This window comes from Saccostrea echinata, unplaced genomic scaffold (genome assembly GCF_033153115.1).
Source record: "Saccostrea echinata isolate AGI-Se365-2 ecotype Australia unplaced genomic scaffold, CSIRO_AGI_Sech_v1 ptg000001l, whole genome shotgun sequence".
Taxonomy (NCBI): domain Eukaryota; kingdom Metazoa; phylum Mollusca; class Bivalvia; order Ostreida; family Ostreidae; genus Saccostrea; species Saccostrea echinata.
In genome coordinates, this window is record NW_026889750.1 from 25,357,287 (window position 1) to 25,892,444 (window position 535,158).

The window sequence follows — 535,158 nt, forward strand, 5'->3', positions numbered from 1 at the left end:
TGAAAATCAAAGTACCTTAAGTACTGAAAGGACTTTTTTTCCAGTTTTTTTTTCTTTCACAGTAAATATGATATGTATGTTTTTTACACAGAAAAAAAAGCAAATTCTCACAGATTTAGAAGAACGGAAGACTTTTTTGTTGCCATGGCAACAAGAGTCTAGTTATTATTATTATTATTATTTTTTTCCCCAAAATTTTGTGCAGGCGATTTCTCAAAAACTATTCAGTGGTTTTAAATGAAACTTTCAGGAATTATGCGTCGTTAAATGGACTTTGTTCATCAGAAGGAAAATTTGGAAAACTCGCTTCCGGTGCCAAGTTATTGACAGTTTTCTGATTTTAAAATGAAATTTTGTCCCCCCTTTTTTTCAAAAATGGTTTAAGATATGAACTGGAGACTTGTTAGAGATGATAGGTTATGTCTTCTAGATGAGGGGAATCACCTTTTTGTGCGTCGTCAGTACTTCCGGTCGTTACCGGATGCGAATTTAAAAAAGTCGAATTTTTAAACTTTTTTGTTTTTCTATATTTTTCTTTTATTTTAATAAGGTTAATAGAGGCTCTTCTGAAAATGCTTAATATATAATTTATTTTAGAATTGATCAATCCAAACTCTAGATATTCGCATTTCTAAATTTGAAGCGGGTCCAAAATGGCGGCTGTCTCCGTAAACTCCGATAAGTAGGTCAGAATTTACGGAGTCAGCCGAGCGTTTGTTTGAATGAAAGTACCATAAGGATCAAAGAAATGTGAAGGAATTGTTGGATTGTCACATCACAATTACGTTGCAATTCTGTTTTGAACTAGAGTTTTAATCCGGGGTTTCCTCAAACGTCTACAATAATTGTTCTTGTCTGTATCTCAAAGTAGAAAAACGACATGACTACAAGTGGAAATACGATAACTACAACGTTTTGTTTTACACCATTGAAAAACTGATCCTAAACCATGGTAATAAGTAATAGCTTTTCAAGAAACTTGCCTGACTAAAGCAATCAATATATAGTAATTATCACGTGGCCATTGTTTTTTTTCCCCATGCAGGCTTGTGTCATATTAAATGAACAGAAAAGACAAAAATAAGAAAACCATTTTTTTTTTAAAGATTGTTTAATGAAGTTGATATAAATTTTTTTTTTTCTAAAAGATGTTGTTATTGAACATAAATGGTATCAGATTCCTTGACCGCCGCAGGACGAGACATGTTTTTGGGCGAAACATTCCAGTCTTTTCATGAATGTGTAACTAATTGTGATAGTCCACTTTGGGGGTAAACAGGAAAATAAAACTTCTTACCTAAATCACTGCTTTAGTGTTACTTATCCATACGATATATGATAAGTACAATATGATAAATATACTTTCTCAAGCTCGATATTCAGGTTATAAGAAGATACATTTTGAAATTTCATTGAAGGAATCACCATTCAATAGAAAATACATTCCAAAGGATATGCGCGAATATTTACCCGTGACGTTTCACGCGAAATAATGTATCGTGACCAACCTTTCGTGGTAGACAAATGGTCTGATGCAGAAGTATATAGAAGTGCAGAAAAAGATTACATGACATGCCTGTATATGGAATTACATGAAATAAAAAGTTGAATACATAAAGAATAAAAGAAAGTAAACTGTATCATCAGATAATGGCTAAAGATATGAATATGAAACTTGCTGAGGTGATAGAGCATCAAATGTAGATATATTGATCGACCATTAATTTTCGTCGTTCTTACTTCCGGTCGCAAACGGAAGTGAATTCAAAAATGTTAAATTTGCAACTTTTTTGTTTTTCAATATTTTTCTCTGGGATTTAAAGGGTTAATAGAGAGTCTTCTTGGAGTTTTATGTATGTTTTTTTCTTTTTGATTGAAAAAGTTTGCAGTGATTTTTATAAAATTCACTTCCGCTCGACTGTTTACCTGTCCTCAAAATTAGAATTTGTTCTCACAATATTGCTCGGCAACAGTAAACGACTGAAGTCTAAAACTTTCAGGTCTGATAGTCAGTCATCAGTTTATTTGAATCGTGAGAAAATCTTGTATCGCCGTTACTTCCGGTCGTGACAGGAAGTGATGCAAAAAAGTGAATGGTTAACGGTTAGCTTTCTTGGATTTTCACGCTGAATTTCTTTTATCACTTTTTCAGTGTGAATTTTTGTTTTTATTTTCAGAATCGGACGGAAGACCTCTCATTGCTCGCAATGAGTTTCTAGTTAGGGTCTTCCGAGCTTCCTTCGGAAGACCCTACTGTTATTCTACTGTTTCTTATTATTATTTTATTTTTTTTTTCCCGCCGATTTTCAGCAGGCGATTTCTCGGAGACCTTTTGTCCGATTGCTATGAAACTTTCAGGGTAGATACAATGTATTATTGTCTAAAAACGGTTTTTTCAAATTTTTGATATATACCCCCGTTCATGAGTTATTGCCCTTTAATCGATATTTGGAGGGTCTCTTGTCCAGTAGAATTCTCAATAACGACACATGATATTTGCATGAAAACTGGAGAACTTGTAACTAATACATTGCAGATGCGCAGAACATTAAAATTGTAGGCTATTTTTTTTAAGTTCGGAAGCTATGTGACGGCAAGTTTTAAGAATTATTTTTCCATGAAATTTTGCTGCTTTTTGTTTAATAACTTTTAAACTGATAAAAATTTGGTAAGACATATAGAATAAAAGTTGTGTGAAATTACGAGAGCTTTCAGACAACATCAAGAAAAAGGGGCTGACCCCTATATTCAGGGGACAGCAGGTCATAAAAGTATTTTTTGGATAGCTAAAAATATTAAAATATTATGAAAAAGTTTGAATGACATAATTTCTAACATATTAAATCTTGTCATGTGGTATAAAGAGAAACAAGCTCCGTGCTATATTTTATTCTATTTTATATAATAATTATTCGAGAATCGTACAGGAACAAGTTGTCTACAAACCAGCCACGCCTTTTAGGGCATCGTAACACATGCTTGTACGGTTTTAGATAGTTGTTGTGTTTTAAATAAATTGTTTTGATTCGATTTCTCTGTTTTCTGTTATTCAAATCGTTTATAAATGCAAGTTATTTACACAAGTAAAGGTAAATCAACATTTACAAATGCATCCGTATAGAAAGAGTCTTAATCGGGGCCTCTTGTTTGTAACCTGGATGTAAACAATCACGAGCGGCATTGTGGGAAGACGACACTAAAGACCCGATATACGAAAAACGTGATTTGATCTGATGCTTTGTTGGCAAATATTTAAAAAAAAAGTGTAGTTTAGTATAGCATAATGCTTCATAATCAATAATTTTTAAAAATAAATCATGTCTAACACTCAATCTGATTATTTTATTTTTTGAAAAATCATCAGGTCGAATATCAGGTCTTTAGTATATCAAGTCTTTAGTACGTCCCCGGAAGTAGCCATGCAAGTCGGAATTACAGACAGAGAAACTGAAAATGAGAAGAAAATATGTGAAGTTGACAGTTGTACATTTTCTTAACGTACGAGCCGTATGTAGACATGCAGATTTAATCCACATCTTCGAAGCACATAAAATCCTTGGTTGCGTACAGGGAGCATTAGTTTTAAAGGGATATATATATTCTTGCGCAAATTGTTTACGAGGAAATTCTGACGATCACATTAACAGCGATGAACAGTCTTGTGTCGGAGTTTTCTGTGATAAATGTAGCGAGTGATGAAAGAGTTCACGGTGACATTTTAATATATGATTGGCGTGCACCATGGAAATGAAGGTTAGAATTTTTCTTATCTAAAATTTAACAGCTGCTTACAGCACTGATGTTCACATGTATATGCCAGCAAATGTATAAATGTACGCACAAACACTGATGTATGTTATCTATTTTATGGTTCAGTCTCTGTCTGTTAGCCCTGACATGACATTGTCAAATCCCCATTGCTTTACCTTATATTTAAATGCACGAGAGCATGTAATTTCACCAAGACTTATTTTTTTTTATTGAAACAAAAAAATGCAAAAATTCAACAATACACTATCTAGCATACTACATATACAAACATGATAATTATTGTTATATACTCTTCAACAAGTATGAATAGCTGTTATAACTAGGGCCTTAATTAATATTATAATTTGTTATACCTTTAAAAATTTGTTCTTATATAAATCTATACCAGTGTACACTCAAAATGTCTAACATTTCCAAGGTTTTTCTGAGCAATCATAAAAAATCTATGTTGAACCGCAAAGTGAGATATTGAACCTGTCGATGAGATCATTGGACTGCTTACATATTACAGTATGCGCGGGATTAGTTAAATCTCATTTGCATTCGTTGGTGTTCGAAAGTTACGGAATTGACAGAGTTTTTCCTCAGTGCTGGTAAAGGAAATTTACATCACGGAAGCCACTACAAAATACATGTATGTCAAACAAAAAAAGAAAGTAAAAGATATAACAAAACATTTATTGACCGTGTTCTCGGGGTAAAATGCAATTTGCTGACCCCTTGAACCAAACTGTTTCCCTTTGGCCTAATGGCCTCTGGCAAACAGTTTGGTTCTTGGGTCCGACAAAACACATGTTGCCCTCGAACCCAGTTAGTAAATGTGTATTATTATTGGAAAATCTCAAAAATGTCACTCAGTTAAATTGCAAAAGAAATTTGGAAATATATTTATACATAAAAGTTTGAATTATTTCTGTGATAAGACTGCAGGATTGATTTGTGTTTTGTTTATTGCCCCTTCAAATTTTTTTTAGTCATATTATTATGCCACCACTTGCTGGTGGAGGCCTGCAAATATAGACCTGTACTTGACACTTATGGCCTTTGGGAAGTGAGGGATCTTTTTCATGCCAGCACCTTCTGTGACACAGAACCTTGGTTCATACGGTTCCATCTGAGGAACCTATCTCCACATCCATTTTTCTCTTGTATAGAGTAAGGGTGCAACGATAAACCGTTTGACGGTATATCGCAGTATATTTTTCCACGGTTCAATTCACGATACGCTAAACTGATTTCGCGGTTCGGTTCAATCGGTCCAGAATTATCCGTTTTGTCCGTTTTATTTCCTCTTTACTATTTCAAAATGGCTTCCGCGCAAAACATGAGCCGGTGAGGTTGCCGATAATGCATTTACGGCAGTTAAACTCATCTCCAGCATCTTACAGACCTCAGATTTATAACGGAGAGGGACTTAATGTGATTATAAGTTATAGATGTTAAGACAAATGATAAACCCTTTAGATCTAAACGTATTCTTTGGTAATACACGATATTCCATCACCTGTGTATTTCGATGAAAATTCGCTGTCTTGTTGACTAAAACGTATTAACACGAGAAATATGACAACTGGTTTTCTACGTAAATAAAAGAATGAATGTCTTCCTTTTTCATTCCAATTTAAAAGGAAGATTATTAGGAAAGGTCCCCGTAGTTCCCTGTAAATGTTCATCATTGGTTTAAAATGACACAACTCAAAGATCTATTTAACAATCGAATTCAAGTTAACAAAATTTTATTTTAATTATTATTAAAAAATATGAACATTTTGTATAACCCTGTCAAGTTTTAAAAAATATGATGACAAACTTGAAAGACTATTTAACCTTTTTATGTATCATGATACGTATCGTATCGTGAACTGAATACCGTGATACATATCGTATCGTGAGGTTAGTGTATCGTTGCACCCCTAGTATAGAGACATTACCGCATACTGGTGAAGGGCTTCAAACATAGACCTTAATACTTGGCACTAAGGCCCATTGAGCAGTGAGGGTTCTTTATTGTCCCAACATCTACTGTGAGGTTTTTAAGGTCTCATCTGAAAAACCTTTGACTTTCATTCTAATGCTTGGCGCTTGGTGAAGGAACCTTCATTACCTGTATGTTTATGTCTTAGGTTTGACACAGCAAATGAGAATCAAGCCCAGGCCTCCTGATTACAAAATGAATGCCCTACAACTAGGCTACCATTACAGATAATGAACTAGATTAATTACCATGTAAAACATTGTTTAGTAAAAAATTAGTTCTTGAAATTAGAATATAGAATTTTTTATGATTTGGGTATGTAAACTTAGAGTGGTATTTGGGTTATACAGTAAAACATGCTTACTGCGAACAGACTTAAATAAGGAATTGAAGCGTATAGTGAAGTGATTTTCATTCCCTGTGGTTTTAAAACATACTGAAAACTAAACTGAAAAATGAATACATTTATAATGAATCAAAATTATTTGTCCCTGGCACTTATAAGCATGTTTTACTGTAATGACCAAATAATTGGGATTTGTTTTCACAGTGGCTGTATATTGTGAATAATTTAATAAGTCAATAGCAACTTTTCAGTTTTAAACTAATCTCGTTCAAGCAGATGCTTGTCTGTGTCCGTAAACTCCAACGAGCAGGAGTTTATGGAGACAGTCGAGCATCTGCTTGAATGAGACTAGTTTTACACATGCTCTCTACATGATCTTAGTGGTAATTTAAAAAAATGTATACTGGTATATTATTTAAAAAGTACATATTATACAAAAAATACCCACTAACCGGTTATGAAAATCATAACCCGTCATCCCATACTAAACCGGTTACTATATTTCTGACTGATTAGATGGTTACCCAGTTGACCATTGCCATCCTAATAAATTTTTTACATGTATAAGTTATGTGCATTTCCTTTGTGAAATCATGAAAAAAAACTCCTAATTAATCCCTATTTATATTATATTTTGTAATTACATCCTCAAAATTGACTGCATGTAAATATCTATTTAATAGAGTACTTTTTACAAATAATACACGGAAAATGTGACAGTATCTTTGAACTCTGTTTGATGGTTTCATTAGGGGTGTCAATGAATATTCGAGTACTCGACTATCATTCAATCATATTGACTATCGACTAAAATTTGTTAAGTCGGTTGTTCGTTTAAAATTTGCTACTCTTAAATTCAATGTAAAACAAGAGGCCCATGGGCCACATCGCTCACCTGAGCACATTGGCTAGGAAAAAAAAGCAAAAATCAGTACAGTATTTAAAAGTTTACAAGGAGGGGGGTGTTGAATTTTAAACTACTTGATGATGCTTTCATATCAATATAACAAATGGCTTTGTTGTTCTTGAGCAGCAGATTTTTTTCCCATATATTCATTTGTAAAAATTTGATCCCCCATTGTGGCCCCACCCTACCCCCGGGGGCCCTCATTTGAACAAATTTCATTCTACACTACCCAAAGATGCCTCCATATCAATTTGACTAATCATGGCTTTTCTGTTCTTAAGAAAAAGACTAATATATTCCTCTGTAAACTTTGATCACCTATTGTGGACCCAACCTATCTCCGGGATAATGATTTGAACAAACTTGAATCTTCACTATCTGAGGATGCTTCCATATAAATATGACCAATCATGGCTTTACTGTTCTTAAGAAGGAGATTTTTAAAGATATTTTCCTATATATTTCTATGTAAAACTTGGATCCCCCATTGTGGCCCCACCCTACCCCCGGGGGTCATGATTTGAACAAACTTGAGTCTACACTACCTGAGGATGCTTCCATATAAATATGACCAATCTTGGCTTCACTGTTCTTAAGAAGAAGATTTTTAAAGATATTTTCCTATATATTTCTATGTAAAACTTGGATCCCCCATTGTGACCCCACCCTACCCCTGGGGGTCATGATTTGAACAAACTTGAATCTACACTACCTGAGGATGCTGCCATAAAAATATGAACAATCATGGCTTTGCTGTTCTTAAGAAGAAGATTTTTAAAGATATTTTCCTATATATTTCTGTGTAAAACTTGGATCCCCCATTGTGGCCCCACCCTACCCCCAGTGGTCATGATTTGAACAAACTTGAATCTACACTACCTGAGGATGCTTCCATATAAATATGACCAATCTTGGCTTTACTGTTCTTAAGAAGAATTTTTTTCAAGATATTTTCCTATATATATCTATGTAAAACTTGGATCCCCCATTGTGGCCCCACCCTACCCCGGGGGTCATGATTTGAACAAACTTGAATCTACACTACCTGAGGATGTTTCCACATAAGTTTCATCTTTCCTGGCCCAGTGGTTCTTGAGAAGAAGATTTTTAAATGATGCCATTATTTTTTCACTAATTCCTAATTATCTCCTTTTGAAAGAGGGCGTGGCCCTTCATTTGAACAAACTTGAATCCCCTTTACCCAAGGATGCTTTGTGGCAAGTTTGGTTGAATTTGGCCCAGTGGTTCTTGAGAAGAAGATGAAAATGTGAAAAGTTTACAACAACAACAATGACAATGACAACAACGACGACAGACAACGGACAAATTTTGATCAGAAAAGCTCACTTGAGCCTATGGCTCATATGAGCTAAAAAAAAATTGGATCTGCTCAGTTCATTTATTAACGTATCAGTGTTCAAACTCAGGGAAAGGCTTAACCAGTCTTTGTTAATTGTTCAAAGGAATTTTGTTGTTCGACAAACATGCATTGGCATACTTTAAAAGATGTCTGATCCGAATTGTAAAGTTTCAACCTGCAATTTCGTAAGATCTCAGATCTCATATAATGGAACTACCAATTAATGAAGAATAATAAAACTTTATAAATACATGTAAACTGGGGAATGGTTATGAGCATAATTCAAAGGTGTTTCTTTCTGATATTAATATCAATCATTTTTAAATTGTATTGATTGAATGCAAAAAATCTCATAACTAAAATTTTGTTTTTATAAGAGTTACACTTTAATTGTTTAACAATCAAGGGTCACTGACAAGACACATTCAAATGGCTTCAGGTAAGAAATCAATAACGGGTACATGTACTAGCAGCAGGAAAAGAAAGGATAAATACGAGCATTTGATGTTCTGTATATAGATAAAATGTGCAGTCAGTGATTTTTTTAGAACCGACTTGGGGCCGAAATTCGGCCCCAGTCCCAATTGAAAATATGCCTGTATTTTCCCAAAATGTAATGGAAGTTTTCCCAAAGAAAAACTTACAAAATATGTGATCAAATTTAGTTTGTTTATTGCATGTTTTTCAAGCAGGTTTTGTTGTTCAGGTGGCAGGGGATAGTTTTGTACTAAAGACCCGGTCAAATTTTTTAAAGAATTGAGATATCCCCTGTTTGATGTGATATTTTATGTAGAAAAATGATTAGAATAATTATGGGACACATTTGCAGTGTAGCAGAGTGCTTGCTGAAATAAATGATGTGCAACATGTAGGTGTCACTATGACGCTTATATACAGAGTTGTAAATGCGAACCTTAGACACATGGTCAGTTGCAGAGGAAATACACTGAAAAGAAGTAGGCCTTAGAAGAAAGTGTGTATCTCAGAGGGAAGGTGAATGGCCCCATATCAATTGGTGAATTTTCATTAGGGCATGCATTGATTTACAGAGTACTGGGTGTTTTATCCTGCTCGCTCGGGCCTGGGGGTGGGTTGTATGGGTACAACTGAGGCCCAAATCTTGGAAAAACAAGCCAAAATTTTGGGAGACCCCAGGTGTATTTTTGGTACATGTGCACTCTACTAGGCAAATTACATGTAATTTGTTGACATAATTTGTGAGCCATGGGCATATGAAGTGTAATTAATTAGCCCCTGGAAAACTGTCCCCATGTACATGTTTTTATGGATCACATGTATATGTGTACCCCCTCGGCACATGTTTGGCATTTAAAAAAACTATCTGAAAACACCAATTTTCAGAAATATGTAATTTAGTCTAATTCTTCTCTAAATAAGTTTATTGATGTATGCCATTTTCAAAACTCACCATATTTCTTTTATTTGACTCTCATTCATTTAGGTAGAGAGACCTAAACACATGGGGGGTAAACCTTTCCCAGTACACATTTTCAAAGAGTTTGAAGCATCAGCATAACAAATCTTAACAGAGTAAGGCAATTTTTGTCTGAGAAAAATTTATTTGTTTGAAAATAATAGTTTGGGCACTGTCACATATATTTTATCAAATTTTGATGCAATCACTTAGTATTAATTAAAATTAAAGGGGCTCAGTTATTGCGATATCACTGAAATTACAAATTATAAACTTACTCTTTTTTACATGTATTTTCACTAAATATCATTATTTTGAGAAAAGAATGATTCAGTATGCAAATATATCAGTTCACAGAACCACATTTATTCAAAGAATTGCTGTGCTTTAATTTTTTTTTCAAATTAGACCCATCTTACTATTGATAATTACATAAAAAAAATACCCCCCTCCCCTTCATTTTCCCCCTCATTTGTCTTCTATAATGTGATAGAACTATTTTCATATAGATTATATATTTTTCTTTAAATTATAACAAAACAGATGGTCTTTTTGCATATTTAATGAACAAAATATCAGAAATATGTACATTTTCATGTAATTATTGGATTCTACTAAACACCTGAAATTTACTCACAAATGCCAAGTAAGGACAGGATGATCACTTTAATTATTCAGGGGAATCAAATGCATGTATTTGATCACTCACATACATTGAAATTGAATGGAAATATACTCAGAAAAAGGACAGTCAGTAAAATCAGATTTCCACAGTATATTTTCTATAGAATCAGGTAATGGTTGGAGGGGTAGGGTAGATAACTGCAATCTTCAGGACACTTCTTCTTGAACCTTTGATGCAAGAGGGGTTTTTGTATATTACAATAAATATCCTGAAAAATAGATTAGGTTTTCTTTTTGCAAACAAGCTATAGATGTATAAATTCAAGCAATTAAGAGGTAAAATGGGATTTCTCAAAACATCAAAAATAGGAGAGTATGTGTTTCATGTGAGTACATTTCATGAAGGCATGCAATTCTTATTGAATTTTTTATATGTAGCTGCATTTGAAATTGATCAAAGTTACCATTAAACACTGTTTTGATAAGAAATAGATTCTTTTGGATTGTAGGAGTTGGTCATTTTTGAAGTAACACAAAGAATATGGGGTTAAGATGGTTGACCGACAATTGGTGGGGTCACTTATTTGCCTCTAACTTTTTTATTTTTCATTGAAATAAGACATATTTAGTATATTTTTACTCAGAATTGATTGCACTTTCTAAATATGGAAAGTTATTTTAATTAAAAAGCAAACTTTGAAAGTTAAAGGTGGCAGGGGATAGTTTCGTACTAAAGACCCGGTCAAAATTCTTAAAAAATTGAGATATCCCCTGTTTGATGTGATATTTTATGTAGAAAAATGATTAGAATAATTATGGGACACATTTGCAGTGTAGCAAAGTGCTTGCTGAAAAAAATGATGTGCAACTTGTAGGTGTCACTATGACACTTATCGTATACAGAGTTGTAAATGCGAACCTAAGAACATGGTCAGTTGCAGAGAAAATTCAGCTGAAAAGCAGTAGGCCTTAGAAGAAGGTGTGTATCTCAGAGGGAAGATGAATGGCCCCATATCAATTGGTGAATTTTCATTAGGGCATGCATTGATTTACAGAGTACTGGGTGTTTTATCCTGCTCGCTCGGGCCTGGGGATGGGTTGTATGGGTGCGACTGAGGCCCAAAGCCAAAATTTTGGGAGACCCCAGGTGCATTTTTGGTACATGTGCACTCTACTAGGCAAATTACATGTAATTTGTTGACATAATTTGTGAGCCATGGGCATATGAAGTGTAATTAATTAGCCCCTGGAAAACTGTCCCCATGTACATGTTTTTATGGATCACATGTATATGTGTACCCCCTCGGCACATGTTTGGCATTAAAAAAAACTATCCTCTGCCACCTCAGCCAAGTTGGATTTCTTCATTATTAGATAATTCATACCACTATTGTTCTTGATGCAAGTAATTAGATAATCCATACCAAGAATAGTCTTGATTAGTTATAACAATTGTTTGTTAAAGTAATATAAAGACAAAAACAAAGTTTTTGGACAATGCTTTTTAAGTGATTGGGCTTTCTGGGAGATTCCCAATTTAGCCTACTTGATGCTGAAATTCCCAATTCTGAGGGCCCCAGCCCCCAGTCCCAAAGTACTGAAAAAAAAAACACTGGCAGTAAATATTATATTTGAAATCAAATACATTTGATACATATATTTATTGCTACGAAAATGTTAATGATTCAATAATTTGTTGTTTAATGGTTATAATGTAGTTTAAATATTGTACAGGCTAGCAGTCTCTTAAAGACAAAAAGGAAAATGACATGAAAAATTGATTTAAATTTCAACGAGTACTCGACTTTCATTTGACTAAAGCCTCTGACTGTGCGACTTAGCTGTCCGAGTAAAATTAACATCGCTATTTATCATTTATAAGTTGTACATTTTTTTTTTTTTAATTTTAAATGAGAAATTTCAATTTCTTTTGGATAGGTGTGACTGCCATCTGATAACTGAAATTTGATACCAAGCATGACCATATTTGCCAGAAGAGCATCTGTTTGGAGATGACGAAGAATAAGCAGCATAGTGAAATTTAAATAGTCACACAAGGATAAAAGTCCTTCCATCTAGGATTATGGACACATCAGGCCTTAATACATTAAGAACTTGTAATATATGTATTTTTACAAAAACATTTAGAGAGAACTGCTATTTTGGCATATACAGCAACAAATGTTAACATATGTGCATATTTCAAATGACTTCAGTGCTAAGGGCATGTACATGAACGAGGATTGTTAGAAAAGTTTGCGGACACATTGATTTAAGGAAAATTTACTGTGCACTTTGATAAATGACCTGTCTGAAGAAATAATTTTTTAATAGCTCGGTGCTCTCCAAGACTTTCAATGACATTGCAATTCTCAACTTTGTGTTTTCGCATTGATCATCTATAATTAGCAATGAAACAGTCATAACCCCTCTAATTTAATTCAAAATTTTGCAACACACCCTCTTTGAATATTATAGCGACATGTAAAATATCATTAATTTTTTGTTGCACTACAACAGTGCAATTTTTTATTTCAAGAAATTGGTCTGATTTCAATATAGCTTTGATTACAAATAGACAACTCTAAGATACATAATTCTTTTTATCTTTTTAGCTCTTGTGAGCCAAAGGCTCAAAGAGCTAATGCTATGGCCATTTGTGCGGTGTATGTAAACTTTTTAGCTCACCTGAGCTGAAAGCTTAAGTGAGCTTTTCTGATCACCAGTTGTCCGTCTGTCTGTCCGTCCGTCTGTAAACTTTTCATATTTTTGTCTTCTTCTCAAGAACCACTGAGCCAAATTTAACCAAAGTTGGTACACAGCATCCTTGGGTGAAGGGGAGTTTGTTAAAATGAAGGACCAACCCCCTTTACAAGGGGAGATAATCAAGAGAAGACAAAAATAGGGTGGGGTCATTAAAAAATCTTCTCAAGAACCACAGGGCCAGAAAAGCTGAAAGTTATGTGGAAGCATCCTTGGGTAGTGTAGATTCTATATTCTTCAAATCATGGCCCCTAGGGGTAGGGCGGGGCCACAATAGGGAATCAAAGTTTTACATTGAAATATATAGGCAAAATCTTTAAAAATCTTCTTCTCAAGAACCACTGGGCCAGAAAAACTGAAACATATGTGGAATCATCCTGGGGTAGTGTAGATTCTAATTTTCAAATCATGGCCCCCGGGGGTAGGGTGGGGCCGCAATAAGTATTACAAGGGAGGGCGGGTCTGGTGAAGAACAGCAGGGCCAAAGTAACTCAGGTGAGCGTTGTGGCCCATGGGCCTCTTGTTAGAATATGGGCCATAACTCAAGAACCCCTTGGCCAATTATTGTCAAATTTGTCACAGTATATCCATGGCCCAAGGGCTCCCGTTTATACAGTACCAACCAGACCCAACCTGACACCAAAGCAGTCCCAGAAAGCAGTCCCCGGGACTGCTTTGGGACCGCTCTGGGACTGCTGTGGGACTGCTCTGGGACCGCTATGGGACTGCTCTGGGACTGCTGTGGGACTGCTCTAGAAAGCAGACCCAGCAGTTCCAGCAGTGTCTGGGACTGCTTTCTGGGACTGCTTTGTTCACTCATGCGTGAAAAAGGTTCTGAGTGACATGATAGCTCCGCCCCTTGTGTATTCTGAATTTGCAGCTCTTTGTTGCTGTTTTGTTTACTTTCTGCAGAGAGGTGTTTAAGATAGAAACAAATATAAAAAAAAAAACAAGTATTAATTTCTTACAAAAATTGAATAAATAGAGATAGTTATACATGTAATTACTAAATGTCTTAAGAGGGCTATAAATTTACACAATTGTAGTCTAGAATTAATTTTAAGAAAATAAAAGTAGTTAAAAGGGATGTCAGGGGATGATTTTTATTCCTTAAATTAAACTTCAATACAGGTGTTTGAAAAAAAAATTTCTAGGCCTATTTAATAAATTAATGCTTTCAAATTACATGTGTACTCAAAGTTTGCATTAGCACTATTTAAAAACAAACAAACTTGTCATTTCAGTAAGATACATGTATTCAGAGGAACGTACTGTACTGGATTTTTTCTCTTAATTGAAAAAGCTAATACCATGCTTAAAAAAGAGCACTCCATGCTATTTTTTACCACCCTCAAATAAAACCTAATAATTTATTTAATGACCATGAAATAAAATTATTCTACCATTCTTCTGTCACATAAACAATGTGAACAATTATTCGGGGATTTATTTATGAATTAGTTTTTAATTTATAAACAAGTTATTAAAAGAGTACATTTATTTAAAAAAATAAACATTTGAAAATATCGGGAATTGTGACCTGTTTCTTATTTCTTTGTTTGTGTTTACCTGGCCGGTTAATACAGCTGGATTGTATAAAATGGTGTCAACACCTGAGGTTTCAATCGCCTTTGGGCATAATTAGCAGAAAGTCAATGCATGTTATTTGGGTATCAGTGTTACACATCATTGAACACGCTGGTCAACATTGACACTAATTTCAATCTATGTCCTGCAAAAAATCTTAGTTTCAATAATTGTGTATAAATTTATTTCGGGATTAATTAATTTTGAACATAATCTGAGGGTTCCATTTGCGTGATTTACAGATGTACACTCGAACATTTATAAAATAAAACAATTAAAACTGAGAATCTAAAGATAATTTAATTAAGAAGTCATTGAAAATAATCATGACTGAAATATAATACTCGGCAATGTTTAACAAAGAATTTTTCAAAAGCTCCAATACTTAAGAAAAATGCATTCAGAGTATAGTATGGGAATCGGCCTTGCTCTATAATTATTATTATCTATTTAAAGCTAATTCTGGTATAAAATAAACAATTCAAGTTTAATTTTCTATATAAAAAAATAAATATGAAAACCAATATCAATCACAAAAAATAAATTGGTTTATTTTGGTTAAAAATTAATATACCAAATAATTGTGTTTAAATATTCACGTTATTAATATATGTGAGCGTCTTCTTCATTCAATAATTATAATTTGTTTCTATACACGTACTGTGATTTTCTTAACAGTTCAGAAATGACTGTCGCGTAAGAATTGTAAATATTTGTTGATACTACTCAGAAAGAATTGCTCATCAATTTCAACTGCCTTTTATATAGTTACATTGTTTATTGGTAATCTCATTCTGAGTAAGCTCCGCTCATTAAATTAAATAACCCCGCCCACTGGGACTGCTTTCTGGGACTGCTGGGACTGCTTTCTGGGACCGCTGGGACCGCTGTGGGACTGCTGTGGGACTGCTCTGGGACCGCTCTGGGACCGCTGTGGGACTGCTTTAGCAGTCCCAGAAAGCAGTCCCCGGGACTGCTCTGGGACTGCTTTGTGTCAGGTTGGGTCTGGTTGGTACTGTAGTAAACTTAGGGTTGTGACCCTTAAACAAGGGGAGATAATTAGGTAAATAAAACCAAAAGTACTGGTTGCTAAAAAATCGTCTTCTCAAGAACCACTGGGCAGATTATCACCAAACTTTCACAAAAGGATGAAAATATGTTGTAGATTAAAATTTGCAAAGGGAATCACTCTTGGACAAAGGGCTTGGTCTCAAGGTCACTTCAAAGTTGACCAAAAATTACATTTATTAAAATGTTGATATTTTGCTTACTATAAGGACTAGGATCATCAAATCTTGTCAATTGATGCATCTAAGGACCTCGTATCATGTTGACTCAAAAGTAGTTCATGGTTACCTCCTTTTTAAATTTTGCAGCCATTCTTTTTCAAAATGATTTAGAGGCATATTTTGAACAGTTTCAGGCCTATTATCATCAAAGTTTTTCAGTTGACAAATGACAGAATGAGACCACTATTCTTTAAATTTGCTTGTTGTGTATTAGGCTCATAATTCACATTATATCTACTGCAATCAACTTCAATGGATTCAAATATTTTTAATGAATTCTTATTAAAAAAATTTACTTGAATATATGTGTAATATACATGTACATGTAAAAGATTATTTTAACATGTTACGAAAATTTAAATATATGTGTCTTTTTCCCCCCTTGTAAAACATTTGATTAAATGAACCCAAGAAGTACAGTAAAACCATTTTTTCTCAATTTCAACTGGACCAAGATCGTCAAGATATCCAATGACTCCAGATAACCATGCAGGGAAAAAAAACTTAAAGAATAAGGGGTTGGGAGTACCAACTCACTTCACCATATAAATGGTACATGTATTTAGATATCGGTTTTTGAGATAATGAAGTTTAACTTTTAAGTTAAAGGCTAAAAAAGATGTTATGTTAAAATTTTCCACAAGTGACACCGTGTCTTACTGAAATCATCCCTGTGTATTTCTTGTAAGAGTATTTTTCTACTTACTGATTGTCAAAGAATGGAAATCCTCAATCAGTAACACATTTGGTTTACTTACTATGTAGTTATGCTGTGTAAATGTTTTGTCAAGCAATTATTATGACAGTGATGTAGCAAAACACTGATGATTCTGTAGTATGACACGTGTTACTAACATGATTGCATCAAAGATGTTAGATGAATAGAAAAGTCTAGAAATTAAAAATCAAAAGTCAAAGTTCAAGAAATGAGGGTCTGGGAGTATTAGTGTTTTGGATACAATTTCAGGAGTACTGTTGGAAAGAGTACAGTTGAATTATATATCCTCATGCTCACTCCAGATTCAGAGTTCCGGAGATGAGGTCTCTTGATATTTGGGTCAAAGAAGAAAGAGAATGTTAGCAAAGTTGACAATCTACGCAGGTATGTTAAGGCAGTACCCAGATCAAATTTCGGAGAATTTAGACTTTTTTAGTAAAATGTAACACTGATAAATCGGAAAAGCCATAGATAAAACATTTACTATTATTATCCATCGTATAGACGTCATTTAGTCTTAGGCTAAAAGAAGCACTCTACTACGACGTCATCACGTGACGTCTATAAATAGAAAAATTGCCTTAATGAAAAAGCTAAAAGTTCAACACTACCCCGGGGATAATTCATTTCTTTTTGTGAAAATAATTATGTAGAAACATCATTGGACCATGAAAAGTGCTGCTAGAATCCTACTCTCCCAACAAAGAAAAAAATATTCCAAAGTTTCGCATGAAACCTTACCAAATTTTTTACATTTTATACATACGATCAAGGAATTGTCATCAGTTCATGTTAATCAAACGATTCTAGCAGCACTTTCCAAGTACTATAGAATACAAGCTTTCGATACAAACAAAAATTATGTTTCAAAGTATGCGGCGTAGTGTTGAACTTTTGCATCTTTGTTGTTATAGAGGGACAGAGGAAAGGCTGATCGGGATTTCAAAGCACTAAATGTGTTCATTATAAGAAAACATGATAAGAATATATCACCGTACCTGATTCTTAATCTTTAATTCCTTATGAATTACACATAACGTTCACGGTATATGCTTTAAAACTCCCATTTCATATATTTGTTTACATGAATTCTGGTCATATTTCATTTTCACTCGGCAAATATTTGATCAATAGTTATGACGTCATGGGTTTGGTATTTAACCCCCGTGATAAATACTTAGCTATTTATACCACCCTAAAACAACAAGATTTGGTTTATATTATGTTTTTGAATGATTCCATTCATTTCTTGGACCTGAAATTAAACTTCAAATATAGATATTAAGAAATCATTATTTCTAAAGTTCACGTCATACAGCTTACTATGACGTCATATTGTAAAGGGAAGTAGGATATCTCTGGGTGTAGCCTTAACATACCCGCGTAAACAGAAACATGTAACCTTTAGGTGGAAATTAAACAAATATTTATCCTTTTATTACGACATCAACTTACAAGCTAAGAAGGAAGACCCACTCGTTGCTTTGCAACGAGCTTTGCTCTAGTTATTATTAAGGTCTTCCGTTTCAGTCGGAAGACCTTATAGTGATTGTACTGTTTATTAAGGTCTTCCGTTTCAGTCGGAAGACCTTATAGTGATTCTACTGTTTATTATTATTATTATTTTTTTCCCATTTTTTGTCCAAGCGATTTCTCAGAGATGACTCAATGGATTTTCTTGAAACTTTCAGGGAATATGACAAATAAAATGAATTAAAAACATTTTTAAGGATTTTCCAAAATAAACTTCCGGTCGTTAGATATGTCCGATTTCCGTTTTTTCAAAAGAGTTCATGTCCGGACGTTTTCTCAGAAACGGTAAAAGATTAAGTCACTAAACTTTCAGGGATTATAGATCATGACAAGAAGGTTTGCAGAATATGTTTAAATCCGGCAGCCGTCACTTCCGGTCGTCACAGGAAGTGATCAAAGAAATCAAAAATTTCAACTTTTCTTTTTTGGATTTAATCTTGCATGCCATTATTGTATCTGTTTCGTAGATTCGAAATATGTTGGTCCCACCGGAAACAAAAACGTCAACTTCCGGTTATAAGCGAAAAACTACATAATTTGAGCATTTTACTTTCCCATAAATATCGCTTATAGATTAAGTGTTTGAAATGGTTTTTTAATATGTTATTTAGACTGCAAATGTCTAGAGTAACGTCAAATATCTTGGTGAAATTCACTTCCGGTCGCGTGTTTTACTGTCCGCAAAATAAGAATTTGTGCAAGTGAGATCTCAAAAACAGTAAGAGATTAAGACACCAAACTTATAGGAGTAATAGAACTTAAGGAGTAGGCAAAACCATTTGGGTTAATAGCGTCAGCCGTCACTTCCGGTTGTCACAGGAAGTGATCAAAGAAATCAAAAATTTCAACTTTTCTCTTTTGAAATAAAACTTGCATCACATAATTGAATCTCTTTCACAGTTTCTATATGTGTTGGTCTCACTGGAAACAAAAAACGACAACTTCCGGTTATAAGAGAAAACTATGTAATTGGGATTTTTAACTTTCCTAAAAGTATCGCTTATAGATAAAGTTTTCTGAAATGATTTTTATATATGTTATTGAGATTGCAATTGTCTAGTGTGACGTTAATCATCTTAGGAAAATGCACTTCCGGTCGCGTGTTTTTCTGTCCTCAAATTGAGATTTTGTTCACCGAATTGCTCAGAGACAGTACATTGCTGAAGTCTAAAACTTTCAGAACTGATAGTCAGTCCTCAGTTTATCTACATCATGTAAAAATCGTACGTTGCCGTCTCTTCCGGTCGTGACAGGAAGCGATGCAGAAAAGTGAATTGTTACAGTTTTTTTTCTTTTTACAGAAATGTTTGGCTAATGCGGATGTTAGATAGACTATGACCATGCAATTTATTATCACCGGAAGTGCAAACCGAAAAACCGGAAGTTGTCTCAAACATGAGTAGTTTTTCGTGGAAACTTATAGGGAGGATCAGTTGTGAATAATTAAGGTGTAGAATGAACAGTTTATTCGTTTGGAGCACTTTCGTTCATGACGAAGTACATAAAGAAAACAAGAAAGTAATTCCGTTTGTTTTTATTTGTATTTACATATCTTTGGAAGCCTTGAGATAACTTTTGTTAATTATTTAGAGTAATCTTATTGGCAAGATTGTGGTGTTTTTTTTTTCGAAGAAGTCAAGAAAACGGAAGACCTGTTATTGCCTAGGCAATAAATATCTAGTTATTATTATTATTATTATTTTTTTCCCATTTTTTGTCCAAGCGATTTCTCAGAGATGGCTCAATGGATTTTCTTGAAACTTTCAGGGATTATGTAGAATTAAATAAATTAAAAACATTTTTAAGGATTTTGCAAAATTCACTTCCTGTTGTCAGATATGTCCGATTTCCGTTTTTTCAAAAGAGTTCATGTCCGGACGTTTTCTCAGAAACGGTAAAAGATTAAGACACCAAACTTTGAGGGATTATAGACCATGACAAGTAGGTTTGTGGAATATCTTTAAATCCGTCAGCCGTCACTTCCGGTCGTCACAGGAAGTGATCAAAGAAATCGAAAATTTTAACTTTTCTGTTTTTGATTAAGTCTTGCATGACATTATTGCATCTGTTTTGTGGTTTCGAAATATGTTGGTCCCACCGGAAACAGAAACGTCAACTTCCGGTTATAAGCGAAAAACTACATAATTTGAGCATTTTACTTTCCCATAAATATCGCTTATAGATGAAGTATTTGAAATGATTTTTAGATATGTTATTTAGGCTGCTAATGTCTAGAGTAACGTCAAATATCTTGGTAAAATTCACTTCCGGTCGCGTGTTTTACTGTCCGCAAAATAAGAACTTGTCAAAGTGAGATCTCAAAAACGGTAAGAGACTAAGACACCAAACTTATATGAGTAATAGAACTTAATGAGTAGGCAAAATCTTTTGGGTTAAGAGCGTCAGCCGTCACTTCCGGTCGTCACAGGAAGTGATCAAAGAAATCAAAAATTTTATCTTTTATCTTTTGAAATAAAACTTGCATCATATAATTGAATCTCTTTCACAGTTTCTATATGTGTTGGTCTCACTGGAAACAAAAAACGACAACTTCCGGTTATAAGAGAAAACTATGTAATTGGGATTTTTAACTTTCCCAAAAATATTGCTTATATATAAAGTCTTTGAAATGGTTTTCATATATTTTATTGAGACTGCAATTACCTAGTGTGACGATAACCATCTTATGAAAATGCACTTCCGGTCGCGTGTTTTTCTGTCCTCAAATTGAGATTTTGTTCACCAAATTGCTCAGAAACAGTACATTGCTGAAGTCTAAAACTTTCAGAACTAATAGTCAGTCCTCAGTTTATCTACATCATGTAAAAATCGTACGTTGCCGTCACTTCCGGTAGTGACAGGAAGCGATGAAAAAAGTGAATTTTTAAAGTTTTTTCTTCTTTTTACAGAAATGTTTGGCTAATGCGAATGTTAGGTAGACCATAACCATGCAAATTATTTTCACCGGAAGTGCCAACCGAAAACCCGGAAGTTGTCTCAAACATGAGTAGTTTTTCATGGAAACTTTTAAGGATGATCAGTTGTGAATAATTTAGGTGTAGAATGAACATTTTATTCGTTTGGAGCACTTTCGTTCACGACGAAGTACATAAAGAAAACAGGAAAGTAATTCCGTTTGTTTTTACTTGTATTTACATATCTTTGGAAGCCTTGAGATAACTTTTGTTAATTATTTAGAGTAATCTTATTGAGAAGATTGTGTTTTTTTTTTCGAAGAAGTCAAGAAAACGGAAGACCTGTTATTGCCTAGGCAATAAGTATCTAGTATTCTTAATATTATTGTATAGACGAAATTTTGTAAAGGACTTTGTCCGCTTCATTTCTTTAGAACAGCTTAACATATGAAAGTTAACTCTGTCAGATATCATAGATAATGACTTGTAGATGTCACCATGAACATTTCTTCCGTCGTCAATACTTCCGGTCGTCACAGAAAGTGGATTAAAAAATCGATTTTTTCAATTTCTTCGTCTTTCTAACTTCTTTTTTCTGTAATATTCATAGGGTACGTAAAGGCCCCTCTTTGAAGCTTTTACGTATTACCAGTTTCTTGATAGAATTAAGAAGGAATTTAATATCTTTAAAGATCTTAGAATTTCCGAAAACGTAGGACCAACGTTTCTTAAACACTACAAAATATTGATTTTTCCCCCGTATATATAGTTTGCGGGGACTGCTCAGTGCCCATTCACGTAAGAGGAGGTGTAGAAGTAACACCTACATGTACCTGGTGATTGGGAGAGGCCAGAAAAAACTTCCTGTTGTCATGGAAACGATTTTATATTAAATAAAAATGGTTGTATATGATATATATCATGTGTGTGCATTTTATTTGCCCCTCTTTTATTTTGTCAACTGTAGAAGACATTGGCATCTTTACAGACCCCCCCCCCCCCCTTCTCTTTCATCGTAATGAATGCAAATTTCACTTTTATGTTTTGGATTCTAAATAAAATGACTTTGAACTTCATATCACAAGCAACTCTTCTTGAAGTTTTCAAAATGATAAGGTTTAATTCTTTGTACAAAATAAAGGTAATTTACATGTTTATGTTCAAGACACCCCCCCCCCCCCCAACTCGAAGCAGGCAGGTGGAATAGGCAGATATAAAATATACAACTTATAAGGAACTTCTTAAGAGGTTCATTAATAAAATTCAGTTCCCCTGATGTGGTTTGATATTTTGCTACCATTCATTCTTCTTCTGTTTTGTCTATAGAATTTATAATTATTTATTTAGAATTAATTTATCTTTAGAAAGTAGTGATTGTCAGCTGCATTCATTAGCCGTTTTCTTGTATATCTATTACTTGCATGTTAATAATTTCATTAAATAATATTTTAAAGTATTAAAACTTCATTTCTATTAAATTTTATTAATTTGTAAATCCTTGGATCCGCTCCTGCAGGTGCGCGAAAGCCTCATCACTACTGTAAACAAATCATTCATCACGCCGAAAATGCTCATGATTCCGCTAAACTAAGAAAGTTTACACATAGTTTATCATCTCATAAACAACCATCAGCTCTGTCCAATGCAGAAATGCTCGAATTGAAGGGGAAAATTCAGGAATTGTTTTGCGTCAGCCATGTTTTGACGTGAACCTTATACGGCATTCTGTTATTAAGGTCTTCCGTTTCAGACGGAAGACCTTATAGTGATTGTACGGTTTATTATTAAGGTCTTCCGTTTCAGACGGAAGACCTTATAGTGATTGTAGTGTTTATTATTATTATTATTTTTTTCCCCTTTTTCTTGCCCCCCTCGATTTCTCAGAGATGGCTGGGTGGATTTTCCTGAAATTTTCAGGGGTGATAGAGAATGAAAATACCCCCAGGCGTTTTTTTCATTTTTTCAAAATTCACTTCCTGTCGTCAGATATGTCCGATTTCCGTTGTTTTCAAAAATATTTTGTCCCAGTCATATCTCAGAAACGGTAACAGATTAAGACACCAAACTTATATGGTTAATAGATCTTGAGGAGTAGGCAAAACCATTTGGGTTAAGAGCGTCAGCCGTCACTTCCGGTCGTCACAGGAAGTGATCATAGAAATCGAAAATTTCAACTTTTCTTTTTTGTATCTTTTTTTGCATCACCTTATTGCACTTTATTTGTAGTTTCGAAATATGTTGGTTTCACCGGAAACAAAAACGTCAACTTCCGGCTATAAGCAAAAAACTGCATAATTTGAGTATTTTACTTTTCCATATTTATTTTTTATAGATAACGTATTTGAACTGATTTTTGAATATGTTATCAAGACTGCAAATGTCTAGAGTAATGTCAAATATCTTTGTAAAATTCACTTCCGGTCGCGCGTTAAAATGTCCGCAAAATGAGAACTTGTCCGAGTGAGATCTCAGAAACTGTAAGAGATTTAGACACCAAACTTATAGGAGTATTAGACCTTGAGGAGTAGACAAAACCATTTGGGTTAAGAGCGTCAGCCGTCACTTCCGGTCGTCACAGGAAGTGATCAAAGAAATCAAAAATTTAAACTTTTCTCTTTTGGAATAAGACTTGCATCATATAATTGTATCTTTTTCACAGTTATGATATGTGTTGGTATCATCCGAAACAAAAAACGACAACTTCCGGTTATAAGAGAAAATCTATATAAAGGGGTTTTTAATTTTCCCATAGATATCGCTTATAGATAGAGTTCTTTAAATTATTTTTATATATGTTATTGAAACTGCAGATGTCTAGAGTGACGTGAAAAATCTTAGGAAAATTCACTTCCGGTCACGTGTTTTCTTGTCCTCAAAATGAAAAGTTATTTCAGGAAGATCTCGGAAACGGCATGAGATTAAGACCCAAACTTATAAGAATAATAAACCTTGGTGAGTAGGCAAAACACATAGGGTTAAACGCGTAAGCCGTCACTTCCGGTCGTCACAGGAAGTGATAAAAAAAATCAAAAATTTCAACATTTCTTTTTAAAATTAAAACTTGCATCACTTTAATGCTTCTCTTTCGCTGTTTTGAAATATGTTAGATTCCACCGGAAACAAAAACTTTAAACTTCCGGTTTTAAGAGATAAACTACGTTATTTCGTGGTTTAACTTTCTCATAAATATCACTTATATATAAGTATTTTAAATGCTTTTTACATATGTTGTAGATATTGCAAAAGTCAAGAGAAAATTCAGAGATTTTTATTCAGTTCACTCCCGGTCGTGTGTTTTCCTTTCTGAAAATTAGAATTTGTTCTCACAATTGTTCGACAACAGTAATAGACTGAAGTCTAAAACTTTCAGGACTGATAGTCAGTCATCAGTTCATTTGCATCTTGTAAAACTTGTGTGTCGTCATTACTTCCGGTCGTGACGGGAAACCAAGCAAAAAAGAATTTTTCTTAAGTTATTTTGTTTCTACATAAGTTTTAGGCTAATACCGACGTTGGAAAAGACTTGTTGATGCAAACAGGAAGTAGTATAACGGAAGACCTGCTCATTACTAGTAATGAGTTTCTAGTTATTATTATTTTTTTTCCCCTTTTCGTGTCCCCCTCGATTTCTCAGAGATGACTGGACGGATTTTCTTGAAATTTTCAGGGATAATAGAGAATGAAAATACGCCCAGACGTTTTTTTCATTTTTTCAAAATTCACTTCCGGTCGTCAGATATGTCCGATTTCCGTCTTTTTCAAAAATATTTTGTCCCAGTCATATCTCAGAAACGGTAAGAGATTAAGACACCAAACTTATATGAATAATAGATCTTGAGGAGTAGGCAAAACCATTTGGGTTAAGAGCGTCAGCCGTCACTTCCGGTCGTCACAGGAAGTGATAATAGAAATCGAAAATTTCAACTTTTCTTTTTTGAATCTTTTTATGCATCACATCATTGCATTTTATTTGTAGTTTCGAAATATGTCAGTCCCACCGGAAACAAAAACGACAACTTCCAGTTATAAGAGAAAAACTACATAATTTGGGTATTTTTCTTTCCCATAAATATTTTTTTATAGATGACGTATTTGAACTGATTTTTACTTATGTTATTAAGACTGCAAATGTCTAGAGTAACCTCAAAAATCTTTATAAAATTCACTTCCGGTCGCGCGTTCAGGTGTCCGTAAAATGAGAAATTGTCGGAGTGAGATCTCAGAAACGGTAAGAGATTTTGACACCAAACTTTAATGAGTAATGGACCTTGAGGAGTAAACAAAATCATTTGGGTTAAGAGCGTCAGTCGTTACTTCCGGTCGTCACAGGAAGTGATCAAAGAAATCGAAAATTTCAATTATTCTCTTTTGGAATAAGACTTGCATCATATAATTGTATCTTTTTCACAGTTTTGATATGTGTTGGCCCCACCCGAAACAAAAAACAACTTCCGGTTATAAAAGAAAATCTACATCATAGGGTTTTTGGATTTTCCCATACATATCGCTTATAGATAGAGTTCTTTAAATGATTTTTATATATGTTATTGAGACTGCAGATGTCTAAATTGACGTCAAATATCTTAGTATAATTCACTTCCGGTTGCGTATTTTCCTGCCCTCAAATTGAGGTTTTATTCACCTAATTGCTCAGCACCAGTAAACGACTGAAGTCTAAAACTTTCAGGACTGATAGTCAGTCACCAGTTTTTCTACATCATGTGAAAATCGTACGTTGCCGTCAGTTTCCGTCGTGACCGGAAGCGGTGCAAAAAAAGTGAATTTTCCAAGTTTTGTTTTCTTTTTACAGAAATGTTTGGCTAATGCAGATGTTAGATAGACTAAAACCATGCAAATCATTTTCACTGGAAGTGCCGGCCTAAAAACCGGACGTTGTTTCAAACATGAGTAGTTTTTCATGGAAACTTTTAGAGATGATCAGTTGTGAATAATTTAGGTGTAGAATGAACATTTTATTTGTTTGGAGTAATTTCAGTCTTGATGAAGTAAAAAAAAACATAGAAAGTAAATTTATTTCCGGGATTTTCTCATGACCTTGACCTTTGATCTTAACCTTTGACTTTGACCTTGAACTTTGATGACCTTGACCTTTGACCAAAAGGTCAGAATCAATAATTAATTTACTGCTCTTTCTCCCCTCCCCTTCCCCAAAAAAATCAAAAAAAAAAAAAAAAAAAAAAAAAAAAAAGAAAAAATTCAGATTAATATCAGCCTAGAATATTTCTCTAGAAATCATACAACACCTCGGATCGACATAAAATTTCGGGGTTTTGCAGAAGATACCTGAAAGAAAGTTTCCTGAAAATTTGACGGTGAATCTCTGAAGTATATAGAAATTATGAATGTTAACGGCAAACACTACATCTTTTTTCGTATCTGAAATTTAGGTGCCGATGAACATAAAAATTAATTAAAGCTTTTCTCGGTTATTTCTTCAACTGTTATGAATAGCACTCGATTCTTTTGATATGATATGATATTTTAACACCAAGTATTCTTGCTTTCTCTAGTATGTGGAATTTATTTCAATTTTATTTAGAATTAATATTAATCGAATGAATGTCGAAAACAGCGATTTTTTCCTAGCAAGTAAATTTTCACGCTCTCATTGACACATTTTTCTTTCTAAAATGCATATCTGAAATTTTGCTTCATGCTACTTACATTTAATTCAGTCCACACAGAGATGCTTATTTTAATCTTACCTATTATTTCAGGATATTCAGTCACATCCGAACCCGATCCGACATTTTCATATATTTGTAAACAAAGTCTCGACACTGCAGTTCTAATGCATCATAGGCTCTGAATGATTAATTCAATGCATTCCAAATATAGACAAACTCAAATAATTTTATAAACCGACAATCTGCATTTGCATTATACACCAATCGTGTTTCTCAATCTATTCAAAACTGATTACTACATTGTGCAACAAACAAAAGGACACGTGCTTTTATTCCTATTTATTCTTAAACAATTAATTTACTACCTCCATCTTCATCGTGGTCTAGTGGTTAGCGCACAGGTCTTATAACCCGAAGGTTTTGAGTTCGATCCATGTTGGGAGAACTTTTTTTTTTTTTTTGCATTTTCTGCTTTTTTTTCAGAATAGTTGACAAAAGAATCAAGAAAACGGAAGACCTGTTATTGCCTAGGCAATAAGTATCTAGTTATTATTATTTTTCTTCCTGGGTACTTTTTTGTCCGTGAGTGATCTCCGAAACTACACATCCGATTGAGGTGAAACCTTTTTAGGGTTACTAGGCATGTTATGTAGATTTGCGGAACGAAGGTCATTTTGCGCGTACGCGCATGCACGTGCGTGCGCGTGCAATGCGTAAAATGACCAATATACTTGAAATAGCTGTAACTTTTAAATTTTTTGATAAAATGCTTTGATACTCAGAATATAAGGATATATTAAAAGTATGAACAAGATGACATGGTCAACATGCACATGCATGCACGTGCGCGCACGCGCAAAGCGTAAAATGACAAATTTACTTGATATAGTTGTAACTTTGAAACTTTTTGATGAAATGCTTTGATACTCAAAATATTTATATGTATTTAAAGTGTAGACAAGACGACATGATCATCATGCACATGCATGCATATGCATGCACGTGCGCGCGCGTGCAATGTGTTAAATGACCAATTTACTTAATATAGCCGTACTTTTTATATTTTTTGATGAAAAGCTTTGATATTAAAAATATACAGATATATTAAAAGTGTAGACAAGATGATGTGGCCATCATGCACATGCATGCACATGCGCGCGCGTGCAATGTGTTTAATGACCAATATACTTAATATAGCCGTAACTTTTATATTTTTTGATGAAAAGCTTTGATACTAAGAACAAACAGACATATTATAAGTGTAGACAAAATGGCATGGTCATTATGAACATGCATACAGGTGCGCATGCGCGCAATGCTAAGATGACCAATATACTTGATATAGCCGGAACTTATATATTTTTTGATGAAATGTTTTGATACTGAGAATATAAAGATGCATTTATAGTATAGACGGAATGACATTGTCAACCTGCACATGCATGCACGTGCACGCGCGTGAAATGCGTTAAATGACCAATATACTTAATTGCCTTATTTAATGAAGCTTACAAGAAATAAGACACCAAAAGGGAGTTGGGGAGCGTTTGGGGAACATCTGTAACGGTCCCCGTTACAATTAATACTAGTTTACTCTGACTTTAACACATGGTCATTTGTGAATGTCTCTCTAACGTCTTATATATAGTATACAAGCCTATTACTCGTTAGCATTGCTTAAACATTTACATAATATAAAGCAGAAATCAATGATCGTTTTAGCTACGTTGTTCAAAGGGACATAATTTGAGTTATCGAACTTCGAAACAAAACTTACATTATGCAAATTTCCAAATAAACATTCAATCACAAGGACAAATTGTATATAAAAGCTGTCTTTGGAGGGTGGATGGTGGGGAATATTTCTAATACATTGAAAAGTAAAATAATTGTGCATGTTTAAATACAAGTAGAATTGCACCATACTGCACTCTCCTGCAATACAATGCGATACATAGTGATGTCTCCCAAATTGTCTCCATTAAAATTCATTACATTTAAATTAATTACATAACTATAACTGATTTTTATTTGATGGTCATTTTATCATTTTTTTTTTTTTCGTTTTGTCAAATTAACTCCTAAATATTAAAAAAAAACTGAGAGCAGCAGGATACAATGTAGGTTAGGATAGGATTAGACTGAAATGACAGGATAGGATTGTGGATGCAGGATTCACGATAGGATAGCTAGGATAGGATTGTCAACTTATAGGATAGCAGCACTGTATTGAATTGAATTATGCATGTCACAGAGGACGTCTGATTGCATTTCCTGTCCGGTATCGTCTCTTTTGTCAACTTCCGGTTAAACCGGAAGTGACTATAAATGACGTATTTCTGCAGATATCAACATAAAATTAAATGATTGAATTCAACCAAGACTTTTGACCAAATTTTCTGTCGATTGGGGGTGACTACCGGTCAAACCGGAAGTAGTCTTGGTTTGCTTTATTTAACGAAAATCAGGATAAAAATCATAAAAAACTAAATACAGATCGACATATCATTTTTGGTCTGGAGGCCTTCTTTTTAAGTATACTTTACTTTCATTTATCCATCTTACAAGCAATGCTTCTGAAAATTGGACGGAAGACCTACTCGTTGCTTTGCAACGAGCTTTGCTCTAGTTATTATTATTATTAAGGTCTTCCGTCTCCAACGGAAGACCTTATTGTTTTCGTTCGGTTTCTTTTTCCCTATTATTAAGGTCTTCCGTCTCCAACGGAAGACCTTATTGTTTTTGTTCGGTTTCTTTTTCCCTATTATTATTATTATTATTATTATTCTCGCCGATTTTGTGCACTCAAGTTCTCGGTAACGTCTTGGCCGATTTTCATGAAACTTTCAGATCTGATAGGTATTGATCTGAACCTTATTGGAAATTTTTTTCGTTGATGACGTCACTTTCCATCTCGAGATATTCAAAATTTTTAATTTTCAGAGGGTCCGCTTGTCCTGGAAACTCCTCCGAAACGACTTAAGATATTGAGTCAAGATTTTCAGTGAAGGTAGGTGAAGGTTTGTAGATTTGCAGGCAGGTGTCCAAATCTCTCTAGTGCAAAAGGCGCCGAAGCTCGGTTGGGCTCAAAAAATGTCTCAGAAACATCTCACAAAATTTAACACCTTTTCTTTCATATCTTCATACATGTTAAGAATTTGTTAAAACATATAGAAGAAAAGTTGTGCAGAATGATACGACCTTTCATTTGATATCAAAAATAAGGGGCTGACCCCTCAAATTAGGGTCTCAGAGACGCCAAAAGTCTTTCATCGTTAACTCTTTAACGATCAATAATTTGTAACACATTATTGAAGCAAAGATGCTTATCTAAACGATTTACATCAATATATGATAAGATTCTAATCATATGTTACATAATAAGGGGTCACGAGGGGCCAGAATGCTAAATCTTTGACGCTTTATATCTCGAAAAGGGGGAATATTTTGATAAGCAATACTGAACAGAAGATGGTCAGAATAATGTTCTAAACAATATGTACCCTTTCAATTTTTGTCAAACGGCCCCATTAAGGACTTGGAGGGGTGGCCCCTAAATATTTCCATTCAGCATATCTCCATAACGAAAAGAAATCTCTGAATAGTTATTGAACAAAAAGTCTTCAAAATCACAAGATCTTTCATTTGATATCAAGAAAAAGGGGCTGGCCCCTTAAATTAGGGGCTCAGAGGGGCCAAAAGTCTTCACCCTATAACTCTTTTAACGATCAATGATTTGTAATACATTACTGAAGCAAAGATGCTTATCTTAACGATTTACAACAATATATGATAAGATTCTGATCATATGTTACGTAATAAGGGGTCACAAGGGGCCAGAATACTAAATCTTTGACGCTTTATATCTCGAAAAAGAGGAATATTTTGATAAGCAATACTGAACAAAAGATGGTCAGAATAATGTTCTAAACAATATGCACCCTTTCAATTTTTGTCAAACGGCCCCATTAAGGACTTGGAGGGGTGGCCCCTAAATATTTCCATTCAGCATATCTCCATAACGAAAAGAAATCTCTGAATAGTTGTTGAACAAAAAGTCTTCAAAATCACAAGATCTTTCATTTGATAACAAGAAAAAGGGGCTGGCCCCTTAAATTAGGGGCTCAGAGGGGCCAAAAGTCTTCAACCTATAACTCTTTAACGATCAATGATTTGTAATACATTACTGAAGCAAAGATGCTTATCTTAACGATTTACAACAATATATGATAAGATTCTGATCATATCTTACGTAATAAGGGGTCACAAGGGACCAGAATGCTAAATCTTTGACGCTTTATATCTCGAAAAGGGGGAATATTTTGAAAAGCAATACTGAACAAAAGATGGTCAGAATAATGTTCTAAACAATATGCACCCTTTCAATTATTGTCAAACGGCCCCATTAAGGACTTGGAGGGGTGGCCCCTAAATATTTCCATTCAGCATATCTCCACAACCAAAGGAAATCTATGAATAGTTGTTGAACAAAAAGTCTTCAAAATCACAAGATCTTTCAATTGATATCAAGAAAAAGGGGCTGACCCCTCAAATAAGGGGCTCAGAGGGGCCAAAAGTCTTCAACCTATAACTCTTTAACGAACAATAATTTGTAATACATTACTGAAGCAAAGATGCTTATCTTAACGATTTACAACAATATATGATAAGATTCCGATCATAATTTATATAATAAGGGGTCACAAGGGGCCAGAATACTAAATTTTTGATGTTTTATATCTCGAAAAGGGGGAATATTTTGAAAAGCAATACTGAACAAAAGATGGTCAGAATAATGTTCTAAACAATATGCACCCTTTCAATTTCTGTCAAACGGCCCCATTAAGGACTTGGAGGGGTGGCCCCTCAATATTTCCATTCAGCATATTTCCACAACGAAAAGAAATCTCTGAATAGTTGTTGAACAAAAAGTCTTCAAAATCACAAGATCTTTCAATTGATATCAAGAAAAAGGGGCTGACCCCTCAAACTAGGGGTTCAGGGGGCCAAAAGCAATTCATCGATAGCTCTTTGATAATTTATATAAATCAAAGGATTGAAATCTAATTAGGGAAGTCTATATATATAATTATCTTTTAACAAAGATCATAGTCAAAAGCATATCTCATCTTATCGAAAAATCGGACGGAAGACCTACTTGTTGCTCGCAACGAGATCTCATCTAGTTATTATTATTATTATTATTATTATTCTTACCGATTTTGTGCACGCGAGTTCTCGGTATCGTCTTGGTCGATTTTCATGAAACTCTCAGAACTGATAGGTATTGATCTGAACCTTATTGGAAATTTTTTTCGTTGATGACGTCACTTTTCATCTCGAGATATTAAGGATTTTCTGATTTTTAGAGGGTCGGCTTGTCCTGGAAACTCCTCCGAAACGACTTAAGATATTGAGTCAAGATTTTCGGTGAAGGTAGGGGAAGGTTTGTAGATTTGCAGGCAGGTGTCCAAATCTCTCTAGCGCAAAAGGCGCCGAAGCTCGGTAGGGCTCAAAAAATGTCTCAGAAACATCTCACAAAATTTAACACCTTTTCTTTCATATCTTCATACATGTTAAGAATTTGTTATAACATATAGAAGAAAAGTTGTGCAGAATGATACGACCTTTCATTTGTTATGAAGAAAAAGGGGCTGACCCCTCAAATTAGGGGCTCAGAGGGGCCAAAAGTCTTCCATCTTTAACTCTTTAACGATCAATAATTTGTAATACATTACTGAAGCAAAAATGCTTATCTAAATGATTTACAACAATATATGATAAGATTCTGATCATATGTTACGTAATAAGGGGTCAAAAGGGGCCAGAATGCTAAATCTTTGACGCTTTATATCTCGAAAAGGGAGAATATTTTGATAAGCAATACTGAACAAAAGATGGTCAGAATAATGTTTTAAACAATATGCACCTTTCGATTTTTGTTAAACGGCCCCATTAAGGACCTGGAGGGGTGGCCCCTTAACAGTTCAATTCAGCATATCTCCACAACGAAAAGAAATCTCTGAATAGTTGTTGAACAAAAAGTCTTTAAAATCACAAAACCTTTCATTTGATATCAAGAAAAAGGGGCTAACCCTTCAAATTAGGGGCTCAGAGGGGCCAAACGTCTTTCATCTTTAACTCTTTAAGATCAATAATTTGTAATACATTACTGAAGCAAAAATGCTTATCTTAACGATTTACAACAATATATGATAAGATTCTGATCATATGTTACGCAATAAGGGGTCAAAAGGGGCCAGAATGCTAAATCTTTGACGCTTTATATCTCAAAAAGGGGGAATATTTTGAAAAGCAATACTGAACAAAAGATGATCGGAATAATGTTTTAAACAATATGCACCCTTTCAATTTTTGTCAAACGGCCCCATTAAGGACCTGGAGGAGTGGCCCCTAAATATTTCCATTCAGCATATCTCCACAACGAAAAGAAATCTCTGAATAGTTGTTGAACAAAACGTTTTTAAAATCACAAGACCTTTCAATTGATATCAAGAAAAAGGGGCTGATCCTTCAAACTAGGGGCTCATAGGGGCCAAAAGCATGTCATCTATAGCTCTTTGATAATGTAATATAAATCAAAAGAATAGAATGTAATTAGGGAAGTCTATATATTATTATCTTTTAACAAAGATCATAGTCAAAAGCATATCTCATCTTATCGAAAAATCGGACGGAAGACCTACTCGTTGCTCGCAACGAGATCTCATCTAGTTATGTTCCCCAAACGAAGTTGGGGAACATATTGTTTTTACTCTGTTTCTTATTATTAAGGTCTTCCGTCTCCAACGGAAGACCTTATTGTTTTCGTTCGGTTTCTTTTTCCCTATTATTATTATTATTATTCTTACCGATTTTGTGCACGCGAGTTCTCGGTAACGTCTTGGCCGATTTTCATAAATCTTTCACATCTGATAGGTATTGATCTGAACCTTATTGGAAATTTTTTTCGTAGATGACGTCACTTTTTATCTTGAGATATTAAGGATTTTCTGATTTTCAGAGGGTCGGCTTGTCCTGGAAACTCCTCCGAAACGACTTAAGATATTGAGACAAGATTTTCAGTGAAGGTAGGGGAAGGTTTGTAGATTTGCAGGCAGGTGCCCAAATCTCTCTAGCTCAAAAGGCGCCGAAGCTCGGTAGGGCTCAAAAAATGTCTCAGAAACATCTCACAAAATTTTACACCTTTTCTTTCATATCTTCATACCTGTTAAGAATTTGTTAAAACATATAGAAGAAAAGTTGTGCAGAATGATACGACCTTTCATTTGATATCAAGAAAAAGGGGCTGACCCTTCAAATTAGGGGCTGAGAGAGGCCAAAAGTCTTTCATATATAACTCTTTAACCATCAACAATTTGTAATACATTACTGAAGCAAAAATGTTTATCTTCACGATTTACAACAATATATGATAAGATTCTGATCATATGTTACGTAATAAGGGGTCACAAGGGGCCAGAATACAAAATCTTTGACGCTTTATATCTCGAAAAGGGAGAATATTTTGATAAGCAATACTGAACAAAAGATGGTCAGAATAATGTTCTAAACAACATGCACTCTTTCAATTTTTGTCAGACGGCCCCATTAAGGACCTAAAGGGGTGACCCCTAAATATTTCCATTCAGCATATCTCCACAACGGAAGGAAATCTCTGAATAGTTGTTGAACAAAAAGTCTTCAAAATCACAAGACCTTTCATTTGATATCAAGAAAAAGGGTCTGACCCTTCAAATTAGGGGCTGAGAGGGGCCAAAAGTCTTTCATCTATAACTCTTTAACCATCAATAATTTGTAATACATTACTGAAGCAAAAATGTTTATCTTAACGATTTACAACAATATATAATAAAATTCTGATCATATGTTACGTAATAAGGGGTCACAAGGGGCCAGAATGCTAAATCTTTGACGCTTTATATCTCGAAAAGGGAGAATATTTTGATAAGCAATACTGAACAAAAGATGGTCAGAATAATGTTCTAAACAATATGCACCCTTTCAATTTTTGTCAGACGGCCCCATTAAGGACCTGAAGGGGTGGCCCCTAAATATTTTCATTCAGCATATCTCCACAACGAAAAGAAATCTCTGAATAGTTGTTGAACAAAAAGTCTTCAAAATCACAAGATCTTTCATTTGATATCAAGAAAAAGGGTCTGACCCTTCAAATTAGGGGCTGAGAGGGGCCAAAAGTCTTTCATCTATAACTCTTTAACCATCAATGATTTGTAATACATTACTGAAGCAAAAATGTTTATCTTAATGATTTACAACAATATATGATAAAATTCTGATCATATGTTACGTAATAAGGGGACACAAGGGGCCAGAATTCTAAATCTTTGACGCTTTATATCTCGAAAAGGGAGAATATTTTGATAAGCAATACTGAACAAAAGATGGTCAGAATAATGTTCTAAACAACATGCACTCTTTCAATTTTTGTCAGACGGCCCCATTAAGGACCTGAAGGGGTGGCCCCTAAATATTTCCATTCAGCATATCTCCACAACGAAAAGAAATCTCTGAATAGTTGTTGAACAAAAAGTCTTCAAAATCACAAGACCTTTCATTTGATATCAAGAAAAAGGGTCTGACCCTTCAAATTAGGGGCTGAGAAGGGCCAAAAGTCTTTCATCTATAACTCTTTAACCATCAATGATTTGTAATACATTACTGAAGCAAAAATGTTTATCTTAATGATTTACAACAATATATGATAAAATTCTTATCATATGTTACGTAATAAGGGGTCACAAGGGGCCAGAATACTAAATCTTTGACGCTTTATATCTCGAAAAGGGAGAATATTTTGATAAGCAATACTGAACAAAAGATGGTCAGAATAATGTTTTAAACAACATGCACTCTTTCAATTTTTGTCAGACGGCCCCATTAAGGACCTGAAGGGGTGGCCCCTAAATATTTTCATTCAGCATATCTCCACAACGAAAAGAAATCTCTGAATAGTTGTTGAACAAAAAGTCTTCAAAATCACAAGATCTTTCATTTGATATCAAGAAAAAGGGGCTGACCCTTCAAATTAGGGGCTGAGAGGGGCCAAAAGTCTTTCATCTATAACTCTTTAACGATCAATGATTTGTAATACATTACTGAAGCAAAAATGTTTATCTTCACGATTTACAACAATATATGATAAGATTCTGATCATATGTTACGTGATAAGGGGTCACAAGGGGCCAGAATGCTAAATCTTTGACGCTTTATATCTCGAAAAGGAAGAATATTTTGATAAGCAATACTGAACAAAAGATGGTCAGAATAATGTTCTAAACAACATGCACTCTTTCAATTTTTGTCAGACGGCCCCATTAAGGACCTGAAGGGGTGACCCCTAAATATTTCCATTCAGCATATCTCCACAACGGAAGGAAATCTCTGAATAGTTGTTGAACAAAACATTTTCAAAATCACAAGACCTTTCAATTGATATCAAGAAAAAGGGGCTGACCCCTCAAATTAGGGGCTCAGAGGGGCCAAAAGCATGCCATCTATAGCTCTTTGAAAATGTTATATAAATCAAAAGAATGAAAACTAAATATGGAAATCTATATATTATTATCTTTTAACAAAGATCATAGTCAAAATCATATCTCATCTTATCGAAAAATCGCACGGAAGACCTACTCGTTGCTCGCAACGAGATCTCATCTAGTTATTATTATTTTTCTTCTTCTTCTTCTTCCTGGGTACTTTTTTGTCCGCGAGTGATCTCGTCAACTACTCATCCGATTGAGGTGAAACCTTTTTAGGGTTAATAGGCATGTTTTGTAGATATGCGGAATCAAGGTCATTTTGCGCGCACGTGCATGCACGTGCGTGCGCGTGCAATGCGTAAAATGACCAATATACTTGATATAGCTGTAACTTTTATATTTTTTGATGAAATGCTTTGATACTCAGAATATAAGGATATATAAGAAGTGAAAACAAGATGACATGGTCAACATGCACATGCATGCACGTGTGCGCAGGCACAAAGCGTAAAATGACAAATATACTTGATATAGTCGTAACTTTGATACTTTTTGATGAAATGCTTTGATACTCAAAATATTTATATATATTAAAAGTGTAGACAAGATGACATGGTCATCATGCACATGCCTGCATGCATGCATATGCATGCACGTGCGCGCGCGTGCAATGTGTTAAATGACCAATATACTTAATATAGCCGTAATTTTTATATTTTTTTATGAAAAGCTTTGATATTAAGAATATACAGATATATTAAAAGTGTAGACAAGATGATGTGGACATCATGCTCATGAATGCACATGCGCGCGCGTGCAATGTGTTAAATGACCAATATACTTAATATAGCCATAACTTTTATATTTTTTTATGAAAAGCTTTGATACTAAGAATAAACAGACATATTATAAGTGTAGACAAAATGGCATGGTCATTATGAACATGCATGCAGGTGCGCATGCGTGCAATGCTAAGATGACCAATATACTTGATATAGCCGGAACTTATATATTTTTTGATGGAATGTTTTGATACTGAGAATATAAAGATGCTTTTATAGTATAGATGAGATGACATGGTCACCCTGCACATGCATGCACGTGCGCACGCGTGAAATGCAAAAAACGATCAATATACTTCATTGCCTTATTTAATGAAGCTTACAGGAAATAAGACACCAAAAGGGTGTTGGGGAGCGTTTGGGGAACATCTGTAACGGTCCCCGTTACAATTATAACTAGTTATTATTATTTTTCTTCCTGGGTACTTTTTTGTCCGTGAGTGATCTCCGAAACTACACATCCGATTGAGGTGAAACCTTTTTAGGGTTACTAGGCATGTTATGTAGATTTGCGGAACGAAGGTCATTTTGCGCGTACGCGCATGCACGTGCGTGCGCGTGCAATGCGTAAAATGACCAATATACTTGAAATAGCTGTAACTTTTAAATTTTTTGATAAAATGCTTTGATACTCAGAATATAAGGATATATTAAAAGTATGAACAAGATGACATGGTCAACATGCACATGCATGCACGTGCGCGCACGCGCAAAGCGTAAAATGACAAATTTACTTGATATAGTTGTAACTTTGAAACTTTTTGATGAAATGCTTTGATACTCAAAATATTTATATGTATTTAAAGTGTAGACAAGACGACATGATCATCATGCACATGCATGCATATGCATGCACGTGCGCGCGCGTGCAATGTGTTAAATGACCAATTTACTTAATATAGCCGTACTTTTTATATTTTTTGATGAAAAGCTTTGATATTAAAAATATACAGATATATTAAAAGTGTAGACAAGATGATGTGGCCATCATGCACATGCATGCACATGCGCGCGCGTGCAATGTGTTTAATGACCAATATACTTAATATAGCCGTAACTTTTATATTTTTTGATGAAAAGCTTTGATACTAAGAACAAACAGACATATTATAAGTGTAGACAAAATGGCATGGTCATTATGAACATGCATACAGGTGCGCATGCGCGCAATGCTAAGATGACCAATATACTTGATATAGCCGGAACTTATATATTTTTTGATGAAATGTTTTGATACTGAGAATATAAAGATGCATTTATAGTATAGACGGAATGACATTGTCAACCTGCACATGCATGCACGTGCGCGCGCGTGAAATGCGTTAAATGACCAATATACTTAATTGCCTTATTTAATGAAGCTTACAAGAAATAAGACACCAAAGGGGAGTTGGGGAGCGTTTGGGGAACATCTGTAACGGTCCCCGTTACAATTAATACTAGTTTACTCTGACTTTAACACATGGTCATTTGTGAATGTCTCTCTAACGTCTTATATATAGTATACAAGCCTATTACTCGTTAGCATTGCTTAAACATTTACATAATATAAAGCAGAAATCAATGATCGTTTTAGCTACGTTGTTCAAAGGGACATAATTTGAGTTATCGAACTTCGAAACAAAACTTACATTATGCAAATTTCCAAATAAACATTCAATCACAAGGACAAATTGTATATAAAAGCTGTCTTTGGAGGGTGGATGGTGGGGAATATTTCTAATACATTGAAAAGTAAAATAATTGTGCATGTTTAAATACAAGTAGAATTGCACCATACTGCACTCTCCTGCAATACAATGCGATACATAGTGATGTCTCCCAAATTGTCCAATTAAAATTAACTTACGGTCATTTTTTTTTGTCTTAATTGAATTTAAAAACTTATTGAATACACACACTTTTTCATTTTATGATTTGAAAAAAAGGTTTCAAAAACAGACTAGAGAGCATTTCTATTATTCTCGTATTCTTAAATATTTGTTTTCTTTGATATGAATCGAAATTAACAATCAGTAATTAAGTCGAAGGACTTTCGCACAGTTACGTGTTAATGTTTTTTTTTTTTTTTTTTTTTTTTTTTTTTTTTTTTTTTAATCGAATGACTAGTTTGAGTATACGCAAAAGATCCCAAAAGAAATGAACACTCTTTTTTGACTGATAAGTGGATTTTTTTTTGTTTGCAAGAGAATTTATACTGTTTACCATAATAAGAATTTAATTGCATTTTATTGCGCTGCACTACAATGCAATGTCATTCAATAAAATGAAGTCCATTTTTGTTTTACATTATGGTATTGAAAATAAGGTGTAAATTAACGTATTTTTCTAATATATTTTTATTTTTTAAAAAGTTTTGAAAAACAGACTGGATGGAATATTTTCATTCACATTTTCTTATATGATTGTTCTCTTTCATACGAATCTAAATTAACAATGCAGTAATAATGTCGAAGGATTTTTATGACAATTTTTTTCATTGTTGGTTATTATTTTATGCAACGCCTAGTTTGGGTATATGAAAGATTGAAAAAGAGAGAAATCTCGTGTTTGACTGATGAGTGTAAATTTTGAGAGTGATGCAGATAAGCACCAGGAAGGATAAACAGAATATATACTGATAACAGTACTTAGAGCTAAGTTCTCAAAGAACAGTTACTTTTGCTAATTTTTTTATTGAAAGACTGATATGGATATATGCGAAACATCCCGAGGAAAATTGGAGTGTCGAGTGAAGTTCTTCAATTGCAAGCTAATTGATTTAGCTTTTAAATAAAAATATAACTGTCCTGCAATACATTGCATTGTAATGCTTGATGTACTGTCTAATTCAAACATACTTGGTCAATTTTTATTATTAGGCAAAACAGTAAAAAAAAAAAAATATGCACATTCCTGTTTGACTGGTGAGTGAATATTTTGAGCCTCAAACAAAGCGCCGATGACTTTGTAGAATAATCAAAGACGCTTTTCAATGCTGCTTTGCAGTACTTGTTTAGTGAGATAAGCTCACACTAAGTCCTTTACACGCGACATTACCCGTAAAGTTCCAATTTTTGCCGTAAATTATCACAAAAGCGAAGATTAATTAAGTAGATTGTGATTTTTTAAATCCCACTCATTTCTGTTTAAAATCTTAAAAAATCTTTCAGAAAATTCTGGAAACACATTTTATAGGACACGTTTTTAAAAGAAACAGATTATAGCAATTTCCTGCTTACTTCCAATTTTATTTATAAAACCGGTTCTACCCTATAACCTTATAATGGGTCAACCTACACCAGGGATGACTGTAGTTCCAGATCGAACTCAAAATATACGTATCAGGAACCTGGTGTTATCTTCAAGTGCAATTTTGTTGTTCCATAATCAACACTTTGAAACTTCATTTTGTGAAGACTACTAAATTATTTCGATAGTGTTTACAATTATCCTCGTGTATTCGAAATGGATTATTTTCTGGCAGTTATTGATGGGATGTAGATTATAATATGTGGTGCTTCAAATGGGACTTGCTGAAAGTTCATAAAATTTGATATTTTTGTGATTGACATGAGGAGAACTCAGCCGATTCAAATAATAAATGATTTTTATATATATATATATATATATATATATATATATATATATATATATATATATATATATATATATATATATATATATATATATATATATATATATATTGTATTTTTAATTTAAAAATTCTTTAATAAAGCCATCTCAGAAATATTCAATGAAGTTTTGATATTACATTGTCAGCTTAATATTTTTTTCTAAATAATTTTGAATATTTAAAAAAGTTTATCTATGTGTACGTTATAAATTATGTGTCATTCTGATTGAATTGTTGAGACTAATCAAATCTATTCAGTTCTATCTCCTACATTATTTGTGTAAATTAAGTACATGTAAATCGCACAGTGTCCATTGTATTGCATAATTAAATACATATCCCAACGTTCAGTGGCTTTATGGAAAATATCGGTTACATATTTTGAAAATTTTGACATTGAAAAAAATATATTTTTTGTGCCTAAATTTACGAGAGTGTTTTGTTTTTCTGCAGGTACAAATTAGGTACAAGTTATGTGTTTAGAATTTAAACACTTGTGTTTATGTGTTTAGATATGTTTAATTTCTAAGCACACAAGTGTTTAAATTCTAAACACTTTCTAAGATATGTTTAGAAATTTTACATGTTTAGGAATTAAACATATAAAAAAAGGAATTGACAACAAAGTGTTTAGGAAAGTGTTTGAATTGTAAACACATTTCCTACAGTGTTGTCTTATATTATATGCTTCATATATATGAAACTCGCAGTTTGGCGTGGGAAATGAGTTAATAGATATTTAAAAAGAACAGTTTAATCATTATTATGTAAATTTAAAATTCCAACATTTCATAGAAAATCGTGCATGTCTACAGTTTTTATAAAGATTACATTTTAATAGGAAATGAATTTCATCTTCTACTTCGTGCAAATCACAAAGACTACATACTCTGTCTAGAATTGGTTCTCCTCGATAGTGACCAGTCTCGATACGCAGTGGGAGCACCCAACACCGGAATATTGCGCCAGTGTAGACCTAACTGTCAGTAACTGATTTTGGCAAGTCCATCGCAACGTATTGTTCAAGCCTGTATTCTTCCTTAATAATGCAGTGCGCCAGTAATTTTGCAGATTTTGAATATCAGATTGTCATTTGGATTGTTGATTTGAAAGTTGTTTCTGAATAAAAAAAATTGAATGTCACAAAACTGCATGTTTGGAAAATGTAGTTTAAATCTCTGTGTTTTCAAAAAGAATCTTCATATGATGATACCAGCCTCGAGAATTATTTTCATTACAAGACGCCATAAATATTTTCTTTGTGATCCGATCGTCATCCATGAGGATCAATTTTTCCATAGATGCACTTTGTTAGTTTTGTGTCGCAGTCTAGCAGCTGACCATCCAAACATTCTATATCCAGGGCATAATGAAACATGTTCATCGCCTATTTTAATCCTTCCAAACATGTGCTGTGTAGATTAGTGTAGAAATAGACCTTATTGACGAAGTTCTTGATATGATCTGAAGAATATTTTTTTAAAATAAAGCTTCGTTAAATCAACATTATTTGTAATAAGTGCACATGAATAGGCACTTGTTTCTGTAATTAAAGTTTACTATATAGTAAGGCATCTATATCCAAATTACAGACTACAAGCTTATAGAGTTTATAAATATAAGTGTACTATGTTTTTTTTAAACATTGTATTTCTTGCCTTAAACTGCCCGCAAGTACTATACCAAAATACATAATAGGTACACTAATATATACAATTACTTTATCTTGGTCTAGAATATAATATTAAGAAAACTTTTCTAAGCTAGGGACCTATATTCTAACTAAAGTTTATAATTCCCCTTTTTAACCTATGGCATATGAAACGTTGCAATATTCGATCTTTTTCATTTGTATTGTATAATTTTCCATTTGTATTGTATAATTTTCCATTTGAGTTGTATTTAGCAAATATATTTGTTTTCTTTATTTTCCATTTGTATAGTGAAAAAATTCATTTGCATTGTATATATTTTTTTAATTTGTATTCTATATTTTCCATTTGCATTATATAATTTCTTATTTGTATTGTAAAATTTCTTATTTGTATTCGATAATTTTTCATAAATTGTATCCCGTAGGAAGCAATTTCAGTTGGGGGGGGGGGGGGGCACAGCCATACATTTTCAGTTGAGGGGGCACTACATGTATCAACTACCAAAATTTCTTGACAAGCAAAAAAAAAAAAAAAAAAAAAAAGCTCATCTGACCTTTTTATTGAGGGAACACAAGCATATAGTATCTATGTTTTCTATAGTAATCTATATATAGGCGAAATTATTGGGGGGGAGAGAGCACGGCCCCCCGTGCCCCCCCCCCCCCCCCCCCGGTTCCTACGGCCATGTGTATTGTATCCGAGGATTGTTTATTTATTTTGTTACGAAGAAATTCGTTGGCCAAGTTTTATAGTCTTTTTTTTTTTGTAGTATATAGTGATTTTTCGGGTTAACATCGCGCATATCAGACAGGCAAGGCCAGCCTAATGAAATTTTACAAATGTTGTTTTTCTGGTTAAGAGTGGTCTTTGTCAACGGTTTTTCATCGTTATATTTACATTATTTTTCTGATGACTTGCCACATATTTTTGTCATTCAACGATCTTTTTTTTTTTTTTTTTAAAGTGTGCACATTTTTTTTTTTTACTTCAATCACATCACAATGGAAATTTTCTTACTCATCCCGCGGTAGTTAAGAACATGAACTTTTTTCTAATTTTCAAATAAGATTCTTAAGGAAAATTTTTGGAAATGTAAATATAAATCGATCAGTATGCTTTAAGGTCATAATGGGAGTCATTTATAGAACACTTCTTTTACACTTTTTTGATGAATGAACGTGGAATCGTGAAAACAAACAAAACAGAGTCCAATCTTTCAAGATTTTTCAAACTGTATCCGCAAATAAATTTATAAAAATGCTCAAGATCATTTAAGTGAATTGTTGTGGTTATAGTTTGAAAAATAAAGTTTTCACAAGAATTTAAAATGGTTAACACTGTATATGAATAGAAGGAAAAATAGTTTTTAAAAATCTTCTCTAGATCAGCGTGGTCGCATCAGTAATATGATAATTAGAATCCCTGTGTAGCATGGATTCAAATTTGGTAAAGATCCATGGAGCTAGGAAGGGGTCATATTATGAGGTCAAAATTTTCATTGGATTTTTACGTTGTACATAGGGGCGGGATTTTTTTTTAAAACAACAGTCCAGCCAAGGTTACTCTGGTTTATTATGCATTTTTTTTTAATTTTATACAAACAGAAAAGGATTATAACACAGAGTCTAATAATCATCGCCATTAGGCGCCTAACGTTATATGATTTCGTCTAACAGTACACGTGTGTTTCGAATATTATAAATTCAACTTCCGGTCACTTAATGAGCTGAGCTATGCATGAACTAAAAATTTGCGATTTTTGGCATTTTTATGAGCAATATATGTAGAATCTTTACCAGTCTGCACTCAGGCGCCATTTTTGCCAATGCTAACTGATCATTTGTTGCAAATACGCATTCGTCGAAGAAAATGTTTCTGCGATAAGTTACGAGATATGCAAATGAAGTCAATTTCCAATATGGCGGCTTGTTTTGTGGTAGGTCAGTGTATGCTGCGAAGTTGTTCGTAATATTTTATTAGTAAATGTGATTGTCATTAATGTTCAGTTATGTCATTTAGATCTTCACAATATTTTCTTGAAGATTAACATGTTGACATCTTGTAGATTATCAACTGGCGTAGAAGTAGGTGTGAAAATCGTTCTCTTGGCAGATGGTCAAATCCTCATTACCAATGCGACGAAGTGCATATTGCATTTTGTTGTGTGTATTTACTAAGTTTGTTTAAAGAAAAATTCAGTATACTGACATTGATAAAAATATTAGTGAGATGACATCTGAAATATGAGGCAATGAATTTTCAAAGAAAAATTCAGCTCTATAGTTCGAATGAAAAATTAAGCCACACTGTGTTATTTGTTTCCGATATTAAATATTTTGATGTTTTTTCTTCATTATTTCATAACCAAATACTATTAATACAAGTGAGATATAACCATTTTATAATAGACATTATTTCCAGTAGCCGCAGTGTTGGTGAAAAAAAATCCTGGACTATTGTGTTTGTAAATTGCATTCAACTTTGATATTAAATTGTTGCCAGTTCTGTGATTATTTGCTTAACTTGTCACAAGCAGATGATAAAGGATATATATAAAACATATTTTTCCTGTCAGTATTTGTCTTTCCAAAATTATAAAATACAATAGATTTATTAGAAACATATTTTAGAACAAAATTAGTAGAGCAAATATCTCTATATACTTCATGTCTGTTTTTTTTTCACTGAGAGCTCCACAAAGTAACAATAATTGCAGATCTAGAGGATGATTGTATTTTACTTAACTAACTGCAGAACTGTAGCTCTCTGCTTGAGAAAATTTAGACATGCAGATAAAACAAGTTTTTGAAATCCACCGGCAAACCGGTAATTATTTCAAAAGTCCAGTAATTTTCTTCATGTAATTGGTCCGAGCCACCGTTAAATAAATATACTACCTTTACGGAATTTTAACCTCTTAACCTGTGGATGTTAAATCGTCAAATGATTGAATCTGCATGTATGATAGAATAGACTCAAGTGCTTTTAGGACAGTTAGTTTTTCACAAATGGCAAAGCCATATGGCCTAATGAATTCGGTAAAGAAAATCAGCCCCATTCAAATTACCTCTGTGGGTGAATTTTTTTCCTGCCATATCTGTGTTTGATCAATCAGCTGATTCAATTTATACAAAAAAATGTTAATTGTAGCTCTATTTGGGATATAACACATGTCAACCTAATCATCATTTACCTGAAATAGAGAGAGTATATCATTATCATTACATCAAGCATTTCCCCCACAACATTTAGAAGTTTGTTTTCTGCGCTAGACAGCCATATTGGGCGTCCACTGTAAATATCACACCTCAAAAATTGTTTCATCTTCATTTTATTTCAATATATCAAAAACAATTTATTACCCTTCATGAAATCATCATGGTGAAATAAGGACCCTTGACCTGACCTTGGCCACTACATGGCCTCGGTCAGGTCATGTCATCTCATGGGCCAGGTCTAGGGTCCTTATTTCACCATGTTGACCTCGTAAGGGGTAATTAATTGCATAATATATGTTTTAATTGAATAATATATATGTTTATCATATTTATTTAAATGTCTTGCACTCTTTCAGTATTTACCCCAATGGTTCCATGGCTGTCTTTCATCTGAAGATAGATATTGCTTATGAGTAGGTAGGTGTCTTCTTTAGTCACTAGACAGAAAACTATTGTCATCCATGTACAAAACTTAGTAGTTTTAACTTTAATTAGTGAAAAGTTGGTAAAATTCTGAGTAGCATGTAAGATTGAGTAGGGCTTGACACTAAAACATCAGCTGACAGTTCCACTCTAAAGTTCAATATGAACTTTTTGTTTATTCAGTCATACTTCTATTCAGTAAAACATTACATGTTGTCAGATTCAGAACATTCCAGGCAAAGTGTGAACTGAAAAAAAAAACATTGACAGACAGACAGACAAAATTGAAATACCCTTTAAAGCAAGAAGATTTATGATACTACATGTAAATGACAATTTTAAAAAAAATGTTACACAGAAAGGGTTTGAACATTTTGGATATGAACTGTTAATCATTTCCAATGTGATTTTCATTATATTGTGTAATGTATTCATTTTCCTGTCAATCAACAGTAAATATTGTTCACTCAAAAATGCAACTACAGAAACTACAAAAAAGATTTCTATAATTCTAATATCTAAAAATACTTGGTTTGAACTTTTCCTGTTTTTTTTTTTCTTAGAATGAATATATATTTTTGTAGTATGTCAACAATGAATTTAGCAGGCTTTATTTGTCTCACTATCAAGAAATTCTTGCTTTACCAGAAATGTTCCCAACCTGGATATTTTTAGTGCAGATGTCGTTCACATGATGTTCCATTAACAAACTCAAATAGAAGGAGTGCCAAAATCTACATGAGTAATATCCATAATTTTTGATGCATCTGTCAAATCACCTAGAAAGAATATTTTTATCTATGCTTATTGATAAAATGTCAATGGATGTTGATTAGCTATAGCAAATGATTGTTCTAAATGTGTTAATATAACAGAAATTTTCAAAACAAGATTTTATCAATTGTGTACGTCAGAAAAATTAGTGAAAAGAATAAAATTAGCACCAATATGATGACTAATTAATTAATGTAAGATAGGTACTTGATGAAAAAAAAATACATTGACATTAATAGAAAAAAGATTACAACTGCTTTTTTTAACTTATATGTAGTTTCTGTTGGTTGCACAGCATGTACAGTGTCAGGTCAGAGGAAATGAAAGAAGTATGACATTCAGTAGTTAAATATTGGAAACCCTAAAACTTGCATCTTAAAAAATTAAAAACCAATTTAAACATTGTAATTTTGCATCATAGAATGTCTGAAACAGCAAAGGAGACTGAAACATCTGGAAATGATGAAAGGAAACAGGTGTTGAAGTGAGTATAGAGATGCATGTTTATATATTTCATTTTGATGTCACTTGTTTCATAAATTTTCAGATTTCTGATCTGAAACCTAAGTGAGCTTTTCTGATCACATTTTATTCATCTGTCTGTAAACTTTTCACTTTTTTGATTTCTTCTCCAGAATCACTGGATAAGTTTTAGGCAAACTTGCCATGAAGCATCCTTTGGTGAAGGATATTCAAGTTTAATCATTTTTTTTTTTTTAGGGAGGATAGTTCTTTGAAAAAGGCAAAATTAGGGTTAGAGTCTTAAAATATCTCAAGAAACAATGGGCCACAAAAGATGAAACTTGTACACAAGGTTACTAATATAAATTTAAATGGATTCAAATCTTGGCCCCAGGGGTAGGGTGGGACCACAAAAAAGATCAAAGTTTTACATAAGAATATTTAGGGGAAAAAACCTTTAAAAATCTGCTGCTCAAGAATAATGGGGCAATGTTTAGTCTTAATATGCAAGGGTCCTCAGATAGTGCAGATTGAAGTCTGGGTAGTGTGGGGCTACAATAAGGGATCAAAGTATATATAGAAATAATCTTTAAAAATCTTCTCAAGTACAGTATGGCTATGATTAGGCTTATCAATATATGCAAGCATCCTCAGGTAGTGCAAATTCAACTTTATTCAAATCATGCCCTTTGGATTTAGGGAGTCAAAAGTTTGACATGAAACCCCCCCCCCCCCCCCCCAGAAAAAACAGCAAAATGTGCAAAACTGCCTCAGGTAGTGCAGATTCAGTTTATTCCAGCAGGGATTAATCTAGGGCATATTTACTACCGGTATTCAATATTTTCTCCAAGAGAAAATTTCCCCTGAATATCCCATTTTCGCTTTTTGATGAGTAAAAAAAATCCCCTTACAATAGTAAAAAGTTCAAATATTTTTTTTCCCCTTCCTAAAAACTGGAAATTTAAGTAAAAATTTTCATCAGATGTGAAATAAGGTTTTACTTTGCTATTTTATGCACTAGTACATGTATAATGGTCATAAAAATGCTGAAATTCAGTTGGGCTCCCCAGCAGGGCTTGCCCTGCACCGACTGGGGTCTGGAGTAGCCCGCCCCCATACACCCCCCCCCCCCCCCCAAGCTGATTTTCCCAATTATTCCAGAAAGGGTAGTTTCTCCCAAAACCTAGATTAATCTCTGTACAGTTATGATCACTGGGGGTAGGTTGGAGCCACAATAAAGAATCATATTTTTATTTGGAAATAAATAGGAAATTATAAAAAAAAATATTTCAAGAGTTGCAGAGCCACACTAAATCATATTGATATATTCAAATTCCTCATCTGAGTGGATTCATCTTTTTTTCTTCAAATTATGGATAGTGTGGGGTTAGGATGGAGCTTTAAGCAGAGATTATTTACTCCGGGGGGGGGGGGGGGGGGGGCTTACTTTTTTCCAAGCATAACCTTTTACTATGGAAAATGTTCATTGAAAGGGTGGTTGCCCTCCCCTTTTGCTGTAGCGTCAATGTGAAAGGAAGTTGGAACCAAAATATAACCCCCCTCCCCCTTAACTGCCCAAGTTGTCTATTATTTGGTGTCCTTGATGTGTTCCGGCGTACTGAATCGGACATTCTATATAGGAACCATATTAAGATCGTTATGGCCACAGATAAGTTAATTGCAATTTTTGTCACCATCTCTCAAAAAGTGACGCTTCTAAATTTTCATTTGAATAAAGTCTAAAATCTAAATGAAAAACACTTAATGAAATAATGATATGAATGTATAAAAATCTTTGATAATTCTTCTCCAGAACAGCAATGACAATTTGCTCATATTGAGACAAAACCATACTGATGTTGTATTGATTCAGTTTCAGTTTCCTTTTGGGCTAGGTGGGGTCATTATGTGGGGTCAAAATTTTTATGCAAATATAGAAGGAAGCAGAAATTCCCTGGCCCCAGGTCTTAAGGACAACCCTGCTTATAGATATCATTGTTAATGAGCAATACATCAAGTCTAAATGTTTTGTACTTTAAACACTATCACTAACCAATCAAAATGATGTGTTTGTAAAAAGTGTAAAATAAATTGTTTACATTGATCATATATCAAGGTAAAGGTATATATACCAACGGACAGTTCTTGATAATGAGTTTCTAATTTGAGAAACATGATTTTGAATTATTGGACTTTCCATTTATTTTTTTAAAGGAAGAGAAGCAACATTGGCTAGGTTTATTTTTTATCACCACTGGCAAAGTACTTAATAAATGCATTGATAAGATTTTCATCATTTGTATGTTTGCTTTGTAGACGATCTGCCTGTCTGTAAGCAACTAAAAGCTACTCCTACAGATTTTGTTCAGTTTTAATGAAACTTATTACCTTTGAAGCCTCATTTGTCAGGACGCTTTGGTTCCCAGTCAAAATCGTCCGAATAGGTGAAGCATCCAGATACCTGAATTTCCTTGATATCTGAAGGTCCACTGTAATTGAGTTCTGTACTCCACATTAAATCACTTAATAAAGTTTGATTAGTTGAACAATGGTGCAATGGGTATCAAACTATAAAATATTCTGTTGAAATTCAAAAACATAAATTGTTGGGATATATAGAAAAAGGATTTCTTCATATTGACAACTCTATAAACAGATAAATCCCTGTAAGAAGAATCAATCATACCTAGTACAAACAGATCATTGGTACATACAGAAAACATAAACTTGAAATAATGAGACCTCACTTAGATGTTAGATAGATAGATGAATCAACACCACATACAACCCAACCAAAGGCAGCACCTGCACTATAGGTAACAGGTCTGTCTATACAGGGCTCGACATTAACTTTTTTCCTTACTTGTCCATTCGGACAAGTGACCAAGGCATTTACTTGTCCGAACTTCAACTTCACTTGTCTGAAAATTTTTCAATAAAGATCTAATACTGTCAACTTGAAAACACAGGCACTTGGGGTCTGGACACCCCCCCCCCCTTTTCCATTTTTTTTTCTTTTTAAATATGGGGTCGAGTCACCTTTTTCCTATATTTGTGTTCTAATATGCACTACATGTTATCGATAATGTAACCCTTTTGTCTCTATAGGCTGTTTTTAAATATATCGTTTTCCGCTGATACATAAAAAGAGAGAAGGCTTGCAACTCTTTTCTCGTCGTCTGCCTCACCTCGCTTTAACTTCGCCTGATCATTTATCTAAAGCATAAGAAAACATGAAATATGCATATGTCAATAAATTTGTTACACATTCTTCTTTCTTTTCATATTTCCATTTAATTTTTATGTGCCCCCGATTTGTAAATATTTCGATTAAATCACCCTCATCTAGGGTAAATTTTGTTGATGTGCACCAGCTGGGACGGAAGTGCAATAACGGTAACTCTAACTTTACAAATGTTCTGCATTTAAGAAAAAATTCCAGGCTTTGTAATAACAATATTGTGAAATTTGGTTGTCTAAGTCGTATGTTAAATATTAATGTACATCCATCAGAATCTGCTAGTTACAGTTATCTTGTTATACACAGAACTAACCGTTACATGTAAAATGAAGAGAAAATTCGGGATTAATTCCTTCTCGCATTAATGTTCCGAATGACATTACACATAATGATGATACCCGAAAATACCGGGCACTTCCGTCCCAGCTGGTGCACATCAACAAAATTTACCCTAGATGAGGGTGATTTAATCGAAATATTTACAAATCGGGGGCACATAAAAATTAAATGGAAATATGAAAAGAAAGAAGAATGTGTAACAAATTTATTGACATATGCATATTTCATGTTTTCTTATGCTTTAGATAAATGATCAGGCGAAGTTTAAGCGAGGTGAGGCAGACGACGAGAAAAGAGTTGCAAGCCTTCTCTCTTTTTATGTATCAGCGGAAAACGAGATATTTAAAAACAGCTTATAAAGACAAAAGGGTTACATTATCGATAACATGTAGTGCATATTAGAACACAAATATAGGAAAAAGGTGACTCGACCCCATATTTAAAAAGAAAAAAAAATGGAAAAGGGGGGGGGGGGTGTCCAGACCCCAAGTGCCTGTGCTTGAAAACTAAAATAAAGTCCATTACATATGACATGTGCTTGATTTATTTGTGATGTTATTGATAAATACAACAAACACATAAAATGGAATTTTATCTGACAACAACATATATGTCCACAAGTGAACCTGTCAACATCAAACAGAATCCAAACTTTGTTTAAGTTCGTAAGATCCATGCCTTTTCAGTAGTATGCAATTAATGAACTTCGATCCCGATCGAATGTGAATCGAAGTCTAGTTTTTATGTACAGCTTCCGTCTTGAAACTACCGATTAACTTTCAACAGTCGTTCTTTTAATTATTTAGAGACTCCTTTACATTAAAATGCACTTGTACAATCAGACAAGTGCCCAGCAATATTCACTTGTCCGTAATTTTTTTTTCACTGGTACCGGACATGCGGACAAGCGTTAATGTAGAGCCCTGCTATATAAAAAAGATATGAACATTATTATTTCAATTTTTTCTTCATATTTTACTACATATGTATTAGCTTTAATCAAAAAATATTCACATTTTCAAATGTCTTTTTCTGAGATAAATTTACAAAAAAGGTAATAGCTTTATATCCCCATAAAGCAATTTGCTCAGACAGCATGTGACAGAACTCCATGCTTTCTCACTGTGTGTTGCTTAGAAATACACTGGTCAGGGCCCTACAGAGATTTCTCACTATTGAATGAAAATATTTTTTATTGAATCAAGGATCAGGTAAAAGTTTAAATATAGGGAAAAACTGTCTGTTTTTTAGGTCACCTGAGTCATTCAGGTGATCAATTGCTATCCGTTTTCATCATGCGTTGTGTGTTGGTCATAAACTTTTGAACATTTTCACAACTTTTTCTCAGAAGCCCTGAACCAGTTTCAACCAATTTTGGCATATAGCATGTATGGGTGAAAGGAAAATTTTGAATTTCATGGTCCCTGACCCCCCCGCTCTGGGGCCTGAGGGATGGGGCTAAAACCATCAAAATTAATGCAATCTTTAAAAGTCTTCTTCTTAACTCCTGGACATCAAGCAGTCAAACTGCTGGCATGATTGAGCAAGCAATGAGTCACCAAAATTATGCACTTCATGGCCCCAGTGTCAGGGGTTCTGGAGTGAGGCTGGGGTTCTATTGATCATGAATAGTGAAAATTGATAATTTTGTAAAAAAAAAAATCTTCCTCCCTGATTATATTAAGCACAGGGTTTGAAATTTGCTCATGTCCGGAAGTTCAAGACTAGTAAAAATTGTATCTGACTAGTAAAACTTCATGCAGCGCTAGTTTGTACAGGGCAATGAGGACAAAAAATTAAAACTGCCAGATTACTAGTCCTACCTGGACCAAATCTGCATAGATGATGCATTTAGGGATGGACACTAACACACTTGCTTCGCATGCTGGATCTGACCTAGATTTTTCAGGTGATTGACCAGGTTAAAGTTTTTGGAGCAGGTCCATTCCCAAGTAAAGTAATAAAGTACAGGCAAGTAAATAGGTCTCCTTCAAGATTTGTTAGTGAGTACTAGACTAATTATCTTGTTGATCCCTGATCATATCATCCCTGGCCACTTGTCTTGCTTTTGGACTAAACAACCTCATCTATCAGTTTATTTTATATTTCTATGGATCCTTTACATTGTTATATTATACTCAGGTGACTGTTGAGGCCCCTGAACCCCTTGTTATCCCCTCGCGCAACTAGTTGCGGAGAGGATATAGCATCGCTACTGTGCGTATGTGTGTGTGTTAGTGTGTTCGTTAAGCTTGTGGGCAAGATTTAAAGAGAACCTTTGCACTATCATTTCTCAGCCTTCACATACTTATCTGGCATTGTAAAAGGACGAACCCTATTCATTTTCAAGTTAATCGGTGAAATAGTTCTAAAAATATCGTGTTTTTATTACCTTCAAACCCTGCAATTTTGTGTACGAGTTGACAATACTCACTTCCGGTAAATGTAACAGGTCAAAATTCGGGTCGTTTCGATAGAGCCTACTGTAAGTTCGACTTTGTATTTGCGTATTTTCATATTATTGTGCATATCTTGAGAAAGTTTGTATGAATTAAAAGTGTCATATCTGTCACTGAGTAACTGAAATAATTTGATGAACGTCACGGTTTCAATACCAAATTACCACATGTGTGTGTGTTTACAATAGAGGGGCCTGTGGAATTTAATCTTGAGGCGCACGTAATTCTTGAAAGCTATAAAGTTTCACTGACATCTCAACACCGGTATATTGTCATTTTCACTACATAAAATATTACTTCCGTGCGTATTTTGATTTGATGCATATTGCATGCTACTGTGAGGTTTACTCAGGTAGGTAAATTAATGAAATTTAGAGCCCCCCCCCCCCCCCCCCCCCCCCCCGATGATATCCACCTTGACTTTTGTTAAAATTTAATTAGTGTTGCAATACATTTTAATTTCTTTACCTTATTTTAAACTTTATATAGTAATACTGGATACCCTTGATTACTAGGTCTAGATAATGGTATCTTATTTAACGTCCCTCTTGAGAATTTTTCTCATATGGAGACATTGCCATTACCGGTGAAGTTTTTGGCACGAGGGGATGCTCCGCTTAGCGGTGCTCTTGTTTGGTTTTATGATATGATCAATCAGTTTGCTCAAATAATTCTTTTATGCATAAATACCTTCGGTGTTAAAGCAAATTACCTGGTATCACACAAGCAAACTGATTGATCACATTCTAAAACCAAAATGCTAGTAAGACAGTTATTCCTTAAATACATTTCTTTTCATGTCACATTTCAAATGTATAATTGGCATTCATGTACCTTTGGACATACCTTGTGGGTATTTCTAGTTTTGGTAATTTGGAATAAGAAATAGATGGAAAAATATGTAATGCTAGACATATATATACTGTCAAACCTCGTTATATCGAAATCCATGGGACTGAGGAAATACTTCGAGATATCCGAGGATTCAAGATATCCGGGGTAAAATACTTAAGGAATAAAGGATTGGGACTTCAAAATCACTTTGACATATCCATGGTATTCAAGATATCTGTGTTAGAGATACCGACGTTCAACTGCATATAATTTTTTTTTGCCAAAAGCAATAAAAACACCAACTCCAGAGCAAAACAGTCTTTATATACAGGTCTTGCTAAGAGATTTCCAGTTGTTTTCTGAACGTTTCTTCAACCAATAAACCAAATATTTTTATAATGGACACAATTTCAGTAGTTATCCTTCTTTGTCCATGTTATTTCTCATTTATATGAAATTTTTTTTATGGCATCGACCAAAGGTCAAAAGCCATACTAGGATTGTAACTGGCTTTACACAACCAAAGGTGTCAGTCTATGCATCTGCAAAAGAAAATAGAATATATTAATTTCTTTTGAAAATGGTCACAATGAATAACTTGAAAATAAAATTGCATTTAATATATCTACAATTAATTCTGACAAAAAAGTGGGGGCTTCACTGGTAGTTGCTATGGATTAATTTTTAAATAGCGATGCTTCATATTGCATGAATCATAGGTTTTTGACATGAAAACCAAGTTAAAAGAAAATAATCAACAAAGTGGTAAAATAATCAAGAAACTACTTTAATAAGCAAACAAGGTTAGATACATTTAAAGAATGTTTTTAAGTTTTGTGTGAGTTATTGGTGTGTAAATCACACAGACTTGTCACATAGGCATATTTCATGAAGCGCGCTAGTGCTTCATGAAAAATATGCCTATGTGCAAGTCTGTGTGATTTACACACCAATAACTCACACTAAACTTAAAAACACTCCTTATATTTACATTTTACATGTTTAAATGCATCAAAAATATACTCAATGTTTGCATTTCTCACTGCCCTATATCATCACATTTTTATTAACATCTCTGTAGCCTCATTGTGACGTCACTTTAGCGCGAGTTTCTCCGTGTACATTTCTACGCGTGAGTATACACAAAACTGGTTTTCAAATCAATTTCACAGTTGGCTTAGTAGAAAAACACAGCAAATGTAAATACTGACTTTTTAAAGTCCAATCTTTACCTTTACAATTTTACAACCACTAAATTTTATCGTAAAGTTTGATTACATGGTTTCATAATGTATATTACGCCTGATCCTAACTAGTAGCTAAGGTGCAAAACACTGAAAATGTTGTGTAAGCTAAAAATATTTAAGAAGCAATGCTTAGACATTTACAAGCAGAATAGTAATAAAATAAATCCTTCTTAGCTTTTCAAAGAGATGAATTTTTTATTCAACACATGAACAGGCTTCCATGTTTGTTTACTTTAGATGGTGTATGGTTAATTTGGACCCTGATCAATTAGGACCATGGAATAAAGCCCCACACTTATAATTGTGATAAGGGTTTTTTTGGCAGCATTCAGGAAACTTAAATTATGTACATTTTCCACCCACATGCCACCATATCTCTCATAGTAACAACCATAAGTAGAGAAGTTCTTTTATTACCATGGATGCCATGATATTCTCTAGCACAAGGAATTCACACTTACAGTGATGTTTTTTCCCTGTAGTTTGAAAACACATTATAAACTTATTGGATGTAACAAATTACATTTATAACGAATCAAAATTGTTTGTCCCTGGCACTTTGCTATAAGCATGTTTTATTGTATGTTGGTGTGCTTTGCTTAATACTAACTAGTGTGCCGTTTGTACATAAGATGAGCATGAACTTTTTATATCATCAATTTGTTTTAGACATTTTGTTCTTCTGTATCAAGGGTTACTGATAAATAATATAGGCTGATCATTTATGTTAACCTTAAAAAAAAATTTCTGAAGAAAACTTATGTTGATGACATCTTCTGTTGGTTACCCAACTTTAGCCAACATACTGTAAATCAAACAAACATCCCTTCTTTGTCAGCAAAGATTGAAAGAACTCATAGAATTGACAAAGCTTGCACTGGATGGATTTCCAACTCCTTCTGAGAAAAAAGAATTTCTTTAGGATGGCTATAGATTTAATGAATTTTCATTCTACATTATTCTGAGATGAAAATTTTTTTTCAAAACAGGAGTGTCATGTTTGGACTATATTTAATGTTTTATGTTTTGCATGACACAAGGAGAGAAGCATATATCATTTTCTCTTTTGTTGAGTTTGTCCAGAAAGTGGTAATAGTTCCAGAATTAAGAAAATAGCGGATGTTTTCTGGAGAACGGTAGCAAGAATTTAATCAGTGCATGGTTATCTGCAGCTGAGGCCATGCTAAGCTTGGTGTCTGCGAGTTCAGATAGAAGACCACTCTGAAAATTAAGCTGATTTCTGAGTTTGTGACTCGATCTTCTCAAGATTTAATACACAGTACAGGACATGAGTCTTGTTGCATGTTAAAAGGTTCGTTTTGTATAATGTTTGTCAGGTAGGTTGTTATTCCACTGTTGTGAAAGCTTGAAGATAAAAAGAGTATGGGACTTGTTTTCGTTTATTATGCAAACTGAAAAAAAATCCTGAATTTTGATGTTAATAGAATACATGTATGGTGAACATCTGTAACATTTGCTCATCATAAATTTTTAGTGGTTTGTGTAAGACATTTATTTTGATTAACTATCATTCATGTGTACTATTTGACGTGAATACCAGTTGTTGGTATGTAAGCGTAGAGTTTCTTGTCAGACAGAAGCTAGACTTGCAGTGTGTTCGGGACCTTGATTGGTAGAGCTTTTCTTGTCAGCCGCAGCTGATATTTGTGTTCAGGAATAATTCATCATCTGTAAAAAGTTTTTTTTTATTCACCCATTTTCCCATCATCTTAGACAAGGTGACCTGACCTAAAGCAAAAAGTTCATGCTTCAACGCAACTGGTCATCTGCAACATTCATTACCCTGCCCTGTTTTTTTCCTGGCTACCTCCATTCTCATTCAACAGTTGTATGAGTTTGTTTGAAGTTGGCGGTATAATTGCATGTGCTGGTCCATTGCTGTGGTATTAATGAAATATCTTTTTCCAGCAGATACAAAGACCAACGTTGTTGGGTGCAGGATTTATCATTGTGCATTGAAAAAAGTTTTTGTTCAGCACTCAAACTGAATTATTAGATGGCATCAGTATTTATTTCTATTAACTTTGGGAGAGAAATGCTGGTCTTTTGTAACTGAGTCAGGAACAGAAGTATGAGAAAGACCGAAAGAAAATGTCAGAGAGCAGTGATCTTACAAGTTTTTGCAAATTCAATTCACGTAAGGATTTTAAATATAGCTTTTTATTTCCAAGACTTAAAAATGTTACTTTAGTACTGTTGTTGCCTTAAAATTAACTGTTAAAACATTTTACATTTATATTACCAAAACAATTAATTATGACATATATAGTGATAATGTAAATATATGCCATCCTGATATCCTGTTGCATGTAGGTTTAAAAAATTATCACTTAAATATCATATTTATAAATGATTCTAAGTATGATATATATGCAGATGCACAAAACTTATTTGAAATTTAATTTGCTTTCTTAAATATCAAGTATTTCTAACTTTTGTCTATCCCTGATGTTTGTAAGATACACAAACACTCAAATGATGCAGACAAGGAGAGATTGCATGTTGTTATGACAACCAGCAATATTGCCTCCTGTCAGAATGGTATTCAATGTTACCAACTTAAAGACATCCAAACCTGTCAAATGTCTGAGGGTCGGAAATTGCCTCCATGTATGACAAAGATTGAGCATTGAGGAGGAAGTTGCCTGTGATTTATACTTGCAATACTTTTCTTGGGCAGAGTTTGTTACATTTTCTGCTTGAAAGTTGACATTCTGTGGGCAAAAAGACAGATGCTTTTTCATTAACAAATTCATTGAAACCAGAGAAAGTAAAATATAAAACCTGGAGTGGGCTGCCTTGTTCCAACACCAGTGGTATCAATAATATATAATTACCTAGCATGTCTGAAGGCAACAAAAGGAAGGGATGTAGGCCTTTATTGAAATAAAATTCCAACAGCGATAACGTATGATTTTTCTTGTAATGTCCCACAATGTTGTACAATATTCATGAAGGTTGTGATTTTGTTGACAATGTTTTCTCTCTGTGACAGGCTTTAAGATCTTGGTAGCAGGATTGGCTTGAATAACGCAACTGTTCCTTGTTGTACAGAGGACAGCAGGACAATAATTTTAATCTTTATTTTATCTTTGAGGGTTTTTTTTTTCTTTACTTTTGAACATCTAGCTTGCAATCTATATACCTCATGACAATAATGACAATAAGTATATTACAAAATGTTGAAGTTTGATTCTCCATGGGTTGAGGCAACAGGATATGGCTACATCATCATGTATTGAAATGCATTTATACCTTTCTCCAGAGCATGTCGCAGACAAACCTTATATGTTGTGATAATAAACAGTGATTTCTTTACTAAAATTATAATATCCAAGTCGCATGAGGTGTGGCAATTGAGAAAGTCAAGATGTTCATGAAAGTAACTTTTAAGGCCTATAGGCCTCTTTTTTTTTTTTTTAGGATTTTTTATCTTATTACTTTTTTTTTTAATGGAAAAGAAAATTTAAAAAATATCAGTGAGTTTTCAGAGTAAAACCAGAATATCGTGATGGCACATATTCATGTGACCTTTGACTTTTACCACTTTTGACTGACTGAATCTTATATAGTCATTAAAATCCACACTCCTTGCTCATTTAACAGAAACCTGTTGCAAGTAAGGTTTTCTGAATAATTGAATTAATTATGTTTAAAAGCTGTAAAATTTGCACAATCAAAACTTAATATATATATTAATTTAATGTAAATGGGAGAGAGACAGAGAGTTGGTGTTTTATTAATGATTTTCAAGGTAGCAGACGTCTCATTAATTCTTCTGTCTTGTCATTGGAACTTGAACAGGCATGCAGAAAGTGTTGTTTTCTCAAAAAACCTGAAAATGCTCTCAACTAAGGTATGAATCTTTTCATCTTTGGGTGTGTAATTAGCCTGATCAAGATAATTAAGATAATTAAGATGAAAGAAAGCCGCATGCTGCATGAGATGGATCCTTGCCTATTGCCTACATGGATAAGGTCAGATTTGTGTGTAGTATTCCTTGAGAAGTGAGCCAGATGTTTTAACAGTACATTTAATATACAAGAAATTTTGAATGCAAGTTTTGAAAATTGGTTAAGTAGTTTTGGGGAAATTTTTTACTTTGCTTGGCTTTGACCTTTAGTAGAACACTTCAATAATTTGGATGTCATTATTTTAAGGAATGTGAGCTGTATCTTTGTTGACTTCTTGGCTTAGTTTATGAGGTAATATGTATAATCATGCTGAAACAGTGATGAAAGAAGTAATTACCAAGACATCATTACAGCTAATGATGAGATTTTCTTTTAGAATAGCAGTGATAACTATAGATAGACCAAAATTGTGACTACCATAAAACATCTCTTTATATTAGTTTCAATCTACCATAACCTTTTCTAACCTTTTAAAAGTTCCTCTGAACTCTTTTTTTTTAAGTGCCAAATACATGTTGCAGCAAGCTCTTATCAGGTTCCTACCAGAACTTTGGGGCCATTCAAAATTGAAAATGACTCAGAATTTCACTCCGAGGGCAAAGCTGTACATATATTGTAGGTGTCAAATTTTGAAGAACATATTTTGCTAAAGAATTTGATCTTCATTTTATTTAGACTGTAAGAGAAAGATTATTGGTTATCCCAATTAATATATTTGAAATATTTATTTGCAAACCAATGTTTGGAGATATATATATATATATATATATATATATATATATAGATAGATAGATAGATAGATAGATAGATAGATAGATAGATAGATAGATAGATATAGATGTATATATATATAAAAGAACAAATGAGGTTAGGATGTGCTAGAATACAAAAAGGGGATACGATGTAGAATACAAAACAGAGTGATTGATTTTTGTTTTCTGTATAGTAATATACATTAAACTGATTTTCACAATGTACCTGACACACTTTACAGATATATATAAGTCTATACAACACTAAGGCCAATCACCTATTGGGTAAAAGGCAGTCGTTCCCTTTATCTCTACATATATTGAACGCTGATGTCACTGTGGCCATGTGACCCTGATCAATAAAGAAACACCAAAGTCATGAAGATTCTGGGCACACTTCAAAAGAAATCCCTTTTCCTCCCAGTAATGGTCAAAAATCTGGGAGTCTATCCTATGAAGTTTGTGTAGAATGCACTGTATGGCATAAGGGAGTTGAAGAAATATGGCATTCTTCCAAGAAATAATGGAAAAAAGATACATTTAGAATATTTACAGCAGATACGTTGGGCTTTCACTCAGCTGGCATAGTTAGGTTATCGGGTTTCTGTGAAGGGGCTGTTTATGCAAGATTTAATATTTTTTGCATCAGTTAACATGAAGTATTCATTAAATTTATAAGTAAATAGAAGCTTATTTGTGTGTTTGAAGACTATTACGCCTGTTGTAGCAAAAAGCAAATGAATCTTCTTCACAAGGTTTCCCCCACTTGCAACTCCGAAGGGTTTCAATTTTCTTTTTTAAATTAAAGTAGAACTGCATAAAATTTTGTAATTTTTAGTCTGTTTCCTCAGGCAAAGATTATAATTTCAATCTTTAGCAGATTTGCCATTAATGATATATATATGGATGTACTCACTCATGAAAAGTCTCTATACTATGTAGAAAAACAGTCAACATAATTGATATTGGCTCCTCTGAAAAATATTCACCGTCATTTAATTTTTGCTATTGACTGGCAAAGAGGGTTTCCCCACAATAATATTGATTTTGAATCTGATAAGTAGACTGATTTATTGTAATGTAATTATAGCATCGCAACTTCAAAAAAACATAACGTCACAATAAAATAAACCAAGAAACACAATCATGGCACCTTGAAGATTTGCTAGCAACACTACAATCAACGTGCAGATAATGCATTGGATACAAATGAGTTGCTGAATGTAAATGAATGAAATCAAAATACTATTTTATTGATTTGTTTTGTTTTTCATATAACAATTATTGACTGTTTCAGGCAATATTGATTATGATAGGCCCCTCGGGATGAAAATATTGCCCTCCACTGAGTCTGCTCTGTGTGGACAATATTTCATCCCTTAGGAGCTAACATAATAAGTGTTGCCCTCAAGCCAAGTCAATATTTGTATAATGATGTAGTGCCAGGGATGAACAATTTTAATTTGTTGTAAACTTAATTCATTGTATGCAGCAAGTTCTTAACACATTTTAAAACTACAGGGGATGAAAATCACTTCGCTATAAGCATGAATTCATTCTAAATGTGTTCACTACATCTGTGTTTACTGTATAGAAATTGTTTTTTCCTGTACAGATTGTCATCATAGAATGACTAAAAAAAAATACTGCCTCATGACCTGTGTGCAAAACAATTAAATCATTTTTGTGTATCAAATACATAGACAAAATACCTTGAATTCCCACAAAATCTTCTAATTATGGTGAATGCAATGATCCAATAGAAATTATGTTCTGCTCACAAAAAGTTAGAGGAAAGCATTACTTGAATGAGCTTCAGATAGTTGAGACGGATTAAAATAAAAGCATTATCTCCTAACTTGTATCTAATACACTTTATAAATGATAATGAAAGAAAACCCATTAGTTCAGCAGATTTGCATCAGCGTAATTAGAATCTGAAGTACTGTAAGTTAAAAAAGATCTTGATTAGAAGTGGTTGGATTTGTTACAAGTGATGTCTGCTACCGCGTAATTACCGAGTTTATACAGGGACCACTTCTTAGGATCAGGCAGTAGATACTTGGGTGTCCTAGCTTGTTAGATATGCAGTAAATTACATATTGAGATTGAGTAAGATAGACAAGGCTACAAGGAGAGGAGGAGAGAAGAGCTGTATATTCAATCTTACTTGCTAATTCAGTCAAATTTAAAGAAAATGATGTTCAAAGTATTTTTTGGTTAAGGTCTTATTATTTCTCATAGTTTTGCATGATGATCATAATGATCAGTAATAAGGAAAAAAATACCATTTCATATTTGGAGACCTAAGTGGTATACTCTGATGAAAATTTGAGTTGTTAGGGTACAATTAGGTAATGTCTCGACATGCACCTTTTTGCAATTTTCACCCTGTGATGTTCAAACTTTGTAAAATGCTGTTGGTGTAACGTGTATGGAAAGAGAGGAAATTTCAAGTTGCCACCTGTTCAAAATGTACGTGGTTGTAGTCTTTTTAACAAATATAATTGACTTATTCTGTGCAAATGACTGAAAGTTTTTAGCACAAGTAAAGCCCAATAAAATGATTAGCTTTTTAAGTAGTAGCTCGTGTGATGGCAGTGGTCTGTAAATTGGTACTTAATTATTTAAGATTAATCCCTAATAAAAGCAAGTTATAGATGGATTAATTATATTCCATATATTTTACTTATGTAATTTCAAAGGGTCATGAAGTATAAAATACTTAATACTGGAAAAAATCACATTTTAGCATTCTCTCTCTCTCACTCTTTCTCTCTCTCTCTGAGATGGATGTGCAGATTAGCTATGGTAAATGCATAAGAAGCAACACTTTGTCATACATAATATCTGACAGAAATGACAACGGAAAATTGATGGCTCAGACTTAAGACAAGGAGCTGTATTCTAGTGAATAAATACTGTCACCTCAAGTAATTCCCTTTACACTTCATGTTTACATAAAAACTTGTACAGCAATATTTGTATAATTAAGACAGTTTATGAACATGAGCAGACATCTCTTACACAAGCCTGCCCAGCGAAGAATAATTTATTTTCATATATATGTACATACACACACACACACTATCAAGGATATATCTTCTATAAAGGCTTTTCTTCTGAATTTAAATGCTCTGTTCCTGTCTATCACCCAGTCTAAAAATAATTAATGGCTATTACATTTCAAGTAAACAGTTCAATTTACAAGTAATTCATCTTGTACTTTTTAATGATTCGTTTATTACTTGTGTAAGTGAGATCAAGTAGAAAGGAGAGAAGTTTTTTCTTCTTTACCAGCCGTCAGGAGAAATTTTTAAAAAATTTATATTTGTAAAACAGCAACTTGCACTTTGCCATTGGCTTTTGGTGTTGTTTTTTTCTGCACAATCGATTTTCAAGTATTTAAGTCCAATTGCTAATCCTCTTAAAAGACTGAATTGAGAGAGTTAGGTCTGGCTATAGTTGGCCATCCATTAAAACAGCCCAAGTTTTCATAAAGCTTTGGATTGTTGTGTTCCCTCTGGTAATCATTCGGGCATATGGTAACTTATTATGCGAAGGAGAGATAGGTTTACACAAGCTTGTGTGTGTGTGTACGTGTGACGTAGCAAAGACCTTGAAAATGTGTATCTCCTCTCTCTGCGCACCGACATAAACAAGGCAAGCAAGACAAGTATGGCTCAGCTGTTTTGGGTCTTAACAAACTGATTTCCTTCCAGGGATTTGATCCCTTTGCCTGCTGGCTATCACCACAGTGGAATTAATTGGAACAGCAATCAATATTTGTCTTTCTGTGTAACAGTTTTCTCTCTAAGTTTGCCGAACTTAACCAGTGGCATTTTTTACTCACAACCTCTGGTTAGCAGTGCATGGTGATCTATCTTACAGAGAGACAGAAATCACTGTGCGCATGTGATTGTGAAGTTTTATTTTTTTTTTCTGTTTTTCTAGCTTTGGGAATTTACATCTAAACTATAGACATGTGACAAGTAAGTATGAAGTCAATTTTTACTTCAATATCGGGCACTGATGTAAAATTTTTAGCAAAATTAAGCCAAGAAAAACAGAACAACATTGCACGAAAAGGAGAGGAATGAGATTCTGAGTTACGAAAAGCTTCTCAAAATTTTTGTGTCATGTTTGGGGTTCATAATACTGTCTTATCTTCAGAACTTGAGGTTTGGTAGCCAAGTTAGATTAGGTCTCTAGTAATGCCTATCTCTTTTCCCATGTCTGTCAGTCATTTCTAGTCAAAAAAAACTACCATAATGACTTCATGTACTTAGTACTCCAACATCAGTGACTTTTATACTCTTGCTTGTTGAGGACACTAATTCACCACAGTTATTTGTCTTATGGAGTGATGACCATGCATACATGCGTGTTCCGTGAGCATGCAGTATGATTTAACATCACGATTTATGATGCAAATTTTTATTTTACCACTATGCCAGTGTATTCTTTTAATGTTGTAATATCAGCTTACTTTTAGGCAACACTGTGTTTGTTTGTCTTTTATTTAAAATTTGCATAGATCTTATACACAGCTATACATTAACCTCCAAGCAATATTTAAAACACTTTGACATGTGAACAGCAGTATTGCTGAAGGTCTAGTATTCACACACACAATTTTATTCAACCCAGCAACAAACACGAAGGAAGGTATTCTGATATATCTTGTTTTTCCTGTCAGTAAAGTCTAAATCAAACAATAGTGAAAAGCCTGTAAAATAAAACCACCAGATTGTGTACAGTAAAGGGGGAAGAATTGTCATACTTTAGATCGTTTTTAAATGCCAATGATATACGTAAAGTATATGTAGGACTGCGTGTTGAAAGTCATATTAAACACTTTCATGAGTGACAGCAAAACAGCATGTAGTTCCAATAAGAATATACCTCGAGACATTTTTTGCTGATGTGTGTGGGATTATTGTATGTTAATGAAAGGTAGATGTACGTTTGGTAAAATTTTCACATTGAGAAAGGACCCAGTAACTATGAAGTCAACAACATATCAGCATCATGTCCTTCCACAAATGCGGCAGATTGTATTGATTTAAGCAAATATTTGCATTAAGAGATTTTATATGATGGTTTTTTTTCTCTCTTGTTTTTATGGTAATTACTGTCTGATCAGAAAAAAAGACCATATCCGGTTACAGCCAGTGGCAGACTGTGCAACAGGTGGTTGTGTGCTTGTCCATACAACAGTAGCAGGCTCTCTGGTGTATGTGTGCTATCTACAGCAGTAAACAGTATTGTTTAAGCTGCTCCCATTGTCGTGTGCTGTACTTGAAGCTGATACATCAAATCATAGATAACACAAAGCTTCCAAAGTGCAAGCCAAGTTGGTATGAATTTTTGAAAAGGGGGGGGGGGGGGGGAGTTCTGAAGAATATTTCCATTACATTATTATCATAGACATTTGTTAGATATTGTGGAATGTTTAACATATCTCCTGTAAAATGTTCATCTGCTGGTTTCCAGAGGCTTGTGAGATGGAGTCATAAACTATAATAATAAATCTAATATATCCTCCAAGTACTTTATACTGTCAAGTTTACAGTCCACTGAGATAGAAGGGTGTTCACCTCTAGTAATCAAACAATCCCATTGACTGTGTCACATGAGGGTCTCGTAGGGAAGATTCTAATAGAAAAGTTACTCACACTGTTACAAATTAAATGATTTTTCAGGAAGTGCCTGATTTTTATTTGATTCTCAAACAAGTACTTTGACAGTGAATGCTCTGAAAAATGTGATATCTCTTTGTACAAATACATTGTTCATTATGTAACAGTGTAATTTTATTCAAAACAGACACTGGTGTCTAAAATTGCAAGTCTTATGTAACATTTATCATAAAGAAAATATCTTTGTTCAGCCAACCAAGTTGGATAATGCCAAATATAATGTGATAGGACACGACCAGAAAAAGCCCCTAGCTGGTGCAGAATGGGATATCTACAGTAAGGGAGAAGATTGGTTAAATTAAAACTAGGGATCTGGTGGTACAGTGGGGTAGAATGGATTATAAATGTTTTACTCTGCCAGATTTTTTTTGTTTTTCTCATTGCTTTTGTTGACACGCCACAGGCAAGATCAAGATAGATCTTCTTTGGCCTTGAAAACATATCCTTCCTGGATTTCAAAAAACAGTTTATTGTAATAAATGAGTTGTTATACATGTTGTGGAAATGATCATAAAACAAAGCATCTATAATTCCTGTTTCTGAAAGGTTAAGGAGATTTTTTACTGCAAAGGTTAGTAATCATTATGACAGTTTAATACCAGCAATTAAGTTTAATTCAAAATGTCAGTTATGAAATTACAACCACATATAGCTATATTCTTTATTGTTAAGGAAATATGTTTGGTAACGGATATACTGCACTATGTATATAAAAAAATATGTTGGATTTAATGTTGTTTTTTTTCAAATATGTGTTAAATCCATGAAATCAATAGATAGCTATGACTAATATATGATCTGTGGAGGTCAGTCACTCTATGAGTAAGGCGACACAAAAACCAATTTCTCCACATTTTTTTTCCAACTGACCTAATTGTAGTTTCATCCCTTGCTGAGCACAGCAGCTCAAAGAAAAATATAATGAAAATTTGGACGGAAATGAAGAAAATGAGATTACCACACAGTCTTTGATTCGTGAAGAGAACTGTCAATGGCAGAGTTGTGTTCCTCCGCTTCGTAATTTCTTTCATGAGACCCTCTCTGCACGTAATTATTCAGAATGGAAATGAAAATATTTGAAAACTTTTCACAAGGCGTGATGGAGCAATGGCTGGTGTGATTGCTGTCAAGTAGGCTTTTGTCTAATCATTGGATCTAACGAAAAGGAAAACTGCAAGGAAAAAAAAATCCCAAAAACATGAAATTATCAAATTCTTTGTGTGTAGAAATCATCAGGAAAAAAAATTGTCAGATCTTACAATGCCTGTAGTGGTTCAATATCACAGGAATCAACTTCTCTTACAAACCTGTATATTGTTATTGAAAAGTCATAAAGAAAATCCAACAAGTTTTTATATATATCAAGACAATGATTTGATAAATAAATTGGGATTACTTTGTAGTTTGCCTTTGTAAGTTGTTTTCATGTCACATGATGATGGGAGAAAGTTTTGAAGGTCATTCTTGATGCAATTAAGGGTAGGTTATGACCATCAATGTGTCATGACCTTGACCCTAGGTCAAAAACATTTCTATGACTTGTATTTCAGCAATTTTGTAAAGTAATTAGTAAGTAATGTTACATATTATATATATTTTGTGAGCTAAAATTGCTATAAATATACCTCTAATTTTACTCTTCTACAGAATAAAATAGAATTTACCAACTAAAATGTAAAAAGCAATCGGTACACCAATGGCTGACAATGGAGTGTTTGTACAAATTATACAAATTCATTAATTTAGCTTTACATTGACGTTCAAGCATAGAAGCAACTGCATGATAAATCATTAAATGATTGAGGATATGACTTTAACTATGTCTTTTGTTCCATCCAATTCAGAGGAATGAAATACAGTTAAACTTCGGTACCTCGAACATTGATATCTTGAATACCATGGATATGTCGTAGTGATTTTGAAGTCCCAACCACTTATTCTTTAAGTATTTTACCCTTGATATGTCTCGGTCCCATAAAGTTTGAGATAACGAGTTTTGACTGCATGTATTCATTAAGTGAAATTTGAAATAAAAAAAGCTTAATGGTATAATATGTAAATTGAAATTTAAGAGAAGCAAATGTGCCTTGTTTGGTTTGATGCAGTGTCATACTAAAGACTACTAATTTTTGGTAGACATCTTACTGTCAATGAAAAACGTAACTTGGTAAGCAATTAAAGCTGGTAGTTCTCTTTGTATGTGTGTCAAAATCAGAACAGGTGTCCGTTTGAACAATAGCTTTGGCCACTGTAAGTGTACGATGAATAGCATTGAATTTGTGAGGTATACAGACACGTAGTGAAGTGGGACATTTTTAATGAATTTTCATGGAGTCCTGTCATTATGAAGAAGACTTATTGTATAAATTATCAAATTGATCAGATTAATGATTATAATTAGCTAGGAACAGGAATTTAAATTTCAACAAAGAACTAAAATTAGATGCTCTGATGTCATTGTGTATGCATATCACATATCGCCCTGAAAGGAAAAACAATTTGTCATCAGTTTATAAATTGTAATTAATATAGAAGTCAGCCATTAAAGGATTATTTCCTGTAGTTAATCATGTAAATTTTCATAACAGGTCTTTATAAGATTTGTATTCATGGAAGTATTGTTTCATTGAGAATTTTTCTACGAAACAATTGATAATTTAATATTTACATATTCCTCAGTTGTTTGCTAGCTTTTATAATTCCTTATTTTTCCAAAAAAGGAAAAAAAAATCCAAATGTCAATGAAATATGTAACAAAAATATTTTTTTGAAAATGAATTCAAAGAATAATTAAAATTTTAGAATAGAATTAATGTAAATATAAGTGTTAAATGATCATTCTCTGGATATTTTTTTTTTTTTTTTTTTTGCAGAGAAATGAATTTACAGTTGTGCAGACAGATTTTCATATGCTAATTCATTTTTGTATATCCATCCGCACATTTATTGATTATCAGAAACAAAGAAATACAAAACGTAATCATCAATTTTCAATTCATGTATTGTTGTTAGATGTGCCATTTCATTACGTAATTATTTCATATTTAATAAGACCTATAATCTATCCGTATTTCTTTTCTTTTGTGTGCATGTTGACTTTCTTGTCAAAAACTATTACCATTTTTCACGGCAACGTTGGGTTCATTCTTAGCAAGAAAGTGTGAAAAAAATTTTTATGTGGGGACATTTTGGTTAGTTGATCACTGATTTGATACTTCATGTGGAAGAGCAGCATTCAAACAGCATGTGATACGACAGGATTACAACTCGTTAATCATGATAATGTTTTTAGTTGAGCATGCTTCCTCAATCCTGTACAGTTTAGGTGATCAGTTGTGTCATAGCGTCATTGACATGAAGAACTAATTGGAAAGCAGGCTGAATGATAATAACTTATCAGTGAACTGAAATGAAGTAAATTAATTTTGCTAAATTTTTCTGGGTTTCATTTTTCTTTTGCTAGCTGGTGCCAGTTTGTAGCATGCATTCACATGAAATCCCATAGTGCAAATCAAAATTATACATGGTAGATTCTTGATTTGATCGTTTTCTCATTTGATTGTAGTTTTCCGTCACTGACAACACTCTTAAATTTGTCCATATTAGCATTGTCTATTGAATTGGACATCAGTAATTGACATTTTTGAGTGGTGTCTGCGGTTACGGTTTCCTTTTTCTATGGAGGGTAATGCTTTTTCATTGATAAAGCGTTTTGCATAAAGACATCTCTCTATCATTGGTTTTTTTTCTCAGGAGGCTGATGGGAATTATGTGTCCTGTGAAAAGCTGGGTTTGTCTGTATTGTTATGGTAATGTAGGGCTGAATTCTGACATTTCAGGGCCCCATTCACACATAGAAATGATCACTTTACTAGCTATAAAACCACAGAAAACACTATTACTACATGTATTGTACTTTGTTTATGTAAGATTTGTATAGGAACTGGCAGGAAACCACAGCGGAATTCTAGCTAGTATTCTTTTGAAGTCCTAGTGTCAAAACTTCAACAGAAAAAAATATTATCTGTGATTTGAAGCGTAAATGTATATAGAAGACCAGTGTGTTTGGGCATTCTGCAGGGGTGTTGTGGAATTGACAGTGACTCCTTTGTTGATTTTACCTGAGCGACTCTATCCCCAGGACACCACATCAGACAGGTGATTGCATAACCTTGGGGTCATGTGACCATTTTCACACCTAAATGGCTGGACAAGGGCCAGCTGTGTAGTTATAATGTTCTGTGGTGGAATTATTGATAATATTCCATAATCTCTGCAGTTCACGATAAACTTTGTGTATTGTCTGCCTGCGGGTTCTGATACCATTGAATTTTGTCATCGTACAGGTGGAGGATCAGCGATTACTAAGGCCAGGTAGAGAGGTCAATCAACTTGTGTTTGCATTTCAATGGTTTATGGCCAATGATTTGCGCTTGTCCAGTTTGTGCCCACATACCAGTGTGTGTAATAGCCTGGCCATTGTGGTGTGACATAGCTGTCTGTGTGTAAGATGAACCATTAATTAACACTGGACTTTAATTCAATGGTTTATTTGCCTGTGATATAACTTTGTCCAGGGAGACTCTGTAGACTTGACATGCCCACATTCCATTGTGTGCAGTATAGCAGACTATTGTAGATCTTTCCTGTCTGGCTGACTGTTTGAATTGCACTTCTAATTAACACTGGATTAATTATGGAAGAGGAAAAGAGGGGTGAGTTATGTGGCATATGATATGATAGGTATTTTTATCTTGGTTTGTGATGTCCATGGTTGACCCCTCAGGAACTAGCTGTTTACAAATGCATATACCACCTGATTATTTAACATGGTCTACTTACTTGAAATTCTTAAAGTTTAGATATAAGTTATTGCAAGTTTTGCAGATAGAATGACTCCATGATGTAGTTAATATAAGGTGTGTATTGTTAGAGAAACAGGTGAATTTATAAACATGATCATTACATTTTTATGAAATTTTAGTAAATTCTTCATTCTGTATTTTATTTATTTATCCCTGTAAATTCTAGTATGCACCAGTATAGTTACGTCATGTAAGAGCCATTCTCGTCTTTGTTATTTGTTTATTAGATATCCATTTAAATGTTACTTTGTCATATAATACAATCCTTGAGGGTTTAAGGTGTATGCGTATTTATAAGATTTTGTTGGAACACCTATAATCTTTTAAACAAGAGTTTGGATATTTCAGGCGGAGATTAACTTTTATGTAGACTTTGCTAATTTCAAGGTTGAGCTTTCAAAAGAGTTGGACTTGTATTTACCTCAATCATCAAGCATGATGAACACTGGTGCCCCATAGATGCCTACATCTTAAAGACTATATGTGTCCCTTCCTATGACAAAATTTCTTACACTGATTAGAGCTTGTAGAAAATTTAAGTAGCCCCCATTGCTGAGGAAAACCCATTTTCAAATGCATACATATGTCAATGCTACTTTGTTTTGTTACAACATGAAGATCAAATTGAATAAAGTCAGTTGAAGATTACATTTTTCTTCTTGAAATCCACTTTTAGGTAACTTTTATTGTTATTTGTAAAGAGTGTATATTAACATAAATTAGTGTTAGATGCATCAGTTAGGTTTAATGTTTACTGCCATTTGTACTTCTCTTTGACATGACAAATTTTTCACTTTATGTTTGCCAGAAGCCATTATGATTTACATATATAGAAAGGCAACAAAAATAAAACAATTGAAAATAGGAGTGCATCTCTCTCTCTCTCTCTCTCTCTCTCTCACCATATTGAGCATACTAAGTAATAGAATAAACATTAAAGGTTGTCAGGTACAAAAGCATCAAATTTCTTTTTAATGGAGACAGCTAAAATAAAAATGTGTACACAGAATTTCAAAGCAATTTAAAGATTTGAATGGTTGCATTTGCCAATTAGTATAAAGTAAAGAAACATTAACTAATTACATCCCTTGAAACATATCAATATTGATATCATCAAATTTGGTAAAAGCTTTTTTCTGCCACTTCTTGGATGCTATAATGACAAACTTTCATGGGATTCTGTCAAGCAGAAAAAAGGTAACAAAAATATTTTTATACTTTTCGAGATTGTAAAAAAGAGGTGTATATGAAATTTAATCATGGCACATGATCAATCAAAGATAAAAGACATAAAATGTTTTGGAAAAATCTGCATTCAATTTGCAATTTTATGAGGTTCAAATGTATAATAATATGAACTTGATAAATGAGATGATTGCATTTTTAGAAAAATTTGAAATGGAATTGCAGTACACTTTAGTCCTAAAACACAAATTGTTTTACAAATAAGCTAATTAATAACCAGTGGTTCTTTGGGCCATGAAATATCCTTTGAGATCTCAATTTTGTGGTCATGCAAAGAAAACAGAGGTGACTGTGGCCAGTTTCATTATCAATAGATTAACTGGATATTGAAATTGCTGGGTCACCTGCTATTCCGGGTCAGAACAATGGCTATAAATGATGAGGGGATACAGGATGAAAAAAACTCTGTCAGGCCTAGCTTCTAGATATGCAGGCTTATTTCAAATCTTTTGTCGTCCGGATTCAATGACGATTTAATTCATCGTGGTAGAAAGAAGTAAGGTGTGCGTGCGTTCTTCATCGGAGCAGGTGTCACAAGAGGCAAGAGAAAGAAACCTGTGGGATAAAGATCTCTCCGATCCGGATGTACATTTCCTGTTCAAAGGAAGAAAAAAAAGGAAGCAGATCCTCTCCACAGAGAAAATTATACCATTATAATTGGATTATCTCTTTTTTTTCTGTGCAGTTCAATGGTCGTTATTCAATATTGTAGACCAGTAATGTTGTTTAGTAGATGAATTGGGGGAAAAAAATGTAATGGCCTAGTGAGTGGAGCCGAGTGTTCGTCTGGGATCTCTGTGGTCATAGAGAATTTGTTACAGAGGCTGGCAAATGGAATGAATATTGATCTATTTGCATGCAGTATATGGACACAAAGAAGAATGCAAGCAATGAGGACCTGATGAGTTGTGTAGACCATATACTAAAAAAAGCTCTGTAGTGATGTCCTTGTATTACATGTCACCATTGACAGATACCATAGACTGTTCAGAACAGATAAACACATCATACTATAGCGTTGTACATCTGTCATAACTTGTCCATGCAATAACTGTTAGCCAGTGGCTTACAGTGGTGTAACACTGTTATGCCAGAGTTTTGTTTCACCAGCAACTGTGTATTGAAGAAACCATGCTATTGATTTTAAAATGCCATAAAAAGCCTGCAATCTTGTGAAGAACTTTTTTTATGAGATACTGCTATGCCCATTGGATTGTATGTAATTATTGAATAATAGGAGAGTGTGAGTTTTGACTTCAATTCAATAAGCTATTTCACACATCTTAATTGATACTCTTTACTAGGTTGCTGACAAATTTTCTGCCCGTTTACCATATCCTGTTATGGATTTTGTGATATGTCATGTGTACATGTAATTATTATGGCAGCAGATTACAGGTGTAGCCAGAAAGCTGTCAAAGGCCTAACACATTCTGGCAGTGTAATATCATATGAATGAATGCAAAGAAAAGAAAAGATACACAGTCTGAAGTTGACAGATTTTCTTATGTGCTTTGTACAGTGGAGTTTTGGGATCTAGATTACCAGTTGGATGCTTCTGTGCTTTTTTTTATTGTGAGAGATAGGAGGAATTCTTAGCCAGCCAAGAGATCTTCCTAGAATGTTGAAGCACCTTCTTACTTCAGAGAAAACTGGGTGAGGCTTCAAAATATTGTATTGAATGTTATTTAGGTCATTGGTCCACCAAATAGATATGGAGGAATGAGTTGGTTCTTTTTTCGGAGAGGGAAAATGGGAGCTTCTAATTTGAGATGTATGGATTTCATATAATCATGATAATGTTGTGTGCAGTATTGATGATAATATATATATATATATATATATATATATATATAAAAAAAAAGTAATTTGTAATCTTTGATTTTTAGCTGCTTAAAGTGTACAGTGTCAAACTGTGATAACCCAAAATTGTCTGGACTGACTAAAGACAGAGATATTCAAGCATTTGAGATTTTTAAGTTGAGAAACTCATATTAAAAAAAAAGTTAGGTTGACTGCCAATATTATGTTGAAGACACAGAATGCTGTCTTTCTCTAATTTATTTCCTTCATGTGTTGGTTCTGTTAAAATATATATCCTTTACAAGCTCCTGCATTTCAGTAAAGAGGTCTATTATATTACATGTACTGATTATATGGAGAACAGTATGCGAGGTAACAGGGTAAGAGAGTGTACAAGGTGCTGTTTTTGATATTTCATATTTGAAAAAAAAATCCATTGAAATCTTTATGTTTTAAAAGTAATTGCATTAAATTTCACTTTTATTAAGCATACTCAATTAATATAAATATGAACCTTTAAACATGATAATACAAAGGTACATTAAAACAGGTGTTTTTTTCTTTTGGAAAAGTCAGACCGACTACTTATTCAAGCCAGTGGAACATTATATTAGATCTCTCTTTGTCATGTAAGATTGTAGAAGTTTTCACATCAGTAGATAGATGACATTTGTTAGCAGACCTGTTAGCTCTATAAAGAGGAAATGCATAGTTAAGATTGGCTTTCATTGGCTATATCATGTCTCCCTGTATCTGCATATATATCTTCAAACACTGCCGAATCTGATGAAGTGATTAGTGAACACAGCAGTTGGATTAGCTCTGATTTAAATTTTAAAAATTTGATCAGGAAAAGACATGAATAACAATTGAATGAAAAGTGTGTTTATCTAAAAATCTTGACTTCAAATTAGCATTTGGGATTGTGCATTAGGTCTGTGTTAAACTATCATTTGGGGAAATGCATGTATGGTGAACATAAAGCAGTATTACAAAATCAGCAACAATTTTTCCCCCTTTTACAGCTCGAGACTTAAACCTACTAAGCTAAGTGCAGGAAAAATGAAAATGTTCCTGATATAAAATAGTAAATAGGGAGGTAATTGATTAGAAAGGAGCTTAAAGTCTGTGTATCATTTGCAGCCATTTCCTGATCAAAATTGATATATGATTCTTATGTGAAACCACAAGCAGTGCAAGATTAAGTATTATAGCTATTTGAAAACCATTTGGCTCTTTAAAGAAAATTTTCAGAAAAGGAAAGAAGAGTGAAAGAAGTTGCATACTAGCATAGAGATTCTAAGATGGATTAAAAAAAAGCATGTTTAGCTTTGACTTTAAAGTTGTTCCGCAGCTGTTAAATTGCACGCCTTAGTCTTAGTTTCACAGCAGGGATTTACGATCGTGCCTATGTGGCTTTGTGGTTTATTTATAACAATTTGGATGTGGGTAAACACACATATTTGTGTAAACAGCCTTATTGAACAGCTTGCTTGTGGCTGCAGTTTTTCATATGTATAGCAGAGCTATAGAATGGCCTTGAATGCTTTCAGTGTTACAATAACTGCACACACAATCAATGCTGTATTGATTTCTCTATAGACGTGTTTCTTTTTATTCAGTATATACAATAAACAACTACTGCATTCGTTCACTTCTAAGTGGCCGTTCTAACAGTGGCAATCCATATTTCCTCGGCTTTCCCCAGGAGAGTTTTGTATTTTTTTTTTCTGGAGGTGGCAGTGTTTTGTTGACATTGGTGATGATGATAGGGACAGGTTGAGAAATTAACAAGGAATGATTATTTTGATATTCCAGTAGAAATTGCTGAATTATTGAAGATCTTGACTATCTTCATTCCTCTTGGATTTAAGAACATCAAATTTGTTGTGAAGCTGTAGTTGTTTCACTAACCCTCTATGTTAAAACAACCATTCTCGAACAAACTTGTACCCAGGGACCTGTATCATGTGTACTTCGAGAGAAACAGGTAGGTGTCACCAGCTTTAGGTTTGCATTATTCTGAAAGATGAGTTCTAAGCTAGCAGTGTGTGTGATTGTCAAGAAGTAGAGCAGTTTCTGTATAGTAGCTTTTCTACATGGCATTATTTGGTATTTTCGTGGGAGGGGAGATAAAATTCATTTATCTTGAAAGCATTTTTTTAAAAAAAGTTTCAGCCTTTCGATCAACATCCAACAGATTTTTTAAAAAATACATATTGAATAGCCCTGACATACTATGTTAATGCATTTATACCAGTTTGACCATATTTAGTAATACTGTTAGTCTCATGGCAAGCATTTTGCTTTAAAAATGTTTTAAAGGTTAGTTGAATTAAAGGAGAATCTACTCTAGACTGCTGTACACAGTTAACCCAACAATGTACGATTCAGAATTGCCTTGGTGGTTTGAAATTGTTAGTGAAAAAAGGTTTAATTTTACGAAATGTTATAACTGATATATTGATATAATTAGTGCCTTAAAAATAATATTATATTTCGTGGGTTTTTATTGTGCTTGATCGTTGCTTAAATTACTTCTAAATGTAATAATTGCTATTTGTTGATGCATCGAAAGTCATGTTTATTGTATTGTGGAAAACAAACTTGTTTTCAGTCAATAGATAATTCTGCCCTGGAACCAAACTATAAATGTAGTAATTTCTTTATGTAGTCTGTAATAATCCATGATGCTACATCAGGCTATCTGCAAGCTGTCACAAGCCAAAAACATTAAAGATTTGTGAATTGCATTTTATGCTTTGCCTCCTCAGAATCATTAATGTAAATATTGTCTTTTTAATCTTGGAACTTTTATGATGTGTGTTTTTTTTCTTTCCAAGGTTGACTGGTCAACCACACATGAGTTTAAAGTTAGCATAAATGTACATTAAAATTGCTTGCTGAAAACAGCATTAATGTTTTATTCTCTCTTTAGAATTGTGAAATATTCATATTCACGCCAGTGATATACGTTTGCATTTTGCAATGCAATTATATAGTGTGCGAGGATACAAAAAATAAATAATGGCAGCTTTTAATTGATTTAAAAAAGACTTGAGAGAAAAAAAGTGACAAAATTAAAGACTTGTGCACTTTGTGTGGCTTGTGTTTCTTGAAAGTGGTAAGAGAAGCATGGATGGTGATAATAGTACATATTGTGGGTAGACATTACATATCATCAGTGGGGTGGAGGTGTTGAATGGTTTGAATAATATGTTTACTGAGGTAGCCATTATGAGCGGTTGATCACCACAGTAAAAATGCATAACATTTTCCTTCATAAATCTGTGACATGTATATTGTAATTATGGATAAAAACAGTGAATTGATGTCATACTTTGAAGTAATGCTTGGCAGTGAAGTTTTCCAAGTACATTTTTTTCCCCTGTGATTTATTTGTCCACCTATTTGTATGATGACATTTGACAGGGGGGAAAAAGCAGTAAATTAAGCATGAAAACAAACAAACAAACAAACAAATACTGTACTATCTGCCACATTGTGACATGCAATTATGAAACTATCCCAGTTCTTGCAAAGGCTCTACAGTCCCTTTAATGTTCATGACAGAAATGATTACTTCTCTGTAAGCAATACAAAAATATGTGTACTCCTGTTGTTGGAATGTCTAACTTAGAAACTCCTCACAGCTAGTGGCTGCCTGTCTCATACATTTGATATTCTTCTTCTATGTTGAAGCAGCCACAACCTTTGCCAGCTGCTTCTGCTGGAAGCCTGGATGCTCTCTTGTTAATGTTTTTATTTTAATGTTTTGTTTTGTGTATGTATCATAAGTGGGAGTGTAAGTTAAAACATAAGTCTAAAACTAATACAGACCAGGTGCTTTGTGCTTGATTATTTGCTGAGGCAAGGTAAATGAAGAAATTGTGATATGGAAATAAGAGCCCTCTGATTGAATGAGCCTATTGTATTCTCTGTAGTATTGTATAACATGGCTGAATGTATATTTTAACAGGAAAATATGCAGCATATTCATTGCTAGTTTTATCTGAGATGAAGCTGTGGTAAAAAGTTGAATTAGAATTGGACCTTCTCTGATGGCATAGAAATTTTTTCCTGTAGGTTTTCATCATTATCGAAAAAAAGGAGACATTTACCATTATTAACATTTTGGTCTTTAATCAATGCATATTTCTAAGTCTCAAATTGCAAAGCAAGCAATGAAACAATGTATAGATGCATAATTTTTATCCCCAGGGGTCCGATAGTGTGGCAGAGAAAAAGGTATAGATATTAGACCCAGTCATTTATACTCTCTCTGCTGAAGTTAATGCTTAATTAAGATCAATTATCTCTCCATGAATTTCTCAAGGCTGTATATTTTTTTGCCGATTTGCTGTGCAGGGATATTATTCGGTGATTTTTCATTAATATGTTTTAGATGATTTGGTTTTAGCAGGAAGCTCAAATCGTCTCAAGCAGGAAAATCCTTTTATTATGGGATTGTTTTGCTATGGCTTAATCTCTGTAATAATTTTATCATGGAAAACATTGGCTGGAGTTGTCATTTGATTCTGGAAGAGAATTATGCATCTTCATATATCCTACTGTTAAGAAATAGACATAGTTCTTTATATATACCTTGATATCAGGTTTATTTGCAATCCCTACATGTGTAACCATGCATAGTTCTCTTCAGGTTAAAGTAAACTGCACTAATGTAACATCTGGGTTAAAGATGTAATTAACCATTTTGATCAAATTCATTGTGAATCACTTTAGCTATCTTTATCAATTTTACCAATCTGAAAAAGCTAGCAGACAGTGTAACATTTCTTGCTTTGGGTCCGACAATTTCCATTGGTGATACACAGCATTATTTGTCTTGGATCTTTGATAATTTTTTTTCCCCAAATGACACAATAAAGAGAATAAAATCAGTAAGAGACATAGAGTTCAAGGATACATGTAAGGAAACTTTTCCAGACAAAGTGTCCAACACACACAGACAGTAAAATGTCCTATCAGAGATCAAGAGCTGATAAATCTCTACCTACAGCATGTATCTCAATCAGGTCTTTAAACTCCTTTGTGGACAGAACTTTTTATTGTGACTCTTGTTAGACATTGTGTTATTTTTTGCTGTGACTGGATCAGACTTTATTTGATAACAGCTTGTTCTGTTTTGTACCTTAGACTTGAACTACATTGCTTGATTAATTCTCTCATTTTAGAATATGTCTGATATTGAACACTTTAAAATGCTTATTTCTAGTAAGATGTTTTTCATATTTTGAGTATCTTGCATTTTATGTTCATATGATATTAAGAACCCTCTCTACACTGCACACTAAAGAGTTCTGATTCTATGGTATTTTTCTGCAGTTAGAGTGATCTGCCCTTAGATCTAAATTCCAATAAATTGAAATTTACAGTATATTACTTAATTTGTAACCAGTTCAAGCATTCATAACATTTTAAATAGCCAAGATAAATTAATTGAACACTTTAATTGCATGTATTTTCTCCATGGAAGTAAACAATAGTGATTTATGTTCATTGATACTTGATTGTCTGAGAATATTTTTCCTGGAGGTAAACGCCACGTACCATATATTGAAAATTAAATTGATAAGCTTAATATTTACAACTTTATTCAATATAATTTTCTCAATGTCCAAAAAACATTTTGCACTGGTGTATAGAGGGTCCTTAAATTATCAGTAAATATCCAGGGAATCAGATAAGATTTTTTTTAATCATGCTGTCAAACTTGTGAGCTGATTCTCAGATAACAGAAAGTATCATGACAGTTTCTGAGTAATATTTATAAAAAAAAAAAAAAATAAAATAAAATGTGTACCTTGCTGAAAATGGTTGAGGTCAGGTTGACTAGAAGTAAATTTTTCGTCATGACATATCTCTCTGAATTTCAGGTCGTGTTTAATGTCAGTTCTTAAAAGCATATAGATATATTTTTCAGCCAAATCTTGAAACCTCTATACTGACAGGAGGAAAACAAATTCATCTTCTATAATTTTCTGTATTACTTATCATTAGATTATCAGTTATTTTTCATTTTTGCTGATGATAAATCAGGGGCATGCTGTACAAAAATGAGAATATTTTTTTCTCTCGATATATATATATAAATAACTTGACTAATTCTTTACTCTTTGCAACAATGAATATTAATTGGGAATTGAAGGGTCGGGAAGGCCAAATTTTATAATCCATTTATCAAAAAAAAAATTCTTGTTCAGGGTATTATTGGGAAAAAAGTAATAGTTTTGTTACAAATTTTATTCATTATTATAATATTATATTAACTGGTTTCTGGTTGAAATTGTATTATAACAGAAATAACTACACAGGAAAGATTCCAAGCAAACAGAATTCTGATGATCAAATCTTGCAATAATCAACTTCAAACTTTTTCTGAATTTCCCACTGTAAAGTGTTTAACAATATATGCTGATGCAACAATTTACTCTTTCTTTTTAGAAGCAAGTGTCTACATGAGCGTCGCAGGCGTGACCAGGAAAACGCCTATTTTGAGGAGTTGGCAGAGCTGATCTCGGCGAGCGTGACGGATATGAGCGCCCTCTCTGTGAAGCCCGAGAAGAGTGCTATATTACAGGAAAGCTTAAACAAAATCAAACAACTCAAACAAGGTTTGTAGTCAGTGTCATTACAAAGCTTGAACAAAATCTAATAACTCAAAACAGTGTTGTATTCAATGTCATTACTTAACTAAAACAAGGTTTGTAGTCAGTGTCATTGCAAAGCTTAACTAAAACAAGGTTTGTGGTCAATGTCATTACAAAGCTTAACTAAAACAAGGTTTGTAGTCAATGCCATTTATTTGTTTTATGGTGCCACTGTTGAGGCAAGTGCAGTTGTATACCATAAAAAACCCCTTTACATAGCTTACACTTTAAATTTTGATCTAGCTGCTGCCTCTTCAAACTTTAAACCACACGAGACATCTAGTCTGTGATGTCATATGACGTTGTATGTAAGTTGTATTTCTGTAACGGAGTCTAAATAGGCCATTTGCAATTTTGTAATGAAAGGCATTGTAGAGTAGATGCAATTATTTTTTGTTTGTAGAGTAGATGAAATTATTTTTTGTTTTGTTTAAGCTCTCTGCAAGAACTTAATACATGATAACTGTTGGACTTTTTATTCACCATTATCGCATGGAATCCTGGTAGCAAAGGAATTCTGGGATGGTTTTTCTGCTTCAGAACTATATAGAATTGGTAATGCAAGAAAATTCTGGTATAAGGCAGTTTTAAGCAACAAGTGTCATTTTCTCTGTTCTTATACGTTAGTCTATTGAGCTGGCTGTGCTCACTATTAAGCTTAACTAAAACAAGGTTTGTAGTCATGTCATTGTAAAGTTTTAATAAAGCAAGGTTTGTAGTCAGTGTCATTATAAAGCCTAAGTAAAACAAAGTTTGTAGTCAGTGTCATTATAAAGCCTTATTAAAACAAAGTTTGTAGTCAGTGTCATTATAAAGCTTAACTAAAGCAAGGTTTGTAGTCAGTGTCATTATAAAGCCTTATTAAAACAAAGTTTGTAGTCAGTGTCATTATAAAGCCTAACTAAAACAAAGTTTGTAGTCAGTGTCATTATAAAGCCTTATTAAAACAAAGTTTGTAGTCAGTGTCATTATAAAGCCTTATTAAAACAAAGTTTGTAGTCAGTGTCATTATAAAGTCTTATTAAAACAAAGTTTTTAGTCAGTGTCGTTATAAAGCTTAACTAAAACAAGGTTTGTAGCCAGTGTCATTATAAAGCTAGATGGCTAAAAGTAGAGAGCTTAGAGCAAATTAAGCAAACGTGTGTGTGCAGTGCCCATATAAATCTTTAACAAATCAAATGGCTCATAGTAGAAAGCTATACCAAAATTAAACAACAGTAAGCTCAAGTTAGTTTTATGTATTATTTGTTTTGAAGACAGTTCAAACTAAATCATGCAACTAAATGATTTGTAAGCATGGTTAGTAGAAAGCATATACATAATAAGATGTCAGAAAGTGGAAAGCATAAAAATGAAACTATTAAAGATAAGGCTTTTGATTACTAATCAGCATCAGTAGAAAGTTTGTACAGTAAAACTTGTCTAATCCAGACATCACTAGTTCCATAGAGATTTGGCCAGATTAGACAACATTCTGGATTAGAAAAACATATGAAAGGGACTTGAAGTTTACATCATTATTAGGCAAGATTTCGGAATACACAACATCCAGATTAAACAAGTTAGTCGAGTCACAGTCAGTAAAAAGGTTCAACAAAATAAAACAGCAGTAAGTTTTACCAAGATTTGTTTTTGGTAGTACACATAACAAAATAAATTGGCTGAATTGGGAAACATTAAATATAAAACAGCTTGAAAAAAGTTAAATTAGTGTGAGCGGGGTTAGCTAGTCTTCACTAGTAGAAAGCTAGCCTTTCATGAAATCAGACAATTCAAGTACATTTTGGTGTCCAGTGTAAGTTGTGACACTGTTGCTCAAAACTGCTTTATACCAGAATTTTCTTGAATTACCACTTCTATATAGTTCTGAAGCATTCAGATTAGATAGGCTTTTGTGTGGATATGGCATAAGGTGATTTGATAATTGTGGAAGAGAGGTGTGGAGGATTGGATTGGAGTCTTTTAAACATGCATTATGATTTATGTATTTGAGAAAAAAAATGATATAAAAAAAAAGTTCAGAAATAATTGATAAAAATTTATTTAAAAAATTAGCATAATTAAAAAACAGTTGGGCTTCATGGAATCATGCTCAGGCAGAGCACTGCAGAATGTAATGTTTCAGCATATGCACCATTTCAAACTTCTACACTGGTTATCCATGGAATAGCTATAGGCATGCATTTTAATAGGAAAATGTTGTTATGTCACGGAAGATATATATTACTGTAAGAAGACATTTCTTGCATTTTTTGAAACAGTTCTCTGGACTCCACAAATCAATGTAGGTCTGTTTTGTGGTCATCTCTAAATATGGCTAAAAACAAAAAGAAAGTTACATGTACAGAGGCCAATGAAATAATAACCTAGTAACAAATTTCCTTTTGAATTTCTGAATCATTCTTTATTTTATGTGTAAGCTAGTTCATGTCCTTGGTATGAAGGAAAAAGCTGTTCTTCATATTGCTGCTAGTGCCAAGGTGATCTCTTTGGTTAAAACACAGTGACCTGAATTTCTGAGACCATGATTTGTTGTAATTACAGGTGGCATCCATTTTCCAAAATTGCTTAGTCATCTCATTGAGGCATTTAGGTTATCCCTAATGATAAAGAGTTAATGCCCTTGATTGTTGCAGGAAGATGGCAGCACCTGGAGGGCATGAAATTATGGCTGTTATATCTCACCTTACAAAAAAGACATTGATTTTGTTGTGTTTGAAAGCAAACACTCTGCCGGCTCCTAGATGAAATAAACATTAAGGCTTTATGTTGTAAATGTTGTTACATTAAAGTGTATCTTGCAGCTCTGAGGGTAATACACATTTGGTGTGTTTTTGTCAGTGTTACAAGGCTGATTGTGCTGTATAACGGAAGATTCATAACAGCAGAACAAGCCTGCTTCTGTTACACACCTGATAAATCTAGAAGGCAGGAATCCATCATTCTAGAAAGCATTCGGTGCAGTGACTTATAGTTTAAATAGAATTTAGTGTACCATATACTGAATATGTATGTCAGCTGAAGAGAGACTGACCTTTGGCTGTCTGCGTAAAAGATCAGAATGTTAAGTCAGTAAAATTAGGCCATGAATTTTCAGTCGTTGGCAAGAAAATGTCATCAACCAAATTAATAAAAAAAATTCATTTATTTCCACAAAAGTAGTTTTTGCCAATCGTTAATTAAAACAACTTTTGTCTATAATTTAGCATCATGCAAATTATATGCTTCTTTAGCAGATGAAAAATATCTTGAGATCGGAAGTTAAAAAAGGTCTTGCAGACTGTGTTGGTAATTGTGATATAAAGCAGCGGATTATAATGTTCTACCTTCCCCTATAAGTTTGCACACTTCAATGAGTATTTGTATTTCAGATGATAAACAGATGAAGTATGGCTAGGGTTTGCACCAAGTCAAATATTGATTAAGGCTGATTGAAATAAAGATAACTTCAATTCCAAAGTGTAAAAGCTTGCATATTGATTAAATAATGGGCTGTTTTGTACACAAAAAAAGATAATGAGGCATGGTAAAGGATTTAGCTCCTTGTATTGATAATGCAGGGTGCTTGTTGAATCAGATTTACTGCTCCATACTTCCTGTGGATATTGACAGATAGCATGATTTGTTATACTACCAAGAAATTAATATAGGTAAAAAAAAACTTATCATGGAGCCATGATGTCACAACTTTTTCCAGTCGGAACATTGGTTAATGTATTAAGTTGAAATAGAGATAAGGGGTAGAGTTCTTAGACATAACGCATACTCCTTTGAAAGAGAAAAGTATGTTTGGCCATCACAAATAATTGTAGTGATTAATAGCTTAACCATGTACCAGAAATCATAAATTTGTCATTTTTTTTTTCTTTTCACAGCTAAGAATACTGAACTTATTTGCATTTCTGCTAGTGTTTTGTCAATAACCATTTAACATGTTTAAGTGAAATTGTTATACCTTCATATTGGCATAAGAATTTTTTCCTCTATCAGTCAGATTTTTTCTGGAAACTTTTTTAAAGTTCATTCTCTCATGAACTGCTACCAATGAGCAGCCTGCAGCATCAAAGAAATATAGCATCTTAATCTCATTTACAATCCTCCCTCTATAAAGACAAGTAATAAAAGATATCACAGTATATACTTCAAAACAACATTTCAAAAACATTCCAGGTCAATTTAAAAAATAGGTCTTTCAGCACATTTCAACTTATTATGCGTATTTGAATGTGGGAAAAAAGTTTTTTAAAAATGAAAATATGATTAAGTATCTACTTTAGGTGTCATGAGGGTGATAAACCTCATTAAGGAACACATGTTAAATCTTGCATTTGTTACTGATGAGAATTGGTAATCGTCTCCAAAAAAATAAACACCCCTACCCCCATAAAAAAAAAACTTGAACTGACTTATGTTGCCATGACATCTGTGTTTTACATGTTTTCCTCCATGTAATTTCTTGATATATGCCACGGATGTCATTATATTATTAACGGTCGATGAATTGTATGTTTTTAAACTTGTTGATGATTATTTAGCATTTCACTTTGTGGGTGTAAATTTTATTGATCATTTTCATTAATTTTAACATACATAGTCAGATCACTATTCAAGACAATAATTTTTGTTTTCGCTCAGTTACTCAAAATACATGGATGTTTTTTGTGTTTGTAGAGAAAGCTTCATCAGACGCAGTTCAGCAAAGCCAGGTGTCCTCAAGCAAGCCCTCAGTCCTCCCAACTGAAGTCCTTGGTCCTCTGCTACTTGAGGTAAGATTTTGTTTACAGCTACAACAACCCAACTGAAGTCCTTGGTCCTCTGGTGCTCGAGGTTAGGTTTTGTTTACTGCTACAACAAACCAAACTAAGTCCTAGGTCCTGGGTCCTCTGCTCCTAAAGGTAAGATTCTGTTTACTGGTACCCTCAGTTTGGTTCATACATCTGATGATCTCATTGATATTCTGTTCATCCATCACTTCTCCAAAATAAAGTCCTTTGCCACACCCGTTATGAAATCTTGACTTCAATAAAGTTGAAAAATTCCTCCCATTGTAAGACATGTTTAAGGGAGTTTTCCTTCAGTTATCCTTAACAAAGCTCTGTTTTCTTCTTGAGGCATGTATTTTAAGTTCTCTCCAATTGTAACACTTTATAGAACCCAGAAGCCACCATATTCAGTCTGTGTACCTTGCTCGGAAAGGTAGCTTGTTTTGTCTTAGAAGAACTACTAAATGAATATATATCAGTAGGTTTCTATTAGGCCTCAGTTGTTCTAGCTAAGGTATATGCTTCTCTGTTTCTCTGCAGTAGGAGCTCTAGAGTATCCTTACCTAGTCAGCAAGTTCATTCATAATAATATCTGTTCAGTCTGTTGACAGCAGCCCTTTTTTAAGTCACATTAAAGTTATTACATCAAGTATCTGCTGGACCCATGGCCTTTACCTTTCAAAGTGAGGTGTCTTCTCTCCATTACCCTCTATAGAGCCTGTACTCATGCAGATACTTGCAAATTTATCATTTCAACAAATACAGGTCAATTCGTCATATTGGAGGTGCTCTGTCATATTCTGCAACGGCACGTTCCACAGTGTTAAGCTTAATTGTAGTAAAATTATACATGAGCTAAATCCACCTATAGCAGAATTCACAAAATCAGCATTTACAATCTAGCAAAGTAGCAGTTTATGCTTTGGCAAATGTGTATACTGTATACAGGGTTATTTTCGCCCCATTTTATTTTTGCCCTTTCACACTTGCAAACAATTTTGCCCCGTTTTAAATTCGCCCAGATGAGGGTAGGGCGAAAGGGGCGAAAATAAAATAGAGGCGAAAATTTCCCTGTATACAGTAGCACTCTGCTGAGATCACTCATATAAGAAGCACACAAAGTTGGGTATTAGTCCCACCCATAGGTCCACTTTTTGTTGTAGGTGTGTCTGAGGTTTCAACCCTCCAATCATACACTGAATGTCTTAAACCCAAGGTCAGACAGTATCCTTGCATTACTGTTTAATGAAGATTTCAAGTGTGTAGAATTTGCTCTCTCAAGAACCAAAGATTGAACATCATGCTTTTTCTGTCTCCTTCCTTTTGTATATCTCTTATTATATACATATTAGCTCACTATGGGATTCAAAATCCCTATTTTAAGAAAAATCGACGATTGATTTTTTCCCCCAAAATTATGCACCAGAACATTTTCTGCATTTTGAAAGTATTTTACTTTCTTTATAAGAGAGAGAAAAATCTCTTTGCTCTCTTTTATAACTACCTTAAATAGATATTTTGTGAACTTAAGTGACTTATGGAATATAATACTTTGGAATTGCTGATAAAAATGCTTTTTTCTTTCTTTCAGGCTTTAGATGGTTTTCTTTTTGTTGTGAACAGTCAAGGGAAGATAGAGTTTGTGTCTGATAATATCACCGAGTACTTACAGTATACTCAGGTAAATACAAGCTCACATTTCTTGTATGTTAGAACATACAGTACAACACAGGTAAATACACACCCACACTTCCTGTATATTAGAACATACAGTACAACACAGGTAAATACACACCCACACTTCCTGTATATTAGAACATACAATACAACACAGGTAAATACACACCCACACTTCCTGTATATTAGAACATACAGTACAACACAGGTAAATACACACCCACACTTCCTGTATATTAGAACATACAGTACAACACTGGTAATACACACCACACTTCCTGTATATTAGAACATACAATACAACAAAGGTAAATATACACCCACACTTCCTGTATATTAGAACATACAGTACAACACTGGTAAATACACACCCACACTTCCTGTATATTAGAACATACAGTACAACACAGGTAAATACACACCCACACTTCCTGTATATTAGAACATACAATACAACACAGGTAAATACACAACCACACTTCCTGTATATTAGAACATACAATACAACACAGGTAAATACACAACCACACTTCCTGTATATTAGAACATACAGTACAACACTGGTAATACACACCACACTTCCTTTATATTAGAACATACAGTACAACACAGGTAAATATACACCCACACTTCCTGTAAATTAGAACATGCAGTAATACACAGGTAAATATACACCCACACTTCCTGTATATAGAACATACAGTACAACACGGGTAATACACACTCACACTTCCTGTAAATTAGAACATACAGTACAACACAGGAATACCCCCACACATTCCCTGGAAGTAAAAAAAAATTGCATTGTAACACAGATGTGACACTTTTAGTCAAAATATTCATGCTTTATATTTACTAGGTACAGACAAATGTTAAAATGTAAATATTGGAATGTTTTGAACAGGCTCTGACTTCTTTGAAAATTCTATGGAACAAATTTGTAATGATTCATTTCAAAGTGAAAAAAAAATCTCTTTCTTATTTAGAGACAAACTGTATTGCTACTCAATGAATTTTCACTTTGAATTTTTAAGCCAAATGAATATCAATGCTAATTTTATGAATTCATGGTTTCTTGCTTGTGGGATGAACATCCATTACTGTGCTTGGTTGTAACATTTATGTGTCATATCTGACAATAAATATGACCAGTTGATAGCTCTAATATACCTCATTTTTCACACCTGCACTGGTATATAACCACATGTCCATCTGTATGTTTAATTGCTGCCATACTTGGCTCACAATACAAATTAATAGTTAACATACCTGTCCCAGTTCACTACATATTATTCTAATTTTGTGTTGATTCATATTGAAACTGAGTTTAGAAATTGTGTTTTCAGTGAAAGTAAACAACTTTATTTCCATTCCTCAAGAATTCATTTACAAAGAAATATATAAATTGGTATAGTAGAAGATATAATTTTTCAGTGAATTATTTATTTATAAAGTCCAGTTATATTTAAATAATCAACATTTCCTCTACCTGGGGTGCTTTGGCATGTATAGGTATGACATATAAAGTGACTAGATTAATTAAACACCAGCCAATCAAGAGAAACTTGCCACTGGTGGAGTGCATTTACCTAGTGACCCAGTAACCTAAATTTATGAGATAGCTTTTTGCTGCAAATTACATGTATAGTCTGGCTATCTATCACTAGAAGCCTTAGAGCTAGTTGAAAGAAAAAAAAATTGATTAGAGTACCAGGTTTAATGAGAGAGTGCTTTGTCTCCAACACTGATAAAAACAATGTATAAATATATGGATAGAGAGAGATGTATACATATATATTTCTGTTGTGAAGGATAACACTCGTATGATTCAGAGAAGCTAGGCACAATCAATACCAGTGTACATATCTAGTTTTCTACGCAGGTTCTTGCTCTCTGATGTTGTTTGGTGTTACGATCTGTTCATTCCTTTTTCATTGCAGTATATTTTCTCAAGGCATTAGATAAATGAAGTAGTTTCAAAGTTTTTGTTGTATGCACTATCATTTGTGTCCAGTTGTAATTGAATGGGAATTTATAGTATGAGAGTTATTGTGAGGATTTATAATGGTGGTCACAAAAACATCAGAGGTATGTTATACGTAACATTGTAAGGTTTTATTGGTTGTTGCAGATTTTTTGTAATTGTTTAGTTCGTACAACATAAAGATCTTAAATTAAAATCATCTGAAGGAAATTAATTTTGTATCTTCACATTGTGTATCTCATGAAAAATGAGGCATAGGAAATATACTATAAGATCAGGAAACTCTCTCTCTCTCTCTCTCTCTCTCTCACATGAAATTAGTTTGCTAGATAATACTTTCGTAGACAAGTTCAATCATAATGCACACACTGAAACATTTTTAGGTAACCTAAGTTATTCACAATAGGAGATCAAACTTTTACATGGGAATTATATAGGGAAAAAGCAAATAAATCATTGAACATTTTCAGGTTCTCTGAAATGACTGAACCAATTTTCATATAAAGCATCTCTGGGAGAAAGGAAAAAAAACTTTTGAAGTTTTATAGTGTTTCCTACCCAGGGGTATGAGGGATATGTCCAACACTGTAAAAATTGATGCCATCTTCAAAAATCCACCAGACAAATTCATCAGACTGTTTGTGTGATTATAATAAGAATTTTTAAGTATTGGCCCTATACCAAAAATGAAATTCATGGCCCAGGTGCCCATGGGTGGGGATCATTTATTATGTTACATATATAACATCTTTGAAAATCTTATATTCATTACTCATGGCCAGTCACATGTATAAGGCAGTCGTTTACATGATTATAATGAGCAGCAAGCCTTCTACAAAAAGTTAAAAAATTCATGGTACCCCAGTTCCCTTTTAATTCTCAGTTTTTCAAAAATCATATTAAATCATAAGCAGTTTTAAATCTCTTGAGGAAACTAGAGGGCTTGCACTTAAAGAAAAAATGTACCTGAATGCTAAACCTACTTTTCTGACCTACTTAAGTTCTAGGAAATACTGAAATGTATGTTATTTTAGTGGTAATCATATTTTAGCGCCTTTCACCCTCTTTTTGTCTGCTGTTTAAGTAGACTTTAATATATGATTAGATCAAATACATTTAGAGGCTCTGCCTACATTGTGCTAAGTTGCACTTATCAGTTAATGAGGAAGATTGAGCTAAATTTTGAATTCACTAATTTAAGTACATTTACAGTATTACAGTCAAACTTCATTTCCAGCAAAAAAAGAAGAGAAAAAAAATCTTGCCATCATTGGTTACTAAAAATAGAAATTTCTGTGAAATTCTTTCAAAAAGCTATTCCTTCAACATCATTAGTCTGATTGCAATAAATCTTGGCACAAAAGTAGACTAACCCAAGGATCATTATTCTATTTATTGCTGTTGTGAAGTTTTAAATGCAAGTGCTACTTTTATCTTCCTCTCCTTTAAGTACAAACCAGTAGTGCTACAGTCTTATCAGAGACTTCTGGTTACATTTAGACTTGCATAGACAAATGAAATATAAGTTTGTATGTTGGAAAATGTGAGGTTTATGAAAAACCTATATAACATAGCATACTATTTGTGTATCAGTATGCTCCAGTCTGCTGACCTGGATTATTATGAAAAAGCAATTATCACATACCATAAATGTATTCCAAAAAGATTAACTAAAAAAATGTATATAAAACTATGTCAGTACAATATTAGTGTACAAAAGGTAACTATAAGGTCACTTACTTCTATTTTGAGATATGTGTTTGAAAACTAAGAATTAGGAGCCAAGCTATTTTGTTTAAAGTTTAAGTAGTCATTAATTTTCATGATTTCAACAAAAGAAATGCAGTTTTTTGCCCCCCCCCCCCCTCCCCCCGAAAAAAAGCTGGTTACATTAAAAAATAATTTAAATTGAAAGTTAATTCATATTGCTTTTGAAAGTATGAATTACTAAAGCATGTCAAATGGTATTGGAAAAAAGAACAAAATCAACATTTCCGTAGGAAATTAGATGCAATGAGTATTTTTTTCTCAGTAGGCTTTATTTAACTCAAGTTACTTTAAATTTTTGTTCCAGACCGTTGGATGTATTATTTAGAAAAAAAAATTACTTTTCCAAATTTGATTGTTAATTTAAAAAAAAAGGTTCTTAAACTTAATTTGCCTCAAGGGATAGTTTTAAAAAGAAAGAAATGAAGTGAAGTACATGCTGGTTTAATAGCTTAATACTGAAATTATTAATATTTTATGTAAAATGCAACTTAATTTACTCATGCATCAAGTTTTCACACAAATCAAAACCCCTTAACAGTACAGTCAGCAGAATGTCTTTGGTATTTTTACAAATTTCAAAGAAATTGGTGCATTGTGATACAATCATATTTTCTTTCTTATGAATGCATTAAAATTGATATCATAAAATTTTGAAATATTAACAAGTCCTTCCCTAATAGGCACATGGAAGGGGTACCATATTTGCTCGGGTAAATATCCATCCCTCATCCATCATTTTCATTGTGAATGGAATATGTGCCCCTATCTAGGACTTTAAAAACTCAGGTATTTTTGAAAATAGATCTATTCAGATTGAACAATTGTTTCATCTATCATCCAGAGAAGAATACCTTTCTAAACTTTATAATGTATGTAAATGTAAACTTTCCTCCAAGTCAGCAGAATTATGTATACTTTACATGCATACATCTATAGTACCCCAACACAAACAGAAGTACAGTACATACATCATATATACACACACTTTTATCATTTTCTAATCACCTTGGATGCTTAATTTGGTGAAAATAGTAATTATGAATTCATTTCCACAAATATTGCTGTAAATATTTGTTAATGTTACATTTATAACCAGATCTGTTTTTGTATGTAATGCTGTTACATTTATTACTGTGTCTTTTTATTTTTTTGTATGTAATGCTGTTACATTTAGTACTGTGTTTTTTAATTTTGTATGTAATGCTGTTACATTTATTACTGTGTGTTTTTAATTTTTTGTATGTAATGCTGTTACATTTAGTACTGTGTCTTTTTATTTTTGTATGTAATGCTATTACATTTATTACTGTGTCTTTTTATTTTGTATGTAATGCTGTTACATTTATTACTATGTCTTTTTATATTTTTTGTATGTAATGCTGTTACATTTATTACTGTCTTTTTTAGGATGATCTGATTGGGAAGAGTGTGTATAACATCATACACATTGGTGACCATGACCAGTTTAACTACAGCCTGCTGCCCATGTCACTGGGTGCGTAGTCTATGTTTAAAGCCTGTTGTTAGAGTATTTCACACATACTGGTACCATGCAGTTTTACTAGAATAGATGGATATTCTGTTATTTTATGACATGTTTAGAGTGTTTCACATAAATTAGAACCAGTGTCACTTGTTGATTTAAATTATATCAGTGGTATTTTACAAGAATTGTCTGCTCTGTAATGAAATAATGGACATCAGCTGGAATTCTTTGGAAAAAGCTAGAATTAGAGCTTATGGGGTTTTTGGGAGGGGGAGGGAGGGAAAGGTAACCATATTATAAGTGTTGGTTTATTTTCGAAAGCTGTTGAATACAGCAGATAGATGTAAAAGATCACAAATATTATGGTTAAGATGACTATTGTGACCCAGTTTAAATACCAATCTTCAATATACAAATTTTGTTATAAGCTATTTTTAAACTGAAAGGTACATGACTTTTCTCCCTTGAAATTGAATTCCAGTTTGTCAGTGTTTAAACTTGTCACAACCAGTCAAGCAACTTAAGTTTCTTTAACCTTAAATAGTAATAAAACTTACTTGTGGATGAATATTTAATATAAGAATAAAAAGTTGTAAATGTAGGTTACTGAGAGGCAAGCTTTGTATAAGCAGTATTAATTAGTGGAAGTGTACTCTTAGCATGTCCTAAGAAAAACACAAAGCAGGGCTTACTGAAGAAGTATTTTTAATTAGATATAAGTGTATCAGAATTCACTGTAAAAAAAGCCAGCAATGACAGACAAATGTCTAATACCGTATATACTCTCCTATAAGTCGGTTGTATTTTTGAAGCTTATATTAGAGGGATTGACCTTCTAAAATACCTATCTTTTTATAACTCGCCTGTAAGTCGAACATACAATTTTGGACCAAAGTTTAACTCCCAAAAATCCAACTTATAGGCGAGTATATACGGTAATTCCCTTAAATGCCATTCATGTCTTCTGAATTATTGAAATAATTACTGAAAAGAGTGCAGACTTTTTTGTATGCTGTACTTTGCCACAACAATTATGTTGTTCAGGGGGAAAAGATATTTTCTTTTTCATAATCATCACCTTTGTTAAAACACTTAATTATGTTGATAAAAAATTAATATATGTGCATGGTGTTAATCATAAGTAATCAGACTGAGAACTATTGATTAGCTCCCCTTTTCTTGCATATTTATTAGTTTGTTAATGAACAGATGAATAACGGTGAAATTTATTATGGACATGAGTAGAAATATATTCAGAATGGAACTTTATGATCAGGAAATATTTTTTTGTTAAAATATGACAAAAACAATGATAAACAATATATGTTGAATTTTATGCGTACATGATGCAGGCTATTGATTTTTCGAAAATGCATTTTTCTTTTCATCTTTTACAGGGAGTGTGATATCATGGCCCAGTGAATCTTCGCTAGCAAAAGGAAGAACATTTAATTGTCGCATGCTCATTAAACCCCCATGTGAGTAATTAAAACAAATAAGCACACAGAAAACAGTAATTATCCAGGTTTTGGATGAGGGCTTTTAATCAAACAACATCTCGATTATGGCAAGCCTCAGTTCTCTGATTCTTTCCGCTGGTGGTTAATTGACTAAAATTCTGGAAATAATCATCAGATAATCCTAACGGGGCATATTACGAGACAAAAGGGCTTTCCACAGATATGTTAAGATACTTGTGCTAATATACATGTTAGAAAAATTCCTACAATATTCCATATTTTTAGAACGATTGTTTGCCATGTTTTTCAGTGGAATACAGATTTACGTCAGAAAACAGAAAATGACTACTGTTATTCTGATATTGGCAGATATATTTATCATTAAATATTCCAACATTTTGATTTTAATGATTGGGAAAAAAAGTAAAATTCCAATTTAATTGAAAACTTGAGACTGGAAATGGTGCACTAACGATAATAACGTTATAATTTGTTTTCAGCTATTAATGAATATCGGATCATTAAGATAAATTGTTTATCATGAGAGAAATAATGATTTTGTGTGTAATTTATTAAAAATAATGTATCATAAGAGAAGTAAATGTATGTTTTTGATTATGACAGATGATGAGAATGATGATGTAGAAACTAAACAGACGTATGTGTCACAGTATGAAAACCTCCAGATATCTGCCATTTCACAACCCGGAGAAAAGTTTTCTGAGGGCTCGGAAAACTCAGGTACCAAAGATAGATAACTCTGATATGCAGTATAAACTGTGATCAGTTGGCTTTGGATTTATATGTTAATGTCTTATAGTCACAATCACCTTCATTACAGTGACTAACCTGTATGTATTTAACAAGGAATTAAATTCTTTGGGTGAAAAGTTTCTTTAATTAGATATTTCCTGCAGGAAAAACTCCATAGATACAAGTATTGTTATTGTCATCAAGACTTGTTATAACTTATTGCAAAAGCATGTAAGGTGAAGCAATCTTAGTACATGTATATATTTTTTTTTAATAGACTAATTTTGAAGTGTTTTTGAGTGTTCAATTTGTTTAATCAGTGTGTGATGTTCTTGTTCTGTAGAAGGGTTGTCGTGCCTAGTGTGTATTGCACGACGCCTCTCCTTCAACGAAAAGACTAATACCATGCTGGGAATTGAACAGTTTACAACAAAACAAGATATTAATGGAAAAATAATCTCTCACGATACCAGGTAATATTGCCATTGAAAACAAAAGTCAATTTTGTTTGTCTGGATTCCATAGCAAAATTTTGTCCTATGGATTGATTATGTCTGTCTGTCTGTCTGTATCAACAATTTTGTTTAGCTGTTGCTCTAAGCTTGGGTGACCTTTTTATAGTATAATCTTCAATCTTTGTGGTAAATCAAGATATGTTTTAAATACCAAAAAAAAAAAACCCAGAGATCTTTGATGTTTTTAAGTAGAAAATGGTTATCTCTTTGAAGTACTTTTACTTTACGACCTTTTCTGGTTCATTCATAGAAATCAAGATCATGTTCCTGCTAAAGATGCCGTACACTGACCCTCATCTTCTAATATGGGTGTGCAATATTGCCAATAAATCAGTATATTGCAGTATTAAATCTTTCAGTAATATATGGAACATTTTTATGCCCCCTCAAAGGTCAAGGTTTGAACATGTTTGGAAATGTCCACTTTATACCTTAAGAACTCTTTGCTTGGCAGACATCATACTTAGAACGCTGGTTTCCCAGAGGCATACATGTGATAAGTCACGGACCACAAAACTGTACAGGAGCCATAAAAAAGCTGGAATTTGGGTGAAAAAAACTGTACATTGCCTATCAAAAAACGGTACAAAAAACGGTATAAAATATCGCTTAAATTCTTCTGATAAGGCACCTTATTTCTAAACCAACAAATATATATTGTTGCATATGTCTTATTCTAAAAGTTGAAATGGAGATTTGAATGCTTTAAAATTTCATATATTGTGTTTTATAATCACAATGTTCTTATGAATCGACTATAAATTAATTAAGTTAGTTCAGATGATAATTTGTTTGCCAGCTTTATATAGTATTAATGTGAGAGTCAACGTCTCCAATTTACATCTTGTTCATCTGTTCATATTACTGATATATACATCAGCAATGCTAAATAACAGCAGCAAATACAATCATACATAAATTTCAGAACATAAAAACTTAAAACTATATCCTTTATTTCAGCGTAATCATGGTAATAAACTTCGTATATTTTATACCTACGGAGATCTGGGTCAGATTCATGTATATTAAGTCACGTATATCAACTTTAGAAGTTGGCTTAATTTTTTTCAATCAAGTTACGAAACATTAACAGTTATAATTAAGTACCCCTTTAAAAATAAAGCTCCCTAAAGGGGTATCTTGATACGGATTTATAGGAAGATAATTATCCCAATTGGCAGTTCACACCTTCGCACGCGATGGTTTGTGTACAAGGTCAAGTGTCAAACACAGGTGACGTTTTCCAGTGTCTGGCGAGAGATAATGAGAGGAAAGTGGCGGCATTTAGTGAGAAATTCAAAATACTGTACAAATTTTCATATTCCGTGAATTTTGGTGTCCCACCGGTACACGATGAATGGGCTCGAAAAAACTGTACATTTTGCGTACCGCCGGTACATATCACATGTATGCAGAGGAGTAGATGACCACTGTAAATTTTGAGGTAACAAGGTCAAGGTCAAACTATACTTGACATAAGAAGATATTGTCTGTTCAATTTCTTGAGAACCCTCTGCTTGAAGAAATCAAACATGGTACACTGGTTCTCTTTAAGGTATTGATTTTGAGGTCACAAGGTCAAGGGTCAAGCTGGACCTAGGAAGATATTGACTGCTCAATATCTTGATTGACTACTCAATATCTTAAGAACCCTTTTGATTGACAGACATCAAACTAGGTACACTAGTTCCCTCTAGGGAGTTGGTTACCCCAGTTGATTCTGCAGTCACAAGGTCAAGGGTCAAACAACATGAACACCAGACATAGGAAGATATTGTCAGCTCAGTATCTTGAGAATCATTTGCTTTTCAGAAATCAAATTTGTACACCAGTACCCTCTAAGAAGTGAATTATCCCTATGATATTGAGGTCTGATAGAGATTAAACTTGGTAGTTTGTTTGCCCCAACTAGAATACTTTTTTTAAAGTTGTTCCCTTTTAATGTTGCCACATTGGAGTATATATGTTTCTCAAACATGTCTTGTTTAATATTGGTATTAACAATCTAGAATATTTGACCTGTTATTGTGTATGTGTAGAGAGCAAGATCTGCTTCATTTCTACTTAAGTACTAGAGATTCTTTTGGAATATTGAGACTGTGTGCATGATACATTTACTTTTATTTGATAAATTTGAAATAGTTTCACCAGTAAGTGTGTATGAGTTATGACATTGTTCATGTTAAGTATACCCAGCTAGATTTCTGTCAGATTTAAATGAAACTTGGTATAGTACTGTAAGTAAGATTAGACTACATGTTTTTATCCTCATTTCTGTTGTGCCTTTTACTGGATAAAATTGAAAAAGAAAACAAATAAACAAAACAAAAATGCCAGGATATATTTTTGAAGAACTACTCAATCATGTGTTCATTTTAATTGGCTCATAAAGAACTTGGTATAAAAGAGGAATGACTTGTACATGTATATTCAGTGCCTTGATATTTCAACCTGTTCTGTGACTTTCCATAATATGATGGGATGCTTTGCATTGTGGGTTTTTTTCTTTATCATTGGTTTATGTTTGCTTAAAGATGTAACTGCATGCCTATGACTGCCAGCAGTACAGATATTAAGTTAAGAGGGTCTCTCTTTACCTATGTAATTAATAAAGCCACCGTGAAGTGACAATGTGGTTATAGTTCTCTGGATTGTATTTTAGTCAGATTTTAGGTGGAACCCATGTGTGTTTTTTGCTCCCCACAACACCTCATTTCATGGGAGTGTGTTAAAGTCTATGTTAAAGCCTAGTAATGATTTTTCTACATGTACTTCGTATAGCCTAAAGATATGGAACATTATTAGCTGTTACATGTTTGTATCATCCAAGGTTTTCCTACATTGCATAAAGATTTGCATAAGACAGAAATACACAACATTCTACCTTTTTTTTATATTCATTTTATCTTTTTTTGGAAACTAATGGACAACTTTGAGTTATTTTGATTCAGTGATCATTGATACCTAATTCTGGGTCAGGAAAAGTTTGCAAATTGGTGGATCATTGAATCGTGGGATATCTTCTGCTTTTTGTGTTTTTTAGTGTAAGTGTCTATGCAAGAATTGCAAGAGAAGAAAAGCAAGAGAAGTTATTTAGAATACTGTTTATCTACATATCTTTATATTTTTATGCTGCAGTTTTAATTTTATGTTTAGCAATCAAAAACAAAAAAAAATACCACTGAGGAAAAATTAAAATTAATTTCTAATTTCATAGAAAAAAATTGAAATCAGAAAAGTGCAAGTAACCATATGGAATTTCTATGTGAATACAGTCACCTACCACCCACATTTTATTGTCTTTACTTCATAGTGTATCAACATTTTATGTAACGTCTTGAAAATTTATTTTCATCCAATTTCTTACATATTGTAAATATCAATAGCTGCATTTACCAAAGTAACACAGAGAGTATTTCCTTGTAAGTTGAACTTGTTTTAATGTGATTGCAATCAGAGATCATATTTGTTATACCTCTGACAAACGAGGTATATGTATATCCATTCCTTTGTCTTACTGTTTGAAGATCATCTCTGACATTATTTAATGATTTTCCTTCAAACTTCTGAAAATAATACATGGTGGTTGTTTGAATAAAGAAGGTCAAGGTCACATGATTTTCCTTCTTAGAAATAATACATGGTGGTTGTTGGTAGCAATAAGGTTAAGGTCATATGATTCAGAAGTTAGATATTCTTTGGGCCATGAAATTTCATGCTAGGATTGTATTAGGGTCATAATTGTTATGCCCAGCACAAAGGTTGCTCATGATCAGAGGTGTTACAACCTCCATTCAGTAACATCTGAACAAGTTTCAGGTCATAGGAAATGGCAGTATCTTATTTTAACAAGATGTAGAGATCTTTTTAAAGCTTTTTAAAAGTATGCAGTGTCTTTATTAGGCCATGCAGAGGTTATTAGTCCTACCAGGATGTTCTAGTTTTATTTGCTAATAGGTTAAGTGCTTCACACCATTAATTGCCCTCTACATTTTGTCAGTAATTTTTCATGTTACCATATATTAAACACCCTCAATATTTTTTCTGTCATGTTTTGCATACTAAATGTCAGGATAATCAAAAAGGACTTTATGTAATTATCTGATAGAGGCAAATACATCTTGCAGTGAAAATGAGCTGATCACCAAGGTAAAGGGTGTAAATTGTATTTCATACTGTTAATTAAAGGAAGGTCTTGCATCAACCCAGATTTAGTCCATAGAAGGGGTCATTGTAAATAGAATTCTATTAGGGCTGTCACGGTTCCAAAATTTTTCGGGTCGGGTCGGTTCTGTAAATTTTCGGTTCGGTTTCGGGTTTTTCGGGTCGGGTATTTACATCTATTTTAAACCTTAATTTCATGAATTTAACTTGAAAAATCTTTATCTGTTACGATAAATTTACATTGGAAACAAGTCTTAACCATGCGAATGTCTAGACATCGGTGACTTGGCCTACTGTTAGCCACAACCTGACCATTCCTGCTCGTTTTGATAATTATCTAATACTTCCTTGACAAGTGTTTTGTCATGGAATGAAGTAGATTTCAGTTGTGATGTTTATTTATCACTGTTATCATCATCATTCCTTTGATTTCAACGCCATTTTTTGTATTGAACAGTCTCTAATATATAAACCAGACCCGAACCGAAATCCGGAAAAATGGAACCGGAACCGAACCGAACTTGGACCGCGGTTCTCGGTTATTTCGGGTACTCGTGACAGCCCTAAATTCTATGCATAAAAACTTTGGATGATACAGTAGAACTTCCATATCTAGAACACTGATATCTCGAATACCATGGATATGTCAAAGTGATTTGGAGGTCCCACCCACCTATTCTTCAATGTATTTTACCCTCAATATCTCAAATCTTTGGATATTTCAAAGTTTTTTCTTGGTCTGATCGAGTTCGAGATAACAAATTTTGACTGTAATTTGAATTAGTTCTGATCATAATTTAATTCTTGTTGTTTTTGTATATTTCAGTGGAATTGTACCCGGTCATTCGAGATAACAAATTTTGACTGTAATTTGAATTAGTTCTGATCATAATTTAATTCTTGTTGTTTTTGTATATTTCAGTGGAATTGTACCCGGTCATTATTCCTGCCCTGATTTTACTGGTCAAAATGTTCAAGATTTCTGTCACGTAAACGACGTTCAGACTTTGTCAAAGCATTTCCAAGAAGGTAGGTGTGAAAGGAAAAAGGACTGTAAATGTCTGATTTAATGAAGGTCAACTTTTCATCTAAAGGATGTCTTTTTTTCTGAAATAATAACTAAACTGTTACATTCAGTAATATTTTAGATGTGAGAGAAAAGGAACAATGAGTGTAAAAGATTTTTGTTTTTAAATCAAAGTTCAAAAGCCACAAAAAATTCAACCAATCAGAAATCAGGCTAATAAATTTATCTATAGTACATGTATTATGCTTGGTTAAAAAAATGGTTAATACTTGTAATTTAATGAAACATAATTTATGTAAACAGTAAAATACTCTCCTTATTGTGTTGATTTGTAATTTTTTTCTTCAAAATATTTTATTATGTCTGTCTGTAAATTATTCATAAAAATTGGGTGAAATTCTGTATGTCACATTGATGGAAGAGCCATGAAAAATTTGACCTTTAATACTACTATCATATTTGGAGCTGCAGATGGTTTTAAGAATTGGATCTAAGTAGTTTAGAAGTACAGATAATTGTATTCATTACTTTGAATAACAGATATATGATTTTGATAAGACTAGTAGGACTTGTAAGATCAGAAAATTTTTCTGATTGTCCTCTGTGAATGCGAGATGATTTGAAGGCTGTGAAATATACAGTCCAGGTCACATGTCAACAGTCCAGCATGACGTAAACATAAGCATGTCACCACCTACTGAAAGTCCAAACTTTCAATAGATTTGTAATAAGGCTTGTATCATTCAATTATCAAGACCTGTAAAAACAACCGTAAACTGGGATAAGAATAAAAAAGTTTTTACAAAGTGAAAATTACTTTGAGAGTCTGAAGTTCTGAGACACATCTGAGTCATTGAAGGTCACCTTCAGTGAAAATGAAAGAAAGTGGGGCCATTTTTGTCAATGTCACCATATATGTACTGACATGTACATTTTGATAATGAATTGATCGTGTCAATTTTCTTTTGCAGTTTTGAAGACAAAGAGTAATACCAGTAGTGTGTACAGATTTAAATTACAAGACAATCGTTATGTCTTTGTGCAAACACGTAGTCAGCTTTATGATAACGGAAACCATGGAGACACAAGCTTTATTATGTCCACTCATTCGATTATACGAGAATGTGACTCTGACATGGAGCTCAAAGGCTCAGCGTCCACAAGTTTAATGAAATCCATTATTGGGCAGTCAAACACTTTAGTGTCCAACAACCAAAGAGAGCAGAACTCGACACATGGATTACCAAACAATATTTCTCCAATGGCGGTGTTAAGTGCTATTAATCAACCTTTTCAGAACACTATAAGCCAAACTATAGAGGATGTCCACGATCAGTTCGATGCATCCTCCAATAGCTGGGACTTTTTAAGTGATTCAACATTCACTGGAAATTCAGGGCTGGGAGGCTCTAACCCTGTTCCCCATAACAAAAACAATTTTACTACAGGAAATTCTGCCAACCTGAATAGTTGGCATAACATGCAGCCACAAGTGAAGATGGGAAACTTGCAACAGCAGCATCTGGTGCGGAATGTTTTAAACATGCAGCCACAGCCAAACTCTGAAAAGCAGAGGCAGCTGTCACTTAACTTTCCCCGTAGTAACTCTTTGGAAGGCGGAGGTCAGAAAAGTCCTGGATTTGCCTCCAGTCCTAGCCCTAGAGGTAACCAGTATCCCCCATCAAGTCAACGTGGTATGCATGGTGCAGTGGGCTTCAACAGTCAGAGAAGCCCAGGGAATAATATGGGACAGAATCCTCGTATGTCTCCTGCATCAGGAGGAATGGCATACCCCATGCAAAGAACTCCTCCTATCTCATCAGGTAATTATCTGAAACCCTCATTTTACATTTTTAAAAATGCTAAATTATAATAATCTTTTTAGTTAAAACTGTGTGGTTTGTTTGTAAATTGAATTAATTTCAGTTACATTTATTATCACTTTTTATGGAAAATGTAGTTGGTGGATGTTAAAAAGATAACTTTAAATAACATAAATTACTAATTAGGAATATTGCTGCAAATTTACACTACATTGTATTTCAGTGAGTCAGAATTCATGGGGGCGTATGCAGCATAGTGGGGGGCAATTTTCAGCTCCTCAGACTCCGACCAGTAGCATGATGTCTCCACCTGCAGAGGGTCACCTTCAAGCCTTGCACAACATTGGAGGAGGAATAAGTCCCTCCATGCGACGGTCTGGGGAATTTACTTTTCCATCCCCTTCTCGACAAGGTAAACTAAGTCAGCTGTTGTCTGGCAGCAACCCTGGTCCTGATTTATTTAAAAACAGCTCAATGGAGTCTGTACAATCATCAAGTAAAGAACGGACAAGCACTGATAGTGTGGTGACCAAATCCCCAGCTGACAGCATGCATCAGTCACCGCAGCCCGGACCAGGTCAGAGTCCTCCTGAAAAACCGCAAAGCACCACAAACTCAGATGAATCTGAGAAAGAAGCACAGAAAAACGTGATCCTGAAGCAGCTTCTGAGTACGGACGATGACGAGGAGGAATGCAATGAAGCCGCACCTACAGAGGATACCAAGGCAACCGAGAACAAGGCAGACATGGAGAAAAATGAGGCCGAGCCAAAGAAACCATCTAATGCCCTGCTGAAGGTAAAGACCCTCCTCATAGAAAATTCTGTTTGATTGATCTGATGGATGCATTATTTAACCTTTCCATTTGCTTCTTTTGTTCGTTGTTCAGTTGCTGGTGTGTAATTTTTTGCACAAAACATACAAGACTTCAGTGTTGTTAATATAGTGATTGTACTTATGAAACAACTTGTGATGATTCAGATCCAATTTCTTTGTTTACGATGAGACCTCAAAATCAGGCCTGTAAATCCTGGCTGATAAGTAGATGAGATGAATTAAGATCATGTTGTTGATTTCTTGTGTAATTTCAATCAACCAGAATTATCATTAGTTTTCAAATATATCAGCTACTTTGATATTAGTGTCCAAACCAAGCACAGAAGATTCCTAAAAAAAATCCTTAAAGTTCACTTGGGTTGCAAAATTAACAAACTTTTCAGACATTTTCTGTAATTTTTCTTGTAAACAGAAGTTACTCAGCGATGATGGTGAGAAGAAATCAGATGGTAAAGGCAGAGATCGCTCACGACAGCCCTCTGGGGACCTGTTACAGATCCTCCTCAATGAGGAAGAAAATGGATCCTCCCCAGTCATAGCTACTGCTGTAAGTGTGAATCACTCAGCCCCTTAGTACTAAACTGGTGAAAGGTTACAAATCGGTGTCCTGTCTTCTCTTTGTAAATATAAGGTGCAATTTTACTTGTTTGAACTTTGACATAAAATTTTGAAGAGGAAGCAATGTAGATCAAAATGTAACAAATTAGATATTATGTTTTATTTGTGACATTTTGAAATGGCATCTTCAATCTGTCTAGGCACATAGACTAACACATATTCTTTTTATTTCGTAGGAGAGTACTAGTCATGAAAATGATCTTTTCTCACGTCAGCGGCATCAGTCAGGGCCTCAAGAACCTCAGTCAACAACGCCATCTACCTCTGTACCTCAATCCGGACTGCCTCCATACTCCCAGGATCATCGCTCGGCATCAACGACAGCAGTCAGCTCTGCTAATGATGCTGGCAAAAAGCCAGACGCACTGAGTTCTATACTGGAATGTCTTTGGGACAAAGCAGACACAGATCCAATCCAGAGACCTAATAATAGGAAGCGAAAAGCATCTGGTGCAGATGGTAGTGTTGATAGCACAGACATGGAACTGGGCATGCCCAGCCAACAAGTGAAGATGGTCAATAACTCTAGAAATAAGAATGTATTGCTTGCTCAGTTGTTGTCAAAACGGACCCCAAGTGAGGCTGTGGTGAATACTGGAAGATTATTGGTGAATAGTGACCCATGCGATACCCCACAGAATCGCATCAATATACATGATAAACAGCTAAGTCTGAGACCCATTGATTCAAAGCGATTATCAACAGAGAAGGAAAAGGAAAGTCTTAAAGACGGATTACAAGGGTTCCAGACTTCAAATCAGTTTGGAAGTATGGAGACCTCTGTGAAAACTAGTATAGGAAACTTAAATGTTGCAACTAGCATGCACACTTCTGTAAATACAAGTGTATTCAATGGAAATAATGTTTCAAATTCTGTGTCTTCAATGTCAAGTGACTATGATGAACTTCAAAAAATCTTAGGAGGAATGGGGTCCAACAATGGGAATAATGATTCTATGTCAAATCCCATCTCTGGGATGGATATGGAAGCCTCAGGGACACCAGACCCATTGTTGGCGGAAATTCTGAAGCAAGCAGCAGACTTGGAGCAAGAACACATAAATGTACTTCATGGAAGCAACAGTATGCCTAATCTTGGTCAAGACATTAGCTGCATCCCCCAGAGTGGAAGCGACATGCACCCTGTGCCATCATCGGAAGACCTGCAGTTGTTATCACAGTTGGAACAGGTGATACAAGATCCAAATTTTAACATTGGGTCCATATCTGGACTCGATCCAGATCCACAACAGTCTGATGACCGTGCAGCCATCCGCAGAATTCAAAACCAGTTGATGAGTGAGGATCCCTTCCCAGGAGGGTCATCTATGGGACAGATGAACAATATGGGACAAAACCACACCTCTCAGGCTCCCATCCCACAACAGAACAATTTTGGGATGGTCAACAACCAGCAACATCCAATGTCAAGTCCTATGGGGGGTGGGAGCATTGATATGCAGTTCCAGCATATGCCCAACCAGCAGTCTCCACTCCCCACCCAGGCTGGGCCACGTTTCCCCCAGGGGCCCCCAAAATTCCTTCCTCAAGGACCTCGACACACAAATCCTCAAGGTGAGGGGAAAATTTGTTTTACATTTATGAATCACTGGTTTGATGTTTTTGTGCACTAAAATTTTGTATTTCATTAATAAAGTCTGGATAATTAAGGTATCACAATTTACCTTTAGGTACATATTGATCATCAACCTGAACATGATTTGAAATTGTGATAAATAATTGATTTCAAATGCACACAGATTTTACTGGGTGAAGTGAGTGAAATCTTCAATATTACATTGAGGATTTTTGCTGAAATGTTTTGTACATGTACATGTATTTCATATCTAAGATGCTAATGCAGTTTACCATGTGCTACATATTTATTAGCAACATGAACGTAATTTAAAATTCTGATAAATAATTATCATTAAGTTTATCATATACTGTACTTATTTCCATGTGGTATTAATTTATGCTATGTACCCAGTCACCGTTTGTTTGGGGTTTTTTTGGTGGTGGTTTTCTTTTGTTTTTCTGTTATTAAACGTGTTAAAAAGATGATAGAAAATGATGAGAAGACAATTTGTATTTTCATTTTAATGCATGGTGTATTTTGTGGATGTTCTTAGGAGGATCCCTTACCAGTGCCTTACAGGGTGGAGGCCCACAAACACAGAGACCCATGGGATTTCCCTCAATGGCTAGTCAAGTTAGGCAGTCTCTCCTTCAACAGCAGAAGCTGAAGCAGCTGAGGGAGCAACGCCAAGCTGCTCAGCACCAAGAGAGGCAACGGCAGTTAATGCAACGACAACTTAGTCAACAGTTCAACCAGAGATTTCCTCCAGTAAGTTGTAGTCACTATAAGTTAATTTACTGGAGATCAGTGAATATTAAGTATGTATAAAACATCTGGTAAAAGGTAATTATAGATAAAAAAAAAAAAACAAAACAATGGATGATTATAAGAGGTTTCTAGAAATTAAAGTTTAAATAGTTAAGCAACTAAATGAAAATTGGCTTATTTATTATATTTAGTGTAAAATCAATATAGAGAGAAAAAAAAAGCTGTGCTGGGATTGAACTGTTAGTTTAAATATAGGAAAAATTTTTACAGGAAACCAGCATTTAAAGTACAAAAATGACAATTCATTCTGTAGTGTGTTTAGCTCTATTGGTCTAAGATCAGAAATGCTTATGCAATTGTAAGGTGTCTGTCATCCATCCCTCCATCTATAATTTTAACCAAAAAAATCTCTACTCCTCCTACAGATTTGATTCTATTTAAAAAAAATTGTTACACAGTAATCTATACTAAGGTATGTAGTTCTTTTTATAGTTTGGTTTTTTTTTTTTTGATTTCTGTAAATGTGCTGCGAAGTGGTTAAAATTAGAATTATGCTACTCCCCCTATAGTTCATCTCTAAATATGCAATTATTATTAGTTTTTGATTTTGACAAAGACTATTGCCATGGTTACTATAATTCTTTCAATATGCTATTCCTCCTACAATTGTGTCCTCAATTTTAATAAATTGGAACACACATACACTGGTAAAATTCTATATATTGATTTTTTTTATTTTTTCAGTGAACATTGTTGCAATGGTTAATAAAAATAGAATGTGTATGCAATTATTCTTTCGAAATGCACACCTTCAGGTTTCGTCTGATTCCAGTAAAACCTGGAACACAAGTACTCTTAACCAAGGCTTGTAATTCTTTTTATGGATGTTGCCATTTCTTCTGTAAAAAGAATGTGAAAATCTTTTAAAATTCTACTCCTACAGTTTCGATTTGCTTTCAACAAAATTTATTACAATTGTAGAAAACATCAGTGAAATATAATTCTGGTAAAACTAATAAGTGTTTCAAATCTAGGTGCAACTTTTCCCTTTTTTATACACCTGTCTTAAGACAGGATGTATTATGGTATGGTTTTCATTTCTGTCCGTCTATCTGTCTTTGCTTTTCTGTGCCCAGCTTATAACTTAAATAGTATGAGACCTAGAATTACCAAACTTTGCCAGCTGATACATCTTGGGTAGAAGGTGTGTCACACATTAAACAATAGGTCACTGTGACCTTTAATTAAGATGATACAACAAAATCCCTTTTCGGCTCATAACTAGAAGACTATTAGACCTAGAATCATCAAACTTGGTCAATTAATGCATCTTAGGTAGAAGGTGTGTTGCATCCTACTTAAAGTCACTGTGATTTTTAATTAAGTTGAAACTCGGGTGAAAGAACAGGAGGAATAATGAATGGTGTCTCTTGTGCATTATGGTCCATCTCTTTTTACTATGAATGCGTTGTTTAATGACTGTGTTTAGCAAGAGATAACAGTTAATTGAAATACCTTGTTTTATCACAGAACATGGAGAACACGTCCTTGCAGCCTTATACAGAAAGCTTGAACGACCTTCTGAACAGTGGATCAGCTCCCAACGTCACTCTGCAGGTATGTAATAACAGCAAAAATAATAGTATATGCTAAATATTGTACATGTTTATAGGGTGAATCTCTCAAAACGAACGTATATCCGAAGTCTGTGAATAGGCAAGGTCTAATGTTGTGTGTTTAGAAGAAATTTTATTTTATTCTTTGATTGGGTGTGCCAAGTTAAAGTAGTATCTCTCTTGTTGAGTATTTTTTGAAATTCATGCTATTTTACTCGCGTTCTTAATTTAGATAAAATACAATTCTTTAAAGGTTAAATTCACGGATCTTACAATGTTATTAGATTTGATCTGCTTTTCCGTTATTTTCATGAAATATGAGACATATATGTTTATTTATGGAATAATTGATACTGCTTTTAAAAAGATGTCTGATTTTTAATATTTATTACTGTTAAACTTTTGCTTTGACAGTAATTTTGTTTTCCTTCTTTCATGTTTTTAATAAAATTTAAGAAATGTTGTTAACCCCCCTCCCCCAGCAAAGTGGTAAGAGGGTGGTGTACTGGAATCACCATGTCTGTCTGTGCGTCCAACTTCTGTACAGCTTTATACAATATTAAGCTCACCATTTAGGTCATAGTCTGGCTTATATCAATGGGTTTCCAAAACCAGACTTGCAGATATGGTGCACCTGTAGATGTATGATAAGATATTTGCTTTCATTGTGCTCCTCTTTGGGAGGGAGGGGGGTCATTTCTATTAGGATAACTCTAGCTTAAAATAATTTGGCATAAAATTCTGTCATATATTATTAAGTATTAAATACTTTGTGACATTATTACAGAGGAACCAGATCCCAGGTCCAATGTCCCCTAGGTTTAGTGGAATGCAGCACCAGCAACAACATCCCAACCTCAGTCAGCTTATCCGACCGGGACCCTCCACCCCCAACTCCCAGATGTCACCCCACTTCAATCAGCAACCCCAGAATCAGTGGAACATGAGGCAGCAACAGCCGCAGCAACCGGCCATGCAGAGCCCGATCAGCAGCAACGTACCTAAGGTTAGAGTCACTGCAGCACCACTTAGGCAACACATTGCAACATTGAAGTAGAGACTGTGAATAAGATTGCTTGCAAATGTTACTGTACAATGCTTCACTTTCGCTGCTTCTTATAATAAACATGAAATTAACACTGCAGGGAAATTATATTTCTATAATCAAAATTAAAAAGGGACTGAAAACTGATTTCAGAGGGCATGAGAATGGATTTGTTTATAAAGTAGAGAAAAAAATGTTCTTAAATGAAACTAAAGTCCCATTCTTGTTTCAAAATGCTTGATGAAGTATAATAAGTAAATGTTTCTCCTGTAGTCAAACCCTCTGTTGATGAATCGTCACCGCTCATTCTCTGGAGGGACAATGACCAGTAATAACCAGGGCGGTCACTTTCAGTTCCCTGACCAGATGGGTAACTCGGGACAGATGGGTCTACTCCAGCAGCAGCAGCAGCAGACAATGATGGCCCACAACAGGGTGATGAGGCAAATGAGCCTCCCTCCAGGTACAAACAGTTTCTGTTATTATTTGATTCAGACAAGCTCTTTCTTTTATCCTTTTTTTCGTGTTTTTGCTATACATTGTCCTGTGATTACTGATGTATCTTGTTTTCAGGCCATGCTTCTTCACCAAGGGCACCTGCTAGTCCTTTTGGGAATAGTCCAGATCCTCTCTTAATGTCCCCTCACTCCATATCCCCTCGCCAGAACCCCCAAACCAGTCAGGTCAGCCCGCCATTTAATCATGCCTCTTCAATGGCCAGTTCAGTCATGCCACAGACATCAATGGCAAACAGTCACCCAGGCATGATGAGTCAGCAGAACTCGGTGTTTCAGGACTATGATATGTTAGACAGGTAAAACTATTGTCGTGCTTCCCTTCGTAAAATTATCTTATAAACACATCTTTTCTTTGAAGAATATTTTAGATTGATTGAACTCTGTAAATGCCAACACTGTCATTTTCTATTTTGTCCTTTTAAATGTTCCAAGAGAGATCATTTAGTATTCTAGGATGTAGGTGATTTGACTCGTTTTAACAGCACTCTTAGAGTTAGCCTTACTATTTTATTTCTTGAATGTTTTTCCTTTTAAAAAAAACTTTCTGAATTTTTCTGCTAGTTTAAAACATTGATAATTTGTATTTTGTATCTATAACAGTAAGCCCATGCCGATGCAGCAGAAATCAACATCACAGTATGTAAAGGAGGAGCTTAGAAATATCTGTAACGCCCGATCAGAGAAGCAGCTTCAGCAGCAGCAACAACAGCAACAGCAGCAACAGGGGATGTCACATGCCCTGCCCCCACACCAACCCCCCTCCTCCCAGGCTGCCCCCTCCACCCCCCAGTCACAGATCTCGTCAGATTACAGTGAACTCCCTAACTACATCATTGAGCAGAGTAAGTTTTCAAATATATGGGAGACTGATCGAATATTTAATACATTAGTAGAGGGCTGTATCAAAATGATATTAAAGACCTAACTTCAGTATGTTTATGATTTTAAGAAAATAGCACTTTTACCCTATCTGTTACCTACATTGCTAATTGTAAGTTTTCATGATTTCACATGTGAATTAGATGCACACCAATTCTTGGACAGTTTTATGTATTGTAATTTTATCAAAATTGCCATAACTAAAATGTATTTTCCAATAAAATCATTTTAAGCTTGTGACAAAAAGTTTTAAAGATTCAGATTTAAAAAGCATGAAAACCCTGTTTTTAACATCAGCATGTATTTTCCTGATCTTTATCAAAATACATGTATAGTTTAAACAAGTTTAAAAATTTGAGTAGTTTTTCAAAAAAAAAAATTTTGATGAATGTTGGAGTTATACAACATTGTGCAACCTACATTAAATGTAACCATTCATCATCAAAAAACTATTAAACTAATACTGACATTTCTTAAATATGCATGTGAGAATCTTAAGAAGTTAAAAAAAAATAAAGGCTAGTTATTGTTCTCTTGTCTTTACAGTAAGCGAAATGCAGCAAGAGCACCAGGCGAAGTCAGAATTTAATTTCGACAATTACAAGGAAGATGACGTGTTAGCTGTAAAACGACAGGAAGCCAAAGAAATTTATGAGCAGTTCAGACAACTCTCAGAGAAAACGGAATTAGGTATATCCACATTCGTCTCCTTTCTGACAAAAGCATTTTCCTTGAAATTTTATAGTTGTTGTTGGGTTTGTTTTTTTTTTTTATCAAACTTCATCATTACTGTTTTTTTCTTCTTCTATAAGTTTCTTTCTACATTTGTTAAATCTAAAACAAAATATAATATCAGTATGAAGGCTTTCCATTCTTCATGTTTAAATAGTTTCCAACAGAAGTAAATTCGTTGATGATAAGTTGTGTGAATTTTTGTTTGTTTCATTTGATATAGTAATACCAGAGAACCCAGAAATAAAGGCGACAGCTGTGTTTCGTACACAGCTCATGAATCCCCAAAATGCCGACAGCCCTCATCTAGCCATCCCCGATGATCTTGGGCGCCTTAAAGCTGACCAAGTCCAAGTGGTCGCTAAGGAACCAAGGGTAAGCTAAATTCTCCAGTTTTATAATATACAAGGGTAATGTGACTTCAAGTATGATTAGTAATTAATACAGAAATTTGATTTTAAAAAGTTATTTTGCAAGAGAAACATCGATATTTATACATGTTGTTAAATATACAAGTTAGTAATGTGGGAGCTATTTTTTTGTGAATATCATACAGTATGCTCAATAGAATATCTGCAAAGTCATTGATATGCAAGGGGGGGGGGGGGGGATATCACCAAAAATTTCTGCTCATATAGTGTAAATAACCTCATACATGAATTTCTAGGCTTGTAGTCACTGAACCCTTTGGATGGAAGGGTTTTAAAACTTAAGTGGGTCTTTCTCATTTTTTCATCTGTAGTGCAGCATTTTTAAGTAGTGACTTTAAAAGTAAATGACATGACATGCAAGTATTTATTTGCCTTTTCTTTTGACAGGGAAATATAGAAGATATTAAACCTGCAGACCACAGCAAGAATAGTCTGCTTCAACAACTCTTGTCTGAATGACATAGGGCCCCCCGTATAGGAATAATGTCACCAAATGTGTATAATGAAATTCAGGGATAACAAACCTTGGGTGCCTGTAAGGCACGATAAAAATGGCCAGTGTTAAATGCCCAGATCTCTACAGAAGATCGTCATGGTAACAAGGCTGTGATGAGAAAAAAAACTATGATCTCAATTTTATTTGTTGGACCGCTAGACCAGGAATGGCAGATTCTTTTTCTATTTTCATTTTCTGAAGTGACTTGTGAAGGGCGTGATATTTTTGTTCTGGAGAAAGACTTGAAGCACAAAGTGCCTGCCATATTTAACATCCAGGGAACTAACTCACGTGACTTCTGATTATTACCTGTAGTGAGCATGCTCCAAGATGGGAGTTTTACAATGGACCGTCATACGGCAGTGTTTTAATAGATATAATCTACATATGGTTGTTCTGAAGATAAAAGACTTGTGAACATTGAATTTTGGCCTCTATATTTTTGTAGACACATTAAATGACTCTACCACAAGGCTGTTTCCTCAGAGAAACTATTGGCCTCTCAGAGGAATCGGATTTATTTTTATCCACGAGTATGGAGTGGATCTATTTTTATCCACTACTGTGGAGTGGGTTTTATTTGACGGGTAACATAAAAATTATAGTCCCATATTGTTGTACATGGGACTGATGGACTTTTTGTTAAAGAGACACAGATTTTAATGTTGTTTTATTCACCGTTATAAACTTTGTGTATCCTTGAATATTGTGTATGCATAATGTTTAAGATATCTATAGTTACATTATATTGTTTTGACTTGTCACAGTGATAGCCAACACAAACTTTATCATCAGATATAGGAATCTATATAATTGTTGAAATGAAATGGACTTGTACATGTTGTGAATGCTGCATAATGTAATTTGTTGATTATTGTAAGTACATTGTGTATATAGATTCTGTGTACAGGAATTCAGATGGACTTTGTGATGGTACAAGATGTTGTTTAATGGTTCTGTATGTCAGAGGAAACGCTGGAGGGAAAGGCAAGAGTTATGTCCCTTCATTTGCCTTATTTGGGTGAGGGCTACTATTCTTGACCTTGACCTTTGTAATTCTGGTGGTGTAAATGCATAACAATTCATTTTTTGTAAATATGTACATTTTCAACTGTATAAGATTTCATCGCCTGATGTTTTTTTCATTGGACACATTGCCATGGGAATTCATTCTTACTTTGATGTTGTTAGATCAGTTCATGTGTAGAAACTAGTGTCAGTTGTGTACAAATATTTTTATTATGAGGCATATTTTCAGACTAGAAGGGTGACATTTTGGTTGTATGAAAAATAAGCGCATCAATTTATCCCCATGATTTTACATGAGGAGACTTGACCAAGTTGAGTTCCCACTGAATGTAGACACCAGTGATTTTTAAACAGAAGGCCTTTTTTTCGTTATTTCATAGCTTTGTGTTCTGTCAAAAAAAGTCAAATTTCAATCTAAACCATACAGTTGGTTTCACTAATCTTATGTGCAATGTGGTCACTGTCCAGTTTTTTGAGATATTTACGAGCTAAAATTTTTACTTACTAGTATTTAACTGTACTACATTATATATTGGGAAAGAGCTTGATACATGGAATGATAATTTGTGAACCAAAATTTGGAAAGCATGAAACAGAATTTGTTAAGAGGTAATTTTTTTTAAAGAGTTGTGTGAATTTTGAAATCAAAATGTTTGCAGTAGAAATTTAGAGAGCCAGATAATTTTTTTTTTTTTGAAACGGGTTGATATGATTTGCTCAATTTTTTTAAAAGTCCATAGCTATGAAAACATAGGGTGACATTTTTTAAAGTTGTTTTATTAAGATTTCATAGTTGGCATTTTCTCATATCTCAACTATTACCTGGTTAGTAGGGAGATGCACACTTTTAATAATGGCCTTTTCTCATCATCTCCTATTATGCACACAGAAAAAAAAAATTGAGGTGCCCTTTATGCAGTAGGGTTCGCCCTTGACTCTTTCAACTTTTCCATTCTGGTGATGTTAATCAATCAAATTTACTCCTTTTATATGGATAAGTCAAAACTAAGAAGACAATTTTAGTTATATGGTGATGCTTCAGTCAGTACCCGGTGATAGACACTTCTTAATTATTCCAGTTTGTTTCTGCGAAAATTAGGCTGCATAATCATCTCATTGCTTCTTATTATAGACATGTTAACAAAATGGATTTCCCAAAATATTAGAAAGGTTCACTTTCATCTTTTCAAATTAAGCCCTCTGTAATTTGGGGAAAAAATGATTGAAGTTTTCAAGAATTCAATTTTTCACTTCAGACTCGGTAATCCCCCCTCCCCCCTTTTAAAGGTAGAAGCTCATATTTGAGACATTTACAGTTATATACAGAATTGTTAATGTCACCTATAAGTTGTTTATTTATTGCTAAAGGGTTAATTCCTCCAATAAAATCTGTTAGAATGTTAAAAAGTTACAGTTAAATGTAACAGATATTATTTGATCCTGGAAAGTAATGGAGTTTTCAAGAGAAAATGACGTAATTCTGTAAAACAGTATTTATTTTCTCTAGTTTGCCAGTGTATTGCCACAGTTTTAATAGGTTTGTCAAGTTCATATCACATATTTCTAAAAAAATTTGATTGAATGGCTGAGAATCTACCGGATATGTCATTATGAAGTTTTCTCTGAGAGAATGATTTCCATTTGCTGGTAAGCTAAATCTCCATTCCAGGGAATTTTTTATGATGAGATTTCACCAAAATTATTAGATTCATATATTTGATATGAAAATATTTTTGTATCGCTAAAAAATTTTTGAATTCTTTTCATTTTTAATCTACCGGTATGTGATATTATTAACATTTACAGATCGAGTGCGGAGAAATTTCAAGAATTTAAGAATTTTAAGGATTCAGAAATTATTGGAATTTTTTTAAAGAATATTTTTATGAAAAAAACCACTTTCAGCTCTTGAAATTTCTCTGTAGCTGGTGATCATGACCGCTGTGAAAATGCATTCAACTCGGTTTAAAAAATTTTAATGTAAGCAAAGGAAAAAGTGCTATTTGTATTATTTTTTAAATATTCTACTCTATACATTGTGACACTATATACATGTATATGTTTCACCTCCAACCCAGTCTTTTTTACCTCAACACAGTTGGAAGGCATGCCTTAATGAGTTAATTGTTAATTGGTTTTATGTGATTTTTGTGGGTCCTTCCAACTGTTGGATTCTCTCATTTTAGTTGTTTCTGTGTTACATGTCTGTTAATCATGAAATAGTGTAACCCATCTTAGATGAATGGAAAAATCAGGAATATGACATTAAAATCAACATCAAATATAAAAAAAAAAATCTTGGTCTTGTGTATTACAAGGGTTTTCATTGAATTTGAATTTTCAAGTGACTGAGAATTCTTTGTCAAAAAGCTCAATTGTTGAATATGGCTGTCATATAAGCAATTTAAGTCAGTATTTTCATATTCATCTATGAGAATGTGGCAATTCTGGGTCTTGAAATAAAGATTTGTAATAACAAAACTAAAGCTGTGGAAGATGAGAACCTACTGAATTAACAAATTGAATAATTAAATGGGGGGGGGGGGCAAAAGAAAAAAAACAACATGAATTATACTTTTTACCAGTAAAGCCCAAATCCTTTTCATCATTATTGGGCCCAAAACTTTCAATGTCAATGCCAAAAAAAAAACAAACAAACAAACAAAATATCTTTTATTAGTAAAGCTATAATCTCTTTGCTTGGATTGGAACGTTTAGTGTCAGTAATACATGTGTATCCAGTAAACTAGTCATCAGATTCCAAGGAGAGAGGTATTTCTGAATTTTGAAGAATCCAGCAAGTAGGATAATGGAAATAAAGGGGAGAGTACAGAAGCCCATTTAGGACCTATTTTTAAATTGTTATAACGAATTTAATCTGTTATAACAAATGTTGAATTCATTATAACGAAATCAAAAATTTGTTATAACAAATGAAATTTGTTTAAACGAATTCCAAAGTTTGTTATAACGAGAAATAAAATTCGTTTAACAAATTCTTAAAGTTATAATGAATTAAATTTGTTAAATCGAATTCGACATTAAGAGTCTATAGAAAAATATTAATGAATTCAATGTATCGATTTGGTTTAAACGAATTTGAGTTTATATTATACAAATACTGCTGTTTTTGAGGTCAATACAATGATTTAGCCATCTGTCCTGAGAGGTAAAATATTCACGGAGTCCGAAGGGCTTTTCAAATAGCGTTTTTATTCTAAATTAAAAGTAAAACTTACGTTCAGAGAAAAAAGAGTGGGGAGGGGGCAGGCCCCCTGTACACCCTCACACCCACCGCCCACTCCAGATTATATGTGCCTGAATGTTATGTTCACCTGGGGGGAAATCAGGTGCAAATGAAATATTTATATCAATTTGGAATTTCCCGATCAATTTTTAGTCCAATGTAGAAAAATTAATCGTAATGTTCACCTGGAAGGTCACGTGTATTCTCTATACAATGTTGGATCTCAGCCAATCAGAAAAATGGGAATTATTTGTTCATATAACAAAACAAATTGTCGTATTCGTTTAAATGAATTAATTCGTTATAAAAAATTTTAGAATTCGTTTAAACAAATTTAATTCGTTATAACAATTTTTTGAAATCGTCAAACGAATTCAACAAATCTAATATAAGGAATTCTAAAAATTGGTTTAGCAAATTAAATTGTTTTAATAAATTCGACAACTCGTTATATCTAAATTTCTTGATAGATCCTATATGGGCTTCCGTCGTGGGAGAGGGAATGTCTCAATTTTTAGCTAACCAGTTGGGCAGCTGTAATACCGTCGGCGTCCCACTTCAAAGTTTTTGGAGCAGTTTTCTACTGAAGTATTCCTATGTCCTAGTTGCGTGGATAATGTATCTACATGTAGTATGTTTCATAGTACTATTCAGGTTTCAGATGCTGCATTTTCAGCCAATATTTTCTAATGAATGAACAGGTTAATGTTTCTGGAGCAGCTTAACTTTTAGTTTCTGGAGTACTATCTCGATCAAAGTTTCAAGTATATATCTAGGGATGCATATTGTCTGTCAGACTTCTTTGAATCATTGGTCTGACCACAGGAGTCTGAAGTTTTTATCGTGAATTATCTTTAAAAAAAAAATACCTGAAAAAAATATTCCACCTTCAACCAAGTAGTATTTGACCAAAATTTTCTGGACCGGATGAGTGAGCAGGTTAAAGTTTTTGGAGCAGGTTCATTCTAAATTAACTATATGCCCTATAGTGACCAAACCTGCATGTATGTGGGATGCACACTAGCCAAACATGCTTCAAATGCTGGATCTAACTTATATTTTTCCAGATTAGTGAAGAGGTTGAAGTTTTGGGAGCTGGACCAAACTTGCTTGGATGATCCATACCATACTTTCTCCAAAAATGGATTCTGGATATGAACTGCATTTTCTGGATGCATGACCATATTTACGTTAACGTTCATTTCTGGGTTACTATAAGCCCCATGCTGACCAAACTTACATAGATGACGCATCTAGGGATGCACACTACCAGTTTTGCTTCAGAAGCTGAATCTTACTTAATTTTGTTTTAGACGGTTGTACAGAAAAGGTCCTGGAGGCGAGCCATTCCCAATTAAGTAACTGAAAAAAAAATCTAACCTAAACGAAACTTGCATTAATGTTGCGTCTAGGGATACACACCACAATATTGCCATTGTTTAATTACAAATGCTGCTTTTTGTTAGAATAACAAACAATGCGGTAGAGATACAGTCTCGTCAGAGATTTATGGATTTGTATTTGAACAGCTAGTTGTCATTTTATGCAACGAACTTGTTTATGACAGGGAGGGGGTAAGTGAACGAAGACTAATTATTTGTGTTTTGTCTTTTTGTTAATTAATGCGTATTTATCTTGAACATGTCAACATATGTCATATGAAGACCTGTTTACTCTCCACTTTATAATATCGTTGTGTACGTGATCTTAGAAGCAAATATAGTAGGTGTGCATTCGATGTATAGCACGTTATATATAAGTAATTATACATATATATAAATTACGGTTATAATGCATTTTAAATGAAAAACATCGTTTACATTTAAGATACAAGAAGGTGTTTAGAATCAAATCGAATCTTCTTCTAGTAAAATCTCTCATTCTCGATATTACATGTATATCTTGATCTTTGAAGATACTGTCCTGTACAAAAATAATTTTTGTACAGGACAATATACAGAAACTTTTTTTTTGGTCAAATGCATGTGATATTTTTTTTAAACAGTGATTACGTTAAAAGTCTATTTCAAAGCGATATTAAGCCAAAAATGACAAAACTTGCATTGATGTTGCATTGAGGGGAGTGGGGTGTTTCAGATTCTACATATGTTATAATAAAAAAACAATACAGTACGTATTTCACTCTCTATCTCTCACACACATACCCTCACTCCCTCACACACACACACACACACACAATCCCTCCTTCACACACACACACACACCCTTTCTCCCTCACACACACACATCTGTCCTATGTTCGGCAAAGTAAACTGGAACAAGAACCACACATTTTAAACCATGTGGTATACGAAGAGAAGATACTATCCTGCTATAGAAGGAAAGACTTTTGGCTTGATCGATAGTAGATTCACTTGATAAAAATGACACATACATGTATATTATGAATAAAACACCATCAGACATGGGCATTGACATTTCTGTTGTTATATGCTAGTTTACAAGAAAACTTGCTTTATCAATTTAGATAGCTGATATAGATAAATGACCATTGTAAACACAAATGAAAGGGGGTGGAATAATATATTTGGATATATATTTAAGCTCACTGAGCTGAAAGCTCAAGTGAGCTTTTTTGATCACCCGATGTCCGTCGTCCGTCCGTCTGTCCGTCCATCCGTCTTCAACTTTTTACATTTTCAACTTTTTCTCAAGAACCACTTGGCCAATTTCAACCAAAGTTGGTACAAAACATTCTTAGATGAAGGGAGGTTAAATTGTTAAAATGAAAGGCCCAGTCCCCTTACAAGGGGAGATAATGAAGAAAAGACAAAAATAGGGTGGGGTCATTAAAAATCTTCTTCTCAAGAACCACTAGGTAAGAAAAGCTGAAACTTATACGGAAGCAACCTGGGGTAGTGTAGATTCTAAATTGTTCAAATCATGACCCCGGGGGTAGGATGGGGCCACAATAGGTAATCCCAATTTTTACATTGAAATATAAAGGAAAAATCTTTAAAAATCTTCTCAAGAACCACTGGGCAAAAAAACAAAAAAACAAAACAAAAAAACCTGAATTTATGTGGAAGCATCTTGGAGTAGTGTAGATTGTAAATTGTTCAAATCATGACCCCCGAGGGTAGGATGGGGCCACAATAGGGAATCCAAGTTTTACATTGGAATATAAAGGAAAAAATTTTTAAAATCTTCTTCTGAAGAACCACTAGGCCAGAAAAGCTGAAATTTATTTTGAAGCATCCTGGGATAGTGTAGATTCTAAATTGTCCAAATCATGACACCCGGGGGGTAGGAGGGGCGTTAATAGGTAATACAAGGGGGAAATCTGGTGAAGAACAGCAGGGCCAAAGTTACTAAGGTGAGCGTTGTGGCCCATGGACCTCTTGTTTTACAATCCATCCACGAAATAAATTAATAAAAAAAGCGCGTGTTTAGCCTCTTTGTTTACTTATTTCGTTTCACTGAAAAAAAGCTGATAAGAACTTGCAATCAAAAGTTTGTGCAATCCTACTTATTTGCAAAATGCATATATGTTTTTTTTTTGTTTAATTTGTTTTTAAATACGAGTAGAAAAGATTAGTCTTCAATTGAAAGATCTACAATAGTATTCTTTAAGATCACAACCAATGGCTTTCCTCAAATAGTAGAGACCTTGAAGTTTGACCTATTTTTCAAAAAAAATTATCTTTGCTTATAACTTTTGATTGAGAGGAGATGGGGTTTTACCGTGACAAGACCTTTCCATTTTACCCTTGAAGTTTGACCTACTTTTCAAATATGTTATCTTTGTTTTGTTTGTTGTTTAACGTCCCTCTCGAGAATTTTTCACTCATTTGGAGACGCCACCACTTGCCGGTGGAGGGCTGCAAATTTTGACCTATGCTCGGCACTTAGGGCCATTGAGCAGTGAGGGATCTTTTTCGTGCCAGCACCTACTGCGACACGGGACCTCGGTTTATACGGTCTCATCCGAAGGACCGGTCTCTACGTCCCACAGTGGGATTCGAACCCGCGACGTAAGGATCAACTCCTTACTCCGCGACTCTAGAGCAGACGCTCTACCACTGCGCCACGCGGGCGACTTTTATCTTTGCTTATAACTTTTGATTGAGAAGAGATAGGGCTTTCATATTTGACATACATGTGCATTACCTGTGACAAGACCTTTCTAAATATTTTATGATTTTTGACCCCGTTACCTTGAGGTTTGCCTACTTTTCAAAAATTTTATCTTTGCTCATAACTATTGATTGAGAAAAAGATAGGGCTTTCATATTTGACATGTGCATTACCTGTGACAAGATGTTTCCGAGTATGCTATGATTTTGACCCCTTCACCTTGACCTTCAAGTTTGACCCAATTTTCAAACATTTTATCAGTGTTGCTAACTTTTGAAGGAGCGAAAATAGGGCATCTATACTTGACACTTGTATTACCTGTGACAAGCATTTCCAAATGTACTATGATTTTTAACCCCATGACCTTGACCTTGAAGTTTGATCTAATTTTCAAAAATTTTAACATTGCTGATAACCTTTGATTGAGAGAAGATATGGCATTTACAATTAAGTTAACATGTTCATTACCTGTTTCAAGACCTTTCCGATTGTATACTCTGGTTTTTGATATTTTTTTCACATGTGCATTATTTGTGACATGACCTTTCGGATTGCATTATGATATTTAACCTCATTGACCCCATGACCTTCATCTTGAAGTTTGATGTATTTTTGAGAATCTGTAATCTCCATCATATAACTGTTATTGATTCAATAATTTATGTCTCTTTTGTATGATGCACCGACAAACAAGACAGTTACAATATGGCTTAAATAATGGCAATAATAAATAATAACCGAAAGCGGGGGACCACAATTCTTGTAATTTGCTTGTTCCTTTCAGTATATATATATATATATATATATATATATATATATATATATATATATATATATATATATATATATATATATATATATATAACATATTTATATATATAACATATTTATCTTTAAAGAAGGTATGTGACCTCGTCTGTTGTACACATTTAATTTTAGACATGTTTATTTACATATTGTCAAAACTAGGTCGACGTCACCGCAGCTACCAAGTAAATGATTGGATTAAAGGGACATGCCTCCCAACCACGTTTCAAAACACATGAACAGTCCTCTTCTGTTTACATGATTTTTCAGGGGAAAATCTAGAGGCAGTATATACCTCTTTGCACTGTTACTAAGAATTGGGTAACTGTGTTAAATATCTGTGCATATGTGCGATATAAACAAGCTTTTTGTGAATGGTAAGTAACACAATATTATTACGGTGCACATTAATTCTGTTGTTGTATATAATATATAATATGCATATCACAAATGTTTATTTAAACATTACACTATCAATTTTAATGTGGAAGTTGTACATATATTTGTGAGTATTTGATGTGCATTTCAATGATATGAACCACTACAATGCAGACCATTGACCAGGGGAGTATGATGAAAATGGCAATTTGCCTTTTCAATGTAGTTTTGACTATATAGTAATAAAAAATTAATGGTTTTAAATATATAAATATTTAAAAGTTTTTTTTTCATAACATCATTCCCTTTTTTGAATTTGAGTAAGGCTAGGAATTTGTAAAAATAGGTCGAATTTCATAAACATTTTATTAATTTTGATAGTAGCACGTATGTACATCGTTTGAACCAAGCTGGATTGTGTTGGTTTCAGGTATATTTAAATGGCACATCTTTCCAATAAAACCGTTCTGTTATGATTACAGTATCTTTACTTGATACAACGAGAGAGAGAGAGAGAGAGATTATTATATGATTATTAAAATCCATGTATGAACATGATTGTATTGAATAACTATTGATACAGTTATTTTACAAGCCGCTGTAAGTGCTAGGTCACGACCTGATTGCGACATACCCCCACTTCTCGTACGATTTTCTCGCATGATGAATTCGTCATGTATTAACATGAGGACAATATTGTACACGTAATTCAATGTACATCCTTTTTTCGATGAACAGGAAAAAATACTCTGGTATTTAAATTCCCTTTTTTAAAAGTACTTTATGCCTATCGTCATTTAATTTATTTATATTACAAACACACCTGTATTTTTTTATTGCTAAAAATTACTTTCGATCAATTTCCAAGAAATATCTGACGTTTTCCAGGCATTTTTCACGATTTTGATACTTGACGTTCCTGGCACGTCAAATATCAAAATCGTTAAAAAAAATACATTATATAGTGGACGGGTGGGGGGTTGATTGTTTATTATAATTGTATTTTCGTGAATATGACAATATTAACTATTTGACCTTCGTATTTTCATGATATTGAGATGTGTTTTGTAAATCACGGCGAGAATGCACATACTCGAAACGCCAGTGTAAGATCCACCAATATATTTGCTTTGACCTCTCACCTCGTGCGTCATGTGATCGGGTGATACGTGAAATGGTGGAGTGAATGCAACACTGGTGCAATCACGAGTGTAAAGTGACTGTTAATAGCGTTTTTTAATCTTTTATTCTCATAATTATATTGCTACTTGGCAAGAAATGTGTTTGGAGGTAAAACTTTCCTATTATGTTGACTACTTTCGCTATTGAATTTTTTTTATTATGAAAAATTACTTGGAATATTTCCCGGCAAATCCAAGAAACCTATCGAATTAGACGCAAAAGCAAACTTGTACATGTGCATTTTATCCTAATGAGTTGTACAGCTTCATTGTTTTAAAGTGTTTTATAATTTTGTTTGTATGGAGACCGTTGTATTTGGAAACAAGCCCCCAGGGCTTTCGCCTGTCGATTGTTTTGGGTAACGGTAAATCACTAAATGTACAGACGAATAAACAGATGCTCGTAAAACTATAGTAGGCCTATACCTGGACTAACGTTAAATAGTGAAATTGATTGTTTTTTTTTGTTATTGTTAGATTTATTTCATTTAGAAACAATTTTATTATATTTATTACATAAATTGTACTGAAATCGTGCTTGATATTGGTGAATGACTTATTCCCGCTAATGTGTCAATTTGTTGCATATTTTATGAGAAAAGGTGTGAGGAGGAGTTTTTGAAAGTTTCATCATTTCGTTTAAGAAGATATGTACAGTTACTTTACAGAGTTTTCCTAAACAAGCTATTTATATACAACTATATAAATAGTGCACATTTTTTGATAGTTAGAATAATCTATCTGTGTCTCGGGACAAGCCCTCACCACAGTTAGAATACGTCCCATATACTTGCAATGTAGCAAATCGGAGTGGATCCACTCCGAAATGATTTTGAAGAATACAAAAGGAGTTGCACTGATAATAACTACCAAATTAATCATAACAAACCTTTTTGAGATTGTATATGCCTTTTAACCTAAAAAATAATCCATATAAATACGAAAATTCAACTCATTTTCTCAACGTTTTTTCCTTCTCTTCAAATTTAACGCCATGTTGACATTCGGAACTCTCTGGATTGCTCATAGAAAATGCACAGAGTTCGAGTTATCGCCCATGTTTATTTTGCTACATTGCGAATACACGGAACGAATTCTATCGTTAAACCGGGTCCATAGGACAATATCATTTTAACGATAGAACATTCTATCTAATTTTTTTAGGGTAACAGTTGAAATTGACACCCCAAGGAAAACCATTGTCAACCGACGCATCAGTGGAGGTTGACAATGGTTTTCCGAGGGGTGTCAATTTCAACTGTTACCCTCAAAAACGTGCACTATTTATTTTATTATACTGAATGTCTTATTGATTTCGGATGTCATAAAAAAAATTCGGAGATCGTCGTTAAGTTCACGCTTAGAAAGCTTCCAACTCCCCGCTTCTATTTTTCTCAATAAGAAAGCTTCGGAAAAGATTTACCAACCTCTCTATTGTTTTTTTGCTACTCAAAAAGTCCTTTATCATCTTAAGTTTGCACTCGCAAGGATGTTTCGTCTGTCATTTGTTGTTTTCAAGTAAGCTACATCGGACGCAAGCTTTTATTGACGTCATTTATTCGGCTTCTTTCAAACCCACAACCGACGTTTTGAGAATTCTACGGTGAACCGTACGCACATGATTTGAACGCATGTGATATTTTCGTAATGTTACCCGTTGTCAAGTGTGTTGCTAACCCTGAGGGTAACATTACGGATTGTTAAATGCGTCTAAACCAATCAGATTTTAGTATTTAACATGAAAGTATAATAATGTATATTAATTAAGCTTCTAAACAAGGTGAACAAACAATATATTTTCAATATACAGTTGAACTTCGGTATCTCGAACACCAGTATCTCGAATACCATGGATATGTTGAAGTGATTTGGAAGTCCCAACGACTCATTCTTTAAGTATTTTACCCTGGATATCTTGAATTCTCAGATTATCTTGAAGATTTTTTCTCAGCCCCATCGAGTTTGAGATAAAAGGTTTGACTGTATGTTAAAAGAAACAGGAATATGTCTAGCTATAGCAATATGACCTTGATGTCATTGCAACAGTTAGTACAAAGTATGAAATCTGGGCTGTGTTTAATGCCCTGTTCACATGGAGAGTTTAATTCGAATTAAACATAAGTTACTGCGAGTTAAATTTGATCCGCGTTCACACGGAGAATTTAATGCGAATTAGTTTAATTCGAATTAGTTTACTGCGCATTAAATTACTTCGCATTAGCTCCGTGTGAACGCTAAGCGAAGCTAATTCGAATTAAATTTTGATGCATGCGAAAGGGCAGAATTTAGTCACAGGCCACATGTCGATGGTCAAATATAGGTACTTGTGCTATTTTTTGAGTGGAAAACAAAGGAAAATTATGTTGATCACTAAAATGTTTACAAACACTGACATTATGTCTGCTCTGCACAATATGACATAATTTGTAAATGATGTCATAATAGCCTCACTGAATAGCCTGTTGTAGAAATAAAATTATAATTCGCATTAGTTTACTTCGCATTAGCGGTCGTGTGAACGCAATTTAATTCGCATTAGTTTAATTCGCATCATTTTACCTCGCATTAATTTACTGCGAATTAAACTCTTCATGTGAACAGGGCATAAGATCATAGCAGCCACATAGTACTAGTAAGATAGCATTACAAAAAAATGAACAAGCATCTAGGCTACATGTAGCCCTTAAAAGGGATAACAAGCTTTAACTTATAAGTGTGTTCAACGTTCAATAGACTTAGATGTACTTGATATAGCATGCAGCCAGGCTTTGTTTGCAAGTCAAGGTAAGAAGTTAATAGAATTTGTGTTTATCTTCTAAATTTATCCTTTTTTATTCACAGAAAATGTGTGTGAAGATGCCTGAAGCCCTATAGGTGTGTGTGTGTGTGAAGAGAGCCCCAGAGCATGAGTTATTTCAGCTATGTGGGCAGAATCTTCTCCAACGTCAAAGGTTTCTATAACGAGATCAATGCAGCAACACTAACCGGAGCTATAGATGCGGTGATCGTAAAGCAGGAAGATGGGACGTACCTGTCCTCACCATTTCATGTCAGATTTGGAAAGTTGGGGGTCCTTAGGGCCCGAGAAAAAGTAGTGAGTTTCATACAGGGTTTTCATGACAAAATTTTGTTACACATTCCAAGTAAGAGGTGACACACCCTCAGACTCCAGCAAAAAGGCCCAAAATAAATGAATGTATTTAAAAAGAAAATTTTTGAAAATAATCCTGATTCTTCTGAATGGTTTATCTACATTAATTTATGGTGACTTACTACTTTTGTTACTGACTGTCCTCAGAAATTTGACAGCTTGTTAAAGTCCATGCAAGGCGTGGTCAAAGTCGAGCCTTCCTCGGACTTGAACAACTCGCCCTATTTCTATGGATAGTCAGTTACCACTTAATATGTGTTTTGTTTTGTCAAAAACCACTTATAGTAAACAATCCTACCAAGATCAATTACAATTAAACGATTTTCTTGTCTGTGCAAATCTCCTTCACTCATCATCTTATTGTTAACTGATTATGTCACTGAAAAGGGGTGTTACTCCAAATTTAATTGCAGCATTGCCAAATTGGTAAGGATGTAATGAATTTAATGTTTCTTTTAAGAGGGAAAATAGGTCTGGCATGATTTTTTCTTAAAATTTGGATGACACAACCTCGTTTTATCTGCTACATTGCCATCCAAATTTTGCTTCTTGATTATCATCCAAAGAAATGTTGAATTAAGGCAGGGGCATAACATCTGTTAACCAATCATTAATGAAAGAACGTCATTCCAGTCCAAGGCAAAACAAAGCCATTGGTTGGTCAGTATCTCAGTATGCTGAATTTCTATTTTTTGAATTTTTATGACAACAGGTTGACATAGAAATCAATGGAGAGCCAGTGGATATCCAGATGAAGCTGGGAGAGTCCGGCGAGGCATTCTTTGTGGAGGAACTGCCTGAAGAAGTAAATGAGGTAATTAGGTTTTCTTAAAGAGGATAAATTAAAACGTTAGATATTTTACCTGTATTATCAAACCCCACATGGGAACTGTCAACATTCACCTTCTAAAGCACATGGCAAGCTAAGTAGATTTTCTGTTTCGTATCAGTGGATATTATTTATTTTACTTATAAATGGTAATTTAGCAAATTTAGAAAAATTTCTCTTTAGAACAGGAAATGTCCTTTGAGTTTATTCAAATAATCTTTCTAAATTAATTTTACCCATGATTCTTCAGGACTTCCCAGCATACCTTGCTACATCCCCCCTGCCCTCTTCCTCAGATCTAATGATGGAGGGGGTGAAGGAGATGAAGCAGGAATACCTCAACACGGCAGGGAATACTATTGAGGTGATCCCCCCTCAGACGTCTGGCCCGGAGAATAATGTCAGCATCATGATCGAGGATGAAGAGGGGAGGAAGAAAAAGGTCAGAAGGAAGAAACGACCGGTCAGACGGACATCTTCCAATGAGGAAGCAGTTAAGGTAATTGATTGATATAATTTCTTCTCTTTCAAACAATAAAAAAATATGCTTATTGTTAAGTTCATTTACATGTTACAGAATTTTGAAAAAAAAATAAGCCTATAAGAAAGAGAGAATTTTGATAGAAATAAAGCTTAAACCATATAAAATTGAAATTATAGTTTTTGGCAAATTTTTATGTGTACTTGATAATATAAAAAGCTAGTGATCAGGAGACCACTCTGGAAAAAAATTCTGCCCTCATTTTAATGTAGTTTCATGCTTGATTTTCACTTCCAGTAGCCATTTTTAAAGAGACTATATTATGCCTACGATGATCGCTATATATATATATATATATATATATATATATATATATATATATATATATATATATATATGAAACTTTTTGGTCAGACATCAGAAGCATTACAGTTTACAAGACACTAACCGTCCCTCACCTGTTTTGGTGAAAATGGGTCTGAGAACCAGAGAATTAAATTTATGTAGCCTAATATGAATAGGCAATTAAGGTTTTAAAGTTTATTTTTGTAAAAAGACCTGAAAAATTTCAACTAACCTCATGATACAAAGAAGCTTTATTACTGTCATTTTAGAAAGGCACTGAAAAGTCTGGAGATGAGATATTTAACATGGAGGATGTATCCACTGATGATGAATTGTCCAGTATGCCAGCCATTTTACCAGATCTCTCCCCACGGATGGGAAAATCTGTAAGCCTCCCAGTGATGGATGAGACCCAGGAAAGTCGCTTTGAGAGAACCAGTCAATGGGCACAATCACAGTATTCCTTCAACCATCCCTTCAGTGATACAGATATGTCACCATTAGCTAGGTGGGTCTAAGTAACTTTAAGGTAACCAGCTAGGTGGGTCTAAGTAACTTCAAGGTAACTAGCTAGGTGGGTCTTAGTAACTTCATGGTAACTAGTTAGGTGGGTCTAAGTAACCTCATAGTAATTAGTTAGGTGGGACTAAGTAACTTCTTGGTAACTAGCTAGGTGGGTCTAAGTAACTTCAAGGTAACTAGTTAGGTGGGTCTAAGTAACTTCAAGGTAACTAGCTAGGTGGGTATAAGTAACTTCCAGGTATGTCACCATTAGCTAGGTTGTTTGGTCTGAGTATCCCTTTGATGACACAGATGTCTCCACTTGCTTTTATTTGAAATAGCTTAAAGATTTCTTCCAGCAAATTCAATTAAATAGTTTCTATTTCTTTAAAAATTGGAAATGTGAAGTTTTCTTTGCATTGATATCTTTAATGTCTAAAACAACTGGTACAAAAATAAACTTGGCAGATTAAACAAAAGTCTATTAATGCATTATTTTCGCAACACATTTTAACTCCCATATAAAAGTAAATCCCTTAGTAAATTGTTTGCTTTGTGCATTGTCATATTTTTAAAAATGACTTTTAGTCCAACCAACACTCGTCCCCCTTCCCCTAAGAGTGACACAGAGGTGGACCGCCAGAGGCAAGGGGAGGTGGACCAGTCCATCCTATCCGAGGAGGATAGCACCTTGTGGGAGTGGGGGGACCTTCCACGCAGACAAGAGGAGGATGTGAAATCACCCAAAGAATCCAGCGACAAAAAGACGAGTGATAAAGACGGTTTGTACTTACTTGTAATTTTGTGATATTCAGAATACCAGCCCTTATTACTGGGCTGTGCTGTTCAGGAATATTGATTATAATTGTAAGTTTTTTTCCTTATGTGTATTTTTCATAACTTCTACATCTAATTGAATTTTTCTTGGTTTTTTTATTTGAATTGGAAGTTTAAGTTCATTTTCTTTTGCTTGAACAAAAGAATTTCAATCAAGCTATCAGGCTTTTTTATATAACAATTTTCATGCAACTCTGAATGGCATTTTATCATATTGATGTAAACTTTTTATCTGCAAATGAAGTGTTTCAAACTGGATACATTTCTGTTTAACAGGAGAATCCCAAGAGAGCAAGAGTTTGTTTCAATTCATGAAGAAGACCAAGGCAGTACGTCATAAGCCAGAAGGGGAGGGGATCTATCTGGATGACCTGAATCTGGAGGAGATGGACCCAGAAGTTGCCAAGCTCTACTTCCCTAAAAGGTAATTCATCACATACCTACATGTCTTACTACTGTACTAAATCAGAAGAAATGAAAAGAAACAGAAAGGTCCAGTCTAGATCTCAGCATCGTAATTGTTACTTTGACTTAGCTGTGTTGTAATTACTGGCATGGTTGATTTCTCGCTTTCTGTAACAGCTTAGTAATGTATTATATTTTGTGACACACTTTGCTGGTACATAAAGCATGGTGAACGATATAAGTACAAGTTGTTTATATATCTCTTTATAAGACTAGTGTAGCCCAAACCTTTCTGCTTACATAATTCTCCAGGCATGATGCCTCTGATTTCTTTTCAGGCTTTCATATCAGTAAGTAATGCATGTATAATATCCCATGTAGTGTGTAATTATATATAAAATCAGGCTAATCAGATAATATGTAGTGCTAGAGTGGACACGTTCTTGACTATTTCCCTCTGACCTTGTGGTTTCTACAAAACTTCTCTCATAATCTTCATTTTTATAAAAATTCGTAAATGCAGTAATTATGCTCAAGAAAATAAAATAATGGAGAATGTAGAATATCCAAACAAGGCCTTATAACAGCTGTATATTACATCACTGTGATTGCTTTGTCACAGTATGTATTACATGATTGTAACGAGCGTAATATGTTAATTAGAAACCTCATTATATATCACAGGACAAGACTTACATGTATATAATAAAGATCAAGGTTTTGAAATGTTAGAATTTTGGTTTGGAAGGAAAATACATATTAAGAATACCTCGTATAACCTTGATACTAATACATACATATCAAGCAAAAATATATAGTCATTTTAAAGATAAATGTACTTGAATAATGGCAAAAGTAGTAATATACTTAAAGGAGAGTTCCCAAACAGCCTTTTAAAATACTTGCCCAAAAATACGGTTTGAGCATTGTAAATGTACTTTGATTTATTTTGAAAAAAAAAAAATAGTTTTCTTCAACACATATTTTAAAGCAAGGAAAAACATTCAAAGATTACAAACCTATGTACTAAGCTCTATTCTGAAAATTCTATTCAACATCTGATGGCCTCTGATCTTTGAAGCACACATCATGCTTTCCTTCTTTTTAAAAATGATATTTATCAAGATATTAATTTAAATTCAAGAAGTTTTAGATTGTATCACAGTGAGAAAATTTATCGACTTGTAATTGTGTCTCTGTAGTCAGGTCCATAATGATTACACAGTTTGATGGTCAGAACTGTATATATACCACATCTTGATCTTGCATGAAGCTATCCAGGGCAATAGAGTGTACTGGTAGTTTTACTAAATAGGTTCTGTCATACTTTGACTAATTTTTTACAATCTCAAATGATGATGAATGTGTAGTACAAATGGAAAGTTAGTTAAAGACCTAGTTTAAAAGTTGTTGTTTTTTAGTTTAGGAAGGAAACACACAATCATTCATCTCGAATTGACATAATTCTCATTTCAGATTCCACAACAATAAGTTTGTATCAATCAAAGAGAAAACTGAAGCTGAGGAAGACACAGAATCGGGGCGTGGGGCATCCCTTCCTGTTTCCCCACACTCTGTAGAGGGTGCTATTGGGGGTCCACCAGGGGTCAACTTTCTAAAGTCAGAGGTCAAGCACCTTGGAAATTTCTCCCTTTCCTTGTGCGGTGGACTGAGTGACCCAGAGGGCGTGAACCTGCAGAAGTTCATGAACGACATAGTGACATTTGATGATATTTGTAAAAATTACAACATGGTCTCCAATCCAGACCTTGTGGTCAGAATTGGAGAAAAGTAAGAACTTTGACTGTAAAAATAATTACAATCAAAATGATAAAAAAAAAATTTATAGATTTGAATTGAGATATTTATCTAGCAGAATTACTTATGCAGTATTATTTTATGTTGTTTAGCTTCTACAATTGGCAGACTGCAGCCCCCATCATCCTCAGCCATGTCTGTTTTGATAAAGAACTGCCAGAGGTGAGCAAAAAACATGTACATATACTGTATGTGTACAATAAAACACATTTATAGCAATATATAGGGACAAACAATTTTGATTCATCATCAGTTAGATTCATTTTTTACAGTAAATTCACAATACATCTTGAAATCACAGGGAATGAAAATCACTCAGCTTTAAGATTACGTTTATTATGTGCATGTTCACTATAACCATCTTTTACTGTACTTTCATTGTAGAGTTTTAAAATGATGGATTTTTTTAAAATAAATGTTATAATGTACTTGAACTAGAACAACATCTGTGGAAAGATGTCATGTATCATACTGGAGAACTTGCATGTTGCATAATGATAAAAATATTGGTAAATATTTACAGGACACCATGAACAACATTATTAAAGAACACATGCCGAAAAAGAAAGCAAAGAAGAGTGGTGTTTCTTCTTGGTTCTCATGGCGACGAACAACAACAGATACCTCAAATCCCACCTCTTCTGCTAATCCTGAAGTTGATACACATGCTACAAAATCGGTGAGTTTAAGAAATTACATTTTATAATGCTCATACAGCTTTATGACAAAATTAACTCTGTGGCCAAATTTGAATACCCAGTGCTTGTATTCAGATTTTAAAATGAAGTTGGTATTTTTTTTAAACAAAAAAATCAACTTTGAAGCAGGCTTGTAATGGGGGGGGGGGTGTTGAGGTAAAGTCTTTGTCCACATTTTTCATGCAAATTTAAAAAAAATTTCCTTGGCCCCTTGTGAACTACAGCTCTGAAGATTTGATTTCATTGATACTATACATGAAAAATTATAAACTAGCGCTATCTATACCTGGATCTACATTGTACATTGTTATCTTTCCATCACATGGATTGGTATACAAATGTCATTGCTGTTGTTAAAAGAGTGCAGAACGTCTTATGTAAATCATCAAAGAATATGCTTTGAAGTTGAGGATTGTCTTTACCTCTGACTTCTATTTTGACCACAGGGTGAGAGTTCTACCTCCCAGTCTCCCCCAGTCAGCCAGCCAGGAAGTCCCCGTAAATCACAGAGGAGGATCACTGATGAGAGGTAAGAAATTATTCCCATGAGTTGGTCTTAATTCAGCTCAGAAAATTTCGTTGTCAATAAAAATTATTTCTACTGTGTCCATTTATGGTGAATAGCTTTTATGTTAAAGTGAAAACAAAGTACATGTACATGAAATTCTTTCTCAGTTTGTTTTATATATTATTATGCATGCTGTTTGATAAAAACACAATATTTTCCCCTCCTTTAGTCTGAAGAGCGAGGGAAATGATACTTCTTGCGATGACCTTGACACAGAGGACTCAGACCCCAGCGGCCAACCAGCTCTGCCTGACCCTGAGGCTCGCCATAGTAGTAAACCTATTGATGTAAAACCGGTGAAGGAGAAGTTCAAAAAGACCCTCCGTCTTTCCTCTGAACAAATTGTACGTTTACACCTTAAATATTAAAGCCACATTGTACTATGTACGGGGTTTCTGTTAGAAGTATCATGGAGGAGAATAAGTTGCTATACATATGCTGCATATCTTGAAACAGCAATATACTGAATAAATTAAAATCACTTTGAAAGTAGAAAACTATAGACGATCATCATCATTTCATAATCATTGTCATTTCATGAAAATTAATTTCATTGTTGTTATTTTGCAGAAAAAACTTAACCTACATGAGGGCCAGAATGAGATCTCTTTCTCTGTGACAACACAATACCAGGGCACAACTCGCTGTATGTCGCACATTTACTTGTGGAGATATGATGACAAGATTGTTGTTTCTGATATTGATGGCACAATCACCAAGTAAGATATTGTGTATCTCATTCCTCAGATTTGTAAAGTACTTTTTCTCTTTTTTTTCTTCTTTTTTTCTTTTTTTTTGTTGTTGTTGAAAAATTAGTTTTAAAATTAATGCACAAGAGAGAACTGAAAATCTTTGATGAAAGAAAAATTTTCACTGTAAGATTACTTCCGTAGGTCTGATGTACTTGGCCAGATCCTCCCTATCATTGGTCGTGACTGGTCCCAGTCGGGGGTGGCTCAGCTCTTCACCCACATCTACAACAATGGCTACAAATTCCTGTATCTATCAGCCCGAGCCATTGGTCAGTCCAAGGTGACCAAAGATCTCTTGAAGAGTATAAAACAGGAGTTCCATGTATTACCTGATGGACCACTTCTATTGTCACCGACCTCACTTGTCAGTGCCTTCCACAGGTAAAAATCCTGTATAGGAGGTCAAGTGTAGTGGATATAGTAGGATCTTGCAATGTCAACCTCTAATGCTGTGAAATGATAGTTCTAAAGGAACTTTCATACTGGGCTAAAACAGAATGTGTAACCATTTAATCCAGCTTAGTAGAATCCTGACCTTTTGATGGCATGAAATAATTTTATTGGTGTTTTCCTGCTATTCTTTAATAGAATGTATGATATATAAAGAACCAAATTCTGAATCTGAAAAATTGTGATGCTATTGAAAAAGGAGTTAAACAGTAGGTCAGATGAAATGCATTGTATTACAATGTTCAGGCATACCAGAAACTTGAATCTGACAAATTTTAAAGGTGTTGAAATTTCTTGATTTCTCTGGGAAACTAAAGGAAGAGAGATTACAATATGAATGCTTAATTCTTTTTTTCCTTTTTATATCCTTTGAGATTGTCAAAGATCCAACTCTTTTCCTTGGTTGTTTTACAGGGAAGTGATAGAGAAGAAACCAGAAGATTTTAAGATTGCTTGTCTACGTGACATAGGAGAGTTATTTCCAGGACTTCAGCCGTTCTATGCTGGATTTGGCAACAAAATCAATGTAGGCTATTGATAAAAATTCTTTTGTTTTATATTTTAGTGTCAGAAAGTAATTGTGTTTTGCCTTTTGATTTTAACAGGAAAATGTATATTTGACCTTTAACCTTGTGTTTTAGGATGTGTACGCATACAAAGCAATAAATATTCCCCCCATAAGAATATTTACGATAAACCACCGAGGAGAGCTGAAACAGGAGTCGTCCTATACTTTCCAGTCTTCGTAAGGACATACTATCTTACTGTAATGGATGACAATTCTAAATGAAGTCATGACCATTATACTTAATAATTAGAATTGCTTGAATTATGAAAAAATTGTAAAACAATTACTGTTGATCTTTTTTTTAAAAGATAAAAATACTGTTAATGTTAATTATCTTCATTTGGTATGTTTTTTCGTGTGACAGGTATTATAGCTTGACAGAGATTGCAGATCATTTCTTCCCACCCAGAGAACGATTAGGGGTGTATGATAGCCATTACAGTACCGTCAGATACTGGAAAAGCCCTCTCCCAAGTGTCTCTGAGACGGAAATCTCCAAACTCGAGACAGAAACCTCAGAGGAGAAATGACAACCAACACCCATGGACAAGCAGTCTGTCTCCGCTCCGGTAAAGATGCCTCGGTCCCCGTCATCCTCCAATGACAGTGTTCTACAGAGTAATAACAGTTACGATCTTTTGGAGATGTTTTCCGAGAGTGACTCAGAAGAGGATAGGAAACTGACGCAGGCTCTGGAGCCGAGACGGGAATTTCAAAAAACTGGGAAGTACTGGCTCATGCCATTTAGTCTTTACATGTAAAAAGTTAACAAATTCTAAACTTTATAAGGTTTATTTAGAATTCTGAAAAATTTTCTTTAGATGTTAAAGTCAGAACTTTAAAAAAAACTTTTAAGTGTCATTTGAAATTTTTTTTATGAAAGATGATAAAGTCAGGGTATCCAAATTTTGTACTGAGAATGAAGAGGTTGGTTGTTTACCCAGATTTCAAAACTCCTATAAATTATTTTTGTTGGGCATTTTTTGGTGCTAGTTATGAAGCATTTAATTTGTTATAATTTTGTTTATGGAAAATTGTTGTGGAGGTTTTATCCTTTTTTTTTAAAATACTTCACGAAATTTTCAATCTCCATTAAAAATGAAAATTATTTTTAAAAAAATTTTGTTTGAAGATTTAGTTGTTTCTTCCCTAGAAATCACAACAAACACTGTTTGTCCATGGCAGAATTACTGTGTTCATTATATTTTTTATTTGAGATACATGTACAAAGCAAGGGAACAATATTTGTTTGTTTGTACATTTTCATTCATTCTTTTGAGTTTCCAGCAAGTTTTATGTAATGGAAAAATTGCTGCCAGTCAGAAATTTGAATCCTTATCATGAAGGCAGCTATAATGTAATTCAGTGAGTCAATTACAGTGTATATTTGTTAGATAATCTACTATTAATGTGATTTGATTTGGTATTGATAAAGTGCCAGCATTAATTTACTAAGTTAGACTTTTGGTTTTTTTTTTTTTTTGGTTTGACTTAATATGCTTGTACTGGTGTACACATATAAATCATTTGGTAATTTGCACCAATTGGGTGGTGTGAAGTCTGTATGTTTTTTCAGTAATTGAATGTTTTCTCCATGTTTATTTTTTGTGTTAATGTTATGTTTACTCTTGTTTTTTTCTGTTACCTTGTGTGATAAAAAGTGTCATTAAGGTTTGTTTAAAGTTTTAAATGTGTTTCCGATAGTAATAACGTAGTGTTTCTAGCCATTAAATGATCTCCCAAAATATAAATTCCCATTCACCTGTTCAAAAAAGTTTCTAGAAAAATTTATGATGCAAAGCATAGATACATTTAAATTCAATTTAGATGCATTCCTAGGCAGTTTTTAATGTTAGTAAGTAAAGCATGTGATACCTTTGGTGTGATAATGAAATGTGATTTATTTATAGAATGGTGCAATTTCAAGAGGTAGATAAAAAAAAATGATCTGATTCATGGTGATTTTTTGTTATGTGAAAACCAACAATATGATATTTGTTTGAAAGAAGTTTTAATCAGTGTTTGTAGGGGATGATTGAAGTGTTAAATATTAAATATAAAAATGTGAAAAAGTTGCTGGACATACAAGGGTATATATGATGCATAAGTTTGTATTTGTAAACATTGGCCATGAAATTTTCATGATAGATTGTGATGTATTAGATTTAGACAAATGCGAGGTAAATATTTATTTAGATAGGTTATTAATTTTTACTAGCTTAACAGAAAACACTGCAGTATTATAAGCTCTAGGAAACCAGGATGATTTTGATCAAGCCTAATGTATGCTGTCATTTACTGTTTTGTTGAAAGTGTAGAAAAAAAGGGTACAAAATTTTTTTTAGGGGATGGGAAGGGGGGTTGGGGGGATTTATGGTTTGAAGAATTTACTTAGGTTTTCATTACAAACAGTTCATTTTTGATGTCTTTTTTTTATATTTATGTTGAATAATTTTGGGAATGACTATTGACTTGACTATTAAGAATAACTGGTCATTTGTAATACTGTAGATTCCTTATTTTACGCAAGTACTTATAATCGCGAAATGGCTCTTTGCTGCCAAATTGCGAGGACAATAATTCGTGAATGGCTGGTTCATCAAGGGATTTTATGTGAATTTCAGCCCCATAAAAATAAAAGTGAGTAATTTTATTTCGTGAGTGATGCCTCTTGCGAAATAGTGCAATAATTTATTCCTTGTGTATATTTAGGAAACTACAGTACTGTTTTAAACAGTGTGACACTATAAAGATGGATACAGTATTCCATGATATTTTTTTCACTCTTTACTGAACTTGGAAGTATTATAGTTGTTGTAATTTTTTTTAAGACTGAGGCATTTAATGTCAGAAGGGGATGCGACTAAAGTGTCTCCAAAATTTGTTGTTTAAACTGCATGCTCCACTGTGCATGGCTTATCAGTGTCTAGATCATAGTTCATATTTGTGCATCGAAAGTCCAGAGAAACCTTCCTAATCCAAAATGTACTACACAAATTTTGTATCAGAATAGTCAGGATGTAGGGTTGTACAGTGTAAAGAACAGAACAGTGAAGTGGGAATGAAATTTAGGTAGTAATTCAGTTAAATGGACTGTACAGGTGTTGGATTAGAAAGTTTTCACTGTATGAGCATTTTAGAACGATTGGGTGGAAATGCTTGAATAAAAATAATGTTAATGATACCCATTTAGACTATACTTGCATATGAATATTGAATATATAATGTCTCATCAGTTTATATTTCTGAACTAAAAATCCACATATTACTTTAAAGTATTTCAAGTTTTGGCAAGTGATTGATTGGTATTGTTATTCTTTTCCGTTGTCATACCTTGTATTTATGTATGCTTGATTTTCAGGGACATTAACAGCTTGCCATAGAATTTACAAAAAGATAGCTTTTCATTATCTATTTGGCATAATTATATTGATTGTTACCATATTGAGGGTTCAGAACCACTCAGAAACAGTAATTGGGCACTTGAGGTTGAAATGTTTCTTATCATTTAATTTCATTCAGAAGTTCTCAAGCACTTTCTGTTTCTTGAAACCCAGATATGTCCAAGATCTATAACTCGGACCAAATAAAAAAATTTAGTTAATTTCAGTTTATGGAACCTTTGGATTTTTATTTAATAGTCCTTTCAGTTTAAGGTATAGGGGTTTTGATGTAATTTTTAATTTTCATTATTTGGAAGGAATATTATGCCAAATGAAGGGGGATGTTGAACAACTCATATTTCAAGGATAAAGAGAGTTTATAAAAGAACACCTCCCAATAATGTAGAAATGTTTTGTAATTCATATACACATTGCGCTTTAACTGTCTCTATTATATATTTTCACAGTATCATGAAGTTTGTATACAATTGCAAGTCATTGCAAAAAGAAATTACATAAATTTTGTTTTTGATTAAATTGTTATTGCAATAAATATGATTTGTTATATTGGCTTCCATTAATTTTACAATCTAGGAAGTGGTTAACTTTGAGGCTCTGGTACGTTCTTGACTTTTATAGGGCTGTATCATTAGGACAAAGTCAAGAAATTCTAAACAATTACTTCATAATGTCTCAATTTTTTTAAGCTTCCGTAATCAAAGATTCTGGGGTATATAGTTTTTGCCCTGTCCGTCCGCCTGTCTGTTTGTCTATCTGTTTGTCCGCAAAAACTTTAACATTGTCCATAACTTTTGATTTGCTGGAGCTATGGCTTTCATATTTCACATGTATATTCCTTGTGACAAGACCTTCCTTTGGGTACCAATATATCTGACCTCTTGATCTTTGAGTTTGACCCGCTTTTGCAAAAAATGTATCCAACTGTAACCTTGGCCATAACTCTTGAACAGTTGGTGCTAGGGATTACATATTTCACATTTAAATTTATCGTGACAAGACCTTTCCACGGGTTTAAATATTTTTGACCTTGACCGTATAGTTTGACCCACTTTTAAAAAACTTTAAATTTGGCCATAATTTTTGAACAGTTAGTACGAGGGCTTTCAAATTTCACAGGTATATTCCTTGTGACAAGACCTTCCTTTGGATACCAACAATTTTGACCTTGGAGTTTGACCTACTTTTGAAAAACGTTAACCTTCGCCATAACTTTTGAACAGTTGGTGTTAGGACTTTTATATTTTGCATGTGTATTTCTTATTATAAGGTCTTCCCCTGCGTACCATTAATTTTGACCTTGACCTTGGAGTTTGACCCACTGAATGGTTTCTGCTTGGGCTTTCGAATTTACCAGGTATATCCATTGACATGAGTCCTTTGGGTAACAACATTTTTGATATCTTGACCTTGACCTTGGAGTTTAACTTGCATTTGGGAAACTTTAACCTTCGCCATAAGCTGTCATACGGGGGCATCAGGGTTTATGCCTACTATGGTTGTAACGGGGAATCGGTTCGATTCCGGAGAGGGAGCACAAACACATCTTGTTTAAAATGAAAATTCAAAGAAAACTGGGGTAGGGTGGGGACTGCAACCCCCACAGTCCACATTTTGGACTTCGTAGAAAAAGTTTAAGTTGCAATGTTCTAAAAATCTATATACATGGATTTGAAAGGCTCGGTGTATCTTTTTAGTTTCCGTGTGGATATGAATAGATGTTTGAGTTTGCATCCGGTCTCTTCATCTTGCTGCTAATAATCTTGAAAACCAAGCTTTTAAGGAAAGAATTCAGCATTTTTGGACGTATATTTCGTTCAGGCGTCTTGATGAGCCACAGTAGGGAATCAAAGTTTTATATCGAAACATATAGGACAATTCTTCTTAAGAACCACAAGACCAGAAAAGATGAAACTTATGTGGAAGCTTACTGAGGTAGAATAGATTGTAAATTGTTCATATCTTGGTCCCCTGGGGTAGATTGGGGCCACAATAGGGATTACATAGGGAAAAATCTTTAAAACTCCTCTTCTCAAGAACAGCAAAACCATGATAAATCATATTAATATGCAAGCATCCTCTAGCAGTGTAGATTCATTTTTGTTCAAATCACGGCCCCTGTATGGGTGGGGCCACAAAAAGGCGATCAAAAATACGGAGGAATACATGTATATTGGGGGGGGGGGGATCTGACGCAGAACAGGAAGACCAAAGTGACTCAGGTGAGCATTATGGTCCATGGACCTTTTGTTTGAATACCTACATCGGTGTTATCTTTTTGGACCATCCATTTCGGAACTTAAAGAAAGAAATACTTTTGAGGAAGTCTTCATTCTGACCATCATTAAATAGTTGGGGTGTTTCCTTTGCTATTAATGTTTATTTCTTTTGAGGAATACTTATTATACTTGCTGTATCCAAGGACAGGAATAGATTGGTCAAATAGCTTGAGTTAACCTTGACTGCATTACTGGTATTCATAAGGGAACCTTCATAAGTACATTTACTTTTGTTGAAGGTGATATATTCTGATAATCTTCTCATTGAATTGATTTAGAATTAAATGTTTTCAAACTACCATGAGAGTTTTTGGGTCGCTTTGACCTAGATTTTGTTATGATGGAAAATAATCTCTATTTTGGCCAACCTGTCGGTTCCCAATTTCCTTTTAGGTACATGTACATTAAGATTCAACACATGTTTTTTGATTATCAAATTGTGTGTTGACTCTTGATATTTACCTTTCATTTGTTTAAAAAAAAAAGGGGGGGGGGTCGCAACTACTCATTATCAAGGAAAAAATTCAGATACCATAAGAACAAGCGAAATTTTATTTTAATAAATTGTAAGTGCCTCGCAATCCAGTCGTATCATCCTTAAATATTTCTTACTATAATGATCAAGTTAATAAAAGATATACATGTATATGTATCAATTCTATTAGTGTGTGATTTAAAATTATTTTATATTCAAAATTGCAGAGCTGATAGTAGCTCTCTGGGAAAGAAAAAATAGGACCCCACCCTTGATCACCAAAGAATAAAACATGTCGCAATACGTGGAATATTGAAATCCCTGATATTTAAATGCCCGGAACCGGTAAGTAAACTCAAAATTACACAATATCCTGTACTACATTTTTACCTGGACCATCATCAGCTCATGTACAAGTCATTTATACGTACGGTAAGAATTCTTACGAATAGCATTGCATTCTTCGTTTCACACAATCTCTCTCTCTCTCTCTCTCTCTCTCTCTCTCTCTGACACACGCATACATGAAGTGCAGTACGATTTGATAAAGTATACTGAGAACTTCAGCATAATACAGATTTATTGAATGTTTACAAAGTATATTTGGCGCAGTAATCATCTGCTTCTGTAAACATGTTCGATTATTTTGGAAATTCACTTGTATAGCCATGAATAAAATTCTGCAGAAGTACCCATTATATTCCGGTATCGGGTCCGTTCGCCCTATCTACCTGTTCGCATGAGTACGTTTGCCCAAGGTACGTTTGCCTGCAATAATTATCGTTCACCCTGCACCCCGTTCGCCCTATACCCCGTTCACCCTTTTGTAAATATGTAATTTCTGTTGAATTATATGTCAATTCTTATATTTATTCTTTAATTTTCATAATACAACAAAGTACCAAATTTATGATAGCTATTTTGTGTAATTTCATTTTTTTTTAAAAAAAAGGAATTTTATATATAAAAAAAAAAGATGGTAAACATTTTGTGATTTGTGAACTTGACCCTTGGATAGAAAAGGCAATTGGCTTGTCCGCAAACGGCAAAGTTTGTTTGTGTTTCTTCCTAGAGGTTGTTGGAATTTACCGAGTACATATAAAGGAAAACTTACTTAATAAAACGGAGTTTGCATTGATGGTCATGGATTGTTGATTATATTGCTGTCTATAGAAGGGCCCACCAAAGGTGAACCGACTTTACCCAGTCATGCATTTCTGGTCATGACAACCTTATCAACTCATTTTTATTAAAGGAAAAAGGATGCACAAATGGTTAATTTACTTTCTCACGGTCATTGTTGGGCCCCTTAAACCCAGTTAGAAAAGCATGAACCAGCAAGTGCGTTATTCACAGTATGTTTATTATTGTGTGTTAATATTTTCATGTTTCCTCTTAAAGCCTCTTCGAGAAAAGTTCAGGTAAAATACGTTTAAAAATGGCCGTTAAATACATGTATATATTTAGGTGAGATTCTTTGGAGGTAATAAGCATGATAAGTGACGATTAACTTTCAAGTTACTTATCACGTATTGTGATTTGCAAAGTGCAGTGACTTGCTATATGTGTGTTGATTAATGCTGTCATTTAAATACCGAATATTCTGTAATTAATGATTATTATTTACAACTGAAATACATGTATTGAACTAGCATTGGCAAACTCATTTTTTAATTTGGAATATATGTCAGTCCCCCCTTCCCCATACGTAAATTTGTCTTAGAACTACACTGAGATAATGTTTGCATAAAATAATTATGTCAACATGTATAAAATATATTATTACATTTTCAACAGTGAAATACTGTGATTTATTTATTGAATAAAAGTGATATTTTCTCACAGTGTGAAAGGATACCAAAATGATATTCTGTCACAGTGTGAAAGGATATCAAAGTAAGTAAAAATAATTTCTGGCCTGTCATAAGATAGAGATAGTACATGTAACTAAGCATCTTGATAGAGCTAAAACTGCAAATTCCTTCCCAAATATATTGCTAAAATCCATGCTTAATGTTTTCAATCACACAACTGCTAAGCTATGACGTCTCAACTGCTCAACTATGACGTCAAGCATATGACACTGTGTTAAGAAAAGACAGAGGCAAAGGGAAAATCAAAGAAAATGTAATAAACAGAAAATTCAATGTTTTGTAGATGAATATGGAATTTATTTCACTCGTGAGACAGGATTTTTTATATATTTTCACTCGTGCTTCGCACTCGTGAAAATATAAAAAAAAAATCCTGTCCCACTCGTGAAATAAATTCCATAGGCTATTCATCTACAAAACATTGAATATCCTCAATAACTTACATTATATAGAATTTCATGAGGGTAAGAGTCGATTATAGGTCACATGTACATTCTATTTTCCCTCTGAGAAGCATGCGTCCCATAGGCAAAATGTATATGTATAAAAAATGTGAGACAAAATATATATATACGAGAAATGAAGTTAATTCATACATATTTTAATCAAATTACATACCACTATAATTACCATAGTAGTAGTCTCTATTGTTATATTCATCTTTTCTGCAAATGACAACAAAAAGTACTTGCCTAAATTTTAGAAATTTCGAAAGAAATTAATAAAGCATATCATATCTTTAAGATTTAAGATTTTAAACTTTTTTTTTTTAAATCATGTTGTTCAGTATGGGGAAAAAGTAGTTTTACCAACTGAGAAAACTCTTTTATTCTATTTATAAATCGAACAACCCTTATTACAAATAACACAACTTTATGAAGATCGCAGTTCATATACATAATTACATGTAAACTTCATCACTAAAACGGGGTTGGATCGAGCCTTTTCAACCAAAGTTGGAATTGCATTGAAACAATTCAATGTACTCAAATTATTGACCTGCCTCTCACTTGTTCGACTGAAACCTGATTCATTTTTGTAGATGATGATGTATCAACAAGCGGAGGGAAAGCAGTAACTTGATTATCATTATACAAAGATCTATACAGCGGTGAGTACTGTCGCAGCTATAGCTCGATCTTTTAGCAAGAATTTTGCGTGACACCAGAAACACCAAAGGGTGTTACAGGCCTGTAGGAAGCTATTTAAGTTGGGGTGCACAAACATTTTAAGTTTGGGTGGACACTACCGAGCGAAAATTCGTTGACAAGCTAAAACAAAAGGTCATCAGACGTTATTATTGAGGGGGACATCCATAAAGTCGCTTTGTTTTTTATAGTATACTATATACCGGCAAAATTATAGGGCGGGGGGGGGGGGCACCCGGTTCCTTTGGCCATATGTTATACATGTACTTAAAAATTTAAGCCGTTTTTGAATTAACAAAACTGTAGAAGAGAGAAAAATAAAGGTAAAAAAAAATCCTGATATATTTAATCAATTTTTCTTGGGCTATATACAATTTAAACATACAATTTATTGTTCAGTTTGAGTTTGAGAATGGACAGGACCTATATTATCGACAAATTTCAAAAAAACACTAGGCGTAAACTTCGTCATTAAGAAAATAAGTTTAATATAAAAACAATTAATGAAAGAATTTTGAATCAATGTTAAGGAATATAAGAAAAATCTAATAGTTTGCAGTTTCTTTCTTAAAGAATAAATGTTCTCCCCTCCTTCTCCATGAAATTCGAGATACTGGCTTTTTTTCAGAGGAAATTAATTATTAAAAATGTACAGTATGGAATAAAAATTTTTAAAAAAAAGTCAGAGGTGGATCGGGTGAAATAATTCCACATCTATAAATTTGTGGATGTTGAGAGTTTTCTCGATACATGTATATATTAGCATCAGATGAAAGATAAGCTATAGAATACTGCTTATAAATATTAATTTAATTCCTATAAAGCTTTGGTGTCTAGGCATGGCCGTAGGAACCAGGGGCACCCCACGCCGATTTTGCACATATATATTATACATGTACTATAGAAAACATATCTACTCTATGCTTGTGCTCTTTAAATAATAATGTCTAATGCTCTCCCCCTTTTTTGCTGTCAAGGAAGTTTTGTAGTGCCAACCCTCCTCACTGAAAATGATTAGTCCCCCCCCCCCCCCCGAACTGAAATTGCTTCCTACGGGCCTGGTAGGGACAATAAAATTGTATTAAACAAAAAATTATACAACCTCCTCTCTCTTTTTATTCTGAAAAAAATTAAGGAAACATTGAAAGGACGTTCACAAAAATTCAAGGACAGCAACAGGTTAATAGTACATGTATTTTAATTTTTTTATGCTTCAGAAATATACGAAAATGACAGCAGATTTTATTATTTTGTTTTTTCATGCTTCACAAATATTTGAAATGACAGCAAATTTTATCAATTCGTACCTAATAGTTTTGATGTACTTTTGTTCAGGGGAGATACTGTACTTTAATGAATAAACATGCATATCCTTCAAGTCAGACCAACGCCCGTGTACATAAAGAATGGATTTTTAAAGAGAGAAAAAAAATCTTTAAAAAGCACTGTTTATGATCAGCTACATGTAATGTTATTGTTTATAAACAAAATTCTATTTTCCTTCGAACTCAAATGAAAACTGACTGTGGCTGTATTTCTGTATCCGACAGGTTAACAATATGACCGACGCCACACCATCTATACCAAGAACTATTTATTCCAATGTATATTGCCTCTCATACATGTATGCATGCCTTTGTCTCCAACATTAAGATTCTCAAGGAAACAAAACACTTATTATGTTTATTATTATGTTTATTAACTGTCTTCGGAAATATCGGGTTGATCAATCTCATAAACGACTCGCCGTACATGAGACTGATCATCAACCCTGTATTATATTTCCGTTGTCATTCAGTAACAAATTTTATAAATAATAATCTCACTCCCTATAATATTATACACTCTAGACAGACTGCATTTAATGAATACTATTTTTCTGGTGTTGCAGATGGGTTCCCATATCAAATACCAGGTGAACATTCTATTCATCCTTCTAAGTCTATGCAACGCCGAAGATATAATTATTAACACAAGATTAGGACAAATAAGAGGTTTAATAAACACTACTGGCGATAATACTGCTTCCGTCTTTTATAACATTCCGTTTGCCAAACCACCAATTGGAGATCTTCGTTTCGCCAAGCCCCTACCTTATGGTAACTGGACTGGTACTTTGAATGCTACAGCATTTGGAAATCAATGTATGCAGTTTGTGGATCCAAGTTCGCAATTGCCTGGAGTTAAAACCTCCGAAGACTGTTTATACCTCAATATCTTTATTCCAAATAATGCCTCCGAGTCCGTGAAGAAGCCTGTCATGGTTTGGATTCACGGGGGTGGTTTCTCAGTTGGATCAGCGCATATCTATGACTCAAAATCTCTATCTTTACAAGGAGATGTTATTGTTGTTACCATTCAGTATAGACTTGGGATATTTGGATTTTTCTCGCTTGGTACGTCAGAGGCTTTGGGGAATTATGGTCTTTGGGATCAGATGCTGGCATTGGAGTGGGTTCAGCAGAATATAGACTCTTTTGGAGGGGATCCCTCCTCTGTTACAATATTTGGGGAGTCTGCTGGAGGAGCAAGCGTTTCTCTTCTTGCTTTGATTCCACAAAACAAAAATAGATTTCACCGAGTGATCGCTCAGAGTGGTACCATGACGGTATCATGGGCCTTAACGAACGCTTCAGAAGCTTCATACGCGATTGGAGAACTCACTGGATGTTCAAAATCTTTACAAACAGCTGCATTTGTAAGTTGCATGCGTAATAGTGCAGCTACGGCGCTTTTAAATAATTTTGTCGGATACAGCTATCGAATGCCGAACAGATTTGCATTCTCTTTAGAAATAGGCCCTGTTATTGATGGAGAATTGTTCAAAATGACCCCAAAAGAAATTCTAAGAAACTTTTCATCCGAAGAACACAAGTTTTTCTCTTCTTTGGACTACATGACTGGAACAACTAAATATGATGGCAATATTTTTCTAACGTCAATGACTGAAACGTTTCAGAAACACTTTGGATTCAATTTGACTACAGGTGTAACATCAGAGCAGTTTTGTAACATAATGGTTTCTCCTGTTATTGTTAACTTCTTTCAAGACAATCCATTCGTCTTCGAGGAAGTCTGCAATGAATACCAGGTAAAAAACAACGTTTCCGAGCAAAGTAGACAGATGGTGAACCTTTTTACAGATATTTTCTTTGATTACCCAGCATTTGAGAGTCTTCGATCTCATAGTCAAGACAATATTAAGTCAAACACCTTTAACTACGTTTTCGAGTTTCCCGGACCGTCATTTGTACTAACCTCGCCTCCGCCTTGGTACGTAGGCCCTGGTCATGCCGATGAATTAATTTATCTATTTAATATGTTTCCTTTAACTGGAGAAGGGAAAGCTGTTTCTTCTGCCATGATGACATACTGGACAAATTTTGCAAAAAATAGGTAATAATATTTGAAATCTCACTATGCATTCATAATTAACTGGCTGGTATATATGTATATATACTAGTGTATATACATATATATATATATATATATATATATATATATATATATATATATATATATATATATATATATATATACCTTCTCCCCTAAAAAGCCACATTACTAGTCAGGAAACTGGCAAAAATTTCCCTAATTACATGTACCTTGTGAAAGTAATTTTACTTTTAGGAACTATCTGACTTCCTGAATAATCTCTTTAATGTCTGATTGGCTCAGACCTAAAAAAAAAATTATTAACAAAAGACTTTCGAAGTATTTCGGAAATATCTCTTAACATGACACAAAAATTCATATAGCAGTTTTAAAACTGAACTGATGTTTTTTTCAAATTTACTAGTATATGATTTTTAAAGATCGTTGATGACATTTTTGATGGGCTGAATTATCACTAAATATAACTCTGTACATGTGTTTCCATACAAAATCCTTTTGGCTAAAATTATAAAACTTAATGTTTAGATAAAAAAAAAAACAGGATTATATTTCTTAAAATCAACTTCAAGTGAATAACAAATCTTTTTTGATAAGCCAATTAAGTTTCGAGAACATTGAAATTCAGATGAAAGGTTTTGCTTGTACATCTTTTCCTATCTTTTTTCAGAGACCCAAATGACCCATCACTTCCAGACTGGAAAGTTTACGACAATCAGAAAGAAGCTTACCTGGCAATCAATGCAAACCATTTAACAGCAATGAAGTACAAAGAACATCGTATGCAATTCTGGGACCAAGACATACCTCACTTAATGGAATCAGCACCTACAGGAACAGTCACGATTCAGACCAAACTGGGTCCTATGACTGGTAAAATAACTTATGTGGATTACAGTTTTCATAAAAAAGTCTTCACATTTTACAACATTCCTTTTGCCAAACCACCAGTGGGTAAACTTCGTTTTGCCAAGCCTGTGCCCTACGGAAGTTGGAATGGAACTCTAAATGCTACAGAACATGGAAACCAGTGTATGCAACTTCCAACTTATGAAATACCAGGGGTAGAAACTTCTGAAGACTGTTTGTACCTCAATATCTATGTACCAAATAATGTTTCTATATCTGCAAAGAAACCTGTTATGGTATGGATACATGGTGGTGGATTTACCGGAGGATCAGCTCATGCGTACGATTCAGGCGCTCTTGCTTTACAAGGAGATGTTATTGTGGTAACCATTCAGTATAGACTTGGGATATTTGGATTTTTCTCGCTTGGTACATCAGAAGCTTTGGGGAATTATGGTCTTTGGGATCAGATGCTGGCATTGGAGTGGGTTCAGCAGAATATAGACTCTTTTGGAGGGGATCCCTCCTCTGTTACAATATTTGGGGAGTCTGCTGGAGGAGCAAGCGTTTCTCTTCTTGCTTTGATTCCACAAAACAAAAACAGATTTCACCGAGTGATCGCTCAGAGTGGTACCATGACGGTATCATGGGCCTTGACAAACTCACAAGAAACTTCGTATGCAATTGGGGAACTTATGGGATGTTCCAAAACTTTAGAAACAGCTGCATTCATCAATTGCATGCAAAATAGCAATGCCGAAACGCTTTTAACAAGTGCATTTGGATACATCTATAGAAACCCAAATGTATTTCCATATGCTGTTGAAATTGGGCCTGTTATTGATGGCGAGCTTCTCAAAGTGACACCAAGTGAGCTATTAAGAAACTTTTCATCAGAAGAATATAAGTTTTTCTCTTCTTTGGACTTTATGACTGGAACTGTTAAAGCAGATGGCAATGACGCTTTGCTTGCAATGACTGAAACATTTCAGAAATACCACAGTTTCAATGTAACAAATGGAATTACTGCTGATCAGTTTTGTAGCATATTTGTTCGTCTTTTTACTGTTACCTTCTTCCAAAACAATTCACACGTGTTCAAGAAAATATGTGACGAATACCAGGTGAAGAACAATGTTTCCGAGCAAAGTCGTCAAATGATTGACTTCCATACTGATTTTTTCTTTGCCTACCCAGCATTTGAAAGTCTTCGCTCCCACAGTCAAAACAATGTTGAGTCTAATACTTTTCATTATGTGTTCGAGTTGGACGGAGTGTCGATTTTGCTTGCCTCGCCCCCTCCTTGGTACATTGGCCCTGGTCATGCAGATGAATTGGCTTACTTGTTTCCTTTTTATCCCCTCAGTGGACTTTGGAAGTCAGTTTCAACTGCTATGATGACATACTGGACGAATTTTGCTAAAAGAGGGTATGCTTTTTTATTTCTCCTTTTCGTATTAATATAACTAATATCTACATGATTCTTTCAAGAGTTTATCGGAGCCAAACATTATAATTGCAAACTTGAAGAAAGAAAGACACATAAGTTAATATTCTTGATTTATGGTACAAAAGGAAAATTTGACAAGTTTCTATATGTGATTAACAGAAAATTCAAGATCAAGATATATATTGTTATAGAAATTATTTTATTTCATGATTCATGTATTGCATGGAGAATCGAAGAATCAAAATTCTTTCCAATCCAGAAACGTATGATTCATTACTCCCAGAAATTAGTGATGGCTTGTTTTCTTAAAAAATATACTGGGATTTTTGTTAACAACAGACCTTTCCCATTATACATACTAGTATCTTTTTTCTCTCTGGGAGGAATTTAATAAGTAATGAAAATTTGGCGGCATCCTTAAAAATCTTTAGAATCACTGGGCCCAAGAAGACTTAACTAAAGTGGAAGTCCCTTTTACAGGTGTAGATTCAAAATAGTTCAATTCATGGCAACCAGGGGCAGGGTTGGACCACAATAAAGGATTTTTTCTCTTAAAAACAGCAGGGCCATAATGCGCCATATTCACAATCAAGCCTCCTCAGGTAGGGCATATTTAAAAATGTTCAAATCATGGCTCCAAGGGAAATGTTGGGCCAGAATAGGGGATCGAAGTTTTACATAGGTTAATGGTCATACTCAACGTGCATTACAACGTATTGTACCCATTGACAATATTTCAAGTTCTTCGTGATCTAGTGCATCAGAAATTCTTCTGATTAATTAATTATCTAATTCTAGAGAAAAAAATCAGCATACATCATAGATATCAAATGATGAAAATCCTTGGTTATAAGATATTTTTATAAAAGTACCAACCATATGAAGTTTTAGTCTTTATTTTGTTTTAGAAGAGGCGTACAGCATCATTAGGCATAATTAAAGTCCCACACTGGGTCTTTATGATCAATATTTGAACTCTTTAATAATACTCAGTGTTTTCATGCAAAATTGAGAAAATAATTTATTTAAAATTTTAAGAACTTTTTAACACTTGGTGCAGTACTCCAAAAATTGAAATATTCTGCAATCTTAGACTAAAATATCATAAACCTTTAAATTTATTTACTATTTTGTACAGATTGTCAGAACAAAATAATTAAGAAAATGGATACAAATTACTAGTGCATAAAAACCTTCTTAAACGTGAAAAGTAATACTGTTTCTGTATTTCAAGAGATCTAACACAAATAAATGAGAATACAAATTTGTACTTTTTTCAGTTTAAGGAAATTCTGTAAGTTTTCTGTTCGAAATTTTAGGCCGTAGATACCTGACACTTGTGTCAATGAAGGGCCAAATACTCAATAATCTTGATCATATCCTGTAAAGCTAAAGTTAAATCGCGATAGTTGAGTTGTGAATTTTATGAGGTTGAAATTATTCATTAAAAATGTATTCTTTAAACTTTACTCTCGCAAGTTGTAGCTGTAGCTTTGCTCAGTTGTTGTAGTACGTATTGGATCAATCAAACTTCCTTGAAAAAGAGCGCACTCAAGGGAAGTTACTCTAGATCATGTAGATAATCGCGATATAATCTACGGATTTCGCTTACCAGCCCTGGTAAAATCCCAATGACGGAAACTTCATAGCCGGTGTAAAGACGAATAATGACCCCCGTAGAATTATGACCCGGGGTCATTTTCCGACGTCGAAAAATGACTCCCGGTCATTATTCGACGTAGAAAAATGACCCCCGGTCATTATTCGACGTAGAAAAATGACCCTTTCGCCCGTAGAAAAAGTGGCATCACCCTTAAAATCTGCATATCCTACGTGAAGAAAAATGACCCCCGTAGAATAATGACCCCTGGTAGATTTGATCAGAAATATATTTTTTTTTGGATTAAAAAAATTAAGAACTAATGAATCAAGAGGGCCATTGATCAAAATGCTCACCTGAGGTAAATTGAAGATATAGCGATGATCTGTTGTTCTCATTTAATCTTTCAAATGTCTTTTATGGTAAATTGACAATGTACCTTATGTGGAAATGCTTTAATTCTGATTGACTTATGTATTATTGTTTAAAAAAAACAAACTTTTTTTTTTACTTTCGCTTATACTATCCAGAGTCCAGAGAGAGAGAGAGAGACTTATACTAAGAGTCCAGAGAGAGAGAGAGAGAGAGAGAGAGATGTTTACAATGTCTATCTACCTTTTAATTAAGTTGCGTCCGAATGCCTTTTTAAGCCAATGATTTAAATAGTGTACATACATGTAATTTTCGGACATATAGCGAAAGTGCCTTACAATTTTTAAAATAAGAAGAATTACTTTTTTAGAGACTTCTAAAGTAACCGCCGTCACGGTAGCTCAGTCGGTAAAGCGCTCGTCGTGAGTTCGAATCTCGGCTGGGACTGACCTGAGTCGATAAAAAATAGGTAGCAACTGTTCGAAGTGAAAGTTGCATGTCCTTCGGATGAGACCTTAAAAACCGAGGCTCCGTGTCACGGCAGGCGTTAGCACGATAAAGACCCCTCACTGCTCAGTGGCCCTGAGTGCCGAATAAAGGTCTAAATTTGAGGCCCTTCACCGGTATATGGTGACGTCTCTATATGAGTGAAAAATTCTCGAATTGGACGTTAAACAACATACAATCAATCAATCTAAAGTCAACCCGTTTGTTAATTGGCCATAACGTATATAATCAGTAAAATATCGAAATATGAAACAAATGATAAAAAAGATCAAGACTAGAATGTATGCTATTGCAAGCAATAGTATGAGGGACCGTTTTGGTATTTACCGCCATTAAGTTATATCACCTATTCGAATGTGTGATATCACCTTTTTAGCTTTTGAATTTGTGATATCCCCTTCTTGAATAGGTAATACCACCTACCGGTATTCAAATTAAGTATAAAATAACAGCTGCTCCCAAGATTAAAGTGCATTCATTTACTCTATACAGGAAGCAAAAAGTTCAGTCTCTTTTCACTCAGATAATTATAACAGAGAAAAATATAGCAAATCTGACTGCAAGTGAAATTTATATAACTTCACAGGAATTGAAAACAAATTGCGTTTTAAATACCTTGGACTATAACGCAGGGGAAAAGGGCAACCCGAATTTGCTTATGGTCAATAGAAATCTAGTTTTTTATATGCAAACAGGTTATTTTATGGTCTTTTTTTTATATACATTGTAACTTAAAAACAGTGTCCCCTCTCCTAGCCTCTTTGTTCCAAATAAATGATCTTACAGAGAATATGCAGTTTATTTGATCAATGCAATGCCGACATACTAGAGGGTATGTCTCAAATTTAGTGCAGTAAGTCAATAGAAACTTTATTATCTTTTTGTAAAAGTTTGTGCAAGAGCAATGAAATCAATTTCATCAATTTGAATAACTGCTAAGGAAATAAAACTGCTTTTTGAAGGAGTTTTGAAAGTTCATCCTTTACTTTGCATTGAAGCTAGATTGTCTTGTTTTTCGCATTCATTTTTAATGTTATAAAAACGCAGATAAGTCATTTAACTAATTCAAATTCGTGATATAACCAATTCAAAGCAAAAAAGGTGATATCACCAATTCGAATAGGTGATATCACCTATTCGAATAGGTGATATCACCTATTCAACTCAAAAAGTTGATATCACTTATTCCAATAGGTGATATCAGCTATTCATTTCTAATAGGTGATATATATATATCACCAATTCAGAAAGTGATATCACCTTTTCGAATAAGTGATATAACCTATTCGAATAGATTATATCAACTATTCCATTTGAATGAATGATATCACCTTTTCAAACAGGTGATATCACCTATTCGAATAGGTGATATTACTAAATGGCAATAAATACCAATGCTGCGCATTATCATACAATAGAAATACACAATGATCCATAAATGATCCTGTAACGAAAGTTTTGTACCTCTGCGCGTTAATTCACTCGTTCGTTGTGAGAAAAAGTTTGTCCAATCGTTTCCACGGCAATGGAAACAGTTTTAAAAATCTTACATGTAAATGTAAACGCATTTGTGAAGTTTCACAAAGATTTAACAAACCAACCGTGAAAATATTAGTTGACAATTTTTCCCCATGACAACGGTGGTCAGTTTCAAAAATCAAAATGTTTAATGAACATCTAGAGTAACCTTTGACGATCGTCATTTCTGAAACGTTTCATTATTTTTAAGTTTATCAAAGTCATGTCCGAGAAAATGTTCAGACAATATAATAGGTCTGGCGACAACAATATATCGTCCTGACTTCCCTTTTACCAATAGCCACTGTAACGTATCTATTGTGCAATTTTAATCTTGGGCTAACACAATAGGACTAAAGAAACATATGCAATGTTTTTACACAAATTTTAACTGCGTGTTCGTCTAGTATTACATGTAATCAGAAAAAACGCAAGAGAATCCAAACCTTGGCATCAATCATCTCTTTAGAACTTTGTATCAATCTGTTGCGATGTGGGTCATTTTTCAACGGGGGTCAATTTCTTATAGGTTGCACATATAAAAAAATGACCCCTAGGGTTCTTTTTCTACAAAAAATTAAATTTTTCTACGGCTAGGGAGTCATTTTTCGATGACCCCCCGGTCATAATTCTACGGGGGTCATTATTCGTCTTTACACCGGCTCTTATTGAAAACACTGTTAAATATACATGAAATAAGAATAAGAAATTCAGAATTACGTTGCGTGCGTCCTTGAAAAACCTTCCCTTGAACAGCTAGTCATGCTTAGACATATTAATATGTGAGTATTTTAAAGTAATGTAAATTCGAATTTGTTTTAAAATATGGTCCTGAGGATAGGATAAGCCATTAAAGGGGTCAATGTTTTACATGGGAATATATGGTAAAAATTCTATTTCTTAAGAACAATATTAGTGCTCTAATTGGACTTTTGCGAGAAGCACTGACTTTTACAGTCGATGGCTTACTTTGACATTTAAACCTGCCTTGTGTACGGAGGCACGGAACTGATAATAGACAAGAAAACCCTATTAGTGGTTATAGGTATGGTGGTAGGGGCACTAACATGATTTACCAGTATGCAATCAATGCAAGAGATGATGAGAGGCAGAATTACATACCTTAAATTACCTTTTTCGTGAGGTTAGTACCTTCTTTCAATCTAATTTTTCTGAAGGAATGAAATAAGGAAAAAAACATATCGGAAGAAAATCTAAGCAAGAATTGGTCAATGTGGTAATGGAGGGGGTTGAGGGTAGATTGGATGCCGATCCCTTCCTAGACAACGTAATATTTGCTTTGAAATGGCCCATTATCATCGTTTAATTAACTCTTGAGCTTAATGTTTATATTGCAAAAGAGCTTCCGTATAATGCCCTAGTGTAAAAGTAAGTCGTCGTTTGTAAAAGTCAGCGCTTCTCGCAAAAGTCCAATTAGTAATGCTAATATGAGAGCACTATCATATAGTTCATACTCAAGTTTGTTCAAATCATGACCCCTGTTGATAGGATTAGTTCACAATAAGGGATCAAAGTTTTACATTATTAAACTTTATTTTTCTTCAAAAATTCCAAGAATTCACCCCAACAAATATAAAAGCATCCTCAAGTGGAACAGATTCAATTTTGTTCTATTGAGGGCCCTAGCGTAGGCTTAGACCAGAAATCTAGTAAGGGATCAAAGTTTACAACGTATGTATGCGGAAAATTTTTAAAATTTCTTCTTAAAACCAGCTACTGATTAATATAAATAAAAAGATGGTAAGAGGGTGTTGATCCACAGTATTGTTATGGAATATATCTCTCAAAGGAATATATTTGGAATGTTTCAACTCTACAATAATTACAATATATAAACATGTACATAAACATAGAGAAAACACATACTAGGATAGTAAAAACTGACATGTTGTTATGGAATATATCTCTCAAAGGAATATATTCGGAATGTTTCAACTCTACAATAATTACAATATATGAACATGTACACAAACATAGAGAAAACACATACTAGGATAGTAAAAACTGACACACATTTTTGACACATAGTTAATTTAGGTCGTGTTTATTTACATCTCAATATTTAAAATAATTTTAAAGTCGCATATATTTATATTCCTGATTATATATTTCCAATGATTACTAGATTCCCATTTCTAAATATTAATTGAATATGGAATGCATAATCATATTCTATAATATACCAGTTTATTGAACCCAGTAAATTTCTCTTTATATATTTGGTCTAATAAACCTTATATGCAATGTAAGATTCTAAACAATCTCATAAAGCTCTTGAATATCCTGAATACAATTATCGCAAATTTCGCTTGAAAGTATACAATACAACCGAATTACTGTCGATTTCCTCTGCAATAAATTGACGGCATTTTCCATTTTCGGTGTTCGTTAAATAGAATAATCTGTGCGACTCTTTTGGCGCACTAAAAATGTTTTCTTTATGGTCCCTAGTGATTGTAAAAAAGTGAACTATTACACTGGGTAGGACACCCCAGCAAATTGAAAACTCGGGTATTATTGTAAAGCATACCCAACTGACACCGGAGCACTTGTTATTGAAAAAAATAACATATTTAAAGCTGGTAAACACAACGGGAAACATCGGAATTATTCAAAAGTTTACTGTTTTATTGCCACAACAATATCATGTTTCAAACGTGTGTTTGCTACAACATACAGTGATCCGCGTGGCGCAGTGGTTAGAGCGTTTGCTCTAGAGTCGCGGAGTAAGGAGCAGATCCTTACGTCGCGGGTTCGAATCCACTGTGGGACGTGGGGACCGGTCCTTCGGATGAGACTGTATAAACCGAGGTCCCGTATCTCAGTAGGTGTTGGCACACAAAAGATCCCTCACTGTTCAATGACCCTGAGTGCCGAGTATAGGTCAAAATTTGCAGCCCTCCACCGGCAAGTGGTGGCGTCTCCATATGAGTGAAAAATTCTCGAGAGGGACGTTAAACAACAAACAAACAAACACACAACGTACTGCATACCCATTTTAACGGCCGTCATGGCAATAAACAAGCGACCAGAAAAATCGGAATTTTGTGGGGGGGTTTTAGTGCAATTTTTACTGTAACGGCGAATATTATTTATATATTCAATATAAAATAATAAATATCATATATACTTACATGTTAAAAATAAATAATTAAACAATATTCAGCGAATCTAAGTACGTTTAATTTTATTGATGTACTGAAGAAGAAAACGAGAGAAACACGGCTGTGTTTTTCAATCGCAGAAATATGCCCCAGGGTACGTGTATTAAGTCAACTCTTGCCAGTCATGGCACATGTTTTATTTGCAAGACCATTTTACAGTTTACCTACACTCACAATCATTTAATAAGGTATTGCATTGTCCCATTTATTCACCAAAAGAAAATACTTAGTTCAGTAAGCACAATTTTTTGCCCGTTTTCTATGTCAGTCAGATTCAATTGTATTTCACTCAGATTCAATAGTGTCGTCACTCAACGCATCACTATTTCGGTCGTAGTGACACGTATACTTTCAAGCAAGATTTGCGATGAACTACACTGACAAATAGAAATTAATGTAACTAGAAAAAAATGGAATAACTCATTAATTTATAATCATTATCTGATAGTCTACCTGAAAGGATACATTATACAAATAAGGGTTTTAGGTTAAATGTAAACGCTGAACAAAGTCAACATAAAGTAAAATTAGAACAAAATGAATGCCGTGAATGAGTGAATATAACCGAGAGAAAAAAATGAATGAAAATAATATACACATTCTAATTTAAATCAGTTATTTAACAACCACCACAAAACAGCATATCCATTTGCAAGCATCATCAAATAGTGCATATTCAAATTTGTTCAAATTGTGGCCTCTAGGGTAGGATTAGGCCACAATATTGCTTCAGATTTTATGGAATAAGGAATTAAGTACTGTGGATCTTTTTTTCAAATTATGAACCATGGGGTTATGATGGGGTTAAATAATGCAATTAAATTTTATCATTATGCATGTATACAGGGTTAAAAATCTGTAGAATTCATTTCTTCAGATCGACAAGGTCATATAATCATTATCAAATTGAAGCAACCCGATGTGGTGCGATTCAAATTTGTCATCAGAGCGTTTGGGAAATGGTGGGCCGAAATACGGAATAATAATTTTTCAAGGGAATAAAGAGGGGAACAAGTCTTTAAAAATCAACTGAAGAATATCAGGGCCAAGTTGACTCTAGTAAGCGTTGTGACCTTTGCTTAAAGTTTCGAAATAATTAAAAATTGCTGATGTTGTTAGTGGTAGTGTAATCATTCACAAAATCATTTTGGCAAAAATAATAGTTAATATATTATCTTATTAAGGATAGCCTCAAGTTAAATTATATTATTTCATGGTTATTGCAAGTCAGTTTTTTTTATACATGTACGTGTGGTGAGGATAAAAATTTAAGATGAGTTGAAGATTATGATTCTGTACGTGCACATATGAAGATGTTAATTGGTGAAAATGTTTTTTTAAGAGACCCAAATGGTCCTTCCCTCCCAGACTGGTCAGCGTATGACAATCAGAAAAAAGGATACTTGGTAATCGATGCAAACCAATTGACAGCAATGAAATATAAAGAACATCGCATGCAGTTATGGGACCAAGACATACCTCAATTGATGGAATCAGCACCTACAGGAACAGTCACGATTCAGACCAAACTGGGTCCTATGACTGGTAAAATAAATTACCTGGATGAAGATTACCGTAAAAAAGTGTTAACATTTTACAATATTCCTTTTGCCAAACCTCCAGTAGGTGAACTCCGTTTTGCCAAGCCTGTGCCCTATGGAAGTTGGACTGGTACTCTTAATGCTACAGAAATTGGAAACCAGTGTATGCAATACGATCCAATGTCTCAAATTCCTGGAGTAGAATCCACTGAGGATTGTTTGTACCTAAATATCTATGCACCAAATAACGTGTCAGGATCTGTAAAGAAGCCTGTCATGGTATGGATACACGGTGGTGGATTTGTTATAGGATCAGCTTATGCGTACGATTCAAGTACTCTTGCTTTACAAGGAGATGTTATTGTGGTAACAATTCAATATAGACTTGGTATATTTGGATTTTTTTCACTTGGTAAAAATGGAGCATTAGGGAATTATGGTCTTTGGGATCAGATGCTAGCATTGGAGTGGGTTCAGCAGAATATTGAATCTTTTGGAGGGGATCCCTCCTCTGTTACAATATTTGGAGAATCGGCTGGAGGAGCAAGTGTTTCTCTTCTTGCTTTGATTCCACAAAACAAAAATAGATTTCACCGAGTGATCGCTCAGAGTGGTACCATGGCAGCACCATGGGCCATAACAAACGCTACCGAAGCTTCATATGCAATTGGAGAACTTATGGGTTGTTCTAAAGCTCTTCTAACGTCTGAATTTGTCAAATGCATGAGAAACAGTGATGCAAACACCCTTTTATACAGAAGTCTGGGATATAGTAATAGGAATCCAAATTTTATTAATTATGTTCCAGAAATTGGTCCTGTAGTCGATGGGGAATTGATCAAAGCTTCACCCACATATCTAATGAAGACTTTTTCATCGGAAGAATATAAATTTTTCTCTTCCTTGGATTTCATGACTGGAACAGTCAAATCAGACGGAAATGTATATTTGCTTGTAATGACTGAAGCATTTCAGAGACACTACGGAATCAATGTAACCACGGGTATTTCAACCGATCAATTTTGTAGCATATTCGTTTCTCCTATTTCGGAAGATCTGTTTAAAAACAATTCACTCGTTTCCAAGGAAATTTGCAACAAATACCAGGTGAAAAACAATGTTTCCGAGCAAAGTCGGCAAATGGTGAATTTTTTTACAGATGTGTTCTTTGCCTACCCAGCATTTGAAAGTCTTAGCTCACACAGTCAAAACAACATCCAGTCAAGCACTTTTCATTATGTATTTGAGTTAGACGTGCAGTCGTTTTTATTTTCTTCTCCTCCTGTTTGGTACATCGGACCTGGTCATGCAGATGAATTGGGTTTAATATTCCCTTTTTATCCCCTCAGTGGACAAGGAAAATCTGTTTCAGCTGCAGTGATGCGATACTGGACAAATTTTGCTAAAAGAGGGTATGTTTTATCTAATTACTGTAGATCACCAAACTTTTGCAACCCTTATTTTGAAGATTATTAATTGAGAAAAAAAATCCGATTTTTTTAAATGTTGTAAATAGACATATAATACAAATATACGCGAGGATGAAACTTTTGTGAGCAGACAGTCTCACGTAATGATGCTTTAAATTTAAAGTGACTTGCAGGAAACATTTTGCAATGAAACAGCTGAATTTTAATTCAAGTGCATAGAGTATTTACATTCAAGCATGCTAAATTTAAAGAAAGATTTAAAACAATGAATGCGTACTATGAGACAATTATGAAATTTATATTTATATTTGTACGGTCATTTGTTTTCTATCTTTCTTAGATCCGTTTTTTTTTTCGCGATGATCTCTTTTTCGCATTTTTTCATCATTTTTAATTCGCAAGAAAAAAACACGCAGATATTATGTCGGTTATTGTGTACCATAAAAACATAACCATTTTTTAAAGGTGCATAAACACAGATTTGAAGTTTATATTTTCTCAAATTTTCTGTATAATATCACAACTTATATGTTGCTATAGCATTTCACACGAAAATAAAATTAAAAACTTATTTTATCTGGAAATTATTGAAACTACGAATTTCGGGAGGCGTTTGATTAACACATCCTTGCACCTTCACAATTTTTAACTTTATCCTTAATACTTAAGAAAAGTAGCAATTTTGTTGTGTATAAATGAATAATATTACATCAATAATCCAGAAAATTCAGAGTAAAAATGGGCGAAAGCAAAACCCACTCACTTAAATATTGACAGCCCGTGCTCAGTGTTGTGTAGTTGTGTACAGAGTTTAACAAATTGAATACACCCGTGAAACGTAAACTGTTTTTGTAAACAGGGCACGAGCTCTGTAGTTGTTAATGTTTACGTTTCACCGGGTGTGTTCAATTGTAAAACTCTGCACACACCACTGAGCACGGACTGACAATACTGGTGAGAGGCTTTCTACATTTCTACTCTGAAATTTCTGCATTATAGTTTTAATATTTTTCATTAATAAACAACAAAATTGCTACTTTTCTAAAGTAATAAGGATAAAGTTAAAATTTGTGAAAGTGCAAGGATGTGTCTATCAAACGCGTCCAGAAATTCGAAGTTTCAATAAATTCCAGATAAAATAAGATTTTTATCAAATTTTCGTATGAAATACTATAGCAACATATAAGTCATGAAATTATACAGAAAATTTGAGTAAACATTAACTTCAAATCTGTGTCTAAGCACCTTTAAAGATTTTTGTTTTAAATCGTCAAAAATAACTTAAGCAAAATAAAAACAAATCTACTCTTTTTTGCAAAATTTCAAACACGCGAAGAAAACGGATATACAGTATTGAAATGCGTGATTGAAGGTGATAATTTAGGAAATAATCATTATACCAAAGTTTTATTTATGCCAGATATCATTTATTTATGACTCTAGCTAATCAACAGTAAGAAATTGAATTAAGATATTAACATTCTATTCTACATCTCTTTCTATAAGAAAGAGATTTTCTATGAGAACAAAGATTTGAAAACTTCGATGTATATATAATTTTATTATCTCTATTTAAAGTCAAATGTTTGTTATCATTACGGAGCTAACCGTCAGGGTAGCTCAGTCGGTAGAGCACTCGCTTCCTGATCGGAAGGTCGTGTGTTCGAATCACGGCAGCGACTGACCTAAGTCGATAAAAAAAGATAACAACTGGTCCTTCGCCAATCGCTCGGCACTTTGGAGTGAAAGTTGTGGGTCTTTCGGATGAGACCTTAAAAACCGAGGCCCCGTGTCACGGTAGGCGTTGGCACGATAAAGAACCCCCACTGCTCAACGGCATTGAGTGCCGAGTAAAGGTCTAAATTTGAAGTCCTTCACCGGTATATGGTGACATCTCTATTTGATTGATTGATTGATTGATTGTTGTTTAACATCCCTCTGGAGAATTTTTCACTCATAGTGAACCATTTGCCGGTGAAGAGCTGCAAATTTTGTCCCATACTCGGCACTTACGGCCATTGAGTAGTGAGGGATCTTTTTCGTGCCAGCACCTACTGCGACACGGGACCTCGGTTTATACGGTCTCATCCGAAGGGCCGGTCTCCACGTCCCACAGTGGGATTCGAACCCGCGACGTAAGGATCAACTCCTTACTCCGCGACTCTAGAGCAGACGCTCTAACCACTGCGCCACGCTTGCGACACGTCTCTATATGAGTAAAAAATTCTCGAATGAGACGTAAAACAACACACAATCAATCAATCAATCATTACGGAGCTCTGAAGATCATTTTCCGATAGCACAAAATATTTAAATCTTATTTACTTTTTGAGATTTAGTAATCAAACTATTTGCATGATAATATTTAGGACATCATTTGTGCGTTTTATGTTTTTGTGATATTGTGAATCTACTTCTTCAACTTTCATTAAACATTTGCGACTTATGCTAGGAATTAAAGGTAATTCGAACATATGTACCAAGTATTTATGGAGGATTTTTGTTACTATATAATGTTTTCCCTATTTACAGAAATCCAAACGACCCCTCCCTTCCAGACTGGACAGTTTATGACAATCAGAAACAAGCTTATTTGGCAATTAATGCAAACCAATTTACAGCTATGAAATACAAAGAACGTGACATGCAATTTTGGGAACAAGATATACCTCGTTTGATGGATACAACACCTACAGGAACAATCACAATTCCGACAAAACTGGGCTCCATGACTGGTAAAATAACTTATGTGGATAACGATAAGCATAAAAAAGTCTTGAAATTTTACAATATTCCTTTTGCAAAACCTCCAGTAGGTGAACTCCGTTTTGTAAAGCCTGTGCCCTACGGAAGTTGGAATGGAACTCTAAATGCTACGAACTTTGGAAACCAATGTATGCAGGTTGATCCTAGGTCTCAAATTCCTGGAATAGAAACTTCTGAAGACTGTTTGTACCTCAATGTCTTTGTACCAAATAACGTTTCTGTGTCAGCAAAAAAACCTGTTATGGTTTGGATACACGGTGGTGGATTTGTCGGAGGATCAGCTCATCTCTATGATTCAAGCGTTCTTGCCTTACAAGGAGATGTTATTGTGGTTACCATTCAATATAGACTTGGCGTTTTTGGATTTTTCTCACTAGGTGAAATGGAGGCATTAGGAAACTATGGTCTTTGGGATCAGATGCTGGCATTAGAGTGGGTTCACCAGAATATAGACTCTTTTGGAGGGGATTCCTCCTCTGTTACAATATTTGGAGAATCTGCTGGAGCAGCAAGTGTTTCTCTTCTTGCTTTAATTCCACAAAATAAAAATAGATTTCACCGCGTAATTGCTCAGAGTGGTACCATGGCAGCACCATGGGCCATAACAAACGCTACGGAAGCTTCATATGCAATTGGAGAACTTATGGGTTGTTCTAAAGCTCTTCTAACGTCTGAATTTGTCAATTGCATGAGAAACAGTGATGCAAACACGTTATTGTATAGAAGTCTTGGATATATTTATAGAAAGAAGGAGGTAATTTCTTTTGTATCAGAAATTGGTCCTGTCATTGATGAAGAATTGATCAAAGCTCCACCCACATATCTAATGAAGAATTTTTCAACGGAAGAATATAAATTTTTCTCTTCCTTGGATTTCATGACTGGAACAGTTAAATCAGACGGAAATGTGATTTTGGTAACAATGACTGAATCATTTCAGAAGCAACATCAATTCAATTTAACCACAGGCATTACATCCGATCAGTTTTGTAACATATTCATTCCTTCTATTTCGGTAGATTTCTTCAGAAACAATTCATTCGTCTCCAAGGAAATTTGCAACGAATATCAAGTGAAGAATAATGTTTCCGAGCAGAGTCGTCAAATGGTGGATCTTTTTACAGATGTGTTCTTTACTTACCCAGCATTTGAAAGTATTCAGTCACACAGTCAAAGCAATGTTCAATCAAACACTTTTCACTATGTGTTTGAGTTAGATGGACCATCACTTACGTTAGTTTCGCCTCCACCTTGGTACATTGGTCCTGGCCATGCAGATGAACTTATTTATCAGTTTCCTTTCTATGATCTATCTGGAAAACAAGAATCTTTTGCCTCGACTTTGTTAAAATATTGGACAAATTTTGCAAAATCAGGGTAATCATTTTTATTAAAATATAAAATATGACCCTGCAGAAACAGCACTTGCAAAATCTTTGAAAAATCTCTTTTTGACATTTTCGCATATTAAAGGTAAAGAATTTTTTCTCGAAATAAAGATCATTTTTCTATATCAATTTTGTTTACATCCTATTGTCCCTCAAATTAAATTTATGTTATTTATTGTAGGGACCCTAATGATCCTGAATTGCCACACTGGCCATCGTATAATACTGCTGATCGTAGCTACTTACGCATGGGGGAAGAATTTAAGCCCAACGTGGAATACAAAAGGGAACGTTTGAAGGTTTTCGATGAGGAAATACCACGAATTTTAAATGAAGCTTACCCTATCGTAAAAATAAAAGGAGGTCAAGTAAAAGGAATAACGAAATACGTTAATGGAAAGATGGAAACACCCGTGACTGTATTCTATAATATCCCGTATGCTGCTCCTCCAGTAGGTGAACTCAGATTTTCAAAACCAAAACCTTTTGGTAATTGGTCTGGTATACGAGATGCCACCAAACCAGGAGATGAGTGCTTGCAAACAGATGTATCTGGATTCTCAAAGAGTGAAGACTGTTTGCAATTAAATGTTTTTACTCCGTATAATAGCCTGTCCTCTTCGAAAAAAAGGTCTGTAATGGTTTGGATTCATGGAGGCGGGTACGAAGTGGGTACTTCATTGATTTATGATGGAAGTAATCTTGTAGTTAATGGCGATGTCATTGTTGTGACAGTCAATTATCGCTTGGGAATTTTTGGATTTTTTACACTGAATGATCCTTTGGCAAGAGGTAATTATGGACTGTGGGACCAGATTTTTGCTCTTCAGTGGATTCAACAAAATATTGCCTCTTTTGGTGGGGATCCATCATCAGTTACTATTTTTGGGCAGTCTGCTGGAGGATTTAGTGTGTCTCTTCTCTCTATGATCCCTGAAAATAAAGGTCTCTTTCATCGAGTGATATCTCAGAGTGGGGTGGCCTCTTCTCCCTGGGCATTTGGAGACTCTGAACCTGCAACAAGATCAATTGGAGACATGTCGGGCTGTCCCCGAACTTTGAGCAGTTCCAAGTATGTCGAGTGTATGCGTAATGTGGATGCAAATACCTTGCAAAGTTATTCAACTGCATACATCTACAGAGATCCTTCTTCGATACACCAGGTACTAGAATTAACCCCAGGACTAGATGGAGACCTGTTTAAGATCGCTCCCGAGGAAATTATTTCAAATTCATCCTCTGAAGAGCATAAATTTTTCACATCTCTTAGCCTGATTAGTGGAACTGTGAAGACTGAAGGATCTACATTAGCAGGAATGATTCTTCAAGAAGCAGTCCAAAAGAAATTCCATTTCAACGCATCCCTAGGTATTTCAACCGAATTCATGTGTGACAATTTTACTCAAACACTCGTGTCGGACTATTTTAATGGAAACAACCAAGTATCAAAGTTTATTTGCGATAAGTATACCGTCCATAACAACCAGACAGAGCAAGGAAAGAAAATGCTGGACATATTCACAGATTTTGCATTTTTAGCGCCTTCCTATGTACAACTTAACTCCCATAGTACCTTCAACATTCAGTCTAAATCTTACCAGTATGTCTTTGAGAGGCAAGGTATGGCAAACGAATATTCTCACTATTACCCTTCTTGGTATGATCCTCCTGGTCATGCAGATGATTTAGCCTACATATTTCCTGAATACTTTCAACTCACGGCACCGGAAGAAATTCAATACTCCAAAACCATAATGTCTTTCTGGACAAATTTTGCCAAACATGGGTAATTATACACATTTGATACTTGATTAAAAGTTCCTATAAAAAGATTTCAGAAACGTTAAAGGAAGAATGGTAGCGTTAGAAAATTAAAAATTGTAGTTGGTAAATTTTTCATTTTTTATGTGTGACACTGCATGAATATGTTTTTCTATGCTATTTGTTTATCCAAATATTCATCTGTTTTTTAGTTATAAGGTCTTCTTTTTTTTCACAGGGACCCAAATGACCCGTCGCTTCCTCTGTGGCCAACCTACGATTCATCAAAGGAGGCATATTTTGCTTTTGACGACAATCCAAAAGCACATGTGAAATATGAAAAAAGCCGCATAAATATCTGGGTGGAAAGCATTCCAAAAATAACCGAAAGTTCATCTACATCTGACACCATAGTTCAAACTCCAATTGGTAAAATACAAGGAGAAATAAAAATTATTCCAGAAAATCCAAACAGCAAAGTATATGTCTTTTACAACATTCCATATGCCAAACCTCCTATTGGCAACCTTCGATTTGCTAAACCCATACCTTTTGGTAGATTTGACAACATATATAATGCGACAAATATTGGAAGCGCTTGCTTACAACCTGCAGTTTATCCAGACATAAAAAGTTATAGTGAAGATTGTTTACAACTTAATATCTATGTTCCAAACAATATTTCTACCTCAAATAAAAAATCTGTGATGGTTTGGATTCATGGAGGTGGATACGCAATTGGATCCGCCGTTCAAAATGATGGATCCATTTTAGCAACCAAAGGAGACGTTATTGTGGTAACAGTGAATTATCGTTTGGGGATTTTCGGTTTCTTTAGTTTAAATGATGCTGCATCTAGAGGAAACTATGGAATATGGGACCAAATCTTAGCTTTACGATGGATTAAAGATAATATTGCATCTTTTGGAGGAAATCCAGACTCAGTTACTATATTTGGTGAGTCAGCTGGTGGATTCAGTGTGTCACTTCTTTCTCTAATTCCACAAAACCATGGGCTTTTCCATAGAGTGATAGCTCAAAGCGGAGCATCTCTTAGTCCGATAGCTACAGGAGACTCGCTTCCTGGAACAGTAGGGGTTGGCAAATTATCTCAATGCAAACTCAATGGCAGCAGTGAGGAATTCATCAGGTGTATGCGTAGCAAATCTGCAGAAGAAATATCAAAGCATTATTTGACATTTATAAGTAGAAACCCTTTACAATTAGCCCCAATACTTGACTTTGTGCCAAATATTGATAATGAGCTGTTCCGTCAACTTCCCTCTGATATATTGAAGAACACCTCATCTGAAGAATTCAAGTTCTTTTCTTCTCTAGATTTGATTTCTGGAGTAATGAATCAGGAAGGTTCCGTGGTATTTGATACCATCACTGACGCTATTGAAACTCATTTTAACTTTGACCTTTCAGTTGGCATGCCAACTGAGTTCGTTTGCAACTTTTATATCCCTGCTTATCTTGATTTCATCCAAATTCCAGGAAACCAACAACTCATAAGGTCGACTGTATGCGAAAAATATCGTGACGTAAAATCTCAGGAAAAGCAAGCAAAGGCAATGTTGAATTTTGTCGCTGATGTCCTTTTCACTGTACCGTTAGTAAAGGTCCTTGATGCTCACAGCGCAAAGAATGTTCAGACCAGGACCTTCCAGTACCTTGTGACCGAGGATTATCCGTATCCTTATTATTCATTACCCAGTTGGTATGAGGGCCCTGGCCACGCAGACGATGTTGGATTTATATTCCAGTACTACACTCCGCCAACTGATGGAATACAGGACTATTTGGCAGTTTCTGACAAAATGATTGCATATTGGAGTAATTTTGCCAAAAATGGGTTAGTGTTTTTAGATGATAGGGATGTTTTCTGAATTTGAATAAAACGGTGCAATAGGTAACGTACCATTGTGTTGCTAAAATTAAAAATAAATATTTTTATTGTTATCTTTTTACAGTGACCCTAATGACAATTCTCTAGAGAGATGGCCAGTCTACAACCCAGGTACAAGAGGGTATATAATCCTGAACAGAGACACCAAACCTGCCTCAGGGCACGCCGATAGTAGGATTAAGTTTTGGTTAGAAGATCTACCCGATAAGCTAACTAACAAAGTGACAACGACGGCTAAGCCATTTGTTAGAGATGGGGCTTCAAATGATAGAAATGGGGTTGGAAGTATTATACTGGTTGTAGCCTTTATACATTGTTCCTTTAAGTGTTGCTGATTTGAAAAAGGGGATAAAGCTTTTGAATATACATGTACATGTACCTAATGACTTTCCTGTGATGACGGACTTGTTTTTTTAATAACGGACTTTATTGAGAAAAGAATTAATTTTTTGTATAAAGAAATTGTCCTTTACATTTGTCGGGAAAATTAGCTTTTGCAAACATAAAAGTATTTTCTATTTTTCGTATCTTTGTAAAGTACTTATGATACTGTAGTTGGTAATAGTATGTAATCCACACATAATTGTTTTGTTCCTTAAATATATTTAATATTAGATATTTCAGTAGTATTTACTAAAAAAAATTCACTTTTTTACAAAAGAAATATCAATCCATTATTTATATTATGACACAGTGAAGTCAACATGGAACTCCTACATTGAACCGCATTTTTGTATGGTCTTTGATGTATATATATATATATATATATATATATATATATATATATATATATATATATATATATATATATATATATATATAAAGTTAATGGAAAAATACATACTATTTGAACAAGTTCAACTGATATTTTCAGATTAATTTGTCATTTTTTTTTAAAGTTATGGCTTCTTAAGATTGCATTGTAAAAAAATAAATAAATAAATAAAAATAACTGACTGGTAAATGCAAAAAGGAAATTCTTGACATAACTTCGAAGATAGCGAACATGAGATAAAAAAAAGACACTGTGTATTGGACGAACATCAAGAGGTCAAACTTGGCACAAATGTTGCATGTGACTAAAAGGTCTGTTATTATTCTGTCTGTTATCATTGTTCTAGATGTTTGTATAGGTCAAGGTCATACAAATTAAGAAGTTAAATGTTCTAATGTATAGCTATGACTTTTTAATGACGATGGTTATATTTCCATACTCAGCACAAAGATGTTATAACCTTTAACCATTCACAACCAAAATATGATTCAGGCATTGAAAATTTACAGCATACTAAGTACTGTGTTTCTTGCAATATGGCATTTTTATTTTAAAACTATTTTGAAGTTTGCCCTTTCTTTAGTTGTCCCGTTGTCAATTAAATTTATACAATCTTCATTTGTGAAAAAGACCTATTTTTATGAAATCTGTTGGAAAAAAGTTTTCTTATTATAAAAAATATAATGCCGTTACTTGGAAATAAATTAGTACAATGTAGTGTCTGTATTGTTTATGGTCACTGCACACAGAATACGTTTAATAAATGTATTTTATTTGAGAACTGAGCATTATGGCTAGAATTTTAACCACATTTATATGCCTTACAAACTAAAATTATTGTAGCTTCCAAAGTGAGTGGGGCAGTAATTGCAACTACATTTGTATAACAAGACATGAAAACTGACTTCCTCTATCAACGAAATTGGAAGAAGGTTATAATATCATTAGTTTTGTCTGAGTATAGGTGTCCACAAAATACATTTCTCTCCAATGTTTAGGTCGACTCTCTGTTGTAATTTAGAGTACAAAATGTAGTCTAGGACATTGAATACTTCGTAATTATTAAGATAGAAAAAAGATACCAGTGTTACTGGTTGAATATCTGTATTGAAATTGATTCAAATATGACGTTTTTCATTTTTTTAAAACAAGAAAAAGCCCATGGGCCTTACAGAACACCTGAGTATAATACAACACTGTAAAGGATCCAAAGAGGTATAACGCAAAGTTAACAGAAAGATGAAGCTATGTTACCCAAGAATTTCAAAAATCTGGAGAAAAAAATGCCCTTTCTTATTGTAACATGCGAGACCCGATCGATCTCCTTGGGATCATACTTGGTTTATCCAAGTCTTACAAGGATGATAATGAATGCAAAAATACACAAATACAATGGACACTTTCCTAGTGTGTAACGCATTTAATATATACAAATATGTTTTTGTCACTTGCCTAGTGCTGCAATTACATGTAAATACACAGAGAAATCTCTCATGTCTGTATATTTACTCGGGTGATGCTTCTTGGCTACACAAACAACTTAGCTGCTTGCCACTGGGTAACACTTGGTACCAACACTTGTCTCTTGGGTATACACACAACTTGGTAATACTTGTTACCAGCATTCACCACGCATGCACTTGGCTATACAACGGGAATATTTGCTACTTGTGCTACTTGTCACAAACTACATGTCCCCTAGTCACCCTGGCTTTCTGTGATCACTTGGTCATTTTGATAAAGTATAAATCAACTTCCTGCAGGTGTTTACCAACTAATCTATGGTCTCCATGACTTTACCTGACAATAAATCGACGATTGTCAAGCAGGACAACACAGTATACACTTAGTCTGTACAATTTACTATTTTGCTACATAAATAATCTTTATTTCAATCTTTTATAATGCTTTGCAGTCAAGAATCTGACTTTGAGTATGATTTGCTCATTTACACCAACCATTCATTTTCTATATATATAACATTCTTTCTTGTGTTCTCATTCAATCAAATAACCTGTTAATTAAATTATATACAAGGGTTTCTTGAAAAATACAATTTAGCAAAGGGGAGTAACTCTCATTTGCTTCACTCATTACATTTTTGAACTGTTTGCCTCCTAGATATCCAGGAGCAGAGAAGAGGCAAATTTTATTTATATTTATACATTTACATTCATATCATTGCATTTAGTTTGTTTGCTTAATGCTCTGGGGCAGAGGAGAAGATTTATCAAAGAATTAATGCATTTTCACTATAATCAATCGAACCCCGCCCTAATACCAGAACCCCTGATCCAGGAGGCCATGAAATTCACAATTTGGAAGAGGCACCTTTGCTCATCATAACTATGCATTTAGTTTGTTTGCTTAATACACAGGAGCAGAGGAGAAGATTTTCAAAGGATTAATGCATTTTCAATATATAAACAATACAGCCCCGTCCTAAATCAGAACACCTGACTCAGGGTCAATGAAATTCACAATTTTGGAAGAGGCACTCTTGCTCATCATAACTAGGCATTTAGTTTGTTTGCTTAATACCGAGGAGCAAAGGAGTAGATTTTTTAATAAATACTGCATTTTCACCAAATATTTAACAGAGCCCGCCCTAGCATCAGAACCCTTGAAGCTGAGGCCACGAATGTCACAATTTTGGTAGAGGGCTCAATGCTTACTATAATCATGCCAATAGTTCTTGACATTCAGGAGTAAAGAAGATTTTTAAAGATTGCATTAATTTTGATGGATTTAGCCCCACCCTTCAGGCCCCAGAGGGGAGGGGGGGCAGGGGCTATGAATTTCACAATTATGGTCCCCTTAACCCATAGATGCTTTATGCCAAAATTGGTTGAAATTGATTCAGTGGTTCCAAAGAAGAAGCTGAACATGTTCAAAAGTTTACAACCGACGAACTACGGACGACGAAGGACGACGGACGAAAACAGGTAGCAATAGGTCACCTGAGTGACCCAGGTGACCTAAAAATTATATAATTCTGTATCTCAAAAAACATCGTCGCCCGCGAGGCGCAGTGGTTAGAGTGTTTTCTCTAGAGTCGCGATGTAAGGAATTGATCCTTACATTGCGGGTTCGAATCCACTGTGGGACGTGGAGACCGGTCCTTCAGATGAGACCGTATTAACCGAGATCCCGTGTCGCAGTAGGTGTTAGCACGAAAAAGATCCCTCACTGCTCAATGGCCCTGAGTGCCGAGTATAGGTAAAAATTTACAGCCCTCCACAGGCAAGTGGTGGCGTCTCCATATGAGTGAAAAATTCTCGAGAGGGACGTTAAACAACAAACAAACGAACAAAAAATTATCAACAAAATTCAGTGACATTCTGTGAAAGACAGCAAAATATATGAAATGGCTTCCTATAAAAATCCACATGTCTGTAGATTATGCAGATAATAATAACGAACATTTAAAAGCGTGGATTTAATGTAGGTCAATACCCTCCTACCTCTCCAGTCCTAAAAAGCAAAGGTCGCAGACAAAAGTGTAAATCGTCGTACACTTCCACTTTATCAAAAGATTTATTTTCAGAAGTTTGGACAACATAAGTATCATAAGTCAAGAGAAAGTTGAAACAACGAGGACAAGATGGACAACGGAGAACGTACGGTTCAGGTGAACAAAAACGGCTGAAAAGATTTCAATCACTCCTTGAACTGCCCTGAACCTCCCATTTCAAATGCGTCCTGATTCTTGTTATTGATACTCATATACATATACATGTATATGTAAATTTTTCAATGATATGATACTTGATAGTTTGAGATGAATGACCCCATTAAATGTTTGACTGATTGGCGGGGTTAAGAACATTTTTTTTTCTTTAAAATGAAAATATAAAATACCAATTTATTTTTCAACAAACCTACACATTTATTTATGAATATGCGCATCATTGTATTTTCCATTTATGTAACTCGAGAGCTAACGTACATTGTATTTAGCATGAATATCCGTATCGAGTGTTTCTGGTTCCGGAACGTCATCAACATATTTAAAGTCAGCATTGTTATACCTTTAAAAACTAGTTCCTATATAAATCTATGCTAAAAAAGTCTTAGAATATTTCTAATGTTTTACTGAGCGGTCATAAAAAATCGATGTTTGACTGCAGAGTGAGATATTGGAGCTGTGGACGAGATATTGGACCGCTTAAGTCACATCGTGGGCGGGATCAGCTAAATCTTATTTGCATTCGTTGGTATACAAGCCAGCAAAAGATACATGCATGCATAAATAAATAAATAAATAAATAAAAGGTATAACAAAAAGCTTTTTGTCGACCCCTCGAACCAAACTGTTTGCCTTCGGCCTAACGGCCTCAGGCACACAGTTTGGTTCTTGGGTCCGACAAAATGCATGTTGCCCTCGAACCCAGTCAATAAATGTATCTTGTATATAAAGTTTTAAACTTTTAGTCCTACAGCAAGGGTACCCTCCTGTTTTATAAGAAATGGATTTCAGACACCTGGTTCGTGTGTTTATCTGTGTGGCTATCATGCTGATGTTACGTAATGCCAGGATTCATTACACAGGGAAGTCCCTGTACAGAGACTGTCATATATACTGATAAAAAAAATAAAAACAAACCAATACTAGTATACGTATTTATTGTAATTCTTTTTGTTATATTACTGTAGATTCCTAAATCTTAATGAATTAATTATCGCGTAATATCGCGAGAAGCACCACTCGCGAAATAAATTTACTCTCTTTTATTTTTATGCTACTGAAATCCATTTCAAATCTCTTGATCAACCGTCCACAACGTCCAATTGACGTCAAAGAGCCATTTCGCTATATAAAGTACGCGCGAAAAGTAAGTAATCAACAGTATGTGAAATTAATTTCGGAAACTCTTTAATCAATCGTGTTAATGTCTCTTTGCAGTTTCAGAGCTAAGAAATTGGTGGAATGCCCTTACTACGTACGGAGGTACAAGAAAAATTGGTTTGGATAGCGGGTTTGTATAACAGAAAAAAAGGTGCTTCTTCAAATCCAATAAGAGTAATTTTATGATGTAACTTCTCTTTCCTTGACAGTCTTTTTTTCTTCGAATAAAATTATAATCCAGTGAAGTTACGTTAAAATAAGCTAGAAATTATATGAATATATCTGTAATTTTGTAAATTTATTCATTTATTGGAAAATTTATTTACTTATTGGAAAAATTAGCCCAAGCCTTGCTTACACAATATAGATTATGATACGTAAATCAACGTTATCGTTTCTGATGTATTTATTAAGGATCGGACTGTGTTCGAGAATCTTTACAAGAACCATCTACAAGCGTAAACAGATGTCTTTATTCTGTCATGGATACACAGAAACAGCAAACAAATATTGTTCACGAGGTAATGAACTGAAACTTTCAAGAGGTTGAGGCAAAAATCTACATTCAGAACGCATTTCGTTTGTCTACTATTTTTAGTAACGGATCGGAAATTTAATTTAATTTAATTTACAGTATGTGACGATGATAAGTATGGATTTCAATGTCAGTATCACTGTTCCTAGCCCGAGAACGCTTTCGCTTCATGCGACGTCAACGACGGAATTTATACGTGTTTCCTGGTTGGAAAGGAAACGGATGTGACATTGGTATCAAGATATAACTAAACATGTTATTTTTTTTATGTTAAGTTAGTATTTTTAATAACAATGATAAAAACTATTCACTTTATTCATGTTTAATAAGTTAACCTGTCTTTCATTTATCATTTATCCGAGGAATTTGAATAAAATCAAAACCAGGGCACACCAATTTAATTTTTTGCTCGTCAGACCCGCGCGCTCGTATTTAAACAAAACTACATTGTATACAAATAATATTAATTTAAATTTCCCGCACCCGGGAAATTTTGTGCTAATTTCTGTTCTATTTCCGCTCTATAATTTTCTATTTGTATTGTATAATTTTTCATTTGTATTGTATAATTTTTATTTGTATTCTATATTTTTCTATTTGTATTGTATGCTTTTTCATTTGTATTATATAATTTTTATTTGTATTCTATAATTTTCCATATGCATTGTATAATTTCTTATTTGTATTGTAAAAGTTCTTATTTGTATGCGATGTTTTTTCATTTGTATTGTATCGAAGGATTGTTTATTTGTTTCGTTACGAAGGATTTCATTGGTCAAGTTTTAGCCTGTATCGTGTTGAAAACGATGTTCCGGGTGCTCAAAGCAAACTGGGATCGTATGTATTTGCATGCATGTTAGAGAACGATCATTTGATTCTAAAAAGGGAGTGCAAGCAGATGGCAAATGAATTATCTGTCCCTAGAAATGTTGACTGAGAAAATAAATAATATGATCTTGAGTGGTGGTACTTACACCCCACCCCACCTTCAAGAAAGTGAGTTTTCGGGTTTGGGCAGATTTTCTTCTTTTCCTTTTTCTCCTTGTCTCTGGTCATATTGGAAATAAACAAGCATTCTGAGAGTATTGCATTAGCAATACTAGTCCCCTACCGCAAGTGTAATCTGGTTCCCGTTAAAAATTGAAAATGCCATAATTCTGTCAAAAATCATTGAAGCGTAACGAAATGCAAACTTGATCTATAAGTAATCAAGGTAAAGGCACATACCAAAAATCAGCTCAATATCTGCAAGTGTTTAGAAAAAATCGAGGAAAACCCTTAAAAATTGAAAAGGCCGTAATTCTGTCAAAAATCAATGAGGCGGAACGAATGCAAACTTCATCTGTAACTCATCAAGATACAATGACATACCAAAAATCAGCTCAATATGTGCAAGCGTTTAGGAAAAAAGTGCGGAAAACCAAGTGGGACAGACTGACAGACAGATAGAGGGACAGACAGACGGACAGCTAGACAGACGGACGGACAGACTCAGAGGAAACCTGTAGTCCCCTCCGGTTTCACCGGTAGGGGATTAATAATCGGATTCGACAAAATTTGCCCCCCCCCCAATCAAATGGTCGCCTCCTAGCATGCACATAAGAGTGCGCGAACGGAATTCTGGGAAGGATATCAGACTAAGTTTGAGTTGGGCACCTGAACATCTCGCTCGTTTTGAACACCACAGACTAAAACTTGACCAATGAAATCCTTCGTAACGAAACAATCCTCGGATACAATTCAAATGAAAAATTATCGCATACAAATAAGAAATTATACAATATACTTTGTAAATAATACAATGCAAATGGAAAATATAGAATCCAAATAAAAATTATACAATACAAATGGAAAATAAAGAATACAAATAAATGTTATACAATCCAAATGGAAAATTATAGAATCCAAATGGAAAATCATAGAATCCAAATAAAAATTATACAATACAAATGGAAAATTGTACAATACAAATGAAAAATTATACAATACAAATAAAATTTAAACAAATGGAAAGTGATACAAAACAAATGGAAAAGAAAGAATATTGCAACGTTTGACATGCCATATTTACCTACCTTACTCTTTTTTTACTGGAATACGCATGTTCGACTTCACAGTAGGCCATTCTGGTAATAAATTCTGTAGATAAACTGTACCATGTCAATTTCGTTTTATCATCTGAAAATACATATGATCTGAAGGTTCATGTTTTGTTGTATAATATGTACATAAATGATTAAATGTACAAAAAGTGACGGTAACTTAGGTCTTATGATACCAAGACTATATTTGGTTCAGATATCTACTTCGGTGTTTTATGATGGCTACAGAGGTAGCTTACCTTTCTCTTTAAAAGATAACCTTGTAAAGTCATATTGTCATTTTGTATTTTTTTTTAATTTACCGGGTGGCAGTAGATGTAAAATTACAATATGGCAGATTCATAAATGTGACAACCCTCGAAAAATGAAACTAAATCAAAATCTAATTTTGTAAAATCATTAATAAAGAAGATGGGCGAATAAGCATAGAAGAAACACATAGATCGATAAATACAAATAAGACAGTGAAAATTAAATCTCAAGCATAACGAAACTTTTTCATTTTTCTAAAGCCTCTAAGAAAAAAAAAACTGATACTCACTTTATAGATTGGGTTCAAATCCCAAGAAGACCGGATTTTTAAAGCAGTGAATAATGTTTACCGTGAAAAATTTCCGAAGAAAAGTCTTGTTTGTTAATTATGCATGATTTCCATGCCTCTCAAAAATTAGAGCTTTGAATCTAAATACTTAAACAATTGGATTTTACACTCTTGAAGCTGTAACCATTTCGCACGCCTTGTTCGCCCATGTTCTTTTTTCATTTATTAAATAAAATAATTCTACAACATCATTCTCACTAAATATATACTTGTATGTTCATTATTACTTATATATGTATCATACGCCGTAACTTACTACAAAACTTGACGTTATTATTATAATAATAAAAATAATTTTTATACAATTTCAGAATTCGAAAAGTTTTGGTCATTCAATCTCGATCTCTGACGCTGAATGACTGTAAATTAAAACCTACTAATGCGTTACTTACAAATTCAGAATTCAAAATTAAATTTATATAATTAAAAATCTCAATTAACATCTAAAACGATATATAACTGTGTCTTGTTCTACCTTCGAAAATAAAGTTTCTTCCAGTAAATGACATAGACATCTCATTTCTCTATAAAGATTTATAAACTCTTATATAGATAAAATACAAGTATAACATCCCTGAGCCCTGAGTATTCACTTCAATATCAAACCCTGCGGTAACCCTAGTATAGAAATATAAGTTAAGGACCGACAATTGTTTGTAAACAAGGATGGTGGTCAAGAGGAAATCATGCGGAAATACTCACTTTCATCAGTAGTGGTATCATTGTGCCATCACGATCCCCGAGATCTTAATACATCACTACATACAATATATCCATCTCTTTCTCCAGAGTTTTATCTTATTTGATGACATATAGATGGGGATATTTCGACTGGTTGGTGTGTTTGTCTGTGGTTTGTTTGTGATGGATCTTATCAATTCAGTACGGACTAACATGACCGATAAAACGTGTACAGAACGATATACGTAAGTTAATTATTAGGTGATGTCCACTTGTGTGGTTATTGTTATTCAATTATCGAACGGTATTGAATGACCCAAGCGTCCATTTCTAAGAAGCTGATAAATTTAGCCAAATTAATTTGTCAAATAAAGAAGTTTTTTTTTTTTTTGCTTCTTTGGAAATAAAAAATATTCCTGGAATAAAAACCAAAATAGACAAATTCTTATCCTAACAATGATCTTGATGACAACCCCTTCTAATCCCGGTTCATTTTCATAAAATGATTCATTCCAAAGTTTTTTATTAAGAGCGTATATCTCGTTAATTGCACACACATGTATTAGTTACTCCCTAACTAATTTTCGATCGCCATGTTAAATTTATATAAATTTGGCAGATACACCCGTGTAGAGATTTATGAGGGATACACGTCCTGTCCTCACTATGAACAAGTCTGTAATGGTTGGTTCCTCAGCAGAAGATGTCGGACGTACACAAGGTAGAGCTAAGATAGGATTTGATGCCATTTAAACATTTCCTTGTTTTTATTTTTGATTATTGTGAAGAAATCCACTTTCTCTCTCTCTTTTTAATTAGGTATTATCTTTGTCCCCGACAAATGTCACGGATAGTTTATAAATCTCAGAATTTACCTGTATGTTGCCCTGGTTACCAGGAATTAGCCAATGGAACTTGTTTAAGAGGTGAGACAAACAAAGTGTTCCCGATATGAACTTATAGTCATGAAATTTTAAAAAAAAAATCAAAACGTAAATCTTTTAGACATAACTTGTTCTTAATAATTTATCTTTTTTTTCTCAGCATGTACAGAAAATATGTATGGGGAGCAATGTCAGTACAAATGTAACTGTTCTAACCATGCATACCAGGACTGTGATATCGACACCGGAAACTGCACGTGTCTTCCAGGCTGGACCGGAAGTAATTGTGACCAAGGTACGATCAGGGGATGACTTATCATTATTCATCGGAACATCGTCATAAGTTGCACTGATATTGTCCGATTTGAACTTTATTGACGTTTTGTTTAGTTGAACTATTGATTCAAGTCCCTATAGTCTGTCCACGTCAAAATTTTTATATATTATCTCAAAACGCATAAATAATATGTTGACGGTGCAACCGTTAGGGCGAGCGCAGATACCTTTTCGCTGTTTTCAGATGAGTGTATTGTTTATAAACTGTATTTTTAGACCCGTCTCTTCAAACCGCATGTGACATTTGGTACATCTAGACTCTGACGTCACATGACGTCGTATTTAGGTTGCAATACCAAACCGAAGCCTGAACAGTGCTGATTTTAATGAAGAACGTTTTATTTACTATTTTATCTGCAATATATCCATTAAATCAAGGCAAGTTTATTTTTTTGTTGAACTTTTGTTGTTATTCTCGCGAGAACGTAGCTTTAACAAGCGATGCATTGTGTGTCCAGAGTTACTGCGGAAAAAAATTCATTTGGATCAATGTGCAAAGTACGAATTTTCTCTTTCATTTGCCCAGGCAGCTCGCAGTGACGAGCGGCACTTCGCGCCGCTCGCTGCGCTCGCTGTAATGATCTTTAAATTAGGTTCTATAAATAATTATCATTATCACCCAAATTTTCTGCTTTGAAACAAGGTCATTTCAAATTTTTCATATATATGTGAAACAAGGTCATTCCAATATATATATATATATATATATATATATATATATATATATATGTTTAGCGTCCACATGTGCCTTGGTTTTTTTACATCCCAGGTCAGAAAAGCACACAAAATAAATAAAGATATATAAAATTATATATAATTCTATAGTGTGTCCTGATGGGTGGTTTGGTTCCTACTGCGATCGCGAGTGTCTCTGTCAGAACAACGCCACCTGCAGTCCACTAGATGGCGCTTGTAATTGTACATCTCCAGGATGGACAGGAGAATTCTGCGACAAGGGTAAACAGAAAGTATCAGTATAATATTTTATAGTAAATATTTAGATACATCCATCTTAATAAATACAGCAATGATATCAATTTGAAAGCTCTAATTCTATATACTGTGAAACCACTTATTTTCGTTGTGGTTTTATTCTTGTTGTTTTAGAGGTATAAAGAGACCAACAAATGCATGCTCACCACAAAATAAAAAAAAAATCATGTACATAACTACTCAACAAGTCTTCATCCATGAAATCAAATCCCCACCAACCCATAGTTTTCCTTGAAACCACGAAAATTTGACACCAAGAAAGTGTGTTATTTAACTGTATCTGCATATGAAAACTACATTTACATTTGGTATGCCATTGGACCATAGTATAAGGTATTTAAAGAATGCTAGAGAATGTATTTTAGAATTAATCATACTTATACCAATTTGTATTTTAGAGTGTAATTCTACAAAATATGGACAAAACTGTCAGGGTAACTGTACGTGCAGTATCAACCAAACGTGTGATCGCATGAATGGCTTATGCAGATGCATGGCTGGCAGAACGGGAAGAAACTGTACCGAAGGTGACTCAAACACCTAAAGTCCCTTGACTATATTGTTCCTCTACTTTTAAGATATTTAGAAAGACTGAAAAGCAAAAATGTTAGATTATACTTGAAGCTATAAAGTTTGTTTCAGAATGTCCTCTGTTTAAATTTGGCCCTGATTGCAGCAAGAATTGCTCATGCAAACATTCCACCGGATGTGATGCTGTTAACGGAGAGTGTATTTGCGAAGCAGGATTCACAGGGAAGAAGTGTCACAGAGGTTTCAGTCTAATTATAATATCTATAATAGTATACAAATTATGTTCGTATAATTAAAAACAATTAAATAAAAACATGTCTTTAAAAGGTCAAACTTCACCATTTCCTAGTATGTTCGTAAAGTGAAAACCAAAATTTCCCAAAGTTGGAAAAAAATTTTTTTAGAAACTATTTTATATTTATTCGCCGTTATATATGCTTTAGTTTGTGCCACTGGAACATTTGGTAAAGGATGCAATCAGACTTGTAACTGTACAGATGCCGAGATCTGTAATCCGGTGACGGGAGAATGTGTCTCACGTATGTACACCTAAGTCACTAGTCTTACTGTGATATGATAAATCACGTCAAATATTACTTTTTTTGTTAATAAGAGATATTGTATGATATAGGTTGGGTGATCAGAAATATTTTAATGCAGAAAAGAAAGGACATTTTTAATAGCATCAACCGAAGTAGCTAAAGCTAGTTGACTAGTATGCAAACTTGCATCATGTATCCCATGTACAGTCATGTTTTTCTTGCTCATTTCAAAATAGATAACAAACAAAGGTAATTATACAGAAATCTAAGAGTGTTTTTAATAAAACCTTTTTTTTCTGTCGTGTAGGATGTGTTTGCCATGAAAGAGGTACCGCTAACTGTCACACCTTGTATGATTCCTGCAAATGCTTACCCAACCACAACCACACTTGTCATTCTGAAAGTTGGTTTGCAAAGGAAAAGTGCAGAGGTAAAATACTGTCTCAAATGTTGCCCTCCACCTTGTTGTACTTGTGGTTTCCCCTGAATTCCATTTACCTATAGTTCTTGACAGAGATTCTGTTTTGGTTTGTGTTTTGTAGATGTCTGTGAGTGTATATCGCCGGACAGTACTTGCTGCGTTGCGAATACATCTAGATGTCAATGTAAAGACGGATGGACAGGTCCAAAATGTTCTAAAGGTGTGGTATTTCATATTTTAGCATTTCGTATTGTTAATTTTTTTCTTACATTGAAATTAGAAAAAAAAGAAATGCATGTCACGCTGCTTATTACTGACAATTTATTTCTTCAGAATGTCCTCGAGGAACCTTTGGGAGACATTGTGCCAACTTCTGCAACTGTTCAGCAGACGACCAATGTCATCACGAGACTGGTGCTTGTATTTCCAAGAGAAAGCCAGGTATAAGTTTGGGTAGATGTAATAAGAGCTGATAAACAGAGAGTGTGAAATTGCATTAATTAGACAAAAGTGTATACAAAGATAAAATTTGTTTTCACTTCAGCAAGTGTAAAATTGTTAAGGATTAAAATGAGGTTCCAAAAAAATCTTCATTAGAATTTTTTTAAAAAGTCAAACTGACAGAAATGAGTAACAAAAATTTGTTGGGACAGGTAGAATTTTCATTTGTTGATACTTGTGATTTTCAAAAGTTCTGATTAAAAACAGATATATACCTTTTTGCCCGTTCAAATCTTATTTCTTAAAGGAGTAGTATTTGAGAGAAGATACTCTATAATATGTAGCTAAACGAAATTGGCTTTGTAATCAATATTTTCTGAAATTCCCTACTATCATAGCTTAAGTAACAATGATTAAATATTTGTAGTGGCGGAGAAATCAGTCTCTACTAAATCGAGACAAACCTTCTGGATAATTTCTGGGGGATTTCTATTACTGCTTGTTGTCATGACGATATCTCTGATCATCTTTCTAAGGAGTAAGCATGCTGTATCAAGAACACCAAGGCAAGTCCCCCCCCCCCCATTTCTATTGGAATAAAGGAGATGGGCGAACATAGCGTGCAGAAAGCCTATAGCTTCAGATATGTAAAAACCATGTTCAATTTGTGAATTTAGTATTTAGAGTAAAGTTCTCATTATTGAAATTTATGAAATTATAATATACAAAACTTTTCTGGGGAAAATTTTCTCGGAAAAATTTATTCTTATATTAGAATAAATAATGTGGTATTCGTGGGGTTCGAACCCTGGCAATAAAAATTCCTGAGAATCATTTTCTTTCGAGACTAGCACGCTAACCACTAGACTACACAAGTCCTGATGAATAGTGGCATTTAAATCATATGTTTGTAATATGCCCCTTGACTTAATGGACTTCAAGTATTTCTCGAAAAGGTACGAATGTTATGTCATAAAAGTATATTTTTAAGGTATAGTGGGTCTTTACTTCATATTTTTGGTAACCAAAAAATGTATATTTTTATGCAAACTTAGAGGATTAACTGTCAAAAAATGGAGCGAAGACCCACTCATATCGAAAAATAGTGTTATAATATGAGAAAATGACTCTTTTTGCCCTCTTTAGTGTGTGCATAATATTTCATAAGCAAATAATTTCAATCTTTGTGAGATTATTGCCGATTGTAGAGATTTTACATAAAGTATAATTTAATGTTAGATGAAATATCAAGGAAAATTTTTATATAATTGAGATTTAATTTTTCACCTTCATGTTTGTCCCACTATAGGCTTTTCGCTCGTCATGTTCACCCATCTTCTTTTCGAAATGTTGCTAAACACAAATATCTGGTACCATCAGTGTTTAAAACCTTCCTTCAAAAATCATAATGCCGTATAGTTAACACTACTATATCACCATTTTGCAGAAAACATTTTTGTCAAAACTCGGACTGCTTTAATTGCTGTAGACCAAATAAAAAGGAATCTTTAGCGACGCAGAGATACACGGAGCTACAAGAAGATTTGGACTGGGTCGTTCATGATGAGGAATACGATCATTTAAATAGGTCCGGACAGGCCAAGTTCCAGCTCCAGTTAGAATATGATCCAACCTACAGTCATGTGTCTGACAACAGTACTGCATACAGTGCTATAACATCATCTTCTAACACAGTGACTTCAGAGGGCGATTATAGCCATATTAGTCTAGGGAATGCGACTTACGACACTCTGGAGAACAAAAAAGTGAAGTTTTCCGATAATGCAAACACAAGTTGATGCCTGTCTTCTTGATAAATCGTCATTCTTATGACAATATTCTAATGATAAATAATTATATAAATGTATCCTGGTCATGGCACCAGTTTAATGGTTGAATATGGTTGTAGGACTTTTGCCTAAATTTTAATTAAAATCGAAATGTGTGAATAATGATGACTGTGGACTCGTAGTCATATATTTTAAATGTGACCAATAAAAACGATCGATTTTTTGGATCTGATTCAATTCATGAGGTGTTACAAAAATACACTAATTATTACGACTGAGCAAAGTTTGAGTGACTATTCTGGAATATTGCTTCATCTTTGAAAGGTATCTTTGCGGATGAAAACAAGATCAGATGCATGTACATTGTATTTCGTCTACACTGAGCCACTTGGCACATTTTAAAGCTGAACACGATTCGTAAAAGGAATGTGTCTGTATATTCGATTGGTCTCTCGCTATATCTGAGGGCCCCTATATAAAGCCGCTCACTTAGTCACTGTTCAGTGTAATCAATCGCCACCGGTGTAGACGGACGTATGCTATATAGCACTTGGTAGCGACAAAAAATAACTGTGTACTTCTTCTAATCAAAACGCAGGAGAATAAAATACCAAAGAAACTTACAATAGTTGTACAGGTCAGTGCAGTATACAAACAAACACAAATGCACGTTACTGCAATAAAATGTAAACAAAGGTAATGCAAAATAACCAGCACGAACACGGGTTGCCATTCCACGCCGATACCCGTGACAATAAAGCAAGTGTAACGAATGCGAAGAGTATACCCCGGTGCTGATATCGTAGATGGTAATATCGAAAATGGCGTATGCCTATTTACGAGTCGTGTTCAGCTTTAATACAATATATATATATATATATATATATATATATATATATATATATATATATATATATATATATATACATGTATTCATTTTTATGTTCTGTGCGTATGATATGTACGGTATAAAATTGAAAGAAAAAAAAATCGACACAACTTGTTTTGATTTAATACATCGGTTGATTCAAAATCACAAGCACAAACAGTACAATCTGTAAAATTTCTCTTCAAATTTGATACATTTGGCTTGGTCGCCATATTTATTAGTTCTGTTTATATCACCTAAAAGTTTTATATTTCTTTTACCACGATATTCAACAGTCGTTTCAAATTGTGCCCCACCAGGCTTAGTTTTCAGAGTTACAAGAATACGAGTTTTTTCCTTGATTGACCATAAATAACTCCTAAATGAAAAATAGCTTTCGGCTCCTGAGTCCCTTTCCATATCAGCATATACTAAAGAGGCTTTTTCAATTGAGTCAAGGGACAATTTAGCACATCTGCCTGGAATCTCTTGTAGGATTGTGTTGATTTTATCAACAACGAAGTTTGCAACAGTCTGCACTCTTTCGTCTTGTGGAGATATTTCCTTAGATGAGTAACAAGGACAATAATGTTCTGAAATGTCTGCGCTTTTACAGCTCCTACTCGTCGGAATTTCTCGAAACAAACTGATTCCTCTCGGAATGGCAGTGTCGTCTATTGGTGGTTTTTCAGCAAAATCTGAATTCAAAATATCTTTAAGTGTTTCAAAAAAGTCATAGTGTGTTGATAATCTATTGATATTTGTCTTAGCATTTCTGTGTATATGAGGAAACCGGGATTTTATATGATCAGGAAGCACCATTGTAAACAGTGGAAGAAGGTTTGATATCCTTCCAACAGCAGTGTTCTGCATCTCGCTGTACCTTGGGCCGTGATCACCGAAAAAAATCAGTACAGCATTTTCTAATCTTTTGCTTTCCTTTAACCATTTAAAATACCCAAGAACATCCTCATCCGCCAGTTCAACAATATTTATAAAGTCATGCGTAATTTCGTTAATCCACGACCATGCAAATTTTAAATGAGATCCGTATGTTTCAACAAAACGCCGAGTGTAATCCATAACGTATTTATGTTTTAGCTGGTTCCCAAAACACATCGGAGAGGCACTATTTTGCAAAAAGTTTCTGTGTTGAACAAACATATAGGCATTGTTCAGGGCACTGCGAGGACTGACAATTTTCTCCATGGCCATAAAAAATGGCCGCAGATAGTGTGTGACTGGAGGGTCATTAAATCCCTGAAAACAGGCAAGCCCTGGATGGTCCTCTGACTTGAGATCTATATAACCTTTTCGAGTAAAGTTCTTCCATATAAATGGAATATTTTCTATTCCAGGGGGCACTTCTTTTGTATATGCTTTCAAACCCGTAAAAACCGGAAGTAGATTAGGATAAGAGTTATCTGCCACTTTAGTGTATCCTTTGAAAACATATGCATCAAGTTCTTCTCGTAAATATTTCATAGTTTTTGGCATTTTTCTTTCGGTGATGAGTCTCGACATGGAGTCAATTCCGAACAAATAAACACTTAATTGATCCTTACTTTCTGTTCCAATTTGTCTCTGTTTCTTTATGCTTTTAATATCAACATGCATGTGCAGGTTGTCGTAAATTTGTTTATCATCATCATTAAAACACTGTACGTTGATGAAATCCGTATCAATATACTCGGGCTGTTTAAATTCGACTAAATTTCCAATGCTGACTTTGTAATCTCCGTGGAGTTGTATTTTTCCATACTTGCAGGTCACGTGACCGTGTCCACTTCTTGATATGGCGGTTTCGTTGACGTGCAGAATACCATCAGAATCAATGAACACCAGATTCTCCCATGTTTCGCACTTAAGTGGAACTTGGCTCCAGAAAAATCGGTCTAACTGGGGATCATAGATGTCATACTTTGGCAAAATACAAGGAGCGAGTATGTTTTTATTTCTGAACACGTGAAACACCGGCCAGTTGAATTGAATGTTGAAATAGACAGTGGCCGCTACCGCAACAACAAAAAATATGAAGTTACGGAGATATCTTCTACTACGCCGCCGGTTTAGCATCCCGATATGATTAGTAGTCTGTAAAATGGAAAATATTTTTAATGAACATATAAATGTTTAAATGAGATAATATTGATATTTTAAGATACAAATGGTGTTTCAGACAATGGTATTCCAGACCTCAAAATGCCTACAAAATATCCAAATCCTAACATACATGTAACTCCTGAACATAATTTATTGATTTTATTCATTTTTGAATGTTGTTATTAGTATACTGATTTTAGTTCACCAAAACTAGAGAATCAAGTGAGTTTTCCGATCGAAGAGTGTCCAGCGAGCCTTTCTGTCTGTTTTCGTATTGTGTGATCTTCACTATTTCGACTTTTTCTCCAGAACCACTGGACCATCATCGTTTAAAGGGGGTATCCTTGGGTAAAAGAATTTAACAAAGAAGAATACAAGACAAATTTGACAAACTGATAACAGACCCCCATTTGCCAGCATCCCCAGATAGCTTTTACTTTTTAAATGTTCCTTTTCAGAATGCGAATTAAAGGTGATCTACATGTAGATGAGCATTGTGGCCCAGGGCCCCTATTGGCAATGTTTTTCCCCAAGTTCAGTGCTGCCTTTCGCTCTGCAGTAACCAGTTATGCAAGATCGACAGCATATTTAGACTAAATTTAACAAAAAGTCAACACTGAAAAAATGGTCATTACTGACCAAGAGATTTCTGTACGGTCAGACTTTCATTGTAGTCGAGATGGGTACCACTGGGCACGTTCTAAAAGTTAGCTGCACACTGATAGAGAGCGGTGGTTCAGGTAGAGTATATCACGTAGATTAAAACTTGTACATATATTTAAACATAAAATTTCAGAGCTTTTTAGACCTGACAGGTACAGGGTACTGTATTCACTCTCAATAGTGAATTTTGAACAGGGAAAAAGTGGCAAATTTGGAAATATTGATTCCTTATGTTTTAGAGTAGATCGAGACTGATAAATCGTAGGTTTATACTCTCTGCGCACCTCTATATAATCTCCATATTCAAGATTTTTGATAAAACGAACTTGAAAATTCAATCTGTCATTTGGGAATTGTTACCTTAATTTTGGGAAGAGTCAATTTTCAATTGGGACAGATCCTTTTATCGGATCTGCATGCAATAAATGTAAAGCCCTGTTTTCAAATTTTGGGTTAGGGTGGGGCTAAAAAGTCAGGGATCAAATGTTACCTAACCAGTGAGCCAGAATGATAATCACTCCTTAGGGCGATGACTTTCAATAAGGTCATAACTTAGACAGTGGTTCTAAAACATTGAAAGTTGTCTTTCTTTGCCTTGTATACATTAAATTCAAATCCATTCACGCCATTACATACAAATATATTACCATTGGTAAATTTTCCAACAATGCCCTTAGAAAACACTTTTTTCATGTAAGTACATAAGTGGTACAAATCCAAAAAGTTTTTTTTTCTTTCTGTATTAATCATATCATAACAGCACTGATAAGATGCGGCTCAGGTTTATGTTTAACAAATAAATAACAGTCTTTATAGATCACTTAGAAGGGGGTGATGGGGCCCCACACCCTCTTGACGACTTTTTGACGATGGTACGTACTACGTGCCTGTACATTGTTAATTTTTCACACCATTTCAATTCATTAACATTTAATAACATTTTTTTTTAAAAAAAAATACTATATTTCCTTCCCTGTTCATTTTATCTTTAACTTCAAGCGCTATACCTGAGATCCGCCTATAAGCATTTAAACTAATTCTCATTATTCTGTTAACTTAGAGTTGTAATCATGATAGTGACTTTCTGATCACTTCCGTGGAACAATTTGCCTTTGTATACGAGCAACAGAGCGGTATTGATTATTGACGTCCTCAAACGGTGTCCCCTGAAAAAGGAAATCTTTCAATGAAGAAGAAACATTTGTGTACTACCAGTTGTTTACACGTGTGCTGGCAATCACAATTATTTATTTATACACATGAGCACCTACACGTGCGACAAGCACTGGCATTACATGAGGTTTGTAAACAGGTCAAAACAAGCAGCAATTATGAACGGTAACTCCATAATTATACCAATAAATGGAGAGAATTTCGGCATGTACACATTTACAGATTTTGATTACACGCCTAACGCATTTATCTACACACAGGGCCTTCACTATCAATACCCCAGTTTTAGGGGCGTTTTTACTACGCACTATTTATAACATCGACTACAAATACGTTTTATCTTTAGGGAAGAAGTATTTACCTGTTTCGAAAGGGATGAGGATTGATTCCACGTGGAGAACCTACTAACGAACTTCGTCTCCTGTCGTTTCACGACTTAATTCCATTCATGGACGACTTCTTTCCAGCGTGTCAGTCAGAACATATTTCAAAATATCCAGTCCTCTCGATCTGTGCCCCGGCAATCAATAGAGTTTAATGTTGGCACTGTGCAGTCGAGCAATGTACAGGGTGTTTAAATCATAAGCTCCGTTGGTTAGTCTGGACACGCTTCAGGAAATAATCTGCGGTGAAGAAGAAAATAGATTTAAAAAGTTGAATACATATATGAAGAATGAATTCACCGATTATAAATAAGAAATGAGTCAATATCACATTTCCCCTAATCAGACTGTTTATCTTTTTACCCAGCACTCTGTATGCTCAATATGTCTCTTGGAAATTTTTGTCTGCACTTCAACATATGGAACTTATTTATTTCCGAAAGGTTCGAATTTATATCAACAAGAGAAGGGTATATACCCAGTCACCGCCCATAACTAAAACGCTTAGGAAAGGTATAATTAAGTAAATTACATGTATCAAGAGTCCACTTAATATTTTTTTTTTTTAATTTTGATAATATTTTATAAAATTTAATTTGTCGCCTATTCACCAGAAGTCTGAATTTTTCCAAAGTGATTTTTATAAACACATTTTGATAAGTTTATATCATATATGCTCAATAAAAGTTTTATCATATCATTTACTTCAGTCTAACACTTCAATGCACGGAAAACTTCATTCCCAACTGTATTGGTCTGAGCGCGTGCAAACAGAATTTTTACTGGATTAATACAAGTTTTATAAATTTACAGAATGATACACTCAATTAATTGTATTACAAATTGTATCAGAAAAGGGTCATATAATTGTCATACAAACGCTTTTGTGAAAATGAGGAAAATAGTCGTCAACAGCTTAGTGTTTATTCATAGATATTCTTTCTTTTCTTTTTTTTTTCTTCTCTTAAATTAAAAATGGAAGACCTCAGATTAACAAAATGATCATAAGTTAGAAAAAGAAATTTACTTAGCCTTCAGTTTTAAACACTTGATTAACGGTGAACAGAATAAGAGCCCAAAATAGACAACAATAATAGGGAAAAAGACACTCCAATGGATAGTACACTTGTATAACAATAAGTACACAACATTTCTCATTTCAGCAATGATCTTATGACATACCATTTCCGTTTAAAAAGAAAAAAAAATAAATGTCTACTATAACATGTTATCTTAAATTCAATTAAGCAGACACAGCCAGAAAATGTAAGCACAAAATATGAACCTACACTGTCAATCCATTGTCTTAAGAGTCGGCTAAGCCATGGTGATTGTCACATAGTAAATTTTACAAAATTTAATTTACAATGTTACACAATTTGATTTTAAAAAAAGAGTTATTTTAATTACTTACTTTTTGACATATGCTTAAAATTACCTATCTAACAATTAATGTTTAGACAGTAAAAAGGAAATTGTCACTCAATATTCATTTAAGGAATTAGTGTCAATCCTTTCAGCTTGCCTCAAAAGAGTGTCCGACTCGCATGCGTGATAATTGCGCAAATGTGTTTAATTGAAGTTTGAGTGAATGCCGAATGATGTGTGAGAGAGCCAGTGTTAGAACCGCCGTGGACTATCCCGGACGTGAATATTAGATGTACTGGACATTCCGTCATCAGGAACACAAAGTTTTACTCTGGACTATTCCGAGTTTTAGAGCAAAACCGTGTGTGTGTGTATGTAGTTGTGTGAATCGAACTCTCCTTTGTTATATCAACTTATATGTGATCTTACATGTACGTGAATTACTTTTCAAAATACAAACATTTACCTTTTATTGCTTAACTTTCATTAAAATAAATTTTCATCACAAGTTCGCTTGTGTTAATTGTACCGAAAAAGTCACATACTGTGTATGTTATATATTACTTTCAGTTTCGAAACACTTGGGTGACACAAAAGCTAGCTATTAATAAGCCTGTGTACTGATACTGAAAAGAGGCCAATTTACTAATAGATAGGAAAAGTTTTGTACTAGACAGCGTTCATCGAGCACCTGTCAACAAAGAACACTTACTGGAGTTATCTCTCTTTTCATACTATGAAAAAGAGTTCCATGCGCCACAACGCTCACCTGGTCACAATTCCTTCCTAACAATGAAAATGCGCATGCAGGTGAATGAGAACTCTAATGTTGTAACCTACAGTTAAATGATTTAAACGATTTCAATTACAGTCACTGTAAATCCTGTTTCATATCTCGGAACACCGACTTGTCGAGTTAACAAAAAGATTGAATTCCCGATTAGCTCTGAATATTTCTACTTTTTAACTATATACCTGATACTTGATAGTCACGAAGTAAGGTTATAACTGTATGGGATGTATTAGAGCAGTTTTTCAAAAAAGCGCCAAAAGTACTAGTTAAAGCAATTTTTAAGGACTTGAATCGAGTCCATTAGTTTTCCATACATATGACCCTTCCTTTCTTCATAACAGACATATATGACAAAACAATTTTTGCCCTTTTCTTACGAGCTATATCATTATATGCTATGAATAATCTTTCTTTATAACAGACATATATGAAAAAAACAATTTTGCCCTTTTCTTACGAGCTGTAATATCATTATTTGCTTTGAATAATCTTTGAATGTGGAAAAATACAAGGTTTGATTTTTCAATCTCCCTTGCAGAGTTCTCGTTCGTACCTCTCTCAATCACCTCAGCAATGGGCTCGCGTCAAGATTTTTGACATAAGTTAAAAACATGAAATTCCAAGGATTATTTAAGGAATGAATTTAATAGCTACCCAATTTATACTTGTATAACCTGGGTTGGGACAGTTTACGTAAAGCGGTTTATAAAAAAAGCGTAAACTGTTCAAACCCAGGTTATACCAGTTTAACTTGGGTAGCTATTAAATTCATTCCTTATAATTTAATTTTCCATCATTCAGTGTAAAAAAAAATAAGACAATTTCTTCTTCAAAAATGCCTTCAAATTGTACGTATTTTAAATGTAACGTCAAGCGGATTGATACCTTTTTGACGTGTCATTGTGACGTAGGCAACCAGGTTATACGATATATTCTAATTTTTTTATCCAATCAAATGACGCGTTACAACCAAAATTAAATTTATTATTTCAAATTAAACTAATAGTTCTAGATGTAATTATTAAATATATACATTAAAAGACAAATATTAGTGCAGGAATTTAATTAAAATGAATTAAAACAAACGCACTATTTCTTGTGCTTAACACTGTGATATACGCGAGCCAACGACAGAGGTGAACGTATGAGCCGATGGTAGAGAGTGGTGATTTTTGAGTGTGCTGTACTAAGTATTAACACACACACCGGTACCAGAACTGATTATTTAAAAACATATTCAAAACTAAAAATATGAATATTCATGATAACCTATTGTTTTTCCGAAGTAACAATTCAATGACTGATATCTTTTCGACTTCCTTAATTCACAGTCAGTGGAAATCGAAAGGGGGCGACTTGTCCTTGAATTATTTGCCAATAAAAACTATATATAATAGAAAACCAATATTAATTTATGATCCCCTCAATAATGTTTAGTGACCTCATTTTCAACTTCGTCTCTCCTTGCTTGTCAAGGAATTCCTGTTCGGTTGTGCTCCCTTTCCTTCGTGCCTGATTCACTTACGTATCAAACTAAGCTGACCTGTATTATTGAAATATTTTCTGCTATACAAATGCAAAGTGCTGACGCCAGTACTGTAGCAACTTCTGTAGAATCCAAATTGTTCTTTGTAAAATAAAAATAAATATATTCAGATCAAATACCTTCAGTTGATATTTTTATTTATTATAACATCTTTGAAGTTTAAGATAAATCCTCTATAGCCGACATCACCGACATTTTTTAACAGATTAGTTTGGAGTGTTAATCAATCAATCTTTTTTTCCCCACTGTACTGAAATCAACAATAAATATATTCTTACGTAATTAGACCTGGTAGATACATGTATTATGCGTAAAATGCTTTCAGCTGCAATGTCAGTGTTGTAGAGTGAGACTTTCCCCATATATAGTCAGACTTGCCCCAGCTTAAATTGAGCTTATAGGATATTAATTTGGGTCAGACCGTCCGTTTGTCCGTCCGTCCGACTAGCTGCATTTCTCTTTCGTTTCCGGACGATATCTTAGTAAATATTTGAGCTCTTGCAATTAAATTTTATATTTATTTATTACCTCGATTGGCTTAGTTAAGTACACCGTACTCATATGTCTGCTATAAATGATATGAAATAAAAGTTAATAAGACAACATGAGCACTTCATTTATATGTTACTATTACTTGAAGCATAAAAGTGAGAGAGAGAGCCTTTCCACTAGTATCACTTTAGAGCAGATCTTGCGGGGGAAGTAAGGCTCTAAAGTGAAGCTTCCGTTTGGGTAGACTTACTCTCTTTTGATACTTTCGGGTTGGGGGGGGGGGGGTATGGCTCTGGAGAGAAAATATGACTCTTGAGTTAGACATCCCCTTAGGGGGGAGGTTTACTCTAGAGCAAGACTTTCGGGGGAAGTCTCACAAGGGGGGGGGGGGGGCACTTTTGCTCTACAACACCGGGCCTCAGGATTTTTCCCATGACAATGGTTTTTTACCGAGTCTTTGTAGATAAAAGATAATGTACATGTAAATCTGGTCAGAAGATTGGTTGATATCCAACTTTCATCTCTGCCGAATTATTACATTCACTATCTACTGCATGTATTGTATTTTTCTTTAATTTCTCATTTTAAAATCTTTTGCGTTTCACTTCTTTCATATTTTAAATTTTAATAATAATGTTTTGAATACAAAATTTTTGCTATCTCTTGAGCCACTCAACATTGCTTTTATACTTCTTATAATGTTTAAATTATGTATTGAATATTTATGTATTTTTACTTTGTACAGTGATTTAGTGTGTTTTTAACTAATTATATACGGCGCTTTTAAATATTAAATAATAATAACTGTTTCTGTGCTCACCCTCCCCAACTTTCGCTCGGTGAAATAGTTTTGTTGTTTTTTCCTCAACTTTATCCGTTTCCGATTTCAATTTTCAATATCCTCCAACTCCAATTATTAGTATCAAAGGAACAATAACTATCAACCAACGAATATAACATTAAAAATCTTATTGTAAATTGTCAGATTATATGAATCTGCATTCACTTATACGTAAAAATTCAAAAATGTACAAGATGACACAGAAATCTGAACGACACTACATGGTACTGATTTAGTTAATCACAAGTTTTACAAACTACAAATGACTGGTAAACACAATCAACAGTTTTCAATTAACTTAATATGAAATGTTTTACAAAAGCTACTTGTAATAAACCGGTATGCGCAGATTATATTTCATTTCATCCGCGGGATATACGAAGCAGATGTGTTTAAATGGAGACTGTCACACTTTGATCCTGGTGTATCTCCATTTTAATGGGCGCATCAGCTGTTGATTATAATTATTGTACAAATTGCAGGGTCATAGAAGTTCAAATTTCAATACAATGTATAGTAGCCAGCACAACTCAACTCAATCTTTTTTAACATTGTGACATGGCATTTTCCTGAATTATGATATAGAAAATTCTCATTATTTTCCAATGCGGACAGAAAACGCACAACTCATTCGATAAAATGAAAAAAGGCGAAGATAACGAACAGTGACCGATCTCAAAAAAAAATCTATAGATAACGAAAAATGATCGATCTCAAAAAATCTATAAACAACATAATTCTGTGAAGAGGGCATAAAACACGGACCCCTGGAAATTCCAGAGGTGGGATAGGGTGCCAAGGAGGAGTAAGCGTCCCCTGTTGACTAGTTACACCCGCCGTGAGCCCTATGATCAAGTCAGCCAAAATACGACCCAATTATACATGTACATGTAGGTTACATTTGCTCACAAGGTCATTATAACGACCATAAAATTTACGAAATGCCGACTTTAAACGAGGTTTCTGGAATACCTGTAATATCAACTTATCTGTCAGTATCCTGTCTCGGTTTTAAAAATTGATCTGCTCAGAGCATGCTCTTGAGTATCAAATAAGCTGGGAGATGTAAACACCATATGCAGGTGATAGCGGAATATTACTACATAAATATTATTGAGGACAGTTGACGATGGAAAAGTTGAAGTAGTCTCGTTTGTCATACAATTTAGTTGTTAGTTGGCCCTTTTCGTCTACAGTCAGTTAAAACTTACGTCTAATCTAAAAAACATAGTTAATTCTTTATTTTAATGTTTTATATGTACTTTCTTTTATTCGCTTTCCCATCGGCTGCATTACAGTTCATCAATCGCAATATCTCGGGCCTTTTTCCGAGATTGCAAGAAAGGCCCTAGTTGATGCGATTGACAATGCATACAGTGTAATAGTGCATTTTTTTTACTTTGATAAATTATTCAATACTTTTTTCAGCTGTGGTCGAACTATAAAATTTTTTCCCCATAAGTGGTCGCAAGCGTGTTCATCTATACATCTACTGATCTCAGAAAACATAGCAAAATAAACTTTGGATATCAATTTTTTAGCTATAGACAGGAATGTCAACAATTTCAATGCAGTGCAAGGTTTAAATGTCTACAGAAAATTCGGCATTACGAAATACAATGTCATTTTGATTTTTTTTTTCGTTTTAATTAGCGGTTCGTACGAAAATATTTACCGGAAAGAAACTCTTCGATAATCAATGGTCGTGAATTGTCAGAAATCAGGGAGGGAAAGTCACAGGTAAATGGCACATGTTGTCAAGAAAACGGTGAAGTCAATTTGCATACATCTCCTCTCCGTGCGAAGACCCTCGCTAGTGACATGACAGGCTATTCGTTAGGACTTATAACTCCATTTTTCCTTTGGAGAAAGACATGTCGCTTAAACTTTTACTGAAGTGGAAACGGAGATTATATCATAGAGTAACAAAACGGTGAGTGCAAATCAAATATCTTTGTCGAATAGGGTGGGAAAAAATCAGCTCAAATGGTTTACACAATGTCTACATTTGACATTTATTACATTGACTAGCCAGGATACACATGTGTAATTAAATGTCGAGATTAATTAGGCGGCCATCAAAGAGATGTTTTTCTTAATATACTAAATTACTAGTACTCTCTCAACTACCAAGACAACGAATGGAGATCCTCCCAAGGGGGTATTTTTTCGTTTTCCTCCTTAGCAGCAATATTGCCAATGAAGCTATGAAATAATTAGAAATACGTTGTATACTTAAATGAGTTTTTATTTGCGTATTATCAAGGTAATTAAAAATGTAATTAGAATACTACCTATGGCAAAAGTCCCACATTGACTTTTTGTCATGAGGGTTAATCTATGGTTTACAATCATTATGTACAAAGTTAACACACTGACAGTATAACGATCAGCGAGACGAGGGCAAACATCTAGAACTTTTAATGACATAATTATGTCTTCCGCTGACAATTTTTCGATGTAAGACTAAATGTATTTTTTTTCATTTTCCTAAATCATTACATTACATATAAAGGTGTCACATTAGCGGATCACACGAATTTCAGCCGACGTGCTAGTTGAAATGGCATGGTTCAAAACAACGGGAATTTGAATGCAGATATATAGAGAGAATTTTATTGAAGATGTGTTAAGATACAATGTATCCCTCATATATATGCAAAGCCTTTAGCAATCATAAAGGTGCTGCTAATTCTTAACCTACCCACCCCCAACATTTGGGAGGGGATGCTGAATGTTTTGCCATGAATATAAGATTTAGATTAATACTTCTCCAAACGTACAGTGTATATGATTTTCAGAGTTTCTTGGAAAGTCTTTTGAGCGATGACAATGAAAGTAGGGTAAGAAATAAGGTCCACTTAAACGAATTGATGCTAAGAAAAAATAACGGAGATACAGGTCCAAGTTCATATTCATCTATTAGGACGTTTTACATGTAGCGGGAAAAATGGACATTTTGGCGGAAAATTTGTAGACATTTTAAAGGAGGATTTATAGGACATTTAGCTGGAAAGTTGAGTCTAATATATGTATGAACTGTATTTTAGAGGAATTAGGTTTTAATTCTGCTAGTGGTAATCCAACTTATACCCACAGCTCCTTTCTAAGGAGGAAATTCTTCAAAACCATATGTCAGTTTTGAATATTTTTAATATTCCTAAAATCAAAATGAATCTATACTGGATTCCAAAACTCCGTAAAAATCCTTACAAACAAAGATACATCGCGGGTTCCAGTAAATGTTCTACCAAGCCTCTTCCTTTACTCCTCACTAAAATATTTACAGCAGTGAAGGAAAAACTTCAGGAGTACTGTACAACAGTATATTCGAGAAGTGGTGTAAATCAGATGTGGATACTTAAAAAATACAGGGAACCTTTAGAAAATTTGATTCACAAAATTTTACCAAAATCAATAACATCAAAACTTACGACTTTTCAACACTTTATACAACCATTCCCCACGATAAATTAAAATCCAGGCTTTTTGACGTCATCGACAGCTGCTTTTTCAATAAAAATGGAACTCGTAAATATACATGTGCTTACCTTGTCACTGGTCATTTGCAAATTTATTTTGTCCAAAAAAAACCCACATTCTGATTGTACACATAGTACTCTGAAGTTAATATTAAAAAGATACTTGAGTTTCTGATTGACAATATCTATTTAGTTTTTTGGAGATCAGCTCTTCCAGCAATCTGTTGGAATTCCCATGGGTACCAATTGCGCCCCCTTATTAGTAGACCTATTTTTGTATTCATATGAGGCAGAATTTATTCAAAAACTTCTATATGAGAAGAAGAAAACGCTTGCTGTGGCCTTCAACTCGACATTTAGAAATACTGACGACGTATTATCAATTATCAATAGTTACTTCCATTCTTATGTCGACTCGATATATCCCAGTGATCATGAGCTTGAAATAAAAGATTCCACAGAGTCTGATACACATGTTTTATATTTGGATATTTTACTACAAAAAACATTAATGGTAACCTAACAACAAAGATTTATGATGAACATGATGACTTCAATTTTTCAATCGTCAGCTTCCCTAACTTATGTAGCAATATACCCTTATCACCTGAATATAGGGTTTTTGTCTCCTAGTTCTAGAGCATGCTCTAAGTATGAACAATTTCTAAATCGAGGCAAGCTATTGACAAACAAGTTGATGAAACAGAGATATCAGCAGTCTCGATTGAAGTAATCATTTTGCAAGTTTTATGGTCGATACAATGACCTTGTCAGCAAATACAACCTATCGTTAAGTCAAATGCTGACTGGTATTTTTCATACTAATTGATGGGCCATTATTTACACACTGAAATGTCTACGGAATTATCCGGGTTTTTTTTCCTGATCATGACAAGGAGCACACGGCGGGTGTGACCGGTCGGCAGGGGATGATCACTCCTCTATGGCATCTGATCCCACCTCTGATGTTTTTGGAGCTCCGTGTTTGCTTAGATGCAGAACTGTATCGTTATGGTTTTATATTTTAGCCTTTGACCATAACGCTACAGATCCCGTAATGTATATAAAGTGCAATTTACGGCGCAAGTTTTTCTGCACACTCTCGGGGATGTATTTCTCCATTTTCCAGCAATGGTCAATCATTCCTTTAATTCTAGACATATTCTGTTACCAACCTGTATATTTGATCCACCTTCTAACCCTTTGTAGTCTTCTCTACAGACCAATAAATTCACTTGTTTTGAATTTCCTGTCTTCCGACAGCCATGTAGACTAACTGACGATATCTCGCTGAAGATGTCTGTAGATACAGCTATAAAGGATAAGGAGGTGGATAAAATACACAGATTGGTAATAAAATATGTCTAGCATTAAGGAATGAAAGGTAGTTGATTGACCAATGCTGGAAAGTGGAGAAATACATCCCCAAACGCGTGCAGAAATTCTTGCGCCGTATATTGCACTTTATTTACATTACAGGATCTGTAGCGTTATGACTAAATGCTAAAATTTAAAACCACAACGCTACAGTTCTGCAGCTAGTGTTTGCTCTGCTCCCGATTTGTATTGTTTTAATGGAGATTGAGCTTAAATACTGTTCGTTATCTCCATATTTCACGTACATCTCTTCTAGTAGCCAGGTAACTAAGTCTGCTGCCCGCTTCTCACCAACAGGGATGTGGAAGCATGATTTTGATAGGGCTACACGTATATATAGATAATTTTAATACAGATTATAATGCCTAAGACTATCAGATCAGAAACGAGATCAGGAGTGTTCCATCACAGAGCCTCCCCAAGAGCATAATCAGATTTTAGTAATACATCAACTCTGTACTGCAACCCCTTACAAATAATATTCTCCCACTCCCATCCCACACCCCGATTCGTTTCTACCTTCACCACTTTCATTACTGGTCAATGTTTAATTATAGATGAATATGTAAAAGTATTTAACTGTCTGAATATGTATGTATTAGTGAGTAAAGATTCCTAATTTTTGCCATGGAAACGCTCCAATGGAACTGGAAACTTACTAATTAATCCGCTGACCATTGTTGGATGCTCGCTGACTTAAAATTGATTGTTTAAAAAGATTTAAACTTCCATACACAACTACAAAACATTGAATATCCTCTATTTATCCATAATTATATATAAATGTAAACAATACAATGTTTTTCTTTGTTAACGCAGGGAATAACGGTTGCAGTCATTGCAGAAAAAATGTAGGGCAGAAAGGAAACATTACAAACTACTAATAACGCATTCCAAAATCAAAACAGAAAATTTTATTTCTGTTTTAAGCATTTTGCCCTCAGGTATTGACAAAAATTAATAAAGAAGAGTTTTTAAAGATATTTGTTCGTTGGATTGTGAAAAAAAGCATTTTTAATTCCAACATAAAGACTATTTTGGTGACAAGACAAATTGAAATACATGCATTTAGAGGAAAACCCGATGAATAAAATCGCAGCTAAAGGAAACTTAGCATCTTTATGATAGCAAAGTTCTATAGGTTAAATTTCCTCTGAAAGAAGATCCCCGTTACAGTATATATTCTTCGCAACAAAAGCAAACTTAACATCTTGAAATAGGAAGAATCGAAGGGGTAAATTTTCCCCAAATAATATCACTGATACAGTATACTCAGTATATTATTCACAACAAAAGCAAATTTAACATCTTGATGATATCCAGACTCTACGGGATTAATTTCCTCTCAAAGAACATCAACGATTCAGTATATATTATTCACAACAAAAGAAAACTTAACATCTTTATAATAGCGAGGCTCTACGGGGTAAATTCCCCACCAAAGCATATATATTAGAGAAAAAAACACTAACATTACATCTTGATGAAAGCCAGAGTCTACGGGGTAAATTTCCCTTAAATATATCAATAACACAGTATATATATTATTGAAAGCAGAAACAAACATTACATGTCGATGATAGTAAGACTTTGAGGGAGACCCCTTCCCTCCCCCCTCAAGAATATCACTGACACAGAAAATAGTACTAGATAATTATAAAGACAAACTGTGAAAAAGGTATCTATTAATTCACAGAAAACTCCAAACTATACTTGTACAATAAAATAAGACACAACCTCAATATGGAAGAATATCTTATGCTTGAAAATAGTTTCAAGAATGGACAATTGTTAACTAAATTTCGAACAAGTGACCACTGCCTACTGATAGAAACTGGTAGACATAAGAAAATAGCTTGACAACAAAGATTAATTATGCACTTCATGTAATGCTATTGATGATGAATTTCATTTCTTTTTACAATGCAATTTGAATATACAAGCAAGGAATATACTTATAAATTTTTTAAGATAATTGTTCCTCATTCTATCTCAAATCGCCCATACAGAAACTTGATTATATATTAAGCCCAACATTGAAGTTATACTGGATGTTTGTACTTTTATAAAATAATCACTAGAATTAAGAAATAAAAGGTCCATATCGGTGTAACATTTCAGGAGTAAATGAAAGAAAAAGTGAGCAAGCTCACATACCCCACGCTCCCCCAAAGCTCGACAATGCAACACATACTGTACTTATGAAATTATTTAAGGCAAAGCACCAACTTGAGAAGGGGGGGGGGGGACTACATGTATCCAAGATTTTGTGTGTGTGTGTTAAATCATTAATATTTTGATCTAAAATCAATAGGGGTCTTATAAGGTCATAAAGTATTTCACATAAAATTTCATTACAAAAGCTGATTCCAGTGGATTTCCTTATTACCTAGCTGGAAAGTTTCTTCAATAATAGGCAAAACTCTTAGGGCAAAAATAATGGAATCGGAATTTCCTGGTAATATGCACATCTACACACTGTGTACTAAATATCTGCAAAGTTTGACAAAATTCTGTGCAGTGGTTTATGAGGAGTTGCGCTGACAAACTGTTCATCACTATATTCAAGATATGGCCAAAAATCTAAGTTGAAAAGTGCTGAAATTCCCGGAAAAAATCAAGGAATCAGAATTTCCTGGTAATATGCACATCTACACATTGTGTCCTATATATCTGCAAAGTTTGACAAAATTCTGTGCAGCGGTTTAGGAGGAGTTGCGCTGACAAACTGTTCATCTCTATATTCAAGTATGGCCAAAATTCTGAGTTGAAAAGTGCCAAAATTCCCAGAAAAAGTTAAGGAATCGGAATTTCCTGGTAATATGCACATCTACACATTGTGTCCTAAATATCTGCAAAGTTTGACAAAATTCTGTGCAGCGGTTAAGGAGGAGTTGCGCTGACAAACTGTTTATCTCTATATTCAAGATATGGCCAAAAATCTGAGTTGAAAAGTGCCAAAATTCCCAGAAAAAAATTAAGGAATCGGAATTTCCTGGTAATATACACATCTACACATTGTGTCCTAAATATCTGCAAAGTTTGACAAAAATCTGTGCAGCGGTTTAGGAGGAGTTGCGCTGACAAACTGTTCATCTCTATATTCAAGATATGGCCAAAAATCTAAGTTGAAAAGTGCCGAAATTCCCGGAAAAAATAAAGGAATCGGAATTTCCTGGTAATATGCACATCTACACATTGTGTCCTGAATATCTGCAAACTTTGACGAAATTCTGTGCAGCGGTTTAGGAGGAGTTGCGCTGACAAAAAAACAGGACTGACTGACTGACTGACTGACTGACTGACTGACGGACGGGTCAAAAACATTATACCCCCCGCAACTTGTTGCGTGGGGTATCATTACTTAAACTGAGTCTATTGTATATACAGTGTATATATATTCATTGTTCTCTGTTTCTTGTGGTTTTTTTAATTATTATTATCATGATGGATTGTATTGCTTGACCAATATGGGTGTATCATACAAAAAAAAAATTATTTATTCTTCACAGAAAAGGCAAACTTAACACATTGAAAATAGCAAGACTCAAGCAAGGGGTATATTTCCTCTCAAAAAATAACTGTTACAATGATACAGTATATATTATTCAAAGCAAAAACAAATGTTACACCTTGATGACAGAAAGACTTTACGGGGTACATTTCCCCCATAGAATATCACTGATACAGTATATATTATTCGAATTAAAGTAAATTTATCATCTAGATGAGAGCAAGACTCTACGGTAGTAAATTTCCCCCAAAGAATATCACTGGTACATAATTCACCGTAAAGCACAACTTTTCATCTTGATGATAGCAAGGCACCAAGGAGTAAATTTCAAAGAATATTATTCCCGAACATGACAAGGAGCACACGGCGGGTGTGACCGGTCAGCAAGGGATGCTCACTCCTCCATGGCACCTGATCCCACCTCTGATGTCTTAGAGGTCCCTGTTTGCTCTGTTCCTATTTTGTAATGTTTAATGGACTTTTGAGCTCGAATACTGTGCATTATCTCCACATATTTCATTCACAGAAAAAGCAAACATTATACACCCTGATGATAGCAAGATTCTACGGGGCAAATTTCCCCACAAAGGCTTTTACTGATACATGTACATGTACAGTATTCATTATTCAAAGGAAATGTAAACTTAATATCTTGATGATAGCAAGACTCTACGTGGTAACAACAACCCCCCCCCCCCCCCCCTTTCCCAAGAATATCACCATACCTTAAACAAATAACATGTTGATGTTAGCAGGACTCTATAAGGTAAACTTCCTCTGAAAGTGATTCGACACTAGTTCATTTTCGACAAACCTCTATCAGTTTAACTAAGAATTTACAGAGTACTAAATTTCTCCAAGAAAAGTGTCTGACAATTTAGTCAATTATATTGCAACTAAGTTGTTACGGTTTAAATTCTAACGTTAAGAATTCAAGGAAATACTTTTTAACGGAATAATTGACGACATTTTAATCTCGGAAATTATTTTAAAAACTAGGAATTGACGGGGTAGATTTTCTCTCAAAAACTTAGGTAAAATTTTCAACTCAATGCTCTGTATAGAAAGCAATGAAACAAAGTTACTATCTAGAAATTTTACCAAGACTTTTTTTTCTATGTTGCATTTAGGTACATGTATCGGCAAATTTTGTTTTATTTTGCAGATTTAATGACTCCTGCATTTTTTAACAAAACGATACTCTATTCCACGGATTAATTTCCTATCAAAATTATAAATCTTAAATAGTTTGATATTTCATCTTTAAAGCCAAAAATACATGTAACTTACAATAGTACTGCATATACGCTTTGCACTTTACTTGTAAACTTTTATAAAGTTTATTTACTAGATTTATAAATTTTGTTTACGAGTAGATAGATGAACTTTCTCCGGGAAAGAATAAATCTTCATGGTTTTTGAAACCAACATATTTAATAAAGCAGATTTATGACACGGCCACAATGCCATCCAACACAAGGGGGTTGATCAAAAGGAATTCACACGGTGGAAAAGTAAACAGTAAAATACTGAAGAACAGAAACAGATCACCTCAAGTTTTTTTCTGCAACCACCTATCAGCCCAGTAAGCGGGGGGGGGGGGGGGGGGGTTGCTGTAAGGTCAAGCACAGGCAAATACCAGGATATTTCTTTTTGCTTGTCAGATTATTTTGGGAAGTTGGCAGTTAAAGTTTTTTTGGGAGGAGGGAATGGAGACTAACCCCCCCCCCCTCTTGAAACCGTTGCGACGGGCCTGTCTGTTGATATGTTCACTCATTTATCCTTGAAAGCAATGTTTTTATTTCAATTTCTGTGTGGAATCTGTTGATTTTGTCAGTTTCCTTGTAATGTTCCCTGTATTCACTATGTTTTGGTGTTGGATTATGTGTTAACGGTATTTAAATATGATTGACCTTACATTGATACATGGCCGCAGAGAACACGAAGAATAACAGAAAAAGGGAACCAGTGCTATATTTCTTTGGGGTTAATGGGGGTCAGAAACAAAAAAGACTGTTTTATGCTGAATGAAACAAACAATTACAAAATTCTAGAAAAAATCTGGAACAATCAAGGTAAATATATTCACCAGAGTACACCCGACAGACCGGACGTATTTCTTAGTGGTCCGAATTTCTTTCTTTGCAATTGGTTATAAACTTTCCATTTAAACGTGTAACATTGTAAATATATCTAGTGTTTAGTAGTTTAGTTGTAGTGCTAGTTTTTTTTTTTTTTTGTTCCTCTATTTCCTTTGTTTTTATGACTTCATAACTTTTTTCTTTGTCCTTAGGAAGGGACAGGGCGTCCCGAAAATTTGATAAATTTTAATTGTACATGTCATTGGTCATTTTAAGTGCTTTATATAAAATTCAATCCTTGACCTTGAAACTATTTAATAGATCGGACACGTAGGATATACAGTGTTATTGGTTTTCTAGTATATATATATATATATATATATATATATATATATATATATATATATATATATATATATATATATATATATATATATAACTATATGATGAGATGATTAATGAGTTTTAAATTTCATCCATAGGCCAGGTTTACCTCAGAAAAATGCATTCTGAAATGTGCCTATTGCATCAGCCAAAAGAATTCGAAACGTAGAAAAGCACCGTATGCGCATGGAAGTGCTGTCAAAGATAGTAAAAGATGAAATTGTTTTAATATAGACAGTGTAACTGGAGACAAAAGAAAACATTATTGATTTAACAGGAAAAGAGATCCTTCTCTAACGTTTTTCTATGTTTGTAAGGTGTAATAATACCATAATTTTTAACTTTTCCAGCAGACTGGTATTAAGATTGTAGCATCGTTTGAAATAATAAAATTAATATATTTTTTTATCCTAGTAGTCTAAAAAGATTTCAAAAATAACACACACGTGAAATAGAGTTTTGGAGTCTGGACATTTTCCTTTTTTTTTCTTTTTTCTTTTTTTTTTGTTTCTTTGTTGGTTTGTTTGTTTGTTGTTTGTTTTTTTTTGGCTGTCAAACATTTTCAGTGAAGAAGAAAATAAATAATCTATCCTTCATTATCTTGAAAATAAATAATCTGTCCTTGACAGGCATGAAAATAAGTATTATTCAGTGGCGGATTTAAGGCGCCCCCCCCCCCCTCCTAAAATTGTCAAAGTTAGCGTTAATCATAGTTTCGTCAAGAAAATGTAAAAAAAAGTTCACCCGGTAGACCTCGTTTTTTACCCTACAAAATCTCTAGAATCCATGAGCTTCCGGGGGCTTCGCCCTCTGGGCCCCTACAAGTGCTTCGCCCTGGACCCACTGGGGGCCTCAAGGCGGCCCCCAGACCCTCTGCCTACTTCTTGCGCCCCCCTAACTTCAAATCCTGGATCCGCGCCTGTTATTAATGACTTGAAAAATTTTGTCACCCCCCCTTCAGAATCAAGTCGTCGTCCCCTAATGAAACATACTATCTTGCATAAAAAGTTTTTGGATGATTGGAGTAATTGATATAGCTTCCAACGTTGTTGGGCCATCATTATTTATTTTAACGCAATTTGTTATTACAATATATGCATGTGCTTCAAATGACAGGAAACAAATTTTAAACGAATATCAAACCTTCCAGTTTATAAAGTCCATTCTATCCCAAATCAGCTTATTTCTCAAAACACAATTAATATACTAAATCTGTGGCATTCTTAACCCCCTTCTCTCTCTCACACACACACACACACCCTCTCTCACACACACACACACACACACACACAATTTTAGCCAGAATCAATCAAAGGGGGAGTAGTTACAACATTCTCTAGATCATCGATGAATTCAAATCGGTTATAATGTTATTCTCAATCTGACTATGGCATACATCATCTTAATTAATTCGTGAAATAGGCATGTTTGTATAGAAAAAAAAATCTTTGAAAAGCTTTCTTTCAATTTCTCACCTGTAAATATTAGAACAATATATACTATTGGCAATAATTATACACTCCTTTACAATATAGTAAAGAAAAAAAAATTATCATTATGACTTTTAGAAAATTATAAATTATACCGTTTACCTTTTCTTTTTCCATTCTCGAGGCTGCTTCTTTTGAAATAGACTTAATAAATTCGATAAATTCCTCAACTTCTAAGTCTGACATTCCTTACTTTTTGAAGAGAAAGAGACCTATATTACAAAATATTATCTCGTTATAACAATAAAATAAACTCGTTTATAAGGAGAAAAATATCGTTATAACGAGATAATTAATTCGTTATAACGAGAAAAATAACTCGTTATAACGAGATATTAACTCGTTATAACGAGATAACTAACTCGTTATAACGACTTAATTATCTCGTTATAACGAGATACTAACTCGTTATAACGAGATAACTAACTCGTTATAACGAGATAACTAACTCGTTATAACGAGATAACTATCTCGTTATAACGAGATAACTAACTCGTTATGACGAGATACTAATTCGTTATAACGAGATACTAACTCGTTATAACGAGATAACTAACTCGTTATAACGAGATACTAACTCGTTATAACGAGATAACTAACTCGTTATAACGAGATAACTATCTCGTTATAACGAGATAACTAACTCGTTATAACGAGATACTAACTCGTTATAACGAGATAACTAACTCGTTATAACGACTTAATTATCTCGTTATAACGAGATAGTTATCTCGTTATAACGAGTTAAATATTTTTTTATCTTGTCAAAAATGAGCCTATCCGGCTTTCGTAGTTAGGGACAAACTATTTTTTGTAAAAAAAAAAAAAAAAAAAAAAAAAAAAGAGCATATACATGTACATGTATGTATACCATTATCCTTTGTAATAAGTCAGTTCTAGCATCATCGGATCTTGGACTCTCTTGTTAAACTTTTCGTTATTCTGACTTTTTACATGATACATCATAAGTTGTTAAAAAAAATCTCACCTCTTGTTTTAAATCAAATTTTCGCTCCGAAGATCTAAGATTTCACAGAAGAGTTCAATTTGTTGAGAATTTCATTCATACAAAGAATTTGTTCGGCATCTTTGATATTTGATAGTTAAATTAAAAAGTGCTTTAAAAGAAAAGAAGGAATTTTGACAAGAATAATATTTTTGCAACTTTTTTTTTAATTTAAGTACACTACCATTCTAAAGACAATAATGTAGGAAATAAAACATGCTAAAAACTGAGGAATTCATTTGAGGTGGAAAGCTATCAGTTGCTGTCCATTCTCTAAAAAATCACCTTAGGGCAAAGGAAGCAGAAAAGGCAGAAAATGCATGATTTCTCAATGTATTAACATGTACTGATTATTTTTTTAATCTATAGAAAGTTCCATTTTTACATACATTTATAAGATTTTTTTGAATTCGTCCAATAGAGATCTGATACAAATCATACTAATAGAGTATCATTGTGTTAAAAAATACAGGGGTAATTAAATCTGCAAAATAAAGGAAAAGTTGCCATTAAAATGAATTCTAATTGAAAATAAAACATATTCAAATGCAACTTAGGAAAAAGTCTAAGCAAAAATTTTAGATATTTACTTTGTTAAATTGAAGTACATGTAATTTTATTATTACTTTGAATACAGAGCATTGAGTTGAAAATTTTACCTAAGATTTTGAGAGTAAATTTACCCCGTAAATTCGTAGGTTTGAAAATATAGCACCTAGATAAAATGTTAACAAGTATTTTGATAAAAAAAAAAATCCTTGTAATTTTAACTTTAGAATTTAAATCATAACTACTTTTTCGCAATATTATTGACTAGATTGTCAGATACTTTCTTCTCGGAGGAAATTTACTCTGTAAATACTTAGGTTAGCTGATCTAAGTTTGTAGAAAGTGAACTAGTATCGAATCATTTTCAGAAGAAATTTACTCGGTAGAGTCTTGTCTTGGTATCATTATAATATTCAGTTTGTTATTTCTTTGAATAATGTTGTATTAGTGATATTCTCTCTGGGGAGAAATTTACCCTAAAGTCTTGTTATCATCACAATTTAATGTTTGCTTTTGTTGTGAATAAGATTTACGATACCGGTAATGTTTTTTCAGAGGAAATATACCCCGTAAAGACTTGCTAACATCAAGATGAATATTCAGCTTTTCGGTGACTTTCAGGAGAAATTTACCTTGCAGAGTCTTGCTATCGCCACAATGTACATTTTTAGCTTTTCTGAGCCAAAGGCTCAAAGAGCTAATGCTATGACCATTTGTGCGGTGTGCGGAGTGCGTAAACTTTTTAGAATATGGGCCATAACTCAAGAAACCCTTGGCCGATTATTGTCAAATTTGTCACAGGGTATCCTTGGCCCAAAGGCTCCCATTTACAGTAAAACTAGGCTTGTGACCCTTAAACAACGGGAGATAATTATCACCGAGCAAAATTAACATTTTTGAAATAAATAACTTTTTAATATGTTATACTAAATTTGAACATTTATCTGTGAAATACTTTATCTGTTTTTACTATGTGCTTATTTCTAATTAATTGTGTCTTATTTATCTCATTTCCTTTGAAGCAGGATTAAGACATTCCAATTGACACTCAGTGACTCTGTCAAAAGAATTGATACCCATTAGGTGTAAATGCCTTTAGGACCTGTTAATCCCGTAACAATGATTTTGTTTATATAATTATTTTGTAAATTCTTTCATGTCCATTCCAACAAAGATGTACATCTGTTTATCAATTAACTCAGTTAGTGTCAGACTTGAATTATTGTTTACTCTCAATATTACAAAAAGCGATGTTCATTATACTTTCTTCAGTTTGGAGGCCCGATGCTCTACCGGCCACATCCAACTCGGTTATGACCTAGTTTTGACTCGTTAAACTATTGTTGAAATTCATGTTGATTGTTATTCACCATCGTCTATAATAAATTCGGAAACCTGATTTACCATTTCTTGGACTTTATATTGGAAGACCATAAGGAATACGGCACCTTTCTCGTTTACATTGTATTACGGCCCCATGCACAGCGCCACTACTTTATTACCCGCCAACATTCCTTCTTCCCCGTTTACGCTAGAACAACGGATATAGTCCAGGAATTACTTTTATAACTTATAACCAAAATTTAACTGGTTATATAATTAGGAAAATATAATCAAAAGTACTGGTTGCTTAAAAATCTTCTTCTCAAGAACCACAGGGCAGATTATCACCAAACTTAAACAAAAGGATGAGGATATGTTGTAGATTAAAATTTTCACGGGGAATCACCCTGGAGCAAAGGGTGTGGTCTCAAGGTCACTTCAAAGTTGACCAAAAATTACATTTTATTAAAATGTTGATATTTTGCTTACTTTAAGGACTAGGATCATCAAATCTTGTCAGTTGACGCATCTAAGGACCTCATATCATGTTGACTCAAAAGTAGGTCATGGTGACCTACTTTTTAAATTTTACGACCATTCTTTTTCAAAATGATTTAGAGGCATATTTTGAACAATTTAAGGCCCATAATCATCAAACTTTGTCAGTTGATGCATCTTGGGTCCTTGGAGTACGACAACTGAAAAGTAGGTCACCCTGACCTACTTTTGAAATTTTATGGCTGTATTTAATATTTTTTGGGTACTATTTGGATTAGAATCATCAAATAGAAGTGAAAGGTTGTACAGTTTATCAGAAGAGCGATTCAAGGCCCTTGGGCCTCTTGTTTGTTTTTTGCAATGATAATATTGATATCACTTAAACTATAAAAGACACAAGTTGTACATGATTTTCCCACAAGGTACATGTAACTCGATCAACAGATCTTTTGCATTTTTATATTTTTTGTTTTGTGCACTACCTGGGAGGTATTACGAAGATAAGGAGCTAACAGTTAATCAGTGCTAACATCAAATTTTGAATAATTTTTTGATAGATAATTTGAGGTTTTTATACTGAAATGTTTGAAAACATTAGAAATATAATTAATTAAAATTGACTAACAAAATCCAGCAACTAGCGAGATATCGCAAGACTTGATCCTGTAAGTATATATACAATGTACCTGTACGTCCCTGGAACTCCATTTTTGCTGGGAGGGACACTATTATAACAACTATACCTTAAATAATTTAAAAAGATTAATTAAGCAAATTAATTTCGAATCAATAAAGGAGAAAAATCTGCATATTAAACCGAAGGCGGACCTTTTATTATAGAGGCAGGCGGACCTTATATGTTATCTTTAAACGAGGCGGACCAAATATTATACGACACCGGTCGATAGGGGAAGCTTACTCTTCCTGGGCACCTGATCCCACCTCTGGAATTTCCAGGAGTCCGTGTTTTAGCTCTGTTTACAGATTTGTATTGTTTGTAGCGCTCTTTGAGATCGATCACTGTTTTTTATCTTCACCTCTTTCTCATTTTTCATACCTCATGTAAAATTACAAGTAGCACATTGGTATATACTTCAGTGGGAAATCTGTACAATGTACAAGTAAGATAATGAGTGGTCATAAAGTTTATAGTAAATTCTGTTTACAGTTATGCAGTAATGACAAAATGTACATACTTGAACGTGTATACAATAGTATTTGAAAAGATTGGATGTAACAACTTACTAAAACTTAATAATAATTAAAACTTACTTAGTCTTGTAAAACTTACTTAGTCTTGTATTTGTATCATTAGTGCCCTTGGTTTTAATGTTCTGCACTTACTTTTTGAATTATTTGATATTCTTATTGTTTCTAATATAAAGATGCGTAATCTGATTATGTATAAAATATATTAAACCTCACATTAGACGAAAAGACAAAATAATGCTCTTTTTTTTCATTTTACCGAATATTTACATCTCTGAAAGAATTATTCTTGAAAGACTTGTACAGATCTAGCTTGTATACAGAGGGGGTTGATATGCTTTGATAGGCGGAAAAAGGGGTTTTATCTCTCAATGGACCAGACTGTGCTTACACTTAAAACTATAAGAAGTATAGAAAGTCAAATTTCAAAATCAAATGTTCGATTAGCATTATACCTTGAAATCCTTATACCAGGTATATTTGAGACTTTCCCTCAAAGAATTTCCACTTGTACGCTTGCAATGGCATGTTACGATGTTTTTATTCACATTTCGTTTACAGGAAGTCCTCTACTATCCTTTGTATAGGGCTTAGTCTTCTCATCATTTTCCCAGTCCTCCTTCCTATGCGGTTCGTGAATCTCCTCTACCACAGAAGTGTTCCGAATTATCAGTGTGGAGTACACAGGAATCCCTATTTAGCAGAGGATATACTCTGTCAAGTTTGTATTTATTTTATTTACCAAGATCTAAATCATTACAATTCCAGTACATTAAGATCTGTTTCATAGAAAGTTGTTAAAGTTTGGTATCTGTTGCTCTCTGGTTTCAGGAAAGGAAGAAGTTTCTGCCAAATTTCAAAAATCCATGTTGGTATGAATTTGACGGAAACGTGACGTATAATAAACTCCGATGTCTGCCCTACTTTCATATTTTTGGTGTATGCAAGTCCGGCACTACTGACCTCTTTTTTCGGTTAATACAACATCCTCAAATAGTTCCAAATAGAGGTCAGCTCTCCAAAGAAACCTGGTTCTGGTCTTGGCATCGATACGGCACAGGTACGCACGTCTGAATACCGAGATCTTCCGAATGTGTGCCTTTTACATGTACATAAAACTTAGGTTACAGAGAAGTGATTGGGACTTCTTATAAACGAGCTCCTTTTTATTCGTAAGAGGAACATGTATAGTGAAAATCTCTTAAGGGATTTATAAAAGTTTCCTTTTAACCGACATTTCCATATAAGGAAGTTCTTTATGACTAAGTTTACATTCGAAAGGGTTTCGTGTTTTTTGTGCTTATATATGTATTTTGACATTTAATATTATATATTCATAATTTATCTTTGCTTAATTAAGTAACTTGTACAAAACTACAAAACTTTTAGACCCTACCTTTCATGATTTATCTATGCTTAATTAAGTAACTTTTTGTACAAAACTTTTAAACCCTACCTTTATCGTTGATACTGTACTTTACACACATTTTAAAGGATTAAGGGGGATCGACCCTCTGATAAGAGAGATAACTTTCCTAATCCTAAAAAATCCTAATATTACTCATAGTTTACTTTACCGGAGTTTAAACCTTTTAGTATTTTCATTCTATCAAACCCGACATATGAGGGAAACATTGACTTCCATTTCCTTTTGCCTATACATTTAAACCCAGTTTTCAAACCTTTACAAATTAAATAAGTTTTTTTCTTTTAATGGATCATTTTAAGAATGCTTTAATGTATCAAGTATCATATGTAGAATTTTATTAGTATTAATTTTTTTTTTATTGAAAAAAATATTTATATAAGAAAGATGATTGCTAATGGACGTTTTCTTTTCTTACAAGCACATAATAGCATTGTGATATTCTAACTTCTGTTTTTTAATATGAATTTAATAGGTAGGACACTAATATTATTTTTATATACACCTCACATTTTCAATTTTATGTTGATAATGAATTATTATTCTCCCTATTCTCTATGTTAAAATTTATTCATATCATGATCTGACATAAAAATCATTTCTGAAAATTAAGCAGCGCTTCATACCTCATACTATTTTTTTTAGAATCCAATGCTAAAGCTCTTGATGAAAATCAATGTTGGGAAGTTTAAAAAAAATTATGAAATTTAGAGCAGAGGTTCATTAGTCCTTAACATCCAACAAGATACCGTAAAACGCGAATTTTTTAGCGACCATCTAATTTTGGCCTTTTTAGCGATGACCTTGGCTACTTTATAATTATAAATATTGCTAATAATATAGAAATATATTCATAGAATATTAATGAAATTATTCTCAAAATTGTGAAAAATTAATTACGCTGATAATAAAAGCCCGCTAAATTTGCCAGTTGTTAAAGTATTCCGTTATACGGTACGGCTTCAAGCTCTAGCCTTTCCGCCAATTTAAGTGGAGGGAAAATTGCCAGACTTTTCTCTTTATAAAAATCGTGAAGAATGTGCTTCAAGCTGTTTTTTTTTTTGTTTTTTTTTTTTTTTGATTTTTTTTTTTGTTTAAAACCTTTAAATTGTACTTTGTGTATTTTTTTCAATGTAGATCTCATGAAAAGAAATGTTTCAGGTAAGGGACTTCAATGTATGGGTTTTTAAAGTGAAATCGTTTTCTTCTGAAGTTCTTGTATATTTTTGCTTACATGTACTTGCATCTCTGAAGAATTTCTTATTATAACAATCTGATGCTTATTGCATAAGGGGTAGACTGCTATAGGCTTCATTCGCCATTTTCTAAATTAGATGGGGAGCGCGGCCCATGGGCGCTTCAGCTGTTACCGAATATAACACAGTAAATATGATGTAGTAATTTAATACAATGAATCATGATCGGACCAGAGATTATAGGAACTTGATAAAAGTCATCAGACTAAAGACAACAAATATTTGCAAACTTTTACCCTTCAAAACATTTCTACATTTAAAACATTTAAAAAGTTTACTATAACACAGTATTGATAGATGACCACGACATTGACAGTTTTTTTTTCTTCTAAAATCTTTGCCAAGTGTCAGAAGACAAGAGCAAAACACTACAATTCAATTTGTCATGACGATGGGCAAAAGAAGTTTTCTTAGCCCAATGTACTTTTACATAATCAACTTCGATATACTAGTAATTAATGTTTCATCGTAGTTCGAAATAATGTATGCATGTAATGGGATGCATAAAAAAAAACACCAAGAATTTTTTTTAATTTAGTCGATCCGAAGCAGTTTCAACCTTTGGACCACTTCATAGATTTCTTCCAAGTTCCACAGATATCGCAGATGAAGGTATCACCAAATGGCTCAAAATATTCAGACATCGTTACAGGTAAGCGCAATAAAATTGACTTTCTCTTTAATTAGACAGTTCGGATGAAATAACACAGGGATGAAACCAGGGAAAAACAACCCAAAAATTTATGTGAATATAAAAAAAAAAGCCAGGAAAAAAGTCTACTAGTTTTAATTTGGCTATCATGTTTGTGCATTTAGGACATGCTGACCCCATGGATTTTTGGGACAACACGTTATGGCGATTTATTCCCCAGAACGACGAGAATGATCTAGAGCCGACCTTCACCACGCCATATCTTATCCGTCATGTACAGCCCAATATCAGACTCATCCTACTGCTCAGGGAGCCAGTGGAAAGGTTTTTATTCTTGTTTTATTCATCATAAGATTTTATATAATTTTTATTTTATTTTTTCAGAAAAAATCTTATTCATTATATAATTGCACAGAATTTCGGTATATCTTCAGACTTGCGGGGGGAAATTTGACGGAAATGACCTTTTTAGTTGACAATTTTAGAAAGCAATAATACATGTACATGTAGTCATTTATTCCAGTTAGAGTTATCTCTCTTATCACGCAGATGGTTTATGAACCTTAAATTGTTATCAACTTGGAAGTGAGACTCGAAAACTCAGGTTAATTTCTCTGGGTTTTTATCAAAGGTAGATGTTCAAACACCAGACTGATCCCCCTAGTCAAAACGACCACACCTACCATATGCAGGCTCTTTCTGTAAATTACTTTAACAAGTATTTATATAAAAATATATATAATTTAACGGACTAGGACTTTCTGTTTGAAAATCTTGGCTATTACAGCTAGTATTCCTTCCCTTTTTTTGTACAACAATCAAGACTACTAAGTTTTCCCCCTATAAATCATACAGCTTCTACTAACCATGTTTCTTCGTTTCCAAGATTATAAGCCAATGCTTCCATCTGAGTTTTTTTTTTATTAACAGATTATAAGCCAATGCTTCCATCTGAGTTTTTTCTATTAACAGATTATGAGCCAATGCTTCCATCTGATTTTTTTTCTATTAACAGATTGTGAGCCAATGCTTCCATCTGAGTTTTTTTTCTATTAACAGATTATGAGCCAGTGCTTCCATCTGAGTTTTTTTTCTATGAACAGATTATGAGCCAATGCTTCCATCGGAGTTTTTTTTTCTATTAACAGATTATAAGCTAATGCTTCCATCGGAGTTTTTTTCTATTAACAGATTATGAGCCAATACTTCCATCGGAGTTTTTTTTGTCTATTAACAGATTATAAGCCAATGCTTCCATCGGAGTTTTTTTTTCTATTAACAGATACTGAGCCAATGCTTCCATCGGAGTTTTTTTTCTATTAACAGATTATGAGCCAATGCTTCCATCTCAGTTTTTTTTTCTATTGACAGATTATAAGCCAATGTTTCCATCTGAGAGTGTTTTTTTCTATGAACAGATTATGAGCCAATGCTTCCATCTGAGTTTTTTTTTTCTATTAACAGATTATAAGCAAATGCTCCCATCTGAATTTTTTTCTTATAACTATTATAAGTCAATGCTTCTATTTGAGTCTTCCCCCCCCCCCCCCCAAACAAAAAAGATTATACATAGTCAGCCAATAATATCATCTGAATTTCAACTTTTCCCAGAGTTTACAGCTAATGCTTCTATCTGGGAATCTTCTTTTCCCAAATAAAACAACCAATAATATCATCTGGGTTCCAGATTTTACAGCCAATGCTATCAACTTGAGTTCAACTTTTCCAAAATTTTACACCAAATGCAACCATCTGGGCTTCTGGTTTTCACAGTTTAAATGGCCAGTATTGCCACTTTATTTACTCCTTTTCCCGCCTTTTAATCTACTGAGTATATTTTCCCCCAGATTATGAACTGTTGCCTTCTTCTGGATTTGAATTTTTCCCAGATTATACAGCCTTATATATCACCTAGGTCTCTTCTTTTCCCAGATTATACAGCCTTATATATCACCTAGGTCTCTTCTTTTCCCAGATTATAAATTATTGTCATCATCTGGATTTCATGTTTTTCTCCAGATCCTACAGCTTTTTATATCATCATAATTTCTTCTTTTCCTAGATTATACAGCCTTTTATATCATCTTTTTTTTCTTTTCCCATATTACTACCCTCTGAGTTTCTTCTTTTCCCAGATTATACAGCCAGTACTACCATTTGGGTTTCGGGTCTTCCCCAGAAGATTTTCACGTGGATGTATCGGCCTCCATTAGATATATAGACAGGTGTCGTAGATTGGACGGCTTGCGGTCCTGTCTCTACAATAGGACTCTCATCAGGGATATGCCGGTAAAGTTATTGCTCTGTCAAACTTTTTAATATTTTATTTGGGAGGCCTAAGGCTATTGATAAGCGCTAAAAATTACTATTGTCCCAAAATTTCATATGTATACATGTATTTATTTGTCTGCTGAAAATTCCTCTTTTTCCGAGGTTTCTATCAAGTTCGTGTTTGCTTGGACAAGGTGTCCCTTAACAACGATTTTGGATGGGTTTTGTCTGAATCTTTCGATTTTCTAAATAGGATTTCTTAAATGTAAATGACATTATGTTTATTTAATCCATCGACATTTTGATTGAATCTGATCTGCAGTGATTGGTAGCTGCACAAGAAGATGACAATTATAGTACAGAAAATCCGAAATATCAGCTATAATAAGGCAAAATGAATGAATTTTAAGTTCAAATATTTTTCACTTGTGTATACATATAACAACAACTTCAATGTTTTTTTTAGAATGTAATGAATACCTAATGGGCTCCCTTTTCAGTTTACAAATTAATAGGAAAATCTATACACTGTTATAGACGTATTTTGTTGCATAATTCAAGTCCAATACAATTCTTAATAGATTAAATATTATTATACTGTATACACTGTACTACTTTAATGAATTAAATAGTCGGTTTCTTTCTAGACCCCCCTTTATGCCTCCTTTTACGATGTCCATATAGCAAACTGGTTAGACGCCTTCCCTAGAGAGCAGATATTCATCGTCCGAACAGAAGACTTCTCCAAAGACATTAGATTTCATCTTTTACATTTGTTCAAATTTCTCAAAGTTGGTAAGAAACGTATCCAAAAATCAAACCTATCGAATAAGAAATTGCTTATGACGATATACATGTAGCAGGAAGAAAGCCCCGACCTGCAAGTCATCGAGCAATCTATTTAATGCAAAGTGCAACCTGCAGGTATTTAAAATATTGTATCAATTCATTCAACAATTAATCTTAGTAAATGATTGTCTTCATAGGTTATCCAGACGAGAGATTTTTTTTCAACTTTCATGAAAAATGTGAATATCTAGGTCACTCCGATGGCACCCCATCCTTTCTTACTTTGGCTCAATTTGGAAGAGAGCAATCGCTGAACAGACGCACAAACGGAAAGATATCAGATATAGCGAAATGGCTCTCATATATATATGTCTAGATTTTAGATAACCAATTACACATCTTTCGAAATGCAACACAGTGACACTGCACTCTATTCATGAAAGAGTAGATATGAACATCTTTCATTTGTTTTTTTTGTTCTTTAGTGTAAAATAAGTACGATAAAAAGGTAGACTTTCTAAAATGACAATGTCATTAATTTTACATTTATATTTTCCCTTTTGTCTTCTTTTTTGATAGATGATGTGTCAGAAACAGTATTAAAGAAAATGTCACAGATGTCTCGTAGGTATAAGTCGGTCTTCAAGGACAAAGCAGGACCTATGCTAAACCGCACTAGGCGCATGCTTAGAGACTACTTCCGGGAGCCGATGAAAAAGCTATCATACCTTCTTAATGACCCAAAATATACCTGGGCGGATGTGTACGGATAGCTCTTCTCGGTGTGTTTTAAGATCGAGGGTAGCAACAAATTAAAGATAACTCTTTTTCTTGCCTCACAAAAAAGAAAATGATTTTTGATTCACACATTTCTTTAAAAGAAATGAATGTTTGATTTTTTTAAAATAACATATAGCCAGGAATCTGCCAAGTTTAATCAACTTTGTTAGAAATATGGTTTATAGCTAATCGTTATAGATTGGTATAATGTAAATGGCATTGTCTAAGCGTGGGTTCTCTTCCATTTATGCAAAGAAGAGAAAGTTTTCAACTGATGTTCTGTATGAATCTGTCACAAGGATATCAATTAAAATTGGATTCCTTGATTTGCTTATTAATCGCTACTTTATTCTAGAAATCCACATTAGTGGGTCAAATGATATATACATGTATGTATTGATTTAAAAAACTGATGGAATCTGTCTCAAAGTTCAGGAAAAATTGCATTGATCAATGCCTATTTTTTCATCAGAATTTAAGAATTTTATATTAATTGGGTTACTAATGATTTGCATAAAGTTGTTACGTGCATGAACAGGTTAATTCTTATTCTTAAAAGGTCAATACCGTCCTTGTGAAATTTTAGCAAACATTCAGATGTGAAATATAGAGCTTGTTATAACATTTTAACTAATGACACGTTAGAAGATTCCGCTCCGGAAAATGTGATGCTTTCTCAGTAAAATCAAACATCAATGAAACATTTTTTTTTGGTTGAATGCTTTAATGTTGTACAATAGATTTTTATATTTAGTTGTCTATACAACAATAATTTTGGATGAAAATTCAAATCATCTATCTTATCCAACACAGAGCCATAACTCCAGAAATATTTTTTATCCTATGAGATGTTTTTGTTAAGAATCATCATTAACCTGGGGTATACATTTTACATTAAATTAATCCTTTTATCCACTGGCGGATTTAGAGCCCCCCCCCCCTTTTGTGACCAAAAATATATACAAGATTTATAGAGCAATTTTAGGTGTGGGACATTGCATCAATTGTACCTAAAATATAGCTAAAATAACTCAAAATGTTCAAAGAAAACCTCCTTAAACCTAAGAACTTTGGGGGACTTCGTCCCCTAGGCTCTCATCCCAATCCTTAACTGGTTAGGCCCCTCCTTTTCAAGAATATTGGATCCGCTACTGTTATCTACTGTACAACACAACAAACAAATATGAAATTAATATAAATTAGTGCGGAAAGGCATTTTGTGTACCTGTGGTCAAACGCAAATGGGAGCCAGACATGTGCAGATCAAGTCAACGAGAGCATTAATTTGTAAAACGAGATTGTTTTTTTCCTTTCCTTTTCTTTTTTTTTAATTTTTGGAAAACAGATTAATAATGTAGTAATATAGTCGCTTACTTTTTCTAAAGACGTAAAACTGAAAATCAAAACAATTACAAAATTCAAATCAAAATACACAGGGCAAGTGCAGAACTGAATATAGTAGAGTTATCTTTCTTTTTCCATATATTTTATTACTGTCATACCTCGTTATTAGGTCTGCTAGTGAAAGTTTACATTTAACCTTTCTGTAATTCTGCTAAGAAGTTGCACTGACTTTAAGACCAGTTGCCCTTGACGGAGGTAAGTCGGACAATACCATAATTTTCTAATGTTGAAAAGACGATCACTATATTCCATTATAAGATTACAATATTGATCCCAACGCTTTAATGTACAAAACTTGGATTTACTTACAAAATCTACATAAACATGCATATCATATATATTTCTTAAGATAAATCATGTCCACCGGAAATAATATGAAAGTGTACGCTTTGATTTGTACCATATTAAATTATCGATGAATATTTCATAATCCGGCGACTTTTTGAAGTCTGTGATTTCAATAGACAAATAACTACACCCCCTTATCAAAATGAGCTGTGATTAAGAATAATAAATGAATTGACACTCGCATTACAATTATTATTCAATTACTAATGAAGTCTTCTTTGCATTAAAGAAACTTTCATAGCAAATTTTCCAAACATATTGAATAACGTGCGTGTAAAATGTAGGCGGTAGTCTCGAGCTAGCGTTTGCATTTCTTTTCCTTATTGACGAAATGTTTTAAAAGGGTTACAGGATTTTTTTTTACCCATAATAAACACAGACACCACAAACCAGTGCAGGGAGCATTTTATTTGTAAACTAACTTTAATTGCATAAATTATAGATAACAAAATAACATTTGGTGGTGTAAAAAACAAATGGCAACAAACACACACATATCAATGTATAGAAATAATGATACATTTATGAAAATTGATCTAAATTCGTAGAACAGAGAAGAGCACCATGTTTTGTAGAGGTAGAAACAATGACGTATGAATGGTGAATGCAAGTTCCTATCACATACATGTACAAGCAGTTTGTGGCTCATCTTATCAATACAGTAAAAGCATAATAAATTATATCACAGATTCAGCTTGAACACAGTTTCTACAGATTTGGCAAATACTAAATTAGAAAGACAAATAGACGTGGAAGACGATTGGATCCCTGACGTGACCTTTGACCTTTAACATATTGACATCGGTACATGGATCCATGGCGTGACCTTTGACTTATGACATATTGACATTGGTGCCTGGTATGATGAGATCATGGTCACCTGACAAAATATCGTCATGTGTTTCCTTACCCTGTAGACCTTAAAATAGAAATATTAAGTTTTCAGAAAAATGCGAAAGAAAATACTTTTTTACTGAAAAACCACAAAAGACAATTCTTTTTTTAATTGATGCCCCCCCCCCCCCAAAAAAAAAACTCACCTAAGTGTTTGTGGAGGAAGCCTAGCGAGGCTTTGTTGGCTAGAGACATGGCAGTCTTTGGGGATAGAGTATACCGGACATCTAACACGCGCCCCACTGCTTTGTTGACCAGAAACTGGAAGTCTGTTACGCTTTGGTGACAAGTGCCCCTAAAATTACCAAGGAAGCGGTTAAGTACAGCATGTAACAATTAAAGCATATCTACAACATCTTTCACAAGCCCCATTGATTCTCTCTCTATATATGTCGAAGTTTTAATATCATCTCTATGTACATGTATATATATGCCTATGAATTAAACAGACTTTTCCGCAAACTAATTGAACTCCATCATACATGTACTTGTACATACAAGATTTGTCTTCTGAATATCTAAGAAGCTTGGGCAAACATTTAATATATATATATATATATATATATATATATATATATATATATATATATATATATATATATAAGGTGGACTTTGGCATAAAGTAGACCGCACTTATTTTGAGGCATTAAGTAGACATTTTTCATTTCTTTTATTTGAGACATTCTGATTCACACTTTCACCCAAATTTATTCTAATAGGCTTCAAAAATGAAAATTTTACCCCCTCAGCCCTAAATGTTGCTTCCTGAAAAATATACGACATTTCTGGTCTCCTTAATATTTTGTAAATACATTGGAGGTTTTAGGTAGACATGTATATATTTTATGAGGATCCCGAAGGGTTAAAGTAGACCAAGTATATATAATGCATAAAGGAGACCAGAATATATATATATACATGATTATGTAGACCATTTTCTTTTTTCTAATTATTTAAATAAAAAACTACACATGCATAAATGTATTTCTCATACCAGTATTTATTGGTCAATTTGCATTTATCTTCAGTAAAATATTAGGCACTTTAAAACCCAGTATGATGATTCCTTATTTTAACTAGAAGGAACTAATTGGGTGATGTCTATTCGTAGACAAATTTTCATGTCCTGAATCTTATGGAAATATAGTAAATGACCGATAGTAATTGTAACGTTAAGAAAATATTTCATCCACCACCAAAGAAACACATTGATTTAAAACTTCGTACTCACATGATGACTTATGGTATAGAATCATCATCTAAGCCACAATCACCTGTACATGCTAGATATGACCTCTTGAAACTATAACCTTGTACTTTTCAAAAAAAAAAATTGTATTTTAGAATTTTATATATCCACTTTATGTCATATACTCTGAGCATAATGAACCCTAAGATAATATAATCTTTGGAAGTTATTTTATAGTTGACAAAAATTGAACTTGATGCAGGGTTGTTATACATCCCCAAGTCACAATTATCCCTTGCCTTGATTTACATCTAGTATAACAACAATGCGATTGCCCGCTTGGCGCAGTGGTCAGAGCATTTGCTCTAGAGTAGTGGAGTACGGACTTGTTCCTTAAGTCATAGGTACAAATCCCACTGAAGGACGTGGAGACCGGTTCTTCCAATGAAATCAAATTCCCTTGTTGCAGTATATGCTGGGACAAGAAAAGACCTCTCACTGCTCAAAAGTACAGGTCTAAATTTGCAGCCCTCAACCAGCAAGTTGTGGTGTCTCAATACTAGTGAAAAATTCTTAAAGGATGTATAACAAACAAACAAACAGAATTATGTGTTTATCTGAATATTTATTACATTTCTAAACCCTATGGCCTTGACCTGTATTAACCTGTGTTAGGACCATACTCTGAGGTTACAAACAATTATTGGTAAGTATTTAATACTTTGATATACAGTGACTATGACCTTGTGCAAAAGACCGTTACTACTGGGTCTAGAATATTTCTGGCCACAAGCTACCTTTGTTTCAAAAGATGTCTCCTCACAGAAGACACGTAGACTTCACAATTCCAGTAACTTCATTTGTTGTTGTAAAAAAATGTCAATATTTCCCCATGCAAAAAAAAGTTTGTAAAACAACCCCTTTTCTTCTCATGTCTAAGATCTCTATCTTAAATACACATTTGTCACAGTCACTGTCTACTGAATTCATAAATCTAAAGGTAGTTCATACAGTCTTATTTTAATTCATATTCTTGTGTCTTTAACATCATTACACATATAATTTTTCCATGTTTGAATAGACAATAAAAATTGGAAACCATAAATACAATGAATTAGATTTGTTATAACTGTAACAAATAATGCAAATACATATGTGCAAGTCATGTAAAATTTAATTTTATTTGTAAATGTGTATTACATTGGTGACATTTGTATACTGTTCAATATATGCATAAGGACTTCTATTATTATCAATTTTCACAACATTAGTTTTGTATAAAGTAATAAATAACTAGTATTTTGTACACAAACATAACATCAATAAAAATAACAATCTTTTACATATCTATAAATATACATAAGAGGAATAAAACACTATTTTGAAATAATCATTACATTTTCATTTCTTGTCAATTAAAAAAAATGAATAGCATTATTAAACTATTACAACATGTTTTAAACCACAAATGTGTGTTCTAAAATGCATTATATACAAAGTGAGATGCATTGATTAACTGTTCATTGTAAGTTGAAATGAAGTTATTACTTATAAAAATACTTTGCATTAAAAAGCAAATCTTTACATAGTTTATTTGATGAGAATATTCCCTCGAACAATAAACTGGCAAGATGTAAAACAGACTCTGAAATACCTATACCACCTATTTCAAATAGTACAGTTTGCATTTCATCCATGAGATTATTGACCTTGAAAAATTATAAATGTTTTCTTCTCTTTGAAAGGAACATGTGTGCTATGAAAGGGATATATTAAATAATGTTATTACAAGACATACAAGTAATTTTTATCTTGATAAAAAATGGTGACCTTCTCATGTCAATTAAGAGAACCATTTCACACAATTTGTGCTAGAATCTCATCTACAAGGTATTGGCAGACAGGCTACCATACTAATACATCCCTATAAATGAGTTGCAAATATAAAAGAAGTACCTGAAAGTCATTCAGAAAAAATTTTAAAAAGCTGGCTTAAAGATGCTACATTTGTCAGCTGAAATGCATCTTTCACAATACATTCCTAGCATATAATTTTGTGCATATTATATGGTATAATGTTTTTGTTGTTGTTTACAGAGCAAAAATAAAAAGTATATCCATGTACAAATGTTCAAGAGGGCAAAACTAGAAATTTGTCTATAGGACATGAATGCCCCGCTGAGGGTATATTAATTTTTATTTGCTTGTTTATTGTTTAACATTCCTCTCGAGAATTTTTCACTCATATGGAGACGCCACCACTTGCCAGTGGAGAGCTGCAAATTTTGACCTATACTCGGCACTAAGGGCCATTAAGCAGTGAGGGATCTTTTTTGTGCCAGCACCTACTGTGACATGGGACCTCGGTTTATACGGTCTCCACGTCCCACAGTGGGATTCGAACCAGCGACATAAGGATCAACTCCTTACTCCGCAACTCTAGAGCTTTAACCACTGCACCATGTGGGCATATTAGTAATGCAACACAAAAATATTTTTAGTGTATGAAATTTGATGAGAATATCTTAAAATAGTTTCTTTAACATTGAAATCGAAAAAGTTGGATATAGATGATAAATTCTCACCAAATTCTGTTAAGTGCATAAGCTCACATAAAATTATCTTTAATGGTTTCTTTAAAACTAAGCAAAATGCAAATTTAAGAAAAGTGAGGTCCAGGTCACAGGAAAGTTCAAGGTCATACATTTTTGATGCAGTTGAATAGTTCTCACTAATACACATAAGCAAAATAAGTTTGATAAAAATATTTTGAATGGAAACCGTTTATTTAACACTGAGCTAATCACTATTTCAAGAAAAATGAAGTCAAGGTCAAATGAAATGTCAAGGTCAAAAATGTTGATACAGTCGAATACTTTACATCAGTCTGTATCAGCATATGAAGTTTGACACTAATTTAGGAAAAGTGAAGTGAAGGTCAAAGGAAAGATCAAGATCAAAAAATGTTGATGCAGTTGAATAGCTCTCATCAGTATATACATGTATCAGCAAATGAAGTTTGATTACGCTATCCTGAATGGTTTCTTTAAAACTGAGCTAAACACTTATTTAAGATAAGTACGGTCAAGGTCAAAGGAAAGGTCAAGATTAAAAATGTTGATTCAGTATGTATCAGCATATGAAGTTTGATTACACTATCTTGAATGGTTTCTTTAAAACTGAGCTAAACACTAATTTAAGAAAAGTGAGGTCAAAGTTAAAGGAAAGGTCAAGGTAAAAAAAAATGTTGATGAAAATGAATACCTCTCATCAATATGTATCAGCATATGAAGATTGATAAAAATATCTTGAATAGTTTCTTTGAAACTTAGTTTTGAACTGAGCTAAAAGCAAAGTGGAATGGAAGGACAGACAGAAGGTTGGAAGGACGGAAGACAGACATGACAAACTCTATATGCCCCAGCCATATTCATGGCAGGGCAGAAAAACTTCTAGTGTACTGAAATTCAAAACTGCAGTAATTGATAATTTGTTTTGTTTTTTTTTTTAATTTTAATTCAATATCAAAAAACATATACAAACTTTTTTGATACTTTATTCTATTCAAAGCAATAAGAAATGCATCTGTCTGCACTGCTTAAAATTGATAAGAAGGTTATGATATAACTAAAATAATGACCATGTCCACATTAAATTTAAAATATAATGAGTGACAATTCACTTCACCTTTTCTTTGGCTTTCATTCCATTGACTTTTCTTTCTTTAAAAATTTGTGCTTGTGTAGTACTCCATCTCTAAAAAATAACATATAAATGAAAGTTTATGGCACTCAATGAACTCTCTCATCCCTTCCTTTACTGTTCAAGAAAAAAAAAAAATGCATACCACAAGCATAGTTTAAACATGTAACAAGACTTTATGATATTTTCATACATAATGTCACCAACTTTATAAAGAATTGTGAATGCATTTCAAAGGTGAGCACATGTGAATTGAATTAAAAGTACCAGTAATGCGAGTATCTCGCAGTTATCTAACTTACAAACGCTCTTTAGCATGGGAGTCGAGGAAGCTCTAAATCTCACAAGATTTCTGGGGCATAACATTACAGTGGTGACAATGGAATGATTCGAACAATCATTATGCCCAAACTACAATGTATTGCCAAGAGTTGAACTCCAAATAGTAGATTGTCAAATAAGGAAAGTTTAGAGTATTTTATCAACTTTCAAAAGTAACGATTTTCATTTAGAATTTAATAAGAAAAGTCTGCTTAGTAAAAAGTATCGTAAAAAATGTAACATATAGGACTACCTCCTCTCAAAAATTTATTAGGCTGGTTCAGCGCATGTTTAGCAAGATATTTCTCTAGGATTTCTTCTTATCAGTCCTTATAAATTCCACAATGATCGATGATCATCATGCATTGCATTCAATAGTACACTGCCCCCATCCAACAGACGTTTCCTACCTCTGTGAAAGAGTTCCGCTAATTTCAGTAATCGTGATATCAAGTATTGTTGTTTATCCTTAAACGTATGTCAATAAAAAAAATTATTTCGAACAGATCAATGCTTAAATTTTGAGATTATCACCCTTGGTATGCTTTTTTGTATGGATGAGAGATTTGTTTATTGACAGCTGTTTTTTTTAATTAAAAGTGGAACTCAAAAATTAACTTACCTTGTCATTGGTCATTTGCAAAATTATTTGTAAAAAACACTGATTGTATACACAAGTACTCTGAAGTTGATATTAAAAAGATTCTTGAGTTTCTGATTGACAATATCTATGTGGTTTTTAGAGACAAGGTCTTCCAAAAATCTCTTGGAATTTCCATAGGTACCAATTGTGCTCCGTTATTATCAAACCTATTTTTGTATTCATACAAAGCAGAATTTATTTAAAATCTTATACATGAGAAGAAGAAAATACATGCTGTCGCCTTTAACATTTAGATTTATTATACTTTCATGTTAAATACTAAAATCTGATTGGTTTAGACGCATTTAACAATCCGTAATGTTACCCTCAGCGTTAGCAACACACTTGACAACGGGTAACATTACGAAAATATCACATGCGTTCAAATCATGCGCGTACGGTTCACCGTAGAATTCTCAAAACGTCGGTTGTGTGTTTGAAAGAAGCCGAATAAACGACGTCAATAAAAGCTTGCGTCCGATGTAGCTTACTTGAAAACAACAAACGACAGACGAAACATCCCTGCGAGTGCAAACTTTAGATGACAAAGGACTTTTTGATAGCAAACAAACAATAAAGAGGTTGGTTAATCTTTTCCGAAGCTTTCTTATTGAGAAAAATAGAAGCGGGGAGTTTGAAAGCTTTCTAAGCGTGAACTTAACGACCATCTCCGAATTTTTTTATGACACCCGAAATCAATAAGACATTCAGTATAATAAAATAAATAGTGCACGTTTTTGAGGGTAACAGTTGAAATTGACACCCCTCGGAAAACCATTGTCAACCTCCGCTGACGCGTCGGTTGACAATGGTTTTCCTTGGGGTGTCAATTTCAACTGTTACCCTCAAAAACGCGCACTATTTATATAATATTGATGAAGTATCATATTGTCACGTGTAAAGGCCGTAGTCTTGTAATAGACACACCCCGAAAGGATGTATTCGTTATAACAAAAGATTTGACCTATAGGAAAGAACTATTTTCCGGAAAAAGTCACATTTAAAAATCAATGTTCTTTAGTTTTTTTCTATTGTATATTTGTCTAAATTTTTCAAATTTGCATTTTAAACGTAATTTTTTTTATTTGCAACTTTGAAATTAACCTCCAAAGTTGGTCAAAACAGTATTTTGTCCATTAAAGCACTAATTTTTACGTGAATTTTGGCATAGAAGTCCTTCAGAGCAGGCCTGCCCCTAAATTAAATTATGAAATTTTGATAGATTTTGATCTAAAGAATGATTTAAAACAAGATTTTTTTAGGGGCACCCCTGCCTTAGGGTCGAAATTCGTGAAAAACCTACAAAAAATGCGAAAAACCTAGTTCTATCATACTGGATTACATTTATGGAGTGCATTTTCATAGTCATTATAGCGCAGAGAAATAGACCACAGATTCTTAGAATGGACCTTTTTTTATGTCCTGGTTCGAATCCACCTGTTGTAACACTTTTTTTTTCAAATTTTACACCTGTATAAACACGAACTTTAATTTTTTATACAGGCTTTTGCATTTTACTTCCACTTTCTTCTTTAAATGTGTGTTTGCTGTTGATATAAAAGACATTTATGGAAATGCAGATTATAAATTCTCTTTAACTAAACGCAATCAACCGGAACTGTATACCTCAGTGTAAGCACACTTTGTTCGAGGACACGAATCATTCACTTTGTGTTACTTGATAATGCAGGTGTCACGAAAAAAAAAATCATGACGAGCAAAAATTGCTGTGTTTGTCTTTCAAGAACATCTCTGGTTAGTAGAAGTGTTGTGCCAGTGGGAGAGATACTGCGCTATGCAGAGTAGATGCAGTTCATTCCTCGGGAAAATTGAGTGCATTGGCGACATGTTGTCAAAAATGCAGAAGGAAGGTTTACAGATTAGAAAAGAACATGGTAAGGTCAGTTAAGGTTTTATCTCCCGTTGCCATTACCCAGGCATCAAGTAAGGACCCTCATACAAAGGATGTATATGTAAATACCGATGTAGGGTCATATGAACACACAGTTGACTAGAACTAAAACGATACATGAGAAACAAGAAACTACACGCGTGTGGCCTAAAGTCAGCGACCGGAACGGATATTGATAAGCTTTTTCTAAAGAATGAAACCAATATCGGCCCTGTAGGTCAATGCATATATTTACCTAGAAGTGATCCTTTGGGGGGAAAATCCCGAGAAAAATGCAGCTCCTATGGATAAAACGCTACCCCAAAAATGCGGATGTATCTCTTATTTTCACAGCACAACTATTCCAAAGAAAAAGTTTAAAAAGTTAAAATATTAGTATTATTTCAAAAACAAAAGTAGGATACAACTTTTAATTTTCTTGGAAAATTCAGTTTAGTACATATAAGCTTTATTTATAAGTATTTAAGTATAGTCTGTATTTTAATTGTTATTTGATTGGTATAAATTAAAAATTAAGTCCCTTATTTTTTTTCCCTATAACCCTAAACATTTTACGATATTGTGCTGAAAATGCATTCCAAGCAGGTGTCTGTGTTTATGTAAACAAATCCACAGGTACTTGTGGACAGGACCCCCCCCCCCCCCCCCCCCCCGATATTCAACTCCGGGACTTGTTGGACATTTTTTTCACAAATTATATTTATTGCACTTATTCATCATGTGTATAATAGAAAAAATCGTGAAAACCCCAAAATAATCGTTCCACACAAAAAATACCCCACTATACATTATAAGAGAGAAAGGTATGCCACTCCGGTTTGTTTACGTTGTACCCCCACTTGTCTTTCTGGGTTCAAAAACATGTTTTTATTTTATTTTAACCTAAAATGTCAGTTCACACTGTCTCTACATATATTTCTGTCTTAGTTCATGCTATCAGATTGGCTCTGCATCTCGTAAGAATCCCACAATTAATCCTTAAACAGCATTGCAGTCAGTGCATTGAAAAAATCCTTAGGTAAACGCAACGGAAGTGCATAGAGAATATATTACCTATTATGAAAACACCCGAGAGAGATTATTACATCAGGGCAAAACTGTTTACTGCTTAGAGAAAAGTAACACTTAGAAAAGGATAATAAACAAGAATCTGATATACCATGAAAATCCTTAAGAGCAGTAAGGAAACACTTAAAACATTACTTTCCAAGAAACATGCATTTAATATTACATGTACATAATCAATTTATAAAATTTTAATTAGGGATGGAAATAAATAATATCCAAACATGAAACAGATGTGTCAGACTCTGTGGTGTCTTTTATTTCAAGCTCACTGGGGTATATATAGAGTTGATATATGAATGGAAATAACTATTGTTAATTGATAATACATGATCGATATATCTCAACGTCGAGTTCAAGACCACAGCAAGTGTTTTCTTCTACTCATGTGTAAGATTTTGAATAAATTCTGCTTCATATGAATATAAAAAGAGGTCTGCTAGCCTAATAACAGGTTGCAATTGGTACCCATGGGAATTCTGACAGATTATTGGAAGACCTGGTCTCCAAAAACTACATATATATTGTCAATCAGGGACTCAAGCAACCAAAAACCTGTATTACTAAAGTATAGCTCAATATGATCACCAAAATCATCATTGCTTGACATAATATGCATGTAAGATCTTTCTTTAATATTAAAAACATTTTAAAAGGCCCTAATTAAGCCATCATTCTGACATTTATTTATGCATGATTGTGTATACTTTATCAACAATCTCTGTCGCTTTCATGCTGATATGGCTACTTTTTGTATTTCTCTTGTTGGAGAGCTATAATCTCCAAACTTGTGTATTGAGTTTAATAACTTTCATCCTTTTCATATTGGCCTAGGTGAAAACAGATAATACTACAGGTCACTTACTCAGAAGGATTACTTGATTTTGTTGATCATGTTGATTGATGGTAGTCTGCACAGTAGCGCTAGCAGTTTCTTTTTTACCATTTCACTGTGAAAAAAAAATGTGGAACTTATTATATATTAAAAATATTTACCACTACATAAGCATTGGTGATATGGTCATTGCTCTTTTTTGTAACAAATCAATTAAACACTGTACCTTTATATAGTATGAAGTATATTGCATGTACTTTCGATCAATCTATTTAAAAAACATCAGATTAATTACCAATAGGTTCTTGAATTTTTAGTTTCTGTTGCATTGGGCCGAAATTACGAGAAAAACTTTATTTTGAACAAGCATTTATACGTACAGTATTGTACTTGCATACTTAAATACCTACTATAATTAAGATTAAACAAGCATTCTGAGAGTATTGCATTAGCAATACTAGTCCCCTACTGGCAAGTGTAATCTGGTTCCCACTAAAAATTGAATTGCCACAATTCCATTAAAAATCATTGATTCAGAAGCATAACAAAATGCAAACTTGAACTGTAACTCATCAATATACACTTACATACCAAAACTCAGCTCAATATCTGCAAGCGTTTAGAAAAAAGTGCGGAAAACAAATGGGACAGACTGAAAGAGGGACAGACAGACAGATGGACAGACTCAGAGGAAACCTACAATTCACTCTGGTTTCATCGGTAGGGGACTAATAAAAAAGTGGGAAAAAGCCACCCTGTTAAGCCGTACTTTTGTCTCCCATGGTGAGCAGTGGAAAAAGCTCTTATGCTTGGATATGTTGTACATGTACTTTGTATCAATCTGTACATGCATAATCCATTGGCTAATGAAAGAGGCAATGTATTCGTAATGTAAACTTTTAAATGTAGTGGTAATGTGTACATTTTTTGCAGCGGTAATGAGTATGTAGCGGTAAATAATTACCATTTTGAAAATGTAACGGTAATGATATTTACCCGGATAAAGAAATGGTCTATCTATTCCAATCACATTTTTTACAAGATAGGGCACTTCTTATTTGCTGTACATATAATTGTTTTCATTTTCACAGGGCTCTAACACTGCTTTTTGGGAATGGGGCTGGGCTGTAAAGATTGGGAAAGTAAAGACCCTTTAGGAAATTTTGGAATAACCATTATACGTACTTTAAAATCATATATATTGGGTTTCCGGTCTTCGCTATCAACTAAATTTGTTTTATAAAACAGAGGAATATGAATAGCAAGTTAAGTTATTACCGGTATATATCCAGCTATATTTTCTTTAATTTTTGGGAGAAATGACTATTGGGAAAATTAACACATTAATTGGGAAAAAAGGTACCTTTTTTAAATTGGGAGTGGGGCCCTTGAACGGCCCCAATTACAGACAATTGAGAGCCCTGTTTCATATTTGAGAGGTCGATTTATAACCTTCGTTCTTCATTTTTTTAAGCTTTGGGTGTGTGTTGATTACAACATATCAAACGCTTATCATATGTCAAGTGACTTATCTTTAAGTTATTGTCAAAGAAATTTCAAGTCTGTTAAAATCTTAATGTTTAAATAACTTGTGCCTTGTAGGAAATAAGATTTTGTAGCAAATAATCTTTACAACCGAGCTGCAATTTTCCCCAAGTTATAGGCTGAAAAAGGGGGTGCATATTTAAACCAATGCATATTACATTCGGCAAGATATGGTAACTGCTTGATTGTCACATTTCAGTTTGAAACATGTTACAAGTTTTATTTGAAAAAATGAAAATATTATTGAAAAAGTAAATACAAATACTCATTGACAAAAACTATCTACTAGGGATGGCAATTTCTAACTGGTTAACTGATTACTCGGTCGGAACGATGGCAATCGGTTAGAAAATCTGCAATCGATTAGTCGAAAAAATATTATAAATTATGTAAAACTGAAGGCAATGTACTAAAATTCATTTTCAAAATAGAAATTCCTACCTAAAAGTTTAATTTAGCGTTTTCATTTATTTATTTAGGCTGATTGGGAGGTCATTATGGCTCTCCAGATTACAATTGTGGGGTAATTGGTCAGTCTGAGATATGTTAATTACTGTTAAAACATCATGTCGTTACCCCGACTGTCCTCTAATTCTTTAATGATAATAATCACCGTTGAGCACCGTGAATTGGTGTGTGTGTATCTTTTGCAGTTATCTATCACATTAAATTATAATACAAACATTGTAAATTAAGTGATACATTTTAGACTTAGTTTTGATTATGGTGATAATGAAGAATGAACTTGTGTGACATCCGCTCTGGAAAATTATCCACGATATCTCAGGCATGGTTCATGGTTTTCTGAATTTTTTCTTGTCTATTGAAAAAAAATATGCGCTTGGTTTTATGATCAAGACTAAAGACAAATAGAATGATTTTGACCTCTAACATCTTTTTTTAAGACTTCTTGTGCATAGGAATAGAGCTACTTAAAAAAAGTCAAAAAAATGACATTGTGTAGTTTGATACTATTAACCAGTTAATCGGTCGGAACGTTTTGCGGTTAACCAATTTGCAATTCTGTATTCGATTGCCATCCCTACTATCTTCTAAGTGGTTAGTATGTAAATTGTAACTGGTTACAAAACTGGTTATGAAAATTTCAACTGGTTATGATCTTTCTCAATAGTTAAAAAACCAGTTAATCATTGCCATCCTTATTTTAAAGATACTTTGTGACAAGTTTGATTTAAACTTGTCCAGTAGTTCTTGAGAAGAAGTTGAAAAATGTGAAAAGTTTATGCATGACCCAAGCCCTTGCTCATGCAAAAACATACAAAAACAGATAGAAATATGTTACCATGGTTACCTAAGTAATTCAGTTAACTTATATCAAAACCACACATTGTCATAAAAATAAGACGAAGAGTAAGTGCTTTTCAAGGGTCCAGATCAGCATTCAATCAGTATCAAAGTATCATGGTCTTTAGAGTTTTGTATATGCCTTTTGTCTTCAATGGTAACCTGTACTTATACATGTACTTAAATATGGCCATTGAGGAGACCACTTATAATTAGGCATAAAGTAGACCATGCAGTGAGAAAAATTGAGTAAATTGAATTAACCCTTGATATCAAGTATATACTGTATATAAATATACCATTCTAATGATCTTATTCACTATATGCATCAATACCCTGTATTATATTATACTGCATATCAAATTAAAACTTATTTACTGTGTCACAACTGAAGTGTTGCTGGACTGAAAGATATAAAGATGGACAATATGTGAATCCTATAAAGCTTTATCATTTCATGCAGGCCCTAATTAACATTCCATCAGTGATAAAGTACCTTGCACTTAGATTTTTATATTTACCTTTGTCTGGTATAGCAACCTGTACTTATACATATGTTATACTTAAATATGGCCATTGAGGAGACCACTTATAATCGGTCATAAAGTAGACCACTGAGAAAAATTGTTGATATCAAGTATATACAGTATATAAATACACCATTCTAATGATCTCATTTACTGTATGCATCAATACCCTGTATAGTATTACACTGCATAAATTAAAACTTGTTTATTGTGTCACAACTGAAGTGTTAATTGCTGGCTGAAAGACATAAAGATGGACAATGTGAATCCTATATAGCTTTAACATTTCATGCAGGCCCTAATTAACATTCAATGAGTGATAAAGTACCTTGCACTTAAGATTTTTATATTTACTTTTTGTCTGCTTTTGCAACCTAGTTCTTATACTTAAATATGGCCATTAAGGAAACTGCTGATAATTGGGCATAAAGTAAACCACATAGAAAAAAATTAATATACTTAATGGGAAAATTTTATTGTACTCACAGTTAATAGCAAGTACATATATATGCATGTATTATATAATATATACAGTGGCGCCTTGTTGATCTGGACGCCTCTTTGGCTTAAGTTTGTTAAAAATAATATTGATTAATTTTGAACTGTTTCTTATTTAATTAATGCACAGTGTACTGGTGTAAACTAAATTCTTCGAGCTTCATATTAGACGTGTAGTTTAATTGGGGTAAATACACGCTAATTTTAGATGCTATTGTTTGTAGGTCACAGGTATCGCCTTCAAACTGACTACATGGCCAATGTTTTTACTACAATTAACACAACTGCAAGATCAGGGGTTGAAATATACGGTAGCCCGACGCCCCGGGGCTAGTTATTTTATGACTGGGGCTAGCTTATTTAAATGTAATGATAGTCTGTCGGACTAGCAGAACAGAAAAAAAATTCTCGTCAGTTTACTTTCATTTTTCTATGAAGACTGGTTTCTTTTGACTGAGAACTAGTTTAATTTGTTTCTGTCACCAAAACATTCAAAACTTTAACTTTTTGTTTTCATTTTGCATAAAAAAAATTGTTGGGCTTGTTAGTTTGGGCTAGTAATTTTTTCCTGACCAGTAGCCCCTGGGTTAGTGGGATTTCCAGGAAAATTTCAACCCCTGAAGATAAGTGTGAAAAAGTCATTTCTTGAAAAATTACCGTCCGGATAAACGAGTCATTTTTCAATGAACTATTACGTTTTGTAGTAGAAATCGACCGTCCGGACGCGGAACACATTTTTCTGGATTAATGAGACAGAATGACATGGAAAAAATCTATTCCCTAAAAATAGCATCTGGAAGGTGAAGTGTTCGGATAAACATGGCGCCACTGTATATACCATAAATGACTATGACCTATGGTACATATTGTCAGAGAAAAACAATCAATTAAAGCTGAACACATCTCATAAATAGGCATACACCATATTCGATTATATATCATCTACTATATCAGCACCGGGGTATACTCTTCGCATTTGTTACACCTGACTGCTTTATTGTCACAGGTATCGGAGTGGAATGGTGACACATGCTCATGCTGGTTATCTTGCATTGCCTTTGTTTATTTATTTTATTGCAGTTGCGTGTACTTGTGTATGTTTGTATACTGCACTGACCTGTGCAACTGTTGTAAGTTTCATTGGCATCTTTCTCTCCTGCCGTACGTGAAAGAAGTACACAGTAATTTTTTGTTGCTACCGAGAGCTATGTAGCATACGTCAGTCTGTCTATACAGACAGGTGACAACAGATTACACTGAACAGTGACTAAGTGAGTGGCTTATATAGGGACCCTACAATATAGCGTGAATAAAGGAATATGGAGGAAAAATTCCTTTTACACAGTGTGTTCAGATTTAAAATCACTAACTTTAAAGCAAACTAATGGATTACATACCTTTTCCCATAATTCACTTCAAATTCCTATTCATCATGTACGGCTACTTCAGAATCTCACATGTATACATTCTCTGACTTTTCTACAGGAACATTATTTCCTACAATGTACCATCACATTTTAAAACATTCAAATATTACTTCCAATTGGACATAATTGGTAGTTCACAAGCTAGAAAGCTCACTCAGTAGTTGGATTGATTGTTTAATTGTATGTCGTTTTACATCCTGTTTAAGAATTTTTCACTAAAATAGAGACGTCACCATATAATGGTCAACAATCTTTTCAACAGTTTTTTCTAAAGAGATTTCAGGCTGTCTTTACTGCAATTGTCATCAGTCTACATTACCACCCATTGTGGTATACTGGTCCCGATTTGTTTTCATAGGATTTAAGTTTTAGTTTGTGTGATAACTGGATATCAAAAAGTTTCAAAGTAGAGTGTCATGAGATCATCAATGCTAATTATCAAAACACTACTTCTAGAAAATCAAAACATTTTAGTTAAATTAACCATTCAAAGTATTTTTTGAAAAGTAAAACAAAGGTCAAGGTCAAGTGAACTGTAATGCTGGTATTTTTCATTATAATTTATGACAAATTGTGCACATGCTAAATAGCATAGACTTACCTCTTTTAAATTATCAAAAATATGCTGAATATTGGCACTAACTTTTTATAAGTAGGTCAAAGGTAAGTTCAAGGGTCACAAGATTGGCAACCATGGTATTTAAAAAAAGTCACAGTGCCAAGCAAAATATTAACCAAATATCAAAAACAATTAAACCTCTTACAATTCTCGAGATATAAGGTGTGACAGATGGACAGACAGACAGATGCCAGGTAAATTGATCCCTAGGTGTTGCACTGCTGTGCAGTCGACTCACAAAAAAATGTTCTTACAGGGAGTGAAGTGTGACCGATTGATTGTTGTTTTATGTCCCATTCGAGAATTATTTCACTCATAAAGAGTGAAGGGTTAAATAATTACAATAAAATGTAAGGAGGCAAGTCTGCCTCACCATAACCTGGTTCTTTGTGGCCCTATTTTTAACCTTCATACCCATCTCCACTGGGAATTCATTTCCTCCTCCCCCCCTCCCCCAACAATCAAGTCATGACTCCATAAGCAGCCAAAGGCTGTAATGGGCAGCTAGTTCATTAACAGCTAGGGCTATCAGGAATTCAAAGTCACTGAAGTTCTTTTGGTTTTTATGATACTATCAAACTATCAGTCTATCACTGAGTATCTGCATGCTTTAAAAGTTAGTATTTACCCCTGATTTCCTTTAATTAAAGCTTTTGTGTCTATTTTCTGCTAACAATTTATTTACAGTTTATAACTAATAAAGCAGCAAATATACCTTACCCCATGTTGCAGATTCTCTTCATCCAAGTAATTGATGTACATTGTACTTAATCTCTTCATCTGTTCATCTGGATCCTTTCACTGCATTCAGACAGTACCAGTAACTGTTATATATGGATATATTTCCTTGTCAAAGCTGTCACTTTTTAGGCACAATTGCTAAGTTTGCATCTTTATCAGCATTATTTATTAATGAAATGACAAATTCCATCAGACACACCTGCAAAAATGAAAACAAAATCTATTAATTTACATATAATCATGTCCATATTCTCTTGACTTCATTATTATATAATTGAACTGTTTTATACTGCACTGCAAATATAAAGGGCTGGGATAATACACTTTCGTCTACTATTCTATATCTAAATAAATATACTATATTAGGTATCACAATATTCATGTTACAATACAGATCACAATATTTTTAATCGGTTATAATTTTTTCATTTTATATTAAAATGAGACAAAGTTTGACACCATGCATATCCAAAGTCTCTAAAAATTTACAATTTTAGTCATGTATATGTGTTATGCAAGGGTGTATCTGTCAGTATTTCCAAAATTTATCAAGCATGACATTTAAATTGATACAAATATTTTGATTTCAGCTTTTCTTTTTCATGAAGTTCGACTTAAATATTCTTTGATAATTTTTAAATCAAAATAAAATCAAAAACTTTTAATTTCTTCATTTTATTTGCTTGGAAAATAATTATTTTTTTCATTTGTATTTGTACAAGTATTTAGTTTCAAACTAGTTCTACATGTATATTAGCTAATCAGTGAAAATCTATATGTTTGATTTACTTCAGTTTACATGCCTGTGTGTGCATTATATTACAAATCATGGGATCTGTGCTTGTAGGTGCATTCAATGTTTTAAGGTTATTCATAATTTGAGAATTATTGTCTCTTTTTTTTATTGTCAGTATATTTAAACCAATATTTTTTGGTTTTACAAAATAATATGAATTTTCTTTTTTTAAAAGAGATGATGCGAATTATAATTTCAATTTTAATTTTGTTTATATATTGTTGCTGTGATCTCAATAACCTAGATAGAACGTTCTAATCATTAAAATGATATTGTCCTACGGACCTGGTTTAACGATAGAATTCGTTCTGTGTATTGGCAATGTAGCAAAATAAGCAAGTTCGATAACTCGAACTGACTGCATTTTCTATGAACAATCCAGAGAGTTCCGAATTCAACATGGCGTGTAAATTTGAAGTGAGGAAAAAAGGTTGAGAAAATGAGTTGAATTTTCTCATTTATATGGATTATTTTTTAGGTTAAAAGGCATATAAAATCTCAAAAAGGTTTGTTATGATTAATTTGATAGTTATTTTCAGTGCAATTTTTTTTGTATTCTTCAAAATCATTTCTGAGCGGATCCTTTCCAATATGCTGCATTGCTAGTATATGGGACATATAAACTGTGGTGATCGAGGGCTTGTTCTGAGACACAGTTAGATTGTTCTAACTAGCAATAACCCAACACATGTATCTTGTAAGTCGAACACATGTATTTCGCAAATTCAGTAAATCTAAAAAAAAGAAGAAAACTTGTAAAAAGGTATTCCATAGAGAAAATTACCCAGAATACGTTGTACAATAACAAACACTGACATATACTCGAACAAAACTTAAGTATGAAAAATAATCAGATAATGGGTCAAAATCACACCAGTGCATGACCACCTACCCTAATCAACTGTTATCCACAAAAAAAAAAATTATATACTTATATGTCAATCTACTTCCAAAATTACATGTTTTCCAAGATCTTACAAAATTATTTTTACAGTATGTCTCTTCAAATATTTGTTTTCCTGCTTAATAGTACTGATCATGCTGATCAGACGATAATGGGTGGGTGATATTAAGATAGTATGCCCTCATAAACTTTTAGTCCCAGACCTATGAAGTTGAACACCATATTTTTTAGCGCTACATAAAAAGAACTATGTAGCAACCTATGATCTACAGCACATGTAATTTTCATAATGCTAGCTCACATCATAAGGAATACATATATGACTAGCAGTGGTTTAAGTGTTTGCTTTAGAGTCACAGATAAAGGAGTTGATCCTAACATCACAGGTTCGAATCCCACTGCAGGATGTGGAGACTGGTGTTCAAATGAAACCGAGGTCCCATGTTGTAGTAGGTGCTGGCATGAACAAAATTACTCACTGCTCAAGGGTCCTGAGTACAGAGTATTGGTTCTCAAGTGCTGGCTTTTCAATATGAGTGAAAAGTTATCGAAAGAAACGTCATAGAAACAAATAAATATGACTATAAATAATTCTCTTTTCTTACCATTATGGATGTTGTACATGTCCCTTTCGATAATGAAAAAAATCTTTTTCTGTCAACTTCTCATTTTCTCACCCGCCTTTTTCTTGCTAATCTTCTCTCCAACATACTGGAGAAGGTATTCTCGCATGTTATGTGGTACCGAACACACTATAATAAAAATAAATGCATAAATGCAAACAAGTCAACAAAATCTAATTTATTCAGAGACTTGGTTTTATATGTCTCAGACTGTCATAAATCTCACCCTAGGCATCTTCGCTAGCCAAGGGTTTCTGATACACTACTCTCCTAATAAACTTATGAGGAGAATAGCATATCAGAAACCCTTGGCTAGTGAAGTATTCTCTATTGAGAAGTTGATGGCTCGTTTTAATACTCCCCCCCCCCTTGTAGATAGGTGATGTGTTGAGGGGGAGTATTAAAACGAGCCATCAACTTCTCAATAGAGAATAGCTAGCGAAGATGCACCCTAGGCAGTTAAAATTTTCCTCAGAAATCTGGTCAGAATTTTAAAACATAATTTCAAAAAAAAAACATACACTATCTATTTATAAATACGTTACCAAAAATAGCATAGAGGGCCCACAGAGGTTTTTTTTTATGACATGACATTAGTAGTTTCTAACCAAGACGCACCTTAGGTGCAACTTTCAAACGCAAGTTAAATTTGTGCGTGAGACATAAGTAATTGTTGACACAAATATCTTCAGAATTTAAAAATTTTCAATGAATATATCATCGTAAATATCAAAATAAGGGGGGATATACAAGAAAGAAAGTGGATTTACAGTGTTCCTGTAATAGCACCATTTGCTGTTGCTGTAAAGTAAGTTTGTTTCCTTCCTGCAGCCGCGCTGTGGAATATGGTGGGAAGCTGTGGTAAATAACAACGCATGCGCAAGTTTTATTTCATAATGCATTTTGCTGCTATATATTTTTCCATTTCTGTCAATTTTCCTTTTTTTTTCTTCGTCAGCATCTTTTTTGTAATCCACACTCGATTAAGTGCTTATGAGGTACACTGCTTGCATGTATGTGGGTAATTCTGCTTTCTTTGGCTTTTAACAGCCGATATTGTGAATCCTTAATTCTGTGTAGCCTTCAATAAATTCATAGAAGGTGCCTAAATGTACAATAGACTAATATGATAGACCTTTGTAATTTTACACATTAATCAGGCGATTTCGTAAGAAATAAGTAACCAAATGATATTGCTGATATTTTTTTGCATCCATTTACTGAGAGATGTTTTTCCTGTTTTGCGGGAAAGCTCTTCCAACAATGTAGGTTAACTGATTAAATCTCAGAAAATGGAAATATGTCGTGTTTACTCTAATATTCACATTATATACTGATATAAAATGTGTTTTAATTATAGTCGTTCTGTAATTCATTTAAGATGTACAAACATGCAATTTTTTTTTATTTAAAACTTAATGTTCTTTAGCAAAATACTTTGCAAAAAGCGACCAAAAGCTGTTTACAAGTATTTAAGTTTTTGTGATACAACTAGATGAAATCCCGCGCAAGCGCGGGGAATTGAATTTATACCGCCACCGACAGAAAATTAAATATATTGTAGTTTTACTGACAGCCTACAGGGTTATAGCAGGAAGAAATACTTTGTTCAAAATCCCGCATGTGCTTCTCTCCCCCCCCCCCCCCCCAACCCACCCCCTTTTGTAAAAACTTGAAAAAATAACATTTTCATTAATTGATGTTTATTGTGAAACCTGTTATACTATGTTCATGATGTTATGGATATTGTCCTTCAGATGCTCTTATATCATTTCCGTCAAGGATAAAAGCAGCGAATATGCACATGATTGGTGTTTTTTTTTTTTTGGGGGGGGGGTTAAAAATTCACAGGTACTTGGGTCTTGGTTTATAAATATGTATGTACCTTATTGATATGTAAACAATGTACTTTACTTTTTTTTACATATCAATAAGGTACATACATATATACATGTATAAACCAAGACGCAAGTACTTGTGTAAAAATTAGCTTTTAACGCCCTATGAATAGGCCGAGTATTTGATACAAAGGACTGTATTCAGAAAAAAACTAAAATGTATTGATTAAAGCACAAAATTTTACAGCTTTAATCGTATTTGAACAATGTCTTATTCATTAATGTTCTCTTTTCATGTAAGCAAGTTTATTACGAAGTAGAAATTGTACTTCGGGTTCGTTGCCACGATGCTCTCAGTGAGGAATATTTTACCGATAAATTTATTAGGAAAACCTACTACATATATGTAACAGTCTTTCGATATATAGATATATTCACAACTTATAGTGTTATCAATGATTTACCATTATTTCAATGACCATTCACACATAAACTTTTGTATGTTCCTGCAGCTATAATCGTCTCATTTTTCTTTTTAACATCGGGCTCGATGCTATATGATGTCTAGAAGTTTCTTCTGCTTCCGTCAATATGAAGATCGGTGAATGACAAAAATAATTTGCACATTTCCCTTCTTAATCGGTTATCACAACTTATTTCTTTTATGTCATTTAAATCAAGTTTTGATTGAATAATTCAATGATGACGTTTTATGAAATAAATAAACGATTGCTTGTTGTCAGTTTCATTGAAAATTGCCAGAAACTTAGATCCGCCAACCGGAAACGCCACCATACTCACGTTTTTGCTATTTCATGGCTGTTTATAGAAAATAAAAGTAGACTTTTAATTTAATGTACGATACTTACAACGCGAGTGAAATCTAAATATAGTTTACGGACATCATATTTTATCTAGTGTATTTTTAGAGGAGTAAGTAAAAAGTCTGGTTCATCCGTTTCGGAGTTTATTTGCAAAATTTATGAATTTATAAGTATAGAAGTTTCCAGTACGTCTACAATACTTGCCATCCGATATTTTGGCAACGTAGCAAACATTCTTTGCATACAAAGATTCACATTAAGTTCAAGAGAGATGCTCCATTGAAGTTGTTAAAATAAATATTTTCACAAATTGTGTGAGAAAAAAATGTTTTTCAGAGGATTAACTTGTAACAAGAATGGATGAGATTTTGGCTTCATTCTTTTCTTTGTTGTAAATGCAAGACGCACATTATAAGTATATAATCACTCGAAGCACCGATATGAACATGCTGTCATCTATTTGAACTTCAAGAAAAATAAATTGAGGTTCGCTCCTGAGCTTTTGAGCAGATTTTTGTCTTAACCTATATTTCAAAAATTCTCCATAATGTTTTAGTTCTTACAATAAATTTGGATTGTACAATACCATTTAAACTATATTCAGTTAAAACTCCATGATAAAATTCCATAACAAAAGCATTAGGTGAGGAACTATATTTTGTGGGGTAAGGTTTCTTTTTTTTTAGAAGAAAATGATCATTATTTCTCTTTCGAAGTATTTAAAGTATGTTAAGTTTGGATTCCTATTTTTTCCATGCAGCCTGCACGCAAAGTTATTCTATTAGTGAACTATTTTATGCTGGTCCTAAAATATATATTAAATAAACTATCATGAATTCTATCATATTATTTGATAAATATAGCAAATATATTGTGAAAATCCAGAAAAAATAGCCCTAATTTAAGATTAAAATTAGCACTATTTTAGTTAATATGTTTAAAAATTGACATCACAGACCCCAACTTTTAATTTTCTTTTCTGAATATATGTGATACTTTTAACCATTCTTCTTAAATTCAGCAAAATGTCATTACTTTCAAATGATTTTATTGCTTGTTAAATTTTTAATGCCAGAAAAATGATATTTTTGAGTGCAAAAAGTTCAAATAATTAAAACAGCCGAAGTAATTTGAAAACTTTTTGTTGTCACAAATTTTAATGTGTCTCTTCAAGATGAAATAGGACCCTGTTTGTTCCCATAAATTATTAGAATAAAAAATATTGGAGGAAAAACTTTAAAAATTGATTTATGTGTAAGACGTATTTACAGTGCAAAAAGTCAAACTAAATGCTCTGTAGCGCCAATAGAAGCGCATTGACCCCCATTTTTTGTTTTGATTTTTAATTAAGCTATGTGTGTAGATTCTAAAAATATACTTGATAAAAAATTCTCATTACTTTTGATGGCAGGATCCAACCTCCTTAAATCCGTAAAAAGTAAAAAATGGTTTTACTTTACTTTGTATTACGCCAGGCAGTCTAATATCATAGAAAGGAAAACCATCTACTGTAAATGTAAAATAGACGTGGGGATAATTTACGGTAAATACGCGATAAGTAAGATTATGGTTTTATAACTAAATTGAGAGTATAAGCAAGTTAATTTCTCCATGGCAACTGCATAAGATAAACAGTATCTTTTTCATTATATGTAAAAAAAAAAAAAAATGCTTAAATTTCATGACAACAAGCAATTTTTCTTCGGGTCCCTTTTATTATTTAATTTCAACTTCTTTTTGAAATTATGATTATATCTTCTAATATTTCTTTTCAAAATGAAACACTTAATAGGTTTATAAATAAATGAAACATAAAAAAAAAAAATCAATAAATACAGGCCCGTAAGAAGCAATTTCAGTTTGGGGGAGGGGGGACAGCCATGCATTTTCTTTGGGGGGCACTAACAACCAAAAATTCCTTGACAAGCTTTAAAAAAAAAAAAAGAAAAAAAAAGGTCATCAGGCGTTTTTATTGAGGGGGCACAAGCATATAGTAGCCATGTTTTCTTTAGTATTCTATATTTCGGCAAAATTATTGGGGGCACCCCCCTCCCCCCCCCCCCGTTCCTACGGCCATGAAATAAAGTTTTACATGATTGTTAAGTAATAAAGACAATGCAATAAATTCTGCAAAGTAATTCAAATAGTTGAGGTAATTCTTACTTATGTGTAGACTGATTTACTAGTACTTTCATAATTATAAATATATTCTCCCATAAATTGAGAATAAATTCATGATAAAGGAAATAATTTGCCTTGATCATGTTGAACATGCAATACATTTTTGAGTCATTTAATTAAGTTGTTAAAGACAAAATTCTCATTTGCCCAATTAAATTTGAGATACATGTACTAATTAAGTGACCTGTAAAGGTACTTGTAGATCTCTAATAAAATCTGGGAAATTAAATCAGCAGTGCTGTAGATCGAAACTCTTTAACGGTGGTGATGTTAACTGAGTCTACTATTATAGAAAAAATATTGCAAGAATTATACAGTATATCTTTTGTTACTCAATCATGGAAGGTGTAATACATATAACTATTAACTGATATGCTCATCTCTAATATAACCTGTTAATTAATCCTCCATTCATGCCAAAAGGTACAGTGTAATAGATTGATTAGAATATCATTGGTGTATAATAATATTATTACTTTCTACTACATGTAATGTGTCTGCTAGTGTGATGTCACAGATTTAACTTGAGGCGCAAATAATGGGTAAGCAAGGAGGCTGATGCAGACCTAATATAACACTTGAATTTTGGCTTGATTTTTATTTCCAGTTATAGGATTATTTTTGTCATTAAACAGAAAGTTAGACTGTAAGTATGGGTACAAAAATGCGCATTGTCAAAAATGCTTTTTTTTTGGCATTTGCAACAAAATGAAATTAATAGATAACATTTATCATCAACTTCCCCCCCCCCCTTTTCAACCAAATTTCTATCCTTAAAAAAATGATGTGTAGCCTACAGCCTTTTTACATATATGGAATATACACCACAAAATATTTCCACACATCCTGCACCCAAACCCCACTTCTAACCCGATTAAAAATATTAATCTGGTCCCTTTGAATTTTTTAGCAGTTTGTAGCCCTTAATTCCTCTTTATTTTTTAAAGATATTTCAAAATTGTTACTATATTGGGCTTGTCCAAATCAACTTTATGTTTTATGTACAAGAAATCTAAGAGGGATGCTGTCAGATACATAAATTTGTATGTACATATATGCATGCATGTATTCGCTGCCATAGACATCAGAGATGTGGTATCGTGGTTGCCGGGGGTGGGGTGGGGGGCTCCTCCCCTCCCCCAATTAATCTTTTACTATTAAAATTGATCAGGAAAGGCTGGTTGGATTAGGCTGTGAAAAAAGTTTGAACCTAGAAACACCTTTCTCCCATTTCCAACCCAACCTACCCCACGTATAATAGGAAATTAGAGTTAGTATTTCGGGTAAATTATCGAATATTTATCTCCGCAAGAACGATACCACCAGCCTAATATTAAGTATATATTTATGAATAAGCACAGATTACAATTATTTTGTTCAAGTAATCAATTGTTAGGAACCAGTAAGTTGTAAGAACTTGTTTCCGATCCATTTGCTTATGTCAATAAAATATGTTCAAAACAAACAAACGATCTGTTGAAACCACGCTGTTGGTAAACTACAATTCGAATTTCCTCCATGCTAATAAGTATACGCAAGTCTTTATCAATGAATAAATACCAGACGTTAACCGCAAGATATTGGGTGCATAATATATAGTCAATGTATCATGAATAAGTATATTTAAAAAATCATAATTTGTTATTACTTACCAAAATTTTGTCTGACTCCTATTTCTCCGAAGGTCGTAAAGGATACCGAGGATTTCCGAAAATTTTCGGAAGGCATTGCGCACGAAAACCTTGAAGTTGATGAACACGAAACTCTAAAGCTCATTTTCTCGTAAAAAGTTTTATTCTATTTAGCAAATTGTACATACCCAAAATTAGTGGGAGAACAATATCTAAAACTAAATACTAGGAGAAATAAGACATATATAGCAGATCTTACTTAATTTTGCAAGTTTTAGCTGGTCTACATAATGACGATATATAATAATACCAATATATACGTTGCTTGAAATTTAAATTTAAAAATTTCGATAATCATAAATTTTTGGCATATTTTTGGTATTTAAGGGACAAAAATATACTAAACTTAAATTAACTATTGTCAATTTAATATTAAAAAGTCATTAATTTTCTGTTCAGAGAGGGTCAAAATGTTAAGGCGACCGGTTTTGGTCTACTTATTCTACGAGGCTACTTAATGCCAATATATAAATATGAGCGGTCTCCTAAATGGCACAACCATATATATATATATATATATATATATATATATATATATATGTATGTATATATATATATGTATATATATATATATATATATATATATATATATATATATATATATATATATATATATATATATAAACCGTAGATGGAGATTCTTGTTCAATTACGAACGCTTTAGCCTTTTAAAAGAACTTGACGCCAGCGTTTTTTTTTTTAATAAGAGCCCTCGTGTCCATATAGAAAGTTTCGCTCATTACACTCATTCTTGACCCTATATTATATTGTGAATAGTTCATTGTTGATTTCTTTTGTCTTGGGATGAATTGAGATATATGAAATATATATTACTGTTTATGAAATGTGTTAAATAAATGCTAATAATTTTTCGAGATTTATAATCGATAAACGAGAGACACCTTTATTTACTCGCTCGACAACGTGGACTTTGTACTCTCTTAAGGTATAATTCTGCGGTTTTTCGGTACACACAATTCCCATTCATAATGACATATTTGGTTTGCGGTTTATCGTTTATACTCCTACTAGAGGTCTTCAACACCTACACATGCATTAGATTATGAACAGGTAAAAAAAATATATCAAAAAGTGATGACTTAGAACTCAAATGTTTACCATCTCATCATTTTGACGATGAAAGGACGATCCATTTTCACATAGTACTAGGGGTTCTTTTCTTTTGTTTAATTTCTTAAGTTTGTATTTATTAAGGAGGCTGATAGATGAAAAATATATATGTTGTTTTTCGAGCAAAACATACGTCTTTGAATGGTTGCCAGATTAATGCAGTTAAACTGTTTTGTCATTTGCAACGATTCTTTTTATATACTTACACGAAGTTATGAAAGAGGCTCTAAACAATGTGAACTGAAGATTTCTAATTCCATGGAACTTATTTGCTGCAGTTAGATGATCTACACTTAAATGTATAATAGAATAAACTAAATTTTATTGTATAGGACACAATTTGTAATCGATTTAAGTATTTTGAACGTTTGTAAGACCAAGATAATTTTATACTTTATCAGACATTATTTAAATTTATTGTATAATTTTATACATTTGTATATATTTTCCCCGTTATGCAAGTAACGGTGATTTCTGTTCTTTTTTAATATATAATTTTATTCGCAAAAAGTTAATGGGATTTGGGCAGCAGGCATAGCCTATTTTATCACTCTCCCTCCTTTCTGTTCATTCATATTCAGTCGTTTTTATGACATTTTCACGGGGGAAAAGGCTGGTAATACTACGACGATAATAGTCATCTAACAAACATCCATTTTAATCTGCATCTTTCATTGTATTGTCATTACACATAATGATAAAACAAACTTACGCGTATAACAAAACCGCAACAAAATTGTTATACAATGTACAACCACGCACAAGTTTGTTTTTCTTGTCTAGTATTTCTTGAGTTCTTGAAACGCCTTTATTTTGATAGGTCAAAAACAACTTTTTCACCACCGTATATTCTAAATAGTGTGCATATTTAATTTTATTAATTTTATCTCGATTCACCATTTTGCTTACGATGATAACAAGACAATGATGATTATATGAATTAATTAAAAAGTTAATGAAGACCTACTTAATGGTGATCATGCTGCGTCTTTCTGTGTCATCCGTCATCAGTCTCATCATTTGTTCTACATTAGTTTTCCACTGAAAGGATTCCATGTTTAGCATCAGGACGGGTTGGTTGATGTTTCCATAGATTTCCTCATCCAGTGGATGCATCCAACCATCCAAAACCACGCCCACTCTGTGAAATATCATCCACTTAAATTACTTAATGCCAAGATGAGCTGAACTACTAGAAAGTTGTACGATTTCACATAAAAGTGGACTATTGTCTTTTAGAAGCTGAATAATTTCATTGCTAAGATTGTGGGCCATATATGTAAAATGTTTTTTTTAATCTATACATAAAAAGAAAAGGTGTGATAAGCTTTTAGAATTTTTATCCAATTCATACGTGTTAATTAAATATAGATTTAATGTTTTAATATACGAGACAGAAACGAGGGCTTAGAGTTTCTATTTTGTTCACTTGAACAGTTAAAAATGATGTCTCCACATTCAATTATTAATACAACAATGCCTTGGTTGCCGGTTTGTTTCGATCAATAACAGTTTGTCACCAACATAGTCTAGAATTGAAATCAAAGCTTCAAAGTCGAACTTATTTTTTATCACTATAATTACTTATCATCTGAAATATTGATGGCTGCAATCACCAAGATCACAGCTATAGTGTGTATACTGCGACAGAGACGGCGACATAAAAAGCTGTGTCGTGGAAACGTAACAACAAACAGTGTCTATTATTAAAAACTGGAAAGTAGAAATTTTAATCCCGTTGAATGACGTAAAGGGTTTTAGAATGATTATACTTTAATGCAAATAGTACGAGGTTCAAATAGTTAGATATTAATGGAATTTAAATACACTGTATTCAAAAAAAAAAAAAAATCGGTCAAAGCTTATATAATTTTTAAAGACTTTCATAGCCAAATCTGGGACAGGGTTTAAGCAATTTACTTAAATACCACTTATAGATCTAATGTCGTCTTTTAGAGGTGTTTCTATTTTCTGCAGTGAAAATAAAGGTTGGACGGTATATTATCATAGTACCACAAACATATGATTTTGTAATCGAACGCTTATTCTACTTTTTTTTTAATTTCTCATAAAAAACACATTGTAAATGTGTGCTAAAACAATAATTTATGAAAAAAAAAATAAATGGAAAATCCCTGGGATCTGGGTTTAGGGGAGATGGTCCGGTCAACAAGATCCTGTGGGTGGAAAAATCATCAAAATTACTCACCGAAATCGTTTGTCTTTGGACAAGGTACATAGTGTAGTAGCACCTCCGAAAGAATGGCCCATTACAACCACTCTGGATAAATCTAGTCGATTCTGTAATGTACATCACTGATGTTTTATCTATATTGTTTCTCTCTCTCTCTCTCTCTCTCATACAATTAGTATAACTTGGATTTGCCTCAAAATGATATGTTATAGATTTGCAATGAGTATTAAATTATGTATCTACAAAAACATTCATGGTTTATCTTCCATTCTAAAGTTTTAATTCCTTTAGTACATTGCACTAAATATATATTAAATTCTTCTTTAAAATTCTCTACTCTGCATGGTGAATCTTCAAACTGTTCATTCAACGGGGTTTTTTTTAAATAAGTTTCTGTAAAATTTGAAAGAGCAGGTGAAAACATTTGCCACATGCAACGTATTCATTTTATTGGCTTTTTACAAATCTTTCATATAAAACTCTGGTACAAGTTTTATATTTTCTATATATAACACTTGTTTATTAAAAATTGTCTACATGCATGAATGCACTGACTTAATATGCATTATTCAGCCAAAAGAGATTTCTTACAGGCTATTCCATGTACTTTATTTGTATATTTTTTTTAAACTCCTACTTTTTTTGATTGCCGATGAGTAAGCAATTCACACAACGCCCGTTTACTTTTATTTTTCTCATGTACACTTGAACTACACAATTATCCCGCTCTTTAGTGTAACTAGTTAGCCCATGTAAACCATTATCTTTCCGTTTTACTCTTGTCGTTTCACAATTCGTACTCACCATAAATTGCTTGGTATTGAAGTGAGTTCTCATGGAATTATGTAGTTCTTTGCCATTATGTAGTAAGACTAAATTGTCTAACGCCTGAATTACCTCATCTGCACGATGATGAACCTACAATAGTTATACAGTGATTTATTTGCATGTGCTTAGTGAAAAAAACTAACAAACAAAACAAACAATTTGCATTTGACAAGAATTTGCTGACAACAGGAATTCGTCTCACTTACCAAGCAATGAATTATACAATTTAACAAATTACACGAAATTATTATGATATAATTCAGTTCAATAACTGAACAATATCTATTCTATCTGACATATAATGCTTTGATTGAGTTAGTATAACGGTGCAGTGGGTTTAGTTACCTGTTTGTTTCTATACGTGAAGTCGTCCCAGGGTTCGAACCACTCGAATGGTTTCCATTCCTCCGAGTACAGATGGGTTCGGTGAATGGTGTGGCGACTGTGAGGTCGGGAGTTCGATTCCGCGGTTGTAGTTACATGGTGCCTATTGATTTCCTCTGATAAGTGATACGTCATGGAAGCTGATCCATCTCTGTGAAATCAGATCATTGATTAGTCATAGAAATTATATTGAAATATTTTTTAAAATTTCTTTACGATTCAAAGTTTTTTTTTGGGGGGGGGGGGGGTTGCATGTGGGGGGGGGGGTGTTCAAGATTAAATTAATAATTAGGTAATATAAAGTTTAGATTTTACTTAGCTCAAGAAAAAGCTGTCAGATTTACTTTTTTATTGTCAATACTAATAAGTCAGTCATTTTATTGAAAACTTAACGTAATAACATTTGCATGAACATTATTTTGTATATATGTGGTAAATAATGTGATATACCTGTGCTCTATGGACGCTACAATAAACCCTTGGGAGGCCAGCTCACAACACATTGTCGTGTTCGTCGTCCGGTTTCCGCCTAATCCATGCGAAAATATGACCACTGGGAATTTTGTGTTGGAGGGACATAGGGGACCCTGCCAAAGGGCGGGAACATACACATCCCCTGTAGAGAAATTTTGATATGTTTTACGAGATCACAATAATTAAATCAATATACAATAAATATATATACTTAATGAGTGAAACATTTAATTAGAACCTTAAAATAAGAGAATATGCATGTTAATGTAAAAAGTCTTGAAGTTTTAAAATTTTGCATAATTTTGGTAATTCTCTAAATATACCTCCCATCCAATTAAACAATTTGCCAAAAACTTTTATTCTGGGGTTTTTCGTAACAATGTCTGCGTATCCTTCGCCATATTGTTTCCTTGGTAACCACAGTGGCCACTGTTTGTCTCTTTTCTGTAAAACATATGAGATTAACCATATAAGATTTTAAGTATCATCGAACGAATGCAACAGTTATTTTTCAAAAAAATGGATTAATTAGGGCAACCTGTATCAGCGACTTTAAAATATGTGGGATATAAGAATGACCCAAATGCAACCTTTCACAGATTTTTGGGAGGGGTAAAATTTTTCTTTGATTTGAAAAATTCGAAAAATGATTGAGGGGGCGGGATCCTGGTCCCAAGAATTCTACGGCCCCGTTCAGGAATGATAATTAAAAGATATATTCTGAAGATACGTAGATATTTAAAATATTGAATGTACATGAATTAGTTTTCCCTCTATCATAATCCGATAAGCTGATTGAAAGTCATGTTTTTGTTTAGCTATCAAAATGACTTGGTTTTGAACTGGGACTGACTGGAAATATCCTGAATTCTACCTCCGCTTATAAATAGTAATAAGTGGCTTAGAATTTAATTAGATAACTTTGAATGTTTGCAAATAGAATAAACAAATGTGCATCTCCACTGGAAAAAAAATCAGAAATGTATTTTAGAGATCCCGATGATAAGCTGAAATAAATGAATCACGTTTTTCATCACTTACATAAATATCAGTTTTCTCCACGGGATAAAATAGTCTAAAGAATGTTCCTTTATCCGTGGGCCCCCCACACATCATGTCCCAACATCCTACACTGTATTCACCCGACCCCACGGGCGTGTGCCGGCGAATCTTCCTGTTCTCCTCTGAATTCTTCTCATCTAAAAGTTTCCGAAATACTTTCAGCTTCAGACTAGGGGTCCTGCTGAGAGAACCCGTCACGCTGTCACATAATTTCATTTGTAGATCCATCCTTATAGTTCGACGACTGAATACCGGGTTCTAGTTCTTTAAAATCAAAACACTGCACCATGTGCCATAATATGAAATTCTTCTGCAAATCTTTAAAATCCAAAGTGCGTAATTATTAATCCATGTCGTTTTTGGTTAATGAAATCCCGTGCTAACTTGGCAGAGGTTGAAATACTCAATGTGAACGAGAAAATTCGCCGACACAGTTGATTGTTTATGTATACTTATTTATATTTTCTATCGGTCGCCACGGCAATAGGTCGGTGTGCAAGTGTAGCGATTTTTAAATCTTTCTTACGATTCACCAACACAGCAATTTAAATCAATCCATTTAGTCACAAACTACAAACGAATATAAACGAAGAACAGCTGAGAAATGTTACGCAACAGTCGTGTAAACTCACGCGCAATGTCTCAACCGCTTAATAATGCGTAACAAGAATGTTGTACATCTACCTGAGTGCTAAGTATTTTACCTGCGATTGATTACCAAGGACACACCTGATGAGAATCAATCACTGATCACTCGGTCCTTACAAACATGTAATACTGGTTATTTTGCGTTTTTATTAATGTTTGAGGGATAAAATTTTAAGAATTCATGGTTCATATGTCAATCGTCTAATTGACAATATCATTTTTTTTCTCAAAAGTTAGTCATAATGATGAACCTTATGTTAATTAAAACAAGAGAAATATGACCATAATGCTCATATTATTTTGTTCTCAGATGACTTACGTTGAGATTGAAGTATAGCACCCATATGGATGGCGAAAAAGGACACCCGTTTCCAATTAGCCACCACAGTCCTTTAGTATTGATTTTAGTAATGTAGTAATTCGATGCATTGCTTTGCGGTTCTCTATGTTCATTAGTTGCTACATGTACATTTTCTTGAAAAAAAAAATCAAACCGAATGACTTCTGTGAAATTTTCTGGAGAAAACTGAGGCGATGTACAATGACTGACCAGACATAAAAATGTTTTCATGGGATTAACTGCATGAGCATTTCATAAAAAAATTATATTCAAGATTTAATCTGAAACAATGAAGGAAAAAACCAATAATTTTTAATAATGTTGCCGTATGTGCATGTGTCGAGGAAGAAATCCAGTGAGGGTCAAGACTAAATACAAGTATACACCTACTTGAAAATACTACCTGTAACATAAATCCAAGAGAGGAAACTCTATCAAATTTTTGTCGTGCAACCGAACCAAAGTGCTCTCCCACATACCGGTATCTGCCTGTCGGTTAACGAACCTGCCTGATCACAATATTCCAGAATTCTTTTCTTTTCTTTCTTTTAATGGAATCCATTTTCAGAAAAAATGAAGTATAATATTATTATCTCTTTTTCCAGTTTTCATAATACTTAAACAAAAATCCTCTAGATTTATTTGAATAAAAAGACAGCATAATTCTCGCGTCTCTATTTTTATTAGATTTCTTTGTCCATCACAACACCTATAGCATTTATATAAATATAAAAAAAATCATAATATCTATTGAGTAAGTTTGCTCACACTGGAATAACAAGAGTGTAAGTTGATAAAATCCCCTGTGACAATATAGTCTTGTATTTATATTTAAACGGATGCATCCCATGTATTTCGTATCGAGGAGATGTGCAAAAGTATCATATTCCGCAAAATGGAAACAAGGTGAATTCAGTTTTTTATCTTTACATTGGATTTTGCAAAAAAGGCGAACATTTTCATTTTGTAAACAGAAGTTGATAGTTTGCTTAGTTTAAATCGATTAAGCCTACAATTTATCACTTAAAAACGCCATATCCCGAGAGCCCGGATCAACATATGTCGCGAGGAACAACCAAATCAGTTCGATAAGCAACAAAAGGTGTGCTATAGACATCAATACAACCCAGGTATGACGTGGCGAGAACGTCTTCTACACACGTGCAATTTTAACAAGAAAGTGCATTTTTCTTGCACATATATTCGGGTTTCTTGCCATTCCTTCGGGATAGACGATGACTCCTTTACATGTCACCATACTAATTTTATCAGCAGTTCTACACTACTGTTTCTCGAAAGTTGGTTTTCCTAAGGATCAGAAGATGGATGTCTTATTTCCGCCCTACATCGTCCCTTCCGGTCAAGGAATTCCTGATGGTCACCTCCGTCCTTTAGGTAGGCTTTCAACTCTTTAAAATTTTATATTCATTAAAACTATTCTTTTTTATAAATAAGCTAAAAGGTAAGTCATGTTTTCTTTTCTTTCACATACAAGTATCAAGATGAAAGTGGATGCTTCAGTATTTTTTTCCGGAATACCAGGTTTATCATTTAATGGGACTAGTTTCAATAGTTTAACAACAAGTCATTTATAGTCAAATCATTCTATCTCATATGCTTTACGTACATAGGCTGGCAGAAAAGATCCAGTGGTAGGATTATGGAGACACCGGAAATGCCGAGTGCGCATTCTCTATATGTAAAGTACATCAAGAACAACAAACCTGTCCTTATACACGACGGCCTTCAGGATGTCAAGGTCATGAAAAACTGGGAGATCGATGTCTACCTTAAGCAACAGTAAGTTATGGGCTACAAGAAAATAGTAAGAAATTTCTTATGCATCGTCCCTTGGTACCTTTAATTGTTTTTCATCTATGTTATATGAAATTATAACTGCATGGTTTGTTATATGTTTATTGTGTACGATGCCCACATATTGAATTGGCAATAAATTATTTGTATAATATTGTTTGAAATTAACCATCTTTTAAATTATTTTCGTTCATTTAAGCATAAAAATGCAAAGATCACCAAATGCAAAATTTTCACGGACATTTACAGAACTTCATCATTTGTTGATGATAAACTTTCGTTAGTAATGGAATTCATTGAAAGACGGTGTACAGAGTTGAAGTATTCTATAGTCTTCGGATAGTGCACTTCCTCTCTTAATTGTGATTTGTAGAAAATACATGATGTGAAAATTTGCGGTTAGGGAGATGGCCGAGTAGTTACAATTACTAATTTTCGTACGACTTACAATTCTTCAAGATTTCCAATCGTAAAAAAGTTGACAAAACGAACAGAAGAAAATTGCATGAAATGAAACTAACAATACAAGAAAACATTGATGTAACCATCAATTGTGGCCTGGGAAATAAATAAAGTAAACAATGGAAATTGAGTCTTTATCATCAAACCGCTTCGATATGTGTGAAAAAGGCATGCGTCTAAATGATGGAGACGATAGTCGAGAATATTTTGAAAACTTATAGTCGGATGAAAATCGAACAAAAACGATACCCTTTTAAACTTTATCAATTCCTCAAGTAAATGTTGGCTGCATAAAATATAATTTGAAACCAGACACATGCATCACCTATTTTCAAAAATATCTTTCACTTTAAGAATATAAAACACGAACTGTGTAAAGTACATTTTTACGTTTTTATGCGATAAGTAAAATTCGATGTTCTAAAAAAAGGGACCTGTCGTTTTTTCGACGGTAAATGATAAGCAACTTTATATATTGAATATGAAAAACATATATATTTTTACAGATTCACTTTATGGAAGTAAATATATTGTGTATCTCGTAATTTATAAAGGGAAAGAACATTCTGATTAACAATCTTTTTAATGTTTAGAAAACCTTTAATTCTGAATAACTTCTCCCACCTCAATCCCCACATACCATCACTTAAACTTATATGTATAGAGCAGCCCGGTCCTCCGGGCTGCAATAATTTTTTATAGCAACTATTAAAGGTGTATCTATTTTTCATGGTTAACAGAAATGTTCTTTTTTTTTTTTGGATGTAATCATTAAAATTGGGTTGATTTTTTTTTTTTGTTTTTCACTGTCTTTCATATGGTAGGGCTAATGTCTTTAAAAAAACTGTTGAAGAAATAAATAGCCAAGTCATCAAACTACTCAAGAGTAATATGGTCTGATAGGTGTAGCTACATGTAGGTCATTTTACTGTTTAAGGTTGCTGCTAAAGACGGCAAAGCTTTTTGGAAATAGCTATACTTGTTTTGTCTCATTACCTTGAATATATCATTGTATACATGACTGTACTTAATTTACTTAAGTAATTACTACATTGGATTTAAGTTTTGGAGATTTGAATGTAACGGTGACAGTGAAGAGACAAGCAGTTCAACAGCATGTGCAGCACGAGCAGCATGTGATGAAGTTAAAGAAGTTTCTAATGGACTACATGTATGAGGAATGGTACCTCGTTACTTCGGTGCCTAAAAAAATGATGGCCGAACTTCCGGTATGCATAACTCAAGCCATGTTCTTGTCATTTTTTCCCAACTATATTGTAAAAACATTGACTTTTTTATATCCGTGGAGAGCTAGGGTATTTATGAGCATTGCCTGATTTTCAATCCATTCAGATAGTAAGAATAGATATTGTATAAAGCATGAGAAAAGTAATAGACGATTTCCAAAATGCCATAGGATGCAAGATTCGTTGATATCGTCCTGCATATATCCATTTGTAAATGATAGTTTATCTTTTACATAATGATAATATTTTTTTATGATTTTGGCGTGTACAGTGTACTTATTTTATAGGCACCTAATAAATTATGCATTTGCCTATAATTATATATTGTATGTTGCAACGATATAACTGCTTTGCTTTTACATGTTCACGTTTTGTTTTGGTTTTTTTTTTTTTTTTGATGCTCAGTTGCCAAGTTGTTTGAAATGTGGTACCTTCTACGAGCGGCTCTATGAAGCACGTTTATGGATGAGTAGCGGTGGCACATCGTCTCGGCTCCACAGTCATGAAGACCACGACCTTCATTGCGTGTTGTTCGGCAGGAAGGATTTCATTATCATCGATGAAAAATACAAATGGAACTTTCATTATGAAGAAAATGTAAACATTCTTTCATGATTACACATTATAATTTTTAACAATTATTTTTCGTAAGATAGTTTATGTAATCAAATACGTTAAGAATTATCTTGATTCTTGTCCCCAAAGTTCATGTATATAGTTTTCCCTTCGATAAATATGCCTGGATCTTCTTAAACTTTTTCATTTGTGTAAATTGAATAATTTCACAAGCTGCAGTTTTCAAAAACCGAATTAATTTTACATTTAATTTAATTTAAATAATGTTCAATTTAGAAGTTTTAGAAGGAAAGAGATTGACTTTTATTGCTCTGAAGTAATTGTCAAAGCATTAATTGCAAGTCATTGATTAATTCTAGTATAAAAATTCTGGCTCTGGTCACTCTCCTATTGATGTAGACAAAGTAAACATGTTTAAGTTTACTGACGTCTCCAGGACTCCCTGGAACCACGCCACACTATTGTCAGGGGATTGCATCCTTATTCCAGCAGGTACCCGTGTATATATGTGCTAGCATTCAGTGCAAAATAAGTCCTAGATTATATATATACAATAAATGTAACTTAATATGGTCTTGATAGAACAAATGCAAACACATTATATAGAGATTTTGAAAATTAAACAAGTTCAAATGTTTATCTTAGATAGTACTATTGAGAGTAAACTGAATATTTTTCAAATTCAAATGAATGAATCTCGAAATTAGTATGATCTAAATTCAGTATGTGTTAAAGAGGAAACCGAGAGTCATTATACAGTTAAAATATATATTTGAGGGAGTTAGCAAGATTCCATTTCCCAAAGGCCAGGACTATTTTCCTGGGCAAAGCCGAGGGAAATAGTCCTGGTCGAGGGGAACTGGAATCTTGCTAACTCTCGCAATGATATACTTTTAACTGTTTTATTATACCGATACAAACGTAAAATTTAGAGGATTCAGATAGCGTGATTTCATAGCAGGGATTGAGCTAATCCCTGAACTAACGCACTGGGAATAGTCCATTCACATATCATACCAATGTAAAAGTAAAATCTAGTGGATTACTGATAACCGGGAATTAGCTTTTGATGCAGGGATTAGCTCACTTGACTGACGCACGGGGATTAGTCCATTCATAACGATTTCTAGGGAATTAATATACAGTTAAAGTATATCATTGAGGGAGTTAGCAAGATTCCAGTTCCCCAAGGCCAGGACTATTTCCCGAGGCGAAGCCGAGGGAGATAGTCCTGGTCGAGGGGAGCTGGAATCTTGCTAACTCCCGCAATGATATACTTTTAACTGTTTTATTATACCGATACAAACGTAAATTTTAGAGGATTCAGATAGCGTGATTTCAAAGCAGGGATTAGCTCACTGAACTAACACACGGGTGTTAGTCCATTCACGTATACCAACGTAAAAGTAAAACCTAGAGGATTACGGATAACCGGGAATTAGCTTTCGAAGCAGGGATTAGCTCACTTGACTAACACACGGGGATTAGTCCACTCATAACGATTTCTAGGGTATTAGTCACATCTAAGTATCTAATGTTATATAGGGAAAAATCAGTAGAGGTATAATAATCACATCTAACGATCTAATGTTATATAGGGAAAAATCAGTAGAGGTATAATAATTTAATTTATATATTCCACACTCTTTATCGGTATTGTAAAATATGACTGTTTGATTATAGGATATTTACACCAGGTCCGCTCCTATGGTCGCAGTCTTTCCTTTTCCATCCTGTTCTCTCCCTCCATGGAGTACGATTCTTCCGACTGTAAGAAAGTCCTCTCAGCTAATGATGAAGTTAAAGATGAAAACGACTCGACAAAGAGAGTTTCCCTGGCGGACGCCAGTTACATGTGGATAGACAAAAATGGCAGTAGGGTATATGTATACATTTTATATCATAAAAATATCTATAGCTTTGTTAAATCTAGTGAGAAAATCCACGTCAATCCAATTAAAATGAAATCCTTTGGCCCTTTCATCGCTACAGAGTCCGATTTGAGTTCATCAAATTGATTCATCCAACCAATTAGCGCATCGGTTTCTAAACCGTCGGTGTGACTCTCAGGACCAAACAGGTATAGACTGAGGAAACGCAGTTGGTATACTTAATGTTGATTCGATTTCAGTTTAATTTAAAGGAGTCCGCAACATGCTGAATAGATGATTCGAGACGAAAACAAACTGCCTGCGTAAGGCTGATTATCATTCGCTAATCTATCATGTCATTGGCTTTTAAATTTATATGGAGGGCCAATTTGAGATGAAACCAAACATCCTAGTGCCTATAGCGAATTAAGTGAGCGCATCAAAAGATCTAATCTTATATACCCTGTTTAAATAAGATGTTGTGGTTGTATATTAATACTTTTCTTTCTTAATTTGTAGGTGCTGAATCCAGAGAGAATGGAACCGGATGAATTGAAATCTACGCTGCTCCGTTTATTAAGAACTAAGGATCATTTTTACATTGAACAATTTGAACATTTTTACAATGACACAATGAAAAGGGTAATCATGGTTATTTCTTATTGTATGAGCTTCGAGTTAGTCAAACGGTTTTTTTTAAATAATAATAATAATATGATAATATTTGTAATATCATTTTGTGATTATAGATTCCAATTGTGAATGTTAATTTGGTGCTTTTGTAAGTAATACTTCTACTATACATCGTTTTGTTTTTTTATTTGCAGTTTGAAGAAAAGCCAAAAGCCATGGACGTTTTTGCTTTGCTTACTTCCGGTTTAGGCCGTGATTATCTGAACAGAAATGACATCATCTATCTTAGTGCTGATAAAGTGACATCACTTTCATATGTTCTCAAAGAAGGACAACTTCCGGTGACAATTGAAAAACGAGTAGAACTTTAGTGACTCGTACAAAAGTTTCAAATACCATTGCTTCTCATCCTGAAATTATGAAAAAAGCAATTTAACTCACCTTCTGCATACGTCATATGATTCCAGTGACATATTTTGGAAGGTCGGGAAACCATTTAGAGGAATTTCATGTTTTTCATGTGCATGTCACATTTGGCATTTTTTTTTTAAAAAAGACAATAACTAAAGCTTTCGGTTTAGTTTTTATCTTATACATCGTCGCAAACCACGGCCAAAATGTACGACCCTCTCCCACTCTGGAGAGAGCTATATGTGGACTCCGGACCGTGGCTTGAGACGATGTATCTTATATTGACAAGAGGTTTGGGAATTTTAATCTAGATATTTAATTTTCAAAATTGCTATACTTTTCATTTTGAAAGTATCTTGGAATTCTTTTTTTTTTAAAGCTACAAACAAACTTTTCCTAAACGACTTTTCGGCAATAAATATATATTATTATATCACTGATACTAATGCAACACCCTCCACTGTCAACTCTAATTGCCTTTCTGAACACTATCCCCCCACCTTTAAAATTTTAATGAAATCTGCTGATCCATTCAGGATGTCTTAAAGACAACTAAGTATCCAAACTGACAGAAAATTATCATCAAATTTTCTATGAGAAGGGAAAGATAAATTGTACATTCCATACACTGTACAACTTCCTACAAGTAACATTTGATTCAGTGTGAAAGGATGCTTCGATGTAAGGCTTTGACTTTCTAAAAACAGTAAAAAAAAAATAAAAATAAAAATAAACCGTCTTCGGAAAAATTAATTTTAACACTTGATCACATTTAGGATACTGGCATCTAATGGAATGGAATTAAAGCAATTTAACGTCGGTAGAATGAAGAGAGATATAATTTGTAAAATGTATATTTATTAAGGGATAAGGCTCATTCTGTGGACAATTATTAACAGGGTCCACTATGCACAGCATGTAGGTTGTGTCCATGCCCATGGCACTCTGCTTTTGCAAACTCACAGCTGAAAAAAGTATACTAGATTAGGGGATACTTCAAAACTCTCAGTACTTTGGCTATAAACTAATATGTATACTGTAAGTTGCTAAAGATCTAATTCCGCACTTGCGATCGTTTTATTTTCACATTACCTGTTATGATAGGTCACTCCATCTGAGCCACACACCACTTCCTCTTCAAATGTAGAACAGTCTTGTTGGAGGACATGATGACATAGTTCTGTCCCCTGGGGTGGCTTCTCACCCTGGATGACTGTAATCATTAAGTATAATGCGTTATACAATGTAGTTGATTCTTGTTTTCCAATGTACGGCTTTGCAAATTTTGATTTAAAAAAAATCCCTTAGATTCCTTCAAAATTCTTCTCTTCCTACAAGTTTGTCAAGATTTCTATCAAGTATAGAACAAAAGAAGAGCTTCTTTTCATCTATATTAAATCTCGATGTTCAAACAGTGTTGCAATTGGCAATAAAAATATATAAGAATGATCCATAACATCTTTCAAATGCTACGCCTACATGTACAGTTTTGTCCTGATGTCAATGAAATATTTTATATACAAGTTCCATACATTCACATATACAATATTTTCGTATCTGCAGGTTTTTATTTTTGAAAAACAAGGTTGCTTTGTGTACTAAATATATACTATTACGTTAGGATTCATGTTAAGTCTAATTTGGGAATAAGCACGGTGTCGCCAGGTGGCGCAGTGGTCTCTAGATCTAGAGTCGAGGAGTAAGGAGTAGATCCTTACGTCATGGGTTCGAATCCACTGTGGGGCGTTGAGACCAATCCATCGGATGAGATCGTATAAACGAGGTTCAATTTCGCAGTAGGTGCTGGTATGAAAAAGATTTCTCACTGTTCAGTGGCCACAAGTGCCAATTGCAGGTTTAAATTGTATTCTTCCCTCGGCGTCCCAATGTGAGTGAAAAAATTCCCATAAGGACGTAAATCAAACAAAGCACGGTGACCGTCATTCTTCAATGAAATGTTATTCAGATAAGAATAACATGCATTAAACTTGTTGCCCATTTCTTTCAGGCTTAAAAATGCTAAACTCGAAAGGAAAAAAAAATCAAGTAGATAAACAACTTTTACTCGAAGGTAGAAATTATGACGTCATACCAGTAGAGCTATGTCTTCAGAGATTTCTGGTTTAGAGGATAGAGAATATAACTATTGTGCTGTAGTTCTCTTAGTAAGTGACCTTATGATTTTGTCCAGTCGTGATGAACCTCATATGTCCAGAGGCGCAATGTTGATAAATAGTCAAAACATTACATATTGAAGATGTTAAATATTGAAACATTACATATTGAAGATGTTACACATTGAAACATTACATATTGAAGATTTTATCTTTTGCATAGTGGCGCAAATTCTAGATTTTGCTACTAAACTCGACCATTGATAGTGTCATCTTTAAAAATGGTAAATTATAAACGAGATCATAATGTTGTGAAATATACAAATAGTAAATGTTGTTCATAGCCAACAAACTTGGTTATCTCTTAAAGTAATATTTATTTTATACTAGGGAATTATAAATTCTATTTCTAATATCGCTTTGTTTTTTAATTATTTTCGGACTGTAAATATACATACCCACGACAAGAACCAAGAGAAGAACGACAGCCTTGATCATCTTTGTTTCAGAAATGTGTTCAAAGCATACTGTCTTATCAGTTGTGATAATTCTAAGGTCATTTGGAGTCACGGAATCCTGTACGTCCCGAAGGTTTTTGTTAAAGAACCTCGTGTTTGCGTGGCATTTATGTTACATAACAACAGATTTGAATTCTTTAATGGACTATATTTAACCAAAGATAAAAACAACATACGTTAAAATGATTTTCAAAAATGTTCCCGTGGAAAGACGTTTTATGGGTTATTCTTTTTTTTTTTTTTTAGCGGAATGACGACTGCAAAATCACGTGACGCTAGTGAAATTGCTCTTATATTAGATATTGTCCAGACATATATATGTACTCATGTATTTATGAAATGAATGGTTACGAGAGTTTTTAATCATACACATGTATGTACATTTAAGACACAGGCACTTGTCTCTGTTATAAATTTTTAACCCATGCATAGTATAGTAATAACTCAAGGTATCTAACTCCGAATTATATGGAGTGCTCCCCCCACCCCCCTCCCCCGAATTGCAGTAATTTACACTTTCAGAGAAAATGCACTGGCAAACTGTTTATTATTATCATTCTCTTCTACGATGATTTATCTACACGACCACATTTGGCATACTTGTCTTTATTTTCTTCGATCTCCGTAAACAGCGTCGAAATTCTTTCCCAGTCTGACGCTGTTTACGGAGATAAAAAGCTGCAGAACTGTAGCGTTATGGTTTTATATTTTAGTTACGGGCAAAGACTAAAATATAAAACTATAACGCTACAGTTCTGCAGCTAGGAGATAAAAAAAAAGACAAGCATGCAATAATTTATCATAGAAGAGAATGGTAATAAACAATTTGCCAGTGCATTTTCTCTGAAAGTGTAAATGACTGCGATTCTGGGGTAGGGGGTAATCCATGTAATTCTGAGTCAGATACCTTGTGTTGCTATTATACTATAGGTTTAAAACTTTATTACAGAAACAAGTGCCTGTGATTTAAGATGTGAAAATCATAGGTAAACGCGGAAAAGAATTGTAAGCATTTGAATGAAAATAATCGAATGACTTAAACGCACACACACACCCTCCCTCACACACACACACACTCACCCTCTCTCCCTCTCACAAATTTCATGTGTGTTTGTTTATATAAAAGTACATATCATTCTATTTATGTTTAGGAAGTTAGGGAAATGAAAAGAATTCAAATAATTGAGTTTGAAGACTTAGTACTGTAATTAGAGTGCCCTAGACTTTGTTCTCGTGTCGGAAATATATCTAGAACACATAAACCAAAGTATAAGTATGGCAATGACCCCTTGATGAAACCGGCAATTAATGTCGTTATTCATAGATTCCTTCATCGTCGAAAGCCACGGGTTTTTTGTCCATTCTATTTCCACAAACCCGGTTTGTGGAAATAGAATGGACACAAAACCCGTGGCTTGCGACGATGAGATTCCTTCAGCTATAGATTATCCATAAACCGTGAAGGATGAAGGGAGAGAAAGAGCTGTTGGGCTTACTAGTATGTCTTGTTTGGCTAAAAAATTTGTTTGTTTGTTTGTTTTTTTTTTTTTTGGATTACCTGTACATGTGCCTGCCTTTTTTCTTCACATTTAGCCACACCACTGATAAAATAAGTTTCCGTTACTTACCGATCATGACAAGGAGCACCGGTCGGCAGGGGATGCTCGCCCCTCCATGGCACCTGATCCCACTTCTGATGTTTTTGGAGGCCCCTGTTTGCTCTGCTCCCGATTTGTATTGTTTTAATGGACTTTGAGCTTGAATACTGTTCGTTATCTCCATATTTATTAAGTAAGAAAATATTCAGTGTCTTATTTATAATTTTTGACTGTACTACATTTCAATAATCTTTGAATTTTATCAAAGGAAAAATATTGCAAAACTAATGTTTGAGTTCAACTAAAACAAAGTAAAAGTTACTTCTTCAATATTGATATTGTTTATAAGCTTTTAGTAACACAAAGGCCCCTTGATCAATAGTGTGAAATCACTTATTTTCGTGTCAGGATGGGATGGGTGTAACTTTTGATGCGTTAGTGGTGTGAAGAAACCAAGAAATGTTAAAATTTCAATATATAACAATTGAAACTTCAACAACGAAATTAAATCCCCACGAACAAATACATGATTGTATTTTCTCATCAAAACACAAAAAATGGACCCCATCGACAATAAACTATTTTGCAGTAATTAGGGTGGAAAGAAACAACACATGGTTAATAATGAGTCTCCTTTTCCTTTAATCAAAATATGAATTTTGAACCATTCATGCTTTTAGTTCATGATAATAGTACATGTACAAGTACTATGTGTACGTAGGATACTTTGAGATGTTACGAAAAAGGTTATCAATAGTACTGAAGCTGCACTGTATTGATAAGTTTGTAAGTATTTAATTGACCCATATACTCACATCGGTCCAATTTTTCATTTATCGGAGTTCTATCAACATAGTAACAGTAACAGCGAGTCTCTTTGATCGTTTAAACCCGTATATCTTGGGCAGATCTAACTTGTTTTATGATATAACTTTTTTTAAAAAAAATTTACACAATTATGTACCCCCAAAAACGCTGTCAAAATACGTTGCGAATCTTTCTGATAAATTAAAAAAAAAAAACAGATACTGTTAATTCAAAATTAATAAAATCACATGCGGGTAATATCTCTGAAATGTAATTTCTTTGTTACTGAAACGACAATAGATTGAACAAAGATTTTTAGGTTTTAAAAAGAACTATTTAGATTTGCATTTATACATGTCCACACATTAATCAAAAAGTAAATAACTATAATTTTAAAAAAATTAATAAAAATTATTATGCTTTATTTCATTTTTTTTCGTGTTTCATGATGAGTGCAGAAAAAACAAATACGAGGATTTCGTCTTATTAAAAAGACACCATCCCGATATTAAAGTTCAAGAATTAGGTCTTGAAAGTTGGTAAGAGGGGGCGGGGGAAAGAGGTAAGGGCTTGGGATCTGTCTGGTATAAATTTGAAAGGTTAAGGGTCAGCTTGTTAAAAATTATATTTGTTTAACTGGATCGGTCATACTGGGGTTTGTTGACAAACACTAGACAGATGTCAATTGCCGTGATTGTTATTATCTGTAAACCCTATATATTCCACGATCTCGGTGATGAATGTGGCTTTTCTTGTTATCTGTATCATACTTTGCATTGTAAATAAAAGCATCTCAGAGCATTTCTTGTTGAGGTTACAAAGAGGGGTTTTTTAGTGAAAAATGAAGTTTTTAAGAATGAAAAATGTATAAAAATATACGGTTTTTATACACTTCCTTTATCAAAATCAAAATTTTATCTATCGAGAAGGTTGAAAGCTATTTCAAATTATGGATACCGTTACCCCTTTGCAGACCCCATTGCATAAAGTCCAAAATTCATGAAATTACATGCTTGTCATTATTACACCTCCTAAAACTGAGTGGTGCATGCTGCGACTTTTGTTTGGGGGAGTGTGTTAATTATGGACAATTAATTGCTTATATTTGTTTAATTTAAAAAAAAAAATGTATTTCAAACAAGGATTAAGAATTCTTGGTTTCACATCATTTATATTTCTACAGTATTTAAATTTTGGTAAGTTATATTTTATATGAATCGAGATGTAGCACAGGATCTAATAATATTATGTTTTTGCCATTTGTTATTTTATTTTGCATATATACAGGAAAACAATGCTTTTTTTTAAATTGTGTGTAAAACATGGAAATTAATTGACAGATCTATGCAATTTATTCGAAGTCTAGTTTGAAAGAAATATACAGAACACAATATAACAAGATACATGTAGGGAGGGGATGAGATTCAGAGTCAAAAAATTAATATCTTGGATTTTTGTACCATATACATGTATTATATCATATGACCAATGTATAATAGTATAAAATGCTTAGTGGGTGTCATTGATACAATGACGATAGTACGATTCGATGACGGGGTTAAAATGTACGTATATTTCAAACGCAAAAATCATGGCAGCCACAGGATTCCATAATATTACAATGAAAAACTTGTGTTATCATTTACCAAGATCAACATGTTCGATCAACTGACACAATAAGCTTAAAAACTCCTAAATTGTGCAGACCAGCAATTAAGTCTTAGAAAGTTTAGAACAAGGTCTGAAACGGATTCGGCAAACGATTGCTTGTGTAATTAAGAGTCTCGTCTAAACACAAAATACAGCGATAAGCATAAAACATAGGCGTCGGAACCGGGGGGGGGGGTGGGGGGCTTAGTCCCCCCCTTTTTTTTTTGCAAAGATAGACATAATATAGGCATTGAAATTTGGGGCTTAACCCCCAAACGTTTTTGTTGGGTTAGCCTCCCTCCCCCACTTTCAATTTGCTTGCGACGCCTATGTAATAGGTTTTAATTTCCTATGTGGACTTAGATAATGAACGTTTATCTTCTTCAAAGATTCTTCAATCAATGTGCAATTGCTTTTCTGAAAATCAACTCGGAACGTGGACACTTCTACGAGGAACTCAAATTCATTCAATGAATTCTACTTTGACATAAGTCTTTCCACGTTAATTCGGGACTAAGCAATGGACCCCCCCCCCCCAAAAAAAAAAAATCTTTCAAAGAAGATGGACGAACAAGGCGGTCAAAATGCATATAGATTCAACCGTATAAAAATCAAATTCAATTTGTGAACCAAATAAGAGCGAAGTTCTAATTATTGAAAAGTATGAAATTATGACAAATATAACTTTTCTGCGGAAAAATTATGTTGTCAAAAATTATACCATGGATTAAAAAAATTAGGATATCTTGGGATCTGAACCCAAGCGATAAAAATCCTGAGTTTCATTTTATCTCTAGATACTGACACGCTAACCGCCACACCAAATAACTCATAAAAGGAAACGATATTTAAATCTTGTTTGTGATATGACTCTTGAATATATTTCTCAGAAAGATATTAATTTTGTGTCATAAATGTGTATTTTTAAGGTAGAGTGGGTTCTTGCTCCATGCTAAGCAAAAATGCATATTTTTAAACATACTTTAAAGATACATTTCCAAAAAAAAAAAAAAAAAATCGAGCGAAAACCCACTCACATAGAAAAAGTGTGTTATACTATAAGAAATGATTATTTTTGCCCTTTCTGGTGTGTACATGCTATTTCATAGACATAGACAAATAATTTCAACACTTGTGAGCTTGTTCAAATTGTAGAGATTTTACATAAAGTATGCATCAATTTTAAATGAAATGTCAGAGAATTGTGTTATAATTGAGATTCAATTTTTCACTTTCAACAACAAACCATAGGCATTTCTCTCCGCTTAAAAAAATTGTTCGCCCATCTCCTTTAAGGTATAGAACTGATAGAATAAACAAAGGTATCATTGCCGTCAGCCAGATTGCAAAAGTGATAAAGTGCAGCAAAACATCTGAAAATATTCAAAGATTTGTATCCCAAATACAAGAATTCTCCACGAGTTGTCTTTCCTGACTTCTAGAAGAGTTGTCTATTGATGATTTGCTTTTACATTAAAAAAAAACGGAGGAAAAAAATCGACAAAACGTCAAAATAGAATAAAGAAAGATACGTGGTATACAAATGTAACTTTTTTTCAAAGCCAAAATTTATAGTAATTCTGAAATTGCAATCAATTTGATAAACACGAGAAATATTGTTGGAAACAGGGAATAAATTATAATGCATTTTGGCGACACCAACAATCTATACATATATGGAATCGCATTATATACTGTATAAGGACAATAGAAAAAAATATTTCGAGTTTAAATATACACTAACTGCACACAAAAGTGTTCTAATTCTATGGTACTTTTAGGCAGTTAGAGTGTTCTGCCCTCAAATCTTATCAGACTATCAATGAACCTTAAACCGAAATAAATTGATTGAACAGTTTTTCCTTATTTAGTACATGTAAGCAACAGTGTTCATAATAAAATAAAATAAATAAACCCAATATTTATACCTTTACAAGGTATTATTTTCTCAATGTCAAAAAAAAGTATATACAGGCTCCTTAAAAACAGTTACATAAAACAAGTTGTATATGACCAAAAGCCTCACAAAAGTTTCACCCGGATATTTGAGGTATTTCTGATAATAGATATGCATCAAAGATTTGTTTACCATCATGCTCATGTAACGTATGCAACTCAAAAATCCTTACCAATTAAGAGTATTTTTTTCATAGAACTTGGATTAAATGTATAGTAGTTTTACTTAAATTATGCAAAATTACGTATTATTTATAGATTTTAATTGATTCAATAGGCAAAGGACCCTTAAAAAATAACTTTAAAAAATATTCGTTGTACATTTTGGTGGTTGATTAAAATTTTAATTGATATCATGCACTGTAAAATATGAATTTAAAGAGAGAGAGAGAGAGAAAGAGAGAGAAAAAACAAATAAACAAAAACAAGAACCTGATGTATTCAGGAAACGGTGTAAAAATATGATAACATACATATAGCTTAGAAGACAAGGTTTTGACCCGTACTTAGAGTATCAGTTAAACCGCGGGTAAATTACGGGTACTCTGTCGTATTAGGTTACAACTTAGAACTCACTAGGTTATCTTATCTCGACCCCCTTTTACCGTCCCGTGTACAGCAGGCTCTGGAATCGTAGCTTATCAAAATTTAATCCAGATCAAACACGATTATTTGTTTTCATAAATTTACATACAAAAGCTTGCATAAACTTCCATATAATTGCATAAATTTTTCTATTGTATTTTTCGAACTGGACTTACTAAAATCTAAACATGTGTTAATGAAGTTCTAATAACAATTTCATACACCTATTAATGATAGGAACCAAGAAACCTGCCAGATATCATGCAATTAACGCAAATGAGACATGCTAATTTCTGAGTGAACGCAAATGTACAATATTTTCCACTTTATGAAAGCAATTCATATGATGGTCTATGATGGTCCTCTAAGAAGATATTATTCTCATGGTCTACGAGCCACCCAGAGATCACCAAATATATATTTACATTTTCCAATGTCTTTCTCTGAAATAAAATTACGAATAAGGTAATGGCTTTATATCCCCATATATCGATTTGCTCAGCACGTGACAGAACTGCATGCTTTTTCGCTGCGTGCTGCTTAGTAATACGCCTGGTGGGGATGCTGAGATTTCTTAATATTGATTTTTTTAAAAATTAAATTAATGATCAGGCCCCGGGATCATGAAACATTTTAAGCTTAAGTCAAAATCTTTATGTTCTTTTTAGTTTTTGTAAAAGTCAATTAGAACAAAATTAAAATATTTTTCAATATTGCTTTACAAAAGTGGTGTTGTCTGCAAATTTAGAGATAAATTCAATAATAACATTTTACAGGTGATTGAAAATTTGACTTAAGTCTAAGTTTGCTTCATGATCCTGGGGCCAGGTAAAAATGTAAATATAAGGAATAAGTCTGGTTTTTTCAGTTTTATGATGATGATCAATCAATTTGCTCGTATGATAATTTTACGCATAAACGCCTTCGGCGTTTATGCAAATTATCAAGCGAGCAAATTGATTGATCACATCATAAAACCAAAAAACTACACAGCTATTCCTTAATACAAAATACACTAATTTTCCCATTGTCATTTATCCCAAATACTAGAATAACAATTTCTTCAAGAATCGGTGCATTGATCGTGAAAAATGTGTATGCATGCTTTTGAAATAAGAATATCATTACCTATATTACCACAAGAAAATCTTAACGGATGAATTATCGTACTATAGTTATGATCGTTACATTGTACTACATGGTTGAATAATTTGTCTTTTCGCAATATACAGATGAAATCTGCGAGATGCGATGGAAATATTAACGTTTACTATCAAATTAAATGCAAAATTTTTCTTTAAAAAATGGCAAAATATTAATCCAAGATATAATACATATATTAATGGTCAAAAATTCAAAAAAATAAAAGAAGATATTTGTCTCACAATGGCTTTAACTATAGTGTGTAGGATAAAATGAACTACAGGGATAGACTGATAGATCTTAAGCTCGATTTTCTGTGAAGGCAGGCTTCACAGAAACACCAACTGGCACAATTACTTAAGCACGTTTGTCTATCCATTTGGCTATATATATATACATTGTATTTCTTGAAATTTCACATCGATATTAAGATTTCTTTTAAATACTAGTAACTTGCAACCTTCCATTATCACAAGCAGTATAGTATTTAACGGCGATGATCTGAAAATAAGTTCTGCATCGTAGTGTTCTCAACTGTACTAGTTCAATATTCAGGTTCAGTATTACAATTAGTTCAAAGTGATTGGCCCGGTCCTTCGGATGAGACCGTATTTAAACCGAGGTCCCGAGTCGTAGTAGGTGCTGGCACAAAAAAGATCTTTAAGTGCCAAGTATCTATAGGTAAAAATTTTGCAGCTCTCCACCGACAAGTGGTGGCGTCTCCATCTGAGTGAAAAATTCTCCGAGAGGGGCGTTAAAAATGATGGAACATGCACTAATATATCAAACTTAATCAAATAAGAATATCTTTTCTGTATACTTGAATTTGAATTTATATTTTACAGTTTCATCAACCAATCAAAACTGTCCACTATACTGGTCAGCATATGCAAATGTATGTTATCGATTTCGTTGGGTGAATCTCAAAAGCTGGAATGAAGCGAAGGCGTGGTGTGCGTCACAGGGTGGGGATCTTCTCAAACTTGAAAACAATGCAGAAAAAGTAAGTCAGTCTTTAATGTCAGGAATCAAGAAATTCCAAAAGGATAAAATAGCAAAAGGTTTATATTATTAGTCCAAAATGGAAGAATGGCAAAATGACTATTCCAAAAGGATAGAACGGTGAAATCATAACTACTTGTATTCTTGAATAATCGAACAAAGAAATTAATGAAATGTTCGAATTCAGAATTTATTTGATTGAGTCTTATGCAGTGTTTATTTTTTTCAGACGTATATAACAAATGCCATTAAAAACATAGTGCAACACCAACATTTAAGGAATACCAAATGGTGGACGGGTATGAACAACAAAAACCCACAATCCCAGGCCTGGGTGTGGGGCGACAAGTCACCAGTGGCTCAAGTCATTACGTAAGCTAATTCATCAAGATTGATCCAAGTTTATCCGTCCTCAGTGTCAGAATGTCTTCAATGCACAAACCTCTATGGAGAAGTCTTTCAACTGAAGCCAGCAACTGCAATTATGCTGCTTCCTCAGTATACTTAGATTCAAGTGCAGCAACTTCATCAGTTTAACAAAATACATTATACTCCTCACTGTAACAAATTATCTTGCTGTATAGTTATACATCCTGTTATATATAACTGTATAAGTATTGCCAAATGCAACTAGTCCGTAAGAGTATAACCACCACATCTAAGTACTAATGCAGCATATGCAATTTAAGTACATCAATAAAACGCAAAATTAATTCATCCTATAGCTTATACATGTACAAGTGCCTATATTACACGACCACAATAACCTTAACCATATAACAATAGGATACAGAACAACAACTTCTCACAATAACCATATAAGCTTGATAATTTACAGCTCGGCGGCACATCTTCACCAATCCACAACAGACCACTGTGTCTACATCAGTGGTACAGCGGGAATGGTCAACACTCAATGCTGGCAGAAATATGCTTACATCTGCGAGAGAGCAAGAGGTACAACGAAAACTAAACATTTTGTATTTGATATTGCTTTATCTGTCCCATCGTCGAAAAACCACTGTCGGTCGGTCTTGCCTCAGAAGCGACACGACCGTGGGTTTCGACGATATATCTAACCATTACGCTTTATGTGATGCAATTAAAATAGACTTAATTACCCTTTATATTTAATATGTGTGTGTAGAATGGTTAGAGGAATTAAGACACCTATGGATTTTGAAGTCATTCATTCCAATGTTTCGGTTATATTTATTGTTCAAAAACGTACTTTCAGATGAAATAAAAACTTTCGTATCTTTGGAACCCATATTCACTACGACGATAAAAGGTTTTTAAAAAGATGTGCTACTTGCTAAAAGATCAAATTCCAAAAGTTAAATATTGACTGAAACACATTGAAGACCTCTGTGATTTAGTTTTTGTTTGTTCGTTCGTTCGATCGATCGATCGAGAGCAATCAATCTGACTATTAATTAAAAGAGAGAGAGAGAGAAAGAGACAGGGAGGGAGAAATAGAGAGAGAGAAATCAATCTGAATATTAATTAAAATTTTTTGACAGGCACTCCACTGACTTGTGACTCTACCCGTGGATGGCAGCAATTCAATAACTTCTGTTATCAGGTCCACCCCACTGATGTACAAACATGGAGCGGTGCTGTGTACGTATCAATCTGTAATGCAATCCAGAATTTGTCGAAAAGAAGGAAAATGTCATTCATTAATTTCCTGATATACTAGTTATCTTGCGTGGTACATTTCTGGCGTAAGCATTTCTAATTTTATATTGTATCTGTAGAAACGTGTGCTCCAGAAATGGCGGAGATTTAGTAGAGATCGACAATGACCAGGATCAAATCGCCATTCATGATTTCGCCCGAAACACCAAGCGCCCTCTGTGGACGGCACTACACAGCGTTCAGATGGTGAACAGGAATTTCAACTTTTAATTACTATTTTTTTTTAATCTAAAGACGTTACTAAATTCATTTCTCACAAAATATTCCATGCTCTTTTCTGAGTATTACATGGTGCATTTATAGGGTAACACGAACAACTGGCAATGGTTGAATGGGACTGTTATGACCTCAAATCGAGCACTCCAGTACTGGGCTAATGGCCAACCTCCCGTACTTAGGACGTGAGTTGGTTTAAAAATCAAGCCTTATTAGAGAATTAAGTAAACCAATAAACTTCTGATTGTGATGTTCACATGAGCGACTCTCATCTATAATGAATATGAGTACATAAGCAAATATACCTCTTAGTTTTTAAAATAATACCCGAAGAAGCAACTGTCTTTATTAGGCAAGTGTTACAATTATGATTTAAGACAATATTTTCAATACAACACGGTCACTGAAAAGGCACAATTGCAAATTATAGCGGGAACAGGCCACCATCTTACAATATTCAGTATGGAGAACCAGTTAAGAAATAAGAATTTTACTTCTGAATTATAAAAAGAAACTGAATGAACGTCAACACTATTTTATTTTAGCAATATGCTGAATCGCACTTGCGTTTGGATGAATAACGGACAACAAGACTATCGCAAATCTTGGTCTACGGACAACTGTAACGTGAGAAAAGGATTCGTCTGCAAGAGACCAGAGGGTGAGTTATAAGAAATAATAGGTAGTACTAGAAATTAGAAAATTAATAAATCTACACTCTTGCTGTGAAATTCTAATTATTAGGTATTTTTACTTGAAGTCTGAAATAAATGCTTGCGTATTTCTCGCAAGTTACATAGTTGATTTGTTGATGGGAAAACTTGAGAAATACTTTAAGTTACCTTAATATTTGAAATCGTTTGATTATTTAATTGTCAAATAGGTGTGTGCATGCCGGGTTGGGTGCCCCACCAGAAACTGTGTTTCTTATTCAACATTCGGTTTAAGTACAACTGGTATCAGGCCAACACTTTCTGTAGAAGTTCTGGAGGAAACCTTGTCTCCATTTATGGGTGAGATTATTGGTCATTAACATTGATTTCCAAAGACAGATTTTATGTTTATACATGATTACCGTTTGTTGTTACTGTTACTGTTGCTATAAAGGTAATAACTGTCAAAATCCATGTATTTAAGAAAAAAAAACTCTGTTTAGGACAACGTTTACTAACTTCATAAACTCCTATCTTGATGAACTACAGTCAGCTGGCATAGACTCGTTTTGGATTGGACTTACTGGTACGTGTTCGACATGTAATGCAGAAATCCTTTTATCATTGACGTGCTGAAAATTTGAATAATGTATTAATCTGATTGTAAATAATTTTTTTTATATTTTTAACTTTTTTTTCAAAAACCGCTGTAAATCATGAATGTTCCATTAGTTGTTCCTAATAGAGTCGAATTTCTTTATTAAGAATAATAATAAGAATCGAACATTCCTTCGGTGGCATCTGATTGGCTATGCTAATTTAGAATTTCGGCCTCTGATTTTTTAGAAGACGAGATGCAATGTCAACTTTTAATCTAAATATTATAATGTTTTTATGCAAATGCTACATTATAACATTATTATCTACATATGAAATCCTTTCCTCCAGACAACAATAAGACGGGCGGGCCCTGGATGTGGACAAATGGTGGTAATATTCAGCACTATCAACACTGGCCTGGGAACCATGCTGCCCGAAACACTCCCAACAGACAGGACTGTGGCTATATCTACACTGGTATTATCAAAAAAATTTTCATTTATTTTGATTTAAATTCCTTTCTGTGTATGTCCGAATCTTATTCAAATTATACCCCCCCCCCCCCCGGCCCAAAAAAAGAGAAATTTGTACAGTCTTATTTCGCTTCACGTTAACATGACTATAATTTTGGTACAAAACTATTAATTTTATTCTTCCTATTTGTAGGTGACAGGAGCGGATCCTGGAGAACTACCAACAACTGTGTTACTCAAAAGGCGTTTGTGTGTCAAATCCCTATGGGTAAACGTGTCAACCCAGTAACCACGCCCAGACGTAAGCTTATTTTAGGACTAAGTATAAATATTTTTTTCTTTATACTTAAATTAGAGCACATATGCATTTGTGAATGTAAAAAAAATGTTGAATAAGTATTTAAAAAATATACTTTTTGTCTTAATTTTTAATAAAAAAATAAGATGTCAACATTCTTTAATTTATCTCTGAATCACAATATCAGAAACTTATTCACAATAATTATGGTGAGTTCATTGTTTTCATCATCCTGTTTATCATGCAAGGAAGTGCAAAATATTTTGCAGTTATTTTTTTTTATTTATTTTTGCTTTAATTTTCTTTGACAGCCCAGTTTAAATGTACTGGTCACTGGTTGCTTTACAATGGAAACTGTTACCAGTTTAATGATACCAGGTTATCATGGCTTAATGCCCGCCAAGCGTGCCAGAATGCAGGGGCGGATCTAGTTACCATTAACTCAGCTGCCGTCCAGTCTTACATTCTCAGTAAGTTTCCATTACCAGTTATTGCAGACTAGAGACAATAATAATGCCTACGTATATTGTTTAACGAAAGATTTTTCTCTTGCCGTGTCATTTAATGCAGATTCTATTTTCCCTTCTTCTTTGTATCTTAAGGACAATCCCATGGAAAAGAGTATTGGATAGGACTTAATGACAGGACTCAGGAAGGCCGTTGGCAATGGCTGGATGCAACCACCGTCAGTAAAATCTTGAATAAATATCAAGATGATATAAATTAAAATGCATAAATTGGATAATCATAATTCATCATTTTCATTGCAATATACTAGTATATAATTTGTATATAATTGAAATTTTCTATTATTTGTATTGCAAAGATGCACAGCCGTTTGTTAATTTTTTTTAGGGTAGCAAGTATTATAACTGGAATTCTCATGAACCAAACAATCTGGGAACAGAGAACTGTGTGGAGATGAATTTTATGAACCGTCAGGGAAAATGGAACGATCGCCAGTGCTCCACGCTTGTCCGTTTCATCTGCCAGAAAACAGCAAGTCAGTGACCATTCAAGTTCTTCATTCTTATAGATAAAAGGGTTTTTAAATGGAAAAATATACATTTTTTTTATGAAAACATATTTTCTTTATTTCATTTCGTAAATTCGTATGATTTTATTTCTTTTTTAAATCCTATTTTCAGGTAACGCCCAGCTCCCCGTCAGCGTCTCGACTACTGCAGCCAGTTAGTATTATTCAATTAATTTCTTCCAGCGAGATGAAATTCAAAATCTAACTGTTAATATTATAAGAGTACATGTACTTTCAGTTGTTAATTAGCTGTATTAGGGTTTAACGTTACTTGCCTTCTTACTTTCTACACTTCTCTATCGATTTCCGATTTGTAGAGTTTTGAACTCACCTGAGCCAAAGGATTAGATGGTATTTACTTTTTAACAAAGTTGTCTAGCGACTGTGTCCATCTGACAAAAACATATTGTACCTGTACTTATGGATGTAATTTTTCTTAACAAAAATATGTCAAAATGGCTGTATTATGTCAAACTAATTTGGAAACATATAAATAGTATGCCTATTTGATTCAAATCGACTCCTGGGCTGAGAAATGTGGTAGAAAGGGTTGTCACAATTGTCTTATAATTATTTACTGCTAAATCCATAGTCTGGTGATGGTCTTACACATTATATGACATTTTACGGTTTTACCTTTATAGTGCCTATAAGTGTCCGCTGCGGTTTGAACTGGGAGGAGGATCCAAATTCTAACAATTGTTACCAGTTTTTTGATAAACAGTTGGACTGGATGGATGCTCGAGAAGTATGTAGAAATAATGGGGGAGATCTGGCCAGTATTGAATCCCGTGTTGAGCAGGCTTATATTGCGGGTAAGGAGGGGGCATAGTCCCTATGTCCAGTATATTGATTCACTGTGTGGTCCTTTTCAGCTTTGAAATATATGATCAGAATTTTGCAATTTAAGCAATGGAAAGGATGAGGAGGGGGCTTACGAATAAATGTATTGGTTATCATGGTTCTTCCTGTTAAAAATCAAATTCAAGATCTGCAAGACATAATGATATATTGAGATTTTGTTCATTAAGAATACTTGTGCATTTTGTACAGAATTCATAACTTCTGCATACATGAAAAATATAATTATGAAAACACAAACAAACCCAGGGATATATATTTTTTTAAATGAATTGTCATATTTTCGTAGGAAAGATCAACAATATGAATTCTATAGCCTTGTGGATTGGGATTAACGACAGAGCGACGGAGAACAAATTTATATGGGTTGACGGTTCACCCGTAGCTTACCTCCACTGGGCAAATGGTAAAATTGTACTAGGCAAATGATGATTATATTTTACTTTAACTGGGCAAATTATATTTTACCTTAACTAGGCAAATGATTATATTTTACCTTAACTGGGCAAATGGGAATATTTTACCTTAACTGGGCAAATGGTAATATTTTTACTTAACTGGGCAAATGGTTATATTTTACCTTAACTGGATAAATGGTTTTATTTTACCTTAACTTAGAAAATGGTAATATCTCATCTTAACCAGTTATATTTAATTCACATTTTATATTACAGAAGGTACATATAGTTATGTTTTTATAGCGTCACTTTTTCAGCCTGCACATGTAGGACTAATTTATTATGGTATTCTGTAACAGGTGAGCCTAACAACTACAGAAATAGGAACGAGGATTGTGGCAACATTTATACTTCCACTTCCTACTGGAACGACAGTCCATGTTCCGGCAGGAACGGCTTCATCTGTAAAAAGCAATGTAAATATCTGAAAAATTAAAAGAAATGATTGAAAGAGCAGTAAAAAAATAATTGGTTTTACAGATAATATATTAAAACTTGTCTAATCCGGATTTTTATATTCCAAATCTTTCCTTGTTTAGTTCTTTTCATTTGCTTAAAATGTCGAATTCAGCGAATTTTTAAGGAACCAGTGGTGACAGCCATTTTTACGGAACTCCTCTGGTTTTATCCATCAAAATATGCATAATATTTTTGCCCACTAACCACCTATTATTTTTTGCATTTTTATTCTTAAATTTGTAGTTTTAGTCATCTAAAAAAATAGGGAGGTTTACTTCATGATCATATGTTTTCAGAGAAAGAAATATCTCATTCATTTTCCATGAAAAATCCCAAGAAGTCTGGTTTCTGTCATATTTTCAATGTCTTGTATCTCAAAAATATGCTCACTAACTCATATTTTTCTACTTTATATTTTTTTTTTCTAATAAAGAATACATCTAAATAAAGTGCCAAAAGTGAAAAGTTAAATACAAGTTATCTCAGCAGAATACATCCGTAAATTCCAAAAGTACTTGAATAATGCGAAAGGTTCTTATGAAATAAATTAATTAGTGTTGTCAAATTGGACGATTTTTAGTAACCGGTTACTCGCTTACTTTTCCGATCGAGTACCCGGTTACTCGGATAGTCTTATTTACACTGTAAAATGACTTTATATCCGAGTAACCGAATAGCAGTTTTACTAATCGATACTTGCATCGTTCGACGGTTAACCGGTTAACCGGGTACTCGTTGACAACACTAAAATTAATTCATCTTTTATCTCCTAAAGTACAAGATTAAGTCAGACTTGCAATTTTTAATCATTTACTGAACATTGGATTCTTTTCATTGTTGTGATTTTTTGTTTGTGATAAAGGTAGGATCAGCAGTTAGAAAGTTTTTTCAAACAAAACTATTATCATGTTTTCTATACATGTATTTTCCAAATCTTTTTTTAAACTTTAAAATTATGTTTATCACTGTCCGTTCTATGACAACAATTTCCTTCTGATGGCACCATTCGACTCGCTGTTGATAACCTTTGACCTTTGGTTCCCCTTTCAGCCAGCCAGCGGACTACCACTACCCCTCCCCCTCCTGTGGTCACCAAAAACGGGTATGTCATGGGATGCCAAGATGGTTACAAGCCTTTCCAAGGAAACTGTTATCACCTGTGGCAAATTCGACAGAACTGGGCCGCTGCAAAAAGTTTTTGCCATCGTCAAGGGTCATTTCTAGCCACTATAAACAGTAGGGAAGAGCAAAACTTCGTCATGACCATGATTCCAAAGCGTGAGATTTACATCTTCTTTCCATACTTGGATTCACTTTAAAATGTTTTGCAATCGGATGCATTTAATCATTGAATTTTTTGTTTCCATTTTACTGCGCTATCATATACTCTAGTATTTGATTGTTATTTGTAATGTGGTGTAATGTGACATGTAACTTATGTTATTCCATATCTAATAACAATTATTGAGGAAGTAATTATTAATAGGCAAAGTTTGTCTGCCTGGTTCGTTCATTGAAGGTTGCATGTAGTTGCTGGCAGATATTGTAGAATTTTGTATCTGATGTGATTACTAAGAAAATGATTGTTGATGTTATTACTAAGAAAGTGATAGTTAAGATCAGATTTTTTTTTAGCATTTTTTAAAATGGATGGTATAGGGTTTTGTACTCGAAAAATTTGTTACCAAAATAAGGAATAATAATTGATTTAATGGTTCTTCTTGTTCAGGCGGATATGGTTACTGGATCGGACTAAACGACCTTGCGAACCAGATGACTTTCTTTTGGTCTGATGGGAGTCCTGTACTGTACACAAACTGGGCGGTTCGCGAACCTAATAATTATGGCCATAAAAATGAAGACTGCGTTCTCATGCTTAGTACGGTACGTATATCTGAAACTAAATCCCGAAGTCAAAGTTCTTTTTATAGAGAATCTTATTTTTGTTACTCACAGCTCAGGTATTTCTCCTTTGGTAAGATTTCTGATTTTAAATCCGTCAGATACACTAAATTAAATTGTTTCACAGGAAATTCTTTGCACAGAGAAAGATAAGAAGAACTAAAATATATAGGAAATTTTTTATTTGGCGTATTTTACATGACTATATTCAATGAAAAAAAGTAGAAGTGAAGAAGTATTTTTTCTTTGTAGATAAACACAATTTTATTGACTTACTTCAGTTTATTAATTTGATTTTTTTCCCTTCATTTTATAAATAGAATGGACAATGGAACGATGCCATATGTCAAAATCCAGCTGATGGCTTTATTTGTAAAAAACCAATGACCTTGATGTCTGCCACGCCCAAACCCGAATCAGTGGGCTGTACCTGGGTATGTTGTCGCTTCAGTCCCTCATTATTGATAATGGCAGGGGGAGGGGTTACGGTTAAAACTTGTGTAGGGGTTGTTTCCACGGTTAGCTCTGGCCCAGACCTTATCGGCAAACCTTGCCGTAAAGGTTGCATGCCAGGCTATTCCAGAGTTTGTATTTTCTAGAAAACATGTTTCTTCCATGTACATTAAGTTTCTTATCTATGGTTTTGGAAGCTATATTTTTCAAAATTATAATTATGCTAAAATATTGAGAATATACACTCGGGTTAATTTTCATAAAATGTGTATTCTTCTTTAGCTTTTATCCCGAAAGATAATTTTTGCTTGTCTTTTTTAGAAGTGCGCAATTTCTATTTGTAATGTCATTAATTATCAATGCTTATGAAGAAAAGACATCTATCTTCTCATATACACTGTATTTTACTTTACTTTAAATAACCATCTACAAATATCTATAAACGAGATTTGAAACGAAATGTTTTGTTTTACTCGTAGCCAGCTTACGGGTATGGAAGCTACTGTTACCGATTCGTCTACCAAACCAAAACTTGGCAGGATGCTCAGAAAGTCTGTGTCAATGCATTCCAAGGGACACTAGCCGCTATAAATGACAGGTGATATCATTAAAAATTGCACCATGTTTTCGAATGTATTGTGGCATTGCTTGAGTTAACAAGGAAACCTTTTAAAATCCATTTAAATACTAAGTATATACTCGCCAGAGCAAAATTTCAGTTGTCAGGCAAGCTTTTCTTAAGCGCCAATTTTAAAAGCTGATATTGGTCAATATACAGACCCATTTGGGGTAGTGAAGGAAAGGGGGTCTATTGCAGTCATTAAGAAAAAATTAACAACAATTGTAAGTCATTAAATAACAAAAGGTTTTAACTTAAGCATGCAGGTAAAACTTCATCGTCTCAACCACTGTCCGATATCCCCATATATAGCTCTCTCCTACCGGCCTGAATTGGAGAGGATCGTATACTTTTTGGTTGTGGTTTGCAACAAAGTAAAACTCATATTCAAAAAGTTTTAATCGATCTTGGATCTCATGAAATATTCTTTTAAAATACAATAATATCAATGATTGTTTACACAATTAACATTTTATGCTCGTCCGTATACAATTACCTAACTTTATGGCAAGACGATATCTCTAACGAGTGAGAATTTAATAATTGAAAACGATTAACCACATCAACCGTTCACTGCTTTTTACAACTGTCGATTAATTACCAGGGGCAGCTATTGTCTTATCTGGTCTACCTGACCTCTGTGTGCACCAGTTGACGCGATGCGAAATTTCGTTCGCACGTGCATGACTAAGAAAAGGTGACAAGAAAACACAAAATATGTCCATTGCAAACTTTTTAACCTCCTTTCTCTCTTTAGGAAAAAATTGTAAAAACAAGATGTGTTTGTGAAACACTATGCCCCCAATTGTAACACAATTCTGGAGTGGGACGTAGACTACAGTGCAATAATTATGGCCAATGTTAAAGTTTTTCGAATGTAGGTCAAAGGTCACAGTTGAGATCACGTGATCAAAAATTTCTGTACCAATGGAAAGGGAACACTCATGTCAAATATTAAAGCCTTACCCTTAACAGCGCAATAGTTATGGGCTAGGTTAAAGTTGACAACAGACAGACAGAACAAAAACAATATACCCCCAGGATCTTTCGATCCAGGGGCATAAAAATTTTTGACGAGCGTCAAGTCAATTTAAAACGGTCGCCAATTTGGCGACTTATGAAGAAATTTTAGGCGCCAATGAAAAATTTTAGGCGCCATGGCGACTAAAATAGTCGCCAATTAGAGCCCTGTTACTATATTAATTATTTCAAAAACTTGTCTGCTTCCTTGTATGATATACAGACCCCCCTTCTCTCTCTCTCTCTCTCCCAGCCTGCATATAAAATTTGGTCATTTAAAAAAAAATTGTAATATTGTAATACTAAAATGGAATCTGTTTCAATACTTATCACCAGAGGAGGTTTAAAGTAAATGTTAATTTATGTCTCCTGATGAATGGCTTTTTAACAGATTCACAGAAGCCTTCCTATCTGCTTACATGTCCTATCAGACAGATTACTTCTGGATCGGATTGTCGGACACCCAGACCCAGGGAACTTATAAGTGGATCAGCGGAGTACCAGTCACCTACTCAAACTGGGTCGCTACCCATACTGGTACGGTACTAGTCCTTTGCAATAATTCTTAACCAGTTTGTACAAAATTTTGATTTCTTTTTTGATATATATAAGAAAAATTGTGCCTTTTAAACTTCTGCATTTAAAAAAAAAGACTGAATATTTAGGAAATGAAATTGCGTCTTGCGTGGCTTTAACAAGCCGTCATCCAAAAGGACTTTGGCAGAATTTGAATTGCACAGACCAGCACCACTTTATTTGCCAGCTACCTCGACAAGGCTACACCACCCCCGCCCTCACACAACCTCCAGCCAATCTACCCTGCCCCGGGGGTTACAGCAGCTACCAGTCGTACTGTTACCAGGTAAATAGAACTACATCATATACAGCGTTGTCCTGTATTGGTGCAGAATTTATCATCTTTGATATATATAACCCTGAATCTTTTTAAAGCGAATCTGTATCAGAATTTTGACGTAGTGTAGATTAATAAGTTACATTTGGGTTATAATAATCTACGAAGGAATAAGAGAAACAAATTTTACAAATGTGCTTTTGTAACAGGCGGTAGGACTGACGGACAATACCCAGTGGATGTCGTTTAACCAGGCCAGGGATTATTGTAGAGGTTACGGAGGAGACTTGGCCAGTGTTCACAGTGCTGGGGAAAACAGTTTTATTCAGACTCTTACACAGTAAGCTGGAGGAAAATCATGTTTTCTTAGATTAAAAGTATCAAAGCAGCAAATTGCAAGCTCTCTTTAAGTTTAAATAATTTATTTCCAAGTCTTAATTGTTGTTAATGTCATTTTAAAAAATGAAGGAAAAATCATAAGTTGTAAAGATTAAGAAAATAGTCTGATGATTTTATTAATTTTGTTTTATTATTAATTATTTCCTTATGCAGATCGGGATCCGTCAACAGCTGGATCGGACTGAATGACAGAGACATCGAAAGCGGTAAGTACTCGTTTGAAATGTTGTCCGGCTCCTCTGAATGGTCGATTTAACAAACTGAGCATCAAATCTTTGTCATTTTAGGACACAAGTGGACAGACGGAAGTGCCACAGACTACACCCAGTGGAATCGAGGAGAACCGAATAACTTCGCCGATACGGAAGATTGCGTAGAACTGACTCGTGGCAGCGGAGGTTGGAATGACGTCAACTGCTTCTTCAGTAAGCCGTTAGTGTGTAAGGTCGCTAAAGGGGTGCAACTCTCAACAACAGCAGCTCTTCCTACAGCCTCATCATGTAAGTCTTCCTCTCTCCATTATTTCTGATCCTGTACTAGTTACAGAAATCGTTAGAATTGCCAATTTATGGTAAAAAGCAATAAAAATCGTAAAAGAGGTACTGAAATACTACAATCCTACAAGAATATTAACATTTATCTTTGAATTAAATAGAATTGCGAAACGAAGAAAACCAAATCGGAACTGCCTTCCAAATATTCTTAATCAGGCGCGTAGCTAGGCGTACGCAAGTGCTTCTACATCATTTTCACAAAATAATAATAATAATAATAATAATATTATTATTATTATTATTATTATTATTATTATTATAAAACAAAAATTAAATCCCATCATAAATCAGGCAATACTTTTCTTCTTTATCGTTAATTTCATGATGAGGAAATAAGCATTTTAAACGTTAAAACTCGGATTATTTTAATGTTACTCTTTTTTCTAGATACTCAAAATTAAGTGTCAGAAATGCTGAAAACTTGCCAGCTTCCAATTAAAGGGCTTCACCCCCTGGGCCCCAACCAGGGCTTTGCCCTGGACCCATTGGGAGCCTTAAGGCGGCCCCCAACCCCCCTGCCTTGATTTGCTTCCACATTAAACACTCCCTAGCTACGTCCCAATATACAGCATAAAGACAATAACCACTAATTTTCTACAGCGTTTCCATGCAGATTTCATTAAAAAATATTATGAAGATGTTATGTTGTGTTTCTACAGCTGGAGCCTGTGGGACAGGATGGGTCCTCTATAATCAGTTCTGTTATTACACTGGTAATGGCTCCACGCTCTTGACTTGGTTTGATGCTAGATCCACTTGTAATCAAATGGGGGCAGAATTGGCAAGCATTCACAGTCAAGATGAAGACAACATGCTAGTTGGACAGGTAAAATTAAGGACTTGTTTACAATTTACCGGAATTAAAATGAAAGGAAAAATTTTCAATCTGTTCGCCTCCATTTGCTTAATTGCATACATATACATGTATATGTTTCTTTTCCGTTTCTCATTTGGTGAAAACCTAGTAGTATACGCTCAATTTCCGGAGAGGTCCGGTGAAGTTTGTTTTATTCAGCGGAAAATTTTGAGCATGTTCAAAACATGCACGGACACCACCGGACTAAAAACGGTAGTTCCGTTTAAAGTACGGTAGGTTTGCGTTTGCATATATTTTTCTTACAGAACTCATTCCACTGGCGGATTACATGTAAGAGGGGGTAGCCCCCCCCCCTCCCCCTTGTGACCAAAAATATAAATAAGATTAATATATAAATCATTTTTTTGGTTTGGGATATTACATTAATAATATCTCAAATATAGCTAAAGCAAGTCAAAAAATTTCTCAAAAAAAAACTTCTTAAATCAGAGAGCTTCCGGGAGCTTCACCCGACCTCAAACTGGTTGCCCCAGGCCCTCCTTTTCAAGAATCTGTGATCCGCCACTGCATTCGCTTCTTTTTCTGTACGTGACCGGACTGCTTTGGTTGATGTCCGTTAGTCCTGAGTTACAACTGGATAATTGCCGGTCGTGAAACATACAAATCTGACATGCTCTGGACACCGACCACACGATAATAACTCGGAACGTTTGTAAACCGTTCCGTCACTTTCTCATACGGATTCGATTACAGGACTCTCAATCGTTACTGAAACGGTTCTTTAGTTACTGTTGCTTATACGGTACATGTCTGATAACGTTTTTTTTTTTCGTTTTATACTCTGCATATGTTGATCGTAATAGTCTCAATTGAGCGATTTGGGACGATTTTCACTGACGTATTACCAACGAATTGAGTTCTGCTGCAAAATTTGACAGAAATTCAAATCTCTTGATTCTGCAAGATGAGATGTAGCGATAAGTCAATACTGAACGAATGAATTACGTGATACTTTTATATTTAAGTATACCAGGACCAAACGAACGGTGGACTACTGGATTGGACTCAATGACATCGAGTATAACAGCAAATATGTGTGAGTTGTCTATACCTTATCAACAATTGTAAAAAAACAAAACCATAGGTTGTGCAAAACAAATTTGAGTTGAAAATAGCTTTCCGTGGATTTTGCGAAGAATTCTTGAATGTGAAACTTCGCAGTAATTCTCACCTCTATAAGCTAATACATATTATATGAATATGATCTGTTTAATCCTAATTACAGGGTGCTTGAAAGACATGTAATTTAATAGCTAAAATATTTGCTTTTATTTTGAGAAGACTACTCCATTTGTACGTGCATTCAAAACGTATCCATGTTTTTTATCTGGCCTTAAGAATTTCGCGCTATTTAGGTGGACAGACGGTAGCCTTTTGGACTTTGTCAGCTGGAGTCCTCATGAACCCAATGATTATGGCGGAGGGGAAAACTGTGTCACGATGCCCTACTGGACAGGCGGAAGTAAGATTTTTATTTACCAACTTCTGCAATACAAATTTCTTTTCTGCAAAGAAAACACATTGAATATTAGTCATAATAACGTGATCTATAATAATTATTTGAGTACTTCTAGTAATTGATGATTTTTTCATTCATTGACAACCCCTTTGTTACAATATAGTTCAACATAAATTTTAAACTCTTTTCCAGAATATAAACTTTAAAAATTTATTAATTCTATGTACAATCATTAACAGAATGGAACGATGACAACTGTAACATGAAGAAAAACTTTATATGTAAGAGACCAGTGACCGGAAGTACCAAACCAATCAACCCAGGAACCACTGCGGTCATCGCCGCCGGATGTCCAAATTCCAACTTCAAACCCGTTCCACATTGTAAGTTTCACAACATGTCAAAAATTAATGCAGTGTTATATACCAACAAACATTCAAAATGCAGTTTTCTAAAGACCAACAGACATTCAAAATGCAATTTTCTAAGTGATTCTGTCAGATATAAAGATAACAGAACGTGCCAGTCTAGTTGACCCTTGATGCAATTAATTCTTTCTCGATCGTCTAGATATCTTTGAGAGATATGCTACATTAGATACAATTCACTTCGAATAATTTAACATTAAAAACCAGATGAGAAAGGGAGAAAGAAAGCGACATAAAATTGGTGTGAATTCGTAGTCTTCAAAATCTGATATCATGTTTTCAGGTTGGAAGTAAAAAAGTAACTTTTTAACATATTTGATAAAGTTTAACCATTGTTTTTAGCCAATAGATGTTATTTCATTGTCCAAAACAAAGTGAATTGGACGAGTGCTGTATCTGCGTGTCAGACTGCGTATCCAGGAGCGTCTCTAGCAACCATCAGCAGTCTTCAGGAACAATGTAAGTCGCTAAAATATATTGAAAAGAGATATCTGCGAGACATTTTCCTATTATTTTAATTTGACTTCAGAATGATCAACCATTTGTCCAAATTACTGGAAATGTGGTACATGTAAGTAAATACTGACACTGCACCAAATATGAAGAGGTCCTGAAACAAATTTGTTAAGAATATGTGTAAAAGGCATTAATATATATAGTTTTTTTTTATTGTCCTTTCACATTTAGCAAACGTTTTCGCATCATCTTAAAATAACTCAGATACGTTTGTGTTAAAGAGATAACTCTGTCTTCTTTGATTTCGCCTCGTTTTAAATTAGCTTACTTGCGAAGAGGGCGAAAAGGGGCGCAAATAAAACGGGAGCAAAAATGTCCATGAACTTTACTCTTTAAAAAATCTAACTTATGAGAATCAAGGAGATTAATAATGATAATTGGATGACAGTCAAGGTCCCATGGACCTCTTGTTAAATATCAAGTTAGAAAAGAATGGGTTTCATTTAATTTTTTCTAGTATTTTTGAATTCGATGCTGTATGATAAAGATCCCAGACTGACCCTCTGGATTGGTCTCAATGATCTGCGTCAGTCACGCAGGTTCTACTGGGCAGACAACTCTCCTCTGACGTTCGTCAACTGGTACAAAGGAGAACCTAACAACGCACCTGACGGCTCCAACGTCAAGTGGAACTCGGTAAATAACCTTGATGGCTTAAAACTACATTTAATTATGTATGACCCTCACTATGGTCTGCTGTCATGTTGAAATAGGAATATATACAACTCCACTATCAAAGATATGAAGATCTTACGTGTAATACTCAAATTTAACTTGCTTTGTACAACTCCAGTTCATAGAAAACTTTTTAAGTATTGCTTAAAACTACCGTAAGTCAAATGAAACTTATTTTGAAAAATGATTTAAAGATGGCTTTTACTTCAAGTTTAAACACGAAAGAAAACACATAAGAGAATCTATTTCAAGGAGTAAGGGAATCTATTTCAAGGAGTTGGTACAGAACTTTTGACCTTCCAACTCTAGTGGAATAATTATTCACAGAAATTCACACTTACAAATAAATAAAAGATAAAAATTCGGGTTTTATTGAGAAGATTCATTAATTCGTAAAAGAAGAAATATGTATGTGGGACTGTCTTGCTTTTCTCCTCAATTTGAAAAATGGCTACAGGAATTGACTTGTAGGTCATACTTAGCTGGGACTATAGCTAGCATTTAAAATAATAGCTTATTTTTGTGGTGTACATGACTTGTTTCCCAGGAAGATTGTGCCGAGCTATATATAGATTCTGACAGGGCGGGGCGTTGGAATGACGCGGTGTGTGGTCAGAACCGAGGCTTTGTGTGCCAGCAACATCGGCGTAAGTCACGAGGCATTTCCCATCATGCACTGCAACTACTGTCTTCAAGTTTAGAAATCACAGTCCCAAGTTATAAACATTGATTTTCAGCTGCAGAAGTTACTGGCGATGAAGCCTCTGAGACTTTTTGTACTTTTGTTTTCAGAGCGACAAACACAAGAATGAAGCAGACTTTGTTGATTTGAATAAAAAACGTACTTTACCATACTTTCTCTAATTTAACAGTTTAAAAATGTTATGAATGATATATATGCACACGATATCGTGGAAAGAAAAATCTTTAATACGGAGACAGAAATTAATTTGAAAGCAATTTCTTAAAAAAAGAAGGAAGTGTGGTAGATTTTGGGGGAATGTTCTGTCACTGTTTGCGAAGTATTACTTGTTTCAATGTGTTACTGCTTTGGTCTGTCCTTATTTGTGCACCAATCTTATTTGTACAGGAGCGTTGTGTGGAAATGTACGCCTCCAGCAGCGCGGCTGGTCAATGGAATGATAAACAATGTGGCGCACTGCGAAATTTTGTTTGTCAACAACATCGACGTAAGCCACATCAAATCACGTTACTGCACATTGCAGTTTACGCTAAAGAGCACTCATCATGCTCTTCATCTCATTATTTCAACTTATTTTCATTTACTTTTATTATCCTAATTTAAGTTCAATCATTTGGAATTTAATTTAAACCTAAATTGTCTCTATCTTCTTTGGTATCGGAAAATTCATTGTTGATAAATATTTTATAGATAGAAATATTAAAACAGAAATGGACCTGAAATTTAAAAAAAAAAAAAAACAAAAAAAGATTAAAAATAAGAATTTGCATTCTTGAATATTTTCAGTTGATTTAAAATTCTTTCTCATGTTTTTTCATCAACACAGGCATTACACACGTGCCAATGATATACAAATAGTGCACAGAACACTATTAATCGCATTTATATTTCCAAGACATAATATTTTTTAAATGAAGCTGAACATTGTTCAGACAGTTTGGTGTATTTGGATTGTGAATCTTTATAATCTAAAACCATAATGATTTATCTTGCCTTGCAGAAGTCCCAGAAAAGCAGTATATAATATTGCCGAATATATTACCTACATTCTTGTTTTTCACACTTTCACATTGTCGAACACCCTTGCACAGTTGTTTATATATTAAAAATTTGCAGTCTGTCCATTCTTGATACGAGCATTTGATTGACATATAAACTTTAAAATATTGCCATAAATGTCTTTTTTTTCAAATTGAAGTTTGACTTATGAAAATGACAATTCTTGGAAACCAAGCTTAAAATTTTGATTCCTATCATGTAATTAAAAATTCAAAATATACAATCTTATTCTAAAATACATAACATTAATATCCTTTGACTTGATTGAATTAGCTTTCAAATTGACTACAACAGAAATCTTACCCCTGCAGAGTCCGGTGTGGCTGTAACTTCCGTTCAGGGAGCTTGTCCCTCGGGATTTTCTGCATTCGGAGCTAGTTGTTATCGATATTTCCCGCCAAATGGTGCTGCTGGCTCCTGGGCGCAGGCGCAACAAGTGTGTCAGCAGAACAGTGCGCAGCTAGTGGTGATGAGCAGTGTGTATGAGGATGGATTCGTTCAGTCTCTGGCGGGAGACCTTGCTCCTAACGGATATTGGATAGGAATGGCGGACAAGACCGTAAGGACTGAATAGAATTTTCAATAGATGTATTAAAAAAATAATTTTAAATTCTTGCGTTTTAAGTGCTTTGTAAAGATCACAGGTTTTTAAGCTTTTTCGTGTTGATAGTCCGATGTCACTCGACACTCCATCCCTAATGTTATTTCACACTATGTAAATTGCAAAGGTTTGCAAAATTTTAATGGGTATTGTTAGAAAATTAAAAATGCTTTGTTTTAGTCTTCTGGTACATATACGTGGGTACAATCTGGCTGGCCAGTCACCTACACAAATTGGGGGGCTGGGGAGCCGACAAAGGGGGCCGGCGAGGGATGCGTTGCAATCATGAATCACAAATGGAACGATACACAATGTAACCAACAGTTGGGATTTGTCTGTCACATCAACAACAGTAAGCTTTCTTCTAGTGCCTATTTTACAAATAAGAAACATTAGTCTGACGTAAAATTTATTTAAGTCTTCATAAATTTCGAAAAAAAAGAAATAAGAATTCATTGATTTGCTTGGTCGTCATATTGCTTTATATATGAATAAAAAAAACATAAAAAACAAATGCATGACTTTTTTGATAATTCTAGACACACCACTTCCAACTCCTCCACAGTCCTCATTAAGCTGTGACGGGTCTGCTCCTATTGCTGTTGGAGAAGGCTGTTACTATATATCAGGCTTCAAAACAAAGACCTGGCCCGAGGCTAGCTACATGTGTGAGAGAATGGGCATGGAACTGGCCAGTTTTCACTCTCTAGCTGAAATGAATGTTATTCTCCAAAGATTCCAGAATTATCAAGCACAGCCAGGAGAAACAGCTCCAAGATTTGCCGAAAATATCTGGTTAGGAATGACCAAGGGATTCTCAGGTATGAAGATAAATGTTTGAAGTAAATACCAAAGTATCCCAAACCACAGCTACATGTACTTCTGTGAATTTGTTCTTGTCAAAATACAGGCCAAAACAAAATTTGCTGTTCTTTCAGAAATGGAATGCAAATGTTTCTATTAAAACATGTTAAACGAGGCGAGTTCCTTCGTCAATAAAAAGTTATTCAAAGAGGAGTTTGTATGGAATCTGTTTGCAGGCGATGTTTTCAGAAAAAACAACATAAATTTTGATGATCCTTTTTCATGTCTTTTTTCTCCAGACGGATTCCAGTGGAAGGACGGATCCGCTGTCAATTTCCTGAACTGGGACAAAGGAGAGCCCTCTGACGCAATGAGTTCCTCTCAGGAGGAATGTGTGGAGATGTACACCAACAGCGGAAAATGGAATGATGTCACATGCTTCACCAAACGGAGATACGTCTGCAAGAAAGCAGCGCGTACATATCTATTTTGTCCTTATATAATTTAGAGAAAAAAGTTTTGTATAAGATAAGTTCATTACCCTCATTTTGCATGTTTAGATCTTTATTTCAATTTGATTGACGGTATTTCATACCAATAATTTTAGTAAAAATTAATACTTTTATTATATATACGAGTTACATAATAAAATTCAAAAGCTTTAGTTAAATTTTTAACGAGTAAACTTATCAAAGAGTATACTTGTAGGGATCCATGAGTATAAATTATATATTTCTTTTTCAGAGATGAGTACTGTAGGGTTCAAGCTGACAAGTGGAAATCTTCCTCCACTGAATCCGAATCCAGGTACAACAGGATACAATCCATGGGCATCTCTGCCAACCACAAATTTCCCAACCAACCGAATCACTCCCAGTCGACAGACCCTCCAACCTCTCACTCAGCCACAGGGAGTAGGAAACCCAAAGGCAGCCCCTCAACAACAGACTTCAACGTCAAGTAGTAAGTAATGCGTTTTCCAGTCAAAGAAAGTAACGTAGTACTAGATTAAAATTCATGTCAGTATACTAGAAAGTCGTATTTAATGAAGATCCAACGGCAAAATATGCCAATAGGGTATAAAATAACAAGTTTTCAAACTGAAAATAATATTCAACCATTAATATCTTAAATCTTTAATCATTTTAATTTATTGTATTTTTTCCTCCTTCTTCCTTGTTTCTTTCTTGCAGTGTTTGTTTAATTAGTATTATACCTGTATAGTGTGTGTTTACCTTGTTTTAGAGAGAGGGCTAAAATAGGCTTTGCCTGCTGCCCAATCCCATTCATTTTTTTAAATAAAATTTTGTATAAAATAAAAAAATCATTTATATTACTTTTTCCTCCATAATAAGACGAAAGAAATTATTTACCATTCCTTCAAATTGTCTTCTTCAATGGATATCATTTGTGCAATCAGAATTGTTTTAAGCACATTATATGTTTAAGAGAGATTTTCTCTTCTTATTCCAGGTAGCGGTTTGTCCGCAGGGGGACTGGCAGGTCTGCTAGTTGCCATCATCTTTATTTTGGGGCTTTTTGCCTTTGGAATCATATTCCTTAAAAGAAGACAGTTTCCGGCAGGTAGTGCTGGCCAGGGGGTCGGGGGATTCGAGAACGCAATGTATTACTCGTCAGAGGGCGCTGTAAATATGAAGAATAAGAGCAAAGAGGAGGACGCATGATTCACATTATATGATAATAATGCAACCTTATGCGCAATAAAGCAACCATTTTGTGAAATTCACAAGAGACAATGCATTGTTAAGGACTATTTGAAATATTTTAACTTTGTCCTAATGACTTACTGTCAAAATGGCAGACCATTTCTGTCATTCTTTATTGACGCTAGAGCATTGATCACCTCATACTTGCTCTCCATTATTGAAGGCGGCAAGTTTCATTACGTAAAATATTTTCGTAATTACAATGTTATTCTATTTTTGTATATTTATGATTCAATACGTGCAAGTGCAATATCAGTTACATTTATGGTGCAAATAACTGATAGTAGTGCTTTTAAGATACTGTAAATGTGGAATTTTACATATTGGGGTAATTCATGCTAATTATACGCGATATAATGAAAGATTTCGCGTAATTATTCCGTTGGTAATACATGTCTTTATACATGTTTTATTCAGTATTTTGGTATCGCGGAAAAAAAATCCCAAGCGTAATGTGTTTGATACTAATTCGTATTATTTACAACATGCGTAAATATCCACGGTTTCAGTACACTTGTCAAATATTTTGGAAGCATTTTTTCCTGTTTGCATTTTGAAATCATATTATCTCATGATACATGTAGTATATAACATTCAATGAATAAATGTTAAGAAAACAACCCCTCTTTATTGTGCTTTATTTACAAAGTTTTATTTGACAGCATCATTAATTTCGTAGTTTGTTGAACTGTTTGTCCTGGAACACTTGTGACCTTTGATGAATAAGCTGACTGCTTTGCTTCGTTATGAAAGTCTTATCGTATTAGATTGCAGGCTGAAATTATATTGAATAGAACTTAAACTTAATTGTACTTCAACTTCGACTACTTTGTAATTGAATTATATTGAATATAACTCATATTCTGTGCCATCACACGCTGATTTGTATGTGTAGCGATAATGCGTGGAAATCACCAATCGTCTAATTGATAAGATATAATAAGCACCCGAAATTTAGACGAAAAGTAGCGGAAATCCTGTTGTGCCAGATAAACTTGGAGACAGTTTGACAAGATTTGCATGAGGGTCAAATTGGGATCGTCAAAATGAAGTCTATCGCAAGATCATTTGAAAAGTGGTGTAAAATTGATCAAGATTTTGAAAACTTATGTTCCACCTGCTGTGGATGCCAGCAGCATAGCAACATGCCATAGACTGCTTGCTGCATCCTTGGGACTGGTCGAAGGAACCCTTGGACTGCCTACACATAGACTTTGCCGTACCTTTCATGAACTCTGTGTTCCTACTCATCGTAGATGCGCATTCTAAATGGTTAGAGATCTTTCCAATGAAAACAACAACGACGACAAACACCATTGAGAAATTCCCAACTTGGACTTCCTATGTGTCTGATAATGTACCCCAGTTCATTTCTGAAGAATTTCGCAATTTTCTCGCACAAAATGGCATCAAACACATTGCATCTGCGCCTTATCATCCACGAACAAACGGGCAAGCCGAGCAACTAACAGGCAATGAAAAGTGCAAAGGGAGACCATACATCCATGCAACAAAAACTGAATATATTTTTTATTCAAATACCATACAACACCACATTCACTAAACAATGAAACACCTGCTAAGCTACTTTTGGGACTCATTTTGCAAACACGACTGGATATGATCAAACTAAATTTGAATGATTCAGTATTATTAGGACAGGACCAGATGAAACTCTCCATTCCAATGTCAGAGAGTTTAAAGAAGGACAGAAGGTTATGGCCAGAGATGCTTTTTATGCCCCCGGATCGAAAGATCCCGGGGGAATATTGTTTTTGTCCTGTCTGTCTGTTTGTATGTCTGTTTTCAACTTTAACCTAGCCAATAACTATTGCGCTGCCAAGATAAGGCTTTAATATTTGACATGAGTGTTCATTATGACAAGACCTTTCCATTGGTACAGAAATTTTTGATCATGTGACCTCAACTGTGACCTTTGACCTACATTTGAAAAACTTTAACATTGGCCATAACTATTGCACTGTAGTCTACGTCCCACTCCAGAATTGTGTTACCATCGGGAGCACAGTGTTTCACAAACACATCTTGTTCACCAAATGTATTGAATACTCCTGTGGTGTCGAAAGAATCTTCCGTGATTGTGCCAACTCCAAATGCTCGACGCTATCCACAAAGGGAGAGACAGGCCCCTAAGAAACTAAATTTGTGAATATTATACTGATTAAACAGTGTTGGGAGCATAATAATTTCCATGTAATCAGTAAGAACCAGAGGTTCTTTCTGTTTATCAGTACTTGTTGTGTGCACATGTATTCATTGTTTCTAGTCATATTATATATAATGTTTTCTTAGCTAAGTAACTTTTCATAAAATTAAAAGCCAGGAACATTTTCAGCAACTTCAAATGAAATTGGCTCTAAATTAGTCAAAGTTTCGCTACAATTTTATTGAAGAATAATAATAACTGTAAAACCTTGAAAAATATGTACATTTTCAAGAAGGGAGGGGGGGGGGGTATGTGATGTATTCCGATCTGTTTTATCTTTGGTTTGTATGTTAGATTACACAGCAGCATGCACACTTAATAAAATTAGTTCCGTAATGGCTGACCCACTGTTAGTGTGATGAATTGAACAACACAACATTTTGTGTGGAACTCCTGTTCCACCTTTTTTATGCCTTATTTAACTGTATAGGTCTTGAACTTCTACCCAACACAAAATTCACAATACAATTCTGTTCAGCAACAAATCAAAGATATAAAATCCACATTATTAGAATATTTGTCATCAACATTAACTGTAACTTAAAGATATTACATCAGATGAATTTTCCAGACTAAATTCTTTTCCCGAATTCAAAACACCACCTTTCCCATGCCTGTTTTGACTGCGATTGTACAGCATTCTTGTCGAATTTTCAATTTATATTCGATTGTTCAATTAAAATTGCTTTTTCAAAATACATGTTGATACTATCTATTCTTACGGTCATTTTCACTAGGCGCCCATGTAGAATTGTCACTAATCTAAAAGAGATGCATTTCACATCCAAGATAAACAAAAACTTCCAAATATGCAGGATCCTTTGATACAAGACGCAATCCACATACGATTTACTTTCCTAAAATAATTAGTCCAGTATTCTTACAGTGCCCCTCTCCTCATACCCTACATGTCTGCAACATGGGTACATATAGGAAAAGTCTTTTAAAATCTTCTCAAGAATAGCAAAGCTATGATCAGTCATATTTATATGGAAGCATACATAGGTAGTATATATTCAAATTTATTCAAATCATGACCCCCATGGGGTAGGGTTGGGCCACAATGGGCAATCAAATGTTTACATAGGAATACATAAGAAAAAATTGAAAAAAAAATCTTGAAGAAGAACAGCAAATCCATGATCAGTCGTTTATATGTACGCATCCAAATTTAGTGTGTTCAAAGGTTTGTTCAGATCAAGGCCCCCGGGGTAGGTTGGGACAGCTATGGAAAATTAAAGTTTCACATAGGAATACATAGGGAAAATCTGTAATCATCTTCCGAAGAAGATTGATTGATTGTATGTTGTTTTACGTCCCATTCGAGAATTTTTCACTCATATAGAGACATCACCATATACCGGTGATAGGCTTCAAATTAGACCTATACTTGGCATACAGAGTCATTGAGCAGTGAGGGGTCTTTATCGTGGCAACGCATACCGTGACATTGGGCGTCAGTTTTTAAGGTCTCATCCGAAAGACCCGTAACATTTAATTCTTGTGTCGGCGCTTGGCGTAGGAACAGTCACTACCTATATGTTTACGTCTTAGGTATGACGTGGCGCGGCGAACGAGAATCGAACCCCGGCCTTCTGATCACGTAGCGAACGCCCTACCACTAGGCTATCAAAACCGGTTTTCTTCTGAAGAAGGACAGCAAAGTCATGTTATGATCTGTCATATTCATATGGAAGCATCCACTGGTAGTGTATATTCACATTTGTTCAAATCATGATCCCAGGAAGTGCCACAGTGGCAATCAAAGTTTAACATACATGTAGTAATATATTTAAAAAAATCGTTAAAATATTTTCCCCAGAAACAGGAAAGTCATGATTAGTCTTATTTATATGGAAGCATCCTCAGCTAGTGAATATTCAAATTTGTTCAAATCATGACCCCCAGGGGTAGGTTGGGGCTACAATGGGCAAACAAAGTTTTAAATAGGAATACATCAGAGAAATCTGTAAATATCTTCTGAAGAACAGTAAAGTCATGTTATGATCAATCATATTTATATGGAAGCATCTTCAGGTAGTGTATATTCAAATTTGTTCGAATCATGACCCTCAGTGATAGAGAGGTGCCACAGTGGGTGATCATACATAGGAATATATAAATATTGTTAAAAATCTTTTTCCCAGAAACAGGAAAATCATGATTAGTCATATTTATTTGGAAGGATCCTCAGATAGTATTGATTGAAATTTGTTCAAATCATGACCTCCGGGGGTAGGATGGGGCCACAATGTGTGATCAAAGTTTTACATGGGAATATATCGAAGAAGAATCTGCTGATAAAGCCGTAACTACCAAGGAGGCAAGTGAGGCAAATGCCTCACTTAAATTTTTAGAGTATTCAGATAGGTAAAAAAAAAGTTTTACTTTAAACTTTAATTAATTATGTGTCTTAGTATATAATTAATACTTTGAGTTTCAACTTAATTTTGTTTCAATTTCTGTAAATCGATTATCTCACCAGGTGCTTTACTATCGTTGAAAACACATGTTGAAAATATTCAAAACCCTTTTTTTTTAATGTCCCTACCGAGAATTTTTCACTCATATTAAAACGCGACCACTTGCCGTTGGAGGGCTGCAAATTTTAGAGCTACACTAGGCACTCAGGCCATTGAGCAGTGAGGGATCTTATTGTGCCAGCAGACCTTTTATATCATACTACGACATGGGATTTCGGTTTTTTGGGAGTTGATTTTATCAACTCCTCATAGTCAGCCCGCCAGAGGCGCATCAATACATACAACTGACAAACAGCCACTAAGGGGGTGTCCTCGATTAAATGCATTATGTTGTGAAATTGGGAGGAAGGTTGAAATTAAAGTTTTAGCCTACAAATTGAGCAGGGTGTAAAGATTTAAAAATGCAATGTATAATCTCAGTAAACGGCAAACCTAAATATTTATGTAAGAAAATTGATTTACAGATATTGCGAATAAAAAAATAGTACATATATTCTAATTTTAAGACAGGAAACTCGCTCCTAAAATAGCTTAGATACGTCATTTTCATCAGTTTTTAGGGAAAGGCTGAAGATATCCCCGTGATTATGACAACGCATAAACATGTAACTACAGTATCATGCTTCGACAATGTGAGTCCCATAATAAAGGGATTAATAATCAGACATACGTTTAAATGCATGTCAGTATATACAGAGAACACAAAATTAGATTGATACAGACAAATGATGTAAACTCTATAATGTTTATGTACATATGCGAGCAAGATGATTATCACAGAGGGCATTATGTGCCTTCAGTATCTCTAACGTGTGTAAAGTTCTAAAGCCCCAGATTAGATCTCCAAACTGCAGCAGAAGTGACCTCCTGGACAAACTTAATTTAGCAGCCTTTTATTTTTGTGTCTGGAATGATAATTTTTGATAGTAAACACAGGATAAATTTTTATTAGATGTGTAATTGAGATGGCTTGTTTAATACTTTTATTTTTATAGGAATGCTGTGCATGTAATTGTCTCAACAATTAGTTCACTATTGACAGAACAGAATTCGGAGTGGATCCAGAATTTTGCTAATTTGGGGTACATTGTGTATTTTTGGAATGGAGTGGGGGTGTTGAAATAGCCCATTTCGTTCTAAAACAAAACCGTGTGATTCGTAAAGACCAGATATGTTGCTTTGTGGTTTAATATATCTGTAATGAAATATTTAATCTCACTGCAATCTTATTTATATTATAGAGAAAAATAAAAAAAAAAATTAATAAAAATGACACATTTAACAATGAATTATGCTATGCAATAAGGTTTAATTTAAAAACAAACGAAATTTATTTATATGTAAATACACTGTTATGTCACATAGTGTGTCTAAATACAAATACCTAAGTGTAACATTTCTCATGCTCTTATCTTTCGCTCAAAGTATATTAACTTTATTAAAAAATAAATTAATAAATAAATTAATGAATTAAAAAAGAGAAAGAAAAAATTCATAGTTTCAATAAATTTAGGTATTAAAACCACTGTTCACTTTTTTATCATTCAATTAACCCTATTTTAATTATTATATGCATATGAAATTTGGGGTTATTTTAACCCATTTACTTAAAAAAAAAAAGCATCTCCGGCGGTACAATAAACAGGATGTAGTCCAAATTATTCTGTGATGAACTGAAATTTTGCAAATTATTACTTCAGTTGGTGTACATAAATATGCAACTAAATTTGCTGTTCTATCTGAATTTGGTAGATTTCCCCTACACTTCGACATTGTAGGATCAAAGATAAGCTATTGGTATAGACTTGAAAACCTGATAAGGCTTTTCCACCTTTACAAGATGTATATTGTGAATCCAAGTCACTATGAAAAAGGTGAAGATAACAGACAGTGATTGATCTCAAAAAAATCTATAAAAACAATACAAATCTGCAAAGAGGGCATAAATTTGAGAAGAATCTCTATTTCTGGTATACATGTTGCTCCATTAATTTTCTCATCACCAATATAGATAGTATTTGTCGTGATTTAACTTTGGTCAAAGTACATCACGTGGTTAAATGTTGTACACCTTATTCATGAATTAATGACAACGTGACCGTTGCTAATGAATATTCATTATTTTTGTGATATTTCAAAAAAAATTAAGATTATCAATCTTTTTATATGAAACATAAATTATTATTTGATCATATCCCTCATCGTATGACAATAATGAAGTTCAATATATACTCAGGTCAATAACAACTGCATTTTCCCCACTGGGAGTGTTGATTATGTGATATTTTTTCAGAAAAAAAAATAAATTATAAATTTTTTATATGAAACATAAATAATTATATAATTTGATCATATCCCTCATCATATTCGACAGTAATGAAGTTCAATATTTTCTCAGGTAAAAAAAAAAAATCCCACTGGGAGCATTGTCCACCTTTTCTGAATTCAGCTGTCTTAGTGATTTTCAGTTTAAAAAAAAAACATCTCATTACATGTATCTTAGAAACTGAAATTGCAAGTTTCACAACTTCACGCAAGATGAGGAAGAAAACAGAAAATGGCAAATATTTATAAATTTGCTTGATAAAGACCTTGTAAACTCTTTCACCACATTTTTTTTTCTACATGAATATCATTGTAATGAAACTTCGCTTTGGATTTTCAAACTCGAAAGGAACTTTCGTCATTTTGTAAATGGTAAACAAAAGATTGCATTCCGATGCAGGACACAATAAAAGATAGAATCAAATGAGGAAAAAATCATTCCGAATTGATGATATTTTTTAATCTATATTTTGTTTTTCCTTTTATAATGCATTGAACAAAAATCTGCCATATTGAAAACAATATGACGCCTATGCAAATTAGCAAAACGTACACCATTTCTCTATATGTAAATTCAAACGTATACTTAAAAATTATTTATTCAGAGATTATATATATATATATATATATATATATATATATATATATATATATATATATATATATATATATATATATATATGATCGGTCAATTTTTGATAATCGGTTACTCGGACGTTTTTCCGATCGAGTACCCGGGTACTCGGTAAAAATGTAAAATTTATTAATACAAGTGTGTTAATTTTCTAGAGCCACATTAAGCTCGATCAAATCCCAAAGCTGTTTTTATCACGTTTATAAACATATATAAACATAGATTCCAACGGAAATGATTTTGTGGTACTAAATTTATTTATCAAATGAATACAAAAGACACAATTAATACATGAAAAATTACAATTGGTTTACAGTTCTTGTTTAGGATCTATTTGATCAACGCAAAAGTAGGACAATCTGTGACGCAGGTTTATGATGATTAAACTAGGGAAAGAGAAGGAAGGACGTTGTTGGGATCGCTAGTCTAATATTTTTTTTTTCATATGATGGTTGTTTCCACGGTATACATTAAACCTACTGACTTTCAACATTTTTTTAATCTTTCGTTATTTCTAAATATTTCTTCACTTTTGGGTAGTGGCATTTCTATGCATGTCCAATTTCGCTGCCGTATATAAACTAAATAATTTAAAAATGATTCGAAGATAATTAGACCATACTTAAACGATGTACAATGAAAACAATCATTGAAGCCATTCAAAAATTAAGGAAAACAATAGGTGAGAACAGCTGTGTACCAGGTGATTGGTCACCAATTACTGTACATGTATATACACAGCCACAGGCGATAACGGGTGTTTACAGGTGTACATGACGACACGTTATTTACCGTATGCAAATTTAAGTTATTAAATATTTACTTTGAAATAAGAAAAATATATATTTTGAAATAAGAAAAATATACATCCGAGTAACCGAGTACCATTTTTAGTATTCGATACTCGGACGTTCGATCGAGTACCCGGTTAATCGGGTACTCGTTGACATCCCTAATATATATATATATATATATATATATATATATATATATATATATATATATATATATATATATATATATATATATATATATATATATATATATATATATATCAACTGGAATCAACAACTTGAATCACATTCTGACGAAAAAAAGTCACTATGGCACATTTAATAAAATTTTTGGTAAGGAAAATACCTTTATTAAATTACTGAAAAATTTTGAGCAATGAAGAAATCTTACAAGTATTTGCATATCATTCAAAAAATGGTCAAATCAAAACAAGCCTTTTTTTTTCTTTTTTTTCTTTTTTTTTTTTTTTTTGCCTCTGTAGAATCGTGACATTTTCTTAGTCATTTGATTATAGCATACCAAATTAAGAAGCATTAATGTTGTACATAATTTCAAAAATTGTAAACAAGGTTACAAACATAAATTTTATTTGAAATCGTCCTTAAAATCAACTCCCATCAGTACTTTCAGTACTTTGATATCTTTTCATCCGAAGGACCGGTCTTCTAATCCCTCAGTGGGATTCGAACCTGCGACGATCAACTCCTTACTCCGCGACTCTAGAGTAAACACTTCAATCACTGCGCCACGCGACAATTCAAAACGTAAAAACTTTCAAAAGATTAAGTCTAATTTACTAATACCCAGGTTTCGGGAACCCCCCTCCCAATAAGAACCCCAATTAGCAACTACTCTGGACCCGCTTGGGACTTAGGTGGCCCCCAGAACCATTGCCTCACTAAAAATTTGAGCCTAGTTACGGCATTGGCTGATGTAGAACAAGAAAGGCCATTATTATAGTTACTCAGTTGTGGCACATGGGTCTCAACCATTTAATGCAAGATTTCACCATCCATCTGACACGAGTATACGTATCAAATATACGTAGCGTTATGTTGTATGCGTCATGTAGCTTGTAACAACCCAGATGGCGAACTGAAACACCAATGAAAAAGTTGGGAATAAGTATGTTTTCCTGAATCGTATTAGTGTATAACAAATATTAATTTTACTTCACCCAGCATCATCACAATGTCAGGTTGATTCGAATTATAAACATTATTTTTGTTAATTTTTCAAAATATTAAGGTAAACTATATATATATATATATATATATATATATATATATATATATATATATATATATATAGATAGATAGATAGATAGATAGATAGATAGATAAATAGATAGATAGATAGATATATATATATATATATATATATATATATATATATATATATATATATATATATATATATATCCTCTAAATAGGCCAATACAGACTGTCATTTATTACCTTAATAATTTGCTAGAACTGTTCCTATACACGCTATCATTTGTAATCTTTGAGATAAGCGGAAATTGGCCTATACACACTGTCAACAGGCCAAATTGGCCTATATACCCTTGTGTCTGCTTAGAAATGTGCCTATACACGCTGTTATTTATAGTTTTTCTGATAAGCAAGTTAGGTTTCTGATAAGCAAGTTTGTACATTTTAGTCTTTCTGATAAGCTAGAAATGTGAATATACTCACTCTACCTTTGAGATAATGTAATAATGAGATTATGTGGATTTTCCTTAACCTTGAAATTTTGTTTTCCTTCTGGCTTGAAAGTGCAAACAACGAAAAGCAACGACAGCAAACTCATAGATAGTTAATGTTCTGTATATATGAGTTGGAACGGGGAGGGGTGCACGTTGATCTACTTTTAAAGATATTTTGCAATTAGCCTTATACATATTTTCATATGTCGAACATATTTTCATATGTCGAATGTTACAAATTGTTAGGCTATTATTTTCACTCTGAAATATATATGGATTTTTCCGTTTACACGATCATGAACGAATACACGGTGTGTGTAACCGGTCGACAGTTGATGTTTACTCCTCCATGGCACCTGATCCCACCTCTGATGTATTAAAAGGTCCGTGTTTGCTCTGCTGTAAATTTGTGGACTTTTGAGCTTGATTATTGTTCCTTATCTTCATATTTTATCACTGAAATATTGATAATAAGTTTTCTCTGATCAATACTTACAAATCTTATAGGAAATCTGTGACAAACATATCTAAATTGACATTAAGTGTGCATTAAATGAATAGAGAGCTTTGTAGTTCGTTTCAACATAAAATTGAAAGGATTTAAAATTCGATAGATATTCTGTGATCAGCAAGTCTAAATTGATATATGCATTTAATCTGTACAGAGATTTCTAGTGTGTTTTTTTAGGTCACCTGAGTCACTCAGGTGACCTATTGCTATCTGTTTTCGTCCGTCGTCGTGCATCGTCCGTCGTGCGTTAACTTTTGAACATTTTTAACTTCTTCTCTAGAACCGCTCAACCAATTTCAACCAAATTTGGCATATAGCATCTATAGGTAAAGGGAAACAAAAATTGTGAATTTCATGGTCCATGCCCCCCTGGGGCCTGAGGGGTGGGGCTAAAACCACCAAAAATAATGCAATCTTTAAAAATCTTCTTCTTTACTGCTGGACATCAAGCAGTCAAACTGTTGGCATCATTGTAATAAGCATTGAGCCCTCTAACAAAATTGTGAAATTCATGGCCCCAGGTTCAGGGGTTCTGGCCCCAGGGTGGGGCTATATAGATCATATAGTGAAAGTGCATTATTTCTTTGAAAGTCTTCTCTGCTCCTGGGTATTAAATAAAGTTACTAAGTACATAGTTATGATGAGCAAGAGTGCCTCTTCCAAAATTTTGAAATGCATGGCCCCAGGGTCAGGGGTTCTGGTGTTAGGGCGGGGCTCTATTGAATATATAGTGAAAATGCATTAATTCTTTGAAAATCTTCTTCTCTGCTCCTGGGTATTAAATAAAGGAACTAAGTACATAGTTATGATGAGCAAGAGTGCCTCTTCCAAAATTGTGAAATTCATGGCCCCAGGGTCAGGGGTTCTGGTGTTAAGGCGGGCCTCTATTGATTATATAGTGAAAATGCATTAATTCTTTGAAAATCTTCTTCTCTGCTCCTGGGTATTTATTAAAAGAACTAAGTACATAGCTATGATGAGCAAGAGTGCCTCTTCCAAAATTGTGAAATTCATGGCTCCAGGGTCAGGGGTTCTGGTGTTAAGGCGGGGCTCTATGGATTACATAGTGAAAATGCATTAATTCTTTGAAAATCTTCTTCTTTGCTCCTGGGTATTAAATAAAGTAACTAAGTACATAGGTATGATGAGCAAAAGTGCCTTTTCAAAAATTGTGAAATTCATGGCCCCAGGGTCAGGGGTTCTGGTGTTAGGGCGGGGCTCTATTGATTAGTGAAAATGCTTTAATTCATTGAAAATCTTCTTCTCTGCTTCTGGATATTTAATAAAGTAACTAAGTACATAGTTATAATGAGCAAGAGTACCTTTTCCAAAATTGTGAAATTCATGGCCCCAGGGTCAGGGGTTCTGGTGTTAGGGCGGGGCACTATCAACTATATAGTGAAAATGCATTATTTCTTTGAAAATCTTCTCCTCTGCTCCTGGGCAATAAGGTGATAAACTAAGTACATAGTTATGATGAGGAGGTGGTCCTCTTTCAGAATTGTGAAAGCCATGGCCCCTGGGTCAGGGGTTCTGGTGTTAGGGTGGGGCTGTATTGATTATATAGTGAAAATGCTTTAATTCTTTGAAAATCTTCTTCTCTGCTCCTGGGTATTAAATAAAGTTACTAAGTACATAGTTATGAGGAGGAGGTGGGCCTCTTTCAGAATTGTGAAAGCCATTGCCCCAGGGTCAGGGTTTCTGGTGTTAGGGTGGGGCTCTATTGATTATATAGTGAAAATGCATTGATTCTTTGAAAATCTTCTTCTCTGCTACTGGAGACTATTTAAACAAACTAAGTGCATGGTTATGATGCATAAGGATGCCTTTTCAAAAATTGTGAATTTCATGGCCCCAGGGTCAGGGGTTCTGGTGTTAGGGTGGGGCTCTATTGATTATATAGTGAAAATGCATTGATTCTATGAAAATCTTCTTCTTTGCTACTGGAGATTATTTAGACAAACTAAGTGCATGATTATGATAGACAAGGATGCCTCTTCCAAAATTTTTAAATATATGGCCTCAGTTTTGGGGGTTCTTGAGGAAGGGGGGGGGGTCCTCTACTGATTATATAGTGAAAAAGCATTAATTCTATTAATTAATCATTAATTAATCCTGTCTGCTCCTTAGTGTTGAGCTGATAAATAAATTGCTTAGCTATGATGAAAATGGGAGCTTTGAACAGAATTTTTAAATCTTGTGGTCCTAGGGTCAGGGGTTCTGGCATAACGAGGGGGGGGGAGGCTTTTGATAATATAGTGGAAAAGTGTTAATTCTTTGAAGTCCATAGTTATGATGATGAGGGTAACTCTTCCAAATTTGTAAATTTCTTGACCCTTGGTCTTGGGTTCTGGTGTTAGGGTAAGGCTTTGTTGAATCTGTAGTGAAAATGCATTGTACCTGTGAAATTCTTCTCTGCTTCTGGGCATATCGGAAGCAAACTGAGTAAAAGTTTAAATGATATGAGTAAGTGTATTTCTACCAGATTTTTAAACATCTGGACCATTCGTCTAAGCATTCTGGTCCTGGGCAGGGCTCTATTAATTTGTATTCTACTGAGAGAAGTTATTCCCCTTTTCCATTCACCTTTGATAATTAATCACTGTAAATAATGTATTTGAAAGGTTAATAGAATAAGATAATTATGCAAGAATGTGTATCGTATAATTAAAAAAGTACTTTCTTAGTTTTAATAATCAGATAGACCTGTAAGTAATAGATGAATAAAAATGAGACAAAAATAACATATCTTATTAAAAGTTCTTCAAAGACCATAAGAGAGGTCAATGCTAGAGGTCTTAATATGGGTTTAAAAATAGTACAGAAGCACTAATAGTTTGTCAATAGTCTGCATGGTGATAGTGTTAAGTGGGGGACAGATTAGAACTTAATTTATGAGTTGATACTGAATACTAGACTAATTATTTTGTTGATCCTGATCTTCCTACTTCTCTTGCTTTAGGGCAACAAAGCTTCATCTATCAGTGTATTTAACTTCGAAATTGTTGTATTATACTCAGGTGACCGTTAAGGCCCTTGGGCCTCTTGTTTTTCGAAAAAGTACATTTGCACATTTTCAACTTGATAACTTGGTATTCTTAGTGTCAATCATTAATGTAACCATCCGTTTGAACATTCTTTTTAATCTACACGATTTTCACATTATTAAAGATAACCATGACTTAATACCTATTGAATTTTATACAGAGTGTGAGACAATATTTTCACCAGCTATCATTACAAAGGATCTCTTAAACCAGCATGTTATGTTTTAATATCTTAGTCAGACATAAGCACTTTACCAGGTTGTCTGCAGATTACAGTGAAGAAATGTTTTTTGGCGTAAGCAATTGATGAAAAAACTAGTTCTTATTGTAACGGTTGCCCTCCTTATAAGCTTCATTTATAAGACAAAATCTCTGTATTGTGGATTTATACTCGTTCGAAATATTTATGGTGTATAATAAATCACATTTAGCAAAATGAGCATAATCGAATTAGATTTCAGTTCATGTGCATACACTTGATTACAATATATGTCCGCGTATACACTTATATCAAGTATATTGGTATTTCACTCGTTGCAAACGCGCACGTGCATGGTGACAAAGACATCTTGTCTACACTTTTAACATATCTTTATATTCTGAGTAACAAAGCATTTCATAAAAAAAATATAAAAGTTTCGTCAAGTATATTGGTCATTTTACTCATTACGCAAGAGCGCACTTGCATGCATGTGCATGATAACCATGTCATCTTATCTACACTTTAGATATATATCTTTATATTCTAAGTATCAAAGAATTTTGTCAAAAAATATAAAAGTTCCGGCTATATTTCAGGTATATTTCTCATTTTACGCATTGCATGCGGGCGCTTGTGCATGCATGGGCATGATCACCACGTCACCTTGCCTACACTTTTAATATGTCCTCTTATTCTGAGTATCCTCTTATTCTGAGTATCAAAGCATCTCATCAAAAACTATAAAAGTTACGGCTGTATTAAATCTGTATTTCTATATTTCAGGTATATTTCTCATTTTAAGCATTGCACGAGCGCGCACGTGCATGTATATGCATGATGACCATGTCATCTTGTCTATACTTTTAATATATCTTTACTATATCTAATATAACTATATCTTTTAATATATCTGAGTATCAAAGCATTTCATGAAAAATATTAAAGTTATGGGTATATCAAGTATATTGGTAATTTTTCGCGCGCGTTCGTGCATGATGACAACGTCACCTTGTCTTCACTTTTAATATGCCCTCTTATTCTGAGTATCAAAGCATTTCATCAAAAAAAATATGAAAGTTGCGGCTATATTAAGTATATTGGTCATTTTAAGCATTGCGCGCACGTGCATGTATGTGCATGATGACCATGCCCTCTTCTCTACACTTTTCATATGTCTTTATATTCTGAGTATCAAAGCATTTCATCAAATTATATAAAAGTTACAGGTATTTCAAGTATATTGGTCATTTTTGGTTTTGCACGTACAGGCACATGCATGCACGTGCGCGCAAAATGTCCGTTCCGGAAATCTGCATAACATGCCTACTAACCCTAAAACAGTTTCATATCAATCGAATGAGTAGTTCACGAAATCACTCGCGGACAAAAAAGTACCCAGGAAGATAAACAATAATAATAGTAAGAAACAGAGTAAAAACAATATGTTCCCAAAATTCGTTTTGGGATCATAAATATGAGTGTGTGAAAATTATACAGGTCATATCTTCATGAACTTGGAAACTAAAGTACATTAATTGTATTTACATTCTAACTAACATTTAAATCATTCAAACAACAGGAATTAACAAACAGGGCAAAATGTATTTATTTAAAGCTAGAAGTAGTGCCACTTAATTGCAGTCTTACTCCTCATTAGTTTAAATTCATGAAAATTTAAAGGAATCATAATAAAAAAACCACTTCATTTTTTTTCTATTAAACAAATATACATGTATTTGCAAAACCATAGTGATGTTTCCCCATAACCCCATTCTTAAGAAGCAAGTGTACAATGTAGGTAAGATACAGTCCCTTGAGCAAGGGATGGACTGTTTGCTACTTTCGTATAGCATCTGTGATAAACCAATGATAAACCTATAACGTTGAACTCTACTGTAGACACTCAAACGTAAAATGTAGGTCATGTGCAACTTCCAAAGCATGCATAAAGGCAAGCGTCCATGAAAACACCGAATTAATGTAGTTTGATTTAGATATATTTATGAAAAACCGGAACTTATCTATTTACATGAAAAATGTGAAGAAACGACAAGTGATTAATCTCGAAATCCTTTAAACAATAAAAAGCTCGAACAGGGCTTAAACAAGGGCCCCTGGAAACAACAGAAGTGGGATCAGATACCCAGAAGGAGTAGGAGATGCATGTCCACCGCTCACATCAGCCGTGAGTCCTCTGTATTGATCAGGTAAACGGAGTAATCCAAAGACTAATGAAAATTAGTATAAAACAATTGCCTTGTGTTCAAGTCATTGAAAAAAAAAACGACGCAACAATAGGCTGTATTTGTAAACGAGATTATTATACACATGTAATGAACATATAATTCGCAAAATATTAAGTTTAAACGAGATTGTTTAAAGCCCTGTAATATCAACTTATTTTTCAAAAGCCTGCCTCTGCTTCATTTAAAAATCAATCGTACTCAGAGCATGCCAAATCAGCTGGGAGGCATAAGAATTTCAATCTTGAAAGTTATTTCATATCAATGGATTATCTTTTCAAAAAAAAATAAATAAATAAATAAACGCCCTTTGAACAACTTGTCTGGCATATTTATCGCTTATTTCACGATAAATATTTTCAACTTATTTAAATTTGTGCATTTCCAAATTCATCACATTTCTAACAATTCTCATAAATAAACTAGGGTAATCGGAATTTTAAGAAAATTTAATATCCTGACAACGCTGTACTTTTTTTGGATTATACGATATTGTTATTGAATTTTCCTAAGAATGAATTCAAGCTTGACGTGAAAAGAGAACCTTTTACAAAATTCGATTGTAGCAATCTGAAGTTTAGTCTTAAAAGTTTCAAAGCATTTTCAAAACATCTTCTCTCTCTCTCTCTCTCTCTTACCCATCATAACCGACTTGTGAGGAATTGGACGGATGGAATATGTTATGGGGAAAGTGCTTTCCTATTATGTTTTTATTTAAATAAAGGGCAATTTTTATAGAAAATATCTGTTTTGATGTAGTCTCTCCTTTCTTATCCTAAAAATTACCTATCTGTCGTTTCAGTATGTAATTAAAAATTATGGGGAATGTTTTTTATCACTCATCTTTATGGGGAACGTCATCAGAACTCCTCTGGATTGACTGTTAAATTAATATCACTCTTGATGTTTATGAGTATTTTTTTAAATCTCCACTTATTCATGGTTACAGTTTTAATATAGACATAAAGCATTTTGATGTATCTTTATTTAATAGCCTAAATGAATCTATATAGTGCATGTCAACCCCATTCGAGAAGATCTCGACCTTCGATATGACGTCACAGCATACAGAAATCATTGAGCCCGATCGATAATATGCCACGCTTTCTATATTAAATAACTTCTTGGAAACTGATTTCGTTCATTGATATTTATATTTTAAAATGTTATTCATTTAAAACATGTCTGCATATCTTGCACCTTGACAATATATAAGTTACGCGAGGCTGCTTTCAGTTTTAAGAACGTAATTTCCTTTATGATTAACAGGGACCTATACAGTATATAGGTCCCTGTGATTAATAAGACTAAAATTTACCAGAAGAAAGATTTCTGTATGATTTCAAATTTGTACGATGTAATTTGGCTTCATTCATTTTTTTCCCATCATAAAGTTGATATGAACTTTTTTCTCTGTCATTGAAATAGTAAATTACAATTTTACAGCGGAAAAAAAAATTAAGCTCATACTGCATCAAATATGGCTCCTGATCGGCTAAGGTGCTCCATGTTGATTTAATTGTTGTTTAACTAGCACCGTTTTGATAAAGGCGTAGTCACAAAGTGGAAAGTTTGGGGGATGCTCAATTTAGATAAATATTGACTCACAAAAAAAGGTACCGGCATCGAGCATTTCCAATTTGCTATGTCACTATACCTTTTACATAGATTAATTACTATTATATTCCATGTACTATTCAAATCAAAAAGTGGATGGGTACTTCCACTTTTCAAACGTATGGGGGAGGGACTACCTCTATGTTGGATATGCAGGTTTGGTTTATTCTACCTATTCCCAATTTTTGAAAATCAGGTAGGGAAAGGTAAGATTTTAGGTGAGAATAGGTGGAATTTTTATGTAAACAAATAATTAACTATATAAACATATACATGTAACTACTGTATAAACAGCGATTAATGAACTGTTGGAATAGAGGACAGGTAAATTTTGCTCGTTTAAATTACAAATCAGACTTTTTTTATTAATATTTAAAGGGAATATTAGAAATTTTGAAGTTAATTACCGATAAATCATTTTTAACTTCAAACAGTTGCCGATATACACCTGCATTTACATGTATTTTCCACCTAGAGTTCTACTCTGTAGTACTCACAGTGTAATAAAAATTGAATGAATCACATTTTACACTGGTCGATTATGTTCTAGATATTATGGAAATTGTTCATAAAGAAACAAAACGTGGTAACAAATGTATTATAAACGAGGAATTTATGCTTAGAAAGAATGGCGATGTGTCTTACCGATTATATTACAACCGATGCAATAGGAATCGCCGAGGTAGAAACAAAAAAAAATAAAATAAAAAAATGGCCATCTCAGTAATGAGAAAATGACTGAAAACGCTAGTAAGCAGGGAGAAACAGGTTTTACCTGGCTAACGGAGGAGGTGTATGCTAAAACAAATCGTGGAAAAGCAAAAGATATACATTGTATAATTACAGAATAGCAGTAAAACTTGTCGCGGAAAAGCCTGATTTCTTTTGCGGAAAAGCTGAGTCGAATCGCGAAAAAGTGAAGCTGCGGAATTTCTAATACACTGTAATTCAATAATTAGTAAACTTTGCAGGTATCATACCTTTTTAGTGAAAATTAAGAGATTTACTGGGATCATCCATAAATGAGGAATTTTAGTCGTATAGTATATAATTTAATTTAGTTTTCTTTTCTGAAGTATATTGAAATACAGAATATATATATATATATATATATATATATATATATATATATATATATATATATATATATATATATATATATATATATATATATATATATATATATATATATATTAAAAAAGGTTAATTATAAATGCTGCAACTATGAGCATTTTCATACACTTCCTTCTTTTCAACGTGCTTTGAGCCGCACAGCATACATGTATATTGTAATTTACAAACTTCTACAAACTCTTTTGAACAATCTTTTTTGAAAAGGCTATAGTCTGCAAGGGAATTCAGAATTGAAGCGTAAACAAAAAAAATGAAGATTGCATATGATTAAGAATGTTCTAGTCGGTTTCATCCAATGAATATAGTCGACAGTGCATCATGAATTTTACATGCAACATAAAAGCTGAGTGTATTGAGTGATACAATTTTTTTCTATTACGCTCAGAGCTGAATCCAGTCATTATAGGTTTTCATTTAATTTCTATGTTAAGGTATCATTATCACATTTAAAAATAAGATGTTGGGAAGTTTTGTTAATGTGGCATAGTTTGCAATGACTATGTGTTTACCTAGATTGACATTATATTACAAAAAATATTATTATTCCCTCGGGGAACGAGGGAATATGATTTTTCATGGGTGAAGAAATCTTCATATTTCCCTCACTATCATGCAATAAATGTATATTGTTTAAACGTTAATTGATTCTGTAAGATAGCTATCGGGCATGTCAAATAATCAACATTGTTATATATTTTTCCATTCTGTATGTTCAACATTAAACTCTTTCTTTAAAACTGATTGATAATACGGTTTACAATTTTTTTTTATTTACAAAACTTTCATAGAAAAAGCTGATCTTTGATCTAAAACATTCACATATCCTTGTAGAAGATAAAATAATTTCTGTAGCGTATCCTCACAAACTTACAATTTGAAAAATCAAATTTTCATCGTAAAGATCTATAAACAGAAGTAAGAATTTTAGAATTTTAAAATTTTTTAAATTTAGATGTTTTTGTTGTATATAACATCATAGACCTAAATGATAGCGTCTAGTTCAGCTTCTAAAGTTCTTTATCTTTTGTAACCAAAATTATCAAAGGAGATACAATATAGGCGAACTAGGTGTGCATGCAGAACGTTTATAGCTATATAGATACATATATATATACAGACCCTAAAACGTGCTACTACACCTCAGAAACGAACCGTACCGTTCCGTGCAAGAAGCGTACCGTACCGTGCACAAAGCGAACCGTACCGTACACAAAACGAACCGTACCGTGCAAGAAGCGTACCGTACCGTGCACAAAGCCAACCGTACCGTACACAAAACGAACCGTACCGTGCAAGAAGCGTACCGTACCGTGCACAAAGCCAACCGGACCGTTCATGAGTAATTTTTGAAATAATTATGCAAGCCACGCCCAGAAAGCATTCCGAATCTTGCCATGACCAAATACAGTAAGTAATTTTTTTTTATTTCTTTCGACGCATCGCCCGTTAAAGAAGGACGGAAAATAACCCTAGAGATTTAAATATTATTATTAAGTACCATGCATCTGGATTTACATTTGTTAAGGAAACTACTCAAAACTAGTTACGACTTCAAAACAACTCGACAGAGTGTGAGGCGATTACAAAAAATAGCAACAACAACAACAAAATTTCAACAACAACAACAAAAAAAAAAAACAAAAAAACTAAATTATCATGTTGAAAGCGGAGATGTTAAAATGTAAACGCCTCTCAATCACTAGAAAAAAATAAAAGCGATGTATATATAAATTATATGTGTTGGTTTACACTCTGCTGACCAACTCACGATGTCATCGCCAATATAACATACTGTCAACAAGTTCGATCGCTATATTTTCGCATGGAATTTTCCGATTAATACACGTAACCAAAAAAAAAAAAAAAAAAAATAAATAAATAAATAAATTCTGGATATATGTCAGAATTAATTTTTATTTAAAGCATTTTCCCATTTCATTTGCTTTAATCACTGAAATCTGCAGTTTAAATATGTTACCTGGAATTTACACAAAAAGCCCAGTTTAATCTTAAAAAAAAATGCTTATATTAGTCCGTGCATGCGTGTTCATCCAAGTTTTTTTTTTAAGAAACACTGTACATTAATTTTCTTGCCATGGTCTCGTTATTTAGACTGACGTCTTTCAATACTTTCGTTATTTACTCTAAAACATTTGAAAATTTCGATCAAGTATTGTCATTACACGTGCACAGGTAAAAACTTAAGCTGTGTATATTGAACCGTATCTAATCCCGTTATTCCAGATATTCCTACATTCATACATGTATCAACAGTTTGCTGTCTTAAACAGTAAGTCTACAACAATGAACCGGTTTTAATCAGCAGATTTAAACAAAATTTCATGTGCAGTCAGCTATTCTTCAAGATCTTGGCACATTATTCATTTTCAAAGTTTTTTAGGACATGCATGGCTGAATATTATTTATTTTCAAGGTAATTGAAAACGGACTATTTATTTCTAACATTTTGACATTATTTATTTCGAAATCTGTCTTTGCAGTCAACATATGTTATATACATTTATACATTGTAGATGGAATTGTACCTGTCTTAACCGTTATCTTGATTGTAACTTCCCTTCAAAAACGTTTTTACACATTGATGGAAAATTTGTGTATAAAGGAAAACAATTGCGCGCCAGAAATAAAGTAATATTTTGCACTAATTGTGTGCACTTCTACCGATTACGTTTCAATATATTTTTCCTAGTGAGCCAAACACCTAAGAAATCAATGTAAAAAAAATATAATTCCTCGCAAATAAAAATAATAACTCATTTTTTATTGTTTGTTTGATCATTTGATCAAGAGAAGATTTTTTGTTTGTTTGTTTTTTTGATGAAGCAACAGTGACAAGAACGTAAAAAGAATGGTAGAGAAATGAAAGCATGGATTTATAAAATCAATCTCATTTGTTTAAAAGTGTGATAAATGAATATTCAAAATAATAATTGTATTCAATTAGGAAAATTTAAAGGAAAAAAAAAACAACATATGTACGCTTATTCTTTAAAAAAAAGAATACAGCGACGCAACCAAAATATTTTTTTCGTCCTTGTTATACAGTGTTTGTTGATATGTTCGATTTATTTCCAAGTTATTGAACCATAAGGCGGTGGTGTACAAAATAAGATAATAAATAAATATAGACAACTAAAATTATTTTATTTTAAAAATTGAAAGTAGTTCATACAGAAAGTAAATTAAAAAAAAGATACAGTTATTAAGACGACTAGTTACATGTAATAACAAAAATACAGCTGTAAAAAGGAAATATTTATAACAGTTTTAACTTAAAAACAACTTATCAAAAAATGCTTGCGTCACCGTCCTTCCATTTATATAAAATAAAGAGAATTATAATAAAGAAATAAATGACTTTATAATGTAGCCAATCATAAACTAAAGCGTACAGGCTCCGCCCACTTAATTTACATACCGTTCACCAAAGAAGCGTACCGTACCGTGCACAAAGCGAACCGTACCGTACACAAAACGAACCGTACCGTGCAAGAAGCGTACCGTACCGTGCACAAAGTGAACCGAACCGTTCACAAAGCGTACCGTTCCGTGCAAGAAGCGTACCGTACCGTACACAAAACGAAACGAACCGAACCGTGCAAGTGGTGTAGTAGCACGTTTTAGGGTCTATATATATATATATATATATATATATATATATATATATATATATATATATATATATATATATATATCATATTCAATTTGTGAATTTAGTATTTAGAGTGAAGTTTTTATTATTGAAATTTGTGAAAAATGACAAACAAAATCTCGGCAAAAATTATTATCTTATATAAAAAAAAAAAATATCGTATTCTTGGGGTTCGAACCCTAGTAATAATAATATTGAGTATCATTTTCCTTTGAGACTAACACGTTAACCATTACGCTAGACAATTACTGATAAATAACTGCATTAAATCATGTTCGCAAAATAAATAAAAACATCTTTTACTTTAACTCCCATGTCATAACGAACATTGACACAACTGCGGATTTTACCCAAGGGAACGTGTCAAAAAGTAATTTGAATGATATGTATATATTTTATTGAACTCGATAATCCCATTTCGTTCTTATTTGTACGAGTTATACATTGTGTACACAAGCATATCGTAATGGGACAGGGAATACTTTTTTGCTCCCTTTCCCGAAACCTTGTTTCAATTTACAATTTAATAACACGAAATTTCCAACGACAAATAGATAAACAGGAATCGATCTTCAAGAGCAAAGACAATCTTATAAACTTGTATCTTTATATTCATACATGTACCGGTATGTCAATGAGCGCACAATCTGCGAATTACACAAATAGAATAAAATTTTCTCAGAGTGGTTTATGGCGTCGCTCGAGAAAAAAAAATGTGATATTGTTTCAGAAAGTGTATTTGTAGACATACAAAAAGTTCCTTGTCGGGATACTCAGAACATGCAACAACATTACCGGTCTTGTAGAGTAGGCTTTCCCCCCTAAAATCTTCCCCCCCGGAAAACTGGCTCTTTAGAGTAGGATTTCCCCCTGGAAAACTGGCTCTAGAGTAGGATTTCCCCTACGGAAATCTCAAACCAGAGTCAATATTCCGGGGGAAATCCTACTCTATGCAGTCGTTATAGAGTGCGATTTCCCCCAAAGCCAATACCCCCATGAAATATAATTGCTGTGCTTATATTTTGAGGGGGAAGGGGTGGTACATTGCTACAAGTGTCCCTTCTTCAAAAGAGTGAACAGATTATTGAACATACGTATACGAAGAATGAAAATGAAAATTTTCAAACAATTTTTTTAAAATCAAATCAATCGGGGAAACCCGAAGGGGGGGGGTGCTATAGGTTTCCTCTGTGTGTCTGTCTGTCTCTCTGTCCCAAAAGGTTTTCTGCACTTTTTTCCAAATGCTTAAAGATATTGAGCTGACTTTTGGGAATGTATCATGGTGAGTTAAAGGCCAAGTTTGTATTTCGTTCCACTTCAATATTTTTTACGGAATTACGACCTTTTCAATTTTTAAGGGTTTTCCGCCATGTCTTTCTAGACGATTGGAAATATACAGCGATTTTTTGGTATGTGAAATCGCTGTGAATGGACTAATCCCCGTGCGTTACTCAAATGAGCTAATCCCTGCTTCGCAAGCTAATTCCCTGGTATCTGTTATCCTCTTGATTTTACTTTTGTATCGGTATATAATGCTATTGGACTTATCACCGTCCGTAAGTCAAGTGAGCTAATCCCCGCTCCGAAAGCTTATTCCCAGTTATCCATAATCCTCTTTTTTCATTTTTGTATCGGTATAATGAAACAGTAAAGAGGAGTTAGCAAGATTCCAAACCCAGAGGTGAGGACTATTTCCCGAGGCTTCGCCTCGGGAAATAGTCTTGACGTCTTGACCTTTGGGAACTAGAATCTTGCTAACTCCCCCAATGATATACTTTAACTGTATGATAATTACCTCTTTTAAACGAGTCATTTATCTCGTTATTACAAGAAAATAATTTATCTTCAGAATTGATATCTCTTAGTTAAGAATAACAGAACTGGAAATAAACGGATTCGAGTTAATAAAATGTGCGTGTAATATGCATAATCAAGAGGTAATGGAATGGAAGCATACTAGGCCATTGTTTTGTGCATATGATTAGTGTTCTTTTCTTTAAGTCCAAGAAAAGAACACTAATCATATGCACAAAACAATGGCCTAGTATGCTTCCATTCCATTACCTCTTGATTATGCATATTACACGCACATTTTATTAACTCGAATCCGTTTTTTTCCAGTTCTGTTATTCTTAACTAAGAGATATCAATTCTGAAGATAAATTATTTTCTTGTAATAACGAGATAAATAACTCGTTTAAAAGAGGTAATTATCATACAGTTAAAGTATATCATTGGGGGAGTTAGCAAGATTCCAGTTCCCAAAGGTCAAGACTATTTCCCGAGGCCCCGGGGTACAGGAATTTAAGCTTCTTAATTTTGGGAATTTGAGAGACAGATTTTTTTGATACAAAACACATTAATTTTAAGACTGCATCGGTGTTTTGTTAGATTTTGTATTTAGATCATGACCAAGATAATAATTATCGAGGGAATTACATGAACAATATATATTAAAGTTACAAAGACACTAGTAATAAATAAAATTGAATTGTAACAGGCAATGTACATGTGCAATATGAAAGCCCTACCTCTTCTCATTCAAAAGTTATGATCAAGGTTAAAGACTTTGGGACAGGCGGACAGACTGACAGACGAATGAGATTTAATGCCCCCTCGCTTTCGCGAAAGCGGGGGACAGCAAGCCATGTGGCTTATTTAATCCCTCTTTCTGCAATTTCAACGTGAGAGCATTTCTGATATATTGACCTTGAGAGCATTTCCGATATATTGACTGTCCTGATAAAATGGAGTGCGATTGATATAGATCCATTTATTTTTAAGAGAAAACAATCGGTTTTTGAGGGGTTAAAATCGTCTTATCAATGCTTTCCAGTGTTCAGTATCTGATTGTACAAGTATAATCAACAACTATATACAGTAAAACTTGTCTAATCCGAAATCCACTGGTTCCAAAGAAATTGGCCGGATAATACAAATGTACAAACAGTTTAATTACACAGTTAATTCCACAGCCAATATCATTTTTTTTTTTTTAATATGGGGACGAAGAATAGATTCTTAGGATTCACGGGCTTTGATGGATTCCCTAGTTAAAAAAGAAAAAAAAAACCTCTTAGCCTGTCCATGAGACGTGACTTTCCCCCTTCCCCAAGCAACCCCCCCCCCTTAATGAATTAGGTGTTGTTGTTTTTTCATTCTGCTTGTTCCCAAACATTTTAAAAAATGGATAAGCTCCATCCCTCTTGAACTGCATGTGGCTCAATTTCTAAAATTTCTGGATCTGCTACTGAATAATATGTACCGTATATATAATAATATAATTATATATATATAATATAAAAAAAATAGCGTTTGATAAATATATCCTGACATGCATGGTTAATTATGTCGTTCGAACGAAGTAATACCTTGTTTGCACGACATTATCTCGGGAGGTCAACATTGCCGCTACATTGCGAAAAATTTCAAATCATTGCCGCTACATTTCTTCGAAATTTCGGGTGATCTTTACCACTGTTTTTTTTTTCTTTTTTTTTTTTTCGATAAGACCATTGCCGATTACAAGTCAATATAGCTACATATCAAATCATCTAGCAATGCCAATGCATATAAGTTATACTCATTATGATTCATTATAAGAGATTTCCAGACAGCAGAACGTCAAGCAAATGGTCTTCACACCTCTACCAGTTATGTAAAGACTGTGTGTTTTATCCTTGAACTGTTGAACAACGCTCGGTTTTAAAGCTTTCTCGCTTTAATTTAAATAAAATAGATTTTGAATAAAAAATTGGGGAAAAAACATCCTACTCAAAGTCTTACTTTCACCTTCCCGATTCAGCCACACGAGGAGTACAAAATTCACCAAGGCCTTAGGGCGAGGTCGATATTGTACTTCAAAGGAAATTAATTTCTGTATTGACTGAAAAAAATCTTCTTTTTTTAAAATATCTCATTCAATGACTTAGTAAATGAAACAAGCTCGTTTAGTAAACTTTGTCATTTTTCTTGATTGTACATATATTTGTTGACTCCTATCCCAACATAGTGAGAGAAGCTGGGTTAAAATAAATATACATGTAGTCAGTAGTATTTATATGTAAATTCTTGTTTCTATTTTTTGATGCAATGTATAGAAAATAAATGTAATGTTATCCTGGAAGTTGGGTCAAGAACTCACTTTTCACAACCAATTGTATCAATGCAGATTTTTTTTTCAATCTATATTTTGTCTTATTATGTTCACCTGGAATGTCATGTGCAAATGGACATAACTTTTCATTACCAATCGTAATGTTATGTTTTCATGGAAGGACTCCTGCCAGTGGACATTGTTGTATGGTTTCTATATACAATGTTCGATCTCAGTCAATCAGAAAGCATTCATCTATAAATATGGACTCGGTTTTTGTTTTTTGTTTTTGTTTTTTTTTTTGTTTTTGTTTTTATTTTCCAATTACTAGTAAGCACTTACTCCTACGCAACCGCAAAAATAGCGGGGTAATAGTTAAAGACTTTTTACACAAAGAATGAAAGAAAATTAAATAATTTATAGATTAGATTCATTCAGCGGCAGGTGTAATGCCTAGATGTGCGATTGTTGATATCTTTACATGTTTACTACTAATTATTCTTCACTGGTTCATTAGATTTGTATAAATATGAAATTGAGTCAATAGCAACATTGGGAGATCCAGGATTTCTTTTTTTGGGGGGGGGGGGGGGAATATTCTTATTTATAAGGAAAAGAATCCAACTAAAGTTTTTATACATAAGATAATGCACTAACAAAAGAAAGTATTCCGTGGGCAAAGGAGGATCTCTTCTCATGGACAACTCGCTTTCCTATATATTACATGCATCTTACCAAGTTACGATGGGCTTCGTTATTTTTTTTTTTTGGGGGGGGGGGGGCTCGGGTTATATTTGATTAATTTTGGGGGTAGAAAGAAATTACTTTTGTAAGAGTAATGGGTAGATTTAATTATTAAGTACATGTAAAACATTTACATATTCGTTTAACTATAACAAACGAGAAATTATCGATATTTGTTTAATCATCAGTATTCTTCACAGTGTAGATATTTTACTGATTTATTTTCTGTAGGTAATCACACAAAGAACTGGCATGGATAACATACAAATTATTGTTAAGTCATTAAAATTGTTCCCTTTATAAATCTAGCTATACCATAAAAGTCCTAAATATTTCTAATGGGTCACCGAGTTGTCCAAAAATTTCGATGTTGCACCGCTTAATGAGATGTTGGACCGGTAGATTAGATTATGGACCGCTTTGAAGTTTTTTAACGTCGCATCATACTTTCTGAAACAGCTGATATTCCTCAGCGTAAGCGGGTCAACTATATATACAAGTATACTAGATGTCCGATAGTTTCGGTCTTGACCGAGTGAAATCCGCAGTGCAGGTAAACGAAATTTATACCAGAATTCTGTCATCTTTATCGCAAACGTTGAAGAGAGAGGAAAATACATCATAAAATAAAGTAAAAGATTCTCGGGCTGCCATCAGCCTAACGGCCTCATGCAACCATGCAGTTTAAGTCTTGTCATAGGTCGAACAAATCGCATGTACATGTATGTCACGGTCCACTAGTCCGAAGGTTCACTAGTCCGAAGGGCCCACTAATCCAAAAGTTCACTAGTCCGAAGGTTCACTAGTCCGAAGTCCCACTAGTCCGAAGGTTCACTAGTCCAAAATTCACTAATCCGAAGGCCCACTAGTCCGAAGGTTCATTAGTCAGAAAACCCAATGTAGTTCGTAGTTCAAAGTGTCCGGCTCTGTGCAATTGTTCTATATTGTACCTTAAGAAGACCCTGAAGTTTGGGGTTGAAATTCGAACTAAAAATTATTAATAGAAATTTGAAACTTCCTTCTTATATTCATATTCCCTCAACTCAACCCTTTCCTTCTCCAACTATTGACCGGTCAAGTTGGCCTTGTGGTAGGGCCTTCGCTTTGTGATGGGAGGGCCGGGTTTGATTCTCGCGATGCGTCAATTCGAAGTCGTTAACGTAGGGGAAATCTTTAACATAGGTACTGACTTTTTCCTAAGCAAAGCGACCGGTATTAAGAGTGAAGTCATGGGTCTTTCGAATGAGACCTTGAAAACCGAAGTCCCGTGTGACAGGAGAAAAAAGCAAAATTGCAGTATCCAAAATAAATGAAATTCCTTGTTCTGACTGCGTGTGCCTCTATAATTATACCCCCGTTCCGGAGGAAAGGGGTATACTGTTTTACCCTTGTGTGTCTGTCTGTATGTGTATTTGTCCGTAATAAAATTTGTTCGCAGTTCTCTCAGCAATTACTCATTGAAGATGCTTGAAAGTTTAGCACACTCTTTGTTTAGGCATGCCATATACTGGGATTCATTTTTGACTTTTTGTACGAACCCGATGTCAACTTCTTGTTTATCCCTGTGTCCGTCCATAAATGAACTTTTGTATTCACATTAGAGCGGGGGTATTATTAGTGAGGATTGGCTCACAGACTTCTTGTTTATTCTAAATATGCTGCATGAACAGCACTGATGCATGTATATATATTACAGTTAAAACATTTTTAGTTACATGTGATACATGTGCCACAAACAAAAATTTGATGCACGTACTGATATAAATTGTATACTTTTCGAATGATTTGAATAGAAATGACATAAATAATAAATCCCTAAAATGTAAAGAAATCGTAAGAGTTTTTTGGTGCTTAAATATCAGCTTTTGTCCTTTTCAATGAAATTCTATACAAAATTGTGTACACAATGACATTTTTAACATTGTCACAGAATCTTACATATAATTCTTCCATTTTACCTGGAAAACATAATTCAGGTTACCTATTCAAATATAATTGTGCACGATTAAGCTCAGTGACTTTTTAATAAAAGAGATACATGTGCTCTCACTGGAATGAATAACTATTATTCCCTCGAAAAATTGTCAAGTACGTAAAAGTTTATTTGTGTCAAAATTTTAAAAATACTTGCATTCTGAAAGTGCATTAGCTATACTAGTCCCCTACCGGCAAGTATAATCTGGTTCCCGTTAAAAATTAAAAATGCAATATTTCCTTCAAAATTCATTGAAGCCGAACGAAACGCAAACTTAATACTTAACTAATCAAGTCAAAGTCACATACCAAAAAGCAGCTCAATATCTTCAAGCATTTAGAAAAAAATTGCAGAAAAGTCTTAAAAATTGAAGAGGTCGTAATTCCGTCAAAAATCAATGAAGCGGAACGAGATGCAAACTTGATCTGTAAGCTATCAAGTTACACTCACATACCAAAAATCAGCTCGATATCTGCAACCGTTTAGGAAACAAGTGCGGAAAACCAACTGGGACAGACAGACAGGGGGACAGCTAGACAGACGGACAGCTAGACAGACGGACGAACAGACGCAGAGGAAACCTATAGTCCCCTCCGCTTTCACCTATAGGGTACTAAAAAACAAGTACTGAACTTGTTTGCAATTCTATTTAGAGTTCTTAAGTTTGGAAATTTATCATTAAAGCAAAACTTTGTATGAGTGAAAGGAGAATTTAAAAAAAAAAAAAGAAATCATTCAGGAAATTTAATGCTGCGGGAAAATGACGAAATATGTTTTCATAGAATGAAATAGAATAGAATATATTTTTATCTTATTTAAACTTATGATAATCTGTATGCACTCTTGATTTTGTGTATACTTCAGAAATCCATGATTTCCTATGTAAAAGAGATTTTTTTCCGACACAATTCTTGTGCATTTGCCTGTGTTGGATGGGTGTGTATGTGTTATTATTTGAATATGTGTAAATGTCTAGCCCTCGAGCGAAAAAGGCACAAGATAATGTAACTCTAGGTCAATTCAATAAAGCTTTAGTCTTTTTCCGCTAAAGCATACGCTTAAAGTTTAATGATACATGTGTAAAAATTATTATTGTATATTCAAATCGGAGGTAACGACATTTGAAAATCTCAACAAATAATCATATTCCATAGAGATAATCAACAAAGGTATATATGTTCCATAAAACATATTTTTAATGCAATATATATCGCTCCTTGATATCACATGATATGTAAACAAAAAGTTCTTAACTTTTTTTTTAATCGGACTAGTGAACTTTCGGACTACTGGGTCGTCTGACTTAGAAGGCCTAGAATTCCCATGCTTCACATCTATAGCAAGGTACTATTTTTTGTTCTTTATTATTCACGCATGCTATTGCTATGTATTAAATTATCCATATGTTGTAAGTCTCTATATACTATTGTAAAATGGCGAAGAGATTCAAATAAATGATTGATTGATTGACTTATGAACCTTCGGACTAGTGGACCGTCGTACTAATGAACCTTCGGACTAGTGGGTAGACCCCGATTAGGTCCGTATAATCTTAATGACTGCACATCACGTTTAGTTTTTCGTGAGAACTTAAAGGTATCAAAACAGTAAATTAAACAAAAAACGAATGCATAAACTATGATGCAGTAAAGTACTAATGTAATATTGTTTCCGGTGTTGTATAGTGAGACTTCCCCAATAGTGAGAATTCTCCCTGGAAGACTGGCTATTCCCCCTGGAAGCCTGTACATGTACACAGTAGTAAGACCTCCCCCGAGAAAGTCGCTATAAAACGGATAGTCTCAGTATAAAGCCAGGCATGCTTCCCTCCTTCATAGCTAGGATTCCCCCTGAAATTTAGTTCCCGAATAGTTCTTTTCAGTCTTGTCTCACTATATAGCCGTCTTTTGGGTGGGGGTTAGGGGTGCTTCACTATATATAGCCAGGCATCCAGGGGATGACTCACTATTAGGGAATTTTCACTATAAAACAACGACAATAAAGTAGAACATTTTCCTTTCTTATTTGTTTAGTTTCGTTTTTTTTTTAAAATGATCTCTGGGTCTTCTAACCATTCTTAAAATATTTGATCGTTTGGTTGAGGTCATCGTCATAAGCCACAGTCATTTTGTACCACTTGACTCATCAAGCCGTATTTTTCGAAACAACTTTAAGAAATCTGGAAAATATTTCCTTTTACTATATAATTCATGAACACTATATCAATAGCATGCTTAAATATCATGTGAAGGAAGAACGAAATTTTCTCTTTTCAAGTGCGCCCAGATCCAAATCAAATGCGCCTGAGATTTACTACTTAATAAAACAGTTTCTGATGCAAAAAATATATCGACAATATAAATAATTAAAAATACAAACCAAATACTTAGGGGGAATCATCACTATGGTTTTAAGAGGGCAGGGAGGACTGGTTATATAGCAACACCACCCCCACCCTCCCTGGGGGGAAAACTCACTTCATAGCCAGTCTGCCGGGGGAAGTCTCATTATGGGAGAAGTCTCACGAAGACACCGGTACACTTAAAATTAACACATGTATATTTACGTCTGTATGACTTAAGTTAAACAATAAAATGGTTTCTTTGGTTGTTAGTATGAGAACTAGAGCAGAGCTCGTTGCAAAGCAACGAGTAGGTCTTCCGTTGGAGCTGCGAACAGGAAGAAGTGACCTTGAGTCAAGGTCATGCCACATTCTAAGGTTATAAGCAATCTTGTAAGGGGTATCAACTTGCAATGTCTCACCAGTAGAAAGACAGTTGAGGAATGTTGTTTCTCCGTTGATGACCTTGAACTCGTTCAAATGACCTTGCATCAAACCATGACACACTCTGGTTATAAGAAAGCCCCATCTATGTGTAACCGACTCGACAAGTTAACACATGTTCTTTCAGACCATTCATCCAGTCAAAACATTCTTTCCTTAGTGACCCTAAATTTAATCAACATGGCCGTAGGAACCGAGGGGGGCGTGCCCCCCAATAATTTTGCCGATATATAGATTACAATAGTAGACATAGATACTATAGCTTGTGCCACCTCAATAAAAACGTCTGATAACCTTCTTTTTTTTTTTTTTTTTTTTTTTTTTTGCTTGTCAAGGAATTTTTGGTAGTTGGTGACCTTTTTTTTTTTTTGCTTGTCAGGAAATTTATGGTAGTAGTGCCCCTCAACTGTCAACTGAAAATGTATGGCTGTGCCCCCCCCCCCCAAAAAAAAAAAAAAAACTGAATTTGCTTCCTATGAGCCTGATCAAGGCAATGATACACTCTGTATGATATCAGCGATACCCTTTTGTGTGTTTCGGACTTGACAAGTTCACAGTTTGCATTTATTGCATGATAGTGAGGGAGCCATGAAGATTTGTTCACCCATAAAAAATCATATTCCGCGAAGGCAACATGAAGATTTCTTCGCCCATGAAAAATCATACTCCCCGAAGGCAACGCCCGAGGGAAATATGATTTTTCATTTGCGAAGAAATCTTTATGTCTCTATTATGCAATAAATTGTTTATAATACCGAATTAACCAAAATGCAGGAATTACAAAGGAGATCCAATGAATAAAGCAAACATGCATTTGATGAGAACGATATGAAAGAGATGTAAGTTACAGGTACACCAATAGCCTCGTTTCATTAAAAAAAAATTCCTACGTGACAAGTTTGTGTGATCACACCAGTAACATTCAAACACCATTACATTTTTACACATTTAAATCGACACAATCAATCAACGATAATATGTTGACGGTGCGACCGTTGGGCGAGTGCATTGTTCACTTAATTTTAAGATCCGCCTCTTCAAACAGCACGAGACATTTGGAACGTCTAGACTGTGACGTCTCATGACGTATGTTAGCTGTACTTCCATAAACGAATTTTGAAAAGTGCAAACATTTTAACAAAGAACGTTTAATCTACTATCTGTATGCAATTCCATTAATTAAGGTGATTTTTTGGGGTGAATTTTTAGTTGTTGTTACCGCGCGAACGAAGTTAGCAGCGTCGCTATAAACAATCTAACTCCTCACTCGTTTAATTGTGACGTCACAATCGTGAAACACGACGTTTTGTTGCAGGGCAAACATGATGGACACGTGACTTTCTCGGCCAATCAAATTCTATTTTACTAGTGATTTTTCACTTGTAAGCTAGTTTTCACAGAGGTATAATAAACGTTTTTTTAGACCATACATCGAAATAAATTATCATAATTTCTATAGTCGTAATTTATTAGGTTCAACTCACTGCTTTAAAGGATCATTGTAAATGTTTTATGCCCGATTTGGATACTGAACAACGTGTGATTTTTGAAACACTGATGCCCCCATATGGCATCTTATGGCAAAAGTTAAAGTTTCTCAAATGCAAGTCAAACTCCATGGTCAAGATCAAAAGATAAAAAAATGTTATTACCCAAATAAAGGTCTTGAACAAAGAATATACTGTGAAATATATACTAGTATAGCAGCAACAGTTTAAAAGTTATTGCCAAGGTTAATTTCTTTAAAAGGTCAAACTCCAAGGTCAAGGGATCATAATTGTTTGTACTTGAGGGAAGGTCTTAATTGTTACAAGGAATACACATATGGTTTTAAAAAAGCCTTAGTACCAACTGTTCAAAAGTTAAAACCAAGGTTAAAGTTTTTCAAAAGTAGGACATACTCAAAGGTCAAGGTAAAATGGTCAAAATTAAAGGTATACAATGACAGGCCTTGTCACAAGAAAATTACCTATGTAATATAAAAGCCCTAGTACTAGTCATTCAAAAGTTATTGTCAAGGCTAAAGTTGTTTAAAAGTTGGTCAAACTCCAAGATCAAGGTCAAATGGTCAAACATATTTATACCCAAGGAGGAGACTTATCACAAGGGATACAGATGTGAAGTATAAAAGCCATAGCACCAACTGTTCAAAAGTTTTGGCCAAGGTTATAGTTTGGTAAAATTTTGCGAAAGAGGATCAAACTCCAAGTTCAAGGTCAAGAGGTCAAATATGTTGGTACCTGAAGGAAGTCCTTGTTACTAGGAATACACATAAGAAATATGAAAGCAGTAGTTCCAACCAATCAAATTTTATGGGCATAGTTTTTTGCGGACAAAGAGGCTAACACAGTCTAACAGACAAATAGACAGGTGGACAGGACAAAAACTGTTTGCCCCCCCCCCCCCCCCCGGATCTTCGATTACAGTAGCATAAAAAAAATGTCGGCGTCTTTGGGTTTTCGCATTGGCCTTAAATCTGAAAATCCAAAGGATTACAAGGTGCATTACGATACGCTTTCACATCATGTTCTATAACCCAGAGCATATTGTCTGCAAAGATAAATATTTAATTCAGTATTTAATTAACTATGCATAATTATCTATGTTGTTTTAAAAAGAAAATATAAAAAAATATTTGTTTTATATTTATCGATGTAGAGATATGCAGAAAATGTTTTCCTATTTTAAGTCCTATCGCAATACATATTTAAAAGAAAGTGTGTGTTAGAGGGGGGAGGGGGTCATTACATTTTTGCTGGGATTCGCCTATGTAAGACCGTAGAGAAACAAAGAGTGGGGAGGGTGCAAGCAGCAACTAAATCAAAATTTACATATTAAAACTGCAGCAAAAGACTATTTTCAGAAGGTCTGCCCCCCCCCCCCCCCGGTACAATCCGTACAACGGACCTGTGAAAAAAATACTGATCCTACATTCAGAGTCCCAGGGCACCAGGAAAGAGTGGCAAAAAGAGAATATCGGTTTATTTCAGTCTATAAGTCGAATCAAAATATCTTTTCCTCAAGAGTCTTCTTTCTTTGAGTTCATCCCAGTGATCGTGTGATTTATTTCATTTATTTTACGTTCTGTACTGGACTTGGAAAATGAGGACATCTTTAGGTTCCTGAGCTGGCCTTGAAGCCCGCAGAACAGATTTTCTGCTTTATGATAAATTCAAGTGATATGTAATCCGGTATTAATTTTGTGTTGCTTTTTTTAATGTTAATTTCATCAAGAAATATGAAAAATTAATGTTTTAACTCTACACAGTGAGGCATTTTTTGTGTGGAACGATAATCAAATGGGGTTTTCACGATTTTTTCATATGGTACACATGATGAGTAAGTGCAATAAATATAATATGTGGAAAAAATGTCCAACAAGCCCCGGGGTTGAATATCGGGGGGGGGGGGTCTGTCCACAAGTACCTTTTGTCAAGCCCGTAGAAAGCAATTTCAGTTTTTTTGGAGGGAGGGGGGCAAATAGAAATTTCCACAGGTACTTGTACTCGATTTTTTCCTATGGTACACATGATGAATAAGTGAAATAAATATAATTTGTGGAAAAAAATGTCCAACAAACATCGGGGTTGAATTGGGGGGGGGGGGGGGATCCTGTCCACAAGTACCTGTGGAAATTTCTTGATACATAAACAGAATTTAAAAGCATGTATAAGACATCAATTGAAGGGGAGAGGGCACGGCCGTAATTAAAAGTTATATAGAGACTAGGAAGGAATGAACTGTCATTAAATTTTGGTTAAGAACTATTACCTAAACTCTTCACTTTCACATTTTCAATTACAGATTCTTGTTTTTAAAAAGCTACACATGTACATTGATATGTATCTATTAGATGCATAAATTATGTTATTAATCATTTTATCTTAAAGGAAAAGTAAAAATCTCAATCAAACTTGTTCCGCATATTATGCTCTCTGATTCATTACTCAACAGATGCTTCATATACATAGACTGCAGACTGCAGGTGTGATAAATTCACAGCATGCAGCTCCAGCCTTAATTCCAACTTTGTTCCAAAATATTATCATTCAACGCGAAAAATTAGAATTAGCCGATAGAATATTTTGAATCACTTCGGAAATGCTGCCGTAACACCAGACTGAGTTCACAATATCGAGTGATTTTGATTGACAGGTGTAGCGCCGTTGTGCATGGATTTCGTGTAACTGCACATTGTGGTTGAAAATAATAAACAAACAGATCTAAAGAAAAGATATTGTATACTGTACATATATTTGTTAAGAACCAGTTCATTCATGAAACGAATTTAGTCGTATTATGTGGGTCCATGTTAGATCATTTAGGGTATTTCCGAATCACCCCGCATATCGCGACTCTCGGTAATTTACCTTACCGCTGTACCTCGCACGACACATGCACAGGTGTGACAACCAAACAGTCATTATTAGTAAGGTCTATACTTATTGCATACAACAAATAAAGAGGTAAACATAATGCGTTAACTAAAAGAATTAATTATTTTAATTCATTAACTTCCTACCCTTTTCGAAGAAAATGCCCGTGTAGAAACGTTGCATGGTATTTCTCATCGATGTCGTGGCGTTGTTGGTGGATGAAACATGGCATATAAGGTATCGATAGAACGGCAATTTTATAAGCTTTTGTGAGTATTATTTGTTTTTTTATAACACCTCAAAAATATACTAGTTATGGCCGCATTTGTAGCCCCCTATAGTTTCGAACCACGTGTGTACATGCCCCTAGCCAAATAAATTGCACACGCTACATGTATACTTGTTATATGTCAGATTATTATTTTTTTTATAACATTGTTTTTCTTAAATGCAAGGGGTATGAAAGTAATGATTTGACAAAGCAAGAGCTATAATAAGACTATCCCGGGTCCCGGTATACACTTGATCAGTGTTGATCAATGTTGATATGTACGAGTACACGTATGCAGTGATATACGTCATTCTTGATAATCATGAAATCTAAACATGAGTTGGTTTAATTCCTTTTCACAATTTTTTTTATCATCATTATATCATTATTTGGTAGCCTACTCGTAGAATTATGACAGTTCAATGTTAATTATTTGCATAAAAAAATCACATAGGTAAAAAAAAAAATTACATAATTATCATGATTATATTTACAGGACAACAATTTACAATCAGGTAATTTCAGAAAGTAAATATTCTGTTGGTATTTGCTTTTCTGCATGATCCGCCTCTGAGAACGCTGTTTTATAGTGTTGTCTACAGAAGGGGGGGGGGGGCTTTAATAACTTAATAAAAAAAACCAACAACATTCAACAAGAAAATAATTTTTATTTTTTGATACTTTTGGTAAACAATAACAACTAATTCATTAATTATAATGTTGTTATCTGACTGTTTTTAGCCATTTACCTGGTGAGTCGAAGTACCCGGAAGTGACCTGCAATACACTAAAAAGGTGATGTAAATATAACCCCTGTCAAGGCCGCTGTATCGTAGATAGACTCGCCGTGTAATGTAGATTTGATTTTTCATTGAATTGGCTTGCCTTTAATACCAACCAACCATTTATAAACTTGTTAATAAAATCGTTTACCGTCAAAATGTAAAAAGTGATTCGGAATACTCTAAATGTACTCGTTATAAAAACAACTCATTATCAACTCAGTGGACCGATAATTTACTTCAAAATAAGCTATAGATCAATAAAATTGATTTCAGATTAACCAATATTTTGTTGCAAAGATAATGTAAAACAGAGACCGGGGATTTTGTATTTCTCTGTATTTTAAACACTCGATATGCGTACATTTGGGGCGCTCTTGCATATACACGTACACTTGTACATTCGAATTCATGATCGTGCTTATAAAAAGAGCATGTTCTGTACTTGCATGCATGTATGTATATGTATGTATGTATCCGTAAAACTTTTCGATTTTCCCGAGAATTCATCCTCACAATGTCAATTAAGGTTCCGAAATCACATGTGAGGATGCCGAGAATTGAAAAAGTCACCTCCACTTACAATTATCATGCATGTGTACATGCAGTTTAAAACACGAGACAGAAAAATAAATTGTTGCAAACTTAATGGTTAAGTCGGCAATTAAAATGCATAAAACTTGAAATGAATAAATGCACGGGCGGTAAGGATTGATAAAAATAAGCGTGAGATAGAGTAAAATAAAATAATATGTAAGATTCGAAATGATTTCAAACCCAATTTTCCATTAATCGCTATGAGTACACAATGTATTTTAATACCGATATGACCCCGGCTCTCTGCGGCCACGTGTGCACGAAGACTGGGTTACAAAGCGACAGAGCAGAATGTAAACTGTGCTGTAAGAAGGCGTGAATTATTGTATGTTTAAAAGTATTATTTGATGTATATACATGTAGTTTAATATTTAATGAAAAATTAAATGAAGAAACAATTAAGAGACTGATATTAAAAATTATACTTTACACAAGTATTAATACTTCCATCACTAATTGCAGTTATTTGCCTTAGCACCTTTTCAATTACAATTGAAATAGAATACAATTACACGGGACAGAGAAATAAATTGTTTGTTTGTTTTTTTAAATCGTATTTCTGTGTCGACAGTGAACAGGCAGGTAAAAGCGATTAAAATTCGAAATGATTTTATGCACTAGTGTTTGAAATTAAGACTAAATCAAAGATGCAATTACACGGGACAGAGAAATAAATTTTTTTTTTTTGTTTTTTTGTTTGTTTTTTTTTTTAAATCGTATTGCTGTGTCGACAGTGAACAGGCCGGTTAAAGCGATCAAAATTTGAAATGATTTTATGCACTAGTGTTTGAAATTAAGATTAAATCAAAGATGAGATTAAGTTATCTTAAAGATTCAATATAAATTTAAAAAACACAATGTTTCATTAGTTGTTGTTTCTACACGATGGATTTAAAACGTGATCACAGTCTTCACAGATATTTGTTTTGTTTACATGGTTTATGACCGCAGGTGGCTGGTCGATGGTGACCTCGGCAACGTGGGATCGCGGGTTGTGTTACATAACTAAAAACATTTAGGTGAACATGGAGAAATGCGTACTGTTAATGATCATTAATTATTCGATGCTTAAAGTTTAATATTACTTATATAGTTATATAGATACATTTAATTCCTTCCTTTATTTGAAGACGTGTTCCCTTTAAATCTAAATTAAAAAAGAAAAGAAAGTTGTAAAGAATAATTTATGAGTGAACCACAGAACACGTTTAAAACCTTATTTAGAAGAAAATTAGCATTAAATACAGTAGGGTATATAATTTATTGCAAGTTTGTTAAAGTTATACACATGAAGAGTTCCGATTTACTTGCCGAATGAAAACGCTTACCTGTTTACGGGACCTGCTTTTTACCTACATATTACGACATATTACGCAATACTCGAACAAAACAACATTTGTATGAGATCAATAAGGTGTTAAAGAACAACTTTAATTCCGAAAGCCATATCGAAATATTTACCGTTTTTGAGTTATAAAGCGAAAACTTTCAAGGGCTCTAGATCCCTAATTTTAGGGGCCAGCCCCTTTTAAATGATATCAAATGAAAGCTCATGCTATTATGCTCAACTTTTATTCTACATGTTTTAACAAAATATTTTTAGTTTTAAAGATATAAAGGAAAATATGTCAAAATTTTTGCTCTTTTCCGCGTTCTAACTTTTGACCCCTCTCTAACGCCATTTTTAATGCAAAAATCAAAAAACAAAAACCGATGTGCACAACTTCAATGCTTCTTCTTTTCAATTTCAAAGGGTTTTGTGCTCCAATTATTACAGTCTCAGAGCCTTTGTCTGGAAACCAGAGGCATAAAAATTTCAATCAAAGGGGAATAACTCGTGAACAGAAGGTAATTTCCGAATTGTATTACAGTATTCTGAGAGTGTTTTGCAAAGTCTAAAAGCTCTGAAAATTTGAACAAAATCCGTTCAGAAATGAGGAAGATATGAAGCTTCAAAGTTGGCGTCTAGGAAAAAAAAAAAAAGAATAATAAGAATAATCTTAACCATCAGAATCAGTAGAAGGTCTTCCGTTGGAAACGGAAGACCTTAATTAATGTCGCAGCTGTCGCAGAAAAAATACATTACCCACGTAAGCGAGTTATGTAATTTTTTTCTGCAATAGCTGCGACGTTAATACCCGTACTAACAAACAAAGAAAGACATTTTATTGTTTATATTTATATCTGCTTAAAAAAATATTGAAAGTTAAATTAAATATGTTAAATATTGCTTTCTTTCGGTTTATTTTTTCTTGATAATCCTTCTGATGGACATTTTCGGTTGGGTGAACTTCTACAGCTATCAGAGACTATATATGGATAAAGAAATGTGGAAATCATGTTGCGCAAAAATAAAATGATATATACAAAAATATGATATAATTTAATTATCCAAAATGGTCATTGGATGCATTCGATTCTGCATTTTTTTTAATCGTTCAAAGTATTCCAAAAAGTAACATGTTACATTTGCGCAAAATACCAAACGCCAAAACCGTAATACTTCGAAATGATACCAATGTACTTGTATGTGTTCTGTATATATGAACCACAGTATTACTAGCCCTTTGAAAATAATATAGATAATCTGGCAAGTAGATTATAAACATTGGCTCGGGCACCAGCTAAAACTCTAGCTCGAAAGAGAAATTTGGAGTATGCTCCGAACAATTTGGTCATAAAACTTGGCTTCAAATTCCGACTCAGAAGTTTGAAGACGAGCACGTGCTCGAAATGTAGGCTATAAAACTTGATGGTAATAAATACATGTGATGCTGAAAGCTGGAGTAAGCTTTGTAAAAAGTAAGCTTTACTCCAACAAATGAAAAACTGGGAACGCATTCCGCAAAATTTTCGAGATAGAGCCAATGTCGGGTAAGGGATATTAGGAATGAGGCAATGAAAATGATGGTTGTATGAACCTAAAAGGGGCCAGTGGAGCACCCCTCCTTAAATAATTTTGCATGATATAATAAACTACAGAAAATAAAGCTAGTTTATGGATGTGCCCCCCCCCCCCCCTAAATACGTCTGATGACCTTTATTGGCTTTCAAAGGAACAGGCAGGTAGCATTAGGGGGCCTGCTTCCCCAACTTTTTCCAATCAGAACTTTTTACCCTTGAAAATGAAATGTTCATTGAATTTTGCCCGGTTGCACCTCCCCACCCCCTCCCCCGTATTTGTTGCAGTATAGTCAAATACGGGTAATGTAGTAGTTAATTAATAAAATTTAGCAATGAAAGAAATTGGAACCTATTTTGCTTGTCAATTTTTTAAGTTTAGTTGATTTTTTTTTTCAGACTGACCCCTCTCTTTAAAAAACGATGCTATGCCCATGAGTAAATTTTGCTTGGTAGTGTCCACCAAAAATGCATGGTTGTGTCCCCAAACTGAAATGGTTCTTAAGGGTCTGGAATTCTTGGACCAATTAAGATTTTATTAGTAATACCCCTACTCAATAAATGTTATATCTTTAAAGAAGGCAATATTGCATGAAATGTACTTCTAAATAGCATGATCTTGTATGATATGTAGTTCATATTGTAAAGTAATTTTGTCAAATCCATATATTAGACTAAACCTATCCACTTTAAATTAAAAACGAATATTTCTAGACGGAGGACCCTTCACGGAGATCGAATGTAGAAACTGACAATTACCAGAAAATGAAAGAACCTGTAGAATATTTTGATTTTTGTAATGATTGAAGATGAATGTCATTTTTTGCTTGAATTTTTTAGCGAATGTCCTGTACGTGTGTCTCTAAGAAAAATTGCATCAAACTGCATCATTTTAGGTCTCCAACTACACTCAAACCAACGCAGCTGTCTGCTCAGCAGTTCAAAATATCAGTGTTTCGATTGATCATGGAACTTTAATTCAATTTATAATAATTCATCAATAATGATGACAAGAAATAGTAAAAAGAGTCTTCTCAGAAGACATTTATTTTTGGCCTCTTGAAACTTTGGCATTCAAAAGCTTTCAGAGACTTTGCCCTTAGGGGAATCTCAAGGCGCCCCAAGCCCCCTGCCTTATCTGCTCGCCTCACCCCACTTTAAATCCTCTACCCACCCTTGATTGTATTATAAGATACGCGTGTCAGAGCTTTGGTAACTTTGATTATAAAATGTTTCAAAAGTTAAAAAGCCCTTAGCGATGCTTGAGGACATCCCAGCCCAGGTATAAAAAGCAGTTTAAAGCTGAACACGACTCGTAAATAGGCATGCATACGCCATTTTCGATATTACTATCTAAGATATCAGCACCGGGATATACTCTTCGCATTTGTTACACCTGACTGCTTTATTGTCACAGGTATCGGCGTGGAATGGCGACAGGTGTTCGTGCTGGTTACCTTGCATTACTTTTGTTTACATTTTATTGCAATTACGTATATTTGTGTTTGTTTGTATACTGCACTGACCTGTGCAATTGTTGTAAATCTCCTTGGTATCTTACTCTCTTGCATTAGAAGAAGCAGTTATTTTTGTCGCCACCAAGTGCTGTATAGCATACGTCCGTCTACACCAGTGACAATTGAATACACTGAACAGTGACCAGTGAGCGGCTCTATATATAGGGGCCCTCAGATATAGCGAGAGTCCAATCGAATATGGCGGACAGATTCTTTTTACGAAGCGTGTTCAGCTTTAAATACTACGCAATATTTTTGGTGCATAATACGCTCCATACTCAAGATATGTACATGTTCATCAAACCGAAAATGTCCAATATGTTCCTTTTTAAAGACAGATTTCCCCCTTTCCTCTATATATTTTAGCACAAGAAAGTGCTAGGATGTATGACAATTACAATGGAAGTCATTAGTTTTATCTTCAAATAAAGAATTATAAGGTTTGTAACCTCGCATTCATTATTAATATATCATGTCTGGTAACATGCAAGTCAAAATATTTCACTGAAAATTTTAAAGGACTGATATGCATCTTTAAGATATTATTTCATCAACCTTTCTCCTTCCACAAAAACCAAGTTTGATAAGAAAGCATAAGTGTACATATATATGTTTTATTCCCTTCTTTGCATTGTCATTTCAACATGAAAGGATTTGTACATACATGTATGTATTAAGACAAGGAATTATTTTCGCAGATTTAAAAATTCTTTAAAATTCCAAATATAATATGATAAATCTTCTTCTACAATTGTTTCTATCAAAGTGCTAAACATTACTGAACTTATGAAAATAATGCATTACTTTTGAAAGTAAATTATATAATGATTTGTTAAATTGCATCAAATAATATTAACTTCGAGGAGTTTTCTGAAGAAATATGTACTCTGATTTGACAAAAATACAAATATATATACACTTAACATAGTTCATACGGACCTTTCAAACACTAATTCCATGACTTTCCAAAACCTTCTTGTCTTTAAATCAACAATTTTTTTTTATTTCTCATGCTTCAATACAAAAGTACATACCAGTACAGCACAAACAACAAAGAGTAAACATTGTTGGACAATTTTTTTGTATATATTGCTGCACATAAACCTCTAAACATTTACAGTCCTTTTTCTTGCAATTTTAAGTATAAAAATTATTAATATCCAAACAATAAGCTTTTTGTTGTGTTACACAAGATGTGATGGTTGCCACATTGCTGAAAAAATGCATAACCTGCTTCAGCTTTGTATTATAATATGAACACCCCTCCCTCTGATCTGCATGTAAAGTTGTAAACATGATGGAAGTATTGTGGTACATGTACAGTAAACACACAGTTAAATCAAAGTTTTGAGAACTTGTGGATTAATAATTGATTAAATCTGTATCAAATTTGCATTAAACTACAATTAGTGAATTGGCAATACACAAATTTCCTTCTTATAACTTCTGTCATACATGTATGGAGTTTATGTCTTCAAGTTGATTTGATATACAAGAGCATGCTCTACAGACAATAAACAATCTTTAAAATGGGGCAAGCTATTGACATATAAGTTGATGATACAAGGATATCAACAGCCCTGTTTAAAGTCAGCAATTTGCAAATTCTATGATGGATGCAATGACCTTATTAGCAATACAATCTTTTTAAGTCAAATGTTGATTGACCTTTTCATACTAAATGTTATGCAATTATTTTCACACTGAATTATGACCCATAATACCCTAACTTTAATCCACATATCCTGGGGATGCTTCAATATTGATTAAGAAGGTCATGTTATTCTGCAGAAGGGGAAAACACTCATTGAATAATAAAAAATTGCTTCCAGATTCTAGCTTACTCTAATACTGGGAACAATAATTTAAAGAAAATTTGAATCCACATAACTTGGGAATGTTTCAAAAGAAGTGTTGGCATGGTGTTTTCTACATTGTTTTTCAAAAAATATCATCGTCATACATTTCACTTTGAAATATTGATCCCCTTTGTTGCCTTATTCTACTCCTGAGGGCCAACAAGTTGTAGTCCCATTTTACCCCCAGGGACCATTATTTGGAAAAATTAAATCTGCTCTGAGGATGATTTACAACATATTAATATGACTAATCATGACCTTGTTATTCTTTACAAGAAGAAAATAAATATTTTTCCTATATATTCCCATGTGTAAAACTGTGATCTCCTGTTGTGGCCACACAAGATTTGAACACCCTTAAGGTTATACCAAACGTCAACATGCCCAAAAATTTATTTTTACAACAGCTCCAAAACTATGTGAGGTATAAAGTTAAAACTTTTACAGTTTATAAAAATATCATTGATTAACAGATAGAAAGTATCACTTGATAACAAATACTTAAAGAAAGTATTTAACGAGAAAAATTCTTTTTAAAAAATGCATATATTTTTTAAAAAATACACCTAATTAATTCCGTACTTTTAGTGAAAGCCATCATTGCAGAAACAATATATGTTTATCAATGAAAGGCAAGTTGGACTTCGATAGTCTCTGGAAAGTTGTTTTCCCTGTTTATTTTGTCCAAATATTAAGATTTGAAACCGAAAGTACATTGCAAATGGCGGATTTTATAGGGTACTTGTCTTTATACATGTCATGCTTTCAATAATAGCCTTTCAGAGACCATTCACGTCCAACTTGCCCTTCATTGATAAACATATATTATTTCTTCAATGATGGTTTTCACTAAAAGTACAGAATTAACCAGGTGCATTTTTTTAAAATATGCAAATTTTTTGAAATTGTTTTTTCTCAAAAAATATATATTTTTTAAATATTTGTTTTTAAGTGATACTTTGTATCTGTTAATCAATAATATATTTATAAACTGTAAAAGTTTTAACTTCATACCTCACATAGTTTTGGAGCTGTTGTAAAAATAAATTTTTGGGCATGTTGACCTTTGGTAAAACCTTAAATCAGGAAGCTTTCACATAACATTAACATTTTCCAGCCAAGTTGTTCTTGAAAAGAAGACTTTAGAAAATCCATCAAATTTTCATGAACTCTTAATTATCTCCCCTTAAAAGAGGGCATGGCTCTTCGTTTGAACAAACTTTTTCCCCTTTTATTAAAGGATGCTTTGAGGCAAGTTTGGTTGAAATAGTCCAAGTGATTCTAGAGAAGAATTCAAAAATGTAAAAAGTTAACAGACAACACACATCAGATGGACAGACAGAAACCAGACATTTTTCAATCAGAAAAGCTCACTTGAGCTTTAAGTTTGGGTGAGCTAGAAAAGTAACATGTACACTTGATGAAAAAAAGGCAACACTATATATAAAAAAGAATTAAAAAATAAATGTACATGCATTAATATAAATTATTAGGCAAAAAAATCCCTCTCCAGATCTATGGTGTTGTTGACAGAATATTCAGACATAATATTCGAAACTCTTCCAACTTCTTTTCTTTTTGATCAGTGTCTTCATTTTTTTTCTTCCTTAATGTCATTTTTAATTTTTGATCGTAGTGCTATGGGTGATGATACTGTGAAAATATATATCTCTGAAATAGGCAGCTAGTCTTCTTTTTTCCCCGTCATTTGATGTTTTCAGGTAATATCTGAAAAGAAAGCATCATTCATGAGCATTTAAAGCAATGTAAGCTATATCAACAAAAATTACAACCTACAATTTCCATAAAAATTATGAGGGGTTTAGAAATTCTGCATTCTGTAGTAAGTTATAACTTTGAATTCATTTCAATGTTGTGACTGTATTTATTCTAGTTGAACCAAATTGGGCTGAGGTTCAAGGTTTTACAAAAAGAAAAAAAAATACCGGGTAAGGGAAAATAATATCATTTGTTCTTTCTACAGTAAGGTTTTACTCTTTCAATAAGCTCAAGTGATGCAGTGGTTAGAGCATTAGTCGCTTTGTCTGTCTGTCAGTCTCTCCCACTTGGCTTTCTGCACTTTTTTCCTAAATGCTTGCAGAAAATGAGCTTTTTTTGGTAAGTGTGTGTATCTTGATGAATTACCTTACATACTTGCCTATAAGTTGGTTTTTTGGGAGTTAAACTTTGGTCCAAAACTCTTTACCGACTTATACGCAAGTTTTAACAAGATTGGTAATTTAGTGGGTCAATCCCTCTAATTTAAGCTTAATAAATACAACCAACTTATAGGCGGACCGCCTTATAGGCGAGTATATACGGTACAGATCAAGTTTCAATTTCATTCCACAGGGATTTATCCAAGTTTTGGGGGAAACTGTGTTTTTTGAGAAGTTAGGAAATTACTTTCAATTAAATTAATTTATTATTTTGAAGCAAGTGATCTTTTTTATAAGGTCTACTTACCCTTTCTACTGTGTGTACATCTGTTCTCCAATTCAACTAACCTGTAGGATCTTGGCTAGAAGTTGACAAACTAGGGGTATCTGTAAGTTAAAGACAGATTAGTAGGAATAAACTGTATACATGGAAATTCCCCCCCTCCCCCATTTTATTTTTGCCCCTTTGGGCCTACTCACAGGTGTGCAATTTTAAAACGGGGTAAATTCAAAGAACACAGTATGTATAATTTCTTAAACAGAACTGTGACTGACCAATTTTAAAACGGGGCAAAATTGTTTGCAAGTGTGAAAGGGCAAAAATAACATGGGGTGAAAAAAGTCCTGTACAGAGTACTGCAAATCACCAATTTTCCATAATATCAAGTACTACTGACCATGTTGACAACGTTTTAAAAGTAGGTCTTAGTGTAATAAATGCTGGATAAAATCTACTTATTGTTGTGTACAATTAGAATTTTTCAGTAAGAGCTCTAACATTTAACCAAACCTTAAGAAAAAAATCTTATTTCTCTATTAAAGTTCTTGCAAGTAAATATTATAAATTTGTAGTAAACAAAAGAATATCTTGCTTTTAAATTTACAATATAGAATTATTAGAAGTACATGGACAATTAAAATAACACTTCCTATGTAATTCTGACACTCTTAATTGTTTAATCTGAATTGCATTAAGCATGTTAAGGTATTCCTTTTTTCACTTAGGTAGATATTTTTCCTAATGAAAACTAATCCTTATCTAACCTATCACTCATTTTAAATGCAACAAAAATACATTTTTAGAATCTTCTGAAAGACAGTTCGACAAGACTAGTACTCGTTAATGTCAAACCCTGACAGTCAAACCCTGTTATCTTGACCTAGACGGGACTGTGAAAAAACTTGGAGATATCTGGAAGATTTGGGATACTGAGGGAAAAATTCTTAATAATAAGTGATTGGGACTAGAATACCATATTTTACATGGTATTCGAGATATCAGTGTTCGAGATACTAAAGTTCAACTGTTATTACTGTAGTATGTATTCTATAAACCAACTATTATTCCTGACAATTTTTATTCAGGATTCCTTACTTTATTGAAATCCATCTGCAACAGTGACCATTAATTTTCACAGAGCTCTAAGGAAACATTCTAATACACTGTCACAACTTATGCATGGCACCTGATGAGAAATATTTGCAAGTAGTGAAGGTTGCGAATCTTGCAGATCTTTCTTGTAGGCAAGTTAAAGTTGGTTTACAGCATATTAAGTATATATACTGAACTTTGCAGGGTATAATAAAGTCTTACTTCAAAGTAATTTCATCTAATGTTTCCCTAAGTACGACATCTTTCATCAACTGCAATCAAAATTGGAATACATAAGCCAGTTCCAATGTCCTTCCTTGCAGTCCGTGGTATTCCCTGTGAACTGAGATTGGGTCTCCATGACTTCAGCCACTTTAATTCTTGATTGTCCCCAAATCTTTAATCTTCAAAGAGAAAAAGCGTCAACTCAACTTAAGGTCAATATCTTCCTAGAAACTTAGTCTTCCTAGAAAAAAGATGCTCAAAAACCAGAAGTCTCTGATGAGACTCACAGTCGCTCTACTGGGTTGTACTTATAACAAAGGAAGAGAAAAGTAATACTTGGATTGAAACTTTGTAACAGCAATAAATAGAATTAAGTATCATAGTGTTGTCTACTTGTGTGCCAAGTTATACTGTATTTAAACCAATACTGTAGGAGAAGTAGCATTTTGAAAGTATTTTACAGAAATTTCTATTTTTTGTTTTTTGTAACCATGGCAACACTGTTGATCAAAATCCAAAACAGATATACAGAATTATGTAGCTTAGTGTTGTCTACTTGTGTGCCAAGTTATATTGTTATCAGACCAAAACTGTAGGAGGAGTAGCATTTTAAAAACAAGAGGCCCATGGGCCACATCTCTCACCTGAGCACATTGGCTAAGAAAAAAGCAAAAATCAGTTCACTTCAAAAGGGGGGGGGGGGGGGCTTGAATTTTAACTACCTGATGATGCTTCAATATCAATATAACAAAAGGCTTTGATGTTCTTGCGCAGATTTTTTCCTATATATTCATTTGTAAAAATTTCATTCCCCATTGTAGCCTCACCCTACCCCCGGGGGTCCTCATTTGAACAAATTATCAATATGACTAATCATGGTTTTTCTGTTCTTGCGAAAAAGATTTTTTCCTATATATTCCTATGTAAAACACTGATCCCCCATTGTGGCCCCACCCTACCCCTGGGGGTCATGGTTTGTACAAAATTAAATCTAAACGATCTGATGATGCTTCCATATAAATATGACCAATCATGGGTTTGCTGTTCTTGAGAAGAAGTTTTTTCCTATACATATACTCCTATGAAAAACTCTGATCACCTGTTGTGGCCCAACCCTACACCTGTGGGTCATGACTTGAAAAAAACTTAAATCTACACTACCTGAGGGATGCTTCCATTAAAATATGACCAATCATGACTTTGCTGTTCTTGAGAAGAAGAGTTTTAAAGAATTTTCCTATGTATTCCTATGCTAAAGTTTGATCACCCGTTCTTGCTCCACCCTACCCCCGGGGGTCATTATTTGAATCTACACTATCTGAGGATGCTTTCATATAAATATGACCAATCATGGCTTTTCTGTTCTTAGGAAGAAATTTTTAAAGATATTTTCCTATATATTTCTAGGAAATTTTGATCCCCCATTGTGGCCCAACCTTACTCCCTGGGGTCATGATTTAAACAAATTTGAATCTACACTACCTGAGGATGCTTCCATATAAATATGACCAATCATGGCTTTGCTGTTCTTGAGAAGAAGATTTTAAAAGATATTTTCCTATATATTTCTATGTAAAAACTTGATCCCCCACTGTGTGGCCCCACCCTACCCCCGGGGGTCATGATTTGAACAAACTTGAATTTACACTAATTGAGGATGTTTCCATCTAAGTTTCATCTTTCCTGGCTCAGTGGTTCTTGAGAGGAAGATTTTTAAATGATGCCATTATTATTTCACTAATTCCTAACTATCTCCCCTTGAAAGAGGTCATGGCCCTTCATTGAACAAACTTGAATCTCTTTCATCCAAGAATACTTTGTAGCAAGTTTGCTTGAAATTAGCTCAGTGGTTCTTGAGAAGAAGTTGAAAATGTGAAAAGTTTACAGACAGACAGACAGCTAGAAAGACAGACGGACACCGGACAAAATGTGATCAGAAAAGCTCACTTGAGCCTTCGGCTCAGGCGAGCTAAAAATTATTTACAAAAGGACAGACAGAAGGACGAACAATGGACACCTAACTAACGCATAAGCTCTTCTGGTCTTCATCCAGTAGAGCTATATACTGACAGAGAGACAGACAGACTACAACCGCATACTTGTGGGGAATATTTATCACTACTGACTTGTGGGGAACATTTATCACTACTGACTTGTGGGGAAATGTAATGATCACTGTTGAGTTGTGGGGAATATTTATCACTACTGACTTGTGGGGAATATTTATCACTACTGACTTGTGGGGAATATTTATCATTATTATACCTTTACTTAATTACTCTATATAAAACTAATACCATAAAACTGAGAAGATACTACTTCCCTCATCTGAGGACTAATTCCTGAAAATCAGAGTTACTCCCTGGGACTACTCCCTCATGAATATTTATTAGTAATTTTAACTAATTAAAATGAACAGTGGGTGGAGCGTTCAAGGAAACTTTAGTCTGTGACGTAATGTTATTAACAATGAAACGATGACGTCAAAACATTTCGATATGCCAGGTCAAAATCATAGTGATACTAAACCAGAATTGTAGAAAAATGAAGACAACGGTAATCCTTTGAAATGTCTGTGAAATAATTTTTTTAATTAAAATAATTTTATTTTCCTCGGTATTCAGATGCATTAGATATTTAACAAAATTTGAATAACATGCATTTGTGATTATTTAAATGCCTCAATCTATATCGTTTTAAAAAATGCCTGAGTCTATAGTTTATAAAACTCTTATGATTTCCGTATAATAAATCAGTTCTGGAATGGGTATGAGGGAAACATCAAATTTATGGCTCGTCGTGGCAGGAAACTATTTCCCTCGGCGGTTTCACCCCCTCGGGAAAAAGTTTTCCTCCTCGGAGAACCATAAATTTGCCATTTCCCTCATACCAATTCCATAACTGTATATTATTATACTTTTGTTAAAACATTTCCTGTCTAAAGTTAAGAAGGTAAAATAACAATTTTTGTATAGTCTAAAAATGTCCAGTCTTACAAAGTTTAAACTAATTAAAATTAGTGTTCCGAATCTGCTTCCAATTCTCAAACATCTAAGCCTTTGGTAGTAAAAACACACCTTACATCGTCTACATATTAACAAGAATGCACAAGATTTAATCTGGCGTGCCACTGACATTTTTTTTCCCCTTTTGCAGTGCACATTGTTTACTTTTGATTCCCTAATTGTCATTTCAATTAAATTAAATGATTTTGTTAAGGTTCATGTGTCATCAGTCAGGTTCACGAATTCTCTGTTTATAATGAAAGAACAATGATCGCTACTGAGAATAATCTCACTATTTAATGAGTTCTTAATATATTTGAAGTCAAAAGAGGTGGTATCGCTGTTTTAGTTTACATAACAAAAGAATTTCAGGTTAAAAAGTGCAATTTTAGGCTAATTAAAATACACAAAACATTCTTCACACCTTAAAAAGATCTATTGAACATCTGTTGATCGTGTTGATGGAAAAAATTCCATATGTTTCAATTATTTTATCTTTTTCATCGCTATTAACTTAGAAGAACTTTACAAAACCAGTTGCACCATGACAGAAATATGTAGACAAGATATCATCTCGCTGTGTGATGCCATAACCTCTGACCCCCTCAGGCCTAATAAGTTCATACAGAATTGAACATATTTTCTCTTCAATAGGTTCATCTAAGAAAAGTATTTGCAAATGTTTATATTACAGAATAAACAACTTCATTTTCAATTTTCATGATCTTTCTCAAAATTCTGTGTTGCAATGTTGACAATGAACATGATGAAATAGTCTTTGTTTATTTGAATGACTTTAGTTGGACTTTCACTAAGTAATCCCTATACATTTTATGTGTCATCACTCTGCTACAGAAAGTTTTATTTAAATCAAATTCTTTCTCTGATTGCGCAAACTTAGATAAAACAAGAGCACCACTAAGCTGAGCATCCCCTCGCACCAGGAACTTCACCAGTAATGGCAATGTCTCCATACGAGAAAAAAATTCTTAAGAGGGACGTTATCTACAATCATCTAGTCCTAGTAATCAAGGGTACCCAGTATTACTATATACAAGTAATAGCTTTTCAAAAAGCTTGCCTGACTAATCAATCATTATCTATGGAACGTATAAGCAAGAGAGGTGCTAAACATTTCTGTCATCAAGGAGCGACATAGTTGCGATCATACTTAATTACACAAGATGTACAATTGCATTGCCGTAGGAACTGGGGGAGGGGGCACAGGGGAGCCGTGCCCCCCCCCCCCCAATAATTTTGCTGATATATAGAATACTATAGAAAACATAGCTGCTGTATGCTTTTGCCCCCTCAATAATATTGTCTGATGCCTTTTTGTTTTTGTTTTTTTTTTTTTTTTGCTTGTCAAGGAATTTTGGTAGTTCATAGTCCCCCCCCCCCCCCCCCCCCACTGAAAATGTGTGTTTTTGCCCCCTCAAAGTGAAATTGCTTCCTGCGAGCCTGAATTGACTTTCTCAAATGTCATAACCAAATACTACAGATTAACAAATATCTAAGACATGTCACTATTTGGTCATTTATTAGTTAGCCCACGGGCCGACTAGTTACGTTGGGATGAAACTGCAAGAACACTAGCATAGATTATAATTCTGGGAAAAATAGTTAGATGACTTGTTTTAAAGAAATTCATATTACATGTATTCTCTAACCAGAGGGCACCCTTCTTCATGCACACTCTCGTCAGTGATAGATTGATGAGACGGCCTCTATTTATAGACTGGTCTCTTTTCTGTCGTTCTCGACGACGAAGTAAATTATGAACACTTTTAACTGGGAAAGTTGTCTTGAAGTGTTTGAGACAAAAATGCTTCAATGCTGCTCTAGAACTCAAAGTAAATGCCCTGTACAGTTTATAGCTAGAGCAAAACAAGATACTAATAGCACCCCCCCCCCCCTTATAAATAAGTTTAAATTACATCTTTATGTATAGTTTTAAAATTGTTCAGTTTTTCTTTTCAATCGATTTCAGGACCTTTCTCATAATTTATAATAACATGCTTTTTTACGAAATGAAAACCAGTACAGATCATGATGTCTTCTTCAATTTGCCGATTCTTTACTTAGAACCTTACGAGGTGAAGCCCATTCCTCTACGGGTACTGACCTACACTGTTGTCACTGTATTAATATGAGGCCAAACAAAAAAATATGTGTGGTTCCGGTTACACCTCCAAAAAAATTAGGGTAGATAGGTAGGGATTTTTTTTTTTTTTTTTTTTTTTTTTTAACAAAATGATTTTCTTATTTTTTCTAAATAATACTTATCACTACTTTGCAAATGACATTTAGATGTGGTGTGATAATATACTAGTCAATATTGGTAGGGGACACCTACATGCTAGCTTGCTTTGGATTTAACACTAATAAACACTTGCACTCTGTTGTGCAAAAGGGCCATCATTGCTGAAACTAAAACTTAAACCAGAGCCATTGATGGAAATTGGGGAAAATTCCGGAAAAAATATGAAAATTGCCCAAAAAAAAGTTTAGGGTCGGGGGTATAAAATAGGGACGGTCGGGTAACCGGAACCACACATATTTTTTTATTTGGCCTGATTAAGAGGAAACCTAGTTCATCACAATTAAAGCATGAAATAATATGCTACTGACTTTGTAAGCTTTTTTAAAAGCCTAACCTTGTAACGTACATTATTAATAAATGTAATATTGAAAGAAAAGGTGGAAAACAGACTGAATCAAGAAGGGATGTCCCATTTACTAGGTGGAGGGAGTTTGTTTATGATTGGACTAGTCCACTTATAGGATAAATAGTGAGAATAATCAGCAAATCCATTGCTTTAGTGTTGCCTGCCCATATACAATGTGTTCTTTTCAAAAATGAGATAAAATTTACTGTTAATAAAAAATCTGAAGCTTAAGAATCAGGTTAAAAGAATAAACTTTATTTATTTCCATAGAAGTTATCACACCCATTCAATAGAACAATCCAAGAAAAAGGCGCAAAGATATTTTACATGTGACGTTTCGCGCGAAATGATTGTGTCACCCCTTTCGTAAAAGGCAAATGGACTGATCCAGTAGTTTAGAAATGCAGAAAAAATGTTACATGGACATGTCCATACAAAGAACTGCAAAGAATAAACATGTGCATGCAAAAAAATGAAGGAATTTAACACATCATTAATTTGCATCAGTAATATGATTCTTTCTTCTGCAAACTGTTTTTCTTTAAATGCAGGTAACAAATTCCGTTGTAAATCAGCTTGCACAAAATCTAGTTCATTAAGAATGATCGGTTAGTTTCGGATCTTGGAAAAATTAATCCTTATACTGCCTGAGGCACGTGGCGTCAGGCAATAAAGTTTAAAATAAGGTAAAGAAATTAAAATGTATTGCAACACTAATTAAATTTTTAACAAATGTCAAATTGGATATCATCGGGGGAGGTTGGGGCATAACAAGCATACGTGATTGGGCAGTTTCCCATACCGGTATTCCTAGCAGAAACATATCACATATGCTCTAAATTTCAGTAATTTACCTACCTGAGTATGAGAATATAATTTAAAATTATCATGATAATAGTATCTGCATAAACAGTCAGGGGCATAATGCAAACAAGTTATTGTCAAAAATAACTCAAATGAGTTATTTTTTTGTCACAATGAGTTACCTCTCTTTGCTATGACCTACTTTTTCCCAGCATTAGTAACTCAAACACCTTATCTTTCCAAAATAGTTTCAATAAAAAATAACTTGTTTTTAGTTATTTTATGTCATTCCTCCCTAACTTCACATTTTATCAAAATGGAAAAAAATGTGGATTCATCAATTTCATCACTTCTTTTTCAACAAAATATCTGGAAAAAGAAATTTAACTTTTGTCGAGTTTTGCCATAATAATTTTTTTTATAAGTCAGGGGCATAATGCAAACAGGTTATCAGAAAAATAACTTAAATTAGGTATTTTACACACATGAAAAGTTTTTTTAAAAATATCTTAAATAACTTATTTTTATATCCTACTTGGACATTGATTTCTTGGGAGTTTTGTATTTCCTGCCAATATGCATTGCATTTTGGGATTCCATTATGTAATACTAGATGGAGTGCACCAACTCCAATGGAGAATTGGTGAGGAGGTGTAGAGAAACAGCATTTTACTCCTTGTTTTGGTCGCCCCCCTGGCGCAGTGGCCAGTGGTTAGAGCGTTTGCTCTAGAGTTGCAGAGTAAGGAGTTGATCCTTACATCACAGGTTCGAATCCCACTGTGGGACGTGGAGACCGGTCCTTGGGATGATAAATCGAGGTACCGTGTCACAGTAGGTGCTGGCATGAAAAAGATCCCTCACTGCTCAATGACCCTAAGTGCCGATCAGTATAGGTCAAAATTTGCAGCTCTCCACCGGCAAGTGGTGACGTCTCCTTATGAGTGAAACATTCTCAAGAGGGACGTTAAACAACAGACAAACAAACTCCTTATTTTGTGGTTTTATTTACATGGTTTATATGTCAAATTTTTATCATTAAATAAACAATTTTTCCCAATTTTCCCAAGACTTTGAACAATTTTTCTGGATTGAGCAAGGTTTAAATTTAATCAAACATTTGTTTTTGTCTTGGTGTACGAGCAAAAATCTTTGGTGCACGGGGTGTGAAGTTCATTGACAAAACGCTGATCTGGAGTTCTGGACTGTTAAGAATGTAATTGAGATCGACCGACGTCAAACTTAATTTACTTCAGAAATATCTGCAGTTTTGGGGTTTAACACAAACTAAAACACACAATAATAGTTTTACAGTTTTTAAGTTGAATCAGAAATGGTATATGGATGTTTATTCTGAGTGGATAAGGTAACCCAAACTATAAATTATCAAATACTAAGGGAAAATATTGAGAAAATGAAAGCTCCCATTTTTTTTAAATGCCTGTGACGTTGAAGGTTTTACTGCGCCGTGACTTCATAAGATGTCCTGTTAAATCACTTGAAATTGATACCAATTTACAGTATTTTGAAATTCTGATGATCATATATAAAAAGATTCTTTTATATTATTTATGACTTTTTGCTTGATTTTGTCGTCAAATTTATTTTCTGTGCTACAAGTCCGCATGATTTTTGAATGGCCCTCGTATCATACATTGTTATATATTTTTCTGAAGTTCCGAGATGCATTGTGATACCTTTTTGTAAAGATACACAGTCCTAGTGTTGTTCTTGGTGAGGCGGTCAGTTTCCCAGTGTTGGATATGATACATAAGTGGAAAAGAAGCAGTTTAGAGCTCTGGGACCTGGTCAGTTGAATCCTGGCCTGGTACAGTGCACATGAGAATTACTGCAATTATTTTTATTCTGATTTTTATATGAGCGAATAACAATGGGTAGCAGGTCCAGTACAATCAGTACATTTAGCTACGTAGCTAAAATTACCTACCGTAGCTTTATTTACCTACCTCGGGTAGCTTAATTTAACTATTTCAAGGCAATTAACTTTTCACAATTTTGCTTTTTATTTTAAAAAGACAAAAAATCACAAATAAATGACTAATAATATATTTATACTTGGGATTATTTAATTTAGTTATTTCATTCAAGAAGTAAACTGTTTGGTCACAAATTAATAGTTGTATATAGCCCCAAAACTTTTAGAACTTTGTTTGAAATTGCACAGAAAAACTACATCTCCAAGATTTTTTCATGAATTGTTTTCAAAATTACCTACCGTAGCTTTATTTACCTACCTCGAGTAGCTACCGTAGCTTTATTTACCTACCTCGAGTAGCTTAATTTAACTATTTCAAGGCAATTAACTTTTCACAATTTTGCTTTTTATTTTAAAAAGACAAAAAATCACAAATAAATGACTAATAATATATTTATACTTGGGATTATTTAATTTAGTTATTTCATTCAAGAAGTAAACTGTTTGGTCACAAATTAACAGTTGTATATAGCCCCAAAACTTTTAGAACTTTGTTTGAAATTGCACAGAAAAACTACATCTCCAAGATTTTTTCATGAATTGTTTTCAGAGGAGTTCAAGGTTGAAAATTATCACAGCATCAAAGTGCAATTTTCTGCACTTTCTTGGGAAAAATGCTAATTCAAGAAATAAGTTTGATTAGGTAGCTAAATAAAGCTACTTCAGGTAGGTAAATAAAGCTATATAGGTAATTCAAGCTACGTAGCTAAACCTAGTGATTGTACCAGTCCTGGGTAGGTAAATCAAGCTAATTCCGGTAGGTTTAAATTCCCAGGTAGGTAATTTAAGCTATATGTAGCTAAATGTACTGATTGTACTGGACGTACGTGTTAAAAAGACTGATCCCGGGGAGTTCTCAGTGATACTCTTCTCAAATTGGTTAATACTTAGTTTAGTATCAAACAATTAAACGTATAGATGCTTTTTCAATGACTCCGCCCTGATCAGCTGATCACTACCGGTCGTAAAGTCTAGATATGTTTTGCAAAAAGGGGGACAAGCTCCCAACGCCTACCAGGTCCCGGGGGTAAAATATTGAATATAAATTTGCAGTTTTATCCATTATAAAATAAAATCTTTGTCGGGTCTAACGTTCAAAGTTTCACGTAACACTAGGCCCTACCAGACTACATGATTAAATCTTACTTTTCTACTACGAAAGTCTACAGTTTATATACATAACTGCATACATGATTTATATCGCTAAAACTATGCAGGTTGTTATTTGTAAACTATTTTTTTTTAAATAAAAATCTACTTACCATATGACTGTCACCTCGGAGCCGCCATTACCTGCAATAAGTTGGTTTTCCGCTCCTTTTTGGCCTTTGAAAGTAAACGATCATTGGGGGACCAGTTTAAATCCCGCCGCGTTCCGAATGAACATTTCCCAGCATCCTCAGACATTAGTTTTACGGTGCAGTGATAAAACAGACTGTGTGTCAAAATTTCCCACTTATGGGGAATTTTTCCAAAATGACCACAAATCGAATAAATTTTATCAGTAGACCACGTAGAATCCAAAAAACCCCATGACCATATTTGTGGGGAACGAGAGATTTCCCCACAATTCTGAACTTTCCCCATAAGAAAGGTCCTTTGTCAGGTGTGAGTTCCCCACAAGTTGGTAAACGCGGGTGCTCTCTCTCTCTCTCTCTCTCTCTCTCAGTATCTATTTTTTCCTTTGCTCTGATTAATAATTTCAACGTATCAAGTGTTTCTTTTCAAACATTATTTTGTATTAATTAGTAAAAATTTGTTTAGATCAGTACTAATGCTATGTCATTTCTGAAAGCTAAATTGCTTATTAAATTGTACTTCATTAAAACATTGCATAAATTGCTGCCCTTCTTTATTCTTTCAGTAAAGCCAAACAGAAAGAAGAGACGTTAAAATATAAAATGACTTGGTTTATCTTATAGACAGTTTTGTTTTACAAAATCACACCTGTTTGAGAACATTATTTGCTTAGACAACAGACATTATATTAAAATTAGGATTGTATTAGCCACTTCTAGTAATATTGATATCTTTAAATACCACATATTTCTCTACTGAACGGATATACAGTTGTCAACAAAACAGAACAATAAACATGTTGTATGAATGTATTCTAGCTCTACTCATTATTTCTTCTTTGGGCAGAGAAATAATTCGTGAAGATGGACAGAACAACACTGCTGTATCTTGTACAGGTCAGAAGCATACAGGTGTCTCCCAAAGACCTCCAATCTGTTATTGTGATTCTGGCTGTGTTCTATACAGAGATTGCTGTGATGACGTAACAAATAGTTCTTTCATTAATTTAACTATCAATCCGAAACAGAAATGTCAGCGTGTTGGACGGCAAAGTTATCCCTCCTACTGGACAGTAACCTCTTGTCTGGGAGGAGAATCTTTGACGAACGATCTAATATCTCTTCCTGTTGTGGATGAGAATGGCATAGTGTTTGCAAACGACAGGATTGCCCATTGTAATAATATTTCACTGTTTTCTCTCATGGACATCCGCGTTATTCTTTGCCGTGAAAGCTGCGATGTTGATTTGATATATTCATCTCTTGAAAAGCCTTTCATTAATCTTTATACCGCCATTATGAAATCTGATTGCAAGTTTATAATTAATTCTAAACAAAATGAAAGAATGTCTCCAAGACTTTGTGTAGACTGGTTGCCAGAGGGAGAATTGGAAAAAAGTCTAAGTAGTGAATGCAAAAGATCTCAGAAACCAATAAAGATACCACCTGTTGTTTACAAAAATGTACACTGTTTCGCGGACTTGAATGGCTTTCCACTACCAGAGAATGTTACAGAAGTTGAGGAAGTGTACCAAAACACTACAGTAGATGGAACAACTCTTCATATCCTGTTTACAGAGGGTCTTAGAAAACAATCCTATAAAGAAAACGTATGTAGAATATGTAGAATAGTTCGCTTGAGAGTGAATATTCTAAATAAGTAGAGTAAATTTGAAGAAAGAAATGCAAAACATATATGATAATATATTAATTGATTATTTTTGCAATTTTCTTTTCAGAGGGTTTGTACAGAGAATATTAAGAATAACTGTCATAGACGATTAATCAAAAACTGGAATCAAACTATACAGGTAAACATTGATTCAGCAGGTCCTATGGATGAATATCATTTAAAATACAGCAGTATCTACTTTCTTTATAACTTTCTTCACAACAAAGTTAATCTTACATTGTCAGATGCGATCAAAGTCGAATTGAATTCATGGACTTTCTCGACATGTCAATTTATGAGCATCACTATGACAGTAAAATCCACAAGTGATCTGAATGTTGAAGAATTTAACAGAACAATAGCTTTTATAAAGACAATTAGGTCTAATCGATTCAGTAGTGGAATAGAATTACTAAATGGTGAAACAAACACTGTTGTAAGTTCATCACTATCACTATGTGAACTTTCTAAAAACAGAGGTGAACCGATAAAAAACATAATGGCATTGTCATTCAAGCTACGATATGTAATAAGCATGATGAGATTTCTTGGTCTGCCCGAAAATGCGAAAGCTTACTGTCCGAATTTATATGTTTATAGCAAAGAGAGAATAAATAGAGTGTATGTTGACGTATATATAATAGAATGGCACTGCAATACAGAAAATATTGCAAAAATCGTTTCAGGAGATTACGATCCTCAGGTTTGGTATGTAATAGTTATAATAGCGTTTGGTATCAGTTTCATTGGTACAATAATTGTAGGAGTTTTTATTTCCTCGTTGAGAAAATCGGATGATGATTCTGAATCTGAATAGAAGTACATGTACATCCCTATCAAAGGTGCATACGAAATTTCCAACGCCCGTGCATGCTCGATTATTATTCAGTGTGTTCTTCTGTTGTCAAATGTTAGGCACATGATTTATTTATACAAGTTTTTCGACTAAGAATTCAATATTTTACAAGCTGAGTGATATGACATGATTCAAGATCATAGCTCAAAGGTCAGTGTCTCTGTACAATGAAATACGAAGATAACGAACAATAATCAAGCTCAGAAGTCCATTGGAACAATCCACATTAGAAGCACAGCAAACACTAACCTCTAAAAACATCAGGTAGGACCAGATGGGATATCTCAAAAGCTTCCTAAGACAATTATTGGAATTTCACAAAATGTATGGTCTTACATTAGTGATATGTCGTGATTTGAATTCAGGTCCGTTATTAGGTCAGAATAGCCACGAAGTTATTAAATTCCAGGTCCAAACATGCGTCTGTAAATGATTTGAGAAATTCAAATAATGATTGCTCTCTTTGATCTTTAACTAAGGTCATATAAAGCGTTCGTTGCAGTTTTTTGGTACCCTGTAAAAGAAGTTTGATATTTTAAATGTTACAAATGAATTCTTTTAATTTTGTATTAGGATAAATGTATATAATGAAAGTGTAATTGTCAACATTTATAAATAGGTTAAAATACAGTATTTATGAAAAATAAATAACCCAAATGCAATTTATAGGTAGCCTTTTAGAGTTAATGTTTAAACTTTATATGCAACACATGAATGTGCTTTCATCAAATCAGTCATTCAGATCATTTACCTGTGTATGTACTCTGTATGTAATAAATGTCTAAAACTTCATAATCTTTCTAAATTTTAATCATGCAGTATGGTCTTACCATATTTACTTTTTATATTTGTTGTATTTGTTGCTTTTAGTCGTCTGCATTTACACAAGTAAATTATGTTTGTAAAGCACTGCATAATATTTATAAAACGTGTAATAATTAATGTTTGGAAATAAAAAAGATTTAAAACCTTTGTATCATTGCCTTGAAATATTTTGAGGGTCTTTAAAGGTCATCATATTTTATCAGTTTTTGTTACAAAAGAGCAAAGAAACTGAGGTCCTTTATAATTATATATGTTTTGTTTAAAATAGTATGCAATAATATATTTTTTATAATCTCATATTGAATATGTTTCATGAAATTTATATAAAAAGGTTTTCTAAGCAACAAAATGAGAAAATCTGAAAATACATACCTAGCTTTCTGTTCTTTTTTAATAATAAATTTTTCACATCTCTGATTTACCAAATATATCATAATTTGGACTGATTTCTAGAGAAACATAAATTAAAGGTTTCTTAGCTTTGAGGAAAGCAAGCGCAAGTTATCATATTTCACTATGTGAATAAATGGATCGGATGGACACATCATGACCGACAAAAGAGAGGGCCTGATAGAAATAGGAAAAGAGAGGGTCTGATAGAAATAGGAAAGCGGATGCCCTTGACCTTAATGTATTACTAATGTATCTCATCTCAGGTCAAATTTATATTGATTGAAAAAAAAATCCTTACTGTATATATAAGAAATTAGTGACGTGAGAAAAAAATAATTGATCGTTTTAATTTTTTCTCAGTTTTTGCAAAGGTTTCATTCATTCATTAAAGTGGATTTGACAGACATACCATTTTGTTTATTTGTAAATTCTTGGACGTCGGTCTTGTCCTATTCTATTATTTGTCAATTTACTGTTCGACGACCATCTGACTTTCGTATTGAAATATGAAGAGAACGAGCAATTATCAAGCTCAAATGTCCATTGGAGCAAGGTACATCAGGAGCAGAGCGAACATGCACGAACCTCTAGTACATCAGAGGTCAGATCTGGTGACATGGATGAGAATCATTCCACTGTCCACTGGTCACAACTGCCGTGTGCTCCATTTTATGATCGGACAAACGGAAAAATTTGTAGACATTTCAGTGTGAATATAATGGCTTAACAATTTGTATGAAAACGTCAATGTATTTGCTACCAAGGTCATTTTATCATATGTTGTTGTTCAGTACTGCTGAAGTTTCTCCATCACTGCTGTTAATATTTTGGTAAGGAGTAAAGAAAGAGGCTTGTTAGAACATTATCTAAAACCCGTTATGTACTTTTGTTTGTAAACGGGGCCAACAACACCTTTATAAACATTTCAATTCGCCTGATAACTCCTCTTTCAATGATAGTTGGAATTTTGGGGAAAAAATATATTATCAAACTAATAGTCCCACTTTGAGTACTCATTTCCGTAGACAACGAGAAGAAAACTGGATCAGGAAACTAGGAACTTGCAACGACCAGATAAGTGATGTAGGAAATCTTTCAAGCCCACAATGGGAAGTACACAAGACACGGTACACCTAGACGTAAGCGTAGTACAGGACATCGATCATACAGTGGACCAAATATACATGATATCTCTAGATTTACTTTTATCTTAAGTCAATTACAACTAGGTTTTCATCTCATTCACAATAGACTTTACTCGGTTCCCTTGAAAGTTTTGAATGGACTATTTAAAGAAGATAAAGCAAGTTCATACTTTTATTCTTTAACTGCAGAATACAAGGACATCTTTAAAAAATTGTTTGTTTGCCCTCACCCAACCGACTGGCTAAAAATGATCCGACTCAAAACTTTTTTTACCTGCGAGAAATGATTTTTAAATTTTTTTTCCTAGAATTTTCTCATCTCGTCAACAAGTATGTTGAATTTTTTTTTTTAATTTCCAACCTACCTACCGACCCATTTTTTTACCCTGAGTCGGGAGAAGGCAAACAAATATTCTTTTAAAGATGGCCCAAGCTAGGGTTTGTGTTTGTGATATTGCCCAGCACAGGCTCTTTAAGCCATGTTGGAAGAAAGCAATTCTGATTCAACCCGTCGGTTTCTTAAACTTAAAATTGCCAAAAAAAGGAAAAGATGTTGTGAACATTAGTACATAACATTCTTAATCATACGAAAGTTCAGTCTTGCATTCCGTTTTACAAACGAAGATAGATAGCGGGTTCCAGTAAATGTTGTTCTAAATAAGCCTCTTTCTTTACTACTCACTAAAATATTAACAGTAGTGAAGGAGAAACTTCAGGAGTACTGTGCAACAAAATATTCGAGAAGTGGTGTAAATCAGATCAGGATACTTAAAATTTCAAAGGAACTTTTGGAAAATCTGATATCACAAAATTTTACCAAAATCAACAGCATAAAAACTTGCGACTCTTCGACTTTATATACAACCATTCCCAACGATAAATTAAAGTCCAGGCTTTTTGATACTATTGACAGCTATTTTTTCAATAAAAACGGAACTCGTATATTTACTTACCTTGTCATTGGTCATTTGCAAAATTATTTCGTTAAAAAACATTCACACTGTACACACAAGTACTCTGAAGTTGATATTAAAAAGATGCTTGAGTTTCTGATTGACAATAGCTATGTGGTTGAGACCAGGTCTTCCAACAAACTATTGGAATTTCCATGGGTACCAATTGCGCAGATCTACTTTTGTATTCATATGAAGCAGAATTTGTTCAAAATCTTATACGTGAAAAGAAGGAAACGCTTGCTGTGGCCTTCAACTCGACATTTAGATATATCGACGACACATTGTCAATTAACAATGGTTATATCCATTCTTACGTCGATACGATATATCCCAGTGAGCTTGAAATAAAAGATATACCTCATAATCTAACATATCTGTTTCATATTTGGATATTTTACTAGAAAAGGACGTTAATGGTAATCTAACAACCAAGCTTTATGATAAACATGATGACTTTAACTTTTCAATCGTCAACTTCCCTTACTTATGCAGCAATATACCTTCATCACCTGTATACGGGGTTTATATCTCTAAGTTGATTCGATACGCAAGAGCATCTCTACGTATGAACAATTTCTAAAACGAGGTAAGGTATTGACAAACAAGTTGTTGAAACAAGAATATCACCAGTCTCGTTTAAAGTCGTCATTTCGTAAGTTCTATGGTTGATACAATGACCCTGTCAGCAAGTAGAATTTATCATTAAGTCAAATGCTGACTGACTTTTTTTTTCATAGTAATTGTGAGGCCATTATTTGCACACTGAATTGCCGACGGATTTTTCTCTTTTTTTATCTTAACTCCTCACAAAAATATTAGCTGCTGTAAAGGAGAGAAACTTCAGACAAACTGTGCTTCAGCATATTCTAGAATTGGTATAAATCAGATGTGGATTCTCAGAAACTTCAAAGAAAATTTAAAAATACCATTTTTTTCAAAAGTCATTAACATTAAAACAAACGACTTTTCTACAATTTATACCACCATTTCTCACGATAAATTAGAACGTAAGCTTTTTGATATCATTGACAACAATTTAATCTATGTGTACTTTCATCTAGCGTACGAGTATACTTAATTCGTTTAAGGAAAGAACTTATTTATCCACACAAATATTTTGTTCGTCCGAACTTTTATATTCTTTGTCACAACAAATATCTAATTTGTTTGAACAATTATTATTCTTTTCTGGGCTTCAACGGCACCAAACTATTGCATTATATTCCGTATTTAGGAATGTTATTGCCTTCATGGAATTTTTGTCAATTTGTTTAAGTTTTCAAGGTTCTAAAATTACAAAATATATTTACTAACAAAGTCATTATAATGACCAAGGAATTTTCGAAATGCCTACTTTGATTAAGGCTGTTGAAAGCTCTGTAACATCAATTTATTTGTCACTATCCTGCCTCTGTTTTAAAGCTGATTGTACTCAGACCATTCTCTAGCATACCGAATAAGTTGCGAGACATTAACACCTTATGCAGGCGATATTGCAATATTACAACATCAATACATGTAAGAAGTTGGCGATGGAAAAGCCGATTCTGAAATCATCCCGTTTGTTAGTTGACCATAATGATCACGTGACGGCAGATTTTTTACCCGAAAGAAAAAAACTCGAACTGAACACGTTATTTAAATTGCTCCTTGTGTGAAAAAATTTGTCCAACCTTTTCCATAGTAACGGAAACAGTTTTAAAAATCTTAAATTTAAATATATTTCAGTTTGAAAAATCAAAATCAAAATATTTAATGACCAAGTAGAGTTGCTGATCTCATTTCTGAAAAGTTTCATTAACTAAAGTTTATCCAAGTCATCTCCCAGAAAATGTTTGGACAAAACAATATGTCTTCCTGACTTACGTTCTGGACGACATAATTACAGTTTAACCAATAGCATTTGTGAAGTATCTATTATGCACTTTTGACTGTGTACTGAGAACACAATCTGTCTATATTAAAAAGAAACACATGTATGTAATGTAGTTACATAAATTTTAATTGCATGTTTGTCTAGTGATAATTAGAAAAAAAAACGCAAGAGAATTACCGGTTGAGACCCAAACCTTGGCATCAATCATCTGTTTTAATTCACTCTGTTGGGATGGGAGTCATTTTTCAACGATTGGCAATTTCTTATAGGTTGCACATGTAGAAAACTTACCCATAGGGCTCTCTCTCTCTCTCTCTCTCTCTCTCTCTCTCTCTCTCTTTTATAAAAATTACATTTTAGTACGGCTAGGGGGTCATTTTTCTACAGGGTTCATTATTCGTCTTTACACCGATGTGGGCATCGTAGTTCATGTCCTCATGAATTTTCAAAAATTAAATTCATTCCCTCAATGATTTTTTTTTTTTCAAAATTAATATGCTTGCATTGTTTCTTCGTTGACAAAGTAAGATATTTTCATTTTTATAGCAACTACTTTTCGTAATTTTAAAAATACATTTTTTTTAATTTTGCTGTTTACCAGTCATTAACAACAGACTATTTTTAAAAAAGCATCGAGGAAATAGAAGGTTAAATACAATCGTTTGTATGTTTTTTATTATTGATATGAAATCTTTTTATTATTGATATGAAATCGTATATAAGAGTTTAAAACTCTTTTTGAAAATTCATATTAACGATCAATAAAACCGTTTCAAAATATATAAAGAGAATATGAAAATAAATTGACCCTTCGAAAAATCGATTGTACGATTCGGATAGTTGTTGTATTCAATAAAATGATATTATTATATGCGCAAATATTGGAAGTGTCCGGATTCTTTAGACCTTAATTGTTCTCATTCTGAACAATTGCATTGCACAATGATCACATCTCAACAGATTAAAGCTTGGGGGAAAAGTATTTTTCACACACACCCCTTTCCACATGCAAGTGGTTCCATTGAAAAATAACCTTCCTCAACTTTGGCTAAAACAAAAATCAATTATTATAAATGTAATATATGTATTATACCAATATGATTACAAAAATTTAAAAGGTTTAAAGTTATTCTCCTTTATCAAAAATAGATAAATAAATAAGTGCATGTTGAAAAAAAAAAAAAAACATCTGTGTGCGCATTTATCTTCATGAACATTTTCCCTGAGAAGAATATAAGGTAAATATTTCAGCTCTTTATCTGAATTCTTTCAATTTGAAACTTTTAAAAAATTAATCAAGCTTGAATCTGCTTAGGGCTTAGGTTTATTTCAAAGGTAACACATAAATGTGTGTGTGCGTGTGTGCTTTTAAAATCGTCTTGTCGCACATTTGTCTGAGGTAGTGAATAAAAAATCATTTTAATTATGTATGTATCTTTCTAAAGTGTATACATTAAATAATAAAATAATTATTGCTAAAGTCTTTCATTTAATTGTGCATTTTATATCGTATCGATATTTGTGCTGTTTCATTATAAGCAAAACAGAAATTATGAATTCAAGCCATTTTTAACCTTATATAAATTCGTGAGCAAGTAACATATAGTTTTGCTTATCACAGTTATTTTAGATAATCCTCTGGCCAGACAATAGACATTACGTCTAAAGAAAATAATAAGTGAACTTTTTTATCAATCCTCAAAGCATGTAAAATTCTATATTTCTCCACTGAAACAAATGACATTTTTTAAGCAAAATAAAACGGTTAACATGCTGCATCAGTGTATTCTATCGCTATTCATCATTTCTTCTTTGGGCAGAGAAATAATTCCTGAAGATGGACAGAATAACACTGCTGTTTCTTGTACAGGTCAGAAGCATACAGGTGTATCCCAAAGATCTCCAATCTGTTATTGTGATTCTGATTGTGTTTTATACAGAGACTGCTGTGATGGCGTAACAAATATTTCTTTCATTAAACATGTTAATTTAACCCTTAATCGAAAAGAGAAATGCCAACGTGTTGGACGGCAAAGTTATCCCTCATTTTGGACAGTAGCTTCTTGTCTGGAAGGAGAATCTTTCACGAACGAACCAATATCTCTACCTGTAGTCGGTGAGAATGGCATAGTGTTTGCGAACGAGATGATTGCCATCTGTAATAATATTTCATCATTTTCTCTCATGGACATCATCGTCTTTCTTCGGCATGAAATCTGCAATGTTGATTTGATATATTCATCTCTTGAAAAACCTTTCATGAATCTCTTTACCGCCATAATGAAATCCAATTGCAAGTTTGTAGTTCATCCTAAAAATGATAGTAAGTTTCCAAGACTTTGTGTAGATTGGCCAGAGGGACAATTGGAAGTAAATTCTAGAAGCAAATGTAACAGCTATGAGAAACCAATAATGATCCCACCTGTTATTTACAAAAATGCACACTGTTTTGTGGACTTGCACGGCTCATCACTACTACCAGACAACGTTGCAGATGTTGAGGATATATACCAAAATAGAACAACTCTTCATATCCTGTTTAAAGTGGGTCTAAGAAAACATTCTTACCAAGAAAATGTATGTAAAATTGTAGAATAGTTCATTAAAACTAAATTTATATACATACAAAAAGTAAATTTGAAGAATTAAGCACATGAAGCATGTACTAATATACTAGTATGCGTTGATATTTTTGCAATCTTCTTTACAGGGGGTTTGCGCAGAAAACATAAGAGATAACTGTCATACACGGTTAATTAAAAATTGGAATCAAACTCAGTACAGGTGACGATTGGTTCAGCTGGTCCTATGGATGACTATCATTTGAAATACAGCAGTGTCTTCTTTGTTTATAACTTTCTTCAGAACAACGTTAATCTTACATTGTCAGACAAGATCAAAGTCGAGTTGAATGCATGGACTGTCTCAATATGTCAAACCATGACCATCACTATGACAGTGAAAACCACTGGGGATCTGAACGAAAAAGACTTCAGCAGAGCAATAACATTTCTGAAAGCATTTAAGTTCGTTTAATTTATTAGTACTATAATATTGACAACAGGTGAAGACGACACTGTAAGTAGTTCTCTATGTATGGGTTCTTTAAACAGGGATGAACGAAGAAAAAGAGTGGAATCAACATTTAGCGTAGGATATGTACTGAAGATAATGAAATACTTCAGTGATTTTGAAAAGATGAAAGATTATTGTCATAATTTATTTGTTACGAGCGACGAGAGACTGAAAAGAAAACATGTTGACGTGTTCATAAAGAAACGGCACTGCCAGACAGAAACCAAGGCGGAGAGCTCTTCAGGGGATGACGGTTTTCAGTCTATACTTTTTATAATAATATTTTTACCTATCGGTCTCTGTAGTTTAATAATCATTATAGTTTATTTAACCACACCGAAGAAAGAGAATGTTCATTCTTTATATGAATAGAGACTCATTTACACTACTCTTCATTATGGATTATTTAAAATTTTCTAAGCCCGTCATTTTATGCACGTGTGTGTGTTCGTTGGTATGTGTTTATTTCATACTTATATATAAGAGATATGCGATTCAAATTTATGCATGCTTAAGCCCAAAATTAGTCCGAATTGTGCTTGATTAATCATTTAAAATATTGAATTACTAGTAAAACAAGATTATCTTGCTCATGTGTTTAAAGCCACAAAAGAGAAAGACTGAAACTTTATTACGGGGGCCGACTGGGGTTTTCATTGCGCAATACTTCGCGCAGCATAGTAAAATAAAGCGTATTTACTATTTTAAAGCAACTATTTTTACCTGATTTTTAAGAATTAGCAAAATTAGAAAATCTCAGGTTAAAAAATCTAAATACGTTTTAAATTACTGATTTTTTAAACGATTTTTCAAATGATGGGTAGATAGACATCGTAAAAGTGAGTTTTTGACGTTATGAAAAACCGAAGTTCTTTAAGAGGGGTCATTAATTATTTATTTAAACAATATTTTATTATGATTAAACATAACTGGATTGGACAGCAGGCACTGCCTATATAAGTCCTCTCCACTTCTTTAATTATGTTTAAAAAATAAAAAGTATAAAATAGATGTTCTTGAAATTTTAAACATACTAAATTGAGAATCTGACAATCATTTTTATCATTTCTTAATATAATTCTGTGGTATCTGTCATGTTATGTAGTACTCCCTAAAAACAGGAAAATATCATGCATTTTGAGATGCCCCCTCTGGAAACCAGACGGTAGAATTTTGCGTTTCTTGCATAAAATGTACAATATAGTATTATTCGTCAAATAATGTACTTTGAGCAAAAAGTCTATGGTAGCATTTGTATAATTTGCTCCGAAGTGCAAAAAATAGTATTTTCCTATATAATCCTATAGTAAATGTACCTGTATTTTGAGATGGTCCCTAAAAATAACCGGACGGTAGATTTTCTCTAAACTTGGCATGTATACTGAAGTCAATGTAAGGTACATATGGTATAAAATTAAAGAGTTTCTCCATGGTAGTTTTCACACAATAAAACCCCAGTCGGCTCCCTTAAATAGTTGACTTACATACAGCGTTCGACGTGGAAGGGAACAAGACTGAATGGCACAGTGTGATGTTTATCAATCTCTTTGGTTGTTTACAATATAGAGAGTATTATTATTATGATCATTTAATACAAATGATATATTTATCTTTGGACAGATTAAATAGTTAATAAACATTGTTTTTTTAGTACATTTGTATATTTTTCTTATGGTAATAACCAGGAGGTAATTTTCTCATCAATGTTAAAACATGAAGAAAATTTGCTTCATAAACCCACGTTTTTGGTAGCGTTTATTACATCTTATAACATTTGGTCTTGAATACAATACTCAGGAATATTCAATTTTTCTTACGTCTTTTAACCTACTACAGCATAAATATGATAAAATTCGTCTTCAATATCATTATAAGAAAAACGCATATTCTAATACATCTTTCAATGCATGCCATCTTCCAGTTTCAATTAGTAACTAAGGGTTTGAGGTTCTAAATCAAGCTTAAATTTGTTTTTTTTTTTTGTTAGATTACATACGGTATATGCTAATTGACATCCAAAACCAACATTTGTGAATAGATTATGTCCCACTTTTTGAAGGAAAATTGTAGTTGAATTTCCAATTTTTTTAAACTGATCTAATTATTTTTGTTTTAAACTTTTAATTAGCTAAGTACTATTGAATTATTGGTACTGACTTCAAATACTTCAACTATCGTCAGGATTATTGTCAGTCATATTCTCTTTAACGGTTTTGATTCGTTATCATTGACAAATTTAGCATGGAGTAATTTATATATTACACATATATATAGCAATATTTTGATAGTTTTCCATGTAAAAATTTTGACCAATGCCACATACGTGTTAATAATGGCCCTACATGTATTTCAATTCACAAATCTTGAAATTGGTTGTACATAATTATACTTGGTTTTAGAATGAAAAATCAATTCACAGAATTTGGAATGTACCTTTTCTATTATTTCAACATTACCCTAACCCCGTACCTATAACAACCGTATAACAATATTATTCTCGTACATATTGTCGCTTGCAACAGGACATGCCTACCTTCAGTGCACATATTGTTGCTCGATTGTTAGAGTAACAGTAATATAGATGACGATGTTAATGATGACATTTTAAAATTATACGTTCAATTTTCATGAGATCGCTTATTTGTCATATATTTTCAACTACAAGAAGCAGCGAGAAATTGATTGATCACATCATAAAACCAAAAAACTAGACAGTTATTCCTTATATTTACATGCTCTTGATTCTGCAAATTCACGTGCTACAAGCACCGCTTCTGTCTCTATTTGTCCCGCCCCGCACATGATTTTTTTTCACCACGCCTATCGATGAACCAGTAGATTTATGTAGAAATAAAGTATTTTTACTATTTGAAATTTTATGTCGGACAAAGACATTGGAAATGTAAATATATATATATATATATATATATATATATATATATATATATATATATATATATATATATATATATATATATATATATATATATATATATATGTAAACAAAATAATTCATGAGTGTCAGGTGGGGTTTACACGGAAGAATACTAAAACTTCTGATCATATGATTATTCTCAAATATTTACATTTCCAATGTCTTTCTCTGAGATAAATCTACAAATAAGGTAATGGCTTTATAACCCCATAAATCGATTTGCTCAGCACGTGACAGAACTGCATGCTTTTTTTCTACGTGTTGCTTAGTAATACACTTGGTGGGGATGCTGAGATTTCTTATTATTGATTTTTTTAATTGAATCAAGGATCAGGTAAAAATGTAAATATAAGAAATAACTGTCTGATTTTTTGGTTTTATGATGATGATCAATCAATTTGCTCGCGTGATAATTTTACGCATAAACGCCTTCGGCGTTTATGCAAATGTATAATTGATGTATAAATGTATAGATGTATAATTGATGAATATTGTCAACGAAAAGAATGTAGAGTGTTTGCTTGCTTTGTTGACTTCCAGAAAGCTTTTGAAACTGTTATTCAAACAGGTCTGAAAATCAAGTTACTTGAAGCTGGAGTAGACTCGCTATTCTATGATATTATTAAACAAATGTATGAAGTTAGCAGATCTTGCATACGAATTGAAAACAGTGTAACAGATTCCTTTCCAATTAAATTAGGGGAACAAGGAGACAATTTAAGTTCGAACCTTTTTTAAGATTTTCATAACTAATCTTCCAAACTATCTTGAAAAAATCATGGACCCGGTTTTCATAAATGACTCTCCTATACATTGTTTGGTATGTAGATGTTTTTATTTTATTATCAACATCAGCAGAAAGTTTACAATCCAAGCTTAACACTCTAGATAAATACTGCCAAAATTGATGTCTTACCTTAAATCCACAGAAAACAAAAATTCTGGTCTTCAACAAAGGGGCAGACATATCAAACGTACTTTAAATATCAAGAATATAACCTTGAATGTGTACAACATTGCAGATATCTTGGTATATACTTCAGTGCATCAGGCATTTTCTTCTTTGCTCAAAGTGATTTATACAAAAAGGTCCTAAAAACATATTTCAAACTACAGAAAAATTTTCTTTCAGTGAATCCTAAAATTAAAACATGCCTACATGTATTTGATCACACAATTAAACCAGTTCTTCTATATGGATGCGAGATTTGGGGATCATTCAATTGCAAAGCTATTGAATTCAGAAGGGGGATAAGGTATCTTTGGATCAAATATATTCCAGTACCATATGTGAAAAGCTTCACATAAAGATTTATAAATTTCTTCTTGGTGTGCATAAAAAATCTACAAATTTTGCTGTTTTATCAGAACTTGGTAGATTCCCATTACACTTTGACATAGTAAAAACATGGTTAGGTAGGGTGTGTGTGTGTGTGTGTGTGAGGGTGTGTGTGTGTGTGTATTTCATCTGGTTTTGTCTGTCGTCGTCCAACGTCTTCCGTGAGACGTGCATCGACCGTAAACTTTCAAACTTTTTCAGCTTCTTCTCTTGAACCGCTGAATGAATTTTAACTAACCTTAGCCTGTGCCATCAATGAGTGAAGGGGTACAAAAATGCTAATTTCATGGTCCAAGCTCCCCTGGAATATGAGGGGAGAGTCTAAAACCAACAAAATTAGTGCAATTTAAAAAAAAATCCTCCTTACTCCTGGACATCAAGCATTAAGCATTGAGCCCTTTACCAAAATTGTAAAATCCATGATCCCAGCGCCAGGGGTTCTAAAGTAAGGTCTCTTTTGATCATATTGTGAAAATGTCCTCTCTCCCCTATATATATAGCAGATAAAGTAGTTGCGTGGTAATGTTGAGAAAAAGTGCATTTTCCTAAATTGTGATATTTTTGGTCCCAAATTAGGGGTTCTGGTGTAAGAGCGTGACTCTTATGATCACATATTGAAAATGTCCTCTCTTCCCTTTAGATAAACTAGGTGCGTGGTAATGATGAGTAAAGACGCCTCTTCCAAAACTCGTATAGAGACGTCACTACACACTGTGAAGAGCTTCAAGTTAAAACTTAAACGCGGCACCCAGGATCATTGAGCAGTGACGGTTCTTTATCGTACCAACGCCTACCATGACACGGAACCTCTGTTTATAAGGTTTCACCGAAGGAACCCTGATTTCTAGTGTAGAGCGCTTGGCGAAGGAACAGTTAGAATACTAACTATGTAAACGTTTTACGTTTGACGCGGCAAAGTGAACGAGAATTGACCCCGGGCCATCCTATCGTGAAGTGAACGTCAAGGCTTTTCTGTTCTTAGTCTAAATGAGGTTACCGTCACGGTAGCTCAGTCGGTAGAGCGCTCTTTCCGTGATCGGGAGGTCGTGTGTTCGAATCACGACCGCGACTGACCTAAGTCGATAAAGAATAGGAAGCAACTGTTCCTTTGCCAAGCGCTCGGCACTTTGAAGTGAAAGTTGCGGGTCATTCGGATGAGACCTTAAAAACCGAGGCCCGTGTCACGGTATGCGTTGGCACGATTTTCTGCTCAATGACCTTGATTGCCGAGTAAAGGTCTAAATTTGAAAGCCTTTCATTGGTATATAGTGACGTTTCTATATGAGTGAAAAATTCTCGAACGGGACGGGACGTAAAACAATATACAATCAATCAATCAATCTAAAAGAGGTTTCCTATATATAGCCAATTATATTATCACCACATAAACACACGACGTGTTCGGTCAATACGGGTGTTGTGATAATTCAACAATAGGGCTAGGTATCGGTTGGAAATTTCGTATTGCTATATACTGCGGTATTTTTAATGTATGGAATATGTATTGTGATATGAGGACATTACTAAGAAAATACAGATGGAGATGGATTGGCCATGTCTTAAGAAAGCCAACAAACGATATCACAAGAGTGACACTAAGATGGACCCCAGAAGGGAAAAGGAGGAAAGGCCGACCAAAAACCACATGATGGCGAACCGTTGAAAAGGAACTGAAGGACATGAATCTTGCCTGGGGAGAGGTGGAGAGGACAGCTAAGAACAGGGAAGAATGGAAATCCCTAGTCCTTGCCCTACCGGTATGTGCCTCCGGGTGCAACAAGGACTAGGTATGTTGGTAGGTAGCAATATGTATTGTAATATTTTCAAAAACAGTTAAAATGATCTTTTCTTGCTTGATAAACCTCCATTTATATACGGGGCGTATAAAACCATTATAAATATGTTAACAAAACGTTCTTAATGATTTGACTACAGTTTTGCAACGAAATGCAACCATACAACAGCAACCTCACTGTTAACTTCTGACATCGTAAATTTCAAAACAAATCAGAAGTCCAAGCATTTTGGTGGTTTATCGGTCTTAAGAAAAGTATCACAACACGACATTTTTGTGTCGCCTGCAGAGCAGAGCTGCACTCAGGGATCAATTTACCCGTCTGTCTGTCTGTCCGTCACACCCTTTATCTGGTATGGATTTGATATTTTGCACATTCTAGTATATTGCTTGGCACTATGGCTTTTGTAATTATGGTTACAGAACTCGTGACCCTTGACCTTTGACCTACTTTTCATAAATAGATCACAGTGCCGATAAACGGAATAGTTTTGACATTTAAGAGGTTAGTCTATGTTATTTAGCCAGTGCACTGTTTGTCATAAGATATTATGAAAAATACCAGCATTACAATCCACTTGATCTTGACATTTTTGCAAAAAATACCACGGGAAGTTTAATTTAACTTTTGAATTTTAAGAGGCAGGATTTTGATAATTAGCATTTATACATGATTATGAGATCATGCTACTGTACTTTGAAACTGTATGATATTCAGTTACCACACAAACTATATTTAAATACTATGAAAATACATCGGGATTAGTATTTCATATGGATCATGTGGACTGATAATTGCAGTAAAGACAGAACAGAAATCTCTTTTGGGGGATTGTTGGAAACACGTTGAGCTTGTGATAGAGTGCTTTGAAACTGTATCATATTCGCTTACCATATAAACTTATATTTAAATGTGAAAATACATCGGGATTAGTATACCACGTGGATCATGTAGACTGACAATTGCAGTAAAGACAGAAATCTCTTTGGGGGAGTGTTGGAAACACGTATTAATAAATGATAAATACTGGTAGTAATTTCTAATAATTTCTATTTAATTATTCATTTGAGGGGTAGGGGACCATATTTTCTTGTCAGATTCTATTGCAGTCTTATACTAATCCATGGATCCCAATTTTTCTTTGCAGGCAAATTCATAAACTATATATCATGGTAATAGTAAAAAATAGCTGACCACTATTAGATTTATTTACATCTTTAAGGAAACTACAAAGCAGGCGACACGTGTTCCTTGGAACATTTTTGTTTGTCAACGAATACGCAATATACCGGTATATATTTTAGTTTCTTTACTGGAAAGGTTTGCAAAAAAGGACAAAACAAACACAACCACAAACACACAAAACAAAACAACAAAAAGAAACAAAACCATAAAGGATATTAAGGGGCCGGGGTAGGGGGTATTGAAACTTCTGAAGGGCAAGCCGATTACCTTCATATGCATAAACTTAAAATTTAACAAGGAATCCGTGTTACTTTAGAGGGTACTATTTCATTTACTAAGGAGATCCCCCTCCCAAACTCGATCCTCTTCTAAACAAAAGAAGTAAAAAGGCAGCCGTCACGAGAAAAGTGTGCTAAAGTATAGAGGGTAATCGTGTTCAAATATCCAGACTTGTAAGTTTAATTTGTAAATTCGAACTTGCAATCGTAGCAGGTTCATAGTCTAGACATACTATACTGCCGAGCTCTTTAAAAAACACAAAGACAATTCACAAGTATACAAATGTAAAGTCTAGACATTTGTCAAATTTTGATAATGAGAAAGTATGAAGGAGTATCGGTGCCACATTTTTTAATGTTTTATTTTCTAGCTGTATTCCAACTTCTTGTTTTTCCAAATATCAATACCCCCCCCCCTCCCCCCCAAAAAAAAAAACGTTGTCACGAACCTGCATTTATTGGGCGGTTATTTTTTTTAAAAAAATTGATATCATTGCAATTAAATTAGTTCTTAATAATATATTAATAATGCCTATGGGCGATAGCTTCGTACGCCATGAGCTCAGAGCTCGATTGTCCAATCCTTCTGGTGCAGTGCCAAACTTAGATATTTTAACATACATCCTTCGGCATTGAAAGCCAATGGTTTTTCGGCTGGGACCTTAAAAACCGAAGCCCATGTAGATTCCCGCATGCCATGCATAAGCTGGAAATAATTCATATCATGAAATATGGTGATAAAGAACAGTATTCAAGCTCAAAAGTCAATTCAAACAATACTAATCAGGAGCAGAGCAAACAAGGACCTCTTAAACATCAGAGGTGGGATCAGCTATAGGTGCCATGGAGGAGTGAGCATCCCTGCCGACCGGTCACATGCATCGGGAAATAACGGAAATTTCCATCAGCAATTCAGTGTGTAATTAATGGCCTAAAGATTAGTATGAAAAATGCCAGTCAGCATTTGGCTGAATGACTTAATGATAGATTTTTTTTTTGCTGTCAAGGTCATTGTATCGACCATATAACTTGCAAAATGATAACTTTAAACGAGACTGTTGATATTCTTGTTTCATCAACTTGTTTGTCAATAACTTAACTCGTTTTAGAAATTGTTCATGCGTAACGAATCAAGGTAAGTAAATTTACGAGTTCCATATTTATTGAAAAAGCAGCTGTCAATTATGTCAAAAAGCCTGGATTTTAACTTTTTGTCGGGAATGGTTGTATATAGAGTTGGAAAGTCGTACGTTTTTATGTTTTTGGTAAAACTTTGTGATTGTAAATGTTCCAAAAGTTCCTTTGAATATTTAAGTATCCACATCTGATTAACACCACTCCTCGAATATATTGTTGCACAATACTCCTGAAGTTTCTCCTTCACTGCTGTTAATATTTTAGTAGGAGTAAAGAAAGAGGCTTAGAGGGACTTTTACTGGAATCCGCTAATCGCTAAATATTGTTAAATATTCCCCCCATTCTCTCCCTCTCCACTCCCTCCAACCTCCTTCCACCCACTCTCTCCCTCCCCACTCTGCCCCTCCCAACCTCCTTACTCTCAATAATACTTATATGTTTACTAACGTGCAAGGAAGATGATATGTCAGCTTGAAATCCCAGTTGGATATTTTTTGTACCGTTATGAAAAGTATCTAAATTATCCACATGCTGAGAGGAGGTCTATAAAATATTCTTTATTTGACCAAGTATGTAACAAGGGTTTGACATTCACTTATGCAATCAGTTTACTTAAATTTTATATTTTATAATTTGTGTCCTGTTCAGATATCGTGTCGTTGCGTTGAATGTTAGCCAAAATGCATTTGCATCATGACTCCCTCGTTGTTCTACGCATTGCACGGTATGTCATATTTTCTCACTGCATATGAATGATCGTTTGGTGCTTTATTCAAATGCGTACGGTTATTAAATCTACAGATTACCTAACTTACCTTACCTAAGCTTTACTTGTTGCATGGTTCTACTCTACTATTCAGATTTATAATACACTTAACGCTTTTTAATGGATAGTGTTAAATGATTTACCGTTGGGCCATCAGTGTAATTTGAGTAAATGTTCACCTAATAACAGGCCTTAGCCATGATTCTGGGAAAATTACAACCATTCCATTAAGCAGTAGTGCCATTCAATAAAAAACAGAGAGCCATGCAAAATGTGTGCTTAAAAACTGTTACAAGGTTGCCTCTGTCGCGCATACCGCCCTCCTCAAGCCATGTAACATCATAGAGACAAAATTTGTAAATGGTAATGATTAATTTAAAACAATCTGCATTACAATGCACATATGCATTATGTAAATAAAATCATTATAGTACTAAGAGGATTTTCGGTGAAAGGAAAAGATTTCTTTTTTACTTTTATCCTAAAAACCCTTTTATATTTTTAAACCTCGTGTCAGACAGCAAGAACGGTTTATTTCCGTGCTAACAACCAAAGAAAGACATTTTATTGTTTATAATTTTATATACATGTATTTACATATCTGTATAAATAATCATTTAAAGTAGGATAAAAAAGATTAATTATTGTATTATTGATATGTTTCATTGATGGAATAGCCACTGATCAAGAAATCTGTACAGGTGATATGCCTAGTGTTGTTCATGAACTGGTAAACGGCACTTGAATGGTTTTCTTTAGAAATAAAGGAGAAAATATTCAGTGAATGTAAATATATGATGATACATATATGAGCATATAATGTTGAAAGTATCAGCATATAATGAAAGTTCTCCACATAAGGCAGCTGATGTGTTCCATAAATATGTATCGATAGACGACGTGCAGATGGTGGCTAAATATTGTCGCCAACGACAATTTGTACATTTACCGTCATATGGATTCCAACCACGGATGTAAGGATCATCTTACTTCGCGACTCAAGAGTATAACACACTTATACCACTGCACCATGCAGGCGACCACACAAAAATAATAATAAAAAAACCTTTAACAACATACCAAGTTCTTGTTCAATCTCATTGTAACAAGGGTACCGCAAAACGGATCATCCCCTCGCAAAAGAGCATATTTGAAAGAGGCTTGTTCAATACATAATCTTATCATTTTTTGCTCACCTGAGCCGATAGCGCAAGTGAGATTTTCTGATCACCCGTTGTCCAGCGCCCATCGGTCTGTCCGTCTATAAACTTTTCACTTTTTCAACTTCTTCTCAAGAACCATTGGTCCAATTTTAACCAAAGTTGGCACAAAATATCCTTGTTTAAAGGGAGTTCTAAATTGTTCAAATGAAGGATCAAGCCTTCTTCCAAGTGGAGATAACACGTAGTTAAGAAAAGCCAAAAAATGGGGTCATTAAAAAATCTTCTCTAGAACCACTGGGAGGAAGTTTAGATTCTAAATTATTCAAATCATGATCCCCAGAGGTAAGATGAGGTCATGATAAGGGATCAAAGTTTTACAATGAAATATGCAAGAAAAATCTTTTAAAATCTTCTCAAGAACCACTGGACTAGAAAGATGAAACCTTATATGAAAGCTTCCTACATAATATAGACGGTAAATCATTAAAATCTTGAACCCTGGGGGTAGGACGGGGCCAAATTAAAAGATTTAATTTTTTTAATATTGGCATATATGGGGAAAATCTTTTAAATTTTTTCTCTCAAGAACCATTGGACTAGAAAAGTTGAAAGTTATTTGGAAGCTTCTATACATAACGTAGATTCTAAATATTTCAAATGGCCCCCAGGGTTAGGATGGGGCCACAATAAGGGACAAATTTTTTACATTGAAATATATGTGCAAAATATTTTTCTAAATTAAGAACCATTTGATCATTCCTGAGGTAGTGTAGATTCTGATCTGTTTAGGGTAGCGACAGGCCACAATTAGGGATCCAATTTTTGCATAGAACTATAATTAAGAATTTTTTTAAAAAATCTTCTTAATAAGAAACACAATAGAACCATTAATTTGCAAACATTCCCATGTTGTATGAATTTAATTTTTCTAAATTATGGACCTTGAGCAAGAGTTGGCTAAAACCAGGATCAAATTTCAAATAATGTATGTATACAGGAAAAGAATTTTCTTCTCCATAACTGCAAGGCCATGTTTGTTACAATGATATTGAAGTATTCATGGTGTGTGGATTCAAAGTCCCCTTAGATTTAAGCTGGGGTCATAATTTTTCAAGGGAATATAAAAATCTTTTTAAAATCTTCTGAGGAACAGCAGGGCTAAAGTAATTCAGGTGAGTGTTGTGGACCATGGATCTCTTGTTTATGTTTAACTGCCATTGATTCCTTATTCAATCAGAAAAGAATATTATTCAACATCAAATAAAACTGTACAATTAATTATCATTAAAGCAATCACAAAACATGTTTTACTTGTAAGAATATAATTCAAATTAAAAAAAAAAAGAAAGAAAGGGAAAGATTATAATCTGAATCAAAAGTCATTTTATTCTCACAGCTTAATCAGCTGTGATTCTTAGTTGGCCTGAGGAACGTTTGGGCAGCTGAACTGTACCAGACTTCGAAGCATAAAAGCCTTATTCTCTACTGAGAAGTCGAAGGCTTGTTATCAACCCTCTCAAGGGGAGTACTAATGAGCTGTCAACTTCTCAATAGAGAATATAAAAGCTTATGCATGATTGCTAACATCGAAATGTAAATGTTCACATGGAAAATGTATGAAAAACCAAAAATCAAATACAGTTATAAACAAACACACACATATTCTAACACATGCATAATATTTATAACATTCTAACACATGCATAATATTTATAAATCAGATGATGAATCAGGTGTTTTTATTTTCCGACATTTAAGTTACAATGAACATACTGTACATTTATTTTATTTAGAATACATTATTTTATTTTGTAAATATATTTTTAAATCAATTATTGCACACTGTCCTGAAATACATGTAAATTAAGCTTCACATTCACTGTCACCATCATGTCAAGCAAAATGTTCACATACATGTATATAGCACTTCCACCATCAAAATTTACCAAATTATTTGTTTGGTCTAGAGAAAATTTTCAGTTCAGAGGATTGTTCATCTTAGCGGGGAGGTCATGGAAATTGATCCTAAAGAAGACTCCTCTTCACGCTCCACTGCCTGCTGTTTTAATTCCTGGAGAGTTCTAACAAAGCGTGACCACTCGTCCATCTTAGGATTGGCCGTGTTCTAAAAAACCAAACATAATAATTTATCCAACACTGTTTCCTGAATTATTTTATCTTGTTATAAATCAAATGAATAAAAATATTTGATTTGTAATAACATGTGTGCTCCTTTTAAACAATAAATTCATGATATTAAGCCAAGATTGTTTGACCCCCCCCCCCCCCCCCCTGCAAAAAGCACACAAATACAACTTATTTCTCTTGAATTTTAGATGTACTGCAGGTGCTACAAAATATGCTGATGTGAAAAAGAAACTCAGAAAATCAGAAACATGACTTGAACAATTATACATGTATGTTTTTTTTTTTTTTTTTTTTAGAAAGTCCCATCCAACAGTTAAAAATAACCCAGGTAACCAAAGTTCAAGAGCATACATGTAATTAACTTTCAACATCATAAAATGTCTACCTGGTCTGACATCACTTCCTGAATTTGAACTAGCATTAGACTTAATCATGTTTTACCTCAGCCACATCATAAATGTGAATCCTTCCGACATCATCCCCTACAGCAATGTTTGTTCCACTTCCATGCCATCTACAGTGATTAAGGGCCACGCCCCCCTCCACTACAACTGATGCTGTAGGAACCTACATGTACATTTATAAACAAAAGATGTTACTTAAAATATACAACATATACTAGGAAATTCCTTAATTCAGCATATTTTCCAATATCTAAATAATCATTATATAAAAATTTCAGGGTTCAAATTCTTTCTGTATGCTGACAGCATACAATGAAAATATGAATGATATCACATAAATAACATCCACGTATTTTGCATGACTTTATTTTCAAGATATAATCCAGTGACATAATTATCTGAATCTCATATCTTCTGTAAGATTATTTCCTGCTATGCTCACCATTTTCATGTATTCTTTAGTGCTCAGACATTCACAACCTTGTGAAACTCGTATTTGAAGTTCATGTGAAAATGACTTAAAGTGGCTTGTACATAGACATAATGGTAATAAAAACATAATTAGTTCACCTCAGTTTCATTATTGAGATTCCACAGGTCTAGACGTCCATCACCGTCTACACTGGCAAACAATGCAGGGTGGACAGGTGACCACTGGACATCATATACGTAATCACTGTTATCCTCAAAGGAATGTAAGAATTTTTGATCCTGTAAAATAAAATTTCCGAAGTTAAAATCTTACAAATCCGTTGAAATGCTTTTACATATATAGGATAAATTACATATTATAGATACATGTATGTTTAAATTGATTTACTAACATTGGAAGACTTTCATAAAACTAATTTTATACACCTAACATTTTAAAATTAACCAAGTTCACCACAAATAACAAGAAACTAGAATTTAGTCTGTAACAATGCCAATTTATCTCAGTTTCAAATATTAACCTTAATGCTTCAGAGGCCACCTCAAAGCTTCAGAACTCTAAACCATTCTCTACCAAACTGCACTCAGAGGTTTAGTGTCTTCATTTAGTTTTACAGCTAACATTTTCTGCTCTAAACTTTGCTTAACAAGTTCAATCGTTAGTTTATCCACACATCTTAATGCTCCACAGTTTAATTTCCTTCCCTGTAGTTTTATATTCCAATCTTTAATGCTTCAGAGTTTGTCAGTCTGAATATTGTTTCTGTTCCGAGTTTGTCAGTCTGAATATTGTTTCTGTTCCGAGTTTGTCAGTCTGAATACTGTTTCTAGTGTGATAGGGTGATTTATTTCATATATTAATTATTATATTTCAGGATTACATTAATTCGGTTAAATTGTCGTATTTATTTCTTTACAGCATTTCATTTACTGAATAAATCCACATGGAATTATTTACATCAAAATGTAACAGAGACATTTTGTGCCTCTGCTGGGGATTGAACCTGGGGCCTCTGGCTTGCAAGTCCAGTGCTCTACCAATTGAGCTAAAGGGTTAACCCACTAGCCCAAGCTAGTAGGAAGCCATGTATCTGACACTACCACATTGTCCCTCTCCAGAGAATGAGATGTCCTCATCTCTTTTGGAGTGCCAATGCCTGTGGGGCGAAGTTCTGGGGGCAATCACTTTCACCCGCCAGAGAACACCCGGACCCCACGTTGGGCGCCAAATGTAACAGAGACATTTTGTGCCTCTGCTGGGGATTGAACCCGGGGCCTCTGGCTTGCCAGTCCAGTGCTCTACCAATTGAGCTAAAGGGTTAACCCACTAGCCCAAGCTAGTAGGAAGCCATGTATCTGACACTACCACATTTTTTATTTATTTTATTTACCCCTCCTACAGTTTTATCTACCCACCTTAATGCTCCAGAGCTTGAGTGTCCAATCAAAGCTGGAGGTGAGGAAGTAGGGGGAGAAGTCAATCTGACCTGGCACATTGTGACAGTCTATCCCCGTGATGGGCCCCATGTGTCCCTCAAAGGCCTCATTAATACCAGTCTTACTGTCAAAGAAAAAAAAACCTTTGCAATCTAGATTTAGAATTTTCTGGAATACCTGTATTCAAGAAAGATTCTGTACATTACTATAACTGAACACTCCTTTGCAAAAAATCATTGTGAACATTCCTTTGCATAAACCAGTGTGTATCTTATACATTCTTACCCTCCGTGTCTGCAGGCTGTGTACACAGTACAATCCTCACTGCCCACTACAAAGTTATTAACGTCCCCAGATAAAAACGAAAAACAGGTGACCGCCACAGCTTTACTTTGTTTGTGTTGAAGCTCCATACTGTCCTGTTGTGCACAATTATATTACACATTTACTTAATGTTCACATAAATTGCTTACATTGAACTGTCATACTTCACTTTCCTTTGTAATGTTTTTCTTTACAATTTTCATGTACAATATGGTATTTATAATTGTATTAGCATATAGATTTACTTACATTTCAAGTCCACGAGGACTTACAGCTCTATATACTTATATATATTGTATATAGTTAACTTACTTACATTTTCTTTTTTATAGTACATGTATAAGGATGGGAGACTTAATAGCTTTAACACAGATGTGTAAGTTTTACCTGTGGCTGTGACAGCATGTCCAGACTCCAGGAACACATTTTACCATCAGTGGACACACTGATCAGATTATGGGCATTCTGTGTCCCCACAACATTAATACAGTACACAGGGTGCTAAAAATAGAATATCTTCTATCTTAAGCCAGAAAAATTTTTCCAAAAATTAGTTCTGTATATATAAAAATATTGTCCTTGGTTACAGATAAAATAAGGTTAATTGAAACCAATTTGGTGCATATGCAGTAAAACACTCATAATGAAGTGCAAGGGATGGACAATTTTTCATTATAGGCCTATTCATTAAGTTCACAATATACAGGAAATAAAAATCACTTTACTGCATGCGTCAATTCAGTATAAGAGTGTTTGCTTTAAACGTGTTTTACTGTACTCATCAACATTATAAAAGTTTAAGTTAGCACCTATACAGTTACGTCTTTATTGTTCATGGAATCTTACAGTGTGGGCAGCTGCTGAGAGGGGAGTCCTCTGTATGGGGGTTCTCTTGTTGACCCTGTTGTCCCACAGCACAATCTGACCCGAGTAGGTCCCTCCCACCACAAGGTTAGGGTGGAACTCAGCAAAACAGCTTGACATCACAGGGGACTGTGATTAAAACAAATGTGAATTATTACAATTTTAAAATGACTAATAGTCCGAACCACATGTGTTTATCAACATAATGTTTTGTTTTGTTCTTTTTTATTTGTGGGAGAAGAAGGTGTTTAAAATGTCATTTAAATTTCAAAATTCAAAGTACATTTTTGAAAAAAGAAGTTTCCTAAAAGTTAAAAGAAAAGGATTTGACTCCTATCAAATGCTAAGACTAATTTTTTTTTTGATTTTTTATTTTTTAATGCTGTTACCTGGCAATGGAAGACATATTCAGGAGTGGTCTTTTTAAATCTAGAATTCCAGATGAGAGTCACTCCATCAGGGTCATTAGGAGAATCTTCATTAGCATTGTATGAAGCCACCAACAGCTCTGGGTGCTATAAGAAGAATTAATGTTTGTTCAAACACATTTTTTTCTATTTCTCTTAAATTCTCCTTTGTGAAAAAAAGCTTCTTTTTTTGCTACCATTTTTCACATAAAATTTCTTCCAGTAAGTACAGAAAATACTGTACATGGATCTATACTGCCACTATATGTTGTATAAGATAAAAGAAGCACACATTGCTAGTACCTGTTTAGACCAGTCTAGGCTGGTTACCGTGCGATGTTTGGACCATCTCTCATCAAAGAAATTCCTCTGAAGTTTCAGTCTTTCTCCTGCTCGCAAGTCACTTTAATGTAAAAACCAACAAATATTTCTTTGATCTGATTCATGTTAACTGTAATCTAGGGTCATAGTCATGTGCAGTAGAAATCCAGGAAAGTGCCATTACATACAGTACCCCCCTGCTCGAACAACAATTATTCATGGTACTAGGTTATGCACTTTTTGTAAGCACATCAAACTTTCGTTTTTTTGTCACACTTACATAAAGCTAAGCAGATTGTTATCTCTTCTCTAATTCATGGTCCTTTCACTTTTCTTAATGAAGCACTAAACCTACACGTACCTGTTTTTATCATCTACCCAGTTTGTGTGCTAATACTGAGCAATCCAGTTTTTTTCCTCACAATTACTTAACAAGAGGTCCCAGGGACCACATCACTCACCTGAGCACTCTGGTTAGGAAAAAGCAGAATTCAGTTCAGTCTTGAAAAGTTTAAATATAAAAACTGGGTTTTTTTTTTGGGGGGGGGGGGGGGGGGATTTTAACTAACTTGAATCTATACTTCATAGGGATGCTTTTGAATTAATATAACAAACAATGGCTTTGCTGTTCTTAAGAGGAAAATTTTTATTGATATATCCATTGTATAACTATGATCCCCTGTTATGGCACCTCTATTCTCCTGGGGGGTCATGATTTGTACAAATTTGAATCTAAATTACCTGAGGATGCTTCCATTTACATATGACTAATCATGGCTTTGCTGTTCTTGAGAAGAAGATTTTTAAAGAATTTTTTCTATGTCCTCCTATGTAAAACTTTTGATCACCCATTGTGGCCCCACCCTACCCCCAGGGGTCATGATTTAAACAAACTTAAATCTACACTACCTGTAGAAGCCTCCAAATAAATATGACTAATCAAGGCTTTGCTGTTCTTGAGAAGAAGATTATTAAAGATTTTTACTATGTACTCCTATGTAAAACTTTGATCGCCAATTGTTGCCACATCCTACCCCCGGGGGATATAATTTGAACAAAGTTGAATCTACTCTTCCTGAGGATGCTTCCATATAAATATGACCAATCATGGCTTTGTTGTTCTTGAGAAGAAGATTTTTAAAGATTTTTCCTGTGTATTCCTATGTAAAACTTTGATCGCCCATTGTGGCCACACCTTACCCACTGGGGTCATGATTCGAACAAACCTGAATCTACACTACCTGCGGATGCTTCTATATAAATATGACTAATCATGGCTTTGTTGTTCTTGAGAAGAAGATTTTTCATATATATTCCTACGTAAAACTTTGATAGCCCACTGTGGCCCCACCCTACCCCAGGGGTCATGATTTGTACAAACTTGAATCTACACTACCTGAGGATGCTTCCATATAAATTTCATATTTTCAAGCACAGTAGTTCTTGAGAGGAAGATTTTTAAATGATGCCATTAATTTTTCATGAATGGAAGAAGGTGTGGCCCTTCATTTGAACAAAGCTGCATCCCCTTTACCCAAGGATACTTTGTGGCAGGTTTGGCTGAAATTGGCCCAGTGGTTCTTGAGAAGATGAAAATGTGAAAAGTTTATGACAATGACGACGACAGACAACAGACAAATTTCGATCAGAAAAGCACACTTGAGCCTTCGGCTCAGGTGAGCTAATTACCTATGCATTCTCTAAAACTTGATTACAAGCTTTTCTTACAACAATGTTCCTATTCTCCATTTCTAACATCAAGCCATGAGACTTTGAGTTAACCTATGTCGAGAATCCTTTCATACTTATCCTCTTTAATCAACTACACTGACTGAAACCTTTTCCACCCATTCTCTCAAAATGCATACCTCTCCATATCCTCCCCATCCCCTCCAGCATAATCTACGAAAATATCAATGTCCTCATCCAAAGCTCGCTCCACAACCCGTGTTGTCTTGCTGAAAAAACTCTGGAATTCCTCTGTCATCATGATTTGTTTCTTCTCTTCCTCACTCAGCTCTATAACTATCAATATAACACTCAGCTCAATAACTAACAATCATATAATGCTTAGATCAGTTACTCTGAACATATATCACTCAGTTTAGTATCTGTTACTTAAAATGTAACACTCAGATCATTACATGTAATTCGTAATACTAAATTTTATACCCAGAAACTTTCTGCATTTCTTAAAAAAGTTTTATGAATATTCAATTACTTACCACAGGGCTTGTAAGTGCTGTGTTAAGTTTGCATAAGCCCCCCCCCTTTTTTTATATGACTTATACTTGGAATCCATGAAAATATTTTTTATTGTAGAACATACACCAGTGTCTGAATGCAAACTAGAACTTGGGACTTACTTATAACCCCCCACCCCCCTGTGGGAACTAAAGAAATAGCTTACATTAAAATTTCCTAAGAAAGACCTCTGCCTTCTTCCAAATGAAATTAAACTGAAAATTCCTATAGCCAGAAACTTCTTAACATGTACTTTTAATTTGTTAAAGGTTGTAACTCCTCTGATCATGAGCAAACTTTGTGTCAAATATGAAAGTAGGAGCTTCCACAGTCCAGAATGTTCAACATATGCCCCATGTGACTTTGGCCTCTTCAAACAACCATGGCTTTTTGTTGAGCTCTTTGTTGCAAGCAACCTTTGTGCTTAGTATGACCACCTGATGCTCTTACAATACAAGTTTTTGTCATATAAGAGTTTTATATTGCAAGATTTTTAGAATTGGCCATGCCTGACCTTGGAGGACAACATATTTCCTGTTTTCATCACATTATTAAAATCCTTTGAAGGAAAGACTCAATAGTCCAAACAATTCTATTATCTAGATAATTTTATTAAGAGAAGAAGCAGTCCAGATAAAAGAGACATGTTTGTTGAAATGGAATTTTATGAATTAAGACAGATACGTATATTACTGCAGAGAGAAGCACATACAATATTAGGAAAATTTTTAACTTTTAACTCATGAAGAATATACAGACCACATAAAAGATATATTTAGTATATCTAGAAAGAAATGAGATTTTTTATGGTCATTCCACTTTAAATAATTTTCTTAACTGATAAAAAAAATGCATATGATGCTTGAATCATTAATGAAGTAACAAATAATAGGAATAAACGGAAAATGACTGAAAATTAGCTACTGATTTTTTTCTTTTTCCAGTGGCAACATTTATGAAGAGCATAGAAAGCAATATAGCAAATCAATTCATTAATGTTTTTTTTTTCAGACATAACTTTGCTGCGAACACAAATTCAAATGATTGCTCTTATGCTCATTAGTGAAGTTGTAGCAGCCATGTTCACCATTTCTGATGTAAAATACAAAGTATATTTACACCAACATTCATGCTCCAGATATTAAAGGGTTGGGAGTAAAATTAGAAAATTAAATCTAAAGAAGGGGCTAAAGCTTCTATATTATTATGAGGAAATACCTTTCATTTTGGGTTGACCTGATTAACACAAAAGTAATTAAGTTTAATTTTTTGCCCCATGCTATTCAAGTATGTTCTAAATCTTGTGCATGCAAATATTTATCTCTTAATTATCATTTCAGATTAAGTTTAATGTTTCAACTTCAAACAAATATTTTCAAAAAAATGAATAATTTAATAAATTTCCAAGGTAAATGTATAAAATGTTTATTAGTAAAGATGTAATTTATGGGTAATCATTAACAACAAATAAACATGATTAAGCAATGGTATTTAAGGACCATGCATAGAGAACATGTTGCTTTTAATTTTGGGGCAGGAACTTACTTGGTTTTTCTTCCTGTTTCTGGATGTCTGCGGGGGTCTGGGTGGGGTGGACCATCTCCACATGGGGCATCTTGTGGGCTGGAGCAGCAGGGTGGACATCAATTGAATCTGTGTCTTCATCTGAGTGACCACGAGGGTCATCATAAGTAAGAACTAAGTGTTAGTAATTCAACGCTGCTGTTCATAAACAAGAGAACTGATTGGTATTTGGAAACATTGAAATATCAAATTGAACGAATAATATTACATCACATATAAACCCTTTTCACAAAAAATCTAATAGCATTATTCTTCTTTGCATGATTTTTAGATTGTCATTTTTTTCTGTTTATAATTTTTGGCAAAACAATGCATGGTTGATTGATTGTTTCAAAAACTCTATTGTTTCTATCTAGTAATTTGTCATATTGTAGCTTCCAAAACTAATAATGTAATTACAGTACATGTACATATACCAAACATCTTCAAAAACATGAGGCATTTGCAGACTGAAAATGCAAAGCTCTAAAATTTATGATTTTTATATCAATAATACCAAAAAATAACACATTTCAAGTCTCAATGCAATACAAGCTACAATAAACCACAAAAAAGCTGCAATTCCTAATCACAACAGCACTACACTGAAAAGAAACTTCCAACTGATTTCACATGCAACTCTATCATTTTAAATGCAAGTATGTATCAGCATAAGTATTTTGTTATGTAACTTTATTTTATATACATGAACAGAAAATGCACCTTCCATATCAAAATGTGATAATTCATTCATGTGCACTTATTCATGCTAACACTTACATGGACATGGAATACATAAAAATGATTTTAAAACATGCATTGTTTTTTAATTTTCTAAAAGATGAAATAGAGAAACTGCATATATGTAGTACACACATGTTAAGCTTTGCCAACTTGTGAAATATCTTGCAAAAATATAACACAGTGCACTAAATCAATAATGAGTAATATTATTCATTAAATAGAACAAAGTTGCAGCATTCAAAACTGCAGTATAAATAAACAGAAGGCATTTCAAAACAGCTTAGAATAAAATAAATGATTTCTTTTCACATGCAGGAGCTGTTCTGTTTCTCTGACAGCCTCAGTACAGGGTTCGACACTAACGTTAGTCCGTTAGTCTCAGACTAATACATTTTCATTCGGACTAATAAAATATGGGGCTAATTAGTCCGAACGAACCAATAGAAATTTCTGAAAAACAATATGAATAAATTACCGATGTCCGATTCTCGACAGGTTTTGGCGGGTAGTTACGCAATGCCGGGTCAATTCAGCACTTAATTTTTTCGACTGAAAGATATGAAGTATAAGATTTTAGCGATCATGATTTAATATGACACTTTTAAGAAAGATGTTGGACGCCTTGAATGTAATGTAAAGGGGAAAAAAAACGAGATCAGGAATACGAACATCGTACTTGCTGATTGCGAGATTTCAATGAATCTGTGGAATAATATATTTCACATAAATACTTTATTTCAAAAAATAATACGTATTTCACGTTAAATTACTGTTAAAAAACATTGATGTTTTTTTTTTGGACGGACTAATAAAATCGCGTGCGGACTAATAAAAGTAATGAAGCACTAGTCCGGCTGGACTAAAGCCTTAAAAATTTAGTGTCGAACCCTGTCAGTATCAGCCAAATTATGTTCCTGTTGTTGCATTGCATAGTTTAAATGATATTTATAAGGCCAAAAAAGTGTGTTTCTGGTAACCCAGTCGACCCTAATTTTCACCCACTGACCCTACTAATTTTCATTCTAAATCCAGTTTTGAACTGTACTTTTGTTCACAAGCACAGTTTTCTCATAGTGTAGTCAATAAGATGCATGTCTCAGATACTGTAAAAACATGTCTATCCAAGTGTTTTAAAGAGGACACTTGTTTTGCTGTGTATGTTAATCCATACATGTGTATGTATATATGACAAAAAAAAAGCAAATTGAATAATTTACTGATGCTTTCAAAATAAAATGTAAAATTTTTTTAAAAGTTATCGCCTACCTACCTACCCTAATTTTTTTTTTTTTTTTTTTTTTTTTTTTTTTGGTATTTTACCGGAAACACACACATTCTTTATTTGACATACAGTGTAACCACTGCGCACAACACTTAATTGACAACAACAGTGTCAAGCAAAAGACATATCCACAAAGTGCAATGGTAAATTTGCAACAACAGAATCTAAGACCTACTAGTAAAACACAACATTCAGAGGTAGAAATGTCAATCATGATACTGTCAGAGTGGCTAAAGATACTTTAATGAAAATGAAAGAAAAGAAAGAAATTTCACCGTTTTCTTGGTGATAGTGAAAAAAAAGAAACAAACGACAACATGGACAATGCTGCACCTTCGTCATAAAATTCAAATTCATCCTCCCATTCCATATCATGGTGAAGAAATTTGGGGGAACCATGATGAGGGGAGGAGTGGCTATGACGAGGTGAACTAAAGCGAGAAGACGCACCTATTAAAGTGTTCCCGGTGGCAGTGAAAGAAAAACCACAGCCTGTTAACTCACTGGTTACATCTCTTGAAATTATTATTTCAACATCAAAATGTGGTTGTAAATTGCCTTTCTGATTTTATCAGGGTTTCCGAAACAGAACTTAGTCTAACCAATTTAAATCAACATTATGGCAAATAATTTTATGCAATAAAATACACCTTCCAATATATAGAAAAATGAGTAGACATGTTTTTTTTTGTTTTTTGTTTTTTTTTGGTCAGCCATCCTTATTGTCAATAAAGATACAACAAAGGGACATAACTCTGCAGCAGATATAAAATGTCTGGTGGCAGATCTAACAGAAAACGTACCCCTGACAAGACTGGAAATGCTACATGTTTCGTCAGATTGATCATCTAGAAAAAGAAAATGCCACCATAACTTAAACCATTAAATGTTATAATTCCAAAATTGAGGAATGCAAATCTATTATTTGAATTATTATTTTTTGTCTTGAATAATTTTGTGCTTTTATTCAAATTCCTTTCAGCAAATATATTTCAGAAAATATAAGAAGAATATCAAACTTAACAGAAAGATATACCTAAATTAAATTTTTAAAAAAGATATGCATTTATTTATTAATTAAATGTATATTTACTTTTTGATAGATTTGGGTTTATTTTACTTAATATCTGAGCTTTAACATCACATAAATTTATCACAGTCGGCAAACTTTCTATTATCATTAATTTAATAGAATCCAGGAAGAAAAGCTAGGCAGAAAATGAAGGAAATGAAGGAACAAAATAAAAACAGTTAAGCACAGAAAGCTGACAACAAAAAACAAGCAATGGAGAAATGAAAGGCCATACAGTGTCATATCTAAGATGGAAGGTGCATTTTAAGTTTGGTTCCCCTTTTGGCAATAATCCTAATCAATCAATCGAACAATCCTACAGTGTTTGGCTACAGTCAACAAAACTTAAGTGGTCTTTTTAATGCCATGGACCACTTATTTTTCCATGTTCAGTGTGATATAGATCATCATTGTTTAAAACCAATTTGCAACAAAAAAAGAGCAATATGACCTATAAAGATAAAATTTTCTACAATAAGCATTAAAAATAATTAATAATTAAGTAAAGAGATTATTATTTTTAAGGACATTTTCACTGATTAACAAAACCATCCCTAAAAACTTTATTTGTCACCATGGTAACTAAATACAGCTATTTGTATTTCTCGACCTGATAACGCCAGAACACCACTCACCGTAATAGTCCCACGGCCCTCGGGCTAGCGCAAGCATGAAAACAACCAAACAAACATAAATACATGTACTACATAATAATGATGTCCACTTTACACATTGAAATCAAACTTTGTGACATTCTCAATGCATCTATAATTTTTCCTAAGAATGACCACTCTTCACAAAAATAATTGTAAAAATTTCCCATTCTCAGTCTAAGCCCATTCCATCCATGACATTTAAAGTCATAAATATGCCATTCTATGCATACATGTAAATATCATTCAAAATAAAAATAAGATTGCCTGGGCATTCAGTTTTCATGGCTGAATAACATATTTTCTAAAACAATATAATTTTCAACTCCACATGCTTTCAAATCAAAATGATGAAAATGCATGATAGATGTTCATCGTATGATTTTATATTTTAACCTAATACAATTTAAACTATCAAGTCTGAAAATGAATTTGCAACACAAAAGTCATTGTGTCAAATTGGCTAAAAGTTTTCAACTTTGGCTTTTATTGTTAACTAAATCTTTTTTTTTAAAGATTTGTAGCTTATGTTTCACAATCAATACTCAAAATGATATATCACATAAAAAAGATGTTGCAAAGTTAAAAACAAAGAAAGGTTTCATGAAAATATAAAAAAACATACATGTACCACAAACATTTTTTGCCAAGAAGAACAGAAACACTTACTTAAAATTATATAAAACATGATACATGTATGAATAAAGATTTACAAGATTCATAGATGGCACTGAAATTTACATAAAAGCAAAGCTTTTGAATATTCCTACAAATAATGCAACAAAATATGCCAACTAACTTCTGAAACAAAAATTTTAAAAATCCTACCTCCATATTTATGTCCTGGTTAACCAAAGTTATTAAAACTTATCATGAATTCATTGGAAATTTCAAGAACATTATTATAAATGCATAATTTGTTTCTCGAAAAAAAATTTAAGCCGAACATTGACATCAAGGATTTAGACAATTATACTTGTAATAAACACATACATGTATATACAAGTGTTAACGTAGCAATTACCATGACCTGGGTATATGCTCAATACTTGCCTTCCTTCTCTGCAGTTTCTACAATAACGGTCTGAGTCTCCTTGCTGTAGGACACATTCTCACGAGGAGGTATGTTTGTCTCTGCTACTTTTACTAGTGATAACTTAGCTCTTTGTCTACTAGTGCTGTAGTGATAAAAAGAAAATCATACTTAAGATTTTAAAATCTAGTTGAAAAAATACAATTTTACAAAAGTATCCCTTTTAAATATTTGTTTAAAAAAAAAAGAAAAAGATACAAGTCAAGAAATCCAACGTTATCATTAAAGATTTACAGGAAAGTACCGTACAACTAATACAATTAATTGTTGACTAAATTTGTACATGAATCATTGAATGTTAATAATTTTCCTACACTGATAATATATACAAACACCTGTTTACAGTTTGCTTTAAATATTTTGAACTTACATTTGAGTGGGGGCTGCTACAGAAGGTGCACCTTCAGAAGGGGTTGGCGATTTCTGATCACTTTGTTTTACTGGCTGGGTTGGTGTTGCTGAAGAACATTTTTTCTTATCAATACAGAGAAAAATTTACACCATTGAAATTACAGCAATGAAAGTTGAGTAATCATCATAATTTTTTTTTTTTCAGTAAGGATTACTTGTAGTATGACAAGCACTAATTATTTACGTGATGACTCAGGGATCCCTAAATTGGCAAGCAACTCATCAGTTTCTTTTCTTAAATCTTGGGTCTGGCCACCGCTCTGTCCAGACTTCTTATCTTCTCCACTCTAAAAAAAAAATTGGTTGTTGAAAGTTTCACCAACAAGTTTTTTTTTCAAAATGTCCAATTCTTATACAAATGACCCCCCCCCCCAAATACTAAACTATTTACAAAATTCCTCCCTATACCTGGACAAGTTCTTTTAATCTTTATCTCTGTGCAATGTGAAGACCTAGACTCCATGTAAATACCCCTGACAGCACATTCAATACTTCCCTTATATCTTCTTATCTTGAACATTGAATGAATTAACCCAGATTCATAGCAGAAGGGTGGAAATTCAGTATATAGATCAAAAATTACACCTTCACCATCTGTACAAGAAGTAAATGAGCAATCCATGGTCTATCATTGTGGTGGTACACTTTAAATCTTGTGCATTACTTTCATCAGCTGTTCATAAGCATTGCCAAAATATTTCACTTCGCACTTAACTTACATCTAAGATACATAGATGCCATAATTCTCATAACTTACGGAATTTAACTAATTTAATCTTTTTGCATAAAGAACTGAATTGCTTGATCATGTTGGTAGCTGAAGTATTATATAAATTTTACTTTGATTGTAACATAGCCAACAGTGGCCAAGGTGACTCATACCTCTTTAAGCTTGCGTTGTCGATTCTTTTCCTCTCTTTCTTTTCTCATCTGCTCCAACTTGAGCTTTTTTCGCTCAAGTTCAGCCTTTCTATCGGCCATTTTCAGACAAATTTCTTAAATTATCAATCAATATTATGCTGATGAGCCAACACCAATATATCCCGGAACTGATAAAAATTGAGTATTTCACGAAGCGAAATTGGGCGGAAATATTTTATCCGGACGCGAGCAGTTAGTGATCTGCCCCTTACACAGTGTTACAGCTAAAGAAAAAAAAATTAATTAATTAATTAATTTAAAAAACAGAGACCTCGGAATGGAATACTCGGAAGTCTCCGGTTTTATCCTACATTTATAACCACAACCGAAAGTTTCTGTATCCCATCTAAAGTCTTATTTTGTATCGAGGTAATTTTCGAGGAATAAATGAGTGGTTTACAATAAAGAGGTTCGGCCAGAGACGTCTGAAACGATTTAATTGACAAGAAAAAAGTCCTTCGAAGCGAACGATGTCATTTTAAAGTAGGTTAATGATTGGTATATTAACAAAATACGAGCTTGAAGTGGGGGTGCCTGAAATTGAGTTAGGTACCTTGTGGTAAAAATAAGTAGGGGTGCCCCGTATACGAAACAAGTGCCTGTGTGTATGATAGGTGTTCATATAAGTAATACGAATGTTTAACCGCATAAAGTTTCAAATTAAAGTTACCCTAACAAAAACATACATTAGTTAACTATGGTAATTCAAAGTTTTCACTATAGTACATCAAAGTTTTCAAAGTTATGCTATAGTTGATCATAGTTTTCGAAGTTATCAGTATAGTAAATCAAAGCAGGGACGTAGCATCGTTTTTGAAAGTGGAGGGGGGGGGGCAGAGGAAAAAAAATTCAATTTACCTGAAAAAAGGGAAATTGTTCAAACTCGAAAATCCTATTTCGTTAGGGGGGGGGGGGGGGGGGGGGGGGGTTAGGTTCCAACTTCTTTCAGTACCAAATTTTATTCATACACTACTACAAAACCCTTATTTGACTACCGGGGTATACTTCAACAAAAAGGGGGGAACCGGCCTTTCAATTAACATTTCAAATAGTAACAAGAGGCCCAGGGGCCAAATCGCTCACCTGAGCACTATGGCTAGGAAAAAGCAGAAATCAGTTCAGTCTTGAAAGGTTGAAAAGTTTAAATAAAAAAGTGGTTCGGGGGGGAGGGGGTCATGAATTGAACAAATTTGAATCTACATTATCTGAGGATGCTTCCATGTAAATATGACCAATCATGGCTTTGCTGTTCTTGAGAAGAAGATTTTTAAAGATTTTTCCTATATATTCCTATGTAAAATTTTGATCGCCCATTGTGGCCCCACCCGACCCCCGGGGGTCATGATTTGAACAAACTTGAATCTACACTATCTGAGGATGCTACCATATAAATATGACCAATCATGGCTTTGCTGTTCTTGAGAAGAAGATTTTTAAAGATTTTTCCTATATATTCCTATGTAAAACTTTGATCGCCCATTGTGGCCCCACCCGACCCCCGGGGGTCATGATTTGATAAAACTTGAATCTACACTATCTGAGGATGCTTCCACGTAAATATGACCAATCATGGCTTTGCTGTTCTTGAGAAGAAGATTTTTAAAGATTATTCCTATATATTCCTATGTAAAACTTTGATCGCCCATTGTGGCCCCACCCGACCCCCGGGGGTCATGATTTGAACAAACCTGAATCTACACTATCTGAGGATGCTTCCACGTAAATATGACCAATCATGGCTTTGCTGTTCTTGAGAAGAAGATTTTTAAAGATTATTCCTATATATTCCTATGTAAAACTTTGATCGCCCATTGTGGCCCCACCCGACCCCCAGGGGCCATGATTTGAACAAAATTGAATCTACACTACCTGAGGATGCTTCCACATAAGTTTCATATTTTCAAGCACAGTGGTTCTTGAGAAGAAGATTTTTTAATGATGCCATTAATTTTTCACGAATTCTCAATTAACTCCTCTTGGAAGAAGGCGTGGCCCTTCATTTGAACAAACTTGAATCCCCTTTACCCAAGGATACTTTGTGGCAAGTTTGGTTGAAATTGAACCAGTGGTTCTTGAGAAGAAGATGAAAATGTGAAAAGTTTACAACAACTACAACGACGACAGACAACGGACAAATTTTGATCAGAAAAGCTCACTTGAGCCTTTGGCTCAGGTGAGCTAAAAAAAGTCTTTGGAAAAAGGGGGGCAGGCTCCCTGGCCCCCTGTTGCTACGTGCCTGCAAAGTGACAAAGTTATCACTATGGTAAATCATACTTAAAAATACTTAAAGATTAATCACAACTGTATATAATGTTCTGTGATAGATGTCTCAATTAATTTTATCAAGTTTTACAAATGTTCTCATTTTACCAAAGTTATTTGTTGCTATCTTGTATTCCAAACAATTCCATGCACGTTGCGTGCAGTTTATCTTATTTTAAGTTTTATTTCTAGTGATACTCTTTGAAACCTTATGTCTTTCATTGACTGCTGCTGGCAAATTATTTCTAAAATGAATATTGTTTGTCTTTGATTTTACTTGGTCTTTTTAATATTTTATAATCATGTGTAAAATTAACAGGATACAGCACGGATTGGTTTCGCTGCACCTCTGGAGTTCGTCAAGGAGACAACCTTTCTTCCACACTCTTCGCACTATTTATGAATGACTTAGCTAAAGAAGTCAATTCTCTCAATAAAGGTGTTAGAATAGATACTACTGTCTTAAGCATTCTCCTTTACGCGGATGACATTGCACTCATTGCTGGCGATGAAAAGGATATATGCAAGATATTCTAATGGTTGTCTCGACGTGGTTTAAAAAGTGGCACTTAACGATAAATTCTGAAAAATCTAAAGTTGTGCATTTTCGAAAAAGGAATCTTATGCAGAGTAGCTACAAATTCTACCTCGGAGACATTATTCTTGAGTATGCTTCTTTCTATAAATATTTAGGTGTTATATTTGATGATAATAGGGGCTTCAGGACAAAAATAGAAAATCTCGCAAAATTAGGAGGCCGTGCTTTAGGGGCAATGATATCAAGGATCCATCATCATCCTAAACACTTTGGTTTCAACACATTTGAAACGCTTTTTCATAATTGTGTCTCTCCCGTAATCGACTATTGTAGCGGTGAGTGGGATACGAAGTATCGCACAAAATATTGATATGGTACAGGATCGGGCTCAACGATACTTTCTCGGGGTTCATCTGTTAACTTCTCTTAGCTTTACATGGTGAGTGTGGATGTTCAACAGCCACAAAGGCGGATCCAGTGCCGTGAAAACACAAATTTAAACTACATTTTCCGTAACATGCAGTTTTGCGGTATTCAAATACTTATTCAGAAACAACTTTCAAATTAACAATCCAAATGGCAATGGCAATCTCATATTAAACCAGAGGTCTCTGATGAGACTGTAGCTCTACTGGTTGTACTTATAAAGGAAGATAAAGGTAGCACTTGGATTTGAAACTTTGCAACAGCAATAAATAGAATAATGATCCTTGGATTAGTCTGTTTTTGTGGCAAGATTTATTACAATCAGAATAAAACTGTAGGAGGAGTAGCCTTTTAAAATAATTTTACAGAAATTTCGATTTAAGTAACCATGGCAACATCATTCAACAAAATCAAAAGCAATAATGACAATTATGTATATCATTGTAGTCTACTTGTATGCCAAGTTATACTGAAATCAGACAAAACATGTAGGAGGAGTAGCGTTTTGAAAGTATTTCACAGAAATTTCTATATTTAGTAACCATGGCAACACCGTTCATCAACATCCAAAATTGGTACAGAGAACTATGTATCTTAGTGTAGTCTACTTGTGTGTCAAGTTATACTAAAATCAAACCAAAACTGTAGGAGGAGTAGCGTTTTGAAAGTATTTCAAGGAAATTTCTATTTTTAGTAACCATGGCAACACTGTTCATCGAAATGAAAAACGGATATACAGAATTATGTATCTTAGTGTAGTCTACTTGTGTGCCAAGTTATAATGAAATCAGATCAAAACTGTAGGAGGAGTAGCGTTTTGAAAGTTTTTCACAGAAATTTCTATATTTAGTAACCATGGCAACACTGTTCATTGAAATCAAAAACCGATACACAGAATTATGTACATCTTAGTATAGTCTACTTGTGTGCCAAGTTAAAATGAAATCAGATCAAAACTGTAGGAGGAGTAGCATTTTGAAAGTATTTCACAGAAATTTCTATTTTTAGTAACCATGGCAACACCGTTCATTGAAATCAAAAACCGATGTATAGAATTATGTATCTTAGTATAGTCTACTTGCGTGCCAAGTTATAATGAAATCAGATCAAAACTGTAGGAGGAGTAACGTTCTGAAAGTTTTTCACAGAAATTTCTATTTTTAGTAACCATGGCAACACTGTTCATTGAAATCAAAAACCGATACACAGAATTATGTATCTTAGTGTAGTCTACTTGTGTGCCAAGTTATATTGAAATCAGACCAAAACTGTAGGAGGAGTAGCGTTTTGAAAAAATTGTTTACAGACGGACGGACAACGGACACCTCACTATCGCATAAGCTCTTCTGGTCTCTGACCAGTAGAGCTCAAAATCTGCAAAATTACGGACGTACTGCACTGTTAAGGAAGAATACAGCCTTGAACAATACGTTGCGATGGACTTGCCAAAATCAGTTAGGTCCCACTGAGTATCGAGACTGGTCGCTATCGAGGAGAACCAATTCCAGACAGAAAAATTATATGTAGTCTTTGTATTTGCACGAAGTAGAGGATGAAATTCATTTTCTATTAAAATGTAATCTTTATAAAAACTGTAGACATGCATGATTTTCTAAGAAATGTTGGAATTTCAAATTTACATAATAATGATTTAAATGTTCTACAATGTATTTCGATATCTATTAACTTATTTCCCACGTCAAACTGCGAGTTTCATATATAATGCATATAATATAAGACAAAGAAAAATTACACATACGTAATGAATATCTATATTGCTAAAAGTGACTTATAAATGTAGGTCTGATGGGCCGGGTGTTGTAGGTTTATTTGTCTAATGAATGTAAAATTGTTATACACAAGTCATATAATAAAATACTTACATGCTTTATACTCACTATATTAGTGAATCAGATTATATCAATAGTATTAAGTACATCAAACAAGATGTATACTAGTACATAGTTATCGTCTTATATACAATGATATTAAGTATATTAGATTGAAAACCATAGTAAATCAAAGATATATATTTCATAGTGATCACTATAGTAAATCAAAGTTTTCACTGTTGTAAATCAAAGTGTCAAAGTTAACTACATGTATAGTTTTCAGTGTCAAAGTTATCGCTATACATGTAGTTAACTAAAGTTTACTACTGTAACAGTATTTTTTGTAAGGGAGATCTCAATAATGCCCTATAAAGCGATAAAAAATGTATAGATTTGTAAGGGTGATGTCAAAAAGGAAGAAATTTGAACATCATTAAAAGTCTTCAATTTTTTTTGATATTTTAGAGATTTTATGTATACATCATTATCAATCAAATTAAAAAATTCATACCAATTGATCATGTATCAAATTTTTGTTTTGTTTTGTAGCATGTGTCCTTAAAATCAGATCTGGTTGAAAAATTGGATTTTCTCTCCTTTAGCATCCAAAAAGGGGATTGTGTTGTGACCTGAACCATGGCCAGTTTTATAAAATAGCAATAAAATAGCTTCCAGTCGGTGCACAGAGATTACAAATAGATTACTCAGAGAGAGAGAGAGAGAGAGAGAGAGAGAGAGAGAGAGAGAGAGAGATTCTCAATATTGATATTATATTGTCTGTTTTTCAATTATATAGATATTTACTTACTATATTCTGTATATATATTATTAGTCCCCTACCGGTGAAACCGGAGGGGACTATAGGTTTCCTCTGAGTCTGTCCGTCCGTCTGTCTGTCCGTCTGTCTGTCTAGCTGTCCCTCTGTCTGTCTAGCTGTCCCTCTGTCTGTCTGTCAGTCTGTCCCACTTCGTTTTCCGCACTTTTTTCCTAAACGCTTGCAAATATTGAGCTGATTTTTGGTATGTGAGTGTATCTTGATAAGTTACAGATCAAGTTTGCATTTCGTTCCGCTTCATTGATTTTTGACGGAATTACGGCCTTTTTAATTTTTGCGGGTTTTCCGCAATTTTCTTCTAAACGCTTGTAGATATTGAGCTGATTTTTGGTATGTGGCTTTACCTTGATTAGTTATAGATCAAGTTTGCATTTCGTCCCGCTTCATTAATTTTTGACGGAGTTTTGGCATTTTCAATTCTTAACGGGAACGGAACCAGATTACACTTGCCGGTAGGGGACTAGTATTGCTAATGCAATACTCTCAGAATGCTTGTTAGTCCCCTACCGGTGAAACCGGAGGGGACTATAGGTTTCCTCTGAGTCTGTCTGTCCGTCTGTCTGTCTGTCTGTCCCTCTGTCTGTCTGTCAGTCTGTCCCACTTGGTTTTCCGCACTTTTATCTTAAACGCTTGCAGATATTGAGCTGATTTTTGGTATGTGAGTGTATCTTGATGAGTTACAGATCAAGTTTGCATTTCGTTCCGCTTCATTGATTTTTGACGGAATTACGGCCTTTTCAATTTTTAGGGGTTTTCCGCAATTTTCTTCTAAACGCTTTCAGATATTGAGCTGATTTTTGGCATGTGACTTAACCTTGATGAATTATAGATCAAGTTTGCATTTCGCCCCGCTTCAATGATTTTTGACTGAATTATGGCATTTTCAATTTTTAACGGAACCAGATTACACTTGCCGGTAGGGGACTAGTATTGCTAATGCAATACTCTCAGAATGCTTGTTATATATGACTATTCTGAAAATGTATTGGTAATGAAATGCACCTATACCATATTGAGTAAACACTTGTTCCTATAAACTCCGCAAAAAGCCGATACATTTTTGTTTATGTTATTAGTCCCCTACCGGTGAAACCGGAGGGGACTATAGGTTTCCTCTGAGTCTGTCCGTCCGTCTGTCTGTCCGTCCGTCTGTCCCTCTGTCTGTCTGTCAGTCTGTCCCACTTCGTTTTCCGCACTTTTCTTCTAAACGCTTGCAGATATTGAGCTGATTTTTGGTATGTGAGTGTATCTTGAAGTTTGCATTTCGTTCCGCTTCAATGATTTTTGACGGAATTACGACCTTTTCAATTTTTCAGGGTTTTCCGCACTTTTTTTCTTAACGCTTGCAGATATTGAGCTGATTTTTAGTATGTGACTTTACCTTGATGATTTATAGATCAAGTTTGCATTTAGTTTCGCTTCATTGATTTTTGACGGAATTCAGGCATTTTCAATTTTTAACGGGAACCAGATTACACTTGCCGGTAGGGGACTAGTATTGCTAATGCAATACTCTCAGAATGCTTGTTCAAAGGGACATGCAAGACAAAAGCTGGGTTAATCAACCAACCTAAGCAAAAGAAGTAGCATTTTAATACATCAAATTAAAAAAAATATACAACCAATTATGTTAAAGAAAGGTGTGTGGCATGAGGTGGAGGGGATACATTTCAGTCACCGTTAAGAAAAATTTGCATTTATAATTTGAAAATTATGTGAATGGACAAATTGGGGCTTATGTCTAAGTTGTAAATAAAAAAGCACATTTACTGTGTTTCTCAACTTCAGAAGTGCTTTAATAATGAAAACAATGATTTGTGGGATAAAAAGTAAATGTGTGTCATGTTGAGGGATCTTTCACATGTGGGTGAATTAAACAAAACAAAAAACAAAAAAAAAAAAAAAAAAAAAAAAGACCGAACACATACTTATAACCCTGCACTAAAAATACAGGCATTGTGACTAAATTTCTTTGACTCATCATGTACTAATTATCACTTGTACAATTTTGATACAGAAATAAAAAAATCAGTTCAATTCAACAGATTTATTTCTCTTATAATAGACGTTTACACCAAGAATTCGAATGAAATGGTCGTAAAGATTAACTATAAATGGTCCAAGCTAAAAATAAGCGACGTATGAAGATCATTTATTTATTTCCTCAGTTTGTTGGTTGTCAGTTTTACTTTAGACCGAAAAACTTTCTTAATCGACTTCTCAGCGTCTTCTTTCCTCTAGTTTCCTACAAAATAACAATATCAACCATGTTTCACTAAGTAAATCCGAATAACACGACATGTATTATTTCTTTCTTATCTCTTTGTTCACTCATACATAAAATTTTGTTTTAATACTAATGATTTTATGAAAGAAATTTAAAGTTCTTATTTCATTGCACACAATTTCAGCATTTCTTGCAGGTCAAAATTTGACAGAAATAACTTTTTAATTTGACAAATTTAAAAAGGAATAAAAGTCATTTGATTCAGTGAGAGTTATCTCTCTTATCAGAAGGTCCAACATCCTTAAAATTTGTACCTTTTGTGTATGGACTGCAGTCTTGCTCTCACTGATACTAGTATGTGGCATTAAACTGTTATTTTTGATATCCAGTTTACAGTGCCCTGTACATTTGTCTTCTTTCAGTTCAATCTAAAATTAGAGATGTTCCAAAAATATTCATAATACAGTAAAATTTCAACAATAAAATACCCTAAAACATCAATAAAATGACTATACATTTATAAAAGAGGACCAGATATTTCAGTTTCAAGATGTGCTAACTTTTTGCTGCCTCCTCTACTTATATATATATATATATATATATATATATATATATATATATATATATATATATATATATATAAAATTATCATTTCAAGGAACATGTAAATTTCACATTGATAACAACATGCAATATTAATTCTAAGTGGATGATTTGAAATTGTTAAGGTGATTCCATTGAGTTTATACAGTTTGTGGAATAATAAAACAGATTTTAACAGAAACGTATTCATAAAAGTCATTCAATAATAATAAACCTGAATTGTAGTTGTATGAATTGCATCTTCAACTGAATTAACCTTGTACCTTTGAAGGAGTCTTGAAAGTCTCAATATTGAACAAGAACAGTCTCCTTGGGACAAAATGTTCTCTTTCTTTTTCTTTCTTTAAATGCCAACTCTGTAAAACAGAACAACACCTTTAATTCTCCATCATTTTATGTGTTGTATAGTATTCTCCTCCTAACAGCTCATAGTTAAAAAAAAATGAAAAACTTGTATAATTTTTAACTTCTTACCAAAAGCTCCTTGTGGACTTTTTGCAGAAATTGCAGACGACCCATCTTTACTTTCAAATGTGTCTAGAAAAATAATTTTAATTTGAAATGAACATTTTTAGATATTTCATTAAACACAATGATATTTGATTAAGTACGTTTACATAAAAGTTTATCTGATATTTAATTAAACAGCAGCTCTTTTTTAATTTTATCAAATTGTGATGTCTATTTTTCTTCGGCATACCCATGGTATTCGAGATATCAATGTTTGAGATACCGAAGTTTAACTGTATATGTACATGTATAACTGCCTGATTATTTTTTTCTTACCAGTAACTCTTCATGAAGTTTGGACATCATCTGTTTGACTGCTTTCTTTTCTTGAAGTTTTGTCTTTAAAAAAAATGTTAAAAATTTTTAATTAAAAACAAATTGATCTGCATAATCAAATTTTAAAAAATGTTGATTTATTTACCATAAATTAAAAGTAAAATGTTGTTTTCTTACTAGAAGCTCTGTGTGAAGATCTCTCTTAATCTGTTGATGTAACTCTTTTTCTTTGAACTTTGTCTTTGGAAAAAAAAAATACATTTATGTACAAAAGGTATTTGTAAATGCAAAAATATAATGATTACCACTCAAGTATCTACAGGAATTATAATGACTTATTTCCCCTTACCAGTAACTCTTCATGAATTTTCCTCAGAATCTGTTTAAAATGCTGCTTTTCCTGAATTTTTATCTACAAGAAAATCATATTTACTTCTAGTAAGATTGAAAAATGATATTTTATCATAACTTATACCATAATTATGTATAATATATTTATATCATAACATGTCATAACTTATTGGCCAAGTCTAAATACACGTATAGAGTTAACCTCTTACCAGTAACTCCTCATGGATTTTTTGCAGACATAGTCTATGAACTATCTTAACTTGGATACATGTCTGGAAAAAAAATTAATTTGGCATGAACATTTTTTAAAGATTTTTTAAATGCTTCTGAATACAAGTACTTCCCTTCCTTTGAATTTTGTCTTGGGGAAAAATGAATTTAACTATAGCTATTATATATTCTGTATTTGCAAATGTAGAAATAAAATACTTTATAATTAAGCATGAATGTCTAAATTTTCTTCCTTTTTTATCTGGTTGCTTACCAATAGTTTATATTTTTAGAAATCAGTTGAAATTCAGACAAAAAATATTTCATCTATTTTCATCACTTTTAATATATGCAGAACTGCCTGATTTTTTTTCTCTTACCAGTAACTCTTCATGAAGCTTGGACAGTATCTGTTTAACTGCTTTCTTTTCTTGAAGTTTTGTCTTTAAAAAAAGTGTTAAAAATTTTTAATTAAAAACAAATTGATCTGCATAATCAAATTTTAAAAAATGTTGATTTATTTACCATAAATTAAAAGTAAAATGTTTTCTTACTAGAAGCTCTTTGTGAAGATCTCTCTTAATCTGTTGATGTGACTCTTTTTCTTTGAACTTTGTCTTTGGAAAAAAAAATACATTTATGTACAAAAGGTATTTGTAAATGCAAATATATAATGACTAACACTCAAGTATATACAAGAATGATAATGACTTATTTTCCCTTACCAGTAACTCTTCGTGAATTTTCCTCAGAATCTGCTTATAACGCTCCTTTTCCTGAATTTTTATCTACAAGAAAATCATATTTACTTCTAGTAAGATTGAAAAATATTTTATCATAACTTATATCATATTATTATATATAATATATTTATATCATAACATGTCATAACTTATTGGACAAGTCTGAATACATGTATAGCGTTAACCTCTTACCAGTAACTCCTCATGGATTCTTTGTAGAGATTGTTGATGATCAATCCTAACTTGGATACTTGATGTACGTGTCTGAAAAAAAATAATTTGGCATGATCATTTTTAAAAGATTTTTTTTAATGCTCCTGAGGATAAGTACCCCCCCCCCCTTTCTTTGAATTTTTGTCTAGGAGAAAAATGAATTTAACTTTTATATATTCTGTATTTACAAATGCAGAAATCATATACTTTATATAATTAAGTGTGAATATCTAATTTGTGTGTGTGTGGGGGAGGGGGGGGAGGGGGGGCTTAAATTACCAGTAGTTCCTTATGCACTTTTTTCAATGTCTGTTGACGATGATTCTTTTGCTGATATAAGACCCAAATTTATTTGTAATATTTACATGTACATTGTACATACAATTGTTGTTTAGTAAGGGTGTTGAAGCATATTACCAAGGATACGTTACCAGTAGCTCTTTGTGGACTTTTCTGAGTATATCATGATGATTTTTCTTTTCTTTGATTTTATTCTAGGAAAAAAATTATACATTTATCTATATAGGAGTCAAAATAAAATTATCAAGAATTAACATCTCAGGACCCCTCCCCCACCCCCACCCCCAAAAAAAATCTGCATACGGTATGTTAAATTAATTTCACTTCTTACCTGCACCTGCTCAAGAATTTTTTTCATCAGGTCTTGTCTTTTATTTTCCTCCTGTAATTAATCAATATTTAGTTGTAATTCTGTTTTTTTTCCCTCATGAAAACAATTTACAAATATCACAAAAATTAGAAGATGCCAATTTGTACAGAATGTAGGTCGTTTACAACTTCACTAAAATCAAGTATAAAAGTATATATACCCTGAATGAAAAAGGTGAGAATAACGAACAGTGATCGATCTCAAAAACAACAACAAAAATCTGTTAACAGGACATATTAATAAAACACGGATCCCCTGGAAATTCTAGAGGTGGGATCAGGTGCCTAGGAGTAGTAAGCATCATAAAAAAAATGTTGTCACCCAGTTTCATAAAATACCTGCTGTCTCCTGTCTTCTTCTTCCATGGCCTCAGCCCAGCTATAATCGAATTTCAATATTTTCAACTTTGTCTCCTGAAAAAAAAATAGTAGAAGTGGGCATTTGATTTCACTCTTTGCTCAAAATTTTCACCTTATATGCAATTACTTTTAGCAGTAATTCGCATCAGTAAATAATATTACCAGGTTGAATGGATATTGTGTATGACAAAAAATTTAATTGAATGTTTTGTTTGTTTGTTTGTTTGTTTTGTTTTTTTTTTTTTTTTGAAAATCACCAAGTTCTAACTAGGAATTTAAGAATTTAATATCTTACTTTACAGGTAAAGTTTAAAACTCTTCTATTTTGTTTTCTCCTTTTTTTCAGAAAGGGGGGGGGGGTAAACAATTTAAGGATACAATATGGGAGTACTTTTCATTAATCCATTAATTAATTTTTAATCTTTTTATTTATTACGCAGGAAACGTTAAATATTGTAAGATTATTCATGTTTAAGTTGGGTACTACCATCCCTCATTCGTAAGTGTAGAAAAGAAAAGAACAACTGCACATTGTGCATGCAGATCTACAAAACATATATAGTCTTTTTTAGAATGTCATGCCCTCACTTTTTTTTCTCTCTAACTACGTAGGATTGTTACAGTGTGTGCTTTAAGGTAGATTTTTTGTGGCTTATCATGGAATGTTTAGAACATATAGACATCAATAACTCTTTAACACTTACCACATCCCGCACGGCCTCTTCACCAAAATCTAAAACCACATCCTTTTTGAGAATCTTAAAAAAAAAAATTAAGTAATGCAAAACACTCTTACTACTTTCTCTGGTGTTATTTTGTTGTAGAACGTTATATTCTAAACGTTGTTATAGTTATAATTCTTTACGTAGAAATTGTTATAGTTATAATTCTTTACGTAGAAATATTATTTAATCTTTTGGCGATTTATTCTCATTGGAACAGTTTTATTATTAACACAGTTAAAGGTTTCTTAAGTAATCGTTATTGTAAACGCAGTTCAAACTAATACAAATGTTTTACAATAATTATTGCTCATTTTCATGAACATAATTCATTCAGTACGCATCAAATGTTGTGTAAACGATGACATTTTCTTTATGACTAAACAAAAGATGCACTAAAATTGTTAAAATTGAAATTAACAGAAAAACAGTTCTTTAATTCATTTTTGCATTAGAAGAAGAAAATTCGTAATATATCGAGATTCCTGGAAATTAATTAAATAGAGAAAGGGAGACAATCTTTTGGATAGTGTCAAGTGAAATAAAATACCTCTTGTCTTCTGTCCTCTTCTTCCATGGCATCAGCCCAACTGTAGCTGAATTTCAAAATTTTCAACTTTGTCTCCTGCAAATGGTCGAAATGAAAACCATTTATAATAAAATTTACTTTTAATTTAGTGGTAATTTGTATCTGTAAATGTTAATTTAACATTTAACATTAATTAAATGTTAATTTTATCAGGTGGAATGGATTAAGAATGAATAAAGCGTAAATTAAATATCCCCCTCCCCGGAAACCTACAACTACAGATTAGGAATATCTTATTTTTCAGGTAAAGCATAAAAATATGAATACTAATCGATTTTTCCCCTTCAAGGGGGGGGGGGGGGATGGTGGCGGTTAAAACACTAGAGGGATTCAAAATAGGGATATTTTTTTTTTATCAAAACATAAAAAAAAATCATAATTATTGTCTAAAAACATCCATTTGAATACAGGACTTTCATGCATAATTTAATAAATGTTGGAAGGAAAATGTAATAATTTTGCAAACTTCATATCAACTTATTATTGTACTGAAAACATGAACAATCCTTTTAAAACGTCTTAACCCCCCCCCCCTTACACATCCTTTCATTTTCACCCTCACCAACGAAATTGGATTGTAACACTTATTTTCTATGGTAATTACAAATGTAGATACTGAAGATATTTGTTGGATTTTTTTTAGGATCAGTCAAAGTTATAGAATGTAAATAACATACACCTCAACCACTGACTGTGTAACACTTACAACATCCTGCACGGCTTCTTCGCCAAAATCTAAAACCACGTCCATTTTGAAAATCTACAAAGCAAACAATTAATAAATTTAAAAAATAGTTAACATTTATACAAAATAAAATATAATTATTGATATCAATCAACTCTATAAAATGAATACATGTAAAATCCTACTTCTACTACTACTTCTAATCTTCGCTTTTCCTTAGTGATGTTTTGTTGTAGCGATGATTGTGACGTCACCCTTTTTGTTACGTTGTGTGAACTAAATTGTGACGTTAAAGTTACTCTAACTAAATCAAATGTTTATGATCTATTGTCTACTTAATTATTTACTTATCATAGAATATATGCTGATTTGAGGAATTAAGCATACAAACTCATCTCAGTCAATGTAAAATTGCCTTGTGAGTAGTTACACAATGATTGACAGCTGAACTATAACCCTTAAGTAAAGGAATTTGATTTACTTTGTTTAGCAATTGCAGATTTTGGTATGTTTTGCATGATCTCTTAATTTTCAGTGATCCCATATCAAATAATATTTGATAAATAATAAGCAATTTTAAAATTTGCTTTAGCTGATACAATTTATATATGAGTCCTTTATAAAATTAAAATCAATAAATACATGGAGCTGTGTGTTGCACTCACCTTTTACGCCTTTCTTGGGTTGTAAAGGAGAAAGACCCGTACGTTGGACTTCACTATCCATCATGTCCATATACAGTACTCGAACCTTGCAAAGTTTATAAAATAAAAAAATGCGTCGATTTAGAAAATCAATGAATAAATAATTACAATATATAACAAGTTGAAATTTTCCTTAATTTTTAAGTTAAAAGCTAAATTAAAACAAGTGTTTTAGCGTACATTTCCTTCACAATATGACCAATAGGGAAAATTTGTATAATCATCTCTTTTTTTTAACCAAAATGAAGCAGATGTTGACAATATGCATGTAAATTGTATTCAAAATGCCTTTATATATCTCAGTTTGAACTATTGATATATAAAAGCAGTGCTTACGGTTGAAAATCTTGAAATATGCAAGAAATAATCAAGAATAAAAGTGCATATTTAAAATAACCCCCCCCCCCCCAAAAAAAAAAAACATGACATTTTCTTTTTAAAAAAAAAAGGTTGAAAACCATGCACTTCGATCATGTCGATTTTATGAAAAAAAAGAATGAAATATTTTTTTGGCAGTGATATTGAATATTTTGCCAGGCCCCTTTATAACAAAAAAACTAATTACAACAATTTTTTTCACATTTTAATAAATTGATTTCACCATCTTATTTTAACCCCCCCCCCCTTTTTTCCTTTCTTCCGCTCACTGTGAATATATGACGTCATTCTCCAACCAAAACAATGTCAGTGATTTCCCTTTGAATTTCCCGAACTATTTTCTGTTAAAAATCTTTCCATTGGTCGATTGTTGTATTAGTCTTACTGTTGATGATGGATTGAGCTCAGAAAAATGTCGGTGAATGATTTGCCCAAAAATTGTATTTCGGTTTTGATACTTGTATAGTAATATTTTTTAAAGCTATAAATTATATTCTATGAAGCAACTAACCTTAATCATAGTGAAAGCACTCGAGTTATATTATGTTTATTATTACGCCACAAGAATTTTAGGACCAATCAAATTTCTCGACACTTAAAGGTTTCGTTCTTATGCTCTTGTTATTATTTTTCTTTTGTTCGATGGAAGGGTAGATATTTTTCCTGAAAGAATTTGGGGGATTTGGAGAGCCTGATATGCTGTCGCCATGAACAACCAGAACGGCTTCGTTCATCACCATCACAAAACCAAGTCGGAGGTAAAGTTTTATTTTTGTTTTGACGTTTTAACAAGAAGATTGAAATGGTCATGTCGCGACCAGCTGATCTGTCAAAATAAGGAAGGGGGGAAAACACAGAAATTTGGGCAGAGGAGGGACGAATAAGCTGTCAGATATGAGCTCTTTAAGATGGTTAACTGCAACAAAAATAAACTTATTCATGCCCTTCAACATAAACAGTGTCTTTGAGTAAATATCAATGTCTATTCTGGAAATTGATTTTTTTAACAAAGTGGGGAAAACACGTGCTTCTGTATGTATGTCAGAAGAGAACAAAGGAATGTGAAAGAGTGACCTCTTAACATGATACAATGAGAATCATATACACCTCATCATTGCATTGTAATTTAATTGTTACACTGTAACCTTGGTTACAATAAGTGAATTTAACAAATATATAAATTGAAACATATACATTTAAGTTTATATTTGCTTATTTTACTTAATATTCAACAACAAATAGAAACTCTTCCTTTTTACTTAATGATGTCAGTAAGCCTAAATGATGGAGATTATCAAACATGATGTTCTTCATGTCATTTATAGTTAAATTTAGCAGATATAATTTGTTCACCTTCAAAGATGATGTCCATAAATAGCAGCTGCATGTAGATGACATAATCATAATTGATCTTAAAGTTAACTAGGTCCTTGTTATAGTAAAAATATATACTTAATCTTAACTATAAACTATGTCCATTATATTGTAAAAATCAATTTCCAAAAATAAGTATTTTCAACATGTTTAGTGTAGATCATATTGTATTCAATACCTAAAATTTCACAGTCAAATAATGACTGGAATGTGTCACTGTGTTATATCAAACGCACAGTACCACATAGCCACACAATTTCAGAAAAACCAAAGAAAATGTATTAAACAGAAAATACAATGTTTTTAAGTTGGACATGGAAATTTTGTTTATCCCTATGCACATGTGAATTAGCGAGATCATAATAAAGGTCATAAAACAAATCATATATTTAATACTTAATTGTTAACGTTTCCTATTGCATTAGAGATACAGGGCAGGGTTTGACTCGGCTGGAGCTATCACTCTTACCATACAGCCCTGCCCTTTATCTCAATACAATTATAGGAAATTTGTACTCTAAATAAAACATAGTTGTATTAAAAGTGACCCTCAAGATATAAATGATCAGATATTTTGAGAGATGTGAATTATACTAGTATGGAAGAGATGCATCTATCTTGATCTAAGTTAGGACTCCTTTAGCATATAGCCTATCTTTACGATTCTTTTTAATATTGTATGTGGTGATCCAAAGGAAAGGTGAGAGTTTATATGTAATTTTAATTTTGAGGCCCAGGACAATTCTTGTGGATTGCTAAGAATCTATTGATTTACTGGAAAAAAATTGATGTGGTGCAATGTCTCATTATAGAAGATATAGGCTATAATATTAATTTCAGTATTTGTTAAAGTTATAAATTTGTGGGTATGTGGTACTCAAGAAATCCTGATAAATTGAATTCCTGTGAAATACTGTAAATGTATTAAATTTAGCATGTACGATATTTGACAGATTGATTTTTGAAAAAATTAACAGAGATTTGATTTAGCGCAATTCTTATATAGTGTTCTTATTTATGTGTATATGTGCAAGACATTTAGCATTGTACCTGATTTAGCAGAAGTTGCTTTTCGCCAAAGGCGCTAAAAAGAATTCACAGCCAAATCTAAGACGTTTACAGTATAATATTTCCATAGTATTATAAGTAATCTTTATGTACCAAAAACAGTGCTCAATTAGGAAAGAAGACACCAACATTGTATACATTAAGAAAACAAGTATATAAGTCAAGATAAGGTGTAAAGGAAGACAATAATAAAGAAAGCCAGGTTGTGTCATGTTTGCTAGCCAAGTGTTTCTGATCTACTACACTCTTCACAAACCCTTGGCCTATCTTGCTATCAAAAGTTGGGATTATTTATGATCTTGAATCTTAATTACTTCATGCATACTGCTTGCATCATTGACAGAAATAAAGAGCACTAAAAAAAATTTTAAAGAATATTTAACAAGCAGGTATCAGGTGATGTTTATTTGTTATTTAGGATGCAAGTCTATATCTGCAATATAGATTCAAGAGTACATGTATATTATGCGTACATCAACTTAAATTTGGATGATGTCCTCCAAGAAAAAATCCTAAATGGAGATATTATCATTTACTCTAGCTTTGCAATTGGTTGAACAATATAAAATCCTATCACATCTCGGGAAAAAAAAATCCCAACTTTTTGTAGTATGATAGGCCAAGGGTTTGTGAGGATTGTAGCAGATGAGAAACTGCTAGCTATGAAGAGATTACGTATTTTCCAAAAAGTCTTCACATAGGCACTCCAGTAACAACTCAGATTTGTGTACAGGAATTAATCCATATAGAGACCAAATAATGAAGATAATAGGTATTCCTGTATTGACCAAGAGTTGCATGTTATTACATATATATCAAATGTCCAATGAAAATCTTATATGTCTAAGAGCTGTATAGAATAGGTCCAATAAATACCTAGGATTGCATTTAAGACTCTTAAAAATACACAAGATTGCAATTAGGAAATCCAGAAGGATTCAGAGTTGTGTACTACAGTATAGGATGTTCATTGATTTATCAAGGACTATATACCAAAAAAAATGAGTCCAAAAATATAAAGTCATGTAAAGATCCAGGGTTTTAACTGTATAGTCATATTCTCATGTGAGGTAGAATAAGTGAAATGATATGAAGTTGTAAATAGCATGTCCTGTTAGCATAGCAAAGATCCTAAATTTGACTGTTAGGCCTTACTACATTAATAAGAGTTGTTTTTTGAAAGTCAACTTAAGAACCAGAATTTAGTATTAATCAGAAAGTCCATAGAGACTAAAATGATTTCATTTTCTAGAAAATCCAACAGTGGGTTTAATGTAGCCTCCAAAATCCAATACACAGACTGTGAGACAGTGCTGTACATTATGTACATAGAAGACAACTAATCCAGTGTCCAGGTTTCTCTTTAGATAGTCAGTTCTTTAGTGACATTACAAAACAACTTAATGAAACACATCATAGGATACACCGACTGTCATACTTTAGATGCTCTATGAAATTTTCTGGATGAGCGATCAGGTTATAGGTTTGATTATAGGCTCATTTGGAGTAATTGCATGTCCTATTGAACCCACAGTTACATGCATGGAATGCAATTGGATGATACACCAGAGATGGAATTACTGATAACCATATAATGCTTAATTCTTTCAGTGTCATCTAGATCTTCCTGATGAGAATCTGCAGTAATTTTATATTTCTAGAGATTTATTTGCTGTTTGTGTTCTAATGTACCAGTAATTCCTAACACAGGGTTATCATTTGCTTATAGTCATGCAGTATGTTCACTTCATGCAGTTTGGTACAGATCCTTTTTGGATGCTTATTATACAACACATTGTATTTTATCTATATATATTGGTTTTGACAAGTCTGCTTTTATCTGATGTTCCTCAGTAATCACTCTAACCGTTCTGTACATACTTCAGGTTGATGATCATGCATGTTGATAATTGTACCTGATTTTTTTTTTGGGGGGGGGGGGGGGGGGGTTATCAGCTTAAATATATTGTATATATATATTCAGGAAGTGCATGTGAAAAAATTGATAGAAAAAATCTGTATATTTTGTATTCTAAGATTCAGTGCTTGTCAGAAGCTGGCCAGTGAGATCCAATTTGTGTTAGAATTTTGTATGCAGTGTAAGTTGTATTCCATCAAATAATGAATTCATTTTTATGTTGCCCAAAGATTGAATTTGGAATGAGAAGAATATGGATTGGATTGATGTATAATTTACAATTCACAACTTTTTGACTGTTTTGTAAGTCTCAGTATCCTAAAGGCTGTAATTTAAGACATTTAAGGATAGAATTTAGATACAGACAGGAATGGTTGGTTATGAATTTAACTTTAAGGTTACCCAATACTTGTTTTTTTTTCTTTTTCTTTTGTATTTATAACAATTTTAATTTTTTTCCCTGCAGAGTTTTTTTGACTGGCCTTCCAGAAGATGAGATTTATTTAGCTTCTGTAGAAGTATTGATTTTACGTAATGCAAGAATATGATTTATATCCTTAATTATATGTCAGTATAAAACTTGAATGTTCTGATGTTGTTTGTTACGGAGAAATCTACTGTTGATGCCATGTTTCCTGAATAATGATGGTACCTTTATGGCCATCCTATAGTTATCTAAAGCTTCTTCTAAGTATGCTGAAAGTTTATTGATAATCTTTCTGTCTGGTTATCAATAACAGAGTTATTACACAATTAACATTTAATACACCCATAAAAGTGTATTCTAGTAAAAGTGATCTAAAAAGCAGCGCCGGCTCAATTCAAAAGAACCCAGATCACGACAGGAACAGAGAAATTGCTTTTTGCAAAGTGAAATCCAGAGGAAATTGACAGGTTCCCTAAGGAGAAGAAAAAAATGTAGTTTTTGCATGTCCCTGTTATATTTGCGTATATCATCTGATCAGGTGTTTAATTTGATTCGTCTCTAATAATGCCGCATATGCTCTTGTCCTGTTGTTAATATCTTTTGATATTTGCTCATTTTCTTTAGTTTATTGAATATAAAACTCATAAAACTGTACATATACATATTTTCATATGGCATATAATTAAAACTGAAAATGAAAAAAAATGTACAGTTACTTATTTGAAGTATGTGAAGTAAGTTAAGAATTTGTTCTTTTCATAATCATGATAATTAAAGCCAATTTCTAGTCATGTAATAATTAAAACAGCAATTTCTCATGGTTATAGTATTCCTCCTGCAGAAAAAAAATGTATGGATACAATGGATTTATTTGCTCATCATTTTGTCTTATGCAAGCATTCTTTAGGATGCAGACAGTAATTGATACGGTCAAACCTTGTTATCTTGAACATGTTGAACTCAATGGGATGAAAAGAAAAAACTTTGAGATATCTGAGGATTAGAGAAATCAAGGTTAAGATTCACAAGAAAAAGTTTTGGGACTTCCAACTCACTTTAACATTATCCAGTGTGGTATTCAAGACTATGTTCAAGTTCAACATATAAGTTTTTTTTTATAAGGACTGTATAATATTGCTAAAAAGTTGATGCCTGGCACATTATTAAATTAAGTTCTGACAGTGTTTTTTAACCTCAGATTCAATATTTATTTTTGATCAAGGAGAATATTAAGTCTCTCAAACAGCTATGTGAAATAAATTTTTTATTCCTATTGGATGTGATTTTGTAATGGAGAAACATTATAACTAAATAGACTTGATGGGAAGATAAGCGAACAGATGACTTCACTCTAGATATGCTTCAAGAACCTGATGCAAGGTTATTGAGATATTAAAAGTGGTTTTTTGGGGGAAAAATGTCAAATAGTGTATGTGTCATATTTTTAATCGAGATAAATTACGTGCTGTAGGGTTATCTTGAACCTCTTCAGTTTAAATTCTTTGGGTCATTTAAGATTATTTGTAGAATCATTGTACAGTATGCTTAAACTTCAACCAGTTGTTGCTTAAATCATGTAAATTAAGATACCTGTGGAATTATCCATTTGACAAGGTCCAAAAAATTTTAAAACATATACTTTTGTTTTTGCACTAATTTACCAAAAAACCCCAGAAATTGCAGATTATTAAAGAACCTGAATTTTTTTTTAAAGATATGATTCACTACACAACTCTACAAGGTCATCACAAAATAACAAGTTTATGAAACTGCAATAATGAGAAAAATATTCAGTTACATGCATTATTATAAACATAAGGTAAAATTGGTTCAGACATCATTAAGTTGCACATGTATAAAGGTGTGAAATTTACATGTATTGAAAGTAGTGATACATAAGCAGTATTGGAACTCATTGCAGGTTTTCTCAGGTGTTTGGTATTTCCATTCCCGCCAGAATCTCGATGATTAATATATCTTGGATTTCTCATGTTTTTCAGACCGTTCTTATAATTAAGAGTTGTCATGGTGCTAGACAAAATTTGTCATTTTGCAATTACATGTATATACACTGGAACAATTGCTATATTTTGTCCCTTACGTTTGTGATATCTATAATGAACCCCTTGAATGATTGGTATATTGATTATTGCTAAAGAGGAATAACAAGTTTATTTTCTATACAATTAAAAATAACTTCAGGACATTTTAAGCTTGTGCATGGTTGATTTTTTGTGTCACAACTCCATATCACATTTTGTCCATGCATTGCCATCTGCAGCCCCCAATGCTTTGTATTAAACTCTGGGAAGAATCAGATTTAACAATTCTGATTGACATTACTGTGATAAATATTTCTATATCTTACAGTTTAAGCAATTGCATGATTAACTAAGTTCTTGTTTGAAAGGGGCATTTATTTTCTTAATTTTGCATACTCTTGCTTTGAAAAAATTAAGGCAGTAATATTACATTATGTCTCTGACAGGAGTCTTAAAAGGCCATATGACACCAAACCTTTGTTTTAAAGTTCCATTAAACTGACTTTTGACTCTTTAATTAGTCTGATATACTTGTTTTTGTCAATTGTAAAGAATGATGCCTTCATGGCCACTGTGTCAGATATTTTTACATATAGCCTATATCAACATTTCACAAATACCTAAATAGTGGACAAGAATCTTAGTTTTTATTGATGGAGGAGGGAAAAATCCTTCCCTGAGAAAAACCACAAGGGACTGAGCTATTTATTTGATAGCATCTCCACATTAATTGTTATTTTGTCTTGTTGCAGGTCTCTGTAAGTGAAGATGACAGTATTATCAATAAGAAACTACCTAAGGAGTTACTACTGAGGTATTTATACCAAGGATCAACTGGGTTGATTGTTTTAAGCAAAGTGGGATAACCTGATGATCAGAATTAACCACAAGAACTGATTAGTAAAGATGAAAGGAATAGTATCTCATGTACTCTAACATTCTAACTATAGAATCAATATTTTGGTGTTTTATAGGATCTTCTCTTTCCTTGATGTGGTGTCACTGTGTCGCTGTGCACAGGTATCCAAGGTGAGTTTCTAAGGCTGATTTAATTCACCCGCTGGTCACCTTCTTATGTCCTTTCACTTATGTGTAAAGGAATTTCATAAATTTAGCTTACCAGAGCCATAGACCTAGTTGAGCCATTCTGATCAAAATTCTTGTATCAGTTATATGCCCTGTCATGAATATGGCAGGGGTATATAGTGTTTGTCATCCGCCATCACACTCTTTGTTTAGCTCAGTTTCAAAAAAAACTATTCAAGATATTTCTATCAAACTTTATATGCTGATACATATTGGTGAGAGCTATTCAACTGCATCAACAATTTTTTTTACCTTGACTTTTCCTTTGACCTTGACATCACTTTTCTTTAATCTGTGTTTAGCTTACTTTCAAAGAATCAAATCAAGATATTTTTATCAAACTTCATATGCTGATACATATTAGTGAGAACTTGTAAACTGTTTCCAAATTTCTTACCTTGACTTTCCTTATGACCTTTTGACTTACTTTTTCGTGTTTAAAACTCAGTTTCAAAGAAACTATTCAACATATTTTATCAAACTTCATACACTTATACAAATTGGTGAGAGCTATTCAACTGTGCCATAATTTTCTGACCTTAACCTTCCTTGTGACTTTGACCTAACAATTCCTTACATGTATTTACCCTAATCTTAAACAAAAGAAGCAAGGCACATTTCTTTTCATGTTGTATTACTTCGGAACCTGGACGAGGCATTCATGTCCAATGAACATATTTCTAGTTTTGAAGTAAACTTTTTGATTTTTTATTAAAACTTACTATTTTATTCAAACTAAGTGGAAATAATTAATGGTTAATATTTTAAAAGATGTTTATTTATATACTGTCTCCTGCAAATAAAATTTGGGGGGTATTTAGGAATCACCTTGCACATCTGTCTATCAGTTTGTCCATACATGTACATCTGTGCAATCAAGTTCAGGCCACAACTTTTTAATGGAGAAATATTGGGAGATCATATATACTAACAAAAAGAAATGCTTATGACTTGAGTGTGTATCATGACTATCCCAAGACCAAGGTCACTGGAGGAGGAAGTGTAAAATTTGTGTCAGATCCATTTTTATAACTCATGCTGGTCTGTTACTTTATAATGGAAAACATTAGAAATTCATACTTGACACAAAGAGTACTTATGACATGGAGGATGTGCCATTACCTTGACCCAAGGTCATTTGGACATGCTTAAGTTACTGGCAGAAAAAGTGATTAATTCATACCCATGATATTCAGTCCATAATACTGTTATGGAAAAATATTGGAAGTTGATACTCTAAGCAAAGGTGGGTGTGTAAATTGACACAAGGTCATTTAGGCAAGTTCAAGGTCACTGGCAGAAAAAGTATAAACTTCATGTCTTGCTCATAACTTTCTTATGGAGAAACATTGGAAGTTCAACAGGAAACCATAAGTGCCACTAAATGATATCATTCTATGAATTTTCAAATTTAAAGAATTGAATTTGCAGTTCCTACACCTCAGTTGTGGCAAAAATAGATTTAATTTTCTTTCCTTTTTTTCTGAACCCCTATATTCAGCATGTATATTATATGAGCCTTTCTACATGGCATTGTTTGAATGTTTATCAATGCGTTTGGTACATGGCAGATTGTTTGGATAGCTAATGAATCTAACTGATTTTAAAGGAAATCTGTGTGAAACATCCAGCAGTGAATCTATTCAAGGGTTTTTAAATCGAGAAGCCTGCATGTTTGGTTTTATTGTTCTGTCAATACAGGAAGGGTCTGGATGATGTACAATTAACTGAATATGACTGTGTACTTTTAGTATTGGAACGTGCTGGCATTAGATGGGAGCAATTGGCAGAGGGTTGATCTATTTGAGTTCCAACGTGATATTGTCGTAAGTTTTATAGCCAAAAATAAAAAATAGCGAAGATATTACACAGAATAATATCTAAATATAGGAAAGAAATGATTTATTTCTTGTTTTAAATTATGTATTACTACATTTCTGTTAGTCTCATCTCATCAAAGTTTTAATTTGTTTTCGACATACAAAAACTTCAGTGCATGATAATTCAATGTACCTGTAATAATATTATGCAGTAGATAAATGCATAGATGAAATGTTTTTTTTTTCAGATTGATACAGTAATATATATATGTATTTCAGGGTCCAGTTGTTGAAAACATTTCCAAAAGATGTGGTGGGTTTTTAAAGTCCTTAAGTTTACGTGGTTGCCAGAGTATTACAGATGCTGCACTGAAGTTAGTAAATATGCAAGAATCTTATCTAGAAAACTCAAAGATTAATAGATTAATGGAACTGTATGGGTTTCATTTTACACTAATACTCTATGAATTGGTACATACATTTAATACCTAATAAATGTTTGAAAGTGATTCATTTTTGTTTACAGAACATTTGCACAATCTTGTCGTAACATAGAAGAGCTGAACCTGAACAACTGTAAAGAAATTACAGACACGTAAGTTTTCTAAAGAACACTTGATGTATATGTTGCTGAAAAATAAATCTATTGTTTACACTCAAAAATATAAAGAAAAGCTGAAATACACATATTTCTTGTAAACAACATCTTAATAGTCTTGTAAATTGTCAAGCATTATATTATTATTTATATTTTTTGTAATTAAAAACCTTTCAAATTGATGGGAATTGTATTTTTCCATTTATTAAATGTTAATAATTCCATATGAACAGTGCTTTAAGCCTCTTCCTGCTTCTATGTTTCAGGACTTGTGAGAGTTTAGGTCACCATGGACACAAGCTCGTCTCCTTAGATATTAGTTCCTGTCCACAGATTACCAACCAGTCCCTCAAAGCCTTAGGGTAATGCTGCTCATCTAGTAAGGTTTTGAAGAAATAAATCAACTGCAGAAGTCTTGTTAAAAAGCCCCACTTGATTTTTTTTTTTGTTTTTGTTTTTTTTTGGGAAACTGAGTTTTGGCAGGAACATGAGTAGTTTTATTTTCCAATAAAATCCTGAGACAAAGAATGTTACTGATAAACAATATCAAAAGAAAATTTTAGTAGGTTAAATGAGTCATTCAAATTACCATATGCTAACAGTTTTTGTTGTGTGATGTCTGTAATCTTCAATTTGAACTTTTCTGACATCTCCAAAACTAACGTGTCCATGTTCATGTTTCCTAAAGAGAGATAGCTAGATTGGAGAAAAATGACAGTTTGTTTATCTTCTTTAGAGCCTTCTGGTGTAAATTAGTATGGATACTTTCATATATTGTGAAGATATAATATGGTTTATAATATACTTAACACAAATATGTCTGGCTGAATTTAAAATGGGCAAAATTGAAAGTGTGATAGGGCAAAAATATAATGGGATAAAAAGTACCCTGTATACAATATTGAGTAACTTAGAAATTGGTTTTGAAGTTAAGAACATATATGTATCTTGTCTTACGACCCCAGAATGAGTCTAACAAAGGCTTATTACTTACATGTAAGTTGTTAATCTTTGTGTACATGTACTGTTTTTCAACAAAACATGGTCTTGAAGATTACTGTCAATGAAGTCTTATTAGGTTTTCTGCATCTCAACTATATCATACTATTGAATCCATTAACATTAGAAAGGAGGAAAATGTATCACTTTTCAAAGACAGTAAAAAAATGCTTTCAAAGTGATGAAATTGTTTTTTTCTGTAGTGATGGTTGCCATAGTCTGCGGGTCTTGAATTTATCTTGGTGCACAAAGATCACAAATGATGGCATTGAGGCCCTTGCAAAGGGTTGCCATAATCTCCACACATACATAGGAAAAGGGCTGTCACAGGTATTGTAAGAATGCTTGTTTACTGATTTTCAAACAATCGTTTGAGGAGATGGAATTTTTTTGTGGTTAATGAATAATATAACTTTATTTACACAAAAAGAAGATTGTGTTTGAATTTGAAAAAAAAAAATTAGAATTGGCATTAATTTTTAGGTCACTGATGCTGGAATTGGACATTTAGCCAAACACTGTCAAAACCTCCAGAAGTTGGATCTACAAGGAAGTAATGTAAGAAGTTTTCCTAAATGCATTAACATTATAGAAAATTCAGGGTACATAATATGTGGCAGTGTCTTGTTTTGGACAAATTGGTATTTCTGGAACAAAGAGAGCAAGATGGTATAGTTTACAAGATACCATCAGGGCTCCTTATATTTCAGGAATAGACATAGTCTTTTGCATTTTCTTAAACATGAACATGTATGTTGTAATTGTTTGAAGAGATGTGTATAGCTATCTTGCTTGAATGAATTATTCATACTGTCTAAGCTAGGTTTCCTAAATTTTTTTGAAAGCAGGATTCACTAATGCACAAGTATCTTTTAAAGTTTTTCATGCTACTGTTTTTATAGTTTTACCATGCATATTATATTATAAATATAACTCAGGTAATTATGTTATTTGTAGAATATTACAGATGAGGCCCTCCACAGGGTTGGTCAGCATTGTAACCAGTTGTTATTTATCTGTATATCTAATTGTGCACGGCTCACAGATGCTTCACTAGTGTCTCTTGGTCATGGATGTCCAAATATCAGGTGAGGCAAGCAGAGAGGTCAAGATCAGTAAAATTTTCTGATAATAAAATAACAAAGAGCTAGGTTCACTTTATGCATAAAATGGCCCTGTCCTTATATCATTTAATTGACTATCACCCTCTGTCCCATTTCATATATGAAAATAAAGTAGAGACTTTGTTCTTTCATTTCCTATAACAAAATTTCTTTTTGAGAACAGGTATTGGATAACAGTCTTTTAGAAAATGCAGTGTTCTTGAATTTTGCAGAAAACATGCATATTTGACTATCTTCAGCAAAGAATTAAAATATGAGCACAGCCCATGATCCAAAAATTAAAACATGTTTTATGATCTTCAGAAACAGATCTTTCTTTATGTAAATGCATATTTTGGATCAGAGATTGTGCTCTATATGAAAAAAATACTTAAACTTTTGGCCATTTTTAAAGGAATTTACAGGATATGGGAAAAATGACGCATTTTATGACGTCATAATGTATTGACTAGAGAGAAAATTACATCCTGTTCAATAGATACACAGTCACCAAGGGTCCAAGTGATAAATACTGCATTTTCAACCAAAACTGAGCAGTTTCGATTTTTCAGAAATTCTCAGGGCCAAAAAGGCCCTAAGTGGCTCTTGCTCTTTAATAATAACAAGAGAGAGAAATGATGGCAGATTTATTAAAAACTTAATCTATCTTCATTATCCTCTCCTAACGAACTTGGAGGGGATCTAGTAAGGCGTTTCAGTGTTTGGGTGAGTGAGTGCATGCGTAACAGAAGTTATGCAAATAATATTTTAAATCAGGATTGATATGCTCTTTTGCCAGGAGGTGCTCCGCATTGCGATGCCTTTGTTAGAATTCATTGCCCATCAAAAAATTGTGACAATGAAGTATTTTTTTCATGATATTGCACTATTTATTGTAACAAAAAATTATGCATATATTTAGGTAATAGTAATTGCAAATGTATTGATATACATGTGAGCTCATTGGTCTAATTTCAGAACCCTTGAAGCAGCCTGTTGTTCACATTTTACAGACAGCGGATTCCAAGCTTTAGCAAGGGTATGATATTCTTCAGCACAAAGCAAATATGGGTTCAGGATTTTTTCCCAGCATTACTCTTTTTTTCATGTATTTAATCTTTTGATTCTTAAAAAGAAAGAGCCAAAATAGTTAAATTTTAGTGCTTTCAAGCAGTGAAAAAAATTGTTGTTTTTGATAGTAATATAAGAAAGAAGATATGTGAATTGTGTTGCTATGCTGTTGTTGTTTTGTAGAACTGTAACAAACTGGAGAAGATGGATCTAGAAGAGTGTATACAAGTAAGCTAAGCCTTGTAGATTAATTATAACTTGGGACTTTAATACTGTAAACCGACAATTATTCATGACATTCACAGGTATTTCTTGCACATGAATTAAAGTTGGTTTACAGTTTTAATGTAATCTCAGATTAATTACAACTTCTGATTGTAATACTATTGTAATCTCTGATTGATTACAATTTCTGATTGTAATACTATCGTAATCTCTGATTGATTACAATTTCTGATTGTAATACTGTTGTAATCTCAGATTGATTACAACTTCTGATTGTAATACTATTATAATCTCAGATTGATAACTTCTGATTGTAATACTATTGAACAAGTGTAATCTCTGATTGATTACAACTTATGATTGAAATGTTAGTGTAATCTTATTTGATTACAATTTCTGATTGAAATGTTTTCTCCGCAGATTGATTTTAACTTCTGAATTTAATTTGAAAATTTCTTACAAAAGCTGCCTTCTATTTGAGAAGTCAAAGCAGGCCCAAATTATCGTATATGATTTTAACAATGCTATTTTAATTTTTTAGCTCAAGTCATTTAACCTTATTTAATTTCATAATTCATATTTTAGATAACAGATGCTACCTTAAATTACTTGGCCAACTTTTGTCCCAATATTAGTGCACTAGTAAGTAAATATATTAATCTGGTAAGTAAATACATACTCTATTTATATGAACATTGCATAAATATAATCCAAAAATTACTTGTAAATGGTAAGTTCTATATCAGCTGTTACATGTAAATGTATTAACAAGTATCTATTTAACGAGGAAAGTTTATTTACACATAACCATAAGCAGTAAAGGATTTTTTTTCTAGGTTTTAATGGTAGGTAAATAAAGGCATATTTCTAATTGTATTGTTAATACTATCTTATTTTTGAAGTGTACAAGTATTTATATCTACATGTATATCTTGATTTTACGTGAAAATATTTCTTCCCTAGACCTTATCTCATTGTGAGTTGATAACTGATGAAGGAATTCGACATATAGGATCTGGTGCGTGTGCTACTGAACAGTTACGTATTCTTGAACTGGACAATTGTCCGTTAATTACTGACGCATCACTGGAACATTTAACAGGATGTCAGAGTCTCGAGAGAATAGAACTTTACGACTGTCAGCTCATCACGAAAGCCGCGATTCGCAGACTCCGAGTATGTATCAGATGTTTAAGTGTGAACACTTAGTTCATAAATATATCAATCTTGGTTTTCATTAACAGTTATGATGCTTATCAATATAAAAATTGCATACGTGTAAATAAACATATAGTAGTGGTTGCTCCAACTCTTGCTTATGAGAGAGATTTATTTGCAATTGTACAGTCATATATTCTTACTGAAGGCAGTTAGGTGACTTAGCTAAATGTACTTTTTTTTTACTTGCATTCAGTTGTTTTCACCCCTTTGTCATCATTCTTGTTTCATTCAGAATATGTGATCTTTAATTTGCATCCTCAGTTCATGTATGTTGAAATGTTTTCAATTTTTCAACAAAGATTAATTATCATTGAACTTTGTCAAAACTGCAGTATTTTTGTGTTGTTTGTTGATAGAGCCTACATTCCTACCCACCAGCATTTGATTTCATCATGTTGAACAGATGAATATTTTTCTTATTAAGCAAATGTAAGGATATGTCCTTGACCATACTGTCTTGCAACTGTTAAATAAAAATCAACTTGCACTGAGAGATTAATGGAGATCTCTGTTGTGGCATACATTGTCAACCTGAGTGCCAGTGTATTTATATGTTAACATTTACATTTGCTGTGTTTTTCTACTAAGCCAACTGTGAAATTGATTTGAATGCCATATTCGTGTATACTCATGCATAGAAATATACATGGATAAACTCGCACTAAAGTGACCTCACAATAAGCTATAGAGACATTAATAAAAATGTAACGATATAGGGCAGGGAATAATTCAAACATTGAGTATATTTTTAGTGCTTTTGCACATGTAAAATGTAAATATAATGAATGTTTTCAAGTTTAGTGTGAATTATTAGTGTGTAAATCACACAGACTTGCAGTTAGGCATATTTTTCATGAAGCGCTAACGTGCTTCATGAAATATGCCTACGTGACAAATCTGTGTGACTTACACACCAATAACTCACACAAAACTTAAAAAACATTCCTTAAGCATATGTTCTGACTGTCATAGATCCATGAAGACTTTTACAATAAATATTGTCATTGGATAAAAAAAAATTAAAAATTAAGACTTCATGATAAAGACAACCATAAGTTTGATTTGAGTAGAATTTGTACAAAAGTTTGACCTGGCAACAAGGTAGATCTAGCTGCCGAAAGGCCATTTTAAAAGTTTTGGATTGTTTATCAAAGCTTTTGAATTGTGCAGATATAGTCAATTAGATGTAATGACAATCCTCCTGGCTTATATTGCCACCAGCTTCATTAACTCATTTAGTGCCAAGGGGTGATGAAACATGACAGGATAGTCAGCAATATATACAGGGTGACAATTAATGCCATAACAGACCCCTTACTCAAGTTGACTGTACAGGATGTTATAATAACATCAGAAACTTTTGTCTTTATTGCTCTTAAGTGTATTAGTACAAATACAAAATTTACTGCTTGTTTTATAACCTATGCTAAGCTCCTCTTTAATGTTACATGTTTGTAAAAACTGAATTCCACTGTGAAAATATTTGAGGATTTTTTTGGGACATACAAACTGATTTAACTTTTTCATGGTTTATTAATATGAGCACAATTTAGATTGCAAAAGGAGATTGCAATACATTTTACTTTGTCTGAAGTTGTTATTGGATCTGTGCTTTGTTTTAAACTTTCTTTTTCTTCTTTTGCAGACCAGACTACCCAACATCAAAGTTCATGCATATTTTGCCCCTGTGACACCACCCCCAGCTGTGGGTAATGGTAGACAACGTTATTGCAAATGTTGTGTCATTCTTTGATAAAGGATGTGTGCTGCGGGAACAACTTGCAATTTGTTGTTGTGTCTAACATGACACAAAGATGAAGCATTGTTTTGTGTGATATCCATGTGACATAATGCTTTCCTTCTTCTCTCTCTCCATGCTGAAAAACAGTATTGGTAGAGGATGGAAAGAACAGTTCCCGATAGAAGTGGCCATTTTATTTTCACCAAGCACACAAGCAAATTTGTATTAATTGAAATTTCTGCCTGAAGGATCAGAAAACATTTCACTGATATTTTCAATCCAGGAAACAGGTGTTTTAGAGGAATTTTTATGCACATATTGTCACCAGTATTTTAAATTGTATCGGATGGGCAAATTATCACTCTGGTACCCCTGTGTCTCTCTTTCACTCTCCAGTACACCTAAATAAGCAAATATTATCATCACAAAGTCTACACAACAATGTTATCTAATAGTGATTGCATTTTATGACCTTTCATGATTTTACCCTATCTACAATTTGCTGAAAGACTTGTCAGAATCATTGATCTAAACTTGGCCCAGTGTGCTAAACTTTTCCATCAGCTATTTACCAGATCAACAGTGGAGGCATTTACTTGTGAAGTTAGTTCCTCTTACATTGTGTAAGATTGTGTTACACTCGATACTTAAGTTACATGTGTGTTAATTAGATAGTTTTGTGTTGACTGTTTATTTATTACATTATGCTGAGTGTAAGAAGAGATATTATTTGTATCATGGTTATAAGTGTGGCGATTCCATTTGGTATGATGATGATTTTTTAATGGACACTGCACATTTTTTTATGATGTGTAACCAACTCTTTTGCACAATAGTATTTTTGTATGGATAGCATTCTGTCTGTGAACAATAGGAAATGTTTATCCAAGTTTTTCTGATGAGGATTTTTCCTTCTGTTAATACCATATTAAGTTCTATTGTATATTTGATGTGTGTCAACCTGCTCCTAATGATCATGCCTTAAATCATTTAGTCAACATTTAATACAAAGAATTCCATTATGCCTCCAGATTGGAAACTTGGGAAAATTGTTTTTCTTTTTTTTCCTTTGTTTATTGATTTTTAAGTCCTTAATTTTAAAATTTGTTCACCATTGCTGTAAACTTTTTAACTACAGTAAAACCTTATTATCTTGAACTCCATGTGGTGAAGAAAAAAAATCAGAGATATCCAAAGATATGAGATATCAAGGTTAAATATTAATAAAAAAAAATAAGTGGTTGAGAATTTCAAATTACTTTGATCTATCTATGGTATTCAAGGTAATAATGTTCGAAAAATCGAACTTCAACTGTATTTTAGAAACATGAGATTTGGTCAAGGTTTAGCTTCAGGTCAGGTCACAACTGATTGGGTCAGGATTCAAAGATCTCATTCTAAAATGAAATTATTAATATTCGTATGTGATTCTATTGTTACAGTAGATTTTTTAATGCACAACCACTTATAGAAAGGTATGATATTCATGTTTGGCAAACAAACATTTTGAATTTTTAAATTGAATTACTTCTGAATCATGACATTTCCCAGTTGTTGCCTTTTTGAGTTGAGACTTTAAAAAAGCATGCATCAGTTAGTTCAACAACACATTTCATTCTTTGCAAATTAACTTGATTTAAGATTAGTTTAATTGCTCTGAGGTACATGTATCTTCAATTTTTCCAACATGAGAACAAAACATACCGGTAAATTCATAAATGGATAAATGTATGCAACACACACAGTAAATGTCAAATTCATAGGATTGCACGATTCAAAACTCAAAAATGCTAGATCATGGTATATGGGAACAAGATGCTTTGATGCAGAGGTTAACAATTAACCATCAATGGCTGCAATATTCAACAAGACTTAACTCTATCTCATCTATGTATAAAACCATTAAAGGTTCCATATATTCTATTTGCTTTCCAAGGTAACAAATTATGTGCTGATGTGTTATGGGTTTTTTTGTTGTAGAATCTCATTGCAATTTAATTTATTTACAGTTAAATCTATGGATTTTTATCAAATTTGTACTTTATTTGCAAAATGGTGTTGATGATTTTTTTTTTAACTGTATTATTTTAAAGATCCAGAATGAATATGTATGATCACAGTCAGAACTGTGAGAAGAGGGACTTGAATGAGTAATTTAAGTAGAAGTTCAAGTATGTTTGGAATGTTGCATGCAAGCGTCTTTGTGACATAGATTAGGCATAGGCTTGTAAGGAAATTTAAGCTTTCATAATATATATCCATCTGAATCAAGATTCACATCAGTGTAACACATTGTAAAACAATGACATGCCTTCAAACAGAGTAAGTGTCCAATAAAAAAGAGCTAGTTTTTTGTGATTTTGAAATTTAGTTAGTTTCATTTTCATATTATATTTTAACCAGCTTGTCGCTTACGTTACACATTTTTACATAGATGTCATCTGATCTTATTTAGTTTAAGCAGAGCGATGACCGCCTAGGATACGATGTGTCGTTGTCTTGGTAACAAATGGTTACCACAACAGCTGTGATATTGTAATATTACAAGTGAATTAATATTATGTATATGTGCAATTTAATGTCTGTCGATAATAAAATGTTTATTATCAGCAAGTCTTTATTCATATATATGCACCTTAAAGCCATCTGTAAAATTTTGTCCTCAAAAAGTGAAGCGTTTTCAAACAGTTCATTAAGGGCCTTAAGGACAGAAGTTAACTGGAGTTATCCAGAAACAGTTTGTACCAATAGACAGTTTTATGACCTTGACAATTGACCCTTTCACATTAAAATCAGTAGGGGTCATGCTTTAGTTTTAGACTGAGTATTGGTGTGTAGACATTTATGAAAAGGTGTTAATTTTTTATCTTGACCTTTCACTTTATGGCCAGAAAATTCTTAAGATATGTCACTCGTCAGCTGTTTAGAAAAGTTCAGTCAGAACCTTTGAGTTCAAAACTATTTATTACAATTCAATTTTTATAACATATTTAAATTAAACAATGCAAATTATTCAACATTCAATGAAAAAACTGCTCAGAAATTCATAAAGAAGCAAGATTTATGAGGGACTATTTCTTGTGGTGGAAGGATATTTAGTAGAAAATTCTTCAAATCTCCACATTTGTTAAATTTAATGTCTTGTAAGTTTAGCCCCACATAATTTTACTTAAGAGAAAATTTTCCGTTATAATATGCTATGAATATTAAATATAGGTCCCAATTTATATTTTTAGAGTAAGTTTTACACTTTCACTCAACAGACTTTGCCAAGAAATAAAGATATTAAAGAAGTCAAGATAAAATTTACACCGTTTTTTTGCCTGAAAATCGCAAATTTTGACCAATATCTCAAAATTTACATCAGTGACCCCAACTTTTTCTTTCATTATTTTAAACAGCACGATACTTCCAATCGATCAGCACTTACATGTAAGTCATAGAAAGTTTGATACAAGAAAATATTTAATTGCCTATTTAGATATTTTATACCCCAAATACGATACTTTTTTAGTGCAAAAAGATCACAAAATAATTTATGCGCAGTTATTTGCATGATTTGTTCAATGATAAATATCGTTCAAACTATTTTACGTAAAATAAGATTATGTTTATTGCCAAAATTACCTCTGATAAAATATGACAAAGATTAAAGTGATTGTCCAAAAAAATACAATTTAAGTGCAAAAAGATCAACTTAATTGTACCCTAACTCGGTAGGATGCACACTGACCCCCCATTTTCTTTGCGATTTTGAGTCATGCTATATGAGTACTTATCTAAAATATACTTCTCAAAAAATCCTTGATATAACTAATTTCACGAGTGACATACCTTAAGTTGGTGAGGTCGTCGACTTAAGTTTCATTTTTAAAGCTCAGAGAAAGCAAACTATCATTTACAAACAATTTAATGTATTAAATGAATTTGTGACCTTGGCCTTTGACCAGAAAATCAATAGCGTTCTTTAATTAAGTCATGGGGAATTATGATATAAAAGTTTAGTGGAAAAACTGAAGGACTTTTTTAGAAATACGGAAGAAAGTGTACCATTTTATACCATGTACGAATTTATTGCATGTACCTTGACTATTCACCTTTTTGCCACAAAATAAATAAAGGTCTTTCTTACAGAAAGTCATAATCTTCTTATGTTTCAGAAGTTTCAAAAGCTCTAAGAGAACTTGAGTTATCATAGAAACCATTAATTCAATATTTAAACTTCTGACCTTGTCATTTGACCCCAAAATCAATTTGGGCCTTTTTTAAGTCCTAGGGAGTTATGATATGAAATTCCAATGCAAAAGCTCAAAAAGATCTAAAGGTATCATCTGGAAGCTTTTTTTTTGGCAATATATATGTGAATTTCTGACCTTGACATTTCATCTCAAAATCAACATTTGGATCCTCCCTCCCTTCCAAAAAATCCTCCTTGCGAAATGCGACTAAAAGAATCAATGATAAAACAAAAGAAATAAAAAGCTGATTTCGGAATTCACGGGCAAAATACATGTAAGTGGGTGAAAACTAATGAAATGTGGATGAAGAAAGAAAAAAGAGGATTGACCTTGACTTTTCATCTTTTGGCCTCAAAATCAATAACTGAAAGGATCTTTCTTTAGTTTACAAAGTTTAACATCTTAAGTTTCATTACTAAAGCTCAAACAACTAAAGATAACATATCTGGAAACCATTTTATGCAATATTCAGTATATGAATTCCTGACCTTAATCTTCGATAGGGGTTTTCTCTAAGTCATACGGAGTATGAAATTGGAATTTGATTGCAAAAGCTAAACGGTTTTTAAGTTACCATCCTAAAATTAGTTACACCCAGCCAGCCAGACAGATGGATGGACAGCTAAACCCAAAGTAATATCTGTGACATAGAATAGTGAACCAGGTTAAAATTGTACCTTACAATATCCCCTAAGTTTAGCAGAAGCGGTATATAAAAAAATATATTTCCTGATCCATGCGAATATATTTCATTTAAGGTTTATATCTAAGCAACATTAAATTACAAAAATTCTTTCATAAATCCCTTAGCTTATGCCTATTGACTATTACCACAAAGTTTGTTTTTTTTAAAGGTCAATAGGAAATAAATCGTAAGTTGCACAAATCACACATTTTTTTTTTTTAAAAATGTGTATTTGCTTTCATTCCAGAAAGTTATTCGCTCTTTCTGTTGTCAATATTTTCACAGGGAGTAATCTCTACATAGTCCTCTTCAGGCCCGTAGCAACAGTTTCAAAAGTGGGAGGGGGTGGCAACTTCCCCCAAAAAATCTGACAAGCAAAAAAAAAAAAAAAAAAAAAAAAAAAAAAACCCTAAACTAACCTAAAGTAGAGGGGGACTTCCCAAAATTATCTGACAAGCAAAAAAAACTTATTTACTGTCCAAATCCTGGAATTTGCCAATACAACATATCAAAAAGTAGGGGGGGGGCAATTAACCAGCATCTAAAGGAAAATTTACTATAGCAAAATACTATACTCAGAAAAAAGTGGGGAGCGCCCCCCCCCCCTCCGCTTTCTACGGGCCTGCTCTTTCAAATCTTTATTTAATTTAAATCTGCGTTGTTTTGATCTGCTTCAAAATGATAACTTATTAGATTCGGACTGAATATCCCCGACAAATTTTGAATTTTTTTGAAAAAAAAACTTACCATAACATATTTTTCAATTATAACAATCATATTGTATATACATTCTAGTTAAATTTTCTGAAGTAACAATAGAATAGACAAATGGATAGAAAAAAAGTTTCAGAAATTTTATTAGTAGAATTTCTTTTGAAGAAAAAAGATATTACTACATTTCAAAAAGACTTTCTGAAATACATAATCAAAAGAAATTGTAGTATTTTATCCTTTGGACTTGTGTCAGGGATATAAATGATTAGATCTAAACCCTTTCTTCTCTTGTATATGTGGCAAAAATGGCTTTTTGATTGTTATTTAACATTAATCGTCTCAACTTTAACAGAAATATGATGCAATAAATTACCCCTAAATACTTTTTTTTCAATTTAGTCAATCCTTCAAATCTAAGCCAGACAGGAAGCTTGATATAGTAAGTTTTTAAAAATAATATATTTAAAAGTGATCCTGTTGTATCTTATTTTGTTGCACTCCTGACATGATATTACATTTTATTCAGCATCAGTCGTGACCGTAACTTGGTCAAACAAAAGTTGTTACAGTCTAAATTTAAAGCTAAATTTGATTTTTATCAGGAAAAATTAAGCAGCAATGATATGACATGCCACCCCTTACCAAGTTTTTGATTCCAATATGAGAGGTACATGTACATACTAAAGATCAGACAATTAATATATATGAATTGTGATTTTTTTTTTTGGGGGGGGGGGGTTAAAATATTTCAGGAGTCTATTTCTATAACGTATGATCGATGGTAAAATTTAGACTGGACTTCAGCCATTTTTCGATCCTTATGTGTGACATTCCTCTCTCTAATAAAGCGTGACGGTGTCTAATGATTTTGTGTGTGTCCATTGAACCGAGTCCACAAAAACATCTTTCGTCAGTTGACCGTAGAGTCCACGCTTGGGTTTTTCATACTGCACATCATGGCAAACAACTTTATTGTAATTAGCGGAATATTACTGATGCTGGCGAATCAAAGCTCAGGTATGATGTGAATTATATCTATCAGCAAGAGTGTAATAAACCTATGTTTGATGTAGATGTAAATTAAAAATTTAATAAGACTGAAATGTAAAAGATTAGAAATAGCTTCGATCATGTGAGAAAATTTGCACCTTTGACGTTAGGTTTTGATCCTACGATCACGCTGTTTTATTAGTAATGACCGCAATACGTGGTAAAACGTGCATTATTATTGCAATAAAACAAGAGACCACAATGAATCAGTCGGTAAGAAGGAAAAGAAAATTTCTCTATAGCAAATCAAAGGAAGTCTATTTCAATCCCCATGTTTACTTTAAATTGTATATTACAGTAATGAATGTAATTAACATTAACACTGTTTGATGCGTACTTAATGCGATTCTAATGTGATTTTGATTTCAATAACTCTAGTCCCGTAATGTACCCACACCATCAATTTCCTTCGTTGGATGTTGTGATGTATAACAGAGTTAGTGACGGAGTCGTTATTATCCCTGGTAAAGAATTACGTAGACTCTAGCATAAAGACGGGTGGAAAAATTAGGTATCGTGTCGCTTGTCAAGCACAGCCTTATGATCTTCTTAATGACCAAAAAAATGTAGCCGTAAACAAATTGTGTTTGTTATAAACACAAATCCCCCCAAACTTAGCCAAGTTGTGAACAATAGTGTTTACAGTTTATGGGACAGTCAGTAAATGCATAAGTATAACTGAACCACTTTTCAAAAAAAAATGTTACAGATTATAGTTTCACAAGTGCTACAGCAGGTGTCATTGTGGCAAGTAAAAGAAAGGCCATCGCCGAGTATCATACAGACTAATGTGTTACACTTGATATGATTTTACAACAGAAGACGGTTTTATACCTATGAAAGAATATACGGATAAAATGCACTTTGCTAAATTCATTTCATACCAAAGAAGGAATATATGTTATAATGCACTTTGCTGACTTTGTTTCATACCCCCAAAAATTGACGGTTAAAACACAATTCATTAATTTAGGTATCAATTACATGTACTACTAATATCATAGAAATATGATTATATAATATTCAGTTACAAATCAGCTCAAATATGATGAGAAATACTTATATCATTGATGGTGATTTTTGACTAACATAGTTGTTTTGTTGTATTTTTCTCATTGTTCAGTGCTTTTGCACTGTCAATCCTAATTGTAGCCAAAACTCTCGAAGTATAATAACAAAGTGAAAACAACGATTTCATCGACTATCAAAATAATGCTGTAGATCATGAGCATTATTTTTTTGTTTGCCTTGAATCCTACTTATACATGTAGTAAGATGAAGAGATTAAAACATTTTTTTTTCGGGGACATAAAAAAGTTATCGATAACAAATACCATAAATGTAATTATAGAAGTAGTATGCTTAATATTTAATAGCCATTCTCTGTAAGCATTTAAACTCTTATATAGGGAGTGTGGCACGCTAGGTCTTAGATTTTTATGAAACTTGGCACACATTCCTATATTGATGTATGAAACTAAAATTCATAATAAAATGGTTGCTATGGTCCATGGTTACCATGGCAACCAACATACATTTTTCATGGCCTAAAAAAAGCTAAATTTTGATGAAAAATGACCCTTTTTGACTAATTAAAAGTCTTTAACACCACAAGATATTTACATGACTTCATCTTTTTGCCAAAATACATCATTTTTATAGTTCTTTAGATAATTTCTAGTATTTGAGTAACTTTACCTAATAGAAAAAATATCGCCCGTTTTTAGGTAGGATTTTTCTGTGGAAAAATTGTAGATTTTATGCTCTTTTGAAAAGCCTGGTGTAAAATTTTGCGGACATATGGGAAAAATTAAATACATTGGTTTGAAAGTCCATATATAGTTCTAATATAAACTGCAAAGAAACACTTGGTATTCATATTTTGTTTTCGTGTTACCATGGTTACAAACTTATGCTTTTTTAAAGAAATCTAGACAAGGGCAATAGGTATTTACAATCAGTTTCCATATAAATACCTGGGTATTTTAAAATGAATTGAAACCATATCTAGTTATGTGGTACACAATAGCAAAAACAAAGAGAAAAATCAATTTTCATGACAAAAGGTCAAAGATCAAGGTCAAAATGGCTCGATTTAGATAGAAATTTAAGGAAACTGAACACATTTTTTTCTGTGTCCCAACTAATACTTTTGTTTTAAACAGCATGAATAAACATAATTACCATTCTGGTGGGCAATAACTACATGTAGCATCACCTGAATTGGTAAATACAGACAGAAGGTCAAAGTTCAAGGTCACAATGGTATATAAAAATTGCCTTTTTGTCCACCGCTTTCACTGAAAGTGGGGGATATTGATTTGGGTCTGTCTGACCGTCCATCTGTCCGTCAGTCTGTCTTTCTGGAACACTTTAGTTTCGGCCCGATGTCTCGAGAAGCCTTTGAGCCTTTGCAATTAAATTTTGCATTAAAAATCCCTGTGGCCTAGGGAAGACTCCCATTGATTTTAAGATCAAAGGTCAAGGTCATGAATTCATAAATTCAGTATGTTTAAACACTTTATTTCTGTGCGATATCCCGAGAAGCCTTCGAGCTTTTGCATTGAAATTTTAAACCACAACTCCCTATGAACTAAAGAAGACCCCTATTGATTTCGAGGTCAAAAGGTCAAAGGTCAATGTCAAAAATTTATACATTCTGTTTGTGTGTAAAACTTTCATATTCGAGCGATATCTCAAGAAGCTTTTAAGCTTTTGCAATGAAATTTTATATCATAACTCCCTATGGTCCAGCCCGCTCCTCTGAAAGTGTCCCGTCCCCCACCCCCACCACCCTACGACCACCACCCCTCTAGATCCGTACATGCTCTTCTTTTTTCCTTAAGCAGGGGACACAGATTCTCTGAATTAGCTTGTTAGTATTGCATTCATACTTGGATATTGTGAAAGCGTATCCTGTTTTATACTGAAACTGGTAAATAAATTACATTCTCACCTTTAGCTTGATGCATATATAATGTGAAAATGCTATGAGAATGTTTTTTAAAGGTCATTTATTGATAAAAATGTAGCCACGTCAAAATATTGAAAGCCTATACACTTACCATATTGAATGACTTGTACGTAGAGAATTGTGCTACATGCATGTAAGAACTCTTTTGTTGTTTTTGTAGACCAAGTCCTTGTTCTAAAATGTACATTTTTGACCCTATTCAACAGCCCACTCTTTTCCAGTGACAATCAAATTATGTTTTCCTGTGACTTTTTTCAGAGAAATTGACAGAAAAAGGCTAAATCCATTTTTAAATTACTTTGCAATATTATTCTTAAAAACTTGAAAATTTAGAGACATTGATGATGAATATTTCAACCCAGATATGCATGGGTTTACACATGATATATCTGCTTTTTCCCAAAATTTAATAATCTGTTTTTGTGCTTTCTTGAATTTATGTCGGTTGCTTAATTTGAGTTGGTTGGTAAGCTTGATGGAATCGTACATCTTATGGTGTGTAATGTAAACATAATTTCCAAAGTTTAGTCCTTGAAAATGTTGAAAATAAATAATATGTCCCTGCCTTATTCCTACGGTTTTCATTTTATTTAAAAAAATGAATATAGTAAAGTAACCAATGACCAGGACTTACTCCATCCCTTCCAGGTACCATGTAAAAAAAAATCCCTTGTAAAACGTTAAGAAGCGTTATTTATAAATATTAAAGGATTCCGAAGTAATTCATTCATAAGTGATACAAAACCCCAACCTGCCCCCATTCCCGGGGTATAGATTTTTTAAATTTAATTTTATGATTTTTTTTTTTTTTGGTAGAAAGGGGGGGGGGGGGGCTTGTCAGAAATTTATTTATGTTTTCGTTGTAAATAAAATACAGCTATAGACAGATTTAAAACTAATCTTACTGCTACAAGGTTCAATCTAAATGTATCTTAGTCTAGAGAAATGATAAACCGTTAACTTTAAATATGATTCAGACAATTTGTATTTCTATGCACCCCCCCCCCTCCAAAAAAAAAAATGAAAGTATAATTTTGACTGTTCGACAGGAATCAAACAAAACATTTTTATTATTGGCCTTAACAATTTATTTTTTTTATTTGGTAAAGACCTTTCCTTTAAAGAAAATTCTTGCTTCAGCAAAATTATCAATTTCTTTCTAAATGTTTTCAAAATCATTGAATAAAAAAGCAAATTCTGAAATATACACACATAACTTTTCTCTTTCTTTGTGATACAGATAAAGGCAAACAGTAGGAGGAATTAAAAAGATTAAATTTTCTGTTACATCCTTCACTAAAAACTGGTTTTTAGGTGTGGATTTTTTTTCTACATGTAGCCTTTAAATAGAGATAAAATATACTTTTTCGTTCTTTAATTTTAGATGGGGGTGTAAAGAGCGTTTGTTTTTTCCTAGTCAGATTATTTATTTTCGTGGTAGTGAAATCCTTATTATTTATTTCCAAGATAATCCTGGACAGATTATTTATTTTTTGTTTCACCTTAAAAAAAGTCTGAAGAGCCAAAAAAAAAAAAAAAGGATTACGCCCAAACTCTATTTCGTGGGAAGGGGGGGGGGGGCACTTATTTTGGTAATAATTTTTTTAACCCATATAGTATAATAATAATACTTATTATACTATGGGTTAAAAAAATTATTTACCGAAACAAGTGCCTTTGGGTGGGGGTGGGGGTGGGGGTTGTAGCACTTATCAAGGATAGATTATTTATTTTCCTGTCAGTAGAGGACAGATTATTCATTTTCAACAATTTCAAGAACAGATTATTAGTTTCTAAAATCTGTCACCCCCCCCCCCAACAAATCAAATGGTCCTCCCTTTAATGACAGGCATCAACTTACATCACTTCATTCAATATAAACTTGATACACCTGTACTTTGTTGTTGCCAAGTCTATTTGTTATCCAACTTTCAACTTCCAGTTTTGTATGATCATTTAAATGTAGCTTGAATCTAATCATTTAGGTAAAATCAAAAGCCTACTTCTCTCACATTATAGTGTGATCATGTACATTTCGCCATTGTTCACACATCAAAATTACCCTTTTGCATCCAGGAAATAAACAAAGAGGTTAAAATTTGTATGCACATTAAATAAACAGAAAAAACACTTGATTTTACTTGAAATCCAGGATATATGTTGACAATTGTAAACAACTTCCAGTCAGTTTTGTCCAATGATTTTTTTTATCTCTCACACTAAAGAGCTCACAATTATCAAAGGGAGATAATTCAATTTTTAAATGAATGTCTGCTATTTTAATCACAGATTTCTCACATTTATAGACTGAATACCAACAATGTTTTTAAATTTCTTTTAAAATCAGATGTCATACTTTTTATTTCTGTGAGTATCATGAATTGAAGTAGCCGCATTTCATTAAATAACATTCCTAAAAATTGCATATTTTCAGAAAAAATCAACTTTAGACACCGTTTCCATGGTAACTTCTCAACATTCATATGATCTAACAATATTTTTTGGAGTAGTTTATGAGGTGCTAAATTCCAGCCAAATTTGAAAAAAATCTATGACTATGCGTGCCACAAAAGTTTAAGTGGTTACAGAGAATGGCTATTAATTTTGGAAATAATTGGTCCAAAAAATTAAGTTATTGAGCAGTAGATTTTTAGTTTTTGACAGTATAAAAATGAATAAAGGAGAAAAGACGTTCATTTATTATGTAAAATTTGTAAAGCAATATTAAATGTTTTTAAAAACACTATTTAGAATAAGATACAATCATATTGGCCAAAATATACTGGAATACGAAGAGGGAGAAAAAGGTAAGACTATATGGTTAATAAATGATGCAATCAATAAATTACCTCTGAATATATATGTAAAAGAAACACTTTTTATAAAGGTGAGCTTTATCACATTTAAAAAGATTTAAAGTAATGGTTTAAATGTAAAAGTTAAATATAACAAATAGCGACCAATCTCACAAGCTTAGCAAACAAAACGAATCGTGACCAGGACAGAAACCAGAGATGGATTAAGCCAGTCCACATATTACCACCGAACTATCGTAATTTGGCTGCTACCATATTATATGTCTGTGGTTTTCCAATAAGGAAAGGAATCCACAGACTACGTACATCAACAGTCCGATTGGTAGACAACTAGGTCTTACATTTTGTTCAAATTCATTAGTTACTGCACAAAAAGATAACTTTTTTGTGGCATGCAATATACATGATTGTACATACATGTAACACTTTCTGGAGAATACCTGATGAACACTTTCTGTCATTTCAATTATAAAAATAGAACAGATTAAGAAAGTCATGATTATTTACACGAGGAATAGTGAGTTCTCATTTACCTATTATCTCATAATACATGTAACACATGGTGGAATTTTAACTATATAAAAGCTGACTAATTTGAAATAATCCTCTTACATGTCTTGCCTCTTCACAATTAGCGTCATCGCTTTTACTCAAAATATGGTGGAACTCTCCATTCATGAACTATTAAGCATTTAGCACCAGTGTTTTACATTGAAACGAACTGAAAACAGACATCACCTTTTGTCAGCTTCTGATGTCATGGAAAACCAATAAACATACCCAGATTTTTTTCCGGAATCTTTGTGTCCAGAAATTAATAGTGTTGATCATGTTGATGGAAATGTTAATACCTATTTAAGCAATCCCCTCAAACATTCTTAAAAAAGGTTGTCACAGGGTCTTAAGCCACCAAAACCAATTCTCTGATCGCTATTGCAGCTGGATTCCCTGACGATCATGTATCATTATTCAGATCGCTAAACTTTCTTCTCTCACAGTTTATGCACCCAGATGACATTAAAGATGTCTTTTACAGTCAAAATAAAGCAAAACTAAATCCTATTTCCATTTTTTGCTTTTGTTGCAATAACCAGTTTGACATTTCGATAGATGTATTTCCCCAATCAAAGACCTTCATGATTTAGTCTACTGTTAATATGCATTGCTTTTGTAGCTACCCGGTTCTTGCTTTTTGTTGGCCATGATGAGATGAATTTCACGGACGCTAGAGAGGCTTGTGAAAATACCGGGGGTCGTCTAGCTGCCCCGAGCTCCTTCACAGAAGAGGAAAAACTAGATGTGATGCAATGTATTCCTCCTAATATCGTCTTCTGGACCAATCAGAAGGGATCAAAGGATGGTGTGTATTTACCAAATGACTAGCATCAACTCATCTTGCAAACATTTGCAGATTTACGACTTAGCAGATGATTAAAAGAAATTAAATCTAGCAAAGAGCATTCTTAAGCACGAAATATAATGAAATAAAGTATAATCTAATGATAAGATCTATATATACAGTAGTTAGATCAGATCTAGATACAAATGTTAAAATTTTTTTCCATAATTACAGCCTGCTTGATTAATTACCATTTGGACATTAAGTGTTTCTACCAGAGAAGATACTACTCACACGCATTTCTCTGTGAAGCAGGTATGTACAAATATGGAGAGGCAAATTTATGTAAAAAAAAAAAAACAAAACATTTTAATATTCACCTGTAGAATTATTTTATTAATTTATGTAGCAATTTTTCATTTTAACATGCATAATACTAGTATGGTGTTTAAATATTCCAATTGATCCAATACGCAAGAGCGTGTTCTGTCTACGAAGAAACAATACATATTACAGACAAATAAGTTGATGATACAAAGACATCAACAATATTCTTTAAAGTCAAAATTTCGCAAATTCTACGGTTCATACAATGAATTGTTTGCAAATACACTCTGTCATGAGTCGAATATTGACTGAAGTTTTTCATACATATTGTTAAGCCATTGTTTAAAAACTGAATTGTCTACTATACATGTAACAGATTCCTCCGTTAATCCGATCACAGCGAGTATGGCCGGGGATGCTTACTCCTCAATGATACTTGATCCCAACTAGACGTTAAACACAAGATCTATCTTTGTCTCGCATTTATGATAATTGTTAAATTGTACTTTTGAGCATGATTACTTTTCGTTTTCTTCACTGTCATATAAGAAGAGTATCTCATCTTTAGTTTTACGCTGTTTACTGCTGAAACGAAAAGGCTCAAAGCAACTCTCCAAAGAATTAAATGTTCCCTCGCAAAATTAGTATTTTAACGAGAAAATATTTGGTTTGCAACCTAATTAAACCAAAAGGAAAATCAGTTTAAACAATTCTCGTGCATTGCTTTACAGAACGTTTATGAAACACAGGGGGAAAATGCCTTGAAGTTCTTTGTTAGTACGGGAATTAACGTTGTAGCTGTTGCAGAAAAAATACAAAACCCGCGTAATCGGGTCATATATTTTTTTCTTCAGTAATCGCTGCAATTGATTCCCGTACTAACAAAGAAAGAAATACAATCATATAAAGTAGGTTTAAGTACATAAAATATAGTATTATTGATATGAAGGTCATTGTAAATTTCATTGATTTGAAAAGCTCGCTGCAAAAAAGCTTGAAAATCTAATTCTAACTGATGTTTACTGATTGATGGAAAAATAGTTTTCCTAAGAAGTGAAGGAAAAAATCTTCAGTGGATTAACTGTCGAACGCCGAAGGCGTTTATGCATAAAATTATTAAGCAAGCCAATTGCTTGATCATCTTCTTGAAACCAAAAAATCTGACAGTTATATTTCTTATATATATTTACATGCTATTGATTCTGTAAATTCACATACTTCAAGCCCCCAACTACTTCTCTCTCTCTCTCTCTCTCTCTCTCTCTCTCTCTCTCTCTCTCTCTCTGGAAGTTATTTTTTATAATCACGCCTATCGACGAAAGAGAAGCTTTATTTAGAAATCAAGTAATTTCAAATTACTATTTGCAGTTTTAGCAGGGACAAAGAAATTAAAAAATTTAAATATATGTAAATATTCTGAATTCGAGACAGATAGTAATACCCTAAAGATTACTGTATCTTATTATTGAAATTTAATTCTTTATAGATCCCAACAACACATAAATATCAAATCAAATCTCTTATAATGCTGTGCTTAAGAAAGACTGTAGCATATATTAATGTAATAATAGTATAGTTATCGTCTTCCAGAAAGACACTCGATCCGGTACACGTACTTTGTCAGAGTGGGGGATGTGTGCAGTAACCCAGACCACAGTCACTCCAGCCTGTCGCAGGTTCTAAATGTCACCATACCTACGCCCACAAGACCCACTAAAAAACCAGTGTCCATTAGGACCGCCGGACCAATCAGAACTTTACAGACGATAGGACCAGATGGTGATGGAATGACTCCACTACCCGCCATTACAAGCACACAGAGCAATAACAACGGGACGAATAATGACAAACGGAAGAAGAGAAAGGAGACTGGTAGTATGGCCAACATAGGTAATGTTAATTAATACTCTTAATAACAACACAATACGAAATACTGACGGTACATGTATTTACTATATAAATACATGTAACGAACAAAACTTTAGTTTGCGATGATGTTTAGAATTTTGAAAATCAAGATAGAAAAGATAAAATATATAGTATACATAAAACTCTATGTGAATCAAATATGTTTGCAAATACATGTAAATACAACTTCAGAAAATCACCGTAGGCCTGTTGTTTTCAATAAAAAAGTTTTGTTTTCAACAAAGAAGACATTTCAGTTTTATTGTTTTACAGGAACCACTGCTGCAGTTATAATATTTATTTTGGTCGTCGCATTTACAATATTAGGATTTGTGTACGTCTATGTCAAGAGAAGGTATGTATATTTTTAGTATTTCATACACATTTATGACTTTAAAAATCGTAGACGTTCAGTTCAGTAATGATTTTAAGCTATTTTAAAAAGGCTCATGTGTATTCCATCGTTTTAGGAAACCGGAACTTCTTAGAAGAGCGTCATTTTGGAAGAAACCAGAACCTGCACAAAATGAGTACGACACTGTACATCCTCGGGCAGCACAGGAACACTCGTATGGATACATGCGGGCATCCGATCCTCATGAAGACTACTTACAACCAAATCCCTCCGCCATCCGATCGCGGAACATCGATAACATAGATTATCTGGTGGAGGCAGATGATAATATTATTTCTGGCGTAGACAGTGTATCATCGAATGGCCAGGCTGTACTAGAAAATGATTATGACTACATTCATATAGATGATGCAAACTGCAGCAAACCGCCACCACAAGCCACATATGACCTTGCCCGAGCTATTCCGATCACTAACGATTATGAAAAATGTAACCAATCACAACTCAAAGTTTCAACTGTTTCATCACAACATGATTATTATAACACTTTCAAGGCGGTTAAACCTAATGCAGAAAAGAAAACCAAAACCACAGAAAATGATTATGACAGAACAAACGTCACATAATTTTATAATTTCTTTTACTGAATTGTTGACATTGTAACTTTTTTGTACACTTGTTTTTAAACCAATTTAAAAGAATTTATACAAATGTTATTGTTGATATGAAAACGTTTCAATATTTTATAATATTCCACGATTTCTGTCTATAAAACAATAATCTTCAGAACTTTCTGTTAAATTGTAGTTTTACAGACCGCATGGTTAAGACAGTCAACATCAATTATACTGACTAAATATTAAACATACGGCTTTCTGCTGATATTGCAAATTCCTTAAGAGGAGGAAACATTTAATCTGAATGAACTAATTCAAGATTAATCATTACAGCTATACATAATTTTCCTTTGTGAGTTTGCCTTGATATTATAGGAGAACTCCAAGAAACATATTACAGTTGGCTGCGGTAATTCAATGAAACATCATTTTTCTCCCTAAGCTTTGGTATACTAAGTGTTCAATCCCATGCTGGATAAGATTTGAGGCTTCAAATATTTGTAGTCGTACTGATCCTATAGGAGAAATTAAAGTGATTTGTACTTAGAGTATGAATAGTTCAAACAATATAATAAACCAATGAAGGCAACCAACAGAGTCGCATGATAAATAATGCTTTTTATCTCAAAGTACCAAATTTTTGTAAATATTCCGAGATATTTCTATCTATTTCATTACAGTTGGAAAGGATTAAGAGTGTCTAATTTACCCGACTGACAGTTTAACTAATTTAGCCTCAAGTAGTTATCAAGGTTAGACTGTTCTTTGAATGAGTAATCATGACTGTCCCAAATTAAACGCGTTCTTTGTACTAATTTTAAAAAATCCCGACTACTTCCCACGGGCGATTAGACCCAGGATGGCTGAATGTGTCATGCTTTAAATTTGATTGTAGATTAAATATAGTATGTGCCTGGTGACCTTTAGATTTAAACACATACTGGGTATGTAAACAACAATGGCGGAACACAACAGTGTCAGGCGTTGGATATTGTACTCTTTATGGATCTGTGCAACTCCAGGTAAGGTGTTATTTATTTATTTTATTTTTTGTATCCTTCATAAAATAGCCTAAAAATAAATGTGTTTTTCACAATATTTTTCTGATAAGATATTTATAAATGTGTCCTGTCACTTACACTGTTCACTGGTTATGAGGCATTACCACCGATTAGTTTTGATGGATGGAGAAACTTTTGACGTCTTCTACCTGTACGGGCGGATCATTTGTTGCAATTTTCTAATGTAATGTTCAGAAATGCCAAAAAAATATATAGTTCTTTTAATTTCATTTGAAATGTATATAAGAGTTTTCGTCTAGTCTCAGATATTGAATACCACCAGCTGATCACTATACCATGCGCGGATCTAGAGGCGGGGGGGGGGCGTTCTTACCCCACACGACCCCCCTTAAAATGGTAAGGAGAGTCATATGTGTCTTAAGAAAAAAAAATAGGAAAGTGTATTCGTCAACCCCGACCTCAATCCGAAATAGACTTTTCAAAAGTTGATTAGGATTTTTTCTTGGTCAAAAATTTCTGAGTTTGACATCTGTTATATAGAGTTGATGTAACCCCCCCCCCCCCCATTTCCTAAAAAAATATCCTGGATCCGCGCTTGTTTTCGACGAACGATTAAACAAATTAAGAATTTTAAAACAACTGATAATAAAATTAATTCCATATACTGTATATATTAGTATAGAAGGTAATTCTGTACATCTTAACAGCTATAAATTTAATGACATACGAACTGACCCACTTATGCATTATTGTCTAGTTCGAGCCATTATCTTTTACACAAACCGTGCACTCTAAAACACTAGTGAAACGGAAATGTTAGAACCTCTGTGTACTTGGACAATAGTGACTCGTGATGATGTCACATAGAACTATTACTGAACTGTACCTGAACTCAATCAGGTCAAGGGAAAATGATTAAACGTCCTCATCATTGCTTCAAATATTGCGTTTACTTTCAAAATTATGCAATTGTCATTTATTTATGCTGATTTTTTAAAAGTTGTTTAATTAAGTACCATATAAATTAGAAAGAAATACACACACCAAAACACTATAATTATAAACTTTTTAGACATTTCTGTACTTGAATGATACCCTTTGCAAGCCATGGAATGTCACATCATTTTAAGGTATTTTACAGTCGCTTGAATTTGATTCACTGGAATTTTGAAATTGGACCACTAATAGACTGACAAGGACCTAAAATTTTCTACAAATACGAGATAAAGTGTACTAATGCATTTTTATATGCGGTGGTATTCAGTTACATGTACAAATGAGTTGTATGCGCCATCCTCTTCAAGGTTATCTGTGCACACAACCCAAAAAAACAATTTTACATCTACAGTTGGGAGCACAATGTAGTGTTTGCAGTCCAGTTCATAGAACAAATACATGTACACTGTCCATCTGTCAATTGTGGCGTGTACAACGTTGCATTATTATACCTTTTTATTACTTTTTTGTTTTTTGTTATTCCTATTCAAAAATTTTGTTATTATTAATCTAAAAATATCATTCCTATTCGATAAAATATGATTCCTATTCGACAAGTTGTTATTCTTAAAATCAATCTGTTTTTAAAAAAAAAAAAAAAAAGAATAAAAGAGGAGCGGATCGAGGATCTGATTTTAATCAGACTAGTGCTTACATAGAAGTATGTTTATGCTTATGCAATGATTTCAAACACGTGTATTCTAAGGTGACCGTGTTTTTTTTTCTATTTCAGTATATTCCTCTACTTTCTACTTTGTTAAAGACCGTAAAATATACTCAAAAGCGGAGGAGTATTGTCGTAAAGGAACTCTCTACCAGGGGGAGCTCGCCGTTCTCTCATCCAATCAGGACTGGGACTGTATACCTCAAGACGTCTGGTTCTGGTCTGACAAAAAAGGTATCAAACCATTACAGTAGGATATATCTTGATAATATTTGCTGGCTAGTATTGGTGACTCTCAAATTATATTAATTAAGTGTTGAATCTTCATACTTGCTATATTACCTTTGGTTCATAAATTGATATCTAAAAAAATGAAGATATACATTAGGTTAACTTTAAACCATTTCCCGACTCAGGATGAAAAAAAAAATTGATCGGTAGGCAGGTGGGATATTTTTTTCTTCAGAAAATTTTAACATCAATGCTGAATTTTCAAAATCTATTTTCCGAAATGCATAAAAAAAAAATAATTGTTTCCTGGAGGTTAAAAAAGGTTTTGATTCGGGTCATTTCTAGCCAGTCAGTCATGAGTGGGCAACCAAACAACAAATTATTTTTTAAGATAACCTTGTTTTAACCATTTTTTCCCGTTTGCCCTGTTCTTTTTTTCAAATTCCTGGGTACGTTGATATTTGCGATTTTTTGAATGGGATTTTTTTATATACAATTAGCGTATGAAAACTATTGCTTAAATTTTAAAGTTTAGATTTGTTATGATCTTTATATTTTGTTTCTTCATAAATCAGTATTTTGATTCATATAACTTGATAGGTATAGACAGAGACTCTTTTTTTAATTGCATCGTATTTCAATCATCAGAGTGGCATACCGTTTATGTTAGCAACATCCCATAGAAAGAACATAGACTTTCTATATCTGATTTTTTTTTTCTCTCGTCGATCTTCAAGTAGCTGCAATAATGTAGCCCTGTCCTTTGAGGGAGGGGGGGATCAGATAAAAAATATCGGAGAGGGCTACATTATTGCAGCTAGTCTTCAGGGAATGCAAATACTTTGATTTATGGTCTATTTTATTAATCTTGGATATGCCGATCATCAATTAATGTTGCGATTAATGATTCATTTTTTTTCAGAATGCAGATTAAACATCTTTAATAACTTCCGCTGTAGAGATGTTTCGATCTTTAATAGATTGCTTGGATTAAATACAAGACCCTTCCTATGCAAGACAGGTACATATACAAGCATATTATATGTAACATAAGAACATTTCTTAGCCAATAATTAATAGCAGGTAATCTTTACGGATGTAAATATAATTTTTCCATTTGAAACAATTCCATCAAATATTCCTTTTTCAGATGAAGACCTGATCAAAGATGACTCACCAGAATACGCAGGTTATGGGTCGGATTACTTCTTTGATGAGGATGTATCAATTTGTACCAGCCCTTTGGTACCCCCGGAGACCACCCCTATTTTCAAGAGCACACCGAACCCTGAGGGTTCGACGGTTGCATTCAATACGACAAAGAATGAACAATCTGAACCCGACCACGGTAAGATTTAAAAGTAAAAACTTTCTGCCATAGTGGGGATAGATACCAATTCAAGACAGATCATTTCAATGCATAACTTCGTGAAAAGTACAAGGTGTACTTCAGAAATTGGTCTTGTTTATTAGTGGAAAAAAAGGGATTCAGTTGATATCTTGAGCAAAAAATTGAAGAAATTTTGATTTTGCTCATGACATATATATTTCTCTTTCTACGTACTACAGAACAGAACTGAACATTTTATTTCTAATTTAGAGTCCAGAACAGACAAGAATGGAATTATTACAATAATAAGGAAAAAATATGCCAATGAACAGTATTATAATCAGTAAATGACATTGCTCATTTCAACAATACTCTTGTACTGTTTAAGTTAAAAGGAATGCAATATATAAGAGTGTATGACTTACTATAACATGTTATATATAAATTTGCCCACAAAATTAAGAGTTTCCTTATCTTCAGTATTGAGTAACCAAAATATTTCTTGTTCATCATCTAAATCTGTGTAGCCCATTTTGAATCTATAATTTTTATTGCACACAATACCTGTATTTGTCTTTGCCATTGTATTCCCCATTTCTTCTTTTATCTACATTATCTCAACAGAAATATTCGATGTTCTTTTCATGATAAAGATTTATAAAGGCATGCCTGCGGCATAATCCTGTTTAGACTAATTCTATAAAATATTGCCTCTATTTTATTGTTAACCATTTTTTTCAATCAAACGTCCTCTTTTAGGTTGGATAGCTGGTCTTGTAATGGGCATCTTCATATCCCTTATAGTTGTTGTATGTGCAGTTTTCATATTCATAAAAAGGTACGTATTTGAAGACAAAAAAATTAGAAGCTTCTTGTGCATCATGTTTAAAAGTTCGGATTTAGTTGATCTTTTATTTAAATTTAACTCAGCTGTTAACACATGCAACGTTTTCTATTCTACTTCCAATTATTTTAACGATAAGACGTTTTAAACCTTTCAGAAGGAATCCAACAAAAAAGAAAAAAGATGCCGAGGTAAACATGGATAACGGACAAACAAACGAACGAAACGATCGTCTGACGTCAAGGATTGGTACCGCCTTACAGAGGTGTAAGCAGAAATTTCAGACTAAGTCTCAGCCGGAAATGTATGAGCCACCCGTCATTGTCAGGCAAGAAAGAGAGTACGACCAACTCTCCCGACCAATGATTCCGTCAACGGAATTAGTTTACGCGGAACCCACGATGTCGTCTGCTGCAGGGATAGAACAGGATGAGTTGGGTTATCTCGTTTCTCAGGGGAGTGAAACAAAGGAATACATGTACATTGACACGGTAGACAGCGTGGATGGTTCCCAGTCCTCTCACGAGGGTCTGGACTGCGGAAACCCCGTGTACGAAGTCATGACGGATAAAAGAGAGATAATAGCTGGTAACTGTGATAAACAAATTCAAGACTCAGACGAAACAAGTAGTGCTTCTGGTGTTCAAGCGGTGAAGGTTAGAACTCATGAATATCAAAATTCGCCAGCAATAGGGAGATTGCTGAAGAAACAGCAGGAAAAATCAGATCTAGAGACACCAGAAACCGCAATATCCAACGGTATTTACGATGATAAGTTCTCATCTCCACCCCAGATGGCGTCAGCTGTCATAAAGGACGATAGTTTACAAACCGCTACTTCAAATGATGACTCGTCAACTGCTACAACAAAGAAAAATGTGAAAGGCAGCAATATCAGAAACATTATTTTAAAACTTCAAGGAGCGTCTGATGCTTAGAATAGCAATACCTGTGATAAAACATTACAGTATATATAAAATTATACACCTTTCACTGCCAAAGTAGGGCTTTCTTTTGAGTATTAAATATAATATTTATTGTATCTTATTGTTTTGTATTTTCAATACTTAGTTGTGAATTAGACTTCATTTAATTCTTCATAAATATCACATCTTTGTCGTTCGAATGCACCGAAATACGCATGAGAAGATGAAAGGCGTTCATACAACCAGTAAGCAAGGAAAGTGCAGGGACAGTGCGTTACTTCATATGTAGCTTTCGGTAGGAATTTACAAAATCGACTCGATCGCTAGTCAAAGCAATTTCGCCAAGGTATTTGATGCCAAAAATAGTAGACAAAACTTTGTTTCTTTGTATCATGATTAATAGTGCAACTTGCATCTAGGTTTTGAAAAATAGCTTTAAAAAGAAAAAACATGTTCTGGGCCCAAATATTAATGTTTGCAGCAATACAGAAAAGTGACCGTGACTGTTTCCAAAAGTCAAAGACTTGTGATGTCTTATATGCATAATAAAAACATTTGGGAAAACAACAGTTACTAGAACATACGTTTTTCATCGAGTAAGCATTGAAAGCATTAATTTCTCTCTTTGATTAGTTATATATAAAAAATAAGTTGAAATGTATAGTCACCGATTTTGATGGTTTTTGCATTATTCTCGTTAACGTGGTACAACTTCATCCTCTCCCCCGACACAAAAAGCCACTTGTGTCTGTTGTCCAAACAGTTATGACGCGTTCCGAGCCTTAAGATTAATCATTACAACATTTATTTTATAGTTTTTTATGTTAGTAACTTTGATCCTTGTTCAACATTAATGTCTTATATAAGCACACTAATGTAACGAGGGGGTACCAATAATTGTGAAGTCAGTATGGTTTCTTTCCCTCGTGAGCATGGATAAGTATGATTAATGATGTGTTGAAACGAGGTTCTGATCGGATAATGTTTAATATCTTCAGTTATTGTCTCCAGTTTTATAAACTACCACGTTTGACATCCAAGAAAAGCCTGGCAAGGTATTTTTAAATCTAAACTGTGTACATAACAATAATCTTATATACTCTTTGAAAATGACAGATAATTATCGTATATTTTTCAAAATAAGATGAGCGTATTTGGCGGGTGATCAGCAAGAATCATGTGTACGAAATATATTGGTTCAGATACAAACTACAATCTACACACTTTTTCAAAGTTATGCACATGGGAAAATGTCACTTTACATTGAAATACCTTGTCAAATTGTAATATTTAAGTCTGCTTATCTTAGAAATTACGATTACATAATTTTAACACTTTACATAAATAATAAAGACCTTCAAGATAATAGCTAGGTTATAGTAGTAGTTAAATGCAATTATACTGAAGTTTCAGTAAGGTGGAAGAATTCCCTTCGCTCTTGGTGGAACTGAACCAAAATTTATCTATTTTACAATTTTAATAAATCAGTAAATAAAATTAAACTGACAAACGACTTGATTGTTTGTATATTAAAAAGAAAAAAGATAATAATAATAAATGCTCCATCCGAGGATCGAACCAAAAGCTTCTCGATTCCTGGGCGTTCTGAGTTATAACGCTTTCTACTGAGCTATCCATTCTTCAGTTGTCGAAATATGTGTTTAAAAATGTAACATTTTGTACCAAATGACTCATCAATATTTTTAGTTGTATTCTAGCAAATCAAAATACAACATCGGTAAAATATTCCCCTTTCCTATTTCACAAGAACTCGATATATCAAAAGAATGCTCAAATTTCATGTGACAGATCAATGAAATTTTCATTTTTCAAGTGCGCCCAGATTCCTACCGAATGCCAGTCAAATGTGTCCTCGTTTATTATACTTTTTCAAAGAATTTATTATACGTATTCTAAAACATATCATTCATATTCGATAAAATGTGATTCCTATTTGATAAATTTGATAAATTGTCATTTCTATTCGATAAATTGTTATTCCTATTGGAAGAAATATGATTCCTATTCCAAAATATATATCATTCATATTCGAAAACATGTGTTTCCTGTTCGATAACATGTCATTCAAATTCGAAAACATTCGATTCCTATTCGATAATTTTGTCATTCATATACGACAATTATGTGATTTATATGCAATAAACTTGTTATTCCTATTCGAAAACCTATTCGAAAACATACGGTTCCTATTCTATAATCTTGTTATTCTTATTCGATAATTTTATCATTCCTGTGCGATGTTTTCTTATTCTTATTCAATAATTGCACTCTGGGTAATATGACAAAAATAGCAATGGTATATATTTTTCAATAGGAATAACGTTTATCGAGTATAAATCATTTAATCATCGAGCAAGAATGACAAAATTATCGAATAGGAATGCGAATATCGAATAAGAATCACATGTTTTCGAATAGGAATGATAAATTATCGAATAGAAATCACATTATTTTCGCATAATAAATTATCGAATAGGAATCACATTTTATCGAATAGGATTGTTTTAGAATAAGAATAACAAAATTTTTGAATAGGAATAACAAAAAAGTGTAATAATGCAACGTTTTACACGCCATACTCGTTCATCGCAGTATCCAGCTACAGATACAATATTATTAAATTGCATATCTGACTCTTCTGGATTCTGGAGTAAACGTTGTTCGATCTAAAAGTACATGTGATGAAAAAATCTCTTTAATACATTACATAGGAAAATTTACAGGAAACTGTAAATCCATAGCAAAGTAGTAATTATGCGAGGCAGATGAATCACTTACATGTATTTACTACTGCCGATCAAAAACAAAAAACATCCCACCTCTGATGTTTTTGAAGGTCTGTGTTTGCTCTGTTCCTGATTTGTATTGTTTAAATGGACTTTGAGTTCGAATACTGTTAGTTATCTCCATATTTCATTAATTAACGGAATTAATCTTTGAAACAACCATTTAATGTTTCTAAAATTATTACAGTCAAACCTTCATATCTCAAATGTCGGAAAACATGATGATAAAAAACTGATTTTTTTTAAAACTCTGATGATAAAAAACTAGAGGAACCCATGCAAATCTATATAAATGTATTTTGTTTGGCAGTTCGAGTGCATATATCTGTTCATGATAGATTTCAAAATGCTAATCTTCAAACAAATTTCTAACTTAAAGTAATCAGACATTATAAAAATGCATATTTCTATACGTTACTTTCCCCTTTACGGATTAAAAGAACAATATAAAATTTTAAATCTTTAAAAGTATGCTCTTATGATACACATTAATGATTCAGTATTAATGTGAATTTTCTAAACAAATGTATTCCAAATATTGATTTAGTAAACAACCCTTCTATTGAAAGTAGAAGATCTTCGAACTTCACATAATTACAGAAGGGAATTCGAATAGAGTTTCATCATTAACACTGATGATCAATTAATTCATAACCATTATTTCATATTCAGTGAATGTGTGTACAGGAATATGCGACAAATTAGACCATACACTGGTTAAACATTTTTGCTTTAACTTCTACGAAAAAGTTCTTCCAAGGATATTCGTCTCTGATTAACAAATAAAGCCGTTCACTGTGTATATTATATGCACTTTTTTTTCAGGAGCAAACGCGTTAGATAAATTCTCACCGCCATCTCTGTGTGATCATGGCTCCAACAGATCGTATTTGATTTCACCCAAGTTAATTGTTAAATTTTCCTTGCGCAGGACGCACGAACACGTTTTGTGTGTACTTTGTTCTATAAATTTGCTTTTCACAATATCCATGGAAACACACTTTAAGGTACACCGAGATACATGAGTACGCTGAAACGTCTTCTTTACAATTCAGTTTCAGTATAAATTATACTTTAAAAAAGCTTTTGCAAGACTGAAATTACCAGCCGAACTGAATATTTACAAATGTCACAAAGATGTATATCTTGGCGATTTTCAAAAACCTTTATATTACTTTAACGAAGAATGAAGTTTGTGTGGAATAGTTTGTAGCATGCTGTGAAATTTTGTGTAGATATTTTCTGACACTAGTAGGGTATATTCCTTCATCCAAAATGAAACACGAAAAAAGATCACTGACGTAAGCACATAATTTTGAAGTTAGACATCTTTTAAATGTTTTATTAACGTTGTAAAAACTGCGATTCGCAACTAAAAAAGCTTCTTCTGTGTATAATGTAAATTGCTCCTCGGAAAATCCGAGAGGCAGACTCGGTGTTAGGTTAGTTAATTACTGAATTTACTTATAATATCTTACTTATACATCTACATAGACTAGAGATTTGATTGGTGCTGCCAGTGGTTTCCCTTCGCAGTGGGAATGCCTCTATCCAAATTTAGGTTGTATATGGTTCAAAACTACAAATAATATAAACTTCCACACACAAAAAAATTCATAAAATTTTATTTCAATATTTAACAGTATAAAAAAGCCCTTTATAAAATAAATTTATAATTAATTTAAAATTAAAATAAATTAAGATTTCGAGAATGATGAAAGGATTATAAGAAAAAAAGAAATTGTTAATGATAGAGCTTTCTGTGCAATGCAAGTTAATACGAGACATGTATCTTCAGAGCACACTTTTCCATTTTATGTATGTTCTGAGCATTTATATAAACGAAGTGAATTGTTATGGCATATGTTGATTTTTTTTCCATTTCAGAAAAATCTGTCCTACAAAAGTTTATACAACTTTACACAAATCGCATTTCTTACAACAGTAAAATAATACAGATCGAATTATTACATGATACTAGTCAATCAGACAAAAACTCAACAATTTCATTCTAGAAAAACTGCTTCCAGAGAAAGATGGATCTATTTAATATTACATAAAAAGAATTATTACAACGAATGTTTCCCGCCACGATGTCAAAACACACCTGTGTTACATAAAACACGATTGGAGCTAATACATTATACGTCGACGACAACAGAGGAACTTAATTTCCCTTCTAAAACGGAAATCAAACAGGCAGTAAATGATAGGATTACAGACAGTATTGAATATGTAGAACCGGTACAGGAAAAGCACAAATCCTAGATATTGGTCAGGAATCGACACCCAGAATGACGTCATCACCGATTCCAGAATCAAGAGTGAAATCTTTGGGAGGTAACAGAGAAAGCATATACCGGTAATAAGCATGAACATGATTGTGAACCGATGCATCCCAAGGTGACCTTTATGAGCGTTCACATGCCTACGAATAGGGTACTCCGGAAGTTTTCTACCCCAAATTTCACTGGAATTGAAGTAAGCGTTACGGTAGCAAATGACATGAGCGTTTTCTGATGTTTGCAAATGACACACTTCACAAACATTGCTTCGAAACTTTGTTAAAGAGTCAGGATTATTGTTTTTACTAACACTTTCTTTACGTTTACTTGTTGCGACATTAACGCATGTATCAGGACTGTGGTTTGTTAATGAAGTAGTCGGTATTTGTATTTTTCTTGTTGAATTTTTATGTCTGATATCCATAGAACCAGAAGTACTTTGTTTAAACTGAGAAAGTTGTACGTCTTCTGATTTTAAATGGACTCCAGAATCAATTGAAAAATAGCGGGCGTTGTCAGGAACGTCCGCCTTAGCACATCCTGGCATGTCACATTTGCTCTCGTTTGACGCCTCGTTAGTTTCACGACGTACTATTCTCTCATTAGCAAAATGTAAAGTTTCTCCTGTGCGTTTGTCAAGACTTTGTTTCATATCTGTCACGTGTCTCTCGTCATGATCAGAGAATTCCGTCGAATTTGAATGATTCTGATGGAGAATTATTTTCTGCTTGAAAAGTTTGAAATGAGTACCCGGATGTTGCTTGTCTAAAATCAACATTTCACAGGAGTGTCCATGAGCATCTCTGACCAAAGATTTTGAAAGTTGGGGAGAGTTCCTTGTTGAGATAAATTGTTGTCGGAATCTCAGTTGTCCCCTAAGTTTCCAGCCAATCCTGATGTAAACAGCTGCTATAGTTATAGGAGTTAAAATACTAAACATACCCAAAACAAACCCATAAATATTCGGTCCAGGACTATTGATATCCTTTATAACGGTGCATCTGTAACGTGTCAAATTCCTCTCCGGAATAAACGTAGCTCTCCTACCGAAAAAGAACGGACTTGGGGCAGCTATAAAAATTGACATTGTGACAATAATGAGAAGGCATAGTCGTTTATGTTTGAATTCATGAAAGGGTCGACAAACTTTAAAGTACCTCTCAATAGTGATCACCAACAGTAGAAAAACAGACATGAATGTAGTTCCCGTCGCAAGAGGCCACATGACCTTGCAGAAAGTCTCGTTTCTAAAATCTGCCTGATGAAAATTTAGGTAGAAAGTGAAAGTCACGCACGTGATGCATGCCAGAAGGTCTGCGAGTGCCAGGAATGGGACAAAATATCGTTCACCATGCTGGCCTCGGAACCTCATCGTGTACACACTTAAGACGACTGTATTACCTATAACACCGATCACAAGGTACAGAGCTAGAACAATATCATTCGGAATCAGGCGAACGGTTAAAGATGTGTTCCAATCCTCCAGTCTTTGCTCGTCTGTAAACTCCGAGGTAGACATAGTTTTGGGATCCAGGACAGTCGTTTTTATTTGTCCATGTCTTTAGACACAATTCACACACACCTTAGGATCTAACAAAACATTTCCAACGAGAAAATGATATAGTTCGTTTAACTTGGTTTCTAGTTTACATCTTTAACATTTTTGGTAAACACCTTCGAACTACACAAGTCTTTTCATCATTCAGGAAGAATAGGTTTGAACTGTTACTGTAAACAAAAAAGTTACAAAAATACAGGTTAGTCGTTCTTTTAATCACCAACCCTGCTACATTGATGTTAACATCCAAGGCTTCATTGACGATTAATATCGATATAAGGGTCTGCTTCAGTATTATAAGCATTGATCGCGTAATGGATGCCGCGTCATTGGTTAGCACGGGTAAATCAGGATTTAATGTCGTTATTTACGACAACAGTTCTTGAAAATGAAACTATCACCATCCATCAAGAAGGATTATGAGCCTAATACCCACCAAATGTCACTGAAGCAATTGAAGTCTAGTCAGAGTAAACTCGGAGTTGTCAAAATGACCGATTTTAAGTAGAATTTGCAAAGAAACATTCATGAGCATTAACCGGGGCTGACTATTTTGCCGGAAAACGCCGTTTGAAACAAAAGATGTAACATTGAGGCAATAAAGAGACATGAAAGAAAGAAAAGACCGAACCTTCTGTGACAGAAAGAACTTACCAAAGCCCACTATCAGTTTTTTTCCTCACCATAAAAGTCAGATCGACTGATAGAGGCCTTTCTCATTTCATTACGACGTTATATGTGTATATATTATATTTTTATGTCGGTTCCATCTTGGGTTTTACAGATATGATGATCGGAACTGAAAATTCCGGATTTTATTCACTTTCTATCTCTCGAACCCCTCGATCTCTCGAACTTTTCTTGCGGTCCCTCGAACTTCGAGAGATCGAGAGTCACCTGTAGCTGAGTACATGAAATGTATGGAGATAACGAACAGTATTCAAGCTCAAAAGTCCATTAAACAATACAAATTTTGGAGCAGAGCAAACACGGACCTCTAAAACATCAGAGGTAGGATCCATGGAGGAGTGAACATCCCCTGCCGACCGGTCACACCCGCCGTGTGCTCCTTGTCATGATCGGGTAATAACGGGAAAATCCGTAGACAATTCAGTGTGTAAATAATGGCCTAACAATTAGTATAAAAACGCCAGTCAGCATTAGGCATAATGTTAAATTGTATTTGCTGACAAGGTCATTGTATCGACCATAGACTTACAAATTGACGACTTTAAACGAGACTGCTGATATTCTCGTTTCATCAACTTGTTTGTCAATGACTTACCTCGTTTTAGAAATTGTTCATACGTAGAGCATGCTCTTGCGCATCGAATCGATTCCGAAGTTAGTTAAGCGGCGGGAGAGAACTGAAAATGAAATTCCTGTTTTGAGTTCGTCCTCACAACATCAGGGGTCCTAAGTCAAGACGTTGCCGTTGGGCGGCAACCTGTTAACTCATGACCTCTGACGTTGTGAGGATGGGCTGGGTTAAGTAATTGACTCTTTCTTATTAATTAAATATAATTAAGAAACTCGTGCTGTATACCGTTTCTTTTATTCATATACTAGTATTAACTTATTAAAATTCATCTGTTAGTGTGAGTTTTTATTCTTATTCCAGCTTTTACTTGTTATTCTAATATACTGTAGATGAGATCAATTAAATGGATTAACGCTGACAAATCTGTTTGTAGAGAATTGCTAATTAGATTTTGTGAATCCTGTAATTCCGTACAAAAGTTGGCAACATTAATAACTTCTTAAAGGTGTTGGAAATGAAAACGAAAAAATATTGACAAAAAATAATTTGGAAGTAAAATCCATATTTTTCATCAAAAGAAAAGTCACATGAATATTGATAAATTTTTATGAATTTATGAGATCACTACGATAATTGTATGCTCATTATAAAATGTTAATGACTTTATCATGATTACACAACAATTATTGCAGATAAATGGTTGTAAATTAATAATGATAAAACACAATTGACAAATTTTGTAAGCTTACCAGAACGATGGAATAGAATACTTATAACTATGGTTTCAGAAGGAATAGGTAAGTAGTCTTAAACCTTGATTTTTTTTTTCATTCGATATAAATAACCCATAAAGCTTAATTTTTTTTTTGTTCATATATAGAGTCAGTATTAAAACTTTAACCACAAATCGAAATTATTGATGCCAAGAACTTTTATAGTCTATCCCAGTACGGAACCCAACATCAACATATTTTGTATTATATCTCAAAATACCCAAACTCTCTTGGGCTTTAAACGAGTTTCGATTAATGAAGAATTTTTTCCCCGAAATTTCTATGGGTTCAAGTAGGGTATCTATTCGAATTAACATAGGAAACTGGTAGCTTTTTCGTAAAAGGGTCCATGAATTGACGAAACATAGCAAACAATCGGAAAAGATTTGGATGATCTCTGGAAAGAAAGACTGCTCCCTTGCAAGCTTGAGCAATGGCTGAAATTAACTTGGACTCTGAAAAATCGCACTATATTGGTTTGTTTCGAATTGTATGTATCCAGTCTAATTGAAAATGGTTTGGAAATGATAAGACTTTAAATGGTTGATAATATTTTCTTTCCAGAAAAATCAAAATTTATTTGCAATTTGCTATTCAAAAATGAGATAGTTCATGTGTAAGCTGATGATTAAAATAATCAATTTGATGTATAAATTTCTAAAGATTATTGACCGTATCCCAGTATTTAAACCTGAAAGATGTTTTTCATCCGTTGACGAGACATCTAACACAGACATCGTATTCTTAGGGAACGATTAATTCCCCAAACGTGATATCCGCACGTCCATTTAATAACACGGCACCATTACTAGATGGTGAGGACTAATGTCTGGAAAAAAAAAACACATTAACACAAATTATCAATCTTTCATCTCGCAAAAATCTTCCAGTTTTAGTTGTTAAATTCTACAATAACAGCTCGCCCTTGTGTCCGTTAATTAAAAAAAAAAACTCAGTGAGTATAGGATTGACTGCGAATTTTAAATCATTTTTGTGTGACATAATTCAATTAATTATGCTTTTCGCATAAAAAGTGCAAAAATTACCTGCTTCATCTTTTACGTATATTGTATGGATGTGTTTTATATTATAATATTTTGCAATATTGTTTGCATGAATTATCTTTTAATATTCTCACCAATGAGTGTACGTTGAATACTCCGAAAAAATGTAGGTAACATATTTTTATCATGAGACTAAATTTGCAAATTGTAGCTCGGTCAAGATGGAATTGTATATGATATACTGTACAGTGTACTAGGTGAATCATAAAAAAAAACATTGTCTGGGAAATAACCAACAAAAGAGTATCATAACATACTTTTAAATAAATTGAAAATTCAATTGTGAACTTGAATGTAGTTACATGTATTTCCACTGACACATGAGAGTTACAAATCAATTTTAGCATCTTTATTATTATTAATTTTTTTATGAAGTAGAATTTTAGAAATCGTTAGGTTTTTCCATCATTTTCACATAAAATCGATATTTAAAAAAAGGAATTCATGGATCAAAAGTTTAATAGGATTAAAAGCACATAAGTGTGCAAAAAAGCAAGTTGTTGACTAAAAACGCTAGTAAGAGTTTAATCGGTGCTATATCATTTACATGCATTACAAAGAATTCTTCCAATGGGCTGAATCGCGGAAAAATCCTATCTGTTTTAAAGTACGTAACACATCAATTTGTCCAAACAAATCATAGCTTTTTTATATTTGAAAAAAAGGACGTAAGGCTGTTAGGCATGTAAAAATATCATAATGGAAAACAGTTTTTTCCCAAAAAAAGTCATCATCATTAATTTTGTCAAAACAATTAAAATCGTATCTCTTGGAATATCAAAGGATTCTTTTTATACACTATAAAAGAACTGACATTTAGAAAATCATTTTGGAATATTAGTAATATTTTCTGATAACCAAAATGCCTTCAAAATAACGAATAACGTTCTACAGTAGTGTTTTTAACAATCATTAAGACAGAAGAAACAATGCTTTCTTTGAAACATGATTTTTTCAAAAGAGATAGTTTTGGTACTTGTCTGTCTGTAAGCAAGATTTCACAAAGTATTAGAAGTGACATATTGATCTACAATAGTGTTTTTAGGTAATTGTGACCAAAAAAAAAAGAAACAATAATTGCCTTTTTCTCAAAAGGGACTGTGTTTTGGTACTTTAGATTAAAAAATTGTCGGTAAGCAAGATTATCCAAAGAAGTATAAGTAGGTTATTACAACGATTTTGACACAGGAGGAAGTATTCAGAGAAGGTCATGAATGGATTCTTTTTCTTGATTTTGGGGTGACACTGCTGATCGATAAAACGCTATAATCAGACACTACAAAGAAAACAGGGATTCAGTGTTCTTAATCTCTTGGGATTAAGTTCTGACTTGCAACAGCCTGCAAGTAATGTTTATCTCGACTTTAGAGTTGTGAGGATTCTCAGTAATGGCGGACGTTTACAGTATCATTAGGCCAGTGTCTTGCGTCTTTCTTCTCCCCCTTAACAGATATTTAAAAAGTCCAGAGTTTCTGCTTAGCTATTAAAAGTTATTTTTTTCTTTCGGTCATAGTCATCAAATTTTGAGCTTCTTGGAAGAATTTCGTACCTTTTGACATTTCACCACGTTCTATAGTTACAAACACCACATACGACCTCCAAGATTGTTTTAACAAAACCTTTCTTTACTGATCTTTCGGTGATTCGTTTTTAATTAATATTTAGTCTAAAACATTTTTTTTTTGTTGCTATAAATTCTTTATATGGGGTTTCGATTCTTTATTTCAAAGACCGTTTAATTTGATTGCCAATCAAAAAAAAGTAAAATACAGAGACAAACGTAATTAAAAACTACGTTTCTTTAAGACTCTTCATCAATGTCAAAAACACAGCATTTAGTGTGTAGAAAATGTACTAAACCTTGTATAAATGTAGAAAATCCCAGATATTAGAATAATGTTTATTGTGCAATAGCAGTTGGGTTTGTTTTCGAAGTGCCTTTTGTTTTCATCTTAATTTACAACAGACACAAAATATTGTTTCATTATTAAGTTTAATGAGATACATGTACAACTAAACGGTGCTTGGTATAATGGTTGCGGATATTGGAAAAAAATACTGGATTTTTTTTAAGCCTTTCAAAGGATTTTACAATCAATATTATATTACTTCGATCCATTATCCAATGTGTGAAGTTATATGATAGATATTTTTAGAACTACTAAAAGTGAGAATTGCCATTCAGATTTCATCACGGAAATAAAACATTGCAAATTTTAAGATAAACGATCCTTTTAAATGAGGTGGACGATGTAATTATTGATTTCAACCTTTTGAAGCCAACCATATTTCGTGTAACATAACTTAAAAATAATAATAAAAAAAGTTTATACTTGTGCAACATTAATTTTGATTTTTTTGTCACGTATTACTCCAAATATTGCTTGAAGCAATTGGGCAATTTTTCAAAATAAAATATATTTACGAATGTGTGATTCTTTCCTTGAATGAAATAATTGTACCTTTAAAGTAGATATATTACGTGCGTTAAGATCCACAATGTTCTCGATAGACTTGACTGAGACTTGTTGAGTTACTGTTTCATAACAATGACTATTTTTTGAAATCGTAATGCTATATTCATATACAATTGTTTTGGAACCCAGTATAGCTAATAAGTACAGGAAATCAGAGTTAAACTCACTTCCAATGACTGGAATGTTCAAAGTTTTTAAAGTTGAAAGTTTTGATTTTGAAGAATTTCATTCTGAAAGGGGAACTGTGAGCATAAGTTGGATTACCATATGTGGAATTAAAATCAAATTCTCCTAAAATGTAATTGTAATAATTAGCCTTACAAACAAATATTATATTGCTACAAGCTTTGTCTGCATGAACCATGACATTTTTTCATGTAGTCTGTCTATTTCCATTATCACTTTCGGTCTACTAAAAACGGAAGGATAGATAGTTCGCATTTAGCCCTTTAATTGTCTAATTCGATTCTAAAATAATAAAAATATACAATGTCATATGTATATCTTAAACTATTCATCCATTCTGACAGAGTATTAAGGTCTTCCTATTCATCTTTTCAAAGGACTTTATAAAAGAAATGAAGCTCTCTCGAAATTTGATTTCTCTTTCTGAATTTAGGATCTTTTGAAATAATTGTTTTTAGATTTAGTTTTAAATTGAGTGCGCCTTTTTTTCAACTCATTTAACACAAAAGATAGACTACATTTCTGAAATAAACTTTGTAAGATTCAAGGTTTACAAACAACCTAAAAGGAGCGATGTCATCTTCGCAGCCCTCAAAATTTTGGACCTTTTTGTATACAGTAGAAGAAAGGGCAAATGTAATTCTGAAGCTAATACACGATGTTACGGGGGGTGTCGCATAATTTACGTTCCGGATACTTCGCGTTCCGGCCGGAACCTTAAAATCATAATATTGGTTCCGGATTTTACTGTAAGTTTGGTTCCGGCCATGGCTGCAATCTTCGAATCGCGGTATCTCTCAATTATTATCTGCCACATGTGCCAGTTTTCATTCAACACTGAACCATAGAAGTAGTTTTTACCTTGAGGATTAAGCATGGCGTAGCGGTATGCCATTTTCATGTGGCGCAATGTTCTTTTTATAAGGCGTCATGCCCTTTTTGTACAGCCATTTTTAAAAATAAATGAACAACTGATGAATAAATAGCCCAAGTAAAGATCGTAAAATATGCTTTCTGATACATATACACCGAATAAAATTTGGTCGCATGAAAGGCTTTGTTTATCTAATGCATACAAATTAAGTCCCTTTGTTTATTTAGTGCATGTCAGGTGTGAATTTCTCGATAAATAAACGCAGACCCGGGTAAAGAGGATAGAAGATAAACTAGACTGAGATTACAAAAGCCTAAAAAGAAGCACAATGTCAAAGATAAATTTGATCAGTAGATTTTAATTTTATAATCTGATAAAGTAAAGAATTAAATACAAAATGGTATAATTGTATACGACTGAGAGATGCATTCTCTGTTTAAATGATATTACAAGTGTTGCAAATTCCACAATGTTGAGCCTCGAATACATGGCTTCCATTCCTCATAGATATTATCACTTGGCATGAAAATATGATTTATATTCCATTAGAAATAAACAAACATAAAAAATATAATTCACTGATGAAGATAGTTATATAGTTTTTGTGATGAATTAACAATGGATATTTCATGAATATGTGGTTTATTCTGCAATGAAACAAACATGAAAACATACCGATATGGTTTATTCCCTTAGAATAAACAAACACAAGTAATTAATGAAAATTATGTTGTTGCTGTTTTTAAAGACCGTAGGAAGAAAAAAAAAACAAGGTTGAAATATGAAAAGTAAAGACCAGCAATGTTGATTGTGAAAAAAGCAGTGCGGTAAACTGAATTAGCTCTTGACAAATATTTTAGTTAAATCGAGGTTTTAGAAAATTTTAAATGATTTTTTTTTATGTTTTAAAGGCCTTGAAATGCACTTTTTGGTAACTTCGATGCAAGTCCTACCCACGGAGAGTATTTTCAAACATATTTGTTACATGTACTAGGTTGTTTCTTTTCCACTTTATTACGCATACGAAGGAAAATTAATTAATTTAATACGAATAAAAATTAGATAACGTTTCGGGTTACAATTGCTGTGTATTTTCAAACATCTTTTGTTACTAGGCTGTTTCTTTTTCACTTTATTACAAAGATAAAGTAGCCCGGAACTAAAATTATGGTCATAATTAACGTTCCGGGTTACAATTGCTGAGAGTATTTTCAAATATCATTGTTACTAGGTTGTTTCTTTTCCACTTTATTACGAAGTTAAAGTAGTCCGGAACCAAAATTATGGTCATAATTAACGTTCCGGGTTACAATTGCTGAGAGTATTTTCAAATATTTTTGTTACTAAGTTGTTTCTTTTCCACTTTATTACAAATAAAAGATAAAGTAGCCCGGAACCAAAATTATGGTCATAATTAACGTTCCAGTTTACAATTGCTGTGTATTTTCAAACATCTTTTGTTACTAGGCTGTTTTTTTTTTTAACTTTATTACGAAGATAAAGTAGCCCGGAACCAAAATTCAAAGGCACTTGGAGTATGGACTCCCCCCCCCCCCTTTCCATTTTTTTTCTTTTTAAATCTGGGGTCGTTTTCGACGGATACATATTTTTATGTATCAGTCGAAAACGGTATATTTAAAAACAGCATATAGAGACAAACGAGTTACATTATTGATAACATATAGTGCATATTAGAATACAAAAATAGGAAAAAGGTGACTCGACCCCAGATTTAAAAAGAAAAAAAAAATGGAAAAAGGGGGTTCATACCCCAAGTGCCTGTGCCAAAATTATAGTCATAATTAACGTTCTGGGTTACAATTGCTGAGAGTATTTTCAAATAGTTTTGTTACTAGGTTGTTTCTTTTCCACTTTATTACGAAGATAAAGTAGCCCGGAACCAAAATTATGGTCATAATTAACGTTCCGGGTTACAATTGCTGAGAGTATTTTCAAATATTTTTGTTACTAGGTTGTTTCTTTTCCACTTTATTACAAAGATAAAGTAGCCCGGAACCAAAATTATGGTCATAATTAACGTTCCGGGTTACAATTGCTGAGAGTATTTTCAAATATTTTTGTTACTAGGTTGTTTCTTTTCCACTTTATTACAAAGATAAAGTAGCCCGGAACTAAAATTATGGTCATAATTAACGTTCCGGGTTACAATTGCTGAGAGTATTTTCAGATATTTTTGTTACTAGGTTGTTTCTTTTCCACTTTATTACGAAGATAAAGTAGCCCGGAACCAAAATTATGGTCATAATTAACGTTCCGGGTTACAATTGCTGAGAGTATTTTCAAATATTTTTGTTACTAGGTTGTTTCTTTTCCACTTTATTACGAAGATAAAGTAGCCCGGAACTAAAATTATGGTCATAATTAACGTTCCGGGTTACAACTGCTGAGAGTATTTTCAAATATTTTTGTTACTAGGTTGTTTCTTTTCCACTTTATTACGAAGATAAAGTAGCCCGGAATCATAAATAATGTTCCCGGTTACAATTTCTGATATTATACTTTCATGTAAATTAGTTGAAATTGATTCGTCTAGAAACATTTGTTAAAAAAACACGATTACCCGCTGAAGGTGTATTTCTTGTGAAGTGACAATACTTTCTCTAGAATACCAACAATTTTGACCTTCACCTTGGGGTTGAACTATTGAAAAAAATTAACTTTAACCTTGGCCATAACTTTTGACATTTGATGCTAGGGCTTTTATATTTCACATGTATATTTCATGTGACGGGTCCTTTCCCTGGGTATCATTGATTTTGATCTGTATCTGTACCCGGCCTTTGAGTTTGACCCACTTTTTTTAAAAACTCTAACCTTAGCCATATATGACTTTTGAACGGTTGGTTTTGGGGCTTTCATATTTCACAGGTATTTTCATTGATACAAGTCCTTTTTTGGAAACCAACATTTTGATCTCTTGACCTTGACCTTAGAGTTTAACTTGCACTTTAGAAACTTTACTCTTCACAAAAGACTGCCGTACGGGAGCATCGGTGTTTCACAAACGCATTTTGTTTTTTATTACTTCTCACTTTACCTAATGTGTTTACGTTAAAGCGTTTGAACTTTTTTTGAACTATTAATCTAAAACAATTCCAGTATTTAATGTGAGCATGTAACCCTGTCTTTGACACATAATCTTTCAATTTTAAGTCTTTTAAAAAGTTTATTATTATTTATTAATTGCTTTAGACATATATCTTATCGCATTTCAACAATAACAAACAATACCAAATACATGTAATACATTATGGCATTGTATGGTAGTTTTTATAGATTACACAATCGTCATATACATTGTATCATGATTTCATGGAGAATTACCATATCATATACGAAAAAACTTTCTCTCAACTTAAAAGCATAATGGATATATGTCCCAAAGTTACAGAGATCATGGACGTTGTGAGCACTTAATAATTGTACAAATTTGTATTAAACGACTTCTGTCAGTAATACTTCTTGACATATTTTTAAAGAAGCTTTTCAAAATGCAGGTCGTCAACCCCCCCCCCCTTTTGAAATATTTCTAGATCCACTATGTTCACTTAAACACATTCTACACATTCCACTCTCCCTAAGTATTTTATTATGTCGTCCTGTCTCATAATCAAGATTATAAGATGAAAGCCTAATTCGACTAACTTGAAATGGAGCTGTGCAGTTTTAAACTGACGAAAACTACGCGCCACATTTTTCGTTTCACGGGGGGAGGGGGATATTTTCCATTTTCCACTGCATTCTATAGCGGAAAACATGTTTTAACAGAATTACAGAGTAGTCTCTTTTTTTCCAAATAATTATTGTTTTGAAACTTCGTTTATTTATATATATCATTCAGATATGCCTTTTGAAAATTGAGGTAGGTGACAAAACAGTTCTGAATACATGGTATATAAATCTCGGCGTTTGACATTTTAGCGGGGGAAAATGGACGTTTTATAGTGAAAAATGTGACATTTAAGCGGAAATTAAAATACATATGGATATATACATACACTGGATATTATATCTATGCCTCTTCCGTTAGCCAGTCGGGCTAAGTTTTCTGCCCCCTGCGGGGGGAGGGGGTAGGATTTTGCGCAGACTTAACAATACTATTCATTTCTCAGGATTGTAAAATACAAATCTGTATCTGTATTACATTTCCTCTTCAGGGTTATTATTACCAATGCTGATACCTGCACTTACCTGTATAAATAAAAATGAGTTGAGTTTTATTCAATAGTTTTTGCTGTGTCGTCGAAACCTTTGCTAGAGTCGGTAACTTAGAAATTTTAAAGTTCGTCATATTTTGCTGGCATTACATTGATTGTTTAAAAAAATAAATTTTAACCGAGAAAAAAAAATCCACAATTTTTTTTTATTGAATTATAACAGGAATTTGTTTTTCTTCACATTAAATGCTTTATAATTTTTCCGCTGAAATTAATGTCTATTCACACTTTTGCAGGTCCTTCGCCCACACATCTCCTATTATGTTCATTCATGTATTGTGATTTAATTATATACTTGGCTTTACAAAAACGCAATGGGTGTTTGAAAAAATATATATAAAGATATTAAAATATCCAATAATTTTTTTAATCGTAAATATAATTCATCTATTAGCATTACCAACTGATCAGGCTGCCCTTTGCCGAAAACTCATTTAAAATTTCGGAAATGACACAGCGATTCGCATGACCTCATATTGTATGGATGGAAGGGTGTCATAAAACAACATGATTGGGTAGGTCAATGTAAACAAGTTTCACACCTTCGCGTTCTTTTGTTTACAAAGAAACAACATAATTACATATAATTCCATGGAATGGATTATAGTATTGGTACATGTACATGTATTAAGACCCTATATTGGGGCTTCTTCTAAAGCGATATACGTTTAAAATCCTGCTGCATCGTACAACCCGTTAAAAGAAAGAAAAAAAAACCCAAATTATTTGTAAATATTAATTATATATAAAGTTTTTAAAAGGGTGCTTGGATGCCCAGAACGTTTATTATGGCCGGAACCAAACTTACGCGGGCCGGAACGTTTATTATAGCCCGGAACCAATATTATAGGTATTTAGCGTTCCGGCCGGAACGCTAAGTTACCCGGAACGTAAATTATGCGACAGGGGACCTCAGTTCAATAGCAGCTCAATAGGAGTAACAAAAATGATAAAAAGGGGAAGTAACAAACAGGATTATTTCAAGAACAAGACTTAGTCTGTTCAAACTTCTACTTATCGAGATTACATATATGTACAAATTCATGGTTTTTTTTTAAATGGAAACTTTATAATGTTAAATCATCAGTCTTCTACAACATATTCATTGAGAAAAAAAAAATGAAGACCACTAACAGAAAATTATTGGAGTGAATTGTTCGGTATTCCCAAAGAACTACTGCATTAAAACCACAGGAATGGATGCCCGATAAACACATATCAGACCATATATTTGGCGTTTAATTCCCATAGCAAAACATGGACACTGCCATTCTTTCTATAATATTAGGGATACCCATCTTTTATCTGTAACTCCTCCTATACCACTGAATAAAAATAAATTCCACTTGCACAGAATCTTTATTACATAGTGCCATTGTACATCTCCTATTTTGCGTTCTGATCGGACAGACATTTGGGGATTCCCATACGAAAACATGGACTTCTCCACTTCTCCATTATACTCATATGGGAGCGGGGGTGTCATTTTGTGAGCTCTGTGCTCACAGTTCCTCTACTTTACATTAATATTTGTTTAATTCTTACCATTAGTGTTTAAAGGAATTAATTTTCAAACTAGTCATTCTGATTCTTATTCCCCTAAATGGAGCCTGTTGATTCTATACTCTGCTCTTAAGATATGCCTCAATTTTGTTTAAGCTGTATTTATTTGACAAAAGTATGTCAATATTGAAAGAAAAAAAACCTGTTATGACGCAAGATATTTTTTATTGCTTTACTGCACGTCAATCCTTTAATAAGTCTATTATACATTCAAATACAAATTGTCATTTCTCAGTGCACAAAAATAGTATCTTATTATTAACAAACTGAATGAAGTATAAAAAAAGGAAGTTAGGATCCTGTTGAGTAAGAGATAACATCCTGATTATCGTCATTCACAGAAATACCCAGTACCCAGTATTGTTTAGATGCGTATTAAAAAGGTTATTGCCAACATAAAAAATGTGATGCCATTTAGAATTTATTGCGGAAACTAAATATTGGTTACATTAAGTTTAACAGTCCATTGCTTGAACGAAAATTGCATTATTTTTGTTGATGAATATTTTCTCTAATATTATAATGGACTGTCTTGTTAATGGTTGTTATAAATGAATCTATTGTACAGATAAGTTACATTTTTCATATATGGAATGAAAAAGTGAAGATAACAAAAACTGATCGATCTAAAAAATAAATCTACAAACAATACAAATCTGTGTACAGGGTATAAAACACGGATCCCCAAAAATTTCAGAGGTGGGATCAAGTACCTTAGAGGAGTAAGCATCCCCTGTTGACCGGTCACACCCACCGTGAGCCCTATATATTGATCAGGAAGACGGACATCCCTAGTCAAATTAAGTATGGAAACAAAGGTCTAACAATATGAAATACGTCAGTCATAATACGACCAAATGATACGTTATTATAATATTTGTTAACAAGGTCATTATAACGACCATAGAATTTATGAAATGCTGACTTTGAACAAGGTTGTTGATATCTCTGTAATATCAACTTATCTGTCAGAAGCCTGCCTGGTTTAAAAATTGTTTGTACTCGGAGCATTTATTGAGTAAGTTGGGAGACATTAACACCCATCTTTCCAAGTCAAGGGTTTCTGATCCACTCCGCTCCACATAAACTCTTGACCGAATAGATTAAGTTTGACGGGATTTACTATCGCGCCGTCTAGTGAGATTACACATTTTTAACTCTACTGACCTCTGTTATTAACCAATCAGAGTAAGCGAATTAAAAGCGAATGCGAGAAAATATTAGAAGTCGGAAATAAATTCAACATAACATTAACTTAAAAGTTGAGACAAGCCTTCAACTGCCTTTTAGAGACGTTTTTGTTGGGACTAAAACTGGCGCGTTCTTCTGTTTACGATTTAGTGTCAGGTTAAATAAAACAAAGCTTTTGATTGGTTCATGCAAACTTGAATGAGGCCAATCAGAGAGCGCATTTCTAACCCCGTCAAAGTGAGTCTATTCTGTCAAGGCTTTATGAGGAGCGGAGTGGATCAGAAACCCTTGATTTGGGAAGATGATAATCACCAAATGCAGCTGGTATGCAGGCAGAATATTACAAGACATAAAGAATGAAAGTTGACGATGGAAAAGCTGAAGTCATATCGTTTGTCTTACAATTTAGTTATTAGTTGTCCAAATATGAATCAGATGTTTCAGACTCTGTAGTGTCTTTTATTTCAAGTTCATTTGAATATATCGAGTCGACATATGAATGGAAATTACTATTGTTAATTGATAAAACATCGTTGATCGAGTTGAATGCCACAGCAAATGTTTTCTTCTTCTTATGTAGAAGTTTTTGAATAAATTCTGCTTCATAGGAATATAAAAACAGGTCGGCTAATAAAGGAGCATAATTAATGCCCATTGAAAATCCAACGGTTTGTTAAAGGACCTGGTCTCCGAATACTACATAAATGAGGAACTAGCATTCTTTTAGTATCAACTTCAGAGTAGTTTTCTGTAGAATCAGAGTGAGTTCTAACAAAGTAATTTTGTTGAAGATCAATAATACGATAAGTTCCGTGTTCCACTTTTATTGAAGAAGCGGTTGTCAACGATATCAAAAAACTAGTTTTTAATTTATCGTGAAGAATGCATGTATAAAGTGTAGAAAAGTCGTACGTTTTGATGTTATTGACTTTTGAAACATTTGGCGATTTCAATTTTGTAAAAGTTCTTTGGAGTTTTTGAGAATCAGCATCTGATTTACACCATTTATAGAATATGCTCAGTAACACAGTAAGTCTGAAGTTTCTCCTTTACAGCAGTTAATATTTTTAAGAAGTAAATATAGGGGCTTGGAAGAGCATTAACTGGACCCGTCAATGTATTTTTGTTTGTAAGAATTTTTATGAAGGTTAGGAATCCAATATAGGTATAGCATAACAACCCAAGTAAGTAAATACTTGTATATTAATAATATTGCACTATTTTTGTTGAGGACTTCAAGTGTACTCGTGAATCAGATCATGATTTGTGTCAATTGTTCACATGCGTCAATTTTTATACTTGCAATTTTATGCTCCCTAAGATCAAGATAGCATGCATATTGTTTTGTCCTGTCCTTCTTCCTGCAAAATCTTTAATAGTTGGCATAAACTTTTGGACTATATTTGGTAGAATATCCTAGTTTAGAATCCTTTTTCAACTAGTCGTGTTCTTCAAATGCACTCGATCAATTCCTTCATCAAACGATGAAGCAGTACTGAAACAGTACAAATTGGGAGCAAAGCAAACATGGACCTCTAAAACATCAGAGGTGGGATTAAGTGCCATGGAGGAGTAAGCTTCCCCTGCCGATCGGTCACACCCGCCTTGTGCTCCTTGTCATGATCGGACAAACGGAAAAACCCTTAGACAATTCAGTGTGAAAATATTGGCCTAACAATTTGTATGAAAAATATCAGTCAACATTCGACTTAATGATAGATTGTATTTGCTAACAAGGTTATTGTATTGATCATAGAATGTGCCAATTGATGACTTTAAGGTTGAACGACCCTCTGATAAAAGAGATAACTTCCCAAGAAAATAATTCCAAGATGTCCTATAATTTGTCTTTCCAGAGTTTAGTAACGAAACCATTAGATAGAATCCAATTTATTTAAATAGATAAAACGTCGTCGATATATCTAAATGTCGAATTGAAGGCCATAGCAAGAGATTTCTTCTTTTCATGTAGACCTTTTTGAATAAATTCTGCTTCATATGAATATAAAAATATGTTTGTTAATAACGGGGCGCAATGAATACCCATTGGAATTAAAACAGATTGTTGGAAGACTTGATCTCCAGAAACTACATACTAGTAGATATTGTCAATAAAAAGCTCGTGTGTGTGTGTTTTTTTAAATATCAACTTTGGAGTTCTTGTGCGTATAATCAGAATGTTTTTTAACAAAATAATTTAACAAATGAACAGTGTCAAGGTAAGAAAACGTACGAGTTCCATTCCACTTCTTTAGAGTTTTTAAGCATCCTCATCTGATTAACACCACTTCTCGAATATAGTGTTTACAGTACTCCTGAACTTTCTCCTTCACTGCTGTTAACATTTTGGTGATGTGTAAAGAATGAAGCTTGTGAGTACATTTACTAGAACCCGTTAAGTACAGTGTATCTTTGTAAGGATTTTTATGAAGTTTAGGAATCCAGTATAGGTATGGTAATTCAAATTCAATTTGATTATTGGGAATGATAAAAATATTTAAAACTGACATATGATTTTGAAGAATTTCCTCCCTGGAAATGGAACTATGAGTATGAGTTGGATTACCACTTGCAAAATTAAATTCAAGTTCCTCTGAAATACATGTACAATTAAAATAATGAGCCTTACAAACAAAGGCAATGTTGTTACCTGCTTTGTCAGCTGGAACCAGTACATATTGATTGGGTAATCCTTTCTTTTTTCACTTCTGAGTTATTAAAGACAAAAGGATAGATGATTTTCATATTGTCCTTAATCAGCTGTTATAAAAGTGTCGAGGACTTCTTTTTCATTTTTGGCCCACCTACGTTGCTTTTTCAATCGTCAACTTCCCTTACTTATGCAGCAATATACCTTCATCACCTGCATACGGGGTTTATATCTCTCAGTTGATTCGATACGCAAGAACATGCTCTACGTATGTACAATTTCTAAAACGAGGTAAATTATTGACAAACAAGTTGATGAAACAAGAATATCAGCAGTCTCGTTTAAAGTCATCATTTCGTAAGTTCTATGGTCGATACAATGACCTTGTCAGCAAATACAACATATCATTATGTCAAATGCTGACTGACGTTTTTTAAACATATTGTTAGGCCATTACTTACGCACTGAATCTATGGATTTTTCTGTTTTTTCTCGATCATGACAAGGAGCACACGGCGGGTGTGACCGGTCGGCATAGGGGATGCTAACTCCTCCATGGCACCTAATCCCATGCACCATGATGTTTTTTTGTGATCCGAGTTTGCTCTGCTCCCGATTTGTATTGTTTAAATGGACTTTTGAACTTAAAAACTGTTAGTTATCTCCATTTTTCATGCTATTGTTGTTGATGAAAATCAATTTTGGGAATTGAATTAAAAAAATAGTGAAATTTAGAGCAGAGGGATGTTTCACCTTAAAAAGCCTATGATTTGAAATATCCATTATCACAGATCGTGCTTGTATTCTGGTGTCGAAGAATTCAATATGGACTTTCATTGGCCTTTTACATTTTGCAAAAAATTGTATTTAACCATTAACTATTTCTTAGGTATGAAATAAAGTGAGATAAATGCATTTAACAATATACTCCTACCTAGGTGTACCCTTAACCTCATGATTTTACAAATGCAGTTTCAGACCTGAGAAGGTCAAGGAATATTACAAAAAATGCACTTTGCTATTTTTATTTTATAAAGAAGGTACATGTATTGATGTTGAAAAACCAGTTTTGAGTTATCAGTTACATTGCACGTAAAACGTAATCACGATCTTTTAATAAGTTTGAATATTTCATCTGTAAATGGAATTGAAAAGTATTAGAGATCAAATATGTCACACTGTGACCTATTTACATTTATAATTAGTTTCGTTATTGGCAAGGTATTTATTTAAGGAATGAATTTAATAGCTACGCAAGTTATACATGTACTGTGTAACCTGGATTGAGACAGTTTACGCTTTGTAAACCGCGAAGCGGTTTTAAAAGAGTCGTTAACTGTTCCAACCCAGATTATACAAATATACCTGGGTAGTTATTCATTCCTCATAATTTAATTTCCTAACACAAAGTGTTAAAATAAATAGAAAACCATTCCCCCTTGAATATGACTTCATATTGTAAAAAAAAAAAAATCAAATGGAACGTTTTATAGATTGATATTTTTATGTCCACCATATTGTGACGTAGACAACACAGTTATACGATATGAACCAATTTTTCAGCCTATAAAATGGCGCATTACAACCAGAATTAATTTTTTTTTAAATTTCAGAATAATGATTAAAACGGAACTTAAAATTCAGTTGAAAGATCAGCATATAAACCATTAATCATTGATGGTGATTTTTGACATACATCACTGGTATCATCATTGTATTTTCCCCGGATTTTAAAGATTGTCCCTTGCTTTTTCACGGTTAATCCTAATCCTAGCCAAAAAGAACAGAGAATAAATTAATCAACAACGCTGTTTACTATCAAATGCTATACACAATGCGTAAACATGTAAACACTTACAGTGAATGTTATTTATACATACCAATCATCTTAAAAAGATGAGGTAATGCCAGTCCTGATCGGGTATCTTATCACGGACAAACAGACGAGTATAAGTACGCGTGAATTTGAAAGGGCATTAATAACTGAATATGCGTGCCAAACACGAAAAGCAGACAAAAAGATTGACAAAAGGACATACAGGACAAAACGCGTCCCTGGTCTTCGATATTTGTGAGAAAAAAAGCAAAATAGGTTATAAACATACATATTCATACGAGTACCTAATACAATCTTTTATATATTGTATATAAATTATCAACTTCATATGCTTTTTGTTTTTCATACATGCTGGTCATTTTCTCAACTGCTGTCTTTCTAATTACAGTATTTGGAAAATTACCCAAGGGGAAACTTTGACCCAAGTGTCAAATCTTTTTTCTCCAAAGTCTTGGGTTGAATTTAAAACAAGCTAAAAAAAAAAACTGATATTCACATTCTTTACTGTGTTACGTACATTGGCCGAAATTTATTCTACTTAGAATCTTACGAACTCGTACCTTCTTCAGAACTATTTCTAGATTTTCTTAATTAATGAAGTAAATGTTACATGATATTTTAAAAATTACCGAATTTACAATTTTACAAATTTACAAAAAGTTACCACAAAAAGAAAAATCTGTCCATCTTTATCTGTTAAAATGTACAGCTCCGCAGAAATGCAGAGTCCTTGCAAACTTTTATATCATATAACAGTGTATATATTTAGTTTCCTTAATGCTGGCTTACATACTGGATTTTAACTAGCTAGGTGGGGTGCATTTTGTTGTTATCTTTAATACTTTCGTTTGTAAAAAAAAAAAAAAAACGAGGAAAATGAATAATTGGTACTCAAGATCAAGGTTATCAAGAAAAAGTTTTTTTCTCATTCAAACATTCATACAAAATGTCATAATTCAAACACTCTCACAGAAATTACAGTTCATGTATTTAACCCTGATTACCAAATCTTCCCTGAAATTTTCTGCGTGTTCCTTGTTCTTGGTTTTGGTTATTATTTTGCCCACGGTTATTTCTTCTTCGTCCTCCCTGTCCCCTGTTGTTTACAGGCGGATCAAGACTGCCACCACCCTGACTTCCTGGGGCAGTATTAGTAGAAGTGACATTTCCAAGAACGTCAGCAGGATTTGGGATTTTGAACCCAACGTTAGTTGGTGGTGTGCTTGTTTGAGAAGTGGAACCACCTCTAGCAGCGTTTCGCTGAAAAGCTCCTTGAAAAGAAGGAAATCTGCCACTGCTGCTGGTGCGTCTGCCTCTCAGTAAAGTAAGTTGCTCAGCAAATGGACGAATGTCATAACCAAGGTTATATCTATTCAATATTTGGCTGCAAGGCCGTAGGTAATTTCTACAATGAAAAAAAAATAGAAAATTTTGTTTTGAAAGTTGATATATAGGAAACTGTTTCTAAAAAAAATCTTTGATTCAGTTTTTTTTTCTTTAAGAATCATATTCTTGACTTCCGAAACTGCAAATAAATATTATGTAAATAACAAGTTTCGATTGTTCCATATTTACACTAGGTCTTCTGAAAAATAAAAGATTAGAAAAAAATGTCTGCAAACGTTTGGCACAACGGAGTACTCACCCAGAGATGTCTGGTCGTAAAAGTAGCCGAGGCTGATATTGTTTAAAACCATCATCTTTGACGACTGAACATAAAATTTTGGCCATAGTTATTTGTTTCAGTTGATAAAGTTGTCCTGCAAAAGAAAAATACAAGAGAGTTTGGATTTGTAATAATTATATTACTACAAACTACTATATTTGAGTATGTTATCATTTACGCCAATGATCAGTGGAAAAAAAAATACGTGATTTCTAGATAAAGACAAAAGATTTCTTGTCAAACATTAAACTTAAATTTTAACAATTACAGTGCAGAATGAAGAAAATATATAGTAACTGTAAATCTCTTTTTATTCGCGAGAATTTTATTTTTGCGAAATTACATGACATCATCTGCTCGCGAAAAAATTAATTCTCGCTTATATTTTTATTATTGAAGATTAATTACAACGATAACCAGAATTCGTGAAAATTCCGTTTCGCTCATAAACACCAAATAACTCTCTGGCGAAAATAACGTGTCGCTAAAATTTGATAATCTTAGTAAAAGTGTAGAAATTTTCAATAAAAAAAAGTGTATGTCTGATGTCTGCAGTTCAATACAAAATTCATTCACAGCGTGTCATATTGATGGCTCACAGAAATCAGACTTATAACTGTTATGAATGGTCGTCTTTTGTTCTACTGACCTGTAGTAAAGGCGGTCAAGGAATTCTCGTGTACATCGTTTTCGTACCAGAACCTGTCTCCATGCTTGTACAGAGCGAACTGGTAGGCCAAGAGACAGGAAAAGGTGGGTCCAAGGATGCCGCCATAAATAGGTCTCTCAGATATTCCGCCGGCAAAAAGGTCAATATCATCAGTGCTTCTACAGAACAATACAGAAAAGATTGTTTATGTATCTGCATTGTATCATCTTTTAGTTCACTGAATGTTAGAAATTGAAATTCTGTTTAATACAACGATTAAATGATCCATAATTAAACTATAATTAATGATTCAGTGGCTTGAAAATTAAAACTATTGCAATCGTTGTTTTATATTTGGTTCTTTTTTTATTTGTTTCTGTTTTGGGGGAGGGGGAGAATACTCTCAATGCTTATTATAATAAAATTCGTTAAAGGAGCGTTTTCTGACTAAAGTTGTAGTGGCGACGAGGGTGGAACGCGTTAACTATACAATGTATGAGATATACCTGTAAACAGCAGCGAGGTTGGCAGCATCCTGTGGGGAATGATCTTCCAAACCACCAGGTGAAGTACCAAAGTGAGAGGCTGGATATCGTCCACAGAACTGTCTGTAGGCATTGTAAGATGGAAGTCCGTGCTCACGACCGCGCTGAATGTTTAAAGCTCCAAGGTCAAAAGACGTTGTTTCAGTGGGATACTGACCAGGGGGACCCTCAAAAAGTCTGTTTCTGAGTCCGTCTACGATGCTGCTGTCAGATCGAGACTTCGGAGATTTAGCCATCCAGCGAGCCATAAATTCGAAGCCATTTGCTGGAGAAAACATGAGATCTGGATTTTCAAAATGATTGCTTAGAGGAAAGGTTTGTATTTGCTGACGTCCATTGTCATGCCCAACAATATTTCTGACCAAAGAGTGACCCATACGTAACACTGCAGCACCAAAGGCATTAAAAGTTCTGGGGTCGACACTTGGGTTGTAAACGTTGCTATCGTGGCCAAATTGTCTGGAGCGAAGGTTGAAATAATTCATGTGGGTGTTGTCAAGGACTGCTGGTAAGAATTCGTTGTAAGTCACATGTTGAAGCTCGGCAACAACTATTCTCTTTGCCTCCTGGAAGAGGACCTCATCGTCTGTGATACCTGTGGATGCCCGTAAGGCGTCTGCTATGAGATTATGACGTCGTGCCCAAATCGTATGCATAACTGTCAGTGTAGGCGTTTCACTTGGTCTATGATCACCTGCACAAACCAAAAACTCATTATTATTTTAGTTACTGATTTTTCTTTTTAAATACAAATATTTCAGGCATTGAATTGGTACAAAACGACACTAAACTGATTATGAAAGACGTTGTAAAGTGGTATGGATTATGAGAGAAAACAAAAACGATGCTGTTTCTTTCATTTTACAAGCACAAGCAAAATGTTTTTAGAATGACCAGCCATGACACAGTGTATTTTAATGACTGAAAGAAAATATTTAGAAAGAGAGTTAGAATTCAATGTGTTTTCAATCATCGGAATGTCCTGTCTAGAAACCAACCTGCTATAAAACAGTGATATTGAGTAGATATTCCCAATGGACAGTTTGCACGAGGAAGTAGATCTTGGACTAAATCACTCATTCTTAATCGACCACCGCCTGAAAGTTGAAAAGAAATGCAAAATTAATCATCCGACAAATGCAAATTCTTACTTTAGATGTAATTTTAAGGAAAAAAACTGATAGTCTACAATGTACATAAAGGGAGGATTTTTCATTCCGAAAATTTTCACCTGAACTTTCTACAAGAATAGTATCATTTCAGATTCGACCCCCCCCCCCCCCCTCCAATCCCCCAGAAAAAAGGGAAGGCTGCATTTGGCCTGACTCTTAAAATCCAATATTTCGATGACATAGCTAAATATCTGTCAATGCATGTTTCAAAAGTAAGAACTGATTTTAGATGGTGACATACCGGGCCCTTGAAATGTTACAACTTTGTTCAACTTGAATGAGTTTCCCAGATTTCTTCTTCTTTTTTTTTTTTGCTTCTTAATGTCTTAATGTCAGATACGCCAATACTTGCTTCAAAAAGCACAAAGCACAAGCTAACCTTACTTCCAAATATACAGATATTCATACACTAGGATCAGACAAGTCTCTTACATAAAAATCAAGAAAGGTTCGCTTGTGGCCTGTGTTTTCCAACAAAAAAAGATGAAAATTCTTCTTAACAATCACATTCTTTGGTGTCTGTGTACATGTATATTGTAAATCAAAATCAATATGGTTTTGATCTATCATTTAGGTTTTCCACTGCAAATATCAAAGATATTATTGATTGATTTTATGTTGTTTTACGTCCCATTCGAGAATTTTTCACTCGATCATATAAAGACGTCACCACATACCGGTGAAAGGCTTCAAATTTAGACCTTTACTCGGCACTCAGGGCCATGGAGCAGTGAGGGATCTTTATCGTGCTAACGCCTGTCGTACCAAAGGGCCTTGGTTTTTAAGGTCTCATCCGAAGGACCCGCAACTTTCACTTCAAAGTACCGAAATTGGCGAAGGAACAGTGCTACCTACTTTTTATCGACTTAGGTCAGTCGTGGCCAGGGCTCGAACCCACGACTTCCCGATCACGGAGCGAGCGATCTACCAAATGAGCTACCGTGACGGTTATCAAAGATATGTATAGGACTACTGTAGACGTACTTTTTTTACGCGTGAGATTATTTTTCGCTATGTACGCGGTCACATATTTTCCGCGGAAATTTGTTACAGCATACATAAAGTACATTTCAGAGATACATTGGCAGTCAAAAATTCTACGTGCGAATTGAACAGAAATTCTGATTTCACGAAGTTATGACCTTGTGGGAAATAGTACATTTACAGTATTTAATTAAGCGACAAATTTTGCAATCTGTTTATTTTTAGCTTGCCTACACTTCTTTGTCCAGGTGAGCATGAGGACCTCATAAGCTCTGATTAAAAAGAACTATTCCGGTCAGGAAAAATTTTTAATAATTGTATTGAAATGTTTATTTCCGATACGGTGAGGAAAAAATGGGGGGGGGGATAAATTAAGAAAGCCTTACTGCTTTGTCGAAGTAGCATTTCCCGGCCATTGTCGAATCCATAGATGGCAGTTCCATCTATGAAGGAGGAACGTTGATTCTGCTGTTCACGGACACCTGTAAAAAAAAAAAAAATGGTGAGGACACAGTCTGACACAGACTAGCTGCAAACTTGAAGATTTATAAATTATCAGTTATAAAGTATGTTTGTGATGCTGAAAGTCGAAATTGTAAAAGGGAATACTTCGATCATAATATCATTTTTATATCAAGTCATGCAAAGAACCGAACTGTAAAGTAACAACTATATGTATCATATCGAGGCAAAGTAAAGTATTAGAAGAAAGGATATTATCTTGATACCCCGTCATCTTAAAAAGTATACTTGCTCTTACTTTTGATTTTAGCGAACAAAAAAACATTGATTATCTGTCAGAAAAAGTCATACTAGAAATTTATTTTCTTTGAAAAGAAAGGAGCTGTTAATGTTGATCTAACTGTTTTACACGTGAAACAATGATGCAACTTATTAATTGAAATGCAGTAGTTTCCAAATATGTGAACAGTATTAAGCTTTTTTTTAAAAGTACTAGTATACCATTTGTACATCCAAGTGGTAAAGCTGCAGAATGGCGGACCATATTCATGCAAGTTTGTGTTGGAGGGAAATGCGGATCTCCACGTGGAACTCGAATAGTAAAACAAGAAAATTTATTTCTGTAGGAGAGATAAAGATAGCAGTAGATATAGGTACAAGTCTTTTAGTCTGAATCCTATAGATGTTTTAAGTGTGCAATTAAAATAAAACTGAAAATAAAGGATGTCTGAAGTAGAATTTAGAAATATAACAATATTTAGAACACACGAACATACACTAAAGGACTGCAGCAATCTGTTATGCTTCTTGGTGGGTTTCCCTCTGAAACAAACAAAAGCTCATATCATTGGTAATTTAATTGTGTGTTTTTTTTTTCAATGTCATGAGTCACAAATGCGCCTAAGAGGGATTTAGTCTAAAAAAAAATTAAAAAAAAAAAAAAAAACAGCAATAGTTACGACTTGCCCGAGTTTCACTAATTGTGTAAATGGACCCAACGTGAGGACAAGAGAAGTTAACAAAAACAAAGAATCGCAACTAAATCGTTGTTTGTCCACAACACAAGGGATGTCAACATTTTTTGCTAAACCTTAAAAATATGTATCCTATATAAATCTTTACTAAATAAAAAAGTCTAACATTTCCAATGTTTTACTGAGCGGTCATAAAAAATCTATGTTTGATCGCAAAGTGAGATATTGGATCTATAAATGAGATATTGGACCGCATACACTACACTTTGGGTGGAATCAGCTAATTATAAATCTCATTTGCATTCGTTGGTGAATTGGACAAGTTTTACCGCAGTGTGGCTAAAGGAAATTTACATCATGGAAGCCAACACAAGATACATGTTGTGCAAGGTACAAGATAAAAGGGCAAAATGCGTTTTGTCGACCCCTCGAAGGAAACTGTTTGCCTTCGGCATGAAGGCCTCAGGCAAACAGTTTAGTTCTTGGGTCTGACAAAACACATGCGGCCCTCGAACCCAGTCAATAAATGTGTAGTATTTCTTCTGTTGCTTGTCAGGTTTTGATACATGTAAAAGTGCACGAGTTTTGCTGAAATACATATAAAAGTACAATCGCGATCACCCAGATCTATAATTGAGAGACTATATCAAGGAGACTAAGCATTAAGTTGCAGAAGTAACGTTACCTGTCATAGAAGGTGTAGAAATGATGTCGTGATCAATGAATTGTCCAATTCATAAAAATATGTATCCTATATAAATCTTTACTAAATAAAAAAGTCTAACATTTCCAATGTTTTACTGAGCGGTCATAAAAAAATCGATGTTTGATCGCAAAGTGAGATATTGGACCTATAAATGAGATATTGGACCGCATACACTACACTTTGGGTGGAATCAGCTAATTATAAATCTCATTTGCATTCGTTGGTGTTTGACAGTGACAGAATAGGACAAGTTTTACCGCAGTGTGGCTAAAGGAAATTTACATCATGGAAGCCAACACAAGATACATGTTGTGCAAGGTACAAGATAAAAGGGCAAAATGCGTTTTGTCGACCCCTCTAAGGAAACTGTTTGCCTTCGGCATGAAGGCCTCAGGCAAACAATTTAGTTCTTGGGTCTGACAAAACACAGGCGGCCCTCGAACCCAGTCAATAAATGTGTAGTATATCTTCTGTTGCTTGTTAGGTTTTGATACATGTAAAAGTGCACGAGTTTTGCTGAAATACATATAAAAGTACAATCGCAATCACTCAGATCTATAATTGAGAGACTATATCAGGGAGACTAAGCATTAAGTTGCAGACGTAACGTTACCTGTCATAGAAGGTGTAGAAATGATGTCGTGATCAATGAATTGTCCAAGGTGGGTTAGGAAGGTAGAGTGTGTGGAACTGGTTGGCGTAGATCCTGCAAGTACGGCGTTACTTACCACGCGGGCACTGGGCAAGTTATTCTGTCTGTTACTAGTCAATGTCCGAGGAGTGTCTATGACTGATGTAAAAGTGAATTTATCTTAAACGTTATTTTCAACGTAGAAAGCATTTGAATTACTCGTATTTCATCATTTAATTTTTGTTGAAAACAATTTTTTGTTGGTGTGCCAAAAACAATTGTATCAACAATCTACAAGTTTGACTGATGATAGAATATGGCGAAGTGGCTGTCCACGAGAGTACATTTAATCATAATTGTATTTTTTCTGTAAAACACCGAAATTTGATACCCATGAAAATTAATGATACCAATTTTTACGGCATAACACTGTTTCATATGTTTTGTTAATTCATATATCGGGACTGTCTTAACATGCATTTCAAAGTACGTTCACTTTTGACTTACAGTTATCATAAAGGTTTTGAAGAATTCGTGCCTGTGGGGTGAAGGCTTTTCCCAGGAGGGGGTTATAAAGGTTGTTACAGGATCCATCTGCTGTCCTGTATGGATTCTGTCTATCACATACGGGTATCTCGTAACAAAATGGCGCCATTGCTCGCTGAAAGCTAGACGTAATCTCAGGGTCGGAAATCACTTTTCTATTGGCTTCTTCAGTGCTGCTTGTGCCAGAGGCAATGATTGGACTGAAGGGCAAACAACAATGGTATGCATTAAAAGATAACCTAATTAATTGTACCGTATAAAGGGTATTTTCTGCGGTTGTGTAATTTTTACAGAATTATACGGATGGGACAAATCCGCAGAAGTTGCAATCGCAATATATTCTTAATCCTTAAAATCTGGTAGTCTTAGACTGCAAAAGACTTTTTTGCGTTTTGCAAACGCAGAAATTAAAAACACAGAAAGTAATTTGGGTTAAATTGCAAAAATTTCCACCCGCAGAAAATACCCCATTAAATGGTAATTGCAGATGTACACATGACTTAATGAATTCCAGAGACCATGCTAATTGTTAAAACTGATGATATTTCCAAGATACTAGTAATTCTGAAAAATGACAAAGGATTCATGTATATAAGAACATTTGTAAAATTAGTCAAATAAAAGTACTGTCGAACCATTTTGACTACGGTAGTATACGTGTTTAACCTTTTTCTAAAAATTGAAAAGTACACAACAAAGAGAAATATAAAGTACATATATTATTTTAAAAAAGTCAATTTAACATTATCTAAGAATTGTTTATTTATGAGATGAATGTGTCATGTGACTTTACGTATTTACGTACCTGGCAGCAATATTCCGGGCGGCCGTTGATGCCTGGGAGGATCTGTCATCTAACATTCTATTCATTTCTGGAGAATTACTTTGTGAAAATCTGTTGAGGGAGTTAATGGCACTGGAACCCCCGCTAGTCTGAGTAGGCGGGTTCGTTGTACCGGTGATCACTAGAATATAAGTACATGTTAGTTGAATATGATCCTTGTTATGACTTATATTTATTTATAGTTAACTCCACGGAAGGCTTTAAAAGGATTCGTCGTGCCTGTCATGCAGAGTGCTTGATTGCTTATTTGAAGAAAACTTCTGGAATTCACCCCCCCCCCCCCCGGACCCCTAAAAAACACATTTTAGATAAAAATAAAAATAAATTGCAAGTCAGCTATCGAAAACTCTCTCCAGATTGCTTCTTTATAGCAAAAGGAAAACAAAAACTAATCCGACTAACAAAAAAAAAAGGGCTTGATGCATCAAAAAATATACTTTATATTGATGGTGTGTTGTGAACATTTTGGTTCATTTCATATCCACCTAGAAACGATCGAAAGGGAAATTTAATAACTCTATACTTTATTGCAATTTTGGCTTTGATGTGTCATAGCTATTGTCATTGCTTGTTTTGTCTGGCCGTTATCCCTCATTTATGATCATTATTGACTTCATAACCTTGACCTTGACGTTTGACCTATTTTTAAAACATTTTAACCTTGGTCGTAGGCTTTGCACCCGAACAGACGGAGATCAATATTTTATAGGGATGTCATTTTCGTCAATAATTCCTATTCGAATATTCAATGGAAGTATTCGAATATATTCGAATATTCGATAAAATAAATAAAATATGATTTATTTTAAATGTACATCATCATACTCTCATGGCAGGTTTTGGGACAATATTTGGAAGTAAAATTGGATGTAGACTTTTGTAGTGTACAATTAGGAATTCTACTTTTGGTATATGTCAATGTTTGAAATAAATAATTGACTTAAGTGTATACAGCTGAAATATAATTGTAACAAATGATATCTATACAAGCTCAAACTGAGGAACCTACCGTCTATCCAGGAACATGATTGTCGTATACTCTTCAGATTTAAATACATGCAATTAATTTCAATTATTTGCTAATGAGAGATATAATCTTTAATACACTGTTTTGAAAATATAAATAAAACTTCCATAGACAATTTTGTTAGGTTATTAATTTCCCGGTAATGATTTTAAATATTTCGGAATATATTCAACCCAAGAAAACCAAGTAATTGATGCAGTATTCTGAAATTGAGTCCTTTACGATATTACAGGCTGCTTTTATCAAAGATGTAACTTAATGTTTAATTAAATTTGTTTTCATAAGTAAACTGTTCACGTCTATTAGACATTTGAAGAAGGGTTTCAATTCGTTGTCCTCGATTGTAGAACCGATCATATTAAACTGTTGAAAGTACTTTTTGTACTATACATGAATAACTCTTGTTTATTTCGTGTTTACCCTACTCAAAAGGAAATAATTTAGATCTATAAGATAAGAAAGTAGTGAAAGAAATCAAGAGATCAAAATTGATCGCCAGTTAATAAATCGGGATAATTCAAACAGTTTTAACAAAAATTCATTATCTCGTTCTTGTGAAATCTGAAGACATCGAATATTCGAATCTTAAATTCATATTCGAATATTAGCTCATCGAATGAATATTCGAATGTTCGAATATTCGTTGACATCCCTAATATTTTATGTGCCATTTTCGATATACTTCGGATATACTTTGATTGTGAATTTGACCTTGAAGTTTGTTTTTTTTTTAAATATCTGACTTTGGCCATAGATTTTGCACCTGAAGAGACAGGGGATTCATATTTTACCTTTGCATTAAGTGTGCATTACCTGTGACAAGAACTTTCCGGATGAACTATGACTTTGAAATATGACCTTGTTTTTTTTAATTAACCTTGGCCGTCGGTTTGCCCATTTCCAACCGAGTTATAAAAAAGGCCCAACTTTTTTAAAGCTCAAGAAAACATTTTTTTTAATTCTTCCGGGATTTTCTTATTGTGTCAACAACTATTTTATCTTAATAATACCTTAAATTTCTATAAATTTTGAAAATTCAGCACTGATGTTGAAAATTGAAAAAAAAAAATCCTTCCTTCCTACCGACCCAATTTTTTTTTTATCCTGAGTCGGGAAAGAGTTAACAAACTTTTTTTTCTACAGATGGCCTTACCTGTTTTAATTTAATTATAAAAGACCATCAGATAAGAGATTTTTTATCATTAGGAAAACTGGAACTGTGGAATGAAATTAAGTACATTGCCATACAAAAATTGAATCTTTAACATTAAAGTTCCAAAATGGATCGATAAGTTGAGAGAGAGATAGAGGAAGGGGTCTCATCGATCGACCGACCGATCGATCGATAGATAGATAGACAAATAACAAGATACAGAATAGGTTCATGCATACCGAAATAACAAAATATAATAAATATATTGAGATGTTTTTCACTATTTTATACTTCGTTTCCGCCTATTCTTTCTTAAATGTTTTGAAAACAGTATGTATGAATTACAGAAAATAGAATCTTTAAACATTTGGAATAAACAGTTTTGAATAAAAGACAGGCTTTCTAGAGGATCAATTTGCTGGAAATTTTATTCTTTTTATTTTTCATCCATTGTTTTGCAGAGGGAAATTCCATGGTTAAAGAAGGATATTTATGTAGTAAATGAGATTAATTCATTGGATTTCAATAGAATGAATCTGGAAATTGACTTCGTTGAACCAAAGTTGAACCCAAGCCAAGATGACGACCCTTCCTTTTCCGGCAAAGAGGTGACTCTTCCGTTTCGGGTTCAATCGGCAATCCTTGGCTGTCTCCGCTATGCTCCATACAAACCTCGGATGTGACTGATGGAGGAATATGCATCAAATCGATTATACATTTCTCTTCCGTAAACTACCTTGTAACTCATTTTTATATTTCATTCTGCATAAAGTTCTTCAAAAAGTTTTTTTAACTTGTCTAATTCTTCCTTGTATATTGGTTTTGATTACAACCTTATGTTATTTGTCTTTGAAAGCAAAAACATAGTGTTAGGCGTGCAACAAATTAACTCAGATTTCAAAGGTATAACATTTGGAGGAATTTCAAATAAGACCACATGACTGTATCAGCAAAATGGTAGAACACTGTTTACATCCGAGGTTAGTATGCGAGTTACGAGCACCCGAGGAGCTCCCAGTGTTTCGGTTAGAATGACAACCATCCTGACCGCTTCATTTTCGCCTATACGACGGTTTACGGTTTTTAAAAATTCTTTACCTCTCCTGGAACTCCTCTTCTTTCACAATGGTTCCTGGTTCGGTCGTAAAGACTCATTCACTACTCGGGGATGTTCCCCTCGTATCGATGAACGCTGATCTAGCCTCTACAAGAACTAGCTTTGTGCTAAGGCGTGACCTACTCTACATGTACCTGCTGCCGGGCAGCAGGTCTAATGTCCTCATCAAAAGTGATGACTACTTTCTAGGCAACCTCATCAAAAGTGATGGATACAGTCTACTTTGTAGGCAATTTCGCGTGACGGAAGGACCTTCTTTGGGAGGAACTGGACAAATCGTCGACTTGGCAGAAATGATGCGATTTGGCGGAAAGGTCGCCATTTTGATCGGAATTGAAAACGGTTTTAAATTGGTCGGAAATCAAGGAGCAGCCATTTTTGTCGGAAACAATAGGGTCGCCATCATAATTCCGGTATCGCTCTGATTCGATGGGTAAATTATTACTTAGTGACCTATGGTTTGGCCGTCTAAGTGTTTTTGTAGTAATTCTATGCGTAGTTTACAAAAAAGGGATTTTAGAATTTAATTTTAAAAAACTCTCAGTATAAAAATCTGATCTGATTAGTACAGGCGGTTGTAAGCGAGGGACACAACCATATAGAACTTTTTGAACAAGCCAATATATATATATATATATATATATATATATATATATATATATATATATATATATATATATATATATATATATATATTGAGGCGTATTTTTGAACTGCAATGTGTTTTATTAGTATGTACTGGCAAAATTAGTTTGGAGGGTGGGAGGGTTGTAAGGCCCTAAATTCAATAAATTGTAGTATTAAATTACTACAAGCATACAATTGTTTACTAGTATTACAAATGTTCCTTAAAAGCTGTATAAGCTTACTAATTTCTGCTTTTTCTCCTACAACTCTTGATTGATATGAAACCTGATGTACCATTAACAAAGATCAAAATACACAATCAAAAACTCCACCAAACTATTCACAAAACTATGAAAATAAGTAGGTTAATGATATGCTCATTTCAAAATGTCAATTTGTCTAATGACTTATACTTGCTTTTGAAATCATTACAATTATTAAACCAATGAAAAAGCAGGAGTTGCCTTATTTGGTTCTAATTTAGACCTCTTGTCTCTTTGTTAATAAATATGTCACTGGCATCAATTAAGGAAGAAAAAAATGAATTAGGAATTTTAAGTAGAGTTATAATTTTTTCATCCAGAAATAAGTTCATTTTATTTTTTAAGCAATATATACTGGCATTCTCTCACAGAGAGTTTGGCATTAATACTCTGGTAAATTGAATGCACAGAATATTGTGTTTATAGATGACCCATTCTTGGAAATGAGAAAATAAAAAAAGAAACTGGAAATGTTTGCCTATGTTAATTTGTTAAATCCTCTGATTTTAATTCGTTATTAGACAATTTACCTGTTGGTATTAATGTCCCTCCAGTTATTCTGCGACCGGACGTTGTGCCGCGTCTGAAGGCGGAGTTGACGGCATTGCGAACCACCGACTCTACTGTCTGACCACTGCCCTCCGTTAGCAGTGTGACTAAGGTAAACGCCAAAACTATCTCTCTCATAGCTACAAAATAATCCCATATAAATTAATGCGACATAAATCATAGTTTCTTTTCAAAATCATCTGCTTACATAATTAAAAATAAAAAATAATACCTTTGTAATTGTCAAGCTTTTCTCTTGGCCATCAATTCAAATGAAGACCTGAAAATCCTTTGTTGAATTATGTTATTTGATAAAACCTACCAAATGTGGATCGTGCTTTTGTAATACAACTAATAAAATAACGTCACCTTCATTATTTGTAGTGATAAATTAACATGTTTTGATGCAGGGGAGCGAACTTAATGCAATTTATTGTGTCACTAATAATCTTACCTGTGCATGAATTAATTATATTTTTGTTTACAAAATAATTTGACCGCAGACACCTATGACAAGCTACTATTGCATAACTACTAGTAATTGATATGCTTATTCTAAAAAATGCACTTTATGAACTTTAAAAAATGCATTATATGTTATTCGGTTAACTTATAATATGATGTTTGCGTTCTTAGTTTAAATTTATATAATTCAATTTTTTTGCAAATAATTGGATTTTGATGAAAAGTGATTCGCCAGAGAGCAGTAAAGTAAAATTCCCTCCATGAAAAAATGAGTTTAATTCAAACCAGATGTTTAATACGTGCCCCCCTCCTCTCAGTTATAACTTCCATAATTACTTTATTTTCCTTTGATATTTTACACTTCAATCATTTTGAAACTTTAATTCTGTTATGTTGAAAACATACAAGAAATAAATAATTAATGGTGTCCTTTTGTTTTAAAATGCTTAATTCATTGCAACATGAATAGGACTGAACAGCAGGCATGATTGTGTATCATTGTATTCTCCACAACGGTTGTAGAGTAAAACTTTTACATTGTAGTAGGTCTTGGACAATGTACAATGTATCGAAGTTCAAATCCATTCAAATTACTTGTTGCTGAGTTGCTAGAATTAACCGAAACAGGATTTTGTTACAAGCGAACAAACGGACTGACGGGAAAAAAAATTAAAAAACCACTTTGCCTCATCAAACTAGAAGGAGACAAAATGAACGGTAAAAAAAAGTAAAATATACAAAATGTTAAACACTCAAAGATACAAAGCATTTAACCTTTGAGTGTAGAAATGTGCATATCTTGTGACTTATCATCTAAAATATTACTTGGTTAAAAAAAAAAACCATTTCGATTCTACACGCAAATACTCTGAAGTTGACATAACATATACTTAAAAAAACATATATAATTCGTAAACTATAGCTATTTGGTCCAATTTTGAAACCCTTCAGACAAATGTTTGAAAGATGCAGTTCTGTATTTTAAAAAAATATTCTGTGCCGTAACTTCCGTTAAGAATTTTCCAAAACGCATTTTGTTGGAAAATTTTGAATATAAATATGAATGCAACAAAACAATTTATTGGAATTTCCTTGGGTCCTAATTGTGACCCCTTTTTAGCAGATCTTTTTTGTAAGAAGCAGAATTTGTTCAAAAACTTTTACATGAAAAGAAGTTTCTTGCTATGGCCTTCGACATTTAGATAATTATATCGACGAGGTTTTATCAATTATCAGTTTCAGTTCTAATTCATACGTTGATTCGGTATATCCCACTAAACAGTTCACAGAGTCTGACACGATGTTTCGTATTTGGATGTTCTACTAAAGAGAGACATTAATGCCAAACTAACCATTAAATAATAAACCTGAGTACTTACACTTTCCTATCGTCACCGTCCCTTATTTATGTATCAATATACCAAGATCACCTATAGTGTTTATTTCTCTCAGTTCACTCGATACACAAGAGCAGTTTTACACCTAATTGTAACTCACTATGACAAATATTCTTTCTTACAGCAAACAGTATTTTACAAAAACTAATACTGGTATGCAATTTCCCAGAGTCTAAACCTTTATGAAAAACCAAACAAAAATTTTGGACCAGTAGCTTAACAACTTTTAACATAAGTATCTCTGGGTCTCGACATTAAAGTTAAAGCCTTTCATTTTGCGAAAAGTACCAAACATTGCTTTGTTACCTTGTGTTGCACAAATGTTTCTGTGTGGATAAAATTTTACCATTATTATAACTGAGTTATAATTGTAACTTGCAGCGTCAATACGGATCTCTTTTCTATTTCGTGCTAAACTAACGCTTCATCCTGAAGGCAGTAACCTCTGAAGACATAAATACCTAATAATAGTCGTCCACTTCTCTTGATAGCAATTAATATTTAACATCCCGTTTAGCCTTTCTTGTGGCTTTATGTCACACCTTCCAAAATGTACTCCAAATTTAATTTAATTTAATATGTGCCGAGACAAGCCTTTTTTCTGCAGAACGGACGGCAAAATGTACCTTGCATTTTGGCACAAATTGTCCTCGGCGACAATATGTGATGCTAACAATTGTATATTTTGTAGCCAAAAATATCGTTTTGAAGAATATTTTACTGGGTTGAGAGATGGGGGTGGGGGAATACATGTATGCTTGTTTTTTTCGTGGATTTATAATAACTGTATTGATTGCACCATTCTCCTTCTCCACAGAACATGTAGCTTGTATATAAATACATGTACATGATTAGTGTTTTTATAACAGCTACAATAATTTACTTCATCGGAGATAAAAGTGAAAATCCTACATAAAAAACATCGATTTATCCTTCAGTTAAAATGCAATCTAATGAAAACTTGAGATGAGATAAATGCCGGTGGACGACAATACATGTACGTGGGGTAGGTGCAGTATGTGCGTCACAAGGTGGTTGTCTCGTACGCATTTAGAACAGTGAAATGAAGAGAATACGAGTTTCCTGAATATATTTTTGAACAGGTGTTATGATAACCAAAGATAAGTTTATAATGTAACCTTTAAATTTTTTTTATTATTGTAAAAGAATACCTAAAAACACAGTGTAGAATTGACTAAAAAAGATTTTTGTCAAATGATTTTCTATTAATTTTGTTGAACAAAGGAATAAAATAATCTATCATTATTTTGTTTTTGTGTTTAACTTTTCTGACAAAAAATGTATCAAAAGTAAATCAACAGGATGTGATTCTAAAGCTACAAGTTTATCAGTAGTAGGAAGGAGAAAGATCAAACTTCTTTTCTCAGATTATTTTACAAATTCAACTGTAAAAATATGATATTCACTTTATAAATGGCCATTGATCTTTAGCATAAAGACAGGAATCTGAATCAAAATTGTAATTAACTTCAATCAAGGCCACAATAGCCTTGACACTGATTTTGGACGGACAGATGATTGTGTCCTCATTTTTAAAACGAATGAATTTTAGTTTCAAGTATATATTTATTATACATGTATCTTACGGTATATCTCGAATATATTAATTTTATATTTTTTTTACTACATGTACCTATGAATTCAAAATAAATAATTGTCTTACCTGATTAATTAATGTTCTTTGAGAACAAGCCCTATCTTTAATTTATAGTCCGATGTCGAGTTACGTCAATGATGATATTATTCAATGAGTTTTTAGGCCATTGCATATTGTGATGTAAAGGAAATCCCGTGTTTGCATGCATATTCATATTTGATTCAATGTCATTATTATTCAGTCAATATTTGAAATGTTAAATGTTGTAAGTGCAAAAAAATGAAGATCACATTTTGAATTTACTGAATATTTCTTTATTGCTTGAAAAGTATGCAAATACAAAAATTTTGTGAAACAGTGTGTTCATCTGTCATATTCGGCGAGTTTAAAATTAATGACATGGCAGTCGGAACAACACAGGTGGATGGGTGTCTACAGTTAAATGTTTTTGTAGACCAACATACTCTCAAACTTCAGTTACTTTTCCTATCACTTGCTCTTTTGGAGAAAAAGTGTAAATAAATAAATGAATATATAAACTTAACCCCCATTCCCTCTTTCTCTCATCGTACCTACATGTAAGTGGTATTATTTCTTGAAAACGGAAAGGATTATACCAAACTGTGTTTCGCGTTCAACTGATATTAAATGTTTACTTCAATGCATAATTCATTTAAGATTTTTTTAAATTTATATTTATGATGTACTTATAAGGGCCACACACTAAATCTGTGTTCACTTATGTGTCATATGTCAACATTTGCCAATCTACAGAGAGCGTTCTGGGGTTTCATTGTCAATGTATTGTGATTTAATAAGGAAAAGAATACTGGGTTTGATATGCACAGGATTTCCCTTTGTGCATGCTTTATGTGAATGGCATTTCCAAAACAAATACCTATTTGGTTTTTCCCTTAACTTAATTTTCTTACTAAGACCTGTGAAGAAATTACATATAGCAATGTAGTGTATATGCATGTGAAACCACATATTTGTAGATTGGTTAGAAAAAATGCAGTGTACAATTCTTAAGGTAATGGGGAAAAATAAGAAAAATAAATAAATAGGAAAATGTGAAGATAAGGAACAGTGATCATTCTCAAAAGTCCTTTAAAATAATACAAATTATGAACAGAGCAACATGGACCTCTGAAAACAGAGGTGGGATCAGGTGCCATGGAGGATTTAGAATCCCCCGCCTACCGGTCAAACCCCCCTCGTGCCCTTTGTCATGATCGGGTAAACGGAAAATCCGTAGACAATTCAGATCGAAAATAATGACCTAACAAGTTTTATGAAAAACGCAAGTCAAAATTCAACCTAAAAACAGATTGTATTTGCAAAAAGTGTATCGTTGTATCGACCATAGAATTTGCGAAATGTTGACTTTAAACGAGATTGTTGATATCCTTGTATCATAAACTTATTTGTCAATAGCCTGTCTCGTTTGAGTAATTGTTCGTATGTATGATATGTTTTTGCATATTAGGTCAACTGGGAGATATAAATTCCATATGCATGTGAAAATGGCATATAGCTACATAAGTAAGAGAAGATGACGACAGAAAAGTTGAAGTCACCACGTTTTTCATAAAGTCTAGTTGGCAGTTTTTGCCATCAATGTCTTTCTCTTGTAAAAAATCGGAATATGGAACAGATGTGTCAGATTTTGTGGTGTCTTTTATTTCGAGTTCATTGGGATATATCAAATCAACGTAGGAATGGAAATAAATGTTGTTTATTGGTAGAACGTCGTCGATACTAAATGTCGAATAGAAGGCCACAGAAAGAGACTTCTTTTAATGTAGAAGTTTTTTTTTAAAATAAATTTTGCTGCAGATGAATACAAAAACATATCTGCTAAGAACGGGGCACAATTAGTACCTATGGCAATTTCAATAGACAATTGGAAGACCTGATCTCCGAAAATCATATATAGAGGCTCTATTGTCAATGGGAAGCTCAAGCATCTTTTAGGTATCAAGCTCGGAGTACTTGTATGTAGAATCAGAATGTTATTTAACAAAAATCTGAATATGACCAATGACAAGGTAAGCAAATTTACGAGTTCCATTTATATTGAAGAAGCAGTAGAGTCTGGTCTTTAATTTATCGTGGAGAAGGCTGTATAGTATACTGAAACGCAAAAGAAACGCAACATCCTATTTTAGGGGGAATTATTATATATAGGATATAATTTTGTATCTAAAAAGTAAGAACATCTTTAACTTTGTAAATATCGGTAATTTAACGGTTGAATGATTTTCATACCATTACCGGAAGTTAAGTTTGAGTCCGCTTAACAAAAATAAAAAAATGCATGTTTAACAAAATATTTGGCAATAATATGGGGAGTTTGATTTTGTATCTGTTCATCATAAGTAATGAAGCAATGTTACGAAAAATAAATTTTCCATTCTTTTCCGTAAGCGATGACAAGGCTTCCTAAAAATGACTTAAGTACGCATTTCCATTGGTCTAGCTGGAAAATCTCAAAATAAAGGTGATGGAGAGTTGCAGATGCAAATATGCAACACACCACGCCTCAACAGCCTCTTACGTATCATTGGCATGAATGACAGTCCTAGCTTGGACCGGAAGTCCAAGGGTTTATACACTGCGCTTGGCTAGGGAAAATTCGACCTCATCATCTGAAAAACAGGCATTTAAAATTGGCAAAGAATATTTCTTTCGATCAGATCTCGAGATTAATGAACCTACTACATCGTAGAAATCAAGTTGCAACTGTTGTACATGGCAGTCTTGCACGCTGTAATTGAATGGCCGGGGTGGGGGGTGTTTTAACATTCATATGTGTTACTTTCTAAAGTTAAAAGATTATAATTTAACATTTTTATCAAATCTCTGATGTGTATAAATCAAGTTTTATCTTACTGTAGTCATTTTTGAAAATCATTAGATAAAAAATCCAAATATTTGTAGATTACTGCTTGTTGCGTTTCTTTAGCGTTTCAGTGTCGAAAAGAGCCATAGCGCATTTGATAGGCATTTTCGCCTACTCTACTAGTGATTTCTTAAATTCATTGTTTATCCAAAATTTTGTCATATAATATTAGTTTATACATACGTAAAACCAAACCACATAATAATGATATTTCAATATTGATAGTTCCTTCATATGACAAATATAAAATTTATCCAGTTTGTATGGAGTGTATAGTAAATATTGAGGTATCCACCTAAAGATGACAAACTGTTGCCAAAGACCACCCTTAACCAGAAAAACAACTTTTGAATAATTTTATTTGGATATGACTGCGCTTCATTACATTTAGATAATTTTGGTTAAAGGTGGTCTTCATATTGAAAATGATGAATATATATATTCAAATTTTCTTCTCATATAATCGTAAGATTTAGCAATCTGTCTTAAATTTATCCATTTGACATCATTGACTTTGTTGGCGCAGTGGTATGATTGCTGGAATGTAAATATGGTGATTGCGAGTTCGAGCCCCACATTTTTCCATTTATGCTTTTTTAAAAAAAAATTTTCTTTGTATATCTTTTCTACGTTTTTCTTTATTACGTTTTATAATATGCATAATTTCAGGAAGTTATAATATACACATTACACTTTGAAAGTATCTCGGGAAAAGACAGTCCTAAACTATTTTATTAAAGTCATATATGGCGTATTTAACTAAAATTAAAAAGATCTTTCTATTTGTTTTATTACTTTATATAAAGATAGGAGTTTCTTGTAAATTACACAATTAAAATCAATTACGTTTCACAGGTATTAGAAATTTAATACAATATCCGATTTATTTAACGACTCCGCATTTAATTAACAGACACAGTTTAAAATCAATTAAACTATGGAAACATTAGGTTATTCAAGTTCAAAATCGGTGAAAATTTTTATTTGAACGTAAAAAACATATATCACGTTTATCTTCACTCAATCTCGTATTTTTATTTTATTTATTTATTTTAGCTCGATACGCCATATATAGCTTTAAAGTTTGTAAATTCATAGCTACATTGTACTTGTATTATTTTTATTGATTTTCTAAATCTTTTGTCTCAGAATTAGAGTATTGAACAAATTAAATGAATGTCATTTGACATACTTGCAACTATGAAAATATAATACTCGTCCTCAAACCATATTACATAGTTTGATCTTGAATTGAAAAGGTATATCTATAAATAGAAGCAGGTGATTTCCTTTTAAATTCTTGATTCGGCCGTGTCGTCGGAGAGGCAGCTATGGCTCTTTGTAAGTTTTGATGCTATTGATTTTGGTAAAATTTGTGCTTTCAAATTTTCTAAAAGATACTTGGAGTTTTTAAGTATCCAGATCTGATTAACACCACTTCCTGAATATGTTGTACAGTACTCCTGAAGTTTCTCCTTCACTGTGGCTATTATCTTCGTGATGAGTTTTTACGTATGGTAACTCAAATCAACATCCATCTTATACTTTTAATCCATTCTAACGAAGTGTCAAGGTCTTTGTTTTCATATTTAACCCATCGTCTGACAATCGTCAACAAAATTTTCATAATTTTTATGAAATTATGTCGCCTGTTAAAGATCGATCGGGGCTCTCTAAATTTAATCCGTTTAAAATTAGTGATTTAAAGTCCTTATTGTCAATTATATTCGTAGATAATTTTTACCTGATCAATCAATAAAAAAAAATGCAGACATTTTCTCTTCTCAAAGTAGTAATTAAATATAATGCACAATTAATTACACGTGTCCTACAGAAAAAAAAAATTTAATGCAAAATTGTCACATAAATATTTTGCATTAGAAATGTCACAACTTTAAAAAAGACAAATGGAGGGATACTTATTGAGAGCCTTCAGAAGCCAAATATTCACTTTGCATTCTAAGCCACCTTTTTGTTTCTAAAACTGCTGAACCGATCTTAAAGGACAAGGTGTGGTAACGGCCGAATCTGGCCCCTTATTTGATGTAAAATTCAGAACACATTTAAATTGTGATACTTTGTAGTTAAGAACTTAAAATGATGCTTGTTTTAATACCAGCATTAATTTTGATTCAAAGCTTACGCGGAAGCCACAAGAGGGTGCAGAAGTGGGACATATTCCCGAATTTCCTCAATTCTGGTGGAATTTCGTCAAATGTGAGACTCTTTTCACTTCTGGAAACATAGAGCACAAGCTTGCCTATCTGAGATTTTTATACATAAGATGCATCTGAAACTAGTGTATGAAATATATAAATTTGGTAGATAGGCAAGCTTGTGCTCTATGTTTTCTGAAACAAAATGTGCTGTAAAATCGATGAAAATTTGCAAAAAAATGAGAAAATTCGGAAATTGACATATTTTCTGACCTTCCTGTAACCTCTGTGTATCCCATAACTTGGAACCAATATTCATTTTGTGGCAGGGGTGACAACAGATTTTCATTGCTAAACTGTTGCATCATTCTTAAAGACACCCCAAACCAGGGGCCAAAAAGGGGTCTTAGTCTATCTTGTCCTTTGGTGGTGGAAATCCAGTTGTAAAATTTATGGGGTTTCTTTGTTTTTTTTTGGGGGGGGGGGGTGTTTTGTTTTGTTTTGTTTTGTTTTGTTGTTGTTGTTGTTGTTGTTGTTGTTTTGTTTGTTTGTTTGTTTGTTTGTTTGTTTTTTTTTTGTGTTTTGGTTTTTGGTTTAATTTGGCTCTGCCAACATGATGTATTGAATAAAGACATTATGGAAAACGTTATTTTCACCACTTTCTCTTAAAGTTTGAATTAATTAATAATTAACACTTTTGCAAATTAAAAGAATTTAATTAATATTTACAATATACAAGAATTATTCACAATATCTTCTTGTCTTCTCTTAACATCTGGTATAGTACATGTACTAGATAATTATGATGATTCTAAGCTACAAATAGATGCATGAACCCGATACCGATCGAATGAGAAAACTATGCTCCATGAATCCCAAATAAATGGCATGAATTTTGAATTATGATAAATGGATAATACTGTATTTTCATCATAAATCCTATAGAACAACGTATAAAAGATCTGTAAAGATCTAATAAGATTTCAATATATGACAAGTTTGGATCCTGAACTTGGAACCCAAAGGACAGGATTTCTTTTTCAATTTTGCACATTGTCATCATGAATTCACTTTGTCAAAGTAAAGAAGACAGTGAAATGTGTTATACATTTTCATTGAATGAATAACTATAACTTAGCCCGATTTTCGGGTCTGCATCCTCGATCCAAGGTATATGTTTTTCGCAAATTTTGGAGAGAGTAGACTGTTTATTATAATAATTATAATACAAACTATATTTATGGAATATGTTCAGGAGTAAAGCATATTTTTTTATGATTGCATGAGTGTTGATGTTAATGCTTATCACGCAAGTCACACATTTTGTTTTCCTTTGCCCATCAATGCTATACATGTCAAATATAAGAAATTGAAAATATTCTAAAGGCCACTAATAGACAGACCAAGGTAACATAGATGTCCCATATTGATTACTTGATCATACTTTAAAAAGTGTAGGAATAATTTTTTATCTCTCACTTAAGGATAAAAAGCATTCATTTGTACACATGTTATAGCCCTAACATAATCTACTGACCAACATAATGAAATTCATGACTCTTGGTGGATCTAAACTGATCAATTTCCAATATCTTTCACAACATCTGAAATAATCTCTTTTTTAAACAGCAGCTATATTGCACAAACAAGAGGTTAAGAAGTCTTGACAGATCGTAGCATCAGGGGTTTCTCAACGTGAGAACTTAATTGTTCTGGGGCTGTAATTCCGGACTCGTTTGAGCGTAAGTTACTTTCCTGGTACAAAATCACCCTTATCAATCATAATTAATGCATATTCATGTACGTAGTCCTTCCACTAGTGTAAAGGTGTATACGAGGATTTAAATTTTTCAATTCACACGACCAATAACTTTACTATTTCGCTTTTACTACTGTACCCAAGAAACATGAATTTGCATTTTGACAGAAGACTAATTATGCATAGTTTTTGCCCTGTCCGCCCGTCTGTCTGTCTGTCTGTCTGTTTGTCCGCAAAAACTTTAACCTTGCCCATAACTTTTGATTGGTTGGAGCTAAGGCTTTCAATTTTCACATGTGTATTCCTTGTGACAAGACCTTTCTTTGGGTGCCATAAAATTTGACATTTTGACCTTGGAGTTTGACCCACTTTTGCTAATTTTTTTCAGACTTTAACCTTGGCCATAACTTTTGAATAGTTGGTTCTAGGGCTTTCAAACTTCACATGTGTATACTTTGTGACAAGACCTTCCTTTGGATACCAACAACTTTGACCTTTTGACCTTGACCTTGGAGTTTGACCTTCTTTTGAAACAACCTTAGCCTTGGCCTTAACTTTTGAACAGTTGGTGCTAGGGCTTTCATACTTCACATGTGTAATCCTTGTGACAAGACCTTCCTTCGGATACCAACAACTTTGACCTTTTGACCTAGACCTAGGAGTTTGACCTACTTTTGAAAAACTTTAACCTTGGCCATAACTTTAGAACGGATGGTGCTAGGGCTTTCATACTTCACATATGTAATCCTTGTGACAAAGTTTTTCTTTGGATACCAACAACTTTGACCCTTTGACCTTGACCTTGGAGTTTGACCTACTTTTGGAAAACTTTAATCTTGGCTATAACTTTTGAACGGTTGGTGCTAGGACTTTCATATTTCACATGTGTAATTCTTGTGGCAATACCTTCTTTAGGATATCAACAACTTTGACCCTTTGACCCTTTGACCTTGGAGTTTTACCTACTTTTGGAAAACTTTAACCTTGGCTATTAATTTTGAATAGTTGGTGCCAGGGCTTTCATACTTCACATATGCAATCCTTGTGACAAGACCCTTTTTTGGATCCAACAACTTTGACCTTGGAGTTTTACCTACTTTTGGAAAACTTTAACCTTGGTTATAACTTTTGAACAATTGGTGCTTCGGCTTTCATATTTCACCTGTGTATTTCTTGGGAGAAGGCCTTTTCTTGGGCACCATTAATTTTGACCATTTGACCTTTACCTTGATGTTTGACATACTTTTGAAAAAACTTTAACCTTTTCCATATCTATTCAGTGATTGCTGCTAGGTCTTTCATATTTGACAGGTTTATTCCTCGAGACTAGACCTTACTTTGGGTACCAACATATTTGATTTGCATTTGAGAAAGTTTAACCTTTGCTATAAGTTGCCATACGGGGGCATCAGTGTTTCACAAACACATCTTGTTTGCTGTGTTTGTACTTTGGGTATATCTCTTGATATTTTAGACTTACAGATCAAGTTCAAGACCCGTTTTTACATAGGTTATGGCCCTTAGACTTATAAAATGTCTAATACATGTATTTCATTGTTTTCCCTTTTTTTTATTCATTTATTTATTTATTTCTTGGCTATACTTTAATACTATAAGCTGATCTCTGGTATGTCTCTTTGATGTAGATGACTTACAGATCAAGTTCAAGTTGCTGATAAACCCATTTTTACGAAAGTCGTTTTTCCTTTAATATTTAGCTTTGAAAATTGATATATGTAATTGATAATTCACTTTTTTCCGGATTTTGTTTTTGTTATGCTTGTTATTTGGTATGTGTTTCTTGATATACCGGTAGATGACTCACAGATGAAGTTCCTGACCCAGTTGTTGAAAAAGCTATGGCCTTTAGAATTTGAAAATTTATGTAATTCACTGTTTTCCGGACTTTTTTGCTGTGCTTGTAGATACAAGTAACGAGTTTTATTAATTTTTTGGGTATGTTTCTTGATAATGATGACTTACCCATCAATGTTAAGTTTCTTGTTGATCGACTCATTTTTACGAAATTTATGGCCCTTTGAATCCACCGGTGTTGAATCATGCAACAAATTCAATTTTTTTAAGAATTGTAATGGTTTTCATCTGTACATCCCTCGAATTTCAGGTGACAAAGCTCATGAAATTAACATTTTTTGTTCCCCTGCATCGGAACTGTTTTTACAACAATCAATTACAGGCCCGTAGGAAGCAATTTCAGTTGGGGGTGGGGGGAGGAGGGGACACAGCTATACATTTTTTACTAAAAAAGGAAAAAAAATCATCAGACGTTTTTATTGAGGGGACACAAGCATATAGTAGTTATGTTTTCTATAGTAATCTATATATTGGCAAAATTATTGGGAGGGGGCACGGCCCCCCGGTTTCTACATGTACGGCCATGAGTTAAGACATTTCAAAGAAATTGAATATATTCAAGTTTGCATACGATGCACAACACAACCATCAAGTCTAACCCACTCTAGGGTAGGACCAAGTTATCCATCATATTTTTTGATAATGTAGGTAATATTTAAACTTATGTGCTTCTCGTTTCTTAAAAACAAGTTTAACATTATTCTGGTCTACATCATCTTTTCCCACTAATTCCTTAAATAAGAGGAATATAGCATCGTATAGCAAAAACTTTTATGCCTTTGAAAGGAATCTTTCTCATTTATCATTTTAAAATAAGTGCTGTTCACAAATTTGCAGTGACAGATATATCACAGTGAAAAATTCACTGTTCAAGAAAGAACTTTATTTTGGACTCTACTTTTCAATTTTTAAGTTGTGTCATATTTTATTTCTCACGATATGTTTTGCGAATCTAATTGTTTAATTGACCAGTGACACTTTTCGGACTCTTGATCTGTTGTTACAAAGAGACAGAGTGCTATGTCTCAAGAACTAATAATCTCTAAAAACGACACTGTGTAATTATCTGTTTTTTTTAAATGTCCAAACATCAAAGCGTCATTGAGTTTACTTAATTAATCCAAACCTGTGAATCTTTCACTCATTTTACTAAATGTCAACACCTGTCATTTATTTACTCATTATGTACATTCTTATAAATAGTCATGTTTAATTTCAATTATTAGTCTGGAATATACGAAGGCCAGTCTCGGCCACGTCCGACTCGTCAGGACTCTGAGTCCGGGGCCACTTCGGCCAGATCCGACTCGATCATTTATAATATGTCTGTTTGTTGATTCATGTAAACTGTTGCCATCGTTGAGACTCATCTAATAAATACGGAATCCTTCATCATTTGTTTTATCTCTGGAATTGCATATTGGTGGACCTTCGGGAATACGGCACACCTATACTTTGTTTTTACCTCACGGCCACACAGCGCCTCTAGTCTACCTATATCTCGTACCCCCCTACGCCAACGTTCCCTCACCCCGTTCGGTCTGCAAACAACGGATGCTGTTCCAGACGAATTCCTAAGTACCGTCCAAATCTACACGGTCACAATTGGTGGATGAATCCTAAGGGTAAAACAACGCCCGGGGCCGCTGCATATATTTTGCAGTGGTCAGATCTCGAACCTCTACAGCAAGCGAGTTCCCCATATTAAACCACTCTGCTCAACGTATCAACGATGGACAACCACAGTGAACAACATTCATTGTCAACACTTTCAGCATCTCTCTTTTGACCACCAGGATACTCAAACCTACGTTTCAGTTAGTGCTTACCGGTGTGTACAAGAACATCAAAGGACAGACTATAAAAGGAAGTAAAATTTCTTTCCAAACACGAGGACGTGTTTTTTCCGGAGCGATGGGAAATTATCACAGTGAAAAATTCACTGTTCAAGAAAGAACTTTATTTTGGACTCTACTTTTCAATTTTTAAGTTGTGTCATATTTTATTTCTCACGATATGTTTTGCGAATCTAATTGTTTAATTGACCAGTGACACTTTTCGGACTCTTGATCTGTTGTTACAAAGAGACAGAGTGCTATGTCTCAAGAACTAATAATCTCTAAAAACGACACTGTGTAATTATCTGTTTTTTTTAAATGTCCAAACATCAAAGCGTCATTGAGTTTACTTAATTAATCCAAACCTGTGAATCTTTCACTCATTTTACTAAATGTCAACACCTGTCATTTATTTACTCATTATGTACATTCTTATAAATAGTCATGTTTAATTTCAATTATTAGTCTGGAATATACGAAGGCCAGTCTCGGCCACGTCCGACTCGTCAGAACTCTGAGTCCGGGGCCACTTCGGCCAGATCCGACTCGATCATTTATAATATGTCTGTTTGTTGATTCATGTAAACTGTTGCCATCGTTGAGACTCATCTAATAAATACGGAATCCTTCATCATTTGTTTTATCTCTGGAATTGCATATTGGTGGACCTTCGGGAATACGGCACATCTATATACTTTGTTTTTACCTCACGGCCACACAGCGCCACTACCTATACCTCGTACCCCCTACGCCAACATTCCCTCACCCCGTTCGTTCTGCAAACAACGGATGCTGTTCCAAACGAATTCCTAAGTGCCGTCTAAATCTACACGGTCACAGATACCTGAAAGCGTTAAAAATTTTAAATACAGTGTATCTATCTCCCCCCCCCACCCACCCACCCACCCACCCCCCCAAAAAAATACACCAAGAATGCACGATTTTTGACTTCTCATGCAGGCAGTACAGCCGAGATTTAAGTACATGTATATCTTTGTTTTACCCCTAAATTCTAGCATTTTGCTGAACATTTTTAACAAATGACAAAATGCTCTCTGCCAAGGCTTTCATTCTTGTTGTTCAAATCACTTGCTATTAAGCGAAATCCAAACAAACTAAGACTTATTTGATTAGTTAATACACGAATCCCAGCTACAGTTAACAAATCAGTACCTATAGCAAATGCAGGGATGATAATTTTGACATTGGCCTATGAAAAAAGTTTACTAATGTATTGAAAAGAAAACATATAGGTATGGATACAATTTAATATACTTAATACATCATTATAACATTTGTGTCTGCACCACACTATTGCAGTGAGCAAGCAACAAAAAGGTTTGAAAATCTGGCACAATAATAATTTGCAGCTAAGTTTAACAAATTGTCCTAAATGATGAACAGTAAATAGTTTCCATTATGCGACAGAAGCAAAGGGGAATAAGTCAACTATTTCATACAAGTATCACAATAAAAATATATTCTGGAAGCACAATTTACATGTAGTAGAATGCAAGACATGTACTTTATATAAAAATCAAATAAGAGGTAACTATTACAAGTTTCTTTCTGTTTAACCATACATCTACAATAACATGTTTCATAATTCGGACTAGTTAAAACAAATAATTTGTTTTAATTAGTACAGTCACAGGGTTAACTGGTATTTGACATTTTGTCTTTATTGATAAAAAAAATCCATACCTTATTATAGTATAGAATTTTTTTTTATCAATGAAAAGAAATATTTAAAACATAAAGTGTCTGTGACAGGTTTATATTTCCTAACAATTTTTTTTAGCTGCACTGGGCTACACACAACATTCCGGCATGACCACATATATGGGCCAAACAATAATAATATAAACCCAATTCCTAGGGAGGTAAATCGGAGGCTATACATGTAACTATAAAAACCAATCACAAGATTATACATGTAGCTAATAACCATTCACAAAGTTATACATGTAGCTCATAACAATTCAAAAAACATTTGTAGGCTAGCAATACTAGTATTTCATTTTCTGCCTAACAGAGTATATTGTTTGGAACGTATTAGTATTTTTGATTCATACATGTAGCACAGAAAACAAAAGAAAAAAAAACTTTCAATTGGCCTAAATGTTAACCTCAGTTAAGAGATAGTTTATACCAAACCAAGTTAAGGGAATTTTACATCCAACCGATAATTAATGTAACACAAATGTGAATTTTTGCATGAAGTAAGCATGCTTCTTCATAATTTTGATTAAATTTTTGAATTTTTGGGTTAACTTATTCATCACTGTTTCCACAGTAAGAATTGCTATTGGCACCACTTGGGCTGAATATTGTGGGCTTGTTAACCTAATAACATTAATCTGGGTTAACTTCTTCCAATGTGAATATTCAAACTATCCATAAAATATAAAAATAAATTCTATTTCCCCCACCCCCATCCCTTTCTCCCAAAAGGCAGTCATTCTGTACACACTTACAGTGTTATTTACTCCTTTTTCCTAAATACCCGGGGAAAAAATCAAATCTTCACCAAATACATACACTTATGTAAAAGAGCACACAATCATATACTCAAATGCATCACCAAGAGCTGTAAAATTAAAGAAAATTTTAAAAACTTTACACTGAACATTTCTCAACAAGAAATAAACATTATAAAAATTTTTAGCAGCTGAATAAATTTCAGTGTAACTAATGCCGATATTTTCTGTGACTACTGTTACACATTGATTTTATTATGCATGTCTTGCATTATGCTATTAAAGCAGAAAATTGTTTGCAAGATGTCTTAAGATGAAATATTAATACTGGCAAGTAAATTAACAGCAAAAAAAAAAATTTTTTTTAAAAACAAACAAACAAAAATGTTCCAGCAATATTGTAAATATAAATGTCTTCATGGCACAAAAAACAGTATTGAAACCTGAATCAGTAAGAGGTAATCAGTGACTAAGAGTACTAGTCAAATGTCAATCTGAAATCATTCAAGAATCCAATTTAAAGAAAGAAGATGGGTGAACATGACGAGCGATAAGCCTATAGTACGTGTGACAAACATCAAGATGAAAAATTAAATTTCAATTATATCAAAATTTTCCTTGATAATTCGTCCAACATTAAAATGTACTTTGTGTAAAGTCTCTACAATTTGCAAAAATCCCTCAAAGATTGAAATTATTTGCCTATGAAATATTATACACACATTAAAGCGGGCAAAAAGAGTCATTTTTCTCATACTATAGCACTATTTTTCGATATGAGTGGGTCTTTGCTCCACTTTTTTGAAAGTTAATCCTCAAAGTTTGCATAAAGATATACATTTTTTGGTTACCAAAAATATGGAGCAATGACCCACTATACCTTAAAAATATACTTTTATGACATAACATTCGCATCTTTTCGAGAAATACTTGAAGTCCATTAAGTCAAGGGTCATATCACAAACATGATTTAAATGCCACTCTTCATCAGGACTTCTGTAGTCTAGTGGTTAGCGTGCTAGTCTCGAAAGAAAATGATACTCGGGATTTTTATTGCTTGGGTTCGAACCCCACGAATACCACATTATTTTTTAATAAAAGAATAAATTTGAACGAGAAAATTTTCCTCAAAAAAGTGTTGTTAATTATAATTTTATAAAGTTCAATAATGAGAACTTTACTCTAAATACTAAATTCACAAACTGCACGACTTTTATATATCTGAAGCTATAGGCTTTCTGCACGCTATGTTTGCCCATCTCCTTTGAAAAACATGAAGGCTAATTTTTTTTCACTAGTCTGTAATCTTATGATTTTTTTTCATATTAATTCCTTTTATCTTAGACATTTACCAGGGTCATTCAAAAAATATGTAGACAATGTCACTCCTTGTCGTATCAATTTTCAGAAATTCAAGATCAAAACATTATCATACATAAAAAATTTACTTTGTCAATGTGTGCAGTTTCATTCCATTTGATCAAATGGATCTTATCAACATGTTTTTTTCTCAATGGAGCACTCTTGACAACATTTCAATATCAAAACCATAACAGTTTCGCAAAAACATTCCCCTTTACATATAGCCTTTGGCATATTACCCACCCATTGAAAAACGTTTCAACACCAACTGACACATTTTTGCTTATTAATGTTCCAGAAGCATGATTTAGTTTGTCAGTTTTTAATTTTTTCTCTGCTTTCAAGTTTGGCACTAATAAAGCTCCCATCACTTTTCCATGATGTACGTTACTCATTAGACCTATACTGAATATCTGTTCCCTCTCAGGCTGTCTTTAGACCAATACAAAGTATTTTCCAATCAAAAACTGCCACTGCCTTTTAAACACAAATGCATGGATCACTTTTGATATAGTTCCTGCTTACTCCAGCATTTTCAGAGTTTATTTTAGAGTTTATCAGAGTGCAACACAAAACTGTTTTGCTACTCTCTGCTCCGTGATAATTCCTGCAATGTTACTTTTTTCAATGACTACCTGTCTTCTGCAATTGACTTCTGCTCAAGGAAGCAATATATTGCGTTGCAATTTGGCATGTAAAATGAAACTATACTTTATTTCAGCATTTATTAAATTTTATTTTGTTTTAGCTTAGTGAGATAGGACATTATAGACATTTCAAAGTGTATTGTTCGTAAATATTGCTAAATTTTTATTTAATTGCTCTGTCAACCCAATCTTGCAGCTTAATTTTCAAATAATTTTGAAATTTATCATGATATATTTAAAATTTTTAAAATCAAATTATTCAGATTTATCATTAAAATATGTCTACTGAATTTATAATATGACATTTAAAAAGTCATGACAAAAGTGTATGTATTTTTTGAAGTAACCTGAAACTGTTTTAAATATTCCATTCAGTGACCCTTTGTTCATAAGCTTCACAAATTTATACATAATACCTGCACACTTACTACATTACTTCAAAAGAATTCAAAATCTGTAGAATAATGTGAATATTTTTGTGATATCTTTAAACAATTATTTGAAATTTAACACAATGGAACACAGTCACTGGTATTAACGCAGCTTATCATTATTAGATGCCTTCATGATCTGTCATATTTAAAAAATACATTTCTTATTTGAAAGGCAGTAACTTTAGACAAAGTATTTACTATATTCTGTTGTTCTGGCAGTTTCAAAAGCCCATTAGATGTATAGAATGGTATGTACAACCTTCTTAAATTTTGCTGCTGTTTTAAGGATAAAACTGTGTAAAATTTTACAATGTAAGTAACATATAAGGCCAAAAAAGTAAAATTTGGTTATTATCTGCTTTATGAATGCATGTTTTGTACATCTACATGTACAATAAAGTTAAAATAAAACAAACCTTAGATCCTTTTGTGAAAACTTCATCAAGTTTTTTCATTCTATGTGTGGTCCTTTTCCTAGGACATTTTAGCTGTTTGTGATAATTATTGATTGTCACTAAAAATTTATGAAAACGTGAAGCTTACATAAGCTAATCATCAATGAGATCAACTCATTAAGCAATATCAAACTGATCAATCTAAGTATAAAGCATTACACCTCATGTAAAGCAAAAACCTAAATATCACACTTCAAAACATGTCTAGGGAAATTTCTTCCTTCCAAACACAAAGAAAAAGGAAGGAAGTTTGCCTCTAACATTTGAACATTGGCCTGTCTGCCTCTGGATTTGAGTTTAACTCGGCATTTTCTTCGTCCTCATCAATTTCATCTTCTATATCATCATCATCCCCATGCTCTGATGGGGCAGGAGTAGAGCTTCTGGACATTGATGGAGAAGAGGGTTCTGATGCGGGTTTGGGGTACTTGAACTTCTTACTCTGTAGGAACTCTTCCTCCTTGCCAGCAAGATCTGGATACACTCGAGCTATTGCAATCTGGCGAGCCTTCCTGTAGTACTGTAAGAATTAATTAGATAATTAAGCTAGTTAATTAATAAATAAATAATTGATGCAGATTTTGATTTTTTTTTAATTCATTTTTTAATAAGAAAACTTCATGTATAGACCTAATTACACACAAATATATATTCTAAAAACAGCCTAAAAAAATTACATGTATATGTTGTTTTTCCACATCATGGTCACATTAATTTATTCATGCATGACAAATATATGCTAAAAAGTGACAGTCAACATACCACACCAAGGTTTCTCCAGTCCAAGAGATCACTGAGTCGCTCTGTACGATTTCTCTGGATAATACGCTGTCGCCGGGATAAACATGTAAAATCAAACATATTCTGAAACAAGAAATAAATCTGTCAGATTTGCAAATTCTTTGAAAAAAAGTGACAATACAATTATTTAAAGAATAGTGTTTGAATGCATACTTTAAGATATCACATTATCTGATAATAAAGATGCGAGTTTTCAATTTTAACCCGTTGTGTTGCTGAATAGAAAGTCTGATCTTGTACTTAATTGAACAAAAATCTTAAATCTGTATTTTAATTCTCTTCCCCCTCTTTCCATAAATTTTGCCCTAGTATCTTCCACCTTGGAAACATTCCATGAGAATCCATTAGCCATAAATTTAAAACTTCATTGTTGATAGCATTTAACATTAACAGCATAAAATGCTCAAAGAAAGATAAATAAGTAAGGCCATCATTATGTTCCCCAAACGAAGTTTGGGAACATATTGTTTTTACTCGGTTTCTTATTATTAAGGTCTTCCGTTTTCACGGAAGACCTTATAGTGATTCTACTGTTTCTTATTATTATTATTGTTATTCTTATTTTTCCTCCCATATTTTGTGCACGCGTTTTCTCAAAAACTATTCAGTGGTTTTCAGTGATTTTTTCAGGGATAATGGACATTATTATGATCTTTGTGCATTTGAGGAGAAAATTCGAAAAATCTCTTTCGGTTCCAAGTAATGGCCAATTTTCTGATTTTGAATTGGATTTTTGTCTTTCTATCTCCTCTAGAACGGCTAAAGATATGAACGTGAGACATGTCAAAGATGATAGAGCATGACTTGTAGATGTTCTGACCAATTTTTTGTGTGTCGTCGATGCTTCCGGTCACCACCGGAAGCGAATTTCACAAATGGATTTTTTCAACTTTTTTGTTTTTCATTATTTTTCTTTGATATTATTATGGTTAATAGAAACACTTCCAAAAATACTTAATATATAGTTTGTTTTAAATTTGATAAATTCAAACTCTAGATATTTGCATTTTAAAATTTGAAGCGGGGTCAAAATGGCGGCCGTCTCCGTAAACTCCGACGAGCTGGTCGTAGTTTACGGAGACAGCCGAACGTCTTGTTGAACGAAACAAGCATAAGGACCGATGAAATGTACAGGAATTATTGGATTTGGCTGATTTTGGAAATGGATAATAGGTCTTTGAAAACATAAATACTGTGACCTCCAAATGCAATAAAATTAGTAATTTGTACGGTACATAGAATATTATATATGATGATGGAAACCATTCAATGGAACAAACATTTTAAAGAAAAGCGCGAAGATTTGCTCGTGACGTTTGGCGCGAAATAATGTATTATAACACCCCTCCCTTTTCATATAGACAAATGGTCTGATACAGAAGAGCAGATAAAGATAACATGGACATGAAATACATGTATATGGAATTGCATGGAATAAAAAGTTGAATATATATGTATAAGGAATAAAAGAAGTAAACAGTATCATCAGTTCATCAGTAATAGTTTATTTATTCTGCTGACAGTTATTGTTTATTAAACTCAATTAACGAATTCCGATGTTAATCTGCTTGCACAAAATTTGGCTAGCTAGTTCGCATTCTATAAAAAGTTTTATCCTCCTTGACGCTTGTTACTTCAAGCATTGATACAAAGTAAAAATCGATGATGAATGGTAAAATTGCGCTGGTGTAGTAGTTTCCATATTAAATTTCAAAGCAAGCGATCTGGGTTTATTCCGAATTATGTCTGAATTTTCTTTCTCATTTTACCTTTCACGGTAGCTTAGATGGTAGAGCGCTTGCTCCGTGATCGGAAGGTCGTGAGTTCGAATCTCGGCCGCAACAGACCTAAGTCGATAAAAAATAGGTAGCAACTGTTCCTTCGCCATGCGCTCGGCACTTTGAAGTGAAAGTTGCGGGTCCTTCGGATGAGACCTTAAAAACCGAGGTCCCGTGTCACGGCAGGCGTTGGCACGATAAAGATCCCTCACTGCTCAATGGCCCTGAGTGCCGAGTAAAGGTCAAAATTTGAAGCCCTTCACCGGTGTATGGTGACGTCTCTATATGAGTGAAAAATTCTCGAATGGGACGTAAAACAACATACAATCAATCAATCAATCTCTCATTTCTTAGTTTTAATTTATGTTTTCATCTTTAGAAACGATATTGAGTGTTTTCTTCTTTGTGAATTCTGCGCTATTCTCATTTTTTAAAAGAAATCTTAAATATCCTTGCATTTTGAAAGACCCATGTAATATTTTAGGTGTCTTTACTACGAGCATATATAAATATAATTTTACATGCAAAGAATATCACATTGTAAGTTGTCTGAGCAAGATCTCAAACACGGTAAGAGATTAAGACACCAAACTTATATGAGCAACAGACCTTAAGATGTAGACAAAACCATTCGAGTTCAGAGCGTCAGCCGTCTCTTCCGGTCGTCACAGGAAGTGATCAAAGAAATCGAAAATTTCAACTTTTCTTTTTCTAATTAAAAATTACATCACTTTATTGTATCTTTTTCGCAGATTCGAAAGATGCTGGTCCCACCGGAAACAAAAACGACAACTTCCGGTTATAAGAGAAAAACTAAATAATTTGAATATTTTACTTTCCCATAAATATTCTTTATAGATGAAGTATTTAAAATGAATTTTGAATATGTTATTCAGAGTGCAAATGTCTAGTGTAACCTTAAATAGCTTCCAAAAATTCACTTCCGGTCGCGTGTTTTTCTGTCCTCAAAATGAGAAATTTTCTTGAGCGAGATCTTAAAAGCAGGTAAAATATTAAAAGACCAAACTTTTATGAGTAATAGACCTTGAGGAGTAGGCGAAACCATTTGGGTTAAACGAGTCAGTCGTCACTTCCGCTTGTCACAGGAAGTGATCAAAGAAATCACATTGGATTTTCACACTGACGATCAGGGTTAAATCTCCAGTGTCTGAATTTCTTTTATCACTTTTTCAGCTTGAATTTTCGTTTTTATTTTCAGAATCGAACGGAAGACCTCTCATTGCTCGCAATGAGTTTCTAGTTATTATTATTAAGGTCTTCCGACTTCAGCGGAAGACCTTACTGTTATTCTTAGGTTTCTTTTCCACTATTTTTATTATTGTTTTTTTTTCCTACCGATTTTGTGCACGCGAGTTCTCGGAAACGGTTCGCCCGATTTTCATGAAACTTTCAGGTCTGATAGAGAATTAAAAAATCTAGATATATATTTTTTTATTTTGATGACGTCACTTCCGGTCCGGAGATTTTCGAGATTTGGTGATTTTAGAGGGTTAGTTTGTCCGGGCATTTTCAAGAAAAGCACTTAACACAGGAACGTGAGATTTTCAGTGACGATAGAGAAACATATGTAGATTTGTACTTGGAAGTTCATTTTTACCCGAAATACCAAACATCAACGTCCGCTATTGGCCAAATTTTTATCTTCTTTTTCCTACTTGTTAACTTTGATGCCTCATATCTTGCTTATTTCTCAAGGGATTTTAATAAAAATTTCAGAGTTTATAGACGTTACAAAAGTCTATCAGAATAATATAATATTTTTCCAAAATCCACTTCCGCTTTCGAGTTATTTCCCTTTAAGTGAAAAATTAGGGTCTTTAATTTCCAGACAAATATTCCGAGACTACGAAAGTCGGAACATAAATACTACTGAATATAAGAAACAGAAGCAATGAAGTTGTGAACATTGGTTTTTGTTTTTTGATTTCTGCGTTCAAACTGCCGCTAGATAGGGGTCAAAAATTAGGACGCATGAAAGAGCAAAAATTGACACATGTTTTCCTTTGTATCTTTTAAATAAGAAATATTTTATTAAAACATGTAGAATAAAAGTTGTGTACAATTTAATTACCTTTTATTTGACACCACTAAAAAGGAGCTGGCCCCTTAAATTAGGGATCTAGGGCCCTTGAAAGTTTTTGCTTTATAACTCAAAAACGAGAAAATATTTCGATATGGCTGTCCATAAAAAGTTGTTCCTTTATACCTTCTTTGTCTCATGAAAATATTATTTTGTTCGAGTCTTGTGTATGGTAGGGAAAAAAAGCTAGACCCGTAAACAAGGACCCGTTTTCATTTGGCTAGTGAAGAAGAACTCTTTATGCGCATAACTGAAATAAACTTGCCATAAATAATATATCTTTCAACGCTGTATCCTAATTTTTTTTAAATTAGGCTTTAAACGTGCTCTTTGGTTCCTGTTCAGATTATTCGGTGACTACTTTCTCTCTTTATTGTGTTTTAAAATAAAGAACCTTCCAAGAGAGAAAGAGAGAGAAACAGAAAGTACAAGTATCTTTTCTTTGTTCAAATATGAAAGCAAACAGTATGAACGCCAAAAAAATTTTAAGAGTCAAATAATTCACAATCATTAACTGCGTGATTCTTACATTCATCTGAACCCCAGATTCTATTCTGTTTACCGTTACGTAACCCATCCCTCGATCACGCGCGGCCGAGAAGATCTAAAGCGATACACCGCGTGTGATTTTAGCATTGACCCACAGTCGTAAACAAAATAAAAATCGGCGTATTAAGTCTATTTTGTAAACACGACAATTAATGGACAATTATTAATATCGAATATTTGAGATTATGTTGGTTTATCTTTGTTTTTAATTTGATCATGATACATGTAGCCTTAATCCAAAACGTCTAGCCAGGTTTTGTGTTTGTTTACAATTACGCAACCATTAACCATTCCTTCGATCGCTTGTGGTCAAAGCAGTCCATCGTGTGCATGTAAACCACTGCGCAGTCATCAAACATTGTTGTTCTAAATCTAATTTACAAACACAACGACTTACCGGAAAATATTATTTTCTTTATGTAAATCGAATCTTTCAAATAAACTATCTTAATATTTTAGATTTGATTTAAGGATTCAAGCATTTAATCAGTCTTAAATTTTAAATATTCGTTATCTCCATATTTCGATTGTTTTAACGTTACCAACAATTTATTTCCCATCTGCGGTTACTTTAATATAACCATTAAACACACAAGCTTTGCGCTTTCTCTGCGTTTTGAAACAGTAAATTAATCCGTTTTCAACACAAATGTTTCCAGTCATTTTTTTTCATCACAGGTTTTTATCATGATTATACCAACTTCAAACTTTTAAAGAGAATCTTCCGAATCATAAGGGTGACCAGTCTTACTTTAAAAATGATTCGTTATTTTGAAAAGTAAACAATGAAATGGATTAAATATTGATAGGTAACTCCGTCACGTGGCCAAGGTCTGAACTTCATAAGCGACTTCTGTGTTGCACTATGCCTATTTATATTACAGGGTTGATAGTAAAGTTTCACTAAAATACCTCAAGAAAAAAAAGCAATGAATTTTGTTTTTATAATTAATTCAAAACCCGTAAATTATCTTTTTTAAGTATAGTATGCTAACATCATAATTTTGTTGTGGGATTAAATATCGGTAGCGGGCTATACATGTAGATAACAATAAACTTATATCGTATGTCCAGAACTGTAAATTTCAGAATGCATATAACATATTTTTTAAAATATCAATTGGACGGAAAAGGTACACACCGGGAAAATTTTAGTATCACTTGAATACCCCGGTATCTAACTGCAAAACTGTACATGTAGCTTTCAGAAAAAAAAAAAATTATTGACGGACCGGAGTCTCTGGTCATCCATCCCATTTTTTTTTTTAGACCAGTGAACTTCAGTGCAGCAACTGAATATCACAAATTTATCATTCTGAATTAATACACTTTGACAACTAATTATTTCAATTATTAAAATCATAATCGGCAGCCTTTAAACTATTAAACTATTTGTATCGTTTACCGTATAGAAAGAATTGAGTATTTTCTTTCAAATAATTGACTTGTAACTTACGTACATTACTTTTCTGGGTTAGTTTTAAAACATACGATTGAGAGAGAGAGAAAGAGAGACTCATTTGCTCATGTACATATATACCAGGTAGTTCCTGTATGAAATATCGTCCAATTTTCTTAATTTTATTTACAATATCAATCATAATCTCTCTATTCTGTAAATCTCTTTGTTGATTATTTTCAACTTCAATCACAATATGTAGTACTAAAATGAAGTCCATGCACGGGTGCTTTTGTACACCTGGAAATATTTTTTATTTAATCCTTCGTCCATGCCTTCCTTTTTCACGGGAAAAAGAATAAATTAACCGAACGAGGTTGAAAAAATGCCGGACTATTTTTTTCCCCTCAAATTAACTGGATTGAATATACTTTTTTCATTTTACTGTACACGTGTCCGGAATAAAACTGCGTGGTTTGGGTTTGTCAAAATGTTTTTAGACCAAGATAAGTCAGTCGCAACTTCTCGGGCCTTTCCAACTAACGGAAAAAAACTTCGAAAGTATTACGTAGACCCCCCCCCCCCCTTTCCCAAACTTTGAAATAAATGACTAAAAAAGATCTTCCTTCTATGAAGGAAGATATTTTATCTGTTGAGTATTGAGTTTAATTTTATTGAATGTAAAGAACTCCGTCTATCCTTAATAAATAGGAAGCGACTCCATCTTGTATAAAATTTTAACATCCGTTAATGTTAAAACATTCGGGGTTGTTTTTCCGACCTCTGACGGAAACGCCCGAGATGATGCGATTGCGGAATCAGGATTTTTAAACATCTTCATTGGACAGTTTCGCTTATTTTGCACTACGGGGTTTTTGAAAAAAAATGTGTTGATCGACATCCGAATAAAATGGTAATTAAAAAGAGTGCCAAATATATCATTGGCGAAAATTTGTTTTATAAAAAGTGTTTCTTACAAATAGAGATTTATATATGTACATGTAGATAACCCTATTTATAAAATTTATTGGTTTTGTCTATAGCAGATGTTAATTTAGTTCTTAGCTGACATTAACTTACGTGTATAAATAAATATAAAAGCCAATTGTATGTATGTATGTATGTATGTTGTTTAACGTCCCTCTCGAGAATTTTTCACTCATATGGAGACGCCACCACTTGCCAGTGGAGAGCTGCAAATTTTATCCTATACTCGGCACTTACGGCCATTGAGCAGTGAGGGATCTTTTTCGTGCCAGCACCTACTGCGACACGGGACCTCGGTTTATACGGTCTCATCCAAAGGACCGGTCTCCATGTCCCACAGTGGGATTCGAACCCGCGACTTAAGGATCAACTCCTTACTCCGCGACTCAAGAGCGAACGCTCTAACCACTGCGCCACGTGGGCGACCCATGAAATTGTAACCAAATATTCCGAAGCAATCATTCATATTTATAGGACCGATAGTTGATTAAATTTCCTCTCATCAGTAAACGTATATCCCCCCCCCCGGAAATAGAGAAAATGCTTCCCTTCAGAGGCGAAGTTTTCAATCATTTTTTTTGGGGGGGGGTGCGTCAAAACGTCGATCGTAAAAAAATTGACTATATAAAAATAATTTCAAATTTTAATCAGTACCCCATCTCTCAGGGCCCGTCTGTCCCTCCAAGTTTGCCCAGGCTATGACTTTTTGGATTAACTGGAAGCTCATACTTGGCACAAAGATTGACAATGATCCTAGGGTGTGTCATGGTCTTGATCCAAGGTCATTCCAGCAAATTCAAGGTCAGTGGAGAAAGAATAAATGTTTTGTCCGAGCCATTTATTTGTAATTGAGAATCACTGGAAGCTCATTCTTGATACAGAGATTGCTTGTGACAAAAAGGTTTGCTTCGACTTTGACAAAGAAAATTGTATTATTACGATCTAGGCTGTAATTTTTTTATGTTCGCACTTGGTACAAAGATTGCTTATGGTCCGCCGCTTTTAGATGACTTAAAATAAGGTTATTTCAGCAAATTCAGGGTCACTGGCAGAAAAAGTTGTAAAATGCCTGTCTGGGATATGAATTTCTAAGGGGGAATCACTAGAACCTCTTTCTTAAAACAGAGGTTTGAGATTGAGGGTTCGTCTTGACACCGACCCAAGGTTATTCCGTCAAGTTCAAGGATACTGACAGAAAAAAATTAATTTCTATTTCATGCTATGATTTAGTAATAGAAAATCACTGGAAGCTCTTACTTGAAACAGAGATTGCTTATGAACGGAGGCTGTGTCATGACCTTGATCAAAGGTGTTTCTGGCAAGTTCCAGGTCACTTGCAGAGAAATAAAAAAACATGTCCAGGCATAATTTTATTATTGTTTTTCCCTACCGATTTTGTGCACGCGAGTTCTCGGAAACGGGTTGTTTGATTTTCAGGAAACTTTCAGGGCTGGTAGAAAATAAAAAAAATCTGAGATATTTTTTTTTATTTTAATGACCTCACTTCCGGTTCGGAGATTTCTGCGATTAGGTGATTTTTAGAGGGTCACTTTGTCCGTTCGTTTTTCTAAAAAAAACACTTAAAATAGGAACTTGATATTTTCAACAATGATAGAGCAATGTTCATAAATATGTACTAGTTAGTTCATTTTTTCCAGACGTGCCGCACTTTGACGCTTGGTATGCTCCAAAAATAGTCTTATTGAGAATATAAAAGTTTTTAGCATTTTTTCAAGAATTTACTTGTAAATATTTTGTTAAAAGATATAGAACAAAAGTTGTGCAGAAAGGCAAGATCTCTCATTTGATATCAAAGGGATCTACAGGGGCTGAAAGTGTTTTCTCAATATCTCCAAAACTATTGAGAATTTGTGATACATCAAAGAAGCAAATTAAGGTATGTCACTCGTGAAATTTGTTATATCAAGGATTTTTTGAGAAGTATTTTTTGGATAAGTACTCATATAGTATGACTCAAAATCGCAGAGAAAATAGGGGGTCAGTGTGCATCTAACTGAGCTACGGTACAATTAAGTTGACCTTTTGCACTTAAATTGTAACTCTTTGGTTAATCACTTTAACCGTTGTCATATTTTATCAGATGTAACCATGACAATAAACATAATCTTATTTTACGTAAAATAGTTTGAATAATATTTATCATTGAACAAATCATGCAAATTAATGCGCGTAAATTGTTGTGTGACCTTTTTGCACTAAAGAAGTCTCATATTTGGGGTATTAAAAATCTAAATAGTCAATAGAATATTTTCTTGTATCAAACTTTTTACGACTTAAGTGCTAATTGGTCAAAAGTATCGAGAAGTTTAAAATAATGAAAGAAAAAGTTGGAGCCAGAGATGTAAATTTTGAAATATTGGTCAAAATATGCGATTTTCTGGCAAAAAACTGTGTAAATTTTATCTCGATTTCCTTAATATATCTTCATTTCTTGGCAAAGTTTGTTGAGCGAAGGTGTAAATTTTGTTATAAAAATATAAATTGAGACCTATATTTAATATTCCAGGCATATCATAACGGAAAATATTCTCTGAGTAAAAGTATGTGAGGCTAAAGTTCCAAGATATTAAATTTAATAAATGTGTAGATTTGCAGAATTTTCTGCTGAATATCCTTCCACCACAAGAAATAGTCCCTTATAAATCTTGCTTCTTTATGAATTTTTGAGCAGTTTTTTAATTGAATGTTGAACATTTTACATTGTTTAATTTAAATACGTTATAAAGATTGAATTGTAATAAATATTTTTTAAGTAAGAGGTTCTGACCGAAATTTTCTAAAAGGCTGACGAGTGACATACCTTAAAATGACAAGTAGAAGTGAATAAGATTGCCGAAAGTCGTCAAATAACGTCACTTCCGGCCAAAACGGAAGTAGTCAAAAAATGCATATTTTTGCCGTTTTCGACATGTTATTAGTTAATTTATGTAATCAGAAGCGTCCAACCAAATTTATCATCCCTCAACATCACTTCCGGTCAAACCGGAAGTAGCCAGAAATAGCTTATTTTGCGGGTTTTGATGCAAAATTGTAATTTTAAAGTCACTGGAGACGTCTAAACTCATTCCTTTCTCTTATTGACGTCACTTCCGGTCAAAACAGGACGGAAGACCTTCTCGTTGCTTTGCAACGAGCTTTGCTCTAGTTATTATTATTATCATTCTTTTTTATTCTTATTTCTTCTCCGGTACTTTTTTGTCCGCGAGTGTTCGTGGAAACTGCACATCCAACTGAGTTAAAACCTTTTTAGGGTTACTAGGCATGTTATGTAGATTTGCGGAACGAAGGTCGTTTTGCGCGCACGTGCACGCACGTGCGTGCGCGTGCAATGCGTAAAATGACCAATATACATAATATAGCTGTAACTTTTATATTTTTAGATGAAATGCTTTGATACTCAGAATACAAGGATATATTAAAAGTGTAGACAAGATGACATGGTCAACATGCACATGCATGCACGTGCGCGCATGCACAAATTGTAAAATGACCAATTTACTTGATATAGACGTAACTTTTATATTTTTTGATGAAATGATTTGATACTCAAAATATTTATATATATTAAAAGTGTAGACAAGATGACATGGTCAACATGCACATGCATGCATATGCATGCACGTGCGCGCGCATGCAATGTGTTAAATGACCAATATATTTAATATAGTCGTAATTTTTATATTTTTTTATGAAAAGCTTTGATATTAAGAATATACAGATATATTACAAGTGTAGACAAGATGATGTGGACATCATGCACATGCATGCACATGCGCGCGCGTGCAATGTGTTAAATGATTAATATACTTAATATAGCCGTAACTTTTATATTTTTTGATGAAAAGCTTTGATACTATGAATAAACAGACATATTATAAGTGTACACAAGATGGCATTGTCATTATGAACATGCATGCAGGTGCGCGTGCGCGCAATGCTAAGATGATCAGTATACTTGATATAGCCGGAACTTATATTTTTGATGAAATGTTTTGATACTGAGAATATAAAGATACATTAATAGTATAGACGGGATGACATGGTCATACTGCACATGCATGCACGTGCGCGCGCGTGAAATGGAAAAAACGATCAATATACTTCATTGCCTTATTTAATGAAGCTTACAGGAAATAAGACACCAAAAGGGAGTTGGGGAGCGTTTGGGGAACATCTGTAACGGTCCCCGTTACAATTATAACTAGTTAAAAATATTTTTGTTTCCCCTAACCCGACCCAAAAATCTCAAGTTGGGTAGGTAGGTAGGCAAATAATTTTTTTTTTGACAGCGGCATTGAAAATACATTCTTAAAATTAAATAGAATGATACGTTTATAAATAAGTTAAGTACAAAAGAAAGCGATTTATAAAGAGCTAGAATACCATACAAATGCCATTTAGACCAATATTTAAGGTAAATTAATTCATAATTATCATTCAATTGAACTTGTGAAATTTTCTCATACCAGAGTAAATTTGTTGAAATTGAATACATCTGTTTAAAAGATTCTCGGGTACGCAAAGACCGGACATCCAAGTATTTTTTTCATACCTACATGTACTATCAGCTTCCAGTGCTTACATATGCAATGTACTTTATCAAAAGCTTCGAACTGTGCAGTGGTTCTAGAGCATTTCGTTTTGGAGTTTCGAAGTAAGGAGCTATTTCTAAATTGCGGGTTCAAATCCCAATGCGGAACGTTGAGACCGATTCCTCGAATGCGACCATAAAAACTGAGGTCCAGTGTTGCAGTAGATACTGGCACGAAAAAGATCCCTCACTGCTTAATGGCTTAAAGTGTCGCGTGAAGTCTAAATTTTGGAGCCCTTCACCAGACAAATGTTTAAATAAATGTTGTTGTTATGTACCAATAATTATCAAAAGAATTCAAATCAAAGAAACAACCAATCTTCAAGGGCCTTATTAAAGAAAAATACACGGACGTCTTAGGAAGCTTGTATAATAACATCAAATCTATTTGGGAAAAGTATGTTGACCATGTTTAATACAGACAAACCATATCTTAAAATGACAAGAAAACATTGATGTAACCATCAATTGTCGCCCGGGAAATAAATTAAGTAAACAATGGAAATGAGTCTTGATCATCAAACCGCTTCGATATGTGTGAAAAAGGCATGCGTCTAAATGATGGAGACGATAGTCGAGAATATTTTGAAAACTTATAGTCGAATGAAAATCGAACAAAAACGATACCCTTTTAAACTTTATCAATTCCTCAAGTAAATGTTGGCTGCATAAAATATAATTTGAAACCAGACACATGCATCACCTATTTTCAAAAATGTCTTTCACCTTAAGAATATAAAACACGAACTGTGTAAAGTATGTTTTAACGTTTTTATGCGATAAGTAAAATTCGATGTTCTAAAAAAAGGGACCTGTTGTTTTTCCGATAGTAAATGATAAGCAACTTTATATATTAAATATGAAAAACATATCTATTTTTACAGATTCACTTTATGGAAGTAAATATATTGTGTATCTCGTAATTTATAAAGGGAAAGAACATTCTGATTAACAATCTTTTTAATGTTTAGAAAACCTTTAATTCTGAATAACTTCTCCCACCTCAATCCCCATATACCAACACTTAAACTTATATGTATAGAGCAGCCCGGTCCTCCGGGCTGCAATAAAATGTCAAATGTCAAACACAATGTCAAAGTCATGAAGTTTAACCCATGAATAAAATGCACGAAGAAAGGATGTTTGAATTCTATTCATTAGGATGAAATATGCGGACTTATTTACAACTCTTATGGCCCCATATACATGTCGTAAACATAGGAATATTGATGAACTGCTTATAAGATCAAAACTAAAAAAAAGTAAGTGAAATTGATTGGTTTGTTCACAAGATGGACTCCTTGTCTGCTCATGAGGGGTGTCATGAGGAGGGCCTACGGGCCTAAGCATGCTCTCTACATACTTAATTTTAAGACAGGTTGGTAAATACAACCGAAACACGCTTAATAGGTAATTTTTTATTTTATTTCATTAACAAAGTGTTTCAAGAGTGTAGGATTCTTATATGCTGAAGGCAAAAGGTTGATACGTCATCTTTCTTTTAAAACATGAAATAAACCTTGGTGACCGAGACATGTTGGCTTGAAAATCACAGAACAAAATCAGGCGTTCTGATAAAAATGGATTTTGATGGAATTTTATTTGATAAAAGTTGATTATCATAAAAAAAATATTGGAATAATCTTATATTAAAAAAACTTTCCAGTCAGAGCGTTTTAATTGGGTCGGTCGCGTTAGGGGAAACAAAGGTATTTTTTATTTTGGCCTAAGAGACCAAGTTGCAACTCTAAATAGCACACCAGGGGTGTCGGCAAGTATTTGACATTGGGGAGGCGAATTAACTGGATCGAAAAGGGGAATCCTAACAAACTTTTTTGTGACATAAACTAAAAAACTAAAATTCTGCCAAAATCTTGATATTTTCCCATTAAGTCAATAGCCTAGAGGTATTTTCTGATTAATAAAGAACAATTAAACACGCAACCAAAAAAAAAGTTTTAAATGTTTCAAGTTACATATACTATAAATAAAAAGGAAACCGGAATATTTTTAAATAACTAGGAGCTAGGTTTTTTTTTTTTTTTTTTTTTTTTTTTTTTTTTTTTTTTTTTGATTTTTTTGATTTTTTTTTTTTTTTTGGTTTTTTGGTTTTTTCAAAAGGGCATAGAAAGAACTTTGAAGAGTTTATGACAAGATAAAGATTAAGATACATATAATTTTCTTTTATTGTATAATATTTATTGTTACTTGCCAAAAGAATGCATAATTATGAAAATTAAAATGACCAGGGTGATCCCTCCATTTTTATCATGCAGTAATATGTATGGCATTATTAAAAAAAAAAACAAGATCCCATGGGCCACAGCGCTCACCTGAGTAACTTTGGCCTTGCTGTTTTTCTCCTGCTTCCCCCCCCCCCCCCCCGTGTAGTACTTATTGTGGCCCCGCCCTACCCCCAGGGGTCAAGATTTGAACAATTATAATCTACACTACCCAATGATGCTTCAACATAAGTTTCAGCTTTTCTGGCCCAGTGGTTCTTGAGAAGAAGATTTTTAAAGATTTTTTCTGCATATTTCAATGTAAAACTTGGATTCCCTAATGTGGCCCCACCCTACCCCCAGGGATCATGATTTGAACAATTTAGAATCTACACTACCCCAGGATGCTTCCACATAAGTTTCAGCTTTTCTGGCCCAGTGGTTCTTTAGAAGAAGAATTTTAAAGATTTTTCCTATATATTTCAATGTAAAACTTGGGATTCCCTATTGCAGCCCCGCCCCACCCCCGGGGGTCATGATTTGAACAATTTTGAATTTACACTACCCCAGCATGCTTCCACATAAGTTTCAGCTTTTCTGGCCCAGTGGTTCTTGAGAAGAAGATCTTTCCTATATATTTCAATGTAAAACTTGCATTCCCTATTGTGGCCCCGCCCAACCCCCGGGGGTCATGATTTGAACAATTTAGAATCTACACTACCCCAGGATGCTTCCACATAAGTTTCAGCTTTTCTGGCCCAGTGGTTCTTGAGAAGAAGATTTTTAAAGATTTTTCCTACATATTTCAATGTAAAACTTGGATTCCCTATTGTGGCCCCACCCTACCCCCCGGGGTTCATGATTTGAACAACTTAGAAACTTCACTACCCAAGGATGCTTCCACATAAGTTTCAGCTTTCCTGGCCCAGTGGTTCTTGAGAAGAAGATTTTTCCTATATATTTCAATGTAAAACTTGCATTCCCTATTGTGGCCCCGCCCTACCCCGGGGATCATGATTTGAACAATTTAGAATCTACACTACCCCAGGATGCTTTAAGATAAGTTTAAGCTTTTCTGGCCCAGTGGTTCTTGAGAAGAAGATTTTTAAAGATTTTTACTACATATTTCAATGTAAAACTTCCATTCCCTATTGTGGCCCCGCCCTACCCCCGGGGGTCATGATTTGAACAATTTAGAATTTACACTACCCAAGCATGCTTCCACATAAGTTTCAGCTTTTCTGGCCCAGTGGTTCTTGAGAAGAAGATTTTTAAAAAAATTTCCTACATATTTCAATGTAAAACTTGGATTCCCTATTGTGGCCCCACCCTACCCCCCGGGGGTCATGATTTGAACAACTTAGAAACTACATTACCTAAGGATGCTTCCATACAAGTTTCAGCTTTTCTGGCCCAGTGGTTCTTGAGAAGAAGATTTTTCCTATATATTTCAATGTAAAACTTGCATTCCCTATTGTGGCCCTGCCCTACCCCCAGGGGTCATGATTTGAACAATTTGGAAATTACACTACCCAAGGATGCTTCCACATAAGTTTCAGCTTTTCTGGCCCAGTGGTTCTTGAGAAGAAGATTTTTAAAGATTTTTACTACATATTTCAATGTAAAACTTGGATTCCCTATTGTGGCCCCGTCCTACCCCCGGGAGTCATGATTTGAACAATTTAGAATTTACACTACCCCAGAATGCTTCCACATAAGTTTCAGCTTTTCTGGCCCAGTGGTTCTTGAGTAGAAGATTTTTTAATGACCCCACCCAATTTTTGTATTTTCTTGATTATCTCCCCTTTAAAGTGGCCTTGGCCCTTCATTTTAACAAGTTAAACTCCCCTTCACCCAAGGATGCTTTGTACCAAGTTTGGTTAAAATTGGCCCAGTGGTTCTTGAGAAGAAGTTGAAAATGTAAAAAGTTTACAGACGGATGGACAGACAGATGGACAGACGGACGACGGAAAACGGTTGATCAGAAAAGCTCACTTGAGCTTTCAGCTCAGGTTAGCTAAAAACTGAAGTTGTTTGAAATAGTAATTTTTACCCAGTATTTTAATATTTTGCTTTAATTTGATAGCTTACAACTTCGATTCATCAAATATTTCCAAACATTGATCAACCAATTCATTAGACAATGAACAGGCCAGTTATACGCGGGGGAAGGTGTCAGGAAGGGGGGCTCCAATTTTTGCCAATTTTCTCCACTTTTTCTGAAAATAGTTTTTTGCTTAAGGTTCGATATGTAAAAATTCATTCATTTAGACTCTGCTTGCCCCTCCCCTTTCATCAAACTTTTTATTGCTTTTATGTCGAAGTCAGGCAAATTCCAGCATTTGAAAAAAAAATCCAGAAACTTAGAGAATCCCCACCCCACCCCCAAAAGTAGAATTTCCAAAAATGTTGCTGGTTGTGGGCCTGATGAAGAATTTGCACGTGGAACAATGGATACCATGCTTATTGTTTACAAACGCCAGGTACAGGTAATACACGTACAGTACATCCAAATTTGCGTCTGTGTAAACTATAGCTTTCACACTTTGCCGCTCCATTGACCACAAATTGCTGTTATTCTTGCCGTTCCATTGGCCACACATATTGCCATTACAAATTTTGTAATTATGTTTTTTTCATTTAAAATTCTTTTTTTTTTTCTTTTTTTTTTGGCAAAATTATTGGGGCGGCAACCGCCGCCCCTACTGCCCCTTTGCTAACTCCTGCACACAGAAAGGAATGTGGTTTGAACAGATCAAGAGCCCCCCCCCCCCCAACTACCACAGCTAGGCCACAATGCTCACTTTAGTGAAACCTCTCATATGTGTATTATTCATATATACACAAAGCTTTGTATTGTTACCCTTACTTTAGCCTCAGGTAATAAATTCAACAATCAGTACTGATGCCATATGTAAAAGATTTACAAAGTAAAAGCTCCAGTTTGAACCCCCCTCCCCCTTTCCAGTTTTTTTGGGATCTTGGAACTGTAATACTTCTAATTAACACTGGTTTTGAATAGGCAAAATCACAATCTTTTGATTGCTTATTACTTAACGAGGTTCGCTCCTGAGCTTTTGAGCAGATTTTTGTCTTAACCTATATTTAAAAAATTCTGCATAATGTTTTAGTTCTTACAATAAATTTGGATTCTACAATACCAATTAAACGATATTCAGTTAAAACTCCATGATTAAATTCCATACCAAAAGCATTAAGAGAGGAACTACATCTTGTGGCGGATGGATTTTTAGAAGAAAATGATCATTTTTTCTCTTTCGAAGTATTTGAAATATGTTAAGTTTGGATTCCTATCTTTCCATGCAGCCTTCACACAGAGTTATTCTGTGCCATGAACTGTTTCATGCTGGTCCTAAATTATACATTAAATAAACCAGCATGAATTTTATCATCATATTAAATAAATACAGCAAATATATTGCGAAAATACAGAAAAAAAATAGCCCTAACTTTTGCTTAAAATTAGCACTATTTTAGTATTATCTAAAAATTAACATCACAGGCCCCCACTTTTTATTTTATTTTCTGAATATATAAGATATTTTTAACCATTCTACTTAAATTCAGTAAAATGTCATTATTTTCAAATGATTTTATTGCTTGTTAAAATTTTTAATGCCAGAAAAATGATATTTTTGAGTGCAAAAAGGTCAAATAATTAAACATGCGAAGTAATTTAAAAAATTTTTGTTGTCACAAATTTTAATGTATCTATTCAAAATGAAATAAGACTGTGTTTGTTCCCATAATTTATTTGAATAAAAAAATATTGGAAGGAAAACTTTAAAAATTGAATCATGTGTATGATGTATTTACAGTGCAAAAAGGTCAAACTAAATGCCCTGTAGCGCCAAAAGAAGCGCATTGACCCCCATTTTTTGTTTTCAATTTTAATTAAGCTACGTGTGTAGATTCTAAAAATATACTTGATAAAAAATTCTCATTACTTTTGACGACAGGATCCAACCTCCTTAAGACTAGTATTGTTTGATTTTCATGTACTATCCACAGAACAATAGTTTTTAAATTCTGTTTTCTTATAAAACAATTACTTGAAATTTGTTCATTCCTTTCAGAAAAGAAGCATGAAATGTTTAAAAGTTTATATGGGTGACATGTGATATACATGTACCTGTACATAAACAAATAGCAATAGTTTTCCTGAGTCTGGCTGAAATTAATTTGTGGTTGTGGAGAAGATGAAAATATGAAAGGAACAAACAGAAACACTGATGGAAAGACTATACAGACATAAATACATTTACAAACAGACGAATACCAGAAAAACATTGGTGAAAAAAAGCTCATGTACAGCTATGGCTCTGGTGAGTAAAAGACAGAAAACAACAACAAAGCTCCAAAAGACACTACAAAGACAGACACATTTCTGTGTCTCTAGACAGGGACAGATTGTCTACCTTAGCCAGTCGGTTAACTGATTCCTCTGGACTTGAATGACGTCGATCAACAACATAGATACCGTATGATTGAGTGTCAGTTATGTGGTCCTCCATGAAGCAGCCAAAGCCCGACAAGTTGGTTGTAATACTAGGAATCCCCATTACGGTACACTCCGCTGTTATTAAATAGGGCACAAGGTAAATAGGCACTGGGCTCATAAATGATGAAGTAAGGGGCCTTAACTATAGTAAGGGGCCTTAACTAGGTCTGACTTATTCACAGATACTTGCAAGCATGACACATACCAACTTTTATTGAATGTAATACTTTTCATATGTTAAAAGTCAAAGTGGGATAAATCTACTTATTTTCCAGTTACAATGTTTCTATCATGAAAGCAAGTATCTGAGAATAAAGACAAGGCATGTAACATAAAGCATGGTAGTAAAAAATACATGCAGAGAAAACCATCAATGCTCCCTTCAACAGCGTCCTCTTGTTACACATAAAAAAAAAATAATAAGCAAAACTAAAGGTAAAACAAAAGTCTGCATGCTGTAAAGAAGAAACAAAAAGGCTGAAAAATAAATAGATGCGTCGTTTCTGTTTCCATGGTTACCTGAGTAAGCTGTTGGACTGATTCCTCGGGGTTTTTAAATCTACGGTCAACTATATACAAGCCGTAGGATTTAGGATCTGTGACATGTTCCTGTATAAAACACCCGAACCCTGAGAGATTGGTGGAAATACTGGGAATACCCATCACAGTGCACTCAGCTGTAGAAGTTGCCACAAAAGAAATTTACAAATGACATTTACCTTAATTAAATATTAAGTTTACAGGTCTGAACAAATAATATAATTACAGTGAACAATTACATGTAGATTCATTAATTAAATTGATACATCTCAGATTTATTGTGAAGTCATTAATTTTCATGGGTGTTGATTTTATCGTTTTTCTGTTATACGAGTTTCACAAATTTCAAACTACAGTTTCATATTCACTTCTTCAATCATGAAATCAAATCCCCTTGAACTAATGTTTATTCTTCAAACCACGAAAATTTGACTGCACTAAATAAATGATTGTATAGTATGTCAAATCAAGCAAAGGCTGCAAAGTATACATCATAAAATTGCTTCAATTTTTTGAATTCACTTTAATAACTAAAAACCTCTGATGTAACCTCTGTATCTTCATCTACATGATTGTCAATTAAGATAGATAATTAGTAAATTAATGAAACTTTAATTCCTTCAAAGCCAAAATTTAAAGAAAAACAAACATAATTTGAACATTTTGATTTTAAACTGAAATTTAGGAGAAAATAACACACAACCAATATCATTCAGCATACATTGATCATGAGTTATAGATCATTTTTTAACATCTGTAACAATTCCACTAAGAACAATTTGATTTATTTACCAATGAAAACTCAGAACTGACCTGGTGTGTATCCCCATGGCTCGTAGTACGAAGCAAACACACCTAAATGACAACCCCTAACGAAATCCTCATAGTCTAACCCAAACAATGGATTGGTGGAATTCAGAAACTCTGGGTGAAACACAACCTGTTAAATCATTACAGATTCTGGAATGTTTCACTGTTATAAAATTCTTAAATATGGTTAATGTACTTGTATACAAACTGTACATCTATAACAATGTTTAATATGGTATGAAATTTTTGCAATTTGATACTTAGTAGTTTCATAGCATTTAAAATTAATTTTTGTGCTTTCAACTTCTGTGTTTCCAATCAAATTGCATGGGTTTTAAAATATTCTGAAATTTTATATTATCATTTCAATTCATCCTAAATATTCTACCAAATCTGGACAATTGCATACAGTGGCTGCAATTTTATTGTTGACAACTTACAAAATGATCACGTTACACGAACGATTCCGCATGATTAACGCACGATAAAATCTGTTACACGAACGATCCTTCACGCACACGATTCTACATGTTACACAATCTTACACGATTGCTAATGCAAACACACGATTCTTCACACAAAATAGTTCAAATTCTTTAGGAATGCATATTTTCAAAATGAAATAAGGCTTAATACTTCTTTTAGATTTCAAATAATCATTGATATTATTTCATCCACTTTGAAAAATGAGAAAAAAAATAGAAATGGATATTTCTGAAACTAAATACATGTAAGACTTATTATTTTAGATTACAAATAATTATTTACGTAATTCTCCGACTTAAGAAAACTGATTTTTTTTCCGTTCTATCAGAAGATGTACATGTAGGTGGACCGTGAGTTTTGACTGAATTGGATTTCATAATATGCAGAAAGGTACAAGTTTGAAGAAAAAAAAATGACATGAAAATGAATTAAGTTATATCCATGTTTCCATTTGTGAATCTCTAAAATCAACAATTGTTTTACAAATCATTTATTTGCAAAAATTATAAAAATAATTAAAAGTAAGCTCCAAAGATAAACACTGATAAACGAAACCCCAACAATCATGTCTTGTACATGTACATTCACCAACTAAATATTTATGTAAGCATTGAGAATTGTTTATTTATTTATTTGTAAAAATATCTATTTTTGATCTATTGATTTAAAAAATATCTTGTAGCAGTAAACATAATTAACATCAGAGAAAAATCCTTACACATCTAAGTATGGTTTATCACAAAAAATCAGGCTATTTGACGAGAACACAATTTTGTACGACTTACTTATTTGCTTATTTCCAAGCGATAATTAGTTCATTCTGCTTTCAATAATGTAAATCGCACTTCATTTATTTTATTTGGATTAAAAAAAACAGACAAGCGAAATGCTTGTATAACAAATAACATTCCAATAAAAACTTACAAAACGAAATTTACACGTTTCTTAACGCACGATCACGCATGATTAAAACTGCAAATGATTGAGTCTGAAAAACGCACAATCTTGCACATTACACGAACGATCACGCACGTTACATGAACAATTCTACACAATTGGTTTGTCAACAATAACGTTGCAGCCACTGTAAATAAGAATTCATATTATATGGTACATGTACCTTGGTATAGACCATGTTAAAATGGAAATAGAATTTATACGCAACCAAGATCTATAACACCTTCTAATGAACTGACACTGATGAACATGAAACAAAAAGCTTTTTTTTCATCATTTTCTTTCTCACCTTGACTCTATCCTCTTTCCTGTTAAAAAGTTGACATTTCCTGAGGGCATTTAAAATCTGGTCATTAGCATCCTCGTTAACATTATGAGTACATATAGGTGGCAGGCTGTTCCTCTGTAAGCAATAGGTCAAGAAATTCATTGATATACAAACTGAACCACAATATCTGTTCACTTGACAATAGCATTGTGTAGCATAAGCTTACCTGAGCAGAATAGATACATCTCTTTAATTTCACTATATCTTCTTGTTCTAGAATTTCATCCCCTGAAGGAATTTTTCCCCTGTAATAATAAAAAAGAAAAAGTCAATATAATTTTTGATTTAAAAAAATGTGTGCTGCATAATACTGTTCCAATTTTACAAAGAAAATGTCACTTAAAAATATGTTTAAAATATAATCATTTTATCTTTTGGGTAATGATTTTATTAAAGATATTCTGCACTTTTACTAAAGAATTTGTAATCGGTAAATGACAGCAAACCAGATTTTCTTTGATTTGTGAACAGAACTGGCTCTGGCGCAATAAAACTTAGATGAACTTACTTTCGATCTCAGTCTCATTTTACCAAAGGAATTTATGGTGACATGAATAGACAATTTTAATTTGCAAGAGTTATTTCCCTTTGTCATGAAAATGCTCATTTTTCTCACTACATCCTATGTAACCTACCTGTAAGAATTTTAATTGTCTTAATAATTTTATACCATACCTTTATTGGCAAAGTATGGGGAACAAAGAAAACATAATGAACATACACATGTAGATTTTATTTAAATCAGATACTGCCCCATAAAGTTGGCAGTGTTTCAGAGAGAAAACAGCACTTTATCATAGATGACCCAAGATTGACCCAGAGGGGAAATAGTTGTTGTAAAATGTAGATACTGTATATTATAAAAACTTTTTATTCTGAAAACTGTAGGAATGGACCACAGGCACTTGTTTCGGTAATAAATTTTTAACCCATAGTATACAATGTAATAATATCACAAGGTATCTAACTCCGAATTACACGGAGTACCCCCCTCCCCCACAATCGCACTCATTTACACTTTCAGAGGAAATACACTGACAAACTGTTTATACCTATGTTTTCTACGATAATTTATCTACACAACCATATATGGCATGCTTGTCTTTATTAGTCCCCTACCGGTGAAACCGGAGGGGACTATAGGTTTCCTCTGAGTCTGTCCGTCCGTCTGTCCGTCTGTCTGTCTGTCTGTCCGTCTGTCTGTCTGTCCCTCTGTCTGTCTGTCAGTCTGTCCCACTTGGTTTTCCGCACTTTTTTCCTAAACGCTTGCAGATATTGAGCTGATTTTTGGTATGTGAGTGTATCTTGCTGAGTTACAGATCAAGTTTGCATTTCGTTCCGCTTCATTGATTTTTGACGGAATTACGGCCTTTTCAATTTTTACGGGTTTTCCGCAATTTTCTTCTAAACGCTTGTAGATATTGAGCTGATTTTTGGTATGTGGCTTTAGCTTGATTAGTTATAGAACAAGTTTGCATTTCGTCCCGCTTCATTAATTTCTGACGGAATTATGGCATTTTCAATTCTTAACGGGAACCAGATTACACTTGCCGGTAGGGGACTAGTATTGCTAATGCAATACTCTCAGAATGCTTGTTTTCTTTAGTCTCCGTAAACTGCATCAAAACTCTGCTCGCCGTGTGGAAAAGTCGAATTCAACCATGAAATGGTATGTGCTAATCCTGCTCACAGATTTTGATTGGCTAAAAATCTGTTTCTAAAATTACATCGGATAAACATCGTAATGTTTTCAGGGAAAATCAGACGTAAACAAGTTCTATTTACTTATGCAATATTTAAACACTGGAATTGAATTTTTAAACCCACTCATTTTTTAATTTTGTTCTCTGTGCGGGATTAGCACATACCATTTCATGGTTGAATTCGACTTTTCCACACGGCGAGCAGAGTTTTTACGCTGTTTACGGAGACTAAAAAAATAAAGACAAGCATGCCATATATGGTTGTGTAGATAAATTATCGTAGAAAACATAGGTATAAACAGTTTGTCAGTGTATTTTCTCTGAAAGTGTAAATGAATGCGATTGTGGGGGGAGGGGGGGTACTCCGTGTAATTCGGAGTTAGATACCTTGTGTTATTATTATACTAGGGTTAAAAATTTATTACCGAAACAAGTGCCTGTGGAATGGACATCCAAACAAAATCAATGTACCCTATTAGGATATTTTGCATAAATGAAATCTTAAAAGTATATCTTGAGCAATATACTTTGCTAACTTCTGACATGGTTTCATTTTTTTTTTTTTTTTGGTGTTTTATCCACAGTAATCTCCCTTTTCTTGCTCTACCTGAGACACTGTTCAAAAATTCTCTTGCCGATCTGTGTTTGTACATGGTGGACGGTCTCCTTCAGTTGTTTAGAGATGGCCTGACCTCTCAGTGACTCCACATTGAAGTTACTGGTCTTTGTTGGGAAGATTAAGAATGCTACAACAGTCATCTCACTATTGGCTTCCTGTTAATACAAAGGAATATGTGTAGAACTTTTTCTGCTTGTATAATCAAGCATTAAGTTTAAATCTTTAGTAAAAAATAGTGACAAAGTGATAAATTGATTTGCAAAATCCTGTTCAAATCAACAGGTTTGCAATTTATTTCAGAGCTCTCGATTGTCTCTAATTGGGGCTGTTTAATGTACCCTATTCCTAATTAAAAAAATATGCATTTTTTCCCTATTGAATGTGTTAATATTTTCCCAGTAGTCATTTCATACAACATAAACTTCCTACTTATATTACTGAGTATACTTAAAAACAAATTTTGATAACAAACACTAGAATGCCAATATATACAAAGATTTTAATATATAATAATCTTCCCAAATTCCCCAAGAGGTCACTGATTTTCCCAATTTTTATGTCCCTGGACCCAGTTCCAGAAAGTGGGGTGCAAGCCCTGAATTGTCTCTATTTCTAGCAATGTTTTGTCTTATTTTATGTATTATTTATCAGTAAGTTTTTAAGAACCTTTTTTTTAAAAAATGCTCATGAAATTGTTTTCATATCTGTTCACCTTAATTATGTTCAAATACTGACAGATTCTTATATTAGGGCAGCAGCACATATTGTTAAATCATATTACCTTGAGATAGTAATTCAGCCGAGCTAAAGATTCAATAAACATATCAGCTCCTTTATTGGTGAATTCGTACCGCCCAGCAGAAAAAAAGTACAGCGTCTTGTCTAGGTCAAAGTCATAGTGTCTGAAAAAATTATAAGTATAAAATGTCATATGCACTTGCAAGTAAATACATGTAATCAGATTAAAAAGCAATAAGTCTCCCTTACCCGTAAAAATGTCCTCTGACAAAGTCATGAATTTTCTCTTTGTATATGGCATGGAGATTCTGGAATTCGTGGATGGCACTGAACTTGACAACATTCAAACCATTGGGTAAAATCACATCTAAATGAAAGAACCACTCGGTCATAAATAAGTTGTCCAATGATTAAACCTTATAATACACAAAATTCATTAAAGCAACTGATCATGCACGTACAATGAAACCTCATTAATATCTCAAACTCCATGGGACCAAGAAAAAACATCGAGATATCTGAGCATTCAAAATATCAAGGGTAAAATACTTAAAGAATATGTGGTTGGGACTTCAAAATCACTTCGACATATCCATGGTATTCAAGATATCAGTGTTCAAGATACCAAAGTTCAACTGCATATTATGTATTTATAGCAAAAATTGTATGAATGAAAATTTGACTTTCTCTCTAGGTAACATTCTAAAGCCTGTTCAATGATACAAATACTACGGATATTTTTTAAAGAGTTGAATCTTTAAAAAATGTCTTAAACTAACATACCTTCTAATAAGGAAGAAATGTCTAAAAAAAAAATTCTCACTTTCTCTCACAACTTATCTATTTCATTTTCAACAAAGGGTACCTGGTTTTTACCCCTAGAAAAATGTTCAAAGACAACCAAGTATTGGTGAACAGAGATTGTGTTGTTTACCTGAGTGGGGAAATTACATGCAAATAAAATTTAATCAATTAATTTAACTTGGCCTATTAAAATGTGAACAAGAAAGACAAAAGCTGGGATGGAATAGTTGGGCGTCAGCGAGGGCAGCAGCCAAAGACAGAGACAGGTGGAGGAAGTGTATCGGGGCCTTATGTGCCAGTGGGCGCGAAGAGGATAGGTGAGGTGAGGTGAGGATTAAAATGTAAAGTAATCATGAATAGATTCCAAACTGAGATATGCAATATAGATTTCATTTTTTCATTTTAGATCTAAGAGCAAATTACTCTTAACTGCATGAAACTACCAAAAAATTAGAACTCCTCAGTGTGCAATGAGTAGAGCGTTCTTAATCTATGATGTTCTGTATTATAGCCATTAAATGCCTAGGTCTTGTGTATTCAATTTAAGGCATGGTGACCTCCGATACCATGGAGCAGATCTACCTCACTCCATCTTGAGTAGATGCATGTTCAAGTACCTGGAAAACATCCAGATTGATTGTTTACAAAGTGACCTCTGACATATGACTTACTGACCTACCCCCTAGTCCATACCATTACATCTTTTGTTCACAGTGCCCTTTGACTTGTGACCCTTTTGACCTACCTGGTTTTCTTTTTAGTAAGAACTCAGCCTCCACTCCTGTGATTTCAGACACAGTGGTAAACACATGAGCACAGTGTACTGCGGCCCTCTCCATACAGTAACGGTGGTAAATCTGACGATCACCAGCTTCTTTGTCCAAGTTAAACTGTAACAACAAAACAACACAAAGTTTAATCTAATGATCACCAGATTCTTTATCTAATTTAAACTATAAGAAAAACATAGTTTTATAATATGTAACTTGTTGCAGAATATGTCATCTTATATGATTTTATCGTATAGAACTTGAAAAATATTCAACAAAAATTTGAAATTTTTAATACCATAGGTCAATGAAATCTTACACCTACATTTAAAAACCTGTCTAGCTAATCCATTCTATTGTTAAAAGTTTTATTCTTCTATTTATTGTCCTGCAGCACTTTACAATCTTTAACATCAAGTGCAGTGTATCTTACCCTTAGTCTGTCTTACCTTATTAATGTTATTGTAGAAGTCGGAGCTTCCAGCACACAGATACCTCCCTAGAAGAGTGGCATGGGTGGTAAAGATAGTGGTGCAATCTACTTTTCTGGTTCTGAGGTAAATGAGGCCTGCCCCTGCTAGCCACTCGTGGAAATGTGTCACAACTATTGGCTTGTCAGAGAGATTGGCACGAAACTTGAAAATAATTTAAAAATATTTAATGTATAAGTATACAATAAAACTCATTTAGTACGAATACGAATTCACTAACATAGCAAAGTTTCCTGGGATCCCCAGCAAAATTCTTAACGATTCTTTGAAAAATTTAACGGTTATGACGAACTCTGATATAGCAAACTGACTTTGTGTACCTAGGGATTAAATACATTATACTGAGATTTTCATCTTTTTAGCAAATTTTTAAGTCCTCAAAATTTGAGACATTGAACTGATATTATTTTTCAATAGTATTTATATCTGAAATTAAATTTGGTAGTTAGAAAAGGTGTACATTACAAATTTGCTATACATATATTTTACAAATTATACAGATGATATAGGGAAGTAAATTCACAGATCCCTAGGATTTCGCTATTACTGAGTTTTACTGTACAAAAAACTTTCTAAAGGGTTCCATTTCAAAATATTTCAATGAATTTAACTACTATTTTTAATATTGGGAGGATTGTGATCCACATTTTGCATTTCTATCAATATTAAAAGACGGCTTGAGGTAGCCCAGTAACTTGATGTTTCCTTTGTGATCAGGTCTGGGTTTGATTCTTGTACCTGGTGTTACATCAAACCTAAGCCGTTTAACATAAGATAGTGACTATTCCTTTTGCCAAGTGTCTGGCATTAAAAGTGAAATGTCACATGATTTTCAGATATAACCTTAAAAATGTAAATCTTTGTCACATGTACAGTAGGTTTTGGCATGATTATGAACCCTCACTGCTCAATGGCCCTATAGTGCCGAGTAAAGGTCTAAATTTGAAGCTTGTCACTGGTGATGTCTCATTTGAGTGAAAAATTCTCGCAAGGTACGTAAAACAACAATCAATCAATATTAAAAGCTAGTGAATATACTGTGCATTGCATTAAAACCAGACTCTTATTTACAATCTGATTCATTAAAATAAATCACGGGTAACACATGAATGAACTACTTACCACTCCTATAAACCAGGCAACCAGTGCTCCGAATATCACAGCATCATTGGACTCACGATCATGCCATGGAACCCCGATGCTGGCTTTCTCCCAAAGTTCATGCTTAAATTCATCAAGTTTCCATGCTGCTGAGCCGATATCAAACAGAATGACTTTAGGATATCCATCAATCAGCCAGCGACCAAAGTGAACCTGGGATGCAATAATACATATCACGATTAATCTCTAACTTACTGCCTGGAAAATTCAACTGATGGGAGTTTGTGTAGTTTTTTCTGAGCCCCTTGAGGATGATTTATTTGAAGGCTGCAGTGCAGTGAGATGCATTCAGTTTAAATTGAATTATTGACCACAAGATTTGATGCACAACAAATGTTACAGCTTGATTTCTTTTTTTGCACAAAATAACTGTTTCATGACTAAATTATTTTCTGGATACTTTAGGAATGAATGTCACTTGTTTGTTTATATTTGTACAAAGTATTTGTGAGGATTGTCAGTCATTTTCAACCGATCAGAGCTAAAGATAAATCAGTACAAATTAAGATTTATTAGATACCTTATTTTGATCACACGAATTTCAATTGCCTTTAATTGATGTTGTTCAAAGGCCCCATTCCAAATTCAAATGAGAGGCCCATGGGCCACAACACTCACCGGAGTCAGTATGGCCTTGCTGTGCTTCATCAACATATTTTTCCTCTGTATATTCCTATGTAAAACTTTTATCTCATTTTGATCACATATTGTGGCCCCACCCTACCTCCTTGAGTCATGTTGGAACAAACTTAAATCTAAACTACCTGGGATTACTTCCATATAAATATGACTATGTCACTGGCTTTGCTGTTCTTGAAAAGAAGAATTTTAAAGATTCTTCCTATATAATATTCCAATGTAAAAATTTGATTGCCCATTTACAGACAATTGAATTTGTTTATTTTCCCAAAAGTCATTTCCCCCAAAATTAAAGAACATAGTATTTAACTAGCTATTCATATTCCTCTGTATTGCAAAACAGAAATTTAGATAACAAACACCAGAAACCCAACATATAATGATTTTAATGTATGATGATTATCCCAAAATTCCCTGAAAGACAGCTGATTTTCCAAATTTTTATGGACCTGGCCCCAATCCCAATGGTTTGAGAGCCCTGGACTGTTTGATGTTCAAGTTGGTCTTCTGGACAGTCATTGGTACTTTTTTGGTGCTTGTTTTAAGCACCCTCTATACACTTAAGGAAAAGATTTTTTGAACACTGAGAAAATTATAGTGTGTAGAGCTTATCTATTACATTTTCAACATAGCTAGGGTACCTTACATTTACCCCTTGGAAAAATGTTCAAAGACAATGAAGTACTGTTGAACAGAAATCACTTTTTACTTATGAAGTATGGAAAGGAGAAATGAGTTAACATACATTGACAATTCATAAATACATATACATGTATAATGAAAAACATATGTCTGGACAAGGAATTGAACCCAGAACCCCTACATTACTAGTCAGGTGCTCTAACCACTGAGCTACCCAGGCCGATTTCCACAGTCCAGTCTAAATTACTACATTCCTCCCTCCTTAAATAGTCTTTGCCCCCAAAGACACAACACAAGTTCACCTAAATGTCAAGACTTAGCATTAATTTTTTACAATAATGCCTGAACCATGGCACAGTCTATAGTATGGAAAGGAGAAGTGAGTTAACACTGAAAATTCATATATATAATGAAAAACATATGGTTGGACCAGGAATGGAACCCTGGACCCCTGCATTACTGGTCAAGTGCTCTAACCACTGAGTTACCCAAATCAATATCCAGAGTCTAGCCTAAATTTCTACATTTAAGTGGGCGAAAAAAAACTGCAAATGAAGTATTCAATCTATTCATCTTGGCCTACTAAAATGTTACGAATGCTTGATTTGATCACAAATTAAGTAAGAAACTGTAAATTTCAATTTATTATATTCTAGATCAAAGGGCAGATTACTGTATCTGCATAAAAATACCACAAAATCAGTACTTTAGTGTGCAGTGTATATAGGCTCTCAATAGGTCTTGCTGATGCTGACTGGACTAATAGTTTCCTGAAATTTGCTTGATATATTCCTACAGCTACTCACTGTTCCGAATCACTGATATACTATGAACAATAAATCTCTAGTTTTACAGTTCAATTTATACCTTTTTTATGTATAAAGAATACCTAAACATGCAGCACTATTACTCTTGATGTTCAATTGCATAATGCAGAAATACCAATATACACCTTGTTTCTGAGTTTCTATTTTAATACGGCTCCGTCAGTGAAGTCTACCGATTTGATGTAGGGTTTGCACATATATGAAGTGTTCTGTTTAGAATTTTGCTGTGAGTGAAGTCTTTTATTTATCTTCTGTTGATTTAAAAGGACAGAGCAGATACAGAATAATCTTATTTAACAGATAAATCTGGTATCTGAGAGAAAATCAAACTCATAAAACACATTAAAATGCACATAAAACACATTTTTAACCCCCCTCTGGAACATATTTTTTCTCATGTAAAGAAAATACTTCCAAATTACTGTGAAGAGGAATAAACAATCAAAGCCAGTAATGCTCACCTGTCCTGCCTTCCTCCTTCAGAGACATATTAAACATAATAAAAAGTGTACCTCATCCTAACCTAAAGTGTGTCAAAGGCCATTGTTAGAGTGTATACATCAGCCAAAATTTTATTAGAATCCTTGTTATTAGACTGAATTGTAGCCTTTCTTATCCATATATGAAAAAACCTTTGCACCTAATTAATTTGGAAAAACCTTATAAAATATTACAGTGTGTCATGCTTACGAAACTACTTTGACTATTTGTGGCTTTGTAATTATCAAATTAATATTCCAAACTCAAATGATATCACATCCCTCCCAGCTGCATTGCCTGCCTGAATGTACATGATGTAGCCATAGTTATCTGTTTGTCACTACCAGTAGTATATACCTTGATACCGGCATCCCTCATTGCCTGTAATGTCTGTCTATACACATAGTGAGAAGGTTCCAGGATCTCCACCTCAGTCCTGACACAAGCCTCGTTATAGGGGCCCAGTAAACAGTACTGCTCTCCCAGCTCTCCTACACTGACTGGGGCCTTAGATTTGATCACAGTATATATGCCTCCCACTAGAAACAAAAAATAAATACATGTTGTATATACACTTACAATGTAGAAGTAAAATTGTTTTAACATGTTTAAAAGGCAAACAAAGAAATCTACCGGTACATGCATTTAACAACTCAGTGCATAGTTTTCTGAATTTGCATGGGTGCAACTTAAAGGAAGAAATAATGGTAAGTAAAAATTTTCATCTTGATCATGATGATGTAATGAACTTTTTCTAACATGCTTAAGAACAGGGGTTGTCTGGTAAAATCATGGACACGTTGTCTAGAGTGAAAAACAGGGCTCAAAATAATTGATGGCCCGCTGGTCGGGGGCCAGTAAATTTTGGATTTGGGCTAGTGCTTTGTAGAAAGCACATGACGTCCTTGGGGCCAGTCATTATTTTATGCATATCAAAATTAATTCACAGTCGGGCTAGTTAAATGGGACAGTGAAAGTTATCAATTGACCAGTAAAATTTTAAGTTAATAGCCCGAGTGACCAGTGAAAAAAAAATAATTATTTCCAGCCCTGAAAAATAACCAACTCTGTGTGCTAAAATTTTCGCTACTCTTAAGTACATAAAATGATTTTTCTTCAATATACCTAGCAAATTTCAAAGAGATATATGCTCAAATAAACAGAATATGAGATTTTATGTTATATATGTGGTATCGCCATATGGCACACAGATGATGATGTCAAAGTGTCCAAAGCAATGTTGCGTCTCCATTATTTATGTGTTGTGTTTACCACTTTCTCATTTCAAATGCTCTGTAAAAATGCTAAAAATTAAACAAGTGCCTTGAAATTTTCTAAAAGATGACAGAATAGATAGATATAAAAATATGACAATTTTTACCCAAACCTTATTTATTTCATACTTTTATTTCTAAATAATACTTGCGTATCCCGATGGCTTTCAATAAGGGGTGGCAGAAGGCAATTTTTCATCATAATAATTTCAGAATTCGATGCTTCAGTTTTTAAACTACATGTATTGGAAATAATTCTAAAACAGTCTCTTCTAACATGTCTAATGAATTCATTCACTTATTCACTTCAAAAATTATTAAAAGCCCTGCTCATGTGTTTCTGTTCAAACCCAGATTTTTGGATCATGCCCCATAGGACCATATCCAATGCACATTCATGAATAATAATAAATATCCTTATAATTGCTTATATTTTATACCCCAAAAAATAATAATAAAATTAAAAAAATAAAATATACTCAAATATATGTAAATATATATAATATATATAATAAATAAATATATATAAATAAACATTTGCTGAAAATTTCAGTACATTATTTTGCAATAAAAAAGCACTGTCCACGATTTTAACTGACAACCCTTCTACATGTATGCTCTGGCACACAGTGGTTCTGTATATAGGTCAATAACATTGTCATACTTGTACATTTGTTCATGTTTGTTTAGCTTAAAAAAATAAATCAAGGCAAGAAGTAGATAGGGCAATACAATCAAGACAATGTATCAAAATTTCATCTTGTGATGAATTTTCACTAAATTCTTATGTGACCTCTTTTTTTTTCAAAACAGCTTTTTTTTCCATTTTTTTCTTTTCATCTTCTTCTTATAATAATTTAATTCTTTTTCTTACCCTATATATCCAGGTATACACATCAAATGTTACATAAATTCAGATTCACAAGAAAAGAAATGTGTCTGACAGAAATTCAATAGAGCATGTCTTTACCAATTATGTTATCTGCAACCCTGTCCAACTCGCATGCTTAGCATGCTTAGTTTTCATCAACAGAGCTGTAGCCAGGTATCTGGAAATAGGGTGTGGGGTAAGTCTTGGAGAGTTCTCCCTCTGAGCAAGAATTTTTTTTTAATGGGTACAATTTTGGTAGGTTCTGGTGCATTCATCAAGTAATTCTTTTATATCATTATTAATAAGCAAAATCTAGCAGCATTATTTTGAACAGATGAATAATAATTTCATTCTGTTTTAAAAATGATATTTTCAGGTGTTTGTTTTTAAAGAGGGTACCACCAAACCCAATTGACACCCCCTGTTCTGATGGTCTTGCTCAAACAGTAGTAGTACATCAAAACACACATAGGTCTTTTACAGAAGGTTTTCTCTGAGATGCAGAGAGGAATTGCTAAATTTCTTTACAATAAATACCGAGAGTAAATGATTACCATGACAGCATGTTGCTTGTGAAATTAATTTAAATGTTGTTATTAACTCTGTAGGACATTTCTGACTTAAATAATACAAATTGCCATGTAATTTATTCAATTATGGTAGTACACACATTTTTCATTACAGAGTAAAATACATACATGTGCATGCAAACTGAAGCAATTCTGTAGTAAGTATAGCAAGTGTTTGATGTGCACTTTTTTCCCAATGTCATCTTGATAAAAGTTGTTGCATCAAATTGTTTCAAATATGCAATATCTGACTGAATTAAATTCTTACAACACTAGAAAAGGAGTGCAACAACAAAACGCAAATAACAGGTGAATGATGATAAAATGTCAACGTCTTTATAGGCAAAACAACATGAATATGATAGATATAAGCTGTCATATTAATTCCCTATCATATGAAAAAAACACATACAACATATATATTAAAATGTAAAAATTCGAAGTTATTAGTATATTTAATATTTATTTCCTTATAGGGAATACACGCTAACGTGATATCCGGCATGGAGTTTAAAAAAAAACTGCCATTTATCAAAATTTTAACACGAAAAAATAAACATCCATATAGGCACATGCTTGACATGATCTGTTCATGCCCTCGTTTGTAGGTCAGTTTTTTGACGTATGACCTGAAATAATCTAGCGTGATCTACAACATGTTTTACCTTTATTGGCCACTTCCCAAGCGATTTCGAAAACCCATTTGTTTTGAGCAGCTGCAGTTGCTCCTCGGTCCAAAAGCATTTCTTCAAATTCAGGACATGCATCTTTAAAACTTCTATAAAAGCTATTTCGTCTCCTTAATGACATTTCGACTGTCTCCGCAGTTCGCAGTTCAAGAACAATCTGTGATGTCTATTTTCTGAAACCCGAACCCGATTCTTATCCCCCCAAAGTGAATGAAATAAAAACATCCTCTCATTATTTCCTGCTCAAGATGGGGGCGTGTAGAAATATTACTATTTTTTATTTGCTTAATACATATACATGTATGCATACAATAGGCCTGTGCAATGCGGAGGGGTCTTTTTTTAGAATAGTTTTTTTTTGTGTAGTCTTACTGTGTAAAATTTCATTTGGAAGCTGCTTATCCACCCTCTCCCACGAAAAATTGCTTCTCCCATTTGAAAAACTTTGCTATGGGCCTGTACAACATATTCATACAATGTACAGAAGAAAAAAAATCTGACACTTTTACCGGTAACGAATATTTGCCAGTATCTAATAATTTTTAATTTAAATATTCTTAAAAAACGTAGTGACAGGTTTAAAGATTTCTTACTTGGTAAATACAATAAAAGAATAAATATTCTACCCCTGTGTATAGTGTCTTATAACATATGCATGAATATTTTCCACGGTTCAGTCGTTTTAATAGCTTTTGTTGTTAGTCGTGCACTCTACATACGTGGCCGAAGTTCCAATTAAATCAATTGTTCTTGGTTGTTGTTTAATTTATATTTCTATGCTTTTCAAATTCAGCATTGAAATTAGTGGTACCAAAATTCCCAAAATATGAATGGTACAAGCACAGAGATGTCTATTTCAACACCCCCATATTCTCCTAGTTTCAAATTCATTTTTCTGTATCGAATCAAGCTCCCTCTACTGTTGCTGACCCAATAAATAAAATCGGCGGATCGAAATTATTGTTGAAATATGCCTTCAAGAAAATTAAACATAAAGTATATAAATATATTACTTGTTGGTTTAAAAGATTTTAAAAAAAAAAATAAACAGTACGAAAAATTTTGCATTTTATGATAAACTTTTCATGGTTTGCTTTATCAAAATTAAATCAACCATCTCCGAGACACAATTTTCATGCATGGAATATATTTGCTTGTAATTTTTTTCTGGGTAGTATCTTCACTTCTTCCAGGTTTTAGGTTTTTGTATCCCGTA

The 535,158-nt window shown here is 33.6% G+C and overlaps 17 protein-coding genes, 3 long non-coding RNA genes and 1 pseudogene across 30 annotated transcripts; 12 read left to right on the forward strand and 9 right to left on the reverse strand.

Annotated features, from left to right (window-relative positions):
• Nucleotides 1-46,120: 46,120 nt before the first annotated feature.
• Nucleotides 46,121-113,597, forward strand: LOC133187911 (nuclear receptor coactivator 2-like). The gene is made up of 23 exons (XM_061323311.1): nt 46,121-46,143; nt 47,345-47,407; nt 80,276-80,445; nt 85,153-85,247; nt 86,836-86,925; nt 92,083-92,170; nt 93,559-93,639; nt 94,246-94,362; nt 94,718-94,847; nt 99,976-100,082; nt 101,052-101,903; nt 102,127-102,701; nt 103,153-103,287; nt 103,535-104,933; nt 105,491-105,705; nt 107,236-107,322; nt 108,109-108,327; nt 108,640-108,829; nt 108,940-109,180; nt 109,485-109,726; nt 110,310-110,453; nt 110,719-110,870; nt 111,314-113,597. Exons 1-23 carry the CDS (start codon nt 46,136-46,138, stop codon nt 111,383-111,385), a joined length of 5,472 nt encoding a protein of 1,823 aa, XP_061179295.1. The 5' UTR covers nt 46,121-46,135; the 3' UTR covers nt 111,386-113,597.
• An 8,557-nt stretch (nt 113,598-122,154) lies between these two features.
• LOC133187923 (phosphatidate phosphatase LPIN2-like) lies at nt 122,155-137,513 on the forward strand. Its single transcript, XM_061323322.1, has 17 exons — nt 122,155-122,271; nt 125,004-125,256; nt 126,026-126,127; nt 126,393-126,641; nt 127,238-127,476; nt 128,058-128,251; nt 128,583-128,730; nt 130,188-130,502; nt 130,622-130,691; nt 131,053-131,208; nt 131,674-131,756; nt 131,965-132,139; nt 132,366-132,514; nt 132,689-132,928; nt 133,412-133,523; nt 133,639-133,742; nt 133,930-137,513. Exons 2-17 carry the CDS (start codon nt 125,068-125,070, stop codon nt 134,093-134,095), a joined length of 2,691 nt encoding a protein of 896 aa, XP_061179306.1. The 5' UTR covers nt 122,155-122,271; nt 125,004-125,067; the 3' UTR covers nt 134,096-137,513.
• LOC133196179 (uncharacterized) lies at nt 134,141-149,594 on the forward strand. Its single transcript, XM_061332109.1, has 5 exons — nt 134,141-134,292; nt 135,476-135,494; nt 144,634-146,138; nt 146,806-148,413; nt 149,573-149,594. The coding sequence occupies exons 1-5, from the start codon at nt 134,141-134,143 to the stop codon at nt 149,592-149,594; spliced, it is 3,306 nt and encodes a 1,101-aa protein (XP_061188093.1).
• A 7,374-nt stretch (nt 149,595-156,968) lies between these two features.
• LOC133196192 (carboxylesterase 1C-like) lies at nt 156,969-161,457 on the forward strand. Its single transcript, XM_061332114.1, has 3 exons — nt 156,969-158,569; nt 161,120-161,322; nt 161,441-161,457. Exons 1-3 carry the CDS (start codon nt 157,050-157,052, stop codon nt 161,455-161,457), a joined length of 1,740 nt encoding a protein of 579 aa, XP_061188098.1. The 5' UTR covers nt 156,969-157,049.
• LOC133187934 (uncharacterized) lies at nt 161,352-166,999 on the forward strand. The gene is made up of 4 exons (XM_061323333.1): nt 161,352-162,730; nt 162,923-164,527; nt 164,741-166,360; nt 166,479-166,999. Exons 1-4 carry the CDS (start codon nt 161,484-161,486, stop codon nt 166,747-166,749), a joined length of 4,743 nt encoding a protein of 1,580 aa, XP_061179317.1. The 5' UTR covers nt 161,352-161,483; the 3' UTR covers nt 166,750-166,999.
• A 9,091-nt stretch (nt 167,000-176,090) lies between these two features.
• LOC133187945 (multiple epidermal growth factor-like domains protein 10) lies at nt 176,091-182,194 on the forward strand. Its single transcript, XM_061323344.1, has 13 exons — nt 176,091-176,202; nt 176,577-176,678; nt 176,777-176,883; nt 177,002-177,136; nt 178,003-178,134; nt 178,569-178,697; nt 178,813-178,941; nt 179,145-179,240; nt 179,551-179,673; nt 179,786-179,884; nt 179,998-180,105; nt 180,533-180,671; nt 181,553-182,194. The coding sequence occupies exons 1-13, from the start codon at nt 176,093-176,095 to the stop codon at nt 181,902-181,904; spliced, it is 1,761 nt and encodes a 586-aa protein (XP_061179328.1). The 5' UTR covers nt 176,091-176,092; the 3' UTR covers nt 181,905-182,194.
• Nucleotides 182,195-182,891: 697 nt separating this feature from the next.
• LOC133187957 (uncharacterized) lies at nt 182,892-187,234 on the reverse strand. 2 transcript variants are annotated; one of them, XM_061323353.1, is made up of 3 exons: nt 187,064-187,234; nt 186,537-186,695; nt 182,892-184,857 (listed from the first exon to the last, which is right to left on the reverse strand). In XM_061323353.1, the coding sequence occupies exons 2-3, from the start codon at nt 186,555-186,557 to the stop codon at nt 182,929-182,931; spliced, it is 1,950 nt and encodes a 649-aa protein (XP_061179337.1). In that variant the 5' UTR covers nt 186,558-186,695; nt 187,064-187,234; the 3' UTR covers nt 182,892-182,928. The 2 variants fall into 2 exon arrangements, with proteins under 2 accessions (XP_061179337.1, XP_061179343.1); XM_061323359.1 differs by lacking the exon at nt 186,537-186,695 and having other exon boundaries at nt 187,064-187,233.
• A 6,625-nt stretch (nt 187,235-193,859) lies between these two features.
• On the forward strand, nt 193,860-216,506 carry LOC133205683 (carbohydrate sulfotransferase 15-like). Of its 2 annotated transcripts, XM_061341576.1 has the most exons (9): nt 193,860-194,058; nt 209,600-209,759; nt 209,870-210,098; nt 211,602-211,625; nt 212,259-212,372; nt 212,537-212,696; nt 214,508-214,661; nt 215,291-215,438; nt 216,012-216,506. In XM_061341576.1, exons 1-9 carry the CDS (start codon nt 194,000-194,002, stop codon nt 216,203-216,205), a joined length of 1,242 nt encoding a protein of 413 aa, XP_061197560.1. In that variant the 5' UTR covers nt 193,860-193,999; the 3' UTR covers nt 216,206-216,506. The 2 variants fall into 2 exon arrangements, with proteins under 2 accessions (XP_061197560.1, XP_061197629.1); XM_061341645.1 differs by lacking the exon at nt 211,602-211,625.
• A 1,846-nt stretch (nt 216,507-218,352) lies between these two features.
• LOC133205902 (platelet-activating factor acetylhydrolase-like) lies at nt 218,353-250,688 on the reverse strand. Its single transcript, XM_061341830.1, has 9 exons — nt 250,097-250,688; nt 249,379-249,499; nt 249,032-249,197; nt 248,543-248,732; nt 248,174-248,287; nt 247,385-247,476; nt 246,143-246,316; nt 219,005-219,153; nt 218,353-218,883 (listed from the first exon to the last, which is right to left on the reverse strand). The coding sequence occupies exons 1-9, from the start codon at nt 250,343-250,345 to the stop codon at nt 218,798-218,800; spliced, it is 1,341 nt and encodes a 446-aa protein (XP_061197814.1). The 5' UTR covers nt 250,346-250,688; the 3' UTR covers nt 218,353-218,797.
• Nucleotides 223,677-237,637, reverse strand: LOC133205837 (uncharacterized). The gene is made up of 5 exons (XR_009723674.1): nt 237,493-237,637; nt 235,167-235,386; nt 233,798-233,897; nt 228,556-228,640; nt 223,677-223,803 (listed from the first exon to the last, which is right to left on the reverse strand). It is a non-coding gene; the product is annotated as an uncharacterized LOC133205837 (long non-coding RNA).
• A 1,549-nt stretch (nt 250,689-252,237) lies between the features above and the next one.
• On the forward strand, nt 252,238-258,285 carry LOC133206000 (uncharacterized). The gene is made up of 8 exons (XM_061341940.1): nt 252,238-252,500; nt 252,737-252,905; nt 254,446-254,611; nt 255,035-255,226; nt 255,565-255,697; nt 256,889-257,085; nt 257,596-257,718; nt 257,904-258,285. The coding sequence occupies exons 1-8, from the start codon at nt 252,341-252,343 to the stop codon at nt 258,078-258,080; spliced, it is 1,317 nt and encodes a 438-aa protein (XP_061197924.1). The 5' UTR covers nt 252,238-252,340; the 3' UTR covers nt 258,081-258,285.
• Nucleotides 258,286-258,986: 701 nt separating this feature from the next.
• Nucleotides 258,987-260,767, reverse strand: LOC133206088 (ovomucoid-like). The gene is made up of 3 exons (XM_061342052.1): nt 260,693-260,767; nt 259,213-259,333; nt 258,987-259,085 (listed from the first exon to the last, which is right to left on the reverse strand). The coding sequence occupies exons 1-3, from the start codon at nt 260,730-260,732 to the stop codon at nt 259,013-259,015; spliced, it is 234 nt and encodes a 77-aa protein (XP_061198036.1). The 5' UTR covers nt 260,733-260,767; the 3' UTR covers nt 258,987-259,012.
• A 3,516-nt stretch (nt 260,768-264,283) lies between these two features.
• LOC133187974 (macrophage mannose receptor 1-like) lies at nt 264,284-290,934 on the forward strand. Its single transcript, XM_061323369.1, has 41 exons — nt 264,284-264,353; nt 269,337-269,494; nt 269,723-269,865; nt 270,332-270,450; nt 271,017-271,116; nt 271,254-271,380; nt 271,498-271,595; nt 271,956-272,071; nt 272,294-272,423; nt 272,567-272,649; nt 273,012-273,140; nt 273,330-273,437; nt 273,746-273,904; nt 274,037-274,119; nt 274,290-274,437; nt 274,583-274,624; nt 275,115-275,285; nt 275,621-275,737; nt 276,089-276,205; nt 277,299-277,526; nt 277,978-278,132; nt 278,471-278,584; nt 279,083-279,201; nt 280,634-280,779; nt 280,908-281,104; nt 281,305-281,435; nt 281,648-281,700; nt 281,782-281,994; nt 282,708-282,874; nt 283,891-283,961; nt 284,281-284,387; nt 284,624-284,767; nt 285,155-285,271; nt 285,786-285,964; nt 287,094-287,193; nt 288,077-288,324; nt 288,547-288,718; nt 288,906-289,187; nt 289,470-289,646; nt 289,915-290,130; nt 290,644-290,934. The coding sequence occupies exons 1-41, from the start codon at nt 264,284-264,286 to the stop codon at nt 290,853-290,855; spliced, it is 5,766 nt and encodes a 1,921-aa protein (XP_061179353.1). The 3' UTR covers nt 290,856-290,934.
• Nucleotides 290,935-336,820: 45,886 nt separating this feature from the next.
• LOC133206249 (uncharacterized) lies at nt 336,821-348,915 on the reverse strand. 2 transcript variants are annotated; one of them, XR_009723738.1, is made up of 4 exons: nt 348,889-348,915; nt 339,153-339,334; nt 337,866-337,945; nt 336,821-337,127 (listed from the first exon to the last, which is right to left on the reverse strand). It is a non-coding gene; the product is annotated as an uncharacterized LOC133206249 (long non-coding RNA). The 2 variants fall into 2 exon arrangements; XR_009723731.1 differs by lacking the exon at nt 348,889-348,915 and having other exon boundaries at nt 339,153-339,647.
• LOC133206188 (uncharacterized) lies at nt 346,198-346,772 on the reverse strand. Its single transcript, XR_009723719.1, has 2 exons — nt 346,619-346,772; nt 346,198-346,305 (listed from the first exon to the last, which is right to left on the reverse strand). It is a non-coding gene; the product is annotated as an uncharacterized LOC133206188 (long non-coding RNA).
• A 23,130-nt stretch (nt 348,916-372,045) lies between the features above and the next one.
• Nucleotides 372,046-386,759, reverse strand: LOC133187985 (cytoplasmic dynein 1 intermediate chain 2-like). Of its 7 annotated transcripts, XM_061323379.1 has the most exons (20): nt 386,603-386,759; nt 385,905-386,007; nt 385,680-385,767; nt 385,270-385,394; nt 385,045-385,059; nt 384,199-384,222; nt 383,295-383,339; nt 382,825-382,941; nt 380,448-380,567; nt 380,121-380,138; nt 378,527-378,683; nt 376,641-376,740; nt 376,320-376,445; nt 375,913-376,059; nt 375,454-375,567; nt 375,028-375,161; nt 374,722-374,866; nt 373,444-373,584; nt 372,911-373,036; nt 372,046-372,446 (listed from the first exon to the last, which is right to left on the reverse strand). In XM_061323379.1, exons 1-20 carry the CDS (start codon nt 386,699-386,701, stop codon nt 372,315-372,317), a joined length of 2,076 nt encoding a protein of 691 aa, XP_061179363.1. In that variant the 5' UTR covers nt 386,702-386,759; the 3' UTR covers nt 372,046-372,314. The 7 variants fall into 7 exon arrangements, with proteins under 7 accessions (XP_061179363.1, XP_061179370.1, XP_061179378.1 ...); XM_061323386.1 differs by lacking the exon at nt 384,199-384,222; XM_061323394.1 differs by lacking the exon at nt 383,295-383,339.
• Nucleotides 386,760-402,366: 15,607 nt separating this feature from the next.
• On the forward strand, nt 402,367-421,076 carry LOC133188036 (F-box/LRR-repeat protein 2-like). The gene is made up of 15 exons (XM_061323430.1): nt 402,367-402,532; nt 409,356-409,417; nt 409,578-409,632; nt 411,441-411,515; nt 411,789-411,883; nt 412,036-412,104; nt 412,374-412,469; nt 413,310-413,436; nt 413,590-413,664; nt 414,064-414,194; nt 415,188-415,248; nt 415,464-415,508; nt 416,091-416,147; nt 416,469-416,681; nt 418,372-421,076. Exons 1-15 carry the CDS (start codon nt 402,482-402,484, stop codon nt 418,477-418,479), a joined length of 1,320 nt encoding a protein of 439 aa, XP_061179414.1. The 5' UTR covers nt 402,367-402,481; the 3' UTR covers nt 418,480-421,076.
• Nucleotides 421,077-424,966: 3,890 nt separating this feature from the next.
• On the forward strand, nt 424,967-435,499 carry LOC133196205 (uncharacterized; annotated as a pseudogene).
• An 861-nt stretch (nt 435,500-436,360) lies between these two features.
• Nucleotides 436,361-441,578, forward strand: LOC133206348 (uncharacterized). The gene is made up of 6 exons (XM_061342332.1): nt 436,361-436,512; nt 438,242-438,406; nt 439,326-439,424; nt 439,554-439,751; nt 440,493-440,571; nt 440,735-441,578. The coding sequence occupies exons 1-6, from the start codon at nt 436,449-436,451 to the stop codon at nt 441,513-441,515; spliced, it is 1,386 nt and encodes a 461-aa protein (XP_061198316.1). The 5' UTR covers nt 436,361-436,448; the 3' UTR covers nt 441,516-441,578.
• Nucleotides 441,579-466,225: 24,647 nt separating this feature from the next.
• LOC133188047 (peroxidase-like protein) lies at nt 466,226-480,494 on the reverse strand. The gene is made up of 13 exons (XM_061323438.1): nt 480,415-480,494; nt 480,164-480,322; nt 475,408-475,567; nt 474,564-474,802; nt 474,039-474,215; nt 472,522-472,567; nt 472,247-472,365; nt 471,670-471,765; nt 470,126-470,224; nt 469,089-469,821; nt 468,583-468,761; nt 467,913-468,027; nt 466,226-467,672 (listed from the first exon to the last, which is right to left on the reverse strand). Exons 2-13 carry the CDS (start codon nt 480,318-480,320, stop codon nt 467,258-467,260), a joined length of 2,535 nt encoding a protein of 844 aa, XP_061179422.1. The 5' UTR covers nt 480,321-480,322; nt 480,415-480,494; the 3' UTR covers nt 466,226-467,257.
• A 14,949-nt stretch (nt 480,495-495,443) lies between these two features.
• LOC133188055 (glycogen [starch] synthase-like) lies at nt 495,444-534,075 on the reverse strand. Of its 2 annotated transcripts, none has more exons than XM_061323454.1 (14): nt 533,919-534,075; nt 530,897-531,078; nt 527,913-528,104; nt 526,749-526,934; nt 526,275-526,419; nt 524,975-525,092; nt 524,769-524,889; nt 523,976-524,142; nt 521,832-521,910; nt 521,627-521,740; nt 519,898-520,024; nt 518,462-518,619; nt 500,336-500,437; nt 495,444-500,093 (listed from the first exon to the last, which is right to left on the reverse strand). In XM_061323454.1, exons 1-14 carry the CDS (start codon nt 534,061-534,063, stop codon nt 499,830-499,832), a joined length of 2,100 nt encoding a protein of 699 aa, XP_061179438.1. In that variant the 5' UTR covers nt 534,064-534,075; the 3' UTR covers nt 495,444-499,829. The 2 variants fall into 2 exon arrangements, with proteins under 2 accessions (XP_061179438.1, XP_061179430.1); XM_061323446.1 differs by lacking the exon at nt 518,462-518,619 and adding an exon at nt 519,064-519,221.
• Between the last annotated feature and the right edge of the window lie 1,083 nt (nt 534,076-535,158).

Coding starts and splice junctions, on each gene's coding strand:
- LOC133205683 (XM_061341576.1), top strand. CDS start 194,000: ATGTCGCTTAAACTTTTACTGAAGTGGAAACGGAGATTATATCATAGA. Junction 214,662..215,290: donor CTCTCATCAGGGATATGCCG/GTAAAGTTATTG, acceptor GTTTCTTTCTAG/ACCCCCCTTTATGCCTCCTT. Junction 215,439..216,011: donor GTTCAAATTTCTCAAAGTTG/GTAAGAAACGTA, acceptor CTTTTTTGATAG/ATGATGTGTCAGAAACAGTA.
- LOC133188036 (XM_061323430.1), top strand. CDS start 402,482: ATGAACAACCAGAACGGCTTCGTTCATCACCATCACAAAACCAAGTCG. Junction 412,470..413,309: donor CAGTCCCTCAAAGCCTTAGG/GTAATGCTGCTC, acceptor TTTTTTCTGTAG/TGATGGTTGCCATAGTCTGC. Junction 415,509..416,090: donor ATCTAGAAGAGTGTATACAA/GTAAGCTAAGCC, acceptor TTCATATTTTAG/ATAACAGATGCTACCTTAAA.
- LOC133187934 (XM_061323333.1), top strand. CDS start 161,484: ATGCAGGTTGATCCTAGGTCTCAAATTCCTGGAATAGAAACTTCTGAA. Junction 164,528..164,740: donor ACAAATTTTGCCAAACATGG/GTAATTATACAC, acceptor TTTTTTTCACAG/GGACCCAAATGACCCGTCGC. Junction 166,361..166,478: donor AGTAATTTTGCCAAAAATGG/GTTAGTGTTTTT, acceptor ATCTTTTTACAG/TGACCCTAATGACAATTCTC.
- LOC133187923 (XM_061323322.1), top strand. CDS start 125,068: ATGAGTTATTTCAGCTATGTGGGCAGAATCTTCTCCAACGTCAAAGGT. Junction 125,257..126,025: donor TTAGGGCCCGAGAAAAAGTA/GTGAGTTTCATA, acceptor TTATGACAACAG/GTTGACATAGAAATCAATGG. Junction 133,743..133,929: donor TCCTATACTTTCCAGTCTTC/GTAAGGACATAC, acceptor TTCGTGTGACAG/GTATTATAGCTTGACAGAGA.
- LOC133187911 (XM_061323311.1), top strand. Junction 93,640..94,245: donor CATGCTCATTAAACCCCCAT/GTGAGTAATTAA, acceptor TGATTATGACAG/ATGATGAGAATGATGATGTA. Junction 104,934..105,490: donor TCGACACACAAATCCTCAAG/GTGAGGGGAAAA, acceptor GGATGTTCTTAG/GAGGATCCCTTACCAGTGCC.
- LOC133188055 (XM_061323454.1), bottom strand. CDS start 534,063: ATGTCATTAAGGAGACGAAATAGCTTTTATAGAAGTTTTAAAGATGCA. Junction 521,741..521,831: donor GATGTATCTATTCTGCTCAG/GTAAGCTTATGC, acceptor TATTGCTTACAG/AGGAACAGCCTGCCACCTAT. Junction 500,438..518,461: donor CAGTTAACCGACTGGCTAAG/GTAGACAATCTG, acceptor TTCTTGTTTCAG/AATATGTTTGATTTTACATG.
- LOC133196179 (XM_061332109.1), top strand. CDS start 134,141: ATGCCTCGGTCCCCGTCATCCTCCAATGACAGTGTTCTACAGAGTAAT. Junction 146,139..146,805: donor ACAAATTTTGCAAAAAATAG/GTAATAATATTT, acceptor ATCTTTTTTCAG/AGACCCAAATGACCCATCAC. Junction 148,414..149,572: donor ACGAATTTTGCTAAAAGAGG/GTATGCTTTTTT, acceptor TATTTTGTACAG/ATTGTCAGAACAAAATAATT.
- LOC133187945 (XM_061323344.1), top strand. CDS start 176,093: ATGGGGATATTTCGACTGGTTGGTGTGTTTGTCTGTGGTTTGTTTGTG. Junction 176,203..176,576: donor ACGTGTACAGAACGATATAC/GTAAGTTAATTA, acceptor TAAATTTGGCAG/ATACACCCGTGTAGAGATTT. Junction 177,137..178,002: donor CGGAAGTAATTGTGACCAAG/GTACGATCAGGG, acceptor ATAATTCTATAG/TGTGTCCTGATGGGTGGTTT.
- LOC133205902 (XM_061341830.1), bottom strand. CDS start 250,345: ATGGATCTACAAATGAAATTATGTGACAGCGTGACGGGTTCTCTCAGC. Junction 249,198..249,378: donor ATTGTTTAATTGGATGGGAG/GTATATTTAGAG, acceptor ATTTCTCTACAG/GGGATGTGTATGTTCCCGCC. Junction 219,154..246,142: donor CGCAGCATGATCACCATTAA/GTAGGTCTTCAT, acceptor TGGTAATTTTAG/GGGCACTTGTCACCAAAGCG.
- LOC133188047 (XM_061323438.1), bottom strand. CDS start 480,320: ATGAGAGAGATAGTTTTGGCGTTTACCTTAGTCACACTGCTAACGGAG. Junction 475,568..480,163: donor AGGGACATTAATACCAACAG/GTAAATTGTCTA, acceptor CTTATATTCTAG/TGATCACCGGTACAACGAAC. Junction 467,673..467,912: donor TTACGACCAGACATCTCTGG/GTGAGTACTCCG, acceptor TTTTCATTGTAG/AAATTACCTACGGCCTTGCA.
- LOC133206088 (XM_061342052.1), bottom strand. CDS start 260,732: ATGATCAAGGCTGTCGTTCTTCTCTTGGTTCTTGTCGTGG. Junction 259,334..260,692: donor TCTCTTGGTTCTTGTCGTGG/GTATGTATATTT, acceptor TAATGATTACAG/TCATCCAGGGTGAGAAGCCA. Junction 259,086..259,212: donor GGAGTGACCTATCATAACAG/GTAATGTGAAAA, acceptor TACTTTTTTCAG/CTGTGAGTTTGCAAAAGCAG.
- LOC133206000 (XM_061341940.1), top strand. CDS start 252,341: ATGACTCCTTTACATGTCACCATACTAATTTTATCAGCAGTTCTACAC. Junction 257,086..257,595: donor TAGACAAAAATGGCAGTAGG/GTATATGTATAC, acceptor CTTAATTTGTAG/GTGCTGAATCCAGAGAGAAT. Junction 257,719..257,903: donor ACAATGACACAATGAAAAGG/GTAATCATGGTT, acceptor TTTTATTTGCAG/TTTGAAGAAAAGCCAAAAGC.
- LOC133187985 (XM_061323379.1), bottom strand. CDS start 386,701: ATGGCCGATAGAAAGGCTGAACTTGAGCGAAAAAAGCTCAAGTTGGAG. Junction 385,768..385,904: donor AGGGATCCCTGAGTCATCAC/GTAAATAATTAG, acceptor AATGTTCTTCAG/CAACACCAACCCAGCCAGTA. Junction 382,942..383,294: donor CATTTCCAGTCTTGTCAGGG/GTACGTTTTCTG, acceptor ACACTTTAATAG/GTGCGTCTTCTCGCTTTAGT.
- LOC133187974 (XM_061323369.1), top strand. CDS start 264,284: ATGTATTTCAAACAAGGATTAAGAATTCTTGGTTTCACATCATTTATA. Junction 264,354..269,336: donor TCTACAGTATTTAAATTTTG/GTAAGTTATATT, acceptor TATATTTTACAG/TTTCATCAACCAATCAAAAC. Junction 275,286..275,620: donor TGAGCAGGCTTATATTGCGG/GTAAGGAGGGGG, acceptor ATATTTTCGTAG/GAAAGATCAACAATATGAAT.
- LOC133196192 (XM_061332114.1), top strand. CDS start 157,050: ATGAAATATAAAGAACATCGCATGCAGTTATGGGACCAAGACATACCT. Junction 158,570..161,119: donor ACAAATTTTGCTAAAAGAGG/GTATGTTTTATC, acceptor CCCTATTTACAG/AAATCCAAACGACCCCTCCC.
- LOC133206348 (XM_061342332.1), top strand. CDS start 436,449: ATGGCGGAACACAACAGTGTCAGGCGTTGGATATTGTACTCTTTATGG. Junction 438,407..439,325: donor GTTCTGGTCTGACAAAAAAG/GTATCAAACCAT, acceptor ATTTTTTTTCAG/AATGCAGATTAAACATCTTT. Junction 440,572..440,734: donor GTTTTCATATTCATAAAAAG/GTACGTATTTGA, acceptor TAAACCTTTCAG/AAGGAATCCAACAAAAAAGA.
- LOC133187957 (XM_061323353.1), bottom strand. CDS start 186,557: ATGCTTATAGGCGGATCTCAG. Junction 184,858..186,536: donor TGCTTATAGGCGGATCTCAG/GTATAGCGCTTG, acceptor TCCATTTTACAG/ACTACTAATCATATCGGGAT.